Below are 565,996 nucleotides of genomic sequence, written 5' to 3' on the forward strand. Positions count from 1 at the left end.
GGGCGCGTGTCCTTCGCCCCGTCCTGACCCCTGCTCTGGGACCTGCTGCTAATTCCAGCTAGAAGCAGTGGTCACTAGGACTTAGACTCTAACTGCAAAGTGTAGAAATGTAACACCCTTTCCCTAAGTACTTGCTGCCTTAATTCTTGTTCAAATGTTGAATTAGCCTTGCACACCTGGGATAGATCCCACGTGGCTGTGATGGACAGTTCTCCGTATACACTGTGGGCTTGATTTGCTGATATTTTGTTGAGGATGTTTCTGCCTGTGTTGATGACAGATGTCAGTCTGTAGTTTTCCTGTAATGAGTGTCTGGTGTTGGTATTAGGACAATGCTGACCTCACAGAATAAACTGGGAGGTATTCCCCTCCCATCTTCTGAAGGAGACTGTGGAGAATTCGTATAATTTCTCCCCTGATCATTTGGTGGAATTCACCAGTGACCCCATTGGGGCTTGGTGCTTTCTGTTTTGGAATGTTACTCATTAGTGATTCAATTTCTTTCTTTCCTTCTTTCTTTTCTTTTTCTTTTTTTATTTTTATTTTTGGACAGAGACCGAGTCAGAGAGAGGGACAGACAGACAGGAAGGGGGAGTGATGAGAAGCATCAATTCTTCATTGCAGCACCTTAGTTGTTCATTCATTGCTTATCATATGTGCCTTTATCAGGGGACTACAGCAGAGCGAGTGATCCCTTGCTCAAGCCAGAGACCTTGGGCTCAAGCCAGTGACCATGGGATCATTTCTATGACCCCACGCTCAAACCAGTGACATCGGGGTTTTGAACTTTGGTCCTCCAAGTCCCAGTCTGACGCTCTATCCACTGCGCCACCACCTGGTCAGGCAGTGATTCAATTTCTTATATAAATATGGCTCTATTTGGATTGTCCATTTCATTTCACTTTTGCAAATTATTTTTGAGTAATGTTTGATTTACACAGGAGTTGTAAAGGCAGAAAACAGAGCTCCATGTGCCAATCACTCAGCTTCCCTTAATGTTAACATGTAACAGAGTCATGCTGAGACTAAGAAACTCAGCGATTTAACATTGAACACACTGTCAGCTGAGCTACAGACTTTATTTGAATGTTACCACTTTTCCCAATAACATTCTTTTTCTGTTCAGGGATCAAATCTGGGAACCTTAATGCATTAAGTTGTTGTGTCTCCTTAGTCTCCTCTGATCTGCTGAACAGTTTTCCCCGTTCTCATGACCTTGAGAGATTTGAAGGATCCTGAGCAGATAATTAGCAGAATGTCTCTCACTGTAGGTTTGTTTGATGTTTTGTCCTGATTAGGTTGGGATGTGGGTTTGGGGAGGAATTCCATAAGGACAAGTGTCTTCCTCATCACATCTTGTCAGGGGATGCGTGATATTAACATCACCTTTTCCACATGATTACTGTGATTCCTACAAAGTTTCTCCGTGTAAATACAGTTGATCTTTGAACAACATGGGTGGTAGGGTCTCCATTCACTCTGCTCAGTAGAGAATCTGTGTATAAGTTTTGACTTGCCGAAAACTTAACTACTAATAGACCAGACGCCTTACCAATAACATAGTTTATATGTCATATAGCGTTATGTACTATAATTGTACAATAGTTAGAGTAAAGAAAATGTTGGTAATAAAATCATAAGGAGAGAACACACATTTATAACACTGTATGTGTTTATTAAAATAATGCCGTGTGTAAGTGGACAGGCACAGCTCAAACCCGTGTTGTTCAAAGGTCGGTTGTTTCCCTTTCCATGGTCTATATTTTGGAAGCAGGTCACCAAGTCCAGCCCACATTCAAGGGGAGGAATGAAGCTCCACCTGCTGGAAGGGGATTCTCTTCATGTGGAACTTGGAAATCTAAGAGACTTCCCCCTATTCTCTCCTGTAAGACTCAATCACTTACAGGAGCATGCACTCATGGGTCCCTGCTTTGTAAATGGGTTACACGCTCTCACCCGTGTCACGTGTGCTCACACTGTCCCCGCTGTGCTCACAGCAGCTCTTTCAGGGTGTCCCCGACGTCCCTTGACATGCTGCACATGTGGGGTACACCCCCTCCCTGGCATTGCAAGATGGTCCAGGCTCATCTTGTATTTTCTTCTGTCTTAGCCCTAAAATCAGCTATTTTTTTTAAGGACCCCTGGTTCCTTTTATTGTGGAATGGCATCTGGAGACCAAGCTCTGTCCATCACTGATGTGCCTATGCCCCCAAGTTCCGTCCCTCTCAGTCCTGAGTCCACAGTCAGCAGCTTCCTGCCCGCAGCCAGGTCAGCCTGCTGTTGGCAGGTGGTGAGACCAATGCTCAGCCTCCCACAGTGTGACTGCCCACATTGTCCAATTCAGTCACCACAACCTGGGGAACCCTGGACTCAGGAGAGTGACAGCAGAGACAATGGGGGCTTCCCACATCCACTCCCCATCTTTACTTCCTCCCTCCTCTCCTGGTCTTCCTCCACACAGCAGTGCCCCCCACCCCCAGCTCCAGGGCTTCTAACACCCAGGGCAGGAAGGAGAGACCATGGGCCCCAGTGATCCTGCAGAAGTCTGCCCGTGTGTGCCCACCTCTGTGCCCACTGCGGTTTTATCACCTGCCCGTGCAGAGTCCTGGGTACGTGCAGAGGGTGATCCAGGAATGTCTTTCCATCAAATTTCTGCATGGCTCAGTTTCTCAAGTCTGCTCAATTGTCACCTCAGTGGGACCCACGCTGACCACCTTATTTAAAAGTGCCACATCAAGGTTCTGGTCAAGATGGCAGAGCAAGTAGACAGTGTGCTGGCCTCCTCCCAGGACCACAAACTTCTGCACGCTCATCTCCAGTCTCGTGCACCCCTGCTCTGTCTCCCCTCACACCCCCTCCCCAGTTCATGAAACCTTCCCACTGTGTCCCCTGGAGTTCTCAGCCCAAGATCAGTCCAGTCTGCACAGTCGTCCCCAGAATGTTCCTGTAGCCACAGTTCTGACAGGGACCTGGGTCTTCCTGAGGACACAGTTCTCATAATTGTCAACACTTATCCACATCTGCCCACATCTGTTCTTGTGCCAGCACCACGTCATCTCAATCACTAACTTTATTGTCAGTCTTGGTGGCTGACGGGAGAGTCTTCCCACCTCCCCCTTGTTCTGCAGGGGCTCACGTGTCCCGGGAACGTGGGATAGAGGAGCAGGGCCTGTTAGGAAGAGAGCTGTTAACTTTGTGGAGGAAAAGCCGTGTCAGACTCCGTCGGGTGACCAGGGAGAGAGGGGAGCCCCTCGTGTGCAGGATACAGTGTGAAGAAAAGGGGTGCTGAGGGCAGAAGTGGGTGCAGGAGGAGGCGCAGGGCATGGGGTCGCCCTCGGTTGGGTTAGGTTGGTCTGTGTGTCGTAGCTGAAGGGGGCAGTGGCGTAAAGAAGTAGAAATGTCTTCTTTATATTGAAGTATGTGGAGGCGGTCCTCCAGGGTCTGTCTCATGTTCTTCTGGGTCCTGGGTTCCAGCTTCTCTCCAGCCCACATGCTAGCATCACTGGGGTGTGGCCCTGGCCCTTCTGCCCGGGAGGGTGCCGGAGCTCTGGCTGCCTCCGCTGTGAACCCGGAGCAGGACGGGGGAGGAGGAAGACCAGCATGCAGCCCCCTCTAAGGAAACGTTTCCGAGGGCCACCCGGCACTCTGGTAAACCCAGGATACGGTTTTGCCTTCGCATTGAACTTCAGCTGTTGCCAGTTCCTCGTGCGGCTGGTCCGGGTTAATTAAGTAGACGCTGACCTTGGAGCGAATGTTACAGGGACCGTGTTCTGCTCTCGGGTTTGCTGCGGTAGTTTGTGTGTTCAGAGGACTCTGGGACGGGAGGGTGGTTTTCCTCTCAGTTTTGACACTTCTGTAGCAGGACTTCTGGCTGCTGGCTTTTCATTTCCCCAGAGGAGCCCCCTCCTCCGTTCCTCGGGCCTCTGGTGAGTGCCCCGGGGGTGCCCACGGGTGGGCGGGAGGGAAGGGAAGTGGCCTCTCAGTCACAGGCCCCTACGACCTGCGTGTGACCTGCTTCTCTGAGTCTGGGTGGCGGCAGCACGGTGTGGTCAGTTTTGCTCGTGAACAATGTATCGGGATTTCCACACTGTCCTGTGTATCCGTAACTTAAGAGAGCAGGTTTACAAGAAAGTCCCTTAGATGTTTCCCCCATCTTTCCTTTTGCAGCGGGTAGCCGCCATGAACAAACAGCGGTTGCCTTAGAAACCACAGGGCTTCACTGATTACAAACTGGCCTTCGGTGCAGACGGGGGACTCAGGGCCGGAGCACCGCCCGGTTTGCTCGCAGGACGCTGGGCGCTCGCGGTGTGCGCTGACCGCAGGGAGCGTCTGCGGACCGGCCAGGGAGTGAGGGATGGACGTGAAGTTTGGATGTCCTTCTGAGTAACGGACACCCAGGCGGCCAGCAGAGGGAGGAGACCAGAGGCAGGGATGCCGGAGGACAGGGGATTCTCAGTGTGAAATGACGGAGGGCCTGAACTAGGCTCGTTAGAATACCAACATTACAGCCGGGACGCCCGGAGAAGCCGGACCTCAGGGTGTGCTGAGCGGCGGTGGCCAGACGCCCTGTGTGGCTGTGACCGGGCACCCGAATGGGCGCAGGCGGCACAGAGGGGTCGGGGAAGGCGGTAGACCAGCAGCCCCTCGGCCCTGCCTGCCTTCCCTTCTCTCCTCGTGGAAGGTGGGCGTGGGGTCGGAGGCTGGCAGACCGGCAGGGAGCCTGTCTGGTGGGGAAGGAGCAGGGTGAGCCCGCGGGGAGAATGGAATAGGAGCAGAAAATATCTCAGACATAGAAAGACCCGCAGGGCACCTGACCAGGGGGTGGCGCAGTGGATACAGTGTCGACCTGGGATGCTGAGGACCCATGTTCGAAACCCGAGGTCACTGGCTTGAGCCCAAGAGGTCACTGGCTTGGCCGGGGCCCCACGCTCCACCCCTCCACCCCGCCGTCAAGGCACGTATGAAAAGCAATCATTGAACGACTAAAGTGCTGCAACTAGGAGTTGATGCTTCTCATCTCTCTCTTCCTGTCTGTCTGTCTTTCTCTGTCCCTCTCTTGCTAAACAAACAAGAACAAACCCAGTAGAGCAGGATAGCTATGTGATGACATACGGGACGCTCCACAGTATAATGGGAAACGTGAGAGATTTGAAATCAGACCATTCGAAGTTTAAATCCAGAAGTCCTGCCACTTACCAGTTTTGTCACCTTAAAGAAATTGTTTTCTGAACTTCAGTGTTTCATCTGTAAACATTATATAAGACTCACTTCACAGAGGTGCTTTACTGTAAAGGACTGGCTCGCTAATGCTAGGTTTATAACGAGTTATTTGTAAATAGTGTGATGTTATATTACTGTCTAAGGTCCCGGTCACTTCATGTGTTTATCTGCATCTTATTTCATTTAGACCCAACTGCAGCCTCCGAGATGTGTGATGACGGAGTGGCCGTTTACCTGTGTCTGCATTTCCGGAGAACCAGGCTTGAGTGCAACCACCCTCGGACGACGAGCCTCAACAAGGAGCTGACCGAGACGGCTGAACACCGACGGCACCTGGAGTTGGAACGGTCACTTGAGAAGGAATTACAGCTGCAGTTTGCCCTAGAAGCCGGGCGTTGGCAGCGACAGTTGTTAGAGAAACAACTGTGGGTTCAAGAGTAAGTTCCGGCTTCAGGCCGAGAGCCGGCAGCCACAGGAGCCGAAGTGGACGCTGCGGAAGGAGCTGCGTCCGTGCAGTGGGGTGTCTCTGCATCAGTGGGAGCGTCTCTGCGTGAGTGGGAGTGTCTGAGTCAGTGGGAGCGTCTCTGCGTCAGTGGGAGCGTCTCTGAGTCGGTGGGAGTGTCTCTGCGTCAGTGGGAGCGTCTCTGCGTCGGTGGGGGTGTCTCTGAGTCGGTGGGAGTGTCTCTGAGTCGGTGGGAGCGTCTCTGAGTCGGTGGGAGCGTCTCTGCGTCGGTGGGAGCGTCTCTGAGTCGGTGGGAGCGTCTCTGCGTCAGTGGGAGTGTCTCTGCGTCAGTGGGAGTGTCTCTGCGTCAGTGGGAGCGTCTCTGCGTCAGTGGGAGCGTCTCTGCGTCAGTGGGAGCGTCTCTGCATCAGTGGGAGCAGGCGTTTCCAACGCATCCTGTTTGAGGAGGTTCAGGCTGAAACTGCCATTGGCAACCTCAGAGCCCGGCTGGTGGTCGCCCCAAAGGCAGACACGCAGCAGCCGAGAGTCCCCCAGGGGCAGGCACAGCCCCCTCCGCGGGCAGTGGGGCACTCTGTGGTCCAGCCCCACACCAGACAGAGCTGATGGAGGTAGGGGTGAAAGTCAGGCAGAAATCCACCGAGTCCTGGGCAGCCTGGTTGCTGTGGTTGTGGGACGTAGGGGGTGGACGGCATCATGCTCTCTGGAACAGAGATGGAGAAATTAGCCACCATGACCACACACTCCTCCTTGAGGCAGCGTCTTCAGAACTGCCAGGACAACCCAGGAAACCACACCCTATTAGAACCGATGGCTGCCACTCGTACAGTCTGGCAGAACGCGGGGGACTTGCTGGGGGCAGTGAGTCGGTGGCAGTCATATACTGAGCTGTGGCAGGTCCTCCGGGAACTGGGTATGAGGAACGCTGCTTTCAACCTGAGGTCCTGCGGGCCAGATTTACGGCAGTGATGAGGGACCTTATTCTCTGTAGTGCCTCATCAGCCCTTTGGGGTTCACTAGTAGCTCTCTTGAGCCCCTATGTTGGGCAGCCCATTGTGATCTCGGGTTGTGAACACGGGTAACACTATTGTCCTGACGGTGGCAAATTTGGGAGAGGTGGAGGCAGCATGAGACCGTAAGGCTGTGTGGGCTGCTGCCTGTGCTGTCCCCCCACGACTAACAAGAGAAACTGGCCTGTAAAGGTCCCCTACGCAGATGTGGGTAGATTTGATTGCCACTGGGGCAGATAGGGAGAAGTTAGATGGCAGGTCTCATAGAGCCCTGTTAGAGCTCTGGCAGCAGCTTAAACCCGAACAGAAGTTCCAGCCGCTGAAGAAGCGGGGGAAGCGGACGGCCCGGCAGCTGCTAAGGAAACGGCTGGTGTTCATGTGGCACAGCTGCAAGGTCACATTGGAAGCAGCTGCCAATAAAAAGCAGCGGCGGCTAAGAGAACTGTCAAGGGGGCAAACGGGCCTTTGAGTGTGTTCGGTCCCGCCAGGCCCTGTGAGCTTGCTGAGGGGTTGGGTGGGGCTTGTGGCAACGGAGAGAGTGTTTATGGAAAGGCACTGAGGTCTGTTATCAAAGCTGTGTGGCTGGTTGCCTGTAATGAACCTTCACTTTGGGTGATTTGCACAGACAGCCGGGCTGTCTCTCGGACTGACCGTGTAATGGGTTCTTGTAGCAGGGACTGCAACAAGAGGGGCCACTGGCTTGCTTGCTGGATGGACACGCTGCTTGTGGACAGCATGAGAGACCGTGATGGGGGCACAGCACCTGTGGGGGCCCTCCTGCTCTGGAAGCGTCCCTATCCAGTCGCAGAGATGCACTGAGGACACGTCACTCAGGCCGGGCTTTGGGCAGCAGAGCAACACGGTCCTGCCTGCCCCAAAGGCCAGCGGCTTCTGTGGACATGGCTGGACTGTGCAGGCCCCGAGCCACAAGGGGTGGCCTTGCTGGCCCCACGGGGTGGGAGGCTAGAGGTGGGCCTCTAGCTGACTCCCTGGACTGTGCTAGGGGACGTCACTATGAAGGGCACCTGTGTAATGACTGTCGTTCTTGGTATAGCGTGTGCCTTTGTGACTTGGTTGCTGTAGTCTGTGCTGTTCTGTTTATGTGATGTGTGCCTCACTCCTCACTCAGGGGCCATCGCGGAGGATGCCTGTTGTGTAGTCTGTGAAGTGGGGGCCGTCTTGCTGTTCGTGTTCCCGGCCTGTGTGCTCCTCCACCCTTGCTAGAATCTAATAAACGGGAACAGCCCAACCCCTTCTGGCTCCGTGGTTCCTCTACCCTCTGCCCGAATCCAGTGTGGACCTGCCTGGCCTCGGCCACCCGCCTTACATAACCTCTGTGCTGTGTCTTGTGTCTCTCACACCCTTGAGATTTTCATAAGATGTTACAATAAGTGTCCTCATGTATCCAACCCAAATATTAAGTTAAGCTCACCAGTTTTTCAATTTCCTGCACAGGGAACTCAAACTGCGTGGACTCTTCTGGGACTCAGCATTACGTGAGCGAGCTGTCGCTCATCTGGGAGGCTGCCCTTCCGTTTTCTCTGTTGAAGTCTCACACTTTATGATCACACCCCAGTTGTGGTGTTTTCCTAGTGATGTACGCGTGGTTACTCCAGTGTTGGCTGTAAACATCAGTGTACAAGTCTCCTGGGCACAAGGCAAGACAGTCCCCAGAGTCCGTGGTCAGGGTGGGCATGCTGAGCCCTGTGGGTCAGTACTCTAACCAGAACCAATAACGCTCACGGATTTCCAAAGCGCTGGTGCCAATTTACCTTTACAGGGAACGTGTTAGGCTCCTTGTCGCTGACGTGTTCGTTCTGCACATAAACCAAACTCAGCTGACGTAGAAGAATCAAGAGGTGAGCGTCAGTTCCTTGGCTGCAGAATCCTGAGCCGTTTTCTTTCCAGACTTGTGTGTGTGTGTGTGTGTGTGTGTGTGTGTGTGTGTGTGACAGAGACAGAGAGAGACAGAGAGAGACAGAGAGAGACAGACAGGAAAGGAGAGAGATGAGAAGCATCAATTCTTCGTTGAGGCTCCTTAGTGTTCTTAGTTGTTCATTTTTTCGTATGTGTTATGATGGGGTTGGGGGTGGGCTACAGCAGACTGAGTGACCCCTTGCTCAAGCCAGCATCCTTGGGCTCAAGCTGGTGAGCCTTCTCAAATCAGATGAGCCCGCGCTCAACCTGGCAAACTTGGGGTTTCAAACCTGGGTCCTCCACATCCCAGTCCAACACTATCCACTGCACCACCGCCTGGTCAGGCTCTTTCCAGACTATTAATTACTACTTTTTCTTTCCATTTATTCCCTTTACTTTGTCATTGTACTTTTAACATACACACCCCCCCCCCCAATTCATATGTTGAAATCCTAACCCCCAAGGTGAAAATGGGAAGAGATGGGGCCTTTGGGAGGGTGGAGCTCTCACAAATAGGATTAGAGCTCTTACCAGAGACCTGAGAGAGACCCCTGTCCCTCCCTTTATGATCACACCACAGTTGTGCTATTTTCCTATTGATGTACACGTGGTTACCACATGAGGTCACAGCTAGAAGGCACCATCTATGACAGTGGTCAGCAAACCGTGGCTTGCGAGCCACATGCGCCTCTTTGGCCCCTTGAGTGTGGCTCTTCCACAAAATACCACGTGTGGGCGCTACCTCAATAAGGAATGTACCTACCTATATAGTTTAAGTTTAAAAAATTTGGCTCTCAAAAGAAGTTTCAATCGTTGTACTTTTGATATTTGGCTCTGTTGACTAATGAGTTTGCCGACCACTGATCTATGAGAAAGTAGGCTCCCTTCAGACGCCGAACCTGCCCACACCTTGACCTTGACCACAGCCTCCAGAACTGTGAGAGATAGGTTTACCCTTGTAAAGTGTACAGTCAATGGCACTTAGTGCACAGACAGGGTTGTGCAACCATCACCACGATATAGTCCCAAAGCAATTTTGTCACCCAAGAAGGAAGTCACTTACCCAGTAATCAGTCACCCCCATCCCCACTGCCCCGTCCACGGAGTCACTGATCTGCTTTCTGTCTCCCTTTGCCTCTTCTGGATATTTGGTATAAATGGAGTCAGACCACACGGAGCTTTTGTGTCTGGCTTCTTTCACTATCACAGTGTCTTCAAGGTTCATCCCTACTGTAGTATCGATGAGTATTTCTTTTTTTTTTTTTCTTGTGGGAGAGACAGAGAGAGTCAGAGAGAGGGACAGATAGGGACAGACAGACAGGAAGGGAGAGAGATGAGAAGCATCAATTCTTTGTTGTGGCACCTTAGTTGTTCATTGATTGCTTCTCATATGTGCCTTGACCGGGGGGCTACAGCAGACTGAGTGACCCTTTGCTTGAGCCAACAACGTTGGGCTCAAGCTGGTGAGCCTTGCTCAAACCAGATGAGCCTGCACTCAAGCTGGCGACCTTGGGGTTTCAAACCTGGGCCCTCCGCATCCCAGTCCTATGCTCTATCCACTGTGCCACCACCTGGTCAGGTGAGTACTTCATTTTTAAATGTTCACATCGTATTCCATCTTATGGTTATACCACCATTTCTTTATCTGTTCATCAGCTGATGGACATCTGTGCATCATACTGTCTTTTAAATCATGTTGGGAAAATAGCTACCAATAAAAAAGGAACAATACTGGCCCTGGCCGGTTGGCTCAGTGGTAGAGCGTCGGCCTGGCGTGCAGAAGTCCCGGGTTCGATTCCCAGCCAGGGCACACAGGAGAGGCACCCATCTGCTTCTCCACCCCTTCCCCTCTCCTTCCTCTCTGTCTCTCTCTTCCCCTCCCGCAGCGGAGGCTCCATTGGTACAAAAGATGGCCCGGGCACTGGGGATGGCTCCTTGGCCTCTGCCCCAGGCGCTAGAGTGGCTCTGGTCGCGACAGAGCGACACCCCGGATAGGCAGAACATCGTCCTCTGGTGGGCGTGCCGGGTGGATCCCGGTCCAGCGCATGTGGGAGTCTGACTGTCTCTCCCTGTTTCCAGCTTCAGAAAAATACAAAAAAAAAGAAAAAAAAAAAAGAGGAACAATACTGGCTTCTATGGTTAGCTGTGCAGTTCCATGTACTATTCTTTATTTCTTCATCTAGTTTGAAATCACTTTTTAGTGTCCTTTTGTTTCAGCTTACAGGGATCCTTCCAGCATTACAGGTAGGTGAGATGAACTCCTCAGCTTCTGTTCACCTGGGAATGTCTTCATTACTCCTTTAAGTCTTTTTTAAATTTTTTTACTTTTCTGTTAGTTAACACACAATATTATATTAGCTTCAGGTGTGCTGCCTAGAGATTGGACATTTATATCACTTCCAAAGTGATCACCCTGATAAATCTAATATCAACCTGGCACCATACGAAGTTATTACAATATTATTGACTGTATTCTCTATGCTGTATTTTAAATCCCTATGACTTATCATGTAACTACCAATATGCACTTATTAATCCCTTCACCTTTACACCAGACCCCTACAGCCCGCCCCCAAAACAAAATGTAATCTGTATCTATGGGGTTATTTCTTTTGTTTGGTTTTTTTTTTCTTTGTTTAGATTTGACATACAAGTGAAATCCTCTGGCATTTGTCTTTCTCTGTTTGACTTATTTCACTCAGCACAATACGCTTTAGGTCCATCCATGTTGCTGTAGATGCAAAATTACATTCATTTTTATGTCTGGGTCATATTCTATGGTATATGTGCACCATTTCTTCTTTATTCATCTATTAATGGACACTCATGTTGCTTCCATATCTCAGCAATTGTAAATAATGTTGCAATGAACATAGGGATGCGTCTGTCTTCTTGATTCAGTGTTTTGGCTTTCCTCGGATACACACCCAGAGGTGGAATTGCTGGGTCTTTGTCTCCTGTTCGTAGCCTTTGTTTTTAAGTCTATTTTCTCTGATATACAAATTGCTACCCTAGCTTTTTTCTTTTCATTTCCATTTTCATGAAATATCTTTTTCCACCTCTTTTTTTTTTTCAGTCTCTGTGTGTCTTTTGATCTGAAGTACCTCTCTCTGGTAGACAGCATATATATAGGTCCTTTTTTCTTATCCATTCTGGTACCATATTTCTTTCAGTTGGAGCATTTAATCTTACATTTGAAGTCATTATTGATAAGTACATAGTTATTGTCACTTTATTATTCATACTATGTTCCTCCCCCACCCCGCCATTTTTCTTATTGAAGTCCTTTTAACATTTCTTGTAAAACAGTTTGGTGATGACAAACTCCACTAGCTTTTTCTTTAAGGTTTTTCTCATCTGGGAAGCTCTTTTTCAGTTATTTAAGCCTAATGATAGCTTTGCTGGGTCAAGTAATCCTGGCTGTTGGTCCTGCTTTCATGACTTTGACTATTTCATGCTAATAAGCCTTTCTGGCCTGCAAAGTTATTGTTGCAAAACCAGCTGATAATCTTATGGAAGTTTCCTTGTAGATAACTGTCTTTCTCTTGCTGCTTTTAAGATTCTCTCTTTGGGCCTGACCTGTGGTGGTGCAGTGGATAAAGCATCGAACTAGAACACTGAGGTCGCTGGTTCAAAACCCTGGGCTTGCCTGATCAAGGCACATATGGGAGTTGATGCTTCTTGCTCCTCCCTCCCCCTTCTCTCTCTCTCTTTCTCTCACTCTCTCTCCTCTCTAAAAATTAATAAAGAAAAAAAAAGATTCTCTGTTTGTCTTTAACTTTTGGCATTTTAATTATGACATTTGTGTGGACCTGTCTGGGTTTCTCTTGTTTGGAACTTTCTGGGATTCCTGGATTGTATGTCTGTTTCCTTCACTAGGTTAAGAAAGTTTTCAGCCCTGGCCAGTTGGCTCAGTAGTAGAGTGAGGGCCCAGCATATGGAAGTCCCAGGTTCAATTCCTGGTCAGGGCACACAGGAGAAGCAACTATCTGCTTTTCCATTCCTCCCTCCTTCCCCCTTCTCTCTCTCCTCCTCCTCCCAGAGCTGTGGCGCAATTGGTTCGAGCAGGTTGGCCCTGGCGTTGAGGATGGCTCCATGGCCTCGCCTCTGGCACTAAAATAGTTCAGTTGCTAATCAGTGGAGCAATGGCCCCAGATGGGCAGAGCATCCCTTAGTAGGGAGCTTGCTGGGTAAATCCTGGTTGGGCACATGCAGAAGTCTCTCTCTCTGCCTCCCTGCCTCTCACTTAAAAAGGTTTTTTTTTTTTTCAGTCATTATTTCTTCAAATAGGTTTTTCTATGTTTTGCTGTCTCTGCCTTTTGATTCCCCAATGATGTCAATGTCATTATGCTTGATACTGCCCCATGGTCCCTTAACCAATCTTCATTTTTCAAAATTCTTTTTGTTGTTCTGATGGGATCTTTTTTGCTACCTTGTATTCCAAATTGCTGATTTATGAGTTTCATTAGATTTAAGGGTTTTAGCATTATTCTTCAAATACTTTTTCTATTGCCTTCTCTCTCTCCTCGCCTTTGGAGATCCTCCTCATATGTATGTTGGTATGTTTGGGGGTGGCTCACAGGTTTCTGAGGATCTGTCATTTTTATTTATTTATTTATTTTTCTTTCTGTTCCCCAAACTGCATCATTTCAATGGGCTTACCTTCAAGTGTGCTGATTCTCTTTCTACATATTCAAATCTGCTGTTGAAACCCTCTGGTAAACTTCTTACTTTGGTTATGGTACATTCTGGCTCCATAACCTCTAGGTTCCTTTTATTTTTAATATTTTTTTAGATTTTATTTATTGATTTTTGGAGAGAAGAGGGAAAGAAAGAGAAAGATGAGAAAGAAGGGGGAGAAGTGGGAAGCATCCACTTGTAGTAGTTGCTTCCAGTATGTGCCTTGACCAGGCAAGCCCTGGTTTTGAGCCAGTGACCTTAGCATTCTAGGTCAATGCTTTATCCACTTGGTCCTTTTAAAATTTTCTATTTCTTTATTGATACTGTCTATGTAGTTAAACATATGTCTCCCTGCTTCCTTTACTTTTATGTCCCTGGTCTCCTTATCTCTTTGAATACATTTAAGAAAGTTGATTTAAATACTTTCTCTAGTGACCTTAGACAATTGGCTCAGCGGTAGAGCATTGGACCGGCATATGGAAGTCCTGGGTTCGATTCCTGATCTGGGAACACAGGAGAAGCGCCATCTGCTTCTCCACCCCTCCCCCTCCCCTTTCTCTCTGTCTCTCTCTTCCCCTCCCACAGCCAAGGCTCCATTGGAGCAGAGTTGGCCCGGGCACTGAGGACGGCTCCATGGCCTCCACCTCAGGTGCTGGAATCGCACTGGTTGCAATGGAGCAATGGCCCAGATGGGCAGAGCATCACCCCCTGGTGGGCATGCCGGGTGGATCCTGGTCAGGCGCATGCAGGAGTCTGTCTGTTTGCCTCCCTGCTTCTCACTTCAGAAAAATACAAAAAAAAATTAAATACTTTTTCTAGTAAGGCCAAAGTCTGGGCCTCCTCAGGAATAGTTTGTCAGGGTTTTTTGTTTTTTTTTGCCAATGACCGGGCCATACTTTCTGATTTTATTGAATACCTTATAATTTTTGTTGAAAACTACATATTTAAAACATTATTACATGATAACTCTAAAAACCAGATTTGTCCTCCTTCCCTAGTCTTTGGTTTTCTTGTTCATCGTGGGTGGTAATTGGGTGTTTCGTGACTTTTCTAAACTATTTTTGTAGAAACTGTATTCTTTGTCTGTGGTTAGTGAAGCCTGTGTTCTGTTAGTGTAGTGGTCAGCTAGTGATTTGACAGATATTTCCTTAAGTGTCTGGAGACACAGAAGAACATCATCTCTCAGTTTTTGGAGCTGGGCTCTGTTTATGTGTGAATTGTGACATGCCTGTGACACTCATCTGTGCCGTTTACACCTCTTGCCTGTCCCATTCCTTCCTGCTCATATAGAGATGGAGGTCAGCCTGAGGCAATCTCACGGCCTTCTCGGGTCTTTCCTGATCACATGCCCCAAGCTGGACATGCTCATGGCCCTCAGGACCCACAGGAAGATGTGAGAGTTCTCACTACACTTCCTGCCTGTGGCTCCTCCCTCCCCAGCTCTGTCTCCCGGGCTGTTTCTACGTCCGTTATCTGCCCCGGCTGATGTTTTTGTTCCAGTGACAGCTGCTGGTTCATTGACATGAAACAGATTTCGCACCTGACCAGGTGGTGGCACAGTGGACAGAGCACTGGCCTGGCACGCTGAAGACTCAGGTTCAAAACCCCAAGTTCCCAGGCTTGATATTGGGGTCACCAGCTTGCGCATGGGATTTTAATAGGACCCCATGGTCACTGGCTTGAGCCCAAAGGTTGCTGGCTTGAGCAAGAGGTCACTGGCTCAGCTGGAGCCACCCCTTACCGCCCTCTATCAAGACACAGAAAGCAGCCTGACAAGGCGGTGGCGCAGTGGATAGAGCGTCGGACTGGGATACCGAGGATCCAGGTTTGAGACTCCGAGGTCGCCAGCTTGAGCGCGGGCTCATCTGGTTTGAGCAAAATCCCAGCAGCTTGGACCCAAGGTCGCTGGCTCCAGCAAGGGGTTACTCAGTCTGCTGAAGGCCCACGGTCAAGGCACATATGAGAAAGCAATCAATGAACAACTAAGGTGTCGCAACGCGCAATGAAAAACTAATGATTGATGCTTCTCATCTCTCTCCGTTCCTGTCTGTCTGTCCCTGTCTATCCCTCTCTCTGCCTCAGTCTCTGTCTCTGTAAAAAAAAAAAAAGACACTGAAAGCAATCAGTGAACAACTAAAGTACCGCTTTACAGTGTAGCCCACATACAAAGCAGGGACCATGAGTGCACGCTCCTGTGAGTGACAGACCTAAGGGAGGGAGCAGGGACAAGTCTTCCTTAGATTTCCAAGTTCCACATGAAGAGAATCCCCTTCCAGCAGGGGGAGCTTCATTCCTCCCCTTGAGTGTGGGCTGGACGGATCTTGTAGGTATCTTGTGTTTTTGTGGGGCTTTTTGGCTTTTAAGAGTTTCTCTTTGTCTTTAACCTTTGCCATTTTAATGATGATGTGTATTGATGTGGGCTCTCTGGGTCCATCTTGTTTGGGACTGTCTGTGCTTCCTGAACTGCTGTATCTTTTTTCTTCATCAAGTTAGGGCCACTTTGGGTCATTAGTTTTTCAAACAGGTTCCCAATCCCTTGCTCTGTCTCTCCTCCTTCTGGCACCTTGTGATGTGGACGTTGTCACGTTTCCTGTTGTCCCACAGGCCCCTTAACTACCCTCACTCTTATTGATACTGTTTTCATTTTGCTGCTCTGATTTTGTGTTCCTTTTTTGTACCTTGTTTTCCAAATCACTTATTCTATCCTCATCCAACCTCCTCATCACTCCTTCCAGTGTATTTTTTTGGATTTATTTTTAAATGTATTGTGTTGACTTCATTTCAAGTGTCCGACCAGTATCACACCGTCTGCACATGCGTCCTGCCCTGCCACGCCCCATGCCACGCCCCTTCCCACCCCCATTTCCCCCTGTGCTCCCTCCTCCTGCCTCCACCTTCCCCTCCAGCTGTTGCCACCCGGTTGTTTGGATACATGTGTGATGTATATATAATTTGGATAATCTCTTTACCTTCTTTGACCCAGTCCTCTCACCCCCCTTCCCTCTGACAGCTGTCCCTCTGCTCCCTGTGTCCTGGACTCTGTTTCTATTCTGTTCCTCAGTGTATTGTGCTCATTAGATTCCACATATAAGTGAGACCATATGGTATTTGTCTACCTCTGCCTGGCTTATTTCACTTAGCGTCATCTCCAGGTCCACCTATGCCATCCCAAAAGGTAAGATTTCCTTCTTTTTCATGGCCATTGTGTGTATGTACACAGCTTTTTAACCCACTCGTCCACTGACGGACACTTGGACTATTCCCAGATCTTGGCTATTGTGAACAATGCTGCCATAAACATGGGGGTGAGACCCACTTGCTTATTTTTTCCTTTATTTCACTTGCCTAAGGAGATATATCAGCAAAAATATTGCTACAAGAGATGTTTGAGACTCTACTGCCTATAAGAATTTTTTTTAGGAATTTTATGATTTTGTGACTTACATTTATCCATTTTATTTCTGTGTATGGTGTAAGTTGGTGGTCTAGTTTTATTTTTTTGCATATACATGTCCAATTTTCCCAACACCATTTATCAAAGAGAATGTCTTTACTCCATTGTATACTCTTGCCTCTTGCCTCAAATATTAATTTAATATAAAGGTGTGGGTTTATTTCTAGGTTCTCTGTTATGTTCCATCGATCTATATGTCTGTTCCTATGCCAGTACCAGGCTGTTTTGATTACAATGGCCTTGTAGTATAACTTGATATCAGGAATTGTGATACTTCCCAGTTTATTCTTCATTTTCCAGATTTCTGAGGCTACTCAGGTTCATTTTTGGTTCTGTATAAATTGTTGGAATATTTTTTCCAGATCTGTGAAAGTATGCTGTTGTTATTTTAATAGAAATTGCATTGAATCTATAGATTGCTTTGGGTAATATAGACATTTTAATAATGTTAATTTCTTCCAATCCATGAACACAGTATATGCTTCCATTTGTTTGTATAAATAGCCCAAGGGTCCATCAGCGGATAACTAGATAAAAAGGCTGTGGTACATTTACACAGTGGACTACTACGTGGCCACAAAAAGGAAGGAAATATTACCTTCTGCAACAACATGGGTGGGCCTGGCGATTATTATGCTCAGTGAAATAAGCCAGGCAGAGAAATACAAATATCATATGGTCTCACTTATATGTGGAATCTAATTAACACAATAAACTAAGGAACAAAATAGAAACAGAGGCAGGGTAACTAGGAACAGATGGAACGCTGTCAGAAGAAATGAGAGGTGGGATGGGATCAAAGATGGTGGAGGGAGTAGTCAGATTATATACATAGAACACATGAAATACAGGAAACAAGGTAGCAACAGGCCCAGGAGAGGGAGGGGTGGAAAGGGGGAGGGGCAGAGGGTGGTGTGGGGGTGGAAAGAGACTTCGCGTGGGGCACGGGGGCGCAATGCCGTGTGCAGAGGGTTTATAATGCGTGGGATACTTGTAATCACGTCAACACAGTAAATTAAAAATATTTCTTTCTAAATAAAATGTTTTAAAACACACACACAAAATGAATGGGACTATATCAAAGTAAACAGCTTCTGCAGAGCAAAAGAAACTGACAGCAAAACAAAGAGGCAGCCGACTAGAAGATACTTCCAAACAACAGCTCTGACAACAGGTGAACATCCAAAATATAGAAAGAACGCATACAATTCAACAAGAAAAAACAACCCAATTTTAAAAATGGGGAGAGGACCTGAACAGACACTTCTCCCAAGCAGACAAATGGCCAACAGATATATGAAAAGATGCTCCTCTTCACTAGCTATTAGGGAAATGCAAATCAAAACTGCAATGAGGCCCTGGCCGGTTGGCTCAGCGGTAGAGCGTCGGCCTAGCGTGCGGAGGACCCGGGTTCGATTCCCGGCCAGGGCACACAGGAGAAGCGCCCATTTGCTTCTCCACCCCTCCCCCTCTCCTTCCTCTCTGTCTCTCTCTTCCCCTCCCGCAGCCAAGGCTCCATTGGAGCAAAGATGGCCCGGGCGCTGGGGATGGCTCTGTGGCCTCTGCCTCAGGCGCTACAGTGGCTCTGGTTGCAACATGGCGACGCCCAGGATGGGCAGAGCATCGCCCCCTGATGGGCAGAGCATCGCCCCATGGTGGGTGTGCCGGGTGGATCCCGGTCGGGCGCATGCGGGAGTCTGTCTGACTGTCTCTCCCTGTTTCCAGCTTCAGAAAAATGAAAAAAAAAAAAAACTGCAATGAGATACCACCTTATACCTGTTAGAATCACTATTACCAACAGGACAGGTCATAACAAGTGTTAGAGAGGTTGTGGAGAAAAAAAACCCCTCATTCATTGCTTGTGGGAATGAAGACTGGTACAGCCACTGTGGAAGACACCATGAGGCTCCTCAGAAAATTAAAGAGTAAACGGACTGAACTGGGGTTGGGTTGCATTTGCAGGGATTTGGAATGGTGTTGGTGCCAACTTGCACTTGGTGAACATGTTAAGGACACTACTCTTTTATACATTCTTGTTGTATTGGCCAAGAGTTTGCTTAAAGGCTTTAATCACTGTAAATATATATATATATATATATATATATATATATATATATATATATATATATATATATATATATATAACACTGGATAAAGAAGATGTGGCATATATATACTATGGAATACTACTCAGCCATAAGAAATGATGACATCAGATCATTTACAATAAAATTGTGGGATCTTGATAACATTATAGGGAATGAAATAAGCAAATCAGAAAAAACCAAGAACTGCATGATTCCATAAATAGGTGGGACATAAAAACGAGACTAAGAGACATGGACAAGAGTGTGGTGGTTTTGGGAGGGGGGGAGGGAAGGAGGGAGAGGGGGAGGGGGAGGGGCACAAAGAAAACTAGATAGAAGGTGACGGAGGACAATTGACTTTGGGTGATGGGTATGCAACAGAATTGAATGACAAGACAACCTGGACGTGTTTTCTTTGAATATATGTACCCTGATTTATTGATGTCACCCCATTAAAGTTAATAAAAATTTATTTATAAAAAATAATTAAAGAGTAGAACTACCTTATGACCCAGCAATCCCTCTACTGGATATTTACCCAAGAAATTTGAAAATATTTATTTGCAAAGATATATACACCCTTATGTTCATTGCAGCATTATGCACAGTGGCCAAGACATGCAAACAACACAGTTATTCTTCGATGGGTCATTACATGAAGAGGATGTGGTACATGTATACAATGGAATAGCACGCAGCCATAAGATGAAATCCTGCCATTTGTGACAACATGGATGGATCTTGAGAACATCACGCTAAACGAAATAAGTCAGACAGAAAAATTCGAGAACCATATGATTTCAGTCATATGTGGGATATAAAACTGAAAGCGACAAATGAACAAATAAACAAAAACTCATAGATCCTGACCTGTGGTGGCGCAGTGGATAGAGCATCAACCGGGGATGCTGAGGTCGCCGGTTCAAAACCCTGGGCTTGGCTGGTCAAGGCACATAGGAGAAGCAATCAATCAATGAAAAACTAAAGTGAAGCAACTATGAGTTGATACTTCTCGCTTCCAACTCCTCTCTCCTCTCTCTCTCTAAAATCAATAAATAAAATCTTTAAGAAATGAAAAAACTCATAGAAACTGACAACAGCGCAGTGGTTACCAGAGCAGGGGGACGTGGGGTAGTAAAGGGCAGAGGAGGTCAGGAAGTGGTGACGGATGATGTGACCGGGTGGTGGACAGCCAGTGCAATTACAGATGATACACAGAGAACTACTGCACACTTGAAACCTATGTAATTTTATTAATCAATGTCCCCCACTGCCGAGACCAGCTCAGCAGTGAGGTGCAGGAGAGGAGGGCGCTGCAGGACTTAAGAAAACACACACAAGACACAACATAGAGAAAAGACGAGTCCAGGGGACTCCCGGCCTCCAGGACTGAGAGCCCAGATCTCTGCAGCCTCGTTGTTTATTTATTGGTCTCTTTGTTCATCAAGCACATTAGCAGAGCCTGGTCAGATTAGTCTACAATGGATTCAGATGCAGAGAAGGGTTAACACCTTTCAGGTGTGCAGGAAAAGACCACAGGGATCAGCTGTTTCCTATAAACACTCTCATCAGTGCTGCGGGGGCTGCGTTCTGCCCCCACAGGATTTGGTGTTCCAAAGTCCACACCACAGACTTGTCTCAGGACCACAGTCTAATTCCCAGCCATTTTCCTACACCCCACCAATAAATTTAATTTTTAAAAGTTTATTTACAAAAATGAACAGAGGGCCTGAATAGACATTTTTTTTTTCAAAAACAGACATGGAGTTGGCCAACAGATACGTGAATAGATACTGAAGACCAGTAGTCACCAGGGAAATGCCAATCACAACCCAATGAGGTGTCGCCGCACAGCTTGCAGAGCGGCCCTTTCTCCAAATGGCAACAGAACACAAGCGTTGCCCAGGATGTGGAGAGAAGGTCACGCTCTGTGGGGGGGGTGGGGGGGGAGGGTTGTAAACTGCGGGAAAGTATGGAGATTCCTCCAAAAATTAAAACTTCCAGGGACTGCCTGACTGGGCGGTGGTGCAGTGGATAGAGCGTCGGACTGGAATGTGGAGGACCCAGATTCGAGACCCTGAGGTCGCAAGCTTGAGCACGGGCTCATCTGGTTTGAGGAAAAGCTCACCAGCTTGGACACAAGGTCGCTGGCTCGAGTAAGGGGTTACTAGGTCTGCTGAAGTCCCACAGTCAAGGCACATATGAGAAAGCAATCAATGAACAACTAAGGTGTAGCAACGAAAAACTGATGATTGATGCTTCTCATCTCTCTCCGTTCCTGTCTGTCTGTGCCTGTCTATCCCTCTTTCTGTAAAAATAAAAAAAAAATAAAAACAAAAAACTTCCGGGGACTTATCTAAACAAAGTAACATTAATTTAAAAAGATAAATCCTTCCCTATGTTCACTGCAGTGTTACTTACAGTCGCCAAGGTATGAAAGCAAATTAATTCTTCACGGACGGATGAATGAGTCAAGGTGTGTTATATGTGTATGGTGGAATTAATCAGCCATGAAAAAGAAGGAACTCTTGCTCTTTGTGACAGCAGAGAAGGACTTCGAGAGTATCACGCTAGTTACATAAGTCAGAGAACAGCAAACACTGTATAATTTCACTTAACTGTGGAATCCAAAAAACAAAGGAAATGAAACAGAAACAGACAAAAAAGCTGATGGCTGCCACAGGTGAGGGGGGCGGTTAGTAGGCAAAAACAAAGTGACAGAATTGAGGATTGAGAAGGACTGAGAAGTACAAATGACCCGCTATGAAATAAGTCACAGGATGCAAAGTACAGCACAGGGAACACAGCCAGTGACATCCTTATAACTGAGCACAGTGACAGGCAGCTCCCTGACTTACTGAGGTCACTACCCCATAAGGCGTATAAACGCCTAATCGCTATGTTGTACACCTGCAACCTACGCAGTGTTGTATGTCGACTACAGCTTTAAAGTACATTTTGAAAAACAAAAGATAATGTTTGCATCACTTTTGCCAAATCCCTCGAAAGTCACGTGCTGGCATCATGACCCTCGTTGCTACACACATCCACATGCGTCTCCCAACAGTAAGAACATTTCTTCCTATCCGTAATAATATTACAACGGGGAAAATTAATTCTCAAATCTTTTCTAAGTTAAAGATCACATAAAATTATCTTCATTATCCTCTAAAGGTCAGATTTCACATCAAGTTTTTAAAAAGTATCTCTAATTTGGTAGCAACTCTCTAATGTCTACATCATCATCCACCCTGTGCACATACACACTGATTCTACTGGGATGAGGACCCCAGCTGCCGCAGCCTTCTGTCCCCTCAGCAGGACAGAAGAGGCCCCTGTGCCAGGGTCACACCTGGTGCCCCAGGAGTGTCTCTTCCGAAGCAGGTGACGGTTAGATCTGAGAGCTGGTGTGAGTGCCCCCCCATCCTACAAGGGTCAACAGTGAATCCATGGACTCCCTGTAACACCCCTCCTCCACCAGGGATTGTACCCCACAATCAGGGTCTACACACTGGAACTAAGACTGATGACCCCAAACCTCGTCATCCCCACCGACAGAGCCCAAGTGAGAGCCCCAGACCCCTGCCCCTCCCACCTCCCTCTCTCACACTCACCACCATCTGCCCTGAATCCACCAGGACTAACCCTCCTTCTCTCCTTTCCCCTGTCTGTCTCAGTCACCCCTGGTCCCCAAACATCCTGCACGGTCATCTCCACAGGCTCTGTCTGTGCACCCCTACTCTGTCTCCCCTCACACCCCCTCCCCAGCTCTTGAAACCTTCCCACTGTGTCCCCCGGAGGTCTCAGCCCAGGGTCAGCCAAATCCACACAGTCCTCCCAGGGTGTTCCTCCTCCTGCAGCTCTGACAGGGACCTGGGTCTCCCTGAGGACACGGCTCCCTCTGAAGTCCTACCATGGGGGTGTCTCCCCTCCCACAGACCTTGGGCCCTGGGCCTGGAGGTGGGTTGGTGATGTAATAAAGGTTAAGGACCTTAGGACAGGGAGACCATCCTGGATCACCTGGTTGGGCCTGATCATGTCACATAAACCTAAAAGCAGAGAGGTTTCTCTGGCTGGAGTCAGAGATGCTGCAGGAGAGATGAGGGTGAGGGGAGGCAGGGAGGTTCCACGTGGGGGAAGGATTGTGTGTGCTGTGGGGGCCACGTTCCAGGACTGAAGACACCCCCTGGGAGCTCAGGGTGGCTCCAGCTGACACCCACCGAGGAAACAGGGACTCAGTCCCACATCTGCAAGAATCTGAGTTCAGACAATATAGAGAATGAGCTTGGCAGTAGATTCTTCCAGAGTTCCAGTGAGGGGCAGAAACCTGCTGACCCCTTATTCTCACCCCAACGAGGACATTACAATGGTGTAACCTATAAAACCCATGAGATAATAAAGGGCTGCTGTTTAAAGCCACTCGGTTTGTGATCACTTTACAGCAGGGGCAGAACACACACAGCAGAGGATGCTCAGTCCCTGGCTCCTCACTTCCCTGAGCTCCTCTCCTCCATGACCTTCTGCTCTGCTCTTCCTGGGCCCCCTCCCTTGTCATCCCCTAGACTTGTCATTGCCAATAACCCAGCCCTCCCACAGTCTCCATGCCATGTTCCCCACACTCTGCCCTCCATCTCCCTACTCACCCCGCAGGGCGGCCTAAGCTCTGGAAACACTGATATGATTATTGATCACATGTGTAATGTAATGTCAGCAAACCATTCATCACAAATGTGCCTGTTTCCCAGGCCTGAGACCACCCTGTGCTACATCAACTCCCACAATCCTTTGAGCCCACTGGGATCCCAGGTTATTATCCTACCATCTAGTCACCGTCCCTCACCCCTCGATGTCCTCTCCTCCCTCCTCACTCATCTTCAATTCCATGAGACAGCATTTCTATCCTTCCCTTGATCTCCCTTGCCTTGTCACCCTTGCTTGGAAAAACTTCACAGCCAAGAAATTCTACCTCTGCCCTCCCTGCACCTGCCCCGTGCAGCTACAGGAGGCTGGAGACAACACAGACACGTGGATGCTGTCACATTAACATCATGACCCAGACCACAAGGGGGTCCACACTGCTGCCCACAATCATCCTGTCCCTGCACGGCTCCCTCAGTCTCCCCCATCCTCTGCTCAAACACCCACCCTCCTTCCCCATCTCATTACTGCCAGTGACCTTGTTTCCTGCTTCACTGAGAAAACTGAACACATTAGAAGACGATTATTACAGAATTCCAACACTGTCTACTTGGAGACTTCACCACAGGTGAGCTGTCCACACTCCCAGCCAGAGCCGTCCCTCTGCTGGTGCTCGAGGCCTCATCCCTTCTCGTCTACGTAAAGGTGCTGGTCCAGCAGTTCTTCCCTTTTCCTCTCTTGTCATTCTTTCCTCCACTAGGTCACGTGGCAGCGTGAGAATGCACACCCAGACCTCAGCCTGAGGGAGCATAACTGACTGATGGCATCACTGCTGTGCTCTCAAACCTGCTGCCCCATTTACAATGGGACCTCGCTTCTCACAGGCTCCTTCCCGTCAGACTGAGAACAACAGGGAAACTGAGGCAGGACCATTGCCTCTCTGAAGGCTGACTTAGGCTCCAGGCTCCCTGACACCCTCTCTGAACTTTCCTCACTCTGCCCTAGGTTGGGGACGCCTCCAGACAACCTTCCTTCTCTCTCTCCATCATTCAGATGACCATATTGAGCACTTGTAACTTCTGTACATGCCCCTGTTGAAATGCACAGTGACACACGGCTTCCCTGGGCTTCTCTGTATTGAGGACGTGGGGGACTCACAGACAAACTCAGGGCTATGGAATGAAGATCATTTCACAATGTAACAATCCCGAGTCACAGACACACTGTGTGGGAAGTAGAATTCAGGAGCTCTGTGAGTCTGACTGCAGTGCTGGTTAGACACATTTCTGTACCAAGGGGCCAAAATCACTTCTTTACAGATCAGCTTCCTGATGTTCAGGGTTTCCAAGACTGTGCTCCCCACTGGGGTTCACAGACAACAGGGAGACTGGTCTCTGAGATTCTCCATCCGGTGTTTTCAGACACAGCTCCTCCAGGGTTAAGAGAATCCCCTGTCCCTCCACCTCCATTCCCAGGGTGAGTTATGACATTAGGTTACCTGGGGTGAGTTTTCTTCTAGAAGAGTCCAGGGGGGTGAGATAAGGGGTGGAGGCAGGGAGTCCATTTCAGGAGGAGGGTTTCCCGGAAGAGAAGAGGAGGAAGGGTGGGGCCCAGCCTGGGGGTCTCTCCGTGGTTTCCTCACACAGCCCCTGGGTCAGGACTCAGGGACCCGGGGGACAAAGAGCTCTCCGCGCAGGAGGAGGGGTCAGGGCACAGTCCTGGGTCCCCAGCCCTGACTCTCAGGGTCTCAGCGCGAGGGCGGAGTCTGGGTGGGAAAAGTCAGTGTTGGGGAGTCCCCATCTCCTGGGGTTTCACTTCTGTCTCTTACAACTTGTGTCGGGTCCTCCTTCCTGGATACTCATGATGAGTCCACAGATGTCACTCTCATTGGGTGACCGGTTTCTAGAGAAGCCAATCAGCCTCCCCGTCGTTCCCGGTTTTTTAGGTCTCCGCGGACCCGCCCGACACAGATTTTCCCCCAGACCTTGAGGATGCGGGTGATGGGGTCCGCAACTCTCCTCCTGCTGCTCTCGGGGTCCCTGGTCCTGACCCCGACCTGGGCAGGTGAGTGCGGGTCGGGAGGGAACGGCCTCTGCCGGGAGGAGCGAAGGGACCCGGCGGAGGCGCAGGACCCCGGGGAGGGCGCGTGTCCTCTGCCCCATCCTGATCCCTGCTCTGTCCCGGCCCCTTTACCTTTTCCCGGGACCCACGCGGGTAAGGGTCGCGAGTCTCAGAACCTCTCCGACGCCAGGTTCCCACTCGATGAGATATGTCTACACCGCCGTGTCCCGGCCCGGCCGCGGGGAGCCCCGGTACATCGAAGTCGGTTACGTGGACGACACGGAGTTCGTGCGGTTCGACAGCGACGCTGCGATCCCGAGGGAGGAGCCGCGGGCGCCGTGGATGGAGCAGCCGTGGGTGGAGCAGGAGGACCCGCAGTATTGGGACAGCGAGACACGGCGAGCCAAGGACGTCGCACAGGCTTTCCGAGTGAACCTGAACACCCTGCGCGGCTACTACAACCAGAGCGAGGACGGTGAGCCACGCGGGCGGGTCCCGGTCACGACCCCATCCCCACGGACGGGCCGGGGTCGCCCGAGTGTCCGGGTCCGAGTTGCACCTGAGACCGCGGGACCCCCCACCCCACCCGGGAGGAGCCCGCGGGGACTTTGACCCAGTTTCGTTTTCGGTTTCGGTTTAATCCCCGCGGTCGGGGCGGGGGCGGGGCCTAGTGGGCGGGGCTGACCGCGGGGCGGGGTCAGGGTCTCACACCCTCCAGTTGATGTCCGACTGTGAAATGGGGCGGGACGGGCGCTTCCTCCGCGGGTACTGGCAGTACGCCTACGACGGTACCGACTACATCGCCCTGAACGAGGACCTGCGCTCCTGGACCGCGGCCGACGCGGCGGCTCAGATCACCCGGCGCAAGTGGGAGGAGGCCGGTGTGGCGGAGCAATTCAAGAACTACCTGGAGGGGGAGTGCGCGGAGTGGCTTCGCCTTTACCTGGAAAAGGGGAAGGAGACGCTGCAGCGCGCAGGTACCCGGGCCGCGGGGCTCCCTCCTCTCCCCTCGGGCTGTGGCTCCTACACGGAGACAGGAAATGGACCGGGGTCAAAACACCCTCCACTGGGTCGGAACATCTAGTCCCCTGGATTTTCAGATCCGGAACCAGACAGCGACTCCCCCTTCTCTCAGGGACAATTACGGTGTTGTATCTCGGGATGGAGGGGAGACCAACCCTAAAATAACCCATCTGCGGTTCCCCTTGACCCTGGCAGTGGCCTTGGGACCCATGGGGACTTTCTCCCTCAGGCCTAGTTCTCTGTCCCAACCCAGTGTGTCTGAGGTCCGATCCGGCTTTTCAGAGTAATTTGGTCTCCACCCAGGTCAGGACCAGAAATCCTTTTTCTCCCCTCAGAGACCTGCCTGCTACCCTAGGCTGTGTCCCTCTGACTCTAGAACTTTCCAAAGACTAGATCATCCCAGGTGCCTCTGTCCAGTCTGATGTCTGGGATTTGTGCTCCCTCCCCCACCCCAGCTGTTCTGTCCACTCAGGATGGTCACAGGAGTGCTGCTGGAGTGGCCCATGAGGGATGAAAAGTTCCTGAATTTCTCACCTTCCTCCTCAGACCCCCCAAAGGCACACGTGACCCACCACCCCATCTCTGACCGTGAGGTCACCCTGAGGTGCTGGGCCCTGGGCTTCTACCCTGCGGAGATCACCCTGACCTGGCAGCGTGACGCGCAGGACCTGACCCAGGACATGGAGTTTGTGGAGACCAGGCCTGCAGGGGACGGGAGCTTCCAGAAGTGGGCGGCCGTGGCGGTGCCCCCTGGAGAGGAGCAGAGCTACACGTGCCATGTGCAGCACGAGGGGCTGCCCGAGCCCCTGACCCTGAGATGGGGTGAGGAGGAGACGTGGGCACAGAGCCTCTTCTCAGGGAGCAGGGGCCTCTGGAGGACTTCAGCAGAGTCGGGTCTGTGGCCTGGGGGTCAGGGCCCTGACCTTCCCTTCTCTTCCCAGAGCCTCCTCAGGCCACCGTCCCCACTGTTGTCACCGTTGCTGTCCTGGTCCTCCTTGGAGCTGTGGTCACTGGAGCTGTGGTGGGGGCTGTGATGTGGAGGAGGAGGCGCTCAGGTAGGGAAGGGTGGGGTCTGAGTTTCTTGTCCCACAGGGTTTTGGTTTTTTTTAAACAGGGACAGAGAGAGATGAGAAGCATCAATCATCAGTTTTTTGTTGCGACACCTTAGTTGTTCATTGATTGTGCCTTGACCGTGGGCCTTCAGCAGACTGAGTAACCCCTTGCTGGGGCCAGCGACCTTGGTTCCAAGCTGGTGAGCTTTTTGCTCAAGCCTGATGAGCCCACGCTCAAGCTGGTGACCTCGGGGTCTCGAACCTGGGTCCTCTGCATCTCAGTCCGATGCTCTATCCACTGCGCCACCACCTGGTCAGGCCCACAGGGTTTTTTGTTTGTTTGTTTGTTTTTTTGCATTTTTCTGAGGCTGGAAATAGGGAGGCAGTCAGACAGACTCCCGCATGCGCCCGACCGGGATCCACCCGGCACACCCACCAGGGGGCGATGCTCTGCCCATCTGGGGCATCGCTCTGTCACGACCAGAGCCATTCTAGCGCCTAAGGCAGAGGACACAGAGCCATCCCCAGCCCCCGGGCCATCTTTTTGCTCCAATGGAGCCTAGGCTGTGGGAGGGGAAGAGAGAGACAGAGAGGAAGGAGAGGGGGAGGGGTGGAGAAACAGATGGGCGACTCTCCTGTGTGCCCTGGTTGGGAATCGAACCAGGGACTTCCGCAGGCCAGGCCGACACTCTACCACTGAGCCAACCGACCAGGGCCCCCCACAGGGGGTTTTAAGCCCAAGAAGAAGTGTGTACACTTTATTAAAGAGAAGTACTCTCCTCACACATGACGTTACTTAGTCTGAGGATGTTTGCTAACACTGACTCTTTAGTGAGGCACGTGTGAACATGAGAGACAGATTTAGCACCTTGATGAGTCAGGTGATAGGGACCTTGTTCCCAACAGTCAGAGGGGAGGGTCCTGCTGAGGACAGACCTTCAGAAGGATGGGTGGTCCAGTCCCCACACATATACTTCCCTTGTGTTTCCTGATTCTGCCCTGGGTCTGTACTCAGTTCTGAAAACTTCTTTGGGGCCCAGGACTAGGGGTTCCTTTAGGACCTCAGGGCCCTGCCTCCTCCCTGGTCTCTCACGGGATGTTTTCTTCCCACAGGTGGGAGAGGAGGGAGCTACGCTCAGGCTGCCAGTGAGTATGGAGGGGTGACCCCTGAGATCCTGTGACCATGGTGACCGAACCTATGGGAGACCCCACCCTCCATAGTTCCACCTTTACTCTCCTGTCCTGGGGGCTCTGACCACGTCCTGTTGTGTTCTACCCCAGGCAGTGACAGTGCCCAAGGCTCTGATGTGTCTCTCACAGCTTCTAAAGGTGAGACCCTGATGGGAGGGGTTGGGACAGAGAGGACAGGACTGGGTGATGAGGATTCTCTGGGACATTTTGAGCATGAGGTGAACTATTGAGAATGTCACCAGTTACAATTACTGACTTGAGTTTGTTTGTGATTCTTTTCTTCTACAGCGTGAGACAGCTGCCTTGTTGGGGACTGAGTGACGGAAGATGCTTCACACACACTCACCCGCCAACCCTGTTTGTGACTTCAGGAACCTCTCACTTCTCTCTCTGCAAAGGGCATCTGAACGTGTCTGCATTCCTATCAGCATAGTGTGAGGAGGTGGGAGGCTGGCTCACCCCTGTCCCCATGTCCCCTCCCCGCACTTCCCTGTCCAGCAGAGGGGGGCTGGGCCTCCCCATCCCTGTCTGTACTTCGTGGAGCACTGAGCTGCAGCTTCTTACTCCCTTATTGAAATAAGACTTTGGGTGGGAATTTATATTTTCAGTTCTTGCCATGGAGGGTTGATGGGTTAATTAGAGGAGAGGACACTAAAGTTTAAGAGTAAATAAATGGTAGCACTGAGAACTTTCCAGAACCCGTGTGTCTGCTGTGCTGAGTCTGTTGCAGGGACAGGAGAGGCTGTGAGGACCGAGCGTGGTCGGGCCTGTGCCCAGTCGGTGCTCAGTGCACCGGGGGCTTTGACGTGGTCACTCCTCAGCTGGGTCACCTCTCTGCTCCTTTGTCCTTATCTCTTCAGTAGAACCTTGTCCCACCAGGACCTGTGATCACAGGGACTCAAATGTCACCCAGGCCTTGTAACTTGTCCTAATAAAGGACCCCTCCAGGTCTGTGAGCACTGATGGCATCATATGGTTGGTCAGCTGAGGCTCAGGCCTGGGTCCACCTATCACTCCCCTCTCCTGTGTCTTTATTTGTTGTTTCTTTGTTTCTGTGGAGCAATAGGACTGTTTTTGTTCTTGTTGGGAGTTCCAGTCTCATTCTCCTCTGGGTGTCCCTGTCTGACAGCAGCAGGTGATGACTTGTCTGTCATTGTCCCACAGAGCTAAGGGGGTCCCTGCACACAGGGTCTGTGGTATTGACAGAAGAATTTTCAGACATCACCTACTCTTTCCTCCTTTTGGGGCTGATGGTTCTTTCCATCTTTTCAAAATCTTCTCAAAACAAGAAATAAAGAAACAGGTTCTGGAGTCAGCAGAGAGGGGAGGGATTCCTCACCTTAGAGAAGTCCCTGCTGGAATTCTCTCTGCCCGCCCGCCCTCCCCTGCCCTGCGCTCCAGGGCTGGCTCAGTGCAGACTCCGGGACGTGCAGAGCGGGGTCCACTGTAGATTTAGGGGGAGCAGCCCGGGAAAGTGCAGGTGCATTGCGGTCAGTGTGAGGGCACCTTGTGCTGCAGCCGCCACAGGACAGCTGTGCTCTGAGGCCCCATCAATAGAGACGCGTCTCTAGCGCAGGGAGCTGCCCCATACGGACCACTCGCGAACCATGACTGGGTGTGTGCAGACGTGTGGCACTGTTGTTCACGTGGGACATCACTGAAGTCAGATCAGGAACACTGCTGGCCTTGGGAGCCTGTGTTGTGTGGGGAGAGACAGGTGTGTATGAGCGCAGTAAACAGGAAGGTATGTGTGTCAGAAGGGGGGGTGTCCTGGGAAAACGCAGTGGGGAAGGCGACCCCGAGTGTGGGCTGTGGGGACAGGAAGATGGCGGTGTGATCTGGGGGGTCAGTGTGGTCTCACTGGGAAGGTGGCCTTGAGGAAAGGTGTGAAGGACATGAGGAATTGTCCACGAGGACATGTGGAGGAGTTCTGTCCAGGCAGGAACCTCCAGTGCTAATGGAGGCCTGCGTGGGAATCCACAGAGGCCCGGCCACACCCTTGGGCCTGAGGACATTAGAGGACACGAGCTGTGCTCTGAGGTGGGAGCTGTGCTTTGTAGCAGGAGAGGGACATGGTCTGACGTCCCTTTTATTTTTTATTTTATTTTATTACTTTTTAGTGAGATAAGGATGGACAGACAGGAAGGGAGAGAGATGAGAAGCATCAACTCATAGTAGTGGCACCTTAGTTGTTCATTGATTACTTTCTCACATGTGCCTTGACCAGGAGGGAGGGGCGGTAGCTGAGCTGTGACACTGAGCTCAAGCTGGGGACCTTGGGCTTCAAGCCACTGACCTTTGGGCTCAACACAGTGACCATGGGTTATGTCTGTGATCCCACGTTCAAGCCGGATGAGGCCAGGTTCAAAGTGGTGACTTCTGCATTTTGAACCTGGGTCCTTAGCGTCCCAGGCCGACGCTCTCTCCTCTCTGCCACCACCTGGTCAGGTGGACGTCCCCTTTGAAGGGTCACTGTGGCTGCTGTGCTGAGAACAGACGTGGAGGCGAGGGGGGCAGTGGGGAGCAGTGGGGTCTGTGCAGGCTCCAGGCTGGAGGTGCTTCCACGGGGTGAGCGGTGGACGTAGTGGGTGTGGTGGGATCTCGTTCCTTAGACTTCACACGGTGGTGGGATCCAGCCGGTTCACACCAGTTCTGTAGAACTGATACAGACTTTTTTGTTGAGTTCGGTGAACCGGTTGTTAAAATGGCACTTGTCATCAAGGTTCCTTCCAAGGTGGACACTTGGGCAGCCGCCCCATGTGGAAATCACAAATTTACATTCCTTATTCTTTTTAAACATTTATCTGTGCAATAGCGCATTCTAAATGCCCATAGTAACATTCATTCCATCCCTAGGTGAAAAAGGTTTGACAGAACTATGCTTGTGATATTTACGTATTAATTTCATAAAACTCATTATACCTTTGATGAAATACTACATTTTAATTCTCTTATGTTTATTACTTCGTAAACAAACATATAAAGAGAAAAAGTGCCAAACAACCAGGGGTGACAAGCTGTCATTTGTGTCAGCTTTGTGTTGCTCCCCAAATTCCCCTGAGATATTATACATGTGCTGCTGTTTCCTGATCAAGAACAATATGAAAATATCTTTTTTTTTAAATTTTTTTTATTTTTTACAGAGACAGAGAGTGAGTCAGAGAGAGAGATGGACAAGGACAGACAGGAACGGAGAGAGATGAGAAGCATCAATCATTAGTCTTTCATTGCGTGTTGTGACACCTTAGTTGTTCAGTGATTGCTTTCTCATATGTGCCTGACCGCAAGCCTTCAGCAGACTGAGCAGCCCCTTGCTGGAGCCAGCGACCTTGGGTTCAAGCTGGTGGGCTTCTGCTCAAACCAGATGAGCCCGCGCTCAAGTTGGCGACCTCGGGGTCTCGAACCTGGGTCCTCTGCATCCCAGTCCGACGCTCTATCCACTGCGCCACTGCCTGGTCAGGCTGAAAATATCTTAAGTAACAGTTTTATTGTTTTTTGTCAGGTGTTATTTAAATTTTTTATTAATATTTGAAACTCTTACAATCTAGTTTTGTGTACCTCTTTTATCATTCTTATTTAAATATTAAATTCATGAAATAATAAACTGCCTTTCAGTATATCATTTTTTTATACTTGAAACAGTATTAGGATAGAGAACCAGTTGTTAAATCATTTGAATCCCACCACTGACTTTACAGCTTCCTAACGGGTTGATCTGGGGTGAGAGAGAGAGGAGTCAAGGTCCCCAAACATCTCAGGACACAAGTAGACAGACGCTGTCAGTGGAGATGGGGAGACTCTGGAAGGAGCATATCTGAGGGCACATCACAGGCGTTCATTGTAAGAGATGTTGAGCTGAGACATCTGTTAGAAATACAAGAGAGCCTGACCAGGCGGTGGCGCAGTGGATGGAGTGTCGGACTGGGATGTGGAGGACCCAGGTTTGAAACCCTGAGGTTGCCGGCTTGAGCGCAGGCTCATCCGGCTTGAGTGTGGGGTCTCTGGCTCGAGTGTGGGATAATTGACATGACCCCATGGTCGCTGCCTAGAGCTCAGGGGTCGCTGGCTTGTACAGGGGATCACTCGCTCTGCTGCAGCCCCCTGGTCTGGGCACATGTGGGAGCGCAATCAATGAACAACTAAGGAGACTAAGGAGCCGCGATGAGGGGTTGATGCTTCTCACTTCTCTCCCTTCCTGTCTGTCTGTCCCTCTCTCTGTCTCTGTCTCTGTCACAAAAAATAAAAAAAAGAATGAAAGAAATAGAAGAGAGTCGTCTGACTGGTAGTTGGACAGATAAAGCCGGAGATGAGGAGCGATGCCTGCCAGCTGGAGAAATTTATGTCAACGGAAGAGACGGCAAAGAAAGAAGGTCCGGCAGTTGTAAACATTCTGCTTCCCTCCAACCACACCCAGAACCTTTCACAGGTGAGCCCACTAAACCCTCCCGGAAGATTCCTGCTCTTCTGCACAGTATTCAGGAGAAGGAGGGTATATAGGGAAAGCCAAACAACTCATTTATTAGGCATGAATAACATCGATCCTAACGCCAGTTAAGAAAGAAAGAAAAAAATAGAAAAATCGCATTTAAGAAAGCAGATGTGAAAATCCTGAGAAAATTCAGCAGACTGTATCTCTCAGTATACTATGAAGCAAATATTTTAACCAAGTTAGGTATCCCAGGAATACAAGAGTATTTAAACTTGAAATGTCTTAATGAAATCCACCACTTCATTAAGACTGAAAAAGACAGGAACGATCATATCTTACTGTGTAGAAATCACTACAGATGAAATCAGTGCTCCGTCTGACCCACACTTCTTAGTCATGTTCACATTTAAGGACCCAGGAGAGGCGATTAGCCCCTCCCTGCTATCAGGATAATCTCCTTACTCCATCATCCGTGCCTTTAATCACACCTGCAAAGTCCCTCTTGCTGAGCATGGTGACAGTCACAGGCTCAGGGATGAGGGCTTGGACGTATTCGTGTGGCCGTTATTCTGCGACCACAGCTGCATGGTGACTGAATGAGGAGGTTTAACATGAGTCTAGTTCAAGTCCAGAGGGGAGAAGAGAGCACATGGAGGGGGCACGGTGTGGGGAGACTACGGCTCAGGACTAAGGAAACATTGCAGAGATCCACACAGACTCATGTTTCACTGGAGCCTCAGACGCAGAGACAAATGCTGACCTTAAAGTAGCCACAGGAGAAAACAGGTCACCTGGAAGGAACTACAGGTAGAAGGTGGCTCAGTCCCCCTGTCAGGAGTGGTGGTCAGCGGACAGGGCAATGTGGTCATCATAGACTGAGGGACAACCACTATCAAAGTAGGAATTTGGGATGGGAAATTGACCTTTCAAGTACAGGAGTAAAAAGAGATGTTTTTAAATAAGTATAACTGGATCTGTTAGCAAAATACCTGCTCTGAATACATTGACAATGTCATAGGAACATGTGAGAAGGAAGGAAAGCAGAAAAACCAATTGGTAATGATGGATCCATATAAATTAACACAGTCTTTATACCATATTAATAATGTCGTGTTCGAAACACATAGAAAATATAAAGTACCATGTTGTGCTATAGTTTCTCCCCTGTATCCCATGACACCTAGGCGATGTCATGCTTTACAGCTGAGAGAACTTGTTACTTTTGTTCAGATGCCACTTCTTATACACAGTACCCAGAATAAAGTAGGTATTTAGTCAATGTTACTAAATGAATGCGTTTCCTGGACATCCTTAGAAGACCAGGAATTGTGAGGCACAAGGACAACTTTAAATAGGCTGAAGGGAGTGACCTCAGAGACAATGGTGGCCTAGGAAACTTCAAAGATTCATCTCCACTCAGAACAATGGAAAAACTAACAAAAACTCTCAGAATCAACTTGTTCAAAAGTGTGAAAAACTTAGAGTGTTTATAGCTATCAAGAAAATGCTAAAAACCGAAGAAGGCAACAGGGGTTGAACAGGACAGCCCTGTGTTGTCTTGTTACCCTTGGCCCCTCCCCCTCCCCAGCTGAGCTGTAACCTTGAAGGCAGTGCCACCAGTGTGAGTGGGTTGTTCATTACAGAGGAATCAGGGTGGACACTGTCAAAGAATCGTGTTTTTCTGTTTGACCTGCCAGGTGGCTGCTTGCAGGATGGATGTAAATGCCTTATCTTTATTTTTTCTAACTCAGAACTCTCTCAGGGTAGAGAATGAACTAAGGCAAAGACCATGTGCAAAAACTATTTCATGTCAAGGAGCCAGCAGCGGTCTCTGCAGCAAAAACATCAGCTGGGGCAAATAATGGACGTGGAGAAGAGCCCAGGAGACAGAGCAGGGGAGGGAGGAGCCACAGGCAGTAAGTGTTGTGAGAACTCTCACATCCTCCTGGGAGTCCTGAGGGCCATGAGCACGTCCAGCTCGGGCCGTGAGGTCACCGCAGGCTGACCTCCATCTCTACATGAGCAGGAAGTAATGGGAAAGACAAGAGCCGTACACAGCACAGATGAGTGTTGAAGGCTTGTCCCAACTCACACACACATAGAACCCAGCTCCAAAATCTGGGAGATGTTGTCCATTTTTCTTTTGTCTTCAGACATTTCAGTATATCTCTGTCAAATCACTACCCGACCCCTACACTGACAGAATAGAGACCTCAGTGAGCACAGACAAAGAATACAGTCTCTACAAAAATAGTTTACAAAAGTCACTATACAACCAACCATAACCCACAATGAACAGGTAAACCCGTGGCCAGGGAAGAGGACAATCTGGTTTTCAGAGTGATCATATAATAATGTTTTAAATACATAGTTTTCAAAAAAATAAAAAAAACCCCCAAACCATGAGGCATTTAATGAATCCCAAAAGTTTGGCTCATTCACATCACAGGGGAAAGAAAATAACTGACAAACTATTCTAGAAGAGGCCTAGACTTTGGGCTTATAAAAGTAAGTATTTAAGTCAACATTCTTAAATTTATTCAAAAAAATTTTAAAAAACCTAGGATATAATATTAAAGGAAGACAGGAGACATATGCTTAAACACATAGAGAATATCAACAAAGAAATAGAGATTTCAAAAAAGAATTAAGAAGTTATGGAGCTGAAAGGTACAATAACCAAAATGAGAAGTTTACCAAAGGGCTTCAACAGCAGATTTCAATAAGCAGAAAAAAGAATGTGCACACCTGAAAATAAGCTCAAGGAGAATTACACAGTTTGAGGAGCAGAAAGAAAAAAGAATAAATAAAAATGACAGAGACTTAGAAATCTGTGAGGTATCACCAAACATACCAACATACACATCATGGGAATCCTCAAATGGGAAGACAGAGAGAAAACATTAGAAAAAGTGTGTAAAGGATAAAACTCTCCAAATCTAATGAAATGAACAAATCTACATATCCAATTAGCTCAAGAAACTCCAACCATGTCCAAAAAAAATCCACCCTGAGATATATTCTAGGTATACTGTGGGCGTCCAAACACAAACAATCTTGATAGCAGCAAGAGAGAAGTAAGTAGTCACATATATATATGTTATGTTAATATATATATATGTTAATATGATTAACAGCCAATTTCCTAGAAGACATAATAGATTCTAAAAGGCAGTGGAATGAAAAATTAAAGTCTGATAAAATTCAACTGAAAAGTCTATCTCTGGCAAAAGTATTTTTTAGAATTAAAGGAGAGACTTCCAGTCAAGAAGGCACAGTAGGGAAATGCTGTATGTACCTCCTCCCACAACCACATCAACATGACCACTAATCCACAGAAAAACCATCCAGAAACACCCAAAATCCAAGTGAACAGAAATTCTATAAATAAGAATATAAAAAAGAAGTCCTGTCAAGACTGCCTGGAAGAGACACAAATGGGATGCCCCCACACCATGTGAGAATTTTGAGAATTGAGCTGGATAAGTCAGTTGGGAAGGTCCCCACTAGTGAGTGAGGGATCTCAGTCCAACATCAGCCTTCTCAGCCCAGAGTTCCAGAAGGGAAGTCCCCGTAACTTCAGGCTGTGAAACCAGTGAGGATTATATTTCAGTGAGACAGAGGGCTTCTGGGGTCCCAGTGTTCCCCTGATTTGCTAATAGACTCACGATGAGCTTCGGCTCTGGGGCAGCAGCTCAAAAATGTCTAATCTCTAGGCAGCACACCTGAAGCTAATATAATATTGTGTGTTAACTGTAACAGAAAAATAAAAAAGTAAATTTAAAAAAAAAATTAAAGGAGTAATGAAGACATTCCCAGGTAATGAAAAGCCGAGGAAGCTCATCTCACCCACCTGTAATGCTGGAAGGAGCTCCTTAAGCTGAAACAAAAGGACCCTAGGAAATAATTTCCAACCAGATGAAGAAATAAAGAACAGCACATGGAACTGCATAGCTAAATATAGAGGCCAGTACTGTTGCTTTTTTATTGGTAGCTATTTCCCTACATGATTTATAAGACAATACGATGCACAGATAGATGTCCATCAGCTGATGAATGGATAAAGAAATGGTGGTGTAACCATAAAGTGGAATAGGCTTTGAACATTTAGAAAATGAAGTACTCATCGATACTACAGTATGGATGAACCTTAAAGACACTGTGATAGTGAAAGAAGCCAGACACAAAAGCTCCGTGTGGTCTGATTCCATTTACATCAAATATCCAGAAGAGGCAAAGGGAGACAGAAAGCAGATCAGTGACTCCGTGGACGGGGGCAGTGGGGATGGGGGTGACTGAATACTGGGTAAGTGACTTCCTTTTGGGGGACAAAATTGCTTTGAGACTAAATCATGGTGATGGTTGCATAACACTATCTGTGCACTAAGTGCCGTTGAATTGTACACTTTACAATGGTAAAAAAAAAGTGATAAATTTTATGTTACACCTATTTTATATTAATTTTCTAAAGGCTTCGAAATTCATTGCAAACACTTCTGTGTGGTAACCTGAGGTGGCTTTAGCTCTGCCCGTCTGTCCTCTCCCATCAGGACTCATCTGCTCCTCAGAGCTGCCCTTGGTCTTCCGCCTGTGGGACCCTGTCCTTCAGAGCCCCCTCTGGGTCAGCAAGGTCTACACCCCAAACCGACCTCCTGCCTTGAATCCAATCCCTCAGGTGCAAGTCCGGGGGTAATTTTCAGGGGTTGTTAGGAGATGGTCTTTTTAAAAAAATTATCAGTATTATTTAAGACCTTTACGAACAGGTGCTTGGAGTTTGTTGACTTTCTAGAAAGAATCAATTTGTATATTGTTATTACAAAGTAAAAATGAGGTTCTTAAAAATCTCAGCTTGACCTGATATAAAACAATTTAATAACCTTTAAAGGTGTATTGAGAAAAACCAGGCTTTTCCTTTTTTATTTTTTTTAAAAGCATGTTTTTCATGACCAAAAAGAGACGTCTTTAGGTAAAAACAGCAACGACAAAAACCCCCGTGCTGCATAGACGATGCAGGTGGTTCTAGTTATCTGGCGGATGGACACAAAGCCAGCCCTCAGGTCTTCAGCTCCAATCCTCTGCTCCTTTCTTGTTGCTGGGACTCCGTGTCCATGTCTTCTTGCTGCTGACTGACCCGATGAGGCAGAGAAGGTCAGCCCGCACTCACTCAGCCCGCCCTGCTCGGCCACAGAGCAGGGAGCTCACAGCTGGTGGACGGGCTGCTCTTGTCTCCTTGCCGCCTTGTGGTCTAGGGTTTTCTGGGCGTCTGTGGCGGTCATTGAAGTCGCCCCGGCACCGACGTGGAGGTGGCTGCTGACCTTGGGTCTCCTCTCCTTGATGTTCCTTGTCTTCAGCGTCGCTGGCCTCTCCAGGCTCTGTGGTGAGGGGGGCCCTGCGGAAACGTGATCGTAGCCCCGATACCCACTCTGCTCACTGGTCCCCCTGCTCTCCTGCCCCGTGGTTGTCAGCACCCCGCATCCCCTCTCCCTGCACGGAGACTGAGTACTGGGGTCCACGCCCACCGGGTGCCGCATGGGGTAGGTGGGAACCGTCTCCTGCGGGAGGGTCGGTGCTGTTGGGCCTGGCCTTCAGCCCGTTCTCTGGTGTCTCATTGTAAAGCCAGCAGGCAGGGCCGGGGCCACTATCAAAGCAGCCTGGCCCATGCAGGTTCGCATTGGATTCGGACAGTCGGTAAAGAAACCATGGAGCCAAAAACTGGTGGGCCATAGTCTTTAATCTAGCTTGTACCCGGCGGGCAAGTAAAAATACACACTGGGCTCCAAAACCCAGTCACATTCAGTGCTCACAAAGCTACTGGTTTATCCGAGTTTCCTAGAATCAAAGGTTTCTAGCTCACCAGCCTTATTCTCCTCAGTTCCCCATCTCCTTCCTTCTCCCAGATACAAACTCTGTACAAACTGGCATCTCACTCAGCACTCCGCCATCTTGGCTGCTTTTCCTGGCCTCCTCCACGTGGCCTCCTCCCGCTGCTGGCTCTATTCTCTCTGCTCTCTCATGCTAACCTCAGGAACCAAGGGCCTAAGCTCTCGTTCTACCCTCATTTTATAGTGTAGCTTCACAACCTTTAATCCAATATACAAAATAGAGAAGTCTCTAATACAGAGTCACTTCTCTGAGGCATGATTGGATTGTACCACCCCACATCAAAAAGGGTAGGAAAGGCTTAATCCCAAAACCAAGCCCCAGGCTACAGGATTCTGCCTGCCTTTAGCCCACCCCAACATACATTAATATCACCTGAGTGACGGCCTCCTCGTGTTATCTTTAACAAAGTGAGCATAATATATTTTATCTGCCCAACACTCATGCTTTTCCCCTGCCCACCATTCTGGTCATTCTGCAGGTGACAGAGCGGAGGACCCTGGCCACGTGGACAGCGTCTGTACTGGGTCTGGTCTGCGGCATGTTTCCTGCCTTGTGCTGGACGCCAGGGGGAGGGGGGACTGTGACATGTGCGGCCTCCGCACCCTTTACTCCTTCACCAGCATAGAGCCCCCCAGTCTGTCCATCTCCTACCCTGTGGTGGAGCTCCCCGGGGTCACTGTCCTTCAGGGCAGTCTGCTGTGCAAATGCATCTTCCTTGGTGGCATTCCTGCTGATGAGACCACATCCGTTCTTTACACTGAACCATTTCACTTTCCCCAGAACCTCCCTTGTGATGACCTTCCTGTCCCCTCCTCTCCGGCAGGTGCCCACATGTGATGTTACCGCTCCCTGCAGCTCCCGGTGGTGCCTGGCCTGGTACCCGCAGGGCTGTGGGTGGAGGGTCCAGTGGTTGAAGGTCCCGGCCTCGCTGCCCGTGGTTGCGGTGAGGTGACGGGGACAGGGTCGGCTGGGCAGCAGCGGCTCCTCCTCGGGCGGCAATGGCCACAAGGCCAGCGGCACTTGGGGGGCGCTCAGGGCTCCCTGGGGTCTGCCCTCTGCTCCAGCTACTGACCAACTCCATTGTCTTATAACAAGAGTCCCTGCGATGGCAGTGATTGGCCTTAATGTGAGCGTGTCCTGCTCACAACTGAACGTGTCATTTGGTTTGTGCAGGTGGGCTCAGCGGGGACCAGAGGCGGCTCTAGGAACACCGGGCACCTGACCCTCGCTGGAGGCTGAGTGACCACCCAGCTGCCTCCACACTGAAGAAAGGGGGGCGCTCTCACCTCAGCCCCACATTCAGCTGTGTCCCACTGGTGGGGACGCCGTGAGTGACACCCATCCTGGGGTCTCACTGCTCCACCCACTGTTGTGGAGCCTCCGTCCACGTGGCTCATGCCAGAGTGGGCTCCACAGGGGGCTGAGTGTCCTTGACTTCTCAAGGACAACATTCTCTGTGCCCCCAGGACCAGCAGGCAGTAATCTGTGCATTGATGACGTTCTCTAGCGGGCAGGGCAGATGCGGGCGCCAGGGTGTGGCAGAGATCAAGACAGGCGCGGGGTGGAGGCGCAGGTGCATGAAGGGGTTTCTCCTGCGGCTTGTTTCCCTGCCTGATGTCTAGACCTGCAGCGGACCGGACCAGCGCAGCTCCTAATAACGGTGTGGAATTAAGGAAACACATTTGTCGAAACAAAAACGAAGGGACCTAGAAGACTCTTCAACATGCCTGGCAGTATCTGAGTGCCTCATAGCCCCAGTTCCCTTTATTATATAGACATATGCAAAGCAAGGACCCTGATACAAAGTTGCATATCAAAGGCTAAGACAGGAACTCTCCCAAGGCAAAAACAGGATCCATTAGTGAAATTTACAAACATCTGAAACAAACAAAGAGTCAGAGGAAGGGCATGTATATTGCTTCCAGCAACCCAAGGAAGGAAGTAGAGTGGGTGCAAATACTCAGCATCAAAGCCAAATATGGAGATGGAGGGGGGAGAACTTAGCCCCCTGCCAAGCCTCGAATCTATAATGGCTTTTTGCCATTAACGGTCCCCAACATAGACCCTCGTGGGAGAGCTTCCTGCGGAGAGAAGGAGTTAGCTCCAGCCCTCCAGGGTCTCAGGGATGCGGGGTTGTCCTGTGCCGTGGGAGATCCACGGGGGGAAGAGGTAGGAGTGTGTGTGTGTGTGTGGGGGGGGTGCCTACTCTGGGTCCAGGGTGCAAGGCAACCTGGGTGTTTCGGACGTGAAACCGGAACACACACCCGTGCACACGGGCGTCTATTGTAGCCCTCCTGCCCCCGCCGCCAGGCGTCCAGCACGGAGAGGGGCGTCCCAACCGGGATGAAACCCTGCAATAAATGTCCATCTGCCAGGACGGGGCGGACCCAGGACGCGCTGTGTGAGGTCACAGCCTAAGTCCAGAACGCGGGGCCCTTTCTAAACGCACTCCTGTCCGAGGCCTGTGCCTCTCACTGTCCCCGTGCTGGAGTTTTACATCAGGTGCAGAGTCACTGTCCCTGAGCGTCTGCAGCAGGCGGACGGGAGCCTGACCCTGGGTCTGTTCTGCGTGGAGCAAGGTGCCGGCCGCGTCTCAGGCTCTGAGCTGGGGCTCCGCTTCCTGCAGCGAGACCTTCCTGCGTCTGCGGAGCAAGGACCGTCAGGACGCCTGGGAGGGGGGCGAGGTGTGTCCATCTCCTGACCACTCCCCTGTCTCACATAAGGGACAGACACGGGACAGCAATGCCCCAGACAGCCGGAGGCCACTGAAATCAGACAGAGGGGAGACAAGACGGCCTTAGGGAGGGGGTGTCCCCAGGGGGACCCTTATCCCAGCCAGACACACGAGGTCTCCAGGGACTCCGCTCGTGCAGGGGTCACTCAGTGCTGGACTAGTCTTCACACCGCTCCCGACTCAAGTCCCAGTGACAGGACCCCAGGATGGAGAAGTTTATGTCACTGTCTGAGGTGCTTTTAGTGGCTGAATACATCCTCTTTCCTCCTTTCCTTTCCGTTCCGTGAGGATTTTGAGAAACAGGGACTACTCCAGCCTGGTTCTTCCTGAGAGGGTGGGTGGCAGAGGGACGAAGCCATTTCCTTGTGCTGTGACTCCGAGGCACCTGCTGGGAAGAGCCTCAGGCCTGAGCTGGCTCTCACCCTCTGCCCCTGGGGGTGGGGGAGGGGACAGCAGACGCTGTGCCCTGTGAGGGAGGCCTGGGGACCCCGTTCTCATCAGGTGGATGCAGTGTCTCACCAAGATTTTTCTTTCCGTGGATTTGGAGGAACACGGGTCCACAGCTAGACTAAGTGTTTCTTGTTCCTCCACAGGCTCCTGGTCTGACCCGAAACCGTGTGTGTCTGGGAACAAGGGTTTCTCTGCGTTTCTTCAGTCCCAGGGGGTGGTTCTGAGACAGACCCAGCTTCCCTGGAGGATCCTGGTACCAGGATTCGCCAGGAACTAGTTCCATCGTCCTTCTCTCTGTTCTCGCCCACAGTTCTCTCAGGGGTCCTCCATCCCAGCTCCCTCCTGTTTAACTCCAGGGACAACGAGACTCAGTGTCCTCCTCTGCTTCTCCTAAGACTGTGCACCCAGTCGTCTCTGTGTCGCCTTTTGTTTCTGAGGATTTTGGTAAACGCTGGGACTCAATGAAGAAGCTCACTGTGGTTTATTCATAGACAAGAAGGAAACGGGGGTCTCCCAGCTACTGGGGAGGGGGCACCTTGGACAGGGCCTCCCGGAACCTGCTGTGTGTCGCTGGGCTGCCCCGTGGGCATGTTCACTGCCTTCACCCAGGGAGCTCGGGGACGGTTGTTCTCGGTTATTCGAGGACGAGCAGACCGTGATTCTGGGCTGTCCAACCCGTATTCACACAGCACTGATTCAGCGTGTAACTTATTAGGAGCATGCTGTTTTCATTACCATTTAGAAATCACATTCAGGTCAGAATTCTAAAAATTAGAAATGTAATATAAAAAAATGTAAATCCTTTTCTTTTCATACAATAATAAAGAGTCCTGGACCGAATCTAAAAAACTAAGCCTTTTTAATGCAGCAACACATAGAAGAGACAGACTTATCCTCTAGGTCTGCATCCATCTGGCCGCCCAGCCCCCTATTTTAGGGACACAGGGTGGGACAGGCGTGCCTCTGGTTAGAAAGGCTCACAGCCACACACACAGCTCTCCTTCTCACAGGCGGCCCTGCTCCTACCGTCCACACTGACGGCGGGTTGGTGGGTGTTGTTTTCTGTGGCAAATTATTGTGAAGGTGAAGAGAGTGTCTAATTTTGGTCTAATTGTTCATTTTACATAAAGTATAGAGCAGCTATTTTCAATAGGTGTGAAACAAGAATTTTTCAAAGATGCAATTACTGACTATTTTGTCAGGAGCACTGACCTCTTTTCCCCTAAAATGACAACAGTCAACACAACAATAGCAATCCATCAAGTGTGAATGAATTAAAACTATACATATTCTTTTGGTCAGATTGGCAAAAAATATAGTTCTTGGTGTACTGCAAAATTTTAGTAATTAGTTTATGTCTGTTATGAGATTAAAATGATTGAAAATGGCAGCATTCTTTTTCAACTGTTGAACTAGCCTTGCACACCTGGGACAGATCCCACGTGGCTGTGAGGGACGGTTCTCCTTATACACTGTGGGCTTGACTTGCCGATATTTTGTTGAGGATTTTTATGCCTGTGTTGATGAGAGATATCAGTCTGTTGTTTTCTTTTAATGTGTGTGGTGTTGGTATTAGGACAATGCTGACCTCACAGAATGAAGTGCGAGGTATTCCCCTCCCATCTTCTGAAGGAGACTGTGGAGAATTTGTATAATTTCTCCCCCCAAATCTTTGGTGGAATTCACCAGTGAACAAATTGGGGCTTGGTGCATTCTGTTTTAAAATCTTACTCATTAATGATTCAAATTCTTTCTTTCTTTCTTTCTTTCTTTCTTTCTTTCTTTCTTTCTTTCTTTCTTTCTTTCTTTTCTTTCTTTCTCCCTTTCTTTCTTTTTTGACAGAGACAAAGAGAGAGTCAGAGAAAGGAAAGCTATGGAAAAAAGCACCATAAGGGAGAGAGAAGAGAAGCATCAACTCTTCGTGTTGTATACTACTTGTTCAATGATTGCTTTCTCATATGTACCTTAAGCGGGGGACTAAAGCAGAATGAGCGACCCCTGATCAAGCCAGCAACCTTGGGTTTCAAAGCAGCACCCTATGGACTCAACGAAGCAACCACGGGGTCATGTGTATGGTCCCACCCTCAAACTGGCGACATAAGGGGCACCACTCATTGGTTAGGGAATGATTCCATTTCTTTCATAAATATGATTCTGATTGGATTGTCTGTTTCATTTCACTTCTGAAAATTATTTTTGAGTAATGTTCGATTTACACAGGAGTTGTAAAGGTAGAAAACAGAGCTCCCGTGTGCCCGTCACTCAGCTTCCCTTAATGTTAACATGTAACAGAGCCATGCTGAGACTAAGAAACTCAGCGATTTAACATTGGACACACTGTCAGCTGAGCTACAGACTTTCTTTGAATGTCACCACTTTTTCCAGTAACGTTCTTAGTCTGTTCTGGAATCAAATCTGGGAACATTAATGCACTAAGTTGTTGTGTCTCCTCTGATCTGCTGAATTATTTTCCCTGTTTTCATGACCTTGAAAGATTTGAAGGATCCCGAGCAGATAATTAGCAGAATGTCTCTCACTGTAGGTTTGTTTGATGTTTGTCATGATTAGGTTGGGATGTGGGTTTGGGGAGGAATTCCATAAGGACAAGTGTCTTCCTCATCACATCTTGTCAGGGGATGCATGATATTAACATCACCTTTTCCACATGATTACGGTGATTTCTACCAAGTTTCTCAATGTAAAATACAGTTGATCTTTGAACAACATGGGTGGTAGGGTCACCATGCACTCTACTCAGTAGGAAATCCGTGTATAACTTTTGACTTGCCAAAAACTTAACTACTAGTAGACCAGAAGCCTTACACATAACATAGTTTATATGTTATATAGCATTATATACTATAATCGTACAATAAAATAACTAGAGTAAGAAAAACGTTGATCATAAAATCTTATGAAAGAGAAAATATATTTACAACACTGTATATATTTATTGAAATAATTCCATGTGTAACTGGACCAGCACAGCTCAAACCCATGTTGTTCAATGGTTGGTTGTTGTTACAGTTAGTAACAGTTAGTCATTTTTTCTTTTCCATGGTCTATATTTTGGAAGTAGGTCACCAAGTCCAGCCCACATTCAAGGGAAGGAATTAAGCTCCACCTGCTGGGAGGGGGATTCTCTTCATGTAGAATTTGGAAATCTAAGAAAGTCTTGCCCTCACTGAAGTCTCAGTCACTTAGAGGAGCATGCACTCATCGGTCCCTGCTTTGTATTTTTTTTTAATTATTTTTATTTATTTATTCATTTTAGAGGAGAGAGAGAGAGAAGGGGGAGGAGCAGGAAGCATCAACTCCCATATGTGCCTTGATCAGGCAAGCCCAGGGTTTTGAACCAGCAACCTCAGCATTCCAGGTCGAGGCTTTATCCACTGCGCCACACAGGTAAAGCCCTGCTTTGTATGTGGGCTATAGGCTCTCACCCCTGTTACGTGTGCTCACACTGTCCCCGCTGTGCTCACAGCAGCTCTTTCAGGTTGTCCCAACGTCCCCTGACATGCTGCACATGTGGGGTACACCCTCCCTGGCATTGCAAGATGTTCCAGGCTCATCTTGTATTTTCTTCTGTCTTAGCCCTAAAATCAGCCATTTTTCTAAGAAGCCCTAGTTCCTTTTATTGTGGAATGGTGTTTAGAGACCAAGATCTGTCCATCACTGATGTGTCTCTGCCCCCAGGTTCCGTCCCCCTCAGTCCTGAGTCCACAGTCAGGAAGTTCCCTGCCCACAACCAGGAAAGTCTGCTGTTGGCAGGTGAGAGACCAATGCGCAGCCTCCCTTAGTGTGACTGCCCACACTGACCACTTCAGTCACCACAACCTGGGGAACCCTGGGCTCAGGAGAGCAACAGCAGAGATGATGGGGGCTTCCCACATCCATTTTCCATCTTTACTTCCTCCCTCCTCTCCTGGTCTTCCTCCACACAGCAGTGCCCCCGCCCCCAGCTCCAGGGCTTCTAACACCCAGGGCAGGAAGGAGAGACCATGGGCACCAGTGATCCTGCAGAAGTCTGCCTGTGTGTGCCCACCTCTGTGCCCACTGCGGTTTTATCACTTGCCCCGTGCAGAGTCCTGGGTACATGCAGAGGGCGATCCAGGAATGTCTTTCCGTCAAATTTCTGCATGGCTCAGTTTCTCGAGTCTGCTCAATTGTCACCTCAGTGGGACCCACTCTGACCACCTTATTTAAAAGTGCCATGTCGGGGTTCTGGTCAAGATGGCAGAACAAGTAGACAGTGTGCTGGCCTCCTCCCATGAACACATAAAAATCACAGTTGAATTACAGAACAATCAACCTGGAGAACCATGTGGAGTCCGCCTGAGCAGGAGTCCTGTAACTGAGGGCATAAAGAAGGAGCCATGTTGAGACAGGATGGAGGGTGGAGACAGGAAGTGGGCTGGCCCTGCACCCACATGTGGCAGTTGAGGATCAGGAGAGAGATCACAGCTGCAGAGATTCTTCCAGAAGAGTGAGGGGTCCCAGTCCCACATGAGGCTCCCCAGCCCAGAGCATCAGCACTAGGAAGAGGAGCCCCCTCAACACCTGACTGTGAAAATCAGGGATTCCATCTGACTGGGTGAGACAGGGGCGGCTGGAGTCCCAGGTGTTCCTCTTAAAGGGCCAGCACAGGGAGCTACCAGCCACGGATCACTGTACCTCCTCCCAGGTAGTGTTGGGCCTTGGACTGCACTGCATCCCCTCCTAAGAGGCCCCAGAACCAACACACTCAGTGGCTGGCTTCAGACACAACACAGCACCACCCTATTAGCTCCACAAGCAGAACAAGCAAAGGGCAGTTTCAGCAGACACCAGGCTGCTGTGCTGAGTCTTATTTTATTAGGACAGCCCCCCAAAAGCAGCTCTTATGCTGTGGCTGTGGCCATTACTCACAGCCAGTCAGCCTGAGGGTCAACCCCACCCACAGATGAGCCAACACCAATCAAGGCTCAACAACAGGGCACACGGAACCCCTACAAGTTTCATTCGTGGAACACCCAGCTCAGGGGACCAGGAGACTGCACCACTGGGCCCCACAGGACACCTCCTACATCAGGCCACCCTGCCAAGACTGGGAATCAGAGCAGATTCATCTAATACATAAAAGCAAAGGCAGAGAGGCAGCTGAGATGAGGAGACAAAGAAACAGGAGCCAAATGAAGGAGCAAAACCAAAGTGCAGAAACAGAACTGAACAGAATGGAGACCAGTGTCCACTAGAGGCGAGTCCACAGCACTGGTGTGAGGGGCTCACGGAGCTCAGTGAGGACTTCAACCAGAGAGGAGAAGGAGAGAAGGGGCACAGTAACCACTAAGAGAATCCAGTCAAAGTGAAGACACGTTAGATGGAATCAACAGCAGATCAGATGAAGCAGAAAACTGAATCAGCAATTTGGGAGACATGCTACCAAAAGACTCCCACTCAGAACACCAAAAAAAATAAAAAATAAAAAATAAAATAAAAATTATATATATATATATATATATATATATATATATATATATATATATATATATATATATCTCCAAAGAATGAGGAGAGTTTAAGGGACCTCTGGGACATCGAGTGTAACAACATCCGCATCATAGGGGAACCGGAAGAAGAGAGAAAGCAAGGCATTGAAAACCTGTATTAGGAAATAATGACTGAAAACTTCCCTAACTTGGGGAAGGAAACAGACACAGACGTCCAAGAACGACAGAGATTCCCAAACAGGATGAGCCCAAGGAAGCTGACACCAAGACATGTCACAATTAAAATGACAAAGGTGAAACACAAAGAATCTTTTTTATAATTTTTATTTAGAAAATCAAATTTAACAGGGTCACATTGATCAATAAGAGTACACAGGTTTCAGGTAAAACTTTTCTATGGTGTTTGAACTGTTGATTATGTTGTGTACCCATCACCCAGAGTCCAGTCATTTTCCATTACTGAGTATTTGTTCCTCTTTAGTCTCCTTCCTCCACCCACTTCCCCACCACCTTCTTCCCCTGGAAACCACTTCACTTTTCTCAATCTCCATGAGGCTCCGTTTTATATCACACCTGTGTGTGAAATCACCCAGTTCTGAGCTTTTTCTGACTTACTTATTTCACTCAGTGTAATATGCTCAGGGTCCAGCCATGTTGTCCTAAATGGCAATGTGTCATCATTTCTCATGGCTGAGTGGTGTTCCAGTGTATATATGGACCACATCTTCTTTATCCAGTCCTCTCTCAAGGGACACTTTGGTTGTTCTATGTCTTGGCCACTGTGAATAATGCTGTGATGATCATGGTGGTATGTGTGTCTTCGTGTACCCATTTTTTGAGTTTTTCTGGGTAGATCCCAAATAGAGGGATTGCTGGGTCATATGTTCAACTCTTAATTTCTTGAGGAACCACCATCCTTTCTTCCATACTGGCTGTACCAGTCTACATTCCCACCAGCAGGGAGTGAGGGTTCCTTCTTCTCCACAGCCTCTCCAACACTTGTTATTACCTATCTTGTTGACAACAGCCAATCTAACAGGTGTGAGGTGGTATCTCATTGTAGGGTTTTTTTTTGTTTTTTTTTTTTAATAATTTTATTTTTAATGGGGCAACATCAATAAATCAGGATACATATATTCAAAGATAACAACTCCAGGTTATCTTGTCGTTCACTTATGTTGCATACCCATCACCCAAAGTCAGATTGTCCTCTGTCACCTTCTATCTAGTTTTCTTTGTGCCCCTCCCCCTCCCCCTTTCCCTCTCCCTCTCCCCCCTCCCCCCATAACCACCACACTCTTATCAATGTCTCTTAGTTTCACTTTTATGTCCCACCTACGTATGGAATAATGCAGAATGTAAAGGACTTATATAATGAAAACTATAAACCATTGTTAAGGGAAATCGAAAAAGATATAATGAGATGGAAGAATATACCTTGTTCTTGGTTAGGAAGAATAAATATAATCAAGATGGCTATATTACCCAAAGCAGTATACAAATTTAATGCAATTCCCATCAAAATTTCAATGACATTTTTTAAAGAAATGGAGGAAAAAGTCATCAGATTTATATGGAACTATAGCCCGAATAGCCAAAGCAATCCTAAGGAAAAAGAATGAAGCTGGGGGCATTACAATACCTGACTTCAAACTATATTATAGGGCCACGACAATCAAAACAGCATGGTATTGGCAGAAAAATAGACACTCAGACCAATGGAACAGAATAGAAAGTCCAGAAATAAAACCACATATATATAGTCATTGTAGTTTCGATTAGCATTTCTCTCAGAGCTAGTGAAGATGAGCATCTTTTCATATATCTGTCGTCCTGACACAGGGTTGGGTCTCCTCAGCGTTCATGGCCCTGTTCTGTACTGGGAGCAGAGGGAGACCCCGGGGAGCCCCACTGAGCAGCAGAAAGGGGAGCGGATCTTCCATCCTCAGTGCTCTGACCACACGGGGGCGCCCCACGAGGCCCCCGGACGCTGACTGACTGCTGGGAGGGTCTGGGTCACAGTGGGTCAGCGGTGGCTGACCTGAGCTGGGCTTCCCTGGGGGTGAAGAGGCTTCCGGGCGTCCTGGGCTCCGCAGGTGTCAGGGTCAGGGACGGGCAGGGACTGAGGGGGAGCAGCGCTCCAGGGGCCCTGCGCCGTCTCCGAGGTGCCCCCTGCCCACTGCGACCCCGCTCTCCAGCCCCGTGATGAGGACACGACTCCCGGGAAACTGGAAAGAAACGTTTCTTCTGCTCTATGTTTACAGCGCTCCTTCTCCATGTGCAACAGTAACAGCACTTGTGTGAGATTCTCTCAGGAAGGACACATGGAAAATGGTCATGCACTTGTTTCCAGCTGGGCCCCTGGGCGCCCAGGCTGCGCACGGGGGGGGGGGGGGGGGGGGGGGGGGGGGGACGTCCCATTTCAACTCCTGGAAAGTCTGCAGTGACCTTTGCAAAATGTGTTACATTTGCAAGACCCTTTCCAGTCCGGGTCCAGGGGACAGAGCAGTGGCCGTGTGAGGGGCCCGGACTCCGGTCCTTGGTGTTCCTCCTGCACAGGCGCCCAGGGTGCTCACAGCTTGGAGCCCGCGCTCTGTCCCCGGGCTGAGGGGCCTCCCTGCCCTGCCCGGGTCACCTCAGCCTCCCTCTTCCCACACTGCTGGGCTTTTGTTCACACCCAGGTCACTAGCACACTTTACACTGTATCTATTTGTTTACTGTCTGTCCTCTCGTGAGACCGTAAGCTCTGTGAGGACAGGGACAGGGATGTGATGTCCACAGCTGCATTCCCACTGCCCTGAAATGTCCCGTTGTTGTTGTGCTCAGTGAGTGAATGAGTGAGTGAGTGCACTCAGACTGCCACACTCACGGCTGCTCACCAACACAGCTAGTGTGCACCACACTGGCACACACATACTGACACTCAGAGACATGGACACACACTCACACAGAGACACTCACACTGACTTTTCTCACACACATACTTAAAGCCCATATTTCATTCAACAGCATGTTGTGAATGTTTCCCCTTTTACTATGTATCATAATTTAAAATATTTTCCAAGTCACTGTGATAAATTTTAAGCATACAGAAAGTTAGAAAGAACTTTATTTAATTATGTAAATATTTTGAAACAACTATATTGGAGCACTTTAACATTTTGCTGTATTTTCTCTGTGTAATATATTTCTATAATTTTTGCTAAAATATTTGTAAATCACCTGCTAACATTAGGACCTTCACCCCTAAAGATTTCAGTATTCATCTCTTAAAAAATAAGTTTTTCCTTCAAATACTATTATTATTACACTGAAGAAAACAACTGTGATTCCCTAACAGTATGAAGTGTCAAAGTCACACAAGGTCCTCTGTGTCATCCCCCCAGAGCCTCTCACGTGGAGAAGAGGAGCGCTCAGGGCCTTGTGCCGTCTCTGAGTGTCCACCCCTCCCGGCCACCCCTCTCTCTGTCCCCTTGATGAAACACCACGTAAACTGAGAAGTAGAAATATTTCTTTCACTCCCTCTTTCTCACCTGTTTCTTTAAATTGAATTTTTGAAATGAAATTATTATTTATTTGGGAACAACAGCTCACTCTCTACAGAACCCTCCACACTGTGGACATGCTCATGGGGGAGATGGGGCAAAGCACAGCCCCCTGGGATTTCTGTCACCTCAGCAGCAGAACAGAGGGACAGCGATGTCAGGGTCATATCTGGTGCCCCAGAAGTCACATCTCCAAAAGAAGGTGTCACACTGAGACCTGGTGTGGGACAATCCCCTCCCTAAGGGTTAAGAGTGAACTCTAGAATGTCCTCTAAGACTTTCCTCTCCTCCAACACTCCACCCCACAATCAGGAGGTCAAGAAAGTGTCCACCTACTAGAATTAACACTGATAACACTAAACCTCCCCCTCCCCATCGACAGAGCCCAAGTGAGAGCCCCAGACCCCTGCCCCTCCCACCTCCCTCTCTCACACTCACCACCATCTGCCCTGAATCCACCAGGACTGACCTCACTCTCTCCTTTCCCCTGTCTGTCTCTGTCACTGCTGGTCCCCCAAACATCCTGCACGCTCATCTCCACAGGCTCCATGCACCCCTACTCTGTCTCCCCTCACACCCCCTCCCCAGCTCCTGAAATCTTCCCACTGTGTCCCCCGGAGGTCTCAGCCCAGGATCAGCCAAATCCACACAGTCCTCCCAGGGTGTTCCTGCACCTGCAGCTCTGACAGGGACCTGGGTCTCCCTGAGGACATGGCTCCCTCTGAAGTCCTGCCATGGGGGTGTCTCCCCTCCCACAGACCTTGTGCCCTGGGCCTGGAGGTGGGTGGGGTCCTTCTCCTCAACTGCTGTGACTTTTCCCTTCTCTCCTTCCTAACATCCCCTAATCCATCATCAGATCAGAGCCCCCACTCCCCTCATTGTAGGTAATCCCTGGGGACCCCCAGGCCATCACCTCATTTCTTTTAGCTCCTGGCTCACTGTCACCCTCCCTAGAGTGTTACCATCTTGACCTCGTGATTTCAACATAATGAGATGAGGAAGGATAAATATTAGTCCTCAAAGATGTCCATCCTAAATCCTTGGAGACTGTGGACAGGCTTCCTTACATGAGAAAGGGACTTGGTGATGTAATGAAGGTTAAGGACCTTAGGACAGGGAGACCATCCTGGATCACCTGGCTGGACCCAATCATGTCACATGAACCTAAAGGCAGAGAGGTTTCTCTGGCTGGAGTCAGAGAGGCTGCAGGAGAGATGAGGGTGAGGGGAGGCAGAGAGCTTCCACGTGGGGGAAGGATTGTGTGTGCTGTGGGGGCCACGTTCCAGGACTGAAGACATCCTCTGGGAGCTCAGGGTGGCTCCAGCTGACACCCAGCAAGGAAACAGGGACTCAGTCCCACATCTGCAAGAATCTGAGTTCAAAAACAAGTGAATGACCTTGGCAGTGGGTTCTTCCAGAGTCCCAGTGAGGGGCAGAGATGTGCTGACCCCTTATTCCTACCCAGTGAGGACATGTCAGACCTGTAACCTATGCAAAGCATGACATAATATAGGGCTGTTGTTTAAAGCCCCTCAGTTTGTGGTCACTTTACAGCAGGGACAGAACACACTCAGCAGAGGATGCTCAGTCCCTGGCTCCTCACTTCCCTGAGCTCCTCTCCTCCATGACCTTCTGCTCTGCTCTTCGTGGGCCCCCTCCCTTGTCATCCCCTAGACTTGTCATTGCCAATAACCCAGCCCTCCCACAGTCTCCACGCCATGCTTCCCACACTCTGCCCTCCATCTCCCTACTCACCCCACAGGGCGGCCTCAGCTCTGGAAACACTGGTGCGATTATTTGATCACATGTGTAATGTAATATCATCAAATAATTCATCACAAATATGCCCGTTTCCCAGGCCTGAGACCACCCTGTGCTACATCACCTCCCACAATCCTTTGTGCCCACTGGGATCCCAGGTTATTATCCTACCATCTAGTCACCGTCCCTCACCCCTCAATGTCCTCTCCTCCCTCCTCACTCATCTTCAATTCCATGAGACAGCATTTCAATCCCTCCCTTGGTCTCCCTTGCCTTGTCACCCTTGCTTGGAAAAACCACACAGCAGGGGAATTCTACCTCTGCCCTCCCTGCACCTGCCCCGTGCTGCTACAGGAGGCTGGAGACAACACAGGCACATGGATGCTGTCACATTAACATCATGACCGGGACCACAAGGGGGTCCACACTGCTGCCCACAATCATCCTGTCCCTGCACGGCTCCCTCAGTCTCCCCCATCCTCTGCTCAAACATCTACCCTCCTTCCCATCTCATCTTTCCTGTTCACTGACAAAACTGGTCACATTAGAAGATGATTATTACATATTTCCAACACTGTCTACTCGGAGACGTCACCACAGGTGAGCTGTCCACACTCCCAGCCAGAGCCGTCCCTCTGCTGGTTCTCGAGGCCTCATCCCTTCTCGTCTACGTAAAGGTGCTGGTCCAGCAGTTCTTCCCTTTTCCTCTCTTGTCATTCTTTCCTCCACTAGGTCACGTGGCAGCGTGAGAATGCACACCCAGACCTCAGCCTGAGGGAGCATAACGGACGATGGCCCCGCTGCTGTGCTCTCAAATCTGCTGCCCCGTTTGCTCTGGGACCTCACAGCTTACAGGCTCCTTCCCGTCAAAGGTTGAGAACAGCGGGGAAACTGAGGTAGGACCATTGCCCCTCTGAAGGCTGATTTAGGCTCCAGGCTCCCTGACACCCTCTGTGAACTCTCCTTACTCTGTCCTGGGTCTGGGACCCCTCCAGCCAACCTTCCTTCTCTCTCTCCATCATTTGGATGACCGCATTGAGCACTTGTAACTTCCAGGATGTACATGCTCCTGTTGAAATGCACAGTGACACACGGCTTCCCTGGGCTTCTCTGTATTGAGGACGTGGGGGACTCACAGACAAACTCAGGGCTACTGAATGAAGATCATTTCACAATGTAACAATCCCGAGTCACAGACACACTGTGTGGGAAGTAGAATTCAGGAGCTTTGTGAGTCTGACTGCAGTGCTGGTTAGACACATTTCTGTACCAAGGGGCCAAAATCACTTCTTTACAGATCAGCTTCCTGATGTTCAGGGTTCCCAAGACTGTGCTCCCCACTGGGGTTCACAGACAACAGGGAGACTGGTCTCTGAGAGTCTCCATCCCGTGTTTTCAGACACAACTCCTCTAGGGTTAAGAGAAACCCTGTCCATCCACCTCCATTCCCAGGGCAAGCTCACTCTGTGACATTAGGTTCCCTGGGGTGAGTTTTCTTCCAGAAGGGTCCAGGGGAAGAGATAAGGGGTGGGAGGCAAGGAGTTTATTTCAGGGGAAGGGATTCCGGGAAGAGAAGAGGAGGAAGGGCCGGAGCCCAGCCTGGGGTGTCTCTTTGCTTTCCTCACACAGCCCCTGGGCCAGGACTCAGGGAGACAGGGTGACAAAGAGCTCTCCGCTCAGGAGTAGGGTCAGAACACAGTCCCGGGTCCCCTGGCCTGACTCTCAGTGTCTCAGCCCCAGGGCGGAGTTTGGCGGAGAAAGTGAGTGCTAGGGAGTCCTCATCTCTGCGGGTTTCACTTCTGTCTTTCACAATCTACCTCTTGTTTTTCTTCCTGAATACTCATGACGCGACCCCAGATGTCATTCCTATTGGGTGTCCAGTATTTAGAGAAACTAATCAGCGTCACCGCCGTCCCGTTAATAATTTCTCCGCTGACCAGCCCGACTCAGATTGTCCCCGGACCCTGAGTATGGGGGTCATGGGGTCACCAATTTTCTTTCTGCTGCTCTCGGGGGCACTGGTCCCGACCTGGGCTAGTGAGTGCGGGTCCAGAGGAAACAGGCTTTTCGGGGAAGAGCGGGGGGGGGGGGGGGGGGGGGGAGGGAACCGTCGGGGGCGCAGGACCCCGGGGAGTGCGCGTGTCCACCGCCCCGTCCTGACTCCTGCTCTGTTTTGGCTCCTTTTCCATCTCCCGGACCTGGGACCCGCACAGGCAGGAGGGTCACGGGTTTCAGCCTCTCCTCGTCCCCAGGTCTCCACTCCCTGAGATATTTCGACATCGCCGTGTCCCGGCCCGGCCGCGGGGAGCCTCACTACTTTTCCGTCGGCTACGTGGACGACACGGAGTTCGTGCGGCTCGACAGCGACTCCGCGAGCCCGAGGACGTAGCCACGGGCGCCGTGGATGGAGCAGCCGTGGGTGGAGCAGGAGGACCCGCACTATTGGGACCGCGAGACGCGGAATTCCAAGGTCACCGCACAGAATTACCAACACAAACTAGACAACCTGCGCGGCTACTACAACCAGAGCGAGGACGGTGAGCCACGCGGGCGGGTCCCGGTCACGACCCCATCCCCACGGACGAGCCGGGGTCGCCCGAGTGTCAGGTTCGAGCTCCATCCGAGACTGCGGGACCCCACATCCCACCCGGGAGGAGCCCGCGTGGACTTTGATCCGGTTTCCTTTTCCGTTTAGGTTAAATTCCGGCGGTCGGGGTGGGGGCGGGGCTGAGTGGGCGGGGCTGACCGCAGGGACAACACTGAGTGGGCGGGGCTGACCGCAGGGACAACGCTGAGTGGGCGGGGCTGACCGCAGGGACAACGCTGAGTGGGCGGGGCTGACCGCAGGGACAGCGTTGAGTGGGTGGGGCTGACCGCAGGGACAACGCTGAGTGGGCGGGGCTGACCGCAGGGACAGCGCTGAGTGGGCGGGGCTGACCGCAGGGACAGCGCTGAGTGGGCGGGGCTGACCTCAGGGACAGCGCTGAGTGGGCGGGGCTGACCGCAGGGACAGCGCTGAGTGGGTGCAGCTGACCGCGGGGCGGGGTCAGGGTCTCACATCCTCCAGAAGATACATGGCTGCGAAATTGGACCGGACGGGCGCTTCCTCCGCGGGTACTGGCAGTACGGCTACGACGGTACGGACTACATCGCCCTGAACGAGGACCTGCGCTCCTGGACCGCTGTCGACGCTGCGGCTCAGATCACTAAGCACAAGTTGGAGGTGGGCGGTTATGCGGAGCGCTACAGGAACTACCTGAAGGGGGAGTGCGTGCAGTGGCTCCGCATTTACGTGGAAAAGGGGAAGGAGACGCTGCAGCGCGCAGGTACCAGGGCCGCGGGGCTCCCTCCTCTCCCCTCGGGCTGCGGGTCCTACACGGAGTCAGGAAATGGATCAGAATCAGAACACCCTCTTGTGCGTCAGGACATTGAGTCCCCTGGGTTTTTAGATCTGGGACCAGAAAGCGACTCCCTCTTTTCTCAGGGACAATTACGTGCAGTCTCACCAGGATGGAGTGGAGGACAATCCTGAAATAACTCATCAGCGGTTCCCCTTGACCCTGGCAGTGGCCCTGGGACCCATGGGGACTTTCTCCTTCAGGCCTTGTTTCCGCCCCCACCCAGTGTGTCTGAGGTCTGACCAGGCTTTTCTGAGTCATTTGGTGTCCACCCAGGTCGGGACCAGAACTCCCTTTATGCCTCGATAGGCCTGCCTCTTAAACTGGGCTGTGTCACTCTGATTCTAGAAATTTCTAAAGAAATGATCTCATAACTGAGATCATCCCAGGCTCCTTTGTCCAGGCTGGTGTCTGGTTTTTGTGCTCCCTCCCCCAGCCCAGCTGTCCTGTCCACTCTCAGGATGGTCACATGAGTGCTGCTGGAGTGGCCCATGACAGATGCAAAGTTCCTGAATTTCTCACCTTTCTCCTCAGACCCCCCAAAGGCACACGTGACCCACCACCCCATCTCTGACCGTGAGGTCACCCTGAGGTGCTGGGCCCTGGGCTTCTACCCTGCGGAGATCACCCTGACCTGGCAGCGTGATGGGCAGGACCTGACCCAGGGCATGGAGCTTGTGGAGACCAGGCCTGCAGGGGACGGGAGCTTCCAGAAGTGGGCGGCCGTGGTAGTGCCCCCTGGAGAGGAGCAGAGCTACACGTGCCATGTGCAGCACAAGGGGCTGCCTGAGCCCCTGACCCTGAGATGGGGTGAGGAGGGGACGTGGGCACGGAGCCTCTTCTCAGGGAGCAGGGCCCTCTGGAGGACTTCAGCAGGGTCGGTGCTGTGGCCTGGGGGTCAAGGCCCTGACCTTCCCTTCCCATCTCTTCCCAGAGCCTCCTCAGGCCACCATCACCACTGTGGTCACCGTTGCTGTCCTGGTCCTTGGAGCTGTGGTCACTGGAGCTGTGGTGGGGGCTGTGATGTGGAGGAGGAGGCGCTCAGGTAGGGAAGGGTGGGGTCTGAGTTTCTTGTTCCACAGGGGGTTTCAAGCTCAGGAAGAAGTTTGTTTGCTTCATTAATGGGAAGTACTGTCCCCACACATGTGTGCTTGCCCAGTCTGGGGCTGTTTGCTAACACTGACTCTTTAGTGAGGCGCTTGTGAACGTGAGGGACAAAGTTATCAGCTTGATGAGTCTGGTGATGGGGACCTGGTTCCCTACAGTCACAGGTCAGAGGGGAGGGTCCTGCTGAGGACAGACCTTCAGAAGGATGGGTGGTCCAGTCCCCACACACGTACTTTTCCTCAGGTTTTCTGATCCTGTCCTAGGTCTGTACTCACAGTTCTGGAAACTTCTCTGGGGCCCAGGACTAGGGGTTCCTTTAGGACCTCATGGTCCTGCCTCCTCCCTGGTCTCTCACAGGATGTTTTCTTCCCGCAGGTGGGAAAGGAGGGAGCTACGCTCAGGCTGCAAGTGAGTATGGAGGGGGTGACCCCTGAAACCCTGTGATAATGCAGACAGTAGCCCATGTGGGATCATACTCTCCATATCTACCTTTAGTCTCCTGTCCTGGGGGCTCTGACCACGTCTTGTTGTGTTCTACCCCAGGCAGTGACAGTTCCCAGGGCTCTGATGTGTCTCTCACGGCTTCTAAAGGTGAGACCCTGTTGTGGGGAGGGGTTGGGGCAGAGGGGACAGGGCTGGGTGATGGGGATCCTCTGGGACTTTTTAAGGTGAACTCTTGAGAATGTCACCAGTTACCATGACTGAACTGTATTTCTTTATGATTATTTCCTTCTATAGCGTGAGACAGCTGCCTTGTCGGGGACTGAGTGATGGAAGATGCTTTACACACACACACACACCAACCCTATTTGACTTCAGGATCCTCTCACTTCTCTCTCTGCAAAGGGTATCTGAACGTGTCTGCATTCCTATCAGCATAGTGTGAGGAGGTGGGAGGCTGGCCCACCCCTGCCCCCATGTCCCCTCCCCACACTTCCCTGTCCAGCAGAGGGGGGCTGGGCCCTCCCCATCCCTGTCTGTACTTCATGGAGCACTGAGCTGCAGCTTTTTATTCTCTTATTGAAATAGGACTCTGTGTGTGAGTTTGTATTTTCACTTCTTGCTATGGAGGGTTGTTGGGTTAAGTAAAAGAGAAGACCCTAAAGTTTGAGAGGAAATAAATAGAAGCACTGAGAACTCTCCAGAACCTGTGTGTCTGCTGTGCTGAGTCTGTTGCAGGGACAGGAGAGGCTGTGAGGGCCGAGTGTGGTCGGGGTCTCTGCCTAGTGTGCTCAGTGCACCGTGGACACTGATGTGGTTACTCCTCAACGGGGTCACCTTTCTGCTTTTTTCTTGCCTCTTCAGTAGAACCTTGTCCCTCAGGTCCTGTGATCACAGGGACTCAAATGTCACCCAGGCCTTGTAAATTGTCCTAATAAAGGACACCTCCAGGTCTGTGGGCAGTGAGGACTCTGTGGGGTCAGTCAGCCACGGCCCCGGCCTGGATCTAACAGTCCCCACCTCCTGAGTCTTTATTTGTTGTTTCTTTGTTTCTATGGAGCAGTCTGACTATTTTTGTTCTTGTTTGGGGTTCCAGTCTCATTCTCCTCTGAGTGTCCGTGTTTCCTGATGGGTTGATCTGAGGTGTCAGAGGAGTCAAGGTCACGAAAATTCTCAGGGGATAAAAGTAGATGGAGTTGCTGTCAGTGGAGATGGGAAGGCTCTGGAAGGAGCATATCTGAGGGGGCATCACAGGCGTTCATTGTAAGAGATGGTGGAGCTGAGACGTCTGTTAGAAATACAAGGGAGTCGTCCGATTGGCAGCTGGACAGATGATTCTGGAGATGAGGAGAGATGTCAGCTGGAGAAACAGACTTGGGAGACGACACAGAGAGAGATTTAAAGCTTTGAGGACAGAGGAGGTGACCCAGGCAGTGATGGCTGCAGAAGACAAAGGAGGAAGGACTGACCAGGACCCAGTGCTGAGCGATCTGCTCAGACACACACCAGAGTCGACGGCACAGTTCTGTCTCCACGTCTAGAAGGCATGGCGACCACGGAGTCCCAGACTTCCCTGCGCGCAGGGGTCACCTGCTGTTTTGTTAAGACTCAGACCCTCAGGAGCAGAGTATGAGAGTCTGGATTATAACAAGGTTGGTGCTGATGCTGCTGGTCTCAGGTCACACGTTTAGTAGCAGGAACCCAGACCAGGGTCCCCACAGGGCTGTGTGTCAGCCTCACCTGCAGGGCTGGTTACATGGTGATTCCTGGTCTGGTGCCCAATTCTCAGGGATGGTGGGTCTGGGAGGGGCCTGGGGGTGTGTAAGAAACCCACAGCAATCTTGGATTTCAGCCAGACTGGGAACCCCTGAGGTCAGTGATGGAGCTCAGGGAGGGGAAGGGTCTTAAGTCCACATGTAAAGGTATGTTTTTTTCATTCAGAAAGAAAAGGGAGGACATGTACTGTCAATTATGAGATGTGATGGTGGGAGGTACATGTCGTTCTCTTTGCCATGGGCAGAGTGCCACGAACCAGCGTGACTAGTAATTCCAGGTTCTGAGGGAGAACTGTGTGGAATTACGAAAACAGACTCACCGGGAAAAGAGGATGGGATTGGGAGGCCTCTGCAATGCTGATGGCAAGGTCAGAGAAAGAGCCCCTGGCCTTGGCTTTATTAGATAGTGTAGACAGTTAAAGCCTTTAATCCACTACACAAATAAGGAAGTCTGATACAAAGCCACTCATCTGAGACATAAATGGGATTCCTCATGAGAGTGTACCACCCTATATCATACAACAGTCAAGGGTGTGGGTAAAAGCTTTGTTGAAAAGATCTTAGTATTAAAAGGGCGGGAAAGGCTTAGTCTTAAACTAAGCCTTAGGTTATAACGACCTTGCCAGTTTACAGCCTGTTTCCCACAGGGGAGTCAGGTGGAAGATTTAGGAAGTGCCCCGGGTCAGCATAATAAAATCTCTGAACACTTCTTCTTTGAAACTGTTCCCCTGATTGATTTCTTGCAGCAAACGTAATCCCAAATATTTTTGCTTTAGATATAAAGCAGTATATACATTATATTGGGGTGTAATAGTATTTGGGGGAAAGCCACAGACTAGGTTGAGGCCACACAGCCAGGAGCAGACCCACAGTCCAGCCTAGGTTGGGTCCCACACAGGAACCACTGTCCTGCTGCTGGGCACATGTCACTGCTCACACCCCTGACTCCCTGATGCTGGACCCTGGTCCTGCAGCCAGAACTGCTGTCTCTGCTCTCCTGGCAGCTGGACACTGTCCCTGCCACTCCCGCCACCCTTGTCCACTGCAGTCAGCACAGTCCCAGCCTCTCTATCACCATGTCCCAAGGCAGAGTCTGGCATGTGGTCCCCAGACTGGTGGAGCCTCATGCCGTGTCCAGTTGCACAAATATTGGGGAACGTGTGTGTAAGGTCGGTGGATAATGGGGGATGGCCACATGAGGAACCCAGACCCGCGAACTTTGGCTAGGACCGCCCACAACCAAGTACGCCAAAAGGAACTTCCCAGGAACCCTTTTTAAAAAAGCGACTGTCTTACAGCCAGTGAGATTTCACCATGTCATATTAGCTCGACCACCCTAGGGACTTTAAATATCTCCCACACGGGTCACCACTTGCGACTTCTCTGGCCTCCATCTTTCCTAGGGGCCAGGGAACGGCACCGGGTGGGATGCGTGCTCTGTACTCAATAAAGCCTTTTGTTATTCCACACTTCGTGGCTCCAGCCCCTTCCTTCCTTCTCGGCGGGGAAAAATACCTTATAGTGGGTTTCCCTCTTTTATGGAGGGATGTGGTCTCTGCCTCCCACCTGACTTTACGTGTGGAATTCTCTCATGTGAAGAGAGTTCAGCTGCTGGGGTGAGGGATGGAGAAGTGACCCCTTTCAACTCTCCATGAGAGTGAAGATCTGAGACTTGACTTTGCACTTTGTAGCACTCAAGTTTGGCGGGAAGAACAAGTAACCAATAAACGACATCCCAGGGAGAGGTTACTTCCTGGCTCTTACTCTGAATTTCTGTGAGGATGGTGGGGGTTTCTCTTCACTCAGCCAGTTCTCTGATTCTCAGACACTAACTGCATTTTCTACCATTCAGCTCTATTCCAACACGAACTGCCTGGAGTGAGCGTCAGACCCCACACACTCAGGGCTCCGCCCCACAACACAGCCCTCACTGTAGAGTTCAGGCCCCATGTTACCTGCACTTCTGTCTGATTTGGCTACAAAAGTTGGGGGATCCCTCCTCTCGATTTCAATAACTTGCTAGAACAACTCAGTGGCTCAGGGAAGTGCTGTGCTTTCTATGACAGGTCATCATAAATGACACAGTGAGCAGCCAGATGAAGAGGGACATGGTGAGGTGGGGAAGGGTCCTTAGTGCAGGGGCCTCTGTCACCAGGGAGTTGGAAAGTGTCACCCCCTTCCCCCCAGCATGTGGATGTGTTCGCTACTTCAGAAGCTCTGAACCCCATTGTTAAGGGTTTTGTATGGAAGTTTCCCCATGTGGACATGATGATTAAATCACTGGCCATTGGTGATTGGACTCCCCAGAGGTGGGGCAGTGAGGCTGAAAGCTCCAGCCCTCTCATCAAGCTTGGTCTCTGGTGACCAGCCCCATCCTGAAGCTACCCAGGACCTCAGCCACGGGCCATCTCATGAGCATCCCAGAGACACTCCTGTCACTCAGGAGAGTCTGAGGGCTTTAGGAGCTCTGTGCCAGGAACCAGGGAAAGAGCAAATATTTTCCATTATAGCACAGGGCTTAGATCACAGATCCATTACTAGAAAAAGTAGCATAGCAGTTAATAGATGCCAGCACACCAGCGCTTGGGTTTGATTGAGGCCAACACTCAAAGTTAATAACTATTCCTGCCCCAGGGAGTCCACCAGGTGAGGAAGGGTAACCCAGATTCCCAAAACATCATATGTTTTATCCCCCACACAGAGATAAAACTATTGTTGCAAAGGCTGGCACATTACTGGAGTTCCATTCGGTCACTAACAATTAGTTCAGTCCAGCATCTAACTGAGGATATTCGCATGGCCAACAAATTTATGAAAATTGCTCAACATTTTGAGTCAGAGGGGAAATTCAAATTAAGTCATATGTGCTATCAGTGCACCCCTTAAGAATGGCTAAAGTGAAAACAAAAAAAAATTTATTGTTGGCAGGATTAGGATTAATTCAATCTGTCATGTACTGCTAGTGTGAGTCAGTTGATTCAAACACTTTGAGAAATGCTTTGGCAGAAGTAACTACACCGAAACATCGGCTCACCCTGTGACCCAGCATGTCCACTCCTAGTTGTATACCCGGTAGACGTGCACACATATGTGTGACAAATAGTGTGAAGAAATTATTCATAAGAGCAGAGTTTGTAAACCTGGGTATAACAAATGCTCACAGGCTACACAGGATATGAAGTGTGGTCTGTTCATATAATAGAATCCTCCGTGACCATAAGAATGAATACACTACAACCTCACAGCCACAGAGATGAGACCCAGGACACAACGCTGAGTGAGAGCCAGGTGCCCAGGGGCGTCCACTGTACTGTTCCATTCTATCACACCTGACGGGACTCCCTGTGCTGTGAGACCTCAAGATGGTGGGTACTCAGGGTGGGTGGGGGGAGGTTATGACTGAATAATAATGAAGAGGGCTTCCCAGGTGCTGGAATGTTCCGTGGGTGTTGTTTGTCCCAACGCTCACTCTTTGAAAATTTACTGTGCACACATGATCTGTCCACCTGTCTCTGTGGGTGTCGTCCTTTATGACCTTCATGACAGTATACTTTTCTGGATTTTTTAACTAATTCTCTTTAACCCAACATAGAGTTATCCTACTGAAAGCTTTTAGAAATGCTGGGATTTAAAACTCCAGAGTAAGTTCCTGTGATTCAGACCCAGGAGGAGAAGGCAGAGCAGGACCAGGGGGCCTGGGAGCTGACGCTGCACAGCTCGGGAAGGGCTGTCAGCCAGGACGGGGTCAGTCCTGAACAGACCCGGGAGGGGAGTGTGACAGGCGCCCCTGAGTAGGGCCCAGTGACTCATGGACAGGGGTACCGGGTGGGCGGGCCGCTCAGGAACGTGAGGAAAACTGACCCGGAACACGGAGAGGTGGAGGAGAGCTGTGCTCAGGACCCCTTGCCGTGGGCGGAGTGGGTGGAGGTCCCGGTGTGCACGTGGAGGAGCGGAGGGTGCCCGTGTGGAGGGGCTGCTTGTCCGCGGTGGGGGGCCGTGATGGATGGGGTCACGTGGCCCCTCCCGGCACCCCAGGGCTGCTCGGGTTAATACGCATCGCTGCGCCTCCAGGGCTGGTCCTCCTGTGGGAGCCGGTAATGCACCAGCTTCATCAGGAACCCATGGCTTCCCCTGTGGACCAGGGACGGCAGCGGTGTTCCCGGCGTGGGCTCTGGTTGTCCAGCGCATTGATATGTCACTGACCTGGGACAGCCTGCAGTCCTTTGCTTAACGGGCTAGAGGAGAGGTGGGCTCTCTGTGGAGATGTGCCCCCCACGTGGTCAGGGGGATGTCTGTGCCCCACACTCCTGGGCCGGTGCGTGACCCAGTGCACCACGCCAGCCATGTGGCTGGTGGTGACGGCGTGGCCTGGGGCCGGTCCTGCTGCTGACGGGCCTGGTCCCCTGCGCTCACTTGTGGTTCAACAAGACTGTATCGGCCCTCAGCCCCGCCCACAGCTGGGACCAGAACTTGAGTGGTGTCCTCTCCCTGCCCTGACGTTGTCATAACCCTCAACCACACCCCGCGGGTGTCACGTGAACACCGGCTGCACTCAGCGGGCTCTGGTCACCTGCCCAGAACCCGGACACTGGCTGAGGCTGCTTAGCGGCAGGAAAAGCTGCCTCCTGGTGCTCCTCCCAGCCCAGGGCCCTTTCAGAAAGGGGGCATAAAGGGGCCACACCATGTGAGCCAAACGGGGAATGAAGACCCTCCCATAACCTAACAAACCTAAAACCTATTGCAATTGCCCAGCCTGCTGTGGCCGCAGAGAGGCCGGTACTTATTCTGTGACCGCGGCCGGCATCACCTGTGTCTTACCAACCACACAGCCCCCGAGAACGTGACAGAGAAGCCGGTCCTCACACTCTGTGCTCACTGACCCCCATCCCCGCTGTCGGAGGGGTGTCAGCAAAGAGGGAGCTGCTTCCTCCAGGACGGGAAGACAGCCAGACGTGAGCACAACACCATCGATGTAACGACACAACAGCACTTCTGCCTGGACCAGGTGACACAGCAGCTGTCACGAGCCTGTGGCAGAGAGTAGGGCCGTGCAGGTGCCCCACAGGCAGCACAGAGAATGTCCATTGTGGTCCCTCCCAAGTAACAGCAGACGGGTCTCGACTCTCTTCAGTAATAGCTACAGAGAGGAAGGCACCAGCCAGGTCGAGACCAGAGTGACACATCCCAGGCTGGTGACTGAGAGCATCTAGCAAGTCTGTGATGTTGGGGACAGCTGTTTGCAAGGGGGGTGCTATCCTCACAGAGAGGCTTTGGGGGTGCGGCATCACCCAGGGGCCACTATGCCCTCCCACAGAGAAGGAGATCAGTGTGTGTGTGTCTGTTGGACACAATGGTGCCCGGTGGTCTGGAATGACTTTGGAAGGACAGGGTTCTCACAGAGGGTCAGGATGACTTTTACGTATCAATAAACATAATGATTTGATATTTGTACATATCGTAAAATGATCACTATAATACACCTAGTTCCATTTGTCACCATTCATAGTTACAAGGTTTTTTCTTGTGATATGAACTTTTAAAACTTACTCCTTAGCAACACCTGACACTGATATAATGTTTTATTCAGTTATACCTCAAAATAAAAGACAAACACAAGGCAAAATAATGCAGAAGACAAACATTTCCACATCAGCGACGGGAAAGGGGACAGCATGGTCACTCTGCATGTCCGGGACCCCGGGGTCGTGCTGTGCAGCCCGTGGAGGTCCCTCCGCAGGACAGGCGGGACCCCGTCCCCTGACCAGGGACGGCCAGGGGAGCGGAGGAGGCAGTGAGGACAAGCACCCCCCTGTCCAGAGCTCCTACATCCGCAGAGTGGGACAGGGTAGGAGAGGGAGTGAGAATCAGGAGACAGAGAGAGCCTCCTCTTCGAGGGGACCCTTATGCAGAATGCAGTATTATGACGTCCAGGTTCCTGTCCCCAATCCTAACAGCATCTCTGACTCGTGGGTTTCCGTTCACCACAAAGGTCACATGTAATAGAGCAGTGAAGTACTTCAGCTCATACTTCCCCAAGTGAACCCAATACTCATCTGTGTTCCCACACTTTGCTCTGGGCCAGGTGGCTGGTGGGAGAGACAGGACGTTAACCCACAACTGGGACTCGGACATGAGTGAACAGCTAACACCCGGGGATCTCCACAGGGGGATGTGGATGCTCCTGAAAAAAAAAGTGTGGATAAAGCAGAGCTTGGAAGGGTGGGGACGGGGACAGCAGTGGGTGCAGGACAGGTGACATGTGTCTGTCCCTCTCCTGGTCCCGCCCACCTCAGACGTCTCTGCACACGGGGAGAGGGCTGTGGTGTCAGGACAACACTGAGTCACTGAGGGCTTCACACCTGCACTGTAGACACAGTCCTGCACACAGGGGTCTGGGGGAGACGGGTCTGTGCTGCTGCCTGGAGGGGGGGCCGGCGGTCAGACTGCAGAGGGGGCAGGATTCTGGGGGGAGGACGGGAGGACATCTGAGGGGTGAGCAGTGGCCCGGAGACGCTGTGAGGAGCACGTGGGAGTGAGTCACCCCACAGTGAGCACCGGGCTCCTGGGTCCCTGCACCCCAACGTCCTCTAGACCTGCCTCCGGGCAGAGTCACAGAGTGCAGTCTCTCAGCCACATTCCGGGCCCAGGACATGTGCTCCCAGGGACTGAAGGTGGAGGGACCGGGGAGGACCCCGGAGTCACAAAGAGGCCACCGGCCACCTCTCGCTCCAACACACACAGGTATTTACTGGTCTCTGGAGTTCTTGGGCAGGACACTATGCAGGGAGGAGTCCCAGAGGGGACCGGGCCTTAGAGACCAGCAGGGGACCACACTTCACATTTCAGCCTTTACTGAGTACGTTCCACACGTGAGGCATTTGCAGGTTGCTACGTGCGAGTGAGATCACAGACAAGCAGGGACTGGAGAGGTCTCTGGGGACATCCGTCCCTGGTGGTGAGCACAGAGACTCAAAGGGACGTGAGCTTTAAAGTGGACCTGCCCCTGGAGTCTCCCCTGTGTCCTCCTCTGTCACGGAGAGCCTGTCACCTGCAGCAGGACAAGCAGTGGGGGTAGGACTCCCCGTGTGGCACGGGCCCTCTGTTCCTCTCCACCATCCTCCCTGTCCTCCCCCACAGTTCCCGAAGGAGACGGGGTCCTCCTGGCAGGTGCTGCTGGCCACCAGGGAGGAGCCGTGTGGGGTCCGGGCGCCCTAAGGAGACGGAGTTTCTCTCTGTCCCCAGCTCTCCACTGCCCACAGGCTCTGACACTCCAGAGACAGGGGCCCCGCAGTGAGGTGAGGACATGGACGGAGGGGGGTGGGCACTGTGAGAAGCTGCTCTTTAAGGGGCTCCCACAGCCACTGAGCACAGGGACCAGGGCACTCGTCTCAGTCCTTACATGACAAAGGGACCTGGTGATGTAATGAAGGTTAAGAACCTTAGGACAGGGAGACCATCCTGGATCACCTGTCTGGGCCCAATCAGGTCACATAAACCTAAAGGCAGAGAGGTTTCTCTGGGCGGAGTCAGAGATGCTGCAGGAGAGATGAGGGTGAGGGGAGGCAGAGAGGTTCCATGTGGGGGAAGGATTGTGTGTGCTGTGGGGGCCACGTTCCAGGACTGAAGACATCCTCTGGGAGCTCAGGGTGGCTCCAGCTGACACCCAGCAAGGAAACAGGGACTCAGTCCCACATCTGCAAGAATCTGAGTTCAGACAACACAGTGAGTGAGCTTGGCAGTGGATTCTTCCAGAGCCACAGTGAGGACATGTCGGATGTGTAACCTGCACAACCATGAGATAATAAAGGGCTGCTGTTTAAAGCCACTCAGTTTGTGGTCACTTTACAGCAGGGACAGAACACACTCAGCAGAGGATGCTCAGTCCCTGGCTCCTCACTTCCCTGAGCTCCTCTCCTCCATGACCTTCTGCTCTGCTCTTCCTGGGTCCCCTCCCTTGTCATCCCCTAGACTTGTCATTGCCAATAACCCAGCCCTCCCACAGTCTCCACGCCACGCTTCCCACACTCTGCCCTCCATCTCCCTACTCACCCCACAGGGCGGCCTAAGCTCTGGAAACACTGGTGGATTATTTGACCACATGTGTAATGTAATGTCAGCAAACCATTCATCACAAATGTGCCGTTTCCCAGTCCTGAGTCCACCCTGTGCTACATCACCTCCCACAATCCTTTGTGCCCACTGGGATCCCAGGTTATTATCCTACCATCTAGTCACTGTCCCTCACCCCTCGATGTCCTCTCCTCCCTCCTCACTCATCTTCAATTCCATGAGACAGCATTTCAATTCCTCCCTTGGTCTCCCTTGCCTTGTCACTCTTGCTTGGAAAAACCACACAGCAGGGGAATTCTACCTCTGCTCTCCCTGCACCTGCCTTGTGCAGCTACAGGAGGCTGGAGACAACACAGGCACGTGGATGCTGTCACATTAACATCATGACCCAGACCACAAGGGGGTCCACACTCCTGCCCGCAATCATCCTGTCTCTGCACAGCCCCCTCAGTCTCCCCCATCCTCTGCTCAAACATCCACCCTCCTTCCCCATCTCATTACTGCCAGTGACTTTGTTTCCTGCTTCACTGAGAACACTGAATGCATGAGAAGATGATTGATACAGATTTCCAACACCGTCTACTTGGAGACGTCACCACAGGTGAGCTGTCCACACTCCCAGCCAGAGCCGTCGCTGTGCTGGTGCTCGAGGCCTCATCCCTTCTCGTCTACGTAAAGGTGCTGGTCCAGCAGTTCTTCCCTTTTCCTCTCTTGTCATTCTTTCCTCCACTATGTCACGTGGCAGCGTGAGAATGCGCACCCAGACCTCAGCCTGAGGGAGCATAACTGACCGATGGCCCCGCTGCTGTGCTCTCAAATCTGCTGCCCCATTTGCTCTGGGACCTCACTTCTCACAGGCTCCTTCCTGTCAAATATTGAGAACAGCAGAGAAACTGAGGCAGGACCATTGCCCCTCTGAAGGCTGACTTAGGGTCCAGGCTCCCTCACACCCTCTCTGAACTTTCCTTACTCTGCCCTGGGTCTGGGACGCCTCCAGCCAACCTTCCTTCTCTCTCTCCATCATTTGGATGACCACATTGAGCACTTGTAACTTCAAGAATGTACATGCTCCTGTTGAAATGCACAGTGACACACGGCTTCCCTGGGCTTCTCTGTATTGAGGATGTGGGGGACTCACAGACAAACTCAGGGCTACAGAATGAAGATCATTTCACAATGTAACAATCCCGAGTCACAGACACACTGTGTGGGAAGTAGAATTCAGGAGCTTTGTGAGTCTGAGTGCAGTGCTGGTTAGAGACATTTCTGTACCAAGGGGCCAAAATCACTTCTTTACAGATCAGCTTCCTGATGTTCAGGACAGGGAGACTGATCTCTTAGAATCTCCATCCCGTGTTTTCAGACACAGCTCCTCCAGGGTTAAGAGAAACCCTGTCCCTCCACCTTCATTCCCAGGGCGAGCTCACTCTCTGACATCGAAGTCCCTGGGGTTAGTTTTTTTTTTTGTTTTGTTTTTTTGTATTTTTCTGAAGTTGGAAACGGGGAGAGACAGTCAGACAGACTCCCGCATGCGCCCGACCGGGATCCACCCGGCACGCCCACCAGGGGCGACGCTCTGCCCACCAGGGGGCGTTGCTCTGCCGCGACCAGAGCCACTCTAGCACCTGGAGCAGAGGCCAAGGAGCCATCCCCAGCGCCCGGGCCATCTTTGCTCCAATGAAGCCTTGGCTGCGGGAGAAGAAGAGAGAGACAGAGAGGAAGGAGGATGGGGTGGAGAAGCAAATGGGCGCTTCTCCTATGTGCCCTGTCCAGGAATTGAACCCGGGGCCCCTGCACGCCAGGCCGACGCTCTACTACTGAGCCAACCGGCCAGGGCTAGTTTTCTTTAAGAAGAGTCCAGGTAGAGAGATAAGGGGCGCGAAGGCAGGGAGTCTATTTCAGGGGGAGGGATTCCGAATAAAGAAGAGGCAGGAATTGCAGGGCCAAGCTGATCATCTTTCTCTGGTTTCCTCACAGCCCCTGGGCCAGGACTCAGGGAGACAGGTGACAAAGTGCTCTCCGCGCAGGAGAGGTCAGGGCACAGTCCCGGGTCCCCGGGCCTGGCTCTCAGGGTCGCAGCCCGAGGTCAGAGTCTGGGCGGGGAATGTCAGTGTTGGGGAGTCCCCATCTGCCCGGGTTTCACTTCTGCATCTCACAATCTGGGTCGGGTCCTGCGGCCTTGGATACTCATGACGAGTCCCCGGATATCACTGCCATTGGTTGTCCGTTTTCTGGAGAAGCCAATCAGCGTCAGCAAGGACCCCGGTGCTAATGTCTGGGCGGACCTGCCCGCCTCAAACAGTCCTCAGACCCTGAGGGTGCGGCCATGAGATTTCTATCCCTCCTCCTGCTGCTCTCGGGGTCCCTGGTCCTGAGCCCGACCTGGGTGGGTGAGTGCGGGTCCGGAGGGAACGGCCTCTGCGGGGAGGAGCGAGGGGACCCGGCGGGGGCGCAGGACGCCGGGGAGGGCGAGTGTCCTCCTCCGCCCCTTCCCGACCCGTGGTCTCTCCCGGCCCCTTTTCCATCCCCCGGGCCGGTACCTTCGCCGGGAAGGGTCGCCGGGTCTCAACCCCTCCCCGTCCCCAGGTCCCCACGCCCTGAGATATTTCATCACCGCCGTGTCCCCGCCCGGCCGCGGGGAGCCCCGCTTCTTCACCGTCGGCTACGTGGACGACACGGAGTTCGTGCGGTTCGACAGCGACGCCGCGAACCCGAGGGCGGAGCCGCGGGCGCCGTGGGTGGAGCAGGAGGACCCGCAGTATTGGGACCGGAACACGCAGAACTGCAAGGAAAACGCACAGACTTTCCGAGTGAACCTGAACGCCCTGCGCGGCTACTACAACCAGAGCGAGGACGGTGAGCCACGCGGGCGGGGCCCGGTCACGACCCCCTCCCCACGGACGGGCCGGGGTCGGCCGAGTGTCCGGGTCCGAGCTCCACCCGAGTCCGCAGGACACTCCACCCCACCCGGGAGGAACCGCGGGGACTTCGACCCAGTTTCATTATCGGTTTAGGTTTAATCCCCGCGATTTGAGAGTGGGCGGGGCTGAGCGCGGGGCGGGGTCAGGGTCTCACTCCTACCAGAGGCTGACCGGCTGCGAAACGGACCGGGCCGGGCGCCTCCTCCGCGGGTACTGGCAGTACGGCTACGACGGTACCGACTACATCGCCCTGAACGAGGACCTGCGCTCCTGGACCGCGGCCGACGCGGCGGCTCAGATCACCCGGCGCCAGTGGGAGGAGATCGGTGTGGCGGAGCAGTACAGGAGCTACCTGGAGGGGGAGTGCGTGGAGTGGCTCCGCCTTTACCTGGAAAAGGGGAAGGAGACGCTGCAGCGCGCAGGTACCAGGGCCGCGGGGCTCCCTCCTCTCCCCTCGGGCTGCGGCTCCTACACGGAGACAGGAAATGGACCGGGGTCAGAACACCCTCCTTTGGGTCGGGACATTGAGTCCCCTGGGTTTTCATATCTGGGACCAAAGAGTGGCAGGCACCCCCTTCTCTCAGGGACAATTACGTGCAGTCTCTCTGGGATGGAGGGGAGACCAACCCTGAACTAACCCATCAGTGGTTCCCCTTGACCCTGGCAGTGGCCTTGAGACCCATGGGGACTTACTTTCTCAGGCCTTGTTCTCTGTCCCACACCCAGTGTGTCTGAGGTCCACGCGGCTTTATGAGTCATTTGGCCTCCACCCAGGTTGGGACCAGAAACCCCTCAGAAACCTGCCTCCTACTCTGGGCTGTATCACTCTTGCTCTAGAACTTTCCAGAGACTAGCTCATCAGAGGTGTCTGGGTTTTATGGTCCATCCCCGACCCCAGCTGTCTTGTCCACTCAGGATGGTCACAGGAGTGCTGCTGGAGTGACCCATGAGGGATGAAAAGTTCCTGAATTTTCTCACCCTTCTCTTCAGAGCCCCCAAAGGCACACGTGACCCACCACCCCATTTCTGACCGTGAGGTCATCCTGAGGTGCTGGGCCCTGGGCTTCTACCCTGCGGAGATCACCCTGACCTGGCAGCGTGACAGGCAGGACCTGACCCAGGACATGGAGCTTGTGGAGACCAGGCCTGCGGGGGACGGGAGCTTCCAGAAGTGGGCGGCCGTGGCAGTGCCCCCTGGAGAGGAGCAGAGCTACACATGCCATGTGCAGCACGAGGGGCTGCCCGAGCCCCTGACCCTGAGATGGGGTGAGGAGGGGACGTGGGCACAGAGCCTCTTCTCAGGGAGCAGGGGCCTCTGGAGGACTTCAGCAGGGTCAGGGCTGCAGCCTGGGGGTCAGGGCCCTGACCTTCCCTTCCCTTCCCAGAGCCTCCTCAGGCCACCATCCCCACTGTGGTCACCGTTGCTGTCCTGGTCCTCCTTGGAGCTGTGGTCACTGGAGCTGTGGTGGGAGCTGTGATGTGGAGGAGGAGGCGCTCAGGTAGGGAAGGGTGGGGTCTGAGTTTCTTGTCCCACAGGGGGTTTCAAGCCCAGGAAGAAGTGTATCCACTTCGTTAATGGAAAGTACTGACCCCACACGTGTGCTTGCCCGGTCTGGGGAGGTTTGCTAACACTGACTCTTTAGTGAGGCACGTGTGAACATGAGGGACAGATTTATCACCTTGATGAGTCAGTGATGGAGACCTGGTCCGCAACAGTCACAGGTCAGAGGGGACGGTCCTGCTGAGGACAGACCCCCTGGAGGATGGTTAGTCCAGGCCACAGACATTCCTCAGGTTCCCTGATCCTGCTCTGGGTCTGTACTCACAGTTCTGGAAACTTCTCTGGGGCCCAGGACTAGGGGTTCCTTTAGGACCTCATGGCCCTGCCTCCTTCCTGGTCTCTCATGGGATGTTTTCTTCCCACTGGTGGGAAGGGGAGGGAGCTACGCTCAGGCTGCCAGTCAGTACGGAGGTGTGACCCGTGACCCTGTGACAGTGCAAACGGGATTCGTGGGAGACCCTACTCCCCATAGTTCCTCCTTTAGTCTCCTGTCCTGGGAGACTGCACACATCCTGGCTCTGACCAAGTCCTGTCGTGTTCTCCCCAGGCAGTGACAGTGCCCAGGGCTCTGGTGTGTCTCTCACGGCTTCTACAGTTGAGACCTAGATGTGGGGAGGGGGTGGGGCTGAGGGGACAGGTCTGGGTGACGGGTGTTCTCTTCTCTGGAACGTTTGAGCAGGACATGAGCTATTGAGAATGTCACCAGCTACCATGACTGACCTGAGTTTGTTCATGATTATTTTCTTCTACAGCGTAAGACAGCTGTCTTCTCAGCAACCCACTGACAGAAGATGCTTCACACACACACAGTCGTCAACCCTGTTTGTGACTTCAAAAACCTCTCACTTCCCTCTCTGCAAAGGACATCTGAATGTGTCTGCATTCCTATCAGCATAGTGTGAGGAGGTGGGAGGCTGGCCCACCCCTGTCCCCACGTCCCCTCCCCACACTTCCCTGTCCAGCAGAGGGGGCTGGGCCTCCCCATCCCTGTCTGTACTTCGTGGAGCCCTGAGCTGCAGCTTCTTACTCCTTCATTGAAATAAGACTCTGGGTGGGAATTAATTTTTGCAGTTCTTATCATTGAAGGTTGATGGGTTAATTAGAGGAGAAGACCCTGAAAGTCCCGCCCTCTGAGCAAGCTTGTCTTTCCAGTGACCAGCCCCATCCTGAAGCTACCCAGGACCCTCAGCCATGGGCCATCTCATGAGCATCCCAAGAGATTCTGAGGGTTTTATGAGCTCTGTGCCAGGAACCAGTGCATAAACCACATACTTTCCATTATACCACAGGTGTTTGAGCACAGACTCATTGATAGAAAAACTATCATAGCAGATAATAGATGCTGGCACACCCACCACTTAGGTTTGATTGAGGCCAACACTCAACATTAAATACTATGACTGCCCCAGGGAGTCTACAGGTGAGGAAGGGGTAACTCAGACTCCCAAAGCATCATACCTTTTATCCCCACACAGAGATGAAACTATTGTTCTACAGGCTGGCACATTACTAGAGTCCCATTCAGTCACTATTAGTCCAGTCCAGCATCTAACTGAAGATATTCACATGGCCAAAAAAATTATAAAATTTGCTCACAATTTTTGGTCAGAGGGGAAATTCAAAATAAGTCATTTGTGTTATCGCTGCGCCCCTCCCAGAATGGCTACAATGAAAACCTTAGACAAAATCCATTGTTGACAAGGAGTAGGAGTAATTCAGTCTCTTGTACTACTTGTGAGAGTCAGTTGATTCAAGTGCTTTGAGAAATGCTTTGGCAGAAGTTACTACACCCAGACATCGGCTCACCCTGTGACCCAGCATGTCCACTCCTAGTTGTATACCCAGTAGACGTGCACACATATGTGTGACAAATAGTGTGAAGAAATTATTCATAACAGCATAGTTTGTAAACCTGGGTTTAACAAATGCTCAGAGGCTGCACAGGACAAGAAGTGTGGTCTGTTCACATAATAGAATCTTCCATAGCCATGAGAGTGAACACACTATAGCCTCATAGCCGCAGGGATGAGACCCAGGACACAACGCTGAGTGGGAGCCAGGTGCCCAGGGGCGTCCACTGTACTGTTCCATTCTATCACACCTGACGGGACTTCCTGTGCTGTGAGACCTCAAGATGGTGGGTACTCAGGGTGAGTGGGGGGAGTTTATGACTGAATAATAATGAAGAAGGCTTCCCGGGTGCTAGAATGTTCCGTGGGTGTTGTTTATCCCAACGCTCACTCTGTGAAAATCCACTGTGCACGTATGATCTGTCCACCTGTCTCTGTGGGTGTCGTCCTTCATGAAAGTATGGTTTTATAGATTTTTGAACTAATTGTCTTTAACCCTACATAGAGTTATCCTACTGAAAGCTTTTAGAAATGCTGGGATTTAAAACTCCAGAGTAAGTTCCTGTGATTCAGACCCAGGAGGAGAAGGCAGAGCAGGACCAGGGGGCCTGGGAGCTGACGCTGCACAGCTCGGGAAGGGCTGTCAGCCAGGACGGGGTCAGTCCTGAACAGACCCGGGAGGGGAGTGTGACAGGCGCCCCTGAGTAGGGCCCAGGGACTCATGGACGGGGTACCGGGTGGGCGGGCCGCTCAGGAACGTGAGGAAAACTGACCCGGAACACGGAGAGGTGGGGAGAGCTGTGCTCAGGACCCCTTGCCGTGGGCGGAGTGGGTGGAGGTCCCGGTGTGCACGTGGAGGCAGCGGAGGGTGCCCATGTGGAGGGGCTGCTTGTCCCGGGAGGGGGGGCCGTGATGGATGGGGTCACGTGGTCCCTCCCGGCACCCAGCGCTGCGCCTCCAGGGCGGGTCCCCCTGTGGGAGCCGCTAATGCACCAGCTTCATTAGGAATGGGGCGGTTTCCCCTCGTGGACGGGGGACGGCAGCGGTGTTCCCGGCGTGGGCTCTGGTTGTCCAGCGCATTGATATGTCACTGGTCCTGGAACAGCCTGCAGACCTTTGCTTAACGGGCTAGAGGAGAGGTGGGCTCTCTGTGGAGATGTGCCCCCACGTGGTCAGGGGGATGTCTGTGCCCCCACACTCCAGGGCCGGGGCGTGACCCAGTGCACCACGCCAGCCATGGGGCTGGTGGTGTTGGCCTGGCCTGAGGCCGGTCCAGCTACGGCTTCTGCTGCTGACAGGCCTGGTCCCCTGCGCTCACTTGTGGTTCAACAGGACTGTATCGGCCCTCAGCCCCGCCCACAGCTGGGACCAGAACCCGAGTGGTGTCCTCTCCCTGCCCTGACGTTGTCATTACCCTCAACCACACCCCACGGGTGTCACGTGAACACCGGCTGCACACAGCGGGCTCTGGTCACCTGCCCAGAACCCGGACACTGGCTGAGGCTGCTTAACAGCACCAAAAGCAGCCTCCTAGTGCTCCTCCCAGCCCAGGGGCCCTTTCCGGAGGGGGGCATTAAGGGGCCACGCCATTTGAGCCAAACGGGAATGAAGACCCTCCAACAAACTAACAAACCTAAACACTCCTGCAGCTGCTCCGCCTGCTGTGGCCGCAGAGTGCCTGGTACTTATTCTGTGACTGCAGCCGGCATCACCTGTGTCTTACCCGACCACGCAACCCTAAGAATGTGACAGAGAAGCCGGTCCTCACACTCTGTGCTCACTGACCCCCATCCTTGCTGTCGGAGGGGGGTCAGCAAAGAGGGAGCTGCTTCCTCCAGGGCGGGAAGACAGCCAGACGTGAGCACGACACCACTGATGTAATGACACAACAGCACTTCTGCCTGGACCAGGTGACACAGCAGCTGTCACGAGCCTGTGGCAGAGATTGGGCCGTGCAGATGCCCCACTGGCAGCACAGCGAATGTCTATTGTTGTCCCTCCCAAGTAACAGCAGACGGGTCTCGACTCCCTTCAGTAATAGCTACAGAGAAGAAGGTGCCAGCCAGGTCGAGACCAGAGTGACACATCCGCACATCAGGACAGGGTCAGAGAGGGAGTGAGAATCAGGAGACAGAGAGAGCCTCCTCTTCGAGGGGACCCTTATGCAGAATGGAGGATTATGACGTCCAGGTTCCTGTCCCCAATCCTCACAGCACCTCTGACTCGTGGTTCCTGTTCACCCCAAGGTCTCACAGAAGAGAACAGTGAGGACTTCAGCTCAGACTTCCCCAAGTGAACCCGATACTCATCTGTGTTCCCACACTTTGCTCTGGGCCAGGTGGCTGGTGGGAGAGACAGGACGTTAACCCACAACTGGGACTCAGACATGAGTGAACAGCTAACACCCGGGGATCTCCACAGGGGGATGTGGATGCTCCTGAGAGAAAAAGTGGGGAATAAAGTGAAGCCTGGAAGGGTGGGGACAGGGACAGCAGTGGGTGCGGGACAGGTGACACTGTGTCCCTCTCCTGGTCCCGCCCCCTCAGACGTCTCTGCACACGGGGAGAGGGCTGTGGTGTCAGGACAACACTGAGTCACTGAGGGCTTCACACCTGCACTGTAGACACAGTCCTGCACACAGGGGTCTGGGGGAGACGGGTCTGTCCTGCTGCCTGGAGGGGGGGGCCCGGAGGTCAGATGCAGAGGGGGCAGGATTCTGGGGGGAGGACGGGAGGACATCTGAGGGGTGAGCAGTGGCCCGGAGACGCTGTGAGGAGCACGTGGGGGTGAGTCACCCCACAGTGAGCACCGGGCTCCTGGGTCCCTGCGCCCCAACGTCCTCTAGACCTGCCTCCGGGCAGAGTCACAGAGTGCAGTCTCTCAGCCACATTCCGGGCCCAGGACATGTGCTCCCAGGGACTGAAGGGGGAGGGACCGGGGAGGACCCCGGAGTCACAAAGAGGCCACCGGCCACCTCTCACTCCTACACACACAGGTGTTTACTGGTCTCTGGAGTTCTCGCGCAGGACCCTATGCAGGGAGGAGTCCCAGAGGGGACTGGGCCTTAGAGACCAGCAGTGGACCACACTTCACATTTCAGCCTTTACTGAGTACGTTCCACACGTGAGGCATTTGCAGGTTGCTACGTGTGAGTGAGATCACAGACAAGCAGGGACTAGAGAGGTCTGTGGGGACACCCGTCCCTGGTGGTGAACACAGAGACTCAAAGGGACGTGAGCTTTAAAGTGGACCTGCCCCTGGAGTCTCCCCTGTGTGCTCCTCTGTCACAGAGAGCCTGTCACCTGCAGCAGGACACGCAGTGGGTTAGGACTCCCCGTGTGGCACGGGCCCTCTGTCCCTGTCCACCGTCCTTCCCTGTCCTCCCCCACAGACCCCGAAGGAGACGGGGTCCTCCCGGCAGGTGCTGCTGGCCACCGGGGAGGAGCCGTGTGGGGTCCGGGCGCCCTAAGGAGATGGAGTTTCTCGCTCCCCAGCTCTCCACTGCCCACAGGCTCTGACACTGCAGAGACAGGGGCCCCGCAGTGAGGTGAGGACATGGACGGAGGGGGGTGGGCACTGAGAGAAGCTGCTCTTTAAGGGGCTCCCACAGCCACTGAGCACAGGGACCAGGGCACTCGTCTCAGTCCACAGCGTGTGCACATCTAACACTACTGTCCACTTCCTCCTTCCAGGAAGGTCCACTCCTTGGCTGATGTGATGAAATATTAAACAGTAATTTATTTATTTTATTTTATTTTTTTAGAGAGGAGGGGGGGAGAGAGAGAGAGAGAGAGAGAGAAGGGGGAGGAGCAGGAAGCATCAACTCCCATATGTGCCTTGACCAGGCAAGCCAGGGTTTTGAACCGGCAACCTCAGTGTTTCCAGGTTGACGCTTTATCCACTGCGCCACCACAGGTCAGGCGATGTGATGAAATATTTATTCTAACTCTCTGCCTCTCTGCTTCTTCTAAGTCTCTCACGCACCTCTCCTTCTCAACCTTTTATCCAGTAAGACTGAGATCAGCAGTGCTGGGCCCTGGCCGGGCTGCTCAGTGGTTAAGCATCGTCCCCACACGCCCAGGTCACGGGTTCATTCCCAGTCAGGGTGTGTTCAAAAGGCAACCCACGGCCTGACCTGTGCTGGCGCAGTAGACAGAGCCGTGACCTGGAACACTGAGGTCGCCGGTTCAAGGCCCTGGGCTTGCCTGGTCCAGGCACATAGGAGAAGCAACTACTCTCACTTCTCTCTGCTTCTCTCTCTCTCCTCTCTCTAAAAAGGAATAAATAAAAATTTTTAAAAAAATAAAAGCAATCAACGAGTGTACAGCTAAATGGAGCTGTGAGTTTATAGTTCTCTGTTTCTCAGATCAATGAAATAAATTTTATAATCTACAGTGTTAGCTGAAAGTTTTAACACATCCTCAAAAACAAAGAGCTGAAGCAAAGAGAAAATACGCAGAGATGTGGACGGTCTAAATAACACGACTGAAGGCTCAGATAGTCAGTTACATAGAGATTTCTACACCAACAGTGAGAGTGTAACACAGATAGTATTTTCAAGCACACATGGAACATATTTTGTTAGAAAGAAACAGGCAGACAGACAGGAAGGGACAGAGATGAGAAGCATCCACTGGTAGTTGCAGCACTTAGTGTTTATTGATTGCTTTCATATGTGCCTTGACTAGGGGGCTGCAGCTGAGCCAGTGACCCCTTGCTAAAGCCAGTGACCTTGGGCTCAAGCCAGAAACCTCTGTGCCAGAGCCAGCGACCATGAGGTCATGTCGATGACACCACGCTCAAACCAGCAATGCTTCACTCAAGCCTGGTGAGCCCTTGCTCAAGCCGATGACCTCAGGGTTTCAAATCGGAGAGCTGTAGCATCCAATTAGATGCTCTATCCACTGCGCCACCACCAGTCAGGCATGCATGGACATTTTTGACAATTTAACATTTAGTAGTCACAAAAGAAGCCTCAACATGTTCAAGTTAGTCAACATCACATAGACCTTGTTCTCTGGCCATAATGCTATTAAATTCTAAACCTATTTAAAAGGGTAAATAAGTTAATTCCATGCACATGAAGCGTGCTAGGAAGTCCCCACGGGAATGGATACATTATAAATGGTGGGAGACTAGTTCTCAGTGACACCTTTCCATCCAAAGCAGGGCAGCGATGGACACATCCGCATGTGAACAAGCTCCTTAGGAAAAGGAAGCCTGAATATAAATGAGCTGAGCATCTCCTCGTAGAGACTAGAAAGCAAAGTAACAGCAAAGCAAAGTAACGTGCAAATTATAGAGACCGGGCAGAGTCAGTGAAACAGGAAAGGTAAGAAAGATAAACAAAATCAAACTTTGTTTGTAAATTCAAAGAGCTTAATGTAAGGACCAAGAGAAGATCAGAAAATAAGCAAGGCACTAATGGAACAGGGAACTTAAGGGTTACAGGCAGGTCCTGCTCCTGTTCTGTTAGGAGTAACATGCCCAAGGTCGTTCAAGAAGCAGAGACAGATAGGGACTCTGGGAGGCTGAGAGAAAAGAAGAAAAAAGAAAAAGAAAAAGAGACAAACGTTTGCATTCTATTGGTTAAAAGACCCTTATCAGAAGTTTAGGTTTGGAATTCGCCAATGAGCTAGACCCCAGCCCCTGTTGCTATGCTATGTGCAGCCCCCTTAGCAAATAGGTTACCGCCACATCTGCTTCTGTATGAGGCTTGCTTGCTTAGCTTATAAAAAGATTTAGCTGTGAGCGCTAGGTGTGATTCCCATCCGCAGCTCCTTGTGAGCACGGTGTCTCTGGACACCTCGGGAATTTGCCCCTGCGCAGGTAAAACTGGCCAATAAAGTTACATCTATACTCCTGAAAGTCTCCGACGTTTGTTCTTGTACCCGGTGGATGCTACATCTCTGGGGGCTCACCCGGGATTTCCCTTGGTGGAGTTTTTGGTCGGAGACCAGAGGGACAGCTCGAGTTGAGTAAGTACTCTTTGAGGATCCTCATTTGGTTTTGGTTTTGAGCTCCGGAGCATATAAACCTGAGGTAGTAGGTGGGACCCCACTGGTAACCTACCCAGGGCTTTCAGAACGGGACGCCGTTTTCTGAAAGGAATTGTTAACTCTAGGAGTTAACTCTAGAAGTGACCGGTCACATTAGGAATTTCTGCGCCGCGCTGCGCTGCGTTTTGTCTGTGTGCGAATGCCTGAATTGAGTGTGAGACAATCTTTTACTCTAGCCTTTTTTTTGCTTATTGGTTAGGGTATTTTGATAATTTTTTTGTTAATTCTTGAAGGTTTAGAAGCAGACAAAGCGGGATACAGAAGAATGGGACAACAAGAGTCTGTACCCGGTTCTCCACTTGAGTGCCTGCTAAACAACTTTTCTGATTTTCAGAAAAGAGCCCAGGGGTATGGAGGGCCACCTCCGGACCGAGAGACCCTCTGGACCTTGAGTCAGTTAGAATGGCCCGCCTTCAACGTAGGGTGGCCCACTGAGGGAACTTTTGATCTTCCTATTGTGTTTGCTGTCCAAGCTATTATCTACCAGGTGCCCCATCCAGACCAATATTTGTATATAGATGTGTGGGTTGATATTGCCACAGATAAGCCAGGGTATATCAGAAAGTACATAAAGAATGGCAAGAGAGAGAGAAGGGCAATATGTGTTACTGCAAGTAACCAGAGGGCAGGGAAAGGCAGTAGGGAGGAAAAGGAGAAGACTAATTCCCCGGTACAGTCCACTGTACCATCATCTAGAATTTACCCTGTCTTGCCTGAACCACTGGAGGATCCCTTAGACCCAGTAAATTTCCCTCCTCCCTATCGGTGGCAGGGAGGACCTGATTCCACGCAGCAGGACGTAAGTGGATTTTTGAGTCCACCACACACCCGGGGAGGGGCGATATATTCGCCTTCTCCTTCAGTAGGAAACACCGCCATCTTGCCTTTGTCTCCTGCAGGAGGCACCGCCATCTTGCCTCCTTCTGCAGGAGGTGCCAAGGGGAGTGCGACCATTTTACCACTCCGGGAAGCGCCGCCGGCACCAGATGCTGGTCCACGAGCGCCCCCTCGCTTCATCTATGTGCCTTTTTCCACCAGTGATTTGTACAATTGGAAGTGGGAAAATCCTCCTTTTTCTGAGAAACCGCAGGGACTAATATCCTTGCTTGAGACAGTTTTTAGGACCCAACAGCCAACGTGGGATGACTGCCAACAGGTCTTCCAAACTCTTTTTACTACAGAAGAAAGAAATAGAATAATGAGAGAAGCAGCAAAAGCAGTTTTAGAGGACGGGGAAGCCGAGAATGTCCTTCCCAAGCAGCCCCCGGCCTGGGACCCGAATACCTAAGGGGGAAGGGAAGCACTCTTCCAGTATCGCTGGGCTCTGTTGTGGGGTTTACAAGCAGCAGCCAGGAGACCCACTAATTTCAGTAAGGTAAGTGAGGTTATCCAGGGAAGGGAAGAATCCCCCACCGCATTTTTAGAGCGGCTAATGGAGGCCTACCGGGTTTATACCCCTATAGATCCAGAAGCTGAGGAGAATCGCAGGTTAGTAAATATAGCTTTTGCGACGCAAGCTGCATCAGACATTAGGAAGAAGCTTCAGAAATTAGAAGGATTTGAAGGGAAAAATAGAAGTGAGCTAATTGAAATAGCTCAGAAAGTATATATAAATAAGGATGACTCAGAACTAGGGAGAGCAGCTGTCAAGATCCTCATTGCAGCTCATAAGTCAGAGAAGAAGGGAAAAGGAGAGCAGCAAAAAGGCAAAGAGAAAGGTCAACCATGGAAGCAAATAGGCAAGGACCAGTGCGCCTATTGCAAGGAGAAAGGACACTGGAGGAGAGATTGCCCAAAGTTACGGGTTAACAGTCAGAAGCTAAAGCAAGATCCAGAGGTCTTGCTCCAAACCTTGGACTGACGGGGCCAGGGCTCCATTTCTGTCGGCTCCCAGGAGCCCATGGTCACCCTAACAGTCGAAGGAAAGCCAATAGACTTCCTGGTTGACACGGGAGCCACCTATTCAGTTTTAAAGAAGCCACAAGGACACATACAAAAAGAAAATACAAAAATAATAGGGGTAACGGGAAAAGCAGTAGCTTATCCACGGACCACCGCAAGAATCACAAATTTAGGTAGAGGCACAATTACTCACTCATTTCTAGTCATTCCAGATTGTCCTTATCCTCTCATGGGCCTAGGTCTCTTGCAGAAACTTCAAGCAACGATAACCTTTAAGCAAGAGGACAGCAGTTCCCAGGAGCGAAAGTAAAAGTCAGTCTCGAGGTAACGGTGCCCATATCTGAAGAATACTTGATGGCAGTCCTACAGGAAGGTAAGGACGAAGTCATCGGGGTCCCAGAGGAAATACGGGAAAAGGTGCCAGGGGTGTGGGCAGAAACCAACCCACCAGGCTTAGCCGCTGATCAGCCACCTGTCATAGTGCAGTTGCTGAGCACTGCTAGCCCCGTGCGGGTAAGGCAATATCCCACACCAGCACGAGCTAAGCAGGGCATAGCGCAGCATCTGAAGTGCTTACTAGCGGCGGGTATCCTCCGGGAATGCCAGTCAGCCTGGAACACACCTTTGCTCCCAGTCCAGAAGCCTGGGACCCAGGACTATTGCCCGGTGCAAGATCTACGAGAAGTAAATGCCCGGGTAGAGACTATTCACCCAACGGTGCCAAATCCCTACACTTTGCTAAGTTCGTTACCCCCTACTTGTACATATTATTCAGTACTGGATTTGAAGGATGCTTTCTTTTGCATTCCATTGGCCCCCAAGAGCCAGGAGATATTTGCTTTTGAATGGAATGATCCGGAAAATGGACTAGTGGGACAGTATACATGGACCAGGCTTCCTCAAGAGTTTAAGAATTCTCCCAGTATCTTTAATGAAGCTTTGTGTAAGGACTTGCAGGGGTTTCGAGCTGCCCACCCTTTAACTGTGTTGCTCCAATATGTGGATGACCTCCTCATCGCTGCAGCCGAAGAAGAGCAATGTAAGACGGCCACCTTAGACCTACTCCAGGATCTCCAGCAGATGGGGTATCGAGTCTCTGCCAAGAAGGCCCAGATTGTCACCCAAACTGTAAGTTACTTGGGATATAACTTACAAGGGGGACAAAGGACATTATCCAGTCAAAGGATTCAGACTGTGTTGCAGATCCCAGAGCCCACTAACAAAAGGCAAGTGCGAGAATTTCTGGGAGCAGTAGGATATTGCAGACTCTGGATATTAGGATTTGCAGAGCTGGCCAGGCCCCTCCACGAATTAACACGGGGCAAAGAAGAACAGTTTATTTGAACAGACAAGGAAAGGAAGGCTTTCTAGGCACTGAAGGAGGCCCTAGTAGCTGCCCCAGCATTGGCCCTACCAGATATGGCCAAACCTTTCCAGTTGTACATTGCTGAGAAAGGAGGGGTAGCCTTGGGAATCCTCAGCCAAGAGCTTGGGCCATGGAAGAGGCCTGTAGCATACCTATCCAGGAAGCCAGACCCCGTAGCGTCTGGCTGGCCAACCTGTTTAAGGGCACTTGCTGCTACCTCAGTCCTAGTTAAGGAGGCCAACAAGCTGACATTGGGTCAGGACATCCAGGTTATTGGAGAGCACTATCTAGAGCAAGTGCTGCGTGCCCCACTGGACAGGTGGCTCTCCAATGCTGGACTGACACAGTACCAAGCACAGTTATTGAGTCCCCCAGCAGTGCAGTTCTTGAAGACGGTAGCCTTAAATCCTGCCACTTTGCTACCGTTGCAAGACCCATCAGTGGTCCATGACTGCAGACAGATATTGGACACTGTCACAGGGGCCAGACTGGACCTCAGGGACCAGGCCTATGAGAAGGCAGACCTCACGCTGTTCACTGATGGAAGCAGTTATGTCCGAGATGGACAAAGATATGCAAGAGCAGCTGTAACTACCCAGGACAGTGTCTTATGGCAGAAAGCATTACCAAAAGGTACTTCTGCACAGCGAGCAGAGCTAATTGGACTGACACAGCCCTCCAGATAGCTGAGGGCAAAGTGGCCAACATTTACACGGACAGCAGGTACGCCTTTGCCACTGCTCACATTCATGGTGCCATTTACAAAGAACGAGGCTTGCTAACGACAGGGGGAAAAGAAATAAAGAATAAAACTGAGATTTTAGCCCTGCTCGATACCATTTAGCTTCCCTCTAAAGTAGCCATAATTCATTGCAAAGGACATCAAAAGGGGGACTCTCCAATTATTCAAGGAAACCGTTTTGCTGACATCGTTGCCAGAGAAGCTGCAAAAGAAGGAACTGCAGACATTCTACCGCTTTTGCCTCAACCCGTGCTGCCTCCCAACCCTAAGTATACTCCTGAGGAAGAGCAAGAGGGAAAGCAATTAGGGGGTAAAAGAAATAAGCAGGGGTGGATAGAACTTCCTGACACTAGACTCTACCTACCCCAGGGAGTTATAGGAGAGATTGCAAAGGAAGTCCATACAAGTTCCCACCTAGGGCAAAATAAGATAGAACAACTAATTAAGAAATACTACAGGGGACCCCAGCTTAGGGATATCGTGCAATCCATAGTTTCTAGATGTAAGGCTTGTGCTAAGGTCAATACTATAAACAAGAAGCTCCCCCCTTTATTTAGATATAGGAGAAAGTGCCCAGGAGAGTTATAGGAAATAGATTTCACAGAAATGACTCCAGGAAAGGCAGGATATAAGTATCTACTAGTGTTAATAGATACTTTTACAGGATGGACGGAAGCCTTTCCCACCAAGGGTGAAACTGCTTCCACAGTTTGCAAGATCCTGCTAAGAGAGATCATCCCTAGATATGGAATTCCTATAGCCATAGGATCTGACAATGGACCAGCTTTCATCTCTAAGATTTCCCAGGAATTAGCTACGAGGCTAGGAATTGATTGGAAATTGCATTGTATTTACAGGCCTCAGAGTTCAGGACAAGTAGAACGAATGAATAGGACATTAAAGGAAACTCTAATTAAATTAAGAGAGGAGACCGGCGAAAACTGGGTAGAGTTACTCCCTTTTGCCCTGTTCCGGGTTAGGTGTACACCTAACACTAATAGATGGACCCCCTATGAGCTTATGTTTGGACAACCCGTTCCACTGGTACCCCAGCTCACCAGAGAGGAAATAGAGATGTCTAATCATACTTTCCTCAAGTCCCTACAGGCATTGCAGCAGATTCGGAGAGAAGTAAGGGAGCTGCGGGAACAGAGAGCTGCAGCATTAGAAGACAACGCCCAGAGGTTGTCGCCACCGGACCCTGGACAGTGGGTTTGGGTTCTCAACCATCGTCGAGGGAACCTAGAGGCGCGGTGGCAAGGACCATTCCAGGTGTTGCTCAGTACCCCTTCTGCAGTCCGGATAGCAGAAAAGCCCTATTGGATCCATCTCTCCCACGTGAAATCAGCCCAACCACCTGACGAAGGATCCCGGAGATGGCAAGTCAAACAGACCCCTGGAGAGCCTCTAAAGCTCACCTTCTCCTCCACTTAGGACTGATGACTTTTTATTATTTACCCAGCAAGGGTTAGAGTTGCAGGAATGGGTTTTAATCAGGACAGCAGATGGCGCAGTTATAGCACAGAATAACACCTGGAATTGTAGCACCTCCATAACACTCCAAGCTGATTTATCAAAGTTTTTTGAAGAAAAATTCTGTGATTCACCAGCAGCTTGGAGACATTCTGATTCAGCCAGGAGCCCGCTCTTAGATAACTGGCCTAGCTCATACACTGCAGGTAGTAAGTGTGCACCTCATGTTAAAAATAGGGCTTTATGGTATACTCCACACTATGCCTGCCCTGAACCCCCTTCCGGACAGCGCCGAATTTGTGGGTCTCACTCAGATTATTTTTGTAAAGCGTGGGGTTGTGAAACACTTGTCAGTGAATTTCAATGGAGTCCACCGAAACCAGACCCAGACATAAGTCTCTTTCGATTAGGAACTAGATTAGGGGGAAGAAGGCCCAATGATGGTTGGGATGAGGACTGTGCTAAAGATAATTGTAACCCTACTATCATTACTATTAAGAAGCCTAAAGACCCAAGTTGGAATTCAGGAAAAACCTGGGGGCTAAGATTATATGTAACTGGACATGATCCTGGTACCTTTTTCACCATTAGAAAGCTTCCTACAAAGAACAGACCTTTCCTAATAGGAGTAGGGAACGGGCTGCCACCTAGGCCCCCTGTCAGCCTCCCAGCAGCACACACTCCGGCAGCACCAAAGCTCCCGGACAGTAAGACAGGCCTAGACCAGAGCGGAGCTACCACGACTCCTACTGTAGACTCTCTCCCAATAGAGCCAGAGGAGCAGGACCATAAATTACCTTTTTACACTCCCAGCCCATTACTGGGAAGACCACACCACCAAGAGACGTATGCCCTAGATTTATTAGATAAGGTATTCCCCTTCTTTAACAAGACACAGCCTGAAATTATAGAATCTTGTTGGCTTTGCCTTAGTCCCAGACCCCCTTTCTATGTAGGGCTTGGAGCCAACACCTTGAGGGAAGGGGAACTAGCTCCTACTACAGTAACCCTTACGAGGGACCAGAACCAGGATCAGATGAAAGATTGTGTCTCAGAAGGATCTCTCACTTTAGCAGAGTTCCATGGGAAAGGAACCTGCTACCTCTTAGCAAATTTCACCTTAGGTAATTCCAATTACAGTGACTATTGCCTTAACCAAGAAACCCTACTCGCCACCCTAGAGGACCCGAAAGTGACGAAGGCACCTGAAGGACTATGGTTTGTGTGTACTCAAGGCATCTTCAAGTGTATAGTCCCCACTCATCCTGAACTTTGTGTAAGTGCTTACATTATTCCACAGGTATATCTGTATGGGGGAAATCCTGAATTCCTTGTGGCTCCCCCAAGGCGGGAAAAACGAGCTCCACTTCTTATCCCTATCATAGCTACCATAGGAATTGTAGGGTCAGCAGCAGTAGGGACAGCATCCCTCATTCAAGGGGAACTTACCCTCAGACAGCTATCCAAGACATTCTCCAAAGATATTGCGCTTCTCCAAAACCAGGTAATATACCTCGAGAAGCAAATAGACTCCCTAGCCGAGGTAGCCCTTCAGAATAGGAGAGGACTAGACCTCCTTCTACTCGAGCAAGGAGGACTGTGTGCTGCTCTAAGAGAAGAATGCTGTTTTTATGCTAACCACTCTGGAGTAATTAGAGAGAATATCAAGGTACTTGCAAACAGATTAGAAAATAGGAACTTAGAAGAAGATGACCCAGGATGGTATGCCTCTATGTTCAGAACTTCCCCTTGGCTAACCACTCTTATATCTACAATTGCTGGGCCATTACTGATACTTTTGTTAGCTCTCACTATTGGGCCTGTAGTTATTAATAAACTCCTTACATTTATTAAGGAAAGAATCGAGACTGTAAAAGTGATGGTTCTGTCTCAGCCTACCTACACCATCCTTCCTTCTGATGAAGAATCAAGGGTTTGATTTATGCCCTAATAGGAGTAGGGAATGTAAGGACCATGAGAAGATCAGAAAATAAGCAAGGCACTAATGGAACAGGGAACTTAAGGGTTACAGGCAGGTCCTGCTCCTGTTCTGTTAGGAGTAACATGCCCAAGGTCGTTCAAGAAGCAGAGACAGATAGGGACTCTGGGAAGCTGAGAGAGAGAAAAAAAAAAAAGGAAAAAGAGACAAACGTTTGCATTCTATTGGTTAAAAGACCCTTATCAGAAGTTTAGGTTTGGAATTCGCCAATGAGCTAGACCCCAGCCCCTGTTGCTATGCTATGTGCAGCCCCCTTAGCAAATAGGTTACCGCCACATCTGCTTCTGTATTAGGCTTGCTTGCTTAGCTTATAAAAAGATTTAGCCGTGAGCGCTAGGTGCAATTCCCATCTGTAGCTCCTTGTGAGCACGGTGTCTCTGGACACCTCGGGAATTTGCCCCTGCGCAGGTAAAACTGGCCAATAAAGTTACATCTATACTCCTGAAAGTCTCCGACGTTTGTTCTTGACCCGGTGGATGCTACATAAAGCGCGCTCATTTTGGATCCAAAAGACTTGCTAATTTAGCCAGGCTGCTCCAGGCCACAAGTGGAAGGCTTGAAGCGGCATAGATTTACATAATAAAAGTGTAAAGATTTTTTTTACTATAGGAGAATAATGAAGATCACACTGGAATTTTTCAGTTTTGATATGTACTTTTTAAAGTGCCTGTCAATTAATGTTAAGGGGGTGTTTTGATAAGTGTAGGAATGTTGCTTGAAGGTGCATTTACTCTATTTTTGTTAAAAGTTAACAAAGTCAAGAATTTCTTGCAATCTTTGAAGTCAAAATATTGTAAAGTGTGCTTAACATTTGCTTGAAGATTCAATTGTAAATAATATAAAAAGAAAGGGGGGGGGTCATGTCCTGGAGCTCCTGCAGGTCGACCCTGTCATGCTTTTTACTTCAAACAGTTTCTTTTGAATGCTGATGTACAAGAGATGCCAAATTTTTTTGTCCTGCAAACTACTACCCCCTTTTCTTTATTTGATTACACTGTTTTGTCTTTTTCCAAATAGCTCCAGATATATAGGCAGATAGGGACCCTCAAGCCCCTCAGGAGATCTTCTGAGCATGGCTTTTAAGGTACCAAGAGGCAAAAAAAGCCCAAAGGAGATCAGGTAAAATACTAACTCTTGGCATACGCCCTCAAAGGCTCCAACGCTCCAACTGGAACTTCATCAGGGCCCTGCTTCAATAGTGGAAAGGATGGTCATTTGAGCCAAAGCCTGCCAGGCTTACATGCCTTTGCTGTGAGGAAGAAGAGACACACTGGAAGGTAGGCTTCCCCCTTACTCCTCTAAGGGGGGGTTCAGTCTCTTCCAGCCCTGCTCCAGCCACCTGTGACTTAACCTTGCCCAGAATACTGGGATTTGCCACTGAAGGGTAAAAGGTGACCAGGGCCGTCGGCCCCTTCTATGACACTGTGGACAAGCCTGGGGTATTTCTTCCAAGTAGCGGGTAGACTGATCTCATTTACACAAGGGCCATTTAACTATGTCTTGCCTGAATATTCAGGTTTTTTATTCTTCCCTCGAAGATCTCTGTTGTGGCTATTGATAGTCCTGTTTTCTGTTGCTTTGATTAATATATAGTCTTTCCTTTATTCCTCCTGCCTCAATGCCCCACTCATATTTTAGGCTAGGACCTACTTCTAATTTAGAGCTCCTTTTTTCCTTTTTTGCCAACTTACAAATTTACCTCTACCACCCAGCTTAGTGTATCCCAAGGTTCTCCTCACCACCCCATGGCTGTAAAGCTCCAGTATAGGACCTCTGGGTTCATCTTTCCAGTTTGAGGAAAACGGAAGCTCCGTCTTCATGAGTGCTGCAGATGGCTTTTTCAGTCTACCTGGGTCGTTGCCAGCTGGGAGCAGCGGTCATTGGGACTTTGACGCTAGCTGCAGAGTGTGGAAGTGTGACAGCAATTCCAGTGCCATGTGGACTTTTCCTGGACTCCTGCTCCTGTGACAGTTTTTGATGGACTGAACTGGGGTTGGGTTGCATCTGCAGAGACTTGGAATGGTGTTGGTGCCAACTTGGACTTGGTGAACACGTTAAGGACATTACTCTTTATAGATTCTTGTTGTATTAGCTTAAAGAGTTTGCTTAAAGGCTTTAATCACTGTAATGTATTAGTATACTTGTTTTGGGGCATCCGTTAGCATTGGCTATACTAATTTTGTGTTTGTTCTGTATTTTTTCCATCTGCCTCCAAATTAGAATCTGGGAAACAAGGGAATCAGATAAGTGCAAATCTCAGCACACAAATTAAAAAATAAAAAAGAAAAGGTGGATATGTTGTGGAACGTTAATGGCAAAAAGCCATTATAGATTCCAGGCTTAGCAAAAGGCTAAGTTCTTCCCCCTCCATCTCCATATTTGGCTTTGAAGCTGAGTATTTGCACCCACTCCACTTGCTTCCTTGGGTTGCTGGAAGCAATATACATGCCCTTCCTCTGACTCTTTGTTTGTTTCAGATGTTTGTAAATTTCACTAATGTATTCTGTTTTTGCCTTGGGAGAGTTCCTGTCTTAGGCAACTTTGATGTGCAACTTTGTATCAGGGTCCTTGATTTGCATATGACTATATAATAAAGCGAACTGGGGCTATGAAGTATTAGGATACTGCCAGGTAGTTTGAAGAGTCCTCCCAGTCCCATGGTTTTTGTTTTACAAAATGTGTTTCCGCACCGTTATTTGGAGCAGCGCTGGTCCACGGCAATTAATAACCTAAGAGATCCCTCCACATTTCTGCAAATGTTAAGACTTTGCTCTGTTATGTGGCTTGGTAACATTACATTGGATGTATGTACCACTTCTTTATCCATTATCAGAGAAGATGCTCGATATGGTTTCTGACTTGTACACTTGGGACACACCCTTCTGGAACCAGGTGCCCGCTGGGAGCAGCCACGCCCAGCAGAGAACCAGGGAGAGGTGCCTGAGGCAGGCCTCTGTGTGAACAGTCTCAATGAGCCCCTAGCTGAGAGTCTGCACCAGCTGCAGCCCCGTCAGGGTGACTCTTGAATGTACTGGATCAGTGGGGCTTCTAGTGACTGCAGCCCAGCTTGAGTCACTTAGACCTAGTCTGGGCACAGTCCTCAACTTCTGGGATGAGTGAATTCAGGCACATTTTCTAAGACCCCTTCTCTCCTCAAACACTTCCGGGGTCAAGAAAGGGTCCACACACTGGAAACAAGACCCAAACACCCCAAACCTCCTCATCCCCATCGACAGAGCCCAAGTGAGAGCCCCAGACCCCTGCCCCTCCCCCCTCCCTCTCTCACACTCACCACCATCTGCCCTGAATCCACCAGGACTGACCTCACTCTCCCCTTTTCCCTGTCTGTCTCAGTCATCCCTGGTCCCCCAAACATCCTGCACGCTCATCTCCACAGGCTCCGTGCACCCCTACTCTGTCTCCCCTCACACCCCCTCCCCAGCTCCTGAAACCTTCCCACTGTGTCCCCCGGAGGTCTCAGCCCAGGATCAGCCAAATCCACACAGTCCTCCCAGGGTGTTCCTGCACCTGCAGCTCTGACAGGGACCTGGGTCTCCCTGAGGACACGGCTCCCTCTGAAGTCCTGACATGGGGGTGTCTCCCCTCCCACAGACCTGGTGCCCTGGGCCTGGAGGTGGGTGGGTCCTTCTCCTCAATGACTTTGACTTTCCCCCCTCTCTCCTCCCTAACATCCCCTAATCCATCATCAGATCAGAGCCCCCACTCCCCTCATTGTAGGTAATCCCTGGGGACCCCCAGGCCATTGCCTCATTTCTTTTAGCTCCTGGCTCACTGTCACCCTCCCCAGAGTGCTACCTCCTGGATCTCAGTGATTTCAACCTAATCAGATGTGGAAAGGCTAAATAGTGTCCCAAGAAATGTCCAGCCTGAATCCTTGCATCCTGTGGACAGAGTCCGTTACATGGCAAAAGGACTTGCTGATGTAATGAAGGTTAAGGACCTATGGACAGGGAGACCATCCTGGATCACCTGGCTGGACCCAATCATGTCACATAAACCTAAAAGCAGAGAGGTTTCTCTGGCTGGAGTCAGAGACGCTGCAGGAGAGATGAGGGTGAGGGGAGGCAGAGAGGTTCCACGTGGGGGAAGGATGGTGTGTGCTGTGGGGGCCACGTTCCAGGACTGAAGACATCCTCTGGGAGCTCAGGGTGGCTCCAGCTGACACCCAGCAAGGAAACAGGGACTCAGTCCCACATCTGCAAGAATCTGAGTTCAGACAACACAGTGAACGAGCTTGGCAGTGGATTCTTCCAGAGCCCCAGTGAGGGGCAGAGACCTGCTGACCCCTTATTCCTAGTCCAGTGAGGACATTATAAAGGTGTAACTGCACTATTGTGAAATAATATAAGGCTGTTGTTTAAAGCCACTTGGTTTGTGGTCACTTTACAGCAGGGACAGAACACACACAGCAGAGGATGCTCAGTCCCTGGCTCCTCACTTCCCTGAGCTCCTCTCCTCCATGACCTTCTGCTCTGCTCTTCCTGGGCCCCCTCCCTTGTCATCCCTAGACTTGTCATTGCCAATAACCCAGCCCTCCCACAGTCTCCATGTCATGCTTCCCACACTCTGTCCTCCATCTCCCTACTCACCCCGCAGGGCGGCCTAAGCTCTGGAAACACTGGTGTGATTATTTGGTCACATGTGTAATGTAATGTCAGCAAAGGCATTTTTTTTGTCGCCTTTTGTTTCTGAGGATTGTGGTAAATGCTGGGACTCAATGAAGAAGCTCACTGTGGTTTATTCATAGACAAGAAGGAAAAGGGGGGTCTCCCAGCTACTGGGGAGGGGGCACCTTGGACAGGGCCTCCCGGAACCTGCCGTGTGTCGCTGGGCTGCCCCGTGGGCATGTTTGCTGCCTTCACCCAGGGAGCTCGGGGACGGTTGTTCTCTGTTATTCGAGGACGAGCAGACCGTGATTCTGGGCTGTCCAACCCGTATTCACACAGCACTGAGTCAACGTGTAACTTATTAGGAGCATGTTGTTTTCATTACCGTTTAGAAATCACATCCAGGTCAGAATTTTAAAAATTAGAAATGTAATATAAAAAATTTAAATCCTTTTCTTTTCATGAAATAATAAAGAGTCCCAGATGGAATCTAGAAAGCTAAGCCTTTTTAATGCATCAACATGTAGAAGAGACAGATTTATCCTCTAGGTCTGCATCCATCTGGCCGCCCAGCCCCCTGTCTTAGGGACACAGGGTGGGACAGGCGTGCCTCTGGTTAGAAAGGCTCACAGCCACACACACAGCTCTCCTTCTCACAGGCGGCCCTGCTCCTACCGTCCACACTGACGGCGGGTGTCGTGTTCTGAGGCAAACTATTGTGAAGGCAAGGAGAGGGGACATTTTGGTCTAACTGTTTGGCATAAAATATAGAGCAGCTATTTTCAATCGCTGTGACATAAGAATTTTTAAAAGATGCAATTGTTGACTATTTTGTCAGGGGCACTGACCTCTTTTCCCCTAAATTGTCAAATAAAACAATGATAACAGCCAACACAACAATAGCAATCCATCCAGTGTGAATGAATCAAAATCATACATATTATTTTTTGTCAGATTGGGAAAAATATACTTTTTGGTGTACTGCAAAATTTTAGAAATTAGTTTCTGTGTGCTATGAGATGAAAATGATTGAAAATGGCTGCGTTAATACTTTCTCAACTGTTGAACTAGCCTTGCACACCTGGGACAGATCCCACGTGGCTGTGATGGACAGTTCACTGTATACAGTGTGGGCTTGATGTGCTGATATTTTGTTGAGGATGTTTATGTCTGTGTTGATGACAGATGTCAGTCTGTAGTTTTCCTGTGATGTGTGTCTGGTGTTGGTATCAGGACAATGCTGACTTCACAGAATGAAGTGGGAGGGGCAATACCTTCTGAAGGAGATTGTGGAGAATTGGTATACTTTCTCCCCAAAACGTTTGGTGGAATTCACCAGTGAACCCATTGGGGTTTGGTGCTTTCTGTTTTAGAATGTTACTCATTTGATTCACTTTCTTTCTTTCTTTTTCTATTTATTCTTTTTACACAGACAGAGGGTCAGAGAGAGGGACAGTTAGAGACACACAGATAGAAAGGGAGAGAGACGAGAAGCATCAATTCTTGGTTGTAGCACATTTGTTGTTCAATGTTTGATTTCTTATATATGCCATGACTAGGGGGGCTACAGAAGAGTAAGTGACCACTTGCTCAAGCCAGTGACCTTGGGCTGAAGCCAGCGACCTTGGGCATCAAGCCAGCAACCTTTGTGCTCAAGCCAGTGATCTTGGACTTAAGCCAGCGACCTCTGAGCTCAAACCAGCAACCATGGGGCCATGTCTATGATCCTATGCTCAAGCTGGCAACATTATGGTTTTGAACCTGGGTCCTCTGCCTTCTAGTCCGATGCTCTAACCACTGCCCCACTCTCTGGTCAGGGAGTGATTAAATTTCCTTTATAAATATGGTTCTATTTGGATTGTCCATTTCATTTCACTTTTGCAAATTATTTTTGAGTAAAGTCCAATTTACACAGCAGTTGTAAAGGTAGAAAACAGAGCTCCCGTGTGCCCGTCACTCAGCTTCCCTTAATGTTAACATGTAACAGAGCCATGCTGAGACTAAGAAACTCAGCGATTTAACATTGGACACTACTGTCAGCTGAGCTACAGACATTCTTTGAATGTCACCACTTCTTCCACTAAAGTTCTTTCTCTGTTCAGGTATCAAATCTGGGAATCTTAATGCATTAAGCTGTTGTGTCTCCTTAGTCTCCTCTGATCTGCTGAATTACTTTTCCCGTTTTCATGACCTTGAAGGATTTGAAGGATCCCGAGCAGATAATTAGCAGAATGTCTCTCACTGTAGGTTTGTTTGATGTTTGTCATGATTAGGTTGGGGATGTGGGTCTGGGGAGGAATTCCATAAAGACAAGTGTCTTCCTCATCACATCATGTCAGGGGATGCTGATATTAACATCACTTTTCCACATGATTACAATGATTTCTACAGAGTTTCTCCATGTATTGAATAAATACAGATGATATTTGAACAACATGGGTGGTAGGGTCACCATTCACTCTGCTCAGTAGAAAATTTGTGTATAACTTTTGACTTGCGGAAAATTTAACCGGTATTAGACCAGATGCCCTACCAATAACATAGTTTATTTCCTATATAGTATTATATACTTTAATCATACAATAAAATACCTAGAGTAAAGAAAATATTGATAACAAAGTGGTAAGGCAGAAAAAATACATTAATAACACTCTATGTATTTATTAAAATAGTGCCATGTGTAAGTGGACCAGCACAGCTCAAACGCGCATTGTTCAACGGTCGGTTGTTGTAGGTTACAGTTAGTCATTTTTCACTTTCCATGATCTATATTTTGGAAGCAGGTCACCATGTCCAGCCCACATTCAAGGAGAGGAATTAAGCTCCACTTGCTGGAAGGGGATTCTCTTCATGTGGAACTTGGAAATCTAAGAGACTTCCCCCTGTTCCCTCACTGAAGTCTCAGTCACTTACAGGAGCATGCACTCATGGTCCCTGCTTTGTATTTGGGTTACACTCTCTCACCCATGTCACATGTGCTCACACTGTCCCCACTGTGCTCACAGCAGCTTTTGACATGCTGCACATGTGGGGTACACCCCATTCCTGGCATTGCAAAATGATTCAGGTTCATCCTGTATTTTTTTTCTGTCTTGGCCCCCAAATCATCCATTTTTCCATGGATCCCTGGTTCCTTTTACTGTGGAATGGTATTTAGAGAACAAGATCTGTCCATCACTGATGTGTCTCTGCCCCCAGGTTCCGTCCCCCTCAGTCCTGAGTCCACAGTCAGCAACTTCACTGCCCGCAGCCAGGACAGTCTGCTGTTGGAAGGTGGACAGACCAATGCTCAGCCTCCCTCAGTGTGACTGCCCACACCGTCCACTTCAGTCACCACAACCTGGGGACTCTGGACTCAGGAGAGTGACAGGAGAGACAGTGTGGACTTCCCACATCCACTCCCCATCTTTACTTCCTCCCTCCTCTCCTGGTCTTCCTCCACACAGCAGTGCCCCCACCCCCAGCTCCAGGACTTCTAACACCCAGGGCAGGAAGGAGAGACCTTGGGCCCCAGTGATCCTGCAGAAGTCTGCCCGTGTGTGCCCACCTCTGTGCCCACTGCGGTTTTATCACCTGCCCCGTGCAGAGTCCTGGGTACGTGCAGAGGGCGATCCAGGAATGTCTTTCCATCAAATTTCTGCATGGCTCAGTTTCTCAAGTCTTCTCAATTGTCACCTCAGTGGGACCCACGCTGACCACCCTATTTAAAAGTGCCACATTGGGGTTCTGGTCAAGATGGCAGAACAAGTAGATAATGTGCTGGCCTCCTCCCATGACCACATCAAAATCACAGCTGAATTACAGAACAATCAACCTGGAGAACCATGTGAAGTCCGCCTGAGCAGGAGTCCTATAACTGAGGGCATAAAGAAGGAGCCATGTTGAGACAGGTTGGAGGGTGGAGACAGGAAGTGGGCTGGCCCCACACCCACATGTGGCAGTTGAGAATCAGGAGAGAGATCTCAGCTGCAGAGGTTCCCCCAGAAGAGTGAGGTGTAAGAGTCCAACAGTAGGCTCCCCAGCCCGGAGCATCAGCACTAGGAAGAGGAGCCCCCTCAGCACCTGGCTGTGAACATCAGGGATTCCATCTGACTGGGTGAGACAGAGGCGGCTGCAGCCCCAGGTGTTCCTCTTAAAGGGCCAGCACAGACTCCCTTGGGCACTCACCCTAGGCTCCAGAGGAGGGACGGTGGCTCAGGGGGTGCCAGAGACATGCAGGGAGGGACTGAGTTGTGTGGCTCTAGACTGAGGGCTGAGGGACAGCTGCCACTTTCCTGTGTTGAGCCCCCCTACCCCCAACCAAACATGACTCTGCATTAGCCTGGTGGACACCACTCGTCCCAGCCTGAGACCACACCTCATCCAACTCCTGTGCCACCTGAGGCTCTTTGAGGGACTGAGCCTTACAGTAGGTGACAGGCAGCAGCTGTATGTATCCCAATCCTGGTACCTGGGGCAGCTGGCCTTGGTTCCCAGCATGGCCTCTCCCATGTGCCTCCAGGCCCAGCACAGGGAGCTACCAACCATGATCACTGTAGCTCCTCTCAGGTAGTGTTGGGCCTTGGCCTGCACTGCAGCTACTCCTAAGACGCCCCAGAACCAACACACTCAGTGGCCAGCTTCAGACACAAAACAGCACCACCCTATTAGCTCCTCAAGCAGAACAAGCAAAGGGAAATTTCAGCAAACACCAGGCTGCTGTGCTAAGTTTTATTTTATTAAGTCAGCCCCCAAAGAGCAGCTCTTATGCTGTGGCTGTGGCCAGTACTCACAGCCAGTCAGCCTGAGGGTCAACCCCACCCACAGATGTGCCAACACCAATCAAGGCTCAACAACAGGGCACATAGAACCCCTAAAAGGGTCATTCATGGAACACCCACTCAGGGGACCAGGAGATGGCACCACCGGGCCCCACAGGACACCTCCTACATCAGGCCACCCTGCCAAGACTGGGAGTCAGAGCAGATTCATCTAATACATAAAAGCAAAGGCAGAGAGGCAGCTGAGATGAGGAGACAGAGAAACAGGAGCCAAATGAAGGAGCAAAACCAAAGTGCAGAAACAGAACTGAACAGAATGGAGACCAGCGTCCACTAGAGGCGAGTCCACAGCACTGGTGTGAGGGGCTCACGGAGCTCAGTGAGGACTTCAACCAGAGAGGAGAAGGAGAGAAGGGACACAGGAACCACTTAGAGAATCCAGTCAAAGTGAAGAACACGTTAGATGGAATCAACAGCAGATCAGATGAAGCAGAAAACTGAATCAGCAATTTGGAAGACAAGGTACCAGAAAACACCCTTTCTGAACACACACACACACACACACACACACACATCTAAAGAATGAGGAGAGTTTAAGGGACCTCTGGGACAACATGGAGTGTAACAACATCCGCATCATAGGGGAACCAGGAGAAGAGAGAAAGCAAGGCATTGAAAACCTATATTAGGAAATAATGACTGAAAAGTTCCCTAACTTGAGGAAGGAAACAGACACAGACAGAGATTCCCAAACAGGATGAGCCCAAGGAAGCTGACATCAAGACATGTCACAATTAAAATGGCAAAGGTGAAACACAAAGAACCATTTTCAAAATTTTTATTTAGAAAATGAAATGTGCCTGACCCAGTGGTGGCGCAGTGGATAGAGCGTCAAACTGGGATGCGGAGGACCCAGGTTCGAGACCTCGAGGTCATCAGCTTGAGCATCGGTCATCAGGTTTGAGTAAAAAAAAGCTCACTAGCTTGGACCCAAGGTCCTTGGCTTGAGCAAGGGGTTACTCGGTCTGCTGTAGCCCCAAAGTCAAGGCACATATGAGAGAGCAATCAATGAACAACTAAAAGTGCCGCAACAAAAAACTGATGATTGATGCTTCTCATCTCTCCCCGTTCCTGTCTGTCTGTCCCTATCTATCCCGCTTTCTGACTCTCTCTCTGTCTCTGTAAAAAAAAAAAAAAAGAAATCAAATGTAACGGGTTCACATTGATCAATAAGAGAACGTAGGTTATAGGTTTCAGGTAAAATTTTCTATGGTGTTTGAACTGTTGATTATGTTGTGTACCCATCACCCAGAGTCAGATCATTTTCCATTACTGAGTATTTGTTCCTCCTTAGTCTCCTCCCTCCACCCACTCCCCACCTCCTTCTTCCCCTGGAAACCACTTCACTTTTCTCTATCTCCATGAGGCTCCGTTTCCTATCACACCTGTGTGTGAAATCACCCAGTTCTTAGCTTTTTCTGACTTACTTATTTCACTCAGTGTAATATGCTCAGGGTCCAGCCATGTTGTCCTAAATGGCAATGTGTCATCATTTCTCATGGCTGAGTGGTGTTCCAGTGTCTATATGGACCACATCTTCTTTATCCAGTCCTCTCTCAAGGGACACTTTGGTTGTTTCCATGTCTGCATCACTGTGAATAATGCTGTGATGAACATGGCGGTGTGTGTCTTCGTGTACCAATTTTTTTAGTTTTTCTGGGTGGATACCCGTAGAAGGATTGCTGGGTCATATGTTCAACTCTTAATTTCCTGAGGAACCACCATCCTTTCCTCCATACTGTCTGTACCAGTCTACATTCCCACCAGCAGGGAGTGAGGGTTCCTTCTTCTCCACAGCCTCTCCCACACTTGTTACCTGTCTTGTTGACAACAGCCAATCTAACAGGTGTGAGGTGGTATCTCATTGTAGTTTTGATTTGCATTCCTCTCAGAGCCATTGAAGATGAGCATCTTTTCATATATCCGTTGGCCGACAGAAAATGGGTCCCCTCCGTGTTCAAGGCTCTGTTCTGTGCTGGGAGCTGAGGGAGACACCGGGGAGCCCCGCTGAGCAGCAGAAAGGGGAGCAGGTCTTCCTTCCTCAGCGCTGTGACCACACGAGGGCGCCCCACGCAGCTCCCTGACGCTGACTGCGCGCTGGGAGGGTCTGGGCCGCAGTGGGTCAGGGGCAGCTGACCAGAGGCTGGGCCTCCCTGGGGGTGAAGAGGCTGCCTGGCGTCCTGGGCTCCGCAGGTGTCAGGGTCAGGGACGGGCAGGGACTGAGGGGGAGCAGCGCTCAGGGCCCCTGCGCCGTCTCCGAGGTGCCCCCTGCCCACTGCGACCCCGCTCTCCAGCCCCGTGATGAGGACACGACTCCCGGGAAACTGGAAAGAAACGTTTCTTCTGCTCTATGTTGACAGCGCTCCTTCTCGAGGTGCAACAGTAACAGCACTTGTGTGAGATTTTCTCAGGAAGGACACACGGAAAACGGTCACGTGCTCATCCCTGGCGGGACCCCTGGGAGCCCGGGGCTGCGCAGGGAGGGACACGTCCTGTTTCAACTCCTGGAAAGTCTGCAGTGACCTTTGCAAAATGTGTTACATTTGCAAGACCCTTTCCAGTCCAGGCCCAGGGGACACAGCGGTGGCCATGTGAGGGGCCCTGACCTAGGACCCCAGTGTTCCTCCCGCACAGGCGCCCAGGGTGCTCACACCTCGGAGCCCGCGCTCTGTCCCGGGGCTGAGGACCTGTCACCAGGCAGCACCTCCCTGCCTGACCGTCTCCCCAGGTCCTCCTGAGGAGCCACCCTGTCCTGCCCAGGTCACCTCATCCTCCCTCTCCCCTTGCTGCTGGGCTTTTGTTCACACCCAGGTCACTAGCACTCTTTACACTGTATCTATTTGTTTACTGTCTGTCCCTTCCTGAGACCGTAAGCTCTGTGAGGACAGGGACAGGGATGTGATGTCCACAGCTGCATTTCCACTGCCTGAAATGTTCCGTTGTTGTGTGTTCAGTGAGTGAATGAGAGAGTGCACTCAGACTGCCACACTCACAGCTGCACATGGACACACCAAGTGTGTATCACACTGACATGCTCACACACAGAGACACACACACAAATGCACTCACATAGAGAGACATACAGACATCCTCACACACATACTAACAGGCTTATACACATTGACATGCTCAAAACACAGACACATACAGACACACACACAGACATGCTCCACACACAGACACGCTGACATCCTCACAGAGATGCTTAAAGCCTAATTTTTATTCAACACGATGTTGTGAATGTTTCCCATGTTATTATACATCATTACTTAAAATTCTCCAAGTTACTGTGATATATTTCAAACATACCTAAAGTTTAAAAGCACTTAATTTAATCACAATAATATTGTGAAAGAACTAGATTTAATTACTTAACATTTTGTTTTTTTTATATATGTAATGTATTTCTATAATTTTTGTTAAAATTTTTGAAAATAACCTGCTAACATCATAACCTTCACCCCTAAACATTCCAGTATTCATCTCTTAAAAAATAACATTATCCTTCAAATACTATCATTAGTACGAAGAAGACAATTGTAATTCCCTAACAGTATAAAGTGTCAAAGTCACACAAGGTCCTCTGTGTCATCCCCCCAGAGCCTCTCACGTGGAGAAGAGGAGCGCTCAGGGCCTTGTGCCGTCTCTGAGTGTCCACCCCTCCCGGCCACAACTTTCTCTGTCCCCTTGATGCTAACACCACGTAAACTGAGAAGTAGAAACATTTCTTTCACTTCCTATTTCTCAGTTTTTTTAAACTCAGATATTTTAATGAAATTATCTCTTATTGGAAACAACATCTTAATGTCTACATAAACGTCCACAGTGTGGACACGCACATGGAGGCTCCAGCCAACCTTCCTGCTCTCTCTCCATCATTTGGATGACTACTTTGAGCCCTTGTAACTTCGAGGATGTACATGCTCCTGTTGAAATGTGCAGTGACACACGGCTTCCCTGGGCTTCTCTGTATTGAGGTGGGGGGGGGGGAGTCACAGACAAACTCAGGGCTACGGAATGAAGATCATTTCACAATGTAACAATCCCGAGTCACAGACACACTGTGTAGGAAGTAGAATTCAGGAGCTTTGTGAGTCTGACCGCAGTGCTGGTTAGACACATTTCTGGACCAAGGGGCCAAAATTACTTCTTTACAGATCAGGTTTCTGATGTTCAGGGTTTCCAAGACTGTGCTCCCCACTGGGGTTCACAGACAACAGGGAGACTGGTCTCTGAGGATCTCCATCCTGTGTTTTCAGACACAGCTCCTCCAGGGTTAAGAGAAACCCCTGTCCCTCCACCTCCATTCCCTGGGCAAGGTTACTCTCTGGCATCAAGTACCCTGGGTGAGTTTTCTTCTAGAAGAGTCCAGGGGGAGAGATAAGGGGTGGGAGGCAGTGAGTCCATTTTAAGGGTATGGACTCTGGAAAGAGAAGAAGAGTAAAGGACGAGCCCAGCCTGGGGGTCTCTCCTTGGTGTCTTCACACAGCCCCTGGGCCAGGACTCAGAAAGACAGGTGACAGAAAGCTTCCTGCACAGGAGGTGGGGTCAGGGCACAGTTTCGGGTCCCCAGGCCTGGCTCTTGGTTTCTTTGCCCGAAGGCAGAGTCTGGAGGAGACAGTGAGTGTCTGGGAGTCGACATCTGCCAGAGGTCACTTCTCCCTCTCACAACCCGTTCGGATCCCTCTTTCCGGATACTCATGATGAGTCCCCAGATATCACTCCCATTGGGTGTCCAGTTTTTAGAGAAGCCAATCACCGTACCTGAGGTCCCCGGTTATAATGTCTCCGCTGACCAGGTGGACTCAGATTGTCCCCAGACTCTGGGTATTCTGGTCATGGGGTCCCCATTTCTCCTGCTGCTGCTCCCGGGGGCCCTGGTCCTGACCCGGACCTGGGCGGGTGAGTGCGGGCCGGGTGGGAGCGGCCTCTTCTTGGAGGAGCGAGGGAACTCGAGAAGTGCTCAGGACCCGGGGAGGGCGTGTGTCCTCCGCCCGTGTCCTGACCCCTGCTCTGTTCTGGCCCCTTTTCCGTCTCCGGGGCTCGGGACCCGCACAAGGCGGTGATCACAGTTCTCATCCCCTCCCCGTCCCCAGGTCCCCACGCCCTGAGATATTTCCGCACCGCCGTGTCCCGGCCCGGCCGCGGGGAGACCTGGTACATCGAAGTCGGTTACGTGGACGACACGCAGTTCTTGCGGTTCAACAGCGACGCCGCGAGCCCGAGGGCGGAGCCGCGGGCCCCGTGGATGGAGCAGCCGTGGGTGGAGCAGGAGCACCCGCAGTATTGGGACCGCAAGACGCAAATCTTCAAGGACCACGCACAGCATTACCGAGGGAGCCTGAGCCCTGCGCGGCTACTACAACCAGAGCGAGGACGGTGAGCCTCGCGCGTGCGTCCCGGTCACGACCTCATCCCCATGGACGGGCACTGGTCGCCCGAGTGTCCGGGTCTGAGCTCCACCCGAGACCGCAAGACCTCCCACCTCACCCGGGAGGAGCCCGCGAGACTTTGACCCGGTTTCATTTACGGTTTAGCTTTAAATCCCCGCGGTCAGGGCGGGGGCGGGGCCGAGTGGGCGGGGCCGAGTGGGCGGGGCCGAGTGGGCGGGGCCGAGTGGGCGGGGCTGACCGCGGGGCGGGGTCAGGGTCTCACACCCTCCAGGGGATGGCTGGTTGCGACGTGGACCCGGACGGGCGCCTCCTCCGCGGGTACAGTCAGCACGCCTACGACGGTACCGACTACCTCGCCCTGAACGAGGACCTGCGCTCCTGGACCGCGGCCGACGCAGTAGCTCAGATCACCCGGCGGGAGTTGGAGGAGATCGGTCAGGCGGAGCGCGTGAGGATCTACCTGCAGGGGGAGTGCGTGCAGTGGCTCCGCCTTCTCCTGGAAAAGGGGAAGGAGACGCTGCAGCGCGCAGGTACCAGGGCCGCGGGGCTCCCTCCTCTCCCCTCGGGCTGCGGCTCCTACACGGAGACAGGAGATGGACCGGGGTCAGAACACCCTCCTTTGGGTCGGACTTGGAGTTCCCTGGGTTTTCAGATCTGGGACCAGAGATCGACTCCCCCTTCTCTCGGGGACAATTACGTGCAGTCTCTCCGGGATGGAGGGGAGACCAACCCTGAAATAACCCATCAGCGGTTCCCCTTGAACCTGGCTGTGGCCCTGGGACCCATGGAAACTTTCTCCCTCAGACCTTGTTCTCTGTCCCCCACGCAGTATGTCTGAGGGCCGACCGGCTTTTCTGAGTAATTTAGTCTCCAGGCAAGTCGGAACCAGAAACGTATTTTCTTCCCTCAGGTCCTGTCTTCTACCCTGGAGTGTGTCACTCTGACTCTAGAACTTTCCAAAGACTAAGAGATCATCCCAGTTGCCTCTGTCCAGGCTGGTGTCTGGGTTTTGTGCTCCCTCCCCCACCCCAGCTGTCCTGTCCACTCTCAGGATGGTCACAGGAGTGCTGCTGGAGTGGCCCATGAGGGATAAAAAGTTCCTGCATTTCTCACCCTTCTCCTCAGACCCCCCAAAGGCACACGTGACCCACCACCCCATCTCTGACCATGAGGTCACCCTGAGGTGCTGGGCCCTGGGCTTCTACCCTGCGGAGATCACCCTGACCTGGCAGCGTGACGGGCAGGACCTGACCCAGGACATGGAGCTTGTGGAGACCAGGCCTGCGGGGGACGGGAGCTTCCAGAAGTGGGCGGCTGTGGTGGTGCCCCCTGGAGAGGAGCAGAGCTACACGTGCCATGTGCAGCACGAGGGGCTGCCCGAGCCCCTGACCCTGAGATGGGGTGAGGAGGGGACGAGGGCACAGAGCCTCTTAGGGAGCAGGGGCCTCTGGAGGACTTCAGCAGGGTCGGGGCTGTGGCCTGGGGGTCAGGGCCCTCACCTTCCCTCCCCTTCCCAGAGCCTCCTCAGGCCACCATCCCCACTGTGGTCACCGTTGCTGTCCTGGTCCTCCTTGGAGCTGTGGTCACTGGAGCTGTGGTGGGAGCTGTGATGTGGAGGAGGAGGCGCTCAGGTAGGGAAGGGTGGGGTCTGAGTTTCTTGTCCCACAGGGGGTTTCAAGCTCAGGAAGAAGTGTGTCCACTTCATTAATGGGAAGTACTGTCCCCACGCCTGTGCTTCCCCAGTCCGGGGCTGTTTGCTAACATTGACTGTTTAGTGAGGCACGTGTGAACATGAGGGACAGATTTATCACCTTGATGAGTCAGTGATGGGGACCTGGTCCCCAACAGTCACAGGTCAGAGGAGAAGATCCTGCTGAGGACAGACCTCCTGGAGGGAGATTGTTTCAGTTCCCACACATGTATTTTCCTCAGGTTTCCTGATCCTGCCCTGGGTCTGCAGTCACAGTTCTGGAAACTTCTCTGGGGCCCAGGACTAGGGGTTCCTTTAGGACCTCATGGCCCTGCCTCCTCCCTGGTCTCTCACAGGATGTTTTCTTCCTGCAGGTGGGAGAGGAGGGAGCTACGCTCAGGCTGTCAGTCAGTTCAGAGGGGGTGACCATGTGACCCTCTGTCAATGGAAATGGAAGCCATGGACCTCACCCCTCATAGTTCCTCCTTTATTCTCCTGTCCTGAGGGCTCTGACCATGTCCTGTTGTTCTATACCAGGCAGTGACAGTTCCCAGGGCTCTGATGTGTCTCTCAGGGTTTGTAAAAGTGAGATCCTGATGTGGGGAGGGGTTGGGGCAGAGGGGACAGGTCTGGGTAATAGGGCTTCTCTGGGACATTCTGAGCATGAGGGGAGGTATTGAGAATGTCACTAGTTACAATGACTGACCCGAGTTTGTTTGTGATTATGTTCTTCAGCGTGAGACAGCTGCCTTGTCGGGGACTGAGTGACGAAAGATGCATCAAACACACACCCACCAACCCAATTTGTGACTTCAGGAACCTCTCACTTCTCTTTCTGCAAAGGGCATCTGAATGTGTCTGCATTCCTATCAGCATAATGCAAGGAGGTGGGAGGCTGGCCCACCCCTGCCCCCATGTCCCCTCCCCACACTTCCCTGTCCAGCAGAGGGGGGCTGGGCCCTCCCCATCCCTGTCTGTACTTTGTGGAGCACTGAGCTGCAGCTCCTTACTCCCTTATTGAAATAAGACTTTGGGTGGGAATTAGTTTTTTCACTTCTTGCTGTGGGGGTTGTTGGGTTAATTCGAGAAGAAGATCCTAAAGTTTGAGAGGAAATAAATGGGAGCACTGAGAACTTTCCAGAACCCGTGTGTCTGCTGTGCTGAGTCTGTTGCAGGGACAGGAGAGGCTGTGAGGACCAAGCGTAGTCGGGGCCTGTGCCCAGTCAGTGCTCAGTGCTGAGACCAGCTCAGTAGTCAGTATACAGGAAAGGAAGGCACTGCAGCTCTTAAGAAAAAACACACAAGCCCTGGCCGGCTAGCTCAGCAGTAGAGCGTCGGCCTGGCGTGTGGAAGTCTTGGGTTTGATTCTCGGCCAGGGCACACAGGAAAAGCTTCCATTTGCTTCTTTACCCTTCCCCCTCTCCTTTCTATCTATCTCTCTCTTCCCCTCCTGAAACCAAGGCTCCACTGGAGCAAAGTTGGCCCCAGGCGCTGAGGATGGCTCCAGGGCCTGTGTCTCAGGTGCTAGACTGGTTCCAGTTGCAACAGAGCAACACCCAAGATGGGCCGAGTAGTGCCCCCTGATGGGCGTGCTGGGTGGATCCTGGTTGGGCACATGAGGGCATCTCTCTACCTCCCTGCTTCACATTTCAGAAAAAAAAAAAAAGAAAATAAAAAACACACAAGACACAACATACAGAAAAGTTAGGTACAGGCAATTCCAAGCCCCTAGGACCCAGAGCCCAGATCTCTGCAACCTCATCAAATTTATTCGTGTCTTTGCTCATCAAGTAAATTAGCAGAGCCTGGGTCAGATGAGCCTAGAATGGATCCAGGTGCAGAACTAATCCTTTCAGGTGTGCAGGAAATGGCTACAGGGATCAGCTGCTTCCTATAAACAGTCACAGTAGTGCTGGTCAGAGCAGCGTTCTGCCCCACAGGACTTGATGTTCCAAAGTCCACACCAAAGATGGTCTCAGGGCAGCATCCTAATCTCTGGCCATTTTCTTACATGTCCCCTTTTTGTTTTTGTGTTTCTCTGTTAGCAGTTTTGCAGCCTCTCTCTGTGTTGATTGTCTGAGGTATTGTTGTGAGCATCTGAGGACTAAAGAAAACAAAGGAAAATAATACATATCCTAATGAGACCTCCCAATAATCCAGTACCCCATTGTTTTATCTGAGAAATAGAATTAAGGGCTTGCAGACCATCAGCAATGCCACGCGCAGTGTTAATTAGACACACTCCATCATTAAGTCTCCCGGGAATTGCAAGTCTCATTCTCCTTGCTACAGTCTCCAACTGCATACCCCCTAGGGGCCCAGTCAATCACAGTTCCATAGGAACCAGTAAGTAGCAAAACACTATCAGGTCCGCGACAATCTTCCCAGTGCATTTTCTCAGTGGATGGAGTCCAAAGTGCAGGCATGGTCAGCTGTAGCACTGCCTGCAGCTAAGGGTCCTGGAAGATTAGTATGTGAACAAATATGAGTGATACAGAAAAGGAAGCGGCGTTGTTGGACAGTTTGGTATAATTGAAAATAAAGATTAGTAAGAGGTTGTGGTAAAGAAATTTTTAACAAAGGTGTTTCAATCATCCTTGTGACGTACTACATAAACAATCACTAACAATGTTAACTGGATTGGGAAAATCCTGCAAAGCAGAAATAATAGCATATAATTCAGCTTGTTGAGCAGAAAAACCCGGGGTGGAAATCTGTTTCTGTATCACCTGGGTACAGACAGCATGTCCATTACCAGAGCCATTGGTAAAGATGGTGGGACATTAGATAAAACTTCCAGCCGGGTAATATGAGGTAGGATCCACTGAGCCTGTCTCAGGAACTGGAAAAGAGAGTTTTTGGATAATTATCAATAATCCCTGGGAAATCAGCTAAAGCTATCTGCCAGTGTAAATGATTCTGAAAACAAGAAGAAACGTCAGCTCTTGTTAAGGGAAGGATGATCATAGATGGATCACATCCCACAAGTTGTCGAATCTGTTCTCTCCCTTTGAGAATAAGTGAGGACATGAGATCAAGATGGGGAGAGAGATTTGATGGTAGAATTAGGTAAGAATAGCCATTCAACTAATTCATCATGCTGAACAATAACACCTGTAGCAGAGACCGGGACAGTCTGTTGAATCTTCTCAGGTGCTATTTTTAAGCCAACAATTTGCACCTCTTTCTCTGAAGCAGCAAAGGCTTTAGTTAATTCTTCTTGGTTTCCTGCTGTTACAAGAACATTGTTCAGTTCTGAGGGAAATGTGACCAATCAGGTTCCAGGGCTTTAGCTACAAAGTTTTCACAGATAGTAGGGCTGGTACGCTGCCTTCTGGCAACACCTTCCACTGAAATCTTTTCACTGGCTCTTTAGCATTCAGGGAAGGTACAGAAAAGGCAAATTTTTCTCAATCTTCCTGTGCCTAAGGTATGTGAAGAGACAATGTTTTAAGTCAATCACTGTTAATGGCCACTCATTAGATATGAAAGATGGATTTGGTAACCCTGGTTGTAAAGCCTCCATATGTTGAATTACTGCATTTCCTGCACATAAATCTATCAAACTCTCCACCTTCCCAATTTTTTTCTTCATCACAAACACTGGAGAATTCCATGGGCTAAATGATTTCTCTCTATGTCCTTTTTCTAATGGCTCTAATACTAATTCTTGAAGAGCCTCCAATCTTTCCTTAGCTAATGGCCACTGTTCAATCCAAACAGGCTTATCTGCTGTCCATTTTAAAGGCACTGCTTGGGGTTTAGAGAGGAGGCTTTTGTGAACAGCAGCCGCTAGAGAAAATGCGACGGGTTCTCTGTTGCTTGTCTATGGCTTCTTGTTTCAGGCTGTAAGGACACTGTAATGCCTTGATGTTTACCGATGCCACTCTCTTTGTAACTGTCACTGGAAAAGCCATCTGTGATGCATCCCAATCTTCCTCTCTACGGGCCTGGAATATTCCTTTCTGAAGAGCCAGTAACTTGGCGGTGACTCCCTAGGTACAAGAACAGGTGGAGGAGGGGACAGCAAATTTCTGAAAAATCAATGAAAGGGGCAGATGGTGAGAAAGTTTGTCAACCATCAGAGCACCTTCAGGTTCAGTGTATTTAATCTCATATTTTCATCTCCCTCATCATCTCCCTCTTCCTCCTCCTCATCATATTGCAAAGGTTCTAAAACAGATTGAACTGAGGTCTAAGTTTGCTGGATAGTAACTGGCAACGAATCACCTTGAGTAGATAATTTTCGGCTCTTTCCTCCCTTTCCCCGTCGTGTAAACCTAGACTTCCTAAAGCAGGAACCAAGTGCCGTGCTTCTCAGTCACTTGTGATCATTCTGAAAGTTTCCTTCCCTGCTTTAGCCCCGCCAGCCGTCAACAGCTGTTTTCAGAGACAGACATAGGGACGGCATTTCATAACACTGTCCCTTTCCCCCTGGTTACCCTGTATTTTCTAGAGGACGTCCTTACCACTTTCCTGTGACTGACTAAACCGAGGCCTCTATATCCCCTTGGGGTCCAGCAGTTACTTCCTTACTTTATTTATCACCCTGGTAATCTTTCTTCCAACCGTGTTACTGTTCAAATTGGGTCCCTGTTTGGGCACCAGTTGCTGAGACCCACTCAGCAATGGATGTGCAGGAAAAAAAGGCGCTGCAGGACTTAAGGAAATACACACACAGGACACAACATAGAGAAAATATGGGTACAGGGAACTCCAAGCTTCTAGGACTGAGAGCCCAGATCTCTGCGGCTTCATTGTATTTATTGTTCTCTTTACTCATCAAGCTAATTAACAGCCTAGGTTAAATTAGCACAGCATGGATTTGGGTGCAAAGAAGGATGATTAACTAAGACTTTTCAGGTATGCAGGAAAAGGCTATAAAAATCAGCTGCTCCCTATAAACAACCCTATCAGTGCTTGCAGGGATAGCATTCTGCCCCCACAGGACTTGATGTTCCAAAGTCCACACCAAGGACCTGTCTCAGGGCAGCATCCTAATCTCTGGCCATTTCCCACACCCCTTCCCTCCATCACATGGATGTGGTCACACTTCAGAAGCTCTCTGAACACCATGATAAAGGTTTGTTTTGTGTTTTCTTGGAACTTTTCCTATATGGACAGGATTGATTAAATCATTGGCCATTGGGGATTGAACTCCCAGCGGTTTGGGCAGTGAGGCTGAAAGTTCCAACCATCTGAGCAAGCTTGTCTTTCTGGTGACCAGCCCCATCCTGAAGCTACCCAGGACCCTCAGCCATGGGCCATCTCATGAGCATCCCAGGAGTTTATGAGTGTTTTATGACCTCTTTGCCAGGAAGCAGGGTGAAGACCAAATATTTTTCATCATTTCACAGGTGTTTGACCAAAGACTCATTGATAGAAAAAGTAGCATAGCAGTTAATAGACGCCGGCACACCCACTGCTTAGGTTTGATTGAGGCCAACACTCAAAGTGAAAAACTATGACTGCCCCAGGAAGTCTACCAGATGAGGAAGGGGTAAGCCAGATTCCCAAAGCATCATACATTTTATTCCCACAAAGAGATAAAACTATTGTTCTAAAGGCTGGCACATTACTAGAAACCCATTTGGTCACTAACAATTAGTCCAGTCCAGCATTTAATTGAGGATATTCACATGGCCAAAAAAATTATAAAAATTGATCACAATTTTTGGTCAGAGGGGAAATTCAAATTAAGTCATATGTGCTATTGCTGCACCCCTCCCAGAATGGCTACAATGAAAACCTTAGACCAAGTAAATTGTTGGCAAGGATTAGGACTAATTCAATCTCTCATGTACTGCAAGTTTGAGAGTCAGTTGATTCAAATACTTTGAGAAATACTTTGGTAGAAGTTACTACAGCCAGACAGAGGCTCGCTTTGGGGCCCAGCATGTCCACTCCTAGTTGTATACCCAGTAGACATACACACAAATGTGTGACAGATAGTGTGAAGAACTTATTCAGAGCTGCACAATTTGTAAACCTGGTTATAACAAATGCTCATAAGTTGCAAAAGACATGGTGTGTGGTCTGTTCACATAATAAAATCCTCTGTGACCATGAGAGTGAACACACTACAACCTCACACTATTATAATACTGTGTGTTTACTCTAACAGAAAAATTAAAAAGTAAATGTAAAAAAGAAATAAAGGAGTAATGAAGACATTCCCAGGTGAACAAAAGCTGAGGAGTTCATCTCACCTACCTGTAATGCTGGAAGGATCCCTTTACGCTGAAACAAAAGGACACTAAGAAGTGATTTCAAATTAGATGAAGAACTAAGAACAGTACATGGAACTGCACAGCTAAACATAGAAGCCAGTACTGTCGCTTTTTTATTGGTAGCTATTTTCCCTACATGATTTAAAAGACAATACGATGCACAGATGTCCATCAGCTGATGAATGGATAAGGAAATGGTGGTGTAACCATAAGATGGAATATGATGTGAACATTTAAACAATGAAGCACTCATCGATACTACAGTGTGAATGAACCTTGAAGACATTGTGATAGTGAAAGAAGCCAGACACAAAAGCTCCATGTGGTCTGACTCCATTTACATCAAATATCCAGAAGAGGCAAAGGGAGACAGAAAGCAGATCAGTGACTCCGTGGACGGGGCAGTGGGGATGGGGGTGACTGATTACTGGGTAAGTGACTTAGTAAAATGGTAAAAAAAAGTGGTAAATTTTATGTTATGCCTATTTTGTATTAATTTTCTAAAGGCTTGGAAATTCATTGCAAACACTTCTGTATGGTAACCTGAGGTGGCTTTAGCTCTGCCCGTCTGTCCTCTCCCATCAGGACTCATCTGCTCCTCAGAGCTGCCCTTGGTCTTCCGCCTGTGGGACCCCGTCCTTCAGGGCCCCCTCTGGGTCAGCAAGGTCTAAACCCCAAACCGACCTCCTGCCTTGAATCCAAACCCTCAGGTGCAAGTCCGGGGGTAATTTTCAGGGAAAGTTAGGAGACAGTCTTTTAAAAAAATTATCAGTATTATTTAAGACTGCTAGGAACAGGTGCTTGCAGTTTGTTGACTTTCTAGAAAAAAATCAAGTTGTATATTTTTATTAAAAGTAAAAATGAGGTTCTTAAAAATCTCAGCTTGACCAAATATGAAACAATTTATGAACTTTTAAAGGTGTACTGACCAAAACCAGGCTCTTTCTTTTCTTTTCTTTTTTTTTAAAGCACATTCATCATGAACAAAAAGAGAAGGCTTTAGGTAAAAACAACAATGACAAAAGCACCCGTGCTGCATAGACGATGCAGGTGGTTCTAGTTATCTGGCGGGTGGACAAAAAGCCAGCCCTCAGGTCTTCAGCTCCAATCCTCTGCTCCTTTCTTGTTGCTGGGACTCCGTGTCCATGTCTTCTTGCTGCTGACTGACCCGATGAGGCAGAGAAGGTCAGCCCGCACTCACTCAGCCCGCCCTGCTCGGCCCCACAGCAGGGGGTTCTCAGCTGGTGGACGGGCTGCTCTTGTCTCCTTGCTGCCTTGTGGTTTAGGGTTTTCTGGGCGTCTGTGTTGGTCATTGAAGTTGCCCCGGCACCGACGTGGAGGTGGCGACTGACCTTGTGTCTCCTCTCCTTGATTTTCCTTGTCTTCAGCGTCCCCGGCCTCTCCAGGCTCTGTGGTGGGGGGGGGCCCCTGCGGAAACGTGGCCGTAGCCCCGATACCCACTCTGCTCACTGGTCCCCCTGCTCTCCTGCCCCATGGTTGTCAGCGCCCCACATCCCCTCTCCCTGTATGGGGACCGAGTACTGTGGTCCATGCCCACTGGGTGTCCGCATGGGGTAGGTGGGAACCCTCACCTGCGGGAGGGTCGGTGCTGTTGGGCCTGGCCTTCAGCCCATTCTCTGGTGTCTCATGCTTTTCCCCTGCCCACCATTCTGGTCATTCTGCAGGTGACGGAGCGGAGGACCCCGGCCACGTGGACAGAGTCTGTACTGGGTCCGGTCTGGGGCACGTTTCCTGCCTTGTGCTGGACGCCAGGGGGTGGGGTGGGGGGGGTGTTTTGACATGTGCGGCCTCCACCAGCATGGAGCTCCCCAGTCTGTCCATCTCCTACCCCACGGGGCGCTCCCCGAGGTCACTGTCCTTATGGCAGTCTGGTGTGCAAATGCACCTTTCTTGGTGGCATTCCTGCTCCTGAGACCATATCTGTTCTTTACACTGAACCATTTCACTTTTCCCAGAACCTTCCTTGCGATGACCTTCCTGTCCCCTCCCCTCCCACAGGTGCCCTCATGTGATGTCACCGCTCCCCTCAGCTCCCGGTGGTGCCTGTCCTGGTACCCGCAGGGCTGTGGGTGGCTGAGGCCAGTGGTTGCCGGGTCCTGGCCTGGCTGCCCGTGATTGCGGTGAGGTGACAGGGACAGGGCCTGCTGGGCAGCGGAGGCTCCTCCTAGGGTGCTACGGCCACGAGGCCAGCAGTGCTTGGGGGGCTGCTCAGGGCTCCCTGGGGTCTGCCCTCCGCTCCAGCTACTGACCAACTCCATTGTCTTATAACAAGAGTCCCTGCGGATGGCAGTGATTGGCCTTAATGTGAATGGTTTCCTGCTCACAACCAAACGTGTCATTTGGTTTGTGCAGGTGGGATCAGCGGGGGACCAGAGGCGGCTGCAGGAACACTGGGCACCTGTTCCTGGCTGGTGGCTGAGTGACCACCCAGCTCCCCCACACTGAAGAAAGGCGGGAGCTCCCATCCTGGGGTCTCACTGCTCTAACCACTGTGGTGGAGCCTCCGTCCACGTGGCTCACGCCTGGGCGGGCTCCACAGGGTTCTGAGCGTCCTTGACTTCTCAAGGGCGACATTCTCTGTGCGCCCAGGACCAGCAGGCAGTAATCTGCGCATTGATGACATTCTCTAGCGGGCGGGGCCGGGCGCGGGCGCCAGAGGGCGGCAGAGACCACGACACTCTGGGGCAGGAGGCGCGGGTGCGCGGTGGGGTTTCACCAGGGGCTGTTTTCCTGCCTGGCGTCTAGACCCGCGTGAGAGAGCTTCCTGCGGAGAGAAGGAGTTAGCTCCAGTTCTCCAGGGTCTCAGGGATGCGGGGCTGTCCCGTGCCGTGGGAGATCCACAGGGGAAAGAAATAGGAGCGTGTTTGTGTGGGGTGGGTGCCTACTCCGGGTCAGGGTGCAAGGCAACTCGGGTGTTTCCGACGCGAAACCGGAAAACACACCCGTCCACACGGCCGTCTATTGTCGCCCTCCCGCCCCCGCCGCCAGGAGTCCAGAACAGAGAGGGGCGTCTCGACCGGGATGAGACCCTGGTATAAATAAATGTCCATCTGCCAGGACGGGCCGGAGCCAGGACGCGCTGTGTGAGGTCACAGCCTAAGTCCAGAACGCGGGGCCCTTTCTAAACGCACTCCCTGTCCGAGGCCTGTGCCTCTCACTGTCCCCGTGCTGGAGTTTTACATCAGGTGCAGAGTCACTGTCCCTGAGCGTCTGCAGCAGGCGGACGGGAGCCTGACCCTGGGTCTGTTCTGCTTGGAGCAAGGTGCCGGCCGCGTCTCAGGCTCTGAGCTGGGGCTCCGCTTCCTGCAGCGAGACCTTCCTGCGTCTGCGGAGCAAGGACAGTCAGGACGCCTGGGAGGGGGGCGAGGTGTGTCCATCTCCTGACCACTCCCCTGTCTCACATAAGGGACAGACACGGGACAGCAATGCCCCAGACAGCCGGAGGCCCCTGAAATCAGACAGGGGGAGACAAGATGGCCTTAGGGAGGGGGAGTCCCCAGGGGGACCCTTATCCCAGCCAGTCACACGGGGTCTCCTGGGACTCGGGCTCGTGCAGGGGCCACTCAGTGCTGGACTAGTCTTCACACCGCTCCCGACTGAAGTCCCAGTGACAGGATCCCAGGATGGAGAAGTTCATGTCACTGTCTGAGGTGCTTTTAGTGGCTGAATACATCCTCTTTCCTCCTTTCCTTTCTGTTCCCTGGGGATTTTGAGAAACAGGGACTACTCCAGCCTGGTTCTTCCTGAGAGGGTGGGTGGCAGAGGGATGAAGCCCCTTCCTTGTGCTGTGACTCCGGGGCACCTGATGGGAAGAGCCTCAGGCCTGAGCTGGCTCTCACCCTCTGCCCCTGGGGGTGGGGGAGGGGACAGCAGACACTGTGCCCTGTGAAGGAGGCCTGGGGACCCCGTTCTCATCAGGTGGATGCAGTCTCTCACCGCGATTTTTCTTTCCGTGGATTTGGAGGAACACGGGTTCACAGCTAGATTAAGTGTTTCTTGTTCCTCCACAGGCTCCTGGTCTGACCCGAAACCGTGTGTGTTGAAACAAGGGTTTCTCTGCGTTTCTTCGTCCCAGAGGGTGGTTCCGAGACAGACTCAGCTTCCCTGGAAGATCCTGGTGCCTGGATTCGCCAGGAACTTGTTCGGTCATCCTTCTCTCTGTTCCCGCCTGCAGTTCTCTCACGGGTCCTCCCTCCCAGCTCCCTTCTGTTTAACTCCAAGGACAAGGAAACTCAGTGTCCTCGTCTACTTCTCCTAAGAATGTGCACCCCATCATCTCCGTGTCGCCTTCAGTTTCTGAGGATTTTGGTAAACGCTGGGACTCAATGAAGAAGCTCACTGTGGTTTATTCATAGACAAGAAGGAAATGGGGGTCTCCCAGCTACTGGGGAGGGGGCACCTTGGACAGGGCCTCCCGGAACCTGCTGTGTGTTGCTGGGCTGCCCCGTGGGCATGTTCACTGCCTTCACCCAGGGAGCTCGGGAACAGTTGTTCTCGGTTATTCGAGGACGAGCAGACCGTGATTCTGGGCTGTCCAACCCGTATTCACACAGCACTGATTCAACCTGTAACTTATTAGGAGCATGCTGTTTTCATTATCATTTAGAAATCACATTCAGGTCAGAATTTTAAGAATTAGAAATGTCATATAATAAATGTAAATCCTTTTCTTTTCATACAATAGTAAAGAGTCCTAGGTCAAAACTAAAAAGCTAAGTCTTTTTTTTTTCTTTTTTTTTTTTTTTCTTTTTTTTTTTTTTGTATTTTTCTGAAGCTGGAAACGGGGAGAGACAGACAGACTCCCGCATGCGCCGGACCGGGATCCACCCGGCACGCCCACCAGGGGGCGACGCTCTGCCCCTCCGGGGCGTCGCTCTGTTGCGACCAGAGCCACTCGAGCGCCTGGGGCAGAGGCCAAGGAGCCATCCCCAGCGCCCGGGCCATCTTTGCTCCAATGGAGCCTCGGCTGCGGGAGGGGAAGAGAGAGACAGAGAGGAAGGAGGGGGGGAGGGGGGGAGAAGCAGATGGGCGCTTCTCCTGTGTGTCCTGGCCGGGAATCGAACCTGGGACTTCTGCACGCCAGGCCGACGCTCTACCACTGAGCCAACCGGCCAGGGCAAAAGCTAAGTCTTTTTAATGCAACAACATGTGGACGAGACAGACTTATCGTAAGTCTACATCCATCTAGTCGCCCAGCCCCCTGTCCTAGGGACACAGGGTGGGACAGGCGTGCCTCTGGTTAGAAAGGCTCACAGCCACACACACAGCTCTCCTTCTCACAGGCGGCCCTGCTCCTACCGTCCACACTGACGGCGGGTGTTGTGTTCTGTGTCAAATTATTGTGAAGGTGAAGAGAGGGGACATTTTAGTCTAACTGTTCGTTTGGCATAAGGTATAGAGCAGTTTTTTCAATGGATGTGACACAAGAAATTTAAAAGATGTAATTACTGACTATTTTTTCAGGGGCACTGACCTCTTTTCCCCTAAACTGTCAAGTTAAAAAATGACAACAGCCAACACAACAATAGAAATCCAACCAGTGTCACTGAATCAAAATTATATGTATTTTTGGTCAAATTGGCAAAAAATAAACTTTTCGTTGTACTCTGAAATTTTAGTAATTCATTTATGTGTGCTATGAGATGAAAATGATTGAAAATGGCTGCATTAATTCTTGTTCAAATGTTGAACTAGCCTTGCACACCTGGGATGGATCCCACGTGGCTGTGATGGACAGTTCTCCTTATACACTGTGGGCTTGATGTGCTGATATTTTGTTGAGGATGTTTATGCCTGTGTTGATGAGAGATATCAGTCTGTGGTTTTCCTGTAATGTGTGTCTGGTGTTGGTATCAGGACAATGCTGACCTCACAGAATGAAGTGGGAGGTACTCCCCTCCCATCTTCTGAAGGAGACTGTGGAGAATTCGTATAATTTCTCCCCCGATCGTTTGGTGGAATTCACCAGTGACCCCACTGGGGCTTGGACTTTCTGTTTTGAAATGTTACTCATTAGTGACTCAATTTCTTTCTTTCTATTTTTTTTTTTTTGAAGAGACAGAGAGAGTCAGAGAGAGGGATAGATAGGGACAGAGAGGAAAGGAGAGAGACGAGAAGCATCAATTTTTCATTGTAGCACGTTACTTGTTCAGTGATTATTTCTCATATGTGCCCTGACCAGAGGGCTACAGCAGAGTGAGTGACCCCTTGCTCAACCCAGCACCCTTGGGCTTCAATCCTGTTACCTTTAGGCTCAAGCCAGAGACCGTGACATCATGTCTATAATATATGATCAATCAGCGACATTGGGGTTTTGAACCTGGGTCGTCCGTGCCCCAGTCCAAAGTTCTATCCTCTGTGCCACCGCCTGGTCAGGGAGTGATTCGATTTCATATATAAATATGGTTCTATTTTGGTTGTCTATTTCATTTCACTTTTGCAAATTATTTTTTTTAATATTTTATTTATTGATTTTTTAGAGAGAGAGGAGTGAGAGAGAGAGAGACAGAGAGAGAGAAGGGGGAGGAGCAGGAAGCATCAACTCCCATATGTGCCTTGACCAGGCAAGACCAAGGTTTCAAACTGGCGACCTCAGTGTTCCAGGTCGACACTTTATCCCACTGCGCCACCACAGGTCAGACCTGCAAATTATTTTTGAGTAACATTTGATTTACACAGCAATTGTAAAGGTAGAAAACAGAGCTCCCATGTGCCCGTCACTCAGCTTCCCTTAATGTTAACATGTAACAGAGCCATGCTGAGACTAAGAAACTCAGCGATTTAATATTGAACACACTGTCAGCTGAGCTACAGACTTTGTTTGAATGTCACCACTTTTTCCAGTAACGTTCTTTTTCTGTTCCGGGATCAAATCTGAGAACCTTAATGCACTAAGTTGTTGTGTCTCCTTAGTCTCCTCTGATCAATTATTTTCCCCGTTTTCATGACCTTGAAATACTTGAAGGATCCCGAGCAGATAATTAGCAAAATGTCTCTCACTGTAGGTTTGTTTGATATTTTCTCATGATTAGGTTGAGGATGTGGGTTTGGGGAGGAATTCCATAAAGACAAGTGTCTTCCTCATTGCGTCTTGTCAGGGGATGCGTGATATTACCATCACTTTTCCACATGATTATGGTGATTTCTACCAAGTTCCTCCCTGTAAATACAGTTGATCTTTGAACAACATGGGTGGTAGGGTCACCATGCACTCAGCTCAGTAGAAAATCTGTGTATAACTTTTGATTTAATGAAAACTTAACTACTAGTAGACCAGACGCCTTACCAATAACGTAGTTTATATGTTAAATAGTATTACATACTATAATCATACAATAAAATAGCTAAGAGTAAAGGAAATGATAACAAAATCGTAAGGAAGAGAAAATACACTTACAACACTGTATGTATTTATTAAAATAACTCCGTGTGTAAGTGGACCGGCACAGATCAAACCTGTGTTCTTCAATGGTCAGTTGTTGTGAGTTACAGTTAGTCACTTTTCACTTTCCATGGTCTATATTTTGGAAGCAGGTCACCAAGTCCAGCCCACATTCAAGGGGAGGAATGAAGCTCCACCTGCTGGAAGGGGATTCTCTTCATGTGGAACTTGGAAATCTAAGGAAGACTTGTCCCTGCTCCCTCACTGAAGTCTCAGTCACTTACAGGAGCATGCACTCATGCGTCCCTGCTTTGTATGTGGGCTACACTCCCTCACCCGTGTCAGGTGTGCTCACACCGTCCCTGCTGTGCTCACAGCAGCTCTTTCAGGTTGACCCCGACGTCCCTTGACATGCTGCACATGTGGGGTACACTTCTGTACCGCGGACCAGCATGGCTCCTAATAATGGTGCAGAATTAAGGAAACACACTTATCAAAACAAAAATGATGGGACACAAAGGACTCTTCAACATGCCTGGCAGTATCCGAGTGCCCCATAGCCCCAGTTCCCTTTATTACATAGCCATATGCAAATCAAGGACCCTGATACAAAGTTGCACATCTAAGGCTAAGACAGGAACTCTCCCAAGGCAAAAACAGGATACATTACTGAAATATACCAACATCTGAATCAAACAAAGAGTCAGAGGAAGGGCATGTATATTGCTTCCAGCAACCCAAGGAAGCAAGTAGAGTGGGTACAAATACTCAGCATCAAAGCCAAATATGGAGATGGAGGGGGGAGAACTTAGCCTTTTCCTAAACCTCAAATCTACAATGGCTTCTTGCCATTTACAGTGCACAACACTTCTCCCTGGCATTTCAAGATGTTCCAGGCTCATCTTGTATTTTTTCTGTCTTAGCCCTAAAATCAGCCATTTTCTAAGGATCCCTGGTTCCCTTTATTGTGGAATGGTGTTTAGAGAACAAGCTCTGTCCATCACTGATGTGTCTCTGCCCCCAGGTTCCGTCCCCCTCAGTCCTGAGTCCACAGTCAGCAACTTTCCTGCCCACAACCAGGAAAGCCTGCTGTTGGCAGTTCCCAGACTAATGCTCAGCCTCCCACAGTGTGACTGCCCACACCGTTCACTGCAGTGACCACAATCTGGGGAACCCTGGACTCAGGAGAGTGACAGCAGAGACAATGTGGACTTCCCACATCCACTCCCCCATCTTTACTTCCTCCCTCCTCTCCTGGTCTTCCTCCACACAGCAGTGCCCCCACCCCCAGCTCCAGGGCTTCTAACACCCAGGGCAGGAAGGAGAGACCATGGGCCTCCGTGATCCTGCAGAAGTCTGCCCGTGTGTGCCCACCTCTGTGCCCACTGCGGTTTTATCACCTGCCCCATGTAGTGTCCTAGGTACGTGCAGAGGGTGATCCAGGAATGTCCTTCCATCAGATTTCTGCATGGTCAGTTTCTCAAGTCTACTCAATGGGCAACTCAGTGGGGCCAACTTTGACTACCTTATTTAAAAGTTCCACGTCAGGGTTCTGGTCAAGATGGCGGAGCAAGTAGACAGGTGCTGGCCTCCTCCCATGACCACATCAAAATCACAGCTGAATTACAGAACAGTCAACCTGGAGAACCCTGTGGAGTCCCCTGAGCAGGAGTCCTATAACTGAGGGCATAAAGAAGGAACCATGTTGAGACAGGATGGAGGGTGGAGACAGGAAGTGGGCTGGCCCCGCACCCACATGTGGGGGTTGAGAATCAGGAGAGAGATCTCAGCTGCAGAGGTTCCCCCAGAATTGTGAGGGGTCCCAGTCCCACACGAGGCTCCCCAGCCCGGAGCATCAGCACTAGGAAGAGGAGCCCCCTCAACACCTGGCTGTGAACATCAGGGATTCCATCTGACTGGGTGAGACAGAGGTGGCTGGAGCCCCAGGCGTTCCTCTTAAAGGGCCAGTACAGACTCCCATGGGCACTCACCCTAAGCTCTGGGTGCCAGATACACGCAGGAGAAGACTGAGTTGTGTTTAGAATGAAGGCTGAGGGACAGCTGCCACTTTCCTGTGTTGATTCCCCTCCCCCGCCCCAGCCAAACATGACTCTGCATTACCCTGGTGAACACGACTCGTCCCAGCCTGAGACCCCACCTCATGCAACTCTTCTGTCACCTGAGGCTCTTTCAGGGGCTGAGTCTTACAGGTAGGTGACAGGCAGCAGCTGTTCCTATCCCAATCCTGGTACCTGGGGCAGCTGGCCTGTGTTCCCAGCATGGCCTCTCCCATGTGCCTCCAGGCCCAGCACAGGGAGCTACCAACCACGGATCACTGTAGCTCCTCCCAGGTAGTGTTGGGCCTTGGCCTGCACTGCAGTCCCTCCTAAGAGGGCCCAGATCCAACACATTTAGTGGCCGGCTTCAGACACAACACAGCACCACCCTATTAGCTCCACAAGCAGAACAAGCAAAGGGCAGTTTCAGAAGACACCGGGCTGCTCTGCTGAGTCTTATTTTATTAGGTCAGTCCCCAAAGGGCAGCTTTTATGCTGAGGCTGTGGCCAGTACTCACAGCCAGTCAGCCTGAGGGTCAACCCCACCCACAGAGAAGCCAACACCAAAAGAGGCTCAACAACAGGGCACACTCATCCCCACACAAGGGTCATTCGTGGAACACCCAGCTCAGGTGACCAGCAGACAGCACCACTGGGCCCACAGGACAACTCCTACATCAGACCACCCTGCCAAGACTGAGAAACAGAGCAGATTTATCTAATACAGCGGTTCTCAACCTGTGGGTCGTGACCCCGGCGGGAGTCGAACAACCAAAACACAGGGGTCACCTAAAGCAATGAGAATACATTCCGAATCATAACTGTAGCAAAATTACAGTTATGAAGTAGCCACCAAAATAATTTTTTGGTTTGGGGACACCACAACATGAGCAACTGTATTGTGGGGTTATGGCATTAGAAAGGTTGAGAACCACTGATCTAATACATAAAGCAAAGGCAGAGAGGCAGCTGAGATGAGGAGATAGAGAAACAGGAGCCAAATGAAGGAGCAAAACCAAAGTGCAGAAACAGAACTGAACAGAATGGAGACCAGCGTCCACTAGAGGCGAGTCCACAGCACTGGTGTGAGGGGCTCACAGAGCTCAGTGAGGACTTCAACCAGAGAGGAGAAGGAGAGAAGGGACACGGGAACCACTTAGAGAATCCAGTCAAAGTGAAGAACACGGTAGATGGAATCAACAGCAGAACAGATGAAGCAGAAAACTGAATCAGCGATTTGGAAGACAAAGAACTAGGAAACACCCTCTTGGAACACACACACACACACACACACACACAGACACACACACACACACATCTCAAAAGAATGAGGAGAGTTTACGGGACCTCTGGGACAACATCGAGTGTAACAACATCCGCATCATAGGGGATCCGGAAGAAGAGAGAAAGCAAGGCATTGAAAACCTGTATTAGGAAACAATGACTGAAAACTTCTCTAACCTGGGGAAGGAAACAGACACAGACGTCCAAGAACGACAGAGATTCCCAAACAGGATGAGCCCAAAGAAGCTGACACCAAGACATGTCACAATTAAAATGGCAAAGGTGAAACACAAAGAATCTTTTTTAAAATTTTTATTTAGAAAATCAAATTTAACGGGGTCACATTGATCAATAAGAAAACATAGGTTTCAGGTATAATTTTCTATGGTGTTTGAACTGTTGATTATGTTGTGTACCCATCACCCAGAGTCAGATCATTTTCCATTACTGAGTATTTGTTCCTCTTTAGTCTCCTCCCTCCACCCACTCCCCACCTCCTTCTTCCCCTGGAAACCACTTCACTTTTCTCTATCTCCATGAGGCTCCGTTTTATATCCCCTCTGTGTGTGAAATCACCCAGTTCTGAGCTTTTTCTGACTTACTTATTTCACTCAGTGTAATATGCTCAGGGTCCAGCCATGTTGTCCTAAATGGCAATGTGTCATCATTTCTTATGGCTGAGTGGTGTTCCAGTGTCTATATGCACCACATCTTCTTTATCCAGTCCTCTGTCGATGGGCAATTTGGTTGTTTCCATGTCTGTGTCACTGTGAATAATGCTGTGATGACCATGGCGGTGTGTGTGTCTTTGAGTACCAATTTTTTTAGTTTTTCTGGGTAGATACCCAGTAGAGGGACTGCTGGGTCATATGGTAGTTCAACTCTTAATTTCCTGAGGAACCACCATCCTTTCTTCCATACTGGCTGTACCAGTCTACATTCCCACCAGCAGGGAGTGAGGGTTCCTTCTTCTCCACAGCCTCTCCCACACTTGTTACCTGTCATGTTGACAACAGCCAATCTAACAGGTGTGAGGTGGTATCTCATTGTAGTTTTGATTTGCATTTCTCTCAGAGCTAGTGAAGGTGACCATCTTTTCATATATCTGTTGGTCTGACACAGTACGGGGTCTCCTCCGTGTTCAAGGCCCTGTTCTGTGTTGGGAGCAGAGGGAGCCCCCACTGAGCAGCAGAAAGGGGAGCGGGTCTTCCTTCCCTAGCGCTGTGATCACCCAGGGTCGCCCCGTGCGGCCCCTCGATGATGACTGTGCGCTGGGAGGGTCTGGGCCACAGCTGGTCAGCAGTACTGACCTGAGGCTAGGCCTCCCTGGGGGTGAAGAGGCTGCCTGGTGTCCTGGGCTCCGCAGGTGTCAGGGTCAGGGATGGGCAGGGACTGAGGGGGAGCAGCGCTCAGGGGCCCTGCGCCGTCTCCGAGGAGCCCCCTGCCCACTGCGACCCCGCTCTCCAGCCCCGTGATGACGACACGACTCCCGGGAAACTGGAAAGAAATGTTTCTTCTGCTCTATGTTTACAGCGCTCCTTCTCCATGTGCAACAGTAACAGCACTTGTGTGAGATTCTCTCAGGAAGGACACACAGAATACGGTCACGTGCTCATCCCTGGCGGGGCACCTGGGTGCCCGGGGCTGCGCAGGGAGGGACACGTCCCGTTTCAACTCCTGGAAAGTCTGCAGTGACCTTTGCAAAATGTGTTACATTTGCAAGACCCTCTTCAGTCCGGGCCCAGGGGACACAGCGGTGGCCGTGTGAGGGGCCCGGACCCCGGTCCCCGGTGTTCCTCCCGCACAGGCGCCCAGGGTGCTCACACCTCGGAGCCCGCGCTCTGTCCCCGGGCTGAGGACCTGTCACCAGGCAGCACCTCCCTCCCTGACCGTCTCCCCAGGTCCTCCTGAGGGGCCTCCCTGCCCTGCCCTGGGCACCCAGCCTCCCTCTCCCCTCGCTGCTGGGCTTTTGTTCACACCCAGGTCACTAGCACACTTTACACTGTATCTATTTGTTTACTGTCTGTCCCTTCCTGAGACTGTAAGCTCTGTGAGGACAGGGACAGGGATGTGATGTCCACAGCTGCATTCCCACTGCCCTGAAATGTCCCGTTGTTGTTGTGTTTAGTGAATGAGTGAGTGAGTGCACTCAGACTGCCACACTCACAGCTGCACACCAACACACCGAGTGTGCACGACCCTGCCACGCTCACACACACACACAGACATCCGCACACACTGACATGGTTAAAAAAAGACACACTCACACACACACTGACACATACACAGATGCACTCAAACACAGAGATATACAGACTCAATCACACACACTGACACGCTCATACACACTGACATGCTCAAAACAGACACATACACTCAAACTCACAGACACAAACAAACACACGGACATCCTCACACAAATGCTAAAAGCCTAATTTTCGATCCACAGCATGTTAGGAATGTTTCCCATGTCATTGTGCATTATTTAAAATTCTTTATCCAATGTACTCTGATATATCTCAAACATACCTAAAGTTTGAAAGAACTTTAATCACTTGAATATTTTGAAACAACTAGATTTAATCACTTTAACCTTTTGCTATATTTTTAATATAATGTATTTCTATAATTTTTCTTAAAAATTTTGAAAATAACCTGCGAATATCATGAACTTCACCCCTAAATATCCCAATATTCATCTCTGAAAATGTAACATTTTCCTTCAAATTCTATTATTACACTGAAGAAAACAACTGTAATTCCCTAAAGTATAAAGTGTCAAAGTCACACAAGATCCTCTGTGTCATCCCCTAAGAGCAGGGGTCGGGAACCTATGGCTCGTGAGCCAGATGTGGCTCTTTTGATGGCTGCATCTGGCTCGAAGACAAATCTTTAGCAAAAAAAAAAAAAAAATAACATTAAAAATATAAAATATTCTCATGTATTACAATCCATTCATTTCCTACTGCTCATGTTCATGGTTGCGGGTGGCTGGAGCAAATCACAGCTGTCCTCCGGGACAACACCAAATTTCTTTTGGATAATGCGTAATGTACATTGGTCATTGTGAGGTCAGGAAGTAAACTTCCCTCCTTTTAATCATGTAGTCAGCTAGCTAACTGCAGAAACTCTTTTGATGAAGAAGATGACTAAAAGAAAAAAGATGAGGAGTATCGTACTTTTCAGCAGGAATGGACAGAGGAATTCGCCTTTGTGGCAAAGCAGGTTCTGCAGTGTGTCTAATATGCAATGATAAAATTGCAACGATGAAACGGTCAAATATAAAGCGGCACTTCAACACACGCCATACTACATTTGCATTGAAGTATCCAGCGGGGGACAGCAGGAAGAAAGCATGTCAAGAGCTACTGTGCAGAGTGCAAGCTAGTCAGCAGCAACTTCGTTTTTGGACCCAACAAGGTGACTGGAATTCAGCTAGCTTTGCTGGTGCTTTAGCAATTGTGAGAAACGGAAAGCCATTCACAGATGGGGAGTATGCCAAAACATTCATGCTTGATGTTGCCAATGACTTTCAGATAAAGACAAGATAATCAAATGAATAAAAGACATGCCTCTGTCGGCAAGAACTGTTCACGATCGTGCCATCATGATGGCAAATCAAATCGAGGCAACACAAGTGAAGGACATAAATGCAGCACCATTCTTTTCTCTTGCTTTGGATGAGTCAACAGACATAAGCCATTTATCCCAGTTCAGCATGATTGCAAGGTATGCTGTCGGTGACACACTATGTGAGGAAAGTCTTGCTGTTTTGCCTATGAAAGAGACAGCAAGAGAGGATTTATTCAAATCTTTCACTGAGTTCGCTAAAGAAAAAAATCTACCAATGGATAAACTTGTTTTGCTGTGTACTGATGGTGCTCCATGCATGGTGGGGAAAAACAGAGGATTCGTAGCATTTCTTCGTAAACATGAAGAAACCCATCCTAAGTTTTCAAAGCATCCTACATCAGGAAGCGCTTTGTGCTCAGATGTGTGGTGAGCAGCTTGGTGAGGTGATGTCACTGGTCATTCGGGTGGTCAACTTTCTTGTTGCCTGAGCTTTAAATGATCGCCAGTTTAAAACACTGCAGAGTGAAGTTGGGAATAATTATCCTGGTCTGCTTCTGCACAGCAATGTGCATTGGTTGTCAAGAGGGAAGGTACTCAGCCATTTTGAGGCTTGTTTGAGCAAAATCCAGACTTTTCTTGAAAGAAAAACATCGAGCATCCTGAGTTAGCTAACACTGAGTGGCTCCTGAAGTTCTACTATCTCGTGGACATGACTGAACATCTGAACCAGCTCAATGTGAAAATGCAAGGCATTAGAAATACAGTCTTATCCATTCAACAAGCAGTGTTTGCATTTGAAAACAAGCTGGAACTCTTCATCACCAACATTGAAACAGGTCATTTTCTACACTTTGAAAAACTGGGAGAGTTTAAAGATGCATGCACAGCAAGTGACCCTGCTCAACATCTTGATCTCCAGCAGCTAGCAGGATTCACATCTAATCTCCTGCGGTCATTCAAAGCGCACTTTGGAGAATTTCGTGAGCGCACTCGTTCACCACCCATCCACACGAGTGGACAGTGGACAGCACCAACCTGAGTTACATCCCTGGTGTCTTTGTCAGAGATTTTGAGCTACAAGCTGCTGACCTGAAGGCCTCAGACATGTGAGTGAATAAGTTCAAGTCACTGAATGAAGATTTGGAAAGATTTGCACGACAGCAAGCAGAGTTGGCGGCAAACAGAAGTGGGGAGAAATGAAAAAACTTCAACCCATGGACCAGCTGATTGTCAAAACTTGGAACGCGCTTCCTGTCACATACCACACACTGAAGAGTGTGAGTATTGCTGTACTGACAATGTTTGGCTCTATGTATGCATGTGAGCAGTCTTTCTCACATCTAAGGAACGTTAAGACCAACCGACGATTACGTTTAACAGAAGTCTCAACACCTGCATAAAGCTTAACCTCACCACGTATCAACCAGACTGCAAAGCCATCAGCAAAACCATGCAGCACCAGAAGTCGCATTAACGGTAAGAAGTACTTTATTCATCATTGGTTAGCAACAGCATAACAACATTATTAAAAAGAATTCAGAGACTTATTGTACTTTAAAAGTGTTGGTCTTACATAAAATGCACACATTTACTTCTATTTAGTGTTAAACATATTGTATGGCTCTCATGGAATTATATTTTAAAATATGTGGCGTTCATGGCTCTCTCAGCCAAAAAGGTTCCCGACCCCTGCTCCAGAGCCTCTCACGTGGAGAAGAGGAGCGCTCAGGGCCTTGTGCCGTCTCTGAGTGTCCACCCCTCCCGGCCACCCCTCTCCCTGTCCCCTTGATGCTAACACCAGGGAAAACTGAGAAGTAGAAACATTTCTTTCACTTGCTATTTCTTTTTTTTTTTTTATACTTGGATTTTGAAAAAAAATCATCTCTTATTTGGGAACAACTTCTCAATGTCTACATAACCGTCCACAGTGTGGACATGCACATGGGGCTACAGGCTAAAAGCACAGCCCCCTGGGCCTTCCATCTTCTCATCAGGACAGAAGGGGCCCTTGTGACAGGGTCACACCTGGTGCCCCAGAAGTCACACCTCCAACAGCACGTGTCACGCTGAGACCATTGTGGGCACAGTCCCGTCCCTCAGGGTTAGGAGTGAACTCCTGCACATCCTCTAAGACCCTCCTCTCCTCCAACACTCCACCCCACAATCAGGGGGTCATGAAAGGGTCCACACACTGGAACTAACACTGACCACCCCAAACCTCCTCATCCCCATCGACAGAGCCCAAGTGAGAGCCCCAGACCCCTGCCCCTCCCACCTCCCTCTCTCACACTCACCACCATCTGCCCTGAATCCACCAGGACTGAACCTCACTCTCTCCTTTTCCCTGTCTGTCTCAGTCGCCCCTGGTCCCCCAAACATCCTGCACGCTCATCTCCACAGGCTCCGTGCACCCCTACTCTGTCTCCCCTCACACCCCCTCCCCAGCTCCTGAAACCTTCCCACTGTGTCCCCCGGAGGTCTCAGCCCAGGATCAGCCAAATGCACACAGTCCTCCCAGGGTGTTCCTGCACCTGCAGCTCTGACAGGGACCTGGGTCTCCCTGAGGACACGGCTCCCTCTGAAGTCCTGCCATGGGGGTGTCTCCCCTCCCACAGACCGCGTGTCCTGGGCTTGGACGTGGGTGGGGTCCTTCTCCTCAACTGCTTTGACTTTTCTTGCTCTCCTCCTAACATCCCCTAAGCAGGCGTCCTGAAACTACGGCCCGCGGGCCGCATGCGGCCCCCTGAGCCCATTTATCTGGCCCCCGCCGCACTTCCGGAAGGGGCACCTCTTTCATTGGTGGTCAGTGAGAGGAGCACTGTATGTGGCGGCCGTCCAAAGGTCTTGAGGGACAGTGAGCTGGCCCCCTGTGTAAAAAGTTTGGGGACCCCTGCATCAGATCAAAGCCCCCACTCCCCTCATTATAGGTAATCCTTGGGGACCCCTAGGCCATTGATTCATTTCTTTTAGCTCCTCACTCACTGTCACCCTCCCCAGAGTGCTACCTCCTCGTCCTCGGTGATTTCAACAAAATCAGATGTGGAAGGATGAACAGTGGTCCCCAAAGATGTTCAGCCTGAACCCTTGGAGACCATGGACAGGCTTCCTTGCATTGCAAAGGGACTTGGTGATGTAATGAAGGTTAAGGACCTTAGGACAGGGAGACCATCCTGGATCACCTGGCTGGGCCCAATCACGTCACATAAACCTAAAAGCAGAGAGGTTTCTCTGGCTGGACACAGAGAAGCTGCAGGAGAGATGAGGGTGAGGGGAGGCAGAGAGGTTCCACGTGGGGGAAGGATTGTGGGTGCTGCGGGGGCCACGTTCCAGGACTGACGACATCCTCTGGGAGCTCAGGGTGGCTCCAGCTGACACCCAGCAAGGAAACGGGGACTCAGTCCCACATCTGCAAGAATCTGAGTTCAGACAACACAGTGAGTGAGCTTGGCAGTGGATTCTTCCAGAGTCCCAGTGAGGACATGTCGATGTGTAACCTGCACAACCGTGAGATAATAAAGGGCTGCTGTTTAAAGCCACTCGGTTTGTGGTCACTTTACAGCAGGGACAGAACACACACAGCAGAGGACGCTCAGTCCCTGGCTCCTCACTTCCCTGAGCTCCTCTCCTCCATGACCTTCTGCTCTGCTCTTCCTGGGCCCCCTCCCTTGTCATCCCCTAGACTTGTCATTGCCAATAACCCAGCCCTCCCACAGTCTCCACGCCATGCTCCCCACACTCTGCCCTCCATCTCCCTACTCACCCCGCAGGGCGGCCTCAGCTCTGGAAACACTGATATGATTATTTGATCCCATGTGTAATGTAATGTCAGCAAACCATTCATCACAAACGTGCCTGTTTCCCAGGCCTGAGACCACCCTGTGCTACATCACCTCCCACAATCCTTTGTGCCCACTGGGATCCCAGGTTATTATCCTACCATCTAGTCACCGTCCCTCACTCCTCAGTGTCCTCTCCTCCCTCCTCACTCATCTTCAATTCCATGAGACAGCATCTCAATCCCTCCCTTGGCTCTCACTTGCCCTGTCACCCTTGCTTGGAAAAACTACACAGCCAGGGAATTCTACCTCTGCCCTCCCTGCATCTGCCCCGTGCAGCTACAGGAGGGTGGAGACAACACAGTCACATGGATGCTGTCACTTTAACATCATGACCCAGACCACAAGGGGTCCACACTGCTGCCCACAATCACCCTGTCCCTGCACGGCTCCCTCAGTCTCCCCCATCCTCTGCTCAAACATCTACCCTCCTTCCCCATCTCATTACTGCCAGTGACCTTGTTTCCTGCTTCACTGAGGAAAGTGGACACATTAGAAGACGACTGTTACAGATTTTTAACACCATCGACTTGCAGATGTCACCACAGGTGAGCTGTCCACGCTCCCAGCCAGAGCCGTCCCTCTGCTGGTGCTCGAGGCCTCATCCCTTCTCATCTACGTAAAGGTGCTGGTCCAGCAGTTCTTCCCTTTTCCTCTCTTGTCATTCTTTCCTCCACTAGGTCACGTGGCAGCGTGAGAATGCACACCCAGACCTCAGCCTGAGGGAGCATAACTGACCGATGGCCCCTCTGCTGTGCTCTCAAATCTGCTGCCCCGTTTGCTCTGGTACCTCACTTTTCACAGGGTCCTTCTCATCAAAGGTTGACAACAGCAGGGAAACTGAGGCAGGACCATTGCCCCTCTGAAGGCTGATTTAGGCTCCAGGCTCCCTGACACCCTCTCTGAACTTTCCTTACTCTGTCCTGGGTCTGAGTCGCCTCCAACCAGCCTTCCTTCTCTCTCTCCATCATTTGGATGACGACATTAAGCACCTGTAACTTCCAGGATGTGCATGCCCCTGTTGAAATGCACAGTGACACACGGCTTCCCTGGGCTTCTCTGTATTGAGGACGTGAGGACTCACAGACAAACTCAGGGCTACTGAGTGAAGATCATCCTACAATGTAACAATCCCGAGTCACAGACACACTGTGTGGGAAGTAGAATTCAGGAGCTTTGTGAGTCTGACCGCAGTGCTGGTTAGACACATTTCTGTACCAAGGGGCGAAATCACTTCTTTACAGATCAGCTTCCTGATGTTCAGGTTTCCCAAGACTGTGCTCCCCACTGGGGTTCACAGACAACAGGGAGATTGGTCTCTGAGAATCTCCATTTCGTGTTTTCAGACACAGCTCCTCCAGGGTTAAGAGAAACCCCTGTCCCTCCACCTCCATTCCCAGGGCAAGCTCACTCTCTGACATCAGGTTCCTTGGGGTGAATTTTCTTCTAGAAGAGTCCAGGGAGAGAGAGAAGCGGTGGGAGGCAGGGAGTCCATTTCAGGGGGAGGGATTCTGGGAAAAGAAGAGGAGGAAGGAGGGGGGGGCCCAGCTGGAGGTCTCTCCCTGGTGTCCTCACACAGCCGCTGGGCCTGGACTCAGGGAGACCGGGTGACCAAAAGCTCTCTTCGCAAGAGGCGGGGTCAGGGCACAGTCCCGGGTCAAGAGACCTGGCTCTCAGGGTCGCAGCCCGAGGGCGGAGGCTGGGCCGGGAAGACAGTGTTGAGGAGTCGGCATCTCCTCGGGGTCACTTATCCCTCGCACACCCTGTGCCGGGTTCTCCCTCCTGGATACTTATGATGAGTCCCCAGCTGTCACTCGCATTGGGTGTCCAGTTTCTACAGCAGCCAATCAGCGTCACAGAGGTCCCAGATTATAAAGTTTCCCGACCCCGCCCCACACAGATTGTCCTCAGATTATAAGGACGCAGATCATGAGGTCCTCAACCCTCCTCCTTCTGCTCTCGGGGACCCTGGTCCTGACCCTGACCTGGGCGAGTGAGTGCGGGTCCTAATGGAACGGCCTCTGCGGGGAGGAGCGAGGGGACCCGGCGGTGGCGCAGGACACCGGGGAGGAGGCGCGTGTCCACCGCCCGGGTCCTGACCCGTGATCTGTTTCCGCCCTTTTTCCGTCTCCCGTGCTCGGAACCCGCACAGGGCTGAGGGTCGCCGTGTCTCAGCCCCTCCCCGTCCCCAGGTCCCCACTCGCTGAGATATTTCTACACCGCCGTGTCCCGGCCCGGCCGCGGGGAGCCCCGGTACATCACCGTGGGCTACGTGGACGACACGGAGTTCGTGCGGTTCGACAGCGACGCCGCGAGCCCGAGGGCGGAGCCGCGGGCGCCGTGGATGGAGCAGCCGTGGCTGGAGCAGGAGGACCCGCAGTATTGGGACCGCGAGACGCGGGTCTACAAGAACAACGCACAGATGTACGGAGAGTTCCTGAACACCCTGCGCGGCTACTACAACCAGAGCGAGGACGGTGAGCCGCGCGGGCGGGTTCCCGTCACGACCCCATCCCCACGGACGGGCCGGGGTCGGCCGAGTGTTTGGATCCGAGCTGCACCCGAGACCGCGGGACCCCCCACCCCACTGGGAGGAGCCCGCGGGGACTATGACCCAGTTTCCTTTCTTGTTTTGGTTTAACCCCAGGGTCGGGTCGGGGGGTCGGTGCTGCCGAGGGGCGGGGCTTAGTGGGCGGGGCTGACCGCGGGGCGGGGCTTAGTGGGCGGGGCTGACCGCGGGGCGGGGTCAGGGTCTCACACCCTCCAGAGGATCCTCGGCTGCGAGATGCGACTGGACGGGCGCCTCCTCCGCGGGTACAGTCAGTTCGCCTACGACGGTACCGACTACCTCGCCCTGAACGAGGACCTGCGCTCCTGGACCGCGGCCGACGCGGCGGCTCAGATCACCCGGCGCAAGTGGGAGCAGGATGGTGTGGCTGAGCACCTAAGAAACTACCTGGAGGGGGAGTGCATTCAGAACCTCCGCCTTTACCTGGAAAAGGGGAAGGAGACGCTGCAGCGCGCAGGCACCAGGGCCGCGGGGCTCCCTCCTCTCCCCTCGGGCTGCGGCTCCTACACGGAGACAGGAAATGGACTGTGGTCAGAACACCCTCCTTTGGGTCGGGACAATGAGTCCCCTGGGTTTTCAGAGCCGGGACCAGAGAGCGACTCTCCCTTCTCCCAGGAACAATTAGGTGCAGTCTCTCTGGGATGGAGGGAGACCAACCGTGAAATCACCCATCAGCGGTTCCCCTTGACCCTGTCAGTGGCCCTGGAACCCATGGGGACTTTTTCCCTCAGGCCTTGTTCTCTGTCTCCCCACCCAGTGTGTCTGAGGTTTGACCATGTTTTTTCTGCGTCATTTGGCCTCCACCCAGGTCAGGACCAGAATCCCCTTTTCTCACTTCAAAGACCTACCTCTGAACCTGGGCTGTGTCCCTCTGATTCTAGAACTTTCCAAAGAGTAGGAGATCATCCCAGGTGCCTTTGTCCAGGCCGGTATCTGGGTTTTGTGCTCCCTCCACCACCCCAGCTGTCCTGCCCACGCTCAGGATGGTCACGTGAATGCTGTTGGACTGACCCATGAATGATGAAAAGTTATAGAATTTCTCTCCCTTCTCCTCAGACCCCCCAAAGGCACACGTGACCCACCACCCCATCTCTGACCGTGAGGTCACCCTGAGGTGCTGGGCCCTGGGCTTCTACCCTGCGGAGATCACCCTGACCTGGCAGCGTGATGGGCAGGACCTGACCCAGGACACTGAGCTTGTGGAGACCAGGCCTGCGGGGGACGGGACCTTCCAGAAATGGGCGGCTGTGGTGGTGCCCCCTGAAGAGGAGCAGAGCTACACGTGCCATGTGCAGCATGAGGGGCTGCCCGAGCCCCTGACCCTGAGATGGGGTGAGGAGGGGACGTGGGCACAGAGCCTCTTCTCAGGGAGCAGGGGCCTCTGGAGGACTTCAGCAGGGTCGGGGCTGCGGACAGGTGGTCAGAGCCCTCACCTTCTCTTCCCCTTCTTCCCCTTCCCAGAGCCTCCTCAGGCCACCAATACTACTGTGGTCACCATTGCTGTCCTGGTCCTCCTTGGAGCTGTGGTCACTGGAGCTGTGGTGGGGGCTGTGATGTGGAGGAGGAGGCGCTCAGGTAGGGAAGGGTGGGGTCTGAGTTTCTTGTCCCACAGGGAGTTTCAAGCCCAGGAAGAAGTGTGTTTGCTTCATTAATGGGAAGTACTGTCCCCACACATGAGCTTACCATGACTAGAGTGTTTGCTAACACTGACTCTTTACTGAGGCACGTGTGAACATGAGGGACACATTTATCACCTTAATGAGTCAGGTGATGGGGACCTGATCTCCAACAGTCACAGGTCAGTGGGGAGGGTCCTGCTGAGGTCAGACCTTCAGGAGGGTGGTTGGTCCAGTCCCCACACATGTACTTTCCTCAGGTTTCCTGACTTTGCCCTGGGTCTGTAGTCACAGTTCTGGAAACTTCTCTGGGATCCAGGACTAGGGGTTCCTTTAGATCCTCACAGTTTTTCCTCCTCTCTGGTCTCTCATGGGATGTTTTCTTCCCACAGGTAGGAAAGGAGGGAGCTACTCTCAGGCTGCATATCTGTAAAGAGGGGGTGACCCCTGAAACCGTGCCAGTGGGAGCATGGGGGTCCCCACCCCACCCCCATAGTTCCACCTGTAGTCTCCTGTCCTGAGGGCTTTGACCACGTCCTGTTCTGTTCTACCCCAGGCAGTGACAGTGCCCAGGGCTGTGATTTTTCTTTCACGGTTTGTAAAGGTGAGACCCAGATGTGGGGAGGGGTTGGGGCTGAGGTGACAGGTCTGGGTGATGGGGATTCGCTGGGACATTTTGAGCATGAGGTGAAGTATTGAGAATGTCACCAGTTTCCACGACTGAACTGAATTTGTGATTATTTTCTACAGTATGAGACAGCTGCCTTGTCAGAAACTGAGTGACGGAAGATGCTTCACACATAACCCCCCCCCCCACACACACACACACACACACACACGAACCGTGTTTGTAACTTCAGGAGCCTCTCACTTCTCTCTCTACAAGGGGCATCTGAACATGTCTGCATTCCTGTCAGCATAGTGTGAGGAGGTGGGAGGCTGGCCCACCCATCCCCAGGTCCCCTCCCCACACTTCCCTGTCCAGCAGAGGGGGGCTGGCCCTCCCCATCCCTGTCTGTACTTGGTGGAGCCCTGAGCTGCAGCATCTGTCTCCCTTACTGAAATAAGACTCTGGGTGGGAAGTAGGTTTTTCAGTTCCCGCCATGGATGGTTGGTTGGTTAATTAGAGGAGACACTAAAGTTGGAGAGGAAATAAATGGAAGCACTGAGAACTTTCCAGAACCCGTGTGTCTGCTGTGCTGACTCTGTTGCTGTGAGGACCGAGCGTGGCCGGGGCCTGTGCCCAGTGGTGCTCAGTGCTGAGACCAGCTCGGCAGTCTGTGTGCACGAGAGGAAGGTGCTGCTGATTTAAGAAAAGACACACACAAGATACAACATAGAGAAAAGATGGGTCCAGGAGACTCCCAGACTGTAGGGCCCAGAGCCCAGATCTCTGGAGCCTCATCTAACCCATTCTTGTCTTTGTTCATCAAGTAAATTAGCAGAGCCTGGGTCACATTAGCCTAGAATGGATCCAGGTGCAGAACTAATCCTTTCAGGTGTGCAGGGAATGGCTACAGGGATCAGCTGCTTCCTATAAACAGTCACAGTAGTGCTGGTCAGAGCAGCGTTCTGCCTCCACAGGACTTGATGTTCCAAAGTCCACACCAAAGATGGTCTCAGGGCAGCATCCTAATCTCTGGCCATTTTCTTACATGTCCCCTTTTTGTTTTTGTGTTTCTGTGTTAGCAGGTTTTGCAGCCTCTCTCTGTGTTGATTGTCTGAGGTATTGTTGTGAGCATCTGAGGACTAAAGAAAACATATTAAAATAATACATATCCTAATGAGACCTCCCAATAATCCAGTACCCCATTGTTTTATCTGAGAAATAGAATTAAGGGCTTGCAGACCATCAGCAATGCCACGCACAGTGTTAATTAGACACACTCCATCATTAAGTTTCCCAGGAATTGCAAGTCTCATTCTCCTTGCTACAGTCTCCAACTGCATACCCCCTAGGGGCCCAGTCAATCACAGTTCCATAGGAACCAGTAAGTAGCAAAACACTATCAGGTCCGCGACAATCTTCCCAGTGCATTTTCTCAATGGATGGAGTCCAAAGTGCAGGCATGGTCAGCTGTAGCACTGCCTGCAGCTAAGGGTCCTGGAAGATTAATAAGTGAACGAATATGAGTGATACAGAAAAGGAAGCGGCATTGTCAGACAGTTTGGTATAATTGAAAATAAAAATTAGTAAGAGGTTGTGTAAAGGAAGGTTTTAACAAAGGTGTTTCAATCATCTTTGTGACTTGTACTACATAAGCCAGAAGTCTCAAACTCACGGCCCACGGGCCACATGCGGCCCGCTGAACAATTTTTTGCGGCCCGCAGACTAATCCACGAACTACAGTTTCTGGTCGTTTTGTGACACTGAAAAGTGTTGTGTAACAGTTGCCTTTTGTAGACCTAGTGCGGCCCGCTGAACAGCTGTGATCTTGCTCTGCGGCCCACATGCTGAGTTGAGTTTGAGACCCCTGACATAAGCAAATAACTAACAATGTTAACTGGATTGGGAAAATCCTGCAAAGCAGAAATAACAGCACATAATTCAACTTTTTGAGCAAAATTTCAGGGTAGAAATTCATTTCTGTATCGCCTGGGTACAGCCAACATGTTTATTACCGGAGCCCTCAGGAAAGATGGTGGGACATTAGATAAAGGATCCATCCGGGTGATATGAGGTAGAATCCATTGAGCGTGCCTCAGGAACTGGAAAAGAGGGTGTTTGGATAATGATTATCATAATCCCTGGGAAATAGGCAAAAGCTATCTGCCAGTGTAAATGAATCTGAAAACAAGAAGAAACGTCAGCTCTTGTTAAGGGAAGAAGGATCGTAGATGGATCACATCCCACAAGTTGTCGAATCTTCCCTTCCTTTGAGAATAAGTGAGGACATGAGATCAAGATGGGGAGAGAGAGATTTGATGGTAGAATTAGGTAAGAATAGACATTCAACTAATTCATCATGCTGAACAATAACACCTGTAGCAGAGACCGGGCTACTCTGTTGAATCTTTTCAGGTGCTATTTTCAACCCAGCAATTTGCACCTGTTTCTCTGAAGCAGCATAGGTTTTAGTTATTTATTCTTGGTTTCCAGCTACTACAAGAATATTGTCCATATAATGGATGTTGTAGCACTGAGGGAATTGTGACCAGTCAGGTTCCAGGGCTTTAGCTACAAAGTTTTCACAGACAGTAGGGCTGGTACGCTGCCTTCTGGCAACACCTTCCACTGAAATCTTTTCACTGGCTCTTTAGCATTCAGGGAAGGTACAGAAAAGGCAAATTTTTCTCAGTCTTGCCTTCCTGTGTCAAAGGTATCGTGAAAAAACAATCTTTTAAATCAATCACTATTACTGGCCATTCCTTAGGTAGTAAAGATGGGTTTGGTAACCCTGGTTGTAAAGCTCCCATAGGTTGAAGTACTGTGTTCACTGCATGTAAATCTGTCAAAAACCCACTTTCCTGGTTTTTTCTTAATCACAAACACTGGAGAATTCCACAGGCTAAATGACCTCTCTATATGTCCTTTTTCTAATGGCTCTAATACTAATTCTTGAAGAGCCTCCAATCTTTCCTTAGCTAACGGCCACTGTTCAATCCAAACAGGCTTATCTGTTGTCCACTTTAAAGGCACTGCTTGGGGTTTAGAGAGGAGGCCTCTGTGAACAGCAGCCACTAGAGAAAATGCGACGGGTTCTCTGTTCCTTGTTTTTGGCTTCTTGTTTCAGGCTGTAAGGACACTGTAATGCCTTGATGTTTACCAGTGCCACTCTCTCCGTAACTGTCACTGGAAAAGCCATCTGTAACACATCCAAATTTCACTCTCTACAGACCTGGAATATTTCTTTTTGAGCAGCCAATAACTGTGGTTTTGACTCCTTAGATACAAAACAGGCAGGGGGGGGGGCAGCAAAGGTTCTGCAAAATCAATGAAAGGGGCAGATGGCGAGAAGGTTTGTCACCCTTCGGAGCACTTTCAGGCTCAGCGTATTTAATCTCCCCACATTCTTCATCTCCCTCGTCGTCATCATCATCATCATATAGTAAAGGTTCTAAAACAGATTTAACTAAGGTCCGAGTTCACCAGGTAGTAACTGGCTATGGAACACCTTGAGTATATAATTTTTTCGGCTCTTTCCTCCCTTTCCCCATCATGTAAATCTAGACTTCCTAAAGCAGGAACCAAGTGCAGTGCTTCTCAGTCACTTGTGATCATTCTGAAAGTTTCCTTCGCTGCTTTAGCCCCGCCAGCCGTCAACAGCTGTTTTCAGAGACAGACATAGGGACGGCATTTCATAACACTGTCCCCATTCCCCCTGGTCACCCTGTATTTTCCCGAGGACGTCCTTACCGCTTTCCTGTGACAGATGGAACCGGGGCCTCTGTTTCCCCTCGGGGCCCAGCAGTTATTTCCTTACTGTATTTATCGCTCTGGGAATCCTTCTTCCAGTCGGCCCCTGTTCGGGCACCAGTTGCTGAGACCCGCTTGGCAATGGGGGTGCACGAGAGGAAGGCGCTGCGGGACTTGAGAAAAACACACACAGACACAACATACAGAAAAGATGAGTCCAGGGGACTCCCAGCCTCCAGGACTGAGAGCCCAGATCTCTGCAGCCTCATCGTATTTATTGGTCTCTTCATCAAGCAGATTAGCAGAGCCTGGGTAAGATGAGCAGAGCCTGAGTTAAATTAGCAGAGCATGGATTTGGGTGCAGAGAAGGAGGATTAGCTAATACCTTTCAGGTGTGCAGGAAAAGGCCATAGAGATCAGCTGCTTCCATGAAACAATCTTATCAATGCTGCTGGGCAGCGTTCTGCCCCCACAGGACTTGGCTTCCAAAGTCCACACCAAGGATCTGTCTCAGGGCAGCCATTTCCCCACACCCCTTCCCTCCATCACATGGATGTGGTCACACTTCAGAAGCTCTCTGAACACCATTAATAAGGGTTTTGAGGGTTTTTTTGGAGGTTTCCCTATAGGGACAGGATTGATTAAATCACTGGCCATTGTGGATTGAACCCACAGCGGTTTGGGCAGTGAGGCTGACAGTCCCGACCCTCTGAGCAAGCCTGTCTCTCCGGTAACCAGCCCCATCCTGAAGCTACCCAGGACCCTCAGCCACATGAGCATCCAGGAGATTATGAGGTTTTTATGAGCTCTATGCCAGGAGCAGGGTGAAGACCAAATATTTTCCTTTATACCACAGGTGTTTGACTAATTGATAGAAAATGTATCACAGCAGTTAATAGACACCGCACACCCAGCGCTTAGGTTTGATTGAAGCCAACACTCAAAGTTAAAAACTATTCCTGCCCCAGGGAGTCTGCCAGGTGAGGAAGGGTAACCCAGATTCCCAAAATATCATACATTTTATTCTCACACAGAGATAAAACTATTGTTCTAAAGGCTGGCACATCACTAGAGTCCCATTCGGTCACTAACAATTAGTTCTGCCCAGCACCTGAGGATATTGACATGGCCAAAAAAAAATTATAAAAAATGCTCACAATTTTTGGTCACATGGGAAATTCAAATTAAGTCATATGTGCTATCCCTGCACCCCTCCAAGAATGGCTACAATGAAAACCTTAGACAAAATCCATTGTTGGCAAGGATTAGGACTAATTCAGTCTCTCAAGTACTGCTAGTGCGAGAGTCAGTTGATTCAAATACTTTGAGAAATGCTTTGGCAGAAGTTACTGCACCCAGACATTGGCTCACCCTGTGACCCAGCATGTCCACTCCTAGTTGTATACCCAGTAGATGTGCACACATATGTGTGACAAGTAGTGTGAAGAACTTATTCATAGCAGCAAGATTTGTAAACCTGAGTATAACAAATGCTCAGAGGCTGCACAGGACAAGAAGTGTGGTCTGTTTACATAATAGAATCCTCCGTGGCCATGAGAGTGAACACACTACAACCTCAGAGCCACAGGGATGAGACCCAGGACACAACGCTGAGTGGGAGCCAGGTGCCCCGGGGCGTCCACTGTACTGTTCCATTCTATCACACCTGACGGGACTCCCCTGTGCTGTGAGACCTCAAGATGGTGGTCACTCAGGGTGGGTGGAGGGAGGGTATGACTGAATAATAATGAATAGGGCTTCGCAGGGTGCTGGGAATGTTCCGTGGGTGTTATTTGTCCCAACACTCTGTGAAAATCCACTGTGCACGTATGATCTGTTCTCCTGTCTCTGTGGGTGTCGTCCTTCCTGTCTTTCATGAGAGTATACTTTTCTGGAGTTTTGAACTAATTCTCTTTAACCCTACAGAGAGTTATCCTACTGAAAGCTTTTAGAAAAGCTGGGATTTAAAACTCCAGAGTAAGTTCCTGTGATTCAGACCCAGGAGGAGAAGGCAGAGCAGGAGCAGGGGGCCTGGGAGCTGACGCTGCACAGCTCGGGAAGGGCTGTCAGCCAGGACGGGGTCAGTCCTGAACAGACCCGGGAGGGGAGTGTGACAGGCGCCCCTGAGTAGGGCCCAGGGACTCATGGACAGGGGTACCGGGTGGGCGGGCCGCTCAGGAACGTGAGGAAAACTGACCCGGAACACGGAGAGGAGGGGAGAGCTGTGCTCAGGACCCCTTGCCGTGGGCGGAGTGGGTGGAGGTCCCGGTGTGTACGTGGAGGCAGCGGAGGGTGCCCGTGTGGAGGGGCTGCTTGTCCGGGGTGGGGGGGGCCGTGATGGATGGGGTCACGTGGCCTCTACTGCTCGGGTTAATCCTCATCGCTGCGCCTCCAGGGCGGGTCCCCCTGTGGGAGCTGGAAATGCACCAGCTTCATCAGGAATGGGTCGCTTCCCCTCGTGGACGGGGGACAGCAGCGGTATTCCCGGCGTGGGCTCTGGTTGTCCAGCGCATTGATACGTCACTGGCCCTGGGACAGCCTGCAGTCCTTTGCTAATGGGCTTGAGGAGAGGTGGACTCTCTGTGGAGATGTGCCCCCCATGTGGTCAGAGAAGATGTCTGTGCCCCCACACTCCTGGGCGGGTGTGTGACCCAGTGCCCCACACCAGCCATTGGCCTGGTGGTGACGGCGTGGCCTGGGCCGGTCCTGCTACGGCTTCTGCTGCTGACAGGCCTGGTCCCCTGAGCTCACTTGTGGTTCAAGAGGACTGTATCAGCCCTCAGTAACAGTCTCCGGGTGCTCCTCCCAGCCCAGGGGCCCTTTTGGTGACGTTGCATAAAGAGCAACACCATTTGGGCCAAATAGGGAATGAACACCCTCTGATAACCTAACAAATCTAAAACCTCCTGAAATTGATTAGCCTGCTGTGGCCGCAGAGAGGCCGGTACTTATTCTGTGACCACAGCCGGTATCACCTGTGTCTTATCCGACCACACAGCCCCCGAGAATGTGACAGAGAAGCTGGTTCTCACACTCTGTTCTCACTGACCCTCTCCCCGCTGTAGGAGGGGGGTCAGCAAAGAGGGAGCTGCTTCCTCCAGGGCGGGAAGAGAGCCAGACGTGAGCACAACACCATCGATGTAACGACACAACAGCACTTCTGCCTGGACCAGGTGACACAGCAGCTGCCACGAGCCTGTGCCAGAGAGTGGGCCGTGCAGATGCCCCACAGGGAGGAGTCCCAGAGGGGACCGGGCCTTAGAGACCAGCAGGGGACCACACTTCACATTTCAGCCTTTACTGAGTACGTTCCACACGTGAGGCATTTGCAGGTTGCTAAGTGTGAGTGAGATCACAGACAAGCAGGGACTGGAGAGGTCTGTGGGGACATCCGTCCCTGGTGATGAGCACAGAGACTCAAAGGGACGTGAGCTTTAAAGTGGACCATCCTATCGAGTATGCCCTGAGTCCTCCTCTGTCATGGAGAGCCTGTCACCTGCAGCAGGACAAGCAGTGGGGTAGGACACCCCGTGTGGCACGGGCTCTCTGTCCCTGTCCACCATCCTCCCTGTCCCCCCCACAGACCCCGAAGGAGACGGGGTCCCCCCGGCAGGTGCTGCTGGCCACCGGGGAGCAGCCCTGCGGGGTCCGGGCGCCCTAAGGAGACGGAGTTTCTCTGTCCCCAGCTCTCCACTGCCCACACGCTCTGACACTGCAGAGACAGGGCCCCTGCAGTGAGGTGAGGACATGGACGGAGGGGGGTGGGCACTGAGAGAAGCTGCTCTTTAAGGGGCTCCCACAGCCACTGAGCACAGGGACCAGGGCACTCGTCTCAGTCCACAGTGTGTGCACATCTAACACTACTGTCACTTCCTCCTTCCAGGAAGGTCCGCTCCTTGTCTGAATGTGATAAATATTTATTCTAACTCTCTGCCTCTCTGCTTCTTCTAAGTCTCTCACACACCTCTCCTTCTCAACCTTTTATCCAGTGAGACTGAGATCAGCAGTGCTGGGCTCTGGCCAGGCGGCTCAGTGGTTAAGCATCGTCCCCACGCGCCCAGGTCACAGGTTCATTTCCAGTCAGGGTGTGTTCGAAAAGCAACCCATGGCCTGACCTGTGGTGGCGCAGTGGATAAAGCGGTGACCTGGAACACTGAGGTCGCCGGTTCAAGGCCCTGGGCTTGCCTGGTCCAGACACATAGGAGAATCAACTACTTCCACTTCTCTCCTCTCTCTTAAAAATAAAAAATAAAAACTTAAATAAAAGAAAAGCAACCAATGAGTGCACAGCTAAATGGAGCTGTGAGTTTATAGTTCTCTCTCTCTCTCTCTCTCTCTCAGATCAATGAAAAAATTTTTTAAATCTAGAGTGTTAGCTGAAAGTTTTAACACATCCTCAAAAACAAAGAGCTGAAGCAGAGAGAAAATACGCAGAGATATGGACGGTCTAAATAACACGACTGAAGGCTCAGATACTCAGTTACATAGAGATTTCTACACCAACAGTGAGAGTGTAATACAGATAGTATTTTCAAGCACACATGGAACATATTTTTTTTACAAAGAGAGAGACAGACAGACAGGAAGGAGAGAGATGAGAAGCATCCACTGGTAGTGGCAGCACTTTAGTTGTTTATTGATTGCTTTCATATGTGCCTTGACTAGAGGGCTTCAGCTGAGCCAGTGACCCCTTGCTAAAGCCAGTGACCTTGGGCTCAAGCCAGCAACCTCTGTGCCAGAGCCAGCGACCTGAGGTCATGTCGATGACACCACGCTCAAGCCAGCAATGCTGCACTCAACCCTGGTGAGCCCTCGCTCAAGCCGATGACCTCAGCGTTTCAAATCTGAGAGCTGTAGCATCCCAGTTCGATGCTCTATCCACTGCGCCACCACCAGTCAGGCATGCATGGACATTTTTTGACAATTTAACATTTAGTAGTCACAAAAGAAGCCTTAGCACATGTTCAAGTTAGTCAACATCACATAGACCTTGTTCTCTGGCCATAATGCTATTAAATTTTAAACCTATTTAAAAGGGTAAATAAATTAATTCCATGCACATGAAGCATGCTAGGAAGTCCCCATGGGAATGGATACATTATAAATGGTGGAAGACTAGTTCTCAGTGACACCTGTCCATCCAAAGCAGGGCAGCGATGGACACACCCGCATGTGAACAAGCTCCTTAGGAAAAGGAAGCCTGAGTATAAATGAGCTGAGCATCTCCTCGTAGAGACTAGAAAAGCAAAGTAACAGCAAAGCAAAGTAACGTGCAAATAATAGAGACCGGGCAGATGTCAGTGAAACAGGAAAGGTAAGAAAGATAAACAAAACCAAACTTTGTTTGAAAATTCAAAGAGCTTAACAGACCTCTGGCAGGACTGTTAAGGAAAACAGGGAATTCAGAAACAAAAGGAGAAGTAATCACATATATGATACAAGCATTTTTAAATGAAGAGAAAACTTGTTATGATCAACTCTATGCCAATAAGTCTGACATTTTAGATAAGATAGATGAATTTCTAGAAAGATATAAAGGCCAAAACCACAGGAAGAAATAGGAAAGAAAAATAAGGTAATGAACTTGGAAGGCATTGAACTGGGAACAAAGATCACCTTCCCAAAGGCCTGTCCTGGTAACCTCACAGCGGGTGAGCCCCCACATCTCAGAAACAGACCCCTCCCCCTGTGAGTGCCGGTCTGGAGCTCAGACACCCACACAAGCTCCCCACTCACCTCATGGGGCTGCTGCGTCTTCATATCCAGAGACAGACCAGGATAGTGCAGGGGAGATATAATGGGATAATTTCAGAAAGCCCTGGGTGACCCAGAAGCATCTTGGCGTCATTATAACAGCCACGAGGGCCAGTCCATGGGAGGACAGTGTCCCGACCTCCAAACCTAAATCAGCGAGTGCGTGAGAAGCAGGTAGAACAGCGCCCGGTGCCCCGTGCATCATGAGCAGTTCAGCGGGGACGTCATCGTGGTGTCTGCTGCTGTTTTCATCACGTTCAGTGACTCAGTTTCTCCTTCCCGCCAATAACACAGAACCCGCTCACACTGGTCCCGTCCTGTGTCTAACAGGACCCAGAACAAGTGTGATCAGTGGCTACACCCCTCACCAGCACCACAGTGAGTCAGCACTCAGGAGTAACACCTGGGACCCCTGACTGCTGCCAGTTCAAGCCCGCCCCCACCCCAGGCAGGGAGATGAATCTGAGCCTGCCTCCCGTGACCTTGCCAGTCACTAGCAGATAAAAGCTTTTTATTGCCTGACAAGGCGGTGGCGCAGTGGATAGAGCTTCAGACTGGGACACAGAGGACTCAGGTTGGAAACCCTGAGGTAGCCGGTGTGAGCGTGGGATCATAGACACGAGTCCCTGGTCTCAGGCTTGAGCGCAAAATTCGCTGTCTTGAAGCTCAAAGTCACTGGCTTGAGCAAGGGGTCATTCGGTCTGCTGGAGCCCCTGGTCAAAGCACATATGAGAAAGCAATCAATGAACAACTAAAGTGCTGCAGCGAAGAACTGATGCTTCTCATCTCTCTCTTTCCTCTTTGTCTGTTTGTATCTCTTTGTCTCTCTGTCTCTGTCACACACACACCAAAGGGAAGTATTCTATTGTGTGAAATTTTGGGGATTGGCTCACTACCAGGAGAAACCGCACTGCTTTCTATTCTGTGATATTTTTAGTTGAGAATAGAAACACCCAATCTCTGTGCCCCAAATGAGAAAGAGAAGTCGTCATTCGCTGCAGCTACTGTCAATCCTCCTGGTAAAAAGACAGAGGCAGTCCACTTTGTACCCAAGGAATTTCACATCCAGGGACTTTGTGAACTGGTCTCTCATTGAGGGTGTGGCCTAAGGTGAGAGAGGTTCCGTGTTGGGGACTTGAGAAAAAAGAAATAAAGAATAAACCTTATCAGCAGAGGACTGAGAAACCAGTGATAGTTCACTAATCCTGTCTTGAGTCATAATTAAAAGGGTTGTACTTTTAAACTATTTGGACTGTTATATTGAAGTCTTGAACATTTCACCTCTGCTTATAAACCAGAACCAATCAATTGATTAATTTAGGGTTTGATAAGAAGAAGGAGGTCTCCCTGATTTTCCCCTCGGCCTAGAATTCCCCCCCACGCGGGTCATCGGAGCACAGGCGTGGAGCTGTGTGTGCACGCGGACGTCCACCCTGAGCCGGGACTGCAGCTGCCCCGAGGGTGGGGCGTCATCTGTAAACAGGGCAGGTACCGATCTATCCCTTCCTTCCTCTCTTTTCTCATTGACAACTGTGGAGAATTACAAGTGTGGGTGCTTTTAATTCTCGTGAGAAGTGGTCTAGGATTTGGGGGGAAAGGCCAGAACTCCCCTCCCCTCCTCCTGTTGCCCAGAACCTGAGTTTAAACTCTTTTGTTTCATGTTGTTTTTTTAAACTGGAGAATATTAACTAGTATCTGTCGCCTCCTAGAGGCCAACAGTGGCATCTAGACTTGAAGAAAAAAGAAGAGAATCTGTCACAATTTGGAAATAACCCAATATATTTTTAATGTTTTTATTTAGAAAATTAAATTTAACAGAGTGTCATTAATCAAAAAGGAAACATAGGTTTCAGGTAAACATTGTTATAGAATTTAAACTGATGATTATGTTGCATTCCCATCTCCCAGACTCAAATCATATTCCGTCACCGTAGATTTGTCTCTCTTTATTCCCTTACCTTCTTCCGCCTACATCCCCTTGTCCCCTCCCGTAACCACTTCACTTTTATCCATGTCTGTGAGGCTCCACTTATTATCCCACCTCTGTGTAAAATCATATACTTTTTTTTTCTGACTTACTTATTTCACTCAGTGTAATAGGCTCAGGGTCCAGCCATGTTGTCCTAAATGGCAACGTGTCATCATTTCTCATGGCTGAGTGGTGTTCCAGTGTCTATATGCACCACATCTTCTTTATCCAGTCCTCTCTCAAGGGACACTTTGGTTGTTTCCATGTCTTGGCCACTGTGAATAGTGCTGTGATGAACATGGCAGTCTGTGTGTCCTCACGTACCAATGTTTTCAAGTTTTTTTGGGTAGATACCCAGTAGAGGGATTGCTGGGTCATATGGTAGTTTAATTCTTAATCTTTTGAGGAAACACCATCTTCTCTTCCATACTGGCTGTACCAGTCTACATTCCCACCAGCAGGGGGTGAGGGTTCCTTCTTCCCCACAGTCTCCCCCACACCTGTTATTACCTGTTTTGTTGACAACAGCCAATCTCACAGGTGTGAGGTGGCATCTCCTTGTCGTTCTGACGTGCATTTCTCTCAGAGCTGGTGAAGATGAGCATCTTTCCATATATCTGTGTGTCGTTTCTGTGTCTTCTTGGGAGAAGTGTCTGGTCAGTTCCTTTCTCCAGTTTTTCACTGGGCTGCTGGCTTGTGTGTTGAGCTTTCTGAGTTCTGTGTATATTTTGGATATTAAGCCCTTAGTGGAGCTGTTGTTTGTAAATATCATCTCCCATCTGGTTGACGGCCGTGTTGTTCTCTGTCGGTTTCTTTGGCTTTGCAGCAGTTTTTTACTTTGCTATAGTCCCATTCATTTATTTTTGCTATCATCCCTTGCCATTTGGGTCAAATTCAGAAACAGTTCTCTATGGCTATCATCCAGGTGTTTAATACCTATGTTTTCTTCTATGTAATTTATTGTTTCAGATCTTATATTTAGGTATTTGACCCATTTTGAATTAATTTTTGTGCAGGGGGACAAACTGTAGTCAAGTTTCATTCTTTTGCACGCGGCTTTCTAATTTTACAAAGATTCTTAAAAGCAGAAAAAGAAAGATTATTAGTAACCTAAGAGATCCCTCCACATTTCTGCAAATGTTAAGACTTTGCTCTGTTATGTGGCTTGGTAACATTCCATTGGATGTGTGTACCACTTCTTTATCCATTATCAGAGAAGATGCTGGACCTGGTTCCTGACTTGGGCACTTGGAATACACTCTCCTGGAACCAGGTGCCCGCTGGGAGCAGCCAAGCCCAGCAGAGACCCAGGGGGAGGTGCCCGAGGCCTCCGTGTGAACAGCCCCAATGAGCCCCCAGCTGAGAGTCTGCACCAGCTGCAGCCCCGTCAGGGTGACTATTGAATGTCCTGGATCAGTGGGGCTTCGGTGACTGCAGCCCAGCTTGAGTCACATGGTGCAGGTGACACACTTAGACCTAGTCTGGGCACAGTCCTCTACTTCTGGGATGAGTGAACTCAGGCACATCTTCTAAGACCCTTTCTCTCCTCAAGCACTTCAGGGGTCAACACACTGGAAACAAGACCCAAACACCCCAAACCTCTTCATCCCCATCAGCAGAGCCCAAGTGAGAGCCCCAGACCCCTGCCCCTCCCACCTCCCTCTCCCACACTCACCACCATCTGCCCTGAATCCACCAGGACTAACCTTGTTCTCTCCTTTTCCCTGTCTGTCTCAGTCACCCCTGGTCCCCCAAACATCCTGCATGTTTATCTCCACAGGCTCTGTGCACCCCCACTCTGTCTCCCCTCACACCCCCTCCCCAGCTCCTGAAACCTTCCCACTGTGTCCCCCGGAGGTCTCAGCCCAGGATCAGCCAAATCCGCACAGTCCTCCCAGGGTGTTCCTGCACCTACAGCTCTGACAGGGACCTGGGTCTCCCTGAGGACACGGCTCCCTCTGAAGTCCTGCCATGCGAGTGTCTCCCTCCCACAGACCCTGTGCCCTGGACCTGGAGGTGGGTGGGGTCCTTCTCATCAACTGCTTTGACTTACCCACCCTTTCTCCATAACATCCCTTAATCCATCATCAGATCGAATCCCCACTCCCCTCATTGTAGATAATCCCTGGGGACCCCCAGGCCATTGCCCCATTTCTTTAGCTCCTGACTCACTGTCACCCTCCCCAGAGTACTACCTCCTGGATCTCAGTGATTTCAACATAATCAGATATGGAAGGCTAAATAGTGTCCCAAGAAATCTTCAGCCTGAATCCTTGGAGCCTGTGGACAGGCTTCCTTACATGACAAAGGGACTTGGTGATGTAATGAAGGTTAAGGACCTTAGGACAGGGAGACCATCCTGGATCACCTGGCTGGGCCCAATCATGTCACATGAACCTAAAAGCAGAGAGGTTTCTCTGGCTGGAGCCAGAGAAGCTGCAGGGGAGATGAGGGTGAGGGGAGGCAGAGAGGTCCCACTGGGGGAAGGATTGTGTGTGCTGTGGGGGCCACGTTCCAGGACTGAAGACATCCTCTGGGAGCTCAGGGTGGCTCCAGCTGACAGCCAGCAAGGAAACGGGGACTCAGTCCCACATCTGCAAGAATCTGAGTTCAGACAACACAGTGAGTGAGCTTGGCAGTGGATTCTTCCAGAGCCCCGGTGAGGGGCAGAGACCTGCTGACCCCTTGTTCCTAATCCTGTGAGCACATGTCAGATGTGTAAGCTACACAACCCATGAGATAATAAAGGACTGTTTTTTTTTTTTTTGTTTGTTTGTTTGTTTGTTTTTTTTCATTTTTTCATTTTTCTGAAGCTGGAAACAGGGAGAGACAGTCAGACAGACTCCCACATGCGCCCGACCGGGATCCACCCGGCACGCCCACCATGGGGCGACGCTCTGCCCACCAGGGGGCGATGCTCTGCCCATCCTGGGCGTTGCCATATTGCGACCAGAGCCACTCTAGCGCCTGAGGCAGAGGCCACAGAGCCATCCCCAGCGCCCGGGCCATCTCCGCTCCAATGGAGCCTTGGCTGCGGGAGGGGAAGAGAGAGACAGAGAGGAAAGCGCGGCGGAGGGGTGGAGAAGCAAATGGGCGCTTCTCCTATGTGCCCTGGCCGGGAATCGAACCTGGGTCCTCCGCAAAGGACTGTTTTTTAAAGCCACTTGGTTTGTGGTCACTTTAAGCAGGAACAGAACACACACAGCAGAGGATGCTCAGTCCCTGGCTCCTCACTTCCCTGAGCTCCTCTCCTCCATGACCTTCTGCTCTGCTCTTCCTGGGCCCCCTCCCTTGTCATCCCCTAGACTTGTCATTGCCAATAACCCAGCCCTCCCACAGTCTCCACGCCATGCTTCCCACGCTCTGCCCTCCATCTCCCTACTCACCCCGCAGGGCGGCCTAAGCTCTGGAAACACTGGTGCGATTATTTGATCACATGTGCAATGTAATGTCAGCAAACCATTCATCACAAATGTGCCTGTTTCCCAGGCCTGAGTCCACCCTGTGCTACATCACCTCCCACAATCCTTTGTGCCCACTAGGATCCCAGGTTGTTATCCTACCATCTAGTCACCGTCCCTCACCCCTCAATGTCCTCTCGTCCCTCCTCACTCATCTTCAATTCCATGAGACAGCATTTCAATTCCTCCCTTGATCTCCATTGTCTTGTCAGCCTTGGAAAAACCACACAGCAGGGGAATTCTACCTCTGCCGGCCCTGCACCTGCCCCGTGCAGCTACAGGAGGCTGGAGACAACACAGACACGTGGATGCTGTCACATTAACATCATGACCCAGACCACAAGGGGGTCCACACTGCTGTCCACAATCATCCTGTCCCTGCACGGCCCCCTCAGTCTCCCCCATCCTCTGCTCAAACATCCACCTCCTTCCCCATCTCATTACTGCCAGTGACCTTGTTTCCTGCTTCACTGAGAACACTGAATGCATGAGAAGATGATTGATACAGATTTCCAACACCGTCTACTTGGAGACGTCACCACAGGTGAGCTGTCCACACTCCCAGCCAGAGCCGTCCCTCTGCTGGTGCTCGAGGCCTCATCCCTTCTCGTCTACGTAAAGGTGCTGGTCCAGCAGTTCTTCCCTTTTCCTCTCTTGTCATTCTTTCCTCCACTAGGTCATGTGGCAGCGTGAGAATGCACACCAGACCTCAGCCTGAGGGAGCATAACTGACCGATGGCCCCACTACTGTGCTCTCAAATGTGCTGCTCTGTTTGCTCTGGGACCTTGTGTCTCACTGGCTTAATCCCATCAAAGATTGAGAACAGCAGGGAAACTGAGGCAGGACCATTGCCCCTCTGAAGGCTGACTTAGGCTCCAGGCTCCCTGACACCCTCTCTGAACTTTCCTTACTCTGCCCTTGGTCTGAGTCTCCTCCAACCAACCACCCTTTTCTCTCTCCATCATTTGGATGACCGCATTGAGCACCTGTAACTTCAAGGATGTACATGCCCCTGCTGAAATGCACAGTGACACACGGCTTCCCTGGGCTTCTCTGTATTGAGAACATGAGGGACTCACAGACAAACTCAGGGTTACTGAATGAAGATCATTTCACAATGTAACAATCCCGAGTCACAGACACACTGTGTGGGAAGTAGAATTCAGGAGCTCTGTGAGTCTGACTGCAGTGCTGGTTAGACACATTTCTGTACCAAGGAGCCAAAATCACTTCTTTACAGATCAGCTTCCTGCAGTTCAGGGTTCCCAAGACTGTGCTCCCCAATGGGGTTCACAGACAACAGGGAGACTGGTCTCTGAGGATCTCCACCCAGTGTTTTCAGGCACAGCTCCTCCAGGGTTAAGAGAAACCCTGTCCCTCCACCTCCATTCCCAGGGCGAGCTCACTCTCTGACATCAAGTTCCCTGGGGTGAGTTTTCTACTAGAAGAGACAAGGGGGACAGATAAGCGGGTGGGAGGCAGAGAGTCCATTTCAGGGGGAGGGGTTCTGGGAAGAGAAGAGGAGGAAGGGCCAGGCCCAGCCTTGGTGTCTCTTTTTGGTTTCCTCACAGTCCCTGGGCCAGGACTCAGGGAGACAGTGTGACAAAGAGCTCTCTGCGCAGGAGAAGGGTTCAGGGAACCGTCCGGGCCCCAGGCCTGACTCTCAGGGTCTCAGCCCAAGGACTAAGTCTGGGCGGGGAAGGTCAGTGTTGGGGAGTCCCCATCTCCCAGGGTTTCACTTCTGCCTCTTACAGCCTTTGTGGGGTCCTTTTTCCTGGATACTGATGACGAGTCCCCAGCGGTCACTCCCATTGGGTGTACGGTTTCTAGAGAAGCCAATCAGCCTCTCCGCCGTCCCGGGTTATAAGGTCTCCGCCGACCCACTCGACTCAGATTGTCTCTGTACCTTGAGGGTGCTGGTGATGGGGTCCCCAACCCTCTTCCTGTTGTTCTCCGGGGCTCTGGTCCTGACCCCGACTTGGGCAGGTGAATGCGGGTCGGTGGGGAACGGCCTCTGCGGGGAGAAGCGAGGGGACCCGTCGGGGACGCCGGACCCCGGGCGGGCGAGTGTCCACTATCCCCGGCTCTGACCTTCCACATGCCCCTTTTAGCCACTTTTCCGTCTCCTGGGACCCCTCTCCTCTTGTCCCGCGTACCGCGGGCACGAGACCCGCGCCGGGAAGGGTCGCCGGGTCTCAGCCCCTCTCTGCCCCCAGGTCCTCACGCCCTGAGATATTTCAGCACCGCCGTGTCCCGGCCCGGCCGCGGGGAGCCCCGCTTCATCACCGTCGGCTACGTGGACGACACGGAGATTTCGCTATTCGACAGCGACGCCGCGAGCCGGAGGGCGGAGCCACGGGCGCCGTGGATGGAGCAGCCGTGGGTAGAGCAGGAGCGCCCGCAGTTTTGGGACCGCGAGACGCGGCGCGCCAAGGGCTACGCACAGAATTTCCGAGTGTATCTGAACACCCTGCGCGGCTACTACAACCAGAGCGAGGACGGTGAGCCACGCGGGCGGGTCCCGGTCACGACCCCATCCCCACGGACGGACAGAGATCGCCCGAGTATCCGGGCCCGAAATCCACCCGTGACAGCAGGACCCCACATACCACCTGGGAGGAACCCACGGACTTTGACCCGGTTTCGTTTTGGGTTTAGGTTTAACCCCTGAGGGGGGTGGGATGGGGGGTGGGGGGCGTGGCAGACCAGGGGCGGGGCTAGGTGGGCGGGGCTGACCGCGGGGCGGGGTCAGGGTCTCACACCCTCCAGGGGATGCTGGGCTGCGAAATGGACCCAGACGGGCGCCTCCTCCGCGGGTACAGTCAGTACGCCTATGACGGGACCGATTCTCTGGCCCTGAACGAGGACCTGCGCTCCTGGACCGCGAACGGCGCGGCGGCTCAGATCACCCGACGCAACTGGGAGCAGTTCGATTATGCCAAGCACTACAGGAACTACCTGGAGGGGGAGTGCGTGGAGTGGCTCCGCATTCAACTGGAAAAGGGGAAGGAGACGCTGCAGCGCGCAGGTACCAGGGCCGCGGGAATCCCTCCTCTCCCCTCGGGCTGCGGCTCCTACACGGACACAGGAAATGGACCGGGTCAGAACACCCTCCTTTGGGTCGGGACATTGAGTCCCCTGGGCTTTCAAATCCGGGACCAGAGACCGACTCCCCCTTTCTCTCAGGACACTTAGGTGCAGTCTCTCTGGGATGGAGGGGAGACCAACCCTGAAATAACCCATCAGCGGTTCCCCTTGACCCTGGCAGTGGCCCTGGGACCCATGGGGACTTTCTCCCTCAGGCCTTGTTCTCTGTTCCCACCCAGTGTGTCTGAGGTCTGACCCCGGCTTTTCTGAGTCATTTGGCCTCCACCCAGGTCGGGACCGGAATTTTGTTTTCTCCTACCTTGAGCTGTGTCTCTCTGATTCTAGAACTTTCTGAACACTAAGAGATCATCCCAAATGCCTGTATCCAGGCTGGTGTCTGGGTTCTGTGCTCCCTTCCTGACCCCAGCTGTCCTGTCCACTCTCAGGATGGTCACAGGACTGCTGCTGGAGTGGCCCATGAGGGATGAAAAGGTCCTGAATTTCTCACTCTTCTCCTCAGACCCCCCAAAGACACACATGACCCACCACCCCATCTCTGACCATGAGGTCACCCTGAGGTGCTGGGCCCTGAGTTTCTACCCTGCGGAGATCACCCTGACCTGGCAGCGTGACGGGCAGGACCTGACCCAGGAAACTGATCATGTGGAGACCAGGCCTGCGGGGGACGGGACCTTTCAGAAGTGGGCGGCTGTGGCGGTGCCCCCTGGAGAGGAGCAGAGCTACACGTGCCATGTGCAGCACGAGGGGCTGCCCGAGCCTCTGACCCTGAGATGGGGTGAGGAGGGGACGTGGGCACAGAGCCTCTTCTCAGGGAGCAGGGGCCTCTGGAGGACTTCAGCAGGGTCAAGACTGTGTCCAGGGGTCAAGGCCGTCACTTCCCCTTCCTTCCCTTCCCAGAGCCACTTCCTCAGGACACCAATACCACTGTGGCCATCATTGCTGTCCTGGTCCTCCTTGGAGCTGTAGTCTCTGGAGCTGTGGTGGGAGCTGTGATGTGGAGGAGGAGGCGATCAGGTAGGGAAGGGTGGGGTCTGAGTTTCTTGTCCCACAGGGGTTTCAAGCCCAGGAAGAAGTGTGTCAGCTTCATTAATGGTAAGTACTGTCCCCACAAATGTGCTCTCCCAGTCTGGGGCCATTTGCTAACACTTACTCTTTAGTGAGACATGTGTGAACATGAGGGACAAAGTTATCATCTTGATGAATATGGTAATGGGGACCTGGTCCCCAACAGTGACAGGTCTGAGACAAGGTTCCTGCTGATGACAGACCTGCTGGAGGGAGGTTGGTCAAGTCCCCACACATGTACTTTCCTAGGGTTTCCTGATCCTGCCCTGAGTCTGTACTCACAGTTCTGGAAACTTCTCTGGGGTCCAGGACTAGGGTTTCCATTAAGACCTCATGGCCCTGCCTCCTCCCTGGTCTCTCACGGGATGTTTTCTTCCCACAAGTGGGAAAGGAGAAAGTTATGCTCAGGCTGCCAGTGAATATGGAGGGGGTGACCCCTGAGACCCTGTGACAGTGCAGACAGGAGCCATGGGGGACCTCACCCCCCATAGTTCCTCCTTTATTCTCCTGTCCTGGGGGCTCTGACCACATCCTGTTGTGTTCTACCCCAGGCAGTGACAATGCCCATGGCGCTGTGTCTCTCACGGCTTCTAATAGTGAGACCCTGATGTGTGTGTGTGTGTGTGTGGGGGGGGGGGGTTGGGACTGGGTGATGAGAATTCTCTGGGACATTTTGAGCATGAAGTGGACTATTGAGAATGTCACCAGTTACAGCCACTGACTTGAATTTGTGATTATTTTTATCTACAGCATGAGACAGCTGCCTTGAACTGAGAGACGGAAGATGCATCACACACACACACACACTGGCCAGCCCTGTTTGTGACTTCAGGAACCTCTCACTTCTGTCTCTGCAGAGGGCATCTGAACGTGTCTGCATTCCTATCAGCATAGTGTGAGGAGGTGGGAGCCTGGCCCACTCCTGCCCCGTTTGCTGTTGTTACTCAGGGTCTCATGAAGAGGAGCCGCAAAGGAGTGAGTCAGCAACAATACTGCCAGTGGGGGACCCCAGTCTCTCCAGGATTGAGATGCCTTGGAGAGATCAGCTATCCATTTATTAAGCAGAAACATGACATCATGCGTGAGAAACTAACAAGCAGAATACAGTGTACAATTTCATTATTTAGTTTTGCAAAACTGATTAGATTTATATTGCCCTTCCTGAGACATAACACAGCACCATCTGCTGTCTGATTCCTGACCTGCAGATAGCTCCCCAGGGCCAAGCATCGCATCCTTGAGCCTTCTCTGGGCGACCACCCTCAGTCATGTGTGCTTGGTCTGGACCTTCACTTTCTCAGATGGGAACCGAAAGTCACTTGATGCTTTGGCTTTCCTCCAACATGCCCCCACGTCCCCTCCCCACACTTCCCTGTCCAGCAGAGGGGGACTGGGCCTCCCCCTCCCTGTCTGTACTTCCTGGAGCACTGAGCTGCAGCTTCTTACCCTCTTATGGAAATAAGAACTCTAGCTGTGAACTTGTATTTTCATTTCTTGCCATGAGGGTTGGTTGGGTTAATTAAAAGAGAAGGCCCTAAAGTTTGAGAGGAAATAAATGGAAGCACTGAGAATTTTCCAGAACCCGTGTGTCTGTTGTGCTGAGTCTGTTGCAGGGACAGGAGAGGCTGTGAGGACCGAGTGTGGTCGGGGCCTGTGCCCAGTTGGTGCTCAGTGCATCATGGGCTTCAAGTGGTCAGTCTGCAGTGGGTCACCTCTCTGCTCCTTTGTCCTTCTCTCTCCAGTAGAACTTTGTCCCCCAGGACCTGTGAGCACAGGGACTCACATGTCACCCAGGCCTTGTAAACTATCCTAATAAAGGACACCTCCAGGTCTGTGAGCAACGAGGGTTTTGTTGGGTCAGTCGGCCGAGGCCCAGGCCTGAGTCCACCCGTCCACCCGAGTCTCCTGGGTCTTCATTTGTTGTTTCTTAGTTTCTATGGAGCAGTGTGACTGTTTTTGTCCTTGTTTGGGGTTCCAGTCTCATTCTCCTCTGGGTGTCCCTGCTTCCTGATGGGTTGATCTGGGGTGTCAGAGGAGTCAAGGTCTGAAAAATCTCAGAGGATGAGAGTAGACGGAGTTGCTGTCAGTGGAGATGGGGAGGCTCTGGAAGGAGCATATCTGAGGGGACATCACAGGCGTTCATTGTACGAGATGGTGGAGCTGAGACGTCTGTTAGAAATACAAGGGAGTCATCCGATTGGCAGCTGGACAGATGATTCTGGAGATGAGGAGAGATGTCAGCTGGAGAAACATACTTGGGAGATGACACAGAGAGAGATTTAAAGCTTTCAGAACAGAGGAGGTGACCCAGGCAGTGATGGCTGCAGAAGACAGAGGAGGAAGGACTGACCAGGACCCAGTGCTGAGCGATCTGCTCAGACACACACCAGAGCCGATGGCACAGCTCTGTCTCCACGTCTAGAAGGCATGGCGACCACGGAGTCCCACAGGGTCACCTGCCATTTTGTTAAGACTCAGACCGTCGGGAGCAGAGTGTGAGAGTCTGGATTATAACAAGGTCGGTGCTGATGCTGCTGGTCTCAGGTCACACGTTTAGTAGCAGGAACCCAGACCAGGACCCCACAGGGCTGTGTGTCAGCCTCACCTGCAGGGCTGGTTACACAGTGACTCCTGGTCTGGAGCCTAATTCTCAGGGATGGTGGGTCTGGGAGGGGCCTGGGGGTTTGTAAGAAGATGTGATGTTGGGAGTTACATCTCATTCTCTCTGCCGTGGGGCAGAGTCAGGTGGAAGATTTAGGAAGTGGTCCCGGTTCAGGGTAATAAAATCTCTGAACGCTTGTTCTCTGAAACTGTTCCCCTCATTGATTTCTTACTGAAAACAATGGAATGCCAACTGTTTCTAATTCAGATATAAAGCAGCATATACATGATATTGGGATCTAATAGTGTTTGGGGAAAACCACAGACCAGGTTGAGGCCACACAGCCAGGAGCAGACCCACAGTCCAGCCGAGGTCGGGTCCCACACAGGAACCACTGTCCTGCTGCTGGGCACATGTCACTGCTCACACCCCTGACTCCCTGATGCTGGACCCTGGTCCTGTGTCCAGCACTGCTGTGTCTGCCACTCCCACCACCCTTGCCCAGTGCACTCTGCACAGTCCCAGCCGCTCTGTGTCACCATGTCCTGAGGCAGAGTCCGGTATTTGGTCACCTGACTGGTGGAGCCTCATGCAGCGGCCAGTTGCACTAATGTTGGGGACATGGGTTTCTCTCCTTTATGGAGGGACATGGTCTCTGTCTCCCACCAGACTCTTTATGTCTGGAATTCTCCTCATGTGGGAAGACAGTTCAGGTGCTGGGGTGAGGGAGGAAGAGAAATAAATTTTCAAATCTTGGAGCAAAGATTTGAGAGTAGAACCTTCTGGTACTTTGTAGGGACTCCAGTTTGGCTGGAGAACACGTGACCAGTAAGTGACATCCCAGGTAGAAGTGACTTGCTGGCTCTTACTCTGAATTTCTTTGTGGGATGTGAGGGCTTTTTCCTCCCCTCACTCAGTTCTCTGATTCTCAGACACCAACTGTGTTTCCTACAATTCAACACAATTCCCGTGCAAACTACCTTGACTTAGCATCAGACCCCACACACTCGGGACTCCACCCCACTAGACAGCCCTCACTTCTGACACAAATCTCCGAGTTCAGGCCCCCGTGTGACTTGCATTTTTGTCTGACTGTGAATAGGTTTTGATCTGTCAGGTGGATTCTTGCAGGATGGATGTAAATGCCTTCTCTTTATTTTTTCTAACTCAGAACTCTCTCTGGGTAGAGAGTGGACTAAGGCAAAGACCATGTGCATAAGCTATTCCATGTCAAGGAACCAGCGGCTGTGTCCAGGACAAACATCAGATGGGCCAATAATGGACGTGGAGAATGGGAGACAGAGCGGGGAGTGAGGAGCCCTGGGCTGGAAGGGCTGTGACGACTCTCACATCTTCTTGGGAATCTAGAGGCCATGGGCATGCCCAGTGTGGGGCATGTGATCAGAAAAGACCTGAGAGAGCCATGTGAACATACCTCTGGCTGATTTCAATCTCTACATAAGCAGGAATTACAGGTAAAGCAAGAGTTGTAAATGCTACAGATGAGTGTTGAAGGCATGTCCCAATTCACACACACACGGAGCGCAGGTCCAAGAACTGAGAGGTGTTGTCTATTTTTCTTTGCTTCTCCAGATATTTAAATATTTCTCTGTTCAATCACTAGCTGACATGACACTGACAGAACAGAGACTTTTTGACCAAAAATGAAGAATACAATCCATATGAAAATAGTTTAGAAAAGTCACTAAACAACCAACTATAATTCACAATGAACAAGAAAACCAATGACCAGGGAAGGGGGACAAATCTGGTTTTTAGAGTTATTGCATAATAACGTTTTTTATATCTAGTTCCTTTCTTAACAAAAGTCATGAAGAATTCAATGAAATCAGAAAGTACAGCACATTCATAGGCAAAAAAAATGAAACTGACCAACTATTTATTCTTGAGGCAGCCCAAACATTGGGATTACTAGAGAAAGAATTTAAAGCAAGTTTCATAAATGTATTCAAAGAGCTAAAGGAGACCACGAACGTAAAAGTAAAGAAAGCCAAGAAACCTATCTTTAACCACCTAGAGAGTATCAATAAAGAGATAAAAATTTCGCCCTGGCCGGTTGGCTCAGTGGTAGAGCGTCAGCCTGGCGTGCAGAAGTCCTGAGTTCGATTCCCGACCAGGGCACATGGGAGAAGCACCCATCTGCTTCTCCACCCCTCCCCCTCTCCTTCCTCTCTGTCTCTCTCTTCCCCTCCCGCAGCTGAGGCTCCATTGGAGTGAAGATGGCCTGGGCGCTGGGGATGGCTCCTTGGCCTCTGCCCCGGGCGCTGGAGTGGCTCTGGTCGCGGCGACGCCCCGGAGGGGCAGAGCATCGCCCCTTGGTGGGCAGAGCGTGGCCCCTGGTGGGCGTGCCGGGTGGATCCCAGTTGGGCGCATGCGGGAGTCTGTCTGACTATCTCTCCCCATTTCCAGCTTCAGAAAAATACCAAAAAAAAAAAAAAGAAGATAAAAATTTCAAAAAGGAATCAAGAAGTCATCGAGTAGAAGTACAATATCTAAAATGAGAACTTTACCAGAGCGTTTCAACAACAGATTTGAATATGCAGAGAGACAACCAGCACACTTCAAGGTAAGCTCATTGAAATTATGCTGTTCGAGGAGCAGAAACAAAGAAAGAATAAGTAAAAATGACAGAACCTTAGAAACTGGTGAGCTATCACCAAACATACCAATGTACATATCATGGGAATCCCCAAAGCAGATGAGAGAGAGAAAGCACTAGGAAAAGCATGCAGGCCCTGGCTGGCTGAAAAGCAGTAGATTGTTGGCCTGAAATGTGGTATTGATTCTTGGTCAGGGCACACAGGGGAAGCAACCATCTGCTTCTCCACCTCTTCCCCCTCTCATCTTTCTCTATCTCTTCTCTTCCCACAGCCATGGCTCTACTGGTTCTCGCAAAGTTGGCCCCGGGTGCAGAGAATGGCTCCATGGCCTCACCTCAGGCACTAAGATTGCTCAGTTACAGAGCTATGGAGCAGCGGCCCAGACAAGCAGACATTGCCTGGTAGGGGCTTGCCGGGTGGATCACAGCTGGAACAAATGTGGGTGTCTGTCTTTGCCTCACTGCCTCTTGCTTAATAATTTAAAAAAAATTTTTTTAATGAAAAAGTATTTGAAGAAATAATGGCATCTTTCTCCCAGAGAGAAGTGCTGGCTGGAGTCATTGTTCCTTTGTTGAGCCCTGACTTTGAAGGCACATATGGGGACCATAGCTGAGTGTCCATCAACCTACCTAACTCAATAACTAAAATAAAGAATACATTAAATGGAGTCAACAGCAGATTAGATGAAGCAGAGAATTAAATCAACAATTTCTAATACAGGTTAGCAAAAATGATGCAATCAGAACAGCAAAAAGAAATTTGAAAAATGAAGTTAGTTTAAGAGACCTATGGGACATCATCAAGCATAACAATATTCACATCATTGATGTACTACAAGGAAGAGAGAGACAGAGAGAAAGGGAGAGAGACAGCAAGGCATTGAAAAGCCTATTTGAAGAAATAATGACCGAAAACTTTCTTAACTTAGTGATGGAAATAGACATACAATCCAGGAAGCCCAGAGAGTCCCAAACAAGAGAAACCCAGAGAGGTCCACACAAACACGTCATAATTAAAATGCCAAATGTTAAAGACAGAGAAGCTTAAAAGCAGTAATAGAAAGATAATTATCTACAAGGAAACTCTCATAAGATTATCAGCTGGTTTTGCAACGATAACTTTGCAGGCCAGAAAGTCTTGGCATGAAATAGTCAAAGTCATGAAAGCAAGGACCAACAGCCAAGACAACCTGACCCAGCAAAGCTATCATTAGACTCAAGTGACAGATAAAGAGATTCCTCCCAAAAGAAAAACCTTAAAGAAAAACCTAATGGAGTTTATTATCACCAAACTGTTTTACAAGAAATATTAAAGGGATTTCTATAAGAAAATGCAAAAAAAAAGGGATATACATATGAATAATAAGGTGACAATAATGGTTTCAAATGTAAAATTAAATGCTCTGATTGAATGAAATATGGTAGCTGAATGGATAAGAAAAAAAAGGACATATATATATATATATATATGCTGTCAACCAGAGAGAGTCACTTCAGATCAAAAGACACACAGAGACTGAAAGAAAAGGGATGGAAATAGATATTTCATGAAAATGGAAATGAAAAGAAAAAAGCTAGGGTAGCAGTCCTTGTATCAGAGAAAATAGACATTAAAACAAAGGCTACGAACAGGAGACAGAGAAGGACCCAGCAATTCCAGCTCTGGGTGTGTATCTGAGGAAACCCAAAACACCGATTCAGAAAGACATATCCATCCATGTGTTCATTGCAGCATTATTTAGAATTGCCAACATATGGAAGTGACCTAGGCAGTGTCCCTCAGTAGAGGAATGGATAAAGAAGTGGTGTATATATATACGATGGAATATGACCCAGACATAAATATGAATGTAACTTTGCATCTGCAGCAACCTGGATGGACCTAGAGCGTATTGTGCTGAGAGAAATATGTCAGACAGGAAGATATGCCAGAGGATTTCAGTTGTATGTGAAATCTAAACAAACAAACAAAAATACTAACCAAACAAAAGAAATGAACCCCATAGATACAGAGAACATTTTGTTCTGGTGGCGGGTGGTAGGGGTCTGGTGAAAAGGTGAAGGGATTAATAAGTGCATATTGGTAGTTACATAATAGTTATAGGGATTTAAAGTACAGCATAGAGAATACAGTCAATAATATTGTAATAACTTTATATGTGCCAAGTTGATATTAGATTTATCAGGGTGATCACTTTGGAAGTGATATAAATGTCCAATCTCTAGGCAGCACACCTGAAGTTATTATAATATTGTGTGTTAACTGTAACAGAAAAAAAAGTAAATTTAAAAAAGAAATAAAGGAGTAATGAAGACATTCCCAGGTGAACAAAAACTGATTAAGTTCATCGTACCTACCTGACATGCTAGAAGGATCCCTTTACGCTGAAACAAAAAAGCACTAAAAAGTAATTTCAAATTAGATAAAGAAATAAAGAATAGTACATGGAACTGCATAGCTAAACACAAAAGCCAGTACTGTTGCTTTTTTATTGGTAGCTATTTTCCCCACATGATTTAAAAGACAATATGATGCATAGATGCCCATCAGCTGATGAATAGATAAAGAAATGGTGGTGTAACCATAAAATGGAATATGAGGTGAACATTTAAACAATGAAGCACTCATCGATACTACAGTATGAATGAACCTTGAAGACACTGTGATAGTGAAAGAAGCCAGACACAAAAGCTCCGTGTGGTCTGACTCCATTGACATCAAATATCCAGAAGAGGCAAAGGGAGACAGAAAGCAGATCAGTGACTCCGTGGACGGGGGTAGTGGGATGGGGGTGACTGATTACTGGGTAAGTGACTTCCTTCTTGGGTGACAAAATTGCTTTGAGACTAAATCATGGTGATGGTTGCATAACACTGTCTGTGCACCAAGTGCCATTGAATTGTACACTTTACAATGGTTAAAAAAAGTGGTAAATTTTATGTTATGTCTATTTTATATTAATTTTCTAAAGGCTTCGAAATTCATTCCAAACACTTCTGTCTGGTAATCTGAGGTGGCTCTAGCTCTGCCCGTCTGTCCTCAACCATCAGGACTCATCTGCTCCTCAGAGCTGCCCTTGGTCTCCTGCCTGTGGGACCCCGTCCTTCAGAGCCCCCTCTGGGTCAGCAAGGTCTACACCCCAAACCACCTCCTGCCTGGAATCCAAACCCTCAGGTGCAAGTCCGGGGATAACTTCCAGGGGGCGTTAGGAGATGGTCTTTAAAAATTATCAGTATTATTTAAGACCTTTACGAACAGGTGCTTGCAGTTTGTTGACTTCCTAGAAAGAATCAAGTTGTATATTTTTACTACAAAATAAAAATGAGGTTCTTAAAAGTCTCAGCTTGACCAGATATGAAACAATTTATAAACTTTTAAAGGTGTATTGAGAACAACCAGGCTTTTTCTTTTTTCATTTTTTTTTTAAAGCACATTTGTCATGACCAAAAAGAGACATCTTTAGGTAAAAACAACAACGAAGAAAGTCCCGTGCTGCATAGACGATGCAGGTGGTTCTAGTTTTCTGGCCAACAGACAAAAAGCCAGCCCTCAGGTCTTCAGCTCCAATCCTCTGCTCCTTTCTTGTTGCTGGGACTCCGTGTCCATGTCTTCTTGCTGCTGACTGACCCGATGAGGCAGAGAAGGTCAGCCCGCACTCACTCAGCCCGCCCTGCTTGGCCCTGGGAGCGGGGAGTTCTCAGCTGGTGGACGGGCTGCTTCTGTCTCCTTGCCGCCTTGTGGTTTAGGGTTTTCTGGGCGTCTGTGTCAGTAATTGAAGTCGCCCCGGCACCGACGTGGAGGTGGCTGCTGACCTTGGGTCTCCTCTCCTTGATTTTCCTTGTCTTCCGAGTCCCCGGCCTCTCCAGGCTCTGTGGTGAGGGGGCCCCTGTGGAAACGTGGCCGTAGCCCCGATACCCACTCTGCTCACTGGTCCCCCTGCTCTCCTGCCCCGTGGTTGTCAGTGCCCTGCATCCCCTCTCCCTGCAGGGGGACAAGTACTGAGGTCCACGCCCCCCGGGTGCCGCATGGGGTAGGTGGGAACCCTCGCCTGCGGGAGGGTCGGTGCTGTTGGGCCTGGCCTTCAGCCCATTCTCTGGTGTCTCATGCTTTTCCCCTGCCCACCATTCTGGTCATTCTGTTGATGGAGTGGACAGCGTCTGTACTGGGTCCAGTCTGTGGCAGGTTTCCTGCCTTGTGCTGGACGCCGGGGGTGGGTGGGGGTCTGTGACATGTGCGGTCTCCGCACCCTTTACTCCTTCACCAGCATCGAGCTCCCCAGTCTGTCCATCTCCTACCCTGCAGGGGTGCTCCCCGGGGTCACTCTCATGGCAGTATCATGTGCAAACATATCTTCCTTGGTGGCATTCTTGCTGATGAGACCATATCTGTTCTTTACACTGAACCATTTCACTTTCCCCAGAACCTTCCTTGTGATGACCTTCCTGTCCCCTCCCTTCCAGCAGGTGCATTCATGTGACATCACCGCTCCCTGCTGCTCCCTGTGGTGCCTGGCCTGGTACCTGCAGGGCTGTGGGTGGGGGTGTCCAGTGGTTGGGGTGAGGTGACGGGGACAAGGCTGGCTGGGCAGCAGCGGCTCCTCCAGGGGTATGATGGCCAAGAGGCCCGCGGAGGTCGGGGGGCTGCTCAGGGCTCCCTGGGGTCTGCCCTCTGCTCCAGCTACTGGCCAACTGGACTGTCTTATTAACAAGAGTCCCTGCGGATGGCAGTGATTGGCCTTAATGTGAGCGTGTCCTGCTCACAACTGAACGTGTCATTTGGTTTGTGCAGGTGGGCTCAGCGGGGGATCAGAGGTGGCTCTAGGAACACTGGGCCCCTGTCCCTCGCTGTTGGCTGAGTGACCACCCAGCTGCCCCCACATTAAAGAAAGGCGGGCGCTCTTACCTTAGCCCCACATTCAGCTGTGTCCCATTGGTGCAGACACCTCCAGTGAGACCCATCCTGGGGACTCACTGCTCCGCCCAGTGTTGTGGAGCCTCCGTCCACGTGGCTCAGGCCCGGGCGGCTCCACAGGGGGCTGAGTGTCCTTGACTTCTCAAGGACAACATTGTCTGTGCCCCCAGGACCAGCAGGCAGTCATCTGTGCATTGAGGACTTCTCTAGCGGGCGGGGCACGAGCGGGCGCCAGGGGGCGACAGAGACCAAGACACACGGGTCCGAAGGCACTGTTTGTGGAGGGGTTTCACAGGGATGTGTTTGCGGGAGAGCTTCCTGCGCAGAGAAGGAGTTAGCTCCAGCCCTGTAGGGCCTCAGGGATGCGGTGTTGTCCCGTGCTGTGGGAGATCCACAGGGGGAAGAAGTAGGAGCATGTTTGTGTGTGTGGTGGGGGGGAGTGCGTCCTCCGGGTCGGGGTGCAAGGCAACCCCGGGTGTTTCGGATGCGAAACTGGAACACACACCCGTCCACACGGGCCTCTATTGTCGCCAGACTGCTTCCGCCGCCAGGCGTCCAGCACGGAGAGGGGCGTCCCGACGGGGATGAGACCCTAAAATAAATGTCCATCTGCCAGGACGGGCCGGAGCCAGGACGCGCTGTGTGAGGTCACAGCCTAAGTCCAGAACGCGGGGCCCTTTCTAACGCACTCCCTGTCCGAGGCCTGTGCCTCTCACTGTCCCCGTGCTGGAGTTTTACATCAGGTGCAGAGTCACTGTCCCTGAGCGTCTGCAGCAGGCGGACAGGAGCCTGACCCTGGGTCTGTTCTGCGTGGAGCAAGGTGCCGGCCGCATCTCAGGCTCTGAGCTGGGGCTCCGCTTCCTGCAGCGAGACCTTCCTGCGTCTGCGGAGCAAGGACGGTCAGGACGCCTGGGAGGGGGGCGAGGTGTGTCCATCTCCTGACCACTCCCCTGTCTCACATAAGGGACAGACACGGGACAGCAATGCCCCAGACAGCCGGAGGCCCCTGAAATCAGACAAAGGGGAGACAAGACGGCCTTAGGGAGGGGGAGTCCCCAGGGGGACCCTTATCCCAGCCAGTCACAGGAGGTCTCCGGGGACTCGGCTTGTGCAGGGGTCACTCAGTGCTGGACTAGTCTTCACACCACTCCCGACTGAAGTCCCAGTGACAGGATCCCAGGATGGAGAAGTTTATGTCACTGTCTGAGGTGCTTTTAGTGGCTGAATACATCCTCTTTCCTCCTTTCCTTTCCGTTCCATGAGGATTTTGAGAAACAGGGACTACTCCAGCCTGGTTCTTCCTGAGTGGGGGTGGCAGAGGGAGGAAGCTGTTTCCTTGTGCTGTGACTCCGAGACACCTCCTGGGAAGAGCCTCAGGCCTGAGCTGGCTCTCACCCTCTGCCCCTGGAGGTGGGGGAGGGGACAGCAGACGCTGTGCCCTGTGAGGGAGGCCTGGGGACCCCGTTCTCATCAGGGGGATGCAGTCTCTCACCGCGATTTTTCTTTCCGTGGACTTGGAGGAACACGGGTCTGCAGCTAGACTAAGTGTTTCTTGTTCCTCCACAGGCTCCTGGTCTGACCCGAAAACCGTGTGTGTGTTGGAACAAGGGTTTCTCTGCGTTTCTTCAGTCCCAGAGGGTGGTTCTGAGACAGACCCAGCTTCCCTGGAGGATCCTGGTGCCAGGATCAACCCAGAACTAGTTCTGTTGTCCTTCTCTCTGTTCCCGCCTGCAGTTCTCTCATGGGTCCTCCACCCCAGCTCCTTTCTGTTTAACTCGAAAGACAACAAAACTCAGTGTCCTCGTCTGCTTCTCCTAACACTGGGCACCCAGTTGTCTCTGTGTCGCCTTTTGTTTCTGAGGATTTTGGTAAACGCTGGGACTCAATGAAGAAGCTCACTGTGGTTTATTCATAGACAAGAAGGGAACAGGGGGTCTCCCAGCTACTGGGGAGGGGGCACCTTGGACAGGGCCTCCCGGAACCTGCTGTGTGTCGCTGGGCTGCCCCGTGGGCATGTTCACTGCCTTCACCCAGGGAGCTCGGGACCGCTGTTCTCGGTTATTTGAGGACGAGCAGACTGTGATTCTGGGCTATCTAACCCGTATTCACACAGCACTGATTCAGCATGTAACTTATTAAAAACATGCTGTTTTCATTACCATTTAGAAATCACATTCAGGTCAGAATTCTAAAAATTAGAAATGTCATATAATAAATGTAAATCCTTTCTTTTCATACAATAAGAAAGCATCTGCCCCGGCCAGTTGGCTCAGTGGTAGAGTGTCGGCCTGGCGTGCAGGAGTCCCGGGTTTGATTCCTGGCCAGGGCACACAGGAGAAGCACTCATCTGCTTCTCCGCCCCTCCCCCTCTCCTTCCTCTCTGTCTCTCTCTCTTCCCTTCCCGCAGCCAACGCTCCATTGAAGCAAAGTTGGCCTGGATGCTGAGGATGGCTCTATGGCCTCTGCCTCAGGTGCTAGAATGGCTCTGGTTGCAACAGAGCAACGCCCCAGATGGGCAGAGTATCACCCCGTGGTGGGCATGCCGGGTGGATCCCGGTCGGGCGCATGCAGAAGTCTGTCTGACTGCCTCCCCATTTCCAACTTCAGAAAAATACAAAAAAAAAAAAAAAAAAGAAAGCATCCAGCCTGACCAGGTGGTGGCGCAGTGGATAGAGCATTGGACTGGGATGCGGAGGAACCAGGTTCGAGACCCCAAGGTTGCCAGCTAGAGCAAGGGCTCAACTGGTTTGAGCAAAACTCACCAGCTCGGACCCAAGGTCGCTGGCTTGAGCAAGGGGTTACTCAGTCTACTGAAGGCCCACAGTCAAGGCACATATGAAAAAGCAATCAATGAACAACTAAGATGTTGCAACAAAAAACTGATGATTGATGCTTCTCATCTCTCTCCGTTCTTGTCTGTCTGTCCTTATCTATCTCTGTTCCTGACTCTCACTGTTTCTATTTTATTTTATTTTATTTTTCTGAAGCTGGAAACAGGGAGAGACAGTCAGACAGACTCCCGCATGCACCCGACCGGGATCCACCCGGCACGCCCACCAGGGGCGATGCTCTGCCCCTGCGGGGCGTCACTCTGCTGCGACCAGAGCCACTCTAGCACCTGGGGCAGAGGCCAAGGAGCCATCCCCAGCACCTGGGCCATCTTTGCTCCAATGGAGCCTCACTGCAGGAGGGGGAGAGAGAGACAGAGAGGAAAGAGGGGGGGTGGAGAAGCAAATGGGCGCTTCTCCTATGTGCCCTGACCGGGAATCGAACCCGGGTCTCCTGCACGCCAGGCCGACGCTCTACCACTGAGCCAACCGGCCAGGGCCACTGTTTCTATTTTAAAAAAGAAGAAGAAGAGTCCTGGACCAAAAATAAAAAGCTAAGTTTTGGGGTTTTTTTTTGTATATTTTGGTTCTTTTAAAGTGAGAACTGGGGAGACAGACAGACTCCATGCTGGAGTCTGACTGTGATCCATCCAGCATGCCCACCCAGGGGGCAATGCTCTGCCCATCTGGAATGTGGCTCCTTTGCACCCGGAGCCATTCTAGCACCTGAAGTAGAGGCCATAGAGTCATCCTCAACCCCCAGAGCCAACTTTGCTCCAATGGAGCCTTGGCTGTGGGAGGGGAGGGGAAGGATAGAGGGAAAGGAGAGGAGGAAGGGTGAAGAAGCAGATGGGTGCTTCTCCTGTGTGCCCAGGCCAGGAATTGAACCCAGGACTTCCACATGCCAGGCTGACACTCTACTGCTGAGCCAAGCAAGCAGGGCCTAAAAAGCTAAGCCTTTTAAATACAGCAACATGTTGAAGAGACAGGCGTATCCTCTAGGTCTGCATCCATCTGGCCGCCCAGCCCCGCGTCCTCGTGACACAGGTGGGACAGGCATGCCTGTTGTTAGAAAGACTCACAGCCACACACACAGCTCTCCTACTCACACGGGGCCCTTCTCCTACTGTCCATACTGATGCTGGGTGTTCTGTTTTGTGTCAAATTATTGTGAAGGCGAAGAGGGGACATTTTAGTCTGTTTCTTTTGCATAAAGTATAGAGCAGCATTCAATCAGTGTGGCACAAGAATTTTTAAAAGATGTAATTGCTGACTATTTTGTCAGGGGCACTGACCTCTTTTCCCCTCAATTGTCAAATAAAAAGATAAACAGCCAACACAACAATAGCAATCGATTCAGTTTGAATGAATCAGAATTATATGTATTTTGGGGGGTCAGACTGGCAAAAAACATACTTTTTGGTGTACTGCAAAATTTTAGTAATTAGTTTATATGTTCTATGAGATGAAAATGATTGAAAATTGCTGCATTAATTCTTTTTCAAATGTTAAAGTAATCTTGCCCACCTGGGATGGATCCCATGTGGCTGTGATGGACAGTTCTCCTTATACATTGTGAGCTTGGTTTGCTGATATTTTGTTGAGGATGTTTATGCCTGTGTTGAAGAGAGATATCAGTCTGTAGTTTTCTTGTAATGTGTGTCTGGTGTTGGTATTAGGACAATGCTGACCTCACAGAATGAAGTGAGAGGTATTCCCCTCCCATTTTCTGAAGGAGACTGTATAATTTCTCCCCCGAACGTTTAGTGAAATTCACTAGTGACCCCACTGGGTCTCGGTGCTTTCTGTTTTGGAATGTTACTCACTAGTGATTCAGTCTCTTTCTTTTCTTTTTTCTTTCTATTTTTCCTTCTTTCTTTTTTTGACATGGAAAGAGAGTCAGAGAGAGGGACAGCTAGGGAAAGACAGACAGGAAGAGAGAGAGACAAGAAGCATCAATTCTTCAATGCGGCTCCTTAGTTGTTCAATGATTTCTTTCTCATATGTGCCTTGACCGGGGGCCTACAGCAGAGTGAGTGACCCCTTGCTTAAGCCAGTGACCATGGGGTCATGTCTATGATCCCATGCTCAAGCCGGTGACCTCGGGGTTTTGCACCTTGGTCCTTCATGTCCCGATCCAATGTTCTATCCACGGTGCCACTACCTGGTCAGGGAGTGATTAAATTTCTTTTATAAATATGGTTCTATTTGGATTGTCTGTTTCATTTCACTTATGCAAATTATTTTTGAGTAATATTTGATTTACACAGCAGTTGTAAAGGTAGAAAACAGAGCTTCCATGTGACCATCACTCAGTTTCCTTTAATGTTAACATGTAACAGAGTCATGTTGAGACTAAGAAACTCAGCGATTTAACGTTGGACACACTGTCAGCTGAGCTACAGACTTTATTTGAATGTCATCATTTTTCCACTAATGTTCTTTTTCAGTTCCGGGATCAAATCTGGGAACCTGAATGCACTAAGTTGTTGTGACTCCTTAGTCTCCTCTGATTTGCTGAATTATTTTCCCCGTTATCATGACCTTGAAAGATTTGAAGGATACTGGGCAGATAATTAGCAGAATGTCTCTTATTGTAGGTTTGTTTGATGTTTGTCATGATTAGGTTGGGTATGTGGGTTTGGGGAGGAATTCCATAGGACAAGTGTCACATCATGTCAAAGGATGCGTGATATTAACATCCCCTTTTCCACATGACTATGGTGATTTCTACTGAGTTTCTCCATGTAAATACAGTTGATCTTTGAACAACATGGGTGGTAGGGTCACATGCACTCTGCTCAGTAGAAAATCTGTGTATAACTTTGACTTGCCAAAAACTTAACTACTAGTAGACCAGATGCCTTACATGTAATAGATAAAACATGCTTTATCTGTTACATAGCATTATATACTATAATCTTACAATAAAATAGCTAGAGTAAAGAAGATGTTGTTAAGAAAATCATAAGGAAGAGAAAATACACTTACAACACTGTTGGTATTTATTAAAATAATGCCATATGTAAGTGGACCGGAACAGCTCAAACCCGTGTTGTTTAAAGCTCGGTTGTTGAGTTACAGTGAGTCATTTTTCACTTTCCATGATCTATATTTTGGAAGCAGGTCACCAAGTCCGGCCCACATTCAAGGGGAGGAATTCAGCTCCAACTGCTGGGAGGGGATTCTCTTCATGTGGAACTTGGAAATCTAAGGAAGACTTCCCCCTACTCCCTCACTGAAGTCTCAGTCACTCACAGGAGCATGCACTCATGGTCCCTGCTTTGTATGTGGGCTACACTCTCTCACCTGTGTCACGTGTACTCACACTGTCCCCACTGTGCTCACAGCAGCTCTTTCAGGTTGGCCCTGACGTCCCTTGACATGCTGCACATGTGGGGTACACTCCTTCCCTGGCATTACAAGAGGTTCCAACTTATATAGAATTTATTCTGTCTTAGCCCTAAAATCAGACATTTTTCTAAGAAGCCCTGGTTCCTTTTATTGTGGAATGGTATTTAGAGAACAAGATCTGTCCATCACTGATGTGTCTCTGCCCCCAGGTTCCGTCCCCCTCAGTCCTGAGTCCACAGTCAACAGCTTCCTGCCCGCAGCCAGGTCAGCCTGCTGTTGGCAGGTGGCGAGACCAATGCTCAGCCTCCCACAGTGTGACTGCCCACACCGTCCACTGCAGTCACCACAACCTGGAAAATCCTGGACTCAGGACAGTGAAGGCAGAGACAATGTGGACTTCCCACATCCACTTCCCCATCTTTACTTCCTCCCTCCTCTCCTGGTCTTCCTCCACACAGCAGTGCCCCCGCTCCCAGCTCCAGGGCTTCTAACACCCAAGGCAGGAAGGAGAGACCATGGGCCCCAGTGATCCTGCAGAAGTCTGCCCGTGTGTGCCCACCTCTGTGCCCACTGTGGTTTTATCACCTGCCCCATGCAGAGTCCTGGGTACGTGCAGAGGGCGATCCAGGAATGTCTTTCCATCAAATTTCTGCATGGCTCAGTTTCTCAAGTCTGCTCAATTGTCACCTCAGTGGGACCCACTCTGACTACTTTATTTAAAAGTGCCACATTGGGGTTCTGGTCAAGATGGCAGAGCAAGTAGACAGTGTGCTGGCCTCCTCCCAGGACCACATCAAATCACAGCTGAATTACAGAACAATCAACCTGGAGAACCATGTGAAGTCCGCCTGAGCAGGAGTCCTATAACTGAGGACATAAAGAAGGAGCCATGTTGAGACAGGTCGCAGGGTGGAGACAGGAAATGGGCTGGCCCCGCACCCACATGTGGCAGTTGAGAGTCAGGAGAGAGATTTCAGCTGCTGAGTTTGCTCCAGAAGAGTGAGGGGTCCCAGTCCCACACAAGGCTCCCCAGCCTGGAGCATCAGCACTAGGAAGAGGAACTCCCTCAACACCTGGCTGTGAACATCAGGGATTCCATCTGACTGGGTGAGACAGAGGCGGCTGGAGCCCCAGGCGTTCCTCTTAAAGGGCCAGCACAGACTCCCTTGGGCATTCACCCTAGGCTCCTGAGGAGGGACGGTGGCTTAGGGGGTGCCAGAGACATGCAGGGAGGGACTGAGTTGTGTGGCTCTAGAATGAGGGCTAAGGGACAGCTGCCACTTTCTTATGTTGAGTTCCCCACCCCCAGCCAAACATGACTCTGCATTAACCTGGTGAACACCACTCGTCCCAGCCTGAGACCCCACCTCATCCAACTCCTGTGCCACCTGAGGTACTTTCAGGGACTGAGCCTTACAGGTAGGTGACAGGCAGCAGCTGTACGTATCCCAATCCTGGTACCTGGACAGCTGGCCTTGGTTCCCAGCATGGCCTCTCCCACACACCTCCAGACCCAGCACAGAGAGCTACCAAGCACGGATCACTGTAGCTCCTACCAGGTAGTGTTGGGCCTTGGCCTACACTGCAGCCCCTCCTAAGAGGGCGCAGATCCAACATATTTAGTGGCCGGCTTCAGACACAACACAGGACCATCCTATTAGCTCCACAAGCAAAATAAGCAAAGTGCTATTTCAGCAGACACCAGGCTGCCGTGCTGAGTCTCACTTTATTAGGTCAGCCCCCAAAGAACAGCTTTTATGCTGTGGCTGTGGTCAGTACTCACAGCCAGTCAGCCTAAAGGTCTACCCCACCCACAGAGGAGCCAACACCAATCAAGGCTCAACAACAGGGCACATGGAATCCCACACAAGGTGCATTCTTGAAACACCCAGCTCAGGGGACCAGGCGACTGCACCACTGGACCCCCAGGACACCGCCTACATCAGGCCACCCTGCCTGGACTGGCAGTCAGAGCAGATTTATCTAATTCATAAAAGCAAAGGCAGAGAGGCAGCTGAGATGAGGAGACAGAGAAACAGGAGCCAAATGAAGGAGCAAAACCAAAGTGCAGAAACAGAACTGAACAGAATGGAGACCAGCGTCCACTAGAGGCGAGTCCACAGCACTGGTGTGAGGGGCTCACGGAGCTCAGTGAGGACTCCAACCAGAGAGGAGAAGGAGAGAAGGGACACAGGAACCACTTAGAGAATCCAGTCAAAGTGAAGAACACGGTAGATGGAGTCAACAGCAGATCAGATGAAGCAGAAAACTGAATCAGCAATTTGGGAGACAAGGTACCAAAAGACTCCCACTCAGAACACCAAAAAAAAAAAAAATTATATATATATATCCAATGAATGAGGAGAGTTTAAGAAACCTCTGGGACACCGAGTGTAACAACATCCGCATCATAGGGGAACCGGAAGAAGAGAGAAAGCAAGGCATTGAAAACCTGTATTAGGAAATAATGACTGAAAACGTCCCTAACTTGGGGAAGGAAACAGACACAGACGTCCAAGAACGACAGAGATTCCCAAACAGGAGGAGCCCAAGGAAGCTGACACCAAGACATGTCACAATTAAAATGACAAAAGTGAAACACAAAGAATCTTTTTTGAAATTTTTACTTAGAAAATCAAATTTAACTGGGTCACATTGATCAATAAGAGAACATAGGTTTCAGGTAAAAATTTTCTATGGTGTTTGAACTGTTGATTATGTTGTGTACCCATCACCCAGAGTCAGATCATTTTCCATTACTGAGTAATTGTTCCTCTTTAGTCTCCTCCCTCCACCCACTCCCCACCTCCTTCTTCCCCTGGAAACCACTTCACTTTTCTCTATCTCCATGAGGCTCCATTTTATATCGCACCTGTGTGTGAAATCACCCAGTTCTGAGCTTTTTCTGACTTCCTTATTTCACTCAGTGTAATATGCTCAGGGTCCAGCCATGTTGTCCTAAATGGCAATGTGTCATCATTTCTTATGACTGAGTGGTGTTCCAGTGTATATTGAATATATGGACCACATCTTCTTTATCCAATTCTCTCTCAAGGGACACTTTGGTTGTGTCTATGTCTTGGCCACTGTGAATAATGCTGTGATGAACATGGTGGTGTGTGTGTCTTCGTGTACCCATTTTTTGAGTTTTTCTGGGTAGATAACGATAGAGGGATTGCTGGGACATATGGTCAACTCTTAATTTCCTGAGGAAGCACCATCCTTTCCTCCATACTGTCTGTACCAGTCTACATTCCCACCAGCAGGGAGTGAGGGTTCCTTCTTCTCCACAGCCTCTCCCACACTTGTTACCTGTCTTGTTGACAACAGCCAATCTAATAGGTGTGAGGTGGTATCTCATTGTAGTTTTGATTTGCATTTCTCTCAGAGCTAGTGAAGATGAGCATCGTTTCATATATCTGTCATCCTGACACAAGACGGGGTCTCCTCAGCGTTCATGGCCCTGTTCTGTGCTGGGAGCTGAGGGAGACCCTGGGAAGCCCCTGCTGAGCAGCAGAAAGGGGAGCAGGTCTTCTGACCTCAGCGCTGTGACCACACGGGGGCGCCCCATGCAGCCCCCAGACGCTGACTGCGCGCTGGGAGGGTCTGGGCCGCAGTGGGTCAGTGGCAGCTGACCTGAGGCTGGGCCTCCCTGGGGGTGAAGAGGCTTCTGGGCGTCCTGGGCTCCGCAGGTGTCAGGGTCAGGGACGGGCAGGGACTGAGGGGGAGCAGCGCTCAGGGGCCCTGCGCCGTCTCCGAGGTGCCCCCTGCCCACTGCGACCCCGCTCTCCAGCCCCGTGATGAGGACACGACACCCGGGAAACTGGAAAGAAACGTTTCTTCTGCTCTATGTTTACAGCGCTCCTTCTCCATGTGCAACAGTAACAGCACTTGTGTGAGATTTTCTCAATAAGGACACATGGACAACGGTCATGCACTTGTTTCTAGCTGGGTCCCTGGGAGCCCGGGGCTGCACAGGGGGGGACACGTCCCATTTCAACTCCTGGGAAGTCTGCAGTGACTTTTGCAAAATGTGTTACATTTGCAAGACCCTTTCCAGTCCAGGCCCAGGGGACACAGCGGTGGCCGTGTGAGGGGCCCTGACCACGGTCCCCAGTGTTCCTCCCGCTCAGGCGCCCAAGGTGCTCACACCTTGGAGCCCATGCTCTGACCCCGGGCTGAGGACCTGTCACCAGGCAGCACCTCCCTCCATGACTGTCTCCCCAGGTCCTCCTGAGGGGCCTCCCTGCCCTACCCGGGTCACCTCAGCCTCCCTCTTCCCTCTCTGCTGGGCTTTTGTTCACACCCAGGTCACTGGCACACTTTACACTGTATCTATTTATTTACTGTCTGTCCTCTCGTGAGACAGTAAGCTCTGTGAGGACAGGGACAGGGATGTGATGTCCACAGCTGCATTTCCACTGCCCTGAAATGCCCCGTTGTTGTTGTGTTCAGTGAATGAGTGAGTGAGTGCACTCAGACTGCCACACTCACGGCTCCACACCGACACACCGAGTGTGCACCACACTGACACACTCACACAGAGAGACACACACACTGACTTTTCTCACACACATACTTAAAGCCCATTTTTCATTCAACAGCATATTGTGAATGTTTCCCCTTTTACTATGTATCATCATTTAAAATATTTTTCTGCCCTGGCCGGTTGGCCCAGCGGTAGAGCATCGGCCTAGCGTGCGGAGGACCCGGGTTCGATTCCCGGCCAGGGCACACAGGAGAAGCGCCCATTTGCTTCTCCACCCCTCCGCCGCGCTTTCCTCTGTCTCTCTCTTCCCCTCCCGCAGCCAAGGCTCCATTGGAGCAAAGATGGCCCTAGCGCTGGGGATGGCTCCTTCGCCTCTGCCTCAGGCGCTATAGTGGCTCTGGTCGCAACATAGCGATGCCCCGGAGGGGCAGAGCATCGCCCCCTGGTGGGCAGAGCGTTGCCCCTGGTGGGCGTGCGGGGTGGATCCCGGTCGGGCGCATGCGGGAGTCTGTCTGACTGTCTCTCCCTGTTTCCAGCTTCAGAAAAATGAAAAAAAAAATAATAAATTAAAAAAAAATTTTTTTCCAAGTCACTGTGATAAATTTTAAACATATAGAAAGTTAGAAAGAACTTTATTTAATTATGTAAATATTTTGAAACAACTATATTGGAGCACTTTAACATTTTGCTATATTTTCTCTGTGTAATATATTTCTATAATTTTTGCTAAAATATTTGTAAATCACCTGCCAACATTAGGACCTTCACCCCTAAATATTTCAGTATTCATCTCTTAAAAAATAAGTTTTTCCTTCAAATACTATTATTATTACACTGAAGAAAATAGCTGTAATTTCCTAACAGTATAAAGTGTCAAAGTCACACAAGGTCCTCTGTGTCATCCCCCCAGAGCCTCTCACGTGGAGAAGAGGAGGGCTCAGGGCCTTGTGCCGTCTCTGAGTGTCCACCCCTCCCGGCCACCCCTCTCTCTGTCCCCTTGATGAAACACCACGTAAACTGAGAAGTAGAAATATTTCTTTCACTCCCTCTTTCTCACCTGTTTCTTTAAATTGAATTTTTGAAATGAAATTATTATTTATTTGGGAACAACAGCTCACTCTCTACAGAACCCTCCACACTGTGGACATGCTCATGGGGGAGATGGGCCAAAGCACAGCCCCCTGGGATTTCTGTCACCTCAGCAGCAGAACAGAGGGACAGCGATGTCAGGGTCATATCTGGTGCCCCAGAAGTCACATCTCCAAAAGAAGGTGTCACACTGAGACCTGGTGTGGGACAGTCCCCTCCCTAAGGGTTAAGAGTGAACTCTAGAATGTCCTCTAAGACTTTCCTCTCCTCCAACACTCCACCCCACAATCAGGAGGTCAAGAAAGTGTCCACCTACTAGAATTAACACTGATAACACTAAACCTCCCCCTCCCCATCAACAGAGCCCAAGTGAGAGCCCCAGACCCCTGCCCCTCCCACCTCCCTCTCTCACACTCACCACCATCTGCCCTGAATCCACCAGGACTAACCTTGTTCTCTCCTTTCCCCTGTCTGTCTCTGTCACTGCTGGTCCCCCAAACATCCTGCACGCTCATCTCCACAGGCTCCATGCACCCCTACTCTGTCTCCCCTCACACCCCCTCCCCAGCTCCTGAAATCTTTCCACTGTGTCCCCCGGAGGTCTCAGCCCAGCATCAGCCAAATCCACACAGTCCTCCCAGGGTGTTCCTGCACCTGCAGCTCTGACAGGGACCTGGGTCTCCCTGAGGACACAGCTCTCTCTGAAGTCCTGTCATGGGGGTGTCTCCCCTCCCACAGACCTTGTGCCCTGGGCCTGGAGGTGGGTGGGGTCCTTCTCCTCAACTGCTGTGACTTTGCCCTTCTCTCCTTCCTAACATCCCCTAATCCATCATCAGATCAGAGCCCCCACTCCCCTCATTGTAGGTAATCCCTGGGGACCCCCAGGCCATCACCTCATTTCTTTTAGCTCCTGGCTCACTGTCACCCTCCCTAGAGTGTTACCATCTTGACCTCGTGATTTCAACATAATGAGATGAGGAAGGATAAATATTAGTCCTCAAAGATGTCCATCCTAAATCCTTGGAGACTGTGGACAGGCTTCCTTACATGAGAAAGGGACTTGGTGATGTAATGAAGGTTAAGGACCTTAGGACAGGGAGACCATCCTGGATCACCTGGCTGGACCCAATCATGTCACATGAACCTAAAGGCAGAGAGGTTTCTATGGCTGGAGTCAGAGAGGCTGCAGGAGAGATGAGGGTGAGGGGAGGCAGAGAGCTTCCACGTGGGGGAAGGGTTGTGTGTGCTGTGGGGGCCACGTTCCAGGACTGAAGATATCCTCTGGGAGCTCAGGGTGGCTTCAGCTGACACCCAGCAAGGAAACGGGGACTCAGTCCCATATCTGCAAGAATCTGAGTTCAAAAACAAGTGAATGACCTTGGCAGTGGGTTCTTCCAGAGCCCCAGTGAGGGGCAGAGACCTGCTGACCCCTTATTCCTACCCAGTGAGGACATGTCAGACCTGTAACCTATGCAAACCATGACATAATATAGGGCTGTTGTTTAAAGCCCCTCAGTTTGTGGTCACTTTACAGCAGGGACAGAACACACTCAGCAGAGGATGCTCAGTCCCTGGCTCCTCACTTCCCTGAGCTCCTCTCCTCCATGACCTTCTGCTCTGCTCTTCCTGGGCCCCCTCCCTTGTCATCCCCTAGACTTGTCATTGCCAATAACCCAGCCCTCCCACAGTCTCCACGCCATGCTTCCCACGCTCTGCCCTCCATCTCCCTACTCACCCCGCAGGGCGGCCTAAGCTCTGGAAACACTGGTGCAATTATTTGATCACATGTGTAATGTAATATCATCAAATAATTCATCACAAATATGCCCGTTTCCCAGGCCTGAGACCACCCTGTGCTACATCACCTCCCACAATTTTTGTGCCCACTGGGATCCCAGGTTATTATCCTACCATCTAGTCACCGTCCCTCACCCCTCGATGTCCTCTCCTCCCTCCTCACTCATCTTCAATTCCATGAGACAGCATTTCAATTCCTCCCTTGGTCTCCCTTGCCTTGTCACCCTTGCTTGGAAAAACCACACAGCAGGGGAATTCTACCTCTGCCCTCCCTGCACCTGCCCCGTGCAGCTACAGGAGGCTGGAGACAACACAGGCACGTGGATGCTGTCACATTAACATCATGACCGGGACCACAAGGGGGTCCACACTGCTGCCCACAATCATCCTGTCCCTGCACGGCTCCCTCAGTCTCCCCCATCCTCTGCTCAAACATCTACCCTCCTTCCCATCTCATTACTGCCAGTGACCTTGTTTCCTGCTTCACTGACAAAACTGGTCACATTAGAAGATGATTATTACATATTTCCAACACTGTCTACTCGGAGACGTCACCACAGGTGAGCTGTCCACGCTCTCAGCCAGAGCCGTCCCTCTGCTGGTTCTCGAGGCCTCATCCCTTCTCGTCTACGTAAAGGTGCTGGTCCAGCAGTTCTTCCCTTTTCCTCTCTTGTCATTCTTTCCTCCACTAGGTCACGTGGCAGCGTGAGAATGCACACCCAGACCTCAGCCTGAGGGAGCATAACTGACCGATGGCCCCGCTGCTGTGCTCTCAAATCTGCTGCCCCGTTTGCTCTGGGACCTCACAGCTTACAGGCTCCTTCCCGTCAAAGGTTGAGAACAGCGGGGAAACTAAGGCAGGACCATTGCCCCTCTGAAGGCTGATTTAGGCTCCAGGCTCCCTGACACCCTCTCTGAACTTTCCTTACTCTGTCCTGGGTCTGGGACCCCTCCAGCCAACCTTCCTTCTCTCTCTCCATCATTTGGATGACCACATTGAGCACTTGTAACTTCTAGGATGTACATGCTCCTGTTGAAATGCACAGTGACACAGGGCTTCCCTGGGCTTCTCTGTATTGAGGACGTGGGGGACTCACAGACAAACTCAGGGCTACTGAATGAAGATCATTTCACAATGTAACAACCCCGAGTCACAGACACACTGTGTGGGAAGTAGAATTCAGGAGCTCTGTGAGTCTGACTGCAGTGCTGGCTAGACACATTTCTGTACCAAGGGGCCAAAATCACTTCTTTACAGATCAGCTTCCTGATGTTCAAGGTTCCCAAGACTGTGCTCCCCACTGGGGTTCACAGACAACAGGGAGACTGGTCTCTGAGAGTCTCTATCCCGTGTTTTCAGACACAGCTCCTCCAGGGTTAAGAGAAACCCCTATCCCTCCACCTCCATTCCCAGGGCGAGCTCACTCTCTGACATCAGGTTCCCTGGGGTGAGTTTTCTTCTAGAAGAGTCCAGGGGGAGAGATAAGGGGTGGGAGGCAGGGAGTCCATTTCATGGGAAGGGATTCTGGGAATAGAAGAGGAGGAAGGGGCAGAGCCCAGCCTGGGGTGTCTCTTTGCTTTCCTCACACAGCCCCTGGGCCAGGACTCAGGGAGACAGGGTGACAAAGAGCTCTCCGCGCAGGAGTAGGGTCAGAACACAGTCCCGGGTCCCCTGGCCTGACAATCAGTGTCTCAGCCCCAGGGCGGAGTTTGGCGGAGAAAGTGAGTGTTAGGGAGTCCTCATCTCTGCGGGTTTCACTTCTGTCTTTCACAATCTACCTCTTGTTTTTCTTCCTGAATACTCATGACGCGACCCCAGATGTCATTCCTATTGGGTGTCCAGTATTTAGAGAAACTAATCAGCGTCACCGCCGTCCCGTTAATAATTTCTCCGCTGACCAGCCCGACTCAGATTGTCCCCGGACCCTGAGTATGCGGGTCATGGGGTCACCAATTTTCTTTCTGCTGCTCTCGGGGGCACTGGTCCCGACCTGGGCTAGTGAGTGCGGGTCCAGAGGAAACAGACTTTTCGGGGAAGAGCGGGGGGGGGGGGGGGGGACCCGTCGGGGGCGCAGGACCCCGGGGAGTGCGCGTGTCCACCGCCCCGTCCTGACTCCTGCTCTGTTTTGGCTCCTTTTCCATCTCCCGGACCTGGGACCCGCACAGGCAGGAGTGTTACGGGTTTCAGCCTCTCCTCGTCCCCAGGTCCCCACTCCCTGAGATATTTCGACATCGCCGTGTCCCGGCCCGGCCCCGGGGAGCCTCACTACTTTTCCGTCGGCTACGTGGACGACACGGAGTTCGTGCGGTTCGACAGCGACTCCGCGAGCCCGAGGACGGAGCCACGGGCGCCGTGGATGGAGCAGCCGTGGGTGGAGCAGGAGGACCCGCACTATTGGGACCGCGAGACGCGGAATTCCAAGGTCACCGCACAGAATTACCAACACAAACTAGACAACCTGCGCGGCTACTACAACCAGAGCGAGGACGGTGAGCCACGCGGGCGGGGCCCGGTCACGACCCCATCCCCACGGACGAGCCGGGGTCGCCCGAGTGTCAGGTTCGAGCTCCATCCGAGACTGCGGGACCCCACATCCCACCCGGGAGGAGCCCGCGTGGACTTTGATCCGGTTTCGTTTTCCGTTTAGGTTAAATTCCGGCGGTCGGGGTGGGGGCGGGGCTGAGTGGGCGGGGCTGACCGCAGGGACAACACTGAGTGGGCGGGGCTGACCGCAGGGACAGCGCTGAGTGGGCGGGGCTGACCGCAGGGACAACACTGAGTGGGCGGGGCTGACCGCAGGGACAGCGCTGAGTGGGCGGGGCTGACCTCAGGGACAGCATTGAGTGGGCGGGGCTGACCGCAGGGACAGCGCTGAGTGGGCGGGGCTGACCTCAGGGACAGCGCTGAGTGGGCGGGGCTGACCGCAGGGACAGCGCTGAGTGGGTGCAGCTGACCGCGGGGCGGGGTCAGGGTCTCACATCCTCCAGAAGATACATGGCTGCGAAATTGGACCGGACGGGCGCTTCCTCCGCGGGTACTGGCAGTACGGCTACGACGGTAGGGACTACATCGCCCTGAACGAGGACCTGCGCTCCTGGACCGCTGTCGACGCTGCGGCTCAGATCACTAAGCACAAGTTGGAGGTGGGCGGTTATGCGGAGCGCTACAGGAACTACCTGAAGGGGGAGTGCGTGCAGTGGCTCCGCATTTACGTGGAAAAGGGGAAGGAGACGCTGCAGCGCGCAGGTACCAGGGCCGCGGGGCTCCCTCCTCTCCCCTCGGGCTGCGGGTCCTACACGGAGACAGGAAATGGATCAGAATCAGAACACCCTCTTGTGCGTCAGGACATTGAGTCCCCTGGGTTTTTAGATCCGGGACCAGAAAGCGACTCCCCCTTTTCTCAGGGACAATTACGTGCAGTCTCACCAGGATGGAGGGGAGGACAATCCTGAAATAACTCATCAGCGGTTCCCCTTGACCCTGGCAGTGGCCCTGGGACCCATGGGGACTTTCTCCTTCAGGCCTTGTTTCCGCCCCCACCCAGTGTGTCTGAGGTCTGACCAGGCTTTTCTGAGTCATTTGGTGTCCACCCAGGTCGGGACCAGAACTCCCTTTATGCCTCGATAGGCCTGCCTCTTAAACTGGGCTGTGTCACTCTGATTCTAGAAATTTCTAAAGAAATGATCTCATAACTGAGATCATCCCAGGCTCCTTTGTCCAGGCTGGTGTCTGGTTTTTGTGCTCCCTCCCCCAGCCCAGCTGTCCTGTCCACTCTCAGGATGGTCACATGAGTGCTGCTGGAGTGGCCCATGACAGATGCAAAGTTCCTGAATTTCTCACCTTTCTCCTCAGACCCCCCAAAGGCACACGTGACCCACCACCCCATCTCTGACCGTGAGGTCACCCTGAGGTGCTGGGCCCTGGGCTTCTACCCTGCGGAGATCACCCTGACCTGGCAGCGTGATGGGCAGGACCTGACCCAGGGCATGGAGCTTGTGGAGACCAGGCCTGCAGGGGATGGGAGCTTCCAGAAGTGGGCGGCCGTGGTAGTGCCCCCTGGAGAGGAGCAGAGCTACACGTGCCATGTGCAGCACAAGGGGCTGCCTGAGCCCCTGACCCTGAGATGGGGTGAGGAGGGACGTGGGCACGGAGCCTCTTCTCAGGGAGCAGGGGCCTCTGGAGGACTTCAGCAGGGTCGGTGCTGTGGCCTGGGGGTCAAGGCCCTGACCTTCCCTTCCCATCTCTTCCCAGAGCCTCCTCAGGCCACCATCACCACTGTGGTCACCGTTGCTGTCCTGGTCCTTGGAGCTGTGGTCACTGGAGCTGTGGTGGGGGCTGTGATGTGGAGGAGGAGGCGCTCAGGTAGGGAAGGGTGGGGTCTGAGTTTCTTGTTCCACAGGGGGTTTCAAGCTCAGGAAGAAGTTTGTTTGCTTCATTAATGGGAAGTACTGTCCCCACACACGTGTGCTTGCCCAGTCTGGGGCTGTTTGCTAACACTGACTCTTTAGTGAGGCGCTTGTGAACGTGAGGGACAAAGTTATCAACTTGATGAGTCTGGTGATGGGGACCTGGTTCCCAACAGTCACAGGTCAGAGGGGAGGGTCCTGCTGAGGACAGACCTCCTGGAGGGAGGTTGGTCCAGTCCCCACACAAGTACTTTTCCTCAGGTTTTCTGATCCTGCCCTGGGTTTGTACTCACAGTTCTGGAAACTTCTCTGGGGCCCAGGACTAGGGGTTCCTTTAGGACCTCATGGTCCTGCCTCCTCCCTGGTCTCTCACAGGATGTTTTCTTCCCGCAGGTGGGAAAGGAGGGAGCTACGCTCAGGCTGCAAGTGAGTATGGAGGGGGTGACCCCTGAGACCCTGTGATAATGCAGACAGTAGCCCATGTGGGATCATACTCTCCATATCTACCTTTAGTCTCCTGTCCTGGGGGCTCTGACCACGTCCTGTTGTGTTCTACCCCAGGCAGTGACAGTTCCCAGGGCTCTGATGTGTCTCTCACGGCTTCTAAAGGTGAGACCCTGTTGTGGGGAGGGGTTGGGGCAGAGGGGACAGGGCTGGGTGATGGGGATCCTCTGGGACTTTTTAAGGTGAACTCTTGAGAATGTCACCAGTTACCATGACTGAACTGTATTTCTTTATGATTATTTCCTTCAATAGCGTGAGACAGCTGCCTTGTCGGGGACTGAGTGATGGAAGATGCTTTACACACACACACACCAACCCTATTTGACTTCAGGATCCTCTCACTTCTCTCTCTGCAAAGGGTATCTGAACGTGTCTGCATTCCTATCAGCATAATGTGAGGAGGTGGGAGGCTGGCCCACCCCTTCCCCCAGGTCCCCTCCCCACACTTCCCTGTCCAGCAGAGGGGGGCTGGGCCCTCCCCATCCCTGTGTGAACTTCATGGAGCACTGAGCTGCAGCTTTTTATTCTCTTATTGAAATAGGACTCTGTGTGTGAGTTTGTATTTTCACTTCTTGCTATGGAGGGTTGTTGGGTTAAGTAAAAGAGAAGACCCTAAAGTTTGAGAGGAAATAAATAGAAGCACTGAGAACTCTCCAGAACCTGTGTGTCTGCTGTGCTGAGTCTGTTGCAGGCACAGGAGAGGCTGTGAGGGCCCAGTGTGGTCGGGGTCTCTGCCTAGTGTGCTCAGTGCACCGTGGACACTGATGTGGTTACTCCTCAACTGGGTCACCTTTCTGCTTTTTTCTTGCCTCTTCAGTAGAACCTTGTCCCTCAGGTCCTGTGATCACAGGGACTCAAATGTCACCCAGGCCTTGTAACTTGTCCTAATAAAGGACCCCTCCAGGTCTGTGGGCAGTGAGGACTCTGTGGGGTCAGTCAGCCACGGCCCCGGCCTGGATCTAACAGTCCCCACCTCCTGAGTCTTTATTTGTTGTTTCTTTGTTTCTATGGAGCAGTCTGACTATTTTTGTTCTTGTTTGGGGTTCCAGTCTCATTCTCCTCTGAGTGTCCCTGCTTCCTGATGGGTTGATCTGGGGTGTCAGAGGAGTCAAGGTCATGGAAAATCTCAAAGGAAAAAAGTAGATGGAGTTGCTGTCAGTGGAGATGGGGAGGCTCTGGAAGGAGCATATCTGAGGGGACATCACAGGCGTTCATTGTAAGAGATGGTGGAGCTGAGACGTCTGTTAGAAATACAAGGGAGTCATCTGATTGGCAGGTGGACAGATGAGTGTGGAGATGAGGAGAGATGTTGGCTGGAGAAATAGACTTGGGAGGCAACACTTAGAAAAGCTATTTAACCCTTCTAAATGGAGGAGGAGACCCAGGCAGTGATGGCTGCAGGAGACAAAGGAGGAAGGACTGACCAGGACCCAGTGCTGAGCCATCTGCTCAGACACACACCAGAGCTGACGGCACAGTTCTGTCTCCACGTCTAGAAGGCATGGCGACCACGGAGTCCTAGACTTCCCTGTGTGCAGGGGTCACCTGCCATTTTGTTCAGACTTAGACCGTCGAGAGGAGAGTGTGAGCGTCTGGATTATAACAAGGTCGGTGCTGATGCTGCTGGTCTCAGGTCACACGTTTAGTAGCAGGAACCCAGACCAGGGTCCCCACAGGGCTGTGTGTCAGCCTCACCTGCAAGGCTGGTTACACGGTGATTCCTGGTCTGGAGCCTAATTCTCAGGGACGATGGGTCTGGGAGGGGCTTGGAGGTGTGTAAGAAACCCACAGCAATCTTGGTTTTCAGCCAGACTGGGAACCCCTGAGGTCAGTGATGGAGCTCAGGGAGGGGAGGGGTCTTAAGTCCACATGTAAAGGTATGTTTTTTTCATTCAGAAAGAAAAGGGAGGACATGTACTGTCAATTATGAGATGTGATGGTGGGAGGTACATGTCGTTCTCTTTGCCGTGGGCAGAGTGCCACGAACCAGCGTGACTAGTAATTCCAGGTTCTGAGGGAGAACTGTGTGGAATTACGAAAACAGACTCACGGGGAAAAGAGGATGGGATTGGGAGGCCTCTGCAATGCTGATGGCAAGGTCAGAGAAAGAGCCCCTGGCCTTGGCTTTATTAGATAGTGTAGACAGTTAAAGCCTTTAATCCACTACACAAATAAGGAAGTCTGATACAAAGCCACTCATCTGAGGCATAAATGGGATTCCTCATGAGAGTGCACCACCCTATATCATACAACAGTCAAGGGTGTGGGTAAAAGCTTTGTTGAAAAGATCTTAGTATTAAAAGGGTGGGAAAGGCTTAGTCTTAAGCCTTAGGTTATAACGACCTTGCCAGCTTACAGCCTGTTTCCCACAGCAGAGTCAGGTGGAAGATTTAGGAAGTGTCCCGGATCAGCGTAATAAAATCTCTGAACACTTGTTCTTTGAAACTGTTCCCCTGATTGATTTCTTGCAGCAAACGTAATCCCAAATATTTTTGCTTTAGATATAAAGCAGTATATACATTATATTGGGGTGTAATAGTATTTGGGGGAAAGACACAGACTAGGTTGAGGCCACACAGCCAGGAGCAGACCCACAGTCCAGCCGAGGTCGGGTCCCACACAGGAACCACTGTCCTGCTGCTGGGCACATGTCACTGCTCACACCCCTGACTCCCTGATGCTGGACCCTAGTCCTGCGGCCAGAACTGCTGTCTCTGCTCTCCTGGCAGCTGGACACTGTCCCTGCCACTCCCGCCACCCTTGTCCAGTGCAGTCTGCACAGTCCCAGCCTCTCTATCACCATGTCCCAAGGCAGAGTCTGGCATGTGGTCCCCAGACTGGTGGAGCCTAATGCCGTGTCCAGTTGCACAAATATTGGGGGACGTGGGTGTAAGGTCGGTAGATAATGGGGGATGGTCACATGAGGAACCCAGACCCGCGAACTTTGGCTAGGACCGCCCACAACCAAGTGCGCCAAAAGGAACTTCCCAGGAACCCTTTTTAAAAAAGCGACTGTCTTACAGCCAGTGAGATTTCACCATGTCATATTAGCTCGACCACCCTAGGGACTTTAAATATCTCCCACACGGGTCACCACTTGCGACTTCTCTGGCCTCCATCTTTCCTAGGGGCCAGGGAACGGCACCGGGTGGGATGCGTGCTCTGTACTCAATAAAGCCTTTTGTTACTCCACACTTCGTGGCTCCAGCCCCTTCCTTCCTTCTCGGCGGGGAAAAATACCTTATAGTGGGTTTCCCTCTTTTATGGAGGGATGTGGTCTCTGCCTCCCACCTGACTTTATGTGTGGAATTCTCTCATGTGAAGAGAGTTCAGCTGCTGGGGTGAGGGATGGAGAAGTGACCCCTTTCAACTCTCCATGAGAGTGAAGATCTGAGACTTGACTTTGTACTTTGTAGCACTCAAGTTTGGCCTGAAGAACAAGTAACCAATAAACGACATCCCAGGGAGAGGTTACTTCCTGGCTCTTACTCGGAATTTCTGTGAGGATGGTGGGAATTTTTCTTCACTCAGCCAGTTCTCTGATTCTCAGACACTAACTGCATTTTCTACCATTCAGCTCTATTCCAACACGAACTGCCTGGAGTGAGCGTCAGACCCCACACACTCAGGGCTCCGCCCCACAACACAGCCCTCACTGTAGAGTCCAGTCCCCACGTTACCTGCACTTCTGTCTGATTTGGCTACAAAAGTTGGGGTTCCCTCCTCTCGATTTCAATTATTTCCTAGAACAACTCAGTGGCTCAGGGAAGTGCTGTGCTTTCTATGACAGGTCATCAGAAATGACACAGTGAGCAGCCAGATGAAGAGGGACATGGTGAGGTGGGGAAGGGTCCTTAGTGCAGAGGCCTCTGTCACCAGGGAGTTGGAAAGTGTCACCCCCTTCCCCTCCAGCATGTGGATGTGTTTCCTACTTCAGAAGCTCTGAACCCCATTGTTAAGGGTTTTGTATGGAAGTTTCCCCATGTGGACATGATGATTAAATCACTGGCCATTGGTGATTGGACTCCCCAGAGGTGGGGCAGTGAGGCTGAAAGCTCCAGCCCTCTCATCAAGCTTGGTCTCTGGTGACCAGCCCCATCCTGAAGCTACCCAGGACCTCAGCCACGGGCCATCTCATGAGCATCCCAGAGACACTCCTGTCACTCAGGAGAGTCTGAGGGCTTTAGGAGCTCTGTGCCAGGAACCAGGGAAAGAGCAAATATTTTCCATTATAGCACAGGGCTTAGATCACAGATCCATTACTAGAAAAAGTAGCATAGCAGTTAATAGATGCCAGCACACCAGTGCTTGGGTTTGATTGAGGCCAACACTCAAAGTTAATAACTATTCCTGCCCCAGGGAGTCCACCAGGTGAGGAAGGGTAACCCAGATTCCCAAAACAATTATATGTTTTATTTCCCAGAGAAAAATAACCATTGTTGTAAAGGCTGGCACATTACTGGAGTTCCATTCGGTCACTAACAATTAGTTCAGTCCAGCATCTAACTGAGGATATTCGCATGGCCAACAAATTTATGAAAATTGCTCAACATTTTGAGTCAGAGGGGAAATTCAAATTAAATCGTATGTGCTATCAGTGCACCCCTTAAGAATGGCTAAAGTGAAAAACTAAAAAGAAAAATTTATTGTTGGCAGGATTAGGATTAACTCAATCTGTCATGTACTGCTCGTGTGAGTCAGTTGATTCAAACACTTTGAGAAATGCTTTGGCAGAAGTTACTACACCCAGACATCGGCTCACCCTGTGACCCAGCATGTCCACTCCTAGTTGTATACCCGGTAGACGTGCACACATATGTGTGACATATAGTGCGAAGAAATTATTCATAATGGCACAATTTGTATACCTGTGTATAACAAATGCTCAGAGGCTGCACAGGATATGAAGTGTGGTCTGTTCACATAACAGAATCCTCCGTGACCATAAGAATGAATACACTACAACCTCACAGCCACAGAGATGAGTCCCAGGACACAACGCTGAGTGAGAGCCAGGTGCCCAGGGGCGTCCACTGTACTGTTCCATTCTATCACACCTGACGGGACTCCCTGTGCTGTGAGACCTCAAGATGGTGGGTACTCAGGGTGGGTGGGGGTAGTTTATGCCTGAATAATAATGAATAGTGCTTCTCAGGTGCTGGGAATGTTCCATGGGTGTTGTTTGTCCCAATGCTCACTCTTTGAAAATTTACTGTGCACACATGATCTGTCCACCTGTCTCTGTGGGTGTCGTCCTTTATGACCTTCATGACAGTATACTTTTCTGGATTTTTTAACTAAGTCTCTTTAACCCAACATAGAGTTATCCTACTGAAAGCTTTTAGAAATGCTGGGATTTAAAACTCCAGAGCAAGTTCCTGTGATTCAGACCCAGGAGGAGAAGGCAGAGCAGGACCAGGGGGCCTGGGAGCTGACGCTGCACAGCTCGGGAAGGGCTGTCAGCCAGGACGGGGTCAGTCCTGAACAGACCCGGGAGGGGAGTGTGACAGGCGCCCCTGAGTAGGGCCCAGTGACTCATGGACAGGGGTACCGGGTGGGCGGGCCGGTCAGGAAAGTGGGGAAAACTGACCCGGAACACGGAGAGGTGGGGAGAGCTGTGCTCAGGACCCCTTGCCGTGGGCGGAGTGGGTGGAGGTCCCGGGGTGCACGTGGAGGCAGCGGAGGGTGCCCGTGTGGAGGGGCTGCTTGTCCGGGGAAGGGGGGGCCGTGATGGATGGGGTCACGTGGCCGCTCCCGGCACCTAGGGCTGCTGGGGTTAATCGGCATCGCCGTGCCTCCAGGGCGGGTCCTCCTCTGGGATCCTGTAATGCACCAGCTTTATCAGGACCTGACGGCTTCCCCTCCTGGTTGGGGGACAGCAACGGCTTCCCCTCCTGGTTGGGGGACAGCAACGTAGTTCCCGGGTTGGGCTCTGGTTGTCCAGCGCATTGATATGTCACTGGTCCTGGGACAGTTGCAGTCCTTTGCTTAACAGGCTAGCAGAGAGGTGGCCTCTCTGTGGAGATGTGTCCCCCACGTGGTCAGGGGGGATGTCTGTGCCCCCACACTCCTGGGTCGGGGTGTGACCCAGTGCACCACACCAGCCATGGGGCTGGAGGTGACAGGCGTGGCCTGGGGCCGGTCCTGTTAAGGCTCCTGCTGCTGACAGGGCCTGGTCCCCTGAGCTCACTTGTGGTTTACAGGGACTGTATCCGCCCTCAGCCCCGCCCACAGCTGGGACCATAACCCGAGTGGTGTCCTCTCCCTGCCCTGATGTTGTGGATGGTAAATGGCAAAAAGCCTTTTTAGATTGGAGGCTTAGCAAAGGGCTGAGTTCTCCCCCCTCCACCTCCATATTGGCTGTGATGCTGAGTATTTGCACCCACTTCACTTGCTTCCTTCAGTTGCTGGAAGCAATTTACATGCCCTTCCTCTCACTCTTTGTTTGTTCAGATGTTGGTTGATTTCACTTATGCATGGTGGGGGATTCCTGTTTTTGCCTTGGGAGAGTTCCTGTTTTAGCCTCAGATGTACAACTTTGTATCAAGGAGTTCCTTGATTTGCATATGGCTATATAATAAAGCAAACTGGGGCAATGGGGCACTGGGATACTGCCATCAGCATTCAAGAGTCCTCCCGGTCCCATCCTTTCTTCTTAATAAGTCTGTTTCCTTAATTCCGCACCGTTCTGAGGAGCCGTGCTGATCCCTGGCACCCTGACGTTGTCATAACCCTCAACCGCACCTCGCGGGTGTCACATGAACACCGGCTGCACTCAGCGGGCTCTGGTCACCTGCCCAGAACCCGGACACTGACTGAGGCTGCTTAGCGGCCCGAAAAGCTGCCTCCTGGTGCTCCTCCCAGCCCAGGGCCCTTTCCACAGGGGGGCATAGAGGGGCCACACCATGTGAGCCAAACGGGGAGTGAAGACCCTCCCATAACCTAACAAACATAAAACCTCCTGCAATTGCTGTGCCTGCAGTGGCTGCAGATGGCCTGGTACTTATCCTATGACGGCGGCCGGCATCACCTGTGTCTTACCCGACCTCACAGCCTCTGAGAATGTGACAGAGAAGCCGGTCCTCACACTCTGTGCTCACTGACCCCCATCCCTGCTGTCGGAGGGGGGTCAGCAAAGAGGGAGCTGCTTCCTCCAGGGCAGGAAGACAGCCAGACATGAGCACAACACCATTGATGTAATGACACAACAGCACTTCTGCCTGGACACAGGTGACACAGCAGCTGTCACGAGCCTGTGGCAGAGAGTAGAGCCGTGCAGATGCCCCACGGACAGCACAGTGAATGTCCATTGTTGTCCCTCCCAAGTAACAGCAGACGGGTCTCGACTCTCTTCAGTAATAGCTACAGAGAAGAAGGCACCAGCCAGGTCGAGACCGGAGTGACACATCCCAGGCTGGTGACTGAGAGCATCTAGCAAGTCTGTGATGATGGGGACAGCTGCATGCAAGGGGGTGCTACCTCCACAGAGAGGCTTTGGGGGTGCGGCATCACCCAGGGGCCACTGTGCCTCCCGCAGAGAAAGAGATCAGTGTGTGTGTGTCTGTTGGACACAGTGGTGCCCGGTGGTCTGGAATGACTTTGGAAGGACAGGGTTCTCACAGAGGGTCAAGATGACATTTTAGGTGTAAATATTATTAATGATTTGATATTTATATTGATATATATAGTAAAACGATCACTATAATACACTTACATAGCATTCGATACCATTCATGGTTACAAGCTTTTTTCTTGTGATGTGAACTTTTGAAACTTACTCTCTTAACAACACCTGACACTGATAAAATGTTCTGTTCAATTACACCTCAAAATAAAAGACAAACACAAGAGCAAAATAAGGCAGATGATCAACATTTCCACATCAGCAACGGGAAAGGGGACAGCATGGTCACTCTGCATGTCCGGGACCCCGGGGTCGTGCTGTGCAGTCAGTGGGAGTCCTTGTATAGGACCAGAGGGTCCCCACCACCTGACCAGGGACGGCCAGGGGAGCGGAGGAGGCAGTGAGGACAAGCGTCCCCACGTCGAGAGCTCCCACCTCTGCACATCGGGACAGGGTCAGAGAGGGAGCGAGAGTCAGGAAAGCCTCCTCTTTGAGGGACCCTTATACAAAATACAGTATTATGACGTCCAGGTTCCTGTCCCCAATCCTCACAGCACCTCTCACTCCTGGTTCCCGTTCACCACCAAGGTCACGCAGAAGAGAACTGTGAAGTATTTAATGTCACATATTTCCAAATGACCCCAATATTCATCTGGGTTTCCACACTTTGGGCCAGGTGGCTGGTGGGAGAAACCGGACATTAACCCACAACTGGGCCTCGGACATGAGTGAACAAATAACACCCGGGGATCTCCACAGGTGGGTGTGGATGCTCCTGAGAGAAAAAGGGGAATAAAGTGAAGCTTGGAAGGGTGGGAACGGGGACAGCAGTGGGTGCAGGACAGGTGACATGTGTCTGTCCCTCTCCTGGTCCCGCCCACCTCAGACGTCTCTGCACACGGGGAGAGGGCTGTGGTGTCAGGACAACACTGAGTCACTGAGGGCTTCACACCTGCACTGTAGACACAGTCCTGCACACAGGGGTCTGGGGGAGACGGGTCTGTGCTGCTGCCTGGAGGGGGGGCCCGGAGGTCAGACTGCAGAGGGGGCAGGATTCTGGGGGGAGGACGGGAGGACATCTGAGGGGTGAGCAGTGGCCCCGAGACGCTGTGAGGAGCACGTGGGAGGGAGTCACCCCACAGTGAGCCCGGGCTCCTGGGTCCCTGCGCCCCAACGTCCTCTAGACCTGCCTCCGGGCAGAGTCACAGAGTGCAGTCTCTCAGCCACATTCCGGGCCCAGGACATGTGCTCCCAGGGACTGAAGGGCCCAGTCACAAAGAGGCCACCGGCCACCTCTTGCTCCGACACACACAGGTATCTACTGGTCTCTGGAGTCCTCGGGCAGGACGCTATGCAGGGAGGAGTCCCAGAGGGGACCGGGCCTTAGAGACCAGCAGGGGACACACTTCACATTTCAGCCTTTACTGAGTACGTTCCACACGTGAGGCATTTGCAGGTTGCTACGTGTGAGTGAGATCACAGAGCAGCAGGGACTGGAGAGGTCTCTGGGGACATCCGTCCCTGGTGGTGAGCACAGAGACTCAAAGGGACGTGAGCTTTAAAGTGGACCTGCCCCTGGAGTCTCTCCCCTGAGTCCTCCTCTGTCACGGAGAGCCTGTCACCTGCAGCAGGACAAGCAGTGGGGTAGGACTCCCCATGTAGCACGGGCCCTCTGTCCCTGTCCACCGTCCTTCCCTGTCCCCCCCACAGACCCCGAAGGAGACGGGGTCCTCCCGGCAGGTGCTGCTGGCCACCAGGGAGGAGCCGTGCGGGGTCCGGGTGCCCTAAGGAGATGGAGTTTCTCTGTCCCCAGCTCTCCACTGCCCACAGGCTCTGACACTGCAGAGACAGGGGCCCCGCAGTGAGGTGAGGACATGGACGGAGGGGGTGGGCACTGAGAGAAGCTGCTCTTTAAGGGGCTCCCACAGCCACTGAGCACAGGGACCAGGGCACTCGTCTCAGTCCACAGCGTGTGCACATCTAACACTATTGTCCACTTCCTCCTTCCAGGAAGGTCCGCTCCTTGGCTGAATGTGATAAATATTTATTCTAACTCTCTGCCTCTCTGCTTCTTCTAAGTCTCTCACACACCTCTCCTTCTCAGCCTTTATCCAGTGAGACTGAGATCAGCAGTGCTGGGCCCTGGCTGGGCGGCTCAGTGGTTAAGCATCGTCCCCACACGCCCAGGTCACGGGTTCATTTCCAGTCAGGGTGTGTTCAAAAGGCAACCCATGGCCTGACCTGTGCTGGCGCAGTAGATAGAGCCTGACCTGGAACACTGAGGTCGCCGGTTCAAGGCCCTGGGCTTGCCTGGTCTAGGCACATAGGAGAATCAACTACTTCCACTTCTCTCCCCTTCTCTCTCTCTCCTCTCTCTAAAAAGGAATAAATAAAAATTTAAAAAAAAATAAAAGCAATCAACGAGTGGACAGCTAAATGGAGCTGTGAGTTTATAGTTCTCTGTTTCTCAGATCAATGAAAAAAAATTTATAATCTAGAGTGTTAGCTGAAAGTTTTAACACATCCTCAAAAACAAAGAGCTGAAGCAAAGAGAAAATACGCAGAGATGTGGACGGTCTAAATAACACGACTGAAGGCTCAGATACTCAGTTACATAGAGATTTCTACACCAACAGTGAGAGTGTAACACAGATAGTATTTTCAAGCACACATGGAACATATTTTGTTAGAAAGAGAGAGACAGACAGACAGGAAGGAGAGAGATGAGAAGCATCCACTGGTAGTGGCAGCACTTTAGTTGTTTATTGATTGCTTTCATATGTGCCTTGAGTAGAGGGCTTCAGCTGAGCCAGTGACCCCTTGCTAAAGCCAGTGACCTTGGGCTCAAGCCAGCAACCTCTGTGCCAGAGCCAGCGACCATGAGGTCATGTTGATGACACGACGCTCAAGCCAGCAATGCTGCACTCAAGCCTGGTGAGCCCTCACTCAAGCCGATGACCTCAGGGGTTCAAATCTGAGAGCTGTAGCATCCCAGTTTGATGCTCTATCCACTGTGCCACCACCAGTCAGGCATGCGTGGACATTCTGGAAAACTTAACATTTAGTAGTCACAAAAGAAGCCTTAACATGTTCAAGTTAGTCAACATCACATAGACCTTGTTCTCTGGCCATAATGCTATTAAATTTTAAACCTATTTAAAAGGGTAAATAAATTAATTCCATACACATGAAGCGTGCTAGGAAGTCCCCGTGGGAATGGATACATTATAAATGGTGGGAGACTAGTTCTCAGTGACACCTGTCCATCCAAAGCAGGGCAGCGATGGACACACCCGCATGTGAACAAGCTCCTTAGGAAAAGGAAGCCTGAGTATAAATGAGCTGAGCATCTCCTCGTAGAGACTAGAAAAGCAAAGTAACAGCAAAGCAAAGTAACGTGCAAATAATAGAGACCGGGCAGATGTCAGTGAAACAGGAAAGGTAAGAAAGATAAACAAAATCAAACTTTGTTTGAAAATTCAAAGAGCTTAACAGACCTCTGGCAGGACTGTTAAGGAAAACATAGGGAATTCAGAAACAAAAGGAGAAGTAATCACATATATGATACAAGCATTTTTAAATGAAGAGAAAACTTGTTATGATCAACTCTATGCCAATAAGTCTGACATTTTAGATAAGATAGATGAATTTCTAGAAAGATATAAAGGCCAAAACCACAGGAAGAAATAGAAAAGAAAAATAAGGTAATGAACTTGGAAGGCATTGAACTGGGAACAAAGATCACCTTCCCAAAGGCCTGTCCTGGTAACCTCACAGCGGGTGAGCCCCCACATCTCAGAAACAGACCCCTCCCCCTGTGAGTGCCGGTCTGGAGCTCAGACACCCACACAAGCTCCCCACTCACCTCATGGGGCTGCTGTGTCTTCATATCCAGAGACAGACGAGGATAGTGCAGGGGAGATGTAACGGGGTGATTTCAGAAAGCCCTGGGTGACCCAGAAGCATCTTGGCGTCATTATAACAGCCACGAGGGCCAGTCCATGGGAGGACAGTGTCCCGACCTCCAAACCTAAATCAGCGAGTGCGTGAGAAGCAGGTAGAACAGCGCCCGGTGCTCCGTGCATCATGAGCAGCTCAGCGGGGACCTCATCGTGGTGTCTGCTGCTGTTTTCATCACGTTCAGTGACTCAGTTTTCCTTCCTGTCAGTATCACAGAACCCGCTCACACCGGTCCCGTCCTGTATCTAACAGGACCCAGAACAAGTGTGATCAGTGGCTACACCCTCACCAGCACCACAGTGAGTCAGCACTCAGGAGTAACACCTGGGACCCCTGACTGCTGCCAGTTCGAGCCGCCCCCACCCCGGGCAGGGAGATGAATCTGAGCCTGCCTCCCCTGACCTTGCCAGTCACTAGCAGATAAAAGCTTTTTATTGCCTGACAAGGCGGTGGCGCAGTGGATAGAGCTTCAGACTGGGACACAGAGGACCCAGGTTGGAAACCCTGACATAGCCGGTGTGAGCCTGGGATCGTAGACACGACTCCCTGGTATCAGGCTTGAGCGCAAAATTCGCTGTCTTGAAGCTCAAAGTCACTGGCTTGAGGAAGGGGTCATTCGGTCTGCTGGAGCCCCTGGTCAAAGCACATATGAGAAAGCAATCAATGAACAACTAAAGTGCTGCAGCGAAGAACTGATGCTTCTCATCTCTCTCCTTCCTCTTTGTCTGTTCGTATCTCTTTGTCTCTCTGTCTCTGTCTCTGTCACACACACACTAAAGGGAAGTATTCTATTGTGTGAAATTTTGGGGATTGGCTCACTGCCAGGAGAAACCGCACTGCTTTCTATTCTGTGATATTTCTAGTTGAGAATAGAAACACCCAATCTCTGTGCCCCAAATGAGAAAGAGAAGTCGTCATTCGCTGCAGCTACTGTCAATCCTCCTGGTAAAAAGACAGAGGCAGTCCACTTTGTACCCAAGGAATTTCAAATCCACGGACTTTGTGAACTGGTCTCTCATTGAGGGCGTGGCCTAAGGCGAGAGAAGTTCAGTGTTTAGGATTTGAGAAGAAAGAAATAAAGAAAAAACCTTATCAGCAGAGGACTGAGAACCAGTGATAGTTCACTAATCCTGTTTTAAGTCATAATGAAAAGTATTTACTTTTAAAACTATTTGGACTTCAATTTATATTGAAGTCTTGAACATTTCACCTGTTTGTAAACCAGAACCAATCAATTGACTAATTTAGGCTTTGATCAGAAGAAGGAGGTCTCCCTGATTTCCCCTCGGCCTAGAATTCCCCCCCACGCGGGTCATCGGAGCACAGGCGTGGAGCTGTGTGTGCACGCGGACGTCCACCCTGAGCCGGGACTGCAGCTGCCCCGAGGGTGGGGCGTCATCTGTAAACAGGGCAGGTAACGATCTACCCCTTCCTTCCTCTCTTTTCTCATTGACAACTGTGCAGAATTACAACTGTGGGTGCTTTTAATTCTCGTGAGAAGTGGTCTAAGATTTGTGGGAAAGGCCAGAACCCCCCTTCTCCTGTTGCCCAGAACCTGAGTTTAAACGGTTTTTTAAACTGGAGAATATTAACTAGGATCTGTCGCCTCCTAGAGGCCAACAGTGGCATCTAGACTTGAAGAAGAAAGAAGAGAATCTCACAATTTGGAAATAACCCAACATTTTTTAAAATGTTTTTATTTAGAAAATTAAATTTAACAGTGTCATTAATCAAAAAGGAAACACAGGTTTCAGGTAAACATTGTTATAGCATTTAAACTGATGATTATGTTGCATACCCATCACCCAGACTCAAATCATATTCCGTCACCGTATATTTGTCCCTCTTTATTCCCTTCCCTCCTTCCGCCTCCACCCCCTTGTCCCCTCCCGTAACCACTTCACTTTTATCCATGTCTGTGAGGCTCCACTTTACATCCCACCTCTGTGTAAAATCATATACTTTTTTTTTCTGACTTACTTATTTCACTCAGTGTAATATGCTCAGGGTCCAGCCATGTTGTCCTAAATGGCAACGTGTCATCATTTCTCATGGCTGAGTGGTGTTCCAGTGTCTATATGGACCACATCTTCTTTATCCAGTCCTCTCTCAAGGGACACTTTGGTTGTTTCCATGTCTTGGCCACTGTGAATAGTGCTGTGATGAACATGGCAGTCTGTGTGTCCTCACGTACCAATGTTTTCAAGTTTTTTTGGGTAGATACCCAGTAGAGGGATTGCTGGGTCATATGGTAGTTTAATTCTTAATCTTTTGAGGAAGCACCATCCTTTCTTCCATACTGGCTGTACCAGTCTACATTCCCACCAGCAGGGAGTGAGGGTTCCTTCTTCCCCACAGTCTCTCCCACACCTGTTATTACCTGTCTTGTTGACAACAGCCAATCTCACAGGTGTGAGGTGGCGTCTCCTTGTAGTTCTGACGTGCATTTCTCTCAGAGCTGGTGCAGATGAGCCTCTTTCCATGTATCTGTTTGTCGTTTCTGTGTCTTCTTGGGAGAAGTGTCTGGTCAGTTCCTTTCTCCAGTTTTTCACTGGGCTGCTGGCTTGTGTGTTGAGCCTTCTGAGTTCTGTGTATATTTTGGATATTAGGCCCTTAGTGGAGCTTTTGTTTGTAAATATCATCTCCCATCTGGTTGACGGCCCTTTTGTTCTCTGTCGGTTTCTTTGGCTTTGCAGCAGTTTTTTACTTTGCTATAGTCCCATTCATTTATTTTTGCTGTCATCCCTTGCCGTTTGGGTCAAATTCAGAAATTGTTCTCTATAGCTAACATCCAGGTGTTTAATACCTATGTTTTCTTCTATGTAATTTATTGTTTCAGATCTTATATTTAGGTATTTGACCCATTTTGAATTAATTTTTGTGCAGGGGAACAAACTGTAGTTAAGTTTCATTCTTTTGCACGCAGCTTTCCAATTTTACAAAGATTCTTAAAAGCAGAAAAAGAAAGATTATTAGTAACCTAAGAGATCCCTCCACATTTCTGCAAATGTTAAGACTGTGCTCTGTTATGTGGCTTGGTAACATTCCATTGTGTGTGTGTACCACTTCTTTATCCATTATCAGAGAAGATGCTGGACATGGTTCCTGACTTGGGCACTTGGAATACACTCTCCTGGAACCAGGTGCCCGCTGGGAGCAGCCAAGCCCAGCAGAGAACCAGGGGGAGGTGCCCGAGGCCTCCCTGTGAACAGCCTCAATGAGCCCCTGCTGAGAGTCTGCACCAGCTGCAGCCCCGTCAGGGTGACTCTTGAATGTACTGGATCAGTTGGGCTTCTAGTGACTGCAGCCCAGCCTGTGTCACATGGTGCAGGTGACACACTTAGACCTAGTCTGGGCACAGTCCTCTACTTCTGGGATGAGTGAACTCAGGCACATCTTCTAAGACCCTTTCTCTCCTCAAGCACTTCAGGGGTCAACACACTGGAAACAAGACCCAAACACCCCAAACCTCCTCATCCCCATCAGCAGAGCCCAAGTGAGAGCCCCAGACCCCTGCCCCTCCCACCTCCCTCTCCCACACTCACCACCATCTGCCCTGAATCCACCAGGACTAACCTTGTTCTCTCCTTTTCCCTGTCTCAGTCACCCCTGGTCCCCCAAACATCCTGCATGCTCATCTCCACAGGCTCCGTGCACCCCTACTCTGTCTCTCCTCACACCCCCTCCCCAGCTCCTGAAACCTTCCCACTGTGTCCCCGGAGGTCTCAGCCCAGGATCAGCCAAATCCGGACAGTCCTCCCAGGGTGTTCCTGCACCTGCAGCTCTGACAGGGACCTGGGTCTCCCTGAGGACACGGCTCCCTCTGAAGTCCTGCCATGGGGTTGTCTCCCCTCCCACAGACCTTGTGCCCTGGACCTGGAGGTGGGTGGGGTCCTTCTCATCAAATGCTTTGACTTACCCACCCTTTCTCCATAACATCCCTTAATCCATCATCAGATCGAATCCCCACTCCCCTCATTGTAGGTAATCCCTGGGGACCCCCAGGCCATTCCCCCATTTCTTTAGCTCCTGACTCACTGTCACCCTCCCCAGAGTACTACCTCCTGGATCTCAGTGATTTCAACATAATCAGATATGGAAGGCTAAATAGTGTCCCAAGAAATGTTCACCTGAATCCTTGGAGCTTGTGGACAGGCTTCCTAACATGACAAAGGGACTTGGTGATGTAATGAAGGTTAAGGACCTTAGGACAGGGAGACCATCCTGGATCACCTGGCTGGACAATCACGTCACATAAACCTAAAAACAGAGAGGTTTCTCTGGCTGGAGTCAGAGATGCTTCAGGAGAGATGAGGGTGAGGGGAGGCAGAGAGGTTCCACTGGGGGAAGGATTGTGTGTGCTGTGGGGGCCACGTTCCAGGACTGAAGACATCCTCTGGGAGCTCAGGGTGGCTCCAGCTGACAGTCAGCAAGGAAACAGGGACTCAGTCCCACATCTGCAAGAATCTGAGTTCAGACAACCAAATAAATGAGCTTGGCAGTGGATTCTTCCAGAGCCCCAGTGAGGGGCAGAGACCTGCTGACCCCTTATTCCTAGTCCAGTGAGGACATGTCAGATGTGTAACCTATAAAACCCGTGAGATAATAAAGGGCTGCTGTTTAAAGCCACTCGGTTTGTGGTCACTTTAAGCAGGAACAGAACACACACAGCAGAGGATGCTCAGGCCCTGGCTCCTCACTTCCCTGAGCTCCTCTCCTCCATGACCTTCTGCTCTGCTCTTCCTGGGCCCCCTCCCGTGTCATCCCCTAGACTTGTCATTGCCAATAACCCAGCCCTCCCACAGTCTCCACGCCATGCTTCCCACGCTCTGCCCTCCATCTCCCTACTCACCCCGCAGGGCGGCCTAAGCTCTGGAAACACTGGTGCAATTATTTGATCACATGTGTAATGTAATATCAGCAAACCATTCATCACCAATGTGCCTGTTTCCCAGGCCTGAGACCACCCTGTGCTACATCACCTCCCACAGTCCTTTGTGGCCTCTGGGATCCCAGGTTATTATCCTACCATCTAGTCACCATCCCTCACCCCTCAATGTCCTCTCCTCCCTCCTCACTCATCTTCAATTCCATGAGACAGCATTTCAATCTCTGCCTTGATCTCCCGTGCCTTGTTAACCTTGCTTGGAAAAACTATACAGCCAGGAAATTCTACCTCTGTTCTCCCTGCACCTGCCCCGTGCAGCTACAGGAGGCTGGAGGATAAAACAGTGATATGGACACTGTCATGTCTTTATTGTATGCGGCTTAAGTGTCTGTTTGTCGCCGATAGCTTATTGGTTGCTTGCGTAACTGTACTAGCCAATGGGGTGAAGTTGCCACGGCATTCAAATAGTCCTGCCTTTTGGCATGCCACCTCACAAATTGAGGTTAAAGAATGGAGCAATTATTATGCTGTTAAGAAATCTTAACACCAGAAGGGGTCTTTGCAATGGTACAAGATTAGAGGTTCTCCAATTGAAAAATAATGTCATGCCCTGGCCGGTTGGCTCAGCGGTAGAGCGTCGGCCTGGCGTGCGGGGGACCCGGGTTTGATTCCCGGCCAAGGCACATAGGAGAAGCACCCATTTTCTTCTCCACCCCCACCCCCCTCCTTCCTCTCTGTCTCTCTCTTCCCCTCCCTCAGCCAAGGCTCCATTGGAGCAAAGATGGCCCGGGCGCTGGGGATGGCTCCTTGGCCTCTGCCCCAGGCGCTAGAGTGGCTCTGGTCGCAAGGCAGAGCGATGCCCCGGAGGGGCAGAGCATCGCCCCCTGGTGGGCAGAGCGTCGCCCCTGGTGGGCGTGCCGGGTGGATCCCGGTCGGGCGCATGCAGGAGTCTGTCTGACTGTCTCTCCTCGTTTCCAGCTTCAGAAAAATACAAAAAAATATATAATAAAATAAAAAAAAATAATAATGTCATAATAGCTAAGTCTTTGAATGGCTCCTCTAAAGGTGAAATACATGTCATTCCAAGAATTGATTTGGCTCCATCTCAAACAGGGTTGCCGTTTCAATTGAGACGTAGACAATTTCCTGTAGAACTTGCCTTTGCTGTGACCATCAATAAGTCTCAGGGCCAAACGCTTAAGCATGTTGGCATTTTTTTACCTGAGCCTGCATTTGGACACGGTCAACTTTATGTTGCCTGTTCAAGAGCTCGTGAAAGAAGGGATGTAAAATTAAAAATAATTGATGGTCCTCTGCAAGGCGAGCTTAAAAATGATGGAAAGATCTACACAAGAAATGTTGTGTACAAAGAGATCTTTGACATGTGAAATAACATTTTATTATTTAAATCACCTTTATTTATTGAGCTAGCAGTGGCTCTTAAAAAATGTACCGCCAGTGGTTTCCTTCATTGCACTCTACTTTAAGCAATTAAGCAAGTAGAAGGGGGAAACCCCATGGGGCAGTAAGCAAAGGGGCGTCCTCGCCGCCTGCCCTGGGTAATTCAGTCTGAATTAGCAGACACCTTTGCACAAATCATTTTTTTTTTTCATTTTTCCGAAGCTGGAAACGGGGAGGCAGTCAGACAGACTCCCACATGCGCCCGACCTGGACCCACCCGGCACGCCCACCAGGGGCGACGCTCTGCCCACCAGGGGGCGATGCTCTGCCCCTCCAGGGCATCACTCTGTTGCATCCAGAGCCACTCTAGCGCCTGGGGCAGAGGCCACAGAGCCATCCCCAGCGCCCGGGCCATCCCTGCTCCAATGGAGCCTCGGCTGCGGCTGCGGGAGGGGAAGAGAGAGACAGAGAGGAAAGAGAGGGGGAGGGGTGGAGAAGCAGATGGGCGCCTCTCCTGTGTGCCCCGGCTGGGAATCGAACCCGGGACTCCTGCACGCCAGGCCGACGCCCCACCGCTGAGCCAACCGGCCAGGGCCTGCACAAATCATTTTAATTACAATTTATAATATCTAGAACAGCCGTCATTTCGTATGATCGCCGGGCTTTCTAGTTAATGTCATGACCCAGACCACAGGCGGTCCACACTGCCGCCCACAATCATCCTGTCCCTTCACAGTTCCCTCAGTTTCCCCCATCCTCTGCTCAAACATCCACCGTCCTTCCCCATCTCATTACAGCCCTGACCTTCTTTCCTGCTTCACTGAGGAAACTGAACACATTAGAAGACGATTATTACAGATTCCCAACACCGTCTACTTGGAGACTTCACCACAGGTGAGCTGTCCACACTCCCAGCCAGAGCCGTCCCTCTGCTGGTGCTCGAGGCCTCATCCCTTCTCGTCTACGTAAAGGTGCTGGTCCAGCAGTTCTTCCCTTTTCCTCTCTTGTCATTCTTTTCTCCACTAGGTCACTTGGCAGCGTGAGAATGCACACCCAGACCTCAGCCTGAGGGAGCATAACTGACCGATGGCCCCGCTGCTGTGCTCTCTAATCTGCTGCCCCATTTGCTCTGGGACCTCGCTTCTCACAGGCTCCTTCCCGTCAAAGATAGAGAACAGCAAGGAAACTGAGGCAGCATCATTGCCCCTCTGAAGGCTGACTTAGGCTCCAGGCTCCCTGACACCCTCTCTGAACTTTCCTTACTCTGCCCTGGGTCTGGGACATCTGCAACCAACCTTCCCTCTCTCTCCATCATTTGAATGATGACATTGAGCACTTGTAACTTTGAGAACGTACATGCCCTGTTGAAATGCACTGTGACACAGGGCTTCACTGGCCTTCTCTGTTTTGAGGACTTGAGGGACTCATACAAACTCAGGGCTACTGAATGAAGATCATTTCACAATGTAACAATCCCAAGTCACAGACACACTGTGTGGGAAGTAGAATTCAGGAGCTTTGTGAGTCTGACCGCAGTGCTGGTTAGACACATTTCTGTACCAAGGGGCCAAATCACTTCTTTACAGATCAGCTTCCTGATGTTCAGGGTTTCCAAGACTGTGCTCCCCACTGGGGTTCACAGACAACAGGGAGACTGGTCTCTGAGGATCTCCATCCCGTGTTTTCAGACACAGCTCCTCCAGGGTTAAGAGAAAACCCCTGTCCCTCCACCTCCATTCCCAGGGCGACTCACTCTCTGACATCAAAGTCTGGGGGTGAATTTTCGTTAAGAAGAGTCCAGGGGGGAAGATAAGGGGTGGGAGGCAAGGAGTGCATTTCAGGGGAAGGGGTTCTGGGAAGAGAAGAGGAGGAAGGGGCGGGGCCCAGCCTGTGGATCTCTCCCCGTTTCCCTCACACAGTCCCTGGGTCAGGACTCCGGGACACAGGGTTACAAAGAGCTCTCCACGCAGGAGGAGGAGTCAGGGCACATTTCCGGGTCCCCAGGCCTGGCTCTCAGGATCCCAACTGGAGGGCAGAGTCTGGGCGGTGAAGGTCAGTGTTGGGGAGCCCCAGTCTCCCCGGGTTTCATTTCTGCCCTTTACCGCCTTTGTGGGGTCCTCCTTCCTGGATACTCATGATGAGTCCCCAGCTATCACTCCCTTTGGGTGTCTGATTTCTAGAGAAGCCAGTCAGTCTCTTAAGCGTCCCCGGTTATAATATCTGGGCTGACCGACCGGACTCAGAAAATCCCCAGACCCTAAGGATACAGTCATGAGGTCTCCAACCCTCCTCCTGCTGTTCTCGGGGGCCCTGGTCCTGACCCCGAGTTGGGCGGGTGAGTGCGGGTCGGGAGGGAACGGCCTCCGCGGGGAGGAGCGAGGGGACCAGGCGGGGGCGCAGGACCCCGAGGAGGGCGCGTGTCCACCGTCCGGACCTGAGCCCTGCTGTGTTCCCCTCCCTTTTCCGTCTTCCAGGACCCGCGCAGGGAGGGGTCGCGGGTCTCAGCCACTCCCCGTCCCCAGGTCCCCACTCCCTGAAATGTTTCCGCACCGCCGTGTCCCGGCCCGGCCGCGGGGAGCCCCGGTACATAGAAGTCGGCTACGTGGACGACACGCAGTTCGTGCGGTTCGACAGCGACGCCGCGAGCCCGAGGATGGAGCCGCGGGCGCCGTGGATGGAGCAGCCGTGGGTGGAGCAGGAGCACCCGCAGTATTGGGACGAGCAGACGCAGATCGCCAAGAGCAACGCACAGAATTTCCGAGTGGGCCTGTACGCCCTGCGCGGCTACTACAACCAGAGCGCGGACGGTGAGCCACGCGGGCGGGTCCCGGTCACGACCCCATCCCCACGGACTGGCCACGGTCACGCGAGTGTTCGGTTCTGAGCTGCACCCGAAACCGCGGGACCCTCTACCCCACCCAGGAGAAGCCCGCGGGACTTTGACCCGGTTTCGTTTTCGGTTTAGGTTTAATCCCCGCGGTCGGGGAGGGGGCGGGGCCGAGTGGGCGGGGCTGACCGCGGGGCGGGGTCAGGGTCTCACATCCTCCAGTGGATGATCGGCTGCGAAGTGGACCCGGACGGGCGCCTCCTCCGCGGGTACAGTCAGACCGCCTACGACGGTACCGACTACCTCGCCCTGAACGAGGACCTGCGCTCCTGGACCGCGGCCAACGCCAGGGCTCAGATCACCCGGCGCAAGTGGGAGGAGGCCGGTTACGCGGAGCGCGTGAGGATCTACCTGGAGGGGGAGTGCGTGGAGTGGCTCCGCCTTTACCTGGAAAAGGGGAAGGAGACGCTGCAGCGCGCAGGTACCAGGGCCGCGGGGCTCCCTCCTCTCCGCTGGGGCTGCGGCTCCTACACGGAGACAGGAAATGGACCGGGGTCAGAACACCCTCCTTTGGGTCGGGACATTGAGTCCCAGGGTTTTCAGATCCGGGACCAGACAGCGACTCCCCTTAAGGGACAATTAGGTGCAGTCTCTCTGGGATGGAGGGGAGACCAACCCTGAACTAACCCATTAGCGCAGGGGTCCCCAAACTATGGCCCGCGGGCTGCATGCGGCCCCCCCGAGGCCATTTATCCGGCCCCCACTGCACTTCTGGAAGGGGCACCGGTGGTCAGTGAGAGGAGCATAGTTCCCATTGAAATACTGGTCAGTTTGTTGATTTAAATTTACTTGTTCTTTGTTTTCAATATTGTATTTGTTCCCGTTTTGTTTTTTTACTTTAAAATAAGATATGTGCAGTGTGCATAGGGATTTGTTCATAGTTTTTTTTATAGTCCGGCCCTCCAACGGTCTGAGGGACAGTGAACTGGCCCCCTGTGTAAAAAGTTTGGGGACCCCTGCATTAGCGGTTCACCTTGACCCTGGCAGTGGCCCTGGGACTCATGAAGACTTTCTCAGGCCTTGTTCTCTGTCCCCCACCCAGTGTGTCTGAGGTCTGACCCTGGCTTTTCTGAGTCATTTGGCCTCCACCCAGGTCAGGACCAGAAACTCCTTTTTTCTCTCAGAGACCTGCCTCCCACCCTGGGCTGTGTCCTTCTGACTCTAGAACTTTCCAGAGACTAGATCATCCCAGGCTCCTCTGTCCAGTTGGTGTCTGGGTTTTGTGCTCCCTCCCCCACCCCAGCTGTCCTGTCCACTCTCAGGATGGTCACATGAGTGCTGCTGGAGTGGTCCATGAGGGATGAAAAGTTCTAGAATTTTCTTACCCTTCTCCTCAGAGCCCCCAAAGGCACACGTGACCCACCACCCCATCTCTGACCATGAGGTCACCCTGAGGTGCTGGGCCCTGGGCTTCTACCCTGCGGAGATCACCCTGACCTGGCAGCGTGACGGGCAGGACCTGACCCAGGACATGGAGTTTGTGGAGACCAGGCCTGCGGGGGACAGGAGCTTCCAAAAGTGGGCGGCCGTGGTGGTGCCCCCTGGAGAGGAGCAGAGCTACACGTGCCATGTGCAGCACGAGGGGCTGCCCGAGCCCCTGACCCTGAGATGGGGTGAGGAGGGGACGTGGGCACAGAGCCTCTTCTCAGGGAGCAGGGGCCTCTGGGGGACTTCAGCAGGGTCGGGGCTGCGGCCTGGGGGTCAGGGCCCTGTCCTTCTCTTCCCTTCCCAGAGCCTCTTCAAGCCACCATCCCCACTGTGGTCACCATTGCTGTCCTGGTCCTCCTTGGAGCTGTGGTGGGAGCTGTGATGTGGAGGAGGAGGCACTCAGGTAGGGAAGGGTGGGGTCTGAGTTTCTTGTCCCAGAAAGAACTATCTGGTTTCAAGCCCAGAAAGAACTGCGTTGACTTTATTAATGGAAGTGCCGTCCCCACAAGTATGCTAGCCCAGTCTGCAGCTGTTTGCTAACACTGACTCTTTAGTGAGGCACGTGTGAACATGAGGGACAGAGTTATCACCTTGAGGAGTCTGAGGATGGGGACCAGGGTCCCAACAGTAACAGGTCAGAGGGGAGGGTCCTGCTGAGGACAGACCTTCAGAAGGATGGGTGGTCCAGTCCCCACACATGTACTTTCCTCAGGTTTCCTGATCCTGCCCTGGGTCTATAGTCACAGTTCTGGAAACTTCTCTGGGGCCCAGGACTAGGGGTTCCTTTAGGATCTCATGGCCCTGCCTCCTCCCTGGTCTCTCACTGGACGTTTTCTTCCTGCAGGTGGGAAAGGAGGGAGCTACGCTCAGGCTGCCAGTGAGTATGGAGGGGGTGACCCCTGAGACCCTGTGACAGTGCAGACGGGAGCCATGGGGGACCCCACTCCCCATAGTTCCTCCTGTAGTCTCCTGTCCTGGGGGCTTTGACCCCATCCTGTTGTGTTCTACCCCAGGCAGTGACTGCGCCCAGGGCTCTGATGTGTCTCTCACAGCTTCTAAAGGTGGGGAGGGCTTGGGGCAGAGGGGACTGGACTGGGTTATGGGCACATTTTGAACATGACGTGGGCTATTGAGAATGTCATCAGTTTCAATGACTGACCTGAATTTGTTCATGATTATTTCCTTCTGCAGCGTGAGACAGCTGTCTTGTCGAGGACTGAGTGACAGAAGATGCATCACACACACACACACCAACCCCATTAGTGACTTCAGGAATATCTCACTTCTCTCTGTGGAAAGGGCATCTGAACGTGTCTGCATTCCTATCAGCATAGTGTGAGGAGGTGGGAGACTGGCTCATCGCTGTCCCCCATGTCCCCTCCCCACACTTCCCTGTCCAGCAGAGGGGGCTGGGCCCTCCCCACCCCTGTCTGTACTTCGTGGAGCACTGAGCTGCAGCTTCTTACTCCTTATTGAAATAAGACTCTGGGTGTGAATTTTTATTTTCAGTTCTTGCCATGGAGGGTTGTTGGGTTAATTAAAAGAGAAGATGCTAAAGTTTCAGAAGAAATAAATGGGAGCACTGAGAACTTTCCAGAACCCGTGTGTCTGCTGTGCTGAGTCTGTTGCAGGGACAGGAGAGGCTGTGAGGACCGAGCGTGGTCAGGCCTGTGCCCAGTCGGTGCTCAGTGCACCGGGGACTTTGATGTGGTCACTGCTCAGCTGGGTCACCTCTCTGCTCCTTTGTCCTTATCTCTTCAGTAGAACCTTGTCCCTCCAGGACCTCTGATCACAGGGACTCAAGTGTCACCCAGGCCTTGTAACTTGTCCTAATAAAGGACCCCTCCAGGTCTGTGAGCTCCGATGGCATCATATGGTTGGTCAGCTGAGGCTCAGGCCTGGGTCCACCTATCAGCCCCTGTCTCCTGGGTCTTTATTTGTTGTTTCTTTGTTTCTGTGGAGCAATAGGACTGTTTTTGTTCTTTTTGGGGGTTCCAGTCTCATTCTCTGGGTGTCCCTGTCTGACAGCAGCAGGTGATGACTTGTCTGTCATTGTCCCACAGAGCTAAGGGGGTCCCTGCACATAGGGTCTCTGGTGTCGAGAGTTTTCAGACGCATCCTGCTCTTTCCTCCTTTTGTGACTTGATGCTTTTTTCCTTCTTTTCCAAAGCTTCTCAAAACAAATTAAAAAAACAAGTTCTCGTATCAGCAGAGTGGAGGAATTTCTCACCTTAGAGAAGTCCCTGCTGGAATTCTCTCTGCCCACCCTCCCACCCCTGCCCAGCGCTCCAGGGCTGGCTCAGTGCAGACTCTGGGACGTGCAGAGTGGGGTCCACTATAGATTTAGGGGGAGCAGCCCAGGAAAGTGCAGGTGCATTGGGGTCAGTGTGAGGGCACCTTGTGCTGCAGCCACCACAGGACAGCTGTGGTCTGAGGCCCCATCAATAGAGACGCGTCTCTAGCGCAGGGAGCTGCCCCACACGGACCACTCAGGAACCACGGCTGGTTGTGTGCAGACGTGTGGCACTGTTGTTCACGTGGGGACATCACTGAAGTCAGATCAGGAACACTGCTGGCCTTGGGAGCACATGTCGTGTGGGGAGAGACAGGTGTGCGTATGAGCACAGTAAACAGGGAGGTGTCTGTGTCAGAAGGGGGAGGTGTCCTGGGAAAACGCAGTGGGGAAGGTGACCCAGAGTGTGGGCTGTGGGGACAGGAAGATGGCTGTTTGATTTGGGGGGTCAGTGTGAGTCTCCCTGGAAAGGTGGCCTTGAGGAAAGATGTGAAGGACATGAGGAAACCCATGAGGATGTGCAGAGGAAGTTCTGTCCAGGTAGGAACCTCCAGTGCAGATGCCCTGGGGCAGGAGAGTGAGGTGTCTGGTAGAGCAAGGAGGCCTGTGTGGGAATCGGGCAGAGAGTGATGGAGATGAGACAGAGGCTCGGACAGACCTCGTGGCCTGAGGACGTTAGAAGGGCAGGGACTGTGGTCTGAGTGAGGTGGGAGTCCCAGTTGAAGCAGGAGAGGGACGTGGTCTGACGTCCCCTTTGAAGGGTCCTGTGGCTGCTGTGCTGAGAACAGACTGGGAGGCGAGGGGGGCAGTGGGAGCAGGAGGGTCTGGCAGGCTCCAGGCTGGAGGTGCTTCTATGGGGCGCGCAGTGGACTCACAGCATTCCTGATGGTTAGTCTGGGCCGAGAGAGGAGTCAAATCCCTAAACATCTCAGAGGATGCAAGAGACAGACACTGTCAGGAAAGATGGGGAGGAGGCATATCTGAGGGGGCATCACAGGCATTCGTTGTAAGAGATGTTAGAGCTGAGACGTCTGTTAGAAATACAAGAGAGCCTGACCAGGAGGTGGGGCAGTGGGTGGACTGTTGGACTGGGATGTGGAGGATCCAGGTTCAAAACGCTGAGGTTGCCGATTGAGCAGCGGGTTACTCATTCTGCTGCAACCCCCTGGCCTGGGCACATGTGGGAGGACAATCAGTGAACAACTAAGGAGACTAAGGAGCTGCAACGAAGAATAGATGCTTCTCATCTCACTCCCCTCCTGTCTGTCCCTATCTGTCCCTCTCTCTGTCTCTGTCACAGAAAATAAAAAAAAGAAAGAAATACAAGTGAGTTGTCTGAGTGGCAGATGGACAGATAAAGCCAGAGATGAGGAGAGATGCCTGCCAGCTGGAGAAATTGATGTCAACGGAAGAGACTGTAAAGAAGGAAGTTACAACAGTTGTTAACGTTCATCTTCCCTCCACCCACACCCAGTCTTCTACAGGTGAGTCCACTGAACCTCCCGGAAGACTCCTGCCCTTCTGCACAGTATTCAGGACAATGAGGGTATACAGGGAAAGCCAAACAACTCATTTACTAGGCATGAATAACATCGATCCTAATGCCAGCTAAGAAAGAAATGAAGAAAAAATAGGAAAGTCATATTAAAGAAAGTAGATGTGAAAATTCTGAGAAAATTCAGCAGACTATTTCTCTCAATATACTATGAAGCAAATATCTTGACCAAGTTAGGTATTCCAGGAATACAAGAGTATTTAAACTTGAAATGTCTTAATGAAATCCACCACTTCATTAAGACTAAAGAAGACAGGGTTCATGGTATCTTACTGTGTAGAAATCACTACAGATGAAATCAGTGCTCCATCTGACCCACACTTCTTAGTCATGTTCACATTTAGTGACCCAGGAGATTTGTTTAGCCCCTCCCTGCTATCAAGGCAATCTCTTATTCCAAGGTCATGCCCTTAATATCACCCTCAAAGTCCCTCTTGCTGAGCATGGTGACAGTCACAGGCTCCAGGGATTAGGCTTGGACGTATTCCTGTGGCCGTTATTCTGCGACCACAGCTGCATGGTGACTGAATGAGGAGGTTCAACCTGAGTCTGGTTCAAGTCCAGAGGGGAGAAGAGAGCACATGGAGGGGGCGCGGTGTGGGGAGACCACGGCTCAGGACTAAGGAGACATTGCAGAGATCCACACAGACTCATGTTTCACTGGAGCATCAGACACAGAGACAAATGCTGGCCTTAAAGTAGCCACAGAAGAAAACAGGTCACCTGGAAGGAACTGCAGGTAGAAGGTGGCTCAGTCCCCCTGTCAGGAGTGGAGGTCAGAGGACAGGGCAATGTGGTCATCATAGACTGAGGGACAACCAGTATCAAAGTAGGAATTTGGGATGGGAAATTGGCCTTCAAAGTACAGGAATAAAAAGATATATTTTCAAATAAGTATAAGTGCACATATTAGCAAAATGCCTGCTCTCCATATATTGACAATGAATATATAGAAATATTTAAGAGCCCTGGCCGGTTGGCTCAGTGGTGGAGTGTCGGCCTGGCATGCAGAGGTCCCGGGTTCGATTTCCGGCCAGGGCACACAGGAGAAGCGCCCATCAGCTTCTCCACCCCTCCCCCTCTCCTTCCTCTCTGTCTCTCTCTTCCCCTCCTGCAGCCGAGGCTCCATTGGAGCAAAAGATGGCCCGGGCGCTGGGGATGGCTCCTTGGCCTCTGCCCCAGGTGCTGGAGTGGCTCTGGTCGCAACGGGGCGACCCCCCCCCCGAGGGGCAGAGCATCGCCCCCTGGTGGGCAGAGAGTCGCCCCCTGGTGGGCTTGCCAGGTGGATCCCGGTTGGGCGCATGTGGGAGTCTGTCTGACTGTCTCTCCCCGTTTCCAGCTTCAGCAAAAAAAAGAAAAAGAAAGAAATATTTAAGAAGGAAGGAAAGCAGAAAAACCAATTGGTAATGATAGGTCCATATAAATTAACACAGTCTTTATACCATATTAATAATGTCAGGTTCAAAACACATAAAAAAAATAAAATACCATGTTGTGCTATAATTTCTTTCCATGTATCTCACCACACCCAGGGGATGTCATCCTCGACAGCTGAGAGAACTTGATAGTTTTATTCAGATGCCACTTCTTATACACAGTACCCAGAATAAAGTAGGTACTTAGTCAATGTTACCAAATGAATGCATTACCTGGACGTCCTCAGAAGACCAGGAATTGTGATGCACAAGTACAACTTTAAATAGGCCGAAGGGAGTGACCTCAGAGAAGACGGTGGCCTAGACAACCTCAAAGGTCCATCTTTACTCAGAACAAAGGAAAATCTAGCAAAAACTCTCAGAATCAACTTTATCAAAAGTATGGAAAATTTAGAGTGTTTATAGCTACCAAAGAAATGTTAAAAAACAGGAGAAGGAAACAGGAATTGAAAAGGAGAGCTTTGTGTTGTCTTGGTTAACTTTGACCCCCCTCCCCAGCTGAGCTGTGACCTTGAAGGCAGTGCCACCAGTGTGAGTGGGTTCTTGGTTACAGAGGAATCAGGGTGGGCATTGTCAAAGAATCGTGATTTTCTGTTTGACCTGTCAGGTGGCTCCTTGCAGGATGGATGTAAGTGCCTTATCTTTATTTTTTCTAACTCAGAACTCTCTCAGAGTAGAGAATGAACTAAGGCAAAGACCATGTGCAAGAACTATTTCATGTCAAGAAACCAGCAGCTGTCTCTGGGCAAAAACATCAGCTGGGGCCAATAATGGACGTGGAGAAGAGCCTGGGAGAAAAAGCAGGGGAGGGAGGAGCCACAGGCAGTAAGTGTTGTGAGAACTCTCACATCCTCCCGGGAGTCCTGAGGGCCATGAGCACGTCCAGCTCAGGGCATGTGGTCAGAAAAGACCCAAGACGGCCATGAGGTCACCGCAGGTTGACCTCCATCTCTACATGAGCAGGAAGTAATGGGAAAGACAAGAGTTGTAAATGGCACAGATGAGTGTTGAAGGCTTGTCCCAATTCACACACACACAGATCCCAGCTCCAAAATCTGGGAGATGTCCATTTTTCTTTTGTCTCCAGACATTTCAGTATATCTTTGTCAAATCATTACCCAACCCCTACACTGACAGAATAGAGACTTCACTGAGCACAAAGACTACAGTGTATACAAAAATAGTTTAGAAAAGTCACTATACAATTAATCATAATGCACAATGAACAAGAAAATTTATGGCCAGGAAAGAGAAACAAATCTGGTTTTTAGAATTATCACATAATAATGTTTTAAATATCTAGTTTTCAACAAAAAACTTGAGTCATTCAATGAATCCAGAAAGTAGGGCTCATTCACTGGCGAAAAAAAAAAAAAAAGAAAGAAAGAAAGACTGATAAACTATTCCTGAGGAGGCCAAGACTTTGGGCTTATAGAGCAAATATTTAAATCAAGTTTCTTAAATGTATTCAAAGAGATAAAGGAAACCAGAAACATAAAAGTAAAGGAACTGGGAGACATATGTTTAACCCCATAAAGAGTCTCAATAAAGAAATAGAAATTTCAAAAAGGAAACAGAAGTCATGGAGCTGAAAGGTACAATAACCAAAATGAGAAGTTTACCAAAGGGTTTCAACATCAGGTTTGAATATGCAGAAAGAGGATCAGCACAATTGAAGGTAAGCTCATTGAAAAATTATGCAGTTTGAGGAGCAGAAGGAAAAAAGAATAAATAAAAATGACAGAGCCTTAGAAACCTGTGAGCTATCACCAAACATATCAACAAACATATCATGGGAATCCACAAAGGAGAAGTGAGAAAGAAATCATTAGAAAAAGTGTATAAAAAATAATGGCTAATACCCTCCAAATCTAATGAAAATAACAAATCTACATATCCAATTAGCTTAAGAAACTCCAAGGAGAATTATGTAAAAAGATCCACACTGAGACATATTCTAGGTACACTGTCAGCCTCCAAACACAAACATCTTGAAAGCAGGAAGAGAGAAGTAAGTAGTCACATATAAGGGAAACTCAATAAGATTAACAGCCAATTTCCCAGAAGAAATTATAGATTCTAAAAGGCAGTGGATGAAAAGTTCAGTCTGATAAAACTCAACCAAAAATGTCTATCTCTGGCAAAAGTATCCTTTAGAAATAAAGGAGAGATTTCCAGTCAAGAAGGCACAGTAGGGAAATGCTGTATGTACCTCCTCCCACAACCACATCAAAATGACCACAAAACCACAGAAAGACCATCGAGAAACACCTGAAATCCATCTGAACAGATATTCTATAACTGAGAATATGAAAAAGAAATAATACAAGACTGGTTGGAAGAGACACAAACAGGATGCCCCCACACCATGTGAGAATTTTGAGACTTGAAATGGGTAAGTCAGTTGGGAAGGTTCCTACTAATGAGTGAGGGATCCCAGTACAATATCAGCCTTCTCAGCCCAGAGTTCCAGAAGGGAAGTCCCCATAACTTCTGGCTCTGAAACCAGTGAGGATTATGCTTCAGTGAGACAGGGCTTCTGGGGTCCCAGTGTTCCCCTGATTTGTTAATAGACTCATGATGAGATTTGGCTCAGGGACAGCAGCTCAAAAATGCCCAGGCCACACAGGGAGGAACTTAATAGTTTGTCTTCAGAGCAAGGGTTAGAGGGGCAGCTTTCTCCCAGACAGAAGTGCTGGCAGGAGTCATTGTTCCTTTGTTGAGCCCCAATCTTGCAGGCACATATGGGGACCATAGCTGAGCGTCCATCAACCCGGCTAACGCAGAAACTAAAATAAAGAATACAGTGATACCTCGGTTCTCGAACATAATTCGTTCCGGGAGAACGGTCGAGAACCAAATTGTTCGAGAACCGAAACAATGAAACCCATAGGAAATAATGGAAACTGGATTAATTTGTTCCAAGCCCCAAAAATATGCCTATTTACTGGTGCTTTCTCACAAATAACGCCTTCATTGATGCTGTCACCTGCTAACTCTTTTTCTTTAATGAAAATAAGAAGCAGCTTCTCCATTTCCTCCATTATCTGAGGCCTTTGCTTTGTTAACAATGTAACACCTTTGGCAACATTGGCAGCCTTTATAACAGCTTTATTCTTAAGGAAAGTTGAGATAGTAGATCTTGGCATGCCATACTCAGCAGACAGATCTGAAACACGTGTGCCCTGTTCATATTTGGCAATGATTTCTTTTTTCAGCTCAATCGTTGTTCTCACAGCTTTCCGCTTACCTTTGTCTGCATTACCACTTCTGGCTTTCTTTGGACCCATGTCTAAGGGTTAAATTCAGTGTACAAAGCGTGCACAAAGCGGGAGTCTCTCCACAAAGCGTGAGTCTCACCACAAAGCGTGACTCTCACCACAAAGCGTGACTCTCACCACAAAAACGTGATTCTCTCTCTCCACAAAGCGTGACAAAGCGTGACTCACACTGATGACGCAGGCAAGGCGCGCTCGGCCGAATGAACGCCATTCGGCTCAACTCGGCTAATCTCGGACGTTCGAGTTCCAAATATTTGTTCGGATTCCAAGACAAAATTTTTTCGAATTTCCTGGTCGAATACCGATTTGGTCGAAAGTCAAGGCGTTCGAGAACCGAGGTATCACTGTATATTAAATGGAATCAACAGCAGATTAGATGAAACAGAATTAAATCAACAATTTAGAATATAAGTTAGCAAAAACAATCCAATCATAACAACAAAAAGAATTTTTAAAAATGAGGATCGTTTAAGGGACCTTTGGGACATCATCAAGTATAACAATATTCACATCACTGGTGTACTACAAGGAAGAGAGAAACAGAGAGACAGAGAGAAAAAAGGAGAGAGATAGCAAGGCATTGAAAAGCCTATTTGAAGAAATAATGACTGAAAACTTTGTTAATTTAGTGAAGGAAATAGACATACACTCCAGGAAGCCCAGAGAGTTCCAAACAAGAGAAACACAGAGAGGTCCACAGAAACACGTCATAATTAAAATGCTAAAAGTTATAAACAAAGAGAGAAGCTTAAAAGCAGCAAAAGAAACACAGTTATCTAAAAGGAAACTCCCATAAGATTACCAGCTGGTTTTGCAACAATAACTTTGCAGGCCAGAAAGGCTTGGCATGAAATAGTCACAGTCGTGAAAGCAAGGACCAACAGCCAAGACTATTTGATCCAGCAAAGCTATCATTAGACTCAAATGACAGATAAAGAGCTTCCCCCAAAATGAAAAACCCTAAGAAAAAACACCTTATGGAGTTTATCATCGCCAAACTGTTTTGCAAGAAATGTTAAAGGGACTTCTTTTAAAAAATGCAAGAAAAAGGCATATATGTATGAATAATAAAGTGACAATAACTATTTAATTATCAATAACTGCTTCAAATGTAAAATTAAATGCTCCAATTGAAGGAAATATGGTAGCTGAGTGGATAAGAAAGAAAAAGACCCATATATATATGCTGTCAACCAGAGAGAGTCACTTCAGATCAGAAGACACACAGAGACTGAAAGAAAAGGGATGGAAAATGGTATTTCATAAAAATGAAAATGTAAAGAAAACGCAGGGGTAGCAGTCCTTGTATCAGAGAAAATAGACTTTAAAACAGAGGCAACGAACAGGAGACAGAGGAGGGCCCAGCAATTCCACCCCTGGGTGTGTATCTGAGGAAACCCAAAACACCGATTCAGAAAGACATATCCATCCATGTGTTCATTGCAGCATTATTTAGAATTGCTGAGATATGGAAGTGACCTAGGTAGTGTCCATCAGTAGGTGAATGGATAAAGAAGAAGTGGTGTAAATATAGGATGGAATATGACCCAGACCTAAAATGAATGTAATTTTCCATCTGCAGCAACATGGATGGACCTAGAGCGTATTGTGCTGAGTGAAATATGTCAGACAGAAAGATAATTGCCAGAGGATTTCACTTATATGTGAAATCTAAACAAACAAAAACCAACCAAACAAAAGAAATAACCCCATAGATACAGAGGACATTTTGTTCCGGAGGCAGGTGGTAGGGGTCTGTGAAGAGGTGAAGGGATTAATAAGTGCATATTGGTAGTTACGTAATAGTCATAGGGATTTAAAGTGCAGTGTAGAGAATACAGTCAATAATATTGTAATAACTTTGTACATTGCCAGATTGATATTAGATTTATCAGGTTCATCACTTTGGAAGTGATATAAATGTCTAATGTCTAGGCAGCAGACCTGAAGCTATTATAATATGTGTTAACTCTAACAGAAAAATAAAAAAGTAAATGTAAAAAAGAAATAAAGGAGTAATGAAGACATTCCCAGGTGAACAAAAGCTGAGGAGTTCATCTCACCTACCTGTAATGCTGGAAGGATCCCTTTAAGCTGGAACAAAAGGACACTAAAAAGTGATTTCAAACTAGATGAAGAAGTAAAGAACAGTACATGGAACTGCACAGCTAAACATAGAAGCCAGTATTTTCGCTTTTTATTGGTAGCTATTTCCCCTACATGATTTAAAAGACGATACGATTCACAAATGTCCATCAGCTGATGAGTGGATAAAGAAATAGTGGTATAACCATAATATACAATATGATGTGAACATTTAGAAAATGAAGTACTCATCGATACTACAGTATGGATGAACCTTGAAGACACTGTGATAGTGAAAGAAGCCAGACACAAAAGCTCCGTGTGGTCTGACTCCATTTACATCAAATATCCAGAAGAGGCAAAGGGAGACAGAAAGCAGATCAGTGACTCCGTGGACGGGGGTAGTGGGGATGGGGGTGACTGATAACTGGGTAAGTGACTCCTTCTTGGGGGAAAAAATTGCTTTGAGATTAAATCATGGTGATGGTTGCACAACACTGCCTGTGCACTAAGTGCCATTGAATTGTACACTTTACAATGGTAAAAAAAAAAGTGGTAAATTTTATGTTACACCTATATTTTATTTATTTTCCAAAGGCTTGCAAATTCATTGCAAACACTTCTGTGTGGTAACCTGAGGTGGCTTTAGCTCTGCCCGTCTGTCCTCTCCCATCAGGACTCATCTGCTCCTCAGAGCTGCCCTTGGTCTTCCGCCTGTGGGACCCCGTCCTTCAGAGCCCCCTCTGGGTCAGCAAGGTCTACACCCCAAACCACCTCCTGCCTGGAATCCAAACCCTCAGGTTCAAGTTCCGGGGGTAATTTCCAGGGGGTGTTAGGAGATGGTCTTTTTAAAAATTATCAGTATTATTTAAGACCTTTACAAACAGGTGTCTGCAGTTTGTTGACTTTCTAGAAAGAATCAAGTTGTATATATTTATTACAAAATAAAAATGAGGTTCTTAAAAATCTCAGCTTGACCAGATATGAAACAATTTAAAAAATTTTAAAAGCATATTGAGAATATTCAGGCTTTTTCTTTTTTTCATTTTTTTTAAAAAGCACGTTTGTCATGACCAAAAGAGAGACGTCTTTAGGTAAAAACAATAACGACAAAAAACCCCGTGCTGCATAGAAGATGCAGGTGGTTCTAGTTATCTGGCGGATGGAGAAAAAGCAAGCCCTCAGGTCTTCAGCTCCAATCCTCTGCTCCTTTCTTGTTGCTGGGACTCCGTGTCCATGTCTTCTTGCTGCTGACTGACCCGATGAGGCAGAGAAGGTCAGCCCGCACTCACTCAGCCCGCCCTGCTCAGCCCCAGAGCAGGGAGTTCTCAGCTGGTGGAGGGGCTGCTTTTGTCTCCTGGCCGCCTTGTGGTCTAGGGTTTTCTGGGCGTCTGTGTCCCTCTGTGTCAGTAACTGAAGTCGCCCCGCCACCGACCTGGAGGTGGCTGCTGACCTTGGGTCTCCTCTCCTTGATTTTCCTTTTTTGGGGGGCATCGCAGGCCTCTCCAGGCTCTGTGGTCTTAGCTCTGATACCTACTCTGCTTACTGGTCCCCCTGCTCTCCTGCCCCGTGGTTGTCAGCACCCCGCATCCCCTCTCCCTGCACGGGGACCGAGTACTGGGGTCCACGCCCACCGGGTGCCCCATGGGGTAGGTGGGAACCGTCTCCTGCGGGAGGGTCGGTGCTGTTGGGCCTGGCCTTCAGCCCGTTCTCTGGTGTCTCATGCTTTTCCCCTGTCCACCATTCTGGTCATTCTGCAGGTGACAGAGCAGAGGACCCCGGCCACGTGGACAGCGTCTGTACTGGGTCCGGTCTGCTGCACATTTCCTGCCTTGTGCTGGATGCCAGGGGGGTGGGGGCTGTGACATGTGCCGCCTCCGCTTCCTTTACTCGTTCACCAGAATAGAGTTCCCCTGTCTGTCCATCTCCTACCCGAGGTCACTGTCCTTCAGGGCAGTCTGGTGTGCAAATGCATCTTCCTTGGTGGCATTCCTGCTGATGAGATCATACCCGTTCTTTACACTGAACCATTTCACTTTCCCCAGAACCTCCCTTGTGATGACATTCCTTTCCCCCGCCCATCTGAAGGGTGCCCTCATGTGACATCACTGCTCCCTGCAGCTCCCGGTGGTGCCTGGCCTGGTATCCGCAGGGCTGTGGGTGGTGGCAGCCAGTGGTTGTGGGGTCCCGGCCTCGCTCTCCATGGTCGCGGTGAGTTGATGGGGACAGGGCCGTCTGGGCAGAGACGGCTCCTCCCAGATGGCGATGACTACCAGGCCGCTGAGGTTGGGGGGCGCTCAGGGCTCCCTAGGGTCTGCCCTCCGCTCCAGCTACTGACCAACTCGATTGTCTTATTACAAGAGTCCCTGCGGATGGCAGTGATTGGCCTTAATGTGAGCGTGTCCTGCTCACACTGAACCTGTCATTTGGTTTGTGCAGGTGGGCTCAGCGGGGACCAGAGGTGGCTCTAGGAACACCGGGCACCTGCCCCTCGCTGGTGGCTGAGTGACCACCCAGCTGCCCCCACACTGAAGAAAGGCGGGTGCTCTCACCTCAGTACACCTTCAGCTGTGTCCCACTGGTGGGGACACTGAGGGTGACACCCATCCTGGGGTCTCACTGCTCCGTCCACGTGGCTCAGGCCTGGGAGCTGTCCACGGGAGACTGATTGTTCTTGATTTCTGAAGGACAGCATTCTCTGTGCCCCCAGGACCAGCAGGCAGTAATTGTCTACTCTTTGATGACATTCTCTAGCGGGCGGGGCTCGGCGCGGGCGCCAGGGGGCGACAGAGAACGCGACACGGGCACAGCAGGAGGCGCGGGTGCGCGGAGAGGTTTCATTGGTGCCCTGTTTTCCTGCCAGGCGTGTAGACCCGCGTGGGAGAGCTTCCTGCGGAGAGAAGGAGTTAGCTACAGACCTCCAGGGTCTCAGGGATGCGGGGTTGTCCCGTGCCGTGGGAGATCCACGGGGGGAAGAAGTAGGGGCGTGTTTGTGTGTAGAGGGGTTCCTACTCTGGGTCCGGGGTGCAAAGCAACCCTGGGATTTTCAGAAGTGAAACCGGAACACACACCCGTCCACAGGGGCGTCTATTGTCGCCCTCCTGCCCCCGCTGCCAGGCGTCCAGCACGGAGAGGGGCGTCCCGACCGGGATGAAACCCTGGAAAAAATAAATGTCCATCTGCCAGGACGGGCCGGAGCCAGGACGCGCTGTGTGAGGTCACAGCCTAGGTCCAGAACGTGGGGCCCTTTCTAAACGCACTCCTGTCCGAGGCCTGTGCCTCTCACTGTCCCCGTGCTAGAGTTTTACATCAGGTGCAGAGTCACTGTCCCTGAGCGTCTGCAGCAGGCGGACAGAGCCTGACCCTGGGTCTGTTCTGCGTGGAGCCAGGTGCCGGCCGCATCTCAGGCTCTGAGCTGGGGCTCCGCTTCCTGCAGCGAGACCTTCCTGCGTCTGCGGAGCAAGGACCGTCAGGACGCCTGGGAGGGGGGCGAGGTGTGTCCATCTCTGACCACTCCCCTGTCCACATAAGGGACAGACACGGGACAGCAATGCCCCGGACAGCCGGAGGCCACTGAAATCAGACAGAGGGGAGACAAGACGGCCTTAGGGAGTGTGGAGTCCCCAGGGGGACCCTTATCCCAGCCAGACACACGAGGTCTCCAGGGACTCGGGCTCCTGCAGGGTCACTCAGTGCTGGACTAGTCTTCACACCGCTCCCGACTGAAGTCCCAGTGACAGGACCCCAGGATGGAGAAGTTTATGTCACTGTCTGGGGTGCTGTTAGTGGTTGAATACATCCTCTTTCCTCCTTTCCTTTCCATTCCGTGAGGATTGTGAGAAACAGGGACTACTCCAGCCTGGTTCTTCCTGAGTGGGGGGTGGCAGAGGGATGAAGCCCCTTCCTTGTGCTGTGACTCCGGGGCTCCTGCTGGGAAGAGCCTCAGGCCTGAGCTGGCTCTCACCCTCTGCCCCTGGGGGTGGGGTGGGGGTGGGGGAGGGGACAGCAGACGCTGTGCCCTGTGAGGGAGGCCTGAGGACCCCGTTCTCATCAGGGGGACGCAGTCTCTCACCATGATTTTTCGTTCCGTGGATTTGGAGGAACAGGGGTCTGCAACTAGACTAAGTGTTTCTTGTTCCTCCACAGGCCCCGTGTCTGACCCGAAACCGTGTGTGTGTTGGAACAAGGGTTTTTCTGCGTTTCTTCAGTCCCAGAGGGTGGTTCCGAGACAGACCCAGCTTCCCTGGAGGATCTTGGTGCCGTGATTCGCCGGAAACTATTAATAGTTCCGTCGTCCTTCTCTCTGTTCCTGCCCGCAGCTCTCTCACGGGTCCTCCCTCCCAGCTCCCTTCCCTTTAACTCCAGGGACAAGGAAACTCAGTGTCCTCGTCTGCTTCTCCTAAGGCTGTGCACCCAGTCGTCTCCGTGCCACCTTTTGTTTCTGAGGATTTTGGTAAACTCTGGGACTCAATGAAGAAGCTCACTATGGTTTGTTTATTCATAGACAAGAAGGAAACGGGGTCTCCCAGCTACTGGGGAGGGGGCACCTTGGACAGGGCCTCCCGGAACCTGCTGTGTGTCAGTGGGCTGCCCCGGGGGCTTGTTTGCTGCCTTCACCCAGGGAGCTCAGGGACGGTTGTTCTCGGTTATTCGAGGACGAGCAGACCGTGATTCTGGGCTGTCCAACCCGTATTCACACAGCACTGAGTCAACCTGTAACTTATTAGAGCATGTTGTTTCCACTACCATTTAGAAATCACATCCAGGTCAGAATTTTAAAAATTAGAAATGTCATATAATAAGTGTAGATCCTGTTCTTTTCATACAATAATAAACAGTCCTGGACCAAAACTAAAAAGCTAAGCCTTTTTTTTCTTCTATTTTTCTGAAATGAAATCGAGGAGGAAGTCAGACAGACTCCTGCATGCACCCAACCGGTTTCCACCCAGCCTGCCCACCAGGGGGCGATGCTCTACCCCTCTGGGGTGTTGCTCTGTTGCAATCAGAGCCATTCTAGCACCTGGGGCGGAGGCCATGAAGTCATTCTCTGTGCCCAGGCCCACTTTGCTCCAATGGAGCCTTGGCTACTGGAGGGGAAGAGAGAGACAGAGAGAAGAGAGGAGGAAGGGGGAAGAAGCAGATGGGCACGTCTCCTCTGTGTCCTAGCCAGGAATTGAACTCAGGACTTCCACATGCCAGGCCAATGCTCTACCGCTGAGCCAACTGGCCAAGGCCTAAAAAGCAAACCTTTTGAACGCATCAACATATAGAAGAGTCGGACTTATCCTCTAGGTCTGCATTCATCTGGCAGCCCAGCCCCCCGTCCTAGGGACACAGGGTGTGACAGGCGTGCCTCTTGTTAGAAAGGCTCACAGCCACACACACAAATCTCTTCACACACAGCCCTGCTCCTACAGTTCACACTGACGGTGGGTCGGTGGGTGTTGTTTTCTGTGGCAAATTATTGTGAAGGTGAAGAGAGGGTCTAATTTTGGTCTAATTATTCATTTTACATAAAGTATAGAGCAGCTATTTTCAATGGGTCTGAAACAAGAATTTTTCAAACATGCAATTACTGACTATTTTGTCAGGGGCACTGACCTCTTTTCCTCTAAATTGTCAAATAAAAAATGGCAACAACCAACACAACAATAGCAATCCATCAAGTGTGAATGAATTAAAATTAAACATATTTTTTTGGTCAGATTGGCAAAAAATATAGTTCTTGGTGTACCGCAAAATTTTAGTAATTAGTTTATGTCTGTTATGAGATAAAAATGATTGAAAATGGCTGCATTAATTCTTGTTCAACTGTTGAACTAGCCTTGCACACCTGGGATAGATCCCACGTGGCTGTGATGGACAGTTCTCCGTATACACTGTGGGCTTGATGTGCTGATATTTTGTTGAGGATGTTTATGTCTGTGTGATGACAGATATCAGTCTGCAGTTTTCCTGTAATGTGTGTCTGGTGTTGGTATCAGGACAATGCTGACCTCACAGAATGAAGTGGGAGGTACTCCCCTCCCATCTTCTGAAGGAGACTGTGGAGAATTGGTATAGTTTCTCCCCCGGATGTTTGGTGGAATTCACCAGTGAACCCATTGGGGCTTGGTGCATTCTGTTTTGGGATGTTACTCATTTTCATTCAATTTCTTTCTTCCTTCCTTCCTTTCTCTCTTTTTTCTTCCTTTCTTTCTTTTTTGACAGAGACAGATAGTCAGAGAAAGGAAAAGCTACGGATAAAAGGACAGGAAAAGAGAGAGACAAGAAGCATCAACTCTTCATGTCGTACACTACTTGTTAAATGATTGATTTCTCATATGTGCTTTGACCAGGGGACCACATCAGAATGAGCGACCCCTTGATGAAGCCAGTGACCTTGGGCTTCAAAGCAGCATCCTATGGACTCAATGAAGCAAGCATGGGGTCATGTCTATGATCCCACCCTCAAGCTGGCAACATAGGGGGCACCACCAGCTAGTTAGGGAGTGATTCAATTTCTTTCATAAATATGATTCTGTTTGGATTGTCTGTTTCATTTCACTTTTGAAAATTATTTTTGAGTAATGTTCAATTTACACAGCAGTTGTAAACGTAGAAAACAGAGCTCCCGTGTGCCCGTCACTCAGCTTCCATTAATGTTAACATGTAACAGAGTCATGCTGAGACTAAGAAACTCAGCGATTTAACATTGGACACACTGTCAGCTGAGCTACAGACATTCTTTGAATGTCATCATTTTTCCAGTAATGGTCTTTTTCTGTTCAGGGATCAAATCTGGGAACCTTAATGCATTAAGTTGTTGTGTCTCCTTAGTCTCCTCTGATCTGTTGAATTATTTTCCCTGTTTTCATGACCTTGAAAAATTTGAAGGATCCCGAGCAGATAATTAGCAAAATGGCTCTCATTGTAGTTTGTTTGATGTATGTCATGATTAGGTTGGGATGTGGGTTTGGGGAGGAATTCTATAAGGGCAAGTGTCTTCCTCATCATATCTTGTCAGGGGATGCGTGATATTAACATCACTTTTCCACATGATTATGGTGATTTCTACATAATTTCTCCATGTAAAATACAGTTGATCTTTGAACAACATGGTTAGTAGGGTCACATTTACTCTACTCTGTAGAAAATCTGTGTATAACTTTTGACTTGCCAAAAACTTAACTACTAGTAGACCTTACACATAACATAGTTTATATATTATATAGCATTATATACTATAATCTTACAGTAAAATAACTAGAGTAAGGGAAACGATCATAAAATCTTATAGAAGAGAAAATACATTTACAACACTGTATGTATTTATTAAAATAATTCTGTGTGGGCCCTGGCTGGTTGGCTCAGCAGTAGAGCATCAGCCTGGCGTGCAGGAGTCCCAGGTTCGATTCCAGGCCAGGGCACACAGGAGAAGCACTCATCTGCTTCTCCACCCCTCCCCCTCTCCTTCCTCTCTGTCTCTCTCTTCCCCTCCCGCAGCCAAGGCTCCATTGGAGCAAAGATGGCCCGGGCGCTGGGGATGGCTCTGTGGCCTCTGCCTCAGGCGCTAGAATGGCTCTGGATGCAACAGAGCGACGTCCCAGAGGGGCAGAACATTGCCCCTCGTCGGCATGCCTGGTGGATCTCAGTTGGGCGCATGCGGGAGTCTGTCTGACTGCCTCCCCATTTCCAGCTTTGGAAAAATGAAAAAAAAAATTAAAATAAAAAATAATGCCGTGTGTAAGTGGACCGGCACAGCTTAAACCAGTGTTCTTCAACGGTCAGTTGTTGTGAGTTACAGTTAGTCACTTTTCACTTTCCATGGTCTATATTTTGGAAGCAGGTCACCAAGTCCAGCCCACATTCAAGGGGAGGAATTAAGCTCCACCTGCTGGAAGGGGATTCTCTTCATGTGGAACTTGGAAATCTAAGAAAGTCTTGCCCCTCCTCCCTCACTGAAGTCTCAGTCACTCACAGGAGCATGCACTCATGGTCCCTGCTTTGTATGTGGGCTACACTTTCTCATCGTGTCACGTGTGCTCACACTGTCCCCGCTGTGCTCACAGGAGCTCTTCTAGGTTGGCCCCAACGTCCCTTGACATGCTGCACATGTGGGGTACACCCCTCCCTGGCACTGCAAGATGTTCCCAGCTCATCTTGTATTTTCTTCTGTCTTAGTCCTAAAATTAGCCATTTTACTAGGAAGCCCTGGTTCTTTCCATTGTGGAATGGTATTTAGAGACCAAGATCTGTCCATCACTGATGTGTCTCTGCCCCAGGTTCTGTTCCACTCAGTCCTGAGACCATAGTCAGGAAGTTCCCTGCCCACAACCAGGAAAGTCTGCTGTTGGCAGGTGAGAGACCAACACGCAGCCTCCCTCAGTGTGACTTCCCACACTGACCACTTCAGTCACCACAACCTGGGAAACCCTGGGCTCAGGAGAGTGACAGCAGAGATGATGGGGGCTTCCCACATCCACTTCCCCATCTTTACTTCCTCCCTCCTCTCCTGGTCTTCCTCCACACAGCAGTGCCCCCACCCCAGCTCCAGGGCTTCTAACACCCAGGGCAGGAAGGAGAGACCATGGGCCCAGTGATCCTGCAGAAGTCTGCCCGTGTGTGCCCACCTCTGTGCCCACTGCGGTTTTATCACCTGCCCCGTGCAGAGTCCTGGGTACGTGCAGAGGGCGATCCAGGAATGTCTTTCCATCAAATTTCTTCATGGCTCAGTTTCTCAAGTCTGCTCAATTGTCACCTCAGTGGGACCCACTCTGACCACCTTATTTAAAAGTGCCACATCCGGGTTCTGGCCAAGATGGCAGAGCAAGTTGACACAGTGCTGGCCTCCTCCCATGATCGCATCAATATCACAGATGAATTAAAGAACAATCAACCTGGAGAACCCTGTGAAGTCCCCTGAGCAGGAGTCCTATAACTGAGGGCATAAAGAAGGAGCCATGTTGAGACAGGATGGAAGGTGGAGACAGGAAATGGGCTGGCCCCGCACCCACATGTGATGGTTAAGGATCAGGAGAGAGATCTCAGCTGCAGAGGTTCCCCCAGAAGAGTGAGGGGTCCCAGTCCCACATGAGGCTCCCCAGCCCGGAGCATCAGCACCAGGAAGAGGAGCCCCCTCAACACCTGGCTGTGAACATCAGGGATTCCATCTGACTGGGTGAGACAGAGGCGGCTGGAGCCCCAGGCGTTCCTCTTAAAGGGCCAGCACAGGGAGCTACCAACCACGGATCACTGTAGCTCCTACCAGGTATGTTGGACCTTGGCCTGCACTGCATCCCCTCCTAAGAGGCCCCAGAGCCAACACACTCAGTGGCCGGCTTCAGACACAACACAGCACCACCCTATTAGCTCCACAAGCAGAACAAGAACAAGGCATTTTCGGCAGACACCAGGCTGCTCTGCTGAGTCCTATTTTATTATGACAGCCCCCCAAAAGCAGCTCTTATGCTGTGGCTGTGGCCAGTACTCACAGCCAGTCAGCCTGAGGGTCAACCCCACCCACAGATGTGCCAACACCAATCAAGGCTCAACAACAGGGCACATGGAACCCCTACAAGGGTCATTCGTGGAACACCCAGCTCAGGGGACCAGGCGACTGCACCTCTGGGCCCCACAGGACACCTCCTATATCAGGCCACCCTGCCTGGACTGGGAGTCAGAGCAGATTCATCTAATACATAAAAGCAAAGGCAGAGAGGCAGCTGAGATGAGGAGACAGAGAAACAGGAGCCAAATGAAGGAGCAAAACCAAAGTGCAGAAACAGAACTGAACAGAATGGAGACCAGCGTCCACTAGAGGCGAGTCCACAGCACTGGTGTGAGGGGCTCACGGAGCTCAGTGAGGACTTCAACCAGAGAGGAGAAGGAGAGAAGGGACACAGGAACCACTTAGAGAATCCAGTCAAAGTGAAGAACACGTTAGATGGAATCAACAGAATAGGTGAAATAAATAAGTGAATCAGCAATTTGGGAGACAAGGTACCAAAAAACACCCACTCAGAACACCATACACACACACACACACACACACACACACACACACACACACACATCTCCAAAGAATGAGGATAGTTTAAGGGACCTCTGGGACAACATCAAGTGTAACAACATCCGCATCATAGGGGAACCAGAAGAAGAGAGAAAGCAAGGCATTGAAAACCTGTATTAGGAAATAATGACTGAAAACTTCCCTAACTTGGGGAAGGAAACAGACACAGACGTCCAAGAACAACAGAGCTTCCCAAACAGGATGAGCCCAAGGAAGCTGACACCAAGACATGTCACAATTAAAATGGCAAAAGTGAAACACAAAGAATCTTTTTTTTAAATTTTTACTTAGAAAATGAAATTTATCGGGGTCACATTGATCAATAAGAGAACATAGGTTTCAGGTAAAAATTTTCTATGGTGTTTGAACTGTTGATTATGTTGTGTACCCATCACCCAGAGTCAGATCATTTTCCATTACTGAGTATTTGTTCCTCTTTAGTCTCCTTCCTCCACCCACTTCCTCACCTCCTTATTCCCCTGGAAACCACTTCACTTTTCTCTATCTCCATGAGGCTCCATTTTATATTGCACCTGTGTGTGAAATCACCCAGTTCTGAGCTTTTTCTGACTTACTTATTTCATTCAGTGTAGTATGCTTAGGGTCCAGCCATGTTGTCCTAAATGGCAATGTGTCATCATTTCTCATGGCTGAGTGGTTCTCCAGTGTATATATGGACCACATCTTCTTTACCCAGTCCTCTCTCAAGGGACATTTTTGTTGTTTTCATGTCTTGGCCACTGTGAATAATGCTGTGATGAACATGGCGGTGCGTATGTCTTCGTGTACCAATTTTTTTAGCTTTTCTGGGTAGATACCCAGTAGAGGGATTGCTGGGTCATTTTTTTTTAAAGATTTTATTTATTCATTATAGAGAGGGGAGAGAGAGAGAGAGAGAGAGCAGGAAGCATCAACTCCCATATGTGCCCTGACCAGGCAAGCCCAGGGTTTTGAACCGGCAACCTTAGCATTTCCAGGTTGACGCTTTATCCACTGTACCACCACAGGTCAGGCGGATTGCTGGGTCATATTGCAGTTCAACTCTTCATTTCTTGAGGAAGCACCATCCTTTCTTCCATAGTGGCTGTACCAGTCTACATTCCCACCAGCAGGGAGTGAGGGTTCCTTCTTCTCCACAGCCTATCCAACACTTGTTACCTGTCTTGTTGACAACAGCCAATCTAACAGGTATGAGGTGGTATCTCATTAGAGTTTTTTTTTTTTTTCATTTTTCTGAAGCTGGAAACAGGGAGAGACAGTCAGACAGACTCCCGCATGCGCCCGACCGGGATCCACCCGGCACGCCCACCAGGGGCGACGCTCTTCTCACCAGGGGGCGATGCTCTGCCCATCCTGGGCGTCGCCATGTTGCAACCAGAGCCACTCTAGCGCCTGAGGCAGAGGCCACAGAGCCATCCCCAGCGCCCGGGCCATCTTTGCTCCAATGGAGCCCTGGCTGCGGGAGGGGAAGGGAGAGACAGAGAGGAAAGCGCGGCGGAGGGGTGGAGAAGCAAATGAGCGCTTCTCCTGTGTGCCCTGGCCGGGAATCGAACCCGGGTCCTCCGCACGCTAGGCCGACGCTCTACCGCTGAGCCAACCGGCCAGGGCTCATTGGAGTTTTGATTTGCATTTCTCTCCGAGCTAGAGAAGATGAGCATCTTTTCATATATCTGTAGGCCTGACACAGGAAGGGTTCCCTCCGTGTTCAAGGCCCTGTTCTGTGCTGGGAGCTGAGGGAGACCCCGGGGAGCCCCTGCTGAGCAGCAGAAAGGGGAGCTGGTCTTCTGTCCTCAGCGCTGTGACCACATGGGGGCTCTCCGTGCGGCTCCTGGGCGCTGGGAGGGTCTGGGCCGCAGTGGGTCAGTGGCGGCTGACCAGAGGCTGGGCCTCTCTGGGGATGAAGAGGCTTCCGGGCGTCCTGGGCTCCGGCAGGTGTCAGGGTCAGGGACGGGCAGGGACTGAGGGGGAGCAGCGCTCAGGGGCCCTGCGCCGTCTCCGAGGTGCCCCCCTGCCCACTGCGACCCCGCTCTCCAGCCCCGTGATGAGGACACGACTCCCGGGAAACTGGAAAGAAGCGTTTCTTCTGCTCTATGTTTACAGCGCTCCTTCTCCATGTGCAACAGTAACAGCACTTGAGTGAGATTCTCTCAGGAAGGACACACGGAAAACGGTCACGTGCTCATCCCTGGCGGGACACCTGGGAGCCCGGGGCTGCGCAGGGAGGGACACGTCCCGTTTCAACCCTTGGAAAGTCTGCAGTGACCTTTGCAAAATGTGTTACACTTGCAAGACCCTTTCCAGTCCGGGCCCAGGGGACACAGCGGTGGCCGTGTGAAGGGCCCGGACCCAGGTCCCCGGTGTTCCTCCTGCTCAGGTGCCCAGGGTGCTCACATTTCGGAGCCTGTGCTGTCCCCGGGCTGAGGACCTGTCACCAGGCAGCACCTCTGACCCTGACCGTCTCCCCAGGTCCTCCTGAGGGGTCTCTCTGTCCTGCCCTGTCTGGGTACCTCATCCTCCCTCTCCCCTCGCTGCTGGACTTTTGTTCACACCCAGGTCACTAGCACACTTTACACTGTATCTATTTGTTTACTGTCTGTCCCTTCCTGAGACCATAAGCTCTGTGAGGACAGGGACAGGGATGTGATGTTCACAGCTGCATTTCCACTGCCCTGAAATGCCCCGTTGTTGTGTGTTCAGTGAATGAGTGAGTGAGTGCACTCAGACTGCCACACTCACGGCTGCACACCAACACACCGAGTGTGCACCACACTGACACACTCACACACACGGACACACACAGACAAATGCACTCACACATAGATACACACAGACATCCTCACACAAACACTTTAAGCCTAATTTTCATTCCACTGCATGCTGTGACTGTTTCCCATGTTATTATGCATCATTATTTAAAAATGTTCTCCGAGTTACTGTGATATATTTCTAACATATCTAAAGTTTGAAAAAATTTCATTTAATCACTTTAATAATTTGAAACTAGATTTAATCACTTGAACTTTTTGCTATGCTTTTATATAATACATTTCTATACTTCTGTTAAAATATGTGAAAGTAACCTGCTAATGTCATGACCTTCACCCCTAAAAATTTCAATATTCATCTCTTAAAAAATAACATTTTTCTTCAAATAATGTCATTGTTACACTGAAGAAAACAACTGTAATTCCCTAACATAATGATGTGTAAAAGTCATACAAGATCCTCTGTGTGGCCCTGGCCGGTTTGCTCAGTGGTAGAGCATCGGCCTGGCGTGCAGAAGTCCCGGGTTCGATTCCCAGCCAGGGCACACAGGAGAAGCGCCCATCTGCTTCTCCACCCCCCCCCTTCCTCTCTGTCTGTCTCTTCCCCTCCCGCAGCCAAGGCTCCACTGGAGCAAAGATGGCCCAGGCGCTGGAGTGGCTCTGGTCCTGACAGAGCGATGCCCTGGTGGGCAGAGCATCGCCCCCTGGTGGGCGTGCCGGGTGGATCCCGGTCGGGCGCATGTGGGAGTCTGACTGTCTCTCCCTGTTTCCAGCTTCAGAAAAATACAAAAAAAAAAAAAAAAAAAAAAAAGATCCTCTGTGTCAATTCCCACAGCGTCTTTTAGAAGAGGAGCGTCATGGCCTTGTGCCATCTCTGAGTGTTCACCCCTCCTGACCACAACTTTCTCTGTCCCCTTGATGGTAACACCACATAAACTGGACAGTAGAAACATTTCTTTCACTTTCTATTTCTCAGTTTTTTTAAACTCAGATTTTTAAATGAAATCATCTCTAATTTGGAAACAACATCTCAATCTCTACATAACCGTCCACAGTGTGGACATGCACATGGGGCTACAGGCTAAAGGCACAGCCCCCTGGTACGTCCATCTTCTCATCAGGACAGAAGGGGCCCTTGTGTCAGGGTCGCACCTGGTGCCCCAGAAGTTACACCTCCAACAGCACATGTCACACTGAGCCCGGGTGTGGGCAATTTCCCTCCCTCAGGGTTAGGAGTGAACTCCTGCACATCCTCTAAGACCCTCCTCTCCTCCAACACTCCATTCCACAATCAGGGGGTTAAGAAGGGTCCACACACTGGAACTATCACTGACCACCCCAAACCTCCTCATCCCCATCAACAGAACCCAAGTGAGAGCCCAAGACCCCTGCCCCTCCCCCTCCCTCTCTCACACTCACCACCATCTGCCCTGAATCCACCAGGACTAACCTCATTCTCTCCTTTCCCCTGTCTGTCTCAGTCACCCCTGGTCCCCCAAACATCCTGCATGCTCATCCTCACAGGCTCCGTGCACCCCTACTCTGTCTCCCCTCACATCCCCTCCCCAGCTCCTGAAATCTTCCCACTGTGTCCCCCGGAGGTCTCAGCCCAGGATCAGCCAAATCCACACAGTCCTCCCAGGGTGTTCCTGCACCTGCAGCTCTGACAGGGACCTGGGTCTCCCTGAGGACACGGCTCCCTCTGAAGTCCTGCCATGGGGGTGTCTCCCCTCCCACACACCTTGTGTCCTGGGCCTGGAGGTGGGTGGGGTCCTTCTCCTCAACTGCTTTGACTTTTCCTGCTCTCCTCCCTAACATCCCCTAATCTATTATCAGATCAGAGCCCCCACTCTCCTCATTGTAGGTAATCCCTGGGGACCCCCAGGCCATTGCCTCATTTCTTTTAGCTCCTGGCTCACTGTCACCCTCCCCAGAGTGCTACCTCCTAGACCTCGGTGATTTCAACATAATCAGATGATGAAGGATGAACAGTGGTCCCCAAAGATGTCCAGCCTGAATCCTTGGAGCCTGTGGACAGGCTTCCTTACATGGCAAAGGGACTTGGTGATGTAATGAAGGTTAAGGACCTTAGGACAGGGAGACCATCCTGGATCACCTGGCTGGGCCCAATCATGTCACATGAACCTAAAAGCAGAGAGGTTTCTCTGGCTGGAGCCAGAGAAGCTGCAGGAGAGATGAGGGTGAGGGGAGGCAGAGAGGTTCCACGTGGGGGAAGGATTGTGTGTGCTGGGGGGGCCACGTTCCAGGACTGAAGACATCCTCTGGGAGCTCAGGGTGGCTCCAGCTGACAGCCAGCAAGGAAACAGGGACTCAGTCCCACATCTGCCAGAATCTGAGTTCAGACAATATAGAGAATGAGCTTGGCAGTAGATTCTTCCAGAGTTCCAGTGAGGGGCAGAAACCTGCTGACCCCTTATTCTCACCCCAACGAGGACATTACAATGGTGTAACCTATAAAACCCATGAGATAATAAAGGGCTGCTGTTTAAAGCCACTTGGTTTGTGGTCACTTTACAGCAGGGACAGAACACACACAGCAGAGGATGCTCAGTCCCTGGCTCCTCACTTCTCTGAGCTCCTCTCCTCCATGACCTTCTGCTCTGCTCTTCCTGGGCCCCCTCCCTTGTCATCCCCTAGACTTGTCATTGCCAATAACTCAGCCCTCCCACAGTCTCCATGCCATGCTTCCCACGCTCTGCCCTCCATCTCCCTACTCACCCCACAGGGCGGCCTAAGCTCTGGAAACACTGGTGCGATTATTTGATCACGTGTTGTAATGAAATATCAGCAAATCATTCATCACAAATGTGCCTGTTTCCCAGGCCCGAGATCACCGTGTGCTACATCACCTCCCACAATCCTTTGTGCCCACTGGGATCCCAGGTTATTATCCTACCATCTAGTCACCGTCCCTCACCCCTCGATGTCCTCTCCTCCCTCCTCACTCATCTTCAATTCCATGAGACAGCATTTCAATCCCTCCCTTGATCTCCCTTGCCTTGTCACCCTTGCTTGGAAAACTACACAGCCAGGAAATTCTACCTCTGCCTTCCCTGCACCTGCCCCGTGCAGCTACAGGAGGCTGGAGACAACACAGACACGTGGACACTGTCACATTAACGTTATGACCCAGACCACAGGGGAGTCCACACTGCTGCCCACAATCATCCTGTCCCTGCACAGCTCCCTCAGTCTCCCCCATCCTCTGCTCAAACACCCACCCTCCTTCCCCATCTCATCACTGCCAGTGACCTTGTTTCCTGCTTCACAGAGGAAACTGGACACATTAGAAGACGATTGTGCCTGACCAGGTGGTCCTGCAGTGGATAGAGCATCAGACTGGGACACAGAGGACCCAGTTTTGAGAACCTAAAGTCACCAGCTTGAGCACGGATTCATCTAGCTTAAGCAAAGCTCAGCAGCTTGGACCCAAGGTTGCTGGCTTGAGAAAGGGGTTACTCGGTCTGCTGTAGCCCCCTGGTCAAAGCACATATGAGAAAGCAATCAATGAACAACTAAAGTGCCGCAAGAAAAACTTGATGCTTCTCATCTCTCTCCCTTCCTGTCTCTCTGTCCCTATTGATCTCTCTCTCTCTCTCTGTCTCTATCAAAAAAAAAAAAAAAAAAAGACTATTGTTACGGATTTCCAACACCGTCTACTTGGAGACGTCACCACAGGTGAGCTGTCCACACTCCCAGCCAGAGCCGTCCCTGTGCTGGTGCTCGAGGCCTCATCCCTTCTCGTCTACGTAAAGGTGCTGGTCCAGGAGTTATTCACTTTTTTCTCCTCATTTTTTACTCCTCTACGTCACGTGGCAGTGTGAGAATGCACACCCAGACCTCAGCCTGAGGGAGCATAACTGACCGATGGCCTCGCTGCTGTGCTCTCAAATCTGCTGCCCTGTTTGCTCTGGGACCTCGCTTCTCACAGGTTCCTTACCGTCAAAGATTGAGAACAACAGGGAAACTGAGGCAGGACCATTGCCCCTCTGAATGCTGACTTAGGCTCCAGGCTCCCTGACACCCTCTCTGAACTTTCCTTACTCTGTCCTGGGTCTGGGACGCCTCCAACCAGCCTTTTTTCCCTCTCTCCATCATTTGGATGACGCATTGAGCACTTGTAACTTCGAGGATGTACATGCTCCTGTTGAAGTGCACAGTGACACACGGCTTCCCTGGGCTTCTCTGTATTGAGGACGTGGGGACTCACAGACAAACTCAAGGCTACAGAATGAAGATCATTTCACAATGTAGCAATCCCGAGTCACAGACACACTGTGTGGGAAGTAGAATTCAGGAGCTTTGTGAGTCTGAGTGCAGTGCTGGGTAGACACATTTCTGTACAAGGGACTAAAATCACTTCTTTACAGATCAGCTTCCTGATGTTCAGGGTTCCTAAGACTGTGCTCCCCACTGGGGTTCACAGACAACAGGGAGACTGGTCTCTGAGGATCTCCATCCCGTGTTTTGAGACACAGCTCCTCCAGGGTTAAGAGAAACCCTGTCACTCCACCTCCATTCCCAGGGCAAGGTTACTCTCTGACATCAAAGTTCCTGGGGTGAGTTTTCTTCTAGAAGAGTCCAGGGGGAGAGATAAGGGGTGGGAGGCAGGGAGTCCATTTTAAGGGTAGGGATTCTGGAAAGAGAAGAAGAGTAAAGGGCGGGGCTCGGCCTGGGGGGGTCTCTCCTTGGTGTTTTCACAGAGCCCCTGGTCAGGACTCAGGGAGACCCAGTGATAAAAAACTTTCTGCCCAGGAGGTGGGGTTAAGGCACAGTTCCAGGTCCCAAGGCCTGGCTCTTGGGTTCTTTGCCCCAGGGAGGAGTCTGAAGGAGACAGTGAGTGTCTGGGAGTCCACATCTGCCAGGGGTCACTTCTCCCTCTGGCAACCTGTGTCGGATCCCTCTTTCTGGATACTCATGATGAGTCCCCAGATATCACTCCCATTGGGTGTCCAGTTTTTAGAGAAGCCAACCAGCGTCTCGGAAGTCCCCCGTTATAATGCCTCCGCTGACTCTGCTGGACTCAGATTGTCCCCAGACTCTGAGAATTCTGGTCATGGGACCCCCATTTTTCCTCCTGATGCTCCCGGGGGCCCTGGTCCTGACCCGGACCTGGGCGGGTGAGTGCGGGCCGGGTGGGAGCGGCCTCTGCGTGGAGCAGCGAGGGGACCCGGCGGGTCCTCTGCCCAGGTCTTGACCCCTGCTCTGTTCTGGCCCCTTTTCCGTGTCCCGGGCTCGGGTCCCACACAAGGCGGGTGATCACAGTTCTCAGCCCCTCTCCGTCCCCAGGTCCCCACTCCCTGAAACATTTCCGCACCGCCGTGTCCCGGCCCGGCCGCGGGGAGCCCCGGTACATCGAAGTCGGCTACGTGGACGACACGGAGTTCGTGCGGTTCCACAGCGACTCCGCGAGCTCAAGGGCGGAGCCGCGGGCGCCGTGGATGGAGCAGCCGTGGGTGGAGCAGGAGCACCCGCAGTATTGGGACCGGAACACGCGGGTGTACAAGGACCACGCACAGACTTTCCGAGTGGGCTTGAACACCCTGCGCGGCTACTACAACCAGAGCGAGGACGGTGAGCCACGCGGGCGGGTCCCAGTCACGACCCCATCCCCACGGACGGGCCGGGGTCGCCCGAGTGTCCGGGTCCGAGCTCCACCCGAGACCACAAGACCTCCCACCGCACCCGGGAGAAGCCCGCGAGACTTGGACCGGGTTTCGTTTTCGGTTTAGGTTTAATCCCCGCGGGCGGGGCGGGGGCGGGGCCAAGTGGGCGGGGCCGAGTGGGCGGGGCCGAGTGGGCGGGGCTGACCGCGGGGCGGGGTCAGGGTCTCACACCCTCCAGGGGATGCTCGGCTGCGAAATGGGGCGGGACGGGCGCTTCCTCCGCGGGTACAGTCAGCTCGCCTACGACGGTACCGACTACATCGCCCTGAACGAGGACCTGCGCTCCTGGACCGCGGCCGATGCCGTGGCTCAGATCACCCGGCGCAAGTGGGAGGCGACCGGTTGTGTGGAGCACGAGAGTAGCTACCTGCAGGGGGAGTGCGTGGAGTGGCTTCGCCTTTACCTGGAAAAGGGGAAGGAGACGCTGCAGCGCGCAGGTACCAGGGCCGCGGGGCTCCCTCCTCTCCCCTCGGGTTGCGGCTCCTACACGGAGACAGGAAATGGACCGGGGTCAGAACACCCTCCTTTGGGTCGGACTTTGAGTTCCCTGGGTTTTCAGATCCTGGACCAGAGAGCGACTCCCCTTTCTCTCAGGGACAATTAGGTGCAGTCTCTCTGGGATGGAGGGGAGACCAACCCTGAACTAACCCATCAGCGGTTCCCCTTGACCCTGGCAGTGGCCCTGGGACCCATGGGGACTTTCTCCCTCAGGCCTTGTTCTCTATCCCCCACCCAGTGTGTCTGAGGTCTGACCAGGCTTTTCTGAATAATTTAGTCTCCACGCAGGTCGGAACCAGAAACGTGTTTTCTCCCCTCAGAGACCTGCCTTCTACCCTGGAGTGTGTCACTCTGACTCTAGAACTTTACAAAGACTAAGAGATCATCCCAGGTGCCTCTGTCCAGGCTGGTATGGGGGGGGGGTGCTCCCTCCCCCCCCCCCAGCTGTCCTGTCCACTCAAAATGGTCACATGAGAGCTGCTGGAGTGGCCCATGACAGATGCAAAGTTACAGAGATTTCTCCCCCTTCTCCTCAGACCCCCCAAAGGCACACGTGACCCACCACCCCATCTCTGACCATGAGGTCACCCTGAGGTGCTGGGCCCTGGGCTTCTACCCTGCGGAGATCACCCTGACCTGGCAGCGTGACGGGCAGGACCTGACCCAGGACATGGAGCTTGTGGAGACCAGGCCTGCAGGGGACGGGACCTTCCAGAAGTGGGCGGCCGTGGTGGTGCCCCCTGGAGAGGAGCAGAGCTACACGTGCCATGTGCAGCACGAGGGGCTGCCTGAGCCCCTGACCCTGAGATGGGGTGAGGAGGGGACGTGGGCACAGAGCCTCTTCTCAGGGAGCAGGGGCCTCTGGAGGACTTCAGCAGGGTCAGGGCTGTGGCCTGGGGGTCAGGGCCCTCACCTTCCCTTCCCTTCCCAGAGCCTCCTCAGGCCACCATCCCCACTGTGGTCACCATTGCTGTCCTGGTCCTCCTTGGAGCTGTGGTCACTGGAGCTGTGGTGGGAGCTGTGATGTGGAGGAGGAGGCGCTCAGGTAGGGAAGGGTGGGGTCTGAGTTTCTTGTCCCACAGGGGGTTTCAAGATCAGGAAGAAGTGTGTCCACTTAATTAATTGGAAGTACTGTCCCCACGATTGTGCTTGTCCGGTCTGGGGAGGTTTGCTAACACTACTCTTTAGTGAGGCATGTGTGAACATGAGGGACAGATTTATCACCTTGATGAGTCTGGAGATGGGGACCTGGTTCCCAGCAGTTACAGGTCAGAAGAGAGGGTCCTGCTGAGGACTTCCTGAAGGGAGATTGTTTCAGTCCCCACACATGTACTTTCCTCAGGTTCCCTGATCCTGCCCTGGGTCTGCAGTCACAGTTCTGGAAACTTCTCTGGGGCCCAGAACTAGGGTTTCCTTTAGAACCTCATGGCTCTGCCTCCTCCCTGGTCTTTCATGGGATGTTTTCTTCCCACAGCTGAGAGAGGAGGGAGCTACACTCAGGCTGCCAGTCAGTACAGAGAGGGTGACCCTGTGACCCTCTGATAATGGAAATGGAAGCCATGGGGGACCTCAACCCTCATAGTTCCAACTTTAGTCTCCTGTCCTGGGGGCTCTGACCAAGTTCTGTTCTGTTCTACCCCAGGTAGTGTCTGCACCTGGATCCATTCTAGGCTAATCTGACCCAGGCTCTGCCCAGTGCCCAGAGCTCTGATGTGTCTCTCGGGGTTTGTAAAGGTGAGACCCTTATGTGGGGAGGGGTTGGGGCAGAGGTGACAGGTCTGGGTAATAGGGCTTCTCTGGGACATTCTGAGCATGAGGGGAGGTATTGAGAATGTCATCAGTTACAATGACTGACCTGAGTTTGTTTGTGATTATTTTCTTCTACAGCGTGAGACAGCTGCCTTGTCGGGGAGTGAGTGACGAAAGATGCATCACACACACACCCACCAACCCAATTTGTGACTTCAGGAACGTGTCACTTCTTTCTCTGCAAAGGGCATCTGAACGTGTCTGCATTCCTATCAGCATAGTGTGAGGAGGTGGGAGGCTGGCCCACCCCTGTCCACCACGTCCCCTCCCCACACTTCCCTGTCCAGCAGAGGGGGGCTGGGCCCTCCCCATCCCTGTCTGTACTTCGTGGAGCACTGAGCTGCAGCTTCTTACCCCCTTATTGAAATAAGACTCTGGATGAGAATTAGTTTTTTCACTTCTTACCATGGAGGGTTGTTGGGGTAATTGGAGAAGATCCTAAAGTTTGAGAGGAAATAAATGGAAGCACTGAGAACTTTCTAGAACCTGTGTGTTTGCTGTGCTGAGTCTGTTGCAGGAACAGGAGAGGCTGTGAGAACCAAGCGTGGTCTGGCCTGTGCCCAGTCGGTGCTCAGTGCTGAGACCAGCTCAGGAGTCAGTCAGTATACAGGAAAGGAAGGTGCTGCAGGACTGAAGAAAAACCACACAAGCCCTGGCTGGCTAGCTCAGCAGTAGAGCATCAGCCTGTCATGTGGAGGTCCTGGGTTCTATTCCCAGTCAGGGCACACAGGAGAAGCGTCCGTCTGCTTCTCCACCCTTCCCCATATCCTTTCTCTCTGCCTCTCTCTTCCCCTCCTGCAGCCAAGGCTCCATTAGAGCAAAGTTGGTGCAGGCGCTGAGGATGGCTCCATGGCCGCCACCTAAGGCACTAGAATGGCTCTGGTTGCAAAAGATCAAAGCCCCAGAATGGCAGAGCATCGCCCCCTGGTCGACATGCCGGGTGGATCCCAGTCAGGCACATGCAGGCATCTGTCTCTGCCTCCGTTCTTCTCACTTCAGAAGAAAAAAAAATGAAAGAACACACAAGACACAACATACAGAAAAGATGGGTACAGGCAACTGCAAGCCCCTAGGACTGAGAGCCCAGATCTCTGCAGCCTCATCGAACTTATTTGTGTCTTTGCTCATCAAGTAAATTAGCAGGTTCTGGGTCAGATTAGCCTAGAATGGATCCAGGTGCAGAACTAATCTTTTCAGGTGTGCAGGAAGTGGCTACAGGGATCAGCTGCTTCCTATAAACAGTCATACTAGTGCTGGTCAGAGCAGCGTTCTGCCCCCACAGGACTTGATGTTCCAAGTCCACACCAGAGATGGTCTCAGGGCAGCATCCTAATCTCTGGCCATTTTCTTACATGTCACCTTTTTGTTTTTGTGTTTCTGTGTTAGCAGTTTTTGCAGCCTCTCTCTGTGTTGATTGTCTGAGGGTTTGTTGTGAGCATCTGAGGACTAAAGAAAACATATTAAAATAATACATATCCTAATGAGACCTCCCAATAATTCAGTACCTCATTGTTTTATCCAAGAAATAGAATTAAGAGCTTGCAGACCATCAGCAATGCCACGCACAGTGTTAATTAGACACATTCCATCATAAAGTTTTCCAAGAATTGCAAGTCTCATTATCTTTGCTACAGTCTCGAACTGCATACCCCCTAGGGGACCAGTTGACCACAGTTCCATAGGAACCAGTAAGTAGCAAACACTATCAGGCCCGTGACAATCTACTGAGTGCATTTTCTCAATGGATGGAGTCCAACGTGCAGGCATGGTCAGCTGTAGCATTGCCTGCAGCTAAGGGTCCTGGAAGATTAGTAAGTGAACGAATATGAGTGATACAGAAAAGAAAGTGGCGTTGTCAGACAGTTTGATGTAATTGAAAATAAAGATTATTAAGAGGTTGTGGTGAAGAAGGTTTTAACAAAGCTGTTTCAATCATCCTTGTGACTTGTACTACATAAGCAAATCACTAACAATGTTAACTGGATTGGGAAAATCCTGCAAAGCAGAAATAACAGCACATAATTCAACTTGTTGAGCAAAATTTCGGGGTGGAAATTCATTTCTGTATCGCCTGGGTACAGCCAACATGTTTATTACCAGAGCCCTCAGGAAAGATGGTGGGACATTTGGTAAAGGATCCAGCCGGGTAATATGAGGTAGAATCTGTTACATCCCAGGAGTTAGGCCACAGCAGACACAAAGTGAATTTTATAAGTTTTATTGCAAACCTGTGCAGGGACTGCAGGCAACCCACGCAAGGGAGCACTGCAGCCCCGAGATTCTAAAATGGCTCCTTTTTATAGGGTGGCTATCTAGGCTGAGCAAGCATTATACAGAAGCAGATGTGGCTGTTAGCTATTGGCTAGGGAGGTCGTGCGCAGCAACAGGGGGGGGGTATAGCTCAGTGGAGAATTTCAAACATAAACTTCTGATAAGGGTCTGACTCATCTGAACTCTTTGTTCTCAGCCTCACAGGGGCCCTATCAGCACTCCCTGTTCCTTCAATAGTTACACTTTTGGCAGCCCCAGCATATCAGCACTCCCTGAATCTAACATTCCCCCATCTCTTTTGGGCATAAATCAAACCCTTGATTCTTCATCAGTGGGGAGAATGGTATAAGGCTGGGGTTCATGAGAATTTTCTACTTTAGCTGTAGCTATAAGCTAATTAGGCCAGGGGTCCTCCCTAGTATGTGCTGGCACACTGATAGTGTGCCCTTAGTACTACAAGCTTTACGGCTTGAATTCTCTTTCGTACATACTGCGTGAGGCAGTTGATAATATACGGACTAATGGTGACCCCCCTACTATAAGCAAAACGAGGGGTCCGGTAAGAGCAGTAAGTAAGCAGTAAGTAACGTAAGGGGATGAAGAGAATAAATTCTTATACTAATTTCTTTCTGCCTTGTATTTTTTTTCTCTGTACTAACTTCTTACAACTTGCACAAACCTTCTGCAACTTACATAAACCTTCAACTTTTATGAACTTTCTTTACTATTCATATATAACCAGCTTTCACAACAACTTACTTTTTCCTTTTCCTTTTCCTTTCAAAAGTACCTCTACACCTTATATCATTAAAACCATACAATTCCTTTCCAACTAATCAGAATTCTTAATTCCTAAAAACCTTAACCTTCAGCGAGGACTAAGTTAGTAATAAGTGATCCTCTTTTAAAGATTGCTTTTTGGAGGTGTCCTTTTCCTAAGTAGCCTATTGGACACAGGACCAATATTCATAGGTTATTCTATAGTGGTAGCTATGAGCACATATATAATTTTCATTTACCTTGTAGCTTCTCTCTCAGCCAAGGGACCTACACCCCTTTCTGTATGACTCATAGCAGTACATGCAACAAACCTTAAGATGACTTACTTGGCTTTCCTTTACCTTAGTTTCCCTCCCTTCCTAGAGTTCAATTATAAGGAGCCCCACAGCGAGTTTCTTCAGGCTTAGCCATGTGTGGACCAGTTAACTTCTGGTTTGTGGCTGAAGCAGGGCATGCTGTCCTTCTCAGGAACAGCTTACAAGGGTTGGAGAGGTCAGTCTTCGCTGTCCACAAAGGTGTCTCTGCTGGGACTGCAAGCTTCAGCTGGCTGCGGTGGACCCAGGCGGGTATGCCTTCTACCTTGGCAGTAGTGGGGGTGGTCGGGATCATGGTGTGTGGACCCGTCTACGTGGGAGTCAGTCCTTGGGTGGTGTAATGCTAGAAGTGCCTCTTGGACTGTCTTTGACCAGTTTGCTGAGTAACCTATAAAACCTGCAAGTACTTAGGGAAAGGGTGTTACATTTCTACACTTTGCAGTTAGAGTTGAAGTCCTAGTGACCACTGCTTCTAGCTGGAATTAGCAGCAGGTCCCAGCCTATAATAGGCATGGGGCATTGAGATAAGAGGAACAAAGGAGATACTAAACATAAAGCAATAAAACCAGACTGTCAATACCCACAGTAGAGATCTTTGAGGGATAAATAAAACTTAAATATTCAAGCAAGGCATAGTAGATGGCCCTTGTGTTTACAAGAAATGAGATTAGCTTATCTGCTATTTGGAAGAAATACCTTAGGCTCCTGAACGATGTCCTTGGGCCTTCAGTGGCAATTCCCAGCACGCTGGGCAAGGTCAGGTCACAGGTAGCTGGAGCAGGGCTAGAAGAGACTGAACCCTCCCTCCATGGAGCAAGGGGGCAGCCTACCTTCTCATGTCCCTCTTTCCACAGCACAGGTGTGTCAACTGGTTGGGCCGGGAAGCTTGGCAGGCTTCAGTTCAGTGACCTTTCTTTCCACTCTGGAGTGGGGCCTTGATGAAATGCGATGAACCCCTGAGGATGCTGGAGCCAAAAGTTGGTATTTCCTGACTTCTTTTGGGCCTTATTTGCCTTTTCTGTTACTTCTTTGGTCATTATAGACCTTAAAAGCCATGCTCAGAAGATCTCACTGAGGGGCTTGACTAAAAGAGCAAAATTGGGAATCCTGTATTTAAAGAAGCCTATTAGACCGAGGAAAGAAAAGATTTGATCTGTGGTGGTAGGTGGTTGGAGACTGTGGAGGGTCTGAAATCAGGTGGAGGTTCAGGATTACGTCTCTAGAGTTCTCCTTTCTACCTATTATGTTAAGAATTCTTCTATTAAGCCAATCAATAGTAATATTTGTTACTCTGGGTTTTGTGACCTAACACTGAACAATTAACAATTACTGAATTATTATATATCCCCTAATATTTAAACTAAAATTTTAACATCACAGGCTATGAAATAGCAAATGAAAAGGAGAATTAACAAAAGACTGTTGAAATAACATACATTTCTAACATAAAAAATGTTTTGTTTTGTTTTTTTACAACAGATCCTTGGTACAAAAGGAAGTCATAGCGCTGAGGACAAAGACCCGCTCCCCTTTCTCCTGCTCAGCGGGGCCTCCCTGGTCTCCCCGGTATTCCAGCCCGCGCACGGAGCAACACACATGGGGGAGGGGGGTCAACCCCCGCGACCACGATCAGCTTCTTAGTGTTTCCTCCCATCGAGAAGCTGGGACTGGTCTCAGACATGAGGGGGGCCTTTAAGGCGGTAACAGCCAGTTCCCAGGTCCACAAAGAGCTTCAGAAACATCCTGGGTTCTGCAGTGCACCCGGGCTGTCACTTCTCTGGATGGGGACCCACGTGCCTGTCGCTTATGTCTGCTTTCGCTGCTGGTGCTGGAGATCCCTGCGCCTGGGAATCAGCCCAGTGAGTCTCTAACCCTGGGATCTGAGGGAGGAGCCCTGGGGCATCAGGTCCGGGAAGGACAGGGGGCTCCCGGGGAAATGGAGACAGAGGAGAGTGGCATCAGGAGGTGAAGGCAGAGAGGACAGCAGGAGACACCAGGGAAGACGGTGATGGGGAGGGCAGGCCATGGGGACACGTGTGGGGCTGTGTTTGGACAGCGATCTCTGGGTACTGGCCACAGAACCAAGGACAGGTGCCTGTGCCCCACCTCGGGGACCAGCCTGGTCCTGAGTCCTGGGGTTCCCAAGGTCCCACTCTGGGAAACCTCATGTGTGGTCTGAAGCCAGGCCAGATGAGCTCAGGTATGTGCCTGTCCCTTCCTCATCTACTTCTGTCCACTCCCGCGGGGCTGACACTGTCCCCGTGAGCTGGACACGGTCATGGCTAGGAGGACACTGACAGTAAGCCAGGACACAGACAACTGACAATCCTTGTTCCATGATCTGGGAGGGGCGCTCGGAGCCGGGTGGGCCACGAGTTCTACCTCTCCTGCTCTGTCCTGTCCGCGAAGGGTCTCTGAGAATCTCCATCCTGTGTTTTCAGACACAGCTCCTCCAGGGTTAAGAGAAACCCCTGTCCCTCCACCTCCGTTCCCAGGGCGAGCTCACTCTCTGACATCAAGTTCCCAGGGGTGAGTTTTCTACTAGAAGAGTCCAGGGGGAGAGATAAGGGGTGGGAGGCAGGGAGTCCACTTCAGGGGGAGGGATTCCGAGAAGAGAAGAGGAGGAAGGGGCGGGGTCCAGCCTGGGGGTCTCTCCCTGGTGTCCTCACAGCCCCTGGGCCAGGACTCAGGGAGACCGGGTGACAAAGAGCTCTCCGCACAGGAGGAGGGGTCAGGACGCAGTCCCGGGTCCTCAGGCCTGGCTCTCAGGTTCCCCGTCCGAGAGCGGAGTCTGGGCGGGGAAAGTTTAGTGTTGGGGAGTCCCCATCACCCCGGGTTTCACTTCTGCTTCTGTCAACCTGTGCCGGGTCCTCCTTCCTGGATACAAAGATGAGCCCTCAGTGATCACTCCCATTGGGTGTCCGGTTTCTAGAGAAACCAATCAGCGTCACCGCCGTCCCTGGTTATAAAGTCTCCGCGGACCCGCCTGAGTCGGAGTCTCCCCAGACCGTGAGAATTCGGGTCATGGGGTCCCCAATGCTCCTCCTGCAGCTCTCGGGGACCCTGGTCCTGACCCCGACCTGGGCGGGTGAGTGCGGGTCGGGAGGGAACGGCCTCTGCGGGGAGGAGCGAGGGGACCCGGCGGGGGCGCAGGACCCCGGGGAGGGCGCGTGTCCTTCGCCCCGTCCTGACCCCTGCTCTGGGACCTGCTGCTAATTCCAGCTAGAAGCAGTGGTCACTAGGACTTAGACTCTAACTGCAAAGTGTAGAAATGTAACACCCTTTCCCTAAGTACTTGCTGCCTTAATTCTTGTTCAAATGTTGAATTAGCCTTGCACACCTGGGATAGATCCCACGTGGCTGTGATGGACAGTTCTCCGTATACACTGTGGGCTTGATTTGCTGATATTTTGTTGAGGATGTTTCTGCCTGTGTTGATGACAGATGTCAGTCTGTAGTTTTCCTGTAATGAGTGTCTGGTGTTGGTATTAGGACAATGCTGACCTCACAGAATAAACTGGGAGGTATTCCCCTCCCATCTTCTGAAGGAGACTGTGGAGAATTCGTATAATTTCTCCCCTGATCATTTGGTGGAATTCACCAGTGACCCCATTGGGGCTTGGTGCTTTCTGTTTTGGAATGTTACTCATTAGTGATTCAATTTCTTTCTTTCCTTCTTTCTTTTCTTTTTCTTTTTTTATTTTTATTTTTGGACAGAGACCGAGTCAGAGAGAGGGACAGACAGACAGGAAGGGGGAGTGATGAGAAGCATCAATTCTTCATTGCAGCACCTTAGTTGTTCATTCATTGCTTATCATATGTGCCTTTATCAGGGGACTACAGCAGAGCGAGTGATCCCTTGCTCAAGCCAGCGACCTTGGGCTCAAGCCAGTGACCATGGGATCATTTCTATGACCCCACGCTCAAACCAGTGACATCGGGGTTTTGAACTTTGGTCCTCCAAGTCCCAGTCTGACGCTCTATCCACTGCGCCACCACCTGGTCAGGCAGTGATTCAATTTCTTATATAAATATGGCTCTATTTGGATTGTCCATTTCATTTCACTTTTGCAAATTATTTTTGAGTAATGTTTGATTTACACAGGAGTTGTAAAGGCAGAAAACAGAGCTCCATGTGCCAATCACTCAGCTTCCCTTAATGTTAACATGTAACAGAGTCATGCTGAGACTAAGAAACTCAGCGATTTAACATTGAACACACTGTCAGCTGAGCTACAGACTTTATTTGAATGTTACCACTTTTCCCAATAACATTCTTTTTCTGTTCAGGGATCAAATCTGGGAACCTTAATGCATTAAGTTGTTGTGTCTCCTTAGTCTCCTCTGATCTGCTGAACAGTTTTCCCCGTTCTCATGACCTTGAGAGATTTGAAGGATCCTGAGCAGATAATTAGCAGAATGTCTCTCACTGTAGGTTTGTTTGATGTTTTGTCCTGATTAGGTTGGGATGTGGGTTTGGGGAGGAATTCCATAAGGACAAGTGTCTTCCTCATCACATCTTGTCAGGGGATGCGTGATATTAACATCACCTTTTCCACATGATTACTGTGATTCCTACAAAGTTTCTCCGTGTAAATACAGTTGATCTTTGAACAACATGGGTGGTAGGGTCTCCATTCACTCTGCTCAGTAGAGAATCTGTGTATAAGTTTTGACTTGCCGAAAACTTAACTACTAATAGACCAGACGCCTTACCAATAACATAGTTTATATGTCATATAGCGTTATGTACTATAATTGTACAATAGTTAGAGTAAAGAAAATGTTGGTAATAAAATCATAAGGAGAGAACACACATTTATAACACTGTATGTGTTTATTAAAATAATGCCGTGTGTAAGTGGACAGGCACAGCTCAAACCCGTGTTGTTCAAAGGTCGGTTGTTTCCCTTTCCATGGTCTATATTTTGGAAGCAGGTCACCAAGTCCAGCCCACATTCAAGGGGAGGAATGAAGCTCCACCTGCTGGAAGGGGATTCTCTTCACGTGGAACTTGGAAATCTAAGAGACTTCCCCCTATTCTCTCCTGTAAGACTCAATCACTTACAGGAGCATGCACTCATGGGTCCCTGCTTTGTAAATGGGTTACACGCTCTCACCCGTGTCACGTGTGCTCACACTGTCCCCGCTGTGCTCACAGCAGCTCTTTCAGGGTGTCCCCGACGTCCCTTGACATGCTGCACATGTGGGGTACACCCCCTCCCTGGCATTGCAAGATGGTCCAGGCTCATCTTGTATTTTCTTCTGTCTTAGCCCTAAAATCAGCTATTTTTTTTAAGGACCCCTGGTTCCTTTTATTGTGGAATGGCATCTGGAGACCAAGCTCTGTCCATCACTGATGTGCCTATGCCCCCAAGTTCCGTCCCTCTCAGTCCTGAGTCCACAGTCAGCAGCTTCCTGCCCGCAGCCAGGTCAGCCTGCTGTTGGCAGGTGGTGAGACCAATGCTCAGCCTCCCACAGTGTGACTGCCCACATTGTCCAATTCAGTCACCACAACCTGGGGAACCCTGGAATCAGGAGAGTGACAGCAGAGACAATGGGGGCTTCCCACATCCACTCCCCATCTTTACTTCCTCCCTCCTCTCCTGGTCTTCCTCCACACAGCAGTGCCCCCACCCCCAGCTCCAGGGCTTCTAACACCCAGGGCAGGAAGGAGAGACCATGGGCCCCAGTGATCCTGCAGAAGTCTGCCCGTGTGTGCCCACCTCTGTGCCCACTGCGGTTTTATCACCTGCCCGTGCAGAGTCCTGGGTACGTGCAGAGGGTGATCCAGGAATGTCTTTCCATCAAATTTCTGCATGGCTCAGTTTCTCAAGTCTGCTCAATTGTCACCTCAGTGGGACCCACGCTGACCACCTTATTTAAAAGTGCCACATCAAGGTTCTGGTCAAGATGGCAGAGCAAGTAGACAGTGTGCTGGCCTCCTCCCAGGACCACAAACTTCTGCACGCTCATCTCCAGTCTCGTGCACCCCTGCTCTGTCTCCCCTCACACCCCCTCCCCAGTTCATGAAACCTTCCCACTGTGTCCCCTGGAGTTCTCAGCCCAAGATCAGTCCAGTCTGCACAGTCGTCCCCAGAATGTTCCTGTAGCCACAGTTCTGACAGGGACCTGGGTCTTCCTGAGGACACAGTTCTCATAATTGTCAACACTTATCCACATCTGCCCACATCTGTTCTTGTGCCAGCACCACGTCATCTCAATCACTAACTTTATTGTCAGTCTTGGTGGCTGACGGGAGAGTCTTCCCACCTCCCCCTTGTTCTGCAGGGGCTCACGTGTCCCGGGAACGTGGGATAGAGGAGCAGGGCCTGTTAGGAAGAGAGCTGTTAACTTTGTGGAGGAAAAGCCGTGTCAGACTCCGTCGGGTGACCAGGGAGAGAGGGGAGCCCCTCGTGTGCAGGATACAGTGTGAAGAAAAGGGGTGCTGAGGGCAGAAGTGGGTGCAGGAGGAGGCGCAGGGCATGGGGTCGCCCTCGGTTGGGTTAGGTTGGTCTGTGTGTCGTAGCTGAAGGGGGCAGTGGCGTAAAGAAGTAGAAATGTCTTCTTTATATTGAAGTATGTGGAGGCGGTCCTCCAGGGTCTGTCTCATGTTCTTCTGGGTCCTGGGTTCCAGCTTCTCTCCAGCCCACATGCTAGCATCACTGGGGTGTGGCCCTGGCCCTTCTGCCCGGGAGGGTGCCGGAGCTCTGGCTGCCTCCGCTGTGAACCCGGAGCAGGACGGGGGAGGAGGAAGACCAGCATGCAGCCCCCTCTAAGGAAACGTTTCCGAGGGCCACCCGGCACTCTGGTAAACCCAGGATACGGTTTTGCCTTCGCATTGAACTTCAGCTGTTGCCAGTTCCTCGTGCGGCTGGTCCGGGTTAATTAAGTAGACGCTGACCTTGGAGCGAATGTTACAGGGACCGTGTTCTGCTCTCGGGTTTGCTGCGGTAGTTTGTGTGTTCAGAGGACTCTGGGACGGGAGGGTGGTTTTCCTCTCAGTTTTGACACTTCTGTAGCAGGACTTCTGGCTGCTGGCTTTTCATTTCCCCAGAGGAGCCCCCTCCTCCGTTCCTCGGGCCTCTGGTGAGTGCCCCGGGGGTGCCCACGGGTGGGCGGGAGGGAAGGGAAGTGGCCTCTCAGTCACAGGCCCCTACGACCTGCGTGTGACCTGCTTCTCTGAGTCTGGGTGGCGGCAGCACGGTGTGGTCAGTTTTGCTCGTGAACAATGTATCGGGATTTCCACACTGTCCTGTGTATCCGTAACTTAAGAGAGCAGGTTTACAAGAAAGTCCCTTAGATGTTTCCCCCATCTTTCCTTTTGCAGCAGGAAACCGCCATGAACAACAGCGGTTGCCTTAGAAACCACAGGGCTTCACTGTTTACAAACTGGCCTTCGGTGCAGATGGCGGACTCGGGGCCAGAGCACCGCGCGGTTTGCTCGCAGGACGCCGGGCGCTCGCGGTGTGCTCTGACCGCAGGGAGCGTCTGCGGACCGGCCAGGGGGTGAGGGATGGATGTGAAGTTTGCATGTCCTTCTGAGTAACGGACACCCAGGCGGCCAGCAGAGGGAGGAGACCAGAGGCAGGGATGCCGGAGGACAGGGGATTCTCGGTGTGAAATGACGGAGCGCCTGAACTAGGCTCCTTAGAAAACCAACATTACAGCCGGGACGCCAGGAGAAGCCGGACCTCAGGGTGTGCGGAGCCGCAGCGGCCAGACGCCCTGTGTGGCTGTGACCGCGGCCCCCGAATGGGCGCAGGCGGCACAGAGGGGTCGGGGAAGGCGGTAGACCAGCAGCCCCTCGGCCCTGCCTGCCTTCCCTCCTCTCCTCCTGGAAGGTGGGCGGGCGTGGGGTCGGAGGCTGACAGACTGGCAGGGAGCCTGTCTGGTGGGGAAGGAGCAGGGTGAGCCCGCGGGGAGAATGGAATAGGAGCAGAAAATATCTCAGACATAGAAAGACCTGCAGAGCACCTGACCAGGGGGTGGCGCAGTGGATACAGTGTCGACCTGGGATGCTGAGGACCCATGTTCGAAACCCGAGGTCACTGGCTTGAGCCCAAGAGGTCACTGGCTTGGCTGGGGCCCCAGGCTCCACCCCTCCACCCCTCCACCCCGCCGTCAAGGCACATATGAAAACAATCATTGAACAACTAAAGTGCTGCAACTAGGAGTTGATGCTTCTCATCTCTCCCTTCCTGTCTGTCTGTCATTCTCTGTCCCTCTCTTGCTAAACAAACAAGAACAAACCCAGTAGAGCAGGATAGCTATGTGATGACATACGGGACGCTCCACGGTATAATGGGAAACGTGAGAGATTTGAAATCAGACCATTCGAAGTTTAAATCTAGAAGTCCTGCCACTTACCAGCTTTGTCACCTTAAAGAAATTGTTTTCTGAACTTCAGTGTTTCATTTGTGAACATTATATAAGACTCACTTCACAGAGGTGCTTTACTGTAAAGGACTGGCTCGCTAATGCTAGGTTTATAACGTGAGAGTTATTTGTAAATAGTGTGATGTTATATTACTGTCTAAGGTCCCGGTCACTTCACGTGTTTATCTGCATTTTATTTCATAGACCAACTGCAGCCTCCGAGATGCGTGATGACGGAGTGGCCGTTTACCTGTGTCTGCATTTCCGGAAAACAAGCCTTGAGTGCAGACCACCCTAGGACGACGAGCCTCAACAAGGAGCTGACCGAGACGGCTGAACACCGACGGCACCTGGACTTGGACCAGTCGCTTGAGAAGGAATTACAGCTGCAGTTTGCCCTAGAAGCCGGGCGTTGGCAGCGACAGTTGTTAGAGAAACAACTGTGGGTTCGAGAGTCAAGTTCCGGCTTCAGGCCGAGAGCCGGCAGCCGCAGGAGCCGAAGTGGATGCTGCGGAAGGAGCTGTGTCCGTGCAGCCGAGTGTCTCTGCGTCAGTGGGAGCGTCTCTGCATCAGTGGGAGTGTCTCTGCGTCTCTGCGTCAGTGGGAGCGTCTCTGCGTCAGTGGGAGCGTCTCTGCGTCTCTGCGTCAGTGGGAGCGTCTCTGAGTCGGTGGGAGTGTCTCTGCGTCTCTGCGTCAGTGGGAGCGTCTCTGCGTCGGTGGGAGCGTCTCTGCGTCGGTGGGAGCGTCTCTGCGTCAGTGGGAGTGTCTCTGCGTCTCTGCGTCAGTGGGAGCGTCTCTGAGTCGGTGGGAGTGTCTCTGCGTCTCTGCGTCAGTGGGAGCGTCTCTGCGTCGGTGGGAGCGTCTCTGCGTCGGTGGGAGCGTCTCTGCGTCGGTGGGAGCGTCTCTGAGTCGGTGGGAGCGTCTCTGCGTCGGTGGGAGCGTCTCTGAGTCGGTGGGAGCGTCTCTGCGTCGGTGGGAGCGTCTCTGCGTCGGTGGGAGCGTCTCTGAGTCGGTGGGAGTGTCTCTGAGTCGGTGGGAGTAGGCCTTTCCAACGCATTCTGTTTGAGGAGGTTCAGGCTGAAACTGCCATTGGCAACCTCAGAGCCCGGCTGGTGGTCGCCCCAAAGGCAGACACGCAGCAGCCGAGAGTCCCCCAGGGGCAGGCACAGCCCCCTCCGCGGGCAGTGGGGCACTCTGTGGTCCAGCCCCACACCAGACAGAGCTGATGGAGGTAGGGGTGAAAGTCAGGCAGAAATCCACCGAGTCCTGGGCAGCCTGGTTGCTGTGGTTGTGGGACGTAGGGGGTGGACGGCATCATGCTCTCTGGAACAGAGATGGAGAAATTAGCCACCATGACCACACACTCCTCCTTGAGGCAGCGTCTTCAGAACTGCCAGGACAACCCAGGAAACCACACCCTATTAGAACGACCGATGGCTGCCACTCGTACAGTCTGGCAGAACGCGGGGGACTTGCTGGGGGCGGTGAGTTGGTGGAGTTTGTATACTGAGCTGCAGCAGGTCCTCCGGGAACTGGGTATGAGGAACGCTGCTTTCAACCTGAGGTCCTGCGGGCCAGATTTACGGCAGTGATGAGGGACCTTATTCTCTGTAGTGCCTCATCAGCCCTTTGGGGTTCACTAGTAGCTCTCTTGAGCCCCTATGTTGGGCAGCCCATTGTGATCTCGGGTTGTGAACACGGGTAACACTATTGTCCTGACGGTGGCAAATTTGGGAGAGGTGGAGGCAGCATGAGACCGTAAGGCTGTGTGGGCTGCTGCCTGTGCTGTCCCCTCATGACTTAACAAGAGAAACTGGCCTGTAAAGGTCCCCTACGCAGATGTGGGTAGATTTGATTGCCACTGGGGCAGATAGGGAGAAGTTAGATGGCAGGTCTCATAGAGCCCTGTTAGAGCTCTGGCAGCAGCTTAAACCCGAACAGAAGTTCCAGCCGCTGAAGAAGCGGGGGAAGCGGACGGCCCGGCAGCTGCTAAGGAAACGGCTGGTGTTCATGTGGCACAGCTGCAAGGTCACATTGGAAGCAGCTGCCAATGAAAAGCAGCGGCGGCCTGACCAGGTGGTGGCGCAGTGGATAGAGTGTCAGACTGGGATGCAGAGGACCCAGGTTCGAGACCCCGAGATCGCCAGCTTGAGCGCGGGCTCATCTGGTTTAAGCAAAGCTCACTAGCTTGAACCCAAGGTCGCTGGTTACTCAGTCTGCTGAAGGCCCACGGTCAAGGCACAAATGAGAAAGCAATCAATGAACAACTAAGGTGTTGCATCGAAAAACTGATGATTGATGCTTCTCATCTCTCTCTGTTTCTGTCTGTCTGTCCCTATCTATCCCTCTCTCTGACTCTCTCTCTGTCCCTGTAAAAAACAACAACAACAAAAAAAAATAAAAAGCAGCGGTGGCTGAGAGAACTGTCAAGGGGGCAAACGGGCCTTTGAGTGTGTTCGGTCCCGCCAGGCCCTGTGAGCTTGCTGAGGGGTTGGGTGGGGCTTGTGGCAACGGAGAGAGTGTTTATGGAAAGGCACTGAGGTCTGTTATCAAAGCTGTGTGGCTGGTTGCCTGTAATGAACCTTCTTGACTTTGGGTGATTTGCACAGACAGCCGGGCTGTCTCTTGTGGACTGACCATGTAATGGGTTCTTGTAGCAGGGACTGCAACAAGAGGGGCCACTGGCTTGCTTGCTGGATGGACACGCTGCTTGTGGACAGCATGAGAGACCGTGATGGGGGCACAGCACCTGTGGGGGCCCTCCTGCTCTGGAAGCGTCCCTATCCAGTCGCAGAGATGCACTGAGGACACGTCACTCAGGCCGGGCTTTGGGCAGCAGAGCAACACGGTCCTGCCTGCCCCGAAGACCAGCGGCTTCTGTGGACATGGCTGGACTGTGCAGGTCCCGAGCCACAAGGGGTGGCCTTGCTGGCCCCATGGGGTGGGAGGCTATGGGTGGGCCTCCAGCTAACGCCCTGGGCTGTGCTCAGGGGACGTCACTATGAAGGACACCTGTGTAATTACTGTCGTTCTTGGTATAGCTTGTGCCTTTGTGACTTGGTTGCTGTAGTCTGTGCTGTTCTGTTTATGTGATGTACCTCACTCCTCACTCAGGGGCCATCGCGGAGGATGCCTGTTGTGCAGTCTGTGAAGCAGGGGATCCGTCTTGCTGTTACTGTTCCCCGCCTCTGTGCTCGTCCGCCCTTGCGAGAATCTAATAAACAGGAATGGCCCAACCCCTTCCGGCTCCACGGTTCCTCTACCTCAGGGGTTCCCAAACTTTTTACACAGGGGGCCAGTTCACTGTCCCTCAGACCGTTGGAGGGCTGGACTATAAAAAAAAAACTATGAACAAATCCCTATGCACACTGCACATATCTTATTTTAAAGTAAAAAACAAAACAAAATGGGAACAAATACAATATTTAAAATAAAGAACAAGTAAATTTAAATCAACAAACTGACCAGTATTTCAATGGGAACTATGGGTTTGCTTTTGGCTAATGAGATGGTCAATGTGCTCCTCTCAGTGACCACCAATGAAAGAGCTGCTTCTTCCAGAAGTGCGGCGGGGGCCGGATAAATGGCCTCAGGGGGCCGCATGCGGCCTGCAGGCCGTAGTTTGGGGACCCCTGCTCTACCTTCTGCCCGAATCCAGTGTGGACCTGCCTGGCCTCGGCCACCGGCCTTACATAACCTCTGTCCTGCGTCTTGTGTTTCTCACACCCTTGAGATTTTCCAAAGATTTTACAATAAGTGTACACATGTATCCAACCCAAATATTAATTTAAGCTCACCAGTTTTTCAATTTCCTGCACAGGTAACTCGAACTGCGTGGACTCTTCCGGGACTCAGCATTGAGTGAGCGAGCTGTCACTCATCTGGGAGGCTGCCCTTCCGTTTTCTCTGCTGAAGTCTTACACTTCATGATCACACCCCAGTTGTGGTGTTTTCCTATTGATGTACGCGTGGTTACTCCAGTGTGTGCTGTAAACATCAGTGTACAAGTCTCCTGGGGCACAAGGCAAGACAGTCCCCAGAGTCCGTGGTCAGGGTGGGCGTGCTGAGCCCTGTGGTCAGTACTGTAACCAGACTCGATAACGCTCACGGATTTCCAAAGCGCTGGTGCCAATTTACCTTTACAGGGAACGTGTAAGGCTCCGCATCACTGATGTGTTCATTCTGCAAATAAACTAAACTCAGCTGACAAATAAGAATTAAGAGGTGAGCATCAGTTCCTTGGCTGCAGAGGCGTTTTCTTTCTTTCTTTTTTTTTTTTTTTTTGTTTGTTTGTTTGTATTTTCTGAAGTTGGAAACGGGGAGGCAGTCAGATAGACTCCCGCATGCGCCCGACTGGGATCCACCGGCATGCCCACCAGGGGGCGATGCTCTGCCCATCCGGGGCGTTGCTCTGTTGCAACCAGAGCCATTATAGCCCCTGAGGCAGAGGCCACAGAGCCATCCTCAGTGTCCCGGCCAACTTTGCTCCTGTGGAGTCTTGGCTGTGGGAGGGGAAGAGAGAGACAGAGAGGAAGGAGAGGGGGAGGGGTGGAGAAGCAGATGGGCGCTTCTCCTGTGTGCCCTGGCCGGGAATTGAACCTGGTAGTCCCGCACGCCAGGCCGACGCTCTACCACTGAGCCAACTGGCCAAGGTCCTGAGGCGTTTTCTTTCCAGGTTTTTTTTTTGTGTGTGTGTGTATGTGTGACAGAGACAGAGAGAGGGACAGATAGGGACAGACAGACAGGAAGGGACAGAGATGAGAAGCATCAATTCTTCATTGCGGCACCTTAGTGTCCTTAGTTCATTGATTGCTTTCTCATCTGTGTCATGATGGAAGTGGGGGTGGCTACAGCAGACACATGCTGGTCTGACGCTCTACTGCTGAGCCAACTGGCTAAGGTCACTAGAGAAAGTATTTAAATAAACTTTCTTAAATGTATTCAAAGAGATAAAGGAGACCAGGGACATAAAAGTAAAGGAAGTGGGGAGACATATGTTTAACTACATAGAGAGTATCAATAAAGAAATAGAAAATTTTAAAAGGACCAAGTGGATAAAGCATTGACCTAGAATGCTAAGGTCACTGGCTCAAAACCTGGGCTTACCTGGTCAAGGCACATACAGGAAGCAACTACGATGAGTTGATGCTTCTCACTTCTCCCCCTTCTTTCTCATTTTTTTCTTTCCCTCTTCTCTCCAAAAATCAATAAATAAAATCTAAAAAAATATTAAAAATAAAAGGAACCTAGAAGTTACGGAGCCAAAATTTACCATAACCAAAATAAGAAGTTTACCAGAGGGTTTCAACAGCAGATTTGAATATGCAGAAAGAGAATCAGCATGCACACTTGAAGGTAAGCCCATTAAAATTAGCAGACCGAGTAACCCCTTGCTCAAGCCAGCAACCTTGGGTCCAAGCTGGTGAGCTTTTTTTTTGCTCAAACCAGATGAGCCCACACTCAAGCTGATGACCTTGGGGTCTTAAACCTGGGTCCTCCGCATCCCAGTCCGACGCTCTGTCCACTGCGCTACTGGTCAGCCTCTTTCCAGACTATTACTACCTTTTCTTTCCTTTTATTCCCTTTACTTTGTCATTGTACTTTTAACATATATGCCCCCCAATTCATATGTTGAAATCCTAACCCTCAAGGTGAAAATGGAAAGAGGGGGGCTTTTGGGAAGGTGGAGCCCTCACGAATAGGATTAGAACTCTTACCAGAGACCTGAGAGAGACCCCTATCCCTCCCGCCACATGAGGTCACAGCTAGAAGGCACCATCTATGACAGTGGTTGGGAAACCTCAGCTTGCGAGCCACATGTGGCTCTTTGGCCCCTTGAGTGTGGCTCTTTCACAAAATACCACATTCTGGCAATACCTCCATAGGGAATGTACCTACCTATATAGTTTAAGTTTAAAAAATTTGGCTCTCAGCCTGACCAGGCAGTGGCGCATGACTACATTTTTTTTTTTTACAGAGACAGAGAGAGTCAGAGAGGGATAGATAGGGACAGACAGACAGGAACAGAGAAATGAGAAGTATCAATCATCAGTTTTTTGTTGCGACACCTTAGTTGTTCATTGATTGCTTTCTCATACGTGCTTTGACCATGGGCCTTCAGCAGACCGAGTAACCCCTTGTTCGAGCCAGTGACCTTGGGTCCAAGCTGATGAGCTTTTTTTTTTTTTTTTTGCTCAAACCAGATGAGTCCGCGCTAAAGCTGGTGATCTCGGGGTCTTGAACCTGGGTCCTCATCATCCCAGTCCGATGCTCTATCCACTGCGCCACCGACTGGTCAGGCCCTATGACTATTCTGTAACTTACATCCCTTTTCTTTTAGTCTCTGTGTGTCTTTTGACCTGAAGTAACTACATATTTAAAACATTATTATGTGATAACTCTAGAAACCAGATTTGTCCTCCTTCCCTAGTCTTTGGCTTTCTTGTTCATTGTGGGTGGTAATTGGGTGTTTCGTGACTTTTCTAAACTATTTTTGTAGAAACTGTATTCTTTGTCTGTGGTTAGTGAAGCCTGTGTTCTGTTAGTGTAGTGGTCAGCTAGTGATTTGACAGATACTCCCTTAAGTGTCTGGAGACACAGAAAAACAAACAGCATCTCTCAGTTTTTGGAGCTGGGTTCTGTGTGTGTGTGAATTGGGACATGCCTGTGACACTCATCTGTGCCGTTTACACCTCTTGCCTGTCCCATTCCTTCCTGCTCATATAGAGATGGAGGTCAGCCTGAGGCAATCTCACAGCCTTCTTGGGTCTTTCCTGATCACACGCCCCGAGCTGGTCATGCTCATGGCCCTCAGGACTCCCAGGAAAATGTGAGAGTTCTCACAACACTGACTGCCTGTGGCTCCTCCCTCCCCTGCTCTGTCTCCTGGGCTGTTTCTACGTCCATTATTTTCCCCAGCTGATGTTTTTGTTCCAGTGACAGCTGCTGGTTCCTTGACATGAAACCGATTTTGCAGCTGACCAGGTGGTGGCACAGTGGACAGAGCACTGGCCTGGCACGCTGAAGACTCAGGTTCAAAACCCCAAGTTCCCAGGCTTGATCTCGGGGTCACCAGCTTGCGCATGGGACTTTAACATGACCCCATGGTCACTGGCTTGAGCCCACAGGTTGCTGGCTTGAGCAAGAGGTCACTGGCTCAGCTGGAGCCACCCCTTACCCCCCTCCGTCAAGACACAGAAAGCAATCAGTGAACAACTACAGAACCGCTTTACAGTGTAGCCCACATACAAAGCAGGGACCATGAGTGCACGCTCCTGTGAGAGACAGACTTAAGGGAGGGAGCAGGGACAAGTCTTCCTTAGATTTCCAAGTTCCACATGAAGAGAATCCCCTTCCAGCAGGGGGAGCTTCATTCCTCCCCTTGAGTGTGGGCTGGACGGATCTTGTAGGTATCTTGTGTTTTTGTGGGGCTTTTTGGCTTTTAAGAGTTTCTCTTTGTCTTTAACCTTTGCCATTTTAATGATGATGTGTATTGATGTGGGCTCTTTGGGTCCATCTTGTTTAGGACTGTCTGTGCTTCCTGAACTGGTGTATCTTTTTTCTTCATCAAGTTAGGGTCACTTTGGGTCATTAATTTCAAACAGGTTCCCAATCCCTTGCTCTGTCTCTCCTCCTTCTGGCACCTTGTGGTGTGGACGTCCTCACGTTTCCTGTTGTCCCACAGGTCCCTTAACTACCCTCACTCTTATTGATACTGTTTTCATTTTGCTGCTCTGATTTTGTGTTCCTTTTTTGTACCTTGTTTTCCAAACCACTTATTCTTTCCTCAGCTTCATCCAACCTCCTCATCACTCCTTCCAGTGTATTTTTTGAATTTATTTGTAAATGTATTGTGCTGACTTCATTTCAGGTGTCCGAATCAGTATCACGCCATCTGCACACTGCGTCCTGCCCTGCCACGCCCCATGCCACGCCCCTTCCCACCCCCATTTCCCCCTGTGCTCCCTCCTCCTGCCTCCACCTTCCCTTCCCCTCCAGCTATTGCCACCCGGTTGTTTGGATACATGTGTGATGTATATATAATTTGGCTAATCTCTTTACCTTCTTTGACCGAGTCCCCTCATCCCCCTTCCCTCTGACAGCTGTCCCTCTGCTCCCTGTGTCCCGGACTCTGTTTCTATTCTGTTCCTCAGTGTATTGTGCTCATTAGATTCCACATATAAGTGAGACCATATGGTATTTGTCTACCTCTGCCTGGCTTATTTCACTTAGCACAATCTCCAGGTCCACCCATGCCATCCCAAAAGGTAAGGTTTCCTTCTTTTTCATGGCCATTGTGTGTATGTACCACAGCTTTTTAACCCACTCGTCCACTGACGGACACTTGGGTTCTTTCCAGATCTTGGCTATTGTAAATAACACTGCAATGCACATGGAACTGAGACCCACTTGTTTATTTTTTTCTTTATTTCATTTGCCTAAGGAGATATATCAGCAAGAATGTTGCTACAAGAGATGTTTGAGACTCTACTGCCTATAAGAATTTCTTTTAGGAATTTTATGATTTTGTGACTTACATTTATTCATTTTATTTCTGTGTATGGTGTAAGTTAGTGGTCTACTTTTATTTTTTTGCATATACATGTCCAATTTTCCCACCACCATTTATCAAAGAGAATGTCTTTACTCCATTGTATACTCTTGCCTCTTGCCTCAAATATTAATTTAATATAAAGGTGTGGGTTTATTTCTAGGTTCTCTGTTATGTTCCATTGATCTATATGTCTGTTCATATGCCAGTACCAGGCTGTTTTGATTACAATGGGCCTTGTAGTATAACTTGATATCCAGAAGTGTGATACCTCCCAGTTTATTCTTCATTTTCCAGATTTCTGAGGCTATTCAGGTTCATTTTTGGTTCTATATAAATTGTTGGAATATTTTTTCCAGATCTGTGAAGTATGCTATTGTTATTTTAATAGAAATTGCATTGAATCTATAGATTGCTTTGGGTAATATAGACATTTTAATAATGTTAATTTCTTCCAATCCATGAACACAGTATATGCTTCCATTTGTTTGTATAAATAGCCCAAGGGTCCATCAGCGGATAACTGGATAAAAAGGCTGTGGTACATTTACACAGTGGACTACTACGTGGCCACGAAAAGGAAGGAAATATTACCTTTTGCAACAACATGGGTGGGCCTGGCGATTATTATGCTCAGTGAAATAAGCCAGGCAGAGAAATACAAATATCATATGGTCTCACTTATATGTGGAATCTAATTAACATAATAAACTAAGGAACAAAATAGAAACAGAGGCAGGGTAACTAGGAACAGATGGAACGCTGTCAGAAGAAATGAGAGGTGGGATGGGATCAAAGATGGTGGAGGGAGTAGTCAGATTATATACATAGAACACATGAAATACAGGAAACAAGGTAGCAACAGGCACAGGAGAGGGAGGGGTGGAGAGGGGGAGGGGCAGAGGGTGGTGTGGGGGTGGAAAGAGACTTCGCGTGGGGCACGGGGGCGCGATGCCGTGTGCAGAGGGTTTATAATGCGTGGGATACTTGTAATCACGTCAACACAGTAAATTAAAAATATTTCTTTCTAAATAAAATGTTTTAAAACACACACACAAAATGAATGGGACTATATCAAAGTAAACAGCTTCTGCAGAGCAAAAGAAACTGACAGCAAAACAAGGAGGCAGCCGACTAGAAGATACTTCCAAACAACAGCTCTGACAACAGGTGAACATCCACAATATAGAAAGAACTCACACACTTCAACAAGAAAAAAACAACCCAATTTTAAAAATGGGGAGAGGACCTGAACAGACACTTCTTCCAAGGAGACATACAAATGGCCAACAGATATATGAAAAGATGCTCATCTTCACTAGCTATTAGAGAAATGCAAATCAAAACTACAATGAGACACCACCTTATAACTGTTAGAATCGCTATTACCAACAGGACAGGTCATAACAGTGTTAGAAAGGCTATGGAGAAAAAGGAACCCTCACTCATTGCTGGTGGGAATGTAGACTAGTACAGCCACTGTGGAAGACACCATGAGGCTCCTCAGAAAATTAAAGAGTAAACGGACTGAACTGGGGTTGGGACGCATTCACAGGGATTTGGAATGGTGTTGGTGCCAACTTGCACTTGGTGAACATGTTAAGGACACTACTCTTTTATACATTCTTGTTGTATTGGCCAAGAATTTGCTTAAAGGCTTTAATCACTATAAAAAAAAATATATATAGAACGCTGGATAAAGAAGATGTGGCACATATATACTATGGAATACTACTCAGCCATAAGAAATGATGACATAGGATCATTTATGACAACATGGATGGACCTTGATAACATTATACTGAGTGAATAAGTAAATCAGAAAAAAACAAGAACTGCATGATTCCATACATTGATGGGACATAAAAACAAGACTAAGAGACATGGACAAGAGTGTGGTGGTTTTTGGGGGGGAGGGAAGGCGGGAGAGGGGGAGGGGGAGGGGCACAAAGAAAACTAGATAGAAGGTGACGGAGGACAATCTGACTTTGGGTGATGGGTATGCAACAGAATTGAATGACAAGATAACCTGGACGTGTTTTCTTTGAATATATGTACCCTGATTTATTGATGTCACCCCATTAAAGTTAATAAAAATTTATTTATAAAAAAAAATTAAAGAGTAGAACTACCTTATGACCCAGCAATCCCTCTACTCGATATTTACCCAAGAAATTTGAAAATATTTATTTGCAAAGATACATACACCCTTATGTTCACTGCAGCATTATGCACAGTGGCCAAGACATGCAAACAACACAGTTATTCTTCAATGGGTCATTACGTGAAGAGGATGTGGTACATATATATATATACAATGGAATAGCACGCAGCCATAAGATGAAATCCTGCCATTTGTGACAACATGGATGGATCTTGAGAACATCACGCTAAACGAAATAAGTCAGACAGAAAAATTCGAGAACCATATGATTTCAGTCATATGTGGGATATAAAACTGAAAGCAACAAATGAACAAATAAACAAAAACTCATAGAGCCTGACCTGTGGTGGCGCAGTGGATAGAGCATCAACCGGGGATGCTGAGGTCGCTGGTTCAAAACCCTGGGCTTGGCTGGTCAAGGCACATAGGAGAAGCAATCAATCAATGAAAAACTAAAGTGAAGCAACTATGAGTTGATACTTCTCGCTTCCAACTCCTCTCTCCTCTCTCTATAAAATCAATAAATAAAATCTTTAAGAAAAGAAAAAACTCATAGAAACTGACAACAGCACAGTGGTTACCAGAGCAGGGGGACGTGGGGTAGTAAAGGGCAGAGGAGGTCAGGAAGTGGTGACGGATGATGTGACCGGGTGGTGGACAGCCAGTGCAATTACAGATGATACACAGAGAACTAACTGTGCACTTGAAACCTACGTAATTTTATTAATCAATGTCCCCCACTGCCGAGACCAGCTCAGCCATGGGGGTGCAGGAGAGGAGGGCGCTGCAGGACTTAAGAAAACACACACAAGACACAACATAGAGAAAAGACGAGTCCAGGGGACTCCCGGCCTCCAGGACTGAGAGCCCAGATCTCTGCAGCCTCGTTGTTTATTTATTGGTCTCTTTGCTCATCAAGCAGATTAGCAGAGCCTGGTCAGATTAGTCTACAATGGATTCAGGTGCAGAGAAGGTATTAACACCTTTGAGGTGTGCAGGAAAAGGCTACAGGGATCAGCTGCTTCTATGAAACAATCTTATCAGTGCTGCGGGGGCTGCATTCTGCCCCCACAGGACCTGGTGTTCCAAAGTCCACACCACAGACTTGTCTCAGGACCACAGTCTAATTCCCAGCCATTTTCCTACACCCCACCAATAAATTTAATTTTTAAAAGTTTATTTACAAAAATAAACAGAGGGCTTGAATAGACATTTTTTTTTTCAAAAGCAGACATAGAGTTGGCCAACAGATACGTGAATAGATACTGAACCCCAGTAGTCACCAGGGAAATGCCAATCACAACCCAATGAGGTGTTGCCGCACAGCTTGCAGAGCGGCCCTTTCTCCAAATGGCAACAGAACACAAGCGTTGCCCAGGATGTGGAGAGAATGTCACGCTCTGTGGGGGGGGGGGGGGTGTAAACTGGGGGAAAGTGTGGAGATTCCTCCAAAAATTAAAACTTCCAGGGACTTATCCAAACAAAACAACATTAATTTAAAAAGATAAATCCTTCCCTATGTTCACCGCAGCGTTACTTACAGTCGCCAAGGTATGAAAGCAAATTAATTCTTCATGGACGGACGAATGAGTAAAGGTGTGTCATGTGTGTACGGCGGAATTAATCAGCCGTGAAAAAGAAGGAACTCTTGCTCTTTGTGACAGCAGAGAAGGACTTCGAGAGTATCACGTTAGTCACATAAGTCAGAACTGCAAACGCTGTATGATTTCATTTATCTGTGGAATCCAAAAAACAAAGGAAATGAAACAGAAACAGACTCATAGATACAGAGAAAAAAGCTGATGGCTGCCACAGGTGAGGGGGCGGTGAGTAGGCAAAAACAAAGTGACAGAATTGAGGATGGAGAAGTACAAATGACCAGCTATGAAGTAAGTCACAGGATGCAAAGTACAGCACAGGGAACACAGCCAGTGACATCCTTATAACTGAGTGCAGTGTCAGGCAGCTACCTGACTTACTGAGGTCACTACCCCATAAGGCGTATAAACGCCTAATCGCTATGTTGTACACCTGCAACCTACGTAGTGTTGTATGTCAACTACAGCTTTAAAGTACATTTTGAAAAACAAAAGATAATGTTTGCATCACTTTTGCCAAATCCTTTGAAAGTCATGTGCTGGCATCATGACCCTCATTGCTACACACATCAGCATGCATCTCCCAACAGTAAGAACATTTCTTCCTATTCGTAATATTATTACAACGGGGAAAATTAATTCTCAAATCTTTTCTAAGTTAAAGGTCAGATAAAATTAGCTTCATTATCCTCTAAATGTCAGATTTCACATCAATTTTTTTAAAAGTATCTCTAATTTGCCTGACCTGTGGTGATGCAGTGGATAAAGTGTCGACCTGGAACGCTGAGGTCGCCGGTTCAAAACCCTGGGCTTGCCTGGTCAAGGCACATATGGGAGTTGATGCTTCCTGCTCCTCCCTCCCCTTCTCTTTCTCTCTCTCTCACCTCTCTAAAAAAAAATTAATAAAAGTATCTCTAATTTGGGAACACCTTTCTAATGTCTACATCATCATCCACCCTGTCCACATACACATTGATTCTACTGGGATGAGGACCCCAGCTGCCCCTCTCAGCCTTCTGTCCCCTCAGCAGGACAGAAGAGGCCCCTGTGTCAGGGGTGTTACAAGGAGTGACACACCTGGTGGCCCAGGAATGTCTCTCCTGAAGCAGGTGACGGGCAGATCTGAGAGCTGTACCCCCATCCTACAAGGGTCAACAGTGAATCCATGGACTCCTTGTAACACCCCTTCTCCACCAGGGATTGAACCCCACAATCAGGGTGTCAAGGAAGTGTCCACACACTGGAACTAAGACTGACCACCCCAAACCTCCTCATCCCCATTGACAGAGCCCAAGTGAGAGCCCCAGACCCCTGCCCCTCCCACCTCCCTCTCTCACACTCACCACCATCTGCCCTGAATCCACCAGGACTAACCTCGTTCTCTCCTTTCCCCTGTCTGTCTCAGTCACCCCTGGTCCCCCAAACATCCTGCATGCTCATCTCCACAGGCTCCGTGCACCCCTACTCTGTCTCCACTCACACTCCCTCCCCAGCTCCTGAAACCTTCCCACTGTGTCCCCCGGAGGTCTCAGCCTAGGGTCAGCCAAATCCACACAGTCCTCCCAGGGTGTTCCTGCACCTGCAGCTCTGACAGGGACCTGGGTCTCCCTGAGGACACGGCTCCCTCTGAAGTCCTGCCATGGGGGTGTCTCCCCTCCCACAGACCTTGTGCCCTGGGCCTGGGGGTGGATGGGGTCCTTCTCCTCAACTGCTTTGACTTTTCCCCTCCCTCCTCCCTAACATCCCCTAATCCATCATCAGATCAGAGCCCCCACTCCCCTCATTGTAGGTAATCCCTGGGGACCCCCAGGCCATTTCCCATTTCTTTTAGCTCCTCACTCACTGTCACCCTCCCCAGAGTGCCACCTCCTTGACCTCGGTGATTTCAACATAATCAGATATGGAAGGATGAACTGTGGTCCCTGAAGGTGTCCAGCCTGAATCTTTGCAGCCTGTGGACAGGCTTCCTTACATGACAAAGGGACTTGGTGATGTAATGAAGGTTAAGGACCTTAGGACAGGGAGACCATCCTGGATCACCTGGCTGGGCACAATGACATCACATAAACCTAAAAGCAGAGAGGTTTCTCTGGCTGGAGTCAGAGACGCTGCAGGAGAGATGAGGGTGAGGGGAGGCAGGGAGGTTCCACGTGGGGGAAGGATTGTGTGTGCTGTGGGGGCCACGTTCCAGGACTGAGGACATCCTCTGGGAGCTAAAAGTGGCTCCAGCTGACACCCAGCAAGGAAACACGGAGTCAGTCCCATATCTGCAAGAATCTGAGTTCAAACAACCAAGTGAATGAGCTTGGCAGTTACTTCTTCCAGAGCCCCAGTGAGGGGCAGAGACCTGCTGACCCCTTATTCCTACCCAGTGAGGACATGTCAGATGTGTAAGCTACACAACCATGAGATAATAAAGGACTGTTTTTTAAAGCCACTCAGGCTGTGGTCACTTTACAGCAGGGACAGAACACACACAGCAGAGGATGCTCAGTCCCTGGCTCCTCACTTCCGTGAGCTCCTCTCCTCCATGACCTTCTGCTCTGCTCTTCCTGGGCCCCCTCCCTTGTCATCCCCTAGACTTGTCATTGCCAATAACCCAGCCCTCCCACAGTCTCCACGCCATGCTTCCCACGCTCTGCCCTCCATCTCCCTACTCACCCCGCAGGGCGGCCTAAGCTCTGGAAACACTGGTGCGATTATTTGATCACATGTTGTAATGTAATGTCAGCAAACCATTCATCACAAATGTGCCTGTTTCCCAGGCCTGAGTCCACCCTGTGCTACATCACCTCCCACAATCCTTTGTGCCCACTGGGATCCCAGATTGTTATCCTACCATCTAGTCACCGTCCCTCACCCCTCGATGTCCTCTCCTCCCTCCTCACTCATCTTCAATTCCATGAGACAGCATTTCAATTCCTCCATTGGTCTCCCTTGCCTTGTCACCCTTGCTTGGAAAAACGACACAGCAGGGGAATTCTACCTCTGCCGGCCCTGCACCTGCCCCGTGCAGCTACAGGAGGCTGGAGACAACACAGACATATAGATGCTGTCACATTAACATCATGACCCAGACCACAAGGGGGTCCACACTGCTGCCCACAATCATCCTGTCCCTGCACGGCTCCCTCAGTCTCCCCCATCCTCTGCTCAAACATCCACCCTCCTTCCCCATCTCATTACTGCCAGTGACCTTGTTTCCTGCTTCACTGAGAACACTGAATGCATGAGAAATGATTGATACAGATTTCCAACTCCGTCTACTTGGAGACGTCTCTACAGGTGAGCTGTCCACACTCCCAGCCAGAGCCGTCCCTGTGCTGGTGCTCGAGGCCTCATCTCTTCTTGTCTACGTAAAGGTGCTGGTCCAGCAGTTCTTCCCTTTTCCTCTCTCATCATTCTTTCCTCCACCAGGTCACGTGGCAGCATGAGAATGCACACCCAGACCTCAGCCTGAGGGAGCATAACTGACCGATGACCCCGCTGCTGTGCTCTCAAATCTGCTGCTCCATTTGCTCTGGGACCTCACTTCTCACAGGCTCCTTTCCTCAGCAGGGAAACTGAGGCAGGACCATTGCCCCTCTGAAGGCTGACTTAGGCTCCAGGCTCCCTGACACACTCTGTGAACTTTCCTTACTCTGCCCTGGGTCTGGGACGCCTCCAGACAACCTCCCTTCTCTCTCTCCATCATTTGGATGACCACATTGAGCACTTGTAACTTCGAGGATGTACATGCTCCTGTTGAAATGCACAGTGACACACGGCTTCCCTGGGCTTCTCTGTATTGAGGACATGGGGGACTCTCAGACAAACTCAGGGTTACTGAATGAAGATCATTTCCCAATGTAACAATCCCAAGTCACAGACACACTGTATGGGAAGTAGAATTCACGAGCTCTGTGAGTCTGACTGCAGTGCTGGTTAGAGACATTTCTGGACCAAGGGGACAAATTAGTTCTTTACAGATCAGCTTCTTGATGTTCAGGGTTCCCAAGACTGTGCTCCCCACTGGGGTTCACAGACAACAGGAAGACTGGTCTCTGAGAATTTCCTCCTGTGTTTTCAGACACAGCTCCTCCAGGGTTAAGAGAAACCCTGTCCCTCCACCTTCATTCCCAGGGTGAGCTCACTCTCTGACATCGAAGTCCCTGGAGTTAGTTTTCTTTCTTTTTTTTTTAAATTTTTTATTTATTCATTTTACAGAGGAGAGGGAGAGACAGAGAGGGAGAGACAGAGAGGGAGAGAGAGAGGAGAGACAGAGAGAGAGAAGGGGGAGGAGCTGGAAGCATCAACTCCCATATGTGCCTTGGCCAGGCAAGTCCAGGGTTTTGAACCAGCGACCTCAGCATTTCCAGGTCGACGCTTTATCCACTGCGCCACCACAGGTCAGGCGGGTTAGTTTTTTTTAAGAAGAGTCCAGGTAGAGAGATAAGGGGCGTGAGGCAGGGAGTCTATTTCAGGGGGAGGGATTCCGAATAAAGAAGAGGCAGGAATTGCAGGACCAGGCTGATCATCTCTCTGGTTTCCTCACAGCCCCTGGGCCAGGACTCAGGGAGACAGGGTGACAAAGTGCACTCCGCGCAGGAGAGGTCAGGGCACAGTCCCGGGTCCCCGGGCCTGGCTCTCAGGGTCGCAGCCTGAGGTCAGAGTCTGGGCGGGGAATGTCAGTGTTGGGGAGTCCCCGTCTGCCCGGGTTTCACTTCTGCATCTCACAATCTGGGTCGGGTCCTGCGGCCTTGGATACTCATGACGAGTCCCCGGATATCACTGCCATTGGTTGTCCGTTTTCTGGAGAAGCCAATCAGCGTCAGCAAGGACCCCGGTGATAATGTCTGGGCGGACCTGCCCGACTCCAACAGTCCTCAGACCCTGAGGGTGCGGCCATGAGATTTCTGTCCCTCCTCCTGCTGCTCTCGGGGTCCCCGGTCCTGAGCCCGACTTGGGTGGGTGAGTGCGGGTCCGGAGGGAACGGCCTCTGCGGGGAGGAGCGATGGGACCCGGCGGGGGCGCAGGACGCCGGGGAGGGCGAGTGTCCTCCTCCGCCCCGTCCCGACCCGTGGTCTCTCCCGGCCCCTTTTCCATCCCCCGGGCCGGTACCTTCGCCGGGAAGGGTCGCCGGGTCTCAACCCCTCCCCGTCCCCAGGTCCCCACGCCCTGAGATATTTCATCACCGCCGTGTCCCGGCCCGGCCGCGGGGAGCCCCGCTTCTTCACCGTCGGCTACGTGGACGACACGGAGTTCGTGCGGTTCGACAGCGACTCCGCGAGCCCGAGGGCGGAGCCGCGGGCGCCGTGGATGGAGCAGCCGTGGGTGGAGCAGGAGGACCCGCAGTATTGGGACCGGAACACGCGGAACTGCAAGGAAAACGCACAGACTTTCCGAGTGAGCCTGAACGCCCTGCGCGGCTACTACAACCAGAGCGAGGACGGTGAGCCACGCGGGCGGGTCCCGGTCACGACCCCATCCCCACGGACGGTCCGGGGTCGCCCAAGTGTCCGGGTCCGAACTCCACCCGAGTCCGCAGGACACTCCACCCCACCCGGGAGGAACCGCGGGGACTTCGACCCAGTTTCATTATCGGTTTAGGTTTAATCCCGGCGATTTGAGAGGGGGCGGGGCTGAGCGCGGGGCGGGGTCAGGGTCTCACTCCTACCAGAGGCTGACCGGCTGCGAAACGGACCGGAACGGGCGCCTCCTCCGCGGGTACTGGCAGTACGGCTACGACGGTACCGACTACATCGCCCTGAACGAGGACCTGCGCTCCTGGACCGCGGCCGACGCCGGGGCTCAGATCACCCGGCGCCAGTGGGAGGAGATCGGTGTGGCGGAGCAGTACAGGAGTTACCTGGAGGGGGAGTGCGTGGAGTGGCTCCGCCTTTACCTGGAAAAGGGGAAGGAGACGCTGCAGCGCGCAGGTACCAGGGCTGCGGCTCCTACACGGAGACAGGAAACGGACCGGGGTCAGAACACTCTCCTTTGGGTCAAGACATTCAGTCCCCTGGGTTTTCATATCTGGGACCAAAGAGTGGCAGGCACCCCCTTCTCTCAGGGACAATTACGTGCAGTCTCTCTGGGTTGGAGGGGAGACCAACCCTGAACTAACCCATCAGCAGTTCCCCTTGACCCTGGCAGTGGCCCTGGGACCCATGGGGACTTACTTTCTCAGGCCTTGTTCTCTGTCCCCCACCCAGTGTGTCTGAGGTCCACGCGGCTTTATGAGTCATTTGGCCTCCACCCAGGTTGGGACCGGAAACCCCTCAGAGACCTGCGTCCTACCCTGGGCTGTATCACTCTTGCTCTAGAACTTTCCAGAGACTAGCTCATCAGAGGTGTCTGGGTTTTATGGTCCATCCCCGACCCCAGCTGTCTTGTCCACTCAGGATGGTCACAGGAGTGCGGCTGGAGTGGCCCATGAGGGATGAAAAGTTCCTGAATTTTCTCACCCTTCTCTTCAGAGCCCCCAAAGGCACACGTGACCCACCACCCCATTTCTGACCATGAGGTCACCCTGAGGTGCTGGGCCCTGGGCTTCTACCCTGCGGAGATCACCCTGACCTGGCAGCGTGACGGGCAGGACCTGACCCAGGACATGGAGCTTGTGGAGACCAGGCCTGCGGGGGACGGGACCTTCCAGAAGTGGGCGGCCGTGGTGGTGCCCCCTGGAGAGGAGCAGAGCTACACGTGCCATGTGCAGCACGAGGGGCTGCCCGAGCCCCTGACCCTGAGATGGGGTGAGGAGGGGACGTGGGCACAGAGCCTCTTCTCAGGGAGCAGGGGCCTCTGGAGGACTTCAGCAGGGTCAGGCTGCAGCCTGGGGGTCAGGGCCCTCACCTTCCCTTCCCTTCCCAGAGCCTCCTCAGGCCACCATCCCCACTGTGGTCACTGTTGCTGTCCTGGTCCTCCTTGGAGCTGTGGTCTCTGGAGCTGTGGTGGGAGCTGTGATGTGGAGGAGGAGGCGCTCAGGTAGGGAAGGGTGGGGTCTGAGTTTCTTGTCCCACAGGGGGTCTCAAGCCCAGGAAGAAGTGTATCCACTTCGTTAATGGAAAGTACTGACCCCACACGTGTGCTTGCCCGGTCTGGGGAGGTTTGCTAACACTGACTCTTTAGTGAGGCACGTGTGAACATGAGGGACAGATTTATCACCTTGATGAGTCAGTGATGGAGACCTGGTCCGCAACAGTCACAGGTCAGAGGGGAGGGTCCTGCTGAGGACAGACACCCTGGAGGATGGTTAGTCCAGGCCACAGACATTCCTCAGGTTTCCTGATCCTGCCCTGGGTCTGTACTCACAGTTCTGGAAACTTCTCTGGGGCCCAGGACTACGGGTTCCTTTAGGACCTCATGGCCCTGCCTCCTCCCTGGTCTCTCACGGGATGTTTTCTTCCCACTGGTGGGAAGGGGAGGGAGCTACGCTCAGGCTGCCAGTCTGTATGGAGGTGTGACCCCTGTGACCCTGTGACAGTGCAAACGGGAGTCGTGGGAGACCCTACTCCCCTTAGTTCCTCCTTTAGTCTCCTGTCCTGGGAGACTGCACACATCCCGGGCTCTGACCACGTCCTGTCGTGTTCTCCCCAGGCAGTGACAGTGCCCAGGGCTCTGGTGTGTCTCTCACGGCTTCTACAGTTGAGACCCTGATGTGGGGAGGGGTTGGGGCTGAGAGGACAGGTCTGGGTGACGGGTGTTCTCTTCTCTGGAACGTTTGAGCAGGACCGGAGCTATTGAGAATGTCACCAGCTACCATGACTGACCTGAGTTTGTTCATGATTATTTTCTTCTACAGCGTAAGACAGCTGCCTTGTCAGCAACTCACTGACAGAAGATGCTTCACACACAGTCGTCAACCCTGTTTGTGACTTCAGGAACCTCTCACTTCTCTCTCGGCAAAGGACATCTGAATGTGTCTGCATTCCTATCAGCATAGTGTGAGGAGGTGGGAGGCTGGCCCACCCCTGTCCCCATGTCCCCTCCCCACACTTCCCTGTCCAGTAGAGGGGGCTGGGCCCTCCCCATCCCTGTCTGTACTTCGTGGAGCACTGAGCTGCAGCTTCTTACTCCCTTATTGAAATAAGACTCTGGGTGGGAATTAATTTTTGCAGTTCTTGTCATTGAAGGTTGATGGGTTAATTAGAGGAGAAGACCCTGAAAGTCCTGCCCTCTGAGCAAGCTTGTCTTTCCGGTGACCAGCCCCATCCTGAAGCTACCCAGGACCCTCAGCCACGGGCCATCTCATGAGCATCCCAAGAGATTCTGAGGGTTTTATGAGCTCTGTGCCAGGAACCAGTGCATAAACCACATACTTTCCATTATACCACAGGTGTTTGACCACAGACTCATTGATAGAAAAACTATCATAGCAGATAATAGATGCTGGCACACCTACCACTTAGGTTTGATTGAGGCCAACACTCAACATTAAATACTATGACTGCCCCAGGGAGTCTACAGGTGAGGAAGGGGTAACTCAGACTCCCAAAGCAATCATACCTTTTATCCCCACACAGAGATGAAACTATTGTTCTACAGGCTGGCACATTACTAGAGTCCCATTCAGTCACTATTAGTCCAGTCCAGCATCTAACTGAGGATATTCACATGGCCAAAAAAAATTATAAAATTTGCTCACAATTTTTGGTCAGAGGGGAAATTCAAAATAAATCATTTGTGTTATCGCTGCACCCCTCCCAGAATGGCTACAATGAAAACCTTAGACAAAATGCATTGTTGGCAAGGAGTAGGAGTAATTCAGTCTGTCATGTACTGCTTGTGAGAGTCAGTTGATTCAAGTGCTTTGAGAAATGCTTTGGCAGAAGTTACTACACCCAGACATCGGCTCACCCTGTGACCCAGCATGTCCACTCCTAGTTGTATACCCAGTAGACATGCACACATGTGTGTGACACATAGTGTGAAGAAGTTATTCATAGGAGCACAATTAGTAAACCTGGGTGTAACAAATGCTCAGAGACTGCACAGGACAAGAAGTGTGGTCTGTTCACATAATAGAATCTTCCGTAGCCATGAGAGTGAACACACTACAACCTCACAGCCAAAGGGATGAGACCCAGGTCATAATGCTGAGTGAGAACCAGGTGCCCAGGGGCCACTGTACTGTTCCATTCTATCACACCTGACGGGACTCCCCTGTGCTGTGAGACCTCAAGATGGTGGGTACTCAGGGTGGGTGGGGGGAGGGTATGACTGAATAATAATGAAGGGGGCTTCCCGGGTTCTGGGAATGTTCTGTGGGTGTTATTTGTCCCAACGTTCACTCTGTGAAAATCCACTGTGCACGTATGATCTGTCCACCTGTCTCTGTGGGTGTCGTCCTTCATGAAAGTATGGTTTTATAGATTTTTGAACTAATTCTCTTTAACCCACATAGAGTTATCCTACTGAAAGCTTTTAGAAATGCTGGGATTTAAAACTCCAGAGTAAGTTCCTGTGATTCAGACCCAGGAGGAGAAGGCAGAGCAGGAGCAGGGGGCCTGGGAGCTGACGCTGCACAGCTCGGGAAGGGCTGTCAGCCAGGACGGGGTCAGTCCTGAACAGACCCGGGAGGGGAGTGTGACAGGCGCCCCTGAGTAGGGCCCAGTGACTCATGGACAGGGGTACCGGGTGGGCGGGCCGGTCAGGAACGTGAGGAAAACTGACCCGGAACACGGAGAGGTGGGGAGAGCTGTGCTCAGGACCCCTTGCCGTGGGCGGAGTGGGTGGAGGTCCCGGGGTGCACGTGGAGGCAGCGGAGGGTGCCCGTGTGGAGGGGCTGCTTGTCCCGGGAGTGGGAGGACGTGATGGATGGGTCACGTGGCCCCTCCCGGCACCCCAGGGCTGCTCACGGAGTCCTGAGCAATGTGACAGCTGGGATGGGGACTCCTGGGCTCAGCAGCGTGGCTTCCCGCTCAGCAGGGCTGGGCTGGTGGCTGCCTGCTGACCGCCCTGCCTGCTGAGAGCAGCTGTTCTGTGAGGAGAGAAATAAAAGAGGTGAAATTAATGTGCACAAAACAAACTTGTCTTAGATACGTCAGTGAAGATACAGGAAAGATTTGAACAGTCTTAAAAGCATGAAGAAATTTACATCAATTCGAAGACGGCAAAGAAAGAAGGTCCGGCAGTTGTAAACATTCTGCTCCCTCCAACCACACCCAGAACCTTTCACAGGAGAGTCCACTAAACCCTCGCGGAAGACTCCTGTTGGTGGCCCTGGGCTGTTCCAGTCATGTGACAAGGAACCAGACCCCGTGGAGGGGCTGAGAGCAGAGAGAACAGGGAACAAGAACTCTCAGGGGTGGTGTGGGGGATCCGGGCCAAGAGCGCAGGGCAGGCCACTGCCCAGGCCACGTCCAGGCGCCGGCAGATCGCGGTGTGAAGCCCCAGAAAGACCGCAGGGACCCGCTGCCGGACAACCGGGGCGTGTCCACCAGAAAGAGGCCCCGCAGCGGCCTGGACGGGGCGTTTAAGAAAGAAGGAATAGCCTGACCAGGCGGTGGCGCAGTGGATAGAGCGACGGACTGGGATGCGGAGGACCCAGGTTCGAGACCCCCAGGTCGCCAGCTTGAGTGCGGGCTCATCTGGTTTGAGCAAGGCTCACCAGCTTGAGCCCAGGGTCGCTGGCTCCAACAAGAGGTCACTCGGTTTGCTGTACCCCCGGTCAAGGCACATGTGAGAGATCAGTCAATGAACAGCTAAGGAGCCGCAACGAAGAGTTGATGTTTCTCATTTCTCCCTTCCTGTCTGTCTGTCCCTATCTGTCCCTCTCTCTGGCTCTCTGTGTCTCTGCCACAATAAATAAATAAAATTTTAAAAAAAGAAAGAAAGTGTAAGACCCGTTGGCAGAAGACCTGACCACCTACTGCAGGGAGAGAGGACCACCCTGAGCGACGATTGGAAAAGCCACTTGAGGAAACGTGGGACCGAGAGACTTCCCAGTGGACAGACAGGACATCCGGCGGCCCGTCCGGGGCTGCGGTGGCTCTGGAAGGTCGGGGAGCCGTGGACGTGGAGTGGAGTGGGCCGCGGAGGGGGACTTGATCCTCGGGGCGGACGTGGATATCGTTGGCTCAGGGGGGGTGACAGGTCTGGTGGGAGCACGGGACGAGCGGGTGGCGGGGTCTGCAGGGCCCCTGTCCGAGGTGACGGACAGACTGGGGACATCAGATGTGACAGGAGCCGCTGAAGGAGCAGCACCCCGTCGCCGACACTGAAAACAAGGAGGACGGAGCTGAAGTGAAGGCAGAGGGACAGAGCAGGGACTCCGGATGCGGGCAGGCTGCTCAGAGTGGGGACCCGGCCGAGTGCAGTTTCCTGTCCGAGAGCGAATGAAGGTGCTGATGGGTGGGCGCTGAGGGAGGGGCTTGTTCCTCGGGGTCACAGTGAGGAGGCTCAGGCTGAAGATGGTGACAACCAGCCTCTGCGGAAGCCAGACAGACGGGACAGCACGTCTCAGCTGGGGGTCACGTGTGCAGACCGTGAGCCCAGCACGTGGCTGCAGGGGAGGCCCAGGTGGCCATGGGTGTGGGGACCTCCCAGCCCTGGGGGGGGACTGCCCGGTCAAGAGTCTCTGCTCCTGCTGTAGCCCAGTGACAAGCACCCGGCTCAGGCTTCCCGGGTGACAGCAGACACCCTGGTCCCTCGTGGACACCGCCCCTCAGGTGCTGCCTGTCTGAGGATCCCACCGGCTACGACAGTTAAAGGAAGAAGGAAAAGACTGTCGTCCTCACCCTTCACACCGGTCTACACACTGAATTTTGTTTCTTTTGAAAGTGACCTCTCCCGACACAGCGTCCAGTATTAGACTGTACTGTTACAGGAATGTTTTCGTAGCTCTCAGAGATTACAAATTCACATATTTTGTGTTGCTGCTGTGACTGTGCATTTCCAAACGTGAAATGTCGGTGGCGTGAACAGTGTGTGCCAGGTTAGAGCTCTCACTTCCTTTGTGTTTTTACATTTAGGATATTTTTTTATTTTAGTGAGAGAGAGAGACAGACAGACAGACAGGACGGCAGAGAGATGAAAAGCACGACTCACACTTTGCAGCCCCTTAGTTGTTCATTGATTGCTGTCTCATACCTGCCTTGACCCGGGGCTCCCAACCACGGGGTCATGTCTGTGATCCTACACTCAAGCCGGCGACCTCGGGGTTTGGAACCTGGGTCCTCAGCGTCCCTGGTCGGTGCTCTATCCACTGAGTCACCGCCTGGTCAGACACGTTAAGGATTTTAGACGATCCTTCAATTACAGACTGGTGATAAATATTGGGAAAGAAAGAATACCGTTTGCAGAGGAGCCGGAAGGCAGAGGAGACCCAGGGGCCGGGGTCCCTGACCTCCAGCAGGAAGCCGTTTCCACCTTTAGGCTGGAAGTGGGCGGGAAGGAAGCGTGTTTCAGCTCGCAGGGAAGTCAGGCTCTGGGGAGGCCCAGCCTCCTGACCTGTGGCTGTGGGTAGAAGAACGCAGTGGGTAGGAAACCACAGTCCTGCCCAGAGCGGGCGGTGATGTGGGAACTCTGAGTGGTTTCTCTTCCCACACTGTGTCCCCTGCAGGTGGGTGTTACTGTCACACCCACTCAGGAGCCAGAAGGCAGAGGACGGCAGGCCACGCTGTCTGTAGGGGTCAGCCTTCCACTGCATGAGTCAGTCTTTCTTTTCTTTACTTTTTTAGAGAGGGGAAGAGGCAGAGAAGCTGGAAGGGAAGAAGATGAAAGCCATAAATTTTTTCTTGCATCACAGTATCTATTCATTGATTGGTTTCTCATAGATGCCTCCCCAGGGACTCCAGTGGAGTCAGTGACCCCTTGCTCAAGCCAACGACCTTGGACTTCAATCCAGCGACCATGGCGTCATGTCTATGATCCGGCCCTGAAGCCGGCAACTCCGCAAGCAGACTGGTGCATCCGCTCTGAAGCCTGGACTTCACTGTTTCCAACCTGGGTCCTCAGCATCCCTAGTCAATGCTCTATTCACTGCGCCACCACCGGGTAAATGAGTTAGTTTTCCTGAATTAGTTCATTAGATTTAACAATGTGTGTGTGTCTGTGTGTGTATGTGTGTGTGTGTGTGTGTGTGTGTGTGTGTGTGTGTGTGTAATTCTCAGGGTCATCTATGAGATCATGTCTTCTGCAAAAAGATAATTTCACTTCCTTGTTTCCAATTTTGTTTTTTTTCCCTTTTTTCCTTGCCTGGCTGCTCTAGCTAGAACTTCCAATGCTGTGCAGAGAAGACGTGGGGAGGTGGGCACCCCTGTCTTGCTCCTGATCTCAGGGGAAGCGCTTTCAGCTTTGCACTATTATACTGATATTAGCTCTGGGTTTTCCACACAAGGCTTTTAATACAAAAGGAAACTTTCATTCTGTTCTTAATTCATTGAATATTTTTATCATGAAGAGTGTTCAATTTTGTCACATGCTTTTTCTCTCTGCATTGATTAAGATGATCATTCATCCCCCTTCATTCAGTCAATGTGCTGTGTGTCATAAACTGATTTTCATATGTTGACTCTTGCTTACCACCCATCCTTGCTTTCTGGAATAAATTGCAATAGGGCCTGGTATACAATCCTTTTGATATATGGCTGTACTTGCTTTGCTATTGGAGGTTTCTGCATTAATATTCATCTGGGATATGGGTCTGTTTCTTTCATTATAGTAAACTTGTACACTCTCCCAGAACTTAACCACTAAGAGCCTACTGTTGACGGAAGCCATATTAATAACATAAACAATTGATTAACACATAGTTTATATGTGATATGTGATATGATGCTATATTCTTACAATCAGGTTAGCTTAAGAAAAGAAAATGTTCTTCAGAAAATCATAGGGAATAGAAAATACATTTGCAGGATTGTATTTCTTGATCTTGCTAGTTTGTGTCGTCTGTTTACAAGATGAAAAAAACCCACAAGTAAGCGGCCTGCGCAGTTCAGACCCATGTTGTTCGAGGGTCAACTGCCTATCTCTTCAGCTATTTAACTTCTTCATGATTTAGTCATAGAGAGTTGTATGTTTCTAGGAATTCATTCATTTAATTTAGGTTATCCAATTTGTTTGCTTACAGCTGTTTACAATACCCATAATTCTTTTTATGTTTTAAAATTAGTTGTATTGTCCTCATTTTCATTTTTGATTTTTATAAATTGAGTATTTCCTTTTTTCTAAGCTGATATAAGGGAAGATTTTCCATTTTCTTGGTCATTTTAAAGGACCAACTTTTTGTTCAGTTGATTTTTTCTATTTTATTTACCTCTGTTCTGATATTTATTACTTCTTTGCTCCTGCTACCATTCCAGTATGTAGCTCTTTTTCTAGTTTTTTTATTTTTTCAGAGAGAGAAGGATAGATAGGGACAGACAGACAGGAATGGAGAGAGATGAGATGAGAAGAATCAATCATCCGTTTTTCGCTGCGACACCTTAGTTGTTCTTTGATTGCTTTTTCATATGTGCCTTGACCAGGGGCCTTCAGCAGACTGAATAACCCCTTGCTCCAACCAGCGACGTTGGTCCAAGCTGGTGAGCTTTGCTCAAACCACATGAGCCCGTGCTCAAGCTGGCAACCTTGGGGTCTCGAACCTAGGTCCTCCGCATCCCAGTCCGATGCTCTATCCTCTGTGCCACCGCCTGGTCAGGCTCTCTCCATGCTATTTAAAAGTGGCATTTCTTCCTTTACTTTGCAGTGATTAGTTCAAAAATTTAAAACTAAAATGTTCTCTATGTCTTCCATCACTTTCTAACATCCTATGAAAGCATTCCGCCCCATGATGGCCTCCACAACATTGCCCACCCCACTTGCTTTTTGTCATGTGACCTCGCCATCTCTGTCTAGAAGTGGGGTCTAATTCTGTCCCCTTGGGTTAATGACGAGCTCCGATGACGAGAACATGAGGAAGGTGACATTGCTTGAGTTCTGAGGTTCTGACATAAGAGGCCCTGTGGTTTCTGACTTTGCACTTGGAACCCGCCCTTCCGGAACCAGGTGCCCGGCTGGGAGCAGCCACGCCCAGCAGAGAACCAGGGGGAGGTGCCCGAGGCCACCGGGTGAACAGCCCCAGGGAGCCCCCAGCTGACAGCGACACCAGTGCAGCCCCGACAGGGAGCCTCTCGAATGTTCTGGACCAGTCGGGCCTCCAGTGACTGCAGCCCAGCCCGTGTCACACGAGCAGAAGAGCTGCCCACTGAGCCCAGTCAGCCCGCAGCACAGGAGGGAACACAGAGGTTGTTTACTGTGGGATTGTTTGTTATCCAGGGACAGATAACAGGAACACAGAGCATATAATTCACCACTATTAGTGTGTTCTCATTACTGTGTGTCCCCCTGTCAGCCTGTGAGCATCAGGAGAGCGGGGTTTTGTCTGTTTTCACTAAGTGATCCCCAGCCGGACGTGAAGCCTGGCACAGAGGCGCTCACTAAGTGTTGGTGAATGAATGAATGAATAAATGTTGTGACCAGATATCCTAATGCTGTACTGGGTCTGGGAAGAGACCTGCTGGTGTGTGGTGTGTGTCCTGTATGATGTGTGCACACCTGTGCATTGTCCGCCTGTGTCCTGTGTGTCTAGTGCCTCCCTACTGCTCTTGGTCCCCTGAGCTAGCAGCCAGGACTCTGCACAGTGCCTGCTGCCCTCACACCGGAGCCATGTGGGCACCGCAGACAGGCTGAGCCTGACCACCAGCTGCCTCTCGTGTCCTGGGCCGGGAAGGGGCTCTGGCTATCTTGCAGGTCATGTCCCTCAGCTGCAGGGCTTGAGGTCCTGGGGAGCTGTCCCCAGACTGGAAAGCATTTAATCTCTGGGTTAGACATCGGGGTAGAGATGAGACATGGAGCTGGGTGGCACACAGGGGATGGACGTGGTCTAGACTGAGGATCCTGGCACTTAGGCCACCTGAGAGAGAGAGACAGGATTCCTGGGACCTGTGTTAAGACAGCTGCAGGGGGGCTGGGACACCCCAGAGCCTGGAACAAGGATTGTCAGTTGTCTGTGTCCTGGCTTACTGTCAGTGTCCTCCTAGCCATGACCGTGTCCAGCTCACGGGGACAGTGTCAGCCCCGCGGGAGTGGACAGAAGTAGATGAGGAAGGGACAGGTGCATGTCTGAGCTCATCTGGCCTGGCTTCAGACCACACATGAGGTTTCCCAGAGTGGGACCTTGGGAACCCCAGGAATCAGGACCAGGCTGGTCCCCGAGGTGGGGCACAGGCCCCTGTCCTTGGTTCTGTGGCCAGTACCCAGAGATCACTGTCCAAACACAGCCCCACACGTGTCCCCGTGGCCTGCCCTCCCCATCACCGTCTTCCCTGGTGTCTCCTGCTGTCCTCTCTGCCTTCACCTCTGATGACTCTCTCCTCTGTCTCCATTTCCCCGGGAGCCCCCTGTCCTTCCCGGACCTGATGCCCCAGGGCTCCTCCCTCAGATCCCAGGGTTAGAGACTCGCTGGGCTGATTCCCAGGCGCAGGGATCTCTGGCACCAGCAGCTAAAGCAGACATAAGCGACAGGCACGTGCGGCCACATCCAGAGAAGTGACAGCCCGGGTGCATTGCAGAACCCAGGATGTTTCTGAAGCTCTTTGTGGACCTGGGAACCGGCTGTTACCGCCTAGAGAGGATCCCTATTGTCTGAGGCCAGTCCCAGCTTCTCGATGGGAGGAAACATTAAGAAGGTGAATTGGTCCCGGGGGTGGCGCCCCCCTCCCGCGTGTGTATTGCTCCGTGCGCGGACTAGGAGACCCGGAGGACCAGGGAGGCCCCGCTGAGCAGGAGGAAGGGGCGCGGGTCTTTGTCTTCAGCGCTGTGGCCACGCGGGGGCGCCGCAGACCGGCTCCGGGACGCCAACCGCGCAGGGAGCAGCCCCGCGCCCCACCTCGCGCACCGCGGGTTGGAGGGGAGGGGCGCTCGGAGCCGCGTGGGCCGCGAGTTCCATCTCTCCTGCTCTGTCCTGTCCGCGAAGGCCACCCCCAGCATAACCGAGAAGTAGAGGCTCTTCCCACCCCTCCCTGTTTCTTCCTGGTGCTCTTTCTCCACATTTGCACAAACTATTTACTTAACTTATTGTCAGGAAGGACACGGGGAAGCTGGTGACAAGCTCATCCTGGCAGAGTCCTGGGTCCCTCGGGCCCGCGCAGGGGAGGAGACTTTCTATATAAAACCTTTGAAATGTGCTTCCGTGGCCGGAATGACCTTTTCTAGAGTATGATTTACTCTAAAAGTCTTTCTCATTTGCAAGACCCTCTCCAGTAGTCCCGGGCCAGGGGACACAGAGGTGGTCGTGCGAGGGGCCCAGACCCTGGTCCCCGGTGCTCCTCCTGCATAGGCGCCCAAGGTGCTGTCCCGGGCTGAGGACCTGTCACCAGGCAGCACCTCCCTCCCTGACCATCTCCCCAGTGACCTTGCTCACCAGCCCGCCCTCCACTGTCCCACCCGGGGACATCCCCAGGCTCTCTCTCCTCCAGCTCACGGACACACATTTTTAAACATTTGTTTCATTGTTTACTGTGTGTCCCTTTTTGAGACTACACGTGGTCCTCAGGGTATGACACAGTTCTGTTTCTACGACAGTAACACAACATGAATTTTGGTGTAAGTGGAAACACACCCTAGACCAGTGGGCCCCAACCCCCAGGCCGCAGACCGGTACCGGTCAGTGGGCCATTTGGTACTGGTCCGCAGAGAAAGAATAATAACTTACGTTATTTCTGTTTTATTTATGTTTAACTCTGAATGATGTTTTATTTTTTTTTTTAATTTTCTTTTTTATTAATTCATTTTAGAGAGGAGAGGGAGAGACAGAGAGAGAGAAGGGGGGGAGGAGCTGGAAGCATCAACTCCCATATGTGCCTTGACCAGGCAAGCCCAGGGTTTTGAACCGGCAACCTCAGCATTTCCAGGTCGACGCTTTATCCACTGCGCCACCACAGGCCAATGCGTGATGTTTTATTTTTAAAAAATGACCTGATTCCCTCTGTTACATCTGTCTAAGACTCACTCTTGACGCTTGTCTCATAAGTTCAACAATTATATTTAAAAATACCACAGTTTTTATGCCGGTCACATAATCTTATTTTGTGCATTTATCCATCCCTCCCTAAAGGCTGATCCGTGAATATATTTTCTGACATTAAACCGGTCCGTGGCCCAAAAAAAAGGTTGGGGACCACTGCCTTAGACGAAGTCACTTACCTATCACGACATAGTTGTGAAATCATAATCTGGAACATAAAACACAACTCAGCCACAGAAAAAGGAGAAGGACATGAGTATACTGCACTGCGGTGTATTATAGGAACAGAAAAAAGTGAGTGTAAAAACCACCTTTCCCTTATTGCTGTGGTTGGCTTGCACACTGGAAGGGGCACTGCAAGGTGGGAGAGAGGGACCTCTGGGGAGGAGGAAGCTGGAGAGGCAGGAGAACCTGCAGCAGGTGCTGGAGACACGGGGTCAGGTGACTCAGGATTGTCTAAGGAACAGTCAGGAGACACTGGAGATGATTCTACCTGCACTACAGGTGTTTCATCTCGAGAAGCAGCTGATGTAGAGGGTACAGGATCTGATACAGGCCTCTCTCTCTTCTTACAGAATTGTTCCAGGCTAGTCTGGAGGGTTGATGACTTCTTCTCTTCCAAAATCTGCCTATAGCATCGCAAGGCATCCGTCACAGCCCTGTAGACCTTACTGCATCTGCTATTGATGGGGTCCTCAGCCTGAAATTTTGTCTACTGCTTGTCTCCCATAGAAAAGCCTTCTGCCAAACCCTCGGTAGTCAATCCCGTGGGTCCTGGGGTTTCTACTTCCTCCTCTTCAATCAGCTGCTTCTCCAGCTGAATGAGGTCCTCAGCAGACAGCTCCTCTCCATGTGAGGCCAGTAGCTCTGTGACATCCTCAGCCTCCACCTCCAAATAAGCTGTTTCCCCATGGCAGCAACCTTCTCTGTGACAGCCTCCACTGGCTCCTCAAAGCCATGGACGTCGTTGTCCTCGACAATTGTTGCTGCAGTAGAGCGGATGAGGACTAGCATGTGCCCGCTGTTCGTCGCTGATGCTCCTTTCTCTGATCTCTTTGCAGCGTTTAATTCCATTTCCATCGTGACGGCTTTCCTCCTCTTCGCAGCCCGACCACCTGAAGGCTGACTTTCATTTAGGAGCCATGATAAGGGCCAAAAAGTCACCAAAGCAACACAAATGGAACCCTTGCGCTCTGAACAGTCCAGAATGGTGCAGATGAGTGTCCTAGGAACCGCCAACTCCTCACTCACAGCGCGTTACTGTGTATTCCTCCGCTGCACGCAACCAAACTAGTTCACCCCAGCGGCCAGTAAGTACGACGCTAATAGCAGGGTGTAAGCTAAAGCACTCACGTCTCAATTTTATAAAGTTTTTACAGGAGAGAGTGTAGTAAACTGAAAACACCATTTGTCGGGACTGTCGTAACCCGAGGACCCCGTGTATAAGCTTTATTAGGACAAGGACAGGGATGTGATGTTTCCATTTCCCTAAAAGTGTCTGTTTGTTGATTTTACAACATCTGTTGAATGAATAAATGAATGAGGGAATAAAAGCACATGCAAAATGACTTACACACAGATTCACAGTGACACTCACACTCACATTTTTGAATCTGACTTTTATTGGACATAATGTTCTGAACACTTCCTGTGTCATTATATTCTTTTTTGTAATGTTTTCTATATTATTGGTGACATTTTCATATATACAAGAAGTTTCAAAGAATTGTGCTGCCCTGGCCAGTTGACTCGGTAATAGAGTGTCGGCCTGGCATGTGGAAGTCCCGGGTTTGATCCCTGGTCAGGGCACACAGGAGAAGCGTTCATCTGCTTCTCCCCTCTCCCTTCCCACAGCCATGGCTCGAATGACTGGAGCAAGTTGGCCCCAGGTGCTGAGGATGGCACCATGGCCTCATCTCAGGCACTAAAATAGTTGGATTGCCATGCAACAGAGCAGCGGCCCCAGATGTACAGAGCAACCCTACCCCCCTGTGCGGTAGGGGCTTGCTGGGTCGATCCAGGTCGAGTGCATGCAAGAGTCTGTCTGTGTCTCCTTGACTCGCACTTAAAAAAATAATGTAATAGTTACCACAAATTCAATAGTTTTAACATTTTTCCAAATTTGCCTCATGCGTATGACACATTGCATTTATATAACTTTTCCTGAAACACAAAAATCACTTGCAACATTCATGACACCAAATATTCAAATTCCTCCCTTAAAAAGAACACCCTCCCCAAATAATAGTATTACTACACTATTATTATTATTATTATTGTTCTGAGAAATATATTTGTAATTTTCACACATTTCCAAATATTAAGGTCTCATAAAATCACATTAATTATCCTCTAAAGATAAAATTTTACAACAGTTTTTTAAAAATCTCTTATTCAGTAATGCTTTTTAATGTCTACTTAATCTTGCACAGTGTGCACATACACCTTGGGATCATTGGTACAAAGACCAGAGCTGCCCTCAGCCTTCTGTCCCCTCAGCAGGACGGAAGAGGCCCCTGTGTCAGGGTCACACCTGGTGCCCCAGGAGTGTCTCTTTCAAAGCAGGTGACGGGCAGACCTGAGAGCTGGTGTGAGTGCACCCCATCCCACAGTGTCAACAGTGAATCCACAGACTCCGTGTAACACCCCTCCTCCACCAGTGTTTGCACCCCACAATCAGAGGGTCAAGAAAAGTCTACACACTGGAACTAAGACTGACCACCCCAAACCTCCTCATCCTCAAGACAGAGCCCAAGTGAGAGCCCCAGACCCCTGTCCCTCCCAGTCTCTCTCTCACACTCACCACCATCTGCTCTGAACCCACCAGGATGAACCTCACCCTCTCCTTTTCCCTCTCTGTCTCTGTCACCCCGGGTCCCCCAAACATCCTGCACGCTCATCTCCACAGGCTCCACACACTCCTACCCTCTCCAGAATGCTACCTACTTGACTGTGGTGATTTCAACATACTCAGATGGGAAGGCTGAACAGTGGTCCCCAAAGGTGTTCAGCCCAAATCCTTGGAGCCTGTGGACAGGCTTCCTTACATGGCAAAGGGACTTGGTGATGTGATGAAGGTTAAGGACCTTAGCACAGGGAGACCATCCTGGATCACCTGGCTGGGACCCATCACGTCACATAAACTTAAAAGCAGAGAGGATTCTCTGGCTGGAGTCAGAGATGCTGCAGGAGAGATGAGGGTGAGGGGAGGCAGAGAGGTCCCACGTGGGGGAAGGATTGTGTGTGCTGTGGGGGCCACGTTCCAGGACTGAAGACATCTCTGGGAATTCAGGGTGGCTGCAGCTGACACCCAGCGAGGAAACAGGGACTCAGTCCCACATCTGCAAGAATCTGAGTTCAGACAACACAGTGAATGGGCTTGGCAGTGAATTCTTCCAGAGCCCCAGTGAGGACATGTCAGATGTGTAACCTGCACAACCATGAGATAATAAAGGGCTACTGTTTAAAGCCACTTGATTTGTGGTCACTTTACAGCAGGGACAGAACACAAACAGCAGAGGATGCTCAGTCCCTGGCTCCTCACTTCCCTGAGCTCCTCTCCTCCATGACCTTCTGCTCTGCTCTTCCTGGGCCCCCTCCCTTGTCATCCCCTAGACTTGTCATTGCCAATAACCCAGCCCTCCCACAGTCTCCACGCCATGCTTCCCACGCTCTGCCCTCCATCTCCCTACTCACCCCGCAGGGCGGCCTGAGCTCTGGAAACACTGGTGCGATTATTTGATCACATGTGTAATGTAATATCAGAAAACCATTCATCATACATGTGCCTGTTTCCCAGGCCTGAGACCACCGTGTGCTACATCACCTCCCACAATCCTTTGTGGCCTCTGGGATCCCAGGTTATTATCCTACCATCTAGTCACCGTCCCTCACCCCTCGATGTCCTCTCCTCCCTCCTCACTCATCTTCAATTCCATGAGACAGCATTTCTATCCCCCCCTTGGCTCTCCCTTGCCTTGTCACCCTTGCTTGGAAAAACTACACAGCTGGGGAATTCTACCTCTGCCCTCCCTGCATCTGCCCCGTGCAGCTACAGGAGGCCAGAGAACAACACAGACAAATGGATGCAGTCATGTTAACATCATGACCCAGACCACAAGGGGGTCCACACTGCTGCCTACAATCATCCTGTCCCTGCACGGCTCCCTCAGTCTCCCCCATCCTCTGCTCAAACATCCACCCTCCTTCCCCATCTCATTACTGCCAGTGACCTTGTTTCCTGCTTCACTGAGGAAACAGGACACATTAGAAGACGATTATTAGATTTCCAACACCGTCTACTTGGAGACGTCACCACAGGTGAGCTGTCCACACTCCCAGCCAGAGCCGTCCCTGTGCTGGTGCTCGAGGCCTCATCCCTTCTCATCTATGTAAAGGTGCTGGTCCAGCAGTTCTTCCCTTTTCCTCTCTTGTCATTCTTTCCTCCACTAGGTCACGTGGCAGCATGAGAATGCACACCCAGACCTCAGCCTGAGGGAGCATAACTGACCGATGGCCCCGCTGCTGTGCTCTCAAATCTGCTGCGCCGTTTGCTTGGAGTCCTCTCTTCTCACAGGCTCCTTCCCATAAAAGGTTGAGAAAAGCAGAGAAACTGAGGCAGGACCATTGCCCCTCTGAAGGCTGACTTAGGCTCCAGGCTCCCTGACACCCTCTCTGAACTCTCCTTACTCTGCCCTGGGTCTGGGACGCCTCCAGCCAACCTCCCTTCTCTCTCTCCATCATTTGGATGACCACATTGAGCACTTGTAACTTCTAGGACATACATGCTCCTGTTGAAATGCACAGTGACACACGGCTTCCCTGGGCTTCTCTGTATTGAGGACGTGGGGGTCTCACAGACAAACTCAGGTTTACTGAATGAAGATCATTTCACAATGTAACAATCCCGAGTCACAGACACACTGTGTGGGAAGTAGAATTCAGGAGCTCTGTGAGTCTGACTGCAGTGCTGGTTAGACACATTTCTGTACCAAGGGGCCAAAATCACTTCTTTACAGATCAGCTTCCTGATGTTCAGGGTTCCCAAGACTGTGCTCCCCACTGGGGTTCACAGACAACAGGGAGACTGGTCTCTGAGGATCTCCATCCCGTGTTTTCAGACACAGCTCCTCCAGGGTTAAGAGAAACCCTGTCCCTCCACCTCCATTCCCAGGGCGAGCTCACTCTCTGACATCAATGTTCCCTGGGGTGAGTTTTCTTCTAGAAGAGTCCAGGGGGAGAGATAAGGGGTGGGAGGCAGGGAGTCCATTTCAGGGGGAGGGATTCCGGGAAGAGAAGAGGAGGAAGGGGCGGGGCCCAGCCTGGGGGTCTCTCCCTGGTGTCCTCACAGCCCCTGCCCCAGGACTCAGGGACACTGGGTGACTAAGAGCTCTCCAGGCGGAAGGAGGGGTCAGGGCACAGTTTTGGGTCCGCAAGCTTGGCTCTCAGGGTCTCAGCCCGAGGGCGGAGTCTGGGCGGGGAAAGTCAGTGTTGGGGAGTCCCCATGTCTCCGGTTACACTTCTGCCTCTCACTGCCTCTGTCTGGTCCTTTTTCCTGAATACTCATGCTGAGTCCCCAGATGTCACTCCCATTGGGTGTCCAGTTTCTAGAGAAGCCAATCAGCGCCACCGACTTCCCCTATTGTAAAGTCTTCGCGAACTCGACCAACTCAATTGTCCCCAGAACCTGAGGATGTCGGTAATAAGGTCCCCAACCCTCCTCCTGCTGCTCTTGGGATCATTGGTCCTGACCCCGACCTGGGTAGGTGAGTGCGGGTCGGGAGGAAACGGCCTCTGCGGGGAGGAGCGAGGGGATCTGGCGGGGGCGCAGGACCCCGGGGAGGGCGCGTGTCCACCGCCTGGGCCCAGACCTCAGACCGCTCAACACCCGCCCCGTCCTCGATCCCCTTTAGTCTCCAGGGACTCCTCCCCTCCTGTCCCGCAGAGCGCACCCCCGGGACCCGCACCCGGAAGTGTCGCCGGGTCTCAGCCCCTCCCCGTCCCCAGGTCCCCACTCCCTGAGATATTTCCTCATCGCCGTGTCCCGGCCCGGCCTCGGGGAGCCCCGCTTCATCGAAGTCGGCTACGTGGACGACACGCAGTTCACGCGGTTCGACAGCGACAACGCGAGTCTTGGGGTCCAGCCGCGGGCACCGTGGATGGAGCAGCCGTGGGTGGAGCAGGAGCTCACGCAGTATTGGGACCGCGAGACGCAGATCTCCAAGGACAACGCACAGACTTTCCGAGTGTTCCTGAACACCTTGCGCGGCTACTACAACCAGAGCGCGGACGGTGAGCCACGCGGGCGGGTCCCGGTCACGACCCCAATCCCGCAGATGGGCTCCAACCAAGACCGCGGGACCGTCCAATCAACCCGGGAGGAGTCCGTGGGGCCTTTGATCAGGTTGTATAATATTTTCAGTTAGGATTTAATCCCTGTGGTGGGGGCGGGGTCAGGGTCTCACACCCTCCAGAAGATGCTTGGCTGCGACGTGGGTCGGGACGGGCGCTTCCTCCGCGGGTACGTGCAGTTCGCCTACGACGGTACCGACTACATCGCCCTGAACGAGGACCTGCGCTCCTGGACCGCGGCCGATGCTGCAGCTCAGATCACCCGGCGCAAGTGGGAGGAGATTGGTCAGGCGGAGTACCACAGAAACTATCTGGAGGTGGAGTGCGTGGAGTGGCTCCGCCTTTACCTGGAAAAGGGGAAGGAGACGCTGCAGCGCGCAGGTACCAGGGCCGTGGGGCTCCCTCCTCTCCCCTCGGGCTGCGGCTCCTACACGGAGACAGGAAATGGACCGGGGTCAGAACACCCTCCTTTGGGTCCGGATATTGAGACGCCTTGGTTTTCAGATCCTGGACTAGAGAGCGACTCCCCCTTCTCTCAGGGACAATTAGGGTGCACTTTCTTTGGGACAGAGGGGAGACCAACCCTGAACTAACCCATCAGATGTTCCCTTGACCCTGGCAGTGGCCCTGGAACCCATGGGGACTTTCTTTCCCAGGCCTGTTCTCTGTCCCCCACCCAGTGTGTCTAAGGTCTGACCCTGGCTTTTCTGAGTCATTTGATCTCCACCCAGGTCGGGACCAGAAATCCCTTTTCTCCCCTCAGAGATCTGCTTCCTACCCTGGGCTGTGTCACTCTGATTCTAGAACCTTCTAAAGACTAGAAGGTCATCCCAGAGGCCTCTGCCCAGGCTAGTGTCTGGGTTTTGTGCTCCCTCCCCCACCCCTGCTGTCCTGTCCACTCTCAGGATGGCCACATGAGAGCTGCTGGAGTGGCCCATGAGGGATGCAAAGTACCTGAGTTTTCTCACTCTTCTCTTCAGAGCCCCCAAAGGCACACTTGACCCACCACCCCATCTCTGACCATGAGGTCACCCTGAGGTGCTGGGCCCTGGGCTTCTACCCTGCGGAGATCACCCTGACCTGGCAGCGTGATGAGCAGGACCTGACCCAGGACATGGAGCTTGTGGAGACCAGGCCTGCGGGGGACGGGAGCTTCCAGAAGTGGGCGGCTGTGGTGGTGCCCCCTGGAGAGGAGCAGAGCTACACGTGCCATGTGCAGCACGAGGGGCTGCCCGAGCCCCTGACCCTGAGATGGGGTGAGGAGGGGACGTGGGCACAGAGCCTCTTCTCAGGGAGCAGGGGCCTCTGGAGGACTTCAGCAGGGTCGGGGCTGTGGCCTGGGGGTCAGGGCCCTCACCTTCCCTTCCCTTCCCAGAGCCTCCTCAGGCTTCCATCCCCACTGTGGTCACCGTTGCTGTCCTGGTCCTCCTTGGAGCTGTGGTCACTGGAGCTGTGGTGGGAACTGTGATGTGGAGGAGGAGGCGCTCAGGTAGGGAAGGGTGGGGTCTGAGTTTCTTGTCTCACAGGGGGTTTCAAGCCCAGGAAGAACTGTGTTTGCTTCATTAATGAGAAGTACCATCTCCACACACGTGTGCTTGCTCAGTCTGGGACTGTTTGCTAACATTTACTTTTTGTGGACCATAAGTGGCAAAAAGCCATTTATGGTAGATTCGAGGCTTAGCAACAGGTTGAGTTCTCCCCCCTCCATCTCCATATTGGCTGTGATGCTGAGTATTTGCACCCACTTTACTTGCTTCCTTAAGTTGCTGGAAGCAATTTACACACCCTCCCTCTCACTGTCTGTTTGTTCTGATGTTGGTTGATTTCAGTCATGCATGGTGGGGGGATTCTTGTTTATGCCTCAGATGTGTAACTTTGTATCAAGGACTTCCTTGATTTGCATATGGGTATATAATAAAGCAAACTGGGGCTATGGGGCACTTGGATATTGTCATCAGCATTGAAGAGTCCTCCCGGTCCCATTTTTTCTTGATGAGTCTGTTTCCTTAATTCCACACCGTTATTAGGAGCCGCGCTAGTCCGTGGCAAGTGGCGCCTGAACAGGGACTTGAGTATGAGTGCGAGGAAACTAAAACTGAAGGAAGGTGACGGAACTCCCCAAAGTGAAGTGTGCACAGTGAGTAAAGAAAGTTTTTGGGGAAAGTGTAGTCGGGAGTAAAAGATTATGAGACAGATAGGGTAAAAAAATAAGGGACCTTTTTGTAGAAATGTTTCCGTATGAGAACAAATTGTTGTCAGAAGAGTATCAGGGTGAGCCAGAAACAGAGGGATATGAATGCGAGGATAACTTGGAGTCTGAGGATGACTCGAGGAATAAAAAATCCGTGGCTATGGCTGCCTTAGCTGCGGGGCCTCCGCTGCCCTCAGCTCCTTCCTACATTCAACCCTCTGCTCCTCTGTTCCCTTATCGAGCTGATTGCGGAATCTATAGCTCAAAATCTAGAAAATCCCCTCTCCAACAATCTATAGACCAGGCTCGAAATGTAGGGGAAACAATAAATGACTTTACCCGTTTTCCTGTTGTAGAAAGACAGGATGATACGGGGAGACTAGTGCGAGAACATGAACTTGTACCTTTTAGAACTCTGAAAGAGCTTAAACTTGCTTGTGTTCAGTATGGGTCTACTGCCTTTTTCTCACTTGGTTTATCACATACTATTAATGCAAAGGCTCTTCCCCCAAATGACTGGAAGGTGATTGCTTGTTCTTATCTCTCCGGGGGTGATTATTTGCCGTGGAAGTTGGACTTTCTTGAGAATGGATGGGAGACTCAACTATTAGGAAAATTACAGCTGTTCCTTTCATGGTCTGATTTTCCTTAATGTTTTTTGTTTGTTTTTGTTTTGTTTTGTTTTTGTATTTTTCTGAAGGTGGAAACGGGAGAGACAGTCAGACAGACTCCCGCATGCGCCCGACCGGGATCCACCCGGCACGCCCACTGGGGGCGACGCTCTGCCCACCAGGGGGCAATGCTCTGCCCCTCCGGGGTGTCACTCTGTTGCGACCAGAGCCACTCTAGCGCCTGGGGCAGAGGCCAAGGAGCCATCCCCAGTGCCCAGGCCATCTTTGCTCCAATGGAGCCTTGGCTGCGGGAGGGGAAGAGAGAGACAGAGAGGAAGGAGAGGGGGAGGGGTGGAGAAGCAGATGGGTGCTTCTCCTGTGTGCCCTGGCCGGGAATCGAACCCGGGACTTCTGCATGCCAGGCCGACGCTCTTCCACTGAGCCAACCTTCCAGGGCCTTCCTTAATGTTTTAACTACAATCTTCTGAACTATCATTTTGTTTCTTTCTTATTCTTTGCCTGGAAATTGAGGTGGGGGACCTGTGTTGGATCTGACTATAGAAAATATCCCAGCAACTGCCAAAAGCAAATTTTTCTCGGGGAGATTTTGTTTAGTCACATCCTTCAGTCCCTCTGTCGGAAAATGCCCTGACTAAAATCAGGGAGGCATCTTTCTAATCTGGATGTGCTCTGAAATCCTGGGTTTCTCTCTGGTTTGTCTGGTTCATCTAATTCTTGTTTTTGTCTAGTCTTTGTTTAATGTTGTCTAAAATGTGTCTGTTTTTAAGGCCTGAATTAAGTTCTTTTTTTTTTGCATGCAAAAATTGGAATCACTGGAAGGTGATTGCTTGTTCTTATCTCTCCGGGGGTGATTATTTGCCGTGGAAGTTGGACTTTCTTGAGAATGGATAGGAGACTCAACTATTAGGAAAATTACAGCTGTTCCTTTCATGGTCTGATTTTCCTTAATGTTTTTTGTTTGTTTGTTTTTGTTTTGTTTTGTTTTTGTATTTTTCTGAAGGTGGAAACGGGAGAGACAGTCAGACAGACTCCCGCATGCGCCCGACCAGGATCCACCCGGCACGCACACTGGGGGCGACGCTCTGCCCACCAGGGGGCAATGCTCTGCCCCTCCGGGGCGTCACTCTGTTGCGACCAGAGCCACTCTAATATTTAGAAAAAATAAAATGTTTTTAGAACTAAATAAAATGTTTTTAGAACTTGTAAGGAGCGCTCATTTAAATTTAAATAGAATAGAATGTAGATCCTTAAGACTTACTGATTTGGTTAGTGTATTGTGAGGTGTGCTCAGAGTTAGGAGCCAAATAGCAACTTATGTATTAGGATTAATCCAAGTTATATGTTTTACTTGTGTTTTTTGTGTTTAAATTGTCTTGTTTATGTGTAAGGTTATACTCAGTTAGGCAAAACAAAGGAATTGAGCAAAATTAAGCGTCCCCTTTTATATTTTTTAATAATTGACCTTAAATATTTGTTGAGTACACTTTAATAATACCTTGACTTTAAAAATTGTAGGAAATACCCATAATTTGAAAGGTTTACAAAATATACTAAATGCCCTCCCCTTTTTTTTTACATATGTAGGAGTATTGTGAGTTTTAACCAGTTTAGGAAGTCCAATAATAGAACAATGCATACAGACAATGAGCTACAACATGCTTAGCAGCCTCTCCTGTTCTGATAGAGGTTACTATAAATCCAGAATAAGTATCCACTGTAATGTGGACAAAGGACTGTTTGACAAGCGAAGGTGTATGAGTAACATCCATTTGCCAAAGTTGTCCTGGTAGGAGTCCTTGAGGGTTAACTCCAAAGGAAGGAACAGATTGTAGTATTGGACACCTTGGACAGGATTTAACAATCTGCCGTGCTGCTTCCCAAGAAAGTTGAAACTGTTTACACAGGGCTGCAGCGTTCTGGTGATGAATAGTATGAGACTGAATTGCTCGATCTGTCGTGGTTGCTTCAGTCATTTTGGGTAGTTTGATCAACAAGGGCATTCCCTTGTGCTAAAGCTCCAGGGAGCATGGAGTGAGCTCAACTATGTCCTATAAAACATGGAGCTCTATGTTGACATACAATAGTCTTTGAAGAAGTAGAAACTGTTGAAATAGTTCATCAGCAGTTGTCCCTAAGACAGCAGTCTCTATAGTGGAAACAACCATAAGTAAATATCTGCTGTCTGTATGCAGATTAAAGGAGAAACATAGCAAATGCTGAAAAGTCATGGTAATGGCATGTAGTTCTAGTCTTTGAGCTGATTTTAAGGTGACTGTTTCAGTATAAACTTGTCCATTGATTATTCATCCTGCTATTCGTGAATTGGACCTGTCAATAAAGACTGTAGTTGATTCAGGAATGGGCTCATTAACAATTGTCTTAGAAAATACAAATGTAGCTATTTTATCAGCTGGGTAGTGAGAATCAATTTGGCCTGTAAAATTTACAAAAGCGATTTGCCATTTAGTGGAAGTTTCCCAGAGCCATTGTTGTTGATCCTTTGAAAAAAGAAACAACAATAATTTGATGCTCAAAACCTATAAACTGTAAGAGTCACCTACACCCCTTGATAATCAAGGAGGCGACAAGATAAAAATACGGAGATAAAACTTTTTTAGGAGTAACAGCCAAATGAGTTCATTCAATAGGACCTGAAGCTTGCCACAATAGTCCTGTTGGAGTGTAACTTGAGGGACAAATTAGTAAGGCAATTGATTCCTCAGGATTTATGTGTTTCAGTTGTGCTTGTTGCAAGGCTTTTTCTACAAGCTTTAAAGCTTGTTGTCCTGCAGCTGTAAGTAGCCGAGGAGAAGCTGGTTCAGCCGAGCCTCTAAGATTATCAAAAAATAGCTTCAGTTTCCCTGGTAGGTAATTTCAAGGCAAGTCTAAGCCAATTAATATATCTTAATAGTTTCTGGAAATTGTATAAAGTTCACAAATTCTATTGTCCTGATTTCTATTTTCTGTGGACGAATTTGTTGTCCCTCAATTATTTGTCCTACATAAGAAAAAGGTAATGATTGCTGTACCTTTTCAGGAGCTATATAACGTTCTGATTCTTTCAAAGAATATTCTAGTTGCAAAATGGTCAACAAATTTTTGGCACAAGGTAGGACTGTCAGCCATAACTTGAGGCAAAACTCTCCATTGGTATCGTTCCATTGGAGCCTGGAAATTAAGAGAGGGAACACTGAATGCAAAACGCTCGCAATCATGAGGGCTTAAAGGAATAGTAAAAAAGCAATCCTTCAGGTCAATAATTACAAGGTGGTAATTCCATGGAATGGCAGTAGGAGAAGGGAGTCCTAGCTAGAGAGGACCCATAATTTCCATAGTCTTATTTATTGCTCTCAAATCTTGTAATAGCCTCCAGTTTCCTGATTTCTTTATAATAACAAATATAGGTGTATTCCATGGACTATTGGATGGTTCAATGTGCCCAAGCTGTAGCTGCTCTTGTACCAATCAAGCAGCTGCCCTAAGTTTCTCCTGAGAAAGGGGCCATTGGTCTACCCATACAGGATTATCTGATTTCCAAGTAATTGGGTCTGCACAATGCATGATTAGGGTAGCAGGAGCTACCAAGGCCCCTATGCTAAATTTTGATATCCTAATCCACACCTTCTGGTATTGGGTGCCACTTCTATGGGGGTGAGAATTCCCTGCTGTTCTTTCCCTAGTCCCTTAGTGGGCAAAAATCCCTGATCAAGCGTTTGAGTGCTGACTAAACTATCAGGACTGACAAGCAATGCTCCTATATTTTTCAAAACATCTCTACCCCACAAATTAACTGGCCATCCAGGGAGCACATAGGCTGAAAAAAATCCAGAATGACCTTCTTTATCTTCCCATTGTAAAAAACTAGAACTTTATTGAGGGGATTTTCTCTGCCCTATACCTTGTAATTCTGTGGCTGCTGCATGAGTGGGCCAGGAAGGAGGCCAGTGTAGCTTAGCAATAACAGATACATCAGCTCCAGTATCTAAAAGTCCTTTAAATTTACCCCTGCATTGTTAGTTCCATTTCAGGGTGTTCCTGACCTCTTTTGTGAATCCAATAGGCAACATCAGTGAAGCCAAATCTTTGATTCTCTCGGGGTTCCTTTTACAGGGTTTGGCCTTGTCTTAAAATTGGTAAAAGGATTGAGCAATTTTCATGTCAGGGGAGATAGTGACTATATTCTTCAGAGTGTGAGCCATTACTTTAATTTCCCCTGTATAATCCGAGTCTATTACTCCAGGAAGAACAAAAAATTCTCTCATAGTTAAACTACTTCTGCCTAACAAGAGTCCTACTGTGTTACTGGGAAGTGGCCCAAATATTCCAGTGGGTATAGCTCGAGGTCCCATCTCTGGAGTCAATACGAGTTGGGAGGTGGGACTGAGGTCCAGTCCTGCACTGCTTGCTGTTGCCCGGGATAGTCGGGCAATGTCTGGTCTGCTGGCATCAGAGTTTGCTGAGGAAACACTGACATCGCCCCTGTTGTTTGGTGGGGTCGGGGAGGCCCCACTGTCCGTTTCCCTGAATCGCCTGCCCTTCAGCAATGTATTTAGACTTACACTCATTCGCCCAATGTTTCCCTCTCCTACAGCGTGGGCAGAGGTCCGGAGCCTTAAGGGCTGGCTGTCCTTGAGGGAGAGGCTGAGACTGATATCCAGGGGGAGCAGGGCAGTTTCTAGCAAAATGCCCCGAACCCGGCATTGAAAACAGTATCCACGGGCAGAAGTACTTCCCTGACCTTCCTTCTTTCGTTTGTTCTGCCCTTTATCAAAGTTTCATCCTGGAAATCTTGCCTTAATGTCTGTGGCAAAAGCAAGACCCTGCATGTATGAAGGCCCAACATCGGTGCATATTCTGATACAGTCCTCTCTATCTCCCTTCTTGCGGTGAGGCCCAAGTGCAGCCTGACAAGCATAATTAGCATTTTTATACTCTTCTTCTAACTGCCTGAAGCAGCTTGAGACAAATTCTTGAGCTGACTTATTAGGGCCAGGGAGTCATATCCTGGAACTCCTGCAAACCTACCTTATCTTTAAAAATTTTCTTTTGAATACTGATGAACAGGAGATGAGAAATCTTTTTCTCCCTGCAAACTTCTACCCTCTTTTATTTGATCCAGCTAATAACACTGTTTTGTCCTTTTCCAAATAGCACCAGATATACAGAAAACGTTTATATAGGTGGATGGGGATCCTCAAACCCCTCAGCGAGATCTTCTGAGCATGGCTTTTAAGGTCTATAATGACCAACAGGCAGAAAAAGCCCAAAAGAGATCAGGTGAAATATTAGCTTTTGGCATATACCTTCTAAGGCTCCAACACCCCAACGGGGTTTCATAAGACTCCATCAGGGTCCTGCTTCAATAGTGGAAAGGAAGGTCATTGAGCTAAAGCCTGCCAGGCTTACATGCCTTTGGTGTGAGGAAAAAGGGACACTGGAAGGTACGCTGCCCCCTCGCTCCTCTAAGGGAGGGTTCAGTCTCTTCCAGCCCTGCTCCAGCCACCTGTGACCTGACCTTGCCCAGCGTGATGGGATTTGCCACTGAAGGCTGAAGGTGCCCAGGGCCGTCGGCCCCATCTACGACACTGTGGACGAGCCTAGGGTATTTCTTCCAAGAAGCAGGTAAACTGATCTCATTTACACAAGGGCCACTTAACCATGTCTTGCCTGAATATTCGGGTTTTTTATTCTTCCCTCGAAGATCTCTGTTGTGGATGTTGATAGTCCTATTTTCTGCTGCTTTGTTTAATATACAGTGTTTCCTTTATTCCTCCTACCTCAATGCCCCACTCATATCTCAGGCTGGGACCTACTCCTAATTTAGAGCTCTCTCTCCTTTCTGCCAACTTACAAATTTACCTTTGCCACCCAGCTTAGTGCATCCCAGGGTTCTCCTTACCATGTCACGGTTGCAGAGCTCCAGGGAAAAGCACCCTGGTCTCATCTCTCCAGGCAGAGGAGATGAGAAGCTCCATCTCTACACATGATGCAGATGGCTTTTCCAGTCTACCTGAATCATTACCAGCTAAAAGCAGTGGACATTGGGGCTTGGACACAAGCTGCAAAGTATAGAAATGTGACAGCAATTCCAATGCTATGCGGACTTTTCCTGGACTCCTGCTCCTGTGACAGCTCCTAATGGACTGAACTGGGGTTGGGTTGCATTTGCAGGGATTTGGAATGGTGTTGGGGCCAACTTGGACTTGGTGAACATGTTAAGTAAGGACATTACTCTTTTATAGATTCTTGTTATATTGGCTAAGAATTTGCTTAAAGGCTTTAATCACTGTAATGTATTAGAATGTTTGTTTGGGTATCTGTTAGCATTGGCTATACTACTTTTGTGTTTGTTCTGTATTTTTTCAGTCTGCCTCCAAATTAGATTCTGGGAAACTAGAAAATCAGATGAGTGCAAATCTCAGCACCCAAATTAAAAAGAAAAAAGAAAAGGGATATAATGTGGACCATAAATGGCAAAAAGCCATTGTAGATTTGAGGCTTAGCAAAAGGCTAAGTTCTCCCCCCTCCATCTCCATATTGGCTGTGATGCTGAGTATTTGCACCCACTTCACTTGCTTCCTTAACTTGCTGGAAGCAATTTACATACCCTTCCTCTTACTCTTTGTTCAGATATTGGTTGATTTCACTTATTCATGGTGGGGGGATTCCTGTTTATGCCTTGGGAGAGTTCCTGTTTTAGCCTGGATGTGTAACTTTGTATCAAGGACTTCCTTGATTTGCATATGGCTATATAATAAAGCAAACTGGGGCTATGGAGCACTCGGATATTGCCAGCAGCATTGAAGAGTCCTCCCAGTCCCATTCTTTTTTTAAAATAAATATATATGTTTCCTTAATTCCCCACTGTTATTAGGAACTGTACTGGTCCGCTGCACTCCTCCACCCCTCCCCCTCTCCTTTCTCTCTGTCTCTCTCTTCCCCTCCCACAGCCAAGGCTCCATTGGAGCAAAGTTGGCCCGGGCGTTGAGGATGGCTCCATGGCCTCCACCTCAGGTGCTAGAATGGCTCCAGTTGCAACAGAGCAATGCCCCAGATGGGCAGAGCATCACCCCTTGGTGGGCATGCCCGGTGGATCCTGGTTGGGCGCATGTGGGAGTCTGTCTGTTTTCCTTCCATCCACTTCTTACTTCGGAAAAATACCAAAAACAAAACAAAAAACCCACTGGCCATGAGGATGCTCGCATAACTTAGAACTTCAACAAAGAGTTAAAATAAAAAAGGACAGATACACCGTAAAAAAATCGAATTAGACATTAAGAGTACAATCACTGAAATGAAGAACACATTAGATAGAATTAACAGCAGAATAGATGAAACAGAGAATTGATTCAGTAATTTGAAAGACAAGGTACCAGAATACAGTGAATTAGAAAAGAGAAAGAGAGAGAATTTAAGGGACCTTTGAACAAATTCAAGGGTAACAGCATTTATATCACAGGGGTGCCAGAAAGAACAGGGAGAGCAAAGGACTAAAACCCTATACTGCTCACAAAAACTAGAGGATATTTCAAAATAAATATGAAGTAATAAGATATCCCCTAATTTTTTTTTTTTTTTGTATTTTTCTGAAGCTGGAAACGGGGAGATAGTCAGACAGACTCCCGCATGCACCCGACCGGGATCCACCCGGCACGCCCACCAGGGGGTGATGCTCTGCCCATCTGGGGCTTTGCTCTGTTGCGATCAGAGCCAGTCTAGTGCCTGAGGCAGAGGCCATGGAGCCATCCTCAGTGCCCGGGCCGACGTTGCTCCAATGGAGCCTTGGCTGTGGGAGAGGAAGAGAGAGACAGAGAGGAAGGAGAGGGGGAGGGGTGGAGAAGCAGATGGGCGCCTCTCCTGTGTGCGCTGGCCGGGAATCGAACCCGGGACTTCCGCACGCCAGGCTGACGCTCTACCACTGAGCCAACCGGCCAGGGCCATCCCCTAATTTTTGTGAGCAGTTTATTTTAAGAACCAATGGGCCTGACCTGTGGTGGCGCAGTGCATAGAACATCGGACTGGGATGCGGAGGACCCAGGTTCGAGACCTTGAGGTCGCCAGCTTGAGGACGGGCTACTCTGGTTTGAGCAAAAATTTCACCAGCTTGAGCCCAAGATTGCTGACTCGAGCAAGGGGTTACTCGGTCTGCTGAAGGCCCGCGGTCAAGGCACATATGAGAAAGCAATCAATGAACAACTAAGGTGACATAAGGACAAGTTGATTCTTTTCATCTCTCTCATCCTTTCAAAAGAATAAAAATAAGGGAAAGAAGGAAGAGAGGGAGGGACGGAGGGAAGGAGGGACGGAGGGAGGGAGGGGGGGAGGGAGGGGGGGAGGGAGGGAGAGACGGAGGGAGGGAGGGAGGGAGGGAGGGAGGGAGGGAGGGAGACAAAACGTCCCTAACCTGGCAGAGGACATAGACACTGATGTCCAGGAAGCACAGAGAGTCCCAAACAAGATGAATCTACACCAAGTGACATTATAGTCAAGACGCCAAAGGTTAGAGACAAAGAGAGAATCTTAAAAGCAGCAAGAGAGAGACGGTGATCTACAAGGGAGCTCCTATGAGTCTGTCAGCTGATGTCTCAACAGAAACTATTTCTTTAAAGATTTTATTAATCTTTAGAGAGAGGAGAGAGAAAGAGAGAAAGGGGGGAGGAGCAGGAAGCATGAACTCCCATATGTGCTTCCGTGTGCCCGAATGACCTTTTCAAGCATGATTTACACTGTAAACTTTTCTCATTTGCAGGACCCTTTCCAGTCCAAGCCCAGGGGACACAGAGGTGGCCTGCGCTCTGTCCCCGGGCTGAGGACCTGTCACCAGGCAGCACCTTCCTCCCTGACTGTCTCCCCAGGTCCTCCTGAGGTCCTTTCTGCCTGCCCTGCCCTGGGCACCCAGCTTCCCTCTCCGCTCACTGCTGGGATTTTTTAAAAATTCACTTTTAGAAAGGTGGGAGGAAAGAGAGAAATGGGGAAAAGAGCAGGGAGCATCAACTCCCATACGTGTTGATCAGGCAAGCCCAGGGATCGAACCGGTGACCTCAGCATTCTAGGTCCATGCTTTATCCACTGCGTAATGGCAGGTCAGGCCACCCCACTGGGCTTTTCTCACACCCAGTTCACTAACACACTTTACAATGTATCTATATGTTTACTGTCTGTCCCTTCCTGAGACCGTCAGCTCTGTGAGGACAGGGACAGGGATGTGATGTCCACAGCTGCATTCCCACTGCCCTGAAATGTCCCGTTGTTGATTTTACAACATCTGCTGAGTGATGAGTGAGGGAATGCACACTCAGTCACACACACTGCTGCGCACCAACACACAGGGACTGCGCACACTGACTGACTCACACCGGCACACGCACACGGACACACACACACAATGACACACACACTCACACACACTGACATTCTCACACACACACAAGCTTAAGCCTCATTTTCTTTCTCTTTTTCTTTTGTTTTTTAGAGACAGACAGACAGGAAGGGAGAGAGATGAGAAGCCTCAACTCGTAGTGGCAGCACTTTAGTTGTTCACTGATTGCTTCTCACATGTGCCTTGACTGGGAAGGGGCTCAAGTCCAGCCAGTGAGCCCTTGCTCAAGCCAGCGCCCTTGGGCTCAAGCCACAGACTGTGGGCTTTGAGCCAGAGACCTTGGGGTCATGTTGATGATCCTGCAGTCAAGCTGACAAGCCCGTGCTCTGGCCGGTGACCACGGGATTTTCAATTAGGGACCTCAGGGTCCTGGGTAGATGCTCTCTCCATTGTACCATCACGGCTCAGATTAGACCCTAATTTTCATTCAACATTATGTTGTGAATGTTTCCCAAGTCATTACACATTATTATTATTTAAAAACTTTTCTCCAAATTATTGTGAAAAATTTCAAAGATACCTAAAGTTTGAAAGAATAACACGTGGTCACCCAGAATTTAATCATTTTAACATTTTGACATACTTTATCTAATATACTTCTGTAATTATTGCTAAATATTTGAAAATCACCTGACAACATCATGACACTCACTCCTAAATATTTCGGTGTTCATCTCTTGAAAATAACCGTTTTCTTCAAACATTATTACACTGAAGAAAACAACTGTAATTCCCTAACAGTATAAAGTGTCAAAGTCACACAAGGTCCTCTGTGTCATCCCCCCAGAGCCTCTCACGTGGAGAAGAGGAGCGCTCAGGACCTTGTGACCTCTCTGAGTGTCCGTCATTCCTGGCCACCCCTCTCTCTGTCCCCTTGATGGTAACACCACGTAAACTGAGAAACAGAAACATTTCTTTCACTCCCTATTTCTCAGCATTTTAAAACTCAGATTTTGAAATGAAATCATCTCTCATTTGGAATAACATCTCAATGTCTTTATAACCTTCCACAGTGTAGATATGCACGTAAGGACTATTGGGGATAAAAGCACAGCTCCCCTGGGACTTCTGTCCCCACAGCAGGACAGAAGCAGGGCCCCAGTACCAGTGTCACACCTGGTGTCCCAGATGCCACAACTCCAACTGCTCGTGTCACCCTGAGACCTGGTGTGGGCACAGTCCCCTCCCTCAGGGTTAACAGTGAACTCCTGCACATCCTCTAAGACCCTCCTCTCCTCCAACACTCCACCCCACAATCAGGGGGTCAAGAGGGGACCACACACTGGAACTAACACTGACCACCCCAAACCTCCTCATCCCCATCGACAGAGCCCAAGTGAGAGCCCCAGACCCCTGCCCCTCCCCCCTCCCTCTCCCACACTCACCACCACCTGCCCTGAATCCACCAGGACTAACCTCACTTTCCCCTTTATGTCTCAGTTACCCCTGGTCTCCCAAACATCCTGCACGCTCATCTCCACAGGCTCCGTGCACCCCCACTCTGTCTCCCCTCACACCCCCTCCCCAGCTCCTGAAACCTTCCCACTGTGTCCCCCGGAGGTCTCAGCCCAGGATCAGCCAAATCCGCACAGTCCTCCCAGGGTGTTCCTGCACCTGCAGCTCTGACAGGGACCTTGGGATTTCGAACTGGTGACCTCAGCCTTCCAGGTCAACACTCTATCTACTGTGCCACCACCAGTCCAGACCTTCTCACTCATCATCAATTCCATGGGACAGCATTTCAATCCCTCCCTTGATCTCCCTTGCCTTGTCACCCTTGCTTGGAAACGTACACAGCCAGGAAATTCTACCTCTGCCCTCCCTGCACCTGCCCCGTGCAGCTACAGGAGGCTGGAGACAACACAGACACGTGGATGCTGTCACGTTAACATCATGACCCAGACCACAAGGGGCTCCACACTGCTGCCCACAATCATCCTGTCCCTGCACGGCTCCCTCAGTCTCCCCCATCCTCTGCTCAAACATCCACCCTCCTTCCCCATCTCATTACTGCCAGTGACCTTGTTTCCTGCTTCATTGAGAAAACTGGACACATTAAAAGACGATTATTACAGATTTCCAACACCGTCTACTTGGAGACTTCACCACAGGTGAGCTGTCCACACTCCCAGCCAGAGCCGTCCCTGTGCTGGTGCTCGAGGCCTCATCCCTTCTCGTCTACGTAAAGGTGCTGGTCCAGCAGTTCTTCCCTTTTCCTCTCTTGTCATTCTTTCCTCCACTAGGTCACGTGGCAGCGTGAGAATGCACACCCAGACCTCAGCCTGAGGGAGCATAACTGACCGATGGCCCCTCTGCTGTGCTCGCAAATCTGCTGCTCCATTTGCTCTGGGACCTCACTTCTCACAGGCTCCATCCTGTCAAAGATGAGAACAGCAGGGAAACTGAGGCAGACCATTGCCCCTCTGAAGGCTGACTTAGGGTCCAGGCTCCCTCACACCCTCTCTGAACTTTCCTTACTCTGCCCTGGGTCTGGGACGCCTCCAGCCAACCTTCCTTCTCTCTCTCCATCATTTGGATGACCACATTGAGCACATGTAATTTTGAGGATGTACATGCTCCTGTTGAAATGCACAGTGACACACAGCTTCCCTGGGCTTCTCTTTATTGAGGACGTGGGGGACTCACATACAAACTCAGGGCTACTGAATGAAGATCACTTCACAATGTAACAATCCTGAATCACAGACACACTATGTGGGAAGTATAATTCAGGAGCTCTGTGAGTCTGACTGCAGTGCTGGTTAGACACTTTTCTGTACCAAGGGGCCAAAATCACTTCTTTACAGATCAGCTTCCTGACGTTCAGGATTTCCAAGACTGTGCTCCCCACTGGGGTTCACAGACAACAGGGAGACTGGTCTCTGAGAATCTCCATCCCGTGTTTTCAGACACAGCTCCTCCAAGGTTAAGAGAAACCCAGGTCTCTCCACCTCCATTCCCAGGGTTGGCTCACTCTCAGGTATCAAGTTCCCAGGGGTGACATTTCTTCTAGAAGAGTCCATGGGGAGAGATCAGGGGTAGGAGAATGTCCACTTCAGGGGAAGGGATTCCGGGAAGAGAAGCGGAAGAAGGGGCGAGGCCCAACCTGGGGGTCTCTCCCTGGTGTCCTCACACAGCCCCTGGGCCAGGACTCAGGGACACAGGGTGACAAAGAGCTCTCTTCGCAGGAGGAGGGGTCAGGGCACAGTCTCGGGTCCCCAGGCCTGGCACGAGGACGGAGTCTGGGCGGGGAAGATCACTGTTGGGGAGTCCCCATCTCCCTGGTTACACTTCTGCCTCTCACCGCCTGTGTGGAGTCATTCTTTCTGGATACTCATGACGCGTTCCGAGATTTCACTCCCATTGGGTATCCGGTTTTAGAGAAGCCAATCAGCTTCGCCGAGGTGTCCGGTTATAAATGTTCGCGAATCTGCAAACTAAGATTCTCTCCAGATCTGTAGGGTACAGTCGTGGGACCCGCAACTTTCCTCCTGCTGCTCTCGGGGTCCCTGGTCCTGACCCCGAACTGGGCGGGTGAGTGTGGGTCGGGAGGAAACGGCCTCTGCGGGAGGAGCGAGGGGACCCGGCGGTGGCGCAGGACCCCAGGGAGGACGCGTCTCCACCATCCAGGTCCTGACCTCAGCTCCCCGTCCTGACCCCACCACTTGCTCTGTCCCGCCCCTCCCGTCCCGCAGACCGCGGACCTGGAACCGGGCTTGCGAGAGTCGCCGATTCTCAACACCTCTCCGCCCCCAGGTCCCCACTCCCTGAGATATTTCATCACCGCCGTGTCCCGGCCCGGCCGCGGGGAGCCCCGCTTCGTTAACGTCGGCTACGTGGACGACACGGAGTTCGTGCGGTTCGACAGCGACGCCGCGAGCCCGAGAGTGGAGCCCCGGGCGCCGTGGATGAAGCAGCCGTGGGTGGAGCAGGACGATCCGCAGTATTGGGACCGAAACACGCGGATCTCCAAGGACCATGCACGAATTTCCCGAGAGTACCTGATCGCCCTGCGCGGCTACTACAACCAGAGCGAGGACGGTGAGCTCCCCAGAGACCGCGGGATCCCACACCCCTTCCAGAAGGAGCCCGCGGGGACGTTGATCCAGTTTTGTTTTCCTTTTAGGTTTAATCCCCTCGGTCGGGGCGGGGCGGGGCCGAGTGGGCGGGGCTGACCGCGGGGCGGGTCAGGGTCTCACACCATCCAGAGCAAACTTGGCTGTGAAATGGACCGGGACGGGCGCTTCCTCCGCGGGTACAGTCAGCTCGCCTACGACGGTACCGACTAGATCGCCCTGAACGAGGACCTGCGCTCCTGGACCGCGGCCGACGCGGCGGCTCAGATCACCCGGCGCGAGTTAGAGAAGGACGATATTGCGCAGCAGCAAAGGAACTACCTAAAGGGCAGATGCGTGGAGTGGCTCCGCCTTTACCTGGAAAAGGGGAAGGAGATGCTGCAGCGCGCAGGTACCCGGGCCACGGGGCTCCCCCCTCGCCCCTCCGGCCGTGGCTCCTACACGGAGACAGGAAATGGACCGGGGTCTGAACACCCTCCTTTGGGTCGGGACATTGAGTCCCCTGGGTTTTCAGATCCATGACCAGAGAGCGACTTCCCCACTTCTCTCAGGGACAATTAGGGTGCAGTCTCTCCGGGATGGAGGGGAGACCAACCCTGAACTAACCCATTCGCGGTTCCCCTTGACCCTGGAATGCAAAGTTAGAGTTTTCTCATCCTTCTGCTCAGATCCTCCAAAGACACGTGTGACCCACCACCCCATCTCTGACCGTGAGGTCACCCTGAGGTGCTGGGCCTTGGGCTTCTACCCTGCGGACATCACCCTGACCTGGCAGCGTGACAGGCAGGACCTGACCCAGGACATGGAGCTTGTGGAGACCAGGCCTGCGGGGGACGGGAGCTTCCAGAAGTGGGCGGCCGTGGCGGTGCCCCCTGGAGAGGAGCAGAGCTACACGTGCCATGTGCAGCACGAGGGGCTGCCCGAGCCCCTGACCCTGAGATGGGGTGAGGAGGACACGTGGGCACAGAGCCTCTTCTCAGGGAGCAGGGGCCTCTGGAGGACTTCAGCAGGGTCAGGGCTGCGGCCTGGGGGTCAGGGCCCTCACCTTCCCTTCCCTTCCCAGAGCCTCCTCAGGCCACCATCCCCACTGTGGTCACCGTTGCTGTCCTGGTCCTCCTTGGAGCTGTGATCACCGGACCTGTGGTGGGGGCTGTGATGTGGAGGAGGAGGCGCTCAGGTAGGGAAGGGTGGGGTCTGAGTTTCTTGTCTCACAGGGGGTTTCAAGCCCAGGAAGAAGTGTGTCCACTTCATTAATGGGAAGTACTGTCCCCATGTGTGTGCTTGCCCAGTCTGGGGCTGTTTGCTAACACTGACTCTTTAGTGAGGCACGTGTGAACATGAGGGACAGATTTATCACCTTGATGAGCCAGGTGATGGGGACCTGGTCCCTAACAGTCACAGGTCAGAGGGGTGAGTACTGCTGAGGACAGACGTCCTGGAAGATGGTTGGTCCTGTCTCCACACATGTACTTTCCTCAGGTTTCCTGGTTATGCCCTGGGATTGTAGTTACAGATCTAGAAACTTCCTTGAGATCTGGGTGTAGGGCTTCCTTTAGGACAGGGGTTGGGAACCTATGGCTCCTGAGCCAGATGTGCCTCTTTTGATGGCTGCATCTGGCTCGCAGACAAATCTTTAATAAAAAAATAATAATGTTAAAAATATAAAACATTCTCATGTATTACAATCCACTCATTTCCTACCCACTCATGTTCATGGTTGCGGGGTGGCTGGAGCCAATCACAGCTGTCCTCCGGCACAACACCAAATTTTTATTGGATAATGCGTAAGTTACACGGGTTGTTGTATGGCTCTCATGAAATTACATTTTAAAATACGTGGCGTTCATGGCTCTCTCAGCCAAAAAGTTCCCGACCTCTGCATTAGAACCTCAGGTCCTTGCTTCCTCCCTGGTCTCTTACGGGATGTTTTCTTCCCGCAGGTGGGAAAGGAGGGAGCTACGCTCAGGCTGCCAGTGAGTATGGAGGGGGTGACCCCTGAGACCCTGTGGCAGTGCAGATGGGAGCCATGGGGGGACCTCACCCCCCATAGTTTCTCCTTTAGTCTCCTGTCCTGGGGCTCTGACCACATCCTGTTGTGTGCTACCCCAGGCAGTGACAGTGCCCAGGGCTCTGATGTGTCTCTCACGGCCTCTAAAGGTCAGACCTTGGTGTGGGAAGCGTTTGGGAGAAAGGGGACAGGACTGGGTGATGGGGATTCTCTGAGACATTTTGAGCACTTGACCTGAATTTGTTCATGTTTATTTTCTTCTACAGCGTGAGACAGCTGCCTTGTCGGGGACTGAGTGACGGAAGATGCTTCACACACACACACCCGCCAGCCATGTTTGTGACTTCAGGAACCTCTCACTTCTCTCTCTGCAAAGGGCATCTGAACGTGTCTGCATTCCTATCAGCATAGTGTGAGGAGGTGGGAGGCTGGCCCACCCCTGCCCCCAGGCCCCCTCCCCACACTTCCCTGTCCAGCAGAGTCCTCTCTGGTCAGGAGAGAAGAGCATCCCTGTCTTTCCTTCAGGTGCCCTGAGCTGCAGCTATGTTTTTATTTTATAATTTAATTAATTAATTATTTTTTTTAGAGGGAGAGAGAGAAAATTGGGGGAGAAGTGGGATGCATCAACTCGTAGTTTTTTCTCATATGTGCCTTGCCCGGGCAAGCCCAGGGTTTTGCACCAGTGACCTCAGGGCCACCACTGGTCAGGCTGAGCTGTAGCCCCTTACTGCCTTATTGAGATAAGACTCTAGATATAGTATTTTTCTTTTTCTAAATGAGATGAGGGGAGATACAGAGACAGACTCCTGCATGCGCCCCAGCCAGCATCCACCTGGTGATGCCCTGATCTGGGGCCGGTGCTCGCAGCTGAGCCATTTTTTGCACCTGAGGTGTAATCTTGCTGGAGCCATCCTCAGTGCCCAGGGATGATTGGCTTGAATCAATTGGTCCATGGCTGTGGGAGGGGAAGAGAGAGAGAAAGGAGGGGTAAAAACAAATGGTTGCCTCTCCTATGTGCCCTGACCGCGAATAGAAACTGGCACTTCCATAATTCGAGCCAACACTCAAGCTGGCATCCTCAGGTTTTTGAACCTGGGTCCTCAGGAGAGGACAAATTGACTTGGGAGGCAGCACATAAAAATATTAAAGCCTTGACGGCCCTGGCCGGTTGGCTCAGTGGTAGACCATCGGCCTGGCGTGCGGAAGTCCCGGGTTCGATTCCCGGCCAGGGCACACAGGAGAAGCGCCCATCTGCTTCCCCACCCCTCCCACTCTCCTTCCTCTCTGCCTTTCTCTTCCCCTCCCGCAGCGAGGCTGCATTGGAGCAAAGATGGCCCGGCCCTGGGGATGGCTCCTTGGCCTCTGCCCCAGGCGCTAGAGTGGCTCTGGTCACAACAGAGCGACGCCCCAGAGGGGCAGAGCATTGCCCCCTGGTGGGCATGCCAGGTGGATCCTGGTCGGGCGCATGCGGGAGTCTGACTGTCTCTCCCTGTTTCCAGCTTCAGAAAAATACAAAAAAAAAACACAAAAAACAAAAAAACCACTGGGTCTGGGTCTGGGGAGAGGAGACCTGCTGGTGTGTGGTGTGTGTCCTGTATGATGTGTACACACCTGTGCATGTGTCCGCATGTATCCTGTGTGAGTCTAGTGTCTCCCTACTGCTCTTGGTCCACTGAGCAAGCAGCCAGGACTCTGCACAGTGCCTGCTGCCCTCACACCCGAGCCATGTGGGCACTGCAGACAGGCTGAGCCTGACCACCAGCTGCCTCTCGTGTCCTGGGCCGGGAAGGGGCTCTGGCTATCTTGCAGGTCATGTCCCTCAGCTGCAGGGCTGGAGGGTGTAGGCAGCTGTCCCCAGGCTGGAAAGCATCACATCTCTGGGTTAGACATCGGGGTAGAGATGAGACATGGAGCTGGGGTGGCACACAGGGGACTGACATGGTCTAAGCTGAGGGTCCTGGCACTTAGGTCACCTGAGAGAAAGAGACAGGATACCTGGGACCTGTGTTAAGACAGCTGCAGGGGGGCTGGGACACCCCAGATCCTGGAACAAGGATTGTCAGTTGTCTGTGTCCTGGCTTACTGTCAGTGTCCTCCTAGCCATGACCGTGTCCAGCTCACGGGGACAGTGTCAGCCCCGCGGGAGTGGACAGAAGTAGATGAGGAAGGGACAGCCACATGCCTGAGCTCATCTGGCCTGGCTTCAGACCACACATGAGGTTTCCCAGAGTGGGACCTTGGGAACCCCAGGAATCAGGACCAGGCTGGTCCCCAGGTGGGGCACAGGCACCTGTTCTTGGTTCTGTGGCCAGTACCCAGAGATCACTGTCCAAACACAGCCCCACACGTGTCCCCGTGACCAGCCTTCCCCATCACAGTCTTCTCTGGTGTCTCCTGTTGTCCTCTCTGCCTTCACCTCCCGATGCCACTCTCCTCTGTCTCCATTTCCCCGGGAGCCCCCTGTCCTTCCCGGACCTGATGCCCCAGGGCTCCTCCCTCAGATCCCAGGGTTAGAGATAACTGGACTGTATCCCAGGCGCAGGGATCTCCAGCACCAGCAGCGAAAGCAGACATAAGCGACAGGCACGTGGGTCCCCTTGCAGAGATGTGACAGCCCGGGTGCATTGCAGAACCCAGGGTGTTTCTGAAGCTCTTTGTGGACCTGGGAACGGGCTGTTCCTGCCCAGAGGATCCCTATTGTCTGAGGCCAGTCCCAGCTTCTCGATGGGAGGAAATACTAAGAAGCTGATTGTGGTCTCGGGGACGGCGCCCCCCACCCCCATGTGTATTGCTCCGTGCGCGGGCTGGAATACCCGGGAGACCAGGGAGGCCCCGCTGAGCAGGAGAAAGGGGAGCAGGTCTTTGTCCTCAGCGCTGTGGCCACGCGGGGGCGCCGCCGACCGGCTCCTAGACGCCAACCGCGCAGGGAGCAGCCCCGCGGATTGGAGGGGAGGGGCGCTCGGAGCCGCGTGGGCCGCGAGTTCCACCTCTCCTGCTCTGTCCTGTCCGCGAAGGCCACCCCCAGCGTAACCGAGAAGTAGAGACTCTTCCCACCGCTGCCTGTTTCTTCCGGGTGCTCTTTCTCCACGTTTGCACAATAGTATTTACATAACTTGTTGTCAGGGAGGACACGGGGTAAGCTGGTGACAAGCTCATCCTGGCAGAGTTCTGGGTCCCTCCGGCCCGCGCAGGGGAGGAGACTTTCTATATAAAACCTTTGAAATGTGCTTCCGTGGCCTGAATGAACTTTTCAAGTCGATTTACTCTAAAAATCTTGCTCATTTGCAAGACCCTCTCCAGTCCGGGCCCAGGGGACACAGAGGTGGCCCTGTGATGGGCTCGGACCCCGGTTCCTGGTGTTCCTGCCCCACAGGCGCCCAGGGTGCTTCACCTCAGAGCCCGAGCTCTGTCCCCCAGCTGAGGACCTGTCACCAGGCAGCACCTTCCTCCCTGACATGGACCCAGGTCCTTCTGAGAGGCCCTCTTGTTACGAATTTCTTTACAGTTTGGACTCACGAGGCAAAAGACACACCAGATGCAAGTAAATGGGCGGAGGGCTGGGACTCTTAGGCGGATTCAGCCCCGAGAAACTGCGTCTCTGCATATTTATTGAGTTACAGAGCCATAGCTCAGCAGAGAAAACTAGAAAGCTACACAAGCCGTTTTCCCTCCGTTTCATCCCCAGCCCTGCACGTCTACTGTTTCTTTCATGAACAAGGACACGAGAAGAGTCATTGTCCCAGAGCTTATCAACCACAAAGGACATCCGGTTCCCGCAGACATCCCTCCAGGAATCCTGTGCACATGCACCTGAGTACCCAGACCAGTGTCTCTCCATGGCCAACACACTCCAAGATCTCGTCTCCACTTAACCCTCGCTCTGCAGTTAACTGCCACCTACATCGGTGAGAGTCGTCTCCTACACCCTCTCTCTGCTGTCCCTACACTGACACGCCCTCCTGCACTGTCCCTGCCCGGGGACTTCTCCAGCCTCCCTCTCTCCCGGTTCACTGACACACATTTTTAAACGTATTTATTTCATTGTTTACTCTCTGTCCCTCCTTGAGACTATAAGCTCCCTGAGGACAAGGACAGGGATGTGATGTTCACAGCTGCATTTCCATAGCCCTGAAAGCTCCTGGTTGTTAATTTTACAACATCTGTTTAGTGAATGAATGAGGGGATAAAAGCACGTTTGGAATGATTCACTTACACGCGGATTCTCACTGACACACATAGACTCACACTCACACACTTTTTTTTTTTTTTTTTTGTATTTTTCTGAAGCTGGAAATGGGGAGGCAGCCAGACAGACTCCCGCATGTGCCGGACCGGGATCCACCCGGCACGCCCACCAGAGGGCGATGTTCTGCCCATCGGGGTGTCGCGACTAGAGCCACTCTAGCGCCTGGGGCAGAGGCCAAGGAGCCATCCCCAGCACCCGGGCCATCTTTTGGTCCAATGGAGCCTCCGCTGCGGGAGGGGAAGAGAGAGACAGAGAGGAAGGAGGGGGGGGGGGGTGGAGAAGCAGATGGGCGCCTCTCCTGTGTGCCCTGGCCAGGAATTGAACCCGGGTCTTCTGCACGCCAGGCCGACGCTCTACCACTGAGCCAACCGGCCAGGGCTCACATACACTTTTGAACCCAGCTTTTATGTGGACCTCATGTTCTGAACACTTCTTGTGTCATTATTATATTCTGTTTTTAATGTCCATTTTATGAGTGACATTTTTATATATACAAGAAGTTTAAAAGGATAGTGCAATTGTTACTTCAGATTCAATAGTTTTAACATTTTTCAATATTTATCTCATGCGTATGGCACATTGCAGTTGTATAATTTTTGCTGAATCACTGAAAATCACTTGCAAGAATCATAAATGTAAAGAGCATTCTCCCCAAACAATATTATTCCTACAATACTAATAATTTTATTATTATAATACTGAGGAAAATATTTGTAACTCCCATACATTTTCAAATTTCAAGGTCACATAAAATCATATTAATTATCATCAAAAATAGAGATTTTTAAGTTTTTCTCTTAAATCTCTTATTCGGTAACACATTTTAATGTCTACCTAATCTTCCACGGTGTCCACATACACTTTGGGACTAAGGGACAAAGACCACAGCTTCCTTAGGCCCTCTGTCCTCACAGGAAAACAGAAGACAGTTCTTGTGTCAGGATCACACCTGGTGTCCCAGAAATGTTTCTCGCTAAGCAGGTGTTGGGCAAAGCTAACACTAATTGTGAATTCACACCCACCACACAAGGGTCCACAGTGAGTTCACTAACTCCTTACATCCCTCCTTAACCAGGGACTGCACCTCACAATCAGGGAGTAAAGAACTGTCCACCCACTAGAACTAAAACTGACCTTCCCAAACCTCCTCATCCCCATCGACAGAGCCCAAGTGAGAGCCCCAGACCCTGCCCCTCCCACCTCCCTCTCTCACACTCACCACCATCTACCTCAATCCACCAGGACTAACTTCCTTCTCTCCTTTTCCCTGTCTCAGTCACCCCTGGTCTCCCAAACATCCTGCATGCTCATATCCACAGGCTCCATGCACCCCCACTCTGTCTCCCCTCACACCCCCTCCCCAGCTCCTGAAACCTTCCCACTGTGTCCCCCAGAGGTCTCAGCCCAGAAACAGCCAAATCTGCACAGTCCTCACAGGGTGTTCCTATACCTGCCACTCTGCAGGGACCTGGGTCTCCCTGAGGACACGGCTCCCTCTGAAGTCCTGCCATGAGGACATCTCCCATCCCACAGAGCTTGTGCCCCTGGGCCTGGAGGTGGGTGGGGTAAAAAATGAGAAGAGCAGAAAAACCGAGGCAGGACCTTTGCCCCTCTGAAGGCTGACTTAGGCTCCAGGCTCCCTGACACCCTCTCTGGACTTTCCTTTCTCTGCCCTGGGTCCAGGACGCCTCCAGCCAACCTTCCTTCTCTCTCTCCATCATTTGGATGACCTCATTGAGCACTTGTAACTTCGAGGATGTACATGCTTTTGTTGAAATGAACAGTGACACATGGCTTCCCTGGGCTTCTCTGTATTGAGGACGTGGGGGACTCACAGACAAACTCAGGGCTACTGAATGAAGATCATTTCACAATGTAACAATCCCGAGTCACAGACACACTGTGTGGGAAGTAGAACTCAGGAGCTGTGTTAGTCTGACTGCAGTGCTGGTTAGACACATTTTTGTACCAAGGGGCCAAATCACTTCTTTACAGATCAGCTTCCTGATGTTCAGGGTTCCCAAGACTGTGCTCCCCACTGGGGTTCACAGACAACAGGGAGACTGGTCTCTGAGAATCTCCATCCTGTGTTTTCAGACACAGCTCCTCCAGGGTTAAGAGAAACCCCTGTCCCTCCACCTCCATTCCCAGGGCCAGCTCACTCTCTGACATCAAGTTCCCTGGGGTGAGTTTTCTTCTAGAAGAGGCCAGGGGGAGAGATAAAGGGTGGGAGGCAGGGAGTCCATTTTAGGGAAAGAGGTTCCCGGAAGAGAGGAGGAGGAAGGAGCGGGGCCCAGCCTGGGGGTCTCTCCCTGGTGTCCTCACACAGCCCCTGGGCCAGGACTCAGGGACACTGGGTGACAAAGAGCTCTCCGCACAGGAGGAGAAGTCAGGACAGTCCCAGGTCCCCAGGCTTGGCTCTCGGGGTCACAGCCCAGGGGGGAAACTCAGTTTTGGGGAGTTCTCAGGTGCCCGGGTTTCACTTCTGCCTCTCACAGCCTGTGTTAGTTCCCCGGTACTGGATACTCATGACGCATCCCCAGATATCACTCTCATTGGGTGTCGGGTTTCTAGAGTAGCCAATCAGCGTCACGGAGGTGTCCGGATATAAGTCATCTCGGATCCGCAACTAAGATTCTCTCCAGACTGTTATGTACCGTTATGGGGTCCCCAACCGTCCTCCTCCTGCTCTCGGGGTCCCTGGTCCTGACCCCGACTTGGGCGGGTGAGTGCGGGTCGGGAGGGAACGGCCTCTGTGGGGAGGAACGAGGGGACCCGGCGGGGGCGCAGGACCCCGGGGAGAGCGCGTGTCCACTACGCGGGTACTGACCTCAGATCCCCGCTAAATACCCGCCTCTCCCAGACTCCCCGTCCTGACCCCGCCACTTTCTCTGTCCCGCCCCTCCTGTCCCGCAAACCGCGGACCTGGAACCGCGACTCCAACGGTCGCCGTTTCTCAGCCCTCCCCGTCCCCAGGTCCCCACTCCCTGAGATATTTCGTCACCGTCGTGTCCCGGCCCGGCCGCGGGGAGGCCCGGTTCATCGCCGTCGGCTACGTGGACGACACGGAGTTCGTGAGGTTCGACAGCGTCGCCCCGAGCCCAAGGGCGGAGCCAAGGGCCCCATGGATGGAGCAGCCGTGGGTGGAGCAGGAGCACCCGCAGTATTGGGACCGGAACACGCGGGACGCCAAGGACCTCGCACGAATTTCCCGAGAGTACCTGATCGTCCTGCGCGGCTACTACAACCAGAGCGAGGACGGTGAGTCACTCGGGTGAGTCCCGGTCACGACCCCATCCCCACGGACGGGCCGGCGTCGCTAGTGTCCAGGTCCGACCCCCACCCCACCCGGTAGAAGCCTCTGGGGACTTTGACCCGATTTCTATTCAGTTTAGGTGAGATCTCCGTTATCGGGGCGGGGCGGGGCCGAGTGGGCGGGGCTGACCGCGGGGCGGGGTCAGGGTCTCACACCCTCCAGGGGATGGCTGGTTGCGAAGTGGACCCCGACGGGCGCCTCCTCCGCGGGTACAGACAGGACGCCTACGACGGTACCGACTACCTCGCCCTGAACGAGGACCTGCGCTCCTGGACCGCGGCCAACGCGGTGGCACAGATCACCCGGCGCAGGTGGGAGGAGATGGGTGTGGCGGAGAACTGGAGGAGCTACCTGGAGGGGGAGTGCGTGCAGTGGCTCCGCATTTACCTGGAAAAGGGGAAGGAGACGCTGCAGCGCGCAGGTACCAGGGCCGCGGGGCTCCCTCCTCTCCCCTCGGGCTGCGGCTCCTACACGGAGACAGGAAATGGACCTTGTGAGAACACCCTCCTTTGTGTCCCAACATTGAGTCCCCTGGATTTCAGATCCGGAACCAGATAACAACTCCCCCCTTCTCGCAGGGACAATTAGGTACAGTCTCTCTGGGACTGAGGGGAGACCAACCCTGAACTAACCCATCAGCGGTCTCTTTCACCCTGACAGTGGGCCTGGGACCCATGGGGACTTTCTCCTTCAGGCCTTGTTCTCAGCCCCCACCCAGTGTGTCTGAGGTCTGACCCTGGGTTTTCTGAGTCATTTGGCCTCCACCCAAGTCAGGTCCAGAATTCCTTTTTCTGCCTCAGAATCCTGCTTTCTACCCTGGGGTGTGTCACTGTGACTCTAGAACTTTCTGAAAACCTAGATAGAGATCATCCGGTGGGCTCAGTGGTAGAGCATCAGCCCTGCCTGTGACTGTTCTACTCTGATCCCAGTCAGGGCACACAGGAGAAGCAACCAGCTGCTTCTCTACCCCCCCCCTCTTTCTCTTTACCTTCCTCAGACATGGCATGATTGGTTCCAGAGAGTTGGCTCCAGGCACTGAGGATCAATCTTGGTTTCTGCCTCAGGCACTAAAAACAGCTTGTTTGCTGAACTACAGCCTCAGATGGGCAGAGCATCACCCTGTAACGAGATGGCCAGGTGGATCCCAGTCTGGGAGAATGGGGCATGCATACAGGAATCTGTCTCTCTGTCTTTCATCCTCTCACTTAAAAAATAATAATAATAACTAAGAGATCATTACAGGTACCTCTGTTGGAGGCTGGTGTCCCTACCCACCCCAGCTGTCCTGTCCACTCAGGATGGTCACATGAGTGTAGCTGGAGTGGCCTGTGACAGATGCAAAGTTACTGAGTTTTCTCATCCTTCTACTCAGACCCCCCAAAGGCACATGTGACCCACCACCCCATCTCTGACTGTGAGGTCACCCTGAGGTGCTGGGCCCTGGGCTTCTACCCTGCGGAGATCACCCTGACCTGGCAGCGTGACGGGCAGGACCTGACCCAGGACATGGAGCTTGTGGAGACCAGGCCTGCGGGGGACGGGAGCTTCCAGAAGTGGGCAGCCGTGGCGGTGCCCCCTGGAGAGGAGCAGAGCTACGTGTGCCATGTGCAGCATGAGGGGCTGCCCGAGCCCCTGACCCTGAGATGGGGTGAGGAGGGGACGTGGGCACAGAGCCTCTTCTCAGGGAGCAGGGGCCTCTGGAGGACTTCAGCAGGGTCAGGCTGCAGCCTGGGAGTTAAGGCCCTCACCCTCCCTTCCCTTCCCAGAGCCTCCTCAGGCCACCATCCCCACTGTGGTCACCATTGCTGTCCTGGTCCTCCTTGGAGCTGTGGTCACTGGAGCTGTGGTGGGAGCTGTGATGTGCAGGAGGAGGCGCTCAGGTAGGGAAGGGTGGGGTCTGAGTTTCTTGTCCCACAGGGGGTTTCAAGCCCAGGAAGAAGTGTATTTGCTTCATTAATGAGAAGTACCATCTCCACACGCATGTGCTTGCCCAGTCTGGGGCTGTTTGCTAACACTGACTCTTTACTGAAGCACGTTTGAACATGAGGGACAGATTTATCACCTTGATGAGTCAGGTGATGGGGACCTGGTCCCCATAGTCACAGATCAGAGGGGAGGGTCCTCCTGAGGACAGAACTCATAGAGGATGGTTGTCCCAGTCCCTATACCTGTACTTTTCTCAGATTTCCTGATCCTGCCCTGGGTCTGTGCTCACAGTTCTGGAAACTTCTCTGGGGCCTAGGACTAATGGTTCCTTTAGGACCTCATGACCTTGCTTCCTCCCTGTTCTCTCATGGGATGTTTTCTTCCTGCAGGTGGGAAAGGAGGGAGCTACGCTCAGGCTGCCAGTGAGTATGGAGGGGGTGACCCCTGAGACCCTGTGTCATTGCAGACGGGAGCCATGGGGGGACCTCACCCTGCATAGCTCCTCCTTTAGTCTCCTGTCCTGGGGGCTCTGACCACGTCCTGTTGTGTTCTACCCCAGGCAGTCACAGTGCCCAGGGCTCTGATGTGTCTCTCACAGCTTCTAAAGTTGAGACCCTGACGTGGGGAGGGGTTGAGACAGAGGGGACAGGACTGGATGATGGGGATTCTCTGGGACATTTTGAGCGTGAGTTGGGCTATTGAGAATGTAACCAGTTACCACGACTGACCTTAATTTGTTCCTGATTATTTTCTTCTACAGCGTGAGACAGCTGCCTTGTGGGGGACTGAGTGATGGAAGATGCTTCACAGGCACACACTGGCCAGCCCTGTTTGTGACATCAGGAACCTCTCACTTCTCTCTGCAAAGGGCATCTGAACGTGTCTGCATTCCTATCAGCATAGTGTGAGGAGGTGGGAGGCTGGCCCACCCCTGCCCCCAGGCCCCCTCCCCACACTTCCCTGTCCAGCAGAGTCCTCTCTGGTCAGGAGAGAAGAGCGTCCTTGTTTTTACTTGGGGTGCCCTGAGCTGCAGCTTTTGTTTTTTTATTTTTTTAATTAATTTATTTTTTTAGAAAGACAGAGAGAAATGGGACGCATCAACTCGTAGTAGTTTTTTCTCGTATGTGCCTTGACCGGGCAAGCCCAGGCTTTGCCCCAGTGGCCTCAGGGCCACCACCGGTCACGCTGAGCTGTAGCCCCTCACAGCCTTATTGAAGTGAGACTGTAGGTATCATTCTTTTCTGTTCCTAAATGAGAGGAGGAAAGATACAGAGACAGACTCCTGCATGCTCCCCAACCAGGATCCTCCTGGTGATGTCCCCATCTGGGGCTGATACAGCTGAGCCATTTCTTACACCTGAGGAGGAGGCTTGCTGGAGCCATCTGAGTGCCCCGGGTCAATGTGCTCCAATCAGTCCATCCGTGGCTGCAGGAGGGAGAGAGAGCAGAAGGGGAGGGGTGGAAACAAATGGTTGCCTCTCCTGTGTGCCCCGACCCGGAATGGAAACCGGGGCTTCCACACCTCAGGCCGACATCAAGATGGCGACCTCAGGTTTGAACCTGGGTCCTGAGGAGAGATGTTGGCTGGAGAAATTGACTTGGGAGGCAGCTCATAGAAATATTTAAAGCCTTGACAGTGGAGGAGGAGACCCGGGCAGTGATGGCTGCAGAAGACACAGGAGGAAGGACTGACCAGGACCCAGTGCGGAGCGATCTGCTCAGACACACACCAGAGCCGACGGCACAGCTCTGTCTCCCCTCCTATTTCCAGCTACTTCCGAAGCTCCCCGAACCCCATTCTTAAGGGGTTTTGTATGGAAGTTTTCCTATGTGAACATGATGACTAAATCATTGGCCATTGGTGATTGGACTCCCCAGAGGTGGGCAGTGAGGCTGAAAGCTCCAGCCCTCTCATCAAGCCTGGTCTCTGGTGACCAGCCCCATCCTGAAGCTACCCAGGACCTCAGCCACGGGCCATCTCATGAGCATCCCAGAGACACTCCTGTCACTCAGGGGAGTCTGAGGGCCTTAGGAGCTCTGTGCCAGGAACCAGGGGAAAGAGCAAATATTTTCTATTGTATCACAGGTCCATTAATAGAAAAAGTGTCGTAACAGATAAAAGATGCTGGCGGGCTCTCCCGGGGTCATGTCCACACCGTTCCCTTCCCCTCCTCCTTCTTCCCCCCTCCCCCCAGGCACGTGTTCCTTCCCTCTCTCTCCCCTAAGCTCTAAGGGTCCCCACAGACTTGCAACCAGGGGAGCAGTGGGCAGTGGCAGCTCGCCCTGGGCCAACCCCCCTGAACCTGTCTCCCAGGTCCTGTCCTCTAACCTTCTTCCTGCCCGGCCAGGACATTCTCCCCTTACTTGCTGAGAACACCTGCGGGCACGTGAGCAGGGTCCACTCAGTCGTTAGCCATCAGCCCAGTCCGCCCTCCTGTTAAGGACATGCACGTGGACTATAAATTTATGAAAGATGCTCAACATGTTTAGTCAGGGGGGAAATTCAAATTAACCCACAATGAGCGATCACTGCACCCCTTTAGAATGGCTAAAATGAAAAAGACAGACAAAATCAATTGTTGGCAAGAATTCGGACTTACTCTTATAGACGGGGCAATAGCTGTTTTACAGCTGTTCGTATGAAAAATAATACAATAATAAATTAATAATAATACAAGAATAAACTGTGTTTTGGGTGCTCACAACTGTAATACTACTTTTGGCCTTCCCTGTATTACTAGTGTGAGAGTCGGTGGATTTGAATACTTTGAAAAATGCTTTTGCAGTGGATAGAGCATGGACCTGGATGCTGAGGACCCAGCTTTGAAACCCTGAGGTTGCTGGCTTGATATTAGGTCTCCAGCTTTAGCGTGGGATCATAGAGATGACCTCATGGCTGCTGGCTTGAGCCCAGAGGTCACTGACTTGAGCCCACGGTGGCTGACTTGGCTGGATCCCCCCAGTCAGAGCACATATGAGAAGCAATCAATGAACATCTAAGGTACCACAACTACAGGTTGATGCTTCTCTACTCTCTCTTCCCATCTATCTGTCTCTCTCACTTAAAAAAAATATATTGGAAGAACTTACTACACCCAGACACTTGCTCACCCTATGACCTATCATTTCTACTCCTAGTTATATACCCAGTATTGTGCCAAATAGTATGAAGAAATTATTCATAGCGGCATGATTTGTAAAATCTGAATATAACATGAATTCACATGAACAGTAGAGGACAAGTGTGGTCTGTACATAGAATGGAACTCCTTGTAGCCGTGAGAGTGAACACACTACAACCTCACAGCCACAGGGATGAGACCCAGGACACAACGCTGAGTGAGAGCCAGGTGCCCAGGGGCGTCCACTGTACTGTTCCATTCTTTCACACCTGACGGGACTCCCTGTGCTGTGAGACCTCAAGATGGTGGTTACTCGGGGTGGGTGGGGGGAGGTTATGACTGAATAATAATGAAGGGGGCTTCCCAGGTGCTGGGAATGTTCCGTGGGTGTTATTTGTCCCAACGCTCACTCTGTGAAAATCCACTGTGCACATATGATCTGTCCACCTGTCTCTGTGGGTGTCGTCCTTCATGTCCTTCATGAGAGTATACTTTTCTGGAGTTTTGAACTAATTCTCTTTAACCCACACAGAGTTATCCTACTGAAAGCTTTTAGAAATGCTGGGATTTTTTATTTATTTATATATATAAATATATATATATTTCTTTTAGCATCTCTTTCATTTCAAATTACAACACATATTTGGGATTTACTGTTCCAGTCTCAACTGTGCTTATGATAGTGGATAAAACTGAAAGACACTAAAAAGAACACAAAAAAAAAACACCTGATGTCACCCATACTTGCTATTTATAGTCATCTTGTTGGGAACACAAAGTAAAGAATTCACAAATACCACCATCTAAGCACCTGTTTCAAAATTAAACATCACCCTTCAGCTTGAAAAATAATTTCTTTACAATTAAGCAAATAGCAGAAGAAATGTGTCACTTCTTTCTTTCTTCCCAGAGAAGTTGGCAGGATGACTTCTTCATAGGAGCATCTCTGTGTTGAATTTGAGAGGTGGGAAAAAAAGTAGCCTTTTCCAATCCAAATCATGGAGGTAATGTGTAGAGAAGAGACATCCACAGTTCAAGATTAGGGAAAGTGGTTGGATAGAAGAAGCAGGACTACCCCACTCCAGGAGACGACAAATACTTTTTCCCAATTCTTTTAAACTCTGGTGTAATACACGTAACATAAAATTTATCATCTTAACCCGTTTAAGTGTTCAGTTCAGTAGTATTAAGTACATTCGTATTATTATGCAACCATCATCACCATCAATCTCCAGAATATTTTTCCTCCAAATCCTGAGTTCAGAATTTTTCTTTTCGAGATGAATATTAAAGCACCCAAGAGTCAAGGAAATTTTTTTCCTCGCATGAGCCAGCAGAAACACACGGACCTCCCGGAGGCGGGCCCACCCCCGGCCCAAAGGCCGGCTCGCCGAGAGAGAGAGAGAGAGAGAGAGAGAGAGAGAGAGAGAGAGAGAGAGAAAGAGAGAGAGAGACCTCAGTCCGCCATCTTTGCTTCTTCCTAGAAATGCTGGGATTTAAAACTCCAGAGTAAGTTCCTGTGATTCAGACCCAGGAGGAGAAGGCAGAGCAGGAGCAGGGGGCCTGGGAGCTGACGCTGCACAGCTCGGGAAGGGCTGTCAGCCAGGACGGGGTCAGTCCTGAACAGACCCGGGAGGGGAGTGTGACAGGTGCCCCTGAGTAGGGCCCAGTGACTCATGGACAGGGGTACCGGGTGGGCGGGCCGGTCAGGAACGTGAGGAAAACTGACCCGGAACACGGAGAGGTGGGGAGAGCTGTGCTCAGGGCCCCTTGCAGTGGGCGGAGTGGGTGGAGGTCTCGGGGTGCACGTGGAGGCAGCGGAGGGTGCCCGTGTGGAGGGGCTGCTTGTCCCGGGAGTGGGAGGACGTGATGGATGGGTCACGTGGCCCCTCCCGGCACCCAGGGCTGCTCACGGAGTCCTGAGCAATGTGACAGCTGGGATGGGGACTCCTGGGCTCAGCAGCGTGGCTTCCCGCTCAGCAGGGCTGGGCTGGTGGCTGCCTGCTGACCGCCCTGCCTGCTGAGGGCAGCTGTTCTGTGAGGACAGAAATAAAAGAGGTGAAATTAATGTGCACAAAACAAACTTGTCTTAGATACGTCAGTGAAGATACCGGAAAGATTTGAGCAGTCTTAAAAGCATGGAGAAATTTACATCAATTCGAAGACTGCAAAGAAAGAAGGTCCGGCAGTTGTAAACATTCTGCTCCCTCCAACCACACCCAGAACCTTTCACAGGAGAGTCCACTAAACCCTCGCGGAAGACTCCTGTTGGTGGCCCTGGGCTGTTCCAGTCATGTGACAAGGAACCAGACCCCGTGGAGGGGCTGAGAGCAGAGAGAACAGGGAACAAGAACTCTCAGGGGTGGTGTGGGGGATCCGGGCCAAGAGCGCAGGGCAGGCCACTGCCCAGGCCACGTCCAGGCGCCGGCAGATCGCGGTGTGAAGCCCCAGAAAGACCGCAGGGACCCGCTGCCGGACAACCGGGGCGTGTCCACCAGAAAGAGGCCCCGCAGCCGCCTGGACGGGGCGTTTAAGAAAGAAGGGACAGCCCGACCAGGCGGTGGCGCAGTGGATAGAGCGACGGACTGGGATGCGGAGGACCCAGGTTCGAGACCCCCAGGTCACCAGCTTGAGCGCGGGCTCATCTGGTTTGAGCAAGGCTCACCAGCTTGAGCCCAGGGTCGCTGGCTCGAACAAGGGGTCACTCGGTTTGCTGTAGCCCCGGTCAAGGCACATGTGAGAGATCAGTCAATGAACAGCTAAGGAGCCACAACGAAGAGTTGATGTTTCTCATTTCTCCCTTCCTGTCTGTCTGTCCCTATCTGTCCCTCTCTCTGGCTCTCTCTGTGTCTCTGCCACAATAAATAAATAAAATTTTTAAAAGAGAAAGAAAGAATAAGACCCGTTGGCAGAAGACCTGACCACCTACTGCAAGGAGAGGGGACCACCCTGAGCGACGATTGGAAAAGCCACTTGAGGAAACGTGGGACCGGGAGACTTCCCAGTGGACAGACAGGGCATCCGGCGGCCCGTCCGGGGCTGCGGTGGCTCTGGAAGGTCGGGGAGCCGTGGACGTGGAGTGGAGTGGGCCGCGGAGGGGGACTTGATCCTCGGGGCGGACGTGGATATCGTCGGCTCAGGGGGAGTGACAGGTCTGGCGGGAGCACGGGACGAGCGGGTGGCGGGGTCTGCAGGGGCCCCTGTCCGAGGTGACGGACAGACTGGGGACATCAGATGTGACAGGAGCCGCTGAAGGAGCAGCACCCCGTCGCCGACACTGAAAACAGGGAGAACGGAGCTGAAGTGAAGGCAGAGGGACAGAGCAGGGACTCCGGATGCGGGGAGGCTGCTCAGAGTGGGGACCCGGCGAGTGCAGTTTCCTGTCCGAGAGCGAATGAAGGTGCTGATGGGTGGGCGCTGAGGGAGGGGCTTGTTCCTCGGGGTCACAGTGAGGAGGCTCAGGCTGAAGATGGTGACAACCAGCCTCTGCGGAAGCCAGACAGACGGGACAGCACGTCTCAGCTGGGGGTCACGTGTGCAGACCGTGAGCCCAGCACGTGGCTGCAGGGGAGGCCCAGGTGGCCATGGGTGTGGGGACCTCCCAGCCCTGGGGGGGGGCTGCCCGGTGAAGAGTCTCTGCTCCTGCTGTAGCCGAGTGACAGGCACCCCGGCTCAGGCTTCCCCGGGTGACAGCAGACACCCGGTCCCTCGTGGACACCGCCCCTCAGGTGCTGCCTGTCTGAGGATCCCACCGGCTACGACAGTTAAAGGAAGAAGGAAAAGACTGTCGTCCTCACCCTTCACAGCGGCCTACAGACTGAGTTTTGTCTGTTTTGAAAATGACCTCTCGCGATGCAGAAGTAACAATAGGGCCGTCCAGTGTTTAGATCGTACCATTAGCAGGAAGGTTTTCATAGCTCTCAGAGATTACGAATTCTTTGTGAATATTTTGTGTTGCTGCTGTGACTGTGCATTTCCAAACGTAAAATGTCGGGTGAACAGTGTGTGCCAGGTTAGAGCTCTCTCTTCCTTTGTGTTTTTACATTAAGGATTTTTTTTTCTTTCTGAGAGACAGGACGGCAGAGAGATGAAAAGCCCAACTCACACTTTGCAGCACCTTAGTTGTTCATTGATTGCTGTCTCATACCTGCCTTGACCCGGGGCTCCCAACCACGGGGTCATGTCTGTGATCCTACACTCAAGCCAGCGACCTCGGGGTTTGGAACCTGGGTCCTCAGCGTCCCTGGTCGGTGCTCTATCCACTGTGTCACCGCCTGGTCAGACATGTTAAGGATTTAGATGACCCTTCAATTACAGACTGGTGATAAATATTGGGAAAGAAAGAATACCGTTTGCAGAGGAGCTGGAAGGCAGAGGAGACCCAGGGGCCGGGGTCCCTGACCTCCAGCAGGAAGCCGTTTCCACCTCTAGGCTGGAAGTGGGCGGGAAGGAAGCGTGTTTCAGCTCACAGGGAAGTCAGGCTCTGGGGAGGCCCAGCCTCCTGACCTGTGGCTGTGGGTAGAAGAACGCAGTGGTTAGGAAACCACAGTCCTGCCCAGAGCGGGCGGTGATGTGGGAACTCTGAGTGGTTTCTCTTCCCACACTGTGTCCCCTGCAGGTGGGTGTTACTGTCACAGCCACTCAGGGGCCAGAAGGCACAGGACGGCAGGCCACGCTGTCTGTAGAGGTCAGCCTTCCACTGCATGAGTCAGTCTTTCTTTTCTTTACTTTTTTAGAGAGGGGAAGAGGCAGAGAAGCTGGAAGGGAAGAAGATGAAAGCCATAAATTTTTTCTTGCATCACAGTATCTATTCATTGATTGGTTTCTCATAGATGCCTCCCCAGGGACTCCAGTGGAGTCAGTGACCCCTTGCTCAAGCCAACGACCTTGGACTTCAATCCAGCGACCATGGCGTCATGTCTATGATCCGGTCCTGAAGCCGGCAACTCCGCATGCAGACTGGTGCATCCGCTCTGAAGCCTGGACGTCACTGTTTCCTACCTGGGTCCTCAGCATCCCTAGTCAATGCTCTATTCACTGCGCCACCACCGGGTAAGAAGAGTTAGTTTTTCTGAATTAGTTCCTTAGATCTAACAATTTGTGTGTGTGTGTGTGTGTGTGTGTGTGTGTGTGTGTGTGTGTAATTCTCAGGGCCATCTATGAGATCATGTCTTCTGCAAAAAGATAATTTCACTTCCTTGTTTCCAATTTTGGTTTTTTCCCCTTTTTTCCTTGCCTGGCTGCTCTAGCTAGAACTTCCAATGCTGTGCAGAGAAGACGTGGGGAGGTGGGCACCCCTGTCTTGCTCCTGATCTCAGGGGAAGCGCTTTCAGCTTTGCACTATTATACTGATATTAGCTCTGGGTTTTCCACACAAGGTTTTTAATACAAAAGGAAACTTTCATTCCGTTCTTAATTCATTGAATATTTTTATCATGAAGAGTGTTCAATTTTGTCACATGCTTTTTCTCTCTGCATTGATTAAGATGATCATTCATCCCCCTTCATTCAGTCAATGTGCTGTGTTTCATAAACTGATTTTCATATGTTGACTCTTGCTTACCATCCATCCTTGCTTTCTGGAATAAATTGCAATAGGGCCTGGTATACAATCCTTTTAATATACAGCTGTACTTGCTTTGCTATTGGAGGTTTCTGCATTAATATTCATCTGGGATATGGGTCTGTTTTCTTTCATTATAGTAAACTTGTACACTCTCCCAGAACTTAACCACTAAGAGCCTACTGTTGACCGAAGCCTTATTAATAACATAAACAATTGATTAACACATAGTTTATATGTGATATGTGATATGATGCTATATTCTTACAATCAGGTTAGCTTAAGAAAAGAAAATGTTCTTCAGAAAATCATAAGGAATAGAAAATACATTTACAGGATTGTATTTCTTGATCTTGCTAGTTTGTGTCGTCTGTTTACAAGATGAAAAAACCCCACAAGTAAGCGGCCTGCGCAGTTCAGACCCATGTTGTTCGAGGGTCAACTGCCTGTCTCTTCAGCTATTTAACTTCTTCGTGATTTAGTCATAGAGAGTTGTATGTTTCTAGGAATTCATCCATTTAATTTAGGTTATCCAATTTGTTTGCTTACAGCTGTTTACAATACCCATAATTCTTTTTATGTTTTAAAATTAGTTGTATTGTCCTCATTTTCATTTTTGATTTTTATAAATTGAGTATTTCCTTTTTTCTAAGCTGATATAAGGGAAGATTTTCCATTTTCTTGGTCATTTTAAAGGACCAACTTTTTGTTCAGTTGATTTTTTCTATTTTATTTACCTCTGTTCTGATATTTATTACTTCTTTGCTCCTGCTACCATTCCAGTATGTAGCTCTTTTTCTAGTTTGTTTTTTTTTTTTTTTCAGAGAGAGAAGGATAGATAGGGACAGACAGACAGGAATGGAGAGAGATGAGATGAGAAGAATCAATCATCCGTTTTTCGCTGCGACACCTTAGTTGTTCTTTGATTGCTTTTTCATATGTGCCTTGACCAGGGGCCTTCAGCAGACTGAGTAACCCCTTGCTCCAACCAGCGACGTTGGTCCAAGCTGGTGAGCTTTGCTCAAACCACATGAGCCCGTGCTCAAGCTGGCAACCTTGGGGTCTCGAACCTGGGTCCTCCGCATCCCAGTCCGACGCTCTATCCTCTGTGCCACCGCCTGGTCAGGCTCTCTCCATGCTATTTAAAAGTGGCATTTCTTCCTTTACTTTGCAGTGATTAGTTCAAAAATTTAAAACTAAAATGTTCTCTATGTCTTCCATCACTTTCTAACATCCTATGAAAGCATTCCGCCCCATGATGGCCTCCACAACATTGCCCACCCCACCTGCTCTTCTGTCATGTGACCTCGCCATCCCTGTCTAGAAGTGGGGCCTAATTCTGTCGCCTTGGGTTGATGACGAGCTCCGATGACGAGAACACGAGGAAGGTGACATTGCTTCAGTTCTGAGGTTCTGACATAAGAGGCCCTGTGGTTTCTGACTTGTGCACTTGGAACCCGCCCTTCCGGAACCAGGTGCCCGGCTGGGAGCAGCCACGCCCAGCAGAGAACCAGGAGGAAGTGCCTGAGGCCACCGGGTGAACAGCCCCAGGGAGCCCCAAACAGAGCAAGCAGCAGCTGCAGCCCCGACAGGGAGCCTCTCGAATGTTCTGGACCAGTCGGGCCTCCAGTGACTGCAGCCCAGCCCATGTCACACGGAGCAGAAGAGGTGCCCACTGAGCCCAGTCAGCCCACAGCACAGGGGAGAACACAGAGGTTGTTTACTGTGGGATTGTTTGTTACCCAGGACAGATAACAGGAACACAGACCATATAATTCACCACTATTAGTGTGTTCTCATTACTGTGTGTCCCCCTGTCAGCCTGTGAGCATCAGGGGTTTGTCTGTTTTCACTAAGTGATCCCCAGCCTGACGTGAAGCCTGGCACAGAGGCGCTCACTAAGTGTTGGTGAATGAATGAATGAATAAATGTTGTGACCAGATATCCTAATGCTGTACTGGGTCTGGGAAGAGACCTGCTGGTGTGTGGTGTGTGTCCTGTATGATGTGTGCACACCTGTGCATTGTCCGCCTGTGTCCTGTGTGTCTAGTGCCTCCCTACTAATTTTGGTCCCCTGAGCTAGCAGCCAGGACTCTGCACAGTGCCTGCTGCCCTCACACCTGAATCATGTGGGCACCGCAGACAGGCTGGGCCTGACCACCAGCTGCCTGTGACGTGTCCTGGGCCGGGAAGGGGCTCTGGCTATCTTGCAGGTCATGTCCCTCAGCTGCAGGGCTTGAGGTCCTGGGGAGCTGTCCCCAGACTGGAAAGCATCAACTCTCTGGGTTAGACATCGGGGTAGAGATGAGACATGGAGCTGGGTGGCACACAGGGGACTGACGTGGTCTAGACTGAGGGTCCTGGCACTTAGGTCACCAGAGAGAAAGAGACAGGATACCTGGGCCCTGTGTTAAGACAGCTGCAGGGGGGCTGGGACACCCCAGATCCTGGAACAAGGATTGTCAGTTGTCTGTGTCCTGGCTTACTGTCAGTGTCCTCCTAGCCATGACCGTGTCCAGCTCACGGGGACAGTGTCAGCCCCGCGGGAGTGGACAGAAGTAGATGAGGAAGGGACAGGCACATGCCTGAGCTCATCTGGCCTGGCTTCAGACCACACATGAGGTTTCCCAGAGTGGGACCTTGGGAACCCCAGGACTCAGGACCAGGCTGGTCCCCGAGGTGGGGCACAGGCCCCTGTCCTTGGTTCTGTGGCCAGAACCCAGAGATCACTGTCCAAACACAGCCCCACACGTGTCCCCGTGACCAGCCTTCCCCATCACCGTCTTCCCTGGTGTCTCCTCCTGCTGTCCTCTCTGCCTTCACCTCCTGATGACTCTCTCCTCTGTCTTCATTTCCCCGGGATCCCCCTGTCCTTCCCGGACCTGATGCCCCAGGGCTCCTCCCTCAGATCCCAGGGTTAGAGATAACTGGACTGTATCCCAGGCGCAGGGATCTCCAGCACCAGCAGCTAAAGCAGACATAAGCGACAGGCACGTGGGGCCCCATCCAGAGAAGTGACAGCCCGGGTGCATTGCAGAACCCAGGATGTTTCTGAAGCTCTTTGTGGACCTGGGAACCGGCTGTTACCGCCTAGAGGCCCCCTCTTGTCTGAGGCCAGTCCCAGCTTCTCGATGGGAGGAAATACTAAGAAGGTGAATTGGTCCCGGGGGTGGGAGACCTGGGAGACCAGGGAGGCCCCGCTGAGCAGGAGAAAGGGGAGCAGGTCTTTGTCTTTGGCGCTGTTACTATGCTGGGGCGGCGCCGACCGGCTCTGGGAATCCAACCGCGCAGCGAGCAGCCCCGCGCCCTGGCTCGCGCACCGCGGATTGGAGGGGGGGGGGCTGCTCGGAGCCGCGTGGGCCGCGAGTTCCATCTCTCCTGCTCTGTCCTGTCCGCGAAGGCCACCCCCAGCATAATCGAGAAGTAGAGGCTCTTCCCACCCCTCCCTGTTTCTTCCGGGTGCTCTTTCTCGACGTTTGCACAATAGTATTTACATAACTTGTTGTCTGGAAAGAGACGGGGAAGCTGGGGACAAGCTCATCCTGGCAGAGTCCTGAGTCCCTGGGGCCCGCGCAGGGGAGGAGACTTTTTATATAAAATCTTTGAAATGTGCTTCCGTGGCCTGAATGAACTTTTCAAGTATGATTTACTCTAAAAATCTTTCTCATTTGCAAGACCCTCTCCAGTCCAGGCCCAGGGGACACAGTGGTGGCCCTGTGAGGGGCCTGGACCCCGGTCCCCGTTGTTCCTGCCCCACAGGCGCCCAGGGTGCTTCACCTCAGAGCCCGAGCTCTGTCCCGGGCTGAGGACCTGTCACCAGGCAGCACCTTCCTCCCTGACATGGACCCAGGTCCTTCTGAGGGTCTCTCTTGTTACGAATTTCTTTACGGTTTGGTCTCACGAGGCAAAAGACACACCAGATGCAAGTAAATGGGCGGAGGGCTGGAACTCTTAGGCGGATTCAGCCCCGAGAAACTGCATCTCTGCATATTTATTGAGTTACAGAGCCATAGCTCAGCAGAGAAAACTAGAAAGCTACACAAGCCGTTTTCCCATCCGTTTCATCCCCAATTCTGCACGTCTACTGTTTCTTTCATGAACAAGGACACGAGAAGAGTCATTGTCCCAGAGCTTATCAACCACAAAGGACATCCGGTTCCCGCAGACATCCCTCCAGGAATCCTGTGCACATGCACCTGAGTACCCAGACCAGTGTCTCTCCATGGCCAACACACTCCAAGATCTCGTCTCCACTTAACCCTCGCTCTGCAGTTAACTGCCACCTACACTGGTGAGAGTCGTCTCCTACACCCTCTCTCTGCTGTCCCTGCACTGACACGCCCTCCTGCACTGTCCCTGCCCGGGGACTTCTCCACCCTCCCTCTCTCCCGGTTCACTGACACACATTTTTAAACGTATTTATTTCATTGTTTACTCTCTGTCCCTCCTTGAGACTATAAGCTCCATGAGGACAAGGACAGGGATGTGATGTTCACAGCTGCATTTCCATAGCCCTGAAAGCGCCTGGTTGTTAATTTTACAACATCTGTTTAGTGAATGAATGAGGGGATAAAAGCACAGGCGGATTCTCACCAACACACATGGACTCACACACTCACACTCACACACTCACAGTCTCTCACACACACTTTTGAACCCAGCTTTTATGTGGACATCATGTTCTCAACACTTCCTGTGTCATTATTATATTCTGTTTTTAATGTACATATTATGAGCGACATGTTTATATATACAGGAAGTTTAAAAGGATAGTGTAATTGTTACTTCAGATTCAATAGTTTTAACATTTTTCAATATTTATCTCATGTGTATGGCACATTGCAGTTGTATAATTTTTGCTGAATCACTGAAAATCACTTGCAGGCATCATAACCGCACAGAATATTTTCTGTAAACAATATTATTACTACAAAAATAATATTATAATACTTAGGAAAATATTTGTAACTCCTGTACATTTTCAAAATTCAAGTTCACATAAAATCATATTAATTATCCTCAAAAAATAGAGATTTATAAGTTCTTATTTTAAAACTCTTATTTGGTAACACATTTTAATGTCTACCTAAACTTCCAAAGTGTCCACATTCACTTTGGGACTAAGGGACAAAGACCACAGCTTCCTTAGGCCCTCTGTCCTCACAGGAAAACAGAAGACAGCCCTTGTGTCAGGATCACACCTGGTGTACTAGAAATGTTTCTTACGAAGCAGGTGTTGGGCAAAACTAACACTTATTGTGAATTCACACCCACCACACAAGGGTCCACAGTGAATTCACTAAGTCCTTACTCCCCTCCTTAACCAGGGACTGCACCTCACAATCAGGGAGTGAAGAACTGTCCACACACTGGAACTAACACTAACCACCCCAAACCTCCTCATCCCCATCGACAGAGCCCAAGTGAGAGCCCCAGACCCTGCCCCTCCCACCTCCCTCTCTCACACTCACCACCATCTGCCCTGAATCCACCAGGACTAACCTCCTTCTCTCCTTTTCCCTGTCTGTCTCAGTCACCCCTGGTCCCCAAACATCCTACACGCTCATCTCCACAGGCTCCATGCACCCCCACTCTGACTCCCCTCACACCCCCTCCCCAGCTCCTGAAACCTTCCCACTGTGTCCCCCGGAGGTCTCAGCCCAGGATCAGCCAAATCCACACAGTCCTCCCAGGGTGTTCCTGCACCTGCAGCTCTGACAGGGACCTGGGTCTCCCTGAGGACACGGCTCCCTCTGAAGTCCTGCCATGGGGGTGTCTCCCCTCCCACAGACCTTGTGCCCTGGGCCTGGAGGTTGGTGAGGTAAAAGATGAGATCAGCAGGGAAACTAAGGCAGGACCATTGACCCTCTGAAGGCTGACTTAGGCTCCAGGCTCCCTGACACCCTCTCTGAACTTTCTTTACTCTGCCCTGGTTCTGGGACGCCTCCAGACAACCTCCCTTCTCTCTCTCCATCATTTGGATGACAGCATTAAGCACTTGTAACTTTGAGGACATACATGCTCCTGTTGAAATGCACAGTGACACACGGCTTCCCTGGGCTTCTCTGTATTGAGGACGTGGAGGACTCACAGACAAACTCAGGGTTACTGAATGAAGATCATTTCACAATGTAACAATCCGGAGTCACAGACACACTGTGTGGGAAGTAGAATTCAGGAGCTTTGTGCGTCTGACTGCAGTGCTGGGTAGACACATTTCTGTACCAAGGGGCCAAAATCACTTCTTTACAGATCAGCTTCCTGATGTTCAGTGTTCCCAAGACTCTGCTTCCCACTGGGGTTCACAGACAACAGGGAGACTGGTCTCTGAGAATCTCCATCCCGTGTTTTCAGACACAGCTCCTCCAGGGTTAAGAGAAACCCCTGTTCCTCCACCTCCATTCCCAGGGCGAGCTCACTCTCTAACATCAAAGTTCCCTGGGGTGACTTTTCTTCCAGAAGGGTCCAGGGGAAGAGATAAGGGGTGGGAGGCAAGGAGTTTATTTCAGGGGAAGGGATTCCGGGAAGAGAAGAGGAGGAAGGGCCGGGGCCCAGCCTGGGGGTCTCCCTGGTTTCCTCACACAGCCCCTGGGCCAGAACTCAGGGAGACAGGGTGACAAAGGGTTCTCCGCGCAGGGAGAGGGGTCAGGACACAGTCCCGCGTCCCCAGGCCTGGCTCTCAGGGTCTCAGGCCGAGGACGGAGTCTGGGCGGGGAAGGTCAGTGTTGGGGAGTCCCCGTTTCCCGGGTAACACTTCTGCCTCTCACCGCCTGTGTTAGGTACTTCTTTCTGGATACTCATGACGCAACCCCGGATGTCACTCTCATTGGGTGTCCGGTTTCTAGAGAAGCCAATCAGCGTCACCGAGGTGTCCGGTTATAAATCATCTCGAATCCACAGACTAAGATTCTCTCCAGACCTGTAGGATACAGTCATGGGGTCCCCAACCCTCCTCCTGCTGCTCTCGGGGTCCCTGGTCCTGACCCCGACCTGGGCGGGTGAGTGCGGGTCGGGAGGGAACGGCCTCTGCGGGGTGAATGAGGGACCCGGCGGGGCCGCGGGACCTCGGGGAGGGCGGGTGTCCCTTGCGCGGGTCCTGATCTCGGATCCCCGCTAAATACCCGCCTCTCCCAGACTCCCCGTCCTGTTCCCACCACTTACTCTGTCCCGCCCCTCCTGTCCGGGAAACCCCGGACTTGGAAACGCTCTTGCCAGGGTCGCCGATTCTCAGCCCCTCCCCGTCCCCAGGTCCCCACTCCCTGAGATATTTCATCACCGTCGTGTCCCGGCCCGGCCGCGGGGAGGCCCGGTTCATCGAAGTCCGCTACGTGGACGACACGGAGTTCGTGAGGTTCGACAGCGACGCCGCGAGCCCAAGGGCGGAGCCGCGGGCGCCGTGGATGGAGCAGCCGTGGGTGGAGCAGGAGCACCCGCAGTATTGGGATCGGAACACGCGGGACGCGAAGGACCTCGCACGAAATTGCCGAGAGTACCTGACCGTCCTGCGCGGCTACTACAACCAGAGCGAGGACGGTGAGTCACTCGGGTGAGTCCCGGTCACGACCCCATCCCCACGGACGGGCCGGCGTCGCTAGTGTCCAGGTCGGACCCCCACCCCACCCGGTAGAAGCCTCTGGGGACTTTGACCGGATTTCTATTCAGTTTAGGTGAAATCTCAGTAATCGGGGCGGGGCCGAGTGGGCGGGGCCGAGTGGGCGGGGCTGACCGCGGGGCGGGGTCAGGGTCTCACACCCTCCAGGGGATGGCTGGTTGCGACGTGGACCCGGACGGGCGCCTCCTCCGCGGGTACAGACAGGACGCCTACGACGGTACCGACTACCTCGCCCTGAACGAGGACCTGCGCTCCTGGACCGCGGCCGACGCGGTGGCTCAGATCACCCGGCGCGAGTGGGAGGAGATGGGTGTGGCGGAGAACTGGAGGAGCTACCTGGAGGGGGAGTGCGTGCAGTGGCTCCGCATTTACCTGGAAAAGGGGAAGGAGACGCTGCAGCGCGCAGGTACCAGGGCCGCGGGGCTCCCTCCTCTCCCCTCGGGCTGCGGCTCCTACACGGAGACAGGAAATGGACCGGGCTCAGAACACCCTCCTTTGGTTCGGGACATTGAGTTCCCTGGGTTTCAGATCCGGGACAGGGACAATTAGGGTGCAGTCTATCTGGGACGGAGGGGAGAACAACCGTCTCCATGTTGCAATTTTCCATGCAAAACAATCAAGAATTTTTTTAAACTAAGTTCCATTTATGAACTGAAATAAACTTGGCACTAACCCATCAGTGGTTCCCTTTCACCCTGACAGTGGGCCTGGGACCCATGGGGACTTTCTCCCTCAGGTCTTGTTCTCTGTCCCCCACCCAGTGTGTCTGAGGGCTGACCCTGGTTTTCTGACTCATTTGGCCTCCACCCAGGTCGGGACCAGAATTCTTTTTTCTCAGCTCAGAAACCTGCCTCCTACCCTGGGCTGTGTCACTCTGACTCTAGAACTTTCCAAACACCTAGAGATCATCCGGTGGGCTCAGTGGTAGAGCGTCAGCCCTGCCTGTGGCTGTTCCAGTAGATCCCAGTCAGGGCACACAGGAGAACAACCAGTGCTTCTCCACAGCTACTTGCTGGAACCAACACAGTTGGTTCCAGAGAGTTGGCTCTGGGCACTTAGGATCAATTGTGGTCTCTGCCCCAGGCACTAAAAATACCTTCTTTGCTGAACTACAGCCTCAGATGGGCGGAGCATCACCCTGTAATGAGCTTGCCAGGTGGATCCCAGTCTGGGAGAATGGAGCAGGCATACAGGAATCTGTCCATCTGCCTCTCATCCTCTCACTTAAAAATAATAATAATAATAACTAGGAGATCATTTCAGGTTCCTCTGTTGGATGCTGGTGTCCCTACCCACCCCAGCTGTCCTGTCCACCCAGGATGGTCACATGAGTGCTGCTAAAGTGGCCGGTGACAGATGCAAAGTTACTGAGTTTTCTCATCCATCTACTCAGACCCCCCAAAGGCACACGTGACCCACCACCCCATCTCTGACCATGAGGTCACCCTGAGGTGCTGGGCCCTGGGCTTCTACCCTGCGGAGATCACCCTGACCTGGCAGCGTGACGGGCAGGACCTGACCCAGGACATGGAGCTTGTGGAGACCAGGCCTGCGGGGGACGGGACCTTCCAGAAGTGGGCGGCCGTGGTGGTGCCCCCTGGAGAGGAGCAGAGCTACGCGTGCCATGTGCAGCACGAGGGGCTGCCCGAGCCCCTGACCCTGAGATGGGGTGAGGAGGGGACAGGGGCACAAAGAGCCTCTTCTCAGGGAGCAGGGGCCTCTGGAGGACTTCAGCAGGGTCGGGGCTGCGGCCTGGGGGTCAGGGCCCTGACCTTCCCTTCCCTTCCCAGAGCCTCCTCAGGCCACCATCCCCACTGTGGTCATCGTTGCTGTCCTGGTCCTTGGAGCTGTGGTCACTGGAGCTGTGGTGGGGGCTGTGATGTGGAGGAGGAGGCGCTCAGGTAGGGAAGGGTGGGGTCTGAGTTTCTTGTCCCACAGGGGGTTTCAAGCCCAGGAAGAAGTGTGTTTGCCACACTAATGAGAAGTACCATCTCCACACACGTGTGCTTGCCCAGTCTGGGGCTGTTTGCTAACACTGACTCTTTAGTGAGGCACGTGTGAACATGAGGGACAGAGTTATCACCTTGATGAGTCTGGTGATGGGGACCTGGTCCCCCATAGTCACAGGTCAGAGGGGAGAGTCCTGCTGAGGACAGACCTTCAGAAGGATGGGTGGTCCACTCCCCACACATATACTTTCCTTGGGTTTCCTGATGCTGCCCTGCGTCTGTAGTCACAGTTCTGGAAACTTCTCTGGGGCCCAGGACTAGGGGTTCCTTTAGGACCTCAGGGCCCTGCCTCCTCCCTGGTCTCTCACCGGATGTTTCTTTCCTGCAGGTGGGAAAGGAGGGAGCTACGCTCAGGCTGCCAGTGAGTATGGAGGGGGTGACCCCTGAGACCCTGTGACAGTGCAGACAGAAGCCATGGGGTGACCCCACCCCACATAGCTCCTCCTTTAGTCTCCTGTCCTGGGGGCTCTGACCACGTCCTGTTGTGTTCTACCCCAGGCAGTGACAGTGCCCAGGGCTCTGATGTGTCTCTCACGGCTTCTAAAGGTGAGACCCTGATGTGGGGAGGGGTTGGGGCAGAGAGGACAGGACTGGGTGATGGATTCTCAGGGACATTTTGAGCACGAGGTGAACTATTGAGAATGTCACCAGTTAGAGGCACTGACCTGAATTTGTTCGTGATTATTTTCTTCTACAGCGTGAGACAGCTGCCTTGTCGGGGACTGAGTGACGGAAGATGCTTCACACACCCTCACCTGCCAACCCTGTTTGTGACTTCAGGAACCTCTCACTTCTCTCTCTGCAAAGGGCATCTGAACGTGTCTGCATTCCTATCAGCATAGTGTGAGGAGGTGGAGGCTGGCCCACCCCTGCCCCCAGACCCCCTCCCCACACTTCCCTGTCCAGCAGAGTCTTCTCTGGTCAGGAGAGAAGAGCATCCCTGTCTTTCCTTCAGGTGCCCTGAGCTGCAGCTTCTGTTCTTTTCATTTTTTAATTAATTTTTTTTTTTTTAGAGAGAGAGGAAAATGGGGTAGAAGTGGGACACATCAACTCACAGTGGTTTTTTCTCATATGTGCCTTGACCGGGCAAGCCCAGGGTTTTGCACCAGTGACCTCAGGGCCACCACAGGTCAGGCTGAGCTGTAGCCCCTTACTGCCTTATTGAAATAAGACTCTAGATATAGCTTTTTCTGTTTTAAACAAGAAGAGCGGAGATACAGAGACAGACTCCTGCATGTGCCCCAGCCAGGATGCATCTGGCAAGGCCCCCATCTGGGCTGATACAGCTGAGCCATTTCTTACACCTGAGGTGGAGGCTTGCTGGAGCCATCCTCAGTGCCCAGGGTCAGTGTGCTCGAATCAGTCCATCTGTGGCTGCAGGAGGGGAGAGAGAGCAAGAAGGGGAGGGGCAGAAACAAATGGTTGTCTCTCCTGTGTGCCCTGACCGGGAATTGAAACCGGGACTTCCACACCTCAGGCCAACACTCAAGCTGGCGACCTGGATGTTTCGAACCTGGGTCCTCAGGAGAGATGTTGGCTGGAGAAATTGACTTGGGAGGCAGCTCATAGAGATACTCAAAGCCTTGAAAATAGAGGAGGAGACCCAGGCAGTGATGGCTGCAGAAGACAAAGGAGGAAGGACTGACCAGGACCCAGTGCTGAGCGATCTGCTCAGACACACACCAGAGCCGACGGCACAGTTCTGTCTCCGTGTCTAGAAGGCATGGCGACCACGGAGTCCCAGACTTCCCTGTGCTCAGGGGTCACCTGCCATTTTGTTAAGACTCAGATCGTCGGGAGCAGAGTGTGAGAGTCTGGATTATAACAAGGTCGGTGCTGATGCTGCTGGTCTCAGGTCACACGTTTAGTAGCAGGGACCCAGACCAGGATCTCCACAGGGCTGTGTGTCAGCCTCACCTGCAGGGCTGGTTACACGGTAACTCCTGGTCTGGAGCTTAATTCTCAGGGATGGTGGGTCTGGGAGGGCCTGGGGGTGTGTAAGAAGATGTGATGTTGGGAATTAGATGTCATTCTCTCTGCCGTGGGGCAGAGTCAGGTGGGAGATTTAGGAACTGTCCCCGGTCAGGGTAATAAATCTGAACGCTTGCTCTCTGAAACTGTTCCCCTGATTGATTTCTTATTGAAAACAGTGGAATCCCAATTTGGCTCTCCAAATTCAGACCCTCTCCCCTTTCACCTCCCGTCCTCTGAGTTGGCCCTGTTACTGCTTCTTGGCGAGCCAGATTTGCACAATTCTGTTATAAATTTACCTGGACCACCCAGCACAGTGAATCCCAAGGTTCTCCTCACCACCCTCACGGTGGCAAAACTCCCGGGCAAGGCCCCCTGGTTTCACGTCTCCAGGTTAAAGAAAACGGAAGCTCCGTCTCCACACACGCCTACAAATCACCATTCCAGTCAACCTGAATCACCGCCCAGATACGCCTGCTCCCCCTGAGGGCCCAGCAAGGTCAGTCTGACTAAAGTCCCAGAAGAAGAACAGCGTGAGCCTGAGTGACTGTGATCACCCCCTGACAGCAGACAGGACGGAGATTCCAGCTTGCTCTATTCTTTCTTACCTCATTACCCTTAAAGGCATACTCTGCCCCATACCCTCCCTCTTAAAATCCTCTCATCTAAAAAAACTCTCTTAATCTTAGTTAAAATCTGGTATTCAAGACTAACTCCTCCTATGCAGCTGACTGCTGGATGTGTCTGTGCATGTCACCCTCAGCTTACTCAGCTCTCCCTGTTCCTCTTAATAACACTCATCTCCTTCACTCCACTCTCATGTACAAGACTCAGAGAGGGGCCACCTGCTGTGAGAGAGCCAGCACTCTCAGAGGAGATTACCCACCCCAGCTGCAAACCGAGCAGACAAGCTATACTAAACCTACCATTCCCAGCTTGACAAGCTCCTTCCACAGCCCTTTCCAACCACGGACTCACACCTGTCAATCCTCCCTGGGGACCAGGTCTACAGGAGGACACAGGGAAAAACCGCTGTCCAGCCTACCTGGACAGGGCCCCGTACTGTCATCCTGTCCACCGCTACCACCATCAAAGTGGAAGGAGACTCACACTGGACTCACCTCTCCCACATTAAGCCTTATCCCACCAACTCCCCTAAAACCCACATCTCCACCCCCACAGGTCCTCTGTCTCTCAGAATCTCCACATGTGCCCCTATCCAAGAACCAGACCATTCCATCCCATAATGCTCCTCCAAGAGGCCATATCCCACCATACCACCCGGTCCAGCGGGCACTCACGACAGGCAACTGCCAATGACCACCTTGCGGATTCTTCCACTTCCTTCTTCAGGCCTCGAGGACCTCTCCTGGTTGAGGCCTCGCTCCAGTGAAAGTGACGGGCTCCTCACTTAGATACGGGACTGGGCCTGGCAAGGTTCTCTACTTGAATATTCTGCAAAGAAACAGCGGCTTTTCAATTTCTTCTTCTCTTCCTCTTCATCACCTCTAAGCCCAACCACCATGCCCCAGTTCTTGACCTCCTAACACCAGCTCTACTTTCTCTCTTACTGGGTGCCACATATGCGCCCCCGTCTCCTCTCTCCCAGAGGCCTCTGGGAACCACTCTCTTTCCTTTTATATAGAAATATATCACGTAGTCGGGAATCTGAGGTTTCATCTCTATAACCCTGCCGGTGAGGATGTTTCAGGACTTGTGGCAGATGACCAACCACAAAGAAATGTCTGATGTCACAAGCCGAGAAGTCCTGGGTGATTGAAGACCGCTAGAAGTTAAACACACTCAAACTTCCATAACAGTCCATCCTTTGTCCAGCAGCCAGTCAGCTGATGCCCCAGGGCCCTTCCTACTCCCCGCCCCTAACCCTTAAACAGCACGTCCTACCCTGTACCTGGTGGACTCCCCCCTGCGAGCCAGCCCGGCCGGCTCCTTTCAATAAAGCCTGTCACACTGGTCTTTTCAGACTCCAATGGATTCTAACAAATCCTACACCAAACACATTGTAATTAAAATACCAAAAGTTAAAGACAGAATCTTAAAAACAGCCAGGGAGAGACAGTGATCTACAAGGGAGCTCATATGAGTCTGTTAGTTTATGTCTCAACAGAAACATTTAAAAAAAATTTTTATTTATTAATTTTTAGAGAGAGGAGAGAGAGAGAAAGGGGGGAGGAGCAGGAAGCATGAACTCCCATAAGTGCTTCCGGGTGCCCGAATGACCTGTTCAGGCATGATTCACACTGTAACCCTTCTCATTTGTAAGACCCTCTCCAGTCCGGGCCCAGGGGACACAGCGGTGGCCGTGTGAGGGGCCCGGACCCCGGTCCCCAGTGTTCCTCCCGCACAGGCGCCCAGGGTGCTCAGACCTCAGAGCCCGCGCTCTGTCCCCGGGCTGAGGACCTGTCACCAGGCAGCACCTCCCTCCCTGACCGTCTCCCCAGGTCCTCCTGAGGGGCCTCCCTGCCCTGCCTGGGTCTCCTCAGCCTCCCTCTCCCCTCACTGCTGGGCTTTTGTTCACACCCAGGTCACTAGCACACTTTACACTGTATCTATTTGTTACTGTCTGTCCCTTCCTGAGACTGTAAGCTCTGTGAGGACAGGGACAGGGATGTGATGTCCACAGCTGCATTCCCACTGCCCTGAAATGTTCCGTTGTTGTGTGTTCAGTGAATGAATGAGAGAGTGCACTCAGACTGCCACACTCACGGCTGCACACCGACACAGTGAGTGTGTACAACCCTGGCACACACACACACACACACACACGGACACACACACATTGACACATACACAGATGCACACACAGAGAAACACACAGACACCTCACACACACTGACACGCTCATATACATTGACATGCTCAAAACACACAGACACACTCAAACACATGGACATGCTCTCACACATACAAACATGCTAAGACGTACACAGACACATGCTCACACACACCGACATCCTCACACAAATGCTTAAAGCCTAATTTTTATTCCACAGCATGTTGTGAATTTTTCCCATGTCATTATGCATCATTATTTAAAATTCTTTATCCAAGTTACTATGATATATTTCAAACATACCTAAAGTTTGAAAGAACTTCATTTAATCACTTCAATGTTTTGAAACAACTAGACTTAATCACTTTAACATTTTGCTACATTTTATTAATGTAATGTATTTCTATAATTTTTGTTAAAATTATTAAAAATAACCTGCTAATATCATGACCTTCACCCCTAAACATTCCAATATTCATCTCTTAAAAAATAACATTCCTTTAAATACTATCATTATTACACTGAAGAAAACAACTGTAATTCCCTAACAGTATGAAGTGTCAAAGTCACACAAGGTCCTCTGTGTCATCCCCCCAGAGCCTCTCACGTGGAGAAGAGGAGCGCTCAGGGCCTTGTGCCGTCTCTGAGTGTCCACCCTCCCGGCCACCCCTCTCTCTGTCCCCTTGATGGTAACACCAGGGAAATCTGAGAAGTAGAAACATTTCTTTCACTCCCTATTTCTCAGTTTTTTTAAACTTGGATTTTGAAATGAAATCATCTCTTATTTGGGACAACATCTCAATGTCTACATAACCGTCCACAGTGTGGACATGCACATGGGGCTCTGGGGCTAAAAGCACAGCCCCCTGGGCCTTTTGTCTTGTCACCAGGACAGAAGGGGCCCTTGTGTCAGGGTCACACCTGGTGCCCCAGAAGTCACATCTTCAACAGCAGGTGTCACACTGAGACCTGTGTGGGCACAGTCCCCTCCCTCAGGGTTAGGAGTGAACTCTTAAACATTCTCTAAGATCCTCCACTCCTCCAACACTCCACCCCACAATCAAGGGGTCAAGAAAGGGTCCACACACTGGAACTGAGACTGACCACCCCAAACCTCCTCATCCCCATCGACAGAGCCCAAGTGAGAGCCCCAGACCCCTGCCCCTCCTACCTCCCTCTCTCACACTCGCCACCATCTGCCCTGAACCCACCAGGACTAACCTCCTTCTCTCCTTTCCCCTGTCTGTCTCAGTCACCCCTGGTCCCCCAAACATTGTGCATGCTCATCTCCACAGACTCCATGCACCCCTACTCTGTCTCCCCTCACACCCCCTCCCCAGCTCCTGAAACCTTCCCACTGTGTCCCCCGGAGGTCTCAGCCCAGGATCAGCCAAATCCACACAGTCCTCCCAGGGTGTTCCTGCACCTGCAGCTCTGACAGGGACCTGGGTCTCCCTGAGGACACGGCTCCCTCTGAAGTCCTGCCATGGGGGTGTCTCCCTCCCACAGACCTTGTGTCCTGGGCCTGGAGGTGGGTGGGGTCCTTCTCCTCAACTGCTTTGACTTTTCCCCTCTCTCCTCCCTAACATCCTCTAATCCATCATCAGATCAGAGCCCCCATGCCCCTCATTGTAGGTAGTCCCTGGGGACCCCCAGGCCATTTCCCCATTACTTTTAGCTACTGGCTCACTGTCACCCTCCCCAGAGTGCCACCTCCTTGACCTCGGTGATTTCAACCTAATCAGATGTGGAAGGATGAACAGTGGTCCCCAAAGATGTCATCCCGAATCCTTACTGCCTGTGAACAGGTATCCTTACATGGCAAACAGACTTGGTGATGTAATGGAGGTTAAGGACCTTAGGACAAACCATCCTGGATCACCTGGCTGGGCCCAATCACGTCACATAAACCTAAAAGCAGAGAGGTTTCTCTGGCTGGAGTCAGAGAGGCTGCAGGAGAGATGAGGGTGAGGGGAGGCAGAGAGGTTCCACGTGGGGGAAGGATTGTGTGTGCTGTGGGGGCCATGTTCCAGGATTGAAGACATCCTCTGGGAGCTCAGGGTGGTTCCAGCTGACAGCCAGCAAGGACACAGGGACTCAGTCCCACATCTGCAAGAATCTGAGGTCAGACAACGAAGTGAACGAGCTTGGCAGTGGATTCTTCCAGAGCCCCGGTGAGGACATGTCGGATGTGTAACCTGCACAACCGTCAGATAATAAAGGGCTGCTGTTTAAAGCCACTCGGTTTGTGGTCACTTTACAGCAGGGACAGAACACACACAGCAGAGGATGCTCAGTCCCTGGCCCCTCACTTCCCTGAGCTCCTCTCCTCCATGACCTTCTGCTCTGCTCTTCCTGGGCCCCCTCCCTTGTCATCCCCTAGACTTGTCATTGCCAATAATCCAGCCCTCCCTCAGTCTACACGCCATGCTCCCCACACTCTGCCCTCCATCTCCCTACTCACCCCGCAGGGCGGCCTCAGCTCTGGAAACACTGGGGCGATTATTGATCACATGTGTAATGTAATGTCAGCAAACCATTCATCACAAATGTGCCTGTTTCCCAGGCCTGAGACCACCCTGTGCTACATCACCTCCCACAATCCTTTGTGCCCACTGGGATCCCAGGTTATTATCCTACCATCTTGTCACCGTCCCTCACCCCTCAATGTCCTCTCCTCCCTCCTCACTCATCTTCAATTCCATGAGACAGCATTTCAATCTCTCCCTTGGTCTCTCTTGCCTTCTCACCCTTGCTTGAAAAACCACACAGCAGGGGAATTCTACCTCTGCCCTCCCTGCACCTGCCCCGTGCAGCTACAGGAGGCTGGAGACAACACAGACACGTGGATACTGTCGCGTTAACATCATGACCCAGACCACAAGGGGGTCCACACTGCTGCCCACAATCATCCTGTCCCTGCATGGCTCCCTCAGTCTCCCCCATCCTCTGCTCAGACATCTACCCTCCTTCCCCATCTCATCACTGCCAGTGACCTTGTTTCCTGCTTCACTGAGAACACTGGACACATTAGAAGATGATTATTACAGATTTCCAACACCGTCTACTTGGAGACGTCACCACAGGTGAGCTGTCCACACTCCCAGCCAGAGCCATCCCTCTGCTGGTGCTCGAGGCCTCATCCCTTCTCGTCTACGTAAAGGTGCTGGTCCAGCAGTTCTTCCCTTTTCCTCTCGTCATTTTTTCCTTCACTAGGTCATGTGGCAGCGTGAGAATGCACACCCAGACCTCAGCCTGAGGGAGCATAACTGACCGATGGCCCCGCTGCTGTGCTCTCAAATCTGCTGCCCCATTTGCTCTGGGACCTCACTTCTCACAGGCTCCTTCCTGTCAAAGATTGAGAGCAACAGGGAAACTGAGGCAGGACCATTGACCCTTTGAAGGCTGACTTAGGCTCCAGGCTCCCTGACACCCTCTCTGAACTCTCCTTACTCTGACCTGGGTCTGGGACGCCTCCAGCCAACCTTCCTTCTCTCTCTCCATCATTTGGATGACCACATTGAACACTTGTAACTTCTAGGACGTACATGCTCTTGTTGAAATGCACAGTGACACACGGCTTCCCTGGGCTTCTCTGTATTGAGGATGTGGGGGACTCACAGACAAACTCAGGGCTACTGAATGAAGATCATTTCACAATGTAACAATCCGGAGTCACAGACACACTGTGTGGGAAGTAGAATTCAGCTCTGTGAGTCTGACTGCAGTGCTGGTTAGACACATTTCTGTACCAAGGGGACAAAATCACTTCTTTACAGATCAGCTTCCTGATGTTCAGGGTTTCCAAGACTGTGCTCCCCACTGGGGTTCACAGACAACAGGGAGACTGGTCTCTGAGAATCTCCATCCCGTGTTTTCAGACACAGCTCCTCCAGGGTTAAGAGAAACCCTGTCCCTCCACCTCCATTCCCAGGGCGAGCTCACTCTCTGACATCCGGTTCCCTGGAGTGAGTTTTCTTCTAGAAGAGTGTGTGTGGGGGGGGGAATAAGGGGTGGGAGGCAGGGAGTCTATTTCAGGGAGGGCTAGTAATTTTTGGAAGAGAAGAGAAAGAGTTGGGAGGGTCCCACCCTGGGGGGTGTCTCTCCCTGGTGTCCTCACACAGCCCCTGGGCCAGGACTCAAGGAGACCGGGTGACAAAGCGCTCTCGGCGCAGGACGGGTCAGGGCACAGTCCCGGGTCCCCAGGCCTGGCTTTCAGGGTCTCAGCCAAGGGCAGAGTCTGGGTGGGGAAGATTAGTGTTCGAGAGTCCCCATCTCTAGTGTTTCACCTCTGCCTCTTACCTCCTGTGTCAGATCTTCCTTCCTGGATACTCATGACGCTGCAGAATAGGGCACCCCCATTGGGTGAGTTGTTTCTAGAGAAGCCAATCAGCCTCTCTGCCGTCCCTGGTTATAAGGTTCCCGCGGACCCACCCGACTCAGATTGTCTTCATACCTGAGGATGCGGGTCATGGAGTCCCCGACCCTCCTCCAGCTGTTCTTGGGGGCCCTGGTCCTCACCCCGACCTTGGCAGGTGAGTTCTGGTCTGGAGGGAACGGCCTCTGCGGGGAGGAGCGAGGGGACCCGGCGGGGGCGCAGCACCCCGAGGAGCGCGTGTGCACTATCCTAGACCCTGACTTCCCACATGCGTCTTTTCGCCCCTTTTCCTTCTCCCGGGACCCCTCCTCTCCTGTCCCGCATACTGCGGGCCCGATACCCACGCCGGGAAGGGTCGCTGGGTGTCAGCCCATGCCCATCCCCAGGTTCCCACTCCCTGAGATATTTCGTCACCGCCGTGTCCCGGCCCGGCCGCGGGGAGCCCCGGTTCATCGCCGTCGGCTACGTGGACGACATGCAGTTCGGGCGGTTCGACAGCGACGCCGCGAGCCCAAGGGCGGAGCCACGGGCGCCGTGGATGGAGCAGCCGTGGGTGGAGCAGGAGCACCCGCAGTATTGGGACCGCGAGACGCTGCGCACCAAGGGCTACGCACATCATTTCCTAGTGAGCCTGAACACCCTGCGCGGCTACTACAACCAGAGCGAGAACGGTGAGCCACGTGGGCGGGACCAGGTCACGACCCCATCTCCACGGATGGACCGGGGTCACCCAAGTGTCCAGGTCCGAGATCCACCCGTGACCGCGGGACCCGCCACACCACCCGGGAGGGGCCCACTGGACTTTGATCCGGTTTTTAGGGGATTTAGGTTTAATGCTCATGGTCCGGTCGGGGCGGGGGCGGGGCCGAGTGGGCGGGGCTGACCGCGGGGCGGGGTCAGGGTCTCACACCCTCCAGGGGATGGCTGGTTGCGAAGTGGACCGGGACGGGCGCCTCCTCCGCGGGTACAGTCAGTTCGCCTACGACGATACCGACTACATCGCCCTGAACGAGGACCTGCGCTCCTGGACCGCGGTGGGCGCGGCGGCTCAGATCATCCGGCGCAACTGGGAGGAGATCGGTTGGGCGGAGTACTGGAGGATCTACCTGGAGGAGGAGTGCGTGCAGTGGCTCCGCATTCATCTACAAAAGGGGAAGGAGACGCTGCAGCGCGCAGGTACCAGGGCTGCGGGGCTTCCCCCTCTCCCCTCGGGCTGCGGCTCCTACACGGAGACAGGAAATGGACCGAGGTCAGAACACCCTCCTTTGGGTCCGGAGGTTGAGTCCCCTGGGACGAGATCTTCTCTCAGAGACAATTAGGTGCAGTTTCTCCGGGATGGAGGGAAGACCAGCAGTTCCCCTTGACCCTGGCAGTGGCCCTGGGGCCCATGGGGACTTTCTCCCTCAGGCCTTGTTCTCTGTCTCCCACCCAGTAAGTCTGAGGTCTGACCCGGCTTTTCTGAGTTATTTGGCCTCCACCCAGGTCGGGATCAGAATTTTGTTTTCTCAGGTCAGATTCCTGCCTCCTACCCTGGGCTGTGTCACTCTGACTCTAGAACTTTCTGAACATTAGGAGATCATCCCAGGTGCCTCTGTCCAGCTGGTGTCTGGGTTTTGTGCTCCCTCCCCCACCCCAGCTGTCCTGTCCACTCTCAGGATGGTCACAGGAGTGCTGCTGGAGTGACCCATGAGGGATAAAAAGTTCTTGAATTTTTCACCCTTCTCCTCAGACCCCCCAAAGACACACGTGACCCACCACCCCATCTCTGACTGTGAGGTCACCCTGAGGTGCTGGGCCCTGGGCTTCTACCCTGCGGAGATCACCCTGACCTGGCAGCGTGATGGGCAGGACCTGACCCAGGACATGGAGCTTGTGGAGACCAGGCCTGCGGGGGACGGGAGCTTCCAGAAGTGGGCGGCCGTGGTGGTGCCCCCTGGAGAGGAGCAGAGCTACACGTGCCATGTGCAGCACGAGGGGCTGCCCAAGCCCCTGACCCTGAGATGGGGTGAGGAGGGGATGTGGGCACAGAGCCTCTTCTCAGGGAGCAGGGGCTTCTGGGGGACTTCAGCAGGGTCAGGGCTGCGGCCTGGGGGTCAGGGCTCTGACCTTCCCTTCCCTTCCCAGAGCCTCCTCAGGCCACCAATCCTACTGTGGTCACCGTTGCTGTCCTGGTCCTCCTTGGAGCTGTGGTCACTGGAGCTGTGGTGGGAGCTGTGATGTGGAGGAGGAGGCGCTCAGGTAGGGAAGGGTGGGGTCTGAGTTTCTTGTCCCACAGGGGGTTTCAAGCTCAGGAGAAGTGTGTCCGCTTCATTAATGATAAATATCATCCCCACACGTGTCCTTGCCCAGTCTGGGGCTGTTTGCTAACACTGACTCTTTAGTGAGACACGTGTGAACATGAGGGACAGAGTTATCACCTTGATGAGTCTGGTGATGGGGACCTGGTTCCCAACAGTCACAGGTCAGAGGGGAGGGTCCTGCTGAGGACAGACCTTCAGAAGGATGGGTGGTCCAGTCCCCACACATGTACTTTCCTTGCGTTTCCTGATCCTGCCCTGGGTCTGCAGTCACAGTTCTGGAAACATCTCTGGGCCTAGGACTAAGGGTTCCTTTTGGACCTCATGGCCCTGCCTCCTCCCTGGTCTCTCACGGGATGTTTTCTTTCTGCAGGTGGGAGAGGAGGGAACTACGCTCAGGCTGCCAGTGAGTATGGAGGGGTGACCCCTGAGACCCTGTGTCAGTGCAGATGGGAGCCATGGGGGACCCCACCAGCTATAGTTCCACCTTTTGTCTCCTGTCCTGAGGGCTCTGACCACGTCCTGTTGTGTTCTACCCCAGGCAGTGACAGTGCCCAGGGCTCTGATGTGTCTCTCACGGCTTCTAAAGGTGAGACCCTGATGGGAGGGGTTGGGACAGAGGGGACAAGACTGGGTGATGGGAATTCTCTGGGACAGTTTGAGCACGTGGTGAACTATTGAGAATGTCACCAGTTAGAGGCACTGACCTGAATTTGTTCGTGATTATTTTCTTCTACAGCGTGAGACAGCTGCCTTGTCGGGGACTGAGTGAAGGAAGATGCTTCACACATACACAACCACCAGCCGTGTTTGTGACTTTAGGAACCTCTCACGTCTCTCTCTGCAAAGGGCACTGAACGTGTCTGCATTCCTATCAGCATAGTGTGAAGAGGAGGGAGACTGGCCCACCCCTGCCCCCAGGTCCCCTCCGCACACTTCCCTGTCCAGCAGAAGGCGCTGGGCCCTCCGCATCCCTGTCTGTATTTTGTGGAGCACTGAGCTGCAGCGTCTCACTCCATAATTGAAATAAAACTCCGGGTGTGAATGTGTCTGACTCCTGTGCAGACTCAGGGACGAGCTGAGAGGGGTCCACTGTAGATTTAGGGGGAGCAGCCTGGGAAAGTGCAGGTGCATTGCGGTCAGTGTGAGGGCACCTTGTGCTGCAGCCGCCACAGGACAGCTGTGCTCTGAGGCCCCATCAACAGAGACGCGTCTCTAGTGCAGGGAGCTGCCCCACACGGACCACTCAGGAACCACAACTGGGTGTGTGCAGACGTGTGGCACTGTTGTTCACGTGGGAACATCACTGAAGTCAGATCAGGAACAGTGCTGGCCTTGGGAGCCTGTGTCATGTGGGGAGAGACAGGTGTGTATGAGCGCAGTAAACAGGGAAGTGTCCTGGGAAAACGCAGTGGGGAAGGCGATCCCGAGTGTGGGTTGTGGGGACAGGAAGATGGCTGTTACTTTACTTTATTTTAGCAAGAGACAGAAAGAGAGAGAGAGAAAGGAGAGAGCTGAGAAGCATCAACTCAGCCGTGGTACTTTTAGTTGTTCATTGATTGCATCTATATGTGCCTCTGGGGGCTCCAGCCAAACCAGTGACCCCCTTGCTCAAGCCAGTGACCTTGAGCTTCAAGACAGCAATCTTTGGGCTGAAGCCAGTGACTCTGGGTTCATGTCTGTGATCCCATCCTCAAGGTGGCAACCTGGGGGTTTTAAACCTGGGACCTCAGTGTACAGGTCAACAATCTATCCACTGTGCCAGCACTAGTCAGGATAAAAATGGTTGTGTTTGGGTGGTCAGTATGGGCCTCCCTGGAAAGGTGACATTGAGGAAAGATTTGAAGGACATGAGGAAATCCACAAGGATGTGTACAGCAGGGGTCGGGAACCTTTTAGGCTGAGAGAGCCATGAAAACCACATATTTTAAAATGTAATTCCGTGAGAGCCATACAATATGTTTAACACTAAATACAAGTGAATGTGTGCATTTTATGTAAGACTAACACTTTTAAAGTACAATAAGTCTCTGAATTCTTTTTAATAACGTTGTTATGCTGTTGCTAATTAATGATGAATAAAGTACTTTTTACCATTAATGCGACTTCTGGTGCTGCATGGTTTTGCTGATGGCTTTGTAGTCTGATTGATATGTGGTGAGGTTACGCTTCATGCAGGCGTTGAGACTTGCATACATTAAACATGATCCTAGGTTGGTCTTAACGTCCTTTAGATGTGAGAAAGACTGCTCACATGCATACGTAGAGCCAAACATTGTCAGTACAGCAGTACTCATACGCTGCAGTGTGTGATATGTGACGGGAAGCGCGTTCCAAGTTTTGACAGTCAGCTGGCCCGCGGGTTGAAGTGTTGTCATTTCTCCCCACTTGTGTTTGCTCACCAGCTCTGCTTGCTGTCGTGCAAATGTTTCCAGATCTTCATTCAGTGACTTGAACTTATTCACCCACATGTCTGAGGCCTTCAGGTCAGCAGCTTGTAGCTCAAAATCTCTGACAGAGACACTGGGGATGTAACTCAGGTCGGCGCTGTCCACTGCACACTCGTGTGGATGGGTGATGAACTTAAAAAGACGAGTGGCTCACGAAATTCTCCAAAGCGCGCTTTGAATGACTGCAGAAGATTAGATGTGAAGCCCGCTAGCTGCTGGAGATCAAGATGTTGAGCAGGGTCACTTGCTGTGCATGCATCTTTAAACTCTCCCAATTTTTCAGTGTAGTAAACAACCTGTTTCAATGTCGGCGATGAAGAGTTCCAGCTTGTTTTCAAATGCAAACACTGCTTGTTGAAGGGATAAGACTGTATTTCCAATGCCTTGCATTTTCACATTGAGCTGGTTCAGATGTTCAGTCATGTCCACGAGATAGTAGAACTTCAGGAGCCACTCAGTGTTAGCTAACTCAGGATGCTCGATGTTTTTCATTTCAAGAAAAGTCCAGATTTCACTCAGACAAGCCGCAAAACGCCTGAACACCTTTCCTCTTGACAACCAACGCACATTGCTGTGCAGAAGCAGACCAGGATAATTATTCCCAACTTCATCCAGCAGTGTTTTAAACTGGTAATCATTTAAAGCTCGGGCAACAAGAAAGTTGATCACCCGAATGACCAGCGACATCTGCCGCGGACCAGCGCGGCTCCTAATAATGGTGCGGAATTAAGGAAACACACTTATCAAAACAATAAACGATGGGACGGGGAGAACTCTTCAAAATGACTGGCAGTATCCGAGTGCCCCATAGCCCCAGTTCCCTTTATTACATAGCCATATGCAAATCAAGGACCCTGATACAAAGTTGCACATCCAAGGCTAAGACAGGAACTCTCCCAAGGCAAAAACAGGATACATTAGTGAAATCTACCATCATCTGAAACAAACAAAAAGTCAGAGGAAGGGCATGTATATTGCTTCCAGCAACTCAAGAAAGCAAGTAGAGTGGGTGCAAATACTCAGCATCACAGCCAGTATGGAGGTGGAGGGGGGAGAACTTAGCCTTTTGCTAAGCCTCGAATCTATAATGGCTTTTTGCCATTTATGGTCCACAACAGACATCACCTCACCAAGCTGCTCTCCACGCATCTGAGCACAAAGCGCCTCCTGATGTAGGATGCAGTGAAAACTTAGGATGGGTCTCTTTCCATGTTCACGAAGAAGTGCTACGAATCCTCTGTTTTTCCCCACCATGCACGGAGCACCATCAGTACACACTGAAATAAGTTTATCCATCAGTAGATATTTTTCTTTAGTGAACTCAGTGAAAGACTTGAAAAATTCCTCCCCTCTTGTTGTCTCTTTCATAGGCAAAACAGCAAGACTTTCCTCATGTAGTGTGTCACTGACAGCATACCTTGCAATCACGCTGAACTGGGATAAATGGCTTACGTCTGTTGACTCATCCAAAGCGAGAGAAAAGAATGGTGCTGCATTTATGTCCTTCACTTGTGTTGCCTCAGTTTGATTTGCCATCATAATAGTACGATCGTGAACAGTTCTTGCCACAGAAGCATGTCTTTTATTTGTTTGATTATCTAGTCTTTATCCAAAAAGTCGTCAAGAAGTTCATTGGCAACATCAAGCATGAATGTTTTGGCATACTCCCCATCTGTGAATGGCTTTCCGTTTCTTACAATTGCTAAAGCACCAGCAAAGCTAGCCGAATTCCAGTCACCTTGTTGGGTCCAAACACGGAGTTGCTGCTGACTAGCTTGCACTCTGCACAGCAGCTCTTGACATGCTTTCTTCCTGCTGTCCTCAGCTGGATATTTTGATGCAAATGTAGTATGGCGTGTGTCAAAGTGCCGCTTTATATTTGACCATTTCATTGATGCAATTTTATCATTGCATATGAGACACACTGCAGAACCTGCTCTCTCCACAAAGGGTAATTTTTCTGTCCATTCCTGCTGAAAAGTATAATACTGCTCATCTGTTTTTCTTTTAGCCATCTTCTTTGTCAAAAGGGTTTCTGCAATTAGCTAGCTGACTACTTGATTAAAAAAAGGGAAGTTTACTTCGTGACCTCAGAACAACCCATGTACATTATGCATTATCCAATAAAAATTTGGTGTTGTCTTGGAGGACAGTTGTGATCGGCTCCAGCAACCTGCAACCATTAACATGAGCAGTAAGAAATGAATGGATTGTAATACATGAGAATGTTTTATATTTTTAATGATATTATTTTTTTTATTAAAGATTTGTCTGTGAGCCAGATGCAGCCATCAAAAGAGCCACATCTGGCTCATGAGCCATGGGTTCTGACCCCTGATCTACACCCTGTCTCTTACATTCTGTTTGCCTTTACTTGGACTGACCTGGACACTAATGGAGCCCAGCAACTTACATAGACTGTCTTACCCCAGGGGTTCAGAGACAGCCCTAACCTGTTTGTGCAGACACTAGCTCAGGATTTAGCAGCATGCAATCTCGAAACTAGTACTCTCTTACAATATGTAGATAACCTACTCCTCTGCAGCCCCTCCCTGCCTGCCTCAAGGAGACACACCGCCACCTTTTTTTTTTTTTTTTTTTTTTTTTGTATTTTTCTGAAGCTGGAAATGGGGAGAGACAGTCAGACAGACTCCCGCATGCGCCCAACCGGGATCCACCCGGCACGCCCACCAGGGGCGACGCTCTGCCCACCAGGAGGCAATGCTCTGCCCTTCCGGAGCGTCGCTCTGCTGCAACCAGAGCCACTCTAGTGCCTGAGGCAGAGGCCAAGGAGCCATCCCCAGCACCCGGGCCATCTTTGCTCCAATGGAGCCTTGGCTGTGGGAGGGGAAGAGAGAGATAGAGAGGAAGGAGAGGGGGTGGGGTGTAGAAGCAAATGGGCACTTCTCCTATGTGCCCTGGCCAGGAATCGAACCCGGGTGCCCCGCACTCCAGGCCAACGCCCTACCGCTGAGCCAACCGGCCAGGGCCACACCGCCACCCTTTTTATCTTCCTCACCATGAAGGGATATTATGTCTTCTCTGCTAAGGCTCAACTTCACTCTCAGTCTGTAGTCTATCTGGGCATCATCTTAACCCCCACCACCTGAGGTCTCACACCCTAGATAAGTCAGACCTTCCGCAGTATCCAACCACCTACCACCACAGATCAAATCCTTTCTTTCCTTGGTCTAATAGGCTTCTTTAGACACTGGATTCCCAATTTTGTTCCTCAATCAAACCCCTCAGTGGGATCTCCTGAGCATGGCTTTTAAGGAACAGGAAAAGGAAGACAGCCCAAAAGAGATTGGACAAAATACCAGCTCTTGGCAGCTGCTCTTAAAGTCTCCAACGCCCCTAAGGGGCCTCATAAGACTCCACCAGAGACCTGCTTCTAGTGTGGAAACGAAGGTCATTGGCACAAAGCCTGTCCAGCTCCTCAGCCCCGCCAGGGCCTTGTCCTCACTGTGGGAAAAGGGACACTGGAAGGTAGACTGCCCCCTCGCTCCTCTAAGGGGGGGTTCTGTCTCTTCTAGTGTGCCCCAGCCACCTCTGACCTATCACCATCAAAGAGCCTAGGTAGCCATCTGAGTAGCAGGTAAGCTGATCTCATTTCTTATAGACACGGGGGCCACTTACTCTGCCTTGCCCAAATATTCGGGTCCTGCTCATCCCTTACAGATCTCTGTTGTGGGTGTTGATGGTCTTATTTCCTCCCTATTGGCCATGGATCCACTGCCTTGTCTGACACATGGCGTCTCTTTGCACACTTTTCTCCTCCTGCCTCGATGCCCTAAGCCTATTTTAGGCCGGGACCTATTCTCCAAATTCAGAGTCTGTCCCCTTTCACCTACCGTCCTCTGAGTCGGCCCTGTTACTGCTTCTCGGCCAGCCAGATTTGCCCAATTCTGTTATAAATTTACCTCTACCACCCAGCACAGTGAATCCCAAGGTTCTCCTCACCACCCCCACGGCAGCAAAACTCCCGGGAAAGGCCCCCTGGTTTCATGTCCCCAGGTTAAAGAAAACAGAAGCTCTATCTCCACACATGCCTATGAATCACCCTTCCAGTCAACCAGAATCACCGCCCAGATACGCCTGCTCCCCCTGAGGGCCCATCAAGGTCAGTCTGACTAAAATCCCAGAAGAAGAACAGTGTGAGCCTGAGTGACTGTGATCACCCCCTGACAGCAGACAGGACGGAGATTCCAGCTTCCTCTATTCTTTCTTACCTCCTTACCCTTAAAGGCATACTCTGCCCCATACCCTCCCTCTTAACATCCTCTCATCTAAAAAAACTCTCTTAATCTTAGTTAAAATCTGGTAATCAAGACTATCTCCTCCTATGCAGCCGACTGCTGGATGTGTCTGTGCATGTCACCCTCAGCTTACTCAGCTCTCCCTGTTCCTCTTAATAACACTCATCTCCTTCACTCCGCTCTCATGTACAAGATTCAGAGAGGGGCCACCTGCTGTGAGAGAGCCAGCACTCTCAGAGGAGATTACCCACCCCAGCTGCAAACCGAGCAGACAAGCTACACTAAACCTACCATTCCCAGCTTGACAAGCTCCTTCCACAGCCCTTTCCAACCACGGACTCACACCTGTCAATCCTCCCTGGGCTCCAGGTCTACAGGAGGACACAGGGAAAAACCGCTGTCCAGCCTACCTGGACAGGGCCCCGTACTGTCATCCTGTCAATCCTCCCTGGGCTCCAGGTCTACAGGAGGACACAGGGAAAAACCGCTGTCCAGCCTACCTGGACAGGGCCCCATACGGTCATCCTGTCAATCCTCCCTGGGGACCAGGTCTACAGGAGGACACGGGGAAAAGCCCTCTCCAGCCTACCTGGACAGGGCCCCGTACTGTCATCCTGTCCACCCCACCCGCCATCAAAGTGGAAGGAGACTCACACTGGACTCACCTCTCCCACATTAAGCCTTATCCCACCAACACCCCTAAAACCCACATCTGCACCCCCACAGGTCCTCTGTCTCTCAGAATCTCCACATGTGCCCCTATCGAGAAGAACCAGGCCAGTCCATCCCATAATGCTCCTCCAAGAGGCCATATCCCACCATACCACCCGGTCCAGCGGGCACTCACAACAGGCAACTGCCAATGACCACCTTGCGGATTCTTCCACTTCCTTCTTCAGGCCTCGAGGACCTCTCCTGGTTGAGGCCTCGCTCCAGTGAAAGTGACGGGCTCCTCACTTAGATACGGGACTGGGCCTGGCAAGGTTCTCTACTTGAATATTCTGCAAAGAAACAGCGGCTTTTCAATTTCTTCTTCTCTTCCTCTTCATCACCTCTAAGCCCAACCACCATGCCCCAGTTCTTGATCTCCTAACACCAGCTCTACTTTCTCTCTCACTGGGGGCCACATATGCGCCCCCGTCTCCTCTCTCCCAGAGGCCTCTCTGGGAACCACTCTCTTTCCTTTTATATATAAATATATCACGTAGTCGGGAATCTGAGGTTTCATCTCTGTAACCCTGCCTGTGAGTCTCGTATCAGGGCTTGTGACAGATGACCAACCACAAAGGACTGTCTGACGTCACCAGCCGAGAAGTCCTGGGTGATTGAAGACCGCTAGAAGTTAAACACACTCAAACTTCCATAACAGTCCATCCTTTGTCCAGCAGCCAGTCAGCTGATGCCCCAGGGCCCTTCCAACTCCCCGCCCCTAACCCTTAAACAGCACGTCCCAGCCTGTACCTGGTGGACTCCCCCCTGCGAGCCAGCCCGGCAGGCTCCTTTCAATAAAGCCTGTCACACTGGTCTTCTCAGACTCCAATGGATTCTAACAAATCCTACACCAAACACATTGTAATTAAAATACCAAAAGTTAAAGACAGAATCTTAAAAACAGCCAGGGAGAGACAGTGATCTACAAGGGAGCTCATATGAGTCTGTTAGTTGATGTCTCAACAGAAACATTTTTAAAAAATTTTTATTTACTAATTTTTAGAGAGAGGAGAGAGGGAGAGAGAAAGGGGGGAGGACCAGGAAGCATCAACTCCCATATGTGCTTCCAGGTGCCCAAATGACCTTTTCAGGCATGATTTACACTGTAAACCCTTCTCATTTATTTGCAAGACCCTTTCCAGTCCGGGCCCAGGGGACACAGCGGTGGCCGTGTGAGGGGCCTGGACCCCGGTCCCCGGTGTTCCTCCCGCACAGGCACCCAGGGTGCTCAGACCTCCAAGACTACACTCTGTCCCCGGGCTGAGGACCTGTCACCAGGCAGCACCTCCCTCCCTGACCGTCTCCCCAGGTCCTCCTGAGGGGCCTCCCTGCCCTGCCCGGGTCACCTCAGCCTCCCTCTCCCCTCACTGCTGGGCTTTTGTTCACACCCAGGTCACTAGCACACTTTACACTGTATCTATTTGTTACTGTCTGTCCCTTCCTGAGACTGTAAGCTCTGTGAGGACAGGGACAGGGATGTGATGTCCACAGCTGCATTCCCACTGCCCTGAAATGTCCCGTTGTTGTTGTGTTCAGTGAATGAATGAGTGCACTCAGACTGCCACACTCACGGCTGCACACCGACACAGTGAGTGTGTACAACCCTGGCACACACACACACACACACACACACACACATTGACACATACACAGATGCACACACAGAGAAACACACAGACACCTCACACACACTGACACGCTCATATACATTGACATGCTCAAAACACACAGACACACTCAAACAGATGGACATGCTCTCACACATACAAACATGCTGAGACGTACACAGACACATGCTCACACACACCGACATCCTCACACAGATGCTTAAAGCCTAATTTTTATTCCACAGCATGTTGTGAATGTTTCCCATGTCATTATGCATCATTATTTAAAATTCTTTATCCAAGTTACTATGATATATTTCAAACATACCTAAAGTTTGAAAGAACTTCATTTAATCACTTCAATGTTTTGAAACAACTAGACTTAATCACTTTAACATTTTGCTACATTTTATTAATGTAATGTATTTCTATAATTTTTGTTAAAATTATTAAAAATAACCTGCTAATATCATGACCTTCACCCCTAAACATTCCAATATTCATGTCTTAAAAAATAACATTCCTTTAAATACTATCATTATTACACTGAAGAAAACAACTGTAATTCCCTAACAGTATAAAGTGTCAAAGTCACACAAGGTCCTCTGTGTCATCCCCCCGGAGCCTCTCACGTGGAGAAGAGGAGCGCTCAGGGCCTTGTGCCGTCTCTGAGTGTCCACCCCTCCCGGCCACCCCTCTCTCTGACCCTTGATGGTAACACCAGTGAAATCTGAGAAGTAGAAACATTTCTTTCACTCCCTATTTCTCAGTTTTTTTAAACTTGGATTTTGAAATGAAATCATCTCTTATTTGGGACAACATCTCAATGTCTACATAACCGTCCACAGTGTGGACATGCACATGGGGCTCTGGGGCTCATAGCACAGCCCCCTGGGCCTTCCGTCTTGTCACCAGGACAGAAGGGGCCCTTGTGTCAGGGTCACACCTGGTGCCCCAGAAGTCACATCTTCAACAGCAGGTGTCACACTGAGACCTGCTGTGGGCACAATGCCTTCCCTCAGGGTTAGGAGTGAACTCTTAAACATTCTCTAAGACCCTCCTCTCCTCCAACACTCCACCCCACAATCAAGGGGTCATGAAAGGGTCCACACACTGGAACTGAGACTGACCACCCCAAACCTCCTCATCCCCATCGACACAGCCCAAGTGAGAGCCCCAGACCCCTGCCCCTCCCCCCCCTCTCTCACACTCACCACCATCTGCCCTGAACCCACCAGGACTAACCTCCTTCTCTCCTTTGCCCTGTCTGTCTCAGTCACCCCTGGTCCCCCAAACATCGTGCATGCTCATCTCCACAAGCTCTGTGCACCCCTACTCTGTCTCCCCTCACACCCCCTCCCCAGCTCCTGAAACCTTCCCACTGTGTCCCCCGGAGGTCTCAGCCCAGGATCAGCCAAATCCACACAGTCCTCCCAGGGTGTTCCTGCACCTGCAGCTCTGACAGGGACCTGGGTCTCCCTGAGGACACGGCTCCCTCTGAAGTCCTGCCATGGGGGTGTCTCCCTCCCACAGACCTTGTGTCCTGGGCCTGGAGGTGGGTGGGGTCCTTCTCCTCAACTGCTTTGACTTTTCCCCTCTCTCCTCCCTAACATCCTCTAATCCATCATCAGATCAGAGCCCCCATGCCCCTCATTGTAGGTAGTCCCTGGGGACCCCCAGGCCATTTCCCCATTACTTTTAGCTACTGGCTCACTGTCACCCTCCCCAGAGTGCTACCTCCTTGACCTTGGTGATTTCAACCTAATCAGATGTGGAAGGATGAACAGTGGTCCCCAAAGATGTCATCCCGAATCCTTACTGCCTGTGAACAGGTATCCTTACATGGCAAACAGACTTGGTGAAGGACCTTAGGACAAACCATCCTGGATCACCTGGCTGGGCCCAATCACGTCACATAAACCTAAAAGCAGAGAGGTTTCTCTGGCTGGAGTCAGAGATGCTGCAGGAGAGATGAGGGTGAGGGGAGGCAGAGAGGTTCCACGTGGGGGAAGGATTGTGTGTGCTGTGGGGGCCATGTTCCAGGATTGAAGACATCCTCTGGGAGCTCAGGGTGGTTCCAGCTGACACCCAGCAAGGAAACAGGGACTCAGTCCCACATCTGCAAGAATCTGAGGTCAGACAACGAAGTGAACGAGCTTGGCAGTGGATTCTTCCAGAGCCCCGGTGAGGACATGTCGGATGTGTAACCTGCACAACCATGAGATAATAAAGGGCTGCTGTTTAAAGCCACTCGGTTTGTGGTCACTTTACAGCAGGGACAGAACACACACAGCAGAGGATGCTCAGGCCCTGGCTCCTCACTTCCCTGAGCTCCTCTCCTCCATGACCTTCTGCTCTGCTCTTCCTGGGCCCCCTCCCTTGTCATCTCCTAGACTTGTCATTGCCAATAACCCAGCCCTCCCACAGTCTCCACGCCATGCTTCCCACGCTCTGCCCTCCATCTCCCTACTCACCCCGCAGGGCGGCCTCAGCTCTGGAAACACTGGTGCGATTATTGATCACATGAGTAATGTAATGTCAGCAAACCATTCATCACAAACGTGCCTGTTTCCCAGACCTGAGACCACCCTGTGCTACATCACCTCCCACAATCCTTTGTGCCCACTGGGATCCCAGGTTATTATCCTACCATCTTGTCACCGTCCCTCACCCCTCAATGTCCTCTCCTCCCTCCTCACTCATCTTCAATTCCATGAGACAGCATTTCAATCCCTCCCTTGGTCTCCCTTGCCTTGTCACCCTTGCTTGGAAAACCACACAGCAGGGGAATTCTACCTCTGCCCTCCCTGCACCTGCCCCGTGCAGCTACAGGAGGCTGGAGACAACACAGACACGTGGATGCTGTCGCGTTAACATCATGACCCAGACCACAAGGGGGTCCACAGTGCTGCCCACAATCATCCTGTCCCTACAGGGGACTCCCTCAGTCTCCCCCATCCTCTGCTCAGACATCTACCCTCCTTCCCCATCTCATCACTGCCAGTGACCTTGTTTCCTGCTTCACTGAGAACACTGGACACATTAGAAGATGATTATTACAGATTTCCAACACCGTCTACTTGGAGACGTCACCACAGGTGAGCTGTCCACACTCCCAGCCAGAGCCGTCCCTGTGCTGGTGCTCGAGGCCTCATCCCTTCTCGTCTACGTAAAGGTGCTGGTCCAGCAGTTCTTCCCTTTTTCTCTCTTGTCATTTTTTCCTCCACTAGGTCACGTGGCAGCGTAAGAATGCACACCCAGACCTCAGCCTGAGGGAGCATAACTGACCGATGGCCCCGCTGCTGTGCTCTCAAATCTGCTGTCCCTTTTGCTCTGAGACCTCACTTCTCACAGGCTCCTTCTCATCAAATATTGAGAACAGCAGAGAAACTGAGGCAGGACCATTGACCCTTTGAAGGTTGACTTAGGCTCCAGGCTCCCTGACACCCTCTCTGAACTTTCCTTATTCTGCCCTGGGTCTGGGACGCCTCCAGCCAACCTTCCTTCTCTCTCTCCATCATTTGGATGACCGCATTGAACACTTGTAACTTCTAGGACGTACATGCTCCTGTTGAAATGTACAGTGACACACGGCTTCCCTGGGCTTCTTTGTATTGAGGACATGGGGGACTCACAGACAAACTCAGGGCTACTGAATGAAGATCATTTCACAATGTAACAATCCGGAGTCACAGACACACTGTGTGGGAAGTAGAATTCAGGAGCTCTGTGAGTCTGACTGCAGTGCTGGTTAGACACATTTCTGTACCAAGGGGACAAAATCACTTCTTTACAGATCAGCTTCCTGATGTTCAGGGTTTCCAAGACTGTGCTCCCCACTGGGGTTCACAGACAACAGGGAGACTGGTCTCTGAGAATCTCCATCCCGTGTTTTCAGACACAGCTCCTCCAGGGTTAAGAGAAACCCTGTCCCTCCACCTCCATTCCCAGGGAGAGCTCAGTCTCTGACATCCGGTTCCCTGGAGTGAGTTTTCTTCTAGAAGAGTGTGTGTGTGGGGGGGGGGGGGGGGATAAGGGGTGGGAGGCAGGGAGTCCACTTCAGGGAGGGCTAGGAATTTTTGGAAGAGAAGAGAAAGAGTTGGGAGGGTCCCACCCTGGGGGGTGTCTCTCCCTGGTGTCCTCACACAGCCCCTGGGCCAGGACTCAGGGAGACCGGGTGACAAAGCGCTCTCGGCGCAGGAGGAGGGGTCAGGGCACAGTCCCGGGTCCCCAGGCCTGGCTTTCAGGGTCTCAGCCAAGGGCAGAGTCTGGGTGGGGAAGATTAGTGTTCGAGTCCCCATCTCTAGTGTTTCACCTCTGCCTCTTACCTCCTGTGTCAGATCTTTTTTCCTGGATACTCATGACGCTGCAAAATAGGGCACCCCCATTGGGTGAGTTGTTTCTAGAGAAGCCAATCAGCCTCTCTGCCGTCCCTGGTTATAAGGTTCCCGCGGACCCACCCGACTCAGATTGTCTTCATACCTGAGGATGCGGGTCATGGAGTCCCCGACCCTCCTCCAGCTGTTCTTGGGGGCCCTGGTCCTCACCCCGACCTTGGCGGGTGAGTTCTGGTCTGGAGGGAACGGCCTCTGCGGGGAGGAGCGAGGGGACCCGGCGGGGGCGCAGCACCCCGAGGAGCGCATGTGCACTATCCTAGACCCTGACTTCCCACATGCGTCTTTTCGCCCCTTTTCCTTCTCCCGGGACCCCTCCTCTCCTGTCCCGCATACTGCGGGCTCGAGACCCACGCCGGGAAGGGTCGCCGGGTGTCAGCCCATGCCCATCCCCAGGTTCCCACTCCCTGAGATATTTCATCACCTTCGTGTCCCGGCCCGGCCGCGGGGAGCCCCGGTTCATCGCCGTCGGCTACGTGGACGACACGCAGTTCGCGCGGTTCGACAGCGACGCCGCGAGCCCAAGGGCGGAGCCGCGGGCGCCGTGGATGGAGCAGCCGTGGGTGGAGCAGGAGCACCCGCAGTATTGGGACCGCGAGACGCGGCGCGCCAAGGGCTACGCACATCATTTCCGAGTGAACCTGAACACAGTGCTCAGCTACTACAACCAGAGCGAGGACGGTGAGCCACGTGGGTGGGACCCGGTCACGACCCCATCTCCACGGACGGACCGGGGTCACCCAAGTGTCCAGGTCCGAGATCCACCCGTGACCGCGGGACCCGCCACACCACCTGGGAGGAGCCCACTGGACTTTGATCCGGTTTTTAGGGGATTTAGGTTTAATGCTCATGGTCCGGTCGGGGCGGGGGCGGGGCCGAGTGGGCGGGGCTGACCGCGGGGCGGGGTCAGGGTCTCACACCCTCCAGGGGATGGCTGGTTGCGAAGTGGACCCGGACGGGCGCCTCCTCCGCGGGTACAGTCAGTTCGCCTACGACGATACCGACTACATCGCCCTGAACGAGGACCTGCGCTCCTGGACCGCGGTGGGCGCGGCGGCTCAGATCATCCGGCGCAACTGGGAGGAGATCGGTTGGGCGGAGTACTGGAGGATCTACCTGGAGGAGGAGTGCGTGCAGTGGCTCCGCATTCATCTACAAAAGGGGAAGGAGACGCTGCAGCGCGCAGGTAACAGGGCTGCGGGGCTTCCCCCTCTCCCCTCGGGCTGCGGCTCCTACACGGAGACAGGAAATGGACCGAGGTCAGAACACCCTCCTTTGGGTCCGGAGGTTGAGTCCCCTGGGACGAGATCTTCTCTCAGAGACAATTAGGTGCAGTTTCCCGGGATGGAGGGAAGACCAGCAGTTCCCCTTGACCCTGGCAGTGGCCCTGGGGCCCATGGGGACTTTCTCCCTCAGGCCTTGTTCTCTGTCTCCCACCCAGTAAGTTTGAGGTCTGACCCGGCTTTTCTGAGTTATTTGGCCTCCACCCAGGTCGGGATCAGAATTTTGTTTTCTCAGGTCAGATTCCTGCCTCCTACCCTGGGCTGTGTCACTCTGACTCTAGAACTTTCTGAACATTAGGAGATCACCCCAGGTGCCTCTGTCCAGCTGGTGTCTGGGTTTTGTGCTCCCTCCCCCACCCAGCTGTCCTGTACACTCAGGATGGTCACAGGAGTGCTGCTGGAGTGACCCATGAGGGATAAAAAGTTCTTGAATTTTTCACCCTTCTCCTCAGACCCCCCAAAGACACACGTGACCCACCACCCCATCTCTGACTGTGAGGTCACCCTGAGGTGCTGGGCCCTGGGCTTCTACCCTGCGGAGATCACCTTGACCTGGCAGCGTGATGGGCAGGACCTGACCCAGGACATGGAGCTTGTGGAGACCAGGCCTGCGGGGGACGGGAGCTTCCAGAAGTGGGCGGCAGTGGCAGTGCCCCCTGGAGAGGAGCAGAGCTACACGTGCCATGTGCAGCACGAGGGGCTGCCCAAGCCCCTGACCCTGAGATGGGGTGAGGAGGGGACGTGGGCACAGAGCCTCTTCTCAGGGAGCAGGGGCCTCTGGAGGACTTCAGCAGGGTCAGGGCTGCGGCCTGGGGGTCAGGGCTCTGACCTTCCCTTCCCTTCCCAGAGCCTCCTCAGGCCACCAATCCTACTGTGGTCACCGTTGCTGTCCTGGTCCTCCTTGGAGCTGTGGTCACTGGAGCTGTGGTGGGAGCTGTGATGTGGAGGAGGAGGCGCTCAGGTAGGGAAGGGTGGGGTCTGAGTTTCTTGTCCCACAGGGGGTTTCAAGCTCAGGAGAAGTGTGTCCGCTTCATTAATGATAAATATCATCCCCACACGTGTCCTTGCCCAGTCTGGGGCTGTTTGCTAACACTGACTCGTTAGTGAGGCACGTGTGAACATGAGGGACAGATTTATCACCTTGACGAGCCAGGTGATGGGGACCTGTTTCCCCAACAGTCACAGGTCAGAGGGGAGGGTCCTGCTGAGGACAGACCTTCAGAAGGATGGGTGGTCCAGTCCCCACACATGTACTTTCATCAGGTTTCCTGATCCTGCCCTGGGTCTGCAGTCACAGTTCTGGAAACATCTCTGGGCCTAGGACTAGGGGTTCCTTTTGGACCTCATGGCCCTGCCTCCTCCCTGGTCTCTCACGGGATGTTTTCTTTCTGCAGGTGGGAGAGGAGGGAACTACGCTCAGGCTGCCAGTGAGTATGGAGGGGTGACCCCTGAGACCCTGTGTCAGTGCAGATGGGAGCCATGGGGGACCCCACCAGCTATAGTTCCACCTTTTGTCTCCTGTCCTGAGGGCTCTGACCACGTCCTGTTGTGTTCTACCCCAGGCAGTGACAGTGCCCAGGGCTCTGATGTGTCTCTCATGGCTTCTAAAGGTGAGACCCTGATGGGAGGGGTTGGGACAGAGGGGACAGGACTGGGTGATGGGAATTCTCTGGGACAGTTTGAGCACGTGGTGAACTATTGAGAATGTCACCAGTTAGAGGCACTGACCTGAATTTGTTCGTGATTATTTTCTTCTACAGCGTGAGACAGCTGCCTTGTCGGGGACTGAGTGAAGGAAGATGCTTCACACATACACAACCACCAGCCATGTTTGTGACTTTAGGAACCTCTCACGTCTCTCTCTGCAAAGGGCACTGAACGTGTCTGCATTCCTATCAGCATAGTGTGAAGAGGAGGGAGACTGGCCCACCCCTGCCCCCAGGTCCCCTCCGCACACTTCCCTGTCCAGCAGAAGGCGCTGGGCCCTCCGCATCCCTGTCTGTATTTTGTGGAGCACTGAGCTGCAGCGTCTCACTCCATAATTGAAATAAAACTCCGGGTGTGAATGTGTCTGACTCCTGTGCAGACTCAGGGACGAGCTGAGAGGGGTCCACTGTAGATTTAGGGGGAGCAGCCTGGGAAAGTGCAGGTGCATTGCGGTCAGTGTGAGGGCACCTTGTGCTGCAGCCGCCACAGGACAGCTGTGCTCTGAGGCCCCATCAACAGAGACGCGTCTCTAGCGCAGGGAGCTGCCCCACACGGACCACTCAGGAACCACGACTGGGTGTGTGCAGACGTGTGGCACTGTTGTTCATGTGGGGACATCACTGAAGTCAGATCAGGAACACTGCTGGCCTTGGGAGCCTGTGTCATGTGGGGAGAGACAGGTGTGTATGAGCGCAGTAAACAGGGAAGTGTCCTGGGAAAACGCAGTGGGGAAGGCGATCCCGAGTGTGGGTTGTGGGGACAGGAAGATGGCTGTTACTTTACTTTATTTTAGCAAGAGACAGAAAGAGAGAGAGAGAAAGGAGAGAGCTGAGAAGCATCAACTCAGAGCTGTGGTACTTTTAGTTGTTCATTGATTGCATCTATATGTGCCTCTGGGGGCTCCAGCCAAACCAGTGACCCCCTTGCTCAAGCCAGTGACCTTGAGCTTCAAGACAGCAATCTTTGGGCTGAAGCCAGTGACTCTGGGTTCATGTCTGTGATCCCATCCTCAAGGTGGCAACCTGGGGGTTTTAAACCTGGGACCTCAGTGTACAGGTCAACAATCTATCCACTGTGCCAGCACTAGTCAGGATAAAGATGGTTGTGTTTGGGTGGTCAGTGTGGGCCTCCCTGGAAAGGTGACATTGAGAAAAGATTTGAAGGACATGAGGAAATCCACAAGGATGTGTACAGCAGGGGTCGGGAACCTTTTTGGCTGAGAGAGCCATGAAAACCACATATTTTAAAATGTAATTCTGTGAAAGCCATACAATATGTTTAACACTAAATACAAGTGAATGTGTGCATTTTATGTAAGACCGACACTTTTAACGTACAATAAATCTGAATTATTTTTAATAATGTTGTTTTGCTATTGCTAACCAATGATGAATAAAGTGCTTCTTACCATTAATGCGACTTCTGGTGCTGCATGGTTTTGCTGATGGCTTTGTAGTCTGGTTGATACGTGGTGAGGTTAAGCTTCATGCAGGCGTTGAGACTTTCATCAGTTCAATGTGATCGTAGGTTGGTCTTAACGTCCTTTAGATGTGAGAAAGACTGCTCACATGCATACGTAGAGCCAAACATTGTCAGTACAGCAATACTCACACACTGCAGTGTGTGGTATGTGACAGGAAGCGCGTTCCAAGTTTTGACAATCAGCTGGTCCACGGGTTGAAGTTTTTTCATTTCTCCCCACTTGTGTTTGCCGCCAACTCTGCTTGCTGTCATGCAAATGTTTCCAGATCTTCATTCAGTGACTTGAACTTATTCACCCACATGTCTGAGGCCTTCAGGTCAGCAGCTTGTAGCTCAAAATTTCTGACGGAGACACCGGGGATGTAACTCAGGTTGGCGCTGTCCACTGCACACTCGTGTGGATGGGTGATGAACTTAAAAAGACGAGTGGCTCACGAAATTCTCCAAAGCGCGCTTTGAATGACTGCAGGAGATTAAACGTGAAGCCTGCTAGCTGCTGGAGATCAAGATGTTGAGCAGGGTCACTTGCTGTGCATGCATCTTTAAACTCTCCCAGTTTTTCAAAGTGTAGTAAACGACCTGTTTCAATGTCAGTGATGAAGAGTTCCAGCTTGTTTTCAAATGCAAACACTGCTTGTTGAAGGGATAAGACTGTATTTCCAATGCCTTGCATTTTCACATTGAGCTGGTTCAGATATTCAGTCATGTCCACAAGATAGTAGAACTTCAGGAACTACTCAGTGTTAGCTAACTCAGGATGCTCGATGTTTTTCATTTCAAGAAAAGTCCAGATTTCACTTGGACAAGCCGCAAAACGGCTGAACACCTTTCCTCTTAACAACCAACGCACATTGCTGTGCAGAAGCAGACCAGGATAATTTTCCCAACTTCAGCAGTGTTTTAAACTGGCAATCATTTAAAGCTCGGGCAACAAGAAAGTTGATCACCCGAATGACCAGCGACATCTGCCGCGGACCAGCGCGGCTACTAATAATGGTGCGGAATTAAGGAAACACACTTATCAAAACAATAAACCATGGGACCGGGAGAACTCTTCAAAATGACTGGCAGTATCTGAGTGCCCCATAGCCCCAGTTCCCTTTATTATATAGCCATATGCAAATCAAGGACCCTGATAGAAAGTTGCACATCCAAGGCTAAGACAGGAACTCTCCCAAGGCGAAAACAGTATACATTAGTGAAATCTACCATCATCTGAGACAAACAAAAAGTCAGAGGAAGGGCATGTATATTGCTTCCAGCAACTCAAGAAAGCAAGTAGGGTGGGTGCAAATACTCAGCATCACAGCCAAATATGGAGATGGAGGGGGGAGAACTTAGCCTTTTGCTAAGCCTCGAATCTAAAATAGCTTTTTGCCATTTATGGTCCACAACAGACATCACCTCACCAAGCTGCTCTCCACGCATCTGAGCACAAAGCGCCTCCTGATGTAGGATGCAGTGAAAACTTAGGATGGGTCTCTTTCCATGTTCACGAAGAAGTGCTACGAATCCTCTGTTTTTCCCCACCATGCACGGAGCACCATCAGTACACACTGAAATAAGTTTATCCATCAGTAGATATTTTTCTTTAGTGAACTCAGTGAAAGACTTGAAAAATTCCTCCCCTCTTGTTGTCTCTTTCATAGGCAAAACAGCAAGACTTTCCTCACGTAGTGTGTCACTGACAGCATACCTTGCAATCACGCTGAACTGGGATAAATGGCTTACGTCTGTTGACTCATCCAAAGCGAGAGAAAAGAATGGTGCTGCATTTATGTCCTTCACTTGTGTTGCCTCAGTTTGATTTGCCATCACAATAGTACGATCGTGAACAGTCTTGCCAACAGAGGCATGTCTTTTATTTGTTTGATTATCTAGTCTTTATCCAAAAAGTCGTCAAGAAGTTCATTGCCAACATCAAACATGAAGGTTTTGGCATACTCCCCATCTGTGAATGGCTTTCCGTTTCTCACAATTGCTAAAGCACCAGCAAAGCTAGCCGAATTCCAGTCACCTTGTTGAGTCCAAACACGGAGTTGCTGCTGACTAGCTTGCACTCTGCACAGCAGCTCTTGACATGCTTTCTTCCTGCTGTCCCCCACTGGATATTTCGATGCAAATGTAGTATGGCGTGTGTCAAAGTGCCGCTTTATATTTGACCGTTTCATCGATGCAATTTTATCATTGCGTATTAGACACACTGCAGAACCTGCTCTTTCCGCAAAGGCTAATAATTCTTCTGTCCATTCCTGCTGAAAAGTATGATACTCCTCATCTGTTTTTCTTTTAGCTATCTTCTTCGTCAAAAGGGTTTCTGCAATTAGCTAGCTGACTACTTGATTAAAAGGAGGGAAGTTTACTTCCTGACCTCACAATGACCCATGTACATTATGCATTATCCAATAAAAATTTGGTGTTGTCCCGGAGGACAGCTGTGATCGGCTCCAGCCACCTGCAACCATGAACATGAGCGGTAGGAAATGAATGGATTGTAATACATGAGAATGTTTTATATTTTTAACGATATTATTTTTTTTATTAAAGATTTGTCTGTGAGCCAGATGCAGCCATCAAAAGAGCCACATCTGGCTCGTGAGCCATGGGTTCCCGACCCCTGATCTACACCCTGTCTCTTACATTCTGTTTGCCTTTACTTGGACTGACCCGGACACTAATGGAGCCCAGCAACTTACATAGACTGTCTTACCCCAGGGGTTCAGAGACAGCCCTAACCTGTTTGTGCAGACACTAGCTCAGGATTTAGCAGCACGCAATCTCGAAACTAGTACTCTCTTACAATATGTAGATGACCTACTCCTCTACAGCCCCTCCCCGCCTGCCTCAAGGAGACACACCACCCTTCTTATCTTCCTCACCATGAAGGGATATCTTGTCTTCTCTGCTAAGGCTCAACTTCACTCTTAGTCCGTAGTCTATCTGGGCATCATCTTAACCCCACCACCTGAGGTCTCACCTGGCGTTTCCCAACGTGGGGCCCACGCCCCACAGGGGGGCAATTCGATAGTTAAGGGGGGCAATTTGAAAATGGACTCGACACGACTTTAACTCTTTCGCCCCGAGCCATTTAAAAGCAATGCTAAATGTTGGAGAGGCTGTGGAGAAAAAGGAACCCTCATACACTGTTGGTGGGAATGTAAAGTAGTACAACCATTATGGAGGAAAGTATGGTGGTTCCTCAAAAAACTGCAAATAGAACTACCTTATGACCCAGCAATCCCTCTACTGGGTATATACCCCAAAACCTCAGAATCATTGATACGTAAGACACATGTAGCCCCATGTTCATTGCAGCACTGTTCACAGTGGCCAAGACATGGAAACAACCAAAAAGCCCTTCAATAGAAGACTGGATAAAGAAGATGTGGCACATATACACTATGGAATACTACTCAGCCATAAGAAATGATGACATCAGATCATTTACAGCAAAATGGTGGGATCTTGATAACATTATACGGAGTGAAATAAGTAAATCAGAAAAAAACAAGAACTACATGATTCCATACATTGGTGGAACATAAAAACGAGACTAAGAGACATGGACAAGAGAGTGGTGGTTACCAGGGGTGGGGGGAGAGAGGACGCAGGAGGGAAGGAGGGAGAGAGTTAGGGGGAGGGGGAGGGGCACAGAGAAAACTAGACAGAGGGTGACGGAGGACAATCTGACTCTGGGTGAGGGGTATGCAACATAATTTAATGACAAAATAACCTAGACATGTTTTCTTTGAATATATGTACCCTGAATTATTAATGTCATCCCATTAACATTAATAAAAATTTATTAAAAATAAATAAATAAATAAAAGCAATGCTAGATATCGGTGCCAAATTTAACAAAAAATGCAATTCTTAAATAATTGCGGTAAATAATTATTAAGTATAATTTCGTTTGACGAGACCAAAATATCAACTGGGTGATTGGCATTGTCAAGTAAACTTCGTCCTGGGTTCACCGCGGAGCGTGCCATCTGCCGCGGGGAACCCCGGACATTTTAAAAACTCGCTAAACAACGCAGTTATTCTCACCTAATTGGCCCATCGCAACTTCTGTAGTTTTTCACATCATTCAGTTGATGTTAATTTGAAATAAGTGTCAGTCAAAACTATTGTAAAAGCTCGTTGATTTAATAAATACACACATATATATTGTATAGATATAATTGGTAAGTATTTGATTTTATTTTTATCAATATTAAACTCTTTATTAAGTACTTCTTGCATCGGGGCTAGAAAGCACTAATATTTTATAAATATTATTGGGGCTATAATAGTGCATGCATGACAATTTTAATTTTAGAAGCATAACTTTCCAGAAAATTTTGTCAAGTGGAAAAAATATAGATACCTTTTGATTTGCGGTGGTAATGTAGTAAATGTGTTATATACATTTAAATAAATATGAATTTTTAGTATATGTTTACTCTGTCACATTGAATATATTTTAACACATATTTTAATATTAGTTTTTAATTGATCTTATTTTTATTTCTTATAGCCCATAGTAAAATGAGTGGTGCAAGCAAGAAAAAAACTCGTCAATATTCAGAGGAATATTTAAAATTTGGGTTCATACCCGCTGTTCACAATGAGCGGATTCCTTTTTGTCCTTTATGCCAGCAATGCTTGACCAACGAATCAATGAAACGAGGTCGTCTTGAGGCGCATTTGAAGGCGAAACATAGTGCTCATATTAATTCAGATTTGAGTTACTTTAAAACTTTAAAGAAAAATTTTGAAAAAAGAACAACATTAAAGTCTCTATTTACTGCTCATACTTCAACTAATAATCGTGTTCTTGAGGCTAGTTATCAAATTTCTTTATTCATCGCTAAAGCTGGAGAAAATCACACTATAGGAGAGAATTTTTTTTTTAATTTATTTTAGAAAGGAGAGAGAGAGGAAGAGAGAGAGAAGGGGGGAGGAGCAGGAAGCATCAACTCCCATATGTGCCTTGACCAGGCAAGCCCAGGGTTTCGAACCGGCAACCTCAGCATTTCCAGGTCGACGCTTTATCCACTGCGCCACCACAGGTCAGGCTAGGAGAGAATTTAATAAAACCGTCAATATCAGCATTTCTCAAAACGGTTCTTGAAAAAGATGACAAAGATGTAAAAGCTATGCCACTCAGTGACAATACTGTTAGCAGAAGAATAGACGAAATGAGTGAGGATATTGAAAAACAACTTATTGACAAGCTGAAAACAAGAAAATTCTCCTTGCAAATGGATGAATCAACTTTGAGAGACAGTGAGGCAGTATTGATAACTAACGTAAGATATATTGATAAAGGACATTTTACTGAAGAAATGTTGTTCTGTAAAAGATTAGAAAGCACCACTACCTCCAAAGATTTATTATATATACTGAAGTAAGATGGCTATCTAAAGGAAACTCTTTGAAAAGATTTATGGAACTGTTTGATATTCTTAGTGATTTTTTAAGCGACAAACCTGAAATGAAGTATCTGTTAACAATAGATGGTAAAGCATTAGTGAGTTATTTAGCCGATATCTTTGAAAAACTAAATATATTAAATAAGAAACTTCAAGGAACAAATAAAACTCTTGTCAATGCAAAAGCAAAGATATTTGGTTTCATTACCAATATTGAGTTATGTCAGAAACATATTAACAAAAACTTTATTTTTTTTTATTTTTATTTTTTGCATATTTCTGAAGCTGGAAACAGGGAGAGACAGTCAGACAGACTCCCGCATGCGCCCGACCGGGATCCACCCAGCACGCCCACCATGGGGCGACGCTCTGCCCATCCTGGGCGTGGCCATGTTGCGACCAGAGCCACTCTAGCGCCTGGGGCAGAGGCCACAGAGCCAACCCCAGCGCCCGGGCCATCTTTGCTCCAATGGAGCCTTGGCTGCGGGAGGGGAAGAGAGAGAGAGGAAGGCGCGGCGGAGGGGTGGAGAAGCAAATGGGCGCTTCTTCCGTGTGCCCTGGCCGGGAATCGAACCCGGGTCCTCTGCACGCTAGGCCGACGCTCTACCGCTGAGCCAACCGGCCAGGGCAACAACAAAAACTTTAAACAGTTTCATTGGCTCCAAAAATGTGAAGTAACTGATACCACTTTACTTGTTATTGTCAATCATTTGAATATTCTATCGGCTGAGTTAAAAGAAAGATTTTCTGATTTAAAACAAATTGATTTCCCATCATGGATGATGCAGCCAATGTTAGTGGATTTGTCTGATATATCAAATATGCAGTATCAAGAAGAACTCGCAGAATTGCAAAATGATGAGTCAGTTAAAGCTTTATTTAATATCAAAGGAGCGATGGCATGGCTTTGTGAGGAAACAGAAATCAAATACCCAAATACAACCAATTGTGCAAAAAAAACTATTGCTACCATTTCCATCTTCATTTTTAGCTACATGTGGATTTAGTGCTGTAAATGATTTACTGGTAAAAAAAAAATCGGCTGGATATAACACAACGTGGAGACTTGAGACTAAAGCTAACCAAATTGGAACCTAATATAAAATCTCTGTGCAGCAAGCATCAAGCGCAAGGATCACACTAAATTAAAATAATAAATTAATATAGAAAAATCTGTATTAAAATTATTTGGAATTTAAATTTCTGTTTTTCATTATATGTTTTGAAATTTTACTTACTGTGTTTTGTTAACAATTTCATAGTGATTTCTTCCTAGAACCTATCATTTATGTTTATTAATTGAACAAATCAATTTTTTAATGTTAAAAATTATGTATGTTACATAGGGGGGGACATAAAAATTTTAGAAAGGTTAACAATTTCATAGTGATTTCTTCCTAGAATCTATCATTTATGTTTATTAAGTGAACAAATCAATTTTTTAATGTTAAAAATTATGTATCTTACATAGGAGGGGACATAAAAATTTTAGAAAGGTTAAGGTGGGGCATGGCACAAAAAGGGTTGGGAAACACTGCAGACCCTCCGCAGTCTCCCACCACCTACCACCACATATAAAATCCTTTCTTTCCTCGGTCTAATAGGCTTCTTTAGACACTGGATTCCCAATTTTGTTCCTCAATCAAACCCCTCAATGGGATCTCCTGAGCATGGCTTTTAAGGAACAGGAAAAGGAAGACAGCCCAAAAGAGATTGTGCAAAATACCAGCTCTTGGAGGCTGCTCTTAAAGACTCCAACGCCCCTAAGGGGCCTCATAAGACTCCACCAGAGACCTGCTTCTAGTGTGGAAAAGAAGGTCATTGGCACAAAGCCTGTCTGGCTGCTCAGCCTAGCGAGGGCCTTGTCCTCACTGTGCGAAAAGGGACACTGGAAGGTAGGCTGCCCCCTCGCTTCTCTAAGGGGGGGTTCTGTCTCTTCTAGTGTACCCCAGCCACCTCTGACCTATCACCATCAAAGAGCCTAGGGTAGCCATCCGAGTAGCAGGTAAGCTGATCTCATTTCTTATAGACACGGGGGCCACTTACTCTGCCTTGCCCAAATATTCGGGTCCTGCTCGTCCCTTACAGATCTCTGCTGTGGGTGTTGATGGTCTTATTTCCTCCCTATTGGCCACGGATCCACTGCCTTGTCTGACACATGGCGTCTCTTTGCACACTCTTTTCTCCTCCTGCCTCAATGCCCTACGCCTATTTTAGGCCGGGACCTATTCTCCAAATTCAGAGTCTGTCCCCTTTCACCTCCCGTCCTCTGAGTCGGCCCTGTTACTGCTTCTCAGCAGCCAGATTTGCCCAATTCTGTTATAAATTTACCTGGACCACCCAGCACAGTGAATCCCAAGGTTCTCCTCACCACCCCCACGGCGGCAAAACTCCCGGGAAAGGCCCCCTGGTTTCATGTCCCCAGGTTAAAGAAAACGGAAGCTCCGTCTCCACACACGCCTACGGGTGACCCTTCCAGTCAACCTGAATCACCGCCCAGATACGCCTGCTCCCCCTGAGGGCCCAGCAAGGTCAGTCTGACTAAAATCTCAGAAGAAGAACAGCGTGAGCCTGAGTGACTGTGATCACCCCCTGACAGCAGACAGGACGGAGATTCCAGCTTGCTCTATTCTTTCTTACCTCCTTACCCTTAAAGGCATACTCTGCCCCATACCCTCCCTCTTAACATCCTCTCATCTAAAAAAACTCTCTTAATCTTAGTTAAAATCTGGTATTCAAGACTAACTCCTCCATGCAGCTGACTGCTGGATGTGTCTGTGCATGTCACCCTCAGCTTACTCAGCTCTCCCTGTTCCTCTTAATAACACTCATCTCCTTCACTCCGCTCTCATGTACAAGATTCAGAGAGGGGCCACCTGCTGTGAGAGAGCCAGCACTCTCAGAGGAGATTACCCACCCCAGCTGCAAACCGAGCAGACAAGCTATACTAAACCTACCATTCCCAGCTTGACAAGCTCCTTCCACAGCCCTTTCCAACCACGGACTCACACCTGTCAATCCTCCCTGGGCTCCAGGTCTACAGGAGGACACAGGGAAAAACCCCTCTCCAGCCTACCTGGACAGGGCCCCCCATACTGTCATCCTGTCAATCCTCCCTGGGGACCAGGTCTACAGGAGGACACGGGGAAAAACCGCTGTCCAGCCTACCTGGACAGGGCCCCGTACTGTCATCCTGTCCACCCCACCCGCCATCAAAGTGGAAGGAGACTCACACTGGACTCACCTCTCCCACATTAAGCCTTATCCCACCAACACCCCTAAAACCCACATCTGCACCCCCACAGGTCCTCTGTCTCTCAGAATCTCCACATGTGCCCCTATCGAGAAGAACCAGGCCAGTCCATCCCATAATGCTCCCCCAAGAGGCCATATCCCACCATACCACCCGGTCCAGCGGGCACTCACAACAGGCAACTGCCAATGACCACCTTGCGGATTCTTCCACTTCCTTCTTCAGGCCTCGAGGACCTCTCCTGGTTGAGGCCTCGCTCCAGTGAAAGTGACGGGCTCCTCACTTAGATACGGGACTGGGCCTGGCAAGGTTTTCTACTTAAATATTCTGCAAAGAAACAGTGGCTTTTCAATTTCTTCTTCTCTTCCTCTTCATCACCTCTAAGCCCAACCACCATGCCCCAGTTCTTGATCTCCTAACACCAGCTCTACTTTCTCTCTTACTGGGGGTCACATATGCGCCCCCGTCTCCTCTCTCCCAGAGGCCTCTGGGAACCACTCTCTTTCCTTTTATATATAAATATATCACGTAGTCGGGAATCTGAGGTTTCATCTCTATAACCCTGCCGGTGAGGATGTTTCAGGGCTTGTGGCAGATGACCAACCACAAAGAAATGTCTGATGTCACAAGCCGAGAAGTCCTGGGTGATTGAAGACCGCTAGAAGTTAAACACACTCAAACTTCCATAGAAAACCATCCTTTGTCCAGGAGCCAGTCAGCTGATGCCCCAGGGCCCTTCCTACTCCCCGCCCCTAACCCTTAAACAGCATGTTCCAGCCTGTACCTGGTGGACTCCCCCCTGCGAGCCAGCCCTGCAGGCTCCTTTCAATAAAGCCTGTCACACTGGTCTTCTCGGACTCCAATGGATTCTAACAAATCCTACAAGACACATTGTAATTAAAATACCAAAAGTTAAAGACAGAATCTTAAAAACAGCCTGGGAGAAACAGTGATCTACAAGGGAGCTCCTATGAGTCTGTCCGTTGATGTCTCAACAGAAACATTTTAAAAAATTTTTATTAATCTTTAGAGAGAGGAGAGAGAAAGAGAGAAAGGGGGGAGGAGCAGGAAGCATGAACTCCCATAAGTGCTTCCGGGTGCCCGAATGACCTTTTCAGGCATGATTTACACTGTAAACACTTCTCATTTGCAGGACCCTCTCCAGTCCGGGCCCAGGGGACACAGCGTTGGCCGTGTGAGGGGCCTGGACCCCGGTCCCCGGTGTTCCTCCCGCACAGGCGCCCTGGGTGCTCAGACCTCGAAGACTACACTCTGTCCCCGGGCTGAGGACCTGTCACCAGGCAGCACCTCCCTCCCTGACCATCTCCCCAGGTCCTCCTGAGGGGCCTCCCTGCCCTGCCCGGGGCACCCAGCCTCCCTCACCCTGCGCTGCTGGGCTTTTTTAAAAACTCATTTTTGGAAAGGTGGGAGGAAAGAGAGAGATGAGGAAAGGAGCAGGAAACATTAATTCCCACGTGTGCCTTGACCAGGCAAGCCCGGGGATCAAATGGTGACCTCAGAATTCCAGGTCCACGCTTTATCCACTGCACCACTGCAGGTCAGGCCACCCAGCTGTGCTTTTCTCACACCCAGGTCACTAGCACACTTTACAATGTATCTATATGTTTACTGTCTGTCCCTTCCTGAGACCGTCAGCTCTGTGAGGACAGGGACAGGGATGTGATGTCCACAGCTGCATTCCCACTGCCCTGAAGGTGCCTGGTTGTTGATTTTACAACATCTGCTGAGTGATGAGTGAGGGAATGCACACTCAGTCACACACACTGCTGCGCACCAACACACAGGGACTGCGCACACTGACTGACTCACACCGTCACATGCACACGGACACACACACAATGACACACACACATTCACACACACTGACGTTCTCACACACACAAGCTTAAGCCTCATTTTCTTAATCTTTTCTTTTGTTTTTTAGAGACAGACAGGAAGGGAGAGAGATGAGAAGCCTCAACTCGTAGTGGCAGCACTTTAGTTGTTCACTGATTGCTTCTCACATGTGCCTTGATCGGGGAAGGGGCTCAAGTCGAGCCAGTGAGCCCTTGCTCAAGCCAGCGCCCTTGGGCTCAAGCCACAGACCTTTGGGTCATGTTGATGGTCCTGCAGTCAAGCTGACAAGGCTGTGCTCTGGCCGGTGACCTCGGGATTTTCAATTGGGGACCTCAGGGTCCTGGGTTGATGCTCTATCCACTGCGCCACCACCACTCAGATTAGACCCTAATTTTCATTCAACATTATGTTGTGAACATTTCCCAAGTCATTACACATTATTATTTTTAAATATTTCTCCAAATTATTGTGAAAAAGTTCAAAGATACCTAAAGTTTGAAAGAATAACACATGGTCACCCCAAACTTAATCATTTTAACATTTTGCTACATTTTCTCTGTCATAAACTTCTATAATTTTTGCTAAACATTTGAAAATCACGTGTTAATCACATGTTAATCATGACACACACCCCTAAATATTTCGGTATTCATGTCTTAAAAATGAGCTTTTTCTTCAAAAAACATTATTATAGTGAACAAAACAACTGTAATTCCCTAACAGTATAAAGTGTCAAAGTCACACAAGGTCCTCTGTGTCATCCCCCCGGAGCCTCTCACGTGGAGAAGAGGAGCGCTCAGGGCCTTGTGCCGTCTCTGAGTGTCCGTCCCCTCCCGGCCACCCCTCTCTCTGTCCCCTTGATGGTAACACCACGTAAACTGAGAAACAGAAACATTTCTTTCACTCCCTATTTCTCAGCATTTTAAAACTCGGATTTTGAAATGAAATCATCTCTTATTTGGGAACAACATCTCTATGTCTTTATAACCTTCCACAGTGTAGATATGCAGGTAAGAACTATTGGGAATAAAAGCACAGCTCCCCTGGGACTTCTGTCCCCACAGCAGGACAGAAGCAGGGCCCCAGTTGCAGAGTCACACCTGGTGCCCCAGATGCCACAACTCCAACAGCATGTGTCACCCTGAGACCTGGTGTAGGCACAGTCCCCTCCCTCAGTGTTAAGAGTAAACTCCTGCACATCCTCTAAGAACCTCCCTTCCTCCAACACTCCACAACATAATCAGGGGGTCAAGAGGGGACCACACACTGGAACTAACACTGACCACCTCAAACCTCCTCATCCCCATCGACAGAGCCCAAGTGAGAGCCCCAGACCCCTGCCCCTCCCACCTCCCTCTCCCACACTCACCACCACCTGCCTGGAATCCACCAGGACTAACAAAATTCTCTCCTTTCCCCTGTCTGTCTCAGTCACCGCTGATCCCCCAAACATCCTGCACGCTCATCTCCACAGGCTCCATGCACCCCCACTCTGTCTCCCCTCACACCCCCTCCCCAGCTCCTGAGACCTTCCCACTGTGTCCCCCGGAGGTCTCAGCCCAGGATCAGCCAAATCCACACATCCTCCCAGGGTGTTCCTGCACCTGCAGCTCTGACAGGGACCTTGGAGTTTTTAACTGGTGATCTCAGCCTTCCAGGTCAACACTCTATCTACTGTGCCACCACCAGTCCAGACCTTCTCACTCATCGTCAATTCCACGGGACAGCATTTCTGTACCACCTTGGTCTCCCTTGTCTTCTCACCCTTGCTTGGAAAAACTTCACAGCTGGAGAATTCTACCTCTGCCCTCCCTGCACCTGCCCCGTGCAGCTACAGGAGGCTGGAGACAACACAGACACGTGGATGCTGTCACATTAACATCATGACCCAGACCACAAGGGGTCCACACTGCTGCCCACAATCATCCTGTCCCTGCACGGCTCCCTCAGTCTCCCCCATCCTCTGCTCAAACATCCACCCTCCTTCCCCATCTCATCACTGCCAGTGACCTTGTTTCCTGCTTCACTGAGGAAACTGAACACATTAGAAGACGATTATTACAGATTTCCAACACCGTCTACTTGGAGACGTCACCACAGGTGAGCTGTCCACACTCCCAGCCAGAGCCGTCCCTCTGCTGGTGCTCGAGGCCTCATCCCTTCTCGTCTACGTAAAGGTGCTGGTCCAGCAGTTCTTCCCTTTTCCTCTCTTGTCATTCTTTCCTCCACTAGGTCACGTGGCAGCGTGAGAATGCACACCCAGACCTCAGCCTGAGGGAGCATAACTGACCGATGGCCCCGCTGCTGTGCTCTCAAATCTGCTGCCCCATTTGCTCTGGGACCTCACTTCTCACAGGCTCCTTCCTGTCAAAGATTGAGAGCAACAGGGAAACTGAGGCAGGACCATTGCCCCTCTGAAGGCTGACTTAGGCTCCAGGCTCCCTGACACCCTCTCTGAACTTTCCTTACTCTGCCCTGGGTCTGGGACGCCTCCAGCCAACCTTCCTGCTCTCTCTCCATCATTTGGATGACCGCATTGAGCACTTGTAACTTCTAGGACATACATGCTCCTGTTGAAATGCACAGTGACACACGGCTTCCCTGAGCTTCTATGTACTGAGGATGTGGGGGACTAACAGAGAAACTCAGGGCTACTGAATGAAGATCATTTCACAATGTAACAATCCCGAGTCACAGACACACTGTGTGGGAAGTAGAATTCAGGAGCTCTGTGAGTCTGACTGCAGTGCTGGTTAGACACACTTGTGGACCAAGGAGACAAAATCACTTCTTTACAGATCAGCTTCCTGATGTTCAGGGTTCCCAAGACTGTGCTCCCCACTGGGGTTCACAGACAACAGGGAGACTGGTCTCTGAGAATCTCCATCCCGTGTTTTCAGACACAGCTCCTCCAGGGTTAAGAGAAACCCTGTCCCTCCACCTCCATTCCCAGGGTGAGCTCACTCTCTGACATCAAAGTTCCTGAGGTGAGTTTTCTTCTAGAAGAGTCCAGGGGGAGAGATAAGGAGTCGGAAGCAGAAAGACGATTTCCGGGGAGGGATTCTGGGAAGAGAAGAGGAGGAAGGCGGCGGGGCCCAGCCTGGGCAGGTTACTATATCTCAGAGCATCTGCCCAACTCAGATTCTCTTCATACCTGAGGGTACAGTCATGGGATTCTCAACCTTTTTCCTGCTGCTCTCGGTGTCCCTGGTCCTGACCCCGAACTGGGCGGGTGAGTGCGAGTCGTGAGGGAACCGCCTCTGCGGGGAGGAGCGAGGGGACCCGGCGGGGGCGCAGGACCCCGGGGAGACGCGTGTCCAGCACCGTTTCCAGACGCCAGACCCCCGCTCAACACCCGCCCCGGCCCCGCCCTGACACCCTCCAAGCTCTGTCCCGCCCCTTTTCTGTCTCCCGTGATCAGCACAGAGAAGCGTCGCCGGGTCTCCCCTCTCCCCGTCCCCAGGTCCCCACTCCCTGAGATATTTCTACTCCGCCGTGTCCTGACCCGGCCGCGGGGAGCCCCGCTTCTTCACCGTCGGCTACGTGGACGACACGGAGTTCGTGCGGTTCGACAGCGACGCCGCGAGCCCGAGGGCGGAGCAGCCGTGGGTGGAGCAGGACCCGCAGTATTGGGACCGGACCACGTGGCTCGCCAAGGACACCGCACAGGCTTCGCGAGTGAACCTGAACACCCTGCGCGGCTACTACAACCAGAGCGAGGACGGTGAGCCACGCGGGCGGGTCCCGGTCACGACCCCATCCCCACGGACGGGCCGGGGTCGCCCGAGTGTCGGGTCCGAACTCCACCCGAGACCGCGGGACCCCCACCCCACCGGGAGGATCTCTGCGGGACTTTGACCCGATTTCATTTTCGGTTTAGGTTTAATCCCCGCGGTCGGGGCGGGGGCGGGGCCGAGTGGGCGGGGCGGGGTCAGGGTCTCACACCCTCCAGGGGATGTTCGGCTGCGAAATGGACCGGGACGGGCGCCTCCTCCGCGGGTACAGTCAGTTCGCCTACGACGGTACCGACTACATCGCCCTGAACGAGGACCTGCGCTCCTGGACCGCGGCCGACGCGGCGGCTCAGATCACCCGGCGCAAGTGGGAGGAGATCGGTGTGGCGGAGCACGAGAGGAGCTACCTGGAGGGGGAGTGCGTGCAGTGGCTCCGCCTTTACCTGGAAAAGGGGAAGGAGACGCTGCAGCGCGCAGGTACCAGGGCCGCGGGGCTCCCTCCTCTCCCCTCCGGCGGCGGCTCCTACATGGAGACAGGAAATGGACCGGGGTCTGAACACCCTCCTTTGGGTCGGAACATTGAGTCCCCTGGGTTTTCAGACCCGGGACAAGATAGGACTCCCCCTTTTCTCAGGGACAATTAGGGTTCTGTATCTCGAGATAGAGAGGAGAACAACCCTGAAATAACCCATCAGCGGTTCCCCTTGACCCTGGCAGTGTCCCTGGGACCCATGGGGACTTTCTCCCTCAGGCCATGTTTTCTGCCCCCACCCAGTGTGTCTGAGGTCTGAGCTTTTCTGAGTCATTTGACCTCCATCCAGGTTGGGAACAGAAGTCTCATTTCTCCCCTCAGAGATCTGCCTCCTACCCTGGACTATATCACTATGTCCCTCTGACCCTAGAACTTTCTAAAAACTAAGAGATCATCCAGATGGCTCAGTGGTAGAGCATCAGACCAACATATAAATGTCCTGGTATGTTTCTTAGGGCACACAGGAAAAGCAATCATGTTTCTCTACCTCTTCCCTTTCTCTCTCTCTTTCTCTTCCTCTTAGTCACCCATTGCTCGACTGGTTTCAGGGAGTTGGCCACAGGCACTAACCATAGTTTATGGGCTCTGCCTCAGGTGCTAAAAATAGCTTGGTTGCTGAGCAACATCCTAAGATGGTCAGACCTACAACCTGTATAGGGCTTGCTGAGTAGATTCTGGTGGAAGTTGGTACATATGGGAGTCTATCTCTCTGCCTCCTGTCCGAACATATAAAACAAAACAAAACAAATAACAAAGAAATAAAAAATTTGGAGATCATCCTAGTGGCTTCTATCCAGCTGGAATCTGGGTTTGGTGCTCCCTCCTCCACCCCAGCTGTCCTGTCCACTCTCAAGATGGTCACATGACTGCTGCTGGAGTGGCCCATGAGGGATGAAAAGTTTCTAAATTTCTCACCCTTCTCCTCAGACCCCCCCAAAGACACATGTGACCAACCACCCCATCTCTGCCCGTGAGGTCACCCTGAGGTGCTGGGCCCTAGGCTTCTACCCTGTGGAGATCACCCTGACCTGGCACCGTGACGGGCAGGACCTGACCCAGGACGTGGAGCTGCGGAGACCAGGCCTGCGGGGGACGGGAGCTTCCAGAAGTGGGCGGCTGTGGCGGTGTCCCCTGGAGAGGAGCAGAGCTACACGTGCCATGTGCAACACGAGGGGCTGCCCGAGCCCCTGACCCTGAGATGGGGTGAGGAGGGGACGTGGGCACAGAGCCTCTTCTCAGGGAGCAGGGGCCTCTGAAGGACTTCAGCAGGGTCCGGGCTGCAGCCTGGGTGTCAGGGCCCTGACCTTCCCTTCCCTTCCCAGAGCCTCCTCAGGCCACCATCCCCAGTGTGGTCACCATTGCTCTCTTTGTCCTCCTTGGAGTTGTGGTCACTGGAGCTGTGGTGGGAGCTGTGATGTGGAGGAGGAGGCGCTCAGGTAGGGAAGGGTGGGGTCTGAGTTTCTTGTCCCACAGGGGGTTTCAAGCCCAGGAAGAAGTGTGTCCACTTCATTAATGGGAAGTACAGACCCCACACGTGTGCTTGCCCAGTCCGGAGCAGTTTGCTAACACTGACTCCTTAGTGAGGCACGTGTGAACATGAGGGACAGATTTATCACTTTGATGAGTCAGGTGCCCCCTGGAGAGGAGCAGAGCTACACGTGTGCAGCACGAGGGGCTGCCCGAGCCCCTGACCCTGAGACTTCTGGAAGCTCCTGTCCCCCGCAGCCCTGAGACTGGTCCCCAACAGTCACAGGTCAGAGGAGAGGGTCCGGCTGAGGACAGACCTTCAGAAGGATGGTTGATCCAGACCCCACACCTGTATTTTCCTCAGATTTCCTGATCCTGCCCTGGGTCTGTAGTCACAGTTCTGGAAACTTCTCTGGGGCCTAGGACTAGGGGTTCCTTTAGGACGTCATGACTCTGCCTCCTCTCTGGTCTCTCACGGGATGTTTTCTTCGCGCAGGTGGGAAAGGAGGGAGCTATGCTCAGGCTGCCAGTGAGTATTTAGGGGGTGACCCCTGAGACCCTGTGACAGTGCAGACGGGAGCCATGGGGGGGGAACCTCACCCCCCATAGCTCCTCCTTTAGTCTCTGTCCTGGGGGCTCTGACCACATCCTTTTGTGTTCTACCCCAGGCAGTGACAGTGCCCAGGGCTCTGATGTGTCTTCCACAGCTGTGAGACCCTAACGTGGTGAGGGGTTGGGGCAGAGGGGACAGGATTGGGTGATGGAGATTCCCTGTGACATTTTGAGCATGAGATGGGCTATTGAGAATGTCACCAGTTACAATCACTGACCTGAATATATTTGTGATTATTTTTTCTACAGCGTGAGACAGCTGCCTTGTGGGGGACTGAGTGACGGAAGATGCTTCACACACACACACCCGCCAGCCCTGTTTGTGACTTCAGGAACCTCTCACTTCTCTCTCTGCAAAGGGCATCTGAACGTGTCTGCATTCCTATCAGCATAGTGTGAGGAGGTGGGAGGCTGGCCCACCCCTGCCCCCAGGCCCCCTCCCCACACTTCCCTGTCCAGCAGAGTCCTCTCTGGTCAGGAGAGAAGAGCATCCCTGTCTTTACTTCAGGTGCCCTGAGCTGCAGCTTTTGTATTTTTCTTTTTTTAATTAATTAAAAAAATTTTTTTAGAGAGAGAGAAATGGGGAAGAAGTGGGACGCATCAACTCACAGTAGTTTCTTCTCGTATGTGCCTTGACCGGGCAAGCCCAGGGTTTTGCACCAGTGACCTCAGGGCCACCAACGGTCAGGCTGAGCTGCAGCACCTTACTGGCTTATTGAAATAAGACTCTAAATACAGCTTTTTTCTTTTTCTAAATGAGATGAGGGGAGATACAGAGACAGACTCCTGCATGTGCCCCAAGCAGGATGCACCTGGTGATGCCCCGAACTGGGGCTGATACTCACAACTGAGCCATTTCTTACACCTGAGGTGGAGGCTTGCTGGAGCCATCCTCAGTGCCCAGGGTCAATGTGCTCAAATCAGTCGATCTGTGGCTGCAGGAGGGTAGAGAGAGAGAGAGCAAGAAAGGGAGGGGCAGAAACAAATGGTTGCCTCTTCTTTGTGCCCTGACCGGGAATAGAAACCGGGACTTCCACACTTCTGGCCAACACTCAAGCTGGTGACCTCGATGTTTCAAACCTGGGTCCTTAGGAGAGATGTTGGCTGGAGAATTGACTTGGGAGGTAGCTCATAGAAATATTTAAAGCCTTGACATGAAGGAGGTGACCCAGGCAGTGATAACTGACGAGACAGAGGAGGAAGGACTGACCAGGACCCAGTGCTGAGCGATCTGCTCAGACACACACCAGAGCCGACGGCACAGTTCTGTCTCCATGTCTAGAAGGCATGGCGACCACGGAGTCCCAGACTTCCCTGTGTGCAGGGGTCACCTGCCATTTTGTTCAGACTCAGACCGTCGGGAGCAGAGTGTGAGAGTCTGGATTATAACAAGGTCGGTGCTGATGCTGCTGGTCTCAGGTCACACGTTTAGTAGCAGGAACCCAGACCAGGGTCCCCACAGGGCTGAGTGTCAGCCTCACCTGCAGGGCTGGTTACACGGTGATTCCTGGTCTGGTGCCTAATTCTCAGGGACGGTGGGTCTGGGAGGGCCTGGGGGTGTGTAAGAAGATGTGATGTTGGGAGTTACATCCCATTCTCTCCACCGTGGGGCAGAGTCAGGTGGGAGATTTAGGAAGTGTCCCCGGGTCAGGGTAATAAAATCTCTGAACACTTGCTCTCTGAAACTGTTCCCGTGATTAATTTCTTGCAGCAAACAATGGAATCCCAACTGATTCCTGCTCAGATATAAAGCAGTATATACACGGTATTGGGGTCTAATAGTGTTTGTGGAAAGCCACAGACCGGGTTGAGGCCACACAGCCAGGAGCAGACCCACAGTCCAGCCGAGGTCGGGTCCCACACAGGAACCACTGTCCTGCTGCTGGGCACATGTCACTGCTCACACCCCTGACTCCCTGATGCTGGGCCCTGGTCCTGTGGTCGGGACTGTCACAAAGGACAAAAAACTAAAGCACAGTCCTTGTTGCCTCATTTCAGTGCAGTTTCCCTCGAGGTCCATGAACACCCGAAGGACCGGAGGACCAGGTACCGATGCTCCTGTCGGCCGAGCTGCTCAGGCTCCGAGAGCAGGAAGGGCCTCAGCTGTAGGAGGGTCACCCTCTCCGGCATCTGCTGCCACGGAGCCGAGAGACAGTGTCCCTTGTTCGCGCCCCTCTGAGGTGTTGCTGTGATGCTGGGTGTCCCTCTCAGGTAACCGCCTCACTCCTGTCCCTGCAGCCGCCCTCCCCCCTCCCCCACAGACACCACAGGGTCCCCCTCAGAGGGGGCGGAGCTCTGGCTGCCGCTGGTCTCCATGCCGACAGCAGGACCCACCCAGCTGGACATCACTGGGGACTTGCAGAGCTGCCGGCACGTGTGACCCGGACAAGGAAGGAACCACTTCTGGGGTCTCAAGGACAAATGCTGTGTGTCAGCGAGGAGGACCAAGGTGACGGGAGACTGAGCATGCGGAGGGCTCTGTCCCCACCTCACACGTCATCGTCTATCTGGACATCAATGCCAAAGGTGCTCGGACGTTAATACGACATTAAGCTACTTCTAGAATCCTGGCGTTGTTTCTCCCACACTGTGACTGTTACAGGCAGTTCCTCAAAAGACGAGTGGAACTCTGGTGGCGCAGTGGACAGAGCCTCGACCTGGAAACGCTGAGGTCACCGGTTCAAAAAAACCCAGGGCTTGCCTGATTAAGACACATGTGGGAGTTTATGCTTCCTGTTCCTCTTCCCTTTCTCTCTCTCTTTCTCTCACTCTCTTCTTTCTCTCTCTATAAATAAACAAACAAACAAACAAACAAATAAAACTGATGGCGAGCACCTGCTCTCCGGGGGCCCAGAGGAGGTTAGGGACCTCACACCAGATTTCCTGGTGGAGTTTACTGCCATCCAGTTTCGCCTGTTGATGGCAGTTTAGGTGGAAAGTTGCCAACAGCTGATTTATAGCTGCTTCGTTTGTGTCTGATGAACGTTCCCTCCTTCAGGGGCATCTGTAGATTAAAAAAAAAAAAAAGTTGCCTTCTCACTGCTAACCAATCTCTCTAAATTTCAAAGTCCACCCATATCACAGGGGTGCAGAACACTTCAGTTCTCTTATTATATCGAATATCTGCCAAAAATTGAACTATTTTAGAATGTAACATTTTTTAAATGTTTAATTTATTGATTTTAGCGAGAGGGAGCACAAGGAACAAGGGATCAAACAAGGGATCCCTGACAAGTATCGAACCGGCCACTTCTGCACCTTCAGATGTTCTAATTAACTGAGCTGATCCGGCTAAAAACTAATTTTCATTCAATATCATGTGAATGTTTCCAAAGTCATATATTATTTTAAAATTTTTTTCAAAGTATTTTGAAAAATTTCAAATGTACCTAAAGTTTGAAAGAATAAAACATGGTTACCGTAATTTTTTTAAATTATTTTACTTTTTATTTATTCATTTTAGAGAAGAGAGACGGGGGAGGGGGGAGCAGCAGGAAGCATCAACTCCCATATGGGTCACCCTAAATTTAATCATTTTAACATTTTGAGACATTTTCTCTCTGTCATATACTTCTATAATTTTTGCTGAGTATTTGAAAATCACCAGCCAACATCATGAAACTCACCCCTAATTATTTAAGTGTTCATCTCTTGAAAATAACTTTTCTCTTCAAACAACATTATTACGCTGAAGAAAACAGCATAATTCTCTAACAGTATAAAGTGTCAAAGTCACACAAGGTCCTCTGTGTCATCCCCCCAGAGCCTCTCACGTGGAGAAGAGGAGCGCTCAGGGCCTTGTGCCGTCTCTGAGTGTCCACCCTCCCGGCCACCCCTCTCTCTGTCCCCTTGATGGTAACACCACGTAAACTGAGAAGTAGAAACATTTCTTTTTTTTTTTTTTTTTTTTTGTATTTTTCTGAAGCTGGAAACGGGGAGAGACAGTCAGACAGACTCCCGCATGCCCCCCCCGACCGGGATCCACCTCCGGGGTGTCACTCTGCCTCGACCAGAGCCACTCTAGCACCTGGGGCAGAGGCCAAGGAGCCATCCCCAGCGGCCCGGCCATCTCTGCTCCAATGGAGCCTCAGCTGCGGGAGGGGAAGAGAGAGACAGAGAGGAAGGAGGGGGAGAGGGGTGGAGAAGCAGATGGGCGCTTCTCCTGTGTGCCCTGGCTGGGAATCGAACCCGGGACCTCTGCATGCCAGACCGACGCTCTACCGCTGAGCCAACCATCAGGGCCTAGAAACATTTCTTTCACTCCTTATTTCTCCGTTGTTTTTTCTTAACTAGGATTTTGAAATAAAATTATCTCTGATTTGGGAACAACATCTCAATGTCTACATAACTGTCCACAGTGTGGACATGCACAAGGGGGCTCTGGAGCTAAAAGCACAGCCCCTGGGCTTTCTGTCCCATCAGTGAAACAAAAGAGGGGACTTGGTGCTAGGGTCACACCTGGTGCCCCAGAAGTCACACTTGCAAACAGCAGGTGTCACAGTAAGTCCTGCTGTGGGCACAGTCCCCTCCGACAGGGTTAGGAGTAAACTCTTGCACATCCACCAAGACCCTCCTCTCCTCCAACACTGCACCCCACAATCAGGGGGTCAAGAAAGGGTCCACGAACTGAAATTAAGGTGCAACCACCCCAAACCTCCTCATCCTCAAGACAGAGCCCAAGTGAGAGCCCCAGACCCCTGCCCCTCCCACCTCCCTCTCTCACACTCACCACCATCTGTCCTGAATGCACCAGGACTAACCTCCTTCTCTCCTTTTCCCTGTCTGTCTCAGTCACCCCTGGTCCCCCAAACATCCTGCACGCTCATCTCCACAGGCTCTGCACACTCCTACCCTCCCCAGAGTGCTACCTCCTTGACCTCGGTGATTTCAACATACATAGATGTGGAAGGATGAACAGTGGTCCCCAAAGATGTCCAGCCTGAATCCGTGGAGCCTGTGGACAGGCTTCCTTACATGGCAAAGGGACTTGGTGATGTAATGAAGGTTAAGGACCTTAGGACAGGGAGACCATCCTGGATCACCTGGCTGGACAATCACGTCACATAAACTTAAAAGCTGAGAGGTTTCTCTGGCTGGAGTCAGAGATGCTGCAGGAGAGATGAGGGTGAGGGGAGGCAGAGGTCCCACGTGGGGGAAGGATTGTGTGTGCTGTGGGGGCCACGTTCCAGGACTGAAGACACCCTCTGGAGCTCAGGGTGGCTGAGCTGACACCAGCAAGGACACAGGGACTCAGTCCCACATCTGCAAGAATCTGAGTTCAGACAACACAGTGAATGAGCTTGGCAGTGGATTCTTCCAGAGCCCCAGTGAGGGGCAGAGACCTGCTGACCCCTTATTCCTAGTCCAGTGAGGACATGTCGGATGTGTAACCTGCACAGTCGTGAGATAATAAAGGGCTGCTGTTTAAAGCCACTCAGGTTGTGGTCACTTTACAGCAGGGACAGAACACACACAGCAGAGGATGCTCAGTCCCTGGCCCCTCACTTCCCTGAGCTCCTCTCCTCCATGACCTTCTGCTCTGCTCTTCCTGGGCCCCCTCCCTTGTCATCCCCTAGACTTGTCATTGCCAATAACCCAGCCCTCCCACAGTCTCCACGCCATACTTCCCATGCTCTGCCCTCCATCTCCCTACTCACCCCGCAGGGAGGCCTCAGCTCTGGAAACACTGGTGTGATTATTTGATCACATGTGTAATGTAATGTCAGCAAACCATTCATCACAAATGTGCCTGTATCCCAAGCCTGAGACCACCCTGTGTGCTACATCACCTCCCACAATCCTTTGTGTCCACTGGGATCCCAGGTTATTAACCTACCATCTAGTCACCGTCCCTCACCCCTCGATGTCCTCTCCTCCCTCCTCACTCATCTTCAATTCCATGAGACAGCATTTCAATCCCTCCCTTGATCTCCCTTGCCTTGTCACCCTTGTTTGGATAAACTACAGAGCAGGGGAATTCTACCTCTGCCCTCCCTGCACCTGCCCCGTGCAGCTACAGGAGGCTGGAGACAACACAGACATGTTCATGCCATCATGTAAATGTCATGACCCAGACCACAAGAAGGTCCACAAAACTGCACGGCTCCCTCAGTCTCCCCCATCCTCTGCTCAAACATCCACCCTCCTTCCCCATCTCATTACTGCCAGTGACCTTGTTTCCTGCTTCACTGAGAACAGTGGACTCATCTGAAGACAATTGTTACAGATTTCCAACACCGTCTACTTGGAGACGTCACCACAGGTGAGCTGTCCACACTCCCAGCCAGAGCCGTCCCTCTGCTGGTGCTCGAGGCCTCATCCCTTCTCGTCTATGTAAAGGTGCTGGTCCAGCAGTTCTTCCCTTTTCCTCTCTTGTCATTTCTTCCTCCACTAGGTCACGTGGCAGCGTGAGAATGCACACCCAGACCTCAGCCTGAGGGAGCATAACTGACCGATGGCCCCGCTGCTGTGCTCTCAAATCTGCTGCCATATTTGTTCTGGGACCTCACTTCTCACAGGCTCCTTCCTGTCAAAGATGAGAACAGCAGGGAAACTGAGGCAGGACCGTTGCCCCTCTGAAGGATGACTTAGGCTCCAGGCTCCCTGACACCCTCTCTGAACTTTCCTTACTCTGTCCTGGGTCTGGGACGCCTCCAGACAACCTTCCTTCTCTCTCTCCATCATTTGGATGACCGCATTGAGCACTTGTAACTTTGAGGACGTACAGGCTCCTGTTGAAATGCACAGTGACACACGCTTCCCTGGACTTTTCTGTATTGAGGACGTGGGGGACTCACAGAGAAACTCAGGGCTACTGAATGAAGATCATTTCACAATGTAACAATCCCGAGTCACAGACACACTGTGTGGGAAGTAGAATTCAGGAGCTCTGTGAGTCTGACTGCAGTGCTGGTTAGACACATTTCTGTACCAAGGGGCCAAAATCACTTCTTTACAGATCAGCTTCCTGATGTTCAGGGTTCCCAAGACTGTGCTCCCCACTGGGGTTCACAGACAACAGGGAGACTGGTCTCTGAGAATCTCCATCCCGTGTTTTCAGACACAGCTCCTCCAGGGTTAAGAGAAACCCCTGTCCCTCCACCTCCATTCCCACAGCAAGCTCACTTTCTCACATCAAAGTTCCCTGGGGTGAGTTTTCTTCTATCAATAGAAGAGTTAAGGAAATGTTTAACGCAGGTTCTTTTCTTCAGCTAATTTTCCAACCCCCTTTATTGGGATTCCTCTCAATGGGGAATAGATTGAAAAATTGCTACCTTGTTTACCAATCCCCCAGTTCCCCTTGTCTGGTCATCTGGGTTTCTTTCTGACTATTTTCCAACCCCCTTTACCCAGTTAATTATATCCCCATCTCTCCCTTCCACCCTGGAGCGGCATTTAAACTAGCCAATCGAGAAAAAATAAGATTGTACGATCAACACTCCAGCCAGTGGAGCAAGACCCAGCATCCTAGGGCCCGTGTTAGGCATACAAACAGGGTGCCCTGTGCCCGCGGGCTGGCTGGCTGGCTTTCAATAGCGGCAGCACGCCCTTCCGCAGAAGTGATTCAAGTTGCCTTGCAGTTTCTTTTGTCTCCACAAGTCTTGCTTAATTCTGTCTCTAAAAATAGTCCAGGAGGAGAGATAAGGGGTAGGAGGCAGGGAGTCTACTTCAGGAGGAGGGATTCGTGGAAGAGAAGAGGGAGAAGGGGCGGGGCCCAGCCTGGGGGTCTCTCCCCGATTTCCTCACAGCCCCTGGGCCAGGACTCAGAGAGACCGGGTGACAAAGAGCTCTCCGCGCAGGAGGAGGGGTCAGGGCACAGTCCCGGGTCCCCAGGCCTGGCTCTCAGGGTCGCAGCCCGAGGGCGGAGTCTGGGCGGGGAAAGTCAGCGTTGAGGAGTCCTGCCTCCCGGTGTTTCACTTCTGCCTCTCACCACCTGTGTCGGGTCCTCCCTCCTGGATACTCATGACGCGAACCATTGGCTGTCCAGTTTCTAAAAGAAGCCAATCAGCGTCACCGCCGTTCCCATTATCCTCTCCAGGGACCTGCCTAACTAAGATTGTCCCCAGTCCCGGAGGATGTGTTCATGAGGTCCTCAACCCTCCTCCTTTCGCTTTCGGGAATGCTGATCTTGACCCAAACCTGGGCGGGTGAGTGCGGGTCGGGAAGGAACGGCCTCTGCGGGGAGAACCGAGGGGACCCGGCGGGGGCGCAGGACCCCGGGGAGGGCGTATGTCCAACTGCGGCCAGATTCTACACAGCGGCCTATGCTGACCCCGACCCCTGCTCTGTTGCGGCCCCATTTACATCTCCCGGGACTCCTCCCCTCCTGTCCCGCAGACAGTGGACCCGGGACCCGCACAGGGAAGGGTCGCGGGGTCTCATCCCTCTCCGTCCCCAGGTCCCCACTCGCTGAGATATTTCTTCACCGCCGTGTCCCTGCCCGGCCTCGGAAAGCCCCGCTTCTTCACCGTGGGCTACGTGGACGACACGGAGTTCATGCGGTTCGACAGCGACGCTGCGAGACCGAGGATGGCGCCGCGGGTGCCGTGGATGGAGCAGCCGTGGGTGGAGAAGGAGCGCCCGCAGTATTGGAAGCGGAACACGCAGATCGTCACAGACGCCTCAAAGACTTACCGAGTGAACCTGAACACCCTGCGCGGCTACTACAACCAGAGCGAGGACGGTGAGCCACGCGGGCGGGTCCCGGTCACGACCCCATCCCCACGGACAGGCCGAGGTTGCCCGAGTGTCCAGGTCCGAGCTCCACCCGAGACCATGGGACCCCGCACCCCACCCGGGAGGAGCCTGCGGGTTTCGTTTTCTGTTTAGGTTTAATCCCCGTGGCCGGTGGGCGGGGTCAGGGTCTCACACCCTCCAGGGGATGTTCGGCTGTGAAATGGCCCCGGACGGGCGCCTCCTCCGCGGGTACATGCAGTTCGCTTACGACGGTACCGACTACCTCGCCCTGAACGAGGACCTGCGCTCCTGGACCGCGGCCGACGCGGCGGCTCAGATCACTGAGGGCAAGTGGGAGCAGGATGGTGAGGCGGAGTACATGAGGATCTACCTGGAGGGCACGTGCGTGGAGTGGCTCCGCCTTTACCTGGAAAAGGGGAAGGAGACGCTGCAGCGCGCAGGTACCAGGGCCGCGGGGCTCCCTCCTCTCCCCTCGGGCTGCGGCTCCTGCACGGGGACAAGAAATGGACCGGGGTCAGAACACCCTCTTTGGGTCAGAACATTGAGTCCCCTGGATTTCAGATCCGGGACCAGACAGTGACACCCCCTTCTCTCAGGGACAATTAGGTTAAGTCTCTCTGGAACGGAGGGGAGACCAACCCTGAAATAACCCATCTGCGGTTCCCCTTGACCCTGGCAGTGGCCCTGGGCCCATGGGGATGAATGGGGACCTCACCTCGTGTGTCTGAGGTCTGACTCCTGCTTTTCTGGGTCATTTGGCCTCCACCCAGGTCGGGACCAGAAATTTTTTTATCCTCTCATAGGACAGCCTACGACCCTGGGCTGTGTCCCTCAGATTCTAGAACTTTCTGTCTACGGCCATACTACCCTGAACACGCCCGATCTCATCTGATCTCGGAAGCTAAGCAGGGTCAGGCCTGGTTAGTACCTGGATGGGAGATTCTAGAACTTTCTAAAGACTAGGAGATCATCCCACTTGCCCCTCTCCAGGCTGGTGTCTGGGTTTTGTGCTCCCTCCCCCACCCCAGCTGTCCTGTCCACTCCTAGGCTGGTCATGACTGCTGCTGGAGTGACCCATGAATGATGTAAAGTTCCTGAATTTCTCACCCTTCTCCTCAGACCCCCCAAAGGCACACGTGACCCACCACCCCATCTCTGACCGTGAGGTCACCCTGAGGTGCTGGGCCCTGGGCTTCTACCCTGCGGAGATCACCCTGACCTGGCAGCGTGACGGACAGGACCTGACCCAGGACATGGAGCTTGTGGAGACCAGGCCTGCGGGGGACGGGACCTTCCAGAAGTGGGCGGCTGTGGTGGTGCCCCCTGGAGAGGAGCAGAGCTACACGTGCCATGTGCAGCACGAGGGGCTGCCCGAGCCCCTGACCCTGAGATGGGGTGAGGAGGGGACGTGGGCACAGAGCCTCTTCTCAGGGAGCAGGGGCCTCTGGGGGACTTCAGCAGGGTCGGGGCTGCGGCCTGGGGGTCAGGGCCCTCACCTTCCCTTCCCTTCCCAGAGCCACCTCTTCAGGACACCATCTCCGCTATGGTCATCATTGCTGTCCCGGTCCTTGGAGCTGTGGTCATTTTAGCTGTGATCATTAACACTACGGGCTGTGGAGATGCGATGAGGAGCAGGTGCTCAGGTAGTGAAGGGTGGGGTCTGAATTTCTTGTCTCACAGGGGATTTCAAACCCAGGACAAAGTGAACCCTGCTTTATTAATGGGAAGTACTGTCCCCACATATGTCCTTGTCCCGTCTGGGGAGGCTTGCTAACACTGACTCTAGTGAGGCACTGTGAACATGAGGAACAAATTTATCACTTGGATGAGTCAGGTGATGGGAACCTGGTCCCCAACAGTCACAGGTCAGAGGGGAGGGTCCTGCTGAGGACAGACCTCCTGGAGGGAGGTTGGTCCAGTCCCCACACCTGTACTGTCCTCAGGTTTTCTGATCCTGCCCTGGGTCTGTACTCATAGTTCTGGAAACTTCTCTGGGGTCAGGACTAGGGTTTCCTTTAGGACCTTATTATGGCCCTGCCTCCTCCCTGGTCTCCCACAGGATTTTTTCTTCCCGCAGGTGAGAAAGGAGGGAGCTACACTCAGGCTGCCAGTCAGTATGGAGGGGGTGACCCCTGTGACCCTGTGACAGTGCAGATGGGAGCCATGGGGGACCCCACCCCCTATAGTTCCTCCTTTAGTCTCCTGTCCTGGGGGCTCTGACCAAGTCCTGTTGTGTTGTACCCCAGGCAGTGACAGTGCCCAGGGCTCTGATGTGTCTCTCACGGCTTCTACAGTTCAGACCCTGAAATGGCGAGGGGTTTGGGCAGAGGAGACAGGTCTGGGTGATAGAAATTCTCTGGGTCATTTCCTTCATGAGATGAATTATTTAGAATGTCACAGTTATAGCGACTCACCTGTGTTTGTGACTATTTTCTGTTTCGACGTAAAGCACTTGTCTTCTGAGGACTGAGTGATGGAAGATTTGTTCACCCTCTCGCTTAGTGACTCAGGAGCCTCTGAATTCTTTCTCTGAAGGGCATCTGAACGTGTCTGCATTTCTATCAGCATACTGTGAGGAGGTGGGAGGCTGGCCCATCCCTGCCCCCAGGCCCCCTCCCCACACTTCCCTGTCCAGCAGAGGGGGCTGGGCCCTCCTCATCCCTGTCTGTACTTCATGAAGTACTGAGCTGCAGCTTCTTACTCCCTTATTGGAAACAAAGTTGTAGTTGTGAATTTGTGTTTTCACTTCTTGCTGAAGGCTTGATGGATTAATTGAAACAGAAGGTCCTAAAGTTTGAGAAGAAATAAACAGAAGTGTCAAAAGCTTTCTAGAACCCGTGTGTCTGCTGTGCTGAGTCTGTTGCAGGGACAGGAGAGGCTGTGAGGACCGAGTGTGGTCAGGCCTGTGCCCAGTCGGTGCTCAGTGCACCGTGGACTTTGATGTGGTCACTCCTCAGTTGGGTCACCGTTCTGATCTTGTGTTCTTGTCCCTTCAGTTGTACCTTGTCCCACCAGGACCTTGATCACAGGAACTCAGACATCATGGAGGCCTTGTGACTTGTCCTAATAACTAACAGCTACAGGCCTGTGGGTGGTGAGGGCTTCATACGCCGGTCAGCCAAGGCTCAGGCCTGGGTCTATACCTATCACCGCCCATCTCCTCTGTCTTTATTTTTTGTTTCTTTGTTTCTGTGGAGCAATGTTACTGTTTTTGTTCTTGTTAGGAGTTCCAGTCTCATTCTCCTCTGGGTGTCCCTGTCTGACAGCAGCAGGTGATGACTTGTCGTCATTGTCCCCAGAAAGTCCAAGTGGTCCCTGTACATAGGAACCTATAGTTTCGAGAGATGAATTTTCTGATGCATCCTGCTCTCGCCTCCTTCTAGGAATTGATTTTTCTTTCCATCTTTTCCAAACCTTTTCAACACAAACAAATAAACGGGTTCTGGGATCAGCAGAGAGGAAGGATTCCTCAGCTTAGAGAAGTCCCTGCTGGAATTCTCTCTGCCCGCCCGCCCTGCCCTGCCCTGTGCTCCAGGGCTGGCTCAGTGCAGACTCCAGGACGTGCAGAGTGGGGTGCACTGTAGATTTAGGGGGAGCAGCCCGGGAAAGTGCAGGTGCATTGGGGTCAGTGTGAGGGCACCTTGTGCTGCAGCCGCTGTGAAGGGTGAGAACAACAGTCTTTTCCTTCTTCCTTTAACTGTCGTAGCCGGTGGGGTCCTCAGACAGGCAGCACCTGAGGGGTAGTGTCCACGAGGGACCGGGGTGTCTGCTGTCACCCAGGAAGCCTGAGCCGGGGTGCCTGTCACTCGGCTACAGCAGGAGCAGAGACTCTTGACCGGGCAGTCCCACCCCAGGGCTGGGAGGTCCCCACGCTCACAGCCACCTGGGCCTCCCCTGCAGCCACGTGCTGGGCTCAAGGTCTGCAAAGGTGACCCCCAGCTGAGACGTGCTGTCCCGTCTGTCTGGCTTCCGCAGAGGCTGGTTGTCACCATCTTCAGCCTGAGCCTCCTCACTGTGACCCCGAGGAACAAGCCCCTCCCTCAGCGCCCACCCATCAGCACCTTCATTCGCTCTCGGACAGGAAACTGCACTCGGCGGGGTCCCCACTCTGAGCAGCCTGCCCGCATCCGGAGTCCCTGCTCTGTCCCTCTGCCTTCACTTCAGCTCCGTCCTCCTTGTTTTCAGTGTCGGCGACAGGGTGCTGCTCCTTCAGCGGCTCCTGTCACATCTGATGTCCCCAGTCTGTCTGTCACCTCGGACAGGGGCCCTGCAGACCCTGCCACCCGCTCGTCCCGTGCTCCCGCCAGACCTGTCACTCCCCCTGTGCCCACGATATCCACGTCCGCCCCGAGGATCAAGTCCCCCTCCGCGGCCCACTCCACTCCACGTCCACGGCTCCCCGACCTTCCAGAGCCACCGCAGCCCCGGACGGGCCGCCCGACGCCCTGTCTGTCCACTGGGAAGTCTCCCCGTCCCACGTTTCTTCAAGTGGCTTTTCCAATCGTCGCTCAGGGTGGTCGCCTTTCTGGGCCCCACCAGGTGTGTCCCCTCTCCCTGCAGTAGGTGATCAGGTCTTCTTCTAACTGGTCTTATTCCTTCTTTGCTAAGTGTCCCCTCCCCCTCCAGCAACTGCGGGGCCTCTTTCCAGTGGACACGCCCCGGGTTGTCCGGCAGTGGGTCCCTGCAGTCTTTCTGGGACTCCACACCTCGGTCTGCCTGCGTCCTGGACGTGGCCTGGGCTGCAGCCTGCCCTGCGCTCTTGGACCCCGAGTACACAAATTGCCCCTGCGGCTTCTTGTTTCTTGCTCTCTCTGCCCTCAGCCCCTCCACAGGGTCTGATTCCTGTCAAATGACCGGACTGTCCAGGGCCACCAGCAGGAGTATTAGGAGTATTTTTTGTGTGGCAGAGGCAGAGAGAGTCAGAGAGAGGACAGATAGAGACAGAAAGGGAGAGAGATGAGAAATATCAATTCTTCGTTGCAGTTCCTTAGTTGTTCATTGATTGCTTTCTCATATGTGCCTTGACCGTGGGGCTACAGCAGACCGAGTAACCTGTTGCTCGAGCCAGCAACCTTGGGCTCAAGCTGGTGATTCTTGCCCAAACCAGATGAGCCCGTGCTCAAGCTGGTGACCTCGGGGTTTTGAACCAGGGTCCTCTGCATCCCAGTCTGATGCTCTATCTACTGCGCCACCGCCTGGTCAGGCCAACAGGAGTATTCTTGAAATAAATAGCAGGACAGCGGCAAAGGTGGGAACAATCTGTGGACACTGAGAGGCCCCACGTGCAGGGGTGGCCCTGGGTCCTCGAGGTAGCAACAACACAAGGCAGGTGCCCTCGGTGTCAGAGACAGAGCCGGGTGGCCCAGTGCCAGCGGCTCTCCTGCAAAATAATATACTTGTGAATCCCTAATGAGCAACCGATCAAATTGACCTAAAAAATACGCAAAACATCCCTGGCCAGTTGCTTCAGGGGTACAGTGTCAGCCCAGCTGGAGGATGTCCCTGGTTCGATTCCAGTCAGGGCACAGAGAAGTGACCATCTGCTTCTCCACCCCTTTCCCTCTCTTGTCTCTCTCTTCCCGTCCAGCTGTCATGGCTCCACTGGCTCAAGAGAGTTGGCCCAGCACTGAAGATGGCTCCATGGTCTCTGCCTCAGGAGCTAAAAATAGCTCGGTTGCAGAGCAATGAAGCAAAGGCTATAGATGGGCAGAGCCTCCCCACATAGGGTTCTTGACAGGTAGACACAGGTCAGGACGCTTGCGGTTGTCAGTCTCTCTGCCTCCCTCCTCTCACTTTAATAATAACAACAACAATAATAATAATAAAATACAGCAGAGGAGAACTGAGGGCATGTTGAGACGTGTTCTCAGCGCCCCGTGTTCACTGCTGTGGAGAAGGGTGGGGGGCCCAGGACCCAGAGCAGCACAGCCCGGAAGGAACAGCACACGTGACAGGAGGAGGCGGACAAAATGCAAGAGAGGAGCGAAGCAGACACCCCACTGAGCTCAGGGGGGTCCCCACACCCTCACCCACCTGCTTTCCTCCACCTTTGCCCCAAGAGATGAAATTGGTCACTTCTCCATCCCTCAGCCCAGCACCTGAACTCTCTTCCCACGTGAGAATTCCACACGTAAAGTCAGGTGGGAGGCAGAGACCACGTCCCTCCGTAAAAGAGAAAAACACACGTCTCCAACATTTGTGCATCTGGACACGAATGAGGCTACACAGGTGACCACATGCCGGACTCTGCCTCGGGACGTGGTGACACAGAGAGGCTGGGACTGTGCAGACTGCAGTGGACAAGGGTGGTGGGAGTGGCAGGGACAGTGTCCAGCTGCCAGGAGAGCAGAGACAGCAGTCCTGACCACAGGACCAGGGTCCAGCATCAGGGAGTCAGGGGTGTGAGCAGTGACATGTGCCCAGCAGCAGGACAGTGGTTCCTGTGTGGGACCCGACCTCGGCTGGACTGTGGGTCTGCTCCTGGCTGTGTGGCCTCAACCTGGTCTGTGGTTTTCCCCAAACTCTATTAGACCCAATATCATGTAAATAGTGCTTTATATCTGAACTAGAAACAGTTGGGAGAATTCCTCATGTCCTTTAAACTTTCCTCACTGTCACTGTAAGGCCAGTGGACGTGGCCACGCAGATTCACATTGGGTTCGGGCAGATGGTAGAGAAACTGTAGAGTGGAATGGTGGGCCGTTACGTTTATCAGTCTCAGAACAGCAGACGAGCAAGCAGTCAGGGCAAAGTGCTTCTCTCTCAGGACTCACAACCAAACAGGTGGGGGAGAAACCGCTTCTCCGGCAACAACACCAACAAACGCCCCCCCCCTCCCAATGGCGGCAGGCAGTCGGCAGTCCCCATTCTGCCGCCCTGAGGGCAGCACCAATCAGGCACAGGACAAGGCCAGCAAGCCTATCACTTGTTTGTCCAAGTCACCTTCCCAGTGAGGCCCACACTGACCCCCAAACCAAAGAGCCAGCTTCAGCCTGACCGGAGGTGGTGCAGTAGACAGTGTTGACCTGGGACTTTGAGGTCCCTGGTTTGAAACCCCAAGGTGGCTGGCTTGAGCAAAGGGTCCCTGGCTCGGCTGGAGCCCCCTTGGTCGAGGCACGTATGAGAAAAAAATCTATGAACTAAAGTGCCCTAAGAACTAGTTGATGCTTCTCATCTCTCTCCCTCTTGCTTAAAAAAAGAAAAAGAGGCCCTGGCCAGTTGGCTCAGCGTTAGAGCGTCGGCCTGGCGTGCGGGAGTCCCGGGTTCGATTCCCGGCCAGGGCACACAGGAGAAGCGCCCATCTGCTTCTCCAACCCTCCCTCTCTGTCTCTCTCTTCCCCTCCCGCAGCCGAGGCTCCATTGGAGCAAAGTTGGCCCGGGCGCTGAAGATGGCTCCATGGCCTCTGCCTCAGGTGCTAGAATAGCTCTGGTCACAACAGAGCAACGCCCTGAATGGGCAGAGCATCGCCCTCTGGTGGGCATGCCGGGTGGATCCCGGTTGGGCGCATGCGGGAGTCTGTCTGACAGTCTCCCCTTTTCCAACTTCAGAAAAATATTTTAAAAAAAGAAGAAGAAACAGCCACCTTCCTATCCCCACAGCCCACACTCAGGATCACCTCCCACTGCGTTTACCCAGGACACCTCCCCTTCTGACACAGACACCTCCCTGTTACCGTGTGGGGAATGGGTTAGGCTTGCTCACGGTTTCCCGGCTCCAGCTCTCTGTGCAGTTGGTGCGGGAGCAGTGACAGCTCTAGTGTGAGGTCAGGGTCCTCTCAGGGGCCACGGGAGCTGATGGCGCTCCAGCACTGAGGGGGCGGGTGGTTTCCTGATCCCGCCCCCTCCACTGCGAAAGCAGGTTTTCCTCTCACTTATACTTTTCCCTTCTCTTTCTTCTTTCGGCTTGTCTGTCTCTGTGAGTCACCAATGAATTGGAATGGCGCACTGTCCTCTGGATCTATAGTTCTTTTACTGTCTGCCCAAATTCAGTGTGAATCAGCAAGGGTACAGCCACCGGCCTCACACTGTGCTCACACACACCTATCTCTCCCCACACGACACACACTCCCAAGGCCAGCAGTGTTCCTGATCTGACTTCAGTGATGTCCCCACGTGAACAACAGTGCCACACGTCTGCACACAACCAGCCGTGGTTCCTGAGTGGTCCGTGTGGGGCAGCTCCCTGCGCTAGAGACGCGTCTCTATTGATGGGGCCTCAGACCACAGCTGTCCTGTGGCGGCTGCAGCACAAGGTGCCCTCACACTGACCGCAATGCACCTGCACTTTCCCGGGCTGCTCCCCCTAAATCTACAGTGGACCCCGCTCTGCACGTCCCGGAGTCTGCACTGAGCCAGCCCTGGAGCGCAGGGCAGGGGAGGGCGGGCGGGCAGAGAGAATTCCAGCAGGGACTTCTCTAAGGTGAGGAATCCCTCCTCTCTGCTGATTCCAGAACCTGGTTCCTTTAAGAGTTTAGGAAAAGACGAAAAGAATAATCAAGCCCTAGAAGGAGGCAAAAGCAGGACGAGTCTGATAAATTCTTCTCTCGACACCACAGACCCTGTGTGCAGGGACCCCCTTAGCTCTGTGGGACAATGACAGGCCAATCGCCTCCTGCAGCTGTCAGACAGGGACACCCAGAGGAGAATAAAATCAGGTCTCCCAACAAGAACAAGAACAGGGCCCTGGCTAGTGGCCCAGGGGCTTGACAGTCAGCCACATGTATCGATGTTCCAGGTTGGATCCCTGCTCAGGGCACACAGGAGAAGCGACCATCTGCTTCTCTTCCCACCATCTCCCCCTTCTCTCCCTCTTCTCCTGCAGCCAATGGCTCGATTGGTTTGAGCATGGCATCAGGCACTGAGGATACCCTCTTGGTCCAAGCTTATCAACCTCAGGTGCTAAAATAGCTCAGTAATGAGCATCAGCCCAGACAGGATTGCGGGGTGAATCCTGGTTGGGGCACACGAAGGAGTCTGTCTGTCTCCCCTCCTCTCACTTAAAAAAAAAAAACCCCAGTCATATTGCTGCATAGAAACAAAGAAACAACAAGTAAAAACCCAGAAGATGGGGCTGATAGTCAGACTTAGGCCTGAGCCTCAGCTGACCGGCTGTATGAGGCCATTGTTGTCCACAATTCTGGACATGTTCTTTATTAGGAGAATTTACAAGGCCTGAGTAACACTGGAGTCCCGGTGATCACAAGGCCTGCTGAGACATGGTTGTACTAAAGGGACCCAGCTGAGGAGTGACTGCTACCAAGCCCACGATGCTCTGAGCACCAACTGGGCACAGGCCTGACCACGCTCGGTCCTCACAGCCTCTCCTGTCCCTGCAACAGACTCAGCACAGCAGACACACGGGTTCTGGAAAGTTCTCAGTGCTCCCATTTATTTCCTCTCAAACTTTAGGGTCTTCTCTAATTAACCCAACAACCCCCACCAGACTCTTATTTCAGAAAGAGAGTAAGAAGCTGCAGCTCAGTGCTCCACAAAGTACAGATAGGATGGGAAGGGCCACGCCCTTCTGTGCTGGACAGGGAAGTGTGGGAGGAAACGTGGGGTCACGGGTGGGTCCGCCTCCCACCTCCTCACACTATGCTGATAGGAATGCAGACACGTTCAGATGCCCTTTGCAGAGAGAGAAGTGAGAAGTTCCTGAAGTCACAAACAGGGTTGGTGTGTGTGTGTGTGTGTGTGTGTGTGTGTGTGTGAAGCATCTTCATTCAGTCCCTGACAAGGCAGCTGTCTCATGCTGTAGAAGATAATCACAAACAAATTCAGTTCAGTGGCTGTAACTGGTGACATTCTTTTTTTTTTTTTTTTTTTTTTTTTTTTAGATTTTACTTATTCATTTTAGAGAGGGGAGAGAGAGAGAGAGAAAGGGGGGAGGAGCAGGAAACATCAACTCCCACATGTGCCTTGACCAGGGAAACCAGGGTTTTGAATCGGCGACCTCAGAATTCCAGGTCGACGCTTTATCCATTGCGCCACCACAGGTCAGGCACTGGTGACATTCTTAATAGCTCACCATGTGTTCAAAATGTCCCAGAGAATCCCCATCACCCAGTCCTGTCCCCTCTACCCCAACCCCTCCCATCAGGGTCTCACCTTTAGAAGCCGTGAGAGACACATCAGAGCCCTGGCACTGTCACTGCCTGGGGTAGAACACAACAGGACATGGTCAGAGCCCCCAGGACAGGAGACTAAAGGAGGAACTATGGGGGGTGGGGTCCCCCATGGCTCCCGTCTGCACTGTCACAGGGTCTCAGGGGTCACCCCTCCATACTCACTGGCAGCCTGAGCGTAGCTCCCTCCTTTCCCACCTACAGGAAGAAAACATCCCGTGAGAGACCAGGGAGGAGGCAGAGCCATGAGGTCCTAAAGGAAGCCCTTGTCCTGGACCCCAGAGAAGTTTCCAGAACTGTGAGTACAGACCCAGGCCAGGATCAGGAAACCTGAGGAAAGTACATGTGTGGGGACTGGACCATCCATCATTCCGAACGTCTGACCTCAGCAGGACCCTCCCCTCTGACCTGTGACTGTTGGGAACCAGGTCCCCTTCACCTGGCTCGTCAAGGTGATAAATCTGTCCCTCATGTTCACATGTGCCTCACTAAAGAGTCAGTGTTAGCAAACACCGCAGTATAGGTAAACACAGGTGAGGGGACGTTACTTCTCATTAGTAAATTGAACACACTTCTTCCTGGGCTTGAAACCCCCTGTGGGACAAGAAACTCAGACCCCACCCTTCCCTACCTGAGCGCCTCCTCCTCCACATCACAGCCCCCACCACAGCTCCAGTGACCACAGCTCCAAGGAGGACCAGGACAGCAATGGTGACCACAGTGGAAATGGTGGCCTGAGGAGGCTCTGGGAAGGGAAGGGAAGGTGAGGGCCCTGACCCCCAGGCTGCAGCCCTGACCCTGCTGAAGTCCTCCAGAGGCCCCTGCTCCCTGAGAAGAGGCTCTGTGCCCACGTGTCCTCCTCACCCCATCTTAGGGTCAGGGGCTTGGCCAGCCCCTCATGCTGCACATGGCATGTGTAGCTCTGCTCCTCTCCAGGGGGCACTACCACTGCTGCCCATTTCTGGAAGGTTCCGTCCCCCGCAGGCCTGGTCTCCACAAGCTCCGTGTCCTGGGTCAGGTCCTGCCCGTCACGCTGCCAGGTCAGGGTGATCTCCGCAGGGTAGAAGCCCAGGGCCCAGCACCTCAGGGTGACCTCACGGTCAGAGATGGGGTGGTGGGTCATGTGTGTCTTTGGGGGGTCTGAGCAGAAGGGTGAGAAATTCAGACCCTTTGCATCTGTCATGGGCCACTCCAGCAGCACTCTTGTGACCATTCTGAGAGTGGACAGGACAGCTGGGGTGGGGGAGGGAGCTGGACAGAGGCACCTGGGATGATCTCTTAGTCTTTGGAACTTTCTAGAGTCACAGGGACACAGGCCAGGGTAGGAGGCAGGTCTCTGAGGAATTCTGGTCCCTACGTGGGTGGAGTTCAAATGAACCAGAAAAGCTGGGGTCAGACCTCAGACACACTGGTTGGGGGACAGAGAACAAGGCCTGAGGGAGCAAGTCCCCATGGGTCCCAGGGCCACTGCCAGGGTCAAGAGGAACCGCTGATGGGTTAGTTCAGGGTTGGTCTCCCCTCCATCCTGGAGAGACTGCACCTGATTTCCGCGAGTGAAGGGGGAGTCGCTGTCTGGTCCCGGATCTGAAATCCAGGGGACTCAATGTCCCGACCCAAAGGAGGGTGTTCTGACCCCGGTCCATTTCCTGTCTCCGTGTAGGAGCCGCAGCCCGAGGGGAGAGGAGGGAGCCCCGCGGCCCTGGTACCTGCGCGCTGCAGCGTCTCCTTCCCCTTTTCCAGGTAAAGGCGGAGGTAATCCACGCACGTGCCCTCCAGGTAGATCCTCACGTGCTCTGCGATATCGTCCTCCTCCCACTTGCGCCGGGAGATCTGAGCCGCCGCGTCGGCCGCGGTCCAGGAGCGCAGGTCCTCGTTCAGGGCGATGTAGTCGGTACCGTCGTAGGCGAACTGCATGTACCCGCGGAGCAGGCGCCCGTCCCGGTCCATTTCGCACCCGTACAGCCTCTGGAAGGTGTGAGACCCTGACCCCGCCCCGCGGTCAGCCCCGCCCACTCGGCCCCGCCCCCGGCGCTGAAGGTGAAAAACGTGAAACCAGATCAAAATCTCCGCGGGCTCCTCCCGGGTGGGTTGGGGGCCCCAAAGTCTCAGGAGGAGCTCAGCCCCGGACACTCGGGCGACCCCGGCCCGTCCGTGGGGATGGGGTCGTGACCGGGACCCGCCCGCGTGGCTCACCGTCCTCGCTCTGGTTGTAGTAGCCGCGCAGGGCGTTCAGGTTCACTCGCAAAGCCTGTGCGTGGTCCTTGGCGAGCCACGTGTTCCGGTCCCAATACTGCGGGTCCTCCTGCTCCACCCACGGCGTCCGGGGCTCCATCCTCGGGCTCGGGGCGTCGCTGTCGAACCGCACGAACTCCGTGTCGTCCACGTAGCCGACTTCCATGTACCGGGGCTCCGCGCGGCCGGGCCGGGACACGGCGGTGATGAAATATCTCAGCGAGTGGGGACCTGGGGACGGGGAGGGGCTGAGACTCGGCGACTGTTCCCAGCGCGGGTCTCGTGCCCGCGACCTGCTGGTCTGGAGGACGCGGTCCCAGACGGAAAAGGGGCCGGGACAGAGCAGGGGGCGGGGGCAGCGCGGGGCGTGGCTGAGGCGGGGTCTGGGTGCTGGTCACGCGCCCTCCGGGTGGTTCTGCGTCCCCGTCGGTCCCCTCGCTCCTCCCGGCAGAAGCCGTTTCCTCGGGACCCTCACTCACCCGCCCAGGACACGGTCAGGACTAGAGCCCCCGAGAGCAGCAGGAAGACCGTTGGGAACCCCATGACGACACCCCGAGTGTTTCGGGAGGATCTGTCTTCCCAAAGGAAGGGTTCCAGGTCCGCTGAAACATTAAAACCAGGCGGAGGTGAAGGTAATAGGCTTCACTTGAAACCGGACACCTAATGGGAGTGACATTTTGTGTCACGTCATGAGTATCCAGGAAGGAGGACCCGACACAGGTGAGAGGCAGAAGTGAAACCCGGGGAGACGGGGACTCCCCAACACTGACCTTCCCTGCTCAGACTCTGCCCTCAGACTAAGACCCTGAGAGCCAGGCCTCAGGACCCGGGACTGTGTCCTGACCCCTCCTCCTGCGCGGAGAGCTCTTTGTCACCCGGTCTTCCTGAATCCTGGCCCAGGGGCTGTGTGAGGAAATCGGGGAGAGACCCCCAGGCTGGGCCCCGCCCCTTCCTCCTCTTCTCTTCCCGGAATCCCTCCCCCTGAAATGGACTCCTTGCCTCCCACCCCTTATCTCTCTCCCCTGGACTCTTCTAGAAGAAATGTCACCCCAGGGACTTTGATGTCAGAGAGTGAGCTGCCCTGGGAATGGAGGTGGAGGGACAGGGTTTCTCTTAACCCTGGAGGAGCTGTGTCTGAAAACACGGGATGGAGATTCTCAGAGACCAGTCTCCCTGTTGTCTGTGAACCCCAGTGGGGAGCACAGTCTTGGGAACCCTGAACATCAGGAAGCTGATCTGTAAAGAAGTGATTTTGGCCCCTTGGTACAGAAATGTGTCTAACCAGCACTGCGGTCAGACTCACAGAGCTCCTCAATTCTACTTCCCACACAGTGTGTCTGTGACTCGGGATTGTTACATTGTGAAATGATCTTCATTCAGTAGCCCTGAGTTTGTCTGTGAGTCCCCCACGTCCTCAATACAGAGAAGCCCAGGGAAGCCGTGTGTCACTGTGCATTTCAACAGGAGCATGTACATCCTAGAAGTTACAAGTGCTCAATGAGGTCATCCAAATGATGGAGAGAGAGGAGGGAGGTTGGCTGGAGGTGTCCCAGACCCAGGGCAGAGTAAGGAGAGTTCAGAGAGCATGTCAGGGAGCCTGGAACCTAAGTCAGCCTTCAGAGGGGCAATGGTCCTGCCTCAGTTTCCCTGCTGTTCTCAGTCTTTGACAGGAAGGAGCCTGTGAGAAGCGAGGTCCCAGAGCAAACGGGGCAGCAGATTTGAGAGCACAGCAGCGGGGCCATCGGTCAGTTATGCTCCCTCAGGCTGAGGTCTGGGTGTGCATTCTCACGCTGCCATGTGACCTAGTGAGGGAAAAAGTGGTGACAGAAAAGAACTTCTGGACCAAGTCCTTTACATAGACGAGAAGGGATAAGGCCTCGAGCACCAGCAGAGGGACAGCTCTGGCTAGGAGCGTGGACAGCTCACCTGTGGTGACGTCACCAAGTAAACGGTGTCGGAAATCTGTAATAATCGTCTTCTGATGTGTCCAGTTTCCTCAGTGAAGCAGGAAACAAGGTCACTGGCAGTGATGAGATGGGAAGGAGGGTGGATGTTTGAGCAGAGGATGGGGGAGACTGAGGGGGCTGTGCAGGGACAGGATGACTGTGGGCAGCAGTGTGGACCCCCTTGTAGTCTGGGTCATGATGTTAACGTGACAGCATCCACGCGTCTGTGTTGTCTCCAGCCTCCTGTAGCTGCATGGGGCAGGTGCAGGGAGGTAGAGGTAGAATTTCCTGGCTGTGTAGTTTTTCTAAGCAAGGGTGACAAGGCAAGGGAGATCAAGGGAGTGATAGAAATGCTGACTCATGGAATTGAAGATGAGTGAGGAGGGAGGAGAGGACATGGAGGGGTGAGGGACGGTGACAAGATGGTAGGATAATAACTTGGGATCCCAGTGGGCTCAAAGGACTGTGGGAGGTGATGTAGCACAGGGTGGACTCAGGCCTGGGAAACGGCACATTTGTGATGAATGGTTTGCTGATAGTATATTACTCATGTGATCAATAATCACACCAGTGTTTCCAGAGCTTATTCCGCCCTGCAGGGTGAGTAGGGAGATGGAGGGCAGAGCGTGGGAGGCATGGTGTGGAGACTGTGGGAGGGCTGGGTTATTGGCAATGACAAGTCTAGGGGATGACAAGGGAGGGGGCCCAGGAAGAGCAGAGCAGAAGGTCATGGAGGAGAGGAGCTCAGGGAAGTGAGGAGCCAGGGACTGAGCATCCTCTGCTGTGTGTGTTCTGTCCCTGATGTAAAGTGACCACAAACCGAGTGGCTTTAAACAGCAGCCCTTTATTATCTCATGGTTGTGCAGGTTACACATCCGACATGTCCTCACCGGGGCTCTGGAAGAATCCACTGCCAAGCTCACTCACTGTGTTGTCTGATCTAAGATTCTTGCAGATGTGGGACTGAGTCCCTGTGTCCTTGCTGGGTGTCAGCTGGAGCCACCCTGAGCTCCAGAGGATGTCTTCAGTCCTGGAACGTGGCCCCCACAGCACACACAATCCTTCCCCCACGTGGGACCTCTCTGCCTCCCCTCACCCTCATCTCTCCTGCAGCATCTCGGACTCCAGCCAGAGAAACCTCTCTGCTTTTAGGTTTATGTGATGTGATTGTCCAGCCAGGTGATCCAGGATGGTCTCCCTGTCCTGAGGTCCTTAACCTTCATTACACACCAAGTCCCTTTGCCATGTAAGGAAGCCTGTCCACAGGCTGCAAGGATTCAGGCTGGACATCTTTAGGGACCTCTGTTCAGCCTTCCGGGGGTGATTATGTTGAAGTATTCGAGGTCAAGGAGGTAGCACTCTGGGGAGAATAGCAGTGTGCAGAGCCTGTGGAGATGAGCGTGCAGGATGTTTGGGGGACCAGGGGTGACTGAGACAGGAGAAAGGAGAGAAGGAGGTTAGTCCTGGTGGATTCAGGCCAGATGGTGGTGAGTGTGAGAGAGGGAGGGGGGAGGGGCAGGGGTCTGGGGCTCTCACTTGGGCTCTGTTAGTGGGGATGAGGAGGTTTGGGGTGGTTGCACCTTAATTTCAGTGTGCGGACCCTTTCTTGACCCCCTGATTGTGGGGTGCAGTGTTGGAGGAGAGGAGGGTCTTGGAGGATGTGCAAGAGTTTACTCCTAACCCTGCTAGAGGGGACTGTGCCCACAGCAGGACTTACTGTGACACCTGCTGTTTGCAAGTGTGACATCTGGGGCACCAAGTCCCCTCTTTTGTTTCACTGTTGGGACAGAAAGCCCAGAGGGCTGTGCTTTTGGCTCCAGAGCCCCCATGTCTTCTATAGAACAGGAGTCGGGAACCATTTTGGCTGAGAGAGCCATAAACGCCACATATTTTAAGATGTAATTCCATGAGAGACATACAATGACCCGTGTACGGGTCATTACGCATTATCCAATAAAAATTTGATGTTGTCCCGGAGGACAGCTGTGATTGGCTCCAGCCACCCACAACCATGAACATGAGCGGTAGGAAATGAATGGATTGTAATACATGAGAATGTTTTATATTTTTAACGTTATTTTTTTTTTATTAAAGATTTCTCTGCAAGCCAGATGCAGCCATCAAAAGAGCCACATCTGGCTCGCGAGCCATAGGTTCCCGACCCCTGCTATAGAAGGTAATGTAGACATTGAGATGTTGTTCCCAAATAAACATGATTTCATTTCAAAATCCTAGTTAAGAAAAAACAACAGAGAAATAGGGAGTGAAAGAAATGTTTCTGTTTCTCAGTTTACGTGGTGTTATCATCAAGGGACAGAGAGAGGGGTGGCCGGGGGGGGGGGGTGGACACTCAGAGACGGCACAAGGCCCTGAGCGCTCCTCTTCTCCACGTGACAGGCTCTGGGGGGATGACACAGAGGACCTTGTGTGACTTTGACACTTTATACTGTTAGGGAATTACAGTTGTTTTCTTCAGTGTAATAATGATAGTATTTAAAGGAATGTTATTTTTTAAGAGATGAATATTGGAATGTTTAGGGGTGAAGGTCATGATATTAGCAGGTTATTTTAAAAAATTTTAACAAAAATTATAGAAATACATTACATTAATAAAATGTAGCAAAATGTTAAAGTGATTAAGTCTAGTTGTTTCAAAACATTGAAGTGATTAAATGAAGTTCTTTCAAACTTTAGGTATGTTTGAAATATATCATAGTAACTTGGATAAAGAATTTTAAATAATGATGCATAATGACATGGGAAACATTCACAACATGCTGTGGAATAAAAATTAGGCTTTAAGCATCTGTGTGAGGATGTCAGTGTGTGTGAGCATGTGTCTGTGTACGTCTCAGCATGTTTGTATGTGTGAGAGCATGTCCATGTGTTTGAGTGTGTCTGTGTGTGTGCTTGTCCATGTGTGTGTTTGTTTGAGTGTGTCTGTGTGTTTTGAGCATGTCAATGTATATGAGCGTGTCAGTGTGTGTGAGGTGTCTGTGTGTTTCTCTGTGTGTGCATCTGTGTATGTGTCAATGTGTGTGTGTCTGTGTGTGTGTGTGTGTGCCAGGGTTGTACACACTCACTGTGTTGGTGTGCAGCCGTGAGTGTGGCAGTCTGAGTGCACTCACTCACTCATTCTCTGAACACACAACAACGGGACATTTCAGGGCAGTGGAAATGCAGCTGTGGACATCACACCCCTGTCCCTGTCCTCACAGAGCTTACGGTCTCAGGAAGGGACAGACAGTAAACAAACAGATACAGTGTAAAGTGTGCTAGTGACCTGGGTGTGAACAAAAGCCCAGCAGTGAGGGGAGAGGGAGGATGAGGTCCCCAGGCAGGACAGGGAGGCCCCTCAGGAGGACCTGGGGAGACGGTCAGGGAGGGAGGTGCTGTCTGGTGACAGGTCCTCAGCCCGGGGACAGAGTGTAGTCTTCAAGGTCTGAGCACCCTGGGCGCCTGTGCTGGAGGAACACTGGGGACCGGGGTCCAGGCCCCTCACACGGCCACCGCTGTGTCCCCTGGGCCCGGACTGGAAAGGGTCTTGCAAATAAATGAGAAGGGTTTACAGTGTAAATCATGCCTGAAAAGGTCATTCGGGCACCCGGAAGCACATATGGGAGTTGATGCTTCCTGCTCCTTCCCCCTTTCTCTCTCTCTCTCTCTCTCCTCTCTCTAAAAATTAATAAATAAAAAATTTTAAAAAATGTTTCTGTTGAGACATCAACGGACAGACTCATAGGAGCTCCCTTGTAGATCACTGTCTCTCCCTGGCTGTTTTTAAGATTCTGTCTTTAACTTTTGGTATTTTAATTACAATGTGTTTGGTGTAGGATTTGTTAGAATCCATTGGAGTCTGAAAAGACCAGTGTGACAGGCTTTATTGAAAGGAACCTGCCGGGCTGGCTCGCAAGGGGGAGTCCACCAGGTACAGGCTGGGACTTGCTGTTTAAGGGTTAGGGGCGGGGAGTTGGAAGGGCCCTGGGGCATCAGCTGACTGGCTCCTGGACAAAGGATGGTCTTTTATGGAAGTTTGAGTGTGTTTAACTTCTAGGGTCTTCAATCACCCAGGACTTCTCGGCTGTGACGTCAGACAGTCCTTTGTGGTTGGTCATCTGCCACAAGCCCTGAAACATCCTCACAGGCAGGGTTACAGAGATGAAACCTCAGATTCCCGACTACGTGATATATTTATATATAAAAGGAAAGAGAGTGGTTCCCAGAGGCCTCTGGGAGAGAGGAGACGGGGGCGCATATGTGACCCCCAGTGAGAGAGAAAGTAGAGCTGGTGTTAGGAGGTCAAGAACTGGGGCATGGTGGTTGGGCTTAGAGGTGATGAAGAGGAAGAGAAGAAGAAATTGAAAAGCCGCTGTTTCTTTGCAGAATATTCAAGTAGAGAACCTTGCCAGGCCCAGTCCCGCATCTAAGTGAGGAGCCCGTCAATTTCACTGGAGCGAGGCCTCAACCAGGAGAGGTCCTCGAGGCCTGAAGAAGGAAGTGGAAGAATCTGCAAGGTGGTCATTGGCAGTTGCCTGTTGTGAGTGCCCGCTGGACCGGGTGGTGTGGTGGGATATGGCCTCTTGGAGGAGCATTATGGGATGGACTGGCCTGGTTCTTCTCGATAGGGGGACATGTGGAGATTCTGAGAGACAGAGGACCTGTGGGGGTGCAGATGTGGGTTTTAGGGGTGTTGGTGGGATAAGGCTTAATGTGGGAGAGGTGAGTCCAGGGTGAGTCTCCTTCCACTTTGATGGCGGGTGGGGTGGACGGGATGACAGTACGGGGCCCTGTCCAGGTAGGCTGGAGAGGGCTTTTCCCCGTGTCCTCCTGTAGACCTGGTCCCCAGGGAGGATTGACGGGATAACAGTACGGGGCCCTGTCCAGGTAGGCTGGACAGCGGTTTTTCCCTGTGTCCTCCTGTAGACCTGGTCCCCAGGGAGGATTGACAGGATGACAGTATGGGGCCCTGTCCAGGTAGGCTGGACAGCGGTTTTTCACTGTGTCCTCCTGTAGACCTGGAGCCCAAGGAGGACTGACAGGTGTGAGTCCGTGGTTGGAAAGGGCTGTGGAAGGAGCTTGTCAAGCTGGGAATGGTAGGTTTAGTATAGCTTGTCTGCTCGGTTTGCAGCTGAGGTGGGTAATCTCCTCTGAGAGTGCTGGCTCTCTCACAGCAGGTGGCCCCTCTCTGAGTCTTGTACATGAGAGCGGAGTGAAGGAGATGAGTGTTATTAAGAGGAACAGGGAGAGCTGAGTAAGCTGAGGGTGACATGCACAGACACATCCAGCAGTCAGCTGCATAGGAGGAGTTAGTCTTGAATACCAGATTTTAACTAAGATTAAGAGAGTTTTTTTAGATGAGAGGATGTTAAGAGGGAGGGTATGGGGCAGAGTATGCCTTTAAGGATAAGGAGGTAAGAAAGAATAGAGCAGCTGGAATCTCCGTCCTGTCTGTTATCAGGGGGTGATCACAGTCACTCAGGCTCACACTGTTCTTCTTCTTCTGGGACTTTAGTCAGACTGACCTTGCTGGGCCCTCAGGGGGAGCAGGCGTATCTGGGCGGTGATTCAGGTTGACTGGAAGGGTCATCCTTAGGCGTGTGTGGAGACGGAGCTTCCGTTTTCTTTAACCTGGGGACGTGAAACCAGGGGGCCTTTCCCGGGAGTTTTGCCACCGTGGGGGTGGTGAGGAGAACCTTGGGGTTCACTGTGCTGGGTGGTCCAGGTAAATTGTTGGGCGGATAAAATGTATTATGCTCACTTTGTTAAAGATAACACGAGGAGGCAGTCGCCCAGGTGATATTAATGTGTGTTGGAGATCGTTGTAGCCTGGGGCTTGGTTTTGGGATTAAGCCTTTCCCACCCTTTTTGCTGTAGGGCGGTACAATCCAATCATGCCTCAGAGAAGTGACTTTGTATTAGAGACTACCCTATTTTGTATATTGGATTAAGGGTTTGGATTTCTACACTATAAAAGGGAGGCAGAATGGGACTCGGCTCTTGGTTCCTGAGGTTAGCATGAGAGAGCGGAGAGAGTAGAGCCAGCAGCTAAAGGAGGCCACGTGGAGGAGGCCAGGAGAAGCAGCCAAGATGGTGGAGTGCTGACTGAGATGCCAGTCTGTGCAGAGTTTGTATCTGGGATAAGGAAGGAGATGGGGAACTGAGGAGAATAAGGTTGGTGAGCTAGAAACCTTTGATTCTAGGAAACTCGGATAAGTCAGTGGCTTTGTGAGCACTGAATGTGACTGGGTTTTGGAGCCCAGTGTGTATTTTTACTTGCCCGCCGGGTGCAAGGTAGGATTAAAGGTTATGGCCCATCAGTTTTTGGCTCCGCTGTTTCTTTACCGACTGTCCGAATCCAATGCGAACCTGCATGGGCCAGGCGGCTGTGATAGTGGCCCTGGCCGTGGCTTCTGGCTTTACATAAATTTATAACAGAATTGGGCAAATCTGGCTGGCCGAGAAGCAGTAACAGGGCCGACTCTGAGGACGGGAGGTGAAAGGAGAGAGAGACTGAATTTGGAGAATAGGTCCCGGCCTAAAATAGGCGTAGGGCATCGAGGCAGGAGGAGAAAAGTGTGCAAAGAGACGCCATGTGTCAGACAAGGCAGTGGATCCGTGGCCAATAGGGAGGAAATAAGACCATCAACACCCACAGCAGAGATCTGTAAGGGACGAGCAGGACCCGAATATTTGGGCAAGGCAGAGTAAGTGGCCCCTTGTAAAGAAATGAGAGGCCCTGGCCGGTTGGCTCAGTGGTAGAGCGTCAGCCTAGCATGCAGGGGTCCCGGGTTCAATTTCAGGCCAGGGCACACAGGAGAAGCGCCCATCTGCTTCTCCACCCCTCCCCCTCTCCTTCCTCTCTGTCTCTCTCTTCCCCTCCTGCAGCCAAGGCTCCATTGGTGCAGAGTTGGCCCGGGCACTGAAGATGGCTCCATGGCCTCTGTCTCAGGCGCTAGAATGGCTCTAGTTGCAACGACGCAATGCCCCAGATGGGCAGAGCATCACCCCCTGGTGGGCATGCCAGGTGGATCCCGGTCGGGCGCATGCGGGAGTCTGTCTGACTGCCTCCCCGTTTCCAACTTCAGAAAAAAAAAAAAGTCACAGAGATTATTCAATTCAGCTTTTCTAAAAGCTTTCAGTAAGAATAATTTTATTTGGGGTTAAAGAGAATTATCTTAAACTCCAGAAAATATACTTTCATGAAGGACGACACCCACAGACACAGGTGGACAGATCATACATGCACACTGGGTTTTCACAGAGTGAGCTTTGGGACAAATAACATCCACGGAACATTCCCAGCACCCGGGAAGCCCTCTTCATTATTATTCAGTCATACACTCCCCCCACCTACCCCGAGTGACCACCATCTTGAGGTCTCACAGCACAGGGAGTCCCGTCAGGTGTGATAGAATGGAACAGTACAGTGGACGCCCCTGGGCACCTGGCTCTCACTCAGCGTTGTGTCCTGGGTCTCATCCCTGTGGCTGTGAGGTTGTAGTGTGTTCACTCTCATGGTCATGGAGGATTCCATTATGTGACACTATCATACTTCTTGTCCTCTACAGCTCATGGGCATTTGTGTTATATTCAGATTTTACAAATTGTGCTGCTATGAATATTTTTTATATATTTGGCACACATATGTTTGCATGTCTACTGGGTATATAACTAGGAGTGGACATGTTGGGTCGCAGGGTGATGGACTGTCTGGGTGTAGTCACTTCTGCCAAAGTATTAGATCCTCTGACTCTCACACTAGTAACACAGGGAGGAGCAAAAGTAGGTTTACAGTTGTAAGTATACAAAACACAGAGTTTATACTTGCATTATTATTTATTTATTATTGTATTATTTTCCATATACAGATTTCTTATCATATACAGGTTTTTATATGAACAACTGTAAATTTGCTTTTGCCAACCCTGTCTATAAGAGACAGAGTAAGTCCAAATTGTTGCCAACAATTGATTTTGTCTGTCTTTTTCATTTTAGCCATTCTGGAGGGGTGCAGTGATAGCTCATTGTGGGTTAATTTGAATTTCCCCCCTGACTAAACATGGTGAGCAACTTTCATAAATTTATAGTCCACGTGCATGTCCTTAACAGGAGGGCGGACTGGGCTGATGGCTACCGACTGAGTGGACCCTGCTCACGTGCCCGCAGGTGTTCTCAGCAAGTAAGGGGAGAATGTCCTGGCCGGGCAGGAAGAAGGTTAGAGGACAGGACCTGGGAGACAGGTTCGGGGGGGTTGGCCCAGGACGAGCTGCCACTGCCCACTGCTCCCCTGGTTGCAAGTCTGTGGGACCCTCAGAGCTTAGGGGAGAGAGAGGGAAGGAACACGTGCCTGGGGGGAGGGGGGAAGGAGGAGGGGAAGGGAACGGTGTGGACATGACCCCGGGAGAGCCCGCCAGCATCTTTTAACTGTTATGACAGCTTTTTGATTAATGACTCTGTGATTAAAGACCTGTGTATAATAAAAATATTTGGCTTCACCCTGGCCGGTTGGCTCAGTAGTACAGTGTCAGCCTGGCGTGCAGGAATCCCGGGTTCGATTCCCAGCCAGGGCACACAGGAGAAGCGCCCATCTGCTTCTCCACCCTTCCCCCCCTCCTTCCTCTCTGTCTCTCTCTTCCCCTCCTGCAGCCAAGGCTCCATTGGAGCAAGTTGGCCCGGGCACTGAGGATGGCTCCATGGCCTCTGCCTCAGGCACTAGAATGGCTCCAGTTGCAATAGAGCAAAGACCCAGATGGTCAGAGCATTGCCTTCTGGTGGGCATGCCGGGTGGATCCCGGTTGGGCACATGGGGAGTCTATCTCTCTGCCTCCCAGCTTCTTACTTCAGAAAAATACAAAAATACCAAAAAAAAAAAAAAAAGAAGGCCTCTGCTCCATGTTCCTGGCACAGAGCTCCTAAAACCTTGGACATCTGAGTGACAGGAGTGTCTCTGGGATGCTCATGAGATGGCCCGTGGCTGAGGTCCTGGGTAGCTTCAGGATGGGGCTGGTCACCAGAGACCAGGCTTGATGAGAGGGCTGGAGCTTTCAGCCTCACTGCCCCACCTCTGGGGAGTCCAATCACCAATGGCCAATGATTTAATCATCATGTCCACATAGGGAGACTTCCATTAAAAAAAAAAAGCCTTAACAGTGGGGTTCAGAGCTTCATCTGGCCGCTCGCTGTGTCATTTATGATGACCTGTCACAGTAAGCACAGCACTTGCCTGACCCTCGGAGTTGTTCTAGCAAATTACTGACCTTCAGAGGATGGACCCCCCAACTTTTGTAGCCAAGTCAGACAGACACGCAGATAACATAGGACTGGACTGTACAGTGAGGGCTGTCCTGTGGGGCGGAGCCCTGAGTGTGTGGGGTCTGATCTCACTCCAGGTACTCGCTGACGTCAGAATTAGGTTGAACAGGAAGAGACTTGGTGTCCGAGAATCAGAGAACTGGGTGAGTGGGAGACCCTCACCACCCACAAAGAAACTCAAAAAGAGCCAGCAGTGACACCACTACCACTGCCTGAGGGGGTCATTCATTGGTCACTTGTTCCTCCAGCCACACCTCAGTGCTACAACACCACAGTTTACATCTCAGATCTTTGCTCCAAGAATTGAAATTGGTCACTTCTCCATCCCTCAGCCCAGCACCTGATCTCTCTTCCCACATGAGGCGAATTCCACACACACACAGTCTGGTGGGAGGCAGAGACCATGTCCCTGTAAAAGAGGGAAACCCACGTCCCCCAACATTCCGGCATGAGGCTCCACCAGTCAGGTGAGAACGGACTAGACTCTGCCTCGGGACGTTGTGACACAGAGAGGCTGGGACTGTGCAGACTGCAGTGGACAAGGGTGGTGGGAGTGGCCGGGACAGTGTCCAGCTGCCAGGAGAGCAGAGACAGCAGTACTGGCTGCGGGGCCAGGGGCCAGCATCAGGGAGTCAGGGGTGTGAGCAGTGACATGTGTCCAGCAGCAGGACAGTGGTTCCTGTGTGGGACCCGACCTCGGCTGGACTGTGGGTCTGCTCCTGGCTGTGTGGCCTCAACCTGGTCTGTGGTTTTCCCCAAACACTATTAGACCCAATGTCATGTACATACTGCTTTATGGCTGAAGTAGAAACAGTTGGGATTCCATTGTTTGCTGCAAGAAATCAATGAGGGGAACAGTTTCAGAGAGCAAGCATTCAGAGATTTTATTATACTGATCAGGGGACACTTCCTAAATCTCCCACCTGACTCTGCCCCACGTCGGAGAGAATGACATGTAACTCCCAACATCACATCTTCTTACAAACCCCCAGGCCCCTCCCAGACCCACCGTCCCTGAGAATTAGGCACCAGACCAGGAATCACCGTGTAACCAGCCCTGCAGGTGAGGCTGACACACAGCCCTGTGGGGACCCTGGTCTGGGTTCCTGCTACTAAACGTGTGACCTGAGACCAGCAGCATCAGCACCGACCTTGTTATAAATCCAGACTCTCACACTCTGCTCCCGACGGTCTGAGTCTGAGCAAAATGGCAGGTGACCCCTGCGCACAGGGAAGTCTGGGACTCCGTGGTCGCCATGCCTACAGCCATCACTGCCTGGGTCTCCTCCTCTGTTCTGAAGGTTTTAAATATCCTTTCTGTGTGTCGTCTCCTTTAAAGCCAGTGGCCTCAATTGAACAAGGTCACACTGGATTCAGGGTGACGGTAGATGAACTGCGGAGCAGGAAAGAGTTGGTGTGTTCCCGTTTATTACATTCTTCCAATGGCAGCCAGAAAACAAGCAGGGACAGCTCTCCTCGCAGCGGCACGCACGTAGTCAGGAAAACGGCCCCTGGCAGCAGCAGGCAAACTACCCTTGCCAACAGAAAGTGCCCGTAGCCTTATGCAGATTCCTGACACATGGTTCTGACACGTGCCCACACGCTAATCATGCAAAGTGCAAGTGAGCCAGCCTGACACAGCTGTTTTCCCTCCACTCCTCCCCTTTAGGGGTGCCTGTCTCACAATCCATGGGACAGGTGTCTTCCACGATGGCCCAGGGCCCCGTCCACTGAAGCTGTGATGTATCCTTGCTGTGTGTCTGCAACGGGGTGAGAGCTGCTTCCGGTGCAGGAGGGCCTCCGTAGGGGCCAGGCCTGACCACTGGGGTCTCATACTGTCCACAAACAGTGTGCCATCCAGCAAGGGAGCTATTGTCCCCCTTCTTGTCGTGGCCCCTGCTTCTAGAGTCTGTCATATAATCTTGCTACCGTGCCACTCGAGCACTGACCTTCTTCCTGGAAGCTCCTCCAACGTGCAGTCTCGGCACCGTGCTGCACACACACCAGCCATTTTCTTGGTAGCTGTGGGGCCGCCTGCTTCCCCCACTTTTTTTTTTTTAATTTTATTTAATTTATTTATTTACAGGGACAGAGAGTCAGAGAGAGGGACAGATAGGGACAGACAGACAGGAATGGAGAGAGATGAGAAGCATCAATCATCAGTTTTTCGTTGCGACACCTTAGTTGTTCATTGATTGCCCTCTCAAATGTGCCTTGACCATGGGCCTTCAGCAGACAGAGTAACCCCTTGCTGGAGCCAGCGACCTTGGGTCCAAGCTGGTGAGCTTTGCTCAAGCCAGAGGAGCCCGCGCTCAAGCTGGCGAGCTCGGGTTCTCGAACCTGGGTCCTTCCGCATCCCAGTCCAACACTCTATCCACTGCGCCACCGCCTGGTCAGGCTTCCCCCACTTTTTCAGTGGCTGGAATCTCTCTTTCAGCCTAAGCTGCCGAAAGCTCTAACAGGACTCTATTAGATCTGCCATCTAATTTCTCTATATCTGCCCCAGGTATATCCAAATCTACCCACACCTGTGTTCAGGTAACCTTTACAGGCTCGTATGTCTTGTTAGCTGGGGTGGGGGGGACAATACAGGTAGTAGCCCGCACAGCCTTATGATGCCAGGTCCCTTCTATCTCCCCCAAATCTGCCCCGTCTGTGTAACAGCATGGTGGGCTGTCCACACAGGGATCTAAGACAGTGGTCAGCAAACTCAGTCAACAGAGCCACGAATATCAACAGTACAACGATTGAAATTTCTTTTGAGAGCCGAATTTTTTAAACTTAAACTATATAGGTAGGTACATTTCTAATCGAGGTAGCACCCGCACGTGGTATTTTGTGGAAGAGCCACACTCCAGGGGCCAAAGACCTGCATGTGGCTAGTGAGCCGCAGTATGCCGACCACTGGTCTAAGATATCCACTAATGACCCAAAAAGGGCTGACAGGGCACTACGGAGAATAAGGTCCCTCATCCCTGACATAAGCACTTCCTCCTCTGGCGCGCAGGACCTCAGGTTGAAAGCAGCGTTCCTCATACCCAGTTCCCGGAGGACCTGCCACAGCTCAGTATATGACTGCCACCGACTCACTGCCCCCAGCAAGTCCCCCGCGTTCTGCCAGACTGTACGAGTGGCAGCCATCGGTCGTTCTAATAGGGTGTGGTTTCCTGGGTTGTCCTGGCAGTTCTGAAGACGCTGCCTCATGGAAGACTGTGTGGTCATGGCAGGTAATTTCTCTATCTCTTTTGCAGAGAGCAAGATACCACCCAACCCCTATGTCCCACAACAGCAGCAACCAGGCTGCCAGGGGCTGGGTGGGTTTCTGCCTGAGTTAGACCCCTACCTCCATCAGCTCTGTCTGGGTGTAAACCTGGGCCACACAGAGCCCAACGACTGCAGAGGGGGTTGTGCCTGTCCTGAGACACTTTTTTTTCTTTCTTTCTCTCTCTCTCTCTCTCTTTTCTTTTTCTTTTTTTTTTTTATTATTTTTATTTTTTTTGGTGAGAGGCAGGGAGATACTGAGGCAGACACCCACATGTGTCCCAACCAGGATCCAACTGGCAACACCACCTGGGGCCAATGCTCGAGTACTGAGCTATCTATAGTGCCTGAGGCTGATGCTTTTCAATGGACCTATCCTCAGCACCTGGGGTCATGCTCAAACCAATCCAGCCACTGGCTGCAGGAGGGGAAGAGGGAGAGAAGGGGGAGAGGGAGAAGAGGAGAAGCAGATGATTGCTTCTCCTGTGTGCCTTCACTCAGAATCGAACCTGACATTCCCATATGCTGGGCCAGCACTCTATGCACTGAGCCACCAGCCAGGGCCTGAGGCACTTTTTGCTGTTCGATTTTTACCTTCTGGGCGACCACCAGCTGGGCTCTGAGTCTGCTGAGGGCTGTCCCAGCCCAAACTCCACCTGCTCCAAACACGAGGAGTTGGAAACCCCTGCCCCCGCTGACTCAGAGCCAGTCCACCAGCACGAATGCAGCTGCTGCTTCAGCGCCCACTTCAGCTCTGTGGCTGCGGCTCTCGGCCTGAACCTGCCGCTGTTTCTCTAACAACTGTCCCTGCCAGTGTTCGGCTTCCAGCTCCCACCGGAGCTCTCCACCTCGCGGGGACTGTTCCCGCTCCTGCCGCCGTCAGCGATCCTCTCCAGCTCCCACCGGAGCTCTCCACCTTGCAGGGACTGTCCCCGCTCCTGTCGCCGTCAGCGATCCTCTCCAGCTCCCACCCGAGCTCTCCACCTCGCGGGAACTGCTCCAGCTCCTGCCGCCGTCAGCGATCCTCTCCAGCTCCCACCGGAGCTCTCCACCTCGCAGGGACTTTCTCCGCTCCTGCCGCCGTCAGCGATCCTCTCCAGCTCCCACCGGAGCTCTCCACCTCGCAGGAACCGTTCCAGCTCCTGCCGCCGTCAGCGATCCTCTCCAGCTCCCACCGGAGCTCTCCACCTCGCAGGAACCGTTCCCGCTCCTGCCGCCGTCAGCGATCCTCTCCAGCTCCCACCGGAGCTCTCCACCTCGCGGGAACTGTTCCCGCTCCCGCCGCCGTCAGCGATCCTCTCCAGCTCCCACCGGAGCTCTCCACCTCGCAGGAACCGTTCCAGCTCCTGCCGCCGTCAGCGATCCTCTCCAGCTCCCACCGGAGCTCTCCACCTCGCAGGAACCGTTCCCGCTCCTGCCGCCGTCAGCGATCCTCTCCAGCTCCCACCGGAGCTCTCCACCTCGCAGGAACCGTTCCAGCTCCTGCCGCCGTCAGCGATCCTCTCCAGCTCTCACCGGAGCTCTCCACCTCGCAGGGACTGTCCCCGCTCCTGCCGCCGTCAGCGATCCTCTCCAGCTCCCACCCGAGCTCTCCACTTCGCAGGAACCGTTCCCGCTCCTGCCGCCGTCAGCGATCCTCTCCAGCTCCCACCGGAGCTCTCCACCTCGCAGGAACCGTTCCAGCTCCTGCCGCCGTCAGCGATCCTCTCCAGCTCCCACCGGAGCTCTCCACCTCGCAGGAACCGTTCCCGCTCCTGCCGCCGTCAGCGATCCTCTCCAGCTCCCACCGGAGCTCTCCACCTCGCAGGAACCGTTCCAGCTCCTGCCGCCGTCAGCGATCCTCTCCAGCTCTCACCGGAGCTCTCCACCTCGCAGGGACTGTCCCCGCTCCTGCCGCCGTCAGCGATCCTCTCCAGCTCCCACCCGAGCTCTCCACTTCGCAGGAACCGTTCCCGCTCCTGCCGCCGTCAGCGATCCTCTCCAGCTCCCACCGGAGCTCTCCACCTCGCAGGAACCGTTCCAGCTCCTGCCGCCGTCAGCGATCCTCTCCAGCTCCCACCGGGGCTCTCCACCTCGCAGGGACTGTCCCCGCTCCTGCCGCCCTCAGCGATCCTCTCCAGCTCTCACCGGAGCTCTCCACCTCGCAGGGACTGTCCCCGCTCCTGCCGCCCTCAGCGATCCTCTCCAGCTCCCACCGGGGCTCTCCACCTCGCAGGGACTGTCCCCGCTCCTGCCGCCCTCAGCGATCCTCTCCAGCTCCCACCGGAGCTCTCCACCTCGCGGGAACTGTTCCCGCTCCCGCCGCCGTCAGCGATCCTCTCCAGCTCCCACCGGAGCTCTCCACCTCGCAGGGACTGTCCCCGCTCCTGCCGCCGTCAGCGATCCTCTCCAGCTCTCACCGGAGCTCTCCACCTCGCAGGGACTGTCCCCGCTCCTGCCGCCCTCAGCGATCCTCTCCAGCTCCCACCGGGGCTCTCCACCTCGCAGGGACTGTCCTCGCTCCTGCCGCCCTCAGCGATCCTCTCCAGCTCCCACCGGAGCTCTCCACCTCGCAGGGACTGTCCCCGCTCCTGCCGCCGTCAGCGATCCTCTCCAGCTCTCACCAGGGTTCTCCACCTCGGGTGGCCTCGTGCACACAGCTTTCAGTTTCTGCTCACAGGGCTGTAAAGTACACGCAGCCCATGGCCCCAACAGGGCAGCCCCAGGGAACCACGTGCTCAAGTACGACCACTCTTCTATCCCACTGCTCAAGGGTGTTGTTGGCTCCATGTCAATGTGATCCGAATCCTGCCGACTACACCAGAGGTAATGCCAGTGCCCAGGGCCAGGCTGGTTCACCCTTGAGGAGTGGGATAGAAGAGTGGTCGTACTTGAGCACGTGGTTCCCTGGGGCTTCCCTGTGGGGGCCATGGGCTGGGTGTACTTTACAGCCCTGTGCGCAGAATCTGAAAGCTGTGTGCACGAGGCCGCTGGAGGTGGAGAGCTCCGGTGAGAGCTGGAAGCCGAACACTGGCAGCGACAGTTGTTAGAGAAACAGCGGCAGCTTCAAGAGCTCCAGTGTCAGCTTCAGGCCGAGAGCCGCAGCCACAGAGCTGAAGTGGGCGCTGAAGCAGCAGCTGCGTTCGTGCTGGTGGGCTGGCTCTGAGTCAGCGGGGGCAGGGGTTTCCAACTCCTCGTGTTTGGAGCAGGTGGAGTTTGGGCTGGGACAGCCCTCAGCAGACTCAGAGCCCAGCTGGTGGCCGCTCAGAAGGTAAAAATCGAACAGCAAAAAGTGCCTCAGGCCCTGGCTGGTGGCTCAGTGCATAGAGTGCTGACCCAGCGTATGGGCATGTTAGGTTCGATTCTGAGTGAGGGTACACAGGAGAAGCAATCGTCTGCTTCTCCTCTTCTCCTTCTCCCCCTTCTCTCCCTCTTCCCCTCCTGCAGCTAGTGGCTCGATTGCTTTGAGCATGACCCCAGGTGCTGAGGATAGGTCCATTGGAAAGCATCAGTCTCAGGTACTATAGAGAGCTCAGTACTCGAGCATCGGCCCCAGGTGGGGTTACCAGTTGGATACCAATTGGGACACATGCAGGTGTCTGCCTCAGTATCTCTCTGCCTCTCACACACACAAAAAAATAGTGTCTCAGAGACACGCACAACCCCCTCTGCAGTCCTTGGGCTCTGTGTGGCCCGGCTTTACACCCAGACAGAGCTGATGGAGGTAGGGGTCTAATTCAGGCAGAAACCCACCCAGCCCCTGGCAGCCTGGTTGCTGCTGTTGTGGGACATGGGGGGTGGATGGCATCTTGCTCTCTGGGAAAGAGATGGAGAAATTGGCTGCCATGACCACACACTCGTCCATGAGGCAGCGTCCTCAGAACTGCCATGACAACCCAGGAAACCACACCCTATTAGAACGAGTGCTGGCTGCCACTCGTACAGTCTGGCAGAACGCAGGAGACTTGCTGGGGGCAGTGAGTTGGTGGCAGTCATATACTGAGCTGCAGCAGGTCCTCCGGAACTGGGTATGAGGAATGCTGCTTTCAACCTGAGGTCCTGCGGGCCAGAGGAGGAAGTGCTTATGTCAGGAGTGGGGGACCTTATTCTCTGTAGTGCTCTGTCAGCCCTTTTTCGGTCATTAGTGCATATCTTGGACCCCTGCGTGGACAGCCCACCATGCTGTTACACAGACAGTGGCAGATTTGGGGGAGATAGAAGGGACCTGGCACCATAAGGCTGTGCAGGCTACTGTATTGCCCCCCCCCCTCGTCTAACAAGACATACGGGTCTGTAAAGGTTACCTGAACACAGGTGTGGGTAGATGTGAGTATACCTGGGGCAGATAAAAGAAATTAGATGGCAGATCTAATAGAGTCCTGTTAGAGCTTTGGTGGCAGCTTAGGCTGGAAGAGATATTCCAGCCACTGAAAAAGTGGGGGAAGCAGGCGGCCCCACAGCTACTAAGAAAATGGCTGGTGTGTGTGCAGCACGGTGCTGAGACTGCACGTTGGAGGAGCTTCCAGAAAGAAGGTCAGTGCTCGGGTGGCACGGTAGCAAGATCATATGACAGACTCTAGAAGCAGGGGCCACGACAAGAAGGGGACAATAGCTCCCTTGCTGGATGGACACGCCGTTTGTGGACAGTATGAGACCCCAGTGGTCAGGCCTGGCCCCTACGGAGGCCCTCCTGCACCGGAAGCAGCTCTCACCCCGTTGCAGACACACAGCAAGGATACATCACAGCTTCAGTGGACGGGGCCCTGGGCCATCGTGGAAGACACCTGTCCCATGGATTGTGAGACAGGCACCCCTAAAGGGGAGGAATGGAGGGAAAACAGCTGTCTTAGGCTGGCTCACTTGCACTTTGCATGATTAGTGTGTGGCAGAGCCATGTGTGTGCAACCTGTATAAGGCTACGGGCCCTCTCAGTTGGCACAGATAGCTTGTCTGCCACTGTGAGGGGCTGTTTTCCTGACCACGTGGCTGCCAAGGCGAGAAGAGGTGTCCCTGCCTGTTTGCTCTCTGCCGTTGGAAGAATCCAATAAACAGGAACACACCGCTTTCAGGCTCCGCAGTTCCTCTACCGTCACCCCAAATCCAGTGTGACCCTGCTCTGCTGGCATTAAAGGAGGTGACACATGGAAAGAATATTTAAAGACTTGACAATGGAGAAGGAGACCCAGGCAGTGATGGCTGCAGGAGACAGAGGAGGAAGGACTGACCAGGACCCAGTGCTGAGCGATCTGCTCAGACACACACCAGAGCCGACGGCACAGTTCTGTCTCCGCGTCTAGAAGGCATGGCGACCACGGAGTCCCAGACTTCCCTGTGCTCAGGGGTCACCTGCCATTTTGTTAAGACTCAGACCGTCGGGAGCAGAGTGTGAGAGTCTGGATTTATAACAAGGTCGGTGCTGATGCTGCTGGTCTCAGGTCACACGTTTAGTAGCAGGAACCCAGACCAGGGTCCCCACAGGGCTGTGTGTCAGCCTCACCTGCAGGGCTGGTTACACGGTGACTCCTGGTCTGGTGTCCAATTCTCAGGGACGGTGGGTCTGGGAGGGGCCTGGGGGTGTGTAAGAAGATGTGATGTTGGGAATTAGATGTCATTCTCTCTGCCGTGGGGCAGAGTCAGGTGGGAGATTTAGGAAGTGGCCCCGGGTCAGGGTAATAAAATCTCTGAACACTTGCTCTCTGAAACTGTTCCCGTGATTGATTTCTTGCAGCAAACAATGGAATCCCAACTGTTTCTACTTCAGATATAAAGCAGTATTTACATGATATTGGGTCTAATAGTATTTGGGGAAAACCACAGACCAGGTTGAGGCCACACAGCCAGGAGCAGACCCACAGTCCAGCCGAGGTCGGGTCCCACACAGGAACCACTGTCCTGCTGCTGGGCACATGTCACTGCTCACACCCCTGACTCCCTGATGCTGGACCCTGGTCCTGTGGTCGGGACTGTGACAAAGGACTAAAAACCAAAGCACATTTCTTTTTTTTTTTTTTTTTCTTTTCCTTTTTCTGAAGCTGGAAACGGGGAGAGACAGTCAGACAGACTCCCGCATGCGCCCAACCGGGATCCACCCGGCACGCCCACCAGGGGGCGATGCTCTGCCCATCCTGGGCGTCGCCATGTTGCGACCAGAGCCACTCTAGCGCCTGAGGCAGAGGCCACAGAGCCATCCCCAGCGCCCGGGCCACCTTTGCTCCAATGGAGCCTCAGCTGCTGGAGGGGAAGAGAGAGACAGAGAGGAAGGAGAGGGGGAGGGGTGGAGAAGCAAATGGGCGCTTCTCCTGTGTGCCCTGACCGGGAATCGAACCCGGGTCCTCCTCACGCCAGGCCGACGCTCTACCGCTGACAAAGCACGTTCCTTGTTGCCTCATTTCAGTGTAGTTTCCCTCGAGGTCCATGAACACCCGAAGGACCGGAGGACCAGGTTCCGATGCTCCTGTCGGCCGAGCTGCTCAGGCTCCGAGAGCAGGAAGGGCCTCAGCTGTAGGAGGCTCACCCTCTCCGGCATCTGCTGCCACGGAGCCGAGAGACAGTGTCCCTTGTTCGCGCCCCTCTGAGGTGCTGCTGTGATGCTGGGTGTCCCGCTCAGGTAACTGCCTCACTCCTGTCCCTGCAGCCGCCCTCCCCCCTCCCCCACAGACACCACAGGGTCCCCCTCAGAGGGGGCGGAGCTCTGGCTGCCGCTGGTCTCCATGCCGACAGGGGGACCCACCCTGCCGCCACCGGGACTTGCAGAGCTGCCCCCACGTCTGACCCGGACAATGAAGGAACCACTTCTGGGGTCTCAAGGACAAATGCTGTGTGTCAGCGAGGAGGACCAAGGTGACGGGAGACTGAGGATGAGGAGGGCTCTGTCCCCACCTCACACGTCACCGTCCATCTGGACATCAATGTCAAAGGTGCTCAGACGTTAATAGGACTTAAAGCTACTTCTAGAATCCTGGCGTTGTTTCTCCCACACTGTGACTGTTACAGGCAGTTCCTCAAAAGCCTGATGGAGCACCTGCTCTCTGAGGCCAAGAGGAGGTTAGGGACCTCACTCCGGATTTCCTGGTCCAGTTCACTGCCATCCAGTGTCGCCTGCTGATGGCAGTTTAGGTGGAAAGTTGCCAACAGCCGATTTACAGCTGCTTCGTTTGTGTCTGATGAACCTTCCCTCCTTCAGGGGCACCTGTAGATTAAAAAAAAAAAAAAAAAAAAAATTGCCGTCTCACTGCTAACCAGTCTCCTAAATTTCAAAGTCCACACACATCACAGGGGTGCAGAACACTGCAGTTCTTTTTTTTCTGTCGTAAACTGTACTACCTTAGAATATTACATTTTCAAAAAATGTTTATTTTATTGATTTTTGCAAGAGGCAGTGTGAGGAACGTCTATTCCTGGTGTTCCCTGACGGGGGATCGAACCAGCAACCTCTGCGCTTTCAGATGTTGTTCTAATTAACCGAGCTATCAAGCCTCGGCTAGAGCCTAATTTTCATTCAACATCATGTTGTAAACTTTTCCCAAGTCTTTATATAGTATGATCTTAATTTTTTTCTCCAAATTATTGCGAAAATTTTAAAAGGTACCTAAAGTTTGAAAGAATAACACATGGTCACCCTAAATTTAATCATTTTAACATTTTGTCACACTTTCTCTATGTAATATACTATTATAATTTTTGCTAAATATTTGAAAATCACCTGCCAACATCATGACACTCACCCCTAAATACTTTGGTGTTTATCTCTTGAAAATAACTGTTTTCTTCAAACAACATTATTACACTGAAGAAAACAACTGTAATTCCCTAACAGTATAAAGTGTCAAAGTCACACAAGGTCCTCTGTGTCATCTCCCAGAGCCTCCCTTGTGCCATCTCTGAGTGTCCACCCCTCCCGGCCACCCCTCTCTCTGTCCCCTTGATGGTAACACTACATAAACTGAGAAACAGAAACATTTCTTTCACTCCGTATTTCTCAGTTTGTTAAACTCGGATTTTGAAATGAAATCATCTCTTATTTGGGAACAACATCTCAATGTCTACATAACCATCCACAGTGTGGACATGCACATGGGGCTCTGGGGCTCAGAGCACAGCCCCTGGGCCTTCTGTCTTGTCACCAGGACAGAAGGGGCCCTTGTGTCAGGGTCACACCTGGTGCTCCAGAAGCCACAGCTCCCAACAGCATGTGTCACACTGAGACCTGCTGTGGGCACAGTCCCCTCCCTCAGGGTTAGGAGTGAACTCTTTAACATCCTCTCCTCCCACCTCTCCTCCAACACTCCACCCTGTAATTAGGGGGTCAAGAAAGGGTCCACACACTGGAACTAACACTGACCACCCCAAACCTCCTCATCCCCACTGACAGAGCCCAAGTGAGAGCCCCAGACCCCTGCCCCTCCCACCTCCCTCTCTCACACTCACCACCATCTGCCCTGAATCCACCAGGATGAACCTCATTCTCTCCTTTGCCCTGTCTGTCTAGTCACCCCTGATCCCCCAAACATACTGCGCGCTCATCTCCACAGGCTCCGTGCACCCCTACTCTGTCTCCCCTCACAACCCCTCCCCAGCTCCTGAAACCTTTCCACTGTGTCCCCCGGAGGTCTCAGCCCAGGATCAGCCAAATCCACACAGTCCTCCCAGGGTGTTCCTGCACCTGCAGCTCTGACAGGGACCTGGGTCTCCCTGAGGACACGGCTCCCTCTGAAGTCCTGCCATGGGGGTGTCTCCCCTCCCACAGACCTTGTGCCCTGGGCCTGGAGGTGGGTGGGGTCCTTCTCCTCAACTGCTTTGACTTTTCCCCTCTCTCCTCCCTAACATCCCTAAAGTATCATCAGATGAGAGTCCCCACTCCCGTCATTGTAGGTAAACCTTGTGGACCCCATTTCTTTTAGCTCCTGGCTCACTGTCACTCTCCCTCCCTGGGGTGTCACCTCTTTAGTCCTCAGTGATTTCTGTCGGGGACTGAAAAGTCAACAGGGTATTTTGCAGTTTGGATTTTGGGGACAGAGGTGTAGGGAGCTGGCAGCTGCCCAGCCCCCCCACCTCACTAGTTGCAAAGGGCTGTGCTTCAGGACTTGTCCTCCCTCCCATGTTCCCCGGAAAGACTGGAAGGAAGTTACTTCTCTGTGTAAGGTTGGGATGTTTGAATATGGTGGGGCTTTTCTGCACCTGGTGAAGTTCTTGGGTTGCCGTGGAAACGTAATTGATTTGCTAGGGCCCACGTTACCCTATATAATAAAGAACACGTGGTTTCTGAGGGCAACCATCTTTTTCTGCTAGGGTGGTAATTTTTACTCCTAGCAGGAGCTGTGAAGCCCTTTGAAGCCCATCTTATATGTCTTTAATTCTTTGTCTATTTTCATTAATTCCGTACTGTTTCCACTCAAGACCAGAATAAACTTGTCGCGGCAGGCCCACGGCAGATTTCAACATAATCAGAAGTGGAAGGCTAAACAGAGGTCGCTAAAGATGTCCATCCCGAATCCTTGGAGCCTGTGGACAGGCTTCCTTACATGGCAAAGGGACACGGTGATGTAATGAAGGTTCAGGACCTTAGGACAGGGAGACCATCCTGGATCACCTGGCTGGACAATCACGTCACATAAACCTAAAAGCAGAGAGGTTTCTCTGGCTGGAGTCAGAGATGCAGCAGGAGAGATGAGGGTGAGGGGAGGCAGAGAGGTCCCACGTGGGGGAAGGATTGTGTGTGCTGTGGGGGCCACATTCCAGGACTGAAGACATCCTCTGGGAGCTCAGGGTGGCTCCAGCTGACACCCAGCAAGGAAACAGGGACTCAGTCCCACATCTGCAAGAATCTGAGTTCAGACAAGCAAGTGAACGAGCTTGGCAGTGGATTCTTCCAGAGCCCCAGTGAGGGGCAGAGACCTGCTGACCCCTTATTCCTAGTCCAGTGAGGACATGTCTGATGTGTAACCTGCACTATCCTGAGATAATAAAGGGCTGCTGTGTAAAGCCACTTGGTTTGTGGTCACTTTACAGCAGGGACAGAACACACACAGCAGAGGATGCTCAGTCCCTGGCTCCTCACTTCCCTGAGCTCCTCTCCTCCATGACCTTCTGCTCTGCTCTTCCTGGGTCCCCTCCCTTGCCATCCCCTAGACTTGTCATTGCCAATAACCCAACCCTCCCTCAGTCTCCACGCCATGCTTCCCACGTTCTGCCCTCCATCTCCCTACTCACCCCACAGGGCGGCCTCAGCTCTGGAAACACTGGTGCGATTATTTGATCACATGTTATAATGTAATATCAGCAAACCATTCATCACAAATATGCCTGTTTCCCAGGCCCGAGACCACCCTCTGCTACATCACCTCCCACAATCCTTTGTGCCCACTGGGATCCCAGGTTATTATCCTGCCATCTAGTCACCGTCCCTCACCCCTCTATGTCCTCTCCTCCCTCCTCACTCATCTTCAATTCCATGAGACAGCATTTCAATCCCTCCCTTGACTCCCCCTTGCCTTGTCACTCTTGCTTGAAAAACCACACAGCCAGGAAATTCTACCTCTGCCCTCCCTGCACCTGCCCCGTGCAGCTACAGGAGGCTGGAGACAACACAGACACGTGGATGCTGTCACGTTAACATCAGACCCAGACCACAAGGGGGTCCACACTGCTGCCCACAATCATCCTGTCCCTGCACGGCTCCCTCAGTCTCCCCCATCCTCTGCTCAAACATCCACCCTCCTTCCCATCTCCTTACTGCCAGTGACCTCGTTTCCTGCTTCACTGAGGAAACTGGACACATTAGAAAACTATTGTTACAGATTTTCAACGCCGTCTAATTGGAGACTTCACCACAGGTGAGCTGTCCACACTCCCAGCCAGAGCCGTCCCTGTGCTGGTGCTTGAGGCCTCATCCCTTCTCGTCTACGTAAAGGTGCTGGTCCAGCAGTTCTTCCCTTTTCCTCTCTTGTCATTCTTTCCTCCACTAGGTCACGTGGCAGCGTGAGAATGCACACCCAGACCTCAGCCTGAGGGAGCATAACTGACCGATGGCCCCGCTGCTGTGCTCTCAAATCTGCTGCCCCATTTGCTCTGGGACCTCACTTCTCACAGGCTCCTTCCTGTCAAAGATGAGAACAGCAGGGAAACTGAGGCAGGACCATTGCCCCTCTGAAGGCTGACTTAGACTCCAGGCTCCCTGACACCCTCTCTGAACTTTCCTTACTCTGTCCTGGGTCTGGGACGCCTCCAGCCAACCTTCCTGCTCTCTCTCCATCATTTGGATGACCACATTGAGCACTTGTAACTTCGAGGACATACATGCTCCTGTTGAAATGCACAGTGACACACGCTTCCCTGGGCTTCTCTGTACTGAGGACATGGGGGACTCACAGACAAACTCAGGGTTACTGAATGAAGATCATTTCACAATGTAACAATCCCGAGTCACAGACACACTGTGTGGGAAGTAGAATTCAGGAGCTCTGTGAGTCTGACTGCAGTGCTGGTTAGACACATTTCTGTACCAAGGGGCTAAAATCCCTTTTTTATGTAGGTGTGCAGGCTTTATTAGAGGAGAAAGACCTGCTGGGGCACTCCTCTGGGAGAAGTGCACCCAAACAGACTGTGAGGCAAATCTTTTATAGGGTTAAGGGAGAGCTTTGAGCAAGTGTGCGTTGCGTCAGCAGTTCTGGTATGCTCCCTTCTGTAGTTTTACGATATAGGCTTCTTGGAACGCTTCTCCTCGGGGTGGCTGACCAGCTTCCTAGAACTTTTCTGTTTAGGGGCGATAGTCCAGTAAGGGTGGGGTCAGATAGCCAAGCAGAACAGCAAAAGGGCAGTTTGGAAGTTTTGGTAAATTCATGTATCCATCACTTTACAGATCAGCTTCCTGATGTTCAGGGTTCCCAAGACTGTGCTCCCCACTGGGGTTCACAGACAACAGGGAGACTGGTCTCTGAGAGTCTCCATCCCGTGTTTTCAGACACAGCTCCTCCAGTGTTAAGAGAAACCCCTGTCCCTCCACCTCCATTCCCAGGGAGAGCTCACGCTCTGATATCAAAGTTCCTGGGGTGAGTTTTCTTCTAGAAGAGTCCATTGGGACAGATAAGGAGTGGGAGGCAGGGAGATCATTTCAGGGGGAGGGATTCCGGGAAGAAAACAGGTGGAAGGGGCGAGGCCCAGCCTGGGGGTCTCTCTTTGGTTTCCTCACACAGCCCCTGGGCCAGGACTCAGGGAGACAGGGTGACAAAGCGCTCTCCGCGCAGGAGGAGGGGTCAGGACAGTCCCGAGTCCCCAGGCCTGGCTCTCAGGGTCTCAGCCCGAGGGCGGAGTCTGGGCCGGGAAGGTCAGTGTTGGGGAGTCCCCAACTGCCCGGGTTTCACTTCTGGTTCTGACAACCTGTGTTGTGTCCTCCTTCCTGGATACTAATGATGCGGCAACATTTGTGACTCCCATTGGGTATCCGGTTTCTAGAAAAGCCAATCAGCGTCACCGCCGTTTCCTGTTACTGTCTCAGCGGATCCCAGTAGCTGTTTCTACCCAGACCCTGAGGATGCGATTATGAGGTTCCCAACCCTCTTCTTGCTGCTCTCGGGGTCCCTGGTCCTGACCCCGACCTGGGCGGGTGAGTGCGGGTCAGGAGGGAACGGCCTCTGCGGGGAGGAGCGAGGGGACTCGGAGGGACGCAGGACCCCGGGGAGGGTGCGTATCCAGCACCCACTTCCTGTCCTCAGACCTCGGTTCAGCACCCGCCTCGGCCCCGCCCCGACCTGACCGGGCTCCTTGTTCTGTCCTGGCCCCTTTCCCGTGTTCCGGGACCCTCACCGGAATCGGTCGCCGGGTCTCACCCCTCCCCGTCTCCAGGACCCCACTCCCTGAGATATTTCAGCACCGCCGTGTCCCGTCCCGGCCGCGGGGAGCCCCGGTTCATCGAAGTCGGCTACGTGGACGACACGCAGTTCGAGCGGTTCGACAGCGACGCCGCGAGCCCGAGGGAAGAGCCGCGGGCGCCGTGGATAGAGCAGCCGTGGGTGGAGCAGGAGCACCCGCAGTATTGGGACGAGCAGACGCAGCGCGCCAAGAGCAACGCACAGGCTTTCCGAGTGGGCCTGAACACCCTGCGCGGCTACTACAACCAGAGCGAGGACGGTGAGCCACGCGGGCGGGTCCCGGTCACGACCCCATCCCCACGGACGGGCCGGGGTCACCCGAGTGTACGGGTCCGAGTTCCACCCGAAACCGTGGGACACTCCACCCCACCCGGGAGGAGCCCGCGGGGACCTTGACCAGGTTTCGTTTTCGGTTCAGGTTTAATCCCGGCGGGCGGGGCGGGGCGGGGGCCGAGTGGGCGGGGCTGACCGCGGGGCGGGGCCGAGTGGGCGGGGCTGACCGCGGGGCGGGGTCAGGGTCTCACACTTTCCAGTGGATGATCGGCTGCGAAATGGACCGGGACGGGCGCCTCCTCCGCGGGTACAGTCAGTTCGCCTACGACGGTACCGACTACATCGCCCTGAACGAGGACCTGCGCTCCTGGACCGCGGCCGACGCGGCGGCTCAGATCACCCGGCGCAAGTGGGAGGAGGACGGTGCTGCGGAGCACCAGAGAAACTACCTGGAGGGGGAGTGCGTGGAGTGGCTCCGCATTTTCCTGGAAAAGGGGAAGGAGACGCTGCAGCGCGCAGGTACCAGGGCCGCGGGGCTCCCTCCTCTCCCCTCGGGCTGCGGCTCCTACACGGACACAGGAAATGGACCGGGGTCAGAACACCCTCCTTTGGGTCGGGACATTGAGTCCCCTGGATTTTCAGACCCGGGACCAGAGAGCCACTCCCCCTTCTCTCAGGGACAATTAGGTGCAGTCTCTCCGGGATGGAGGGGAGGCCAACCCTGAACTAACCCATCAGCGGTTCCCCTTGACTCTGGCAGTGGCCCTGGGACCCATGGGGACTTTGTCCCTTGGGCCTTGTTCTCTATCCCCTAGCCAATGTGTCTGAGGTCCAGTTCAGCTTTTCTGAGTCATTTGGCCTCCACCCAGGTCTGGACCAGAAATCCCTTTCTCCCCTCAGAGACCTGTCTCCTACCTTGACTCGAGAACTTTCTAAAGAGTAGATCATCCCAGGTGCTTCTGTCCAGGCTGGTGTCTGGGTTTTGTGCTCTCTCCTCCACCCTAGCTGTCCACTCAGGATGGTCACATGAGTGCTGCTGGAGTGGCCGGTGAGGGATGAAAAGTTCCTGAATTTCTCACCCTTCTCCTCAGACCCCCCAAAGGCACACGTGACCCACCACCCCATCTCTGACCGTGAGGTCACCCTGAGGTGCTGGGCCCTGGGCTTCTACCCTGCGGAGATCACCCTGACCTGGCAGCGTGACGGGCAGGACCTGACCCAGGACATGGAGTTTGTGGAGACCAGGCCCACAGGGGACGGAACCTTCCAGAAGTGGGCGGCTGTGGTGGTGCCCCCTGGAGAGGAGCAGAGCTACACGTGCCATGTGCAGCATGAGGGGCTGCCCGAGCCCCTGACCCTGAGATGGGGTGAGGAGGGGACGTGGGCACAGAGCCTCTTCTCAGGGAGCAGGGGCCTCTGGAGGACTTCAGCAGGGTTGGGGCTGTGGCCTGGGGGTCAGGGCCCTCACCTTCCCTTCCCTTCCCAGAGCCTCCTCAGGCCACCGTCCCCACTGTGGTCATCGTTGCTGTCCTGGTCCTCCTTGGAGCTGTGGTCACTGGAGCTGTGGGAGGAGCTGTGATGTGGAGGAGGAGGCGCTCAGGTAAGGAAGGGTGGGGTCTGAGTTTCTTGTCCCACAGGGGGTTTCAAGCCCAGTATGAAATGTGTCCACTTCATTAATGGGAAGTACTGTCCCCACACGCATGTGCTTGCCCAGTCTGGGGGCCTGTTTGCTAACACTGACTCTTTGGTGAGGCATGTGTGAACATGAGGGACAGATTTATCACCTTGATGAGTCAGGTGATGGGGACCTAGTTCTCAATAGTCACAGATCAGAGGGGAGGGTCCTGCTGAGGACAGACCTTCAGGAGGACAATTGGTCCAGTCCCCACACATGTACTTTCCTCAGGTTTCCTGATCCTGCCCTGGGTCTGTAGTCACAGTTCTGGAAACTTCTCTGGGGCCCAGGACTAGGGGTTCCTTTAGGACAGTGGTTCTCAACCTTTCTAATGCCGTGACCCTGCAATACAGTTCCTCATGTTGCGGTGACCCCAAACCAAAAAATAATTTTGGTGGCTACTTCATAACTGTAATTTTGCTACAGTTATGATTCAGAATGTAAATACCTGATATGCATTATGTATTTTCTGATGGCTTTAGGCGACCCCTGTGTTTTGGTCGTTCGACCCCCGCCGGGGTCGCGACCCACAGGTTGAGAACCGCTGCTTTAGGACCTCATGGCCCTGCCTCCTCCCTGGTCTCTCATGGGATGTTTTCTTCCCACAGGTGGGAAAGGAGGGAGCTACACTCAGGCTGCCAGTGAGTATGGTGGGGTGACCCCTGAGACCCTGTGACCTTGTGACAGTACAGACAGGAGCTCATGCAGGACCCCACTCCCCATAGTTCCTCCTTTAGTCTCCTATCCTGTGGGCTCTGACCATATGCTACTATATTTTACCCCAGAATGTTACAGCACCCAGGGCTTTGGTGTGTTTCTACCGGCTTCTAAAGGTGAGACCCTGATGTGGGGAGGGGTTGGGGCAGAGGGAACAGGACTGGGTGATGGGGATTCTCTGGGACATATTCAGCATGTGGTGAACTATTGAGAATGTCACCAGTTACAGCTACTGACCTGAATTTGTTCATGATTATTTTCTTCTACAGCGTGAGACAGCTGCCTTGTCGGGGACTGAGTGACGGAAGATGCTTCACACACACACACTGGCCAGCCCTGTTTGTGACTTCAGGAACCTCTCACTTCTCTCTCTGCAAAGGGCATCTGAACGTGTCTGCATTCCTATCAGCGTAATGGGAAGAGGTGGGAGGCTCTGTCCCAACCCTGTCCCCAAGTCCCCTCCCCACGCTTCCCTGTCCAGCAGAGGCCGGCAGGACCTCCCCATCCCTGTCTGTACTTCGTGGAACACTGAGCTACAGCTTCTTACTCCTTTATTGAAATCAGACTCTGGGTGTGAATTTGTATTTTCAGTTCTTGCCATGGAGGGTTGATGAGTTAATTAGAGGAGAAGACCCTAAAGTTTGAGAGGAAATAAATGGATACATCGAGACCTTTCCAGAACCCGTGTGTCTGCTGTGCTGAGTCTGTTGCAGGGACAGGAAAGGCTGTGAGGACCGAGTGTGGTCAGGACCTGTGCCCAGTCGGCGCTCAGTGCATCGTGGGCTTTAACATGGTCACTCTTCAGCTGGGTCACCTCTCTGCTCTTTGTCCTTATGTGTTCATAGAACCTTGTCCCACCAGGACCTGTGATCACAGGGACTGAAACGTCACCCAGGCCTCGTAAATTGTCCTAATAAAGAACACCTCCAGGTCTGTGGTCAGCAAGGACGTTTTGGGGCCAGTCAGCTGAGGCTCAGGCCTGGGTCCACCCTTCAGCCCCGTCTCCTGGGTCCTTACTTGTTGTTTCTTTGTTTCTATGGTGCAACATGACTGGTTTTTGTTCCTTTAATGATTCCTGGTGTCATTCTCCTCTGGGTGTCCCTGTCTGACAGTAGCAGGTGATGGTTTATCTGTCATTGTCCCACAGAGCTAAGTGGGTCCCTGCACACAGGAATCTGTGGTGTCAAGAGATTTAATTTATCAGATTCATCCTGCTCTTGCCTCCTTCTATGATGGTTCTTTCCCTCTTTTCTAAACCTTTAAAAAAAACCAGGTTCTGGAATCAGAATGGAGGGATTCCCCACCTTAGAGAAGTCCCTGCTGGAATTCTCTCTGCCCGCCCGCCCTCCCCTGCCCCGTGCTCCAGGGCTGGCTCAGTGTAGACTCCAGGATGTGCAGAGCGGGGTCCACTGTCGATTTAGGGGGAGCAGCCGTGAAAGTGCAGGTGCATTGCGGTCAGTGTGAGGGCACCTTGTGCTGCAGCCGCCACAGGACAGCTGTGCTCTGAGGCCCCATCAATAGAGATGCGTCTCTAGCGCAGGGAGCTGCCCCCCACGGACCACTCAGGAACCACGACTGGGTGTGTGCAGACGTGTGGCACTGTTGTTCATGTGGGGACATCACTGAAGTCAGATCAGGAACACTGCTGGCCTTGGGAGCCTGTGTCGTGTGGGGAGAGACAGGTGTGTGTGAGCACAGTGTGAGGCCGGTGCCCATGCCGATTCACATGGAATTCGGGCAGACGGTAAAGGACTGTGGGTCCGGAGGACGGTGCGCCACTCCAGTTTATTGGTGGCTCACAGAGACAGAGAAGCCGAAAGAAGAAAGAGAAGGGAAAAGTATAAGTGAGAGGAAAACCTGCTTTCGCAGTGGAGGGGGCGGGATCAGGAAACCACCCGCCCCCTCAGTGCTGGAGCGCCATCTGCTCCCGTGGCCCCTGAGAGGACCCTGACCTCACACTAGAGCTGTCACTGCTCCCGCACCAACTGCACAGAGAGCTGGAGCCGGGAAACCGTGAGCAAGCCTAACCCATTCCCCACACGGTAACAGGGAGGTGTCTGTGTCAGAGGGGGCAGGTGTCCTGGGAAAACAGTGGGAAGTGATCCTGAGTGTGGGCTGTGGGGATAGGAAGGTGGCTGTTTCTTATTTTTCTTTTTTTTTCCTTTTTTTTAAAAATATTTTTCTGAAGTTGGAAACGGGGAGGCAGACAGACTCCCACATGCGCCCAACCGGGATCCACCTGGCATGCCCACCAGGGGGCGATGCTCTGCCCACCAGGGCATCACTCTGTTGGCAACCAGAGCTATTCTAGCGCCTGAGGCAGAGGCCATGGAGCCATCCTCAGCGCCCGGGCCAACTTTGCTCCAATGGAGCCTCGGCTGCGGGAGGGGAAGAGAGAGACAGAGAGGAAGGAGAGGGGGAGGGGTGGAGAAGCGGATGGGTGCTTCTCCTTTGTGCCCTGGCCGGGAATCGAACCCGGGACTCCTGTACGCCAGGCCGACGCTCTACCACTGGGCCAACCGGCCAGGGCCTCTTCTTCTTTTTTTAAGCAAGAGAGAGAGAGAGAAGCATCAACTAGTTCTTAGGGCACTTTAGTTGTTCATAGATTTTTTTCTCATACGTGCCTCGACCAAGGGGGCTCCAGCCGAGCCAGGGACCCTTTGCTCAAGCCAGCCACCTTGGGGTTTCAAACCAGGGACCTCAAAGTCCCAGGTCAACACTCTATCCACTGTACCACCTCCGGTCAGGCTGAAGCTGGCTGTTTGGTTTGGGGGTCAGTGTGGGCCTCACTGGGAAGGTGACTGTTGGACAAACAAGTGATAGGCTTGCTGGCCTTGTCCTGTGCCTGATTGGTGCTGCCCTCAGGGCGGCAGAATGGGGACTGCCGACTCCCTGCCACATTGGGGGGGGCCGTTTGTTGGTGTTGCTGGAGAAGCGGTTTCTCCCCCACCTGTTTGGTTGTGAGTCCTGAGAGAGAGAAGCACTTTGCCCTGACTGCTTGCTCGTCTGCTGTTCCGAGACTGATAAACGTAACGGCCCACCATTCCACCCTACAGTTTCTCTACCGTCTGCCCGAATCCAATGTAATCTGCATGGCCACGGCCACTGGCCTTACAGTGACAGTGAGGAAAGTTTAAAGGACATGAGGAATTCTCCCAACTGTTTCTAGCTCAGATATAAAGCAGTATATACATGACATTGGGTCTAATAGTGTTTGGGGAAAACCACAGACCAGGTTGAGGCCACACAGCCAGGAGCAGACCCACCGTCCAGCCGAGGTCGGGTCCCACACAGGAACCACTGTCCTGCTGCTGGGCACATGTCACTGCTCACACCCCTGACTCCCTGATGCTGGACCCTGGTCCTGCGGCCAGGACTGCTGTCTCTGCTCTCCTGGCAGCTGGACACTGTCCCTGCCACTCCCACCACCCTTGTCCACTGCAGTCAGCACAGTCCCAGCCTCTCTGTGTCACCACGTCCCGAGGTAGAGTCCGGCATGTGGTCACCTGTGTAGCCTCATTCGTGTCCAGATGCACAAATGTTAGAGACGTGGGTTTTCTCTTTTACGGAGGGACGTGGTCTCTGCCTCCCACCTGACTTTACGTGTGGAATTCTCACGTGGGAAGACAGTTCAGGTGCTGGGCTGAGGGATGGAGAAGTGACCAATTTCATCTCTTGGACAAAGGTGGAGGAAAGCAGGTGGGTGAGGGTGTGGGGACCCCCCTGAGCTCAGTGGGGTGTCTGCTTCGCTCCTCTCTTGCATTTTGTCCGCCTCCTCCTGTCACATGTGCTGTTCCTTCCGGGCTGTGCTGCTCTGGGTCCTGGGCCCCACACCCTTCTCCACAGCAGTGAACACGGGGCGCTGAGAACACGTCTCAACATGCCCTCAGTTCTCCTCTGCTGTATTTTATTATTATTATTGTTGTTGTTATTATTAAAGTGAGAGGAGGGAGGCAGAGAGACTGACAACCGCAAGCGTCCTGACCTGTGTCTTCCTGTCAAGAACCCTATGTGGGGAGGCTCTGCCCATCTGGGGCCGTTGCTTCATTGCTTTGCAACTGAGCTATTTTTAGTTCCTGAGGCGGAGACCATGGAGCCATCCTCAGTGCTGGGCTAACTCACTAGAGCCAGTGGAGCCATGACTGCAGGATGGGAAGAGAGAGACAAGAGAGGGAAAGGGGTGGAGAAGCAGATGGTCACTTCTCTGTGCCCTGACAAAGAATCGAACCAGGGACATCCTCCAGCTGGGCTGACACTGTACCCCTGAAGCAACTGGCCAGGGATGTTTTGTGTATTTTTTAGGTCAATTTGATCGGTTGCTCATCAGGGATTCACAGGCGTATTATTTTGCAGGAGAGCCACTGGTGCTGGGTCAGCCCGGGCTCTGTCTCTGACACCGAGGGCTCCTGCCTTGTGTTGTTGCTGCCCTGAGAACCCAGGGCCGACTCTGCACGTGGGGCCTCTCAGTGTCCACAGATTGGTCCCACCTGTCCTGCTGTTAATTTCAAGAATACTCCTGTTGGCCTGACCAGGCGGTGGCGCAGTAGATAGAGCATCAGACTGGGATGCAGAGGACCCTGGTTCAAAACCCCGAGGTCACCAGCTTGAGCGCGGGCTCATCTGGTTTGGGCAAGAATCACCAGCTTGAGCCCAAGGTCGCTGGCTCGAGCAACGGGTTACTCGGTCTGCTGTAGCCCCCCGGTCAAGGCACATATGAGAAAGCAATCAATGAACAACTAAGGAACTGCAACGAAGAATTGATATTTCTCATCTCTCTCCCTTTCTGTCTCTATCTGTCCCTCTCTCTGACTCTCTCTGCCTCTGCCACACAAAAAATACTCCTAATACTCCTGTTGGTGGCCCTGGACAGTCCGATCATTTGACAGGAATCAGACCCTGTGGAGGGGCTGAGGGCAGAGAGTGCAAGAAACAAGAAGCCACAGGGGCAATTTGTGTACTCGGGGTCCAAGAGCGCAGGGCAGGCTGCAGCCCAGGCCACGTCCAGGGCGCAGGCAGACCGCGGCGTGGAGTCCCAGAAAGACCGCAGGGACCTGCTGCCAGACTACCGGGGCGTGTCCACTAGAAAGAGGCCCCACAGCTGCTGGAGGGGGAGGGGACACTTAGGAAAGAAGGAATAAGACCTGTTGAAAGAAGACCTGATCACCTACTGCAGGAAGAGGGGACACACCTGGTGGGGCCCAGAAAGGCGACCACCCTGAGCGTGGGACGGGGAGACTTCCCAGGGGACACACAGGGCATCGGGCCGCCCGTCCGGGGCTGCGGTGGCTCTGGAAGGTCGGGGAGCCGTGGACGTGGAGTGGAGTGGGCCGTGGAGGGGGACTTGATCCTCGGGGCGGACGTGGACATCGTCGGCACAGGGGGAGTGACGGGTCGGGCGGGAGCACGGGACGAGCGGGTGGCAGGGTCTGCAGGGGCCCCTGTCCGAGGTGACGGACAGACTGGGGACATCAGATGTGACAGGAGCCGCTGAAGGAGCAGCACCCCGTCGCCGACACTGAAAACAAGGAGGACGGAGCTGAAGTGAAGGCAGAGGGACAGAGCAGGGACTCCGGATGCGGGCAGGCTGCTCAGAGTGAGGACCCGGCCGAGTGCAGTTTCCTGTCCGAGAGCGAATGAAGGTGCTGATGGGTGGGCGCTGAGGGAGGGGCTTGTTCCTCGGGGTCACAGTGAGGAGGCTCAGGCTGAAGATGGTGACAACCAGCCTCTGCGGAAGCCAGACAGACGGGACAGCACGTCTCAGCTGGGGGTCACGTGTGCAGACCTTGAGCCCAGCACGTGGCTGCAGGGGAGGCCCAGGTGGCCGTGGGCGTGGGGACCTCCCAGCCCTGGGGGGGGGGACTGCCCGGTCAAGAGTCTCTGCTCCTGCTGTAGCCGAGTGACAGGCACCCCGGCTCAGGCTTCCCCGGGTGACAGCAGACACCCGGTCCCTCGTGGACACTGCCCCTCAGGTGCTGCCTGTCTGAGGATCCCACCGGCTCCGACAGTTAAAGGAAGAAGGAGAAGACTGTCGTCCTCACCCTTCACAGCGGCCTACAGACTGAGTTTTGTCTGTTTTGAAAGTGACCTCTCGCGACACAGAAGTAACAATAGGGCCGTCCAGTGTTTAGACTGTATTATTACAGGAATGTTTTCATAGTTCTCAGAGATTACGAATTCTTCGTGAATACTTCGTGTTGCTGCTGTGACTGCATTTCCAAACGTGAAACGTCGGGTGAACAGTGTGTGCCAGGTTAGAGCTCTCTCTTCCTTTGTGTTTTTTTTTGTTAAGGATTTTTTTTTTTTATTGAGACAGAGACAGACAGACAGGAAGACAGAGAGATGAGAAGCATCAACTCATAGTTGAAGCAACTTAGTTGTTCATTGATTGCTGTCTCATACCTGCCTTGACCCGGGGCTCCCAACCACGGGGTCATGTCTGTGATCCTATACTCAAGCCGGCGACCTCGGGGTTTGGAACCTGGGTCCTCAGTGTCCCTGGTTGGTGCTCTATCCACTGAGTCACCGCCTGATCAAGTGAGTTAGTTTTTCTGAATTAGTTTATTAGATCTAACAATTGTGTGTGTGAGTGTGTGTGTGTGAGTGTGAGTGTGTGTGTGTGTGTGTGTGTGTGTGTAATTCTCAGGGTCATCTATGAAATCATGCCATCTGCAAAGAGATAATTTCACTTCCTTGTTTCCAATTTTGGTTTTCCCCTTTTTTTCTTGCCTGGCTGCTCTAGCTAGGACTTCCAATACTGTGCAGAGAAGACGTGGGGAGATGGGCACCCCTGTCTTGCTCCTGATCTCAGGGGAAATGCTTTCAGCTTTGCACTATTATAATGATATTAGCTCTGGGTTTTCCACACAAGGCTTTTAATACAAAAAGAAACTTTCATTCCATTCTTAGTTTATTGATATTTTTATCATGAATGGGTGTTCAAATCTGTCAAATGCTTTTTCTCTCTGCATTGATTAAGATGATCATTCATCCCCCCTTCATTCTGCTTCATTCTGTCGATGTGCTGTGCTTCATAGACTGACTTTCATATGTTGAATCTTGCTTACTATCCATGCTATCCAGAATAAATCTCAATCGGCCATAATATATAATCCTTTTAACATACGGCTGTATTGGGTTTGCTATTGGAGGTTTCTGCATCAGTATTCTTCTGGGAAAAAAAAACATTCTTCTGGGATATGGGTCTGTTTTCTTTCATTATAGTAAACTTGCACATTTTTTCAGAACTTAACCACTAAGAACCTACTGTTCACCAAAGCTGAATTGATAACACGAACAGTTGATTAACACACAGTTTATATGTGATATGTGATATGATGCTATATTCTTACAATCAGGTTAGCTTAAGAAAAGAAAATGTTCTTTTTTTCTATTTTATTATAAAAATATTTTGTTGTAAGACTGGTTTTGAGCAGTATACTTGGTCATTTAACAACAGGTAGACTAAAATTAGAGAACATTAGTCTAGACCGGGAGGAAAATGATAATAGTTTGAGCTAGGGCAGCCATTTTCAACCTTTTCATCTCACAGCACAAAGAAACTAATTACTAAAATTCTGCAGCACACCAAACAAATTGCTGCTCATATTAGAAAAAAAAAAAGGTATAATTCTGATTAACTTACAAAAAAAAATAATAGTAATTACCTACCCTTTTTTTTTCCAAAGCGACTTAAAAAAAAAAAAATAGGTGCCTAGCCTAACCATTGACAGCACAGTGGATAGAGCATCAGCCTGGGACACTGAGGTCCCAGGTTCCAAACCCCAAGGCCGCTTGCTTAAGCATGGGCTCATCCTCCTAGAGTACAGGCTCACCACCTTGAGCTCATGGTCGCTGGCTTGAGCAAGGGGTCACTGGCTCATCTGGAGCCACCTAGTCAAGGCCCATATGAGAAGCAATAAGTGAACAAATAAAATGCTGCGACTATGAGTTGATGATTCTCATCTCTCTTCCTTCTTGTCTGTCCCTGCTTGGCTCTTTCAAAAAAAAAAAAAAAAAAGTCAGATACCTATCCTTGTATATAACGATTTCCGGTACCAAGAATAATCAATCAGCTGCAGCCTTGTTATGCAATGTGACCAATGAGCTGCACCTTTTAAACATTTCTGTAATGTGGTATGTTTGCTTTTGTTATTGACCTGAATGTAGGTGGCCCTGGGTAGTAAGTAGCCCATTGTTGGTTCTAGAATCAGTGATTCAAGAATTAAATGAAACAAGCATTAGAGTGGAAACATGGCTTGGTAGTTTTAAAAAAATAGGTTACGCTGAGAAGTTTTATAATTGTGCTATCCAAGGCCAATTCTGGGTGACATTGTGAAGTCAGCTATGATGTCCTTCGCGTTTGCAGTTTCCTCCAAGGCCGCTTTGTGGTTGAGGACTCAGACACTCTGCTGTGTCTTCTAAACAGTCTTCCTTTCTCGGACCTTCAAGTTGCACCCCAGCAATGACCTGAACTTATTCACACTAAGCGTCCCAAGGAACATCTACACTTATCTGGGGTTTGAGGCCTAATCTAAATTCATAAATGAAACCCTACCACAAAATTTCAGGCCTCATTCAAGCGGTGAGCGAAAGGTTTGAAGGATAGCAGAAAACACTCCACCAAGAGGTAGGCAAACTGCTTCTGAAAAAAAGCTGAACCCTCTTTGCCACAGCTAATTATTCATAGATGAATAATAACAAAAGTTGACTTTCAGAAAATGTAAAATTATAATTTAAAAATTAAAAATTGAGCCTGACCTGTGGTGGTGCAGTGGATAAAGCGTCGACCTGGAAACGCTGAGGACGCCGGTTCGATACCCTGGGCTTGCCTGGTCAAGGCACATATGGGAGTTGATGCTTCCAGCTCCTCCCCACCTTCTCTCTTTGTCTCTCTTTCTCCCTTTCTCTCTCCTCTCTAAAATGAATAAATAAAATTAAAAATTGAGAAGTCTTAAAAGGATAGGCATTTTGCCCGCTCCGTTCTCCCTGCTGCTTCATAAACCCAGGGAGTTCCCTGGTGAAGTCTGAACCCGTTTCCCGACACAGAGGGCAAGCTGAAACCAGAGGAGGCAGGCCGCTGCCGTTGGAAGGTGACAGTTTTATTAGCAAGGGAACTTACTTAGGCGGCTTGTCTTGGGTGGCTGCAATGCGAGATCTCCATCCAGATTTAAAAGTTTATACAGAGGCCGTAACATGGTTCAGTCACCTAGACCAGGGGTCCCCAAACTACGGCCCGCGGGCCGCATGCGGCCCCCTGAGGCCATTTATCCGGCCCCCGCCGCACTTCCAGAAGGGGCACCTCTTTCATTGGTGGTCAGTGAGAGGAGCATAGTTCCCATTGAAATACTGGTCAGTTTGTTGATTTAAATTTACTTGTTCTTTATTTTAAATATTGTATTTGTTCCTGTTTTGTTTTTTTATTGTAAAATAAGATATGTGCAGTGTGCATAGGGATTTGTTCATAGTTTTTTTTTATAGTCCGGCCCTCCAGTGGTCTGAGGGACAGTGAACTGGCCCCCTGTGAAAAAAGTTTGGGGACCCCTGTCCAGATGGTCTCAACACATCACTTTTTCAAGACCGCCTCCTCAGGCAGTGGGAGGTCCCTAGTCTCAAGGACAGGCGGATGGGTGAGGAGCCTCTGACCGCCTGTTCGCTCACTCGCTGGGGGTCTCCCGGGGGCCCGGGTCCTCTCAACACTCCCTAACCTGACGTCATTCCCAGCTCTCCTCCTACTTAAAAGGCAGGTACGCTGGACTTAGGCGCCCGACGCTGGGTTAGGGAAGGCTATGAGAACAAAGGTGCCTCCCTGTATGGGATACCTGGTAAAGCGCTGCAAGGGTCTCTGCTGACAGCTGTCGGGGCCGCCCGGGAGAGCAACAAAATGTTAAGAAATTATAAGGGAGAGAAAATACATTTACAGTACTGCACTCGTTGATCCTGCTAGTCTGTGTCGGCTGTGGACAAGATGACAAAACCCCACAAGTAAGCAGCCTGTGCAGTCCAGACCCATGTTGTTCAGGGATCAACTGTCTGTCTCTTCAGCTATTTTAACTTCTTCATGATTTAGTCGTAGAGGGTTGTATGTTCCTAGGAAACTGTCCATTTAATTTAGGTTATCCAATTTGTTGGCTTACAGTTATTTACAGTACTCATAATACTTTTCATTTCATAAAATTAGTAGTAATGTCCTCATTTTCGGTTCCGATTTTTGTAAATTAAGTGTTTTCTTTATTCTGAGCTGAGCTAAGGAAAGATTATCCATTTTCTGGGTCGTTTCAAAGGACCAACTTTTGGTTTCATTGATTTTCTCTATTTTACTTAATTTTGTTCTGATATTTATTAGTTCTTTGCTTCTGCTAAATTCCAGTACGTTTGCTCTTTTTCTAGTTTCTTAAGTGTAAAGTTAGAGAGTTTAAAAAATCCTCCAACTGCATTCCCGCGGCAGTTTTGCGCCTGCGCACAGCGGGCACGGAGCGCGGGTGCGCAGGGAGGTTCTTCCTCCGACATCCGCCCGCTCAGGTCTCCACGTCCTCAGGCCTGCGAGCCGTCACCTCAACGATGCTCATTCTCACCACACTATTTAAAAGTGGCATTCTGCCTTTACTTTGCATTATTTAGTTCAAAATTTGTAAATTAAAATGTTCTCTATGTCTTCTATCAGTTTCTAAGAAACTATGAAGGTTTTCCGCCCCAAGGATGGCCTAAACAATATTCCACACCCACCAGCTCTTCTGTCATGTGACCTCGCCATCCCTGTCTAGAGGTGGGGCCTAATTCTGTCCCCTTGGGTCAATGACGAGCTCCGATGATGAGAACACGAGGAAGGTGACATTGCTTGAGTTCTGAGGTTCTGACATAAGAGGCCCTGTGGTTTCTGACTTGTGCACTTGGAACCCGCCCTTCCGGAACCAGGTGCCCGGCTGGGAGCAGCCACGCCCAGCAGAGAACCAGGTGGAGGTGCCCGAGGCCACCGGGTGAACAGCCCCAGGGAGCCCCCAGCTGACAGTGACACCAGTGCAGCCCCGACAGGGAGCCTCTGGAATGTTCTGGACCAGTCGGGCCTCCAGTGACGGCAGCCCAGCCCGTGTCACACGGAGCAGAAGAGCCGCCCGCTGAGCCCAGTCAGCCCGCAGCACAGGAGAGAACACAGAGGTTGTTTACTGTGGGATTGTTTGTTACCCCGCAACAGATAACAGGAACACAGACCATATAATTCACCGCTATTAGTGTGTTCTCATTACTGTGTGTCCTCCTGTCAGCCTGTGAGCATCAGGAGAGCGGGGTTTTGTCTGTTTTCACTAAGTGATCCCCAGCCGGACGTGAAGCCTGGCACAGAGGCGCTCACTACGTATTGGTGGAATGAATGAATGAATAAATGTTGTGACCAGATTTCCTTAACACTGGGCCTGGGTCTGGGGAGAGGAGACCTGCTGGTGTGTGGTGTGTGTCCTGTATGATGTGTGCACACGTGTGCATGTGTCCACATGTGTCCTGTGTGAGTCTAGTGTCTCCCTACTGCTCTTGGTCCCCTGAGCTAGCAGCCAGGACTCTGCACAGTGCCTGCTGCCCTCACACCCGAGCCATGTGGGCCCTGCAGACAGGCAGGGCCTGACCACCAGCTGCCTGTGACGTGTCCTGGGCCGGGAAGGGGCTCTGGCTATCTTGCAGGTCATGTCCCTCAGCTGCAGGGCTGGAGGGTGTAGGGAGCTGTCCCCAGGCTGGAAAGCATCACATCTCTGGGTTAGACATCGGGGTAGAGATGAGACATGGAGCTGGGTGGCACACAGGGGACTGACGTGGTCTAGACCGGGTCCCCAACCCCTGGGCCGCGGACCGGTACCGGGCCGTGGGCCATTTGGTACCGGTCTGCAAAGAAAGAATAAATAACTTACATTATTTCTGTTTTATTTATATTTAAGTCTGAACGATGTTTTATTTTTTTAAATGACCAGATTCCCTTTGTTACATCCGTCTAAGACTCACTCTTGATGCTTGTCTCAGTCACGTGATACATTTATCCGTCCCACCCTAAAGGCCGGTCTGTGAAAATATTTTCTGACATTAAACCGGTCCGTGGCCCAAAAAAGGTTGGGGACCACTGGTCTAGACTGAGGATCCTGGCACTTAGGTCACCTGAGCGAAAGAGACAGGATACCTGGGACCTGTTAAGACAGCTGCAGGGGGGCTGGGACACCCCAGATCCTGGAACAAGGATTGTCAGTTGTCTGTGTCCTGGCTTACTGTCAGTGTCCTCCTAGCCATGACCGTGTCCAGCTCACGGGGACAGTGTCAGCCCCGTGGGAGTGGACAGAAGTAGATGAGGAAGGGACAGGTGCATGTCTGAGCTCATCTGGCCTGGCTTCAGACCACACATGAGGTTTCCCAGAGTGGGACCTTGGGAACCCCAGGAATCAGGACCAGGCTGGTCCCCGAGGTGGGGCACAGGCCCCTGTCCTTGGTTCTGTGGCCAGTACCCAGAGAACACTGTCCAAACACAGTCCCACACGTGTCCCTGTGGCCTGCCCTCCCCATCACCGTCTTCCCTGGTGTCTCCTCCTGCTGTCCTCTCCGCCTTCACTTCCTGATGCCACTCTCCTCTGTCTCCATTTCCCCGGGGCCTCCTGTCCTTCCTGGACCTGATGCCCCAGGGCTCCTCCCTCAGATCCCAGGGTTAGAGACTCGCTGGGCTGATTCCCAGGCGCAGGGATCTCCAGCACCAGCGGTGACAGCAGACATAAGCGACAGGCACGTGGGGCCCCATCCAGAGAAGTGACAGCCCGGGTGCACTGCAGAACCCAGGATGTTTCTGAAGCTCTTTGTGGACCTGGGAACCGGCTGTTACCGCCTAGAGAGGATCCCTATTGTCTGAGGCCAGTCCCAGCTTCTCGACGGGAGGAAACACTAAGAAGCTCATTGAGGTACTGGGGGTGGCGTCCCTTTCCCCCGTGTGTATTGCTTCGTGCGCGGGCTGGGAGACCCGGAGGACCAGGGAGGCCCCGCTGAGCAGGAGAAAGGGGAGCAGGTCTTTGTCCTCAGCGCTGTGGCCACGCGGGGGCGCCGCCGACCGGCTCCGGGACGCCAACCGCGCAGGGAGCAGCCCCCGCCCCGGCTCGCGCGCCGCGGATTGGAGGGAGGGGCGCTCGGAGCCGCGCTTGGGCCGCGAGTTCCACCTCTCCTGCTCTCTCCTGTCCGCGAAGGCCACCCCCAGGATAATCGAGAAGTAGAGGCTCTTCCCATCCCTCCCTGTTTCTTCCGGTTGCTCTTTCTCGACGTTTGCACAAAGTATATATTTGCATAACTTGTTGTCAGGAAGGAGAACCGGGAACTGGTGACAAGCTCATCGTGGCAGAGTCCTGGGTGCCTCAGGCCCGCGCAGGGAAGACGACTTTTTATATAAACCTTTGAAATGTGCTTCCGTGTGCCGGAATGACCTTTTCAGGTATGATTTACTCTAAAAATCTTTCTTATTTGCAAGACCCTCTTCAGTCCAGGCCCAGGGGACACAGCGGTGGCCGTGTGTTGGACCGGGACCCAGGTCCCCGGTGTTCCTGCCCCACAGGCGCCCAGGGTGCTCACACCTCAGAGTCTGCATTCTGTTCCCGGGCTGAGGACCTGTCTGTCATCAGTCACCACCTCCCTCCCTGCATGGACCCAGGTCCTTCTGAGGGGCCCTCCCTCTACTGTCAGGGCATAACTGACAAGTTATGCAAATATATACTTTGTGCAAACGTCGAGAAAGAGCAACCGGAAGAAACGGCGTGGTGGGAAGAGTCCAGCTCTCAGGGACAGTGTCAGCCCCGCGGGAGTGGAGAGAAGAACTTCTCGATTATCCTGCACCGTCACTGCCCGGGGACTTCTCCATCCGTCCTCTCTCTCCGTTCCCTGACACACATTTTTAAACGTATTTATTTTATTACTTACTGTCTGTTCCTCCTTGAGACTATAAGCTCCCTGAGGACAAGGACAGGGATGTGATGTTCACAGCTGCATTTCCATAGCCCTGAAAGTGCCTGGTTGTTGATTTCACAACATCTGTTTAGTGAATGAATGAGGGGATAAAAGCACATGCAGAATGACTCACTCACACGCATAGTATCAACAACAGACACATACACACACATTCATACACTCACACTCACACTTTTGAACCCAGCTTTTATGTGGACCTCATGTTCTTTTTTTTTTTTTTTTTTTTTTTTCTTTCATTTTTCTGAAGCTGGAAACAGGGAGAGACAGTCAGACAGACTCCCGCATGCGCCCGACCGGGATCCACCCGGCAGGCCCACCAGGGGCGACGCTCTGCCCACCCGGGGGCGATGCTCTGCCCATCCTGGGCGTCGCCATATTGCGACCAGAGCCACTCTAGCGCCTGAGGCAGAGGCCACAGAGCCATCCCCAGCGCCCGGGCCATCTTTGCTCCAATGGAGCCTTGGCTGATGGGAGGGGAAGAGAGAGACAGAGAGGAAAGCGCAGCAGAGGGGTGGAGAAGCAAATGGGCACTTCTCCTGTGTGCCCTGGCCGGGAATCGAACCCGGGTCCTCCACACGCTAGGCCGATGCTCTACCGCTGAGCCAACCGGCCAGGGCTGGACCTCATGTTCTGAACACTTCCTGTGTCATTATTACATTCTGTTTTTCATGTCCATAGTATTGGCGACATTTTTATATATACAGAAGTTTAAAAGGATAGTGCAACTGTTACTTCAGATTCGATAGTTTAACATTTTTCAATATTTATCTCATGCGTATGGCACATTGCAGTTGTATAATTTTTGCTGAATCACTGAAAATCATTTGCAAGCATCATAACTGCAAAGAACATTCTCCCTAAACAATATTATTACTATATTATTATTATTATTATATTGAGGAAAATATTTGTAACTCCCATACATTTTCAAATTTCTAGTTCACATAAAATCATATTAATTATCCTCAAAAGATAGAGATTTATAATAGTTTTTTTTTTAAAGCTCTTATTCGGTAACACATTTTAATGTCTATCTACAATTCTACATCATCTTCCACAGTGTGCACATACACTTTGAGACTAAGGGACAAAGACCACAGCTGCCTTAGGCCCTCTGTCCCCAAAGCAGGACAGAAGACGGCCACTGTGTCATGGTCACACCTGGTGCCCCAAAAATGTTTCTCCCCACGCAGGTGTTGGGCAAACCTGAGACCTGGTGTGAATGCACGTCCACCACATAAGGGTCCACAGTGAATTCACTAACTCCCTCTTACACCCCTCACCTCCCCATACCTCCTCATCCTCACCGACAGAGCCCAAGTGAGAGCCCCAGGCCCCTGCCCCTCCCACCTCCCTCTCTCACACTCACCACCATCTGCCCTGAATCCACCAGGACTCACCTCGTTCTCTCCTTTTCCCCTGTCTGTCGCAGTCACCCCTGGTCCCCCAAACATCCTGCATGCTCATCTCCACAGGCTCTGTGCACTCCTACCCTCCCAGAGTGCTACCTCATTGATTCATTGACCCTGGTGATTTCAACATAATCAGATGTGGAAGCCTGAACGGTGATCCCCAAAGATGTCCAACCCGAATCCTTGGAGCCTGTGGACAGGTTTCCCTACATGGCAAAGGGACTTGGTGATGTAATGAAGGTTAAGGACCTTAGGACAAGGAGACCATCCTGGATCACCTGGCTGGACAATCACGTCACATAAACCTAAAAGCAGAGAGGTTTCTCTGGCTGGAGTCAGAGATGCTGCAGGAGAGATGAGGGTGAGGGGAGGCAGAGAGGTCCCACATGGGGGAAGGATGGTGTGTGCTGTGGGGGCCACGTTCCAGGACTGAAGACATCCTCTGGGAGCTCAGGGTGGCTCCAGCTGACACCCAGCAAGGACACAGGGACTCAGTCCCACATCTGCAAGAATCTAAGTTCAGACAACACAGTGAACGAGCTTGGCAGTGGATTCTTCCAGAGCCCCAGTGAGGGGCAGAGACCTGCTGACCCCTTATTCCTAGTCCAGTGAGGACATGTTGGATGTGTAACCTACACAACCGTCAGATAATAAAGGGCTGCTGTTTAAAGCCACTTGGTTTGTGGTCACTTTACAGCAGGGACAGAACACACACAGCAGAGGATGCTCAGTCCCTGGCTCCTCACTTCCCTGAGCTCCTCTCCTCCATGACCTTCTGCTCTGCTCTTCCTGGGCCCCCTCCCTTGTCATCCCCTAGACTTGTCATTGCCAATAACCCAGCCCTCCCACAGTCTCCATGCCATGCTTCCCACGCTCTGCCCTCCATCTCCCTACTCACCCCGCAGGGCGGCCTAAGCTCTGGAAACACTGGTGCGATTATTTGATCACATGTGTAATGTAATATCAGCAAACCATTTATCACCAATGTGCCTGTTTCCCAGGCCTGAGACCACCCTGTGCTACATCACCTCCCACAATCCTTTGTGTCCACTGGGATCCCAGGTTATTATCCTACCATCTAGTCACCGTCCCTCACCCCTCAGTGTCCTCTCCTCCCTCCTCCCTCATCTTTAATTCCATGAGTCAGCATTTCAGTCCCTCCCTTCATCTCCCTTGTCTTCTTACCCTAGTTTGGAAAACTACATAGCCAAGAAATTCTACCTCTGCCCTCCCTGAACCTGTTCTGTGCAGCTACAGGAGGCTGGAGACAACACAGATACGTGGATGTTGTCACGTTAACGTCATGACCCAGACCACAAGGGGGTCCACACTGCTGCCCACAATCATCCTGTCCCTGCACGGCTCCCTCAGTCTCCCCCATCCTCTGCTCAAACACCAAACCTCCTCCCCATCTCATTACTGCCAGTGACCTTGTTTCCTGCTTCACTGAGGAAACTGGACACATTAGAAGACAATTATTTCAGATTTCCAACACCGTCTACTTGGAGACGTCACCACAGGTGAGCTGTCCACACTCCCAGCCAGAGCCGTCCCTCTGCTGGTGCTAGAGACCTCATCTCTTCTCGTCTACGTAAAGGTGCTGGTCCAGCAGTTCTTCCCTTTTCCTCTCTTGTCATTCTTTCCTCCACTAGGTCACGTGGCAGCATGAGAATGCACACCCAGACCTCAGCCTGAGGGAGCATAACTGACCGATGGCCCAGCTGCTGTGCTCTCAAATCTGCTGCCCCATTTGCTCTGGGACCTCACTTCTCACAGTCTCCTTCCTGTCAAAGATTGAGAACAGCAGGGAAACTGAGGCAGGACCATTGTCCCTCTGAAGGCTGATTTAGGCTCCAAGCTCCCTGACACCCTCTGTGAACTTTCCTTTCTCTGCCCTGGGTGGGACGCCTCCAGACAACCTCCCTTCTCTCTCTCCATCATTTGGATGACCGCATTGAGCATTTTGAGGATTTACATGCTTCTGTTGAAATGCACAGTGACATAACTGGGCGGTGGCGCAGTGGATAGAGCGTCGGACTGGGATGCGGAAGGACCCAGGTTTGAGACCCCAAGCTCGCCAGCTTGAGCGCGGGCTCACCTGGCTTGAGCAAAAAGCTCACCAGCTTGGACCCAAGGTCCCTGGTGCGAGCAAGGGGTCACTCAGTCTGCTGAAGGCCCACGCGCAGGGCACATATGAGAAAGCAATCAATGAACAACTAAGGTGTCACAACGAAAAACTGATGATTGATGCTTTTCATTTCTCTCCATTCCTGTCTGTCTGTCCCGATCCTTCTCTCTCTCTGATTCTCTCTCTGTCCCTGTTAAAAAAAAAAAAAAGAAAAGAAAAAAAAGCTGAAATCAATGAAATGCAGTGACACACAGCTTCCCTGGGCTTCTCTGTATTGAGGACATGGGGGACTCACAAACTCAGGGTTACTGAATGAAGATCATTTCTCAATGTAACGATCCCAAGTCACAGACACACTGTGTGGGAAGTAGAATTCAGGAGCTTTGTGAGTCTGACTGCAGTGCTGGTTAGACACATTTCTGTACAAGGGGCCAAAATCACTTTTTTTTTCTTTTAACATTTCCTTCCAGTATTTTATATTTTTATAGTTGAGATCACATAGCAGATACAATTTTTTTTTTTTTTTTGTATTTTTCTGAAGCTGGAAACGGGGAGAGACAGTCAGACTCCTGCATGCGCCCGACTGGGATCCACCCGGCACACCCACCAGGGGCGACGCTCTGCCCACCAGAGGGCGTCGCTCTGTTGCGACCAGAGCCACTCTAGCGCCTGGGGCAGAGGCCAAGGAGCCATCCCCAGCACCCGGGCCATCCTTGCTCCAATGGAGCCTTGGCTGCAGGAGGGGAAGAGAGAGACAGAGAGGAAGGAGAGGGGCAGGGGTGGAGAAGCAGATGGGCGCTTCTCCTGTGTGCCCTGGCCGGGAATCGAACCCAGGACTTCTGCACGCCAGGCCGACGCTCTACCACTGAGCCAACCGGCCAGGGCCCCAAAATCACTTCTTTACAGATCAGCTTCCTGATGTTCAGGGTTCCCAAGACTGTGCTCCCCACTGGGGTTCACAGACAACAGGGAGACTGGTCTCTGAGAATCTCCATCCTGTATTTTCAGGCACAGCTCCTCCAGGATTAAGAAAAAAAAAATCCTGTCTCTCCACCTCCATTCCTAGGGCGAGCTCACTCTGTGACATCCAAGTTCCCTGGGGTGAGTTTTCTTCTAGAAGATTCCAGGGGGAGAGGTAAGGGGTGGGAGGCAGGGAGTCCATTTCAGGGGGAGGGATTCCGGGAAGAGAAGAGGAGAAAGGGGCGGGGCCCAGCCTGGGGGTCTCTCCCTGGTGTCCTCACACAGCCCCTGGGCCAGGACTCAGGGAGACTAGGTGACAAAGAGCTCTCCGCGCAGGAGGAGGAGGAGGGGCCAGAGCAGTCCCGGGTCCCCAGGCCTGTATCTCAGGGTCGCAGCCCGAGGGTGGAGTCTGGGCGGGGAAGTATCGCGGAGTCCTCATTTCTGAGTTTCATTTCTGCCTCTCACAACCTGTGTCGGGTGTTCCTTCCTGGATACTCATGACGAGTACCCAGTTGTCACTCCTATTGGGTGTCCGGTTTCTACAGAAGCCAATCAGCCTCCCCGCTGCTTCCTGTTACTGTTTCAGCAGATCCGTGCGACTGTTTCTCTCCAGACCCTGAGGACGCGGTCATGACGTCCACAACCCTCCTCCTGCTGCTCTCGGGGTCCCTGGTCCTGACCCCGACCTGGGCGGGTGAGTGCGGGTCGGGAGGAAGCAGCCTCTGCGGGGAGGAGCGTGGGGACCAGGCGGGGGCGCAGGACCCCGGGGAGGGCGCGTGTCCAGCACCCGCTTCCTGTCCTGAGACCCCGGTTCAGCACCCGCCTCGGCCTTGCCCCGCCCTGACCTGGCTCCCTGCTCTGCCCTACCCGTTTACCGTCTCCCGGGACCCGCGCCGGAAAGGGGGGTCGCCAGTTCTCAGCCCCGCCCCGTCCCCAGGTCTCCATTCCTTGAGATATTTCATCACCGCCGTGACCCAGCCCGGCCGCGGGGAGCCCCGTTACATCGAAGTCGGCTACGTGGACGACACGGAGTTCGTGCGGTTCGACAGCGACGCTGCGCGCCCGAGGGCGGAACCGCGGGCACCGTGGATGGAGCAGCCGTGGGTGGAGCAGGAGGACCCGCAGTATTGGGACCAGGAGACGCGGCGCGCCAAGAGCAGCGCACAGACTTCCCGAGTGAACCTGAACAACCTGCGCATCTACTACAACCAGAGCGAGGACGGTGAGCCACGCGGGCGGGTCCTGGTCACGACCCCATCCCCACGGACGGGCCGGGATCGCCCGAGTGTCCGGGGCCGAGCTCCACCCGAGACCGCAGGACTTCCCCACTCCAATCCGGAGAAGGCCGCGGGGACCTTGACCGGGTTTCGTTTTCGGTTTAGGTTTAATCCCCGGGACGGGGCGGGGCGGGGCCGAGTGGGCGGGGCTGACCGCGGGGCGGGGTCAGGGTCTCACACCTTCCAGACCATGTACGGCTGTGAAATGGACCGGGACGGGCGCCTCCTCCGCGGGTACAGTCAGATCGCCTACGACGGTACCGACTACATCGCCCTGAACGAGGACCTGCGCTCCTGGACCGCGGCCGACGCGGCGGCTCAGATCACCCGGCGCAAGTGGGAGGAGGACCATATCGCGGAGTACTGGAGGATCTACCTGGAGGGCACGTGCGTGGAGTGGCTCCGCATTTACCTGGAAAAGGGGAAGGAGACGCTGCAGCGCGCAGGTACCAGGGCCGCGGGGCTCCCTCCTCTCCCCTCGGGCTGCGGCTCCTACACGGAGACAGGAAATGGACCGGGGTCAGAACACCCTTATTTGGGTCGGGACATTGAGTCCCCTGGGTTTTTAGACCCAGGACCAGAGAGATTCTCTCTCTTCTCTCAGGGACAATTAGGGTGCAGTTTCTTCCGGATGGAAGGGAGACCAACCCTGAACTAACCCATCAGCGGTTCCCCTTGACCCTGGCAGTGGCCCTGGGATCCCTGGGGACTTTCTCAGACCTTGTTTGCAACCCCACCCAGTGTGTCTGAGGTCTGACCCCAGCTTTTCTGAGTCATTTGCCCTCCTAGGTTGGGACCAGAAATCCCATTCTTCTGTCAGAGACCTGCCTCCTACCCTGGGCTGTGTCACTCTGACTCTAGAACTTTCTAAAGACTAAGAGATCATCCCAGGTGCCTCTGTCCAGGCTGGTGTCTGGGTTTGTGCTCCCTCCCCCACCCCAGCTGTCCTGTCCACTCTCAGGATGGTCACATGAGTGCTGCTGGAGTGGCCCATGAGAGACTCAAAGTTGCAGAATTTTCTCACCCTTCTCCTCAGACCCCCCAAAGGCACACGTGACCCACCACCCCATCTCTGACCGTGAGGTCACCCTGAGGTGCTGGGCCCTGGGCTTCTACCCTGCGGAGATCACCCTGACCTGGCAGCGTGACGGGCAGGACCTGACCCAGGACATGGAGTTTGTGGAGACCAGGCCTGCGGGGGACGGGAGCTTCCAGAAGTGGGCGGCTGTGGCGGTGCCCCCTGGAGAGGAGCAGAGCTACACGTGCCATGTGCAGCACGAGGGGCTGCCCAAGCCCCTGACCCTGAGATGGGGTGAGGAGGGGACGTGGGCACAGAGCCTCTTCTCAGGGAGCAGGGGCCTCTGGAGGACTTCAGCAGGGTTGGGGCTGCGGCCTGGGGGTCAGGGCCCTCACCTTCCCTTCCCTTCCCAGAGCCTCCTCAGGCCACCATCCCCACTGTGGTCATCATTGCTGTCCTGGTCCTTGGAGCTGTGGTCACTGGAGCTGTGGTGGGGGCTGTGATGTGGAGGAGGAGGCGCTCAGGTAGGGAAGGGTGGGGTCTGAGTTTCTTGTCCCACAGGGGGTTTCGAGCTTAGGAAGAAGTGTGTCCACTTCATCAATGGGAAGTACTGACCCCACACGTGTGCTTGCCCGGTCTGGGGCTCTTTACTAACACTACTCTTTATTGAGTCACGTGTGAACATGAGGGACAGATTTATCACCTTGATGAGTCAAGTGATGGGGACCTGGTCCCCAATAGTCACAGGTCAGAGGGGAGGGTCCTGCTGAGGACAGACCTTCAGAAGGATGGGTGGTCCAGTCCCCACACATGTACTTTCCTCAGGTTTCCTGATCCTGCCCTGGGTCTGTACTCACAGTTCTGGAAACTTCTTTGGGGCCCAGAACTAGGGGTTCCTTTAGAACCTCATGACCTTGCCTCCTCCCTAGTCTCTCACAGGATGTTTTTCTCCCACAGGTGGGAAAGGAGGGAGCTACGCTCAGGCTGCCAGTGAGTATGGAGGGGGTAACCCCTGAGACCCTGTGACAATGCAGACGGGAGCCATGGGGGACCTCACCCCCCATAGTTCCTCCTTTAGTCTCCTGTCCTGGGGGCTCTGACCACGTCCTGTTGTGTTCTACCCCAGGCAGTGACAGTGCGCAGGGCTCTGATGTGCCTCTCACAGCTTCTAAAGGTGAGATCCTGATGGGAGGGGTTGGGACAGAGGTGACAGGACTGAGTGATGGGGATTCTCTGGGACATTTTGAGCATGAGGTGAGCTATTGAGAATGTCACCAGTTACAGCCACTGACCTGAATTTGTTCATGATTATTTTCTTCTACAGCGTGAGACAGCTGCCTTGTCGGGGACTAAGTAATGGATGACGCTTTACACACATACACACACGCCAACTGTGATGTGACTTCAGGAAGCTCTCACTTCTCTTTCTGCAAAGGATGTTTGAACCTGTCTGCATATCTATCAACATAGTGTGAGGAGATGGGGGGCTGGCCCACCCCTGTCTCCCAGGTTCCCTCCCCACACTTCCCTGTCCAGCAGGGGAGGGGCTGGGCCCTCCTCATCCCTGTCTGTACTTCGTGGAGCCCTGAGCTGCAGCTTCTTACTCTCTTATTGAAATGAGACTCGTGGTGTGAGTTTGTATTTTCAGTTCTTGCCATGGAGAGTTTGATGGGTTAATTAAAAGTAAAGACCCTAAGTGGTTTGAAAGATGGCGCTGGAGTAGGCGGACGTACCAACATCTATCTCCCAGAACCAAAGTGGATTACAAACTAATTTTAAGAACTATCATCTGGAAAAACCAACTTTGGACTAAACTAAGAGGACTCTTCAACCAAGGGACACTGAAGAAGCCACACCGAGACTGCTAGTGTATCCCAAGGTTCTCTTTATCATGCCACAGTCGCAGAGCTCCAGGGAAGAGCAACCTGGTCTCATCTCTCCAGGCAGAGGAGATCAGAAGCTCCATCTCCACACATGCTGCAAATGGCTTTTCCAGTCTACCTAAATCATTACCAGCCAGAAGCAGCGGTCACTGGGACTTGGACATGAGCTGCAAAGTATAGAATGGTGACAATTCCAGTGCCATGCGGACTTTTCCTGGACTCCTGCTCCCTGTGACAGATCCTAAGACTGAACTGTGGTTGGGTTGCATTTTTCAGGGATTTGGCATGGTGTTGGGGCCAACTTGGACTTGGTGAACATATTAAGGACACTACTCTCTTATGGATTCTTGCTGTATTGGCCAAGAGTTTGCTTAAAAGCTTTTAATCACTGTAAAAAAAAAAGTAGAAGGCTGGAAAAAGAAGATGGGGCACATATACACCATGGTATACTATTCAGCTAGGAGAAATGATGACATCGGATCACAGCAGACTGGTGGAATCTTGATAACATTATGCGGAGTGAAATAAGCGAATCAGGAAAAAACAAGAACTGCAGGATTCCATACATTGGTGGGACATAAAGGCGAGACTAAGAGACATGGACAGGAGTGTGGTGGTTACGGAGGGTGGGGGGAGGAAGGAAGGGGGGAGGGGGAGGGGTACAAAGAAAACTGGATAGAGGGTGACGGAGGACGATCTCTTTTTGGGTGATGGGTATGCAACAGAACTAAATGACAAAATAACCTGGAAATGTTTTCTTTTTTTTTCTTTTTTTTTTTTTTTAATTTTTTATTTATTCATTTTAGAGAGGAGAGGGAGAGACAGAGAGAGAGAGAGAGAGGAGAGAGGAGAGACAGAGAGAGAGAAGGGGGGAGGAGCTGGAAGCATCAACTCCCGTATGTGCCTTGACCAAGCAAGCCCAGGGTTTCGAACTGGCGACCTCAGCATTTCCAGGTCGACGCTTTTATCCACTGCGCCACCACAGGTCAGGCTGGAAATGTTTTCTTTGAATATATGTACCCTGATTTATTGATGTCACCCCATTTAAATAAAAATTTATTTATTAAAAAGAAAAAGTAAAGACCCTAAAGTTTGAGAGGAAATAAATGGGAGCACCGAGAACTTTGCAGAACCAGTGTGTCTGCTGTGCTGAGTCTGTTGCAGGGACAGGAGAGGCTGTGAGGACCGAGCGTGGTCAGGCCTGTGCCCAGTCGGTGCTCAGTGCATCGTGGGCTTTGACGTGGTCACTCCTCAGCTGGGTCACCTCTCTGCTCCTTTGTCCTTATCTCTTCAGTAGAACCTTGTCCCACCAGGACCTGTGATCACAGGGACTCAAATGTCACCCAGGCCTTGTAAACTGTCCTAATAAAGGACCCCTCCAGGTCTGTGGGCAGCAAGGGTTATATGGGACTGGTCAGCCGAGACTGAGGCCTGGGTCTGCCTATCACCCCCGTCTCCTGGGTCTTTGTTGTTTCTTTGTTTCTGTGGAGCAATGTGACTGTTTTTGTTCTTGTTGGGAGTTCCAGTCTCATTCTCCTCTGGGTGTCCCTGTCTGACATCAGCAGGTGATGATTTGTCTGTCATTGTCCCACAGAGCTAAGGGGGTCCCTGCGCACAGGGTCTGTGGTGTTGAGAGAAGAATTTTCGGACGCATCTTGCTCTTTCCTCCTTTTGTGGCTGATGGTTCTTTCCATCTTTTCCAAACCTTCTCAAAAGAAGAAATAAAGAAACAGGCTCTGGAATGAGCAGAGAGGAGGGATTCCTCAGCTTAGATAAGTCCCTGCTGGAATTCTCTCTGTCCGCCCGCCCCTGCCCTGCGCTCCAGGGCTGGCTCAGTGCAGACTCTGGGACATGCAGAGCGGGGTCCACTGTAGATTTAGGGGGAGCAGCCCGGGAAAGTGCAGGTGCACTGGGGTCAGTGTGAGGGCACCTTGTGCTGCAGCCGCCACAGGACAGCTGTGGTCTGAGGCCCCATCAATAGAGACGCGTCTCTAGCGCAGGGAGCTGCCCCCCACGGACCACTCAGGAACCACGACTGGTTGTGTGCAGACGTGTGGCACTGTTGTTCACGTGGGGACATCACTGAAGTCAGATCAGGAACACTGCTGGCCTTGGGAGCATGTGTCGTGTGGGGAGAGACAGGTGTGTGTGAGCGCAGTGAACAGGGAGGTGTCTGTGTCAGAAGGGGGAGGTGTCATGGGAAAACAGGAAGGTGATCCCAAGTGTGGGCTGTGGGGACAGGAAGATGGCTGGGGGGGGGGTTTGTTTGTTTTTTTAAGCAAGAGGGAGAGAGATGAGAAGCATCATCTATTTGTTGGGGCTCTTTAGTTGTTCATAGATTTCTTTCTCATACATGCCTTGATCAAGGGGGCTCCAGCCCAGCCAGGGACCCCTTGCTCAAGCCAGTGACCTTGGGGTTTCAAACCAGGGACCTCAACGTCCCAGGTCAACACTCTATCTACTGCACCACCTCCGGTCAGGCTGAAGCTGGCTGTTTGGTTTGGGGGTCAGTGTGGGCCTCACTGGGAAGGTGACTGTTGGGCAAACTTTGCTTGCTGGCCTTGTCCTGTGCCTGATTGGTGCTGCCCTCAGGGCGGCAGAATGGGGACTGCCGACTGCCTGCCGCCATTGGGAGGGGCCGTTTGTTGCTGGAGAAGGGTCCCCCCACCCCCGTTTGGTTGAGTCCTCAGAGAGAAGCAGTTTGCCCTGCCTGCTTGCTCGTCTGCCGTTGGGAGACTAATACACAGAACGGCCCACCATTCCATCCTACAGTTTCTCTACCGTCTGCCCGAACCCAGTGTGACCCTGCATGGCCACGGCCACCGGCCTTACAGTGACAGTGAGGAAAATTTAAAGGACATGAGGAATTCTCCCAACTGTTTTTAGCTCAAATATAAAGCAGTATTTACATGACATTGGGTCTAATAGTGTTTGGGGAAAACCACAGACCAGGTTGAGGCCACACAGCCAGGAGCAGACCCACCGTCCAGCCGAGGTCGGGTCCCACACAGGAACCACTGTCCTGCTGCTGGACACATGTCACTGCTCACACCCCTGACTCCCTGATGCTGGGCCCTGGTCCTGCGGCCAGGACTGCTGTCTCTGCTCTCCTGGCAGCTGGACACTGTCCCTGCCACTCCCGCCACCCTTGTCCACTGCAGTCTGCACTGTCCCAGCCTCTCTGTGTCACCACGTCCTGAGGCAGAGTCCGGCATGTGGTCACCTGACTGATGGAGCCTCATGCCGTGTCCAGATGCAGGAATGTTGGGGGACGTGGGTTTCCCTCTTTTATGGAGGGACGTGGTTGGTCTCTGCCTCCCACCAGACCCTTTGTGCCTGGAATTCTCCTCATGTGGGAAGAGAGTGCAGGTGCTGGGCTGAGGGATGGAAGGAGAGACAAACTTTAACTCTTGGAGCAAAGATCTGAGCCAGGAACTTCGTACTTTGTGGCAAGCAGGTTTGGCCAGAAAAACAAGTGACGAATAAATGACACCCCAGGGAGAGGCAGAGCTGTCCTTGCTTGCTCTTGCTCTTTCAGTTTCTCTGTGGAATGGTGAGGATTCCTCCACTCACCCGGTTTCTGATTCTGAGACAGCAAATCTCTTACAATTCAACTCAATTCTGATACGAACTGCCTGGAGTGAGCATCAGACCCCACACAGTCAGGGCTCCGCCCCACAGCACTGCCCTCACTGTAGAGCTCAGTCCCCACGTTACCTGCATTTCTGTCTGAACTGGCTACAAAAGTTAGGGGATCCCTCTTCTCGAGTTCAATATTTTTCTAGGAGAACTCATAGAATTCAGGAAAGTGCTATGCTTACTATGACAGTTCATCATAAATGACATGGTGAGCAGCCAGATGAAGAGGGACTTAGAGCAAGGTGGACACGGTCCCAAGTGCACTGGTCTCTGTCACTGTGGAGTTGAGAGATAGACTCGTGCAAGCACTCTAACCAGGATCCTCCTGGCAATCCCGTCTGGGGCCGATGCTCGAATCAACCAAGCTATTTTTAGTGTCCGAGGGTGACACTCATACCAACCAAGCTATCCTCAGTTCCCAGGGCCAAAGCTCAAACCAACCCAGTCCCTCACTCTAGGAGGTTAAGAGGAAGAGAAGGGGAAGAGAAAGAGGAAGAGAAGCAGATGGTCAGTTCTCGTGTGGGCCCTGACCGGGGGTTAAACCCAGGAAGTCCATGCGCCAGGCTGTCGCTGTAGTCCTGAGCCAGCAGGCCAGGGTCTATGCAATGTTATTTGACTTTAGACAGAAAGACATATGCTACAACATGAACAGCCTTGAGAAGATTATGCAAAGTGAAATGAGCCAGCCACAAAAAGACAAATACTGTATGATGCCACTAATATATGGTACTTTAAATAGTCAAATTCACAGAGACAGAGAGTAGAGTGGTGGCTGCCAGGGGGTGGGTGGGGCATTGAGAAATGGATAGCCTACCAGGCGGTGGCGCAGGGGATAGAGCACTGGGCTGGGAGGCAGAGGACCCGGGTTCGAAACGCTGTGGTCACTGGCTTGAGCGTGGGATCATAGACATGACTCCATAGTCGCTGGCTTGAGCCCAAGGTCGCTGGCTCGAGCAAGGGAACAATCTGCTCTGCTGTAGCCCCCCCCCATTCTCATCCCTCTCCCTTCCCGTCTGTCTGTCCTGTGTGTCCCTCTCTCTGTCTCTCTCTCTGTCTCTGTCTCCTTGCTTAAAAACAAACAAAACCACTAAAAAATTGATAAGTGGATATAGAGTTTCAATATTTGAAGACAGAGAGTTCTAGAGATGGTTTGTGTTGACAGTTACATCACAGTATAAATGTATTTAATACTCCTGAGCTGACATCTAAAAAGGGTTAATTTAAGATAGCAAAGTTTGCGTTATGTGCATTTTTGCCACAATTTAAAAAAATAAAAATAAAATATAACAAAGTTAATTTAAAATACAATTCAGAGCCCTGGCCAGGTAGCTCAGCTGGTTACAGCATCGTCCCAAAGCACAGAGGTTGTCGGTTCTCATACCTGGTCAGGACACGTGCAGGAACAGATCAATGTTTCTCTCTCTCTCTCTCTCTCTCCCTTCCTCAATCGCTGAACAAACAAACAAAATCAAAACCGATCGCGGGTGCAGCGGGTGTAGAGGCTGGGCCTACAGGGACCCCCTCCACAGTGAGACACTCCAGCACTGCGTGTCACCCCGTCCCCGTCCCCACAGAGACGGGAGGACACGGCCCGGTCGGCCTCGGGGTGCTGGCAGCAAACGCCCCACACTCAGGTGTGTTGTGGGGCCCGTATCCTGGGTGACCTGGGAGGATGCCGGCTGCGAGTGGGACCTGGGCTGGAAGACCCAGGCCACGTGACCCTCAGACACCAGCCGTCAGAGCCCGTGGAGAAGGAGGCATCCGTGGTGGGAACAGAGGCTGCGTGGGGTTGAAGGCAGGTCCCCGTGGGAGGATCCCGGGGCCCCCGCCCATGGGTGCCATCCACAGCAGAGAAGCACGCTCTCCTTTAGAAGCAACTTCGGGTGCGTTCTGGGCCCTAATGAGACAGAACGCTGGACCAGGGGCACCAGGCAGCCGTGTGATCGGGAATGCACACATGAACTGGGGTCTGCGTAACCCACTGAGTCATGAACTGGACGCACCCAGCTGCCCATGGCGAGGTGGCAGTGGAGTACCTGGGGTTAAGGCTGAGTGACGTTAACATCCACCAGGAAACACCCACCCCTGCAGAGGCCCTGAGCAACCACACAGACAGACAGACAGACAGACACTACGCAGCCTTCATCACCAGTCAACCCAGGACCGGCAGGGTGGGCACGTGATGGAGTGACCACGGTGGAGAGAAGAGGCTACCTGGGTCCAGCAGTCTTGACTCCCATGGACCTGGGGCTCTGGGCCTTTGGAATCAAGCCCCTCTGAGACTACATTGCTGGGCGTGTCCACTCACAGTGACAATGGGACAAGGGGGACTCAGGAGACTCCCAAGTCTATCCTCCAGGTCCCACACCTGGTGGCAGGCTGTCCCAGCTGCTGCCACCTCTGACCGTTCACCTTGTCAAAAATAGAGACCAACGCTGGGACCTGACACAGCACTGCCTCTTGAGGTGACCAGCTGTCCCTGACGTGACGAGCTGACCGCTGCGTTGAGCCCCGTCCATCCTGGAGGGTCAGAGGGTCACCCTCACAGGGACAGAGGCCTATCTCACGTGGGGGTTCTCCTCTCCAGCCCTCAGAGCCGGCCACTACCGGGAGCTATTGGCATGCCCAACCCACGGGCTCGAAGGCTCCTGGCGTGGTATTCCACTGGGGGGACCCACGGTACAGAGAGGGAGGTGCAGGCCGGGCCCTGACCTTGTCATATCACGTCCCACGTGACGCCGAGTCAGTCAGCCACGGGGGACACTGACAAGCCTCCTAAAGGTACAGCTGAGGCCCCTCTGTGAGGACACGCCCCGCAGGGTCGGGGTTGCTCTCTCAGGATGCGGTGCATTCACTGAACGAGACACCTCTAGGTGGTGCTGAGCTGCCTGGGACCACAAGGTGGAAGCAGGTGCTGTCCCACCGCCCAACAATTCCTGTCATCCCCTGGGGACGTTGGGCTTCTCTTCTCTGTCCTTCTGGGCTCTGCGGGGTAGGAGGCCCTGGTTCCCAAATGTGGTAGACTGCAAGTGACAAAAAGCCTTTGTAGATTCGAGGCTTAGCAAAAGGCTCAGTTCTCCCGCCTCCACCTCCATATTGGCTGTGATGCTGAGTATCTGCACCCACTTCACTTGCTTAAGTTGCTGGAAGCAATTTACATGCCCTTCCTCTTACTCTTGGTTTGTTCAGATGTTGGTTGATTTCACCTATGCACGGTGGGGGATTCCTGTTTATGCCTTGGGAGAGTTCCTGTTTTAGCTTCAGATGTGTAACTTTGTATCAGGGACTTCCTTGTTTGCATATAGCTATATAATAAAGCAAACTAGGGCTATGGGGCCCTCGGGTATTGCCATCAGCATGGAAGAGGCCTCCCCATCCCATCCTCTTTTCTCAGTTAGTCTATTTTCTTAATTCCACACCGTCTCCCTCGGAACCCAGAATTACTAGCCATGCTGGTCCAGGGCACCCAGAAGTCACGCAGTCTTACAACGGGACAAATGAGGGTGCACGGGATGACACACACCTGGCGGTTGCCACCAGGTGGGTCTGGACTCCACGTGCTCAGGCACCAGCAGGTGAGCAGAGGAGTCCCCTCTTCTCCAGGCAGGAGGCACTGACTGACCCACAGGAGGGGCGGGGCTGCTGTCACAGTGTTAGAACGGGAGGAACCGGTGTGGGACCCGGAGGACAGACTGGGGAGTCTCCTGAGTCCCCCTTGTCCCATTGTCACTGTGAATGGACACGCCCAGCAATGCAGTCTGAGAGGGCTGTGACTCTGAGGGCCCAGAGCCCCCAGGTCCGGAAGGTTTAGGTCACGTCACACCCCCAGGTAAGTCACAGGTCACACCCCCAGGTAAGTCACAGAGCTCCTGTGTCCTGAGACCCAGGGCAGCATGTGTGCAGAGGTCCTGCTTCCTGCGGGCTGTTCCCAGACAGTGACAGTCACTGCAGGGACACTGGGCGGGCCATTCCTGCGAGCCAGGGGCTTCCCTGATGGTCAGCTGTGGCTCAGGGACTCTCTTACGGCCTTTCCCAACCTCACTTAGATCGCCCAGTAGCGGTCTGACATACATCTAACGAACCTTCTCTCCCCGACCAGCAGATTTGCATCTCCGTCTGCTGACTCACCCCGTGTTTACTGGCTCCTCTGTCGTCTCAGACAGGCAGGCGTGTTTCCCCTAAGAAGACACCGCTGAACCTGACCTAATCCTGGCATCTGCTCCTTGGAGGACCCTGACTGATAAAGTCAGCTTCACCCGCATACGAGCAACGACCTGCTCATTCCTGTGGTCCAGTTCCTGCTAGCCTTCTCCCGCCAGCACCTGCTCCACTGCGCTCACCTCTTTAGTATCTCTCTGAGATAATAGGTGTTTGTTGCGTTAAGCCACTAATTTGTAGGGTAATTTGCTAAACAACACGGTAATAAAGCTCTCTGAAGTTTCTATTATTCTTTACATATTGTCTGCGTCTGTTTACTTCCTCGCACTTTGAAAATGTTTTCTCTACTCACTGTTTTCCTCTCCTCTTATTCGCTTTGATTTTCCTTTGTCATTTCTTTTTCATTCTCCCTCTTTTCCCTTCCCTCCCTTTCTCCTTTCCCTCCTTTCTCCTTCCTTCCTTCCTCCCTCCCTCCCTCCATTCCCCCCTCCCTTCCTTCCTTCCTATTTATTACAAAAGATTCCAAACACATAAAATAATACTATGTGGTTATACCAGAAGACAGCATTATCTGGACTCACACACTTAAAGTATAATGACAAGAACAGGAAATAAAAGTAAAGGAAATGAGCCTGACCAGGTGGTGGAGCCGTGGATAGAGCGTCGGACCGGGACGCTTTGAAAGCCCCAGGTTGCCCTCTTGAGTGTGGGATCGTAGACATGGCCCCAAGGTCGCTGGTGTGAGCAAGGGGTCACTGACTCAGCTGGAGCCTGTTGGGGACTGAATAAATAAACGGTATTTTTGCAATCTGGACAGAGGTGCGGGCCCAAACCCCTCCTCATTGGCCTAGTTAACAAAGAGCTACACCTGATTCTCATCTGTCTCACCCATGTTCTCCGGAGGAGGCTGGAAGCTAGTTTCTTATTGGTGTCAAGTAGATTTGGATGCTATGGTGGGGGTTCTCTTGGAGTTACCTTGGAAACGTAATTGAATTGCTGATGGACCACATTTTTTCTATGAATAAAAGTGGATGTGCTTCTGGGAGCGCGGACGTTATGGCTAAGGAACAGTAGAGACTGTTTGCCGTGGTGTCCTCCTGAACCCATCTGTATATATATCTGTAAGTCCCTGTCTATCATTCATTTCAATTCCATACCTTTTCCCATTCGAAGACCCTGTAATAGACTCGTCTTGGCTGGACGGTGACAGGAGCCCCTCAGTCACAGCACATATGAGAAAGCAATCAATGACCGGCTAAGGTGCAGCAACAAAGAACTGGTGCTTCTCATCTCTCTCCCTTCCTGTCTGTCCCTCTCTCTCTCTTTCAAAAACAAAAAAGGAAATAAAGTTATTAACAGAGTCAGAAAAAAAAATGCCTGGGCTAATTCTGCAGCCCAGGTGCTGGGAAACAGCTGTGTTAGGCTTGCTGGTCTGCACTTGGCACGGTTAGTGTGTGAGCACGTGGCAGAGCCATGTGGCAGTGCCACCTGTGCACAGCCTCTGTGAGGCTGCGTGCGCGTGCTCTGACCCAGGCGGACTGCCCGTCAGTCACCACTAGGGGCCGCTTTGCTGTCGCCGAGCCCGCTGCGGGGAGAAGCGGGTGTCCCCCGCCAGTTTGCCGGTCAGCCCGCGGTTGGGAGAATCTATAAACAGGCGTGGCCCAGAGCTTCCCGGCTCCGCGGTTCCTCTGCAGACTGCCCGAATCCAACCCCATGTGGACCTGCCTGGCCTCGGCCACCCGCGTGACACCAGGAAATGACTTTCAACTCTGACTTCCTCCAGTTCAACTGAAGCAGCCGGGCCTGTGCTGGAGCAGTGGATAAACAAACCACTGACTTGGAACGCTGAGGTCGCAGGGAACATATGGGAGTTGATGCTTCCTGCCCCTCCCCCTCCTCTCTCTCTCTCTCTCTCTCTCTCTCTCTCTCTCTCTCTCTCTCTCTCTCCTCTCTAAAAGGAATAAATAACATCATTTTTTAAAAAGGTATAACAGCTACCTCTCAGTTCTTATTTTCGGAGAATAACATCAGCAACATGAAGTCTTGGGTGTTCCTGGTAAAAGTGTAAGTTGGCACAAGCATTTTAGTAATCAAGTGAGCACGACAGAATCTGGTTAAAGTACACACCCCATAGGCCAGTGGTGGGATTCAAATCATTTAACAACCGGTTCTCTGCCCTCATAACCGTTTTAAGTATAAAAAAAGACAACTTACCAAAAAGCAGTTTATTAGTTCATAAATTTAATACTTAAATAAGAACAAGAAAAGACGTACACAAAACTGGATTATAAGGAAGAGTTTAAAAATATTAATGACAAAGTAGGAAATAATACCAGACCAAAAACAATGAAACTTTTATTTAAGCTATTTCCAGTGACAGCTTGTCACCCCCTGGCTGTTTGGCACTTTGTTTCTTTACGTTATATGTTTGTTTACTGAAGTAACAAACACGAGGGAATTAAAATGTACTATTTCATCAAAGGTATAATGAGTGTAATGAAATTAATGAATAAATATTACAAGCACAGCTCCGTTGACTTTTTTTCACCTATAGACGAAATAAACGTCACCATGGGTGCTTAAAACACGCTGTTGTGCAGATGAACGTTAAAAAATAGTAAGGAATGTAAATTTGTGATTTGCATGTTGGGCGGCTGCCCAGGTGCTCACCTTAGAGAGAACCCTGATGACAAGAGCCATTTAGTCACTGGTTCACTGAACTCAACAGAACATTGGGTATCAGTTCTGCCGAATCGGTGCGAAAGCGCTGAATCCCACCAGTGCCTACGGCCCACCGTTCCCACCTCTGTCCATCCACTCGGAGTGTCTCGCCTTGTGTCTGTGGAGACAGGTGATGCACACTAATGCCGACAGCAAGAACTGAGATGGCCCTGTGCACATCGATAGGTAAATGGCAAAATGTCAGTATAACCATAAAATGGAAACTCCACAGCAGTAAAAATGAGTGAACTGTCACGCCTCACACGTCAGGGATGATTCACCTACACATAACACTGAGCCAAAGAAGACTCCATGAGGTCTGAGTTCACAGTACGAGAAGGTTAAAAACAGGCACGGCTGAAGAGTTGTTTGGGGAAGTACACTTACTGTGAAATCGTTAGTGAAACTCAAGGAAACAGAAACAAGAGACTCAGGACAGAGGTTCCATCTGGGGTAGGAGCAGAGGGCGGTGCCCAGGGTGGCTTCACAGGTTCTGTGTCTCAGCCCAGTGGTCGGCGCCGGGTAGTTACTGTATCACGGCGCCTTGAAATCTGTCCAAACCGGAGTTTGTGAAATGAAAGAGAATATTAAACACCAAAGGTTTTTCTTCAAATAGCTTTAGTAAGGACTACTCACACTGGAACAAAGCTACCTGTCCTGAGTCACGTTGGAAAGACAGCCAGGGTACCACAAAACAGCTCTGGCTAGAACTGAGTCGCCTGGTCTTTTGCTTGAGGACATCTATACAGATTTTCTAGTCTATAACGTTTAACCTGTTGGGCAAAGTAATCCTAGCTTGTTAAGGGTTATATGTGTCGTTCCTATTAATCCCGCAGTCAACGAGATTAAATATTTACAGAATAAAAAACGCACTGCTGGTCAACATGAAGTAAGCTGGAAAAAAGAAATGACCAACGATGAAATAGATACTATAAATGGAAAACACAATAAAGCTGCTTAAAGAAATTATTTACTTTTAAAGTTTTTTCTTAAGACTTTATTTATTCCATTTTCAGAGAGGAGGGAGAGAGAGAAAGAGAAACTGGGAGGGAGGGAGAGAGAGAGAGAGAAGGGGGAGGAGCAGGAAGCATCAACTCCCATATGTGCCTTGACCAGAAAAGCCCAGGGTTAGAACCGGTGACCTCAGCGTTCCAGGTCGAGGCTTTATCCCACTGTGCCACCACAGGTCAGGCTCAGACCACCTTTCTGGGAGTTACTACAGGGAGCCCTTTTTATGTTAATCTATTGAATTGTCACATCCAGCCACTTTTAAGGTGTTCCTAGGGAAGCTTCTTGTTTATGTTAACTTACAGAGCTATGACATCAAGCCACTTCTTATCTATGTATAACCTCACACACACAGTAACTGGGCCCTGCGCGAAAGGCAGTCTGTTTATCACATCTGCACACACTATATTAATTCCTAGCCAGACGAAATAACTTTAATTTCCTAAATTGATTTTAATATTACCTTAATTATTTTTATATATCTTCCATATTTTTCTATATTGCTATATACTTAATTACTCTAACCTTATATTACTGCAACACCGACTGTTGGGCGGATAAAATGTATTATGCTCACTTTGTTAAAGATAACACGAGGAGGCCGTCGCCCAGGTGATATTAATGTGTGTTGGGGTGGGCCAAAGGCAGGCAGAATCCTTGTAGCCTGGGGCTTGGTTTTGGGATTAAGCTTTACATACCCTATTGCTGGATGGGTGAGAGATTGGGCAACTAAACCACGCAGTGGTATGGCCCAAATGTCCACCCTGGCCAAGTGGGGTGCCTACCTGCAGCAACGCTGTGCTCTTAGCACCAGCCCATTGAGGGCAGAACTGCAGGAAGTCTTGGGTCCAGTCACCTATGCGACCTTAGAGTCAGGTGCAACTGGGGCTCAGGAGGCAGAACCTGAAGTCAGTCCCTACCAGGAGGGGCGGGTGCCCATCCCCGAGGATGCCTGGTATACTGATGGTTCCAGCAGGGGCCAACCTGCCAAATGGACAGCTATAGCCTTCCATCCGGCCACTGAGACTATTTGGATGGACACGGGTACAGGCCAAAGCAGCCAATGGGCAGAATTAAGAGCTGTTTGGCTAGTTGCCCATAATGAACCTTCACCTCTGGTAATCTGTACTGACAGCTGGGCCGTCTATCGTGGACTTACCCTTTGGATTGCTACTTGGCACATTAACCAGTGGATGGTAATGCACCGTCCACTATGGGGTCAGGCTATGTGGCAGGACTTATGGGAAATAGGACACCAGAAGCAGGTGACAGTATATCATGTCACAGGGCATGCCCCTCTAGCCCATCCTGGGAATGATGAGGCAGATACGTTGGCAAGGGTGCGATGGTTGGAGACTGCCCCTGCAGGTGATGTGGCACAGTGGCTCCACCGGCGCCTGCTCCATGCAGGACAGAAAACTATGTGGGCTACGGTTAAGGCTTGGAACTTGCCTGTGTCCTATGCAGAGGTACTTGCAGCCTGTGAGCAATGTGCAGTATGTTCCAAGGAACACCCTCGGAGACCACTGGTGTCGCCTGGACAGATTCAGAGGGGTCATGTTCCACTGACACGATGGCAGATAGACATTATTGGACCCTTACCAAAGTCAGCCTACAATCCCCAGAAGGACAGCCATGGGGAACCCTAACACTAGCCAGTCCTCTACTCCACCACTCAAAGGCTCCTTGCCGATTTGTATCAAATCCTGCCACAGACTACGCCAAATGTAAAGCCAGAAGCCACGGCCAGGGCCACCATCAGAGCAGCCCGGCCCATGCAGGTTCGCACTGGATTCGGACAGTCGGTAAAGAAACAACGGAGCCAAGAACTGATGGGCCGGGCTGCTCTGATGGTGGCCCTGGCTGTGCCTTCTGGCTTTACATTTGGCGTAGTCTGTGGCAGGATTCGATACAGATTGGCAAGGAGCCTTTGAGTGGTGGAGTAGAGGACCGGCTAGTGTTAGGGTTCCCCATGGCTGTCCTTTTGGGGATTGTAGGCTGGCTGACTTTTACAGCCATGCGTGAGGAAACCGAGAGCTCTGTGGAAGAGACTGCCCGGGACCTGCAAACCGAGCAGCGGAAGGAGCTGGAGCAAATGCAGGAGAAACCGATGCTGACCCTGGAGCTGGAGGAAATGCTGGAGGAGGAGGCCAACCAGGTGTTCGAGATTCGCCTGGAAATGGAGCAAACGCTGGAGGAGGATTCAGAGGTTCGTGAGTTGCAGATTGCCCTGGATGTTGCGGAGAGCCAGCAGCGGCAGGAGGCCAGGGCTGAGGCTGAGGCCGGGTCCGGAGCTGCAGGGTCTGCGGAGCAGAAGGCAGCAGCGGCCCGGGGCTCGAGCCTGGCAGCAGGAGCTGATGTTTCCAGTTCCTTTTTGGAGGATGAGAATTGGGCTGGAGTTGCAATCCGCAGTCTCCATAAGATGGGAGCCCAGCTGGAAGGAGCACCTACTACAGCCCTGGTAGGTCTGCGATTTTGGGGACATAGGATGGACGCTATCATGCTCTCCAGAGCCAAGATGGAAATGCCATTGCCACGTGCCCCTCTTTGGGACAGTGTAAGACCTGCCAGGATGGCAGGAATGAGGGGGGTGGCTGATGACCCACGTGCGTGGACTGATTTCCTGGACTACGACCGGAGTGGGCATTGGCTCCTTTGTTGGATGGATTTATGGATTATGGATTTTGGACAATGTGAAATACCCTGATGGGGGTGGGAGGCGGCTTTGCTGGAAGCACTCCCCTACCCCGGGAAGCTTTTCCCATGGCTAGAAAGAAGGCCGAGGACATTTTGTGCTTTGGGCTAAGTGCTGAGAGACTGGTGAAATGTACCTTTGTAATTGTTGAAACTATGATTTTTGCTGTTGTAATCTGTGTAATGTTCTAATTTCCTTGCACAGGGATGCCAGTGGTATAGATTGTGGGTAGTAAAGTGAGCATAGGGGTGGATTGTTGGGCGGATAAAATGTATTATGCTCACTTTGTTAAAGATAACACGAGGAGGCCGTTGCCCAGGTGATATTAATGTGTGTTGGGGTGGGCTAAAGGCAGGCAGAATCCTTGTAGCCTGGGGCTTGGTTTTGGGATTAAGCCTTTCCTACCCTTTTTGCTGTGGGGTGGTACAATCCAATCATGCCTCAGAAAGTGACTTTGTATTAGAGACTTACCTATTTTGTATATTGGATTAAGGGTTTGGATTTCTACACCATAAAATGGGGATGGAGCGAGAGCTTGCGCTCTTGGTTCCTGAGATTATCATTAGAAGAGAGAGCAGAGGAGATCAGAGAAAGGCCACGTGGAGGAGGCTAGGAGAAGCAGCCAAGATGGTGGAGTGCTGAGTGAGATGCCAGTTTGTGTAGAGTTTGTATCTGGGATAAGGAAGGAGATGGGGAACAGAGGTGAATAAGTCTGGTGAGCTAGAAACCTTTGATTCTAGGAAACTCGGATAAGTCAGTGGCTTTGTGAGCACTGAATGTGATTGGGTTTTGGAGCCCAGTGTGTGTTTTTACTTGCCCGCTGGGTGCAAGCTAGGATTAAAGATGAAGGCCCATCAGTTCTTGGCTCCGTTGTTTCTTTACTGACTGTCTGAATCCAATGCGAACCTGCATGGGCCGGGCTGCTCTGATGGTGGCCCTGGCCGTGGCTTCTGGCTTTACACCGACCGACCCAGTTAAAAGACAAAGGAAAACCAGGCTGTGCTAGGAGTTTTCTGAGACGGCCTGCAGTAACCAGTCTGGTCATCCGCCTTCTCCCACTCCTTTGATCAAGCAGCAGTCCAGGTGCGGCTGGGAAGGGGTTTTGTGTATGTAACTAAAGTCCGTATCAGCTGTATTGAAAACCGAGTATCCTGGCAGCCTGACCTAGTCACGTGAATCACCCTTTCAAGAGTGGGCTCTTTCTGAGCAAAGAGATTCAAGAGTGAGCGGGATTCAGTGAGAGGACTTGAAAATGGGGCTCGTCACACGGCAGGAAATGCTGGTGGCCAGGAGCTGGGAACAGCATGCGCTGACATCGAACACGGGAATGCCGGCTTCAGTCAGTCCTGCAACACGGGAAACTGAACTCTGCCAGCGCCTCTGTAAGAGCCTGGAGGAGGGCCCTGCTCTAGTGGCAAACACAGCCCTGGGAAAGGCGGAGCAAACCCCTCCGCTCCGCCCTGGACTCTGACCTACAGAACCCTGAGCAAGGAAGTGGGGTTGTCTGAGGTTTGACGCACGGGTAGAAAACCAGGACACAGGCGCTGCTGAGCTACAGACAAGCTCTGAACCTTTACTCTGGCGTGAAGTCAGCAACGGTCAGGCACGCCACACGCATGAAAGAAAACCTTTCCTAATTTTTTGGTTTTGTGTTTTTCATTGTGCGATTTTTAAGGGATGTGATTAAACTTGAACACAATTAGATCTATTCATTCATTCAGCAACAACGAATTTTAGTCCCCACTATACCCCAGGAACGGCTTTAAACGCTGGAGCTGCAGCTTCCACCCAAACAGCCCGAAGCCCCTGTGCCTTATATTTTAGAGGCTTCCCCGAAGGAGAGGAGGGACATTGGAGTTCTATAAATGAAGAAAGGACACATCCTGACTCACACTAGCAGGATGGCTGAGCCCAGTGGAGAGAACCTCCAAAGGTGGCCGGGGAGGGCGTGGGGCCGTTGCACAATCAGGAGTGAGAAGTTGGTGGAAAGGGGGGAAGGTGTCTGAGGGCCAGAGACTGGGAAGAGCTGGAGAAGCAGAAAGCCAGGTAGAGAAGTAGCGGTAAAGATTTTAAAGCATTGAAACTCACTCTTGTTTTTTAAGTGAGAGGCGGGGAGGCAGAGAGACAGACTCCCGCACATGCCCAACCCTGATTCACCGGGGAAACCCCCTACCAGGCAATGCTCTGCCATTCTGGGCCACTACTCCGCTGTTTCGTTGCTCAGCAACAGAGCTATATTAGCGTCTGAGGAGCGATCATGAAACTCTGGGATTATAATTTTTTTTTTTTTGTATTTTTCTGAAGTGAGAAGAAGGCAGAGAGACAGACTCCCGCATGCCCCTAAGATCCACCTGGCATACCCACCAGGGGGTGATGCTTTGCCAATCTGGGGCATTGCTCCATTGCAGCTGGAGCCATTCTAGCACCTGAGGTGGAGACCATGGAACCATCAGCAGCGCCCCAGCCAACTTTGCTCCAATGGAGCCTTGGCTGCAGGAGGGAAAGAGAGACAGAGAGGAAGGAGAGGGGAAAGGGTGGAGAAGCAGATGGGCGCTTCTCCTTTGTGTCCTGGCTGGGAATTGAACCCGGGACTTCCACACGCCGGGCGACGCTCTACCACTGAGGCAACTGGCCAGGGCAGAACTCTTGGATTTAAATCCATTGTCATAGACATTTTAAATAAATATCTACAAGGCTTAGCGGATTATTCTTTGCATCTGCTATTTCCTACTTTCTGTGGGGACACCCATAAACCATTGTCTCTTCATGTTAATTAGGGTAAAGAAATATATACTAACAAATGCTCCCAATAAAATATTCACACCGTTCAGTGTAAATTCACCTACAGAGGCAAAAATGCCTGAATTTGGGTGAAGGGCATGTGGTCTGCAGAGAATACTTCCGACGTTGAGGTGATTGAAGTGTGTGTGCATTCCAGTTGAAAGACACTATATTCATGATATTCTCCTATTTTCTGTATTCTTGATGCTCTGGCATCTGTGTCCTAGAACTGGGGGAAAGACCAGGGCTAGCCAATTCTTGGAAACAGTAAAGGGCTTGCCCAAGAGAGGCCTTTGGTTTGCAAACAATCAACAGCTCATATTCCAAAGGGCCTCTTTCCTCTGGCTTGTACACTCCAGGGGCAATATTCCTCCGCCCTGATGGCCCAGGGCGGTACCACACAACCTCGTATCAACCGGAGTCCCACAATGACGTTCTTCAGACTGGTCCATTCTAGAATGTTTCCCCAGCCCTGCCTTCCTCGAGGAAAATACAATAAAGGCTCTGAGCCCTGCTGTCTCCCTCTTCTTCAGCCTCCCTACCAACCTTGGTGCTTTCCCTCATGTGACCCTGCGTGGTGTGCTGACCCTCTTCTCTGGGAAAGCGTAATAAATCAATCTTCCACCCTGGCGGGATAGCTCGGTTGCATGGAGCGTTGCCCCACATGCAAAGGTTGCAGGTCATCCCTGGTTAGGGCATACACAGGAACGGATTGATGTTTCTGTCTACCTCTTTCTTTCCCTCCCTCCCTAAAATCAATAAATTGAAAAAAAATTAAAAACAAAATCTTCCAATGGCTTTAGCCTCTCCCATCATCTCCATCACCTTAATAAATAAAGGCCGGAGCACAGATCATACACAGTAACACATTGCACTTCCACGTGCTTCTTTGTATTGAGGATTTCTGGGACTCACAAACTCAGGGCTGCGGAATGAAGTCAGTTTTAAACACAAAAAGCCCGAGTCTTGGTATAGGAAAGGGAAAATTAGTAGCTTCCCTTAGCTATTATCGGGCTGCTTAAATCCATTAGTATATGAAGGGTAAAATCACGGCTTTTACAGGTCAGCTTCCTGATGTTCATGGGTTTCGAGCCTGTGCTCCCCACTGTGGTTCATACACCAGGAGACAGGTCCCTGTGGGAATCTGTAGTGATGCCCCAGGTTGACTCTCTTCATCAACGTTCCCAAGGCCAGCTTCACATTGTCATCCTAGTCCCTGGGGTGAGTTTTCTTCTAGAAGAGTCCAGGGGGAGAGATAAGGGGTGGGAGGCAGGGAGTCCATTTCAGGGGGAGGGATTCCGGGAAGAGAAGAGGAGGAAGGGGCGGGGCCCAGCCTGGGGGTCTCTCCCTGGAGTCCTCACACAGCCCCTGGGCCAGGACTCAGGGAGACAGGGTGACAAAGAGCTCTCCGCGCAGGAGGAGGGGTCAGGACACCGTCCCGGGTCCCCAGGCCTGGCGCTCAGGGTCTCGGCCCGAGGGGAAACGTCAGGGTTGGGGCGTTCCGATTTCCCGGCGGTTTCACTTCTGCCTCTCACAACCTATGTTAACTCCCTCTTCCTGGATACTCATGACGCGTCCCCAGTCCTCATTTCCATTGGGTGTCCCGTTTCTAGAGGAGCCAATCAGCGTCACCGTGGTCCCAAAAGATAGACTCCTCACTGAATTCCAGAACTCATTCCCCGCAGACCCTCAGGGTCTGGGCCATGGAGCCCGGAACCTTCCTGCTGCTGCTCTCGGGGGCCCTGGCCCTGACCTGGGCGGGTGAGTGCGGGTCGGGAGGGAACGGCCTCTGCGGGGAGGAGCGAAGGAACCCGGTGGGGGCGCAGGACCCCGGGGAAGGCGTGTCCCCACCGCCCCAGGCCCTGGCCACAGACCCTTCCCCCACCCAGTCCCTGCCCCCTCCTCGCAACCACCGACCCCGATTCCGTCTCCCGGACCCCCCACCCCTTCCTGTCCCGCAGACCGCGGACCTGGGAACCGCGCCGGGAGGGGTCGCCGAGTCTCAGCCCCTCCCGTCCCCAGGTCCCCACTCCCTGAGATATTTCCACACCGCCGTGTCCCGACCGGGCCGCGGGGAAGCCCTCTACATCTCCGTGGGCTACGTGGACGACACGCAGTTCCTGCGGTTCGACAGCGACGCGGCGAACCCGAGGGTGGAGCCGCGGGCGCCGTGGATGGAGCGGGAGGAGCCGCAGTTTTGGGAAGCTCAGACCGAGATCGCCCAGGTCCACGCACAGACTTCCCGAGTGAACCTGCAGACGGCCCTCAGCTACTACAACCAGAGCGAGTCAGGTGAGCCACGTGGGCCTGGGTCACCCCGACTTTGCGGGTTCGAGATTCACCCCCCAGGTCAGGAGACCCTGGCGGCCCCTAGATCCGGGAAGAGCCTACGAGGACTTACTCGGATTTCGTTGTCAATTTAGAGTTAAGGGGACCTAACCGACCACCGCCGGTCCCTCACTCGGAGTTAGCCGCGTGGGCGGGGCTGGCCAGCAGGCCGTGGGGACAAAGGCTGACCTCGGGGTTGGGGTCAGGGTCTCACACCTTCCAGTGGATTTCTGGTTGCGACTTGGGGCCGGACGGGCGCTTTCTCCGCGGGTATGAGCAGTTCGCCTACGACGGTGCCGACTACATCACTCTGGACGAGGACCTGCGCTCCTGGACCGCGGCGGACGAGGTGGCCCAGATCACCCGGCGCAAGTGGGAGGTGGCTGGGTTAGCCGAGCGCTACCGGGCTTACCTGGAAAGGGAGTGCGTGGAGTGGCTCCGCAGGTACCTGGAGAAGGGGAAGGAGACGCTGCAGCGCGCAGGTACCGGGAACTGCGAGGGCGCCTCCGGGATCTCCCCCGGGGCGGGGGCGGGGTCTCCAGCTGGCCCAATCCAAAAGGGAGAAAAATGGGAATTTACTCTCTCCCCTAGCTCTTGGGATCCTGAGGGTGAGGATTATCACGGGTTTTCAGATTCTGAACCTTGGGAATGGGGGAGGGAAATCTCTGAAACCACTTAATAGATAGATTCTTTTTGGACCCTGGTAATAGTAGCTTGAGCAGCACTGGGCGACTTAGTTTCTCAGCCTTGTTCTCTGCCCACGGCCAACTTCCCCGGACGCCTGACTCTTTCCAGGTTTTTGAGTCAGGCAGCCTCCTTCCAAGTCCGGATCAGAGGTTTCTGTTGTCCATCAGAGACCTGGAGCCTCTGGCCTAGGCTGTCTTAACCAGCTTCTGCAGTTATCCAGGGAACAAGGGGCTAGCTCAGATCCCCGAGTCCAGGCTGGAATTTTGTTCTTCCCTTCCCCCACCCCAGCTGTCCTGTCCACTCTCAGGATGGTCACTTGGGTGCTGCTGCAGTGTCCCATAGCAGGTAATGCAGAATTCCCGAATTTTCTCACTCTTCTCAGACCCCCCAGAGACACACGTGACCCACCACCCCATCTCTGACCGTGAGGTCACCCTGAGGTGCTGGGCCCTGGGCTTCTACCCTGCGGAGATCACCCTGACTTGGCAGCGTGACGGGCAGGACCTGACCCAGGACATGGAGCATGTGGAGACCAGGCCCGCGGGGGATGGGACGTTCCAAAAGTGGGCAGCTGTGGTGGTGCCCCCTGGAGAGGAGCAGAGCTACACGTGCCATGTGCAGCACGAGGGGCTGCCTGAGCCCCTGACCCTGAGATGGGGTGAGGAGGAGACGCAGGCACAGAGCCTCTTCTCAGGGAGCAGGGGCCTCTGGAGGACTTCAGCAGGGTCAAGGCTGTGGCCTGGGGGTCAGGGCCCTCACCTTCCCTTCCCTTCCCAGAGCCTCCTCAGGCCACCATCCCCACTGTGATCATTGTTGCTGTCCTGGTCTTGCATGTAGCTGTGGTCACTGGAGCTGTGGTCACTGGAGCTGTGATTTGGAGGAAGAGGCGCTCAGGTAGGGAAGGGTGGGGGTCTGAGTTTCATGTTTCACTGTGGGGTTTCAAGCCATGGGTAAAAAATTTCCAATCTCTTGCCTTGATGCTGAGAGGTACCATCCACACATATGTGCTTACCCAATCTGGGGCCCTTTTTGCTAACACTTCTTTGAAAAGCACATATGAAAAAGAGTCAAATTTACCATCTTGGTAAACCTAGTGTTCACATCTGGTGATTTCCAGCAGGTCTGAGTGGAAGTTCCCTGCTGAGGACAGACTTCCATGAGGGGGGTTGGTCCAGTCCCCACACATGTACTTTCCTCAGGTTTCCTGATCCTGCCCTGGGTCTGTACTCACAGTTCTGGAAACTTCTCTGGGGCCCAGGACTAGGGGTTCCTTTAGGACCTCATGGCCCTGCCTCCTCCCTGGTCTCTCACGGGATGTTTTCTTCCCGCAGGTGGGAAAGGAGGGAGCTACGCTCAGGCCGCCAGTGAGTATGGAGGGGGTAACCCGTGGCCCTGTGTGGGAGCCTCACACACCCATAGTTCCTCCTTGAGTTTCCTCTTCTGAAGGCTCTGACCACGTCCTGTTGTGTTCTACTCCAGGATGTGACAGTGCTCAGGGCTCTGATGTGTCTCTACCAGCTTCTAAAGGTGAGACCCGGATGTGGGGAGGTGTTGGGACAGAGGGGACAGGACTGGGTGATGGGGACTCTCTGGATTTGGATGTTCTGAGTTAGCAAAGGGTTGTCAGAATGTCATCACATACAGCGACTGACCTGAATTTGTTCTTGATTATTTTCTTTCCCAGTGTGAAGCAGTTGCCTCATGTGGGACTGAGTGATACAAGATTTGCTCATGTCCCCACTTTGTGACTTCAGGCTCTCCTGACATCTCCTTCTGCAAAGGGCATCTCATGTCTGGGTTCCTATCAGCAAAATGTGAGGAGGGAGGGGGACTGGCCCACCCCGCCCAGCATGACCTGCCCCCCTCCCCACTCCATTGTATACGTTGTACACAGGTAGTTTTTGTATATCATTAATACTTCAGTAGAGTTGTTTAAAAAATAATTTTATTTTTCTGGCCCTGGCTCAGTGGTAGAGCATCAGCCCAGCATGTGGATGTCCTGGGTTCCATTCCTGGCCAGGGCACACAGGGCACCCATCTGCTTCTCCACCCCTCCCCCTCTCATTCCTCTCTGTCTCTCTCTTCCCCTCCCACAGCAAGGGCTCTATTAGAGCAAAGTTGGCCCTGGTGCTGAGGACGGCTCCATGGCCTCCACCTCAGGTGCTAGAATGGCCCCAGATGGGCAGAGCATCACCCCCTAGTGGGCATGCCGGGTGGATCCCAGTTGGGCACATATGGGAATCTTTCTCTAAAACACCAACAAAAAAGAAGTAAATAAATAAATAAGTTTATTTTCAAAGATGTGTTTTGAAAGTGGTTTACTGGTTCCTAATTTAAGCATTACCATTTGAGATCATGTGTTAGATTGACAGAGTCCTTTTGACTTTTATGTAATATACTTAGAAATTAATGGGGTGACATTGATCAATAAGAGTACATAGGTTTCAGGGACACATTTTCTATTTGAACTACTGATTGTGTTGTGTGCCCACCACCCCAAGTCAAATCATTTTTCGCCACCATATATTTGCCCCTCTTTAATCCCTCACACCCCTCCCCGTGGTAACCGCTTCACTTTTGTCTATGTCCATGAGTCCCAGTTTTATATCCCACCTGTGTGTGAGATCATGTACTTCCTATTTTTTAACTTTTTGTGATTTACTTATTTCACTTAGTATAATGTTTTCAAGGTCTATCCATGTTGTCATAAATGGCAATATGTCATCATTTCTTATGGCTGAATAATATTTCATTGTATATATGTAGCATATCCTCTTTATCCAATCCTCTATCAAGAAATACTTTGGGCCAGACCTGTGGTGGCACAGTGGATAAAGCGTTCAACCTGGAATACTGAGGCTGCTGGATCAAAACCCTGTGCTTGCCCGGTCAAGGCACATACAGCAACCAAGAAACAACTAATGTGAACCAATTATGAGTTGATACTTCTCATGATTGCTCCCCACCCCACCATAAAAAATCAATAAATAAAATCTCTTTTAAAAAAACCCCAAAAACAAATGGGACTATATCAAACTAAAAAGCTTCTGCACAGCTAAAGACAATAAGAACAGAATAAAAAGACAAAATACACAATGGGAGAATATATTTGACAATACATTGATAAGGGATCAATAACCAAAATTTATAAAGAACTTGTAAAACTCAATACCAGGAAGACAAACAATCCAATCAAAAAATGGGCGAAAGAAATGAATAGACACTTCTCCAAAGAGGACATACAGATGGCCAATATGCATATGAAAAAATGTTCAACATCACTAATGATTAGAGAAATGCAAATTAAAACCACAATGAGATATCACCTCACACCAGTCAGAATGGCGCTCATCAATAAAACAACACAGAATAAGTGCTGGCGAGGATGTGGAGAAAAGGGAACCCTCCTGCACTGCTGGTGGGAATGCAGACTGGTGCGGCCTCTGTGGAAAACAGTATGGAGATTCCTCAAGAAATTAAAAATCAAACTGCCTTTTGACCCAGCTATTCCGCTGTTAAGAATTTACCCCAAGAACACCGTAGCACTGTTTGAAAAGAAGAAATGCACCCCCATGTTTATGGCAGCATTGTTCACAAAGCAAAGATCTGGAAACAGCCCAAGTGTCCGTCAGTGGACGAGTGGATTAAAAAGCTTTGGTACATATATACTATGGAATACTACTCAGCCATAAGAAATGATGACATCGGATTTTTACAGCAACATGGATGGACCTTGATAACAGTATACTGAGCTTAATAAGTAAATCAGAAAAAACCAAGAACTATATGATTCCATACAGAGGTGGGACATAAAAATGAGATTCAGAGACATGGACAAGAATGTGGGGGTTACGGGGTGGAGGGGAGGGGAGGGGCACATAGAAAACCAGTAGAAAGTGACGGAAGACAATTGGACTTTGGATGATGGGAATGCAGCATAATCAAATGTCAAAATAACCTAGAGATGTTTTCTCTGAACATGTTACCCTAATTTGTCAATGTCACCCCATTAAAATTAATTTTTAAAAATACTTTGGTTGTTTCCATGTCTTGGCAACTGCGATGAACACAGGGGTACATGTGTCTTTACATACCAATGTTTTCAAGTTTTGGGGGGTAGATACTCAGTAGCGGGCTTTTCTGGGTCATATGGTAGTTCTTAATTTTTTGAGGAAACCCATACTGTCTTCCATACTGGCTGTACCAGTCTACGTTCCCACCAGCAGTGGATGAGGGTTCCTTCTTCTCCACAGCCTCTCCAACGCTTGTTATTACCTGTCTTGTTGATAACAGCCAATCTAACAGGTGTGAGGTAGTATCTCATTGTAGTTTTGATGTGCATTTTCTCTAATAGCAAAGATGAGCATTTTTCATGTATATTTGTTTGTATGTCTTTATGGCAGAAGTGTCTGTTCAGGTCCTCTCCCCATCATTTTTGAATGATTTTATTGATTTTCAGAGAGAGGATAGAGGCGGTGGGAGGAGTGGGATGCACCAACGTGTAGTTGGTTCTCGTCTGTGCCTTGACTGGGCAAGCCCGGGGCTTCAAAATCGTGAGGATTTATGCTTTATCCACTGTGCCACCTAGGTTAGGTCCCATTTTTTAATGATTGTTTGCTTGTTTGTTGCTGAGCTTTGAGTTCTTTATATATGTTTTGGATATTAACACCTAATCGGAGCTGTTGTTTGTGAATATGTCCCATTTTGTTGGCTCCCTGTTTGTTTTATTGTCAGGTTTTTTTTGCTGTGCAGAAGCTTTTTAGTTTAATGTAATCCCATTCATTTATTTTTGCCTTTACTTTTAAATTTTTTTGCCTTTAGGGTCAAATTCATACATTGTTCTCTACGCCCAAGGTTCATAACTTTAGTACCTATGTTTTCTTCTATGTAATTTATTGTTTCTGATCTTGTATTCAGGTCATTGATCCATTTTAAATTAATTTTTGTCCGTGGGGACAAGGTGTATTCAAGTTTCATTCTTTCGCATGTCGATTTCCAATTTTCCCAGCACAATTTATTGAAGAATTTGGGTGTTTTTGGCTCCTCTGTCAAAGATTATTTGTCCATATGCATGTGGTTTTATTTCTGGGCTCCCGATTCTGTTCCACTGGTCTGCATGTCTGCTTTTCTGCCAGTACCATGCTGTTTTGATTATTGTGGCTCTAGAGTGTAATTTGAAGTTGGGTGGTGTGCTACCTCTGGTTTCATTCTTTTTTCTCAGTGTTGCTTTCTTTGGCTATTCGAGGTTTCTTTATGGTTTCATACAAATCTGATAATATTTTGTTCTATTTATTTAAAACATGTCATTGGGATTTTAATGGGAACTGCATTAAATTTGTATAATGCTTTGAGCAATATGGCCATTTTAATTATGTTGATTCTTCCAATCTGTGAACATGGAATAGTTTTCCATTTCATTGTGTTTTTTCCATTTCTTTAAAATGCTGCCTGACCTGGCAGTGGCACAGTGGCTAGAGTATGTGGCTGGGATGCAGAGGACCTAGGTTCAAAACCCCGAGATTGCCAGCTTGACCACAGGTCATCAGGCTTAAGCATGGGCTCACCAGCTTGAGCACGGGATCACTGTCTTGAGTGTGGGATCAGAGACATGACCCCATAGTCACAGGCTTGAGCCCAAGAGTTGCTGGCTTGAAGCCCAAGGTTGCTAGCTTGAGCAAGGGGTCACTTGCTCTGCTGTAGCCCCAGGTCAAGGCACAAGTAAGAAAGCAATCAATGAACTAAGATGCCACAACAAAGAATTGATGCTTCTCCTCTCTCTCCCTTCCTGTCTGTCGCTCTCTCTTTGTCACACACACACACAAACACACACAAAATGTGTTCCATTTGTCTGCATGTGTTCCATTGGTTCACTGGTCAGTTGGTTCAGTGGTAGAGCATCAGCCCAGCGTGTGGAAGTCCCGGGTTAGATTCTTAGCCAGGACACACAGAAGAAGTGTCCATCTGCTTCTCCACCCTTCCCCCTCTCCTTCCTCTCTCTCTCTTCCCCACCCGCAGCCAAGGCTTCATTGGAGCAAAGATGGCTGGGGCACTGAGGATGGCTCAGTGGCCTCTGCCAAGGGGCTAGAGTGGCTCTGGTTGCAGCAGAGCATCACCCCCTGGTGGGCATGCTGAGTGGATCCTGGACGGGCATATGCGGGAGTCTGTCTCTCACCCTCCGTGCTTCTCCAGAAAAATATTAATACAAAAAAAACCAAAAAACAACAAAAAACAAACAACGGAAGGAAGTGGGCAGTGGGCATGGGGAATGGAGATACTATGTTAGACCAGAACACCCAGAGGAAGATTGTGTTCCACAAGAGAGCCCAGAAGACTTCACCTCTCACCTAAGCCATGAGGAAGGTGCTGTAGAGAAACACGTATCGCTAAGGAATTCAGGGGTCTTTTCCTCTGCAGGCTGGGGGTGGTGGCAGCAAAGGTGCTTCCAGCTCATTAGTATCACGGGGAGGGTATGGCCCAGAAGAGACAGAAGCCAAGTGGTGGGAGCTGACAGGGAGGAGAAGGGCTGGAGAAGCAGAAAGGGGAAAAGCAGCAGAGGGAGAGATCCCAAAGCAGGACTCAGATCTCACCACGTGTTACAGACCTGCGGTCAATACATCCACAGAGCCTGGCAGGGTGTTCTTTGCATTTGGTACTAGTTACAGTCTGTGGATCTGCCGAAAAACTACGTGCCACCTTATGTTAATCAGTTTAAAAAATGTGACCCGATAAAAAATGCACCCCGCTTAGATATGAATAATTCATAAAAATAAGTGTTGCAGGAGTGTTGAAGGGCATTTTGGCCACATTGAACACTTGCAGCTTTGAAGACTTACTTGCTCCTGTTGAAATGCACAATGACACACGGCTTCTCTGGGCTTCTCTGTATTGAGGACGTGGGGGACTCACAGACAAACTCAGGGCTACTGAATGAAGATCATTTCACAATGTAACAATCCCAGTCACAGACACACTGTGTGGGAAGTAGAATTCAGGAGCTCTGTGAGTCTGACTGCACTGCTGGGTAGACACATTTCTGTACCAAGGGGCCAAAATCACTTCTTTACAGATCAGCTTCCTGACGTTCAGGGTTTCCAAGACTGTGCTCCCCACTGGGGTTCACAGACAACAGGGAGACTGGTCTCTGAGAATCTCCATCCCGTGTTTTGAGGCACAGCTGCTGCAGGGTTAAGAGAAACCCTGTCCCTCCACCTCCATTCCCAGGGTGAGCTCACTGTGACATAAAGTTTCCTGGGAGTGAGTTTTCTTCTAAAAGAGTCCAGGGGGAGAGATAAGGGGTGGGAGGCAGGGAGTCCATTTCAGGGGGAGGGATTCCTGGAAGAGAAGAGGAGGGAAGGGCGGAGCCCAGCCTGGGGGTGTCTCCTTGTTTTCCTCGCACAGCCCCAGAGCCAGCACTAGGGAGACAGGGTGACAAAGAGCTCTCCGCGCAGGAGGAGGGGTCAGGGCAGTCTCGGGTGCCCAGGCCTGGCTTTCAGGGTCTCAGCCCGAGGGCGGAGTCTGGGCGGGGAAGGTCAGTGTTGGGGAGTCCCCATCTCCCCGGGTTTCACTTCTGCCTCTCACAACCTGTGTCGAGTCCTCTTTGCTGGATACGCATGACGCGGCCATAGATGTTACTCCCACTGGGTGACCGATTTCGAGAGAACCCAATCGGCTTCCGCACCGTCCCCGTTTGTAAAGTCTACACGGAAACGCCCGACTCAGACTGTCCCCAGAGCCTGAGTCGGGTCATGAGGTCCCCAACCCTCCTCCTGCTGCTCTCGGGGACCCTGGTCCTGACCCCGACCTGGGCGGGTGAGTGCGGGTCGGGAGGAAACGGCCTCTGTGGGGTTAATGAGGGGACCCGGCGGGGGCGCAGGACCCCGGGGAGGGCGCGTGTCCACAGCCCCGTCCTGACCTCAGACCTTCGTTCAACACCCCGCTCGGCCAAGCCGGGTCTCGACTCCGACCCCAACTGTCTGGCCCCTTTTCCGTCTCCCGGGAACCCGCCCCTCCTGTCCCGCAGACCGCGGATTCTGGACCCACGCCGGGAAGGGTCACGGGTCTCAGCCCCTCTCCGCCCCCAGGTCCCCACTCCCTGAGATATGTCTACACCGCCGTGTCCCGGCCCGGCCGCGGAAATCCCCGCTTCTTCACCGTCGGCTACGTGGACGACACGGAGTTCGTGAGGTTCGACAGCGACGCCGCGAGTCCGAGGATGGAGCCGCGGGCGCCGTGGATGGAGCAGCCGTGGGTGGAGCAGGAGCACCCGCAGTATTGGGACCGGTCCACGCAGATCTGCAAGGACACCGCACAGACTTACCGAGTGAACCTGAACACCCTGCGCGGCTACTACAACCAGAGCGAGGACGGTGAGCCACGCGGGCGGGTCCCGGTCACGACCCCATCCCCACGGACGGGTCGGGGTCGCCCAAGTGTCCGGGTCCGAGCTCCACCCGAGACCACAGTACCCCCACCCCACCCAAGAGGAACCTGCGGGACTTTGACCCGGTTTCGTTTTCGGTTTAGGTTTAATCTGGGCGGTAGGATCCGGTCGCCTCGGGGCGGGGGCGGGGCCGAGTGGGCGGGGCCGAGTGGGCGGGGCTGACTTCGGGGCGGGGTCAGGGTCTCACACCATCCAGGGGATGATCGGCTGTGAAATGGACCGGGACGGGCGCCTCCTCCGCGGGTACGAGCAGTTCGCCTACGACGGTACCGACTACCTCGCCCTGAACGAGGACCTGCGCTCCTGGACCGCGGCCGACGCGGCGGCTCAGATCACCCGGCGCAAGTGGGAGGAGGGCGGTGAGGCTGAGCACGAGAGGAACTACCTGGAGGGCACGTGCGTGGATTACCTCCGCCTTTACCTGGAAAAGGGGAAGGAGACGCTGCAGCGCGCAGGTACCAGGGCCGCGGGGCTCCCTCCTCTCCCCTCGGGCTGCGGCTCCTACACGGAGACAGGAAATGGACCGGGGTCAGAACACCCTCCTTTGGGTCGGGACATTGAGTCCCCTCGGTTTTCAGATTGGGGACCAGAGAGTGACTCCCTACTTCTCTCAGTGACAATTAGAGTGCAGTCTCTCCGGGATGCAGGAGAGACAAACCGTGAAATAACCCATCAGCTGTTCCCTTTCACCCTGGCAGTGGCCCTGGGACTCATGGGGACTTTCCCAAGCCTTGTTCGTGACCCTAGATGTAAGGCCAGTGGCCGCCGACATGGCCATGCAGGTTCACTTTGGATTCGGACAGATGGTAAAAGAACAGTGGAGCCAGAAAATGGTGGTTCATTCTGTTTATTAAAGTCTCCTAACGGCAGATGAGCAAACAGGCAGAGAAGACCACTTCCCTTTCTCCCTCCCCACTCTCCCGGACTCATAGGCCCCTACCACTCTCAACACTCCACTTCCACACAGGCTGGGCTGAAATCAGGTCTCCCCAGACCCTCAGCACTCTCTCCCTCCCTCTCTCTCTCTCTCTCTCTCTCTCTCTCCCTCTCTCTTTCTGTCTGTCTGTCTCTCCAGCCAAAAGCAGCTGGGAAAAACTCCTTCTCCAGCAAACAGTAGCAAACAGTCACCCTCCCAAGCAGGAAGGCAATCCACTGTTTGCAGTCTGCCACCCTGAGGGCGGGTACCCATAGCCTTCCACAGACTGTACACACATGGCGCTGCTACAGTATAACCCGGCAAACCTAAAAAACACACGTTTGTTTACCCAACATGCCTCCCCTTCTGCTCACTTCACAGTCTACTCCTCAGGTATCCCTGAGCGAGGAATGTTACATCACAGTGTCTCCCTGAGCACCCTGCCCAGAGTGCCAACCGGAGGCCCATCTCTAGCCCCCTGCTCCACGGTAGGTGGCAGGGCCTGGATAGTCCAGGGCTGTGTCCATGGAAACCTTAAGGTGTCCTTGATGTGCCTCTCCAATGACAAAGAGCAGCTCCCCGGTGCAGGAGGGCCTCCACCAGACCTGTCCACCCCCCATCAGGTCACTCATAGTGTCCGAAGCGGCATGTCCGTCCAGCAAGGGAGCTGGTGCCCCTCTCTCAGTGGTCAGTCCACGTGAGACAGCCCAGCTGTCTGTGCAGATCACCGAGGTAAAAGTCCCTTACAGGCTACTAGGTTCACATAGGGGCTCAGGGCTCCCCCTCATCCCTGCCGTCATGACAGCTCTGAAGACGCTGCCCCAAGGAGGAGTGCGTGGCATCGGTGCCCAGCCTCTCCACCTCTGCCCCAGAGAGGAGGATGCCGTCCACCCCGTGCCCCACACTCACAGCAAGTCTGCCAGGGGCTCAGGGGTGCTCGTTGCTGCTGGGATTTTACCCTCTGGACGACCTCTGGCCAAGCTCTGAGTGTGCAGACGGCAGCTTCAGCCTGAGCCTCCTCGTCCTCAGAAGTGTGAGGAGCTGGAAACGCCTGCTCCCGCCGACTCAGAGCCCCTCGTCCAGCACGGCTCCCTCGTTGGCTCCTGGGACTGCCGGCCCTGGGCCTGAAGATGAACCCACACTTGTTCCTCTAACAACGGCCGCTGCCAGTATCCAGCTTCCAGGGCAAACTGCGACGCACGAACCTGTTCTGCCTCCTTCTCCAGAGACGGTTCCAGGTCAAGCCGTTGCTGGTGCTGGGTCTGCACCTCATCCGGAGCTCTCACCTCGGACAGCCCCTCGCAGGATGTAAAAACAGCAGCCCCTGGTCCCCAAAGGGCAGCCGTGGAGAACCCTACACTGGGGGCAATGACCAGTCCTCCACCCCTCCCAAGGGTGGCTGTGGCCCCATACCAGTCTGACACAAATCCTGCCGACTATGCCAGGGGTAAGGCCAGTGGCCGCCATGGTGGCCATGCAGGTTCACACTCACCCAGTGTCTGAGGTCTGACCCCGGCTTTTCTGAGTCATTTGTCCTCCACCCACGTAGGGACCAGAAATACCTTTTCTCCCCTCAGAGACCTGCCTCCCTCCCTGAGCTGTGTCACTCTGACTCTAGAACTTTCCAAAGACTAAGACATCATCCCAGGTGCCTCTGTCCAGGCTGGTGTCTGGGTTTTGTGCTCCCTCCCCCACCCCAGCTGTCCTGTCCACTCTCAGGATGGTCACATGAGTGCTGCTGGAGTGGCCCATGAGGGATGAAAAGTTCCTGAATTTCTCACCTTTCTCCTCAGACCCCCCAAAGACACATGTGACCCACCACCCCATCTCTGACGGTGAGGTCACCCTGAGGTGCTGGGCCCTGGGCTTCTACCCTGCGGAGATCACCCTGACCTGGCAGCGTGACGGGCAGGACCTGACCCAGGACATGGAGCTTGTGGAGACCAGGCCTGCGGGGGACGGGACCTTCCAGAAGTGGGCGGCTGTGGTGGTGCCCCCTGGAGAGGAGCAGAGCTACACGTGCCATGTGCAGCACGAGGGGCTGCCCGAGCCCCTGACCCTGAGATGGGGTGAGGAGGGGACATGGGCACAGAGCCTCTTCTCAGGGAGCAGGGGCCTCTGGAGGACTTCAGCAGGGTCGGGGCTGCGGCCTGGGGGTCAGGGCTCTGACCTTCCCTTCCCTTCCCAGAGTCTCCTCAGGCCACCATTCCCACTGTGGTCACCGTTGCTGTCCTGGTCCTCCTTGGAGCTGTGGTCACTGGAGCTGTGGTGGGGGCTGTGATGTGGAGGAGGAGGCGCTCAGGTAGGGAAGGGTGGGGTCTGAGTTTCTTGTCCCACAGGGGTTTTCAAGCCCAGGAAGAAGTGTGTCCACTTCATTAATGGGAAGTGTTGTCCCCACGCGTGTGCCTGACCAGTCTGGGCCTGTTTGCTAACACTGACTCTTTAGTGAGGCACGTGTGAACATGAGGGACAGAGTTATCACCTTGATGAGTCAGTGATGGGGACCTGGTCCCCCATAGTCACAGGTCAGAGGGGAGGGTCCTGCTGAGGACAGACCTTCAGAAGGATGGGTGGTCCAGTCCCCACACATGTACTTTCCTCAGGTTTCTTGATCCTGCCCTGGGTCTGTACTCACAGTTCTGGAAACTTCTCTGGGGTCCAGGACTAGGGGTTCCTTTAGGACCTCATGGCCCTGCCTCCTCCCTGGTCTCTCACAGGATGTTTTCTTCCCGCAGGTGGGAAAGGAAGGAGCTACGCTCAGGCTGCCAGTGAGTATGGAGGGGGTGACCCCTGAGACCCTGTGACAATGCAGACGGGAGCCATGGGTGACCCCACTCCCCATAGTTCCTCATTTTGTCTCCTGTCCTGGGGGCTCTGACCATGTCCTGTTGTGTTCTACCCCAGGCAGTGACAGTGCCCAGGGCTCTGATGTGTCTCTCACGGCTTCTAAAGGTGAGAGCTTGATGTGGGGAGGGGTTGGGGCAGAGAGGACAGGACTGGGTGATGGGGATTCTCTGGGACATTTGAGCATGAGGTGGGCTATTGAGAATGTCACCAGTTACAATGACTGACCTGAATCTGTTCGTGATTATTTTCTTCTACAGCGTGAGACAGCTGCCTTGTTGGGGACTGAGCGACAGAAGATGCTTCACACACACACACACACACACCCGCCAGCCATGTTTGTGACTTCAGGAACCTCTCACTTCTCTCTGCAAAGGGCATCTGAACGTGTCTGCATTCCTATCAGCATAGTGTGAGGAGGTGAGAGGCTGGCCCACCCCTGCCCCCAGGTCCCCTCCCCACACTTCCCTGTCCAGCAGTCTTCTCTGGTCAGGAGAAAAGAACATCCCTGTCTTTCCTTCAAGAGCCCTGAGCTACAGCTTGTTTATTATCATTATTACTTTATTTTACTTTAGAGCAGTGGTTCTCAAGCTTTCTAATGCCGTGACCCCGCAATGCAGTTCCTCATGTTGCGCTGACCCCAAACCAAAAAATAATTTTGGTGGCTACTTTATAACTGTAATTTTGCTAGAGTTATGATTCGGAATGTAAATACCTGATATGCATTATGTATTTTCCAATGGCTTTAGGCAACCCCGCTGGGGTTGCGACTCACAGGTTGAGAACCGCTGCTTTAGAGGGAGTGTGAGAGAGAATTGAGGAGAACTGGTCAGCATCAGCTTGTAGTAGTTGTGTCTTGTGTGTGCCTCTACCAGGCTACCTCGGGGTTTGTTTTTTGTTTTTTGGTTTTTTTTTATAAAGAGAGGAGACAGAGAGAGAGAGAGAGAGAGAGAGAGAGAGAAAGAAGGGAGGGAGGAGCAGAAAGTATCCACTCCCATATGTGCCTTGACAGAGAAGCCCAGGGTTTTGAACCGGCAACCTCAGTGTTCCAAGTTGATGCTTTTACCCACTGAGCCACCGCAGGTCAGGCTATCTCGGGGTTTTGAACCTCTGTGTCCCAGGCCGATGCTCTGTCCACTGTGCCAACTGGTCAGGCTGAGCTGCAGCTTTCTACTGCCTTATTGAAGTTTATATCCAAAGTCTATAAAGTTTTTAAGTGAGAGGAGATACAGAGACAGACTTCTGCATGTGCCCTGACCAGGATTTACCCAGTGGCCCCCCATCCCATCCCCATCTGGGGCCACTGCTTGCAACTGAGCCATTTTTAGCACCTGAGGTGAAGGCTTGCCGGAGCTATCCTCAACGCCTCAGCTGATGTGCTGTAATCAATCAAGCCGTGGTTACAGGAGAAGAGAGACAGAGAGTTAGAGAAGAGGGGAGTGGAAGGAGATGGTTGCTTCTCCTGTGTGTCATGACCGAGAACTGAACCCAGGATTCTACATGCCAGGCTGAAGCTCGAGCCAGTGACCTTGGGGTTTCAAACCTGGGTCCTCAGGACAGATGTTGGCTAGAGAAACTGACTTGGGAGGCGACACATATAAGTGATATTTAAAGCCTTGACAAAAAAAAAAAAAAAAAAAAAAATGAAAAGGCCTGACCTGTGGTGGCACAGTGGATAAAGCATCGACCTGGAAATGCTGAGGTCGCCGGTTCAAAACCCTGGGCTTGCCTGGTCAAGGCACATATGGGAGTTGATGCTTCCAGCTCCTCCCCCTCTTCTCTCTCTCTGTCTCTCCTCTTTCTCTCTCTGTCTCTCCCTCTCCTCTCTAAAAAAAAAAAAAAATGAAAAAAAAAAAATAAAGCCTTGACAATGGAGGAGGTGACCCAGGCAGTGATGACTGCAGGAGACAGAGGAGGAAGGACTGACCAGGACCCAGTGCTGAGCCATCTGCTCAGACACACACCAGAGCCGACGGCACAGTTCTGTCTCCACATCTAGAAGGCATGACGACCACGGAGTCCCAGACTTCCCTGTGTGCAGGGGTCACCTGCCATTTTTGTAGTGGAATAACCCATTGCACGGCCTTGGATGGGAACACAGCCAATAAGCAAAGAACGTTTTGCCAAGAAAATTGTTTTGTGACTTGAAGGCGGGTCACTGAAACAGGTCTATGTGACTGAAGGCAGTTGCTGGGCTTTTCTCAGTAAAACATTCTCATAAGATTTCTGTACCTTCCAAGGTTATCCCTTCAGATAAGGAGAGGAATGTTGCGGGAACCATAGAAGCAAAAGCAATTAATGCCTTCTGATATTATATTGTTAATAAGCTATCATGCAAGTGAACTCTATGTATCTTTAAGTAAAAGTTACGCTTGATGTTATGGAAATTTCTCAATAAACAAGCTTTTTGAAGAATTATGAATAAAAATAGGACACAGCACAAACTCGGGGCCATTTGCCTGAGCGAGCGGTGGTCCTTTGATAGTCCTTGAAGATTTCGTCTGCTGATCTCTCTCTCTGCACCCCCGACTCACAACAACACATTTTGTTAAGACTCAGACCGTCGGGAACAGAATGTGAGAGTCTAGATCAGGGGTCCCCAAACTACGACCCTCGGGCCGCATGCGGCCCCCTGAGGCCATTTATCCGGCCCCCGCCACACTTCCGGAAGGGGCACCTCTTTCATTGGTGGTCAGTGAGAGGAGCATAGTCCCCATTGAAATACTGGTCAGTTTGTTGATTTAAATTTACTTGTTCTTTATTTTTTTTTCTTTCTTTTTTTTTTTTTTTTGTATTTTTCTGAAGCTGGAAATGGGGAGAGACAGTCAGACAGACTCCCGCATGCGCCCGACCGGGATCCATCCGGCACGCCCACCAGGGGCGAAGCTCTGCCCACCAGGGGGCAATGCTCTGCCCCTCCGGGGCGTCGCTCTGCCGCGACCAGAGCCACTCTAGCGCCTGGGGCAGCGGCCAAGGAGCCATCCCCGGTGCCCGGGCCATCTTTGCTCCAATGGAGCCTTGGCTGCGGGAGGGGAAGAGAGAGAGAGGAAGGGGAGGGGTGGAGAAGCAAATGGGCACTTCTCCTATGTGCCCTGGCCGGGAATCGAACCCGGGTCCCCCGCACGCCAGGCCGATGCTCTACCGCTGAGCCAACCGGCCAGGACCTGTTCTTTATTTTAAATATTGTATTTGTTCCCGTTTTGTTTTTTTACTTTAAAATAAGATATGTGCAGTGTGCATAGGGATTTGTTCATAGTTTTTTTTTATAGTCCGGCCCTCCAACGGTCTGAGGGACAGTGAACTGGCCCCCTGCGTAAAAAGTTTGGGGACCCCTGGTCTAGATTATAACAAGGTTGGTGCTGATGCTGCTGATCTTCAGGTCACACGTTTAGTAACAGGAACCCAGACCAGGATCCCCACAGAGCTGTGTGCCAGCCTCACCTTCATGGCTTGTTACACCGTGATTCCTGGTCTGGAGCCCAATTCTCATGGACGGTGAGTCTGGGAGGGGCCTGGGGGTTTGTAAGAAGCCCACAGCAATCCTTGGGATGACCCCGATTGGGAACCACTGAGATCAGTGTCAGACTCAGGGTGGGGAAGGGTGTTAAGTCCATTATTGAAAGGTATGTTTTTTCCTTCAGAAAGAAAAAGGAGGACATTTATTGGTCACTTAAGAGATGTCATGTTGGGGCCCTGTCCAGTTAGTACAGTGGTAGAGCATCGGCCTGGTGTGTGGAAGTCCCGGGTTTAATTCCTGTCCATGGCACAAAGGAGAAGTGCCCATCTGCTGCTCCTCCCTTCCCCCTTTTCTCTATCTCTCTCTTTCTCTCCCACAGCCATGGCTGAAATGGCTTGAGCAAGTTGGCCCAGGCGCTGAGGACGGCTCCATGGCCTCCGCCTCAGATGCTAGAATGGCTCTGGTTGCAACGGAGCAACACTCCAGATGAGCAGAGAGCATCACTGCCTAGTGGGCATGCCGGGTGGATCCCAGTCAGGCACATGCGGGAGTCTGTCTCTCTGCCTCTTTGCTTCTCAATTCAGAAAAATACAAAAAAAAAAGTGATTTAGGGAGATATAAGTTGTTTTCTCTGCCCTGGGGCAGAGTCAGGGGGAAGATTTAGGAAGTGGCCCCAGAGCAGTATAATAAAATCTGAACACTTGCTCTCTGGAAACGTCCTCTGATTTCTTGCAGCAATCTATAGAAACCGACTTTTTCTATTTCAGCTATAAAGCAGTATATACACAGTATTGGGTCTAATAGTGTTTGGGGAAAGCCACAGACCGGGTTGAGGCCACACAGCCAGGAGCAGACCCACAGTCCAGCCGAGGTCGGGTCCCACACAGGAACCACTGTCCTGCTGCTGGGCACATGTCACTGCTCACACTCCTGACTCCCTGATGCTGGGCCCTGGGCCCTGTGGTCGGGACTGTCACAAAGGACTAAAAACCAAAGCACAGTCGTTGTCGCCTCATTTCAGTGTAGTTTCCCTCAAGGTCCATGAACACCCGAAGGACCGGAGGACCAGGTACCGATGCTCCTGTCGGCCGAGCTGCTCAGGCTCCGAGAGCAGGAAGGGCCTCAGCTGTAGGAGGGTCACCCTCTCCGGCATCTGCTGCCACGGAGCCCAGAGACAGTGTCCCTTGTTCGCGCCCCTCTGAGGTGCTGCTGTGATGCTGGGTGTCCCTCTCAGGTAACTGCCTCACTCCTGTCCCTGCAGCCGCCCTCCCCCCTCCCCCACAGACACCACAGGGTCCCCCTCAGAGGGGGCGGAGCTCTGGCTGATGAGCTGGTCTCCATGCCGACAGCGGGACCCATCCAACACCCGTCTCACACTTGGTCCTCCTCTGTGCAGAGAGGAGGGTCCCCAGTCCAGCACTGGTGGGCCCCTGACCAGCAAGGCTTCCGCTGCAGTCATTGGCAGCCCTTCGGGATCGGACAGCGCAGTTATAGCCTCGTGCTCAGGAACCGTCTTTGTTCCTGCCTGTGAGGGGGGGGGGGGAAGGGGAAAAGGAAGGGAGGGAGGGAGAAGAGAGGAGAGAAGGAAGAAGGGGAAGAAGGAAGGGAGGGAGGGGAAGGAGAGGAAAGATGGAGGGGGGAGGGGAGGGACGGATGGAGGGAGGGAGGGAAGGAGGGAAGGAGAGGGAACTGTAGCACACCTGCACCCCCCACCCCTGGATATACCGGGAGGAAAAGAGGAACCTGCCCAGTGGAGACGCTCCTGCAGCCCCTCCCAGGTGCCCGGGCACGCGCTCACTGCGGAGCCCCTCCCAGGTGGCCGGGCACGCGCTCACTGAGGAGCCCCTCCCAGGTGGCCGGGCACGCGCTCACCGGGGAGCCCCGCCCAGGTGGCCGGGCACGCGCTCACCGAGGAGCCCCTCCCAGGTGACCGGGCACGCGCTCACCGGGGAGCCCCGCCCAGGTGGCCGGGCACGCGCTCACCGAGGAGCCCCTCCCAGGTGGCCGGGCACGCGCTCACCGAGGAGCCCCGCCCAGGTGGCCGGGCACGCGCTCACCGAGGAGCCCCTCCCAGGTGGCCGGGCACGCGCTCACCGAGGAGCCCCTCCCAGGTGACCGGGCACGCGCTCACCAGGGAGCCCCGCCCAGGTGGCCGGGCACGCGCTCACTGAGGAGCCCCGCCCAGGTGGCCGGGCACGCGCTCACTGAGGAGCCCCGCCCAGGTGGCCGGGCACGCGCTCACCAGGGAGCCCCGCCCAGGTGGCCGGGCACTTGTTCACTGAGGAGCCCCGCCCAGGTGGCCAGGCAGGCACGCGCTCACTGCGGAGCCCCTCCCAGGTGGCCGGGCACGCGCTCACTGAGGAGCCCCTCCCAGGTGGCCGGGCACGCGCTCACTGAGGAGCCCCGCCCAGGTGGCCGGGCACGCGCTCACCGAGGAGCCCCTCCCAGGTGGCCGGGCACGCGCTCACCGAGGAGCCCCTCCCAGGTGGCCGGGCACGCGCTCACCGAGGAGCCCCTCCCAGGTGGCCGGGCACGCGCTCACCGAGGAGCCCCTCCCAGGTGGCCGGGCACGCGCTCACCGAGGAGCCCCTCCCAGGTGGCCGGGCACGCGCTCACTGAGGAGCCCCTCCCAGGTGGCCGGGCACGCGCTCACCGAGGAGCCCCTCCCAGGTGGCCGGGCACGCGCTCACTGAGGAGCCCCTCCCAGGTGGCCGGGCACGCGCTCACTGGGGAGCCCCGCCCAGGTGGCCGGGCACGCGCTCACTGAGGAGTGTCAGCCAGCCCTCTGCCCCTGTAGCCCACCACCCGTGTTAGACAAACAAGAGTCCCAGGGCGCAGGCCAGTTCTCGACCTGTTACTCTGAGAACACCTCTGCCGCGCCGACCTCATGGGCTGCAGAGGATGCTCTTGGTTCGCAGAGCTGTGACCCGGCAGCCCAGCTCCGCGCAGTGTCTTCTGTTGGGGCGCTTCCATGGCTCCTGGAACAGTCGGCGTCTGTTCCTGTCAGGACCCATGTCTGGCCCCCACCCTGAGGGCTACCGGCTTCGTCTGACTTGCTTGCCATGCCCGAGGCTTCCCGTCAGGCCGGCTGCCACCCAGCTACCTGCTGGGTCCGTCTCTCTCGTTGGCAGAGGGAACAGTTCTTTTCGGTCTTTTGTGCCTCGGAGGATGCAAAGGGGACATCTGGACTCAGCCCATCTCGTGGAGCCAGGGACACTTCAAGTGGGGAGAGCAGGACATCCCCTCATTGGCTCCACTCGCCGCCCAAACCAGGAGGGGTGAGAGGGCTGAGCATCGCCCTCTCCTGCCCGAACGCGCCTCGTGTGCCAGTAGCGCTTTCCAAGGACGGTGCTGTAAGGCCCGTGGCCGCTGGATTCGGGCAGACGGCAAAGGAACTGTGGAGCCAGAAAATGGAGGGCCACCTTCCGTTTATTAAAGTCTCGTAACAGTGGGCGAGCAAACAGGCAGGGAAGACCGCTTCCCTTTCTCTCGGGGCTCCCAAGCCGCTCAGCACTCCGGACTCACCAGATTCATTCTCCGGACTCACAGACCCCCACCAGCCTCAGCACTCCCCCCACAAACAAACAGGTCGGGTGGAAATGCCTCTTCTCCGGCAAAACAATAACAAACAACTGCCAAGACTATACTTTCAGGGATCATTTCTATAGTTCGTTACAAACAACTGCCCCTCCCCACGGAGGCAGGCAATCTGCAATTTCGCCATCTGCCCCCTGAGGGCGAGCACTCACAGCCTCTCACACACCGCACACGTGGCACCGCCCCGTGCCAATGCAAAATACAAGCAAGCAAACCTAACACACACGTTTCACACCTGTTTACCCAGCAGGTGCTCGTGTGGGCGTGGCCGGTTTCCACCGCTCTTCTGCCTGACCACAGGGCTACTTACTGCCCATGAGTCGGCAAAAGCCGAACCACAGGGGCCTTTATTCCTGTTCAGCGTTTCCGTTGCCGCTGGGAAAACGGCGCTTTTCTCTCCCTGGGCTGGGCTGTTTTTAACTTCCTTGATCAAAGCGGCAGCACAAGATACCAGAAAGAACTGTTCTGTCTGCCAAGGACAGCGACAGACAGCGTTCACCAGTATGCTGTCCATTCACCTGGCAACTTGCCGTTCAGAAACCGAGCAGCCAGCCCTCTGCTGGTCACTTGGGAACGTTTATAGGACACCGTCAAGTGACAACAGGCTCTGGCAGCTCCTCCTGCAGTTCCCAAGTCAGTCCCAGAGGAGCAGAGCTCCCTGTATCGCCTCCTGCATTCATGCCCCGGGGTGCGTGATCCGGTGTAAACCGTTGCCACTTCTTACTTAACTCTTCTGGGCACTGCCCTCCACCTGAGAGACTTTCTCCAATGTTGGGCAAGGCATTGTGTGCATCTCGGGTTTCAAGGTGGATTTCTGTCCTTTAGTCATAGGGGTAATTTCAGCTAATTGTCCAAAAGTAAGCTAGTAACGGCCCCTGTCTTCCTGAGAGGTGCTCAGATGCGGTGCCAGGGGCTCAGCCACTGCTGCCCACGGGAGTCTGCACGGCCCCTCCAGCTCCAGGCGGTCTGGTTGCTTCCCATTAAGCACATACAGGTCACATTTTTTTTTTTTTTTTTACAGAGTCAGAGAGAGGGATAGACAGGGACAGACAGACAGGAACAGAGAGATGAGAAGCATCAATCATTAGTTTTTCGTTGCACATTGCAACACCTTAGCTGTTCATTGATTGCTTTCTCATATGTGCCTTGACCGCGGACCTTCAGCAGACCGAGTAACCCCTTGCTGGAGCCGGCAACCTAGCGTCCAAGCTGGTGAGCTTTGTCCAAACCAGATGAGCCTGTGCTCAAGCTGGCGACCTCAGGGTCTCGAACCTGGGTCCTCCACATTCCAGTCTGACGCTCTATCCACTGCGCCACCGCCTGCTCCAGGCCAGGTCACATATCTTGAAGGCAGGTTTGCACCTCTGTCCAATAACAGTAGGTAGGGAAGTGCTCCCTGTCAGAAGTGATGTCCATTCCCATAACACATTCAGGGAAAGGAGACAAAGCCTCTGCACTTAAAGCCTGATCAAACCCTCTAACGCTCATCCTAATTTCCACCTTAATCCTATCAACTCTCATAGCCCTCTCTCTCTCTCTCTCTCATTTTTTAATTTTATTTTAGTGAAAGGAGGGGAGGCAGAGAGCCAGACTTCCACATGTGCCTGGACCCGGGGATCTTCCCTGCAAAGCCACTAGGGGGCAATGCTCTGCCCATCTGGGGCATTGCTCCCTTGCAACTGGAGCCATCCTCAGAGCCTGAGGCCAACTTCCCTGAGCCAATCAAGCCATGGCTGTGGGAGAAGAAGAGGGGGGACAGAGGGGTGGATAAGCAGATGGGCGCTTCTCCTGTGTGTCCTGACCAGGACTCGAACCCCGGACATCCACTGAGCCAACCGGCCAGGGCCTTATTCTCTCAATCTCATTGTAGCCCGCATTTGGGCTTCTCCAATAGGCTTTGGTCCCACAGGCACGGGGCACCTGGACAGGAGCCAGTCTAGACCATGTCACCCACTCCTCTCGAGCCCTGGACCACTCACCCACTCTTGTGGGTACCAAGCGTTGGGTCCCCGGGGGGGGGGGGGGTCGAGTCACTTCTGGTATAAATTAGTCTTCATCTTGGTTAATCTGCCCAACTACTGATTGCCCCAAGTACCTGCAGCTCAGGTGTCTCCTTGGAATCTTTGCCTTCCTGCTTTTTAAAAATTCTTTCAAACTGGTAAATAGAGCCATCTTGTTTGGGACCCTTTAATTTTCAAGGATCAACAGGGGGTCCCTATACTGCACCCAACCTTCAGTGGTTCTGTATGAAGACCTTTGTTTTAACTTCATCAATGTTTGTTTTATCTCTCCCCCCTTTCTTTCCCCAAACAAACACAAAGCTCTTGAGTTAGGAACACAGCAGGACCTTTCAGGGAAGGAACAGAGCATGCATAGATAGTTTTACAGACAATACAGTGGATTGGCGTGTTAGAAAGAGGTACTGGAAATAAACAGATAAGGGCATCTTTTTCCATCTGCAACACTATCCAGACGTATGTGGGATAAATTACTATTCAAAGGAAGGCAGCTTAAGTGGGTATTGTTTTGCACATAATTGAAATTTTTCCTTATAACACTTGTAAGAACTTGTATAACTGTCGCCCTGGCTGGATAGCTCAATTGGTTAGAGCATTGTTCCAAAGCACAAAGGTTGCTGGTTCGATCCCCAGCCAAGGCACACACAGGAACAGCTTGATGTTCCTGTCTCTCTCTCTTCCTTCCTCTCATTGAAATCAATAAATTTAAAAAAAATTAAAAAGAAAAACTTGTATAATTGTTAAATGCCCAGCTGTGCTCTCTGTATTTGCCTGATGTTTCCATACTTGTTTCCTAGACGGACTTCTGAAAACCAAATCACTGCTTGAGAAGATTTAGACGTACGTGTTTCCAGGCTTGGTGTGTGAGCGGTTTTGCTTGCTTTTTGGTTGTATTTTCCTCCAAAGTTTTGGAACTTTAATCAATAAGTGTGTGTGTTATTTAATGAAAAAGAGTGGCTTTGGTTTTTTTCCTCAAGTAAAATGGTGAGCACATTTGCTTTGCTTTTCTTTAATTTTAATTTTTTTTTAATTTTTATTGATTTTGCCTGGCCTCTGGTGGTGCAGTGGATAAAGCGTCGACCTGGAAATGCTGAGGTCGCCAGTTCAAAACCCTGGGCTTGCCTGGTCAAGGCACATATGGGAGTTGATGCTTCCAGCTCCTCCCCCCCTTCTCTCTCTCTGTCTCTCCCTCTCCTCTCTAAAATGAATAAATAAAAAATTAAAAAGAAAAAAAAAGCTTTAAAAATTTTTTTATTGATTTTAGAAAGAGAGGAAAGGAGAGAGAGAGAGAGAAAGACAAGAACATCAGCCTGTTTCTGTCTGTACCCTGACCAGGGATCAATTCTGCAACCTCTGTGCATCAGGATGATGCTCTAATAACCAACCGAGCTGTCCAGCCAGGGCCACGTCTGCTTCTCAAGGGCAGGGCATTAGTTTTAGAGGCCGAGGAATAAGGTAGATTGTACTATGTGCCTTCTCGATGTGTTTCTGGGCACAAATCTTTTTCAATAACTTGAAGACATTTGCTTAGGTTATATACTGCCTATCAATCTATGCAAAAATGGCAGCTTGTTTTCTTGAGCCACTGCCTTTTCTTTTTTTTTTTATATAGCAATGTTTATACTGATTAGTTCATAGCCGGTCAGTTTTATACACGGACTACACAATATAGCACTTGGCCATAAGCCAGTGTAAGTTTGCTTAAAAAAATTGTATATTAACACCAGTTCTTTGTAATGGGTCACTACCTGCAGTTACAGTTTTTAATGTCAGTAAATAAAATGACCTTTAACTTCAAAACAAAACAAAATTTCTTGGTGATAAGTGTACAACAACGTGAATGTACTTAATGCCACTGGGTGGTACACTTAAAAATGGTTAAAATGGTAAATTTCATGTTATATGTATTTTACTATAATTAAAAAAGCACAACAGAGCCCTACCAGGAGGACTCAGGTTCAAAGCCCTGAGGTCACAGACTTGAGCACAGACTCGCCAGCTTGAGCACAGAGTCTTGGGGCTTGAGCGTGGGATCATAGGCATGACCCCATGGTCGCTGGCTTAAGCAAGGGGTCACTGGCTCAGCTGGAGCCCCTGGTCACAGCACATACAAGAAAGCAATCAATGAACAACTGTGGTGCCACAACTATGAGTTGATGCTTCTCATCTCTCTCCCTTCCTGTCTGTCTGTCCCTGTCTGTCTCTCTCTCAAAACAAAAACAAAAAACAGAAAAACTTCTGATGCGTCCTCTTATGATCCTGTGACTGAAAATGGATCTTGGGGTGTGTCAGAGACTGGGAAATCAGATATGAAAATGGATCTTTAAAAACAATATTTAATTGTTAAAAAAAATTAAGATCTGTGAGGACATGTCTTAACACGAAAACACGGAAGCCCACGGTGAGCGAGAAAGAACAACTTGCGGCCACAAGCACAGACAGGACAGAGCAAGTGTCTAGGTGAGCGCAGGGCACGCCCCTCTGTCTAGATTTTGTCCAATGAAATTCGCGTACAGGGCAAAGTCCCGCCTCTCAAGCAGCCACTCCCAATGGAAGCCTCCCCGACGCGCCGTTGGAGAGCCCGGGGGCGGGCCGGACTGCGCAGGCGCGGGTCCACAAGCCAGGAGAGGGTCCGGGGAGATGTGAGCGCGCGCCGCGGATGCGCGCGGGTCCGCACTTTCCGGTCCAGCTGCTGTGCTTGCTGGGGCCGCTCGCTTCGGTAGTCGACCAGTGAGGGCGGGACCCACACATCCTCCCGGGGCCGCTGACCGCCCCCCAGCTTCGCAGCGAGAGGCTTGCCCTCCAGGGAAACTGAGGCCAGATGCTCCAGCCCCGCCGCTGGGGACCTGAGGGTGCCTTTCGCGGGCTCGGGCGTTTGGGGAGGGTTCAGCTGGGTGGATTCCTCCCCAACACCCCCAAGCAGTTCCCGGAGCCCCGCCACGGAGGGCTGGGCCGGCGGGGGTGGCCAAGGCCGAGAGGAGACAGGGTGGCCTGGGGCTCTGGTTTCCTCCGAGACTGGCTGCCTCTCACCAGCAGGTGGCCCTCAGCCCTCTCCCTGACACCTAGCCCTGCAGCGTGGCCGGAGAGGAACAGGGAAAGCACTGTGTGTTAGGTTGATTTTTGCAATTCCCCCCCTTAGTGATTATTACCTTCTGCTTGGTGAGAGGGACACAGAGACGACAAAGATCTGCTCTTAAAGGGAGTCAGTCTGGTAAGAAACGATTGAGCAGCCTGACCAGGCGGTGGCGCAGTGGATAGAGCGTCGGACTGGGATGCGGAAGACCCAGGTTCAAGACTCCAAGGTCGCCAGCTTAAGCGCAGGTTCATCTGGTTTGAGCAAAAGCTCACTGGCTTGAGCCCAAGGTCTCTGGCTAGAGCAAGGGGTCACTCAGTCTGCTGAAGGCCCGCGGTCAAGGCACATACGAGAAAGCAATCAATGAACAGCTAAGGTGTTGCAATGTGCAACGAAAAACTAATGATTGATGCTTCTCATCTCTCTCTGTCCCTGTCTATCCCTCTCTCTGACTCTCTCTCTCTCTCTCTCTCTCTCTCTAAAAAAAAAGAAAAGAAAAGAAACGATTGAGCGGATTAGCGCTGTAAAATGTCAGAGCTGTGCCTGACCTGGGGTGGCGCGGTGGACAGAGCATCGATCTGGAACGTTGAGGTCGCTGGTCCCAAACCCTGGGCTTGCCCTGCCAGGGCACACAGGACAAGCACCAAGCAAGCAAGGAACAACTCAGGTGAAGCGACTATGAGCTGATACTTCCCGCTTCCCCCCACCTCTTCTCTCTCGGTAAAATCAATAAATAAAATTTTTTAAAAAAATTAAAAAAAGAAATGTCAAATATGCTATCAGCAGAATGGGCAGGGTTCTGCGACTCCCCAGAGGAGGGGCGACTTCTGCCTCTGGAGGTTTGAAAAGAGTTGAGAAGAAGTGGCTGACAGTTGATGTCTGATGTTGAAAGAGAAGCAGGGTCTTTGGTAGGAACGCCTGGGCAGGGGAAGGCCACTCCCCGCCACTGGACAGCGGGAGTGGGCTTGTGGGAGCAGGTCCATGGGAAAGCCCGAGTGGGGCGGGAAGGCAGGGGCTGAATCAGAGCACACGGGTTGTTAGAGCACTCACCTCTGCCGTTGCTTTCTGTGTACTCACTAACGTTAAACCGTGGAGCCTCCGCCATGTCCCTCCGTGCCAGACTTTCTTTTCACAGCTTACAGATGAGTGGGAGAAGTTAGAAGCCTGAAGTTATGCGATTTCCCTAAATTCACACACTGCTGATATGTTGCTGAGTGAGGGATATCACGTCTGTAGTGGAATAATCCATTGCATGACCTTGGATGGAACACAGCCAACGGGGAAAAAAAAGGTTTTGCCAAGAGAATTGTTTTGTGACTCGAAGGCGGGTCACTCAAACAGGTCTATGTGACTGAAGGTGATTGCTGGGCTTTCTTCTCAGTAAAACGTTCTCATAAGATTTCTGTTCCTTTCAAGTCTATTTCTTGAAATAAAGAGAGGAATGTTGTAGGAACCATAGAAGCAATAGCAGTTAATGCCTTTTGATATTGTATTGTTATTAAGCTATCATGCAGATGTATTCCATGTATCTTTAAGTAAAGGTTATGCTTGATGCTATGCCAATTTCTAAGTAAAAAAGCTTTTTGAAATCTTGTGAATAAAAATAGGACACAGCGCGAACTTGGGGCCATTTGCCTGAGTGAGCAATAGTCATTTGCTAGTCCACAATGATCTCATCTGCTGATCTCTCTCTCTGTGCCCCCAACTCACAACACATGTCTTTTAGTCTCTCTGATTCCAGATCCTAGGCGGGTCCCCAGGAGCCAGGCCAAGAAGTTGTGTTTCTGAAGGCGGCAGGGTGGACCTCAGTGGAGGATCTCAGGCAGGGCAGTAAAATGATGCGACTTGTGTTTGGAAGGATCACTTGCGCAGCTGTGTAGAGGAGAGACCTTGGGAGCTGAGTGGTGAGGCGAGAAGCCCAGATTTCAGTGGATTTCCTCTTTTTTTTTCCTTTTTTTTTTTTTACAGAGACAGAGAGTCAGAGAGGGATAGACAGACAGGAATGATGAGAGAAGCATCAATCATCAGTTTTTTGTTGCGACACTTTAGTTGTTCATTGATTGCTTTCTCATATGTGCCTTGACTGTGGGCCTTCAGCAGACTGAGTAACCCCTTGCTCGAGCCAGCGACCTTGGGTCCAAGCTGATGAGCTTTTGCTCAAACCAGATGAACCCACGCTCAACCTGGCGACCTCGGGATCTCAAACCTGGGTCTTCCGCATCCCAGTCCGACGCTCCATCCACTGCGCCACTGCCTGGTCAGGCTTCAGTGGGTTTCTTTAAGTGAACTGGTAAAATGAGCAGAGGGTAGGCTGCGGAAGTCACTCAGAAAATCCCAGCCAGACCCTGGCCGTGTGGAAGTCCCGGGTTCAATTCCCAGCCAGGGCACACAGAAGAAGCGCCCATCTGCTTCTCCACCCCTCCCCCTCTCCTTTATCTCTGTCTCTCTCTTCCCCGCCCACAGCCAAGGCTCCACTGGAGCAAAGTTGGCTCGGGCGCTGAGGATGGCTCCATGGTCTCCACCTCAGGCACTAGAATGGCTGTGATTGCAGCGGAGCAACATTCCTGATGGGCAGAGCATCACCCCCTGGTGGGCTTACCAGGTGGATCCCAGTCGGGAGCATATGGGAGTCTGTCTCAAAAAAAAAAAAAAAAAAAAAAGTAAATAAATAAATAAGTTTATTTTCAAAGACATGTTTTGAAAGTGGTTTACTGGTTTCTAATTTAAGCATTACCATTTGAGATCATATGTTAGATTGACAGTGTCCTTGTGACTTTTATGTAATTTATTTAGAAATTAAATTTAATGAGGTGACATTGATTAATAGGAGTACACAGGTTTCAGGTAAACATCTCTATGGCATTTGAACTACTGATTGCGTTGTGTGACCATCACCCCAAGTCAGATCATTTTCCGCCACCATATATTTGTCCCTTTTTACTCCCTTCCTCACACCCCTCCCCGTGGTAACCGCTTCACTTTTGTCTACGTCCATGAGTCCCAGTTTTATATCCCACCTGTGTGTGAAATCATATGCTTCCTAGCTTTTCAGCTTCTTATGATTTACATATTTCACTTAGTATAATGTTCTCAAGGTCTGTCCATATTGTCATAAATGGCAATATGTCATCATTTCTTATGGCTGAATAATATTCCATTGTGTATATGTACCATGTCCTCTTTATTCAATCCTCTATCAAGAAATACTTTGGTTGTTTCCATGTCTTGGCCACCGTGAACAATGCTGCGATGAACCTGGGGCTGCATGTGTCTTTACGTACCAATGTTTTCAAGGTTTTTTGGGTATATATCCAGTAGAGGATTTCTGAGTCATATGGTAGTTCTATTCTTAATTTTTTTTTTTTTTAGCAATCACATATTTATTTATATGACAAAATGCTGTTAACTTTGTGCAACATATGACTGTAAATAATTACAGAACACTGGGTGATAACTACCAGAAGTAATACTAGACATAGGATTACTTACAAAACAAGCAATTTTTATTAGAAAACTAGCATTTCCCTTGGGAAAAAAATTGAATATTTTATTATTCTTAATTTTTTTTTTATTCTTAATTTTTGGAGGAAGCATCATACTGTCTTCTATAGCACTGGGGAACAACATTTTTATTACATCCACAAAAACTCTTGTTCTTTCCTAATTTGAGTGTGCTAATCTTAAATCTGACATTAGTTTTTCTCTGTAAGCTACACTTTTTTTGCAATTCAAGATTTTAGGGTTTCATCTTATTTTAAAATTTTCAACATTTAGTTTAACCTAATGAAGTAGAATGTCTTCTTGGGCATCATCTTCGTGAAAATATAATAATTTATATAATGCAGTAAATACAATAATACACTGAAAGATATGATTGCATCGGAATTTGTCTACAATTTCAAAATAGAACATATTAAAACACTTATTTTAATCATAAAATTTGCGCAAAACTTATTTAAATTCTATTCAGGCAAAAATTTGCATTTGTAGCTCTTGCGTTTGTGTACTTGTTGAGGACAATCTCATTTGATGCTCTAGCAGTAGTCTGCTCATCACTAACAGCTCCAAGATTTTCGGGAAACTTATCAAGGTGACTGTTCAGGAAGTGAATCTTAACGCTCATGTTACATCCAATGTTGTGGAAAGCCAACAGCATCCTTTGAACCAGAAGTTCATAGTTTTCTGCTTTTTTGTTGCCAAGGAAGTTCTTTGTAACTGCCACAAAAGACTGCCATGCTGCTTTCTCCTCCTTATTCATCCTCCTGGAAAATTCTCTGTCAAGAATGAGGGTTTGAATTTGAGGTCCATCGAATACACCTGCTTTTCACTTCTCAAAAGACAAGGCAGGAAAAGTAGAAATAATATGTTGAAAGCATTCACTTTCTCTATTCAAAGCCTGAACAAACTGCTTCATTAAGCCAAGTTTGATGTGAAGTGGGGGAAAATGATCCTGTCTCCATTAACTACAGGTTTATTCACAATATTTTGCATCTCTACTTCTAGAGCTTCACGTTTCGGCCACTCTTTCTTTTTTTTTTTTTAATTTTTATTTATTCATTTTAGAAAGGAGAGAGAGAAGGGGGGAGGAGCAGGAAGCATCAACTCCCATATGTGCCTTGACCAGGCAAGCCCAGGGTTTCGAACCTGCGACCTCAGCATTTCCAGGTCGATGCTTTATCCACTGCACCACCACAGGTCAGGCATGGCCACTCCTTCTGTGTTCAGTGTTTCTCCCAAGTTCGGCTGCCCACAAACACAGAGAGCAAGGATACTTCGTGAATCGTCTCTGTTATCCTAGCAGGAAATTTACCATTTTAAGATTGTTGTTGTGAGTCAGAGGTGCAGAGAGAGAGATCAGCAGACAAAATCATCAAGGACTAGCAAAGACTCACTCAGGCAAATGGCCCCGAGTTCGCACTGTGTCCTATTTTTATTCACAAGACTTCAAAAAGCTTATGCCTGACCTGTGGTGGCGCAGTGGGTGAAGCGTCGACCTGGAATGCTGAGGTTGCCGGTTCGAAACCCTGGGCCTGCCTGGTCAAAGCACACATAGGAGTTGATGCTTCCTACTCCTCCCCGCTTCTCTCTCTCTCTCTCCCTTCTCTAAAATGAATAATAATTTTTAAAAAAAAGCTTGTTTACTGAGAAATTGGCATAACATCAAGCGTAACTTTTACTTAAAGATACATGGAGTACATCTGCATGATAGCTTAATAACAACATAATATCAAAAGACATTAATTGCTATTGTTTCTATGGTTTCCACAACATTCCTCTCTTTATCTCAAGGCATAACCTTGGAAGGTACAGAAATCTTATGAGAATGTTTTACTGAGAAAAGCCCAGCAACTGCCTTCAGTCACATAGACCTGTTTCAGTGACCCACCTTCAAGTCACAAAACAATTCTCTTGACAAAACATTCTTTTCTTGTTGGCTGTGTTCCCACCCAAGGCCATGCAATGGGTTATTCCACTACATTTCCCCCTTTTTGTTTATGCTGAGTGTTATGAAGCACCACAGAAAACACAGCCTTCTGTCGTTCATCCCTTATTTCTCTTGCTTTGATTTGTCGACAGACTATATATATAAAAAACAGCATTAATACTATTATAAAAAGTCCTATAGTGGATCCCCCAAATCCTTTAATATATACAATAGGATTTAATTGCGATAAATTATCCATTAATCACTTCAATATAGGTTGACATGTTACAATTTCTAATTTTCTTTAAAAAGCTTCATGAGGCCCTGGCCGGTTGGCTCAGCGGTAGAGCGTCGACCTGGCGTGTGGGGGACCCGGGTTTGATTCCCGGCCAGGGCACACAGGAGAAGCGCCCATTTGCTTCTCCACCCCCCCTTCCTCTTCCTCTCTGTCTCTCTCTTCCCCTCCCGCAGCCAAGGCTCCATTGGAGCAGAGATGGCCTGGGCACTGGGGATGGCTCCTTGGCTGCTGCCCCAGGCGCTAGAGTGGCTCTGGTCTCGGCAGAGCGACCCCCCGGAGGGGCAGAGCATCGCCCCCTGGTGGGCAGAGCCTCGCCCTTGGTGGGCATGCCGGGTGAATCCCGGTCAGGCGCATGCGGGAGTCTGTCTGACTGTGTCTCCCCGTTTCCAGCTTCAGAAAAATAAAAAAAATAAATAAAATAAAAAAATAAAAATAAATTAAAAGTTCATTTTCGGTAATATTAATAAGTAGGTTAGCATTAGTATTTTGATTATATTGAATACAAGCCTGATTCTTTTACTAAGTCATAAATTGTAACTTTTTCATTTTTGAAAGAACAGTCCGAGTTAACATTTCTAAATTTTTTGAAATAAAACATTCAGAGTCCATGAAGGAGGATAGCAGTTCCTGCGTATAAAGACAGTTAGTTTTATACTGGGAGCAAGCCGTTTTTGACTCTTTAAGAGTTTTGACAGAAATTTGGTCATAGTGAGTATAAAAAACTCCTTGTCAGAAAGTTTAGACTGTAATTTAAAAAGTTGCTCTTTTAGTTATTTATAAGATAAATGTTTTTCTTTATCAGAGACCAAATGACCCTTTTTATTTTCCTATTGTAAAAGAAATCTTAGAGCTCTGTTAGGGATTTCCCTAAGCTATGTAGCTTAGTGACTACTGCCTAAGTGGGCTAAAAAGAAAACTAATGTTGCTTAGTAATAAGAGATGTATTAGCTTCTATAAGTCTTTTGTATTGTTCAGTCTATTATAGGGCATCAGAGGAACTAAATTCCCGCTTTCTTCAGTGCCTCCTTTTTTTAGGATGTTGCCTTACAAGCAGCCAACTGTCTGAAGCACCTTGAGATAATTTTATTTATTTATTTATTTATTTATTTATTTATTTATTTATTTATTTCTGAAGCTGGAAACGGGGAGAGACAGTCAGACAGACTCCCACATGCGCCCGACCGGGATCCACCCGGCACGCCCACCAGGGGGCGATGCTCTGCGCCTCCGGGGCGTTGCTCTGTCCCGACCAGAGCCACTCTAGCGCCTGGGGCAGAGGCCAAGGAGCCATCCCCAGCGCCCGGGCCATCTTTGCTCCAATGGAGCCTTGGCTGTGGGAGGGGAAGAGAGAGACAGAGAGGAAGGGGGGGGATGGAGAAGCAAATGGGCGCTTCTCCTATGTGCCCTGGCCAGGAATCGAACCCGGGTCCCCCGCACGCCAGGCCGACGCTCTACCGCTGAGCCAACCGGCCAGGGCCGAGATAATTCTAAAAATGACTTAATTTTATTTCCTTTCTTAGTTTTACAAATTTGAGCATATGTTACACACAAACAAGACAATTTTCAATACAGAAACACAAGTATCACATATAACTTTAATTAATCCTAATACTTGAATTCTTATTTGATTTCAAATTTTGAATATACCTTACAATGTATTAACTAAATTAGCAAGTCTTAAGAATCTATATTCTATTCCATTTAAATTTAAATGAGCACTCCTTATAATTTCTAATTTTAAAGTAAAAAATATATGGATGAAACTATTTTTTCAATATAAAAGCCGGCATTTTTTATCTTTGTATGTAAACAATTCAGGTCTTAAAAATCACATTTTAGACAACATCAAACAAAAACTAAACAGAAATTAGAATCAGACAAACCAAAGAAAAACCCGGGATTTCAGAGCACAGTCAGACTAGAAAGATGCCTGCCTGATTTTAATCAGGGCATTTTCTGACAGAGGGACTGACGATGGATGAGACTAAACAAAATTTCCCCAAGAAAATTCTCTTGGCAGCTGCTGGGATATTTTCTATAGTTAGATCCAACACATGTCCCTCACCTCAGTTTCCAGGCAAAGAATAAGAACGAAACAAAATGATAGCTCAGAGAATTGTAGCTAAAACACCAAATAAAATCAGTATTTATTTTATTATTACAAAGACTAGAGAATTCTAAGAACTTCATGATTCTTCTATATGTCCTAATTCTAATTGAATTTGTACCAACTGATGTAAAGCTTTAAGCTTTTCTGCCTTGTCTCCATTTCCAGTGATCTGCATTTAGGCTTTAAAACAAGCGATCTAATCTGAGCTATAACAGCAGCAGTATAACCAGTTTGTTGTCCCACAGCTGCATTAGCGTCAACGCCCATGAGCATTTCAAAAGTATTATAGCTTCCGGGGGATTATTTCTGGCATTCATGCGAGATATTCGAAGAGCCTCCTCTCTCCACCAAGATTTGAATTGTAAATATTGTCCTGGTTCCAAAACCGTACTAGCAAGTAAATCCCAACCCAAAGGAATTGTTAAATGATCATTACAATAGGAAGAGATCAGACCTTGAACATATGAGGACTGAGGTCCATACGTAGCAACAGATTGTTTGACTCGCTTTAAGAAAGTAAATTCAAATTGGTCAAATTGGATATTATGCCCTCCCCCAGGATCTGGAGCATTAAGAGGAAAAGGCTGTCGAATAATTGGAAAAATAGATGCAGAAAAATTACTAGAATTAGATTCTAAATCATTATGATGCACAAGCACCTGTTGCATTTCAGAGATTTCAGGGAATTGAAAAATCCTTTCCCTGCCAGTACCAATTAATTCTTGACCTTGAATTGGAGGAACCCTAGGCTCACATATATCTTGCTTTTGAACAGGATAAGCAGTATACTGATTTCCATTCTCCTGTTGGTCCAGTGTAAATTGTAGTTTACTTAATAAATGTTTTAGACAGGCACCATCATCCATAGGGGCTCCTTCATTTTTTAAGAAAGAGGGATGAAAGCCTGTGGATGGCTGAATTTCATTAACATTATCAGTAACTTCAGAAGCAGAGACAGTATTGTCCAAGTCATTATTCTGTTCATTCTGTGCTGAATCAAATTCTTCAGTCTCATATAAATAACCTCACTCAAGTCTTTAACAGAATCTCCATCTGATTGCAAAGGGCCAAGGGCTGTAGCAATAAGATTTTAAGCAGCCCACATTTCAGCATCAAGCAAATCTTTGTGATGATGAGCACGACATAAAGATTTTCCTACTTGTTGCCAAACATTCAAATTCAATAGATTACGATGCTCAGGAGTATATTAACAACAATGTTTCTGAATAACGTTTAAAAGGCGTAACAAAACCTTGTCTTTTATCTGAACCGTGATCCTCGAGAGGGATTTTAAAACTTTTACATAATTGTCCAATAATAAATGGGAATTTTCCATGACTTTGCTAGTTTTCCTGAAAGTTTCGTGTACACAGCGCGTCCAACTTACCCTTTCAGGGTTCCGCCTGTTCCTAGTCTCTTCTTAAGGCCCATGTTAGGCACCAAATGTTGTTGTGAGTCGGGGGTGCAGAGAGAGAGATCAGCAGATGAAATCATCAAGGACTAGCAAAGGACCACCGCTCACTCAGGCAAATGGCCCCGAGTTCGCGCTGTGTCCTATTTTTTTATTCACAAGACTTCAAAAAGCTTGTTTACTGAGAAATTGGCATAACATCAAGCGTAACTTTTACTTAAAGATACATGGAGTACATCTGTATGATAGCTTAATAACAACGTAATATCAAAAGGCATTAATTGCTATTGTTTCTATAGTTTCCACAACATTCCTCTCTTTATCTCAAGGGATAACCTTGGAAGGTACAGAAATCTTATGAGAGGCCCTGGCTGGTTGGTTCAGTGGTAGAGCATTGGCCTGGCGTGCGGAAGTCCTGGGTTCAATTCCCGGCCAGGGCACACAGAAGAAGTGCCCATCTGCTTCTCCACCCCTCCCCCTCTCCTTCCTCTCTGTCTCTCTCTTCCCCTCCCTCAGCCGAGGCTCCGTTGGAGCAAAGATGGCCCGGGCACTGGGGATGGCTCTATGGCCTCTGCCTCAGGCGCTAGAGTGGCTCTGGTCGCAACAGAGCAACGCCCCAGATGGGCAGAGCATCGCCCCCTGGTGGGCATGCCAGGTGGATCCTGGTCGGGCACATGCGGGAGTCTGTCTGACTGCCTCCCCGTTTCCAGCTTTAGAAAAATACAAAAAAGAAAAAAAGAAAAAGAAATCTTATGAGAATGTTTTACTGAGAAAAGCCAGCAACTGCCTTCAGTCACATAGACCTGTTTCAGTGACCCACCTTCAAGTCACAAAACAATTCTCTTGGCAAAACATTCTTTTCTTGTTGGCTGTGTTCTCATCCAACATCATGCAATGGGTTATTTCACTACATAGGATTCACACAAATGATCCAGTTATGTTCCTCATACTTCAGAAAGTCGACTTTTTATGTCATTATAATTTTCTCGCAGATGAGTTGAATAACCAATTGGAACCACTGCATAAACATTACCGTTGTGTAGGAGAACACATTTCAGACTCCATTTAGAGCTGTCAAGAAATAGCCGCCATTCTGTTGGACTCTAAATGGTGAGAAGACTACTGATATCATGACAGTAAACAAAGTGTTTATCTTCAGAAAAAAAGTCCACAAAAATTTGTTCAAGCTTCCTGAAATGGGATACTTTAGCTGACAGGTGAAGTACATTCTTTTCTTGAAGCTTGGAGGCTAATAACTCAGCTGCTTTCTTTGATAGGCCCAAATCTCTTATTAACTCATTCCATTTGGGTTGGCTAAACTGCTGAGGGGTTAATGACTGCTTGGCATCAGAAGAAGACCTTTCAGATTCTACAACCATTTCCTCATGCATCTTATCAAAATATACTTGATCACCATGTTCACTTTCTTCATCCTTAGAAGAAATAAAACCATTGAAAACTGGAACCGGAGTGTCTCAGAGTGTGGGATAGGTCATATTGCTGAAGGAATATTAGGATATGCGATCATATGCCGTTCTTTCTTGCCGATGCCCTTTCTATGGATCAGACAGAAAGAACAGTCACTGCTGTGGTCCTTAGGTTCACGCCAAACCATGGGAATACCAAAAGGCATTCCTTTGCGTTTTCCTTTTGTCCAGTCACGAAGCATGTCCTCACAATTATGACACACAATATGAGGAGCCCAATTCTTGTCTTGATCGCCAAACAGAACTTGAAAATAGGCAATATATGCACGTGTCACAAATGATGAAATATTTATTGTGCCTTTGACATTGAAGTGTGTAACAGCCACATATATAACAGAAAGTGTCAGGACTATTCTTACATTTACGCCTACTCAAAGAAGCCATGATTCAATCTTGAAACAAAATAAGAGGGTGTTTTTTTATCAGATAAAAATTTTTTTTAATTTCTTTTTTTTTCTTCTAGAGACAGAGAGAGAGAGTCAGAGAGAGGGATAGACAGGGACAGACAAACAGGAACGGAGAGATAAGAAGCATCAATCATTAGTTTTTCATTGCGCATTGCGACACCTTAGTTGTTCATTGATTGCTTTCTCATATAAGCCTTGACCGTGGGCCTTCAGCAGACCGAGTAACCCCTTGCTCGAGCCAGTGACCTTGGCTCCAAGCCAGTGAGCTTTTGCTCAAACCAGATGAGCCTGTGCTCAAGCTGGCGACCTCGGGGTCTCGAACCTGGGCCCTCCGCATCCCAGTCCGACATTCTATCCACTGCGCCACCGCCTGGTCAGGCTCAGATAATAATTTTTTACATTTAAAAACAACTACAATTATGTAAAAGTGATGTTTGTAAAACATTAATTGCCTTGTGGTTATGTTCAATCCAAGAGTCGTTGCCTTTTAACTCCAATTTAAAAACCAATGCATGCCATTAACTGTAACAAATAGAAATTAAAACTGCATAAAACCTAGAGCACGCACCAAAAACCAGATTTTAGATTTGGAATCAGCGATGCAGAAATATATAGAAAAAGTTCTAAAACCTGATGCAACAGAAAATGAAAAAAAAAATTGTTCCCCAGTGTAATGATTGCACTACTTTACATTCCCACCAGCAGTGGATGAGGGTTCCTTCTTCTCCACAGTCTCTCCAACTCTTGTTATTACCTGTCTTGTTGATAATAGCTAATCTAACAGGTGTGAGGTGGTATCTCATTGTAGTTTTGATGTGCATTTTCTCTAATAGCAAAGATGAGCATTTTTCATGTATATTTGTTTGTATGTCTTTATGGCAGAAGTGTCTGTTCAGGTATTCTCCCCATCATTTTCAAATGATTTTATTTATTGATTTTCAGAGAGAGGATAGAGGCAGGGGGAGGAGTGGGAAGCACCAACGTGTAGCTGCTTCTCGTCTGTGCCTTGACTGGGCAAGCCCGGGGCTTGGAAATCGTGAGCTGAGCATTATCCACTGTGCCACCTAGGTTAGGTCCCATTTTTTAATCAGGTTGTTTGCTTGTTTGTTGCTGAGCTTTGTGAGTTCTTTTTATGTTTTAGATATTTTTTTTATATGTTTTGGATATTAACACCTAGTCAGAGCTGTTGTTTGTGAATATCATCTCCCATTTGGTTGGCTGCCTGTTTGTTTTATTGTCAGTTTCTTTTGCTGTGCAGAAGCTTTTTAGTATAATATAATCCCATTCATTTATTTTTGCCTTTACTTCCCTTACCTTTGGGGTCAAATTCATACGTTGTTCTCTACGGCCAAGGTTCATAAACTTAGTACCTATGTTTTCTTGTATGTAATTTATTGTTTCTGATCTTGTATTTAGGTCATTGATCCATTTTAAATTAATTTTTGTCCGTGGGGACAAGGTGTACTCAAGTTTCATTCTTTCGCATGTAGATTTCCAAGTTTTCCCAGCACAATGTATTGAAGAATTTGGGTGTTTTTGGCTCCTCTGTCAAAAATTATTTGTCCATATGCATGTGGATTTATTTCTGGGCTCCCAATTCTGTTCCATCGCTCTGCAGGTCTGTGTTTCTGCCAGTACCATGCTGTTTTGATTATTGTTGCTCTAGAGTGTAATTTGAAGTCGGATAGTGTGCTACCTCTGGTTTCATTCTTTTTTTCTCAGTGTTGCTTTCTTTGGCTATTCGAGGTTTCTTTATGGTTTCATACAAATCTGATAATATTTTGTTCTACTTATTTAAAACATGTCCTTGGGATTTTAATGGGAATTGCATTAAATTTCTATAATGCTTTGAGCAATATGGCCATTTTAATTATGTTGATTCTTCCAATCTGTGAACATGGAATAGTTTTCCATTTCATTGTGTTTTTTCAATTTCTTTAAAATGCTGCCTGACCTGGAAGTTGCACAGTGGATAGAGTGTCTGACTGGGATGCAGAGGACCCAGGTTCAAAACCCCAAGCTCACCAGCTTGACTGCGGGCTTATGTGGTTTGAGTGTGGGCTCACCAGCTTGAGCATGGATCATAGATATGACCCTATGGTCACTGGCTTGAGCCCAAAGGTCACTGGCTTGAAGCCCGAAGTCGCTGGCTTAAACACAAGGTGGCTGGCTTGAGCAAGGGGTCACTTGCTCTGCTGTAGCCCCAGGTCAAGGCACATATATGAAAGCAATCATTGGTCCACTGTCTGGTTGACTCAGTGGTAGAGTGTGAACCCAACATGTGGTGTCATGGGTTCGATTCCAATTGGGGCACACAGGAGAAGTGAACATCTGCTTCTCTTCCTCTCCCCATCCTTCTCTTTCTATTCCCCTCCCGAAGCCAGTGGCTCAGTTGGTTTGAGCTTGGCCCAAGCATGGCCCCAGGTGCTGAGGATATCAGTGTCAGGTGCTGAAAGTAGCTCAGTCCGAGCATGGCCCCAGATGGGGAGAGCATTGGCCCCAGATGAGGGTTGCTGGGTGGATCCCTGTCTGGGTATTTGCGAGAGTCTGTCTATCTCCTCTCCTTTCAACTAATCTACTAAAAAAAAAAAAAAAGGACAGAAGGAAGTGGGCAGTGGGCATGGGGAATGGAGATACTATGTTAGACCAGAACACCCAGAGGAAGATTGTGTTCCACAGGAGAGCCCAGAAGACTTCACCTCTCACCTAAGCCGTGAGGAAGGTGCTGTAGAGAAACACGTATCGCTAAGGAATTCAGGGGTCTTTTCCTCTGCAGGCTGGGGGTGGTGGCAGCAAAGGTGCTTCCAGCTCATTAGTATCACGGGGAGGGTATGGCCCGGAAGAGACAGAAGCCAATTGGGAGCTGACAGGGAGGAGAAGGGCTGGAGAAGCAGAAAGGGGAAAAGCAGCAGAGGGAGAGATCCTAAAGCAGGACTCAGATCTCACCACGTGTTACAGATCTGTGGTTAATACATCCACAGAGCCTGGCAGGGTGTTCTTTGCATTTGGTACTGTAAAAATGAGATGGCACTCGATCACCAGGTGTGCAGGCTTTCTTAGAGGAGAAAGACCTGCCGGGCACTCCTCCGGGAGAAGTACACCAGTACAAGCTAGGGGGACAAATTATATGGGGTCAAGAATTTTGAGCATGTGGGTGTTGAATCAAAAGTCCTGGTATGTCTGGAGCCCCTCCTTGGGGCGGCTTGTCAGCTTCTTGGAATTCCTCTGTCTCAGGGGCGATAGTCCAGTAAGGGTGAGGTCTGACAGATAAGCAGAACATCAAGAGGGCAGTTTGGAATTCAAGTATCTATCATTTCTCAACTGTGTGGTTACATATAAAAGGCAGTTATTAATTTTATAATATATGGTGAGGGGTGATGAGGAAAAAGAGGAGAAAAAATTGGAAAATCATTGCTTCTTCTAAAGAGAACTCAAGAAGGGAACCTTGCCAAGCCAAGTTCCCCATCCAGTTAAGGAGGTCATCAATTTCCATGCTGTAAGGTCTGAACCAGGCCATGTCTCCGAAAACCTGAGTGAGGAAGTAAAAAAGTTTTGCGAGGTAATAATTGTTAGTTGCTTCCTGTGAGTGCTGATTGAACCGGGTGACATGGTGATACATGGTCTCCTGGATGAGCCTCATGAGACGTGCTGGTCTGGTTCCTCTCAAATGGGAAGACATGTGAAGATTTGTAGAGACAGGAAACCTGTTGGTATAAATTTTTAGAAGGACTGAGTATGCGTGGTTTAAAAGGAAGGGGGTATGGAGAACATTCAGGAGGGAACTTCTCGGGCTGAGGGGCGGCTTCTTCCTGCTGTCATCCCTACCTATCTGATATTTCCCTCGTGAAGTTCTCCTTGGGGTATTGGGGAATAGGAGTGTAGGAGCATTTGATTGTAGGTAATCCTAGAGATTTCTCTCATCTGGGCCTGTAGGAACTTGTAAAGAAAGAGGCAAGTATTTGGAGATCAGGAATGCAGAGATAAGGAAGGTTGTATAGCAGGGGTGAAAGTTTTTCCATGGTAAAGTTAGAGATATTTTTTCCTGGCAGCCCTGGAGAGAGCAGTTAGCTTGAGCTAAAAGAAATGTTTCATGCCTGTTTGTAGGCTCTTCCTCAGCCAAGAAGACCCAGTGATTTTGTCCCCTTACTATGTGAAGGGTAAAAAGACTGAGAAGCGTTAAGAGGTGAATGCTATTCATTCTCCTAGTTCTTCAGGGATACAGGAGAGCTTTAGGGTTAGGGGACCTGTAGGGGTTGAAAGATAGGATTTAGGAGGTTTGCTGATAAAGGGTTTCAGATTTTTCTGTTTCGCGAGGGCAGGTTTCAGGGTTGGTGTGTAGGGTTAGGTAGATTTTTCCAATTTTCTGATTGGTGAAGGTCTACATGTGGTTCTGGAAGAAACTAGTGAACAAACGTAAGAGGCAGGGTCCAAAAGTTAGAAAAATAAATAGGAGAGTGAGTGGACCAATGAAAGGCAATAGTCAAGATGCCCAGTTTATGTGAAACCACTAATTCCATGTTTACGAATTCGCTGGGCTTCAGAGAGAGAGAGAGAGAGAGAGAGAGAGAGAGAGAGAGTAGGAATAAGACAGGGAAGTAGCCAGTCCCTCTGCCCCTAGACCTACTTTTGTAGAGATTTCTAAAGCAACAAGGAGAGGATTACCTGTACAGCTCGTTTGGTACTTAGATTGACGGGTAGTATTTTAGGAACTGGAAGAGGCTCATGGGGTGGGATTAGGTTGATATTTGGGGTAAGATAGACTAGGGTACAGCTTTCTGTCCAATCAGTAAGGATACACATATAGGTGTTGGTCCCACACGAGTAGAAAGCCCCTGATTGGGTGAGGCAGGCTGAGAGGTGAATAGAGAATAGAAGGACAAGGGGTCAGTTTTGTTTCTCTGTTTCTGAGCTCCAGATGGTCAGGGTGGAGGAGTCGTCCCAATAAGTGGGGAGAGTAGAGGATTGTTAGCTAGGGCGACTGATTAAACATTCTTTGAAAACCAGTTTTCTGACTGTACAAATTCTTTTTCTCTGTACAAACTTCCTACAATCTGCACAAACCTTCTACAAATTACATAAACCTTCTGCTTTCATGCACTTTCTTATCCAGAAATAACTGGCCTTCATAACAACTTGCTTTTCCTTTTTCTTTCAAAAGTATTTCCATACCTTAAACCTTCTATTATCAAAACCATACGATTCTTTTCTAGTCAGAACTCTTGATTTAAAAATCTTTAACCTTCAGTGACAATTAAGTTGACTTTCTTTTTATCTAGTTTCCCTTTTCCCAAAGCCTGATTAAAAGAGTCCTTAGTTTTTTCATATATTTGCCATACGTAGACCAACCAGCTTCTGGTTTGTGGTTGGAGTAAGGCAGAGGTCCCCAAACTTTTTACACAGGGGGCCAGTTCACTGTCCCTCAGACCGTTGGAGGGCCGGACTATAAAAAAAACTATGAACAAATTCCTATGCACACTGCACATATCTTATTTTAAAGTAAAAAAACAAAACGGGAACAAATACAATATTTAAAATAAAGAACAAGTAAATTTAAATAAACAAACTGACCAATATTTCAATGGGAACTATGCTCCTCTCACTGACCACCAATGAAAGAGGTACCCTTCAAGAAGTGTGGCGGGGGCTGGATAAATGACCTCAGGGGGTCACATGTGGCCTGTGGGCTGTAGTTTGGGGACCCCTGGAGTAAGGCATGCTGTTTTTCTACTTTAGCAGCAGTGGGAGTTGTCAGGATCACGGTGTGTGGACCTGTCCACATGAAAGTCAGTCCTTGGGTGATGTAATGCTGGAAGCGCCTCTTGGACAGTCTTTGAACAGTTTGCTGAGTAACCTGTAAATCCTGCAAGTACTTAGGGAAAGAGTGGTTACATTTCTACCCTTTGCAGTTAGAGTTTAAGTCCTAGTAACCACTGCTTCTAGCTGGAATTAGCAGCAGGTCCCAGCCTATAATAGGTATGGGGAATTGAGATAAGAGGAATAAAAGAGATATTATACATTAAATAAAGTAACAAAATCAGACTGTCAATACCCACAGTAGAGATCTTTGAGGGATAAATAAAACTTAAATATTCAAGCGAGGCATAGTAGATGGCCCTTGTGTTTACAAGAAATGAGATTAGCTTATCTGCTACTTGGAAGAAATACCTTAGGCTCCTGAACGATGTCCTTGGGCCTTCAGTGGCAATTCCCAGCATGCTGGGCAAGGTCAGGTCACAGGTAGCTGGAGCAGGGCTAGAAGAGACTGAACCCTCCCTCCATGGAGCAAGAGGGCAGCTTACCTTCTCGTGTCCCTCTTTCCACAGCACAGGTGTGTCACTGGTGGGGCTGGGAAGCCTGGCAGGCTTCAGTTCAATGACCTTTCTTTCCACTCTGGAGCAGGGCCCTGATGGAATCCTATGAAGCCCCTTAGGGCGCTGGAGCCTTTAAGAGCATATGCCAAAAGCTGGTATTTCCTGACCTCTTTTGGGCCTTATTTGCCTTTTCTGTTACTCCACTGGCCATTATAGACCTTAAAAGCCATGCTCAGAAGATCTCACTGAGGGGCTTGACTAAGAGAGCAAAATTGGGAATCCAATGTCTAAAGAAGCCTGTTAGACTGAGGAAAGAAAGGATTTGATCTGTGGTGGTAGGTGGTTGGAGACTGCGGAGGGTCTGAGTTAGATCTAGGGTGAGACCTCAGGTGGTGGGGGTGAAGGCGATGCCTAGATAGACTAGGGACTGAGAGTGAAGTTGAGCCTTAGCAGAGAAGACACAATATCTCTTCACAGCGAGGAAGTTAAGAAGGGTGGTGGTGTGTCTCCTTGAGGCAGGCAGGGTGGGGCTGCAGAAGAGTAGGTTATCTACATATTGTAAGAGAGTACTAGTTTCGAGATTGCAAGCTGTTAAGTCCTGAGCTAGTGCCTGCCCAAACAGGTGTGGGCTGTTATTTATCCCCTGGGGTAAAATAGTCCATGTAAGTTGCTGGGCTGCATTACTGTCTGGGTCAGTTTAAATAAAGGTTAATGCAAGCAGAAAGTAAGAGTCAGGGTGTAGAGGAATGGTAAAGAAGGCATTCTTGAGGTCTAGAACCCTGAAGTGAGTGGTGTTTGAGGGAATGTGTGACAGTAACCTGTAGAGATTAGGGACTACTGGGTGGAGGGGAATTACTGCCTCATTGATTAGGCGTAAGTCTTGTATGAGGCGATAAGCCCTGAAGGTTTTCAGACAGCAAGGGTGGGGGTATTGCAGGGAGAGTCCATGAGGATGAGTAAGCCTCATTTGAGAGGTGGGTAATTACTGGTTTAAGGCCTTAGAAACAGACACAGTTACACATTAAACAAAGACTTTACAAATTATGAATTAAGAAATTTAAATGAGTGTGCTTTACTTGTTTCAATTAAAATTATACTAGAAAAAAATTATACTAGAGATATTTTCTGACAAAGAGACAAGACGGATTACTTACTGTTGGGCAGATAAAACGTATTATGCTCACTTTGTTAAAGAGGCCGTTGCCCAGGTGATATTAATGTGTGTTGAGAATTGTTGTAGCCTGAGGCTTGGTTTTGGGATTAAGCCTGTCCCACCCTTTTTGGTGTAAGGTGGTACAATCCTATCATGCCTCAGAGAAGTGACTTTGTATTAAGAGACTTCCCTATTATGTATATTGGATTAAGGGTTTGGATTTCTACACTATAAAAGGGAGGCAGAACGGGACTTGGCTCTTGGTTCCTGAGGTTAGCATGAGAGAGCGGAGAGAGTAGAGCCAGCAGCTAAAGGAGGCCACGTGGAGTAGGCCAGGAGAAGCAGCCAAGATGGCAGAGTGCTGAGTGAGATGCCAGTTTGTGTAGAGTTTGTATCTGGGAGAAGGAAGGAGATGGGGAACTGAGGAGAATAAGTCTGGTGAGCTAGAAACCTTTGATTCTAGGAAACTCGGATAAGTCAGTGGCTTTGTGAGCACTGAGTGTGACTGGGTTTTGGAGCCCAGTGTGTATTTTTACTTGCCCACCGGGTGCAAGGTAGGATTAAAGGCTATGGCCCATCAGCTTTTGAATCCGCTGTTTCTTTACCGACTGTCCGAATCCAATGCGAACCTGCATGGGCCGGGCCGCTGTGATAGTGGCCCCGGCCCTGCCTGCTGGCTTTACACTTACTCACATAGCTTAATAGACAATTCTGTTTTTTTAAGTTTTTCAAGATGGCAGGGAGTTGCCAGCATAGAGGGGAGGAAGAGAGAAAGCAGACGGATGGACAGTGTGAGCAGCTGGATGGAAAGAAGGAGGGTCAGAATCTGCAGGAGGAGGAGGAGGAGATTAAAGTATTGGTGGTGGCGCCACGTGGTCAGAGGAGTCAAAAAAGACTTAGAGCTTTGAGGAGAGAGGAGAGGGCGAGGAGGAAAGAGGCACAGTCACAGTTTGTAAGGAAGGAGGAGGGGTCGGAGAGGAGACAGAACTGCAGTTTGTAAGGAGGGAAGAGAGGTCAGAGATGAGACAGGCACCGCAGCCAGAGCCACAGCTTCTAAGGAGGGGGGAGGGGATGGAGAACACAGTGGAGAAGGAAGGGGGCTCTTGGAGGAAAGAGACTCGAGTGGAAAAGATTTGCAGAGGGACCAGGGAGGGGTCCTGAGAGAGGGGTGCCCTCGGGGGTCAGGCAGGAGGGAGAGAGAGCAAGGGGTGCCCTCAGGGGGGTCAGGCAGGAGGGAGAGAAAGTTGGGAGTCTGCAGAGAAGAAAAGATTAGGAGCGAAGGATTTAGGTGAGGTTTCTTTGGCTAAAACGGCCTGCGTGTAGAACAGAAATTAAGGACAGGAGAGAAGGGAGAAGAAAAGACTGCATGTAAGGAATTTCTGATGCCCTTCCTGTCCGGTGGCAGAAATTGTCAAGCTCTCTTAGGATATTGTAATCGAATGTCCCATTTTCAGGCCAATGGGAGTCATTGTCTAATTTGTACTGAGGCCATGCTGTGTTACAGAAGAAAATAAGTTTTTTTTGGCTTAAGGACAGAGAGGCCCAACCTAGTGAGGTTTTTTATGAGACATCCTAGAGGGGTCTGGTCGGAAGGCTTAGACCAGGGGTCCCTAAACTTTTTACACAGGGGGCCAGTTCACTGTCCCTCAGACCATTGGAGGGCCGGACTATAAAAAAAACTATGAACAAATCCCTATGCACACTGCACATGTCTTATTTTAAAGTAAAAAAAAAGGGGGGGGAACAAATATAATATTTAAAATAAAGAACAAGTAAATTTAAATCAACAAACTGACCAGTATTTCAATGGGAACTATGGGCCTGCTTTTGGCTAATGAGATGGTCCTCTCACTGACCACCAATGAAAGAGGTCCCCCTTCCGGAAGTGCGGTGGGGGCCGGATAAATGGCCTCAGGGGGCTGCATGCAGCCCATGGGCCATAGTTTGGGGACCCCTGCTTAGACTCTGAAGAGCCCATAGTGGAGACAGGTGAGCAAGAGGGGGCGTCCCCGCCTTTTGTCACTGTCCCAAGAGGAGAGAATCTCCGTGTGGGGGAGTCGTCCCTGATAGAGGTCGTCACCACCTGTCAGGGAGCTCTGAGGACGAGAAGTCCGAGAGAGAGAGTGGAGAGGTTTGGCTAGGCGCCTAGTCTTCCTTGCAGTCCACTGAGACTGAAAGTCAACCCCCTAAAAACGTGAGGCGTGTCAGAGAAAACCATCCGACCAGGAAGGGGTGTTTGAAGAGAGAAATTTAGAGGCCAACCGGGGAGGAGGAGGGAGAAACTCCTTACCTTCTGGTCCAGCAGGGGTTCAGGACAGGGTTAGACTGCCGGCCAATCAACCCACAATTACACGTCCAAACAGAATCAGGGAGTAAGCCCGGGACGAGCTGCCGCTGCCCATTGCTTCCCTGGTTGTAAGTTTGGACGGCAAAGAGGGATCCTCCAGGGTTTCGGCACCAGATGTAAGAATGAGACGGCACTCCATCACCAGGTGTGCAGGCTTTATTAGAGGAGAAAGACCTGCCGGGCACCCCTCTGGGAGAAGTGCACCAGTACAAGCTAGGGGGACAAATTATATGGGGTCAAGAAGAATTTCGAGCATGTGGGTGTTGAATCAAAAGTCCTGGTATGTCTGGAGCCCCTCCTTGGGGCGGCTTGTCAGCTTCTTGGAATTCCTCTGTCTCGGGGCGATAGTCCAGTAAGGGTGAGGTCTGACAGATGAGTGGAACATCAAGAGGGCAGTTTGGAATACACATATCTATCAGGTACTAGTTATATTCTGTGGAACTACCTAAAAACTATGTGCACCTATGTTAATCGGATTAAAAAATAATGTGACCCGCTAAAATATGCACCCTGCTTAGATATGAATAATTCATAAAAATAGGTATTACAGGAGTGTTGAAGGGCATTTTGGCCGCATTGAACACGTGCAACTTCAAAGACTTACATGCTCCTGTTGAAATGCACAGTGAGCCTGACCGGGTGGTGGTACAGTGGATAGAGTGTCAGACTGGGATGCGGAAGACCCAGGTTCGAGACCCCAAGGTCAACAGCTTGGAGACCCATGGTCAAGGCTGGTATGAGAAGGCAATCAATGAACAATTAAGGTGTTGCAATGCGCAACACACAGTGACACATGGCTTCCCTGGGCTTCTCTGTATTGAGGACGTGGGGGACTCACAGACAAACTCAGGGCTACTGAATGAAGATCATTTCACAATGTAACAATACCGAGTCACAGACACACTGTAGGAAGTAGAATTCAGGAGGTTTGTGAGTCTGACTGCAGTGCTGGTTAGACACATTTCTGTACCAAGGAGCCCAAATCACTTCTTTACAGATCAGCTTCCTGATGTTCAGGGTTTCCAAGACTGTGCTCCCCACTGGGGTTCACAGACAACAGGGAGACTGGTCTCAGAGAATCTCTATCCTGTGTTTTCAGACACAGCTCCTCCAGGGTTAAGAGAAAACCCCTGTTTCTCCACCTCCATTCCTAGGGCGAGCTCACTCTGAAATCAAAGTCCCTGGGGTGAGTTTTCTTCTAGAAGAGTCCAGGGGGAGAGATAAGGGGTGGGAGGCAGGGAGTCCATTTCAGTGGAGGGATTCCGGGAAGAGAAGAGGAGGAAGGGGCGGGGCCCAGCCTGGGGGTCTCTCCCTGGTGTCCTCACACAGCCCCTGGGCCAGGACTCAGGGAGACGGGGTGACAAAGAGCTCTCCGCGCAGGAGGAGGGGTCAGGACACAGTCCCGGGTCCTCAGGCCGAGCTCTCAGGGTCTCAGCCCGAGGGCGGAGTCTGGGCGGAGAAGGTCAGTGTCGTGGAGGAACCATCTCCCCGGGTTTCAATTCTGACTGTGTCCGGTACTCCTTCCTGGATACTCATGACGCAGCCACAGATGTTACTCCCATTGGGTGATCTGTAGAAAAGCTTCCCGGATCTCGGTCTCCGCGGACCCGCCCGACTCAGAGCTTCTCGCAGTAGGTGGTTTTTTTTAGGTGAACTACACGCAGCAGCAGCGGGAGTAGGGTGGGACCTGCCCGATTCAGACCCTCAGAGTGCTGTCATGAGGGCCCCACCCCTCCTCCTGCTGCTCTCGGGGTCCCTGGTCCTGACCCCGACCTGGGCGGGTGAGTGCGGGGCAGGAGGGAACGGCCTCTGCGGAGAGGAGCCGGAGGACCCGGCGGGGGCGCAGGACCCCGGGGAGCTCGTATCCACCCCCCGGGTCATGACCTCTGACCCCCGCACACCAGCCTCGGCCACGTCGGGTCTCGACTCCGACCCCTGCTCTGTTCCGGACCCTTTTCCGTTCCCGGGACCGCTCCTCGATCCTGTCCGTAGACTGCAGAGGAAGGGTCGCCGGGTCTCAGCCCCTCCCCGTCCCCAGGTCCCCACTCCCTGAGATATTTCCACACCGCCGTGTCCCGGCCCGGCTTCGGAAAGCCCCGCTTCTTCACCGTCGGCTACGTGGACGACACGGAGTTCATGCGGTTCGACAGCGACGCTGCGAGACCGAGGATGGCGCCGCGGGCGCCGTGGATGGAGCAGCCGTGGGTGGAGCAGGAGGACCCGCAGTATTGGGACCGGAACACGCAGATCACCAAGGGCAACGCGCAGACTTACCGAGTGAGCCTGAACAACCTGCGCGGCTACTACAACCAGAGCGAGGACGGTGAGCCACGCGGGCGGGTCCCGGTCACGACCCCATCCCCACGGACGGGCCGGGGTCGCCCGAGTGTCCGGGTCCGAGCTCCACCCGAGACCGCATGACCCCGCACCCCACCCGGGAGGAGCCCACGGGGACTTTGATCGGGTTTCATTTTCAGTTTAGGTTTAATCCCCGCTGTCGGGGCGGGGTCAGGGTCTCACACCATCCAGGGGATGTACGGCTGCGAAATGGACCCGGACGGGCGCCTCCTCCGCGGGTACAGTCAGTTCGCCTACGACGGTACCGACTACATCGCCCTGAACGAGGACCTGCGCTCCTGGACCGCGGCCGACGCGGCGGCTCGGATCACCCAGCTTGATTGGGAGGAGGCCAGTGAGGCAGAGCACGTCAGGAACTACCTGCAGGGCACGTGCGTGGAGTGGCTCCACCTTCACCTGGAAAAGGGGAAGGAGACCCTGCAGCGCGCAGGTACCAGGGACGCGGGGCTCCCTCCTCTCCCCTCGGGCTGCGGCTCCTACACGGAGACAGGAAACGGACCCGTGTCAGAACATCCTTTTTTGGGTCGGACATTGAGTCGCCTGAATTTTCAGATCCAGCACCAGAGCGACTCCCCCTTCTCTCAGGGACAATTAGGTGCAGTCTCTCTGGGATGGACGGGAGACCAACCCTGAAATAACCCATCAGCGGTTCCCCTGGACCCTGGCAGTGGCCCTGGGACCCATGGGGACTTTCTCAAGCCTTGTTCCTGACCCCCTATGTAAGGCCAGTGGACGCCAGGGCCATGCATGCAGGGTCACACTGATTCACACAAACGGTAAATGAACAGTGGAGCCAGACAATGGTGGTTCATTCTGTTTATTAAAGTCTCCTAACTGCGGAAGAGCAAACAGGCAGAGAAGACCACTTCCCTTTCTGCCTCCCCACTCTCCCGGACTCATAGGCCCCCACCACTCTCAACACTCCCCTTCCACACAGGCTGGGCCCAAATCAGGTCTCCCCAGACCCTCAGCACTCTCTCTCTCTCTCTCTCTCTCTCTCTCTCCCTCTCTCCCTCTCTGTCTCTCTCTCCAGCCAAAACCAGCTGGGGGAAAACTCCTTCTCCAGCATCCTGAGGTCGGGTACCCATAGCCTTCCACAGACTGTACACACATGGGGATGCTCCAATATAACCCAGCAAACCTAAAAAAAACACATTTGTTTACCCAACATTCCTCCCCTTTTGCTCACTTCACAGTCTACTCCTCAGGTATCCCTGTGCGAGGAATGTTACATCACAGTGTCTCCCTGAGCACCCTGCCCAGAGTGCCAACCGGAGGCCCATCTCTAGCCCCCTGCTCCACGGTAGGTGGCAGGGCCTGGATAGTCCAGGGCTGTGTCCATGGAAACCTTAGCAGGGGTCCCCAAACTTTTTACACAGGGGGCCAGTTCACTGTCCCTCAGACCGTTGGAGGGCCACCACATACAGTGCTCCTCTCACTGGCCACCAATGAAAGAGGTGCCCCTTCCAGAAGTGCAGCAGGGGGCCGGATAAATGGCCTCAGGGGGCCGCATGCGGCCCGCTGGCCGTAGTTTGGGGATGCCTGCTAAAGTGTCCTTGATGTGCCTCTCCAATGACGAGAGCAGCTCCCCGGTGCAGGAGGGCCTCCACCAGACCTGTCCACCCCCCATCAGGTCACTCATAGTGTCCGAAGCGGCATGTCCGTCCAGCAAGGGAGCTGGTGCCCCTCTCTCAGTGGTCAGTCCACGTGAGACAGCCCAGCTGTCTGTGCAGATCACCGAGGTAAAGGTCCCTTACAGGCTACTAGGTTCTCATAGGGGCTCAGGGCTCCCCCTCATCCCTGCCATCATGACAGCTCTGAAGACGCTGCCCCAAGGAGGAGTGCGTGGCATCGGTGCCCAGCCTCTCCACCTCTGCCCCAGAGAGGAGGATGCCGTCCACCCCGTGCCCCACACTCACAGCAAGTCTGCCAGGGGCTCAGGGGTGCTCGTTGCTGCTGGGATTTTACCCTCTGGACGACCTCTGGCCAAGCTCTGAGTGTGCAGACGGCAGCTTCAGCCTGAGCCTCCTCGTCCTCAGAAGTGTGAGGAGCTGGAAACGCCTGCTCCCGCCGCCGACTCAGAGCCCCTCGGCCAGCACGGCTCCGTCTTTGGCTCCTGGGACTGCCGGCCCTCGGCCTGAAGCTGAACCCACACTTGTTCCTCTAACAACGGCCGCTGCCAGTGTCCAGCTTCCAGGGCAGACTGTGACTCACGAACTCATTCAGCCTCCTTCTCCAGAGACGGTTCCAGGTCAAGCCGTTGCTGGTGCTGGGTCTGCACCTCATCCGGAGCTCTCACCTCGGACAGCCTCTCTCAGGATGTAAAAACAGCAGCCCCTGGTCCCCAAAGGGCACCGTGGAGAACCCTACACTGGGGGCAATGACCAGTCCTCCACCCCTCCCAAGGGTGGCTGTGGCCCCATACCAGTCTGACACAAATCCTGCCGACTATGCCAGGGGTAAGGCCAGTGGCCGCCATGGTGGCCATGCAGGTTCACACTCACCCAGTGTCTGAGGTCTGACCCCGGCTTTTCTGAGTCATTTGTCCTCCACCCACGTAGGGACCAGAAATACCTTGTCTCCCCTCAGAGACCTGCCTCCCTCCCTGAGCTGTGTCACTCTGACTCTAGAACTTTCCAAAGACTAAGACATCATCCCAGGTGCCTCTGTCCAGGCTGGTGTCTGGGTTTTGTGCTCCCTCCCCCACCCAGCTGTCCTGTCCACTCTCAGGATGGTCACAGGAGTGCTGCTGGAGTGGCCCATGAGGGATGCAGAATTCCTGAATTTCTCACCCTTCTCCTCAGACCCCCCAAAGGCACATTTGACCCACCACCCCATCTCTGACCATGAGGTCACCCTGAGGTGCTGGGCCCTGGGCTTCTACCCTGCGGAGATCACCCTGACCTGGCAGCGTGATGGGCAGGACCTGACCCAGGACATGGAGTTTGTGGAGACCAGGCCTGCGGGGGACGGGACCTTCCAGAAGTGGGTGGCCGTGGTGGTGCCCCCTGGAGAGGAGCAGAGCTACACGTGCCATGTGCAGCATGAGGGGCTGCCTGAGCCCCTGACCCTGAGATGGGGTGAGGAGGGGACGTGGGCACAGAGCCTCTTGTCAGGGAGCAGGGGCCTCTGGAGGACTTCAGCAGGGTTGGAGCTGCAGCCTGGGGGTCAGGGCCCTGACCTTTCCTTCCCTTCCCAGAGCCTCCTCAGGCCACCATCATTGTGGTCATCATTGCTGTCCTGGTCATTGGAGCTGTGGTCACTGGAGCTGTGGTCACTGTAGCTGTGGTGGGAGCTATGATGTGGATGAGAAGTCGCTCAGGTAGGGAAGGGTGGGGTCTGAGTTTCTTGTCCCACAAGAAGTTTCAAGTCCAGGAAGAAGTGTGTTCACTTCATTAATGGGAAGTACTGTCCCCACGCGTGTGCTTGACCAGTCTGGGGCCATTTGGTAACATTTAGTCTTTAGTGAGGCACGTGTGAACTCATCACCTTGATGAGTCTGGTGATGGGGACTTGGTTCCCAGAAGTCATAGGTTAGAGGGGAGGGTTCTTTTGAGGTCAGACCTACTAGAAGATGGTTGGTCCAGTTTCTACAAAGGTCAGAGTGAAAGGTCCCTGCTGAGGACAGAGTTCCAAGAAGGTATTTGGTCCATTCCATGTACTTTCCTCAGGTTTCCTGATCCTGCCCTGGGTCTGTACTCACAGTTCTGGAAACTTCTCTGGGCCCAGGACTAGGGGTTCCTTTAGGACCTCATGGCCCTGCCTCCTCCCTGGTCTCTCACGGGATGTTTTCTTCCTGCAGGTGGGAAAGGAGTCAGTTATCCTGAGGCTGCCAGTGAGTATGGAGGGGTGACCCCTGAGACCCTGTGACAGTGCAGACGGGAGCCATGGGGGACCTCACCCCCCATAGTTCCTCCTTTAGTTTCCTGTCCTGGGGGCTCTGACCATGTCCTGTTGTGTTTTACGCCAGGCAGTGACAGCTCTCAGGGCTGTGATGTGTGTCTCACGGCTTCTAAAGGTGAGACCCTAATGGGAGGGGTTGGGACAGAGGGGACAGGTCTAGGTGATGGGGACTCTCTGGGACATTTTGAGCATGAGGTGAGCTATTGAGAATGTCACCAGTTACTACGACTGACCTGAGTTTGTTTATGATTATTTTCTTCTACAGCGTGAGACAGCTGCCTTGTCCAGAACTGAGTGACAGAAGATACTTCACACACACACCCGCCAACCCTCTTTGTGACTTCAGGAACCTCTCGCTTCTCTTTCTGCAAATGTCACCCTAACATATCTGCATTCCTATCAGCATAGTGTGAGGAGTTGGGAGGCTGGCCTACACCTATGTGCTTTCTTGATGTGTTTCTGGGCACAAATTTAGGTTATATACTGTGTATTAATCTATGCTTAAATGACAGCTTGTTTTCTTGAGCTGCTACCTGAATTTTTTTTTTGTATTTGTTTTGTGATAGAGACAGAGAGAGGGTCAGACAGGACAGACACACAGGAAGGAGAGAGATGAGAAGCATCAATTCTTTGTTGTGGCACCTTAGTTGTTCATTGATTGCTTTCTCATATGTGCCTTGACCGGGGGGCTACAGCAAACTGAATGACTCCCTGCTCAAACCAGTGAGCTCAAGCTGGCGACCTCGGGGTCTTTTTTTTTTATTTTATTTTTTTTTATTTTTCTGAAGCTGGAAACGGGGAGAGACAGTCAGACAGACTCTCGCATGCGCCCGACCGGGATCCACCCGGCACGCCCACCAGGGGCGATGCTCTGCCCACCAGGGGGCGATGCTCTGCCCCTCCGGGGCATCGCTCTGCTGCGACCAGAGCCACTCTAGCGCCTGGGGCAGAGGCCAAGGAGCCATCCCCAGCGCCCAGGCCATCTTTGCTCCAATGGAGCCTTGGCTGCGGGAGGGGAAGAGAGAGACAGAGGAAGGAGGGGAGGGGGGTGGAGAAGCAAATGGGCGCTTCTCCTATGTGCCCTGGCCGGGAATCGAACCCGGGACCCCCGCACGCCAGGCCAACGCTCTACCGCTGAGCCAACCGGCCAGGGCTAATTTCATTCTTGTTCAATGAACATTTAGTAAGCTTGGTGCTGGGCACTGAGTGGACACTCTGGGTATGGCACTGCCCACGCTGAGATTCTGATAGTATCTCCTCCTTCTGTCTGGTGGACTTCACCCCTGACTCTGGACCCTATTGTATGCCCAGCGGTGCCAAGGGGACTGGATATTGGGCATAGGGCATTGGAGAGTATAAGACCCCTACCCTTTCCCCAGTCAGAGAACAAGGCTAGAGAGCTCTCATTGTCTCTAGGCTTCAAAGCCTTCTGTTCAGCTGAGAAAAATTATATCCAACATTTCAAGTTGAGGGTCTGGGAAAAAACTGGGCTTTTTCTGACAGAGCCACCTCCTCACCCCCACCAGCCATTATAGGAGTCCCGAACACCCCATCAGGGTCTCAGGCAAAGAGTATTTCTAACCTTCCTTTTCTTTTCATCTGGCAAACATCTGAGGGTCTAACACGTACTGTACAGTGTACTGTTACCAACAGTAAACATTGCAAGAGCAGCTCCTAGTTTTGGATTTCTATTGGCAGGTTTTGCATTAACACCACTTTGCGGTATCTCATTTCGATCGTTACTTGTGAATAAGGACTGTTACTGTCTCCCTTCCCCAGATGAGGAAAGTGAGGCTTAGAGAGGTTCAATTCTATTTGCCATGGGCACTATAGCCAATAGCGGCCTTGACATCTAGGATTTAAACATGGTGCTGTGCTGGGCACAGGGCACGGGTCTCTGCCTTCAGAAGGGCTCAGTGTGGGGGGTTCGCTCTGTACGGTAACTCTGGCACGAGCGGTGCATGCTGGGAACACAGCAGGGCGTCCCTAGGGGCTGGGGTGAGAGGCTGGGGCCCAGCAGGCCTGCTGGGGACATGCATGACAGAGCAGGTATGTGGACAGTGCGTAAGGGTTTATCCGTGGAGAAGGGAATCCCAGGCATTTTGGGAAGCGGTGGGAGCCGAGCGGGAGCTGGAGAAGGCCTCGGTTTTGCTGTCCTGTAACTTAGGAGTTTTGGGGCTTGGGGATTTCAGGTGACATGCTCCGGACTATGGGTCTGTGAGAGGCTGGGGAACCGGAGCAGCCAGGGGAACTGCAGGGGACAAGGGAGAGGAGCAAGCCCTCATGCCCAAGAGCTGCCTCTTCCCGCAGGGACGGGAGTGAGGAAGGAGGAAGGGCTGCGGCCTCTGCGGGGGACGATGGGACAGCCGGCCTCCCTGTCTGCCCCACAGCGTCTATCCCATTTCCTGTGTCCCCTGTGAGCACAGCTCTGGGGACGATGGGACAGCAGCCTCCCTGTCTGCCCCACGGCCTCTGCGGGGGACGATGGGACAGCCGGCCTCCCTGTCTGCCCCACGGCCTCTATCCCATTTCCTGTGTCCCCTGTGAGCACAGCTCTGGGGACGATGGGACAGCAGGCCTCCCGGTCTGCCCCACAGCCTCTATCCCATTTCCTGTGTCCCCTGTGAGCACAGCTCTGGGGACGATGGGACAGCAGCCTCCCTGTCTGCCCCACAGCGTCTATCCCATTTCCCGTGTCCCCTGTGAGCACAGCTCTGGGGACGATGGGACAGCAGGCCTCCCTGTCTGCCCCACAGCGTCTATCCCATTTCCTGTGTCCCCTGTGAGCACAGCTCTGGGGACGATGGGACAGCAGGCCTCCCTGTCTGCCCCACAGCGTCTATCCCATTTCCTGTGTCCCCTGTGAGCACAGCTCTGGGGACGATGGGACAGCAGCCTCCCTGTCTGCCCCACAGCGTCTATCCCATTTCCCGTGTCCCCTGTGAGCACAGCTCCGGGGCCGACCAGCCTCGTCATTGTCCTGCCTTCTCCACACAGACTCGGTCAGCCCTCTCTCCACCTGGTGTTCGAGTCCAGACCCAGGGCTTAGCACCCCGGGGCTCAGGGCTGACCACCAGTCACCATGGAAGGCAGTGACGGGTGCCTGGGTGGCAGCCACTGCCCGTGGGAGACCCTGCAGTTTGCAGACCGGAGGCGGCAAGTCTCCCCTGGTTAGCAAGTCTTGTGGTCGCCTCCCTTTCCCGGTAGCCCCTCAGTGCATGGGACTCTGCAAAGCCCCTGGACGGGAACCATCCCAGCACGTGGGGCCCTTGGCTTCTGTCCTCCACAGTCCACCTCACCTGGTTGATGGGCCACCCCTGAGCCCTAGTCCCTGCCTGGGACCTCAGCCAGTCGGCCCCAGGAGGATGGGGCAGCTCAGAGCCAGCAGTCCCCTGAGATGCCCTTTGCCGTGCTCAGAGGTGCAGCGTGTGTAGTGGTACAGCAGGCGGATGCTCGACCTCTGTGGGACCTCAGAGGAGCAGCCAGAGTGGCTCACGGGAAAGGGGGGAGCCCAGCGGGTCTATCAGAGCCTCCATCCTGAGCACCTCCTGTCTGGACTCACTGTGGGCTCCTGCTTCTGAGGTGTCACTGCGGAAGCTGTGGGCAGGCACCTTGCTCTGGGAGTGAAAGTAGCTCAGAATTGTGGAGATGAAAGCGACCTTAAGGACCACCTGTTGTCCCTTTCTCTGTGAGACTGAGGCCCAGAGATGCAGAGAATAATAAGTAGAATATAGAGGGTTTAAAAAAAAAAAAAAGGTTTCTTTGGTCCTGGCCAGCTGGTTCAGTGGTAGAGCATTGGCCTGGAGTGTGGATGTCCTGGGTTCAATTCCTGGTCAAGGCACACAGGAGAAGCGCCCATCTGCTTCTCCACCCTTTCCTCTCTCCCTTCTGTCTCTCTCTTCCCCTCCCACAGCCAAGGCTCCACTGGAGTGAGTTGACCCCAGGAGCTGAGGATGGCTCCATGGCCTCACATCAGGCGCTAAAATGGTTCCACTTGCAACAGAGCAACACCCCAGATGGGCAGAGCAGCGCCCCCTGGTGGGCATGCCGGGTGGATCCTGGTTGGGTGCATGCGGGAGTCTGTCTCTCTGCTTCTCCACTTCTCACTTAAGAAAAAATAACATAATAATAATAAAAATTTTTATTGATTGATTTTATTTTTAATTATTTTTATTTATTTATTCATTATAGAGAAGATAGACAGAGAAAGAGAGAAGGGTGGGAGGAAAAACAGGAAGCATCAAACTTCCATATGTGTCTGGACCAAGCAAGCCCAGGGTTTTGAACCGGTGACCTCAGTGTTCCAGGTCAATGCTTTATCCACTGCGCCACTACAGGCCAGGTCTTTATCGATTGATTTTAGAGAGACAGGAAGGGGGAGAGGGAAAGAGGGAGAGAGAGAGATCGACCTGTTCCTGTACGTGCCCTGAATGGGGATCTAATCCACAACCTTTGCACATCAGGATGATGCTCTAGCCAAGACAATGGGCAGAACATGAACGAGGAGGAGGGAGCAGGTTAGCGTTCCTGTTCCTCAATAGCCTTTGGCTTGGGTGGTCTCCTTCCCCACAGACACCCCTCCGTTTTCCATGAGGAGTTTTACCTCCTGAAGTGTGTTTCTAGTGAGCTCCCCAGGACTGGAAACCAAATCGGAACTGGCCTCCCAGCTCCTCATCCATATCCTAACCAGACTTGAGGACAAACCTGCCTGCTTTTCCAGGAAGGCTGCTTGGAGATGGGACGGGGTGCCGAGGGCCCGAGCCGGAATCTCACTGAGCCCCTCTGTCCTACACATCCAGCCCCAACTTCTCTTTACGGCTGTATGGAGAGAAATCCACAGTCCCGTGACAAGTAAGTGCGGAGGGTCGCAGGACAGTGCATGGGAGCGGGCAGGTAACTTTTGTACGGGCTGGAAGGAAACTCTGGATTTATTTAGTTCAATTGCTCTTGATTAGGGGAGGAAACTGAGGTGCAGAAGGGGGAGGTACGTCAGCTAAGGAGTCAGAGGCAGGCCCAGCACCCAGCTCTACGGACCCCAGATTTATCCCTGACCACTTCTGCTGGCTTCCCACCCACACCTCTCACCTCTTTCTCCCCAGGACTGCAGCCAGAGCTCTCCTGGCTTCCCCACCCACACCTCTCACCTCTGTCTCCCCACGGACTGCAGCCAGAGAGCAGACTCTGCTATCTGAAATAAGAGTGGGTTCGGGAAAAGAAGACTTAGTTTGCAGAGCTCCTGGGAGAGACCCGAGGATCAACCGTGGAGAAGAGGGAGACTGATGTACAGTGAGCAGTGGAACGTCTGTCAATTGAAATAAAGGGAGGTAATCAACCACAGTCAGCAAGACCGTGTGGACCAAAATTAGTTTGAGACCATCATTGGAGAAAAAGAGCTGCAGCTCCGAGTTGAGTTCCTATTTTGGTGTGTTTCATGTAAATGAGGTTTCCAACTTGGACGGTTCTGATTGGTCAGTACCTACGCAAATGAGGCTGTCGTTTCTGCGGTTCTGATTGGACAGAGCAGGTCGCAGCCTGTCGGTAGGAAGAGGACCGCAGGGTTTCCTCTTAGAGGTTGACTCAGACTCCGCGAACAAGCGGGGTGTAGCCTGAGTTCCGTTGTAGGTTCTCCCCAGTAGTGAGGAGCCCCCCCCCATCAGTAGAGGGCCACTAGGCTCTTATTATTCATAAAATTTGAGTTCTAGGTCCACCATGGGGAGTCCACCTCAGGGTGTAAATTCATTCTTGGGGGTGGGTCCACATCACGTGAATTTCCTTGGGGTCCACAGCCTGAACCCTGCTCTCCTCGGCCCTCCATTCTTCTGTCTTCAGCTTGACGGAACCCAGAAGGCAAAACAAGTGCTTTGCTACCCTGTCCGAGAGCAAGGCTCCGTGGGTCCCCATCGGAGCCCTTCCAGCTGGCTTTTTTGAAGCAAACAGTACCCGTGCCCCCAGCAAGCCCACCCCTACACCTCTTAGCAGCCCCCCGGGGAGTGTGGCCGCAGCTGCTGCGTCCGTCTGTCTCTGCGAGGGCCTGGGCCCTGCAGCACGGTAGAGAGAACGTGGAGAGATTGTGAGCCCAGTCCTACGTTGGTTTCGGGGATTTGAGGTCTTTTCAGTGACTAAAGGGCAGGAGAGTCAGGTCTGATGACTCAACCCGGCTTCCCTCCCGCCTCGCCCGGGCCCGGCCAGCAGCGTGGGGCGGGGCCTGCAGGTAGCCCCCGGCAGAAGCGAAGTCGCCTGCCCCGCAGGCCTCGCACCCCAGAGGATGGGGAAGGGGAGGGGAGCGTGGGTCAGCCCGGACACCGGACAAACCTCCCTGCCGAGAAGGTTCCGGGTCAGACTCCAGGCCATCACAGGGCCGACCCGGCTCAGCTGTCGGCCACAAGGCAGTCTGGGACCCGGGCCCGGGGACCTGCCCCTGGTCCGGCTCTCTCTCTGGAATGGCCTCCTCCGGGCCGGGCCACAAACATATCACCTACAGCAGCTACAGATTATAATCTAAAGCAAGAAATGATGTTGCCTGACCTGTGGTGGCGCAGTGGATAAAAGCGTCGACCTGGAAATGCTGAGGTCGCCGGTTCGAAACCCTGGGCTTGCCTGGTCAAGGCACGTATGGGAGTTGATGCTTCCAGCTCCTCCCCCCTTCTCTCTCTCTCTGTCTCTCTCCTCTCTAAAAAATGAATAAATAAAGTAAAAAAAAAAAAAATTAAAAAAAAAAAAGAAGTGGTGTTGAGTGGGACCTGGGGAAGGTGTTTGGGGAGCCGCCGGGAAGACGGGGGCGGGGGAGGGGGGCAGCAGGACCTCTCAGGACTGGCACCGGGAGAGGGCTTTCTGGGGGACTAACCGGTGGCCAGCCGAGGCGCCTGGGTGCCGAGGGATTCCGTGCGCTCTAGTCCTTCCCCTCCCCCTCCTCCGGGAGGCCGGCTCCTTGAGGGCTCTGTCTGGGGGTTTGGGGCGATGGCTGCGGAGGGCCCCTGCTGCTTCAAAGCCCATTCTCCACCTCACCCCCAGACCCCTAAATCTATCCTTTCGGGCAGTTGGTGGTTTAGTCGTGAGTACAGCTCCAGCCCCCCCCCCCCTTGGGAAGGGTTGAAATGAATGAATACAGTTGGTTGTCCAAAAAGTACATATAGGTGGGCAACACACAGCAACAGGGCTGGCTGTGTGACAGACTCAGAGGGGGAGAAAGAGGCTCAAAAGTCTCACGGATGCCACCAAGGCGAAAACGGCGGCCTGTTGGGAGGGCCCCCACGGGGGTCACCGGGCCCCTTAGGAGGCAAGGCAGACCCCAGCCCCTGAGCCCAGCCAACAGCCCCAGACAAGGCCCGGATGAAGAGATGCCTGAAGTCAGCACAGGTCGAGCTCCCAGGCTCAGGATTCCGGCCTTCCAAGCCGCAGGGAGCTCCCTCCTCGTTCACCCCGCCCCGCCCCCTCCCGCGGCCTCCATTCAGGGCAGGTTTAGGGAGCAGAGGCCACTTGGTCCGTCGCTCTCATCTCAGACGGGCGCTCGGAGCGCTGTTCTCTTTCAAACAGCGTCACACACTCCTAGGCCAGCAGTGCGAACCCTCCGGACAGCCCCGACGACGCAGAAAAACAGGCCCTGCGGGAGCGCTTGGGCAGGCCTCCCGCACCCCCTCCACAAATCGCTCTCCACCTCCTCCTCTGCAGCAGCCCGCCAAGCCCCCCTACACAAAGCGCCTCCCAGGGACTGGAGGCCGGGGGGGCGGGGTGGATGCCAGGCTTGAAGCGGGACTCCCCCCCGAGGAAGGGGGCAGGATGCCTCCTAGGTCTCCGCGGGGGGCCCCGTCTGAGGCTCGGCCTTTGAGAGGGATGTGGGGTGGGTTCCTGGAGGTCTTTCAGCTACTCTTGCGGGGATTCGGTGTGAGGGGACTGGGGTGAGGGGGTTGGGGGGCAGGAAGCTGTCCCCAGGGGAGCCATCCAAGCCCATTCAAGGGTTGAGCACTTGTTTAGGGTTAGAGCTGCCCCCTCTGGGGACCTGGATTGTCCAGCCAAGGCCATTGTCCTGCCCCCTCCCCCAGTCCCTCCCAAGCCTCTTTGAACCTGAAGTCAGATTTTTTTTTTTTTTTCTCCCCCTCCCTCCTCAGCTTTCCCCACCCAGGGCCTGAGGCTGGAGCCTTGAGCCGGGGCAGTGGGGGAGGGCGGACAGCCGGCTCTCAGGTCCTGGGTAGATAGATAGTTGTTCGGGTGGATGTGGATGATGAAGTGTCTGTACGAAAGTAGTTTTCTTTTGTCACTCTGGAGAGGGTGTTGTAATTGTTTTGAAGGACGTCTGTCAGTGTTACGGTTTTTTTCCTTTTGACATTTGATATCAGTCCCATTTAGGTTGCTTTTAGATAAAGCCAGTGGTGCCTAATTTTGTTCATAGCTGTTAGTTTAGGGTCAATTTTAACACGGAGTGCAGAAAGAAACTTTTTTTTCTTTCCGTAAAGGCAAGAAAACTGCTGAGGCTCACAGAAAGATATGTGAAGGTTATGGCGTTGATTGGATAACAGAAAGCACGTGTCAGAATTGGTTTTAAAAATTCTGTCTGGAGATTTTTTTCACTCAAAGATGACCAACGTTCTGGTCGACCTACTGAAGTTGATGATAACTAAATCAAAGCCATAACTGAAGAGAATTGTCATATAACCGTTCGAGAAATTGCAGAGAGGTTAAATGTATCGAACACAACAATTGGACTCGCTAAGAAGCTCGATATTTGGGTCCCGCATGAATTGAAAGATTTACCTAACACAACGAATCAATATTTATGATATGCATCTCAAGCGTAATAAAACTGACCCTTTTTTGAAAAGAATCATCACTGGTGATGAAAAGTGGGTCATTTACAGTAACATCATTTGAAAACGATCATGGTCCAAGCGTGATGAACCAGCACAAACCACATCTAAAGCTGAATTGCATCAAAAAAAGGTGGGACGACAAAGGTGTTGTGTGTTTTGAGCTGCTCCCAAGAAACCAGATGATCAATTCAGATGCTTACTATCAACAACTAATGAAAGTGGATGAAGAATCAAAGAAAAACGGCCAGCCTGACCAGGTGGTGGCGCAGTCCCCTGGTCAAGGCAAAAATGAGAAAGCAATCCATGAACAATTAAGGTGCCATATGAAGAACTGATGCTTCTCATCTCTCTTCCTTCCTGTCTGTCTGTTCCTATCTGTTGCTCTCCCTCTCTGTCACAAAAAATAAAAAATAATAAGAAAAGAAAAAGGGCCAGATGACAAATCGCAAAGGAATTGTGTTCCACCATGATAATGCAAAGCCTCACACATCTTTAGTAACTCGTGGGAAATTATTGGAGTTTGGTTGGGAAGTGATGTCACAGCCCTGACCTGGCACCATCTGATTACCATTTATTTCGAAGTTTGCAAAACACTGTGAATGGTAAAACTTTCACAAATGTTGATGGACCTTAAATCACACTTGGTTTAGTTTTTTGCTGATAAGGACCAAAATTTGTATGAGTCCATTGATTGGACTCATGAAGCTGCAAGAAAGATGGAAAAAGGTCATTGAACAAAATGGAAAATATATAATTGATTAAAGTTTATTCTTTGTAAAAAAAAAATTAGTTTTATTTCACACTACAAAACCGCAATTACTTTCTTGCCAACCCAATGGATGTTTGGGTCCTAGGGCCCCTGTGAGGGGCTGTCTGATCCCTCTGTCTGGGAAAGGCTGGGGAACTGGGGCCTAGTCAGCCCAGAGCCTGGCCCCTAGAAGAGGAAGTGGGGGTCAGTCCTTGAGTGGGGTCGGTGAGGGGGCTGTGGAGTGGAAGCCTCGGGGTGCGAGGGGTCTGAAGAAAGACCTGTCTGGCAATCTGCCCCGGATATGGGGTGGAATTTAGCAGATGGGCACCGGGCATCCACAGCTTTGGGGTGATGGAATCTGGCCGGTGGCGGGCGGGGTGAATGGCCTGGTTCCTGGGCTGGGGTTGGGGAGGGCATGAGGAAGGAGGGTAGTCTCCGCAGTCCTCGGCACATACACCATACGTGTTTTGGGAGCTGGGCCCCAAGGAGGAGATGATGCCAGGGTCTTTGGGGAGGGGTCAAGCACCCAGGCTCCCGAGGAAGCTGGAGAAGGCGTTGAGGGGTCCCAGACAGCTCCGAGGTGTGTAGAGCCCGAGGGAGCGCTGGGCAGCCGGGCAGAGAGTGGGGAGAGGACGTCTGAAGCGGGGGGCCTGCACCCAGGGCCTTGGGGGTTCGGCCGGGAGAGTAGCCTAGTTGGGGCTCCCGGGCCACCGCCCCCCCTTCCACAGACACCAGCGCCAGTAGCAGCAAACACATCCTTCGCCTCAGTTTCTCCCCCCACCCCCACTGCCCTCTCCTCCCCCACCCGGGGGCGGGGCCAGAGGTCAAGGCTAGTGGGTGGGCTTGGGGAGGGAAGAGGTGGCGAGCAGTCCGTGCCTAGGCGAGGAGCCCTCCTTTGCCAGGGCCCCGGCTTGGGGCGCCGTCCTTCCATGGCGGGACACCTGGCTTCCGACTTTGCCTTCTCACCCCCGCCGGGTGGTGGAGGCGATGGGCCGGCAGGGCCGGAGCCGGGCTGGGTTGACCCTCGGACCTGGCTGAGTTTCCAGGGCCCACCTGGCGGGTCGGGCATCGGGCCTGGGCTGGGGCCCGGGGCCGAGGTGTGGGGGATTCCGCCGTGCCCCACGCCGTACGAGTTCTGCGGGGGGGTGGCCTACTGCGGACCTCAGGCTGGAGTGGGGCTGGCGCCTCAAGGCGGCCTGGAGACCCCCCAGCCCGAGCGCAAGGCCGGAGCCGGGGTGGAGAGCCACTCCGAGGGGGCCTCCCCGGAGCCCTGCGCCGCCCCGCCTGGGGCCGCGAAGCTGGACAAGGAGAAGCTGGAGCCCAGCCCCGAGGAGGAGGCGAGCGAGGTGCAGTGGGGCTGGGGCTGGGGCGGTGGCCGGCGGGCAGGGGCGGCCAGGACGGGGGGCGTGGGGCGGCCAGGACGGGGAGAGCGGGGCGTACCGCTGCCTAGGCCTGGAGCCCGGGGCCCGGCAGCCGGCGGGGGCGGCGCCGGGCCGGGGGAGCAGAGCCCCGGTGGGAACCGAGGCCAGAGTTCTGGGGGAGCCCCCGGGAGGGGAGTGGGGGCCTCGGGGGGCCGGGGGCTGGCCCGAGCCGGCCTGCCTTCCACCCAGCCGTCCGTTGTCAAGTGTGTCCCTTCCACTCACTAGGCCTGACCAGGGTTCCCTCCCTCCGCTCGCCGTCCAGCCCTCGACCCAGGTCGGGGTTTTCGCCCCTTCTCCCGCCGTGAGCCCTTCGTAATGATTTGATCCGTATCAGACCCGAGCGCTCGGCCTCCGGGGGAAGCGTGGCCCGAGGGTGAGAACAGTGCTGACCCGGGGTTATTGTTCCTGCAATTCGAGGGTGTGACCGGTTTGCGATAGGGGCCCCTGCCTGGGCGGTGTGTGGACCTTTGGAGGGGGTCTGCCTCGCGTCAAGTTCAGGGCTGGTCTGCCCCGGGTTTCCGCCTCGGGCGTGAGCCCCCTCCCGGGTGCGGGGCGCACACCCGGCACCGTCTGGCGCCGAGGGCTCGGCGGTTCTCGAGGGCTCGGCGGTTCCCCGGAGTTGTGAGCAGGCGGGAAAGTGAGGGGATTCGGCTCCAGGCCGCTTCCCGAATGCAGGGTTTGCTGGGGGACCGAAGACTTTCCCCGTCCAGCCCTGCTGGGGACTGTTAATAAGGATGTACGTTCCCAGGACGCTGCAGAGACAAGTGTAAGCGATTAGGGGTCAAGCACGCAGCCTTTCCGCCTGGCGGGAGAGGTGGTGGAGTGGTTTCAGCCGAGCTGGTAGCAGCCCCTGCACTCGGGGCAGGAGGCGACTGTCGCCGAGCCGTGAATGATAATGGCTGCCAATCGCGGGCCCTTTCCCAGGCGCCTGGCTGTGCGCCCCCCGGTCTGCGCCATGACCTCATTAACCGCCGCAGAATCTCCTAGGGAGGTATTATGAGCCTATTTCATGGTTCTTAATTGCTCAGTGATGTGACCTGGGCTTTACCTTCTTTCAAATCCCTGAAATGTGGCGGGGGACAGCGGCGAGGACATTTACGGGGTTTTTGAACCATTGGCTTGAGCAGAAGAAGCTGAGAATGGAAGTCAGCCTAGGTGAACTTGGTGTGATTGATTACCCTCGGAATACTACTTCCCTCAAAGCTTCCAGGATCTCACAAAGGACGGACTCTTCTGGTTTCCTGGGCCACTGGTCTTCACTGGAGTGCCCCCCCCCCCCCATGGCTCACTCCCTCAGTCCATCAACCTCTGTTCTGTCTACCCTTCCTTCCACTCACCCACCCTCAAGGCCTGAGGACCCTGTGGACTTGACGGCTGCGCTTCCTGCCTCCTGCTGGGATGTCTCCCTGAGCAGCCGCACCTCACCCTCTATCACCAGTAGTAGTTCAGGGCCCAAACCAGGCGCCCTCGTGCCTCCATCTCCCTACATCCGTTGCTTTGGAAACGCTACTCTCTTTCCGTCGAAATAAATAACACCCCAAATCAATACTTAACAACCAGCCCCGTCCCAACCACCGCTATCTGTGCCCAGATAACAACTGCATTTGCCTCCCTAGTAGTTCCTAGCCTCACTTCCTCCTTAGTCTTTTGTCACCAGGCCAACCGGAGTGGATACCTTAAAATGTGAGTCAGCTCATTTCACTCACTGCCACATGCCTGCAGGGTCTGCCTAGCTCCACCCCCTCTGATCTCCTAGCTCCTCCCCCTTTTAGGTCCTCAGCCCACTCATCAGCTTGGGCCCCTGGCCTTGCTGTTACTCGGCCTGTGCCTGCCAACCTCCCTCCGTCTGTTTTCTCCTGGGCTCTTTCCCTTTGCTCAGAGCGCTCCATCTTACTGCCCTGTGTGGGTCTTCCATGGCACTTCTCACATACTGGATAGTGATTATTTGTCTGCGCATTAGAATGGAACTTCCATGAGGCCCAGGCTTTTTGTTGATGTTGTGTAGCTGTCGGCTTATAAAAGGTGTAGAATAAGTCAATAAAGGGTGCTTCAGTATTGTTAAAAAAAAGAAAAAGAAAACTGAGCATCTACTTTTGTACAACGCACTTTATTCATACCTCTCGTGACACCTGTAACTTTTTGCGGTGTGTGTGTGCATATGTGCACGCTGTCACGGTCTGGGACCCTGCAAGCAAGCTGGGAGAGTGAGGGTGTTGACATGGAAATCAGAGACATAGTATTTGTTTCTCTTGAGCGGTTACTTGTCAAAAAGTTTCAGCAGGAGCTTCCCTTCCTCCTGACCTGATGGTGACTCCATTGTGCGTGGTGCCCTGCAGCGCCAGATGCGTGGCTTTCTGGGGAGAACGGCGTTTGTGATACGTTGTTGCAGATGTTGGGCGGGCAGCTTGGACACAGATACGCCCACAGACCTCAGACCTCTCTTTGATACCCAGTTGGGGCGGGGTCGACCATCGGTGTGTTTGTGTTCTTACATGTCCTCTGCCATTTTAAATGCTGTCCCAGGACATGAGAGCTCTGCAGAAGGACCTCGAGCAGTTTGCCAAGCTCCTGAAACAGAAGAGGATCACCCTGGGATACACCCAGGCTGACGTGGGGCTCACCCTGGGGGTGCTCTTTGGTGGGTCCCCGTCAGCATGTTCTGACCCATGAAACACGGGACCGCACCTTCAGCGGAACATTCCTGAACATGGGCCTTTCCTACCGAGGGAGCGAGGGGGACAGCGTTCCGGGGACAGGCTCTGCCCTCCCCCATCCATGAATGAAGAGGGGAGAGTGGGCGGGGGAGAGATCCTTGGGCCTTGAGCTCCCTCGGGGACGCAGGGGGATTCTGGTGAAGGGTCTTGTGAGGGCAGGACGAGCTGATGACATCTGGGTCTTGGGGTCACGAGGACCCTGCCTGCTACCCCTTTACCTCTCTGTCAACCCACCTCCCCAGGGAAGGTGTTCAGCCAAACGACCATCTGCCGCTTTGAGGCCCTGCAGCTCAGCCTGAAGAACATGTGTAAGCTGCGGCCCCTGCTGCAGAAGTGGGTGGAGGAGGCTGACAACAACGAGAATCTGCAGGAGGTGAGGCCCCGCCCCGGCGTGGCTCCGCCCCCACCGAGGCTCCGCCCCATGGCCATTCCGCACCGCTGGTCTAACCCTGCCCTGGCAGGCTTCCTCTCCCTCTCCCTCCAGCCACCCGGCTCTGGGGGCCCATCCATCCACCCAATGCCCCTTGGCAGTCTGCTCTTGAGTCAGTGACCTCTGGTGCTGCTGCAGAGCAGGCTCCCAGCTTGCCCTCCCATCTCCTTCCTTGTCCCCCTCTCCCCACCCGCCCAGATATGCAAAGCGGAGACCCTGGTGCAGGCCCGCAAGAGAAAGCGCACGAGCATTGAGAACCGAGTGCGGGGCAACCTGGAGAGCCTGTTCCTGCAGTGCCCCAAGCCCACCCTGCAGCAGATCAGTCACATCGCCCAGCAGCTCGGGCTGGAGAAGGACGTGAGTGCCTCCTCCCGAGGGCCCGTTTCCCTCCAGGCCCCCCCCCCCAGGGCCCCCTGCCCACCTCCCCGCTTCCACCCCCTCCCTTGCGCTGCTAGCTCTGACTCCTGGCTTTCCAACCGTTCTTGGATCTGTTGGTTTGGGGCCCAATGGCTGACCTCCTGGAGCGGATGCCCGACTCACTCTCCCCACCCCCAGGTGGTCCGTGTGTGGTTCTGCAACCGGCGCCAGAAAGGCAAGCGATCAAGCAGTGACTATTCTCACCGAGAGGATTTCGAGGCTCCCGGGCATCCTTTCTCGGGGGGCCCAGTACCCTTTCCTCTGGCCCCGGGGCCCCATTTTGGTACCCCAAGCTATGCAGGCCCTCACTTCACTATGTACTCCTCGGTCCCGTTCCCCGAGGGTGAAGCCTTCCCTTCCGTGGCGGTCACCACCCTGGGCTCTCCCATGCCTTCAAACTGAGGGGCCCGCCCTTCCCGGGAGAGAGGGGGAGAGCTGGGGAAAGAACCCTGAGAGTTGTTCCAGGGCTTTGGGGCGAAGGTCTTCCTTCCCTAACAGAATTGGGAGCACCAAGGGGGTGGGGGTGGGGCAGGGAGTTTGGGGAGCTGGTTGGAGGGAAGGTGAAGTTCAACGATGCTATGCTCTTGATTTTAATCCCCTCACATACCCCTTTGATTTTGAAATAAAGAAGCCTGGGACACAGCAGGTGGATACTTCTGTCTTTGGTTTTACCCTCCTCTAGTTACTGAAAGGGTGGGCCTATTATAGGGGCATACCCAGTAGTGGACAGTGACAGCTGTTGGACAGACCCAAATGACCCTGAAGCCACAGGCCAAGCCTGGTTGAGTCACACAAGGTCGGGGAGGGCCGAGCCTGGAGCCCAAGTTTATTCGTAGAGCCTTCAGGGGCAGGAGCTGGTTCTTAGGAGCCCGTGTCGTGGGGTTTCGTGAGATTTGAGAGGAACGCCTTGTTTTCGCCCACAAGCGTGGTTACTGCGGAGCCTGTCCCCCCAGGAGCCGGTTTCCGCTCTCCCCGTTCCAGCCTGGAATTCCTCCATGGCCTCAGGCTGAGAAATCAAGACTTGAGACACTTCTTTCTTGGGCACGGCACCCTGGTCAGGAACTCCGTCCTGTGCTTTCTCGGTGCCAGGGTCCGTTCGGTTTGCGTTCAGGGTTTTGGCCTACCCTGCCCACGAGGGACTCGGCTGACCCCTCACACTTGAGTCCTGGCTCTACTGCGACCGTGTGGGGGTCCTAGCTCCGGAACTGTTTCCTTGGTGTGGCAAAAACTTGGGTTGGTAAGGCTAGGTACAAGTGCAGAGAGGGGGTGGACGTACAGCTTGCCAGAGGCTGTTTCACTATACGGCTTCCCCGGGAAGAACTGAACACGCTGCTTTGACAGCATCTGGGCTTGGTGTGGGACTCACCGACGGAGACGGAGATCGGTGCACCGCGGAGGGGCTGGGTGGGCCATGCAGGACCCAGCCTGCACCTGCTCCGGGTGGTTTGCCAGGTTCTCTCCCCTGGTGGTACACACGTAGCTTGTACTGCACTTTAGTTCTGGTTTTGGTTTGTTTTTTTACAAATGGAAGGCAAGATCTTCCACCAGTACAAAGATTACATCTCATTTTATCGCTGTGGTCTGGAACTGAACCTGCTGTATCTGAGGTAGGCTTGTTCTTGTGAAGCTTATAAAAGTCCTGCCGCCTACATGAAACCCACCAAACATCATCTACCTAAATTTTGACAGTCAGAGAGAAGGACAGATAGGGACAGACAGACAGGGAGAGATTAGCATCAATTCTTCGCTGCAGCATCTTAGTTGCTCATTGATTGCTTTCTCATATGTGCCTTGACCCGGAGGGCTCCAGCGGAGCGAGTGACCCCCCCCTGCTCAAGCCAGGGACCTTTGGGCTCAATACTATGGGGTCAGGTCTATGATCCCACCTCTAGCCAGAGGCCCCGCACTCAAGCTGGTGACCTTGGGGTTTTGAACCTGGGTCCTCCGTGTCCCAGTCCTACGCTCTACCCACTGCGCCACCGCCTGGTCAGGTTCCATCTCCCCAATCGTAAGGGCAGTGGGTGTTTGCTTTGACACTAGACTGCTTAGTTACCTGGGTTCCTCTCCCCGTCTCCCATCTCTAGCCCATCCCGGACATCTGCGCCGTTCCAGTGAGCAGGCTTGTATTTCTCTGCCTTTTCCCGCTCACCTCCCCTTCCTCTGAGAATTCACGTTTCCCAAACCTTTCCAAGTCCACTCTCAAGAACTGAACAGCAAACGAGTATCAGACTCATAGGATGAAGAAATACCTAGCGATGAATGAATATATCCATTGTTTATTTGGAAGTAAACCTCTGAAAAGCCAGGTCACAAACACAGCCGGCAGGGACTGCCCACAACGTCAGGGAGCCTAGGGGGCGCCCCTAGGTTGTCCCAGAATGCCTTCGGTGCTGCCACCCAGGTGGAGAACTCACTGGGGGTCTGGGGCTTACATCTTCTAGTGTCCATCACAGCAAGGGTCAGGGCTGTAGGGAATCCCAGCTCACTGGCAGCTCCTGAAGACGGCATTAGCTTTGGTGGGAAGCCATCTCTGTCACCTTGGCCAGGGGGGCCAGGTCCAGACCTTGACTCCACAGCAACGGACCCTGGACCTGGAGTCATTCCCTCCTGGGGAGGCAAGAGAAGGAGCACTTCTTAGGACCCACTGGCATTCTACTGTGTCCACCCACAGCCTGGAGGGGCCAGCTCTATCCTCTGGCCCCTTGCTGCCGTGGGCCTTAGGTCTGGACGCCCATGTGACACCCTGGGCCCCGGAAGTCAGCCTCCCTGCAGCCTGGATACCACAGGCCACACAGACGTCACATCCATCACACTGAACCCTGGCTACTTCTTGGGGCAGGCAGCAGTACGGGGGGCCGCACGGGGCTCCCCGCCCCCCACTGCAGGGGGCGTGCTGGGGACGCTTCCTGGGTACTTCTGAGCATGCCCACGTCGATTTCCAAAGAAAGTGACAAAAACCGGGGTCACTGAAAACCTATAGACGCCTAGAACTTTTCCCAAGATGGTGATAGTGGACCCAGAGAGATTCACTCGACCGATGGTCAGCCTGGTTAGCAGAGCTGACCCAAGTCTTGCCATTCCAGCCTCGGGTCTCGGTCCACTGACCACACCGAGGCTCTAGAAAGGAAGTGTGAGGCATGAAACGTGGAGACGAGCTCTCCACTTACCCGCGGGGCGCCGGCAGGGTCTCCTCTACCCGGAGTCTCTTCCTGGGCTCGCCAAGCGCGGACGGGCTCTCGGGGGCCTCTCCCTCATCGTCCAGTTCCGCCAACACGCGGTGAGCTGACTTCCTCCGGTTTCTTGGGGTTGGGTTAGAAGGGGCGGTCCCCCCTTCCCCGGGGGGAGCGAAAGCAGGCAGGGCCTGCGGTGCGCCCCCACTCCGAGAGAAGGTGAGGGGCTGGGGCTGGAGCTTGCTGAGGCTGCCGATGGAGTTGAGGATCAGTGTGGCCTTCGGGGCAGGGGACAGGGCGCTGAGGGGGCGCTGCGGGGCCCCTTCGGGGGGCAGCATGGGCTGGAAGCCGGCCCTGGTTCCCTCTCCCCTAGACCGTGGGATGGTAATGGCAGCAAAATCTTGAGGTTTGACTCGGACTTGCTGAAACATGAAGTAGAACTCCGAGGGGCTGGTTCCTGGGGTCCCTTCAGGGCCAAAGGTCAGAAGGTCACCATCGCTCAGCTCCAGCCTGTGACCCCTCGGGAGTCGGACGTTGTTGACCAAAGTCCCTGTAGATGGCGGGGCACCAGACAGGTACGGGGAGGACAAAGGCAAAGCATCAGTGAGGAGTAGGGACGTGAGGGGTCCTGGCACCCGCCATCAGACCCTCACATTCCAGGTCCCCCAGCAGGCGACATCAGGAAGTTAAGGTCTTTCTGAGCTGGGGACAAGTTTATTTCTTATGCCCGTCCACAGAACACGGAGGGAACAGACCCTCCCCCCCAACCCCCTCCCCCCCGCTGAGGCCCAGTCCTCAGACAGGCTCACTCTCCTCTCCCACTGCAGGTGGGCACGGCCCCCCAACCCCCCAGGCCCAGTCCTCAGACAGGCTCACTCTCCTCTCCCACTGCAGGTGGGCACGGCCCCCCAGCCCCCCAGCCCCCCAACCCCCCAGGCCCAGTCCTCAGACAGGCTCACTCTCCTCTCCCACTGCAGGTCAGCACGGCCCCCCAGCCCCCCAGGCCCCCAGGCCCAGTCCTCAGACAGGCTCACTCTCCTCTCCCGCTGCAGGTGGGCACGGCCCCCCAGGCCCCCAGCCCCCCAGGCCCCCAGCCCCCCAGGCCCAGTCCTCAGACAGGCTCACTCTCCTCTCCCACTGCAGGTCAGCACGGCCCCCCAACCCCCCCAGCCCCCCAGGCCCAGTCCTCAGACAGGCTCACTCTCCTCTCCCACTGCAGGTCAGCACGGCCCCCCCAGCCCCCCAGGCCCAGTCCTCAGACAGGCTCACTCTCCTCTCCCACTGCAGGTCAGCACGGCCCCCCAGCCCCCCAGGCCCCCAGGCCCAGTCCTCAGACAGGCTCACTCTCCTCTCCCACTGCAGGTCAGCACGGCCCCCCAACCCCCCCAGCCCCCCAGGCCCAGTCCTCAGACAGGCTCACTCTCCTCTCCCACTGCAGGTCAGCACGGCCCCCCAGCCCCCCAGCCCCCCAGGCCCAGTCCTCAGACAGGCTCACTCTCCTCTCCCGCTGCAGGTCAGCACGGCCCCCCAGGCCCCCAGGCCCAGTCCTCAGACAGGCTCACTCTCCTCTCCCGCTGCAGGTCGGCACGGCCCCCCAACCCCCCAGCCCCCCAGGCCCAGTCCTCAGACAGGCTCACTCTCCTCTCCCACTGCAGGTGGGCACGGCCCCCCAGGCCCCCCAGGCCCAGTCCTCAGACAGGCTCACTCTCCTCTCCCGCTGCAGGTCAGCACGGCCCCCCAGGCCCCCAGCCCCCCAGGCCCAGTCCTCAGACAGGCTCACTCTCCTCTCCCACTGCAGGTCAGCACGGCCCCCCAGGCCCCCAGGCCCAGTCCTCAGACAGGCTCACTCTCCTCTCCCGCTGCAGGTCGGCACGGCCCCCCAGGCCCCCCAGGCCCAGTCCTCAGACAGGCTCACTCTCCTCTCCCACTGCAGGTCAGCACGGCCCCCCAGCCCCCCAGGCCCAGTCCTCAGACAGGCTCACTCTCCTCTCCCACTGCAGGTCAGCACGGCCCCCCAGCCCCCCAGCCCCCCAGGCCCAGTCCTCAGACAGGCTCACTCTCCTCTCCCACTGCAGGTCAGCACGACCCCCCCTCCCCCAGGCCCAGTCCTCAGACAGGCTCACTCTCCTCTCCCACTGCAGGTCAGCACGGCCCCCCAGCCCCCCAGGCCCAGTCCTCAGAGAGGCTCACTCTCCTCTCCCACTGCAGGTCAGCACGGCCCCCCAGGCCCCCAGGCCCAGTCCTCAGACAGGCTCACTCTCCTCTCCCGCTGCAGGTGGGCACGGCCCCCCAGGCCCCCAGCCCCCCAGGCCCCCCAGGCCCAGTCCTCAGACAGGCTCACTCTCCTCTCCCACTGCAGGTGGGCACGACCCCCCAGCCCCCCAGCCCCCCAGGCCCAGTCCTCAGACAGGCTCACTCTCCTCTCCCGCTGCAGGTGGGCACGGCCCCCCAGGCCCCCAGCCCCCCAGGCCCAGTCCTCAGACAGGCTCACTCTCCTCTCCCGCTGCAGGTGGGCACGGCCCCCCAGGCCCCCAGCCCCAGTCCTCAGACAGGCTCACTCTCCTCTCCCACTGCAGGTGGGCACGACCCCCCAGCCCCCCAGCCCCCCAGGCCCAGTCCTCAGACAGGCTCACTCTCCTCTCCCACTGCAGGTCAGCACGGCCCCCCAGCCCCCCAGGCCCCCAGGCCCAGTCCTCAGGCTCACTCTCCTCTCCCACTGCAGGTCAGCACGGCCCCCCAGGCCCCCAGGCCCAGTCCTCAGACAGGCTCACTCTCCTCTCCCACTGCAGGTCGGCACGGCCCCCCCAGCCCCCCAGGCCCCCAGGCCCAGTCCTCAGACAGGCTCACTCTCCTCTCCCACTGCAGGTCAGCACGACCCCCCAGCCCCCCAGCCCCCCAGGCCCAGTCCTCAGACAGGCTCACTCTCCTCTCCCGCTGCAGGTCAGCACGGCTCAGACTCCGTTCCAATCCTGGCTCCACCACTTACCAGCTCTGTGGCCCTGCACAAGCTCACGTCTTTGTGCCTCATTTTCCCTGTCTGCAAAACGGGGATATCAATGCTCACCTTAGCCGTTCAATGCGGCTAAGACAGTGCCTGGCTCAATAGGAAGCACTGAATAAATATTGCCTACTAGAATGACTTAACCCTCCTGCACTCTGCAAACACACCTCGCCAAGTCTTCTGTTTTTACCGTCAGGGAAACCAAGTCCCCGAGACGAGGGGTGATGGGTCTGAGGCTGGCTGTGACCCCCTTCACGTCAGGGAGTAAGGTACATGCTCGTGCCACTAGAACATAATCCAACCTATTATAACTGCCCTGAGACAGGAACAAGGGGCCTCAGCAAGTCTGGAGACGGAGTCAGGTCTGAGCTTGGGCCCCCAAATGGCCAGAGAACGTCACTGATCTCTCCCCGATGCTGCCTCAGGCTTGGACCACCTTCCAGCCCCTGTGTGAGCTGACCGGGGGCCTGCAGAGAGCTTCTGACACTGCACGCTGCTGGTGGGAAGACCAAGGTCCGGACTTCCCTTGTCCATCCAACCTGATAGGGAGTTCGGGAGGCAGGCTGGCTCCCTGCGGAGTCCCTTAATCATTTCAGCCCCCCAACTGCGCACGGCTCACCTTGGCTGCTACGGTCTTCCACGCTGACCCTCCAATCCTCACCCCGGCGCTCAGCGTGCAACTCTGCGTGGACTCCAGAGATGAAACCGGGCTCCTGTTGAGGCCGCAGGGCCACATCACACAGGTCGGCCCTGCAGCCCAAGCGATAGGTGCAACCCGCCCCGCTTGGGGGGTGGAACGTGTAGAGGTCACCGCCCCGGCCACCCCCTATGCGCAGCAGCTGGAAGCAGGGCAGCATGGGCGGAGCCCGCTCCACACCACCTCTTCCACTTCAGGGATCCATCACCGTTCCCACTCCTGGGCCAGGCACGGTGGCCGTGGTCCACTTGCACACTGGAGCTATGCGCTGTGCAGTTCCAACTTGGAGCCCCGTCCCTGAGCGGTGCACACGCAGAGTGCAAGGATCCTAGGCGTGCGATGCAAAACTGGCTGGAAAATTCAGGGAAGGTCCTGGCGCAGTCCCAAACCGAACAGGTCCGATGACACCTTTAAGATGAACCGGGTCCTCAGGCTGCAAAATAATTCGGTGAGCCTTCAATCGGTGCGAGGCAACAGACCATTAGGCGGTTTCTGGGGAATGCAAACTCGTTGTGTTTAAGAGGGGGGCTCCTACTTCTCGGCCCTACTAACTTGTCACCTCTGTATCGAGAGAGAAAAGAAGCTTCCTCCTGCCAGACCCTGCTTATCCGAGTGGCCAGCCCTGCTGCTCGCCTGCGCCTCGCTCTCTGGCCGGCCCCTCGCTTCCCTGCAAATGGGAATTCTCCAGAAAACTGGGTCTAAATCCCGGCTGCCCGGCTTCTCCGGGTGGGGCAGAAACCGGGCTCCCCGAGACCGTGCAAGGCAAACCCAGCCTTCTCGCTGCCCTCCCCAGCCCAGTGTCGGGCCTACCTCGCGGTGCAGTGTCGGAGTGGTCTCTCCAGGCAGGGCCGGCCTGTGCGGCGTCCGGGACCCTCGGGCTCCCCGGCTGTTTGACAGCGAGAAAGCCGGGCCTGGAGGGGCGTGGCCTCCGCGCGCGCGGGCAGCGCCGACCCCGCCTCCGGCATTCCCGGGTACGAACTTCGCGCCAGCGGGCCCGCCTCCCCCGTACCCGTTTCTGATTGGCTATCTTCTGGACCTTCTCCGTCCCATTGGCCAGAGCTGGCAGGCTGCTCCCTGTCCCGCCTTTTGCCTTTTCTGATTAGCTCAGAAGTTTTCCCGGGTTTCCGGAGTTGGGAGGAGCCGGCAGGGCGCGGAGCTACCTGATGTCGTCATTGGGCCCGACTTTGGACGTTACTGCGCCTGCGTGCACCTCATCCCGGCTCCCATTCGTGGTGAAAACAGGATTTTGAGCCGCCCGCCCCCGGGCCGGTCTGCGCAGGCGCGGCGAGGGGCGGAGTTCGGCCCCGAGCGAGAGTAGGGGGTGTGGCCAAAGGACTAAGGGGGTCTCGTGCGAGGTGAGGGAGGGGCATTCGAGAAGCGTCGGTTGGGGGTGGGAAGGGGCAGAGCGGGGGTTCGGGGGTGGGTTCCGGGGTCCATAGGGACAGAGGGGTGCAGGGGCCGGTGAAGGGTCGCACGAGGTGGTCAGAGGCCAGCAGGGGTCGGGGGTGGAGGACTGAGAGGGGCCGTGCAGCTGGGAGGACGGCGGGCGCGAGGGAGCAGAGCGATGCCTTCAGGGGCGCGGGGACGTAGGTGCGGGGCGGGAGGGCGACGGGAGTCCCGGAGGGGGGGAAACAGGTGAATTTGGGGGAGGGGGGACCTTGAAGAGCCCTGTGCTCTGGGACTCTGGGAGGGAGCAGGGTGGGCGACAGGAAGGGACGCGGAAGGGACAGGAGGCGGAAACCGAGAGGAGGTTGTGCAAGCTTGGAAGAGATGTCAGCAAGCTGGCTTTTCTGCCGGGGGATCTAGGCTCTGCCTGGAATCCCGGGGGTCCTGGGAGCCTAGACGTCCCACTCGACCTGCGGCCACATCCACGTGGGCCCAGGCCGTGGGCGCGCGCCGGCGTGGGCCGGGACCCAGGGGTCCTGGCTTGGTGTGTGGGTGGGGGTCCCCAAGGCCGTGCCGAGCCGCGGATGGGGCTCTGGAGACGGGGCTCGCAGCCCCTGCACTGCGCACCCCCTTTCTCACCTGCGACCAGGAATGGCCGAGACTGGAGACACTTGCGGAGGAGGGTAAAGCCACTGCCCAAAGTCCCGAGTAAAGCGTCAGAGCTCCCTTCAGCCTGTCCCAGAAATCCCCTCCCACCCCGCGGTTATTGCCATCAGCTCTAGCAGCGACCCGGTGGGGTCCAGCAGATGAGGTTCGGGTATTTCCTACTTCTTTCGGGAAGTAGGGAAAGAGGAGAGTCCCGAGGCCCTGACTGTTATTTGAGGGTTATTATGACTTTGTTATTTTTAGGGGCTTTCTCTTGGGAAGCGGGCCTGAAAATTAAATACAGTGCCATTGTTTCTCCTCTTGTCCAGGGGGACATAGATGACTGGACACGGAATCTAGAGACCGCAGATGACCTAGAGATGTTTCGACCTTCAGGTCAGTGGGACCTGGCAAGGGGACTGGTGATTGTCTCTCCCTGAGAAACTGACCATCTTTGTCCTTGTGATTCCTCAGGTTCCACTGGGCTCATTCCCCCGTCCCACTTCCAAGCTCGGCCCCTTCCAACCATGCCAAGAATGGCTCCCACGTGGGTCTCAGACAGCCCCCTGGTCCAACCCATGGCCCATCAATGTGTGTCAGAGACGTGGCCAGACAACCGGAGGCCTCAAGTGATGCTGTGGGACCGGGATGTGTGTGATGATGGGCAGGAGCCCGGACGGAGAGGCAGGTAGGGCGTCCACTGTCACCGTTTCCTCAGGCTTGCTTGCCGGTGACCCTTCTTTACTGAGATAGATTCCTTGCCCTGTTTCAGACCTTAATTCCATAATTTGTTCGTATTTCCATAGCAACTATTGGTGCCTACAATGCATAAATAATGAGAGCGTGCTGGACGCTAGGGATGGGGATAACCAAACAAAATATCAATAGAAATCTTGATATCAAGGAATTTAAAATCCTGGCCCTGGCCGGTTGGCTCAGTGGTAGTGCGTCAGCCCGGCGAGTGGAAGTCCCTGGTTTGATTCCTGGTCAGGGCACACAGGAGAAGAGACCATTTGCTGCTCCCCCACACCCACCCCACCGCACCCCTCACTGCCCCTCCTCCTCTCCTCCCGAAGCCATGGCTCATGCTTTGAGCAATTTGTTATTTGGTTGCTCAGCAACCGAGCAAAGCCCCAGGTGGGCAGAGCATCGCCCCCTGGTGGGCATGCCGGGGTGGATCCCGGTTGGGCGCATGCGGGAGTCTGTCTCTCTGCATTCCCCTTCTCAATTTAAAAACAACAAAGAAAGAGGAATTTAAAATTCCAAGGGAAGACACAGATTGAGCAACAACTGGTCATAACAAAGCAAGAGGAAGTTCAAACCAGCACCGTGTACTCTGCTCTGCGGACTCACTGCGGCGGTGGACATGCTATTGGAGCTGGTCATGCTATTTGTCGATGTGTTTCCTGTCTTGCCTTGTGCACTGGCATGTCGTTCTGCCCTTGTGCTCCAGAGTGGGCTGGCGGACCTGCCCTGGGCCCCGTCAAAGAGGAAGGAGAAAGGGGAGCACTGGAGCGGATGTCAGGAGACGGAGACTCTCGGTCCCTCGTTTGGCTGCCAGCTATGGGCCACAATTTCTGTAGGCTACAGTTCTGGCTTTAGCCTGACCTGTGGTGACACAGTGGATAAAGCATTAACCTGGGGTGCCGGTTCAAAACCCCAGGCTGGCCGGGTCCAGGCACATGGGAGGAGCAACTACTATGAGTTGAGGCTTCTCGCTCCTCCTCACCTGTTCTCTCTCATCTCTATAAAATCAATATATAAAATCTTTTTGTGTGTGTGTGTGTGGCAGAGACAGAGAGGGAGAGATAGGGACAGAGACAGGAAGGGAGGGAGATGAGAAACATCAATTCTTTGTTACAGTTCCTTAGTTGTTCATTGATTGATTTCTCATATGTGCCTTGACCTGGGGGGCTTCAGCAGAGTGACTCCTTCAGCAGCGACCTTGGGCTCAAGCTGGTGAGCCTTGCTCAAGCCAGATGAGCCCGCACTCAAGATGGTGACCTCGGGGTTTCAAACCTGGGTCCTCCACATCCCAGTCCGAGGCTCTATCCACTGCGCCACCACCTGGTCAGGCAATATATAAAATCTTAAAAAAATAATTAAAATAATAAGTCCTGTAGCCCAGTGGTCCCCAACCCAATGTAAGAATAAATAACTTACATTATTTCCGTTTTATTTATATTTAAGTCTGAACGATGTTTTATTTTTTAAAAAAGACCAGATTCCCTCTGTTACATCTGTCTAAAACTCACTCCTGACGCTTGTCTCGTAAGTTTGACAATTATATTTTAAAAATACCACAGTTTTTATGCCGGTCGCATAATTTTATTTTGTGCATTTATCCGTCCCACCGTAAAGCTGGTCCGTGAAAATATTTTCTGACATTAAACTGGTCTGTGGCCCAAAAAAGGTTGGGGACCACTGCTGTAGGACCACTGCCGTAGCCTGTGGTTACGGCCTCGGTGTGGAGCCGTGCCCAGAGCGCCCGACCGCGCCGGATGGAGAGAAGCCGTGAGCTTTCTCTCCCCACATGTCAACTTCTTGCCCTTAAGTCAATTCAGAAGCCTCTGCACGAACTACCAACCTCTTCCATTCAGACCGTGTGGTCTAATGATGGGTACGGTTGATGTTAAGACGTTGGCCTGTACTCGGCTCCCGCTAGAGCGCCCTGTGCGGTGATGTCAGCCAGCCTTCCTGTCTGTGAGCCCATCCACCGACCCGGCAGGCTCAGTGGAACCTCGATGGAGGACGGCGGTGATGGGAAGGCCGACATCCGCCCTCCCGCTCCACCCCATTTCCCCGCCTGGGAGCGGAGGGATTTCTTCTGTCTCTGTTCTGTTCTGCCCACGGCTACCTTCCGAGCCCAGAGACCCGTCTCCCCTGTGCTACCCTGTCTTTGAAGGTCCGTGGAGCTGCAGGGGGCGCAGGCCTTGAGCCAGCAGGCTGAGCTGATCTCGCAGCAGCTGCAGGAGCTGCGGCGGCTCGAGGAGGAGGTCCGGGCCCTGCGGGAGACCTCCCTGCAGCAGGAGATGCAGCTGGAGACCCAGGCCGTGGAGCTGGAGGCCCTGGCGCGAGCAGAGAAGGCCGGCCAGGCTGAGGCCGAGGGCCTGCGCGCCGCCCTGGCTGGGGCCCAGGTCGTCCGGAAGAACCTGGAAGAGGCGGCCCAGCGCGAGCTGGAGGACGTTCAGAGGCTGCACCAGGAGCAGGTGAGTGTGGGCGTGGCGAGGGCCGGAAGCTTCCCTGCAGAGAGCAGGCCTGGAAGGCGAGGCCCCCACGAGCCCGGCTGTGGGGTGGTGAGATGTTTGGTGAAGGTGGAGAAGCATGACCTGGGAAGAGGGCGACCTTGGTGGGTGGTCTTACTCAGATGGCTCTTGTTCCCGGGACTGGGATGACTCCCACCACCACCACTGGACGCTCTCCCTTCCCCTCCAGTAGCCAGCGGTCTGTCTTCCTGTTTTGCTCTGGAGGCACTGGCTGACTGGGAAGGGGAGACCGTTCAGTGGGTCAGCGTTTATCAGAGCTTCCTCTTCCATGCCCGAGCTGGGAGCCGGGTCCCTGGTGAGCACCTGAGCGAGCCACTGCCCGCCTGGGGCCGCTGACAGCCTAGTGTGTGGGGGGTGTTCAGCACTTGCTTTAATCCCAAGAAGGTGACTGCACGTGGGGGATGCAGTGCAGGACAGGGGTCCTTACGCTGGGGGGTGAAGGGAGTTCCCCTAACCACTCAGCGTGTTAAATGAGATCATACCGACCCTGGGAGGACACCTGGGTGAATTCCTTTGTGACCTTGCATGAGTCAGATGCCAGAGCCACTAACGAAGGACTGGTGTGTTGACGAGAGCACTAAACTTAGGAGTGACAGAATGAAAGTAAAGTTGACAAATGACGAACGAGGGGAGAGTATTTATAGCTCATGCCACAGGAAGAGGCTGATATCTCTACAACGTAACGTGTGCTAGAAATCGGCAGGGGAGACCGCAGTCCCGTCAGAAAACGGACAAAGCAGGTGGTTCAAAAACCTACGTATAAGTGGCCTTAAGATTCACGAAAGATGCTTAAGGATGGGAAGTTGACTTCTGTGCTGAATAGAAATTGGCCGGTGAGGCGTGTGGGGTGGTGATGAGAGCGGGTGTGACACAGGGCAGCGTGGAGGACGAGGATGGACGGGAGGGGCGTGGCCACGGGCTGCGGGGCTGTGGTTGGTGCGCACCGCGAGGCTGCGTGGCTGTGGTTGGTGCGCACCGCGAGGCTGCGTGGCTGTGGTTGGTGCGCACCGCGAGGCTGCGTGGCTGTGGTTGGTGCGCACCGCGAGGCTGCGTGGCTCTGGTTGGTGCGCACCGCGAGGCTGCGTGGCTGTGGTTGGTGCGCACCGCGAGGCTGCGTGGCTCTGGTTGGTGCGCACGGCGAGGCTGCGTGGCTCTGGTTGGTGCGCACCGCGAGGCTGCGTGGCTCTGGTTGGTGCGCACCGCGAGGCTGCGTGGCTCTGGTTGGTGCGCACCGCGAGGCTGCGTGGCTCTGGTTGGTGCGCACGGCGAGGCTGCGTGGCTGTGGTTGGTGCGCACCGCGAGGCTGCGTGGCTGTGGTTGGTGCGCACCGCGAGGCTGTGTGGCTCTGGTTGGTGCGCACGGCGAGGCTGCGGGCCCATTCAGGACTCGATCTTGAGAACAGTGAGCAAGCGGGAAGGGTGTACAGCAGGGCATGACAGGACCAGGCCTGTGGCTCTTGTCCAGAGAGATCACTCTGACTGGTATAGAAACAGGGTGGAGGGGCATAGGCTAGAGATGAGGGCGGCCACGTTCCCTCCTTCCCGTCTGTCCTGGACTCCCTCAGTGTCCCCGACACCACCACCGAGAGGTGCAGCAAGAAAAGGGCCAGGTTCTGGCCTCCCTAGAGCTTCCCCTTGGGTGGGGACAAGAGTGGGAGGGGCAGGAACAGGCGGCAGGACAGCGGGGGTCAGGACAGCGGTTGGTCGGGACTGGAGGGCCCCCCGGGAGGCCTTCCAGAGGAGGTGGCCTGGAGTCTGAAGGAGGCGGGCTCAGAGAAGCGGCCCGAGGCCAAGGCTGGGGGAGGGGGCTGTGCAGACTGAGGGAAGAGGCTGGGTGTGCTGGGGGAGGGGAGGGGGCTGTGCAGACTGAGGGAAGAGGCTGGGTATGCTGGGGGAGGGGAGGGGGCTGTGCAGACTGAGGGAAGAGGCTGGGTGTGCTGGGGGAGGGGAGGGGGCTGTGCAGACTGAGGGAAGAGGCTGCCTTTGCTTGGATGCCGAGGGAGCCACTGCAGGATTTTGAGGGCTGGTCAGGGGGCTGTTGCCGCTGGCAGGGCCAGAGGTGAGGGTGGCTCCCCTGAGGCTGGTGGCAGGAGGGGGAGAGAGGGGAAGAGAGGATTTGCGGGAGACCTGGCAGGAACGCTGATGAGTTGGAGCGCGAGGGGGCGTACGTCTCTTGAGATGGTCCCCACTTGCTGTGCACTGGCGGCCGGTTGGGCCGTGTGCTGGGCTGTTGTCTAAGGTCACAGGAAGCTGGAGGGGGAGATTTGCCCAGATGTTGGGGTGCGCTGGCCCCTGCTGAGCCCCCTCTCTCCACAGCTGTCTTCCTTGACCCGGGCTCACCAAGAGGCTCTTTCCAGTTTGACCAGCAAAGCTGAGGGCTTGGAGCAGGCTCTGAGCAGCCTGGAAGCCAGGAGGGACCGGGAAGCCCAGGAGCTGGCCGCGGCCCAGAGGGAGGCCGAGCTGCTGCGGGACCAGCTGGGGTAGGTGGGGGGGACAGGGGCCCGGCAGTTGGTGGGCGGGCGGGGCCGGCCTGCAGGGTGCCCCACTGCCAGCACTCTGTTCCCACCCCCATCCTAGCAAGGCCCAGCAGGACTTGGAGGTCCAGGTGACCTTGGTCAAAAACCTGAGGAGCTATGTGGGAGAGCACGTCCCTCCCGAGGTCCGCAGCCAGACGTGGGAGTCAGAGCGGCAGGAGCTTCTAGAGACGGTGCAGGTGAGCTGTAGGCTGCCCCTGTGCGGGGCCGGGAGAGAGGGGGCGCAGACAGGCCGCCCCTGTGCGGGGCCGGGAGAGGGGGCGCAGACAGGCCGCCCCTGTGCGGGGCCGGGAGAGGGGGGGGGCGCAGACAGGCCGCCCCTGTGCGGGGCCGGGAGAGAGGGGGCGCAGGCAGGCCGCCCCTGTGCGGGGCCGGGAGAGGGGGCGCAGACAAGCCGCTGTCCGCCCTGTCTTGCTGGCAGCACCTCCGGGAAGACCAGGACGGCCTGCACAGGACGGCGGAGCTGCTGCAGGTGCGCGTGCAGAGCCTCACGCACATCCTCTCCATGCAGGAGCAGGAGCTGGGCCGGAAGGTGAGCGTGCCCAGCCTGCCTGCGGGGGCGGGGCAGGTGCGGGGGCGGGACCCCGCAGGGAGCTTCCCTTCCTGCACCCCTCCTCTGTTGCCTGGGCAGCACGGAGGAAAGGCAAGATGCGACCTCCTCCACTTGCAGCTCCCGCCGTCCGAGTCCCCGGAGCCCGAGCTTCCCGGGAAGGGCCAGTCCCTGCTGACGCGCTGGCGGGAGAAGGTCTTCTCCCTCATGGTGCAGCTGAAGGCGCAGGAGCTGGAGCACGGGGCCTGCGTGCAGCAGCTGAAGGGACAGGTGCCGGCGCTCCTCCTTCCCGCATTCTCCCGGTCCTTGCTCTTTACGTCGTCGGGGCGGCGTTTATACTGCCGCGTGCTGGGGACGGCCTGACAGACAGACAGACAGACAGGGCTTAGGCTCTGGAGCAGACACAACAGGCGAGCAGACGCTTAGGTAACAAACGGAACTCCGAGTAGTGGTGTGTGCTGTGAAGAAGGGGTGACAGACTAGGGGCCAGCATTCTTGGGCAGGGTGGGCCTGCCCCGGACATGCTTCTGGCAGGAGACCTGGACTCAGACTGCACTCCGGGGAGCCCAGGCTTCTTGTCCCCCTGCCTGGCGCTGTCAGCGGCCCCGCCCTGCCGGCCCCTCACTCCCAGGACCCGCCCTGCCCCCCCCAGGTGGCCGAGCTCCAGGAGAGAGCCACGGCCCAGAGCCAGGAGCAGGCCATCCTGCAGCGCTCCCTGGAGGACAGAACTGCACAGGTGGAGGTGGAGCGGATGGGCGCCAAGGTCCGCGTCTGGGCAGGCGGGGGTGAAGGGAGCGCTGGGAAAGCCCCGGTCCCTGGGCCAGGGCCCCAGAAGGGACCCGTTTCTTTACTGGCTCCTTCTCAGGCCCTGCAGGTGGAGCTGAGCCGTGCCCAGGAGGCCTGGCGCCGGGGGCAGCAGCATACTAGCGAGATGGAGCAGCAGCTGAAGCTCGTGGCCAGCGCCGTCGGCAGGTGTCTGGGACGGGGGGCAGGGTGGGGCGGGGGCGGGGGTAGGATTTCTGCTTCCTCAGCCTCCCTGGCCCTTTGGAGTGTAAGAGCCTCAGGCAAGAGCAGCTGGAGAGCTAGCCCCCGGGACACAGGGCTGGGGGGCAGGAGCCGCCGGGCAGCCCCCTCCACGTTCGCCCCGGGGTCGCTCTGACCGCCACTGCGTGTTTGGCCGGAGGGGAGGCAGGCCCCCCCTTTGGTCCAGTAGCAGCCTGACACTGGGAGGGCCCCCACCTTCCCAGCTGTTCGAGGACGGGCACTGTGGGCAGTTCTTCCCTTTGCTTCAAAAACTTGACAGCGTGCCCTGATTAGTTGGGAAAAAATTGTTTATTTTAAAGTGGGACACACGTCATCGGCTTTTCGATTTTTTTTTTTTCTATCTAAAATATGACGGTTTCTATTTTTTTTTTTTTCAGAGAGAGAGAGTCAGAGAGAGGGATAGATAGGGACGGACAGGAACGGAGAGAGATGAGAAGCATCAAACATCAGTTTTTCGTTGTGACACCTTAGTTCATTGATTGCTTTCTCATATGTGCCTTGACTGTGGGCCTTCAGCAGACCGAGTAACCCCTTGCTCAAGCCAGTGACCTTGGGTCCAAGCTGGTGAGCTTTGCTCAAACCAGATGAGCTCGCGCTCAAGCTGGCGACCTTGGGGTCTTGAACCTGGGTCCTCTGCGTCCCAGTCCGATGCTCTATCCACTGCGCCACTGCCTGGGCAGGCTGACGGTTTCTTTCTTAACTGCAAGCCTGTGTCTCAGACCATGTTCCTTGGCGGTTTCTTCCCGACTCCTTATAACCTTTAGAAAGACCGCTAAGGAGAAACAGGCTTCTCTGTGCTGGCAGCGCCCCCTGCCTCCGGATGTGGGTTCCTGTCACCTGTGCTCTGTGACTGTTCACTGGGGCTTGGGCTCTCCGTGATGGGTCACAAAACTACCCCGACACAGCTGGGCCTTCTGTTGGGTTTGTACCCTGGGGACTAACTGAACTTTAAAAATGAGGGAGGATTTCAAACGCCTGGAGTTAGAGTCGCTGTAGTTACGACAACACCCCGCCCAGTTCAGTTCTTGGTACAGGCTCCTGCCTGCAGGAGAACAGAGCCTGGGACAGGGTTCTCCCTGGGGACCCTGGGACGGGTCCTGCTGGTGGCTGATGGCTGGGAAGTCCCAGGTGCCGTCTGTTGCAGGTTTGTTTGTCTCCGAGTGGCGTGGAGACCTCAGGAAGTGGCTTTAACAAGAGTCACAGAGGGTGCTGGAGTCACCCAGACAGTTTTCAGGTGGAAGTGGTCCCCGCTGTGCCTTTGTGGAGAGCTTGTTTTTCTGTTGGGAAGAGGGGTCTCCCCGGGGAATCCCAGCCCTGGCCCCGGGGCCTTCAGGCAGGGGGACTGGGGAGCCACGCTGGTCCCCGGGGGCTGGCTGGTCTCCTCTGGGCTGGGGCACAGCTGCCGCTGCGGTGAAGCACCTGGCCTTCACTGGTCTGGGACCTGGCGGACGGAGGAACTGGTCTCACACATAAAGGGACACACTCACTGCTGCTGTATTTGGGCAAGGGCCCCTTAGGAGAGTGAGGGAGGCCGCGGGTTCTGCTCCTTAGAAAAGGGCACATATGTTCACATACCCCGAACATGGCACACGTGCGAGAGCCCCGGGCCTGGAGAGGAGGCCAGGGGCCTGCAGGTGGGAGAGTCAGTCAGCTAGAGGTGAGCCCGCTGCGGGCACCCAGCCTGGCACCGCAGATCCGCTTCTGCTCCGCCCCTCACTGTGGGGTCTGGGCCAGACAGGGTGTGCTCCGTGGACATCGTGGCTTTACTGCTGGGGCCAGAGAAGGTGACCGTAGGCTGGGGACCAGGGTCACTGCGCTCTTCGGAGCGACTGGATCATGCTTATCTGATGGTCTGGAAAGGGCCTCCTGCACCCTCAGATTTTCCTGTCAGCTGGGGAGCCCGGACGTGGCTGCTTCAGCTTTTCTCCTCCCTCCGCTACCCCTTCCCTGCGTCCCCAGGTTCCTGCAGGACAGGTGGGCAGTGCTGTCCCCTCCCTGCGTCCCCGGGTCCCTACAGGACAGGTGGGCAGTGCTGTCCCCTCCCTGCGTCCCCAGGTTCCTGCAGGACAGGTGGGCAGTGCTGTCCCCTTCTTGTGTCCCCAGGTTCCTGCAGGACAGGTGGGCAGTGCTGTCCCCTCCCTGCGTCCCCAGGTTCCTGCAGGACAGGTGGGCAGTGCTGTCCCCTCTCTGCGTCCCCGGGTCCCTACAGGACAGGTGGGCAGTGCTGTCCCCTCCCTGTGTCCCTGGGTTCCTGCAGGACAGGTGGGCAGTGCTGTCCCCTCCCTGTGTCCCTGGGTTCCTGCAGGACAGGTGGGCAGTGCTGTCCCCTCCCTGCGTCCCCGGGTCCCTACAGGACAGGTGGGCAGTGCTGTCCCCTCCCTGCGTCCCCGGGTCCCTGCAGGACAGGTGCAGGGTGCTGTCCCCTCCCTGCGTCCCCGGGTTCCTGCAGGACAGGTGCAGGGTGCTGTCCCCTCCCTGCGTCCCCGGGTTCCTGCAGGACAGGTGCAGGGTGCTGTCCCCTCCCTGCGTCCCCGGGTTCCTGCAGGACAGGTGCAGGGTGCTGTCCCCTCCCTGTGTCCCCGGGTCCCTGTAGGACAGGTGCAGGGTGCTGTCCCCTCCCTGTGTCCCTGGGTTCCTGCAGGACAGCTGCAGGGTGCTGTCCCCTCCCTGTGTCCCTGGGTTCCTGCAGGACAGGTGCAGGGTGCTGTCCCCTCCCTGTGTCCCCACATCCATGCAGGACAGGTGCAGGGTGCTGTCCCCTCCCTGTGTCCCCACACCCATGCAGGACAGGTGCAGGGTGCTGTCCCTGCACAGCAGCTCCAGTCCTCCCAGGAGCGAGGTGGGGTTGAAGGGTCAGCAGCCTGTACCTGTCCAGCTTTCAGACCTGGCTCCAGAACACCGTGGCCGGGGTGGAGAGGGCCGCAGCCCAGCTGCCCAGCCTCAGCAGCCGAGTCAGCTATGCCGTCCGCAAAGTTCACACCATTCAGGGTGAGCAGGGGGCTGCCCGACCAGGCGCCCCGGCCCCCAGCTCTCCTTGCCCATGTCCATCCTCCTGCCTTCTCGTCAGTCCGCCCTCGTTCCCCTCCCCCTGTGCATCCCCTCCCCCCTTCTCACGCTCACACGCTCACACTGGTCTCTATTGCCCCCCCCCCCCCCCCAGGCCTGATGGCTCGGAAACTGGCCCTTGCTCAGCTGCGCCAGGAGAGGTGAAGTTCCCGCACGCACGTGGAGGTGGATGGGGGGATGGTGATGTGGCTGAGGGGTTGGATGCCGGGACCCAGGAGGGATGGGGCCGCTGGGTGACTCCCTGCCCTGTCTCAGCTGCCCCCCACCCCCGCCGACCGAGGTGAGCCTCGAGCTGGAGCAGCTGCGGGAAGAACGGAATCGCCTGGACGCGGAGCTGCAGCTGAGCGCCCACCTCATCCAGCAGGAGGTGGGCCGCGCCCGGGAGCAAGGTAGGCTGGTCCAGCCCCCCAGCCCCAGCCGGTGCGGAGGGAGAGGAGGCCGGAAGAGCTGGGGTCTAGCGCGGAGGGACCCAGACAAGCCCGCGCGTTCACAGGTGAGGCGGAGCGGCAGCAGCTGAGTGAGGTGGCCCAGCAGCTGGAGCAGGAGCTGCAGCGGACCCAGGAGTCCCTGGCCAGTGTGGGGCTGCAGCTGGAAGCGGCTCGCCAGGGTCAGCAGGAGAGCACAGAGGAGGCTGCCAGCCTGCGGCAGGAGCTGACCCAGCAGCAGGAGAGCTACGGGCAAGGTGTGCAGGGGCAATGGGCCTGGAGGCGGGCGCGGGGCGGGGCTCCCAACACCCCTGTGGGCCGTGGGGCGGGGCTCCCGGACACCCCCGTGGGCCGCAGGGGGGGGGGAGGTCGGGGCTCCTGGACACCCCGGTGGGCCGTGGGTCGGGGCTCCCTGACACCCCCCGTGGGCCGTGGGGCGGGGCTCCCGTGGGCACCCCCGTGGGCCGTGGGGCGGGGCTCCTGGACACCCCCGTGGGCCGTGGGGCGGGGCTCCCGGACACCCCCGTGGGCCGCGGGGCGGGGCTCCCGGACACCCCCGTGGGCCGCGGGGCGGGGCTCCCGGACACCCCCGTGGGCCATGGGGCGGGGCTCCCGGACACCCCCGTGGGCCGCAGGTTGGGGCTCCCTGACACCCGTGGGCACCTTCTCCCTAGCCCTGCAGGAGAAGGTGGCTGAAGTGGAGTCCCGGCTGCGGGAACAGCTGCTGGAAACAGAAAGGAGGCTGAGTGAGGCTCGCAGGGAGCACGCCAAGGCTGGTGAGGTCTGCGGGGGCGCACGGGGCTTCCAGGGAGGAGGAAGTGGCGACACAGGTTATCAGAGACTTTGCACAGCTCTCTCTGGAGGGTGCAGGTGATGAAGTTACAGGGCCTGCACAGCCGAATTCTCAGGGGCGAACACCCAGGGAGCCAGCGCCCACCCCGGGCGCCTCCCAGTCGCCCCCTCCGCAAAGGCGGCTGCCGTCTGCCCATTTCCCAGTGCCTGACGATTACCCCAATTATTAGGACCAATTTCAGACCCTCAGCACGTGAAAAAAATGCGTGTTCACACCCATGTCTTCTCTGACCACACCTGCTCGCTGTCTTGACACACAGCCACTTAGACGTTTAGTGCAATTACTTACATTACAAACGTGACTGTTGACCTGCATCTCCTACGAAGGGGAAAATCCTCTGTGTAACCTCAGTACTGATGTCACACTTGAAAAATGAACATTATTTGCACAAGACCTGATAACCAGTCCCTGTCCAGGCCTTTCCTGAGGGGTCCCAGGGAGGGGCGGTGTGGGGGAGGGGCTGCCGGCCCACAGGTCTCCCCGGGACAGGACAGGACAGGACAGAGGAGACCCTCAGGGAGCTGGGCACCTGCAGTCCCGCCCCGTTTTCATGGGGCCTGGGCTGCCCACACCCGCCCCTCTGCGCCCGGCCCCCCGCAGTGGTGTCCCTGCGCCAGATCCAGCGCAAGGCGGTCCGGGAAAAGGAGCGGAACCAGGAGCTCCGGCGCCTGCAGGAGGAGGCCCGGAAGGAGGAGGGCCTGCGCCTGGCCCAGCGCCTCCAGGAGCTGGAGCGCGACAAGAACCTCATGCTGGTAGGGGCCTCCAGCCGGGCTGGCGGGGGCGGAGGTGTGGAGGGGGAGGGGCGGCTCCGCCCGGCTCGGCGGCGTTTAACCCTCTCCTTCCCAGGCCACCTTGCAGCAGGAGGGTCTCCTCTCCCGTTACAAGCAGCAGCGGCTGTTGGCAGTCCTTCCGCCCCTGGGCAAGGGGAGCTCTGTGCAGCCTGGCCCCGGCCCCGGCCCCGGGCCGGCAGGGCCCGCAGCGCCTGGGCCTCCAGCAGCGGCCCTCTCCCCCAGGAAGTCCGTCAAAGGTAATGGTCTGAGTAGGAGGAGACAGGTCTGGGCACTTCCAGAACCCCTGCCCCAGACACTCACTCGAGTGCACGAACCTTGTTCTCTTGTGAGCCTTGGAGGCCTCGGCCCCCTTGACCCGTGCCCACTTGTCCCCAGAGCCGCCCCCCTCCTCACCCCTGTCCGTGGCAGCGCTGTTCAGCTCCTCCCCCTCGGGGTCTTCTTTCCCAGGGTCCCTCTCTGTCCTGCTTGATGACCTGCATGGCCTGAGTGAGGCCATTTCCAAAGAGGAAGCTATTTCTCCAGGAGACAGCCAGACCACCCCGTCTCCCGGGCACCACTGAGCAGCCCAGGCTCGGGGCACCTGTGAGCTCAAGGGGGTCCCCATGGGCCAGGAAGACCGTGGAGAAGTGGGGTGAGGTTTTGGGGGGGGTCTGCCCTCGGGGACGCCAGCCACCAAGATGTCTGTGAATTCTGTGGCTCAATAAAGATGACTGGTAGGAGGCAGCACTTGGGCCTGTCTCTGGAAACAGGACTTCTGGGCAGCACCTCTTGGGAAGTGTGGGGGCAGGTCCACACTGCTTTCTCTAGTTCAGTTTCTCTTAGAGGACGGAACGGAGAGAAACATGGGTCGCTTGTTCCCCTTGTCTGTGCACCACTGGTTGACTCCTACATGTGCCCTGACTGAGGGAAATCGAAACCAGAACCTTGAACCTGACCTGGGATGCTGAGGTCACCAGTTCGAAACCCCAGGCTTGCCTGGTCAAGGCACATGCTTCCTGCCCCTCCCCCTTCTCTGTCTAAAAATAAATTTTAAAAAACCTTCAGAAAACGAAACCACCACCTTGGGGCGGCGGGACGACGCTCTAACCCACTGAGCAGCCCGGCCAGGGCTGGACAGCGCCTTCTCTAAGCCCCTTTCCTGGGCACTTGGGAAGTTTCTGGAGAACCCCTTGGTTTTCCTTATTTGCTAGTTTTAAGACTTCTACCTCTGAGGATGATCAGTGCCAGGAGTGAGGGAGACAAAACATCCCTGGTTCAACAGGATCTCCAGCCTGGCAGTGTTCTGGCCCAGGGCGCACAGTGGGGCTTGACTGGCAGGTCCAGGCCCAGGGCTGGCATTCAGTGATGGGGACACAGGATGGACAAGTGCCTGAAGCGAGCGTGAAAGGAAGATAAACGACAGTGACGTACAGAAGCCGAGGGAGTGGGGGCGCCGCAGGTGGGACAGGAAGGCCTCTGGGTGGAGAGGGTCGGCACGCGGCGGGGTTCCTGCCTCGGGGATGCGGGGGCGGGGCGGGAGGCGTCCCTGAGTCAGTAAGGAGCCCTCCAGTGCTTTTGAAACTGAAGCAGCCACACAGCTGGGGGGCGTGGGCAGCATGAAGAGAGTGACTGGGGGAGGAGGGGGATGCGCCCCCCGTGGGGCGTGGGCAGGGCTGGCGTGGAAGTGAGCCACAGAGAGTGGGGGTGTCCCTTACTGCTGGGGAGAGACCAGGTGGGGAACCTTGGGGAGGAAGTGGGTCCTGTTTTGGACACGTTCCTCCTGAGAGGCTCCTTAGACCTGCGGCAGAGGAGCCCTTCCTGAGGAACATTCTAGCAGGATTCCTGAGAGACAGACTTTGAGACCCACATGATGGGGGGGAGCGGCTGGAAGGACAGGAGGAAGGCCCAGAGGGAGGAGGAGGAGGCTGGCATCTTCCTGAGCCTCAGGGCCCGTGACTGATGGGACCAGCTCTGAGGTGGGGACGAGGAGTCAGCATGACCTCATGAGTCCTTCCTCACATGCAGCCGCCCCAGGTGGTTCCTGGGTGAGATCCTCAGAGGCCACTGCGCGGGAGGCCCTGTGTGCCAGAGAAGGCCGGCTGGGCACAGCAGCCGGGGTCCTGGGAGGGGTGGGAGCCCCGCGGGAGGGGCTCAGAGTGGGGGGGGGCTGTGTACTAACTGAGACCCTCCCAGGTGCATCCCCGTGCTCAAAGGGACTCCCCCCGCTGCCCTGGTGTCCTGCCCGGCCCTGGAACCACGAGGCTCCCTGGGCCTGGTTGCTCCCATTCCTTGGCTTCCAGTGGCCTCGAGGAATGAGAGGTGGAAGTCCCTGTGATTACCGAGACGACAGGTGGGTATTGATTGCTGCAGGGTGTGTATGAGCAGGATGTGAAAACCAGGGTGGGGCCACCAAGGTCTGGGTCACCCACAGAGCTGAGTGGGCTGGGTCCTGGGCTGGGGAACTGAAATGAGGGACGCCAGCCTCGGCTTACACGCGAGCCTGGCCTTCCAAACGGGTTTGGCCAGTCAGGTTCCAATGGGATTCCTGTGTCACTGGGCTGGCCCCTCCGGGGAGAGGGTCCGCCTCCTCTCCTGCCTCCCCTATAAAGCCTGTGGGCACCCCAGGCACCCTGACCCAGCCCGCCCCTGACCTTGGGGGCCAGGAGACAGCACGATGCTCAGCTGGAGGCTCCTGGTCCTGGTCCTGTGCCTGTGCGCTGGAGGTGAGTGGGAGTCGAGGCCAGGGGGTCACCAAGGGGGGAGGAGAAGAGGTGACCGCTAAGGAGGACGAGGTGAGCTGGGAGTCGAGGCCAGGGGGTCACCAAGGGGGGAGGAGAAGAGGCGACCGCTAAGGAGGACGAGGTGAGCTGGGCGCCTCGGGTCGGAGGAGGCCCTGGGAAGAGAGAGGTGGCAGGGGAGCTGCGTGGGGGTCAGAGTCACCTCTGCTGGTTGCGGAGGGGCAGGGATGTCAGAACTCGGGCGTGTGGGGTCTGCAGCAAGGATGGGGGAGGTCGTGGGGCGCCTCGTGTCACAGTGCAGGCCGACTGGGGACTGCAGACCAGCACCGGAGCCGGGCCAGTGTGGTGACCTGACCGGGGATGGATGGAGCGCGTTGGGGGATCCTGTCAGATTAAAGGTCAAGGCTCAGGACAGCTCTCACGTCATTCTAAGATCACTTTGGTGTTCTGCAAATGCGTGGAGAGCTCCTTGTTACTCCTGGGGTCAGTCTGTGGGGTGAGCCCGGGCTGTGCCCTCCGGGTCTGTAGCTGGCCGGGGGCTGGCCCTGGCCCTCAGAGCCTCTGACCTTTCCCCTTCCTCCTCTGTAGGCATCTCGGGCAATGGAGACAACCCCTCATCCCCACACGCTGCGGCTGGAGAGGAGGAGGGTTCCCCACCGTTGCCTCGGGGCCCCCCGATCCCCGGTGACCCCTGGCCAGGGGCACCCCCTCTCTTTGAGGACCCTCCACCTCCCGGCTCCAATCCTCCCTGGGGACACCCGCCTGCATCTGGAGTGTGGCCACCCGAGCCTCCCAGGACTGATCCTCCTCGACCTCCCCTGCCCGACGATCCCTGGCCCGCGGGACCCCAGCCTCCCGTAAACCCCTGGCCGCCGGCCCCTGAGGTGGACCGCGAGCCTCAGGGAGGGGCCAGACCTTGACCCGCCCCAAGGAGAGTCCAGACAGCCGGCCCTCCCCGCGGCTGGCCGAGCCCTCCAAACCCTCCGGGCTCCCCCGGTTCTCGCCAGGATTCCCTCCCTCATTCCCCCAGGGGTATGCCGAACCCTGAGGGTGCGCCGTGCACGTTTTCCCCTCCTGAGACCCACATTTAGCTCCCACGCCCCCTCCCCCCGCTTCGTTCGCTGTCGGCACAAGCGCACCCCCCAGCGCCCTCCGGCTGGCCTCGTCTTCTGGTTCCCCCCTCCCGGCCCTGGGGCTCCGGGGTCTCTGCTGCCACCTGGTGGCCTGCCGCTGGGAACTACACTGCTCAGAAAAATGAGGGGATACGGTATTTCAAAATGAAATATCCCCTCATTTCTGTGAGCAGTGTATCAGGAGAGGAGGACCGTGCTTCCAGGGAACGGAAAGATAAAAACTTTGTTTTCTTCATTTTGAATCTAAGCTGCTGCTCCGCCAGTGGCTAGGCCCCTGGGAGCCACACGCCTGCAGAGACCTGGAAGGAACTTGAGTTCCCGGCGTGCCCGTGCGCGTCAGGATGTGGATGGAGCTCCGTCTAGGGCGGGTTGGGAATGTGACTGTCAGAGTTGCAGAGGGCGTTCGGGCCCACGTTAACCGCGCTCTGGGACCCTGGCCTTAAACAATGAGAAGCCAGGGTTAAGTCTCTCTCCATCTGCTCATAGTTTGCATAACCCCCAGGGACACATGGAGACATCCCCAGGGGCATGTGTGCAGGACCAAGTTCTAAGGGGATCAGTTTTCATAGGTGTGCCCCTTCCTAAGATGAATCTATCTGCCAGAGAAGCGTCCTCCCCTGCTCCCCACACTGTAACACTGTAACGAGCCGGCTCCTCCCACTAGATGGGAGGGCGGAGCTCGTCCTGGAGCCGTCAAACCAAAGTCAGGGGCAGAGAAATCAGCTCTTTCCTCATTGGGGGATGCGTTTCCAATAAAGTTTGCTCTTCTGTTCAATCAGTCAACAGTTGTAGTTCTGATCAACTGCGTCTTGTTAATAATTGAAATTCTAAACCCACCACAGAATAACTTTTTAAAATGTGTGTGTGTGTGTGTGTGTGTGTGTGTGTGTGTGAGAGAGACAGAGAGAGACAGAGAGAGGGACAGACAGACAGGAAGGGAGAGAGATGAAAGGCATCAATTCTTTGTTGTGGCTCCTTAGTTTTCATTGACTGCTTTCTTATATGTGCCTTGACCAGGGGGCTACAGCAGAGTGAGTAACCCCTTGCTCGAGCCAGTGACCTTGGGCTCAAGACGGTGAGCCTTGCTCAAACCAGATGAGCCCATGCTCAAGCCGGTGACCTTAGGGTTTCGAACCTGGGTCATCCACATCCCAGTCCGACACTCGATCCACTGTGCCACCTCCTGGTCAGGCCTGTTTTTAAAACTTAAAAGAGTCTATGGTCACACAAAATAAATTCTAATTTATATACATATTTTTGTTACACTGACACTAAGAACTTTCCAAAAATACAATAAAATATGAAAATGGTACAATAAAAAAATTCATTAAGATAGAATTCTACAGGGAAAGTGGAATGGGAAAAGGGAAATAAAAAAAAATGAGGTGAGTTTGCTGGCTGGTTCAAGGGCTTGTTCACTTATTAAAAGGGTTGTAATGACATGGATGCGCTGTGGTATTGTTCTGTCTACTCTGTGGTGTTTAGTGTGTAAGTAATTACAGATTCCTGGAAAGTATACCTTTTGCAATATTTAAACATCTAATGAGCCCTGGCTGGGTAGCTCAGTAGGTTAGAGCACCGTCTCAATACACCAAGGCTGCACTTACAGGTTCAATACCGGGTCAGGGCACATACAGGAATCAACCAATGAATGCATAAACAAGTGGGTCAACAAATCAGTGTGTGTCTCTTTCTCCCTTCTTTTCTCTCTAAATCAATTTTTGAAAATTTAACTTACAGGGAAAGAATGTTAGCTGTTGACTTAATATATGAGAGATACTAAGTTTTTCAATTTGGGGGGAGTAGAGGCAGGAAAGGAGAGAGATGAGAAGCATCAACTTGTAGTTGTGGCACCTTAGTTGTTCATTGATTGCTTCTCTTACATGCCTTGACTGGGGGGGCTCCAGCTGAGCCAGTGACCCCTTGCTCAAGCCAGTGACCTTTGGGCTCAAGCCGGCGACCATGGGATCATGTCTACAATCCCACGCTCAAGCCAGCAGCCCTGCGTTCAAGCTGGTGAGTTTGTGCTCAAGCTGTTGCCCCCGGGGTTTCGAACCTGGGACCTCAGCATCCCAGGTCGATGCTCTATCCACTGCACCACCACCGGTCAGGCAAAATTCTTTAGGGGAGTATACGAGCAGGAAAGTTTGAAGGCAGGAGGCCAGAGGTGACCATGGCCTGCCAACCAAGCGGCTAGAAGAAATTTAGGATTTGGGATCTTAACATTCATCCCTTAGGACCTAGTTTGTGTATATGGTGAAACTCCCATCAAAACCTGTAAGTAACCAGTTTGGGGGGGAACCCCAAACCCTAAATTTAGAGTTTAGAAATAATTTTGGAACATCGTAAGAATTTAGTAGACCCCCCAAGGTGGTCTGGGTTAACCATTCATTAATTCCATCAGTTATTATCTTAAACCCTGAATATGTCCATCAACGCTAGGTGTCCTGGGAGAGTATCAAGAATATAATTATACAGTTCCCACTCTCAGAAAGCTTAACATTAAACCGGGGGAGACAGTATTTACATGCAAAGTTAAATAACACCATCATAGACTGTAGAGATGCATGTAACTAATTACATGAGGAAGCGCCAAAGTAACAACCTTGGCAGCCAACGCTCGGAGTTCCCATGAGAACCAAGGGGAGCGGAACAGTCCCGGGAGGCTTCCAGGAGGAGGCGGAGGACGCCGCGAAAGGGCAGGCTGCGAGGCAGGGAGGAGGGGCCTGGAACCCGCCGACGCGGGAGTGGGCGGGCCCGTCTTGACCCGCCGCTGCTCTCCTGTGCGCGGTTCCCGGCTGTCTGGAACGGCCCTCCTCTCCCCGGCCCGCCCGACGCCCCTCCACCCGCCGCCGCGCCCGCCCCTTCCGCGCTCCTCTGCGGTCTGGGTGCAGCTGTGCCGGCCACTGGGTGCAGCTGTGCCGGCCACTGCGGTGCGCTCCCCACCGCCCTCCCCGCGAGCCTCTCGGGGACAGAGACTGTTCGCACGTTTCTCCCCGGACCCTTCACCGTCTGGGTGCCTGCTGACTCCCAGTGTATGTCGCCGGCGCCGGTCGCTGGGACTTCGCCAGGGGCACGGATGCACCCTGAGACAGGCTAGTGAGCCAGGACAATGGAACGAGGGAAACGGAGACAGGTCGTTCAATGGGCAAGCAGTTTACACATCTAGTCAACTGCAAAATGCTAGCTTCCCTAACCAAGGACACTGAAGAGTAAAGCTATTGACCCCCAATCAGAGGGTCAATAGCTTAAATCACCCTACGCAGGGAGAGAGGCACCAGAAATAAATACAGTTAGTGCCATTTGTGCCAACTGCAACCAAGGACGGCTAAAGTTAAGGAAATAAACTTCATTTTGGTCCATCTGCATAAAGCTGATAAATATTCTATTGAGCCTGATCAGGCGGTGGCGCAGTGGATAGAGCCTCGGACTGGGACGCGGAGGACCCAGGTTCGAAATCCCAAGGTCGCTGGCTTGAGCGTGGGCTCATCTGGTTTGAGCCCAAGGTCGCTGGTTTGAGCAACGGGGCACTCGCTCTGCTGTAGCCCCCCCACCCACCCCGCAAGGCACATATGAGAAAGCAATCAGTGAATAACTAAGGTGCCGCAAGGAAGAACTGATGCTTCACTTCTCTCCCTTTCTGTCTGTCCCTCTCTCTGCCACTCTGTCACACACACACAAAAATTCTAGTGAGATCCTCCGCCAAACTCCCAGCCTTTAAAACCCTCAAAAAACGAAGGCCCGGTGCGCACTCTCCCTCCCAGGAGCACGCCCACGCCTTTCTCCCCGCGCAGGCACGGACCTCCTGAGCTCTAAAGGTCCCCATGAGACTCCCTACCGGGGAGCAGTGGGCACAGCAGCTCGACCGGGGCTCACCCCCTGGACCTGTCTCCCAGGTCCCCTTTCTCTGACTGCTCCGTGAGCTGAAGCAGCCCCATCTCGGCTCCTCCTGTGGCTTCTGTCCTAGGCCCTTCCTTGTGTCGCTGACCCCAGCTTTAATAAAGGTACTCTCAACATCACCCGGGCTCGTGTTGTGACATCTTTCCTGCACAAAGTCAAGAACCCACACACTCCCAGCTGGCCCGAGGCATTCCCACTGCCTTTCCTCCTCCCTGAACCCTCATTTTGGGGGGAGGGGGAGCGAGAGGGACAGATGGGAAGGGAGAGAGATGAGAAGCATCAGTCATCAGTTGTTTGTTGCAACTCCTTAGTTTTTTGGGTTTTTTTGTATTTTTATGAAGCTAGAAACGGGGAGAGACAGTCAGACAGACTCCCGCATGCGCCCAACCGGGATCCACCCGGCATGCCCACCAGGGGGCGATGCTCTGCCCCTCCGGGGCGTTGCTCTGTTGCGACCAGAGCCACTCCAGCGCCTGGGGCAGAGGCCAAGGAGCCATCCCCAGCGCCCGGGCCATCTTTGCTCCAATGGAGCCTCGGCTGCAGGAGGGGAAGAGAGAGACAGAGAGGAAGGAGAGGGGGAGGGGTGGAGAAGCAGATGGGCGTTTCTCCTGTGTGCCCTGGCTGGGAATCGAACCCGGGACTTCTGCATGCCAGGCCGACACTCTACCACTGAGCCAACTGGCCAGGGCCTCAACTCCTTAGTTGTTCATTGATTGCTTTCTCATATGTGCCTTGATGGGGGGGGGGGGGCTACAGCAGAGCAAGTGGCTCCTTGCTCAAGCCAGTGACCTTGGGCTTAAGCCAGCGACCATGGGTGCCAGGGTCCAGCCCCGGGGGGGGAGATCCAGGGGTCCCACAGGAAGGGACGGCGTTGGCATGAAACAAGTGAGAGAGCCGAATGCTTTAGCATTAACTGCCAGGCATCTCCGCCAATGGCTAGTCTAGCTTTATTTTTATACATACACACTAAGTTACAATCACATGGTATACAGAATGTATTGATTAATAATTGTTTTTGTTTCACTATGGATACATATTTCTGGTAATGGTTAGTACATTTCTTTTTTTATATATACTTTATTTATTTATTTTTTTTGTATTTTTCTGAAGTTGGAAACGGGAAGGCAGTCAGACAGACTCCCGCATGCACCCGACCGGGATCCACCCGGCATGCCCACCAGGGGGCGATGCTCTGCCCATCTGGGGCGTCGCTCTGTCGCAACCAGAGCCATTCTAGCGCCTGAGGCAGAGGCCACAGAGCCATCCTCAGCGCCCGGGCCAACCTTGCTCCAATGGAGCCTTGGCTGTGGGAGGGGAAGAGAGAGACAGAGAGGAAGGAGAGGGGAAGGGGTGGAGAAGCAGATGGGTGCTTCTCCTGTGTGCCCTGGCTGGGAATCGAACCTGAGACTCCTGCACGCCAGGCCAACGCTCCACCACTGAGCCAACTGGCCAGGGCCTGGTTAGTACATTTCTATAAGCTATAAATCAG

At 52.1% G+C, this 565,996-nt stretch overlaps 16 protein-coding genes, 2 long non-coding RNA genes and 1 pseudogene across 48 annotated transcripts in view; 16 read left to right on the forward strand and 3 right to left on the reverse strand.

Annotated features, from left to right (window-relative positions):
• LOC136387813 (patr class I histocompatibility antigen, A-126 alpha chain-like) overlaps positions 1-58,472 on the forward strand; it is a 192,054-nt gene extending 133,582 nt beyond the window's left edge. Inside the window, exons 1-8 of one of the 5 annotated variants that reach the window (XM_066359886.1) lie at positions 25,402-25,530; positions 25,718-26,002; positions 26,229-26,504; positions 27,097-27,372; positions 27,492-27,605; positions 28,716-28,748; positions 28,884-28,931; positions 29,082-29,388. In XM_066359886.1, coding sequence (XP_066215983.1) covers positions 25,458-25,530; positions 25,718-26,002; positions 26,229-26,504; positions 27,097-27,372; positions 27,492-27,605; positions 28,716-28,748; positions 28,884-28,931; positions 29,082-29,086 — 1,110 coding nt within the window. In that variant the 5' untranslated portion in view covers positions 25,402-25,457 and the 3' untranslated portion in view covers positions 29,087-29,388. Of the gene's footprint in view, positions 1-25,401; positions 25,531-25,717; positions 26,003-26,228; positions 26,505-27,096; positions 27,373-27,491; positions 27,606-28,715; positions 28,749-28,883; positions 28,932-29,081; positions 29,389-54,793; positions 54,845-55,336; positions 55,622-56,134; positions 56,411-57,016; positions 57,293-57,416; positions 57,528-57,964; positions 57,998-58,132; positions 58,181-58,327 lie in introns of those variants that run through there. The other 4 variants (XM_066359885.1, XM_066359884.1, XM_066359879.1 and 1 more) reach the window with 4 other exon arrangements.
• A 10,757-nt stretch (positions 58,473-69,229) lies between these two features.
• Positions 69,230-72,655, forward strand: LOC136389803 (patr class I histocompatibility antigen, A-126 alpha chain-like). Its single transcript, XM_066361524.1, has 7 exons — positions 69,230-69,341; positions 69,727-70,265; positions 70,462-70,731; positions 70,943-71,218; positions 71,787-72,062; positions 72,182-72,356; positions 72,625-72,655. Exons 2-7 carry the CDS (start codon positions 70,202-70,204, stop codon positions 72,653-72,655), a joined length of 1,092 nt encoding a protein of 363 aa, XP_066217621.1. The 5' UTR covers positions 69,230-69,341; positions 69,727-70,201.
• Positions 72,656-102,015: 29,360 nt separating this feature from the next.
• On the forward strand, positions 102,016-181,813 carry LOC136387815 (patr class I histocompatibility antigen, B-2 alpha chain-like). The gene is made up of 8 exons (XM_066359887.1): positions 102,016-102,098; positions 178,458-178,742; positions 179,224-179,499; positions 180,106-180,381; positions 180,505-180,615; positions 181,053-181,085; positions 181,221-181,268; positions 181,416-181,813. Exons 1-8 carry the CDS (start codon positions 102,035-102,037, stop codon positions 181,418-181,420), a joined length of 1,098 nt encoding a protein of 365 aa, XP_066215984.1. The 5' UTR covers positions 102,016-102,034; the 3' UTR covers positions 181,421-181,813.
• LOC136387818 (patr class I histocompatibility antigen, A-126 alpha chain-like) lies at positions 130,576-133,915 on the forward strand. The gene is made up of 7 exons (XM_066359895.1): positions 130,576-130,654; positions 130,854-131,138; positions 131,412-131,687; positions 132,287-132,562; positions 132,692-132,805; positions 133,403-133,450; positions 133,597-133,915. Exons 1-7 carry the CDS (start codon positions 130,591-130,593, stop codon positions 133,599-133,601), a joined length of 1,068 nt encoding a protein of 355 aa, XP_066215992.1. The 5' UTR covers positions 130,576-130,590; the 3' UTR covers positions 133,602-133,915.
• Positions 130,903-384,155, reverse strand: LOC136387819 (uncharacterized). Its single transcript, XR_010748166.1, has 3 exons — positions 384,140-384,155; positions 354,731-354,793; positions 130,903-131,020 (listed from the first exon to the last, which is right to left on the reverse strand). It is a non-coding gene; the product is annotated as an uncharacterized lncRNA (long non-coding RNA).
• On the forward strand, positions 150,254-164,274 carry LOC136389960 (patr class I histocompatibility antigen, A-126 alpha chain-like). The gene is made up of 7 exons (XM_066361536.1): positions 150,254-150,374; positions 150,605-150,889; positions 151,141-151,416; positions 151,996-152,271; positions 152,394-152,520; positions 163,397-163,594; positions 164,262-164,274. Exons 1-7 carry the CDS (start codon positions 150,311-150,313, stop codon positions 164,272-164,274), a joined length of 1,239 nt encoding a protein of 412 aa, XP_066217633.1. The 5' UTR covers positions 150,254-150,310.
• LOC136387820 (uncharacterized) lies at positions 204,193-204,619 on the forward strand. The gene is made up of 3 exons (XR_010748167.1): positions 204,193-204,228; positions 204,365-204,412; positions 204,543-204,619. It is a non-coding gene; the product is annotated as an uncharacterized lncRNA (long non-coding RNA).
• On the forward strand, positions 241,098-301,876 carry LOC136387816 (patr class I histocompatibility antigen, A-126 alpha chain-like). The gene is made up of 8 exons (XM_066359888.1): positions 241,098-241,264; positions 264,015-264,299; positions 264,511-264,786; positions 265,327-265,602; positions 265,721-265,834; positions 301,430-301,462; positions 301,599-301,646; positions 301,764-301,876. Exons 1-8 carry the CDS (start codon positions 241,201-241,203, stop codon positions 301,766-301,768), a joined length of 1,101 nt encoding a protein of 366 aa, XP_066215985.1. The 5' UTR covers positions 241,098-241,200; the 3' UTR covers positions 301,769-301,876.
• On the forward strand, positions 282,537-300,670 carry LOC136390119 (patr class I histocompatibility antigen, A-2 alpha chain-like). The gene is made up of 10 exons (XM_066361548.1): positions 282,537-282,625; positions 282,867-283,151; positions 283,317-283,592; positions 284,192-284,467; positions 284,587-284,700; positions 299,170-299,454; positions 299,540-299,553; positions 299,703-299,880; positions 300,158-300,383; positions 300,553-300,670. Exons 1-10 carry the CDS (start codon positions 282,553-282,555, stop codon positions 300,668-300,670), a joined length of 1,845 nt encoding a protein of 614 aa, XP_066217645.1. The 5' UTR covers positions 282,537-282,552.
• On the forward strand, positions 308,396-311,687 carry LOC136390277 (patr class I histocompatibility antigen, A-126 alpha chain-like). The gene is made up of 7 exons (XM_066361560.1): positions 308,396-308,468; positions 308,720-309,004; positions 309,205-309,480; positions 310,432-310,707; positions 310,826-310,939; positions 311,375-311,407; positions 311,545-311,687. The coding sequence occupies exons 1-7, from the start codon at positions 308,405-308,407 to the stop codon at positions 311,685-311,687; spliced, it is 1,191 nt and encodes a 396-aa protein (XP_066217657.1). The 5' UTR covers positions 308,396-308,404.
• LOC136387817 (patr class I histocompatibility antigen, A-126 alpha chain-like) lies at positions 326,279-386,911 on the forward strand. Of its 7 annotated transcripts, XR_010748164.1 has the most exons (9): positions 326,279-326,668; positions 326,919-327,203; positions 327,413-327,688; positions 328,676-328,951; positions 329,073-329,183; positions 329,620-329,652; positions 329,790-329,837; positions 329,989-330,057; positions 375,785-375,898. XR_010748164.1 is itself a non-coding variant. In XM_066359891.1 (8 exons), exons 1-8 carry the CDS (start codon positions 326,605-326,607, stop codon positions 375,748-375,750), a joined length of 1,092 nt encoding a protein of 363 aa, XP_066215988.1. In that variant the 5' UTR covers positions 326,279-326,604; the 3' UTR covers positions 375,751-375,883. The 7 variants fall into 7 exon arrangements, 5 of the variants coding, with proteins under 5 accessions (XP_066215988.1, XP_066215986.1, XP_066215987.1 ...); XM_066359891.1 differs by lacking the exons at positions 329,790-329,837; positions 329,989-330,057 and adding an exon at positions 357,008-357,045 and having other exon boundaries at positions 329,620-329,656; positions 375,746-375,883; XM_066359889.1 differs by lacking the exon at positions 329,989-330,057 and having other exon boundaries at positions 375,746-375,846.
• LOC136390431 (patr class I histocompatibility antigen, A-126 alpha chain-like) lies at positions 372,320-375,605 on the forward strand (annotated as a pseudogene).
• A 7,442-nt stretch (positions 386,912-394,353) lies between the features above and the next one.
• Positions 394,354-397,092, reverse strand: LOC136390586 (patr class I histocompatibility antigen, A-126 alpha chain-like). Its single transcript, XM_066361588.1, has 6 exons — positions 397,029-397,092; positions 396,511-396,939; positions 396,024-396,299; positions 395,182-395,457; positions 394,949-395,062; positions 394,354-394,515 (listed from the first exon to the last, which is right to left on the reverse strand). The coding sequence occupies exons 1-6, from the start codon at positions 397,090-397,092 to the stop codon at positions 394,448-394,450; spliced, it is 1,227 nt and encodes a 408-aa protein (XP_066217685.1). The 3' UTR covers positions 394,354-394,447.
• A 26,466-nt stretch (positions 397,093-423,558) lies between these two features.
• On the forward strand, positions 423,559-521,228 carry LOC136387812 (patr class I histocompatibility antigen, A-126 alpha chain-like). 14 transcript variants are annotated; one of them, XM_066359869.1, is made up of 8 exons: positions 423,559-423,648; positions 423,888-424,172; positions 424,430-424,705; positions 425,278-425,553; positions 425,673-425,786; positions 426,470-426,502; positions 481,502-481,549; positions 521,062-521,228. In XM_066359869.1, exons 1-8 carry the CDS (start codon positions 423,585-423,587, stop codon positions 521,064-521,066), a joined length of 1,101 nt encoding a protein of 366 aa, XP_066215966.1. In that variant the 5' UTR covers positions 423,559-423,584; the 3' UTR covers positions 521,067-521,228. The 14 variants fall into 14 exon arrangements, with proteins under 14 accessions (XP_066215966.1, XP_066215963.1, XP_066215964.1 ...); XM_066359866.1 differs by lacking the exon at positions 521,062-521,228 and adding an exon at positions 481,702-481,847; XM_066359867.1 differs by lacking the exons at positions 481,502-481,549; positions 521,062-521,228 and adding exons at positions 426,647-426,694; positions 481,702-481,800.
• LOC136390731 (class I histocompatibility antigen, Gogo-B*0201 alpha chain-like) lies at positions 516,073-520,763 on the forward strand. The gene is made up of 6 exons (XM_066361654.1): positions 516,073-516,316; positions 516,574-516,858; positions 517,048-517,323; positions 519,698-519,973; positions 520,093-520,215; positions 520,696-520,763. Exons 1-6 carry the CDS (start codon positions 516,253-516,255, stop codon positions 520,761-520,763), a joined length of 1,092 nt encoding a protein of 363 aa, XP_066217751.1. The 5' UTR covers positions 516,073-516,252.
• A 10,049-nt stretch (positions 521,229-531,277) lies between the features above and the next one.
• Positions 531,278-535,796, forward strand: POU5F1 (POU class 5 homeobox 1). The gene is made up of 5 exons (XM_066361477.1): positions 531,278-531,694; positions 534,293-534,407; positions 534,726-534,856; positions 535,112-535,270; positions 535,469-535,796. The coding sequence occupies exons 1-5, from the start codon at positions 531,278-531,280 to the stop codon at positions 535,730-535,732; spliced, it is 1,086 nt and encodes a 361-aa protein (XP_066217574.1). The 3' UTR covers positions 535,733-535,796.
• Positions 535,797-537,604: 1,808 nt separating this feature from the next.
• On the reverse strand, positions 537,605-543,149 carry TCF19 (transcription factor 19). Its single transcript, XM_066361478.1, has 4 exons — positions 543,009-543,149; positions 542,121-542,631; positions 538,498-539,050; positions 537,605-537,937 (listed from the first exon to the last, which is right to left on the reverse strand). Exons 2-4 carry the CDS (start codon positions 542,356-542,358, stop codon positions 537,928-537,930), a joined length of 801 nt encoding a protein of 266 aa, XP_066217575.1. The 5' UTR covers positions 542,359-542,631; positions 543,009-543,149; the 3' UTR covers positions 537,605-537,927.
• Positions 543,150-543,430: 281 nt separating this feature from the next.
• Positions 543,431-557,477, forward strand: CCHCR1 (coiled-coil alpha-helical rod protein 1). Of its 8 annotated transcripts, none has more exons than XM_066359903.1 (18): positions 543,431-543,553; positions 544,559-544,625; positions 544,704-544,917; positions 547,135-547,438; positions 549,811-549,974; positions 550,072-550,207; positions 550,450-550,560; positions 550,660-550,848; positions 551,231-551,341; positions 551,444-551,550; positions 554,498-554,610; positions 554,783-554,828; positions 554,944-555,077; positions 555,182-555,370; positions 555,788-555,889; positions 556,567-556,718; positions 556,813-556,993; positions 557,205-557,477. In XM_066359903.1, exons 2-18 carry the CDS (start codon positions 544,610-544,612, stop codon positions 557,315-557,317), a joined length of 2,382 nt encoding a protein of 793 aa, XP_066216000.1. In that variant the 5' UTR covers positions 543,431-543,553; positions 544,559-544,609; the 3' UTR covers positions 557,318-557,477. The 8 variants fall into 8 exon arrangements, with proteins under 8 accessions (XP_066216000.1, XP_066216001.1, XP_066215998.1 ...); XM_066359904.1 differs by lacking the exon at positions 543,431-543,553 and adding an exon at positions 543,923-544,267; XM_066359901.1 differs by lacking the exon at positions 543,431-543,553 and adding an exon at positions 544,082-544,267 and having other exon boundaries at positions 555,788-555,894; positions 556,852-556,993.
• Positions 557,478-559,293: 1,816 nt separating this feature from the next.
• Positions 559,294-560,540, forward strand: PSORS1C2 (psoriasis susceptibility 1 candidate 2). Its single transcript, XM_066361479.1, has 2 exons — positions 559,294-559,459; positions 560,063-560,540. Exons 1-2 carry the CDS (start codon positions 559,411-559,413, stop codon positions 560,392-560,394), a joined length of 381 nt encoding a protein of 126 aa, XP_066217576.1. The 5' UTR covers positions 559,294-559,410; the 3' UTR covers positions 560,395-560,540.
• The last annotated feature ends 5,456 nt before the right edge of the window (positions 560,541-565,996 follow it).

This window comes from Saccopteryx leptura, chromosome 1, assembly GCF_036850995.1.
Source record: "Saccopteryx leptura isolate mSacLep1 chromosome 1, mSacLep1_pri_phased_curated, whole genome shotgun sequence".
NCBI lineage: Eukaryota > Metazoa > Chordata > Mammalia > Chiroptera > Emballonuridae > Saccopteryx > Saccopteryx leptura.

Excerpts from the sequence above, each read along its gene's own strand:
- LOC136389803 (XM_066361524.1), top strand. The coding sequence starts at position 70,202 with ATGAGATTTCTATCCCTCCTCCTGCTGCTCTCGGGGTCCCTGGTCCTG. Across the intron at positions 72,063-72,181 it reads GCCCCTGACCCTGAGATGGG|AGCCTCCTCAGGCCACCATC; the intron begins GTGAGGAGGGGA and ends TTCCCTTCCCAG. Across the intron at positions 72,357-72,624 it reads TTTCAAGCCCAGGAAGAAGT|TTCTGGAAACTTCTCTGGGG; the intron begins GTATCCACTTCG and ends CTGTACTCACAG.
- LOC136387815 (XM_066359887.1), top strand. The coding sequence starts at position 102,035 with ATGGGGTCCCCATTTCTCCTGCTGCTGCTCCCGGGGGCCCTGGTCCTG. Across the intron at positions 178,743-179,223 it reads CTACAACCAGAGCGAGGACG|GGTCTCACATCCTCCAGAAG; the intron begins GTGAGCCACGCG and ends GGGCGGGGTCAG. Across the intron at positions 180,616-181,052 it reads GTGGAGGAGGAGGCGCTCAG|GTGGGAAAGGAGGGAGCTAC; the intron begins GTAGGGAAGGGT and ends TTCTTCCCGCAG.
- LOC136387818 (XM_066359895.1), top strand. The coding sequence starts at position 130,591 with ATGAGGTCCTCAACCCTCCTCCTTCTGCTCTCGGGGACCCTGGTCCTG. Across the intron at positions 130,655-130,853 it reads CCTGACCCTGACCTGGGCGA|GTCCCCACTCGCTGAGATAT; the intron begins GTGAGTGCGGGT and ends CCCCGTCCCCAG. Across the intron at positions 132,806-133,402 it reads GTGGAGGAGGAGGCGCTCAG|GCAGTGACAGTGCCCAGGGC; the intron begins GTAGGGAAGGGT and ends GTTCTACCCCAG.
- LOC136389960 (XM_066361536.1), top strand. The coding sequence starts at position 150,311 with ATGGGGTCCCCAACCCTCTTCCTGTTGTTCTCCGGGGCTCTGGTCCTG. Across the intron at positions 151,417-151,995 it reads GGAGACGCTGCAGCGCGCAG|ACCCCCCAAAGACACACATG; the intron begins GTACCAGGGCCG and ends TCTTCTCCTCAG. Across the intron at positions 152,521-163,396 it reads AGGCGATCAGGTAGGGAAGG|GCCTGTGCCTCTCACTGTCC; the intron begins GTGGGGTCTGAG and ends TCCCTGTCCGAG.
- LOC136387816 (XM_066359888.1), top strand. The coding sequence starts at position 241,201 with ATGGGGTCCCCAATGCTCCTCCTGCAGCTCTCGGGGACCCTGGTCCTG. Across the intron at positions 264,787-265,326 it reads GGAGACGCTGCAGCGCGCAG|AGCCCCCAAAGGCACACGTG; the intron begins GTACCAGGGCTG and ends CCTTCTCTTCAG. Across the intron at positions 301,463-301,598 it reads GAGCTACGCTCAGGCTGCCA|GCAGTGACAGTGCCCAGGGC; the intron begins GTGAGTATGGAG and ends GTGCTACCCCAG.
- LOC136390119 (XM_066361548.1), top strand. The coding sequence starts at position 282,553 with ATGTCGGTAATAAGGTCCCCAACCCTCCTCCTGCTGCTCTTGGGATCA. Across the intron at positions 282,626-282,866 it reads CCTGACCCCGACCTGGGTAG|GTCCCCACTCCCTGAGATAT; the intron begins GTGAGTGCGGGT and ends CCCCGTCCCCAG. Across the intron at positions 284,468-284,586 it reads GCCCCTGACCCTGAGATGGG|AGCCTCCTCAGGCTTCCATC; the intron begins GTGAGGAGGGGA and ends TTCCCTTCCCAG.
- LOC136390277 (XM_066361560.1), top strand. The coding sequence starts at position 308,405 with ATGGGGTCCCCAACCGTCCTCCTCCTGCTCTCGGGGTCCCTGGTCCTG. Across the intron at positions 309,481-310,431 it reads GGAGACGCTGCAGCGCGCAG|ACCCCCCAAAGGCACATGTG; the intron begins GTACCAGGGCCG and ends CCTTCTACTCAG. Across the intron at positions 311,408-311,544 it reads GAGCTACGCTCAGGCTGCCA|GCAGTCACAGTGCCCAGGGC; the intron begins GTGAGTATGGAG and ends GTTCTACCCCAG.
- LOC136387817 (XM_066359889.1), top strand. The coding sequence starts at position 326,605 with ATGGGGTCCCCAACCCTCCTCCTGCTGCTCTCGGGGTCCCTGGTCCTG. Across the intron at positions 326,669-326,918 it reads CCTGACCCCGACCTGGGCGG|GTCCCCACTCCCTGAGATAT; the intron begins GTGAGTGCGGGT and ends CCCCGTCCCCAG. Across the intron at positions 329,653-329,789 it reads GAGCTACGCTCAGGCTGCCA|GCAGTGACAGTGCCCAGGGC; the intron begins GTGAGTATGGAG and ends GTTCTACCCCAG.
- LOC136390586 (XM_066361588.1), bottom strand. The coding sequence starts at position 397,092 with ATGGGGTTCCCAACGGTCTTCCTGCTGCTCTCGGGGGCTCTAGTCCTG. Across the intron at positions 396,940-397,028 it reads CCTGACCGTGTCCTGGGCGG|CACCCAGACCCCGCCTCAGC; the intron begins GTGAGTGAGGGT and ends GCGCGTGACCAG. Across the intron at positions 394,516-394,948 it reads GTGGAGGAGGAGGCGCTCAG|GTGGGAAAGGAGGGAGCTAC; the intron begins GTAGGGAAGGGT and ends TTCTTCCTGTAG.
- LOC136387812 (XM_066359863.1), top strand. The coding sequence starts at position 423,585 with ATGAGGTTCCCAACCCTCTTCTTGCTGCTCTCGGGGTCCCTGGTCCTG. Across the intron at positions 425,554-425,672 it reads GCCCCTGACCCTGAGATGGG|AGCCTCCTCAGGCCACCGTC; the intron begins GTGAGGAGGGGA and ends TTCCCTTCCCAG. Across the intron at positions 426,695-457,030 it reads GTTTCTACCGGCTTCTAAAG|GCGTGTTTCCCCTAAGAAGA; the intron begins GTGAGACCCTGA and ends TCAGACAGGCAG.
- LOC136390731 (XM_066361654.1), top strand. The coding sequence starts at position 516,253 with ATGAGGGCCCCACCCCTCCTCCTGCTGCTCTCGGGGTCCCTGGTCCTG. Across the intron at positions 516,859-517,047 it reads CTACAACCAGAGCGAGGACG|GGTCTCACACCATCCAGGGG; the intron begins GTGAGCCACGCG and ends GGGCGGGGTCAG. Across the intron at positions 517,324-519,697 it reads GGAGACCCTGCAGCGCGCAG|ACCCCCCAAAGGCACATTTG; the intron begins GTACCAGGGACG and ends CCTTCTCCTCAG.
- POU5F1 (XM_066361477.1), top strand. The coding sequence starts at position 531,278 with ATGGCGGGACACCTGGCTTCCGACTTTGCCTTCTCACCCCCGCCGGGT. Across the intron at positions 531,695-534,292 it reads CCGAGGAGGAGGCGAGCGAG|GACATGAGAGCTCTGCAGAA; the intron begins GTGCAGTGGGGC and ends ATGCTGTCCCAG. Across the intron at positions 534,408-534,725 it reads CACCCTGGGGGTGCTCTTTG|GGAAGGTGTTCAGCCAAACG; the intron begins GTGGGTCCCCGT and ends CCACCTCCCCAG.
- TCF19 (XM_066361478.1), bottom strand. The coding sequence starts at position 542,358 with ATGCTGCCCTGCTTCCAGCTGCTGCGCATAGGGGGTGGCCGGGGCGGT. Across the intron at positions 539,051-542,120 it reads GGAAGACCGTAGCAGCCAAG|GGACTTTGGTCAACAACGTC; the intron begins GTGAGCCGTGCG and ends CGCCATCTACAG.
- CCHCR1 (XM_066359904.1), top strand. The coding sequence starts at position 544,169 with ATGGGGCTCTGGAGACGGGGCTCGCAGCCCCTGCACTGCGCACCCCCT. Across the intron at positions 550,561-550,659 it reads AGCAGGAGCTGGGCCGGAAG|CACGGAGGAAAGGCAAGATG; the intron begins GTGAGCGTGCCC and ends TTGCCTGGGCAG. Across the intron at positions 554,829-554,943 it reads GCTCAGCTGCGCCAGGAGAG|CTGCCCCCCACCCCCGCCGA; the intron begins GTGAAGTTCCCG and ends GCCCTGTCTCAG.
- PSORS1C2 (XM_066361479.1), top strand. The coding sequence starts at position 559,411 with ATGCTCAGCTGGAGGCTCCTGGTCCTGGTCCTGTGCCTGTGCGCTGGA. Across the intron at positions 559,460-560,062 it reads CCTGTGCCTGTGCGCTGGAG|GCATCTCGGGCAATGGAGAC; the intron begins GTGAGTGGGAGT and ends CCTCCTCTGTAG.